Source organism: Macaca fascicularis, chromosome 16 (assembly GCF_037993035.2).
Source record: "Macaca fascicularis isolate 582-1 chromosome 16, T2T-MFA8v1.1".
NCBI lineage: Eukaryota > Metazoa > Chordata > Mammalia > Primates > Cercopithecidae > Macaca > Macaca fascicularis.
The window spans coordinates 49,013,070-49,586,076 of record NC_088390.1 but is presented as its reverse complement, the minus strand read 5'-3'; the positions used below and the strand labels follow the sequence as shown (position 1 = coordinate 49,586,076).

The 573,007-nt window shown below is 46.4% G+C and overlaps 1 protein-coding gene, 5 long non-coding RNA genes and 1 other non-coding gene across 47 annotated transcripts; 4 read left to right on the top strand and 3 right to left on the bottom strand.

The window, feature by feature from the left end:
* Window positions 1-18,094: 18,094 nt before the first annotated feature.
* Window positions 18,095-20,600, top strand: LOC141408794 (uncharacterized). The gene is made up of 2 exons (XR_012425610.1): window positions 18,095-18,195; window positions 20,051-20,600. It is a non-coding gene; the product is annotated as an uncharacterized lncRNA (long non-coding RNA).
* A 34,277-nt stretch (window positions 20,601-54,877) lies between these two features.
* LOC135967653 (uncharacterized) lies at window positions 54,878-64,260 on the top strand. Its single transcript, XR_010581805.2, has 2 exons — window positions 54,878-55,043; window positions 63,926-64,260. It is a non-coding gene; the product is annotated as an uncharacterized lncRNA (long non-coding RNA).
* A 4,434-nt stretch (window positions 64,261-68,694) lies between these two features.
* On the top strand, window positions 68,695-71,415 carry LOC135967844 (uncharacterized). The gene is made up of 2 exons (XR_010582138.2): window positions 68,695-68,772; window positions 71,083-71,415. It is a non-coding gene; the product is annotated as an uncharacterized lncRNA (long non-coding RNA).
* Window positions 71,416-105,088: 33,673 nt separating this feature from the next.
* Window positions 105,089-122,958, bottom strand: LOC107127816 (uncharacterized). Of its 2 annotated transcripts, XR_006693262.3 has the most exons (4): window positions 122,387-122,958; window positions 121,452-121,630; window positions 120,426-120,626; window positions 105,089-105,319 (listed from the first exon to the last, which is right to left on the bottom strand). It is a non-coding gene; the product is annotated as an uncharacterized lncRNA (long non-coding RNA). The 2 variants fall into 2 exon arrangements; XR_001486062.4 differs by lacking the exon at window positions 120,426-120,626 and having other exon boundaries at window positions 105,173-105,319.
* A 152-nt stretch (window positions 122,959-123,110) lies between these two features.
* On the top strand, window positions 123,111-555,614 carry MSI2 (musashi RNA binding protein 2). Of its 40 annotated transcripts, none has more exons than XR_010582133.2 (16): window positions 123,111-123,392; window positions 123,686-123,726; window positions 124,052-124,133; window positions 124,847-124,931; window positions 129,037-129,078; window positions 270,079-270,171; window positions 397,788-397,836; window positions 466,011-466,093; window positions 485,462-485,576; window positions 496,759-496,833; window positions 521,533-521,556; window positions 522,986-523,048; window positions 526,586-526,635; window positions 545,860-546,014; window positions 547,905-547,977; window positions 550,496-552,064. XR_010582133.2 is itself a non-coding variant. In XM_074019220.1 (16 exons), exons 7-15 carry the CDS (start codon window positions 270,079-270,081, stop codon window positions 547,944-547,946), a joined length of 753 nt encoding a protein of 250 aa, XP_073875321.1. In that variant the 5' UTR covers window positions 123,111-123,392; window positions 123,686-123,726; window positions 124,052-124,133; window positions 124,847-124,931; window positions 129,037-129,078; window positions 130,376-130,457; the 3' UTR covers window positions 547,947-547,977; window positions 550,496-552,064. The 40 variants fall into 40 exon arrangements, 38 of the variants coding, with proteins under 38 accessions (XP_073875321.1, XP_045231984.1, XP_045231979.1 ...); XM_074019220.1 differs by lacking the exon at window positions 526,586-526,635 and adding an exon at window positions 130,376-130,457 and having other exon boundaries at window positions 545,806-546,014; XR_010582134.2 differs by lacking the exon at window positions 521,533-521,556.
* Window positions 231,575-238,955, bottom strand: LOC135967845 (uncharacterized). The gene is made up of 3 exons (XR_010582139.2): window positions 238,791-238,955; window positions 237,841-237,897; window positions 231,575-233,274 (listed from the first exon to the last, which is right to left on the bottom strand). It is a non-coding gene; the product is annotated as an uncharacterized lncRNA (long non-coding RNA).
* An 850-nt stretch (window positions 555,615-556,464) lies between the features above and the next one.
* LOC123569598 (U7 small nuclear RNA) lies at window positions 556,465-556,529 on the bottom strand. Its single transcript, XR_006693415.2, has one exon. It is a non-coding gene; the product is annotated as a U7 small nuclear RNA (small nuclear RNA).
* Between the last annotated feature and the right edge of the window lie 16,478 nt (window positions 556,530-573,007).

Below are 573,007 nucleotides of genomic sequence, written 5' to 3'. Positions count from 1 at the left end.
GGAGACCCAATTGCCAGTCCTCCCTCCACTTTTCCCTGGAACTGCCATGGGATGCTCCTTGGCTGTAATTATGGCCCCAGGGTACAACTGCCATCAGAACACCTGCTGCCCAGGCCCTGGTCTCAGGGTGTGAAGCTAGGATCCCCCGTTCAGGCACAGCCACCTCAGCTGGCTGCCTTAGGGACCCGTCACCTGCCTCTCCCCTCTGAGTCCTCGTTCCCCTCTCCATCAACATCATTACATTACAATTCTCGCCCTTCCACTTATCAAATCAGCATCGCGCCTGTCTGTCTCCGCCACTGTCAACAACGCTGCTTCTTGTGTCTCTTGCAACCGGGCGCCTGGGCCGCCCCTCTCTCTCTGGCAATTATGATTCCTTCCCCAGCTCACATCGAAAGTCTTTGTTCTTCTCCCTGAACGTTCAAGTTAATTTCCACTGACTGTTTATTCAGCCTTTGTACTGGCTGGCTTGCTACTCGCTCAGGAAAGGCAGCCCTTTGAGGCAGAGTGGGACGGCAGAGCAACAGTTTAAGACAGGAAGGAAAGACACTTCAGAGAGTGAGGGGGTGAGGCAGGAGTCCTGAGGGCTCTGGAACGTGGGCGTAGAGAGGGGAAGAGGGAACCCAAGAGGGGTAGCCTGCCAATTCCCAGACTCTGCTTTTCGGGTTAGCATCTTGGGGTATTTCCTCCCAGTGTAAGTGTGTGTGCAGATGCACGTGGCTATGAAGGCGCGTAGAGTCACAAACCTACAGATGTGGGAGGCAGAGAAAAATAGCTCTTGGCAGTCGCAGCTCTCTCTCTGTGGGCCTTCTGTTCTGCCGAGCATCTGAGAGTTTGGGAGGAGGTTCTGGGCCAGCAGAATTGCCCTGCTCTGAAAAGGGAAGAATTTGGGGCAGAGAAGAACGTGATCCCACAGGGAGGAACAAAGAGGAGAGAGGGGACTGGAAGGGGAGATGGGGAGGGAGAGAAGGCTGAGGAAGTCCCGGCCAGGGGGCCAGGGCAGCCTAAGGAGAACCGCGCCCCCTTTTAAGGTGTTTGCCCTGTGGTGCTGATTCGGTTTCAGGTAGCAGCGTTGTATTTGAGGTGCTTGGGAGGTGGGGCTGGGGGTGAGGTGGGGTCGGGCCAGGAAAGGAGGAGAGAAAGGAAGAGATGTCTCATTTATGAATGCTTAACCAGGGTGGGGATAAAGCCACAGCCAGGAGACCCAGGGCTGGGCAGGATTTAGGGGAGGCTGGAAGTCTAGAAACTCGGCTCTCTGGAATTTGGAGACATTTTGGAGATAGTTTTGGACTGTGGAAATAGAAATGGGGGGGTCAAATCAATGCTACCCACCTTATGGGGCCAGGAGGCCCCAGCTGACATCTGGGATTCTCTATATAAACACCCCCCCACCAGTATTTTCATAATCTAAAAATGCATACAAGCAATTGTATGTGACATACAACATAAGACATTTATAAATCTATGAAATCATATGAAAGAGATGTAAATGAGAAAATCAAATATATTTAATACAAATACACATATAAATATACATTTTAGTATGTAATCACATATATAATTACACATAAAATGTAGAATACATAATCATGTTTTTAATATATGTAATATAAATAATATCTTGGAACACAAAATAAAGTCACATCTTTTACCTTCCCCATTCTGACCACCTCTAACTTGTATTTGAAGTGTACAGGCCATTTATATTTTTTAACTATTGATGTATAATTAGAATAAAATAAGTTGTACATATTTAAAGTATGCAACTTTAAAAGTTTTTTTTTTTTTTTTTTTTTCGAGACAGGGTCTTGCTGTGTCACCCAGGCTGGAGTGCAGTGGCGCAATCTCGGCTCACTGTGACCTCCGCCTCCTGGGTTCAAGCAATTCTGCTGCCTCAGCCTCCCAAATAGCTGGGATTATAGGTGCCCGCCACCACACCCGGCTAATTTTTTGTATTTTTAGTAGAGATGGGGTTTCACCATGTTGTCTCGGCTGGTCTTGAGCTCCTGACCTCAAGTTATCCACCTGCTTTGGCCTCCCGAAGTGCTGGAATTACAGGCGTGAGACACCGCACCTGGCCATACAACTTTATAAGTTTTGACCTATGTACACATCCGTGAACTCATTACCACAATCAAGATAATGAACATATCCATCACCTCCCAAGTTTACTTTTTTCTAGGTAGTCCTTCCTGCGCCTCCCTCCCATCCCCAGACAACCAATAATCTGCTTTACATCACTGGAGATTCGTTTGCATTTTCTGGAATTTTAAATAAATGGAATCAGGCAGTATGATTCTGCTTGCCTTCTTTCACCCGGCATCACTCTTTGAGACTTACTCATTTGCTTTGCGTATCCTTTTTATTGCTGCGTTCCACTGAATGGTTGTACCACACTTTGGTAATCCAGCCACCTGCTGAAGGACACTTGGGTTTAACATTTAAATGAAAATGCCTCCCACATCCCATATCATGACTTGTAAGAAGTTCCTCTCTTTCCTGAGTTTCTCCTCATTTCTGGAGTGCCCCCAAGAGCTGCGGGGTTAATTTCTCCCTGGGCCAGTAAGTTCAGGACTTGCTGCCAGCACAGGCAAGCTGCTCAGACTCCTGCCCTGGGCCAGGCTCCTCACTGCTCCGCCCCATCGGCCCCTCGCAGGACAGCGTGGGCATAGGAGGCAGGCTCACGCCGTGCCTCAGGGAGCTGGTGAGGAGCCCAGGCAAGCCCTGCTCTCCCAGCTTGCTCCAAGCAGACACAGCCATGCATCTCCACTTGGTCGGGGCACATTCTGGTCCTCCCCAGGGGTACACACATGCACACATGGCCACACTCCCGTGGAAGCGAGCACTGCCAAGGCTCAGCCTCTGCTGCTGCTGCACAAGCCTCCCAGCTGTTTCAAGGAGGCTCTTCTCACTGCAGTCTCCCATGTTTCCATCCCCACCTCCTGACTAGTCTCTCCCTATCCTTCAATCCTCTTCATCCACACTGGCCCTTTACTGTTCCTCAAGCTCATAGGTGTACTCCTGCCCCAGCACCTTTACATGTGCGCTTCCCTCTGCCCAGAATGCTTTTCTCTCAGGTGAGTGCTCCTTCACTTCCTTCAGGCCTTTACTCAAAAGTCACCTTCTCAAGGAAGCCTGCTGTGGCCACCTTATACCTGAAATTTCAGCTGGGTGTGGTGGGTCGCGCTTACAATCCCAGTGCTTTGGGAGGCTGAGGTGAGTGGATCACTTGAGCCCAGCCCAGGACTTCAAGACCAGCCTGGACAACATAGCAAGACCCCTGTCTCTCCAAAAAAAAAAAAAAATTAGCTGGGCATGGTGGGAGGATCACTTGAGTCCTGGAGATCGAGGCTGCAGTGAGCTATGATCACACTACGGCACTCCAGCCTGGGTGAGGGAGTGAAACCCTGACTCTAAAATTAAAATACATGAAGTAAAATTTCACCCCACCCCCCTTTAATTTTCCCTTTCCCTGGTTGACTTTCCTCTTTGGCAGGAGTCACCATTGCGCGGCACAGTTTACTTCTCTCTTGTTTATCATTGTCTCCACCATTGGACTGTAAGCTCTCTGAGGGCAGCAAGTAGTCTGCTTTCTTCATTACAATTCCCAACCCCTAGAGGGCCTGGCACATAATAGGTGCTTCAATACTTGTCAAAAGAATGAGTGGGTAAATGGACATTTGTTTCACGTTCATCCTATTGGAAAAGAGCGTCGCCATTCCTCCAGGATGAATAGCCAAGGGCAATTTCAATCTGAACAGGATGTATAATTTCCATACTGAGAGCTGAGCACATTTAGCTCACTTAGTAAGTCCTGATGGAACATGACCCTGTGCTGACACTGAATCACGCGGCTGTCAGTCTCCCCAGGCCTTAAGGAACAGCGCCTCTAGTTGTTTGCAAACTTAAAAAAAAATACAGTGGATCCCCTCTTTTTTTCCTCAAAGAAATCTTCCTGGAATTTCATTATACAAAACATATAAAATTGATGTTTTGTTAGTATGAAACTACATGCACTCATTTATAGTATTACTTATTAAATAAGGACATCGAGATTGATGAAAATACAAAGTTGACTACATGCAATGTGATATATTGGATTGGATCCTGGAACAGAAAAAGGACATCAATGGAAAAACAAGTGAAATCTGAATAAAATCTAGAGTTCACTTAAAAGTGACATACCCCTGTTGGTTTCTTAGTTTTGATAAATGGTAATGGACATTGGTAATATTAGGAAAAAGTGAAAATGGGGGAGGGGTATTTAGGAACTGTTGGTGCTATCTTTACAAGTTTTCTGTGTATTTAAAATTATTCCCAAAAAGGAAGTTTATTTTTTTATTTTACTTATTTATTTATTTATTTATTTAGAGACAGAGTCCCACCCTGTCACCCAGGCTGGAGTGCAATGCTATAATCTTGGCTCACTGCAACCTCCGCCTCCCGGGTTCAAGCGATTCTCTTGCCCCAGCCTCCTGAGTAGCTGGGATTACAGGTGTGTGTCACCACGCCTGGCTAATTTTTTTGTATTTTTAGTAGAGATGGTGTTTCACCATGTTGGCCAGGCTGGTCTTAAACTCCTGACCTCAGGTGATCCACCCATTTCAGCCTCCCAAAAGTGCTAGGATTACAGGCATGCACCACCTTGCCAGGCCTAAAGAGAAAGCGTGTTTAAAAAATGTGTATTGCATCCCTGAAGGTTTAGTGGTTAGGATGTGGTGCCTCTCTCACCGGTGCAGGCGGTGAGATAGATATATATATATATTTCTTATTGCATTACTAAATAGATTTAACAAACAAAAAATACAAATTTGAAATTACGGTTATGGATGACAATTAGCATCTTCCACAACATGTAAATTATTGCGATGTTTTGCTTTGGTGATACAATATTGAAAAAATCTTGACTCTCTCAGCTAAGCAGTCGAAAATGGCAACAGATTTTGACAGCTGCTCGCCTTGTGGTCATAGGATATGCTCCAATTAAACTGAGAAGGCGAGAGAGGCTCCTTTCAGGTTCTCTAGGAGAATGGGGGAAGCAGATAGTCCACATGAGTGCAGCGCTGGTCTGCAAGGGGTTTTCATTTTGAACAAAGCACATTGGAATATGCACGTTGTTGCCTCTAGTTTTAAATATTTTCGAAAGATGATGTTTAAACGTTTGCATCCCCTGTGAAGCGTTGCTAGGAGTTGGCAAACACAGTCTGAAAACCACTGATCTCATCCTCAGTTCCCATTTTACAGATAAGAAAACTGGGGCCTGGAGGCCGGGTGCGGTGGCTCACGTCTGTAATCCCAGCACTTTGGGAGGCCGAGGTGGGTGGATTGCTTGAGGTCAGGAATTCGAGACCAGCCTGACCAACATGGTAAAACCCCATCTCTACTAAAAATACAAAAATTAACCAGACATGGTGACGCATGCCTGTGACCCCAACTACTTGGGAGGCTGAGGCAAGAGAATTGCTTGAACCTGGGAGGCAGAGGTTGCAGTGAGCCAAGATCATGCCACTGCACTCCAGCCTGGGTAACAGAGCAAGACTGTCTCAAAAAAAAAAAAAAAAAGGAAAGAAAGAAAGAAAACTGGGGCCTGGAGAGGATAAAGGACTGAGTGTTCACAAGTAGAGGATAAGCCCGGATTGTTATATTTCTACCATGAGATTCATTCCTATGGGTGGATATAACTGGCTATTTTTCCTAAATGCTTGGATAGAAAGCCATTGCATGCTTCATTCTATCTGTTCTCTTGAGGGTCATTTCGTTAGCACCATTTTTTTTTTCCTTCCATAAGCTAATGCTTTTTTTTAAAAAAATTATACTTTAAGTTCTAGAGCACACGTGCACAACATGCAGGTTTGATACATAGATATACATGTGCCATGTTGGTTTGCTGCACCCATCAACTCATCATTTACATTAGGTATTTCTCCTAACGCTATCCCTCCCCCAGTCCCCCACCTGCCGACAAGCCCCAGTGTGTGAAGTTCCCCACCCTGTGTCCAAGTGATCTCATTGTTTAATTCCCACCTATGAGTGAGAACATGCGGTGTTTGGTTTTCTGTCCTTGTGATAGTTTGCTGAAGACGATGGTTTCCAGCTTCATCCATGTCCCTGCAAAGGACATGAACTCATCCTTTTTTATGGCTGCATGGTATTCCATGGTGTATATGTCTTAGCACCATTTTTTAAAGCTCCAGTGAACAACCTTTTTTTTTTTTCCTTTTCTTTCTTTCTTTTTTTTTTTTTTTGAGATGGAGTTTTGCTCTTGTTGCCCAGGCTGGAGTGCAATGACACGATCTTGGCTCACTGCAACCTCTGCCTCCCCTGCCTCCCGTGTTCAAGCCATTCTCCTGCCTCAGCCTCCTGAGTAGATGGGATTACAGGCATGTGCCACCACACCTGGCTAATTTTGTATTTTTAATAGAGACAGGGTTTCTCCATGTTGGTCAGGCTGGTCTCAAACTCCTGACCTCGGGTCATCTGCCCACCTTGGCCTCCCAAAATGCTGGGATTCCTGGCGTGAGCAACCGTGCCCGTTTTTTTTTTTTTTTTTTTTCTTTAAAAGGCAGCTCCAACAGAACAGTGAACGATCTTGAACAGGTCTCCTTGTTTACATGTCTAGGGTATAATTTAAAAAGTGCCGTTGCTGAGTCTTCGGATGGACATACCCTCAACTTCACTATAAAATGTCAAATTGTTGTCCGAGAGCTGGTAAGAATTCCATCCCCACTCCAAAGCAGAGCGTGGCTCCCTGTGGCTCCACATCCTCACTGCTGGTTGGCACTGTCAGAATGGAAGGAGGAACTTTCCCCTTCTACTCTAGAAACCTCAGTGGTCGCAGGACCTGGGTTCTCGCCCTGAGTCTGCTCTTGCTCACTTCATGACTTTGAGGGACTTTGACTGTCCTTATCTGTGACATGAGAAGGTAGGCGTAGCTCAGAGGTTCATAATTTGAGTGTTTTTGTTTGTTTGTTTTTGTTTTTGTTTTGAGATGGAGTTTTGCTCTTGTTGTCCCGGCTGGAGTGCAATGGTGCAATCTTGGCTCACTGCAACCTCTGCCTCCTGGGTTCAAGTGATTCTCCTGCCTCAGCCTCCCAAGTAGCTGGGATTACAGGCATGTGCCACCACACCCAGCTAATTTTTGTATTTTTCAATAGAGACTGGGTTTCACCATGTGAAACCCAGGCTGGTCTTGTACTCCTGACCTCAGGTAATCCACTTGCCTCAGCCTCCCAAAGTGCTGGGATTATAGGTGTGAGCCACTGCACCCGGCCCTTTGAGTGTTTTTTTTTTTTTTTCAAAATTACAATTTCATAAACCTCCTCTATAATAGCAGACGTACTTGTAGTATTTGCTGATTGAGAAAATACATGATCCTAGGTGACTTGAATTCAGTAATAATTTACATTATTAATTTGTACTTCATTAAACACTATAACATGTAAGACATTTTGAAATGACTGTGCATGTATCTGTGATCAGTATATTTATTCAGTTTATCCACAATGCTTTTTATACATATGGACGCATACTCCATACCCCATGTTTATTCACACCCCCCACGTCTCCCCACCCCACAGTCACAACCCAGAGTTGGAAAATACTGGACTAGAGAATGTCAGTGAAGGGGGAAGGGAGCATAGTGGTTTCAGAAAGCCCTGGATTTGAATCCTGCTTCTGCCACTTGCTAGCTAATGACCTCGGCCTAGTTGCTTGCTTCCTGAACCCTAGTTTTCTCTTACCTGGGCACGCATGCACAAGGCACTGTTAGAAGTGTCTTCTATACATTAATGTTGTATGCTTAGAACAGCTCCTGGCACCTAAGTGTTCTTTAACTGTTAGCTCTTTTTATTATTTCAGTTAATCCTCCCAACAATCTTATAAGAGAGTTATCATTCATTTATGTATTTTATTTATTTATTGAGACAGGGTCTGTCTCTGTCACCCAGGCTGCAGTTCAGTGGCACAAACATGGACACCACAACTGCAACCTCCAGGTTCAAGCAGTCCTCCCACTTTAGCTTTTGGAGTAGCTGGGACCACAGGCATGCGCCATTATACCTGGCTAATTTTTAAATTTTTTGTAGAGATAGAGTCTCGCTATGTTGCCCAGGCCGGTCTTGAACGTCTGACCTCAAGAGATGCTCCTGTTTCGGCTTCTCAACAAGCAGATGCTGGGATTACAGGCATGAGCCACTGTGCCCGGCTCATTCATTTATTTATTCAATAGATATTTATTGAACATAAACATGTTTCAGGCATTGATTAGGCACTGGGGATATATCAGTGAACAAAACAATAAAAACTACTGCCTCTACGGAGCACACCATTATCCCAATTTTACACTGAAGGAGGCTGAAGCCCACAGAGGCTAAGTGCCTTTTCCAAGTCCACACAGCGAGTATAGAGAAAAAGCATTCGGGTTGCTTTGTCTGGTGACACACAAAATTCTCCCACATCGTCTGGGAACTGCTCCTTTCCACATCCAGTTCATTGAGTGCTTCCTGCAGCAGCTGCTTTGGGTTCGTGACCCTGCTCCTGACCCTTGAGCCACACAGGGAACTGGGGTTCCATTCCATGTACTTGGGACCAGAGAAAGTACAAAGTGAGTTCGTGGAAACTGTAAGAGGCAAAACTTGGGAGCTGCTGGCTGCCATGTTTTCTTCCATATGGAGAATGTTAATCTGGAGTGAGAGAGAAGAATGGAGCTAAGGCCCAGAGAAAGGCAGAGACGCACAGGAGAGAGGGAGTTACAGCCATTTTGAGACCCAGCCCCCTGTCTCTCCTTGAGTTCCTGGAGACACCCAATATCCTTATAACAAGCTTCCATTTTTTGCTTCAACTTGCAACCAAAGGAATCCTAGATAATACCCTGGGACATGGCAAGTACCTAGCGAGTGACTGCTGTAAGATTCTTTGAGCTCTTGCCACACCCTAGACTTGCTGTTTTGGCGTCTGGAACTGAGTGTCCTGCTCTTAGATAACTGCAATAGATTCACTACTTCAGAGCATGTGGCTGCAACCTAACTCTTAATAAATCAGACAGGAGCTTTCTGCATGGAAAAGAGCTTCTGTCATACATCATTTTTGTTTTCCTCTTGGGGAGAACAGCTATGTTACAGCAATAACCTGCCACGTATACATCTCAAAGCCCTATTTATATAGCCATATGGATAAATATATATAAATAGGACTCGGGAATAATAGATTAAAGGATCTGCTCATGCATAGAAGACTTATGGGGCTTTCAGGACCTAATGGTGGCCTGATTCAGTAAGAAAAATGGGTCTCTAGTAGGATGTGGCCAAGAATTCGATGAGTCCATAACTTGACAGATGCTCACCCGGGAGACAGAGAGGTCAGGGGACCTTGTGAGGGGCCAGGGACTCCGACAGAATGAGCGGTAGGTGGGAACAGGAAGGGAATGGATGTGCAAAGCCATGAACTCTGAGCTGTCTTCCTAGCTCAGCTCTTGTTCTGTGTGACCTTGAGGAGGTCACTTGCCTTCTCTGAGCCTTAGTTCTTCACTCATCTATAAATAAGGAATGTGGACTTGCTGACCTACAAGGTTCTTTTTTTTTTTTTTTTTTTTTTTTTTGGAGATTGGGTCACACTTTTGTCTCCCAGGCTGCAGTGCAGTGGCTCACTGCAGCCTCGACCTCCTGGGCTCAGGTGATCCTCCCACCTAAGCCTCCTGAGTAACTAGGACTACAGACATGTGCCGCCATGCCTGTCTAATTTTTGCTTTTTTTTTTTTTTTCAGTAGAGACAGGGCTTTGCCATGTTACCCAGGCTAGTCTTGAACTCCTGGGCTCAAGCGATCTGCCTGCCTCGTCCTCCTGAAGTGTTGGGATTATAGGCATGAGTCACTGCGCCCAGCTGGTTCTTTTCTGCTCTGACATTAAAATGACTCTGAGGCCTATGGTCATGATCCTCAGGATGGGGAAGGTAGGGAAGATTTCATTTGAGTTTAGCTTATCCCTAGGGCTTGATCAATCACCAGTCTCCTTAAGGGTCTCCTACATTTTGGAGGCATATGCAGAAGGAATCTGAAGTCACAAGATCACAGGTCCTGGGGCAGTTTAAATAACAATAATAACGACTGCTACAACTACTTCTCCCATTATTCGGCACAACTGCAGCTGGGTGATTTAGGTTCATGATCTGCAGCTAACATTTATTGAGGACTTACTCTGGGCCGGGCACCATTCCTTACACTTTATGTATATTATCCTGCTTCACCCTCCCAACAACCCCAGGATGTAGGTACTGTAGCTTCTACAGGAGGTAGAAGCAGCACAGAAGTCTAGTGCGTGTCCCAGGCCAGACAACTGGTAAGTGGGATTAAGATGCCCCCGGTAGTCTGTCTGCAGATCTGTGTTCCTCATCACTCCTGCATACTCCCCCTTTAAGAGGGCAGAAACTGAGGCTGCAGGAGGTTAATTAATCTGTGAACAGCCAGGATCCTGGGAGTTCTCAGACCTGTCCATTTTGTGGGAAGGGAAAAAGTCTCGCTGTTCCTTGTGTTTCCTTCTGTTTTTCCAAGTCAGTCCATTTTTTTTTTTTTCTTGTAACAAAAGCCTATTTACAGAAGAGACATATAGGACCCAAGGTAACCATGCATCAGCCATGCTTCAGTGAACTCCCAAATCAAAGATGGGCTGGATAACGTGTACCCGATGCTCTTGGCTTTTTCAGCATTTCAGACGTTTTTGTTGTTGTTGTTCCCTCTGTGGGTTGAAACCAGGCTTTTGTGACTTGATGAGGACACATTTTTCCTGGGGTGTAATAATGCCACTGGTGTTAGCCCTAATGCTGAAAAGAGAACATTTGCTATTTTGGAAGAGTTAATCCCAAGCTTCTTTCTTTTGCTCCTGCCTTTAGAAAAGGCATTTCTGAGGCAGGTCCAGGCAAGAGTGCTGCCTCTATAATCCGCCCTCAATCATCTTAGCGCTAATCACCGAGCTTCATTGAGTACTTTGTAATGTGCCAGGCTGGGAGCTGAAGGCTGATTTGATTCTCTTAACATCTTCTGAACGGGTATAGCTGTTACCTCCATATTACAGATAGGGCACTGAGGCATGGAGCTTAAATGGCTTGACCAAGATGCCCCGGCAGCAAGGGGCAGAGCTGGGAATAGAACCCCGACTCCAGACATAGATTATTATCTATGTTCCTAACAAGAGCGAAACTCCATCTCAAAAAAAAAAAAGCGCGTTAAGACTGTGACGGCAGAGTATTAACCAACTGTGGGGCCCTTCTCAGTATGAGGCCCTGTGTGACTGCACAGGACAGATGCCAAGGAAGCTGGCCCTGACTACCCCTTTGGGCAGTTCCCTGGCTGTCTTCCAGCTTCCAGGCCTCTTTTCCAGTGGGATAAAAGCACCTTGGCCCAGGCAATGCACTTTATACCACCCTGACAGCAGACTATTATTGCCACAGTCTGCTGCTCCAGGAATGACCGTTACGTTTGTGGGGAACAGGAGGGGAATGAAACTGCAGGGCCTCTTGTTCAACAAAGATTAAGATTTTAAGACTACTGGGTGCAGTGCCTTAAGCCTGTAATCTCAGCACTTTGGGATGCTGAGGTGGGAGGATCACTTGAGCCCAGGAGTTCAAGACCAGCCTGGGTAACATAATGAAACCTCCGTCTCTATCTTTTAAATATAAAAAACTAAAAAATTAAAAATAAAAATAATGTAGGCCGGGCATGGTGGCTCCCGCCTGTAATCCTAGCACTTTGAGAGGTCAAGGCAGGTGGATCACCTGAGGTCAAGAGTTCAAGACCAGCCTGACCAACATGGCAAAACCCCATCTCTACTAAAAATACAAAACTTAGCCAGGCGTGGTGGCACGTGCCTGTAATCCCAGCTATTCAGGAGGCTGAGGCAGAAGAATCGCTTGACCTGGGAGGTGGAGGCTGCTGTGAGCTGAGATTGCGCCGTTGCATTCCAGCCTGGGTAACAAGGGGCAAAAGTCCGTCTCAAACAAAAAAAAAAAAAAGAAGAAGAAAAGAAAAAAGCGTGTTAAGACTGTGACGGCAGAGTATTAACCAACTGTGGGGCCCTTCTCAGTATGAGGCCCTGTGTGATTGCACAGGACAGATGCCCAGGAAGCTGGCCCTGACTACCCCTTTGGGCAGTTCCCTGGCTGTCTTCCAGCTTCCAGGCCTCTTTTCCAGGGGGATAAAAGCACCTTGGCCCAGGCAATGCGCTTTATACCACCCTGACAGCTATGAAAAAGACCGGCATAGACTGGGCTTTAGAAAGTTGGGTTGCTGCAGGTTCCTTCTGAGCAGCAGGCAGAGGGGGCTCAAGCTGGGACTGGGTGCCCCAGCCCACCTTCTGCCTCATTAGTGCCCCCAAGGGCTGACACTTGGCCAAGCCCCACCCCACCTCCAGGCTGTGTCTTGGGAGTGGGGAGAACATAGCCCCTCTGGACGCCTCCCTGTCTCTGCCCATCCTGTGGCTATGTTCATGATGGGGCCTCCTGGAGGTTCAGAGAGGACCAGAACATTGTCCTTTCTCTAAGCTTTGGTTTATTAAGCAATGGAGAAATGTCAAAATGGATTGCAAAAATTGTGGTGTGCTTCAAATGTGTGCGTGTTTAAAATTAAGGCCATTATTATAAAAACAAAGAAAATGCAATATAAATGTGCTTTTCCCAAGACACTTACTGTATGTATTCATTCCCAGTTCCCATACACAGTAGAACCCGGTAATGGAATACGTGGTGTTATGATATAGATGGGCTGTTGTCCACGGCTTCTGCTTCATATCTCCCATAGCCCCTGTTACAACCTTTGGTTATAATGTTGGGTGTATTAGGCCTCAGGGGCAGGCTTCAGGAAACAGAATCTCTCTCCTGCCCTCCATTCACCTGTCTCAAGATAGGACTCTCATTTTCTTTTTTTATTGAGATGGAGTCTCGTTTTGTCGCCCAGGCTGGAGTGTAGTGGCACAATCTCAGCTCACTCCAAACTCCGCCTCCAGGGTTCAAGTGATTCTCCTGCCTCAGCCTCCTGAGTAGCTGGAATTACAGGTGCCCACCACCATGCCCAGCTAATTTTTGTATTTTTAGTAGAGACAGAGTTTCACCATGTTGGCCAGGCTAGTCTTGAACTCTTGACCTCAGGTAATCTGCCCGCCTCAGCCTCCCAAAATGTTGGGATCACTGGCGTGAACCACCGCATCTGGCCTCAACTTCCCCTACCTTTCTGATTGTGGGTCTTAAGGTTGTCTTCAGAGAGGGTCCCACCCTATACCCTGGGGGGAAAATGCCTTGAAACTTCCATAAATACCCAAGAGGACTGGGTTGGGGGAGCTCCCGGGTAGCTGAACATGTGAAGCATGGTACCCCAGGGAGGGGATGGAAGCTCCGTGCCCTTTCTCCTATACCCTATACATCTCTTCATCTGTATCCTTTGCAATAGCCTATTTTTTTTTTTTTTTCCTTTGGAGATAAAATCTTGTTCTGTGCCCAGGCTGGAGTTCAGTTGTGCAATCTTGGCTCACTGCAACCTCCGCCTCCTGGGCTCAAGCCATCCTCCCACCTTAGCCTCTTGAGTAGCCGGGATTACAGGCATGCACCGTCACGCCTGGCTAATTTTTGTATTTTTTGTAGAGACGAGGTTTCACCGTGTTGGCCAGGCTAGTCTTGAACTCCTGGCCTCAAGCGATCTGCCCACCTTCGCCTCCCAAAGTGCTGGAATTGCAGGCATGAGCCACTGTGCCCGGCTGCAATATCTCTCATAATAAACTGGTAAATATGAGTGTTTCCCTGAGTTCTGTGAGCTCTTCCAGCAAATTAATTGACCCAAAAAGGGTTGTGCAAGCAATTGTGAAGTCAACCAGTCAGAGGTTTCAGAGGCCTGGACTTGCACTGGTGTGTGCTGGGGGGCAGTCCTGGGGACTAAGCTCTCAGCCTGTGGGAGCTGACACTATCGTAGTGTCTGAACTGAATTGGAGGACACCCCCCTGGTGTCCACTGCTTGGTGTGTGGGGGAAGAAACACACACACCTTTGGTCACAAAAATTCTGTGTTGATTGCTGTGGTGTGAGAGCCGAGGAAAAATGTGGCTAGAGAGAGTTTTTCCCTACAGAATATAATTATTTTTTAGTTTTCATTGAGGTGTAATGCACAAAGTATGGGGAAAGTGCACTGATCTTAGATGTTCCACTTGCTTTTTATATATGTATATACCCCTATAACCACTACCCACATCAGGATGTTTACAGCACCTAAAAGGTTCTCTCACTCCCCTTCAAAGTCAGTATCCCCGAAGAGGTCAGTGCCATTATGAGTTCTATCACCCATTGGTTGGTTTTACTTGTTCTTAGATTTCCTATACATGGAATAATACATGTATATTCTTTTGTGCTTGGTGTCTTTCTCTGAACATAATGTCTGTGAAATCCCCCATGTTTTTGCATATGGCAGTGGTTTATTCTTTTTATTGTTGAGTAGAATTTCATTATGTGAATATGCTGCAATATATTCCCCCTTCTCTTGCTGAAATGGGCATTTGGGTTGCATCCAGTTTGGGGCTATTAGGAGGAAAATGCTATCAACGTTCTTGGATGCTCTTTTTTTGGTGGATATATGCACTCATTTCTCTTGGCTAGGGTATGCATATGTTCAGTTTTCTGAAGTGGTTGTACCAGTTACCACTCACATAGCAATGCATGAGAGAGAATATACATTTAAAACGGTAGGATGAATGTCCTCTTCTTTTGATCTGTTTGGTGTTCCTCTGTGAATGCAGCATTTTGCAGAGATGTCCAAGTTCGAATAGGATTCTGGGCAGCCCCCTGGTGCCCCACCGGGACCACATATGATAGGAAAATTCCACAGAGGTGCTGCTTTCTCTCAGGAGCCTCTGTACCCCATCTCCTCCACATTACTCTCCAGCCGCCGGGGCAGGCGCTTTGGGGCTATGATGCCTCCAATCTGACTAACTCTGTCAATGAGGTCATGGAAGGGAAAACTAAACCAACAAAGAAAGGGCCAGAGGGGAAAAACTAGCGGGGAAGGAAGTGGTCCCATGTGACAGATAGTCCCATGGAATCTTGGGAAAGCCGTGTGGATATCTAACACAGGATCCTCAACTGCCTTCACTTTTTGGGCAGCTCCCATGGGCCAGGCATATTTGCTGCTTTGTGCAACCATTCCAACAACCTTGTAAATTCGCTATTATTAGACCTTCCCATGTGTCAGGCACCTCACTAATATTCATTATCTCTAATCTTCATGACTCCTCTGTGGACAAAAGAGAAAAAGGCAGAGCAGAAAGATAAGTCGCTCGCACAGGACCACATAGCCAGGAAGTGCCATCCTAGGACTCGAACCAGACCCTGCCTGGCACAGGGAGGAAGCCTTGTGGTACCCGACAAGTGGAGCCTCTGTCATCAGAAGTTATTCACTCTCATGATGTGTGACCTGTGTACATGTATCACAGGTGTATGAGAATGAACACAACTTCCGGCATAGGTGTTGCTCGTCTGAAAGGCTAAGCACAAATGGATGTTTTACACGTTAAATTACATTACTTACCAGGGGAGCTGACTTTTTAAAAAGAGATCTAAAAGGAGACATAGAGACAGGCTGTTGGGAAATGTGACCATATCTTCTGTGTGGATTTTATAGTTGGGACTTGCATGGAGCCACTCCCCGCTGCCTCCCTCCCACTGTGGTGCTAGCATGTGTACATTGCAAGAGGCTCAGTGTCCTATCTTGGTTTGCAGAGACCCCGAAGTGGTCAGGGTCCCTGACTCTTGCTCTTTGCTTTGTAGCCAGGTAGGTGTCCACAGCCCACAGGATTCATGTTCACGCAAGAGGGGCAGGCTCCTCTCCTTTCCCTACTTCCCACCCCAACACCTGTGGAGGGGCCACTCATTTATGCCAGGTCTGTTTATTTCAGAGTCTGTGAAGCAAGCTAACACAGCTAGTAAAGTCATAGAAAGGGATGCCCTGCAGTTCCAAAAATAATTGTTCTGTTTGTCCCCTCAGATGGGTGAGAGGAGCAATCATGAGCTCTGGATGGGACATGCTCATTCTATGGCTGGTCACCGTGATCACTCAGTCATCTAAGGAGAGCAGTCCTGGTGCCAGCCGTACCACTCCTGGGCAGGGGGGCTGTTACCAGTGGTAGTTATCCATACGTGTCTGCAGCAATCTCAGTTTTTGCCTCCTCAGAAGAATTCGACTGAAGAGCATAAGAAAGGAGAGACTGAGGCAAGTTTTAGAGCAGGAGTTAAAGCTTATTAAAAAGCTTTAGAGCAGGCTGAGCGCACTGGCTCGCGCCTGTAATCCCAGCACTTTGGGAGGCCGAGACGGGCGGATCACTAGGTCAGGAGATCGAGACCATCCTGGCTAACATGGTGAAACCCTGTCTCCACTAAAAATACAAAAAAATTAGCTGGGCATGGTATCAGGCGCCAGTAGTCCCAGCTACTCAGGAGGTTGAGGCAGGAGAATGGTGTAAACCCGGGAGGTGGAGCTTGCAGTGAGCCAAGATGGCCCCACTGCACTCTAGCCTGGGCCAAAGTGTGAGACTCTGTCTCCAGCGGGGGGGAAAAAAAAAAAAAAAGCTTTAGAGCAGTAAGGAAAGGAAGGAAAGTACGCTTGGAAGAGGGCCAGGGGGGCGACTTGAGAGACCAAGGGCACAGCTTGACCTCTTGACTTGGGGCTTTTATACGTTGGCATACTTCCGGGATCTTGCGTTACTTCTCCCTACTCTGAAGATCTTATTGGGAAGCTGCTGATCAGTTTCAGGTGTTTTCTGTCTGTTAAGAGACTGCCTTTCCCTGGCGCCGGCTGCGACCAATTATTATTTTAGAGAAACAGTTAACAACTGCCTGACCTCACCTGATGGTTGGCCGTCACTCCTAGTGTGCGTGCCATGTAGGAGCTGTTCCCCCCACCCACCCCCCACTCTAGCTGACTAGCTACCTCGTGTGGGAAGGAGCTCCCCCAACTCCCACTGCCCAGCCTGCTCCTCTCTAGAACAACCAGACTTTGTGGCCACAAAGAATTCTTCGAGCTAGGCACAGTGGCTCACACCTGTATTCTTAGCACTTTAGGAGGCTGAGGCAGGAGCCCAGAATTCAAGACCAACCTGGGCAATATAGCAAGACCCTGTCTCTACTAAACAAATTTTTAAGAAAGAGTTCGTGTCGAGAGATGTTCTTGCTTCTGCCCAGGAACAGCTGATAAAGCCAAGTCAACAGTAGCAGAGGGCTTTTCTGTGAGTTCTCAGCAGGGCCACCCTTAAAGGCAGGCACCAGAAGGCTGGGTGCAGTGGCTCATGCCTTTAATCCCAGCACTTTGGGAGGCCGAGGCAGGCAGATCACTTGAGCTCAGTAGTTAGAGACCAGCCTGGCCAACATGGTGAAACCCTGTCTCTACTAAAAATACAAAAATTAGCTGGGCATGATGGTGTGCACTTGTAGTCCCAGCTCTTCGGGAGGCTGAGGAAGGAGAATCGTTTGAACCCGGGAGGTGGAGGTTGCAGTGAGCCAAGATTGTACCACTGCACTCCAGCCTGGGCGACTGAGCAAGACTCCATTTCAAAAGAAAAAAAAGAAAAAAAAAATAAAAAGGCAGGCACTAGAGCTTCTGGAGCTATGAAAATGTATTGTTCTGAGAGGTGACAGAAGTGCGAAAGATGAAGGTTAGATGAATGGAGGGGAGTTCATATTTTTTCAATGTGCTAGGAACTGTGTGAGGTGCTTCCACATGCCTTATCCTGTTTGCTCTTCACGGCAGTCCCTTGAAATAGATACTATGTATTGTAAATCCCAGCCCTGCCGCCTGCCCCCTGCCCGGCATTGCTGGCCTGCAACCAGTGTGCTCATAGGGAGTCCTGTGCTCAGAAGGACACCTGTGCTGTTTAATGCCCTGTTGTCACTGTGACGTGGTTTGGCTCTGTGTCCTCACCCAAATCGCATGTTGAATTGTAATCCCCACGTGTCGAGGGAGGGGCCTGGTGGGAGGTGATTGGATCATGGGGGTGGTTTCCCTCATGCTGTTCTCACGATAATGAGTGAGTGCTCACGAGATCTGATGGTTTTAAAGTGTGGCATTTCCTCCCTCCCGCGCGCTCTCTCTCCTGCTGCCTTGTGAAGAAGGTGCTTGCTTCTCCCTTCGCCTTCTGCCATGACTGCAAGTTTCCTGAGGCCTCCTCAGCCATGCAGAACTGTAAGTCAATTAAGCCTCTTTCCTTTATAAATCCCCCAGTCTCAGGTATATTGTTATAGCAGTGTGAGAATGAACTACTACGCACTGCATTTCCATCTTGCACTGGACTCCACAAATTTGGTAGCAGGTCATGATTATACCCACTTTATAAATGAGGAAGCTGAGGCTCCAAAAAGTTACATAACCTGCCCAAGGCCATAGCTAGGAAATGGTGGATTTTGCACTTGGGAGTCAGACAGCCCTGTGTTCAAGACCAAACTCACCATTATGGTGCATTTCATTCAACAAAGTGTATATACTGAGGCCGGGTACAGGGACTCACACCAGTAATCCCAGCATTTTAGGAGGCCAAGGCGGGAGGATTGCTTGAGGCCAGGAGTTTAAGACCGGCCTGGACAAAGCAAGACCCTGTCTCTATTCTATGAAAATAAAAGTATAGGTATTGAGCATCTGCTCTAAGGCTGATATTCTCCTAGGCTTGTGGGATTCTTCGGTGAGCAAAATAAAGTCCCTGCGCTCATGGGGCTTGCACTCTAACAAGGTGTGTGGTATGCGAGTGCTTTGGCTCTTAAAATGAGGACCCTGGATCTGCAGCCCAAAAACTTGTTAGAATCAGACACTCGGCGGGTGGGCCGAACAGTTGGTGTTTTAACAATCCTTCCAGGTGATTCTAATGCAACTCAAGTTTGAGAAACTGAGCTAAAAGGTAATACAAAGTGCAGAGCAATGAGGGAGGGAGATGGGGAGTCTGCAGTTTAAACAGGATGGTGAAGGAGGGGCTCAGTGAAGGCTTCCCTCTGAGCAAAGCTGTGAAGGACATGAGGAGGTTGCCCCCTCTGGGGGACACATGAACCAGGCAGAGGCGGCGGCTGGCAGAGAGGCCTGAGGGCAGGAGTATGAGGAGCATGAGGGAGAGTGAGGGGCCAATGGCAGGGACGAAGTGTGGCAATGATGAGGCCATGTTTCATGTGTCACCAAGCCTCTGATTCTAATATGCTTTTCTTGCATATTCAAGCCATGTGACTGTTGCCTGGAGGGACCATTTGGGTATAGCCACCCGCAGAGGAGCAGGACAAATGAGGAGTTGTTTCTCAAGATGGGCAATCATGCCTTTCAAAGAGAAGACAGAGGACCCAAGCGTTCTCCAGTTTCCCCTCCAGCTTGAGTTATCTGAAAGCGCTGCTTAATGAATACACCGATCGGGCTTCATTGGGGAACAGAGGCTCCTAGCCAAGGCCCTTGATGTGGCATTCTCATTTTCTGGGTGGTAACCTTGATGATAGATCAGGGACATTTTCATTAAGTGTCAAGTGTTTCTTGAGCTCCAGCAAATGACGCAGGAAGCTTCAGGACTCTACCACAGGGACAGCAAGTCTGCCATCTAAAGGCTTGCCTCAAACTTTCAGGGCCACACTTGTCATGCAGCGTGAAATCCCAAGGGAAAAAAATATTGGCACTGTTGACCAGCAGGGGCTCACCTTCTGCCTCAGAAGAGGCCCTGCCTCTGGTGACTTTGTAGTGTCATGCCCCAGGGAGGTCCCCCTCCTCTGTCTTTCTCATTGTGTTCCTAGTCTCGGCCCATTTTATAGATGTGAAAGCTGAGTCTCAGCTGGGAAATCATCTGTAAAATGGGGATAATGAGGAATTAAATGCAATGATACACATAGTGCACTTAATATACTATCTGACATAATAAAATCAGCACTCAAATGTTGGCTAATATTATCCAGCTGTCCAACCTGGAAGTTATCTTCCGTGTTCCCTTCTCATCACCCTCACATACAGTCCTTCATCCAGTCTATTCATCCTATACCCTTAATATTTCTTCCTTCCTCTTTTCTTCTACCACTAACAGTCCAAATCCTCATCATCCCGCGTTTGAGGGAGGTACAGATTCTGCACAAGGGCTGAGATGGAGCTAGTAAGTGGTGGATTTGGCATGGAAACCCGGGACTGCTGAGATCCAAGACTTCAGTGATTCTCACATTAATGCATGCATCGGAATCACCTGGAATGCTTGTTAAAATACAGATTACTGGGCCCTATTTCCGGGGGGGTCTGATTCAGTGACTCTCACATTAACGCATGTATTGGAATCACCTGGAGTCCTTGTTAAATACGTATTACTGGGCCCTATTTCTGAGGGGTCTGATTCAGTGATTCTTACATTAATGCATGTATTGGAATCACCTGGAATGCTTGTTAAAATACAGATTACTGGGCCCTATTTCCGGGGGGTCTGATTCAGTGACTCACATTAACGTATGTATCAGATTCACCTGGAGTGCTTGTTAAAATACATTACTGGGCCCTGTTTCGGGGGGGTCTGATTCAGTGACTCTCACATTAATGCATGTATTGGAATCACCTGGATTGCTTATTAAACTATGGATTACTAGGCCCTATTTCTGAGGGGTCTGATTCAGTGACTCTCACATTAACGCATGTATCAGAATCACCTGGAGTGCTTGTTAAACTACAGATTACTGGGTCCTATTTCCGGGGGTCTGATTCAGTGGGTCTTGGGTGAGGAACAAGAATTTGCTTTACTAGCAAGTTCCCAGGTGATGCTGATGCTGTTGATTCAGGGGCCACACTTTGGGAACCAATGCATTTTAGCAAACTGGTGGTTCTCAACCCTGGCTGTACATTGCAATCACCTGAGCACTTAAAAATTCTGATGCCAGCTCCCCTCTCTGAAAATCTGATTGAATTGGTCCACAGTGGTGTCCAGACATTGGCATCATTTTCTAACGTGCAGCCAGGAATTAGGATCACTCCTCTAAACGCTGTCAATAGGGAGTATAGAAGGAGTAGCAGGTTCCTGAAGGCAAATAATGGTCCCTTTTCCTGAAAATACGGAAACATAATGACTTCTGCTTTCAAGCTCAAAATCCACAGCATTACGAACCAATCTGTTCAGCCCCGGTTAGATGCTAACTGAATTTCCTCTCTGGGCTGGATCTTGTTCTCTGTGGCTTTTTCAACAACCTGAGTGTGGACTGATTGAGGCCAACTGTTTGGTGGGAAATGACAAGATGGAAGTCCGTTGAGAAGCTGATGACAGGTCTACCTTGCAACTGGGCATTTTTCTTGCAAATAATCATCTGTGGTGATTTCACTTAAGTTTGCAGAAGCATGTTTTACGACCACAGTCCTTGCATAATTATGCAACGGAAATGTATTTGAAATTGCTTAAATGGTTATATATAGGCAGGATTTGCTCAAGCATTTAATGTATACTTTTTAAAAGTCCACACGCCATTGGATTACCATTGAAATACGCTGTTGAAATTGGAGTTTGCTGTTCCCAGTTTAGTGCTGAGAAAGAGGAGGGTGTTTTGTATAACCTAAAAGCAATAATGCATTTAGAAGGCAACCATTAATTCTTTCTAAGGATGATTAAATCTTATCTTGTGATTAATTTTTTAGGAACTAGGCATGGAGGCTGTGGCTACTGCCTTAAAGCGCAAGGAAAGTAAAAACAAACAAACCCCCCCCAAACCAAAAAAGTCCAAACAAGAAAAGGTGAATATCTTAGTTCATTGGCTATTAATACAAAAACGGTGAGGATGTTGTCTGGGTAGAAGAGGAAGAAGAGAAGTTGGAATCATGGGGTGGTAGGCCTCCAGACTCGGAGCCGAAGAAGGCATCTAACCAGGGAGCTCAAGTCCAATGGGTACGGAAGTCTAAATGAGTGAAGGACCAGCATGTGCCTCTTTTTTTCTTTTTTCTTTTCCTTTTCTTTTCTTTCTCTTTCTCTTTCTCTCTTTCCCTTCTTTCCCTCCCTCCTTTCTTTCTCTCTCTCTCTCTTTCTCTCTCTCTCTCTCTCTTTCTTTAGATGGTGTTTCGCTCTTGTTGCCCAGGCTGGACTGCAGTGCAGGGGTGCAATCTCAGCTCACTGCAACCTGTGCCTCCCGGGTTCAAGCAATTCTCCTGCCTCAGCCCCCTGAGTAGCTGGAATTACAGGAATGCGCCACCACGTCCAGCTAGTTTGTTGTTGTTGTTTTTTGAGATAGAGTCTCGCTTGGTTGCCCAGGCTAGAGTGCAGTGGTGCAATCTTGGCTCACTGCAACCTCCACCTCCGGGGTTCAAGCAATTCTTCTGCCTCAGCCTCCTGAGTTGCTGGGACTACAGGTGTGTGCCACCACGCCCCACTAATTTTTGTATTTTGAGTAGAGACGTGGTTTCACCATATTGGCCAGGCTGATCTTGAACTCCTGACCTCGTGATCTGCCTGCCTCAGCCTCCCAAAGTGCTGGGATTACAGGCGTGAGCCACTGCACCCAGCCTATATTTTTATTTTCATTTTTTTTTTTTTTTTTAGTAGAGATGGGGTTTCTTCATGTTGGTCAGGCTGGTCTCTAACTCCCAACCTCAGATGATCCGCCCATCTCGGCCTCCCAAAGTGCTGGGATTGCAGGCGTGAGCCACCATGCCTGGCTGTGCCCCTTTCAAAAGGAGCAGCCAGCTGTTCCATCCATGAATGTGGGCCCCATTCCATCAAACTTCTCTGAGTTTTCAAGATAAGACAGAATTCAAGACTTTTTGTTTTGTTTTGAGACAGGACCTCACTCTGTCACCCAGGTGGGCATGCAGTGGCGCGATCTTGGCTCACTGCAACCTCTGCTTCCTGGGCTCAAACAATTATCTTGCCTCATCCTCCTTAGTAGCTAGGACTACAGGTGTGAGCTACCAATGCCTGGCTAATTTTTGTAGAGATGGGGTTTCGCCCTGTTGACCAGGCTGGTTTCAAACTCCTGAGTTCAAAGCAATCCACTTACCAGAGCACTGGGATTACAGGCATGAACCACAGAGCCCAGCCTAGAATTCAAGATTTTAATATAAACTTTCCCAATTTAAAAAGGTGCTTAGGCTGTGTGTGGTGGCTTACCCAGCACTTTGGGAGGCCGAGGTGGGCAGATCACCTAAGGTCAGGAGTTTGAGACCAGCCTGGCCAATATGGCAAAACCCCTGTCTCTACTAAAAATACAAAAATTACCTGGGCGTGGTCGTGGGTGCCAGTAATCCCAGCTAGTCGGGAGGCTGAGACAGGAGAATCACTTAAACCTGGGAGGCGGAGCTTGCAGTGAGCTGAGATGGCGCCACTGCACTCCAGTCTGGGTGACAGAAGTGAAACTCCGTCTCAAAACAAACAAACAACTCATTTAGGCTGGGCGTGGTGGCTCATGCCTGTAATCCCAGCATTTTGGGAGGCTGACATGGGAAGACTGACTGAGGCCAGGAGTTTGAGACCAACCTGAGCGATATAGCAAAACCACATCTCCACAAAAAATTACATATAAAAAAGCAAGGCAGCTAGGCATGGTGGCTTACATCTGTAATCCCAGCACTTTGGTAGGCCAAAGTAGGTGGATCATGAGGTCAGGAGATCATGACCATCCTGGCTAACACGGTGAAACCCCATCTCTGCTAAAAATACAAAAAATTAGCTGGGCATAAACCCTATTTTTACTAAAAATACAAAAATCAACCGGGTGTGGTGGCATGCACCTGTAGTCCCAGCTACTCAGGAGGCTGAGGCAGGAGAATCGCTTGAACCCGGGAGGCAGAGGTTACAGTGAGCCGAGATCACGCCACTGTACTCCAGCCTGGGAGACAGAGTGAGACTCTGTCCCAAAAAACAAAAACAAAACGAAACAACAAAATGACCAGGCATGATGACATATGACCGTAGTCCCAGCTACTCAGGAGGCTGAGGTGGGAGGATCTCTTGAGCCCAGGAGTTAAAGGGTGCAGTGAGCTATGATAGCACCACTGCACTCCAGCCTGGGCGACAGAGCAAGATCTTCTCGTGCTCTTTTTTTTTGAGATGGAGTCTCACTCTGTCGCTCAGGCTGGAGTGCAGTGGTGTGATCTTGGCTCACTGCAACCTCTGCCTCCTGTGTTCAAGCGATTCTCCTGCCTCAGCCTCCCAAGTAGCTGGGACTACAGGTGCCCACTACCATGCCTGGCTAATTTTTTTGTATTTTTAGTAGAGATGGGGTTTCACCATGTTTGCCAGGCTGGTCTCAAAATCTCCTGGTCTCAAGTGATCTGTTCACCTCGGCCTCCCAAAGTGCTGGGATTACAGGCATGAGCCATCACGCCCAGCCAGGACCTTGTATCTTGAAAGAAAGAAAGCTTGCTTAAATAAGATAAATATTCTGTGGGCTTTATTTAGATCATATCAATGATCTTGCCCAATCCCCTTATTTTACAGAGAAGAAACATGCCCTAGAGGGTTTATTGATTTAAATAAAGGCAGTCCACTCAGAGATCCTTTGCCTTCAGGGCGTTCATAGTCATGTGTGGGGAAAAGGTAGGAAATAGAGGTGGACTATGATGGAGTGGCCTCTAGAATGCAGTTAACGGAGAAGCGGTGGTCAGGAAGGACCTCTCTCCAGGGAGGAATTCTCAGCTGAGTCTTGGCGGAGGAATAGGAGTTAGCCAACAGGAATGATGCTGCTTTGCAAACACCCAGGGATATGAATGGTTGAAGAACCGCAGGCAGCTGTGGGACTGAACCCAGGTATAGAACCAAAAGGTCACAGGCTAAACCCCAAGGAGACTGAGTAATTGTGAGATTCCGATATGGCTAAAACTGTAGCCCATGCCCCAAGATTTATTTTTGCAGTGGTGAAGGAAAAAGATGAGTTAACTGTCTGAGAATCTGAGAGCGGGGCTTAGCCACGCCTGAGGAAAAGGGTGATATGTTAGGTGGTGAAGTATAGTTTTGGCTTTTGGTTTTTTTCCTACTTGCTCTGAAATCAGCATTCCAAGCTCTATCATCAGAACCCCTGAAAGGCTGCCTGATTCCTTCATGGAAATAGCTCCTTCTGCTTTTAAGAGCTCCCGGTGTTCTGAGTGGATGAGTCTTCACATTTCAAAAATCAACGTGATTTCCCTTCGGTAACCTTGGCATTCATTGCACCTGATCAGGGAGGTTTTCTTTTTCAGTCCTGATGCCTTAAAAGAGGGAATCCAGATTGTTTTTCTGTGTTTCATGTGCTTGGGGGAGTTTTTTTTTTTTTTTTTTTCCTACTCATATTGTTACTCAAACAGGGACCATTAGGTATGGACAGGAATAAAGGTTGTCTTACTTCCTCCCTAGGTCAATTGTTAACTGTCTGTCTCCATAACTTCTTCAAATGTTGACGTCTCACCACTTTCAGTATTTCCTTGGCACTGTGATAGACTTTAGGATCTGGACTCTGCCCCTGCCCCCATGAAGCAGGAAAGAGACAGCCATGGGCTATCAAAGTTGATATGGTTTGGCTTTGTGTCCCCACCCAAATCTCACCTTGAATTGTAATACCTATAATCCCCACCTGTCAAAGGCAGGAACAGGTAGAGGTAATTGAATCGTGGGGATGGTTTTCCCTCATGCTGTTCTCGAGATATTGAGTCTCATGAGATCTGATGGTTTTATGTGTCTGGCATTTCCTCTGCTGGCACTCATTCTCCTGCCACCCTGTGAAGAGGTGCCTTCCGTTGTGATTGTAAGTTTCCTGAGGCCTTCCCAGTCATGCAGAGCTGTCAGTTACACCTCTTTCCCTTATAAATTATGCAGGCTTGGGTACTCCATAGCAGCGTGAGAATGGACTAATACAAAAGTCATGACATCGTTAAATATGACGTCTTCCAACTGCAACAACAACAAAATTACAAAACAGAATCAGGGGTTTAGCAGGAATCTTATGGCAGGGAGTCGAGAGTTTGATTCCTTTTATTGTTGGGGACACTGATTCTACAACAAATGAATCTTGACCTGCCATTTATTTTTTATTTCTCTTAAATTAAAGAAGAAGAAATGGTCCAGGTATTGTGGCTCATGCCTTTAATCCCAGCACTTTGGGAGGCCAAGAGGTGGGTCACCTGAGGTCAGGAGTTTGAGACCAGCCTGGCCAACATGGCGAAACTGTCTCTACTAAAAATACAGAAATTAGCCAGGTGTGGTGGTGTTTGCCTGTAATCCCAGCTACTCAGGAGCCTGGGGCTGGAGAATCACTTGAACCCGGGGGACAGAGGCTGCAGTGAGCCGAGATTGTGCCACACACTCTGGCCTGGGTAACACAGCAAGATTCCATCTCAAAAAAAGAAAAAGCCGGGTGCGGTGGCACACGCCTGTAATCCCAGCACTTTGGAAGGCCAAGGTGGGCAGATCACGAGGTCAGGAGATCAAGACCATCCTGGCTAACACGGTGAAACCCGTCTCTACTAAAAAAAATTAGCTGAGTGTGGTGGCAGGCGCCTGTAGTCCCAGCTACTTGGGAGGTTGAGGCAGTAGAATGGCGTGAACCCGGGAGGCAGAGCTTGCAGTGAGCCAAGATCACACCACTGCACTCCAGCCTGGGTGAGACTCTGTCTCAAAAAAAAAAAAAAAAAAAAAAAAAATGGAGCTAAAATTTACATAACAAAATCACCATTTTAACCACTTTTGAGTATTGAGTTCAGTTATTTTTTTTTTTTTTTTAGCATAATGCCATGTAACCATCACCATGATCTAATTTCTCAACATATTACCCCCAAAAGAAACCCCATACCCGCTCCTCATTCTCTTACCCCTAGCTCCTGGCAAACAATAATCTACTTTCTATCTCTCTGGATTCGCCCATGGACATTTCATGTAAATAGAATCATGCAATATGTGGCCTTTTCTTTCTGGCTTCTTTCACTTAGAATGTTTTCAAGGTTCATCCATGTTGTAGCATATATCAATGCATCATTGCTTTTTATGGCTGAATAATGTTCCATTGTATGGATATACTAAATTTTGTTTATCCATTCATCAGTTGACGGGCATAGGGGCTGTTACCACCTTTTGGCTATTAGAGTAGTGCACCTATGAACATCTGTGTACAAATTTTTGTCTGAACACTTGTTTCAGTTCTTTTCAGGTATACAGCTAGGAGGTGAATTGCTGGGTCACGTGGTAATTCTACATTTAACTTTTCGAGGAACTGCCACACGTTTTTTTACAGTGGCTGAACCATTATACATTCCTACCAGCAATTTATTTGGGTTGCAATTTCTCCACATTCTCACCAACACTTGTCATTGTTTGTCTTTTTTATTATAGCCATCCTTGTGGGTGTGAAGTGATATCTCATTGTAGTTTTAATTTTCATTTCCCTGGCTAGTGATGCTGAGCATCTTTTCATATGCTTGTTGGCCATTTGTATATGCTCTTCGGAGAAATGTCTATTCAAGTTCTTTGTTAATTTTTCATTGGGTTGTTTGTTTTGTTTTGTTTTCCTTTTTAGAGATAGGATCTTGCTTTGTCACCCAGGCTGTAGTGCAGTGGCACAATCATAGCTCACTGAAACCTCAAACTCCTGGGCTGAAGTGATTTTCCTACCTTGTCCTCCCAAGTAGCTGGGACTAGAGGTATACGCCACCATGCCCAGCTAATTTCTAAATTTTTTGTAGAGACAGGGTCTTGCTTTGTTGCCCAGGTTTGTCTCCAACTCCTGGTTTCAAGTGATCCTTAAGCCTCAGCCTCTAGAGCACTGAGATTACAGGTGTCAGCCACTGTGTCTGGCCTGTTTGTCTTTTTGTTGTTGACTTGTAAGAGGTCTTTATATATTGTGGATTCTTTGTATGTTCTGGACTCATATCTATGATTTGTAAATATTTTCTCCCATTCCATAGACTGTCTTTTCAATTTCTTGACAGTGTTTTTTGAGGCACAAAAGTTTTCAATTTTGATGAAATCCAATTTATGTTTTATTTTGTTGTTTGTGCTTTTGGGGATCTAAGAAAATTTTGCCTAATACAAGGTCACAAAAATTTTCACCTATGTTTCATTCTAAGAACTGGTTTCTTACATTGAGGTATTTGATCCATTTTGAATTAATGTTTGTTTGTGGTATGAGGTGGGGACCCAACTTTATTTTTTTGCATGTGGATATCTAGTTGTCTTGGCAACATTTATTGGAAAGACTATTCTTTCACCATTACATGGTCTTGGCACGTTTGTCAAAAATTAGTTGACAATGGATGTGTGGATTTATTTCTGAACTCAATTCTATTTTTACCATTTATCCTTATCATAGTATCACACTGGTTAGATTACTATAGCTTTGTAATATAGTTGTGTCCAATGTAGTTGTGTCACACCCCTGCCTCCCCCGACCCCCATTTAATTGCCCTGGCCAGAACCTCTAGTACAATGCCAAATAAAAATGTCAAAAGTGGAAGTGCTTGTCTACTTCCTGATCTTTAAGGGGAAAGCCTTCAGTCTTTTGCCATTAAGTATGATGGTGGAGGCACTTTCATAGATGCCCTTATCAAGGTTGATGAAGGTTTCCTAAGGTTGATGAAGGTTTCCTTCTACTTGTAGAGTGTTTTCATCACGAAAGGGTATTGAATTTTTTAAAGTATTTATTCTGTGTCTACTGACGTGGTCATATTATTTCTTTATTAATATATGAGATTTTTTTTCTCCTTGACACCAAATACATGGTATCTTTTCCAATACCACTTCTCAAGTTCTTTGACGCCAACTGCATGGCCAATAATCCAATTCAGTTCTGACATGAACTGTCCAAAGTTAGCCCAGACCCGAGAGGTTAAAGGCTCAGTCCCATAACACTGCTCCCACTTCAGACACCAGCCACAAATGGAGTGCCCAGGCTACTCACATTTCTGCCCAGCCGACTACAATTTTGGGAGTTCCAATCACCTCTCCCCAGGTTCAATAATTGAATAGAATGACTTTCAGAACTCAGGAAAACACTATTTCCAGTTTGTAATAAAACATGCAACTCAGAAATAGCCAGATGGAAGACATGCATTGGGCAAGGTACATGATTTAAAAATTCAGTAAATATTGATTGCATTAATGACATAAATGCCACTGCCTAACAACAGAGTATTTGTGAATGTTTTAGTTGTGTATGTGTGGTTAATTGGTGGTGGTGGTGGTGGTGGTGGTTCTATAGCATCTAAGGTGAATTGCCCCTAGTCATCACTGTCCTGTATCTCAGTGTACCTGACTTGTCACAACCTCTTGGAAATGGCTGTCCAGGGGTTCATACAGGTGAGCCTTTCCTGGAGTCAAACCAGAGCTGACAACTATACAGAAATCCTGTGACCTTGACCATTTTAACATTTGGACTAGCTAAATCAGACAATAGATCTTTACCTTCCAAATGTTCAGGCCTAAAATGTTATTGTCAACTCCTAAGTGCGTTATGCATTAGAAAGCTACAAAGAGTTAATTCCAAGAAGCCATTCTTATTAATCTTGGCATCTGGATAAAAACTAAATTTGGGACCTCAATTACCTGATCGCGTCCCATGTAGATTTAGCCGGCAGTAATATTGATGAGGGCAGCAATCATTTCTCCCACTTGGAGACCCAATTGCAATCCCATCCTAAGCAATCTGTCCTTCAAGTGCATCCGGAAGTGGGCATTATTTTCTCTTCTGTTTTGTTGTAGAGAGTTTTTCACTTCCAGAATCTTTAACCCTTTGTGCTCCATAGCACAGCCCTACTTGACTGAAGAAGAGAAATCATACCACGAATATTTCAATTGTCCTTTATAGTTTAGGAAGCATTTAATGTTATCTTGTCTCAGTGAATCCTGATCATTGCTCAGTAAATATGTTTGACTATGCTCATTCATCAGAGGTGGGACACAAGGTTTGAAGATGTTAAGTCACCTGCCTGTGCCATCCAGTTGGTAAGGGGCAGAGAGAGAGTCGGGACTCAAACTGTGCTAATTTTTCTGGACTTATAGGCTACAGAGGATGTCATTAAATAGGTCTGGGTGTTTTCAAAAGGACACAGACACAAAAGACCAAAACTTCAGTGGCTTGTGGGGGTGATGAAGGGCAAAGTCTGATTGAAAGACTGTGAGGGAGGAGAGGATTTTGAAGAGGGGATTGGAATGGGCATTATTGGCAGGTGATACAGTGATACTGCCATCAACTGCTGAACATCCCAGCCTCTCCAGCAGAGGTTTGTGTCACTGACCTTCATTTATTTGTAGTTCCCCTACACCAACCCTTGTCAATTATCTCCCTGGTGAATTATTGGTGATGTATTTTTTATCCCAAACCACCTGGCGCACATCTGGTCATCTACCTAGACAGTGGGTGTGTGGTCAGAGAGCGTGAATTCCTCTGTGTAACTCTATGCAAAATAAGTCATGGAAGCAAATCCTTATTTAAAAAATAGTCAAGCAGTGGTGGCAAAGGTCATGCACCCTGGGAAAGATGAAGAGCCTTCTCCAAGCCATGCTCCTGTCATTAGGACCAGCTGGTAACTGGTCCTGTATGAAGGAGAGAGAGCAGTAGCTTTGTGAAGAGAGCAGCTTTATGTTACCTTTGCTCTTTGGCATTTTATCACTGAACAAAGGGAAAGAGAATGAGACCTGATGGAATTTGTCCATTCATCTATTCTTTGCATTTAATTCTGTATTCCTTCACTCAATAACTATGTATAATAGGCCGGGAACAGTGGCTCATGCCTATAATCCCAGCACTTTGGGAGGCCAAGGCAGGTGGATCAGCTGAGGTCAGGAGTTCGAGACCAGCCTGGCCAACATGGTGAAACCCTGTCTCTACTAAAAATACAAAAATCAGCCAGGTGTGGTGGTGTGTGCCTGTAATCCCAACTATTTGGGAGGTTGAGGCGGGAGAATCGCTTGAACCTAGGAGGCGGAGATTGCAGTGAGCCGAGATCACATCATTGCACTCCAGCCTGGGCAGCAGAACAAGACTCCATCTCATAAAAACAAACAACAACAACAACAAAAACTATGTATAAGCATCTACTGGGGTCTGTGCTGAGCACTCAGGATGCAACAATGAACAAACCAGATACCATCTTTGCCTTCGCGAAGCTTGGAGTCTAATGGAGAAAGAGAAATCAATAATTACAAATAAGGTAAAGAGTCAGTAGGAAAGTAAAGGATCCCATTGCTAGAGAACACTAAGAGACTTACTTGGATTCCATGATCATAAAGATGTCTTCTTGAGGATGTGGCAGTTAAGTCCTGTTTTAAACATGAGAAGGAGCCCATTTTGAGGTAGGGAAAATGGCTAGGGGAAGAATTTTCCATTCAAAGCACATTCTAAAGCACAAAGGAACAGCACACGCAAAGGCCCTGAGGCAGCAAAGAGATTAGACCTTCGGGAAAAAAAAAAATGGAGCAAACCTGCTGGGCTGGTGGCTCATGCCTGTAATCCCAGCACTGTGGGAGGCTGAGGTGGGCAGATCACCTGAGCTCAGGAGTTTGAGGCCAACCTGGCCAACATGGTAAAACCCTGTTTCTACTAAAAATACGAAAATTAGCTGGGCGTGGTGGCACATGCCTGTAGTCCCAGCTACTTGGGAGGCTGAGGCACAAGAATTGCTTGAACCTGGGAGGCGGAGGTTGCGGTGAGCCAAGATTACGCCACTGCACTCTAGCCTGGTTGTCAGAGTGAGACTGTGTTTCCAACAACAACAAAAAAGAAACTCATTACAGCTAATGAGTGAGTAGGAAGCAGAATGGTAGGTAGGGGCCAGACCATTGCAAGGCCTTCCTCCTTTCTCCAAAGCCTCCTACTCCCCACTAACCCATGAGACTTTGCAAGAGTGTGTCCAATAGAAAAGGGTCAATCAATTTTTCACTCCCTTACAATCTACATCCACTCTTCTACCATGGCGGCTTGACCTTGTAACTTTGCTTTAACCAATAGTATGTGAAGGTGGCAAGGGCTAGAAATGTGCTTATGCAGCTGGGAATATCCCCGTGTGCTCCTGCCTTTTCCCATTAAAAGAACATGCTCTGGGGAATCTCGGAAAGACAGACATCTGGAACAGACCTGGACTCAATCTGAAGCCCAGAGTCAAGCTCCACCAAGCCCGGGTTAAGGCAGTATACCATTGAGCTCTTTGTTTTTTTCCACTGAGTTTCTGGTTTTTTTTCCATTGAATTTTTGAAGAGACTTGTTACATAGCATTATTCTTCCAATAGCTGACTAATACAAGCAGAACAATGAGGACTTCTCTAAGAAATGATTGACAGAGAAGGCATATGTTAGTCTGGAGAATGGAAGAAAAAAAGGAACCTAAGAAAGGAAAGTAAAATGTGTCACATGACAGAAAGATGAGATTTGTTCCGTGTAACCCTAAAGTAGATGTCTGAGATCCATGAGCAGATATATAGGGACACAGGTTTAGCTATACCTTGGGAAGAACTTTTTATCAACTAAAATGTCAGGAAAATGAAATGACTTATCTCAGAGACTGTCTTTCACTACCAGAGGGCATAGAAATGACGATTAGTGCCTACTATGTGCTGAGGACTCATATTTTTCTTTTGTGGTAATTCTCACACACAAATTTTTGAGATAATTATTCTATAGATAAGGGACTTGAGATTCAGAGAAGATAAGTAACTTGCAAAAATCTATAGCCAGTAAATTGCAGAAGCAGGATTTGAACTTAGTCTGGCTGGTACTAAAATCCTGCTGATTTAGAAGCTGGTTTCCAGGAGATCCCAGTGCCGAATGGAGAGTGACACCTAAAGCCTGGGTCCATAAGCCATCCCGTTTCAGGGATAAAGTTTTCACTTGTATTTGGCAAGTTTTCACTACTGGGGAAAGAGGAGGAGCGGGAAGGGAAAGGAGAAAGGTAATGAGTTTTTCATAATGTTGAATTGCTCCATTTAAATGGTTTTCTTTTATTCTGACATTCTATCTTTTCAATTATTCTTTTACAAAAATCCAATAATGACATTTAATGATTCAATAATGTTCCTTGTCAGTGTCCCTGGATATTTTAGAATGATATGGGATGTGAAACCTAAAAGTCTAGAAACCACTCTCTGGATGACATCCAAGGACTCTTCCAGCCTAAACTTTTATAACTTTTCTTTCTGAACTCTAAAGGTCAAGTTACAGGCTCGAGGGCCTCAGGAGCCAGCCTGGGCCTGCACTTGCCTCAAGGCCGAGGGAGGACTGTAAGGTTGGCTGCCTTCTCCTGGCTGGGAAAGGAGGGGAAAGTCTTCCGGATCGTTCGCTGCATGAGAGCTGTCTGCCTTTCTCTCAGGCCACCCATTTTGCTGATTCAATGGCAGTAGGTCAGCGGTGTCTCATCCGTAATGGTCTCTGTCATAATGTTATGACAGAAAGGGTGTGGCTTGTCTAGGTGCCCGTCTGAGATGAGAACACCTGTTAAGCAGCTAAGCTGAGCTGTGTTTATACTGATGAGCCCTCACAGCAGAAACCTCACCCCCACCCCTCAGTAGAGAGTCAAAGTGGTCAAAGGTGGTAGGGTGGTGGGGGAGAGGGGGGCGGTCAGCCCCTTAGCCACAGGTGAAGCTAATTAGCAGGGACTTCTGGGAGGCTGCAATCCTGACTGATTTTTTTTTTTTTTTTTTGAAAGACAGGGTCTCTGCCCAGGTCGGAGTGCAGTGGTGCAGTCACAGCTTACCGCAGCCTTGATCTCCCAGGCTCAGATGATCCTCCTGTCTCAGCCTCCCGAGTAGCTGGGACTACAGGCTTGCACTACCCTGCCCAGCTAATTTTTGTATTTTTTGTAGAGATGGGGTCTTGCTGTGTTGCCCAGGCTAGTCTCAAACTCCTGGGCTCAAACAGCCCTCCTGCCTCAGTCTCCCAAAGTGCTGGGATTATAGGCATGAACCACTATGCCCACCTCCACCCCACCACTTTTTTAAAAACAGCTTCATTGAGATATAATTTACATACCATATAATTCACCCATTTAAAGAGTATGATTCAGTGATTTTTAGAATTAATATATTCACAAATACACACAACTCTCACCACAGTCAATTTTAGAACATTTTCATTGCCTCAACAAGAAAGCCATACCTTTTAGCTGTCACTTCCCCTCTCATTCATTCCACACCCTCCTGCCCCTGGCAGCCACGAGTCTAGTGTCTGTCTCTATCAATTTCCCTATTCTGGACATTTCATATAAATCGAATCATATAATATGTGGCGTTTTGTGACTGGCTTTTTTCACGTGGCATGATGGTTTCAGGATTTATCTATGTTGTAGCATGTCTCAACACTTCATTCCATTTTTTTTAGACTTAGTTTGTAGAATGGTTTTAGGTTCACAGCAAAAATGAGCAGAAAGTACAGAGAATTTCCTCAACCCCACACTTACATAGCCTACCCCACTGTCAACACTGGCACCAGAGTGGTACATTTGTTAGAACTGGTGAAACTCTATGGACACGCTATTATCACTTAAAGTCCATAGTTCACATTAGGATTCACTGTTGGTGGACATTCTATAGATGCTGACAAGTGCATAATGGCATTGGCAGGTATTCACCATTACAGTATTATACAGAATAGTTTCACTGCCCTTAAAATCCTCTCTGTTTTGCTATTCGTCCCTCCCCCAAAGTAACTATTGATATTTTTACTGTCTCCATAGTTTTGCTTTTTCTGGAATGTCATGTAGTTAGAATAATGCAGCATGTAGCCTTTTCAGATTAGCTTCTTTCACTTAGTAGCATGTCAACAACATTTCATTGTCTGGATATACCACAGTTTATTTCTCCCTTCACCTACTGAAGGACATCTTGGTTGCTTCCAAGTTTGGACAGTTATCAACACGGCTGCTATACTTTATTTCTTCTCTTGGTTGAATAATATTCCATGGATATAACATTTTGTTTATCTACTTATAGTCGGGTGTTTAGGTTGTTTCTACCTTTTGGCTATTGTGAACAGTGTTGTTATGAACAAACTGAGCCTGTTTTCAAACAAATATTGTTTTCAGTTCTTTTGGGCATATACCTAGGAGAGCAATTGCTGGGTCATATGGTAACTCTATATTTAACCATGAGATGGGCTGGGCGCAGTGGCTTATGCCTGTAATCCCAACACTTCGGGAGGCCGAGGCGGGCGGATCATGAGGTCAGGAGATTGAGACCATCCTGGCTAACATGGTGAAACCCCGTCTCTATTAAAAATACAAAAAAAGTAGCCGGGCGTGGTGGCGGGCGCCTGTAGTCCCAGTTACTTGTGAGGCTGAGGCAGGAGAATGGCGTGAACCCGGGAGGTGGCAGAGCTTGCAGTGAGCTGAGGTCGCGCCACTGCACTCCAGCCTGGGCGACAGAGTGAGACTCTGTCTCAAAGCAAAAAACAAAAAAACAAAACCATGAGATAAACTGCCAGACTGTTTTTTAAAGCGAGTGTATCATTTCACATTACCACCAGCAGTACATGAAGATTTTGATTCCTCTACATCCTTGTCCAACTTTTTTATTCTAGCCATCCTAGTGGATGTGAAGTGGTATCTCACTGTGGTTTTGTTTTGCATTTCCCTGATGACTAATGACACAGAGCATCTTTTCATATGCTTATTAGCCATTTGCATATCATCCTTGGAGAAATGTCTATTCAGATCCTTTGCCCGTTTTTTAATTGGGTTATTTGTCTTTTTATTATTGAGTTGTGAGAGTTTTTTTTTTCCTTCTATATTCTGGATACAAGTCTCTTATCAGATATGATTTGCAAATAATGTCTCCCACCATCCACTCTTACAGTGTTCTCCTCCCACTCCCTACCTCCTGCAAAGCTGGTAACACAGTAGGAGAGTTTTGATTTGTTTTTAAAAACTCATCTACTTCTGGATATATACCCTGTATTAGTCCGTTCTCACACTGCTATAAAGAACTACTTGAGACTGGGTAAGTTATAAAGAAAAAAAAGGTTTAATTGGCTTATAGTTCAACAGGCTGTACAGGAAGCATGGCTGGGGAGACCTCAGGAAACTTACAATCATGGCAGAAGGTGAAGGGGAAGCCAGCACATCTTCACATGGCAGCAGGAGAGAGAGAGCAAAGGGGGAAGTGCTACATCTCATGAGAACTCTATCAGGAGACAGCACTAGGGGATGGTGCTAAACCATTAGAAATCACCCCCATGATCCAATCCCCTCTCACCAGGTCCCACCTCCAACACTTGGGATCACAATTCTATGTGAGATTTGGGTGGGGATACAGAGCCAAACCATATCATACCCCCAAAAATTGAAAGCAGAGACTCAAACATAGAAGATATCTGCATACCAATGTTCATAGTAGCATTATTCATAACAGCCAAAAAGGGAAAACAACTCAAATGACCATTAATGGATGAAAGGATAAGCAAAATGTAGTATAAACATACCATGGAATATTATTCCACTTAAAAAAACAATGAGCCTGGCATGGTGGCTCATGCCTGTAATCCCAGCACTTTCAGAGACTGAGGCAGGCAGATCACTTGAGCTCAAGAGCTTGAGACCAGCCTGGGCAACATAGTGAGACCCTGTCTCTACCAAAAATACAAAAACATAGTCAGGCATGGTGATGTGCATCTGTGGTCCCAACTACTCGGGAGGCTGAGATGGGAGGATCACTTGAACCCGGAGGGTGAGGCAGAGGCTGCAGTGAGCTGACATTACACCACTGCATGCCAGCCTGGGCAACAGAGTGAGACTCTGTCTCAAAAAAAAAAATTCTGACACATGCTGCAACATAGATAAACCTTGAGGACTTCATACTAAGTGAAATAAGCCAGACACACAGGAGAAATATTGTATGATTCTACTTATATCAAGTACTTAGAGTTGTCAAACTCCTAGAGACAAAATAGAATGGTGGTTGTCAGGGGCTGGTGGGAAGGGAAGGGAGAATGGAGAACTGTTTAATGTTATAGAATTTCAGTTTCAGGAGGTAGAAAAAGTTCTAGAGCTGTAGGGTGGCAATAGTCATATGTCAATGTGAACGTACTGGCAGTGGTTCAGGCCTGTAATCCCAACACTTTGGGAGGCCAAGGCTGGTGGATCACCTGAGCTCAGGAGGTCGAGACCAGCCTGGGCAATATAGCAAAACCCTGTATCTACTAAAAATACAAAAAATTAGCTGGGTGTGGTGGCAGGTGCTTATAATCGCAGCTACTCGGGAGGCTGAGGCAGGAGAATCACTTGAACCCTGGAGGCAGAGGTTGCAGTGGGCTGAGATCACACCACTGCACTCCAGCCTGGGCGACAGAGCAAGACTCTGTCTCAAAAACAAAAACAAAACAATACAAAACCAGTTGGGCCAACATGGTTAGACTCCATCTTTACTAAAAAAAAAAAAAAAAAAAAAAGCCAGGCTTGGTGGTGCATGCTTGTAATCCCAGCTACTCGGGAGGCTGAGACAGGAGAACCACTTGAACCCAGGAGGTGGAGGTTGCAGTGAACCAAGATCGTGCCACTGCACTCAAGCCTGGGCGACAGAGGGAGACTCCATCTCAAAAAAAAAAAAAAAAAAAGGTTAAAATGGTAAATCTTATGTAATTTTACCACAAGTATCAATTAACCAAATGAAAGAAAACAAAAGAAAAAAAAAACCAACTCACCCATGGACTCTGCCCAAGAAGCATGCCTCCCCTGCAGCTGGCTCTGGGTTGAGCCTCTGGGTTCCTCTAAAACGTATGTAGACAGCCCAGCACTGACCTGAGGGCTGCCACCTGCCAAGACTGAGAGCAGGTGGTGGAAACAATGAGAATGCGGAAAAACAAGAGAGGCACTCTGAGAGGGAGGGGTCTGGGGAGGCCATGTAGATTGTTGGGACGAGATCTGGCTTTGGAGTCAGCTTGCCTGAATTTGACTTCTGGTTCGGCTATGTGACCTCAGGCAAGTTACCTTGCCTCTCTGGGCCTCAGCTTCCTCACCTGTAAAAATGGGGGTGGTAATAATTATTTCTTGGGAAGATGTGTGGCTCAGGGAGAGTGTGCCAAGAGATGACCAATGTCAGAAACACTGGCCTTGGAGAGAAAGTCCTGGAGGAAGGTTTCTGCTGTGTCCCATCCTTGCTGTCTGTCTGATGTTGGGCAAGATGCTCGATCATGCCGGACTTCAGTTTTCCCATCTGCAAAGTGGAGATAATTATACCAGCCTCCATTATATGCTCGGAAGTTATGAGCTGGATAAGAATACCTTCTGTAAATGGAACAGCCTTATATAAAAGCAAAATGAAGGTTAAAGAATAAAGATATCGTTGGCATTATAATGAACAGTTAACCTAGGGTATTGTAGTTAATTAAAAATGATCCTGCATAATATGTAGCCATTAAAACAAGTAATTATGCAGACTATGTAGAAACAAGAAACACCATTTATTAGAGGTAGAATGCTTACAAAATTATATGTACACGAGGATCAGAACAGTGTAGAATTATGTATAATGCAGACAAAGACCAGAAAAAGGACCACAAAAAATCTAATTGTGCACAGGCATGGGGAGGGTTATGGGTGATTTAAACACATTCCTTTAAAGTCATTGTTATGTTGTTTTGACAATAATTTGATTTAAAAAAATAGATGTGGCAGGGGGGTCATATAGGGACAGCCTGTATTTGAAGTTTGGCTTTGTGTGCTCTTGGGAATGAAACCGCAATAAGAGTTGCCCCTGCAGAGCCCTGCCTAGCCTTCACTGTCTGTCCTGTTCTCAGTACTACCCGCTCTTGCCCTGCTGATTTCAGGACTGGCAGATCTCAACACGAGGTGCACCAAGCACCTGTCCTAGCACCACGGCTGCGGAAGTAGGCCATTTCACATTCTGACAAGTTACTCACTCTCCTAAGCCTGGATCCTGTATGTAAAATGAGGAGACCTAGTCCCCGCCCTCACATTCCCAACTTGTAGGGTTGGGAAGAGGATAGAATGAAATAGTAGATGTAGAATAACCCAACCCCCTGGATCCCACCAAACAAATATGGGTGTCACTGCTCCCATTTAACTGCAGAGGGAAGGTAGGCTCCACATCAGTGAAGTAACTGCAACTGAAGCCGGTTTCTTTCTCATTCCGATCCCTAGCTGTATTTGAGAAATCTCCAATTTATTAACGTGCTTACATCCCTTCAAGTAGAGAACATATAGGATATAACTGTGCTTTCATTTAAGATGCTTTTTTAAGTCAAACAACAGAGTCCCCTGTTCTTCAATCCCCAGAGCAATCACTTCCCACCTTTTTAGATGTTTTTCTCTGAATGTTTTCTGCATGTCCCCAAGTAAGTACTGCTGTTTTTTTATTTTTTACTTTTTTATTTGAGACAGAGTCTTGCTCTGTTGCCAGGCTGGAATGCAGTCTCACGATCTTGGCTCACTGCAACCTCCCCCTCCCGGGTTCAAGCGATTCTCCTGCCTCAGCCTCCCAAGTAGCTGAGACTACAGGTGCACACTACCACACCCAGCTAATTTTTGTATTTTTAGTAGAGATGGGGGTTTCACCATGTTGCCTAGGCTGGTCTTGAACCCCTGACCTCAGGTGATCCGCCCACCTCGGTCTCCCAAAGTACTGGGATTACAGGTGTGAGCCACTGCGCCTGGTCGGTTTTTAATTTCACATTTTAAATGAATACTCATTGACTTCCTGCTACATTGGAAAATGACTTAGCTCACTTACACCCCTCCTCCATCTCCCTTCCTCTCATTCTCCCAACACAGCTATATCACTATTTTGGCTACAATTGTCACTTTCAGAAATAGGCTTAGACTACCTCTTGTTCATCTACTAGTATCTCCTGACACCACCCACCAATACTTTATAAGAGGCGGCTGGTGCCTCAGCTTTCCTCCTTCTCTCCTCCTTCCTTTTCTCTCCAAGCCTTTGTCATATATATTTTTACATTCTACTGACTGATAGCTTCCTCATTCTGTTTCATGATTCTAATTAAGTCTTCCCTGCTTTGCTTATAGATTGATTGTAAAACCAATAAACAATGCTTACATTGTTGAAACCATACACCTATGGTTCTTTGTCCAGCCAGTATTATATCTGTTTATGTTTGCTTTCTTGTGATACTTTTCTTTGATCTGGATTTCAAAATGCTTTTTTTTTTCTTGCACTATTTGATTTTATCATGTTCTCAATTTCCCCCTGACTTTCCCTCCCAGTGGGCATTCTGTTGAGATTTTTTATCCTCCCCGAGGTCTACCTTCTACAGCCCCTGTCCTTCTCCTTCAGTCTGGACAGTTATCATTTGGGGACTTCACGCCATGCTTTCCTGGGTGCAGACACAATTTCTGAGACTTAGGTTGCCATCTAGATTTTTCTTTATTTTACCAGAGCATACCCACTAAATGACATCCTACATAGAAGTGTGTGGTAGGTAAAACTTCTGAATTGTTTATGATTAGAAATTTACTTATTCTGCCTTTATACTTGACTGATAATGGGGCTGGGCATTGAATTCTCGGTCGCAAATCAAATTCCCTTAAAACTTTGAAGGCACTGATCTATTCCCCTTCACATTGATTTTCCTATTGAAAAATCCTGATTCTTGCTTTTCATACTTGCCAGCAAAAAAGAAAAAATATTTGGGCTGGCCACGGTGGCTCATGCCTGTAATCTCAGCACTTTGGGAGGGTGAGGCAAGTGGATTACATGAGGTCAGGAGTTCGAGACCAGCCTGGCGAAACCCCGTCTCTGCTAAAAATACAAAAATTAGCCAGGCATGGTGGTGCACGCCTGTAATCCCAGCTACTCAGGAGGCTGAGGCAGGAGAATTGCTTGAACCTGGGAGGTGGAGGTTGTAGTGAGCTGAGATCATGCCACTGCACTCCAGGCTCCAAAAAAAAAAAAAAAAAAAAATTTTTTTTTAAAAGAAACCCGGATTCATTGTTATTATTGCTTCATAAGGAATCTGACCCTCCATGGAAGTTTTATGGTGCTCTTTTTATCCTTGGTGACCTCTTATTTCACAATGTAGTTTCTAGGTGTGAGTCTTGTTTCATTCGTTGTCCTGACATCGCTGAATCTCAGCTCTTGTGTCCTTCACCTCTGAGAAATTTTCCTATATTATTTCTTTAATAATTTCCTCTTCTGTTTTTCCTGTCCTCTTTTTTCAGAAACTCCTATTAGTGGGATCCCAATTTGATCCTCTATGCCCCTTATCTATTGGCTCATTTTTTTCCATCTCTTTGTCTTGATATTTTCAAATTCAAATATTTAAGTGTGAGAACAATTTAACTTTTCTGGCTGCTACGTAGAGTCTTACATGAAAATGCATTTCTTGTTACATTGTTTCTGTAATAACAGAGTGACAGACATTTCAAACAAGTTTCACTTAATGGTTTAAGAATTACCATAAAAGAGAAACCAAAATTGCCTTAAATGAGCAAGGCTCTGAAAACTTAACTACAAAATGAGAGTAAGGGCTTTTAGAGGCATAAAAGGAGGATTGCGGTAACTATGCTAGGCAAGGCAGGACCAGCTCCGGGGAAAAATGCCATCTTAGCGAGTGGTTGCAGGTGCTGCCTTAGGTCAACAGGCTTGTGGGCATGCTGTCCCCTGTTCCCCACCCTGCCAAGAAGTGGGTAATGTCAGCCAGTCAGGCAGTGGGGCTGAAAGAGCCAAATCCCAAACCTGTGATAGGGTCTTCTCTGAGCAGGGCAGCTAGATTGAGAGTGCCGGGGGTCTTCTTACCAAGGAGACAAACCCATCCATGCACTAGGCAGGGGGAGGCAGGAGCCAGGCAGGCAAATGAAGAATTAGGCTCAGACAAGGGCTCAGGGCTCAACTTGCGTGGACGACAGGGGCGGCTAATAAGTGGACAGAAGCGTTGAATGCTGACGGGCACTCAAGGCCATGTGGGTCAAGGGAAGCAGCACTCTTCTGGCCCATGGGACTGAGGAAACTCTTCCCCAACATATGCCTTCTACCTCCAGGCCACAAGATCTTCCTCCAGTGAAGATGAGGCGGCAGAGTAACAAGATACAACAGAGGTTCAAGGGCCTTTTTGATGTTCTGGAACCCTGCGTGCGTGACTTACCCTTAAGCCTGTGTTCATCCTTTGTACATGCTCTGATGTTACCCAAAGCCTCTCTGCAACCCTGTGCCATTCGCAGTCAGGTTTCATTGTGAAGGAATAAGAGGCAGTACACACACACACACACACACACACACACACACCCCATCACCACTACCACACCAACTCGTTCTTTTCTGCACGCACATGTGTGTGGAGAATCTGCCCATCACCGTGCCGGCACGGAGTGTGGGCTGGAACCCCAACACTGAATTGGATGCCCTTCCTGTTTCTGTGTCCCACAGGGGAGCAGACATGTGCACAGAGAAGGGCTGGCAATTCCTTCATGGTTCAGCTGCCTCCAAATGAGATGTTTGGCAGGAGAGGAGGACTGTCGCCTGTTGTCCCTATGTTCATTGTTTATTTGCTAAAGGAATAATTTAGGTAATTAGTTATTCATGCAAATGTTTACTTACTCAAAAAATGTTTGGTAGTTCCAATAATAGTAATAATAATTAGCACTCACTGAATGCACACTATATGTCAGGCACAGGGCTAAACCCTTTAACCTCCACTATGTGCCAGATTTTAGAAAGATAAAGAAGTAGTAACAATATTCAAGGGGTAGAGAGACCAGTGATCAACATTGCAACCAATTTTTGAAACCCTCACAACAGCCTTGGGAAGCATTATTCTTGAAAGGAAGTTTAACATAATGGTTAATAGTCAGGCCTTTTCTAGCCGGGTATGGCAGTGTGCACCTGTAGTCCCAGCTGCTTGGGAGGCTGAGGCAAGAGGATCACTTGAGCCCGGGAGGCTGAGGCTGCAGTAAGCCAAGATCGTGCCACTGCACTCCAGTATGGGCAACAGAGTGAAACCCTGACTCTTAAAAAGAGTAAGGCTTTTGTATTGGGGACCTGGATTGAAACCTGTCTATACTTCTTATTAGCTATGCAACCTTAGGAAAGTTACTTAAATGCTCTAAGCCTCTGTTTTTCCATCTATAAAATAGGCATGAAATTAATAACAGGTATACCTAATGAAGTTGCAATGGTCAAACGAGATAATGCATATAAAATGTTAACACATTTCTGGGAATGTAGTTGTTAATAAGTCCAGGGTACTATAGGATCCCAGGAATTAACTTAGCATAATGTTAAATTAAGGCAGCCAAAGGCATTAATACTCACAGGATGTAGCAGTTAGACAAAATAGGAAGTGGAATCATTCTAAATGATTCCTGGTATTCTGCTTGGAAACCCAGTATCTCCCCTCATCCGTATTTCTATGTAATGACACAAGCCTTTCCAGTTCCAGGTTCTACCACCATATCTCACAATGGGTAATTACTGTAGGCCTTGGGAAGTCTCTTCTTAACATCTGGGCTTCAGACTCTTCATCTTTACAGAGAAACAGCTGTAACAATCCAACTTAGATCTATCCTTCAAGGATGCTGACTATGGCATTGCTGGTAACAGCAAAAACTTGGGAGAAATCTAAATGTCCATCAATGGGGAAACAGTTTGAGAAATTACGGTACATTCATACAACAGAAGATTATACAGCTGCTAAAAAGGTAAATTTACTCAGAGGTAACTCCATATGAGCTGATATAGAGATATGTACTTTATTGAGCCATAATTTACATATTCTAAGGATGAGTCTGTGTGCATTTTTACAAATGTATTCCCCTGTGTCAATACCACCCTGATCAAGATAAAAAACATTTCCATCACTGAAAATTTCCCTTATGCCTCCTTTTGGTCAGTTTCTCCCCACCCACACAGAGGCAACCACTGTTTTGATTTCTAACATCGTAGATGATTTCTTTGTTCTTCATATTTTTTGAATTATAGGTCTTTTTACATTCAGTTATGTTACAAGGATCAGTAGTTTCCTTTTTGTTGCTTTTTTGGACATTTTTACCTCCCCCGCAAATTCATATATTGAAGCCCTAATTCCTCAGTGTGGCTGTATTTGGAGATGGGGCCTCCAAGGAAGTAATTAAGATTAAATTGCTTAATTAAGATGTTCCCGCCCCCACCACAATCACTTTGCGGACACCTTAGTTTGGACTTCCTAGCCTTCAGAACTGTGGTGTTTTGCTATGGTAGCCCGAGCAGACTAAGACAGTTGCAGAGTAGTATGCCATTACTCATTTGTATACCATGGTTTGTTTATTCACGGTGGATGGATGTTTAGGATGTTTCAGTTTTTGGCCATTATGTATAAAACTGTGACAGTTCTTGTACAAGTCTTTTGTGCATATATGTATATATATGTGTGTGTATATATATATGTGTGTATATATGTGTGTGTGTGTGTGTGTATATATATATCATTTCTCTTGGGCATACACCTAGGAATTGAATTGCTGTGTCAGGCCGGGCGCAGTGGCCCTCACCTGTAATCCCAGCACTTTGGGAGGCTGAAGCAGGTGGATCATTTGAGCTCACAAGCTCGAGACCAGCTTGACAAAAACAACAATGAAAGGATTGCTGTGTTGCATGATGAATGTTTAACTTCATTAAAAACTGCCAAGCAGTTTTCAAAGTGGTAGTACTATTTCATACTTCTACCAGAATATATGAAAGTTCCAATGGATCCATATTCTTGCCTACATCGTGTATTTTCAATCTTTTAAATTTTAACCATTTAGTGTGTTTAATGGTCTATTTTGTGGTTTTAATTTATATTTGATGACAAATGATATGGAACGCCTTTTCGTATGATTATTGGATATTCAAATATCTTCTTTAAAAAAAATTTTTTTTTGGGGGGACGGAATTTTGCTCTTGTTGCCCAGGCTAGAGTGCAGTGGCAAGATCTCAGCTAACCGCAACCTCCGCCTCCCGGGTTCAAGTGATTCTCCTGCCTCAGCCTCCTGAGTAGCTGGGATTACAGGCATGTGCCACCACGTCTGGCTACTTTTGTATTTTTAGTAGAGACGGGGTTTCTCCATGTTAGTTAGGCTGGTCTCGAACTCCTGACCTTGTGATCCACCTGCCTTGGCCTCCCAAAGTGCTGAGATTACAGGCGTGAGTCACTGAGCCTGGCCTCAAAATGCTTTTAAAAGTCTTTTGCCCTTTATTTATTTATTTTTTTACTGCATCGTTATTATTTTTTTTTCTTTTTAGTTTGTAAAATTTTTGATAAACAGCCCTCCATACTCTGGGTTCTGTAGTCACAGATTCAACTAATCACAGATGAAAAAGTTTTTAAAAAATAAATAACAATACAACAATACAAATAATATAATTTTTAAAAATACAGTATAACAACTGTTTGCATAGTATTTACATTGTATTAGGTATTATAAGTAATCTAGAGATGAGCTAATGTATACAAGAGGATGTGCATAGGATATATGCAAATACTACACTGTTTTATGTAAGAGACTGGAGCATCCATGGGTTTTGGTATCCACAGGGGTTCCTAGAACCAAGTCCCCACAGATATTGAGAGATGACTGTATTCTGGATATGAATCATTTGTCAGGCATATATATTGCATATATTTTCGTCTAGTCTGTGATTTGTCTTTTCATTTTTTTAAAATCATGCATTCTGAAAAATAAGTTTTTAATTTTGATAAAGTACAACTTATTTATTTTTCTTTTATATTTAATACTTTTGTGTCTTAAGAAATCTTTATTGCCAGGTATGGTGGCTTATGCCTGTAATCCCAGCACTTTGGGAGGCTGAGGTGGGTAGATCACTTACGGCCAGGAGTTCGAGACCAGCCTGACCAATATGGTGAAATCCTGTCTCTACTAAAAATACAAAATTTAGCCAGGCATGGTGGCACATGCCTGTAATCCTAGCTACTTTTGGAGGCTAAGGCAGGGGAGTTGCTCGAACCCAGGAGGCATAGGCTGCAGTGAGCTGAGAGCACACCACTGTGCTCCAGCCTGGGTGACAGAGTGAGACTTTGTCTGAAAGAAGAAAAGGGAGGAAGGAAGGAAAGGAAGGAAAGGAAAGAAAGGAAGGAAAGGAAGGAAGGAAATCTTTGCTTACTCCAAGGTTATATTTGCCTGTTTATCTAGAGGCTTTATAGTTTTAGCTTTCATATTAGGCCTCTAATCCTTTTGAGTTGATTTTTATGTATGCTGTAAGGTATGGGTAGAAGTTTATTATTTTGCATCTGGATATACAGTTGTTACAGCACCATATGTTGAAAAGACTGTCTCTTCCTCATTAAATTAGCTTTGGATCTTTGTCCAAATTCAATTGAAACGCTATGTGCATTTGTCTACTTCTAGACTCTATTCTGTTCCCACTGATCTTTATGTCTATCCTCATGTGAATACCATAGTAAATCTTGAAAGCAGTTCATGTAAGGCTTCCGAGTTCGTTGTTTTTCAAAATATTTTGACTATTCTATGTCATTTGCATTTCCATGTAAATTTTGGAATCTTGGATGTCAATGTCTATCAAAAAAAGAAAAAGAAAAACCAAAAACAAACCCCAAAACCCTGCTAAGACTTTAGTTAGGATTGCATTGAATATTTAGATCAATTTGTGGAAGAATTGATATCTTAACAATATTGAGTCTTCCAGTCAATGAACATGGTATATCTTTACACTTATTTAGTTCTTTTAAAATTCCTGTCGGCAATGTTTTATAGTTTTCAAGGTATATATTTTGGACATATTGCATTACAAATTTCCCTATGTGTTTGATGTTTTTGATATTTTTGTAGAAGTTATTTTAGTTTTACTTTCGTAGAGACAGGTCTCACTATGTTGTCCAAGCTGGTCTTGAACTCCTGGGCTCAAAGGATCCTCCTGCCTCAGTCTCCCAAATGTAAATGTTATTTTTAAATGTTATTTTTAAAGTCTTCATTGCTACGATATAGAAATACAATTGATTTTTATACATTGACTTTGTATCTTGCAAATTCTCTTTTTAGTTCTAGTAGTGGTTTCATAGATTCCTTTGGATTTCTATGTATTAAATTATGGTATCTGGAAATAAAGACAGTTTCATTCTTCATTTTCAATCTATATCTCTATCTATCTATCTCTATAGTGCCTTTTTCTCATTGCACTGGCTAGGACCTCCAGAAGGATGTTGAACAGATGTAGTGAGAATGTACATCTTTGCTTTTTTCCCAATATTAAGGGAAAATGTTCAGTCTTTCACCACTCTGATGTTAGCTGTTGGTTTTCATAAATGCCCTTTATTAGGCTGAGAAAATTTCATGTTAGCCCTTGTTTGTGGAGAGTTTTCTTTTAAAAAAAAATCATGAATTACTCTGAATTTTGTTATATATATCTTGTGCATCTATTGAGATGATCATATGGTTGTTATCCTTTGTAATTGTGAATTACAGTGATTGATTTTTTTTTTTTTTTTTTTTTTTTTTTGAGAGAGTCTCACTCTTTTGCCCCAGCTGGAGTGCAATGGTGTAATGATGGCTCACTGCAGCCTCGGCCTCCCAGATGCAAGTGATCCTCCTGCCTCAGTGCTTCGAGTAGCTGGGACTACAGGTGTGCACCACCATGCCCAGCTAATTTTTGTATTTTTTGTAGAGATGGGGTTTCACTACGTTGCCCAGTCTGGTCTCAAACTCCTGGGTTCAAGTGACCCACCCACCTTGGCCTCCCAAAGTGCTGGGATTACAGACATGAGCCACTGTGCCCAGCCACATTGATTGATTTTTAAGTATTAACCCTGCCTTGTATTCCTGGGATAAACCACAGTTAGCCATATGCATTTTTAAATGTATTGATAGATTTAATTTGTTAATATTTTGTTTAGATTTTTAATTTGTTTCAGACAGGGTCTTGCTGTCACCCAGGCTGAAGTGCAATGGTGCAATGGTGTGATCATAGTTCACTGCAGCCTTCATTTCCCAGGCTCAAGCAATCCTCCCACCTCAGCGTCCCAAGTAGCTGGGACTACAAATGTGCACCACTATGCCTGGCTAATTTTTTTTTTTTTAAATTTTTAGTAGAGACAAGGTCTCAGTATGTTCCCCAGGTTGGTCTCAAATTCCTGAACTCAAGCAACCCTCTTGCCTTGGCCTCCTAAAGTACTGGAATTATAGGCAGGAGCCACTGTGGCTGGCCTTTGTTTAGAATTTTTGTCTATGTTCATAAATGATTTTGGTTTAAAATTTTCTTTTCCTTATAATGACCTTGTGAGAATTTGATATCAGGTTTCTGCTGAGTTGGGTATTATTTTATCTTTCTCGGTTCTCTGAAAACATTTGTATAACATTAGTATTATTTATTTTCAAAAATTTTAACAGGATTCACCAGTGAAGGCATATGGACCTGTAGTTTTCTTTGTGAAAAGGTTTTAAAGGATGAATTCAATTTTTTTTTTTTTTTTTTGAGATGGAGTTTCACATTTTTCACTCAGGCTGGAGTGCAGTGGTGCAACCTTGGCTCACTGCAACCTCTGCCTCCCAGGTTCAAGCCATTCTCCTGCCTCAGCCTCCTGAGTAGCTGAGATTACAAGCGTGCGCCACCACATTCAGCTAATTTGTGTATTTTTAGTAGAGATGGGGTTTCTCCATGTTGGCTAGGCTGGTCTCGAACTCCTGACTCAGGTGATCTGCCTGCCTCGGCCTCCCAAAGTGCTGGGATTACAGGCGTGAGCCACCACGCACAGCTGATGAATTCAATTTTTAACAAATATAGGATGATTCATATTTTTTATTCCTTCTTGGATCAGTTTTGAAAGTTTTCTTTTTCAAAAAATGTTTTCGTTTCCTCTAAGTAATTGAATTTATAGTTGTAAGTTATAGTCAAGATGGAGTAACTGGAACCAGATTTGCCCTTCTGCCTGAAGTGACTAAAAAGAAAGAAAAATAATAAATAAATAAATACAGTAGAACATCAGGCAACAATAGCTAATGATAATTGAGGTTAGGGAGACAAATAAGATGAGCCTCCTACAATTGCCTCATACAATTGCCCCAGCTCTTTGCCTAGAGACAGATTCCAGGTCTCAGAATAGGGAGGGAAAACCCACATGGAAGCCAGCAGTTTCCCTGAATTGAGGATGTGGAGCTGGGAGTCTGGGGAGGCCAAGGTAGTTAAGAGTTTGTAGGACAGAGTATTAGAGAGAATAGAGCTTGGATAGGGTGGGAGACCAGGGTGGGGGGGTGGTCGGAGGGAGGCGGCATGGAGGGGGGGGAGGGGGGGAAGGGAACTGGAGGAAGAGGGGGAAAGAGAGTTCTGAAGACTTCGGAGAACTCTCCTTGAGTCTTCAGCTAAATACTTGTCAATGCATGCAGGTGAGAAAACCATGCAGAACTGAAGAAAGAACTACCGAAGAGCATCATAGAGAACGATCCCCCAGACTTACACAGGACTGGGAATAATTCCTGTTTCTGCCAGAATAGAAAGCCTCATGATTCAGGGAGAGTCCCCAGTTAATGTCCTCAGAAGAGTTTTGCCTCAAATAATGGTACAAAATTAGCCCAAAATGCTGCTTTGGTCTCACCTGACAAAGCTTAAAAACAAAACCTGAAAGAATCAAACTGTCTCTAAGTAACTTAATCATATCACAAAACAAAGGCTAAGAACATAGAAATAGAAAAATGGGTAGTAATTTTTCATTACATTCTTGGTATTGTGACTGATGTATCACAGAGACTCTGGATTTTAAAAATGTTTTTCTAAAGAGTGTTGAATTTTTTTGGCGGGGGGCATGTAGCTAAATTTTTGATGAGTCACCTCGCTTTTGTTAAGGTTTGGGTTTAGTTTTTGTTAATGTGGATCTATTTCAGTTTCACCCTTATTCCTAGGCCAAGCACCTGCTCCTAGGACATGGTCCTTATTTCTACAATGAGGACTTTCTGGGGGGTCTCTACTGAAGGCCCTCTGTGTCTTGGCTCTGGCTGGGTCAGAATTCCAAAGTCTTGCCAGTATTCTTTTTTTACTTTTCTGAGACAGAGTCTTGCTCTGTTGTCCAGGCTGGGGTGCAGTGGTGTAATCTTGGCTCACTGCAACCTCTGCTGCCCGGGTTCAAACAATTATCTTGCCTCAGCCTCCCAAGTCACTGGCATTACAGGTGCCCGCTACCACACCTGGGTAATTTTTATATTTTTAGTAGAGATGGGGTTTCACCAGGTTGGCCAGGCTGGTCTTGAACTCCTGGCCTCAAATGATCCACCCACCTCGGCCTCCCAAGTGCTGGGATTCCAGGCATGAGCCACAGTGCCCGGGGATTTCAATCCCTGAAATCTCTGTTCAATTGTCAGCCTTTCGGCAACTGTTCTCTACCAGACCTTGTGAATTACCACCCTGGGCACAGGCAGCTCAGGATTTGTCCCGGTGCTTGAAGGGAACTGCTTCACAGATTTCTGGGGTTCCTTTTCTGCAGTTCCCTCTGCTCCATAGCCCACAAGTTCCAGCCATCTTAGAGCCCTGAACTCTGATCTGTCTCCTCCACCAGGTCCTTGTTTTTTCTGCCCAGTGCAACACTGCACCATGGTTGGGCTCCACTGCCTCCACTACAGCTTGGAAACCACCCTCGCAGGCAGAAAGCCAGGGCGAATATAGGGTTGCCGCTGGTTCAAAGACACAGCTCAGCACTCACCTAATGCCTGAAATCAGTTGCTTCCTATCTTTTGTTCATGATTATGGTTATTTACAGTTGAGGTTGAAGCCAGATACTGAGTCATGGCTGAAAATGGAAAATCCAGAATATATTTTCATTTATTTATTTTTAGTGAGGTAACATTCACATAACATAAACTTAACTTATTTTATTTTATTTTATTTTATTTATTTGAGAAGGAGTCTCACTCTGTCGCCCAGGCTGGAGTGCAGTGGCGCGATCTCGGCTCACTGCAACCTCCGCCTCCCGGGTTCAAGCGATTCTCCTGCCTCAGCCTCCCAAGTAGCTGGCATTACAGGCACCCACCACCACACCCAGCTAATTTTTTGTATTTTTAATAGAGACGGGAGACAAATAAGGTAAGGGAGGTTTCACCGTGTTAGCCAAGGTGGTCTCGATCTCCTGACCTCGTGATCCGCCCGCCTTGGCCTCCTGAAGTGCTGGGATTACAGGCGTGTGAGCCACTGCACCCGGCCAAAATTAACCATTTTAAAGTGAACAATTCAGTGGTGTTCAATACATTCATAACGTTGTGTGTAACCATCATCACTTCTATCTACTTCTAAAACATTTCATCACTCCCAAATGAGACCTGTATAAATCAAGCAGCCCTGAGCAACCAGCAATCTTCGATTTCTATGGCTTCTCCTATTCTTGACAATTCATGTAAATGGAGTTCTACAATACGTGGCCTTTTGTGTCTGGCTGCTTTCCCTAAGCATAATGTTTTTGAGATTCATCCACATTGTAGCATGTGTTCGTACTTCATTCCTTCTTTTTTGTTTTGTTTTTTTATTTTAAGAGATGGGGTCGGCTGGGCATGGTGGCTCATGCCTGTAATCCCAGCACTTTGTGAGGTGGAGGCGGGTGAATCACCTGAGGTTACAAGTTTGACAACAGCCTGGCCAACATGGTGAAACTCTGTCTCTATTAAAACTATTAAAAATAGAAAAATTAGCCAGGCGTGGTGGCATGTGCCTGTAATCCCAGCTGCTTGGGAGGCAGGAGAATCACTTGAACCTGGGAGGCGGAGGTTGCAGTGAGCTAAGATCGTGCCACTGCACTCCAGCCTGGGCAACAGAGTGCGACTCCATCTTAAAAAAAAAAAAAAAAGAGATGGGGGTCTCGTTACCCAGGCTGGTTATATGCATAGAAAAGATGTCTTTAAAGAAAGTCAATTGTTAACAGGGAATATCACCAGAGAATAGCAATGGAGAAGAATGGGGCACTTACAAAAACTACTGTAGCTTTGTATTATTTGAATTTGTTAAAACAAGTGTATATTAGAAAATATTTTAATTAAGAAATTGGCTGGGCATGGTGGCATGTGCCTGTGGTCCCAGCTACTCAGGAGGCTGAGGTAGGAGGATGGCTTGAGCCCAGGAGGTTGAGGCTGGAGTGAGCTGTGATAGTGTACTCCAGCTGGGGTGACAGAGCTGGGCAGACAGAGACCCTATCTCAAAACAAAAACAAAAAATAAAGAAAATGAAGATTAAAAAAAAAAAACTTGATGAAAAATAAGGGAATTTTCTGCTTTAAAGTTTAACTTTAGCCTTAACCCTTAACTCAAGGCTGTTCACAGTTGCCAGATGGCCTTGTTTTTCTCATGGCTTTTCCAGAGGCTGCAGTGTAGGTCACTTTTCCAGGAGGGGCTGTGAGGAGAGTCCTGCCTATCGCTCCCCTGGATTCCCTCGCTGCCCCCCATCTCTATTCTCCCACTACGCAGAACTTTCTCCAGTTCCTGGGACACCTTGCTTTCTCGTGCGGAAGAGACTTTTCACAGTGTGTTTACTCCCTCTGCCAGGAATCCTGTCTCAGACTTATCTCCTTCCTGTCCCTTTTTCAAGCTGGGTGGGGTGTCCCTCCCTTCCTCTGCACTTGCCTAGTGCTCTGTGTGATCCCAAGTTTACCTCTTGTCACACCATATTGGGAATTGCCTGTCTGTCTCCTATGATGGTGAACTAGTAGGACAGAGGCCGTGTTTATTTCCATCACAGCCTCGTGGTCCTGTTTCCAAAGGCTGGCACACAGCCTGGAACATGAGAAGTGCCCATTGCACGTGTTGAATGAGAGAATAAAGGAAGGGGAGAGCTCTGGTTCTCTAGTCAGAAACCCAAGCTTCAGTCATCAACTGCGTGTCCTGGTTTACTTGGCATATAGCTTCATGCCTCATAGACATGGGGCTTTCACGATCTAAAGAAAATCCTCTAGAGGAAATTTCCCCAAATGGAAAGCTAAGTAGACCGTAGATCCTTGCCCCTTCTCTCAATAGAGCTGCCTACGGATTTCCAAAGAACTGATGACTATCACCCTCCCAGTTCTCTTGGATATTATCGAAGGATCATTTCCTTCTTGGAAATAAAGCAAGATGGTTTGTGTATATGTGTGTTTTTTTCCTCAAGCCCATGAGTCTCAAAACACCTACCCCCTCAAGTTCCAGAGGCATTGCAGCTGTTCTTAAAAAAAATGAAAATAACTAAAAAAATATATTTTGCCTCCCTGAGAAATAAAAATCTCGTTTCCAAAATTTCCAAAAGAAATAATTAGGATGTCCTGAGTGTCCAGTATGTGTTCCTGGCACAGGAACACCGTGAGGTTGAGAGGTTAATACTGAGTTAGGTCTCCAAGCATCCTTCAGAACAGTGTTGCACAAATGAGGTACCACATCAAGGCATGAGCAGAACAACAGAGCTCCCATGACATGTTATTCAGGAAGGGGCTCAGCCAGGAGAGTACATTTCTGCATAAGCCAACGTCCAGAGCAAAGATTTATCGCTAAACTTAAAAAATCCACTGTGGGTTATTGTTGTTATTGGTGTGAATTATTATAACTCTTGTTATCTTTGGCTTGTGTATTCTGGTATGTCTGTTTTGGTTGTTATGGTAATGTTGGGGTTGAGTGTGTATTTTACTTGCTGTTTAAAAAAAATTCTTGTGGGATTTATGGGATTCTGGTGGTAAAGAATGGCTCTGGCTATTTTGGGTGGAAAGGGTTTCAGGTGCAGGGATGATTAGACTATAGGAGAGCTTCCTGTAGGTGAGCCACCGATCACAGCCAATCTGGGGCAGATGCTCACCTCAGCCTCTCACACCCAGACCAAGACTACTGATGCCTTGAGATCAGCTGCCTCAAGTCTCATGGCAGATGAGCAGAATGTCTTTGCTGAAGGACCCTTGCATCTTCTGAGCACACTCATCACCTCACAGGTTTCCAGGGACTGGGAGGCAGACTGGGAGGCTGGCACTGCCTGCCTCCCACAATGCCCCAGGTCCCAGCCCAGACTGAAGCTGATCTCCCTTGAGATTTCTGGAGCAGTCAGCAATGTGATCTGGCCTTCAAAGAGTGTTTTGTAACCAGGGGTGGAGGTAGCTGTAGCCTGAGTTACTCTTCTGCTTCTTAATATCCAAGACAGGCCTGGGTGTCTCACAGTGCCAATAATATTAATATTAATCGCCAACATATTGTCTCTATGAGTATTTACTATATGCCAGGCACTCTGCTGAACATTTGAGATGGAACACTTTATCTGATCTTCCCAAGAATCCTATAGGGTTTACTCCTGTTTTACAAATAAGGAACCTGGGGCTGAGAGGCTAAGCAACTTGCCTGAGATCACCGAACCTAACTACTTATAAGTGAAGAAGACAAGACACAAACACAGGCAGTATCTCCTGGGCAGTGGTGGACCACCCTAAGATGACCTCCAATGACCATGTCCTTGTATAATCCTATTCCCTTGAGCATGGCCACAACCTCTGACTGACTTCTCATCAATAGAATGATGCAAAGGTGATGAACATCACTCTCATGATTATGTTACCTTATTTAAAACTCTGGCTTAGCCAACTGGAGCAAGAGAGTCTCCTGATGGCCATAAAGAAGCAAGTACCCCTGTCGTGAACTGCCTTGCGAGGGCCACATGGGAAAGATTGTGGGTGGCCTCTAGGACACAAGGGCCACCTCCAGCCACAGCCAATAAGAAGCTGGGGCTCCCACACACACCACCACGAGGAAATGGATTCTGCCAATAACCTGCAGGAGTTGGGGGCAAAGTATTTCTTAGTTGAGCCTCTAGATGAGAAGGTGGCTTGGCCAACACCTTGATTGCAGCCTTGTGAGACGCTGAGCAGAGGACCCAGCTAAGCCGTTCTCAGACTCCTGACCCACAGAAACTGTGATGATAAAAGTGTGTTGTTTTAACCCAGTAAGTTTGTAGTGATTTGTTACACAGCATAGGAAACAAATACACAACTCACACATTTAACCTGGCCCCATCCACATTTGTAGCAGGTCCTGTGCTCTGTGCGTGGGTCCTCCTACAGAGTTTCCCTTTCTTGCTTAGGGGAGTTCCAGCCTAATTTCTTGGAAAATGACCAGAGCAAGGGACTCCTGGGCTGCTTTCTGACCAGGAGACAGAGAAGCAGGGAACCCAGGCACAATCAACTCTTTATGTGAAAGAAGGATCAGCAAGAAGCACGTGAAGCCCTTCTGCCTTGCGGCAGCTACAGGTACAGACAGATTGGGATTAGGATTAAAGCTATCACCTGAGGATTGGTCTTAGCAGAAATGTGCCCTAATGATACTATGCAGTGGGAAGGGGAATGTTTTGGGATCTGAATCTATACTTATATAATTATGGGTTTTTTTTGTTTTGTTGTCGTTGTTGTTTTTTTGTTTTTGAGACAAAGTCTTGCTCTGTTACCTAGGCTGGAATACAGTGGCACAGCTCGCTTCACCCTCCGCTTCCTGGTTCAAGTGATTCTCATGCCTCAGCCTCCCAAATGGCTGGGACTACAGGCCCGCACCACCACGCCCAGCTAATTTTTGTAGAGATGGGGTCTCGCCATGTTGCCCAGGCTGGTCTCAAACTCCTGGCCTCAGTGATCCACCCGCCTTGGCCTCCCAGAGTGCTGGGATTACAGGCGTGAGCCACTGTGCCTGGCCAATTATGGTGGTTTTTTTTTTTTTTTTTTTTTTTTTTGAGACGGAGTCTTGCTCTGCCGCCCAGGTTGGGGTGCAGTGGCCGGATCTCAGCTCACTACAAGCTCCGCCTCCCAGGTTTACGCCATTCTCCTGCCTCAGCCTCCCAAGTAGCTGGGACTACAGGCGCCCGCCACCTCACCCGGCTACTTTTTTGTATTTTTTAGTAGAGACGGGGTTTCACCGTGTTAGCCAGGATGGTCTCGATCTCCTGACCTTGTGATCCGCCCGTCTCGGCCTCCCAAAGTGCTGGGATTACAGGCTTGAGCCACCGCGCCCGGCCCAATTATGGTGTTTAATTGAGTTAGTGCTGGGCTTCTAGGGTGCATTTCACCTTGACTTTGAGTGCTGGAATGTAAAGTGTGGCCCACCAGTCACATGCAGCTGGAATGGTATTGCATCTGTTGGATACTTTCAATTTATCTACTTCATTGAGCATGGCAGTAAAACATCAATACCACAAGACAGGGCTGCCTGCATGATTCTGCAAAAATAAAATGTAGCCCTATGTTTGGGGACTAATAAAAGTGGAAGGTTCCCCTGTCATGTTGACCGTGTGTGTGCAATCAGGCCTGTGCAGAGCCTCGTCTAACAAGGACAGCCATATGAGGCCATTTAAAAAGGCATTTCCAGTCTGCCCCAGCGACCAGGGACACTGGACTCCTTCAGTAGTTACCACGAGAGGCCGAAAGCCACACAAAGTCCCGCCCAGAGTGGGCCTCCCCTCCAGGCAAAGCTGGCACCATCCTGGTGGCCTGTGGGTTTGCCTTTACTCAGCACAATTTCCATAGAGAAAGGAACACCCACGCACAGGCTGTGGCTGGGCTGGGGACTTGGCCGGCTGGACATTGGGGTGGCAATTGTATTTCTCAGCAAGATGCCTCAAGAAGTGAGAACAGCTACTGACTCTTCTCTTATAGGATTCACGGAGCATTCAGTCCTTCTACCGGCAACTGAAAGGGACAAAACACATAGGCCTGTTCAAAAATGTCTTTTGCCAAGGGGATGTGGCTCATGCCTGTAATCCCAGCATTTGGGGACACTGAGGCAGGAGGATCAATTGAGCCCAGGAGTTTAAGACCAGCCTGGGCAACATAAGGAGACCCTCATCTCTTATTTTAATTAATTAATTAATTAATTATTATTTTTTGAGACGGAATCTCACTCTGTCACCCAGGCTGGAGTGCAGTAGCGCGATCTCGGCTCACTGCAAGCTCCGCCTCCCAGGTTCACACCATTCTCCTGCCTCAGCTTCCTGAGTAGCTGGGACTACAGGTGCCCGCCACTACACCCAGCTAATTTTTTGTATTTTTAGTAGAAACGGGGTTTTGCTATGTTAGCCAGGGTGGTCTCGATCTCCTGACCTTGTGATCCACCCGCCTCGGCCTCCCAAAGTGCTGGGATTACAGGCGTGAGCCACCACGTCCGGCATTAATTAATTTTTTACTGACTCTTCATTCTGGTCTGAAGGGAGACCTCATCTCTACAAAATATTTAAAAATTAGCTTGGCTTAGTGGTGCATGCCCACAGTCCCAGCTACTCAGGAGGATGAGATGGGAGGATAGCTTGAGCCCAAGTGTTCGAGGCTGTACTGAGCAGTGATCATGCCGCTGTACTCCAGCCTGGGTAACAGAGTAAGACCCTGTCTAAAAAAAAAAAAGTCTTTTGAGGAGATGTCAGCTGGGCAAGACTGTCATCCTGCTGTGTCCAACTCCAGTCTATCTGCCTTCCTGACCCAGAATTTTTTTGGGAGATAGAGAATCAGATGTGGGTGAGGCTTTGGAGGAATGGATGAAGACTTTGTTCTCTGTGGACAGGGTGAGAGGCAAGAGATCAACCTCAGAGAGCCCAAGGGGAGGAGCAGCCCCCAGCTCTGGAGTGAGTTTGGCCCTCAGAAACCCGAGGATTCCTGGGCTGCTGTCTGCACATGAAAGTCAAGTGGCTAGACAGGAGCTGGATGGCTGGGCTGGGTCCTTGGGTCCTCATGGAAAGATGGCTCAGAAACAACAGAATTTGGCCAGGCGCAGTGGCTCACACCTGTAATCCTGGCACTTTGGTGAGGCGGAGGCGGGTGAATCACTGAGGCGAGGAATTCAAGACCAGCCTGGCTAACACAGTGAGATCCTATCTCTACCAAAAAGTACAAAAATTAGCCAGGCATGGTGGCATGTACCCGTAGTCCCAGCTACTCAGGAGGATGAGGCGGGAGAATCACTTGAACCCAGGAGGTGGAGGCTACAGTGAGCCAAGATAGTGCCACACTGTGCTCCAGCCTGGGTGACAGTCTCAAAAAAAAAAAAAAAGAAAAAAGAAAAAAAAGAACAGCGTTTGTGCCAAATGAAAAAGACACAAGCATCCACATTAGCCAAAAATTAATAAGCACACTCAAGAAGACTCAGGAGACGCACAAAACAACGGGAGTGTGCAGATGCGCAAAAACTCAGAGCGTATCACTCACATCCCTGTCTGTGAACAGTACTTGAGAAAGACTGGCAAAACAACCAGTGAATCCACTAGAGACCTCAGGACATAAGAAGATGAAGCAATGCCCTCATCTTGCTGGCTCGGACAGGAAAGGTGTGATCTCACTCATGTTCCGTGTCCCTTATGAGCACGGCAGCTCTATTCCACATCTTCACTTGGGACCCTTTTGGTGTCAAAGTCCATAAATGTGCTTTTATTGCTTCCATTTCATGTTTATTATTTTTTCCATTGTTTCTTCTGTTCAGTTCCCTTCCTTTGACCCGTTGGATCAAATTCCTATTCGTTCTGCTTCTCACCTGCTCAGCTAAGGAATACCACTGCCCTTTCCATTTAACGAAGACTCACTTTTCTCCCATTCACTAAAGAACGCACAATTCTCTACTATTATTTGAAAGTAACATGCCAGCAAAGAATGACAGAAAAGAAGGACAGGTGTGGGTCCCTGGTGACTGGGAGCTTTCCTATGAACCCAAGATTGCCTATTTGGGCTTATTCTGCAAGAGAGAAGAGCAGCTTGCATATTTGTCTTTGGTATTTGGGCTTTTCTATTACATGCAGCAAGGATAGATTCTATTGTTGAAGACATTGCCCATCTCTTCCTGGGTGGGAGGATTCTGTACCTGCTTTATTGAGGACAGACTCACATATGACTGGTTTGGGCCAATGAAAATTTAGCAGAGGTGACCTGTGCCACTTCTAAGCAGAAGCTTTGAGAATCACTGTGTTATTCCACCATTTTCTCTTTTTCTATGCCCTGGGCCCAGTAATGCCCCAGGTCAGAGACACTCTGACAGCCCAGGTCTCAAAGTAAACAGCACTTGGAGCAAAGCAGTATCCCCAGCACAACGGATCAGTTAAGTGAGCAAGAACTAAATCTTGAAACCCTTGAGATTTTTGGAATCATTTGTTAACACAGATTACCCAGTCTATTCACACCGATACAATAGTCAAACATAATTCTAGCTTCTGGCGTTGCTTCCTAAAATGTATTTTATTTAACAATGCATCATGTCATCTAATATTTAATCACCACTCTGGACTTATAATTAACCCTATTTTCTGAGGCAGTGATGGGGACATAGGGAGATTAGGTCACCTTCCCAGAACAGCACAGCCAGTAAAGGGAGCAGAGCCAGATTTCAAACTCCAAAGACTCAATCTCTTGCTCATCTTACTGCAAAAAGCTGCCACAGGGGAAACGGTAGCAGCCTCACTGGCATCACAACAGAAGTGCATGAAGGACTGTGGTTTCTACTTGGGGTTTTCTTATTCAATTCCATTTTTAGCTAGAATGGCACACGGTGGCAGGTTGCTGACTGTTATCCTTGGAGTCTGATTGACTTAATAAGGATCTTCTAGCCCCCAAGCTTCTCATGCATTAAAAAAAATAAAAATAAAAAGGAGCCAGACATGGTGGTGTGTGCCTGTATTCCCAGCTTCTTGGGAGGCTGAGTTGGAAGAATGGCTTGAGCCTGGAAGTTCAAAGCTTCAGTGAGCAGAGATTGCACCACTGCACTCCAGACTGGGTGACTAAAGTGAGTGAGACCCCTGTCTCTAAAAAATAATAATAATGGCCGGGTACCATGGCTCATGCTTGTAATCCCAACACTTTGGGAGGCTTAGGCAGGATTGCTTTAACCTAGGAGTTTGAGACCAGCCTGGGCAACATAGTGAGACAAAAATGTCTCTACAAAAAATGAGGTGGGAGGATCACTTGAACCCAGGAGGTCGAGGCTACAAACAGCTGTGATCTTGCCACTGTACTCCCACCTGGGTAACAGAGACCCTGCTTCAAAATAATAATAAATAAGGGAAGAAAAACATAACTGTCAATGTCCAACTCCCACTGCCAAACTGGACCTAAAAATGAATGTTCAGTGTAAGTATTCCATACCGTCTGAACCCGAGGCCTGAATAATCAGTTTCCTGAATTGGGGGAGGTTATCTTCAGTTTCACTTTTGTGCGGTAATTCTAGGCTTCTGGCGGGATTCAAATCTCAGGGGTGTGTACTTAGCAGAACAGCGTCCCCATTATCTGGGAGTCTGGGATTCGATGCCTCTGCTTCACACCCTGCTCTGAGTTTGGCAGAATGGTTACCTTTCTCAGGAAACACAGGCAGTCCCCAGCCGTCTCCCTGGGAGGGAGCAAAACTATTCAAGGGCCCCTTTCACGAGGAGAAGAAAAAAAAAAATCATTCAAAAACCTCACACCAGCATAAACCAAAGTATTCAGGGCCTCTTACAGATTTTTAAACAAGGCTTTATGGGGAAAAAGAGGAGTTGGGAAGAAGAAGAGAAAAGAAAGAACTCTTGGAATTAGATTGAACCAATCTGGACATGAACAAGAAAATGGTACACATACCAGTTGATGGTGGGGGTTGGGAGGGCAGTGAAAATCACTGGCAATTCCACAGACTCAACTTTCCATTTTTATCTTGACATTTTTCCTACCTGAGCTTTTATGCAAGTAGGGTTTTGGATCTCCAGGCTATAATTTATGTAATATTTAATGATGAAAAAAATGGATTTGGACCAAAGCACTCCACTTCTCAAAAAGCTGACTGATCACCTCCTGCCCCTCTCAGAAGTTGACTTTGAAGGAGGCCTTGTGTCGCTTTCGGATCAAGCCTCTTCCCAAGCCTTATGCCTGTTCTGAGCTGTACAAGTTAGGGACCACCATCCCTCAACCTGGGAAAAGACCTGGCTCAAAGAACAGAGAGAAATACTTGGTGCATGGAATTGGTAAAATAAGAGTGTGCCGAGGATGGGCTGTGGAAGCCCTAGAGGTGCTGGGTATATTGGAGCCTTTGGTTTGCTGTCTGAACTGTGGACAAGGGAGTATTACCACCATGCCCATGAGAAAGATGGATGCCTTAAGCTGGTGGGGTATCATATCTTAGTTTGGATTTGGAGCAAGTTTTCTCAGATGGCTTGAAAAGTCTGATGCTAAGAGGTATCTAGAGTCTTTTTTTTTTTTTTTTTTTTTTTTTTTTTGAGACAGGGTCTTGCTCTGTTGCCGAGGCTGGAGTGCACTGGCATGATCTTGGTTTACTGCAACCTCTGCTTCCTGGGCTCAAGCCATCCTCCCACTTCCGCCTCCCAAGTAGCTGGGACTACAGGCGTGCACCACCACACCTGGCTAATTTTTGTATTTTTTGTAGACACAGGGTTTTGCCATGTTGTCCAGGCTGATCTCAAACTCCTGAGCTCAAACAATCTGCCCACCTCAGCCTCCCAAAGTGCTGGGATTACAGGCATGAGCCACCGTGTCCAGCCTATCCAGAGTCTTGACAACAAGATAGATCACAGAGTTCTAGAGGAGTGAGGTTGTTGCCACCTGGACAGCACACGACCCTGAACTCAAGGATTTATCACTTCATGTTCAACCTTTGATCCTAACAAGGCACCCGTGAACGGATTTAATAGAATGGTGTTCACTGGCAGTGAGAAGTTGATCCAGGTGGGGCCCGGTGGCTCACACCTATAATCCCAGTACTTTGGGAGGCCGAGGTGGGTGGGTCGCTTGAGGTCAGGAGTTCGAGACAAGCCTGGCCAACATGGTGAAACCCTGTCTCTACTAAAATACAAAAAAATTGCTGGGCATGGTGGTGCATGCTGGTGATGCCAGCTACTCGGGAGGCTGAGGCATGAGAATCTCTTGAACCCAGGAGTTGGAGGTTGCAGTGAGCCAAGATTGCACCACTGCACTCCAGCTTGGGTGGCAGAGTGAGACCCTGTCTCAAAAAAAAAAAAGGGTAAGAAGTGATTCAGGTTGGAAGCATGGATTTCCAAAGAACTTGCGGACTTCATAAAGGCATAAGAAATCCCAAGATCATCTGCAGGACTTTTAGGATGACTCATTACCACATGCTGTCCTGAAATGAAGATGTTGTACTCGGCTCCCTGGTATTGAAGGCACTTTCTCTCAAAGCGAGAATGGATTGAGTAGGGGTCCGAGTCACCTCTGTAACTAAGGATGTATCAGTTAGTTATTACTGTGTAACAACACACCCCCAAACTTCATGGCTTATTAAAGCAAACAATTCTTATTCCTCACAGGTCATCTATGGAACAATTGTGGTTTCTTCTGGTCTGGGCTAGACTAGGCTGTTTATGACGTGGCTGGCTCATTCCTCTCTTGCCAGCTGGCAGGTTAGCTGGGTACTGGCTGGTCTTGGATGGCTTCACTCATATGTTTGGTGATTGGTTGACTTTTGGCTGCAGCAATGGCAGTGACTGAGTCATGAATCTCTCTGTATCCAGTGGGCTAGCCCAGGCTTGTTCCCTTGGTGGTGGCAGGGTTCCCACAGAATGAGTAGAAGTGTGAAACCTGGCCTCAGAACTGGCTCAGTGTCACTTTTACCTCCATTCCATCAGCCAAAGCAATCCATAAGGTCAGCATGAATTCAAGGACAGGGGAAATAAACTCCATCTCTTGATGGGAGGAGATGCAAAATCACATCATCAATGGTGTGGGTAAAGGCAGGTTTGAAGCACTGGAGCCATATTTGTAGAGAGCCTACACAAATGGGTTGGCTGTATTTTTGAGATGGCTGACCCGGGCCAGGGGTACAATGTGTGACATGGAACTGAGGCCATCTCTGTATAAAACGAGTGTACCATAGAGGTATCAGACACATAGCCCTAACCTCAATGGGCCTGTGTTCCTAAGCCAGCAACTGTAGGGCCAAAGGGTTTCCCATTTCAAAATATTACCTAGGATTTCTTCTCTCAGTACTCTTGTGAGTGTTTCCTGCATTTTGCAGTAAAGGGAACCACAAAATAAGGGCTTGGGGCTATTTTTTTTTTTAAACAGATATTTCTTTTTGAAACAAGGTTTAAGCCAATCAAACATTCTTCTTTGGAAACAACTGATTACAGTATTTCTACTGTATAGTTTCATTGATTCCTGCTGACTTCCTAAGGTACTACGCACATGGAGGAGGTAGAAGGAGTAAGCCAAGCTTTGTAGTTTAAAGACTATAAATCAAATTTTGTAAATCTAGGGCACAAATGTGACCTACTAAGGACAGTAGTGAACCATGGTGCCCCATCCAGTTATTGAGAGCAAGACTCTCAAGCATTCAACTTGGCTGTATGAGTTGGTCTTGAATCATGTCCTTGAATATCTCTAGAGTCACCTACACAGACCCATGATGCTGCCATCTCTGGGAGAAAAGAAGCAGCATTTGTGAGGTGGCCTGATTCCCTGATCATCCCACCCCACCCCATGGTGATACAATAAAAAAATGAAAAGTTGCTTCTTAGGCTGGGCACGGTGGCTTGCGCCTGTAATCCTAGCATTTTAGGAGGCCGAGGCAGGTGGATCGCTTGAGCTCAGGAGTTCGAGACTAGCCTGGGCAACATGGCGAAACTCCATCTCTACAAAAAATACAAAAATTAGCCAGGTGTGGTGGTGTGCACCTGTACTTCCAGCTACTTGGGGGTCTGAGGCAGGAGGGTAGATTGAACCTGGGAGGTCGAGGTTGCGGTAAGTTATCGTACCACTGCACTCTAGCCTGGATGACAAAGTGAGAACTTGTCTTTAAAAAAAAGTTTCTTACTGAAGAGTTAATGTGGCAAATACTGCTGGTTACTTACCCAATAGCTCTTCCTTACTGCCACCACACACTTTGCTTTCTTCCAGGCTAACAGAATCCTAATTTGGTTTCAGTACAGGTAGCAATGCATTTTGGCAAGTTAGGACCCTCCATTGCCCCAGAGAATGAACTGTAACTGGTCCAAGGTAACCACTGTACTCCCTTTTTCCTGTGGTAATGATTGGTCTCAGGGTGGACATGTGACGTTATTCTGGCCAATAGTACAAAGAGGGAGTCTTCCAGGGGCTTCTGGGAAAGATTTCTCCTTGATAAAAAAAGAGAGGTGAGCTAAGAGAAGTCTTCATCCCTTCCTTCCTGCTTTCAGACTTTATTTTAGATGAAGAAAAGTGATGTTTGGAGATGTCGCAGCCATCTTGTCACCACAAAGGAAGGGCTAAGAGAATCTCTCAGAAACGGACCCAAGCCCTGACATTGTGTTGCTAGCTACCCTGGAACCAGGGATGGAGTGTAACCAGAAGTATGATCCAGCAGCCATGGTTGTTTAAGGCTAGGCTTTGTTCTGACTGGTGAGGCATTGGTTCTTATTTGTCAATGTCTGGACCAGATTGGTTGTTAAGTATTTTGAACACCCCTTGGTTGGAATCAATGCCTCTGGATTTATTGGTATGTAATGAAAATAAACACTTTTTATAAAAACCACTTAATTGGATATTGGATATTCAGTTACTTGCAGCCAAAAGCTTTCTAACTATGTAGTTCGGGTTCACAGAACCCAGTCACATCTGAACTGCATCTGTGGGGACTTCACTTGCACAGCTTTGGGGGACTTCAACCCTGTTAGCATCTGTCTTATTCCTTCCTCACCACCACTCCCACCCCCTACCCATTGTTAGGTAGCAATAATGTCTTTCTGTGTTTATTTTATATATCGGGTGGTGGTGGGAGGGTAAAGGCAAACTATCTAATATCTGTGGCCTGGAAAAGGAAGCTATTGTAGCTCTATCAGTATACTGTATCTGCTCTTCTTGGAAGAGTCGAGATAGAAATTTATCCTCTCTGGCAGAATGTAGGAGATTTAACTAACTTCTACCTAATCTGTCCATTTGCTCTTTTGCTTTACCATTTGATTAGCCATATTGATAATGTCTTTTTTAGGAATGAGGCTTGGGGAACCATCAGTTACCCAGTCAACCAATCAATCTTGTTGATGCATGCCATCAGTAACAAGAGGAGACTTCAGGGAGAGGGTCTGTGGGCACACTCGCTGCTTTACATTGTAATTTTTTTTTCTGTGTCCATCTTCCCTGTTAGACTATAAGCAACTTAATGGCAAGAACGATATCTTCAATCTCTATATTCCTAGGTTTAGCATAGTATCTGGCCCATACAGTGTGATTAATAGATGATTTGTTGAAAGAAGAAAAATAATGAATCACATATGAAATTATTTTAAAATGCATATTCTACCAAGACAAGATTATTTTTATGGACACAGAAACACCTTCCTATGTGGCCAGCTAAAAAAAGTTCTAATTAGGGATATTGGAATATCTTATCCCATTTTAAAACCAACACATTCAGAAATACAGTCAAAGGGAATCAGCCCATCTTTCCACATGTTTTTTGTGGCACCGTTTGTGCCTAGAAAGCCTTTTTTTAATGGGAAAGATGATGTTTCTTAAAGCAACTCTCCTACTAAATATGGTGATGAGAAATGGAAATATCATTCTCAGGGTTAAAAAAGATTTTTCATGACTTCACTAAGTAGTGTGTTTGAACTAACTTTAAAAGCTGACTTCGAGAAACTAGATAAAATATATTTCTATCTCTGCTAACCATCTTTCAACATGTCAGCTCATCTGAGGCCTCCCCGAGATCCGTGAGAGACAGCATGTAAACTGTTCTTTAGATGGGCATCTAAAAACTCATCAAATAGCAAGGTATGAAAAACAAAATCACCTCCAAAACTTTCAAATTGCATTGATCTGTGGCATAAAACCCTCACCACAGGAAGAGAAATGATGGATTTGAGACCCGCAGGAGGATTCGTTTAAAGTGCTTTGTGTTGTGTGTATGTGTGTGTTTTATTTTAATTTATGTATGGAATTGCCCGGGAGTAGTAAATAGACTTTATTTGCTATATTTCGAGGAAGATAAAATTATCAGGACTGTCTATGTATTTCAAAGCCAAGAAAAACAAAAACAGCTTTGAAGCGTCTCCTGGATTTTTTTGTCCTAATCTTCTAAGAGATGGTCTTGATAATGTTTATTCTTTTCTTCTTTCTAAACCGATTGAAAGTACCATTTTTCTCAGTTAAAATAGCAATCTGATTCTTAACTAGGTCAGGCAAAGCACCCATTGAGCACCACAGATTATTTAAATGATTGCAAAAGGGCAGTAGGCATTTCTGAATAGCATTGCCACACTTCTTTCCAAATCTCTCTCCTCTCCTTCTCTCTAAGCCTGTGTGGCTCCCACCGGGAACACACCCTGGTCTTTGAAGGGTGGGTTTTCCATTTGAATTCATACCCACCATCTGGACAAGTTTTTCTGCTGCGTTTCCCCTATAACCCAAAGAGAGAAGCCGTTTTCCATCTGCTTGGAGATAATGTGTAGAGTTTTTGTTTCCACTGGTGGGCACGGGGAAGGAGATACGCATACTGTATTATACGCAGCCAGTGATGATGGAGAGGCAGGGCTTTGTTTTAAATTTTACATACTCAGAAACATCCATTTCTGACAAAATCCCAGCTTGTGAATCCCCCATAGCCTGGAGGAGCAATTGGCAAACTTTTTCTGTAAAGGGCCAGATAGTAAATATCTTAGGCTGTGTAGGACATTTGGTCTCTGTTGAAACTGCTCAACTCTGCACAAAAGTGGCCGTAAACAATATGGATTTGAATAGGCATGACTGTGTTCAGTAAAGCTACGTACAGAACCAGACGGTGGGCCTTGGTCCCTGGCTCAGAGCATCTCTCTGTGCTTCACGTTGGAGGCTCACATCTTGGTTTTCTGCAAGATGGCATTCTACCTGCCCTCGTGAGGAGGGGGTGAGCACAGCAATGGCTCAGATCCACTTAGGCAAGATCATACCGCCATCCTGCCTGTGTCCCAGGACACGCCTTTGTACAATGGAGACCTGGTGAGCATTATAGGGTGTAAACCCTCAAATACATGAGCTTGCCAGCTGCCCTTGTTAAGGCCCTGAGTGTCCCATCTCAGTCATGGTGATCATCTTCTCTCTCATCAAATATTTCATTCTTTGGCCTCTTCTCCATACTCTCAACTAGGGCTAGCTTTCTGAAGTACTGTTTGGTCATGGAGCTCTTGTTTGAACAATGGTTGATGAAGAAAGTCCATCATGTCTAATCACGGCATTCAAGGCTCCTTATAAGCTGGCACCAGGGCTGACTTATCTATTAGGCACAGTAGGTATAGCAGTTGGTGTCCATGATGCTTTTAGGCCCTCAAGCATGTTTTGACTTTAATTTCCTTTAAAGTAGAAGAAAAATGAGTACAATAATAGTAATAATGAGCATATAATAATGAATCCAGGCTGGGTTATATTCTCTCTCTTTTTTTTTTTTTTTTTTGAGTCTGAGTCTCACTCTGTCACCCAGGCTGGAGTGCAGTGGCCCAGTCTCAGCTCACTACAACCTCTGCCACCCAGGTTCAAGTGATTCTCCTGCCTCAGCCTCCCAAGTAGCTGGGATTATAGGCGCCCACCACGGCCAGCTAATTTTTGTATTTTTAGTAAAGGCGGGGTTTCACCATGTTCGCCAGGCTGGTCTTGAACTCGTTACCTCAGGAGATCCGCCTGCCTTAGCCTCCCAAAATGCTGGGATTATAGGCGTGAGCCACCGCACCTGGCCTATATTCTTTTTGTAATTAAAAAATTCTTTTTTAAGGCCGGGCGCGGTGGCTCAAGCCTGTAATCCCAGCACTTTGGGAGGCCGAGACGGGCGGATCACTAGGTCAGGAGATCGAGACCATCCTGGCGAACACGGTGAAACCCCGTCTCTACTAAAAAATACAAAAAACTAGCCGGGCGAGGCGGCGGGCGCCTGTAGTCCCAGCTACTCGGGAGGCTGAGGCAGGACAATGGCGTAAACCCGGGGGGCGGAGCTTGCAGTGAGCTGAGATCCGGCCACTGCACTCCAGCCCGGGCGACAGAGCCAGACTCCGTCTCAAAAAAAAAAAAAAAAAAAAAAAAAAAAAAAAAAAAAATTCTTTTTTAGAGACAGAGTCTTGCTCTATCACCCAGGCTGGAGGGCAATGGCATGATCATAACTCATTGCAGCCTTGGATTCCTGGGCTCAAATGATCCTCTTGCTGCAGCCTCCTGAGTAGCTGGGACCACAGGCATGCATCACTATGTCTGGATAATTTTTAAAATGTTTTGTAGAGACAGGATCTTGTGACTGGATGCGGTGGCTCATGCCTGGAATCTCAGCACTTTGGGAGGCCGAGGCGGGCAGATCAGTTGAGGTCAAGAATTCGAGACCGGCCTGGCCAACATGACGAAACCCTATCTTTACTAAAAACACAAAAAATTAGCCGGGCATGGTGGTACAAGCCTGTAATCCCAGCTATTCAGGAGGCTGAGGCAGGAGAATGGGTTGAACCCAGGAGGCGGAGGTTACGGTGAGCTGAGATTGTGCCACTGTACTCCAGCCTGGGTGACAGACTGGGATTCCATCTCAAAAGAAAAAAAAAAGAGAGAGAGAGAGACAGAATCTCACTAGTTCAAGACCTTGCTTAGGCTGGTCTTGAACTCCTGGCTTCAAACAATCCTCTCGCGTTGGCCTCCCAAAGTGCTGACATTACAGGCATAAGCCACCATGCCCAGCCTATATTCATCTTTATACCAATGTAGTTGTAAATATAACTTTTTTTTTTTTAAAATAGAAGAAGGGGCCCACAAAAGCAAAAGGACTTGAAGTCCTTTCTAAAGATTGCCACATAAAATACGGAAGGCCCAGTTACATTTGCATTTCAGATCAACAGTGAATATCTTTGTATAAATATTTTGCAAATATTGCATGGGGCATATTTGTGCTAAGAAAACAATTGTTGTTTATCTGAAATTCAAATTAACTGGGCATCTTGTATTTTTTATTTGCTAAATCTGGCAGGCCTGCAGGAAAGTCATAATGTGGCCCTGGCTGGCATGAAGTGCAGTTGCAGCCTTCTCTCTTGTGTTCTTGAAGGTAAGTGTTTAGGTCAGGCTCCCTGGAAACAGACCCTAACATGAGGATTTATGTACAAGTAATTTCTTCTAAAGAAGTGCTTTCAAGGGAGACAAGTGGGAGAGTGAGGGAATAGTCAGCGCAGGACAGGCAAGGAGGCCAAGCAAGGGTGAGTCTCAGGCCAGTCCCTATAGAAGGTAGCTTCAGTCTGACCCCATCTGAGTCACTTTAGAAATGTCCTAAAGGATATCTGGGGTCAGGCGCGGTAGCTCACACCTGTAATCCCAGCACTTTGGGAGGTCAAGGCGGGCAGATCGTGAGGTCAAGAGATCGAGACCATCCTGGCCAACATAGTGAAATCCCATCTCTACTGAAAATACAAAAATTAGCTGGGCGTGGTGGCGTGTGCCTGTAGTCCCAGCTACTCAGGAGGCTGAGGCAGGAGAATCGCTTGAATCCAGCAGGTGAGCTTGCAGTGAGCCGAGACTGTGCCATTGCACTCCAGCCTAGCAACAGAGCAAGACTCCATCTCAAAAAAAAAAAAAAAAAGCTATCTGGCCAGAGGATTGACGTTGTCATCTACACTAGACTGGAAACATGGCTGGTCCAAGTTCAAAGCTTAAAGAGAATAATCACCCTGCCCCTGTTGCTAGCTTTCATCTGGTTTTACTTCCTAACCTGTGCATAAGCAGTGCAAAGGAGAATGATGAAATCAAGCATATATAATGGCATGAAAGAAGGCAGCTCCCTCATGCTGGTCTGTACCTCACATTGGGGCGTCAGTACCTCACAGAGGAGGCCTGTACTTACAGGGGAGGCCTGTACTTACAGGGGAGGCCTGGGCCTCACAGAGAAGCCTGGACCTCACAGAGGCCGGCCTGAAGTTGGCAGTCCCAGCAGCTTACACAAGGGAAGGGATTTGTTACTTCAGAGGAGCAGCCTCGCTGTATTTTATACCTTTTTGCTGTTGTCCAGGAGAGGCCCATACCTCACAGAGGCATTATGTCAGAGCCCAAGGATCTGCCTTATCGTGAAAATAATTTCTTACCTCCGCCCCTCAGTGTTTTAACCCTTACTGCATCATCAAGATTATCCCACAGCTCTGTAGGCTGAACGCAGCCCTGCCGTGTCACCAGCACAGGCAAGAGAGGGCATTGTGATGAGCCATGAGAGATAGGGATTTGACATTCTGCCTGCCCTCTCCACTGGGGAGCTTTCTCCTACCTCCAAGCCCAAGAGGAACACATACCCTTCGGGGTACCTCGGCACACCCCTGTCACTGATGACCCCTGCCATAAACATTCACATGCACATCTGCTCCCTGGGTGCCTGTAACCTCTGCGCTGGCAGGGATTGTGTTTTATTCATGTGGTTTTCCCACAGCACCTAGCCCATAGTAGCCCCTCAAATGTTGGCTATATGAACACACGAATGAATGAATGAAAGAATGAATGAATGAATGAATATAGGAATTTCATCTGCAGCTTTGCACAAGCAAGCACTTGCACCACAACTGGCCGGCGCTGAGTTACTGTAGGTGAGGTGTGTGTATGCAACTAGAGGCACCAAAAAATTAGTAGGAAACTGAAAAAGCAGAGTCTTGTATCCAATGGCATCAAGCTTCATCCTGGTAGAGCAAGATGGGTATCAGCAGTCCCATCCACTGGAGGTGTTGTCTTCTGTGTGCCTGGGCCGCAGGCTGAGGCCTTTCCCTAACCTGCACTGGAGCGTCCCGTTTGATTGATGGCTTTATTTTTACCTCCATTTCCAGGAATGGGAGCCTGGTCCTAGTCCACCTCCATTTCCTGTTTAGGGCCTAGCCTTTGCCCAACTCCTCACCAACCCCTTTCTTTTGGAGGCTTCCTGTGTCTTCCCTGCATCCCCAGCTCTAAAACATCCGGACCTGATGGGCAATAGCCTGGTGTGAAGAGCATCAGGAAATCTCATGGCCAGATTGGACCCCCGTGGCCTTAGATGCCAGCCTCAATCAGATCTACATTCAAGGTGTCTCCTGCCTCTCCTTCCCCAAAGCCTACTGGGCAGCCTACTCCCACAGCCAGAGGTGGGTGGGGAAGGCGAGGGCCCCGATGCAGGAGTGGACATTTCCGGGTTTGGATCTTGACTCTGACACTGACCAGCCGAGTGGTCTTGGGGAAGTTATTTCATCTCAGGTTCCTCATCAGTCAACTAATAATACGATCTCATCGGAAAGAGAGAATTAAGTGAGATCACTTAGCAGATACACAAAACCATATCAATTCTTTTCCCTTGTGCTCTTGGGCCCCTACCTCTTCCTAAATTTCTCCTTCTCCACTTATCTTTGAAATGCAGGGTTCAAAGTGCCTTGCAGTCTGAGAAAGAGCCAGAGAGGCACTCTCCTTGAGTCCTACTCTGCAACCACGCCTTTCCGAGCGGCCGCTCTCTTGTATGCTGGGGAAGGGAGGATGACGTTAACCAAAAGGACCGGGCAGCAGACATGAGGAGCAACAAAGCACAAGACAAGCACACAGGGCACAGGTTGCTGAAAAGGGCACAGACGGCACAGCACATTCTGCCCAAGCTGGAGAGACAAACATGATTAGAAAGAGGCAGAATGGAATACACTCCTGACGTCAGTGGGCAAGAGGGGACGAAGCAATAAAGGGAAAATGCTATAAAGGAAAACTGGAATTTCATTTTCACGGTTGGTTCTCAATTACTCAGGCTCGGTGGGAGGTTATACTTGTACCAAATGTAGCACCCAGAGTACGTGGCCGCTCCTCTCTTCCTGGAAGCAGAGTAATGGTTGCCATTCACTTTCTGATCCATTCAGTAAGTTCCTGGTGGGATCCTTCAGAAAGAGAGGTGCCCTGTGAAAGGGTGACATCCATTATGCTGCTACAGTCTCCTGCCCTTTCCACTTGCTTCCATTTCTGTCTCCTTCTCTTCCTGCCGTTTACCACAGCCAAGACATAGAATGACTAAGAAATTCAGTGATGGCTGTCCTCAATTTCCAGTTTAATTCAGATTATTTTCTGTGAGAAAAAAAAGTCCTAAGGTTGATCTTTCTTTTCTTTTTTTTTTTTTTTAGAGACAGAATTTCACTTTGTCACCCAGGCTGGAGTGTGCTGGGGCAATCTCGGCTTGCTGCAACCTTTGCCTCCTGGGTTCAAGTGATTCTCCTGCCTCAGCCTCCCGAGTAGCTGGGATTACAGCTGCCCACCACCACACCTGGCTAATTTTTGTATTTTCAGTAGAGACAGGTTTTTGCCATGTTGGCTAGGCTGGTCTCGAACTCCTGACCTCAAGCGGTCTGCCTATCTTAGCCTCTCAAAGTTCTGGGATTACAGGCGTGAGCCACTGTGTCCGGCCCCAAGGTTGATTCTTTCAAGAAGAATCATTTAGTTACTTTTCGTGTTATTTATTCCCCCAGTATCACCTATAATATGTTCATCACAAGAGGGGATGCAGGAGGAGTTAAGATGAGCTACTCAGTCCACATCGTCCGGTAAGAGAGTCAGGGATGTAGACAAATGATTCTAGGACAAGATATGCTAAAACTGCCACAAAGGGCTGTTCAAAGTGCTATGGGAACACCAAGAAATGAGTGACTGACAGTCTCAAAAGAGAAATTGCTTGAGCTGTCTTAAAGGATGAACCCCTTTGCTCAGATTTACAGATGGTCAGAAAACATTTCAAATGGAGAGAGCAATTCAACGAAGGCTCAGATGGGTGGACTGGCCTAACTTATGGGAGAATTTGGTTTGGCTGGAATACAGGGTATTTGGGGGAAGTAGCAAAAGCTGGAGCTAGATAGCTTAGCTGAAGCCTGATTACTACATTCACAAATATTTACTGAGCGCCTGCTATGCACCAGGAGCCGTTCTATGTGCTTGGGACAGAACAGTCCTCGAGAGCATTGTGGGCCCTGCTGTCTCAGGGCACACTCACCATGAGGCCTGCATAGGGAGAGGAGCCATCGGTTGTCAAATCAGGAAGTGCCTTTCTTTTTTTTGTTTGTTTTTTTGAGACGGAGTCTCACTCTTCGCCCAGGCTGGAGTGCAGTGGCGCCATCTCAGCTCACTGCAAGCTCCACCTCCCGGGTTCATGCCATCCTCCTGCCTCAGCCTCCTGAGTAGCTGGGACTACAGGCACCCACCACCACACCTGGCTAATTTTTTGTATTTTTAGTGGAGATGGGGTTTCACCGTGTTAGCCAGGATGGTCTTGATCTCCTGACCTCGTGATCCGCCTGCCTCGGCCTCCCAAAGTGCTGGGATTACAGGCGTGAGCCACCGCACCTGGCCAGGAAGTGCCTTTCAATGCTGTGCAAGGGAATGTGATCTTTCCGCAGTAGGAGCTCAGGGACCATTGAAAGATTTTAAATAAGGGAATGTAATGCTCATTTTGACCCTATAGAGAATTCATGGAAGATGGAGAGAAGATAAGTAAAACTGGGGACAGGGGACCAGTTAGGAGGCTACTGTTATAATCTAAGTGGCATATGACAAAAAACTGAGCTAGTCAGGAGAGGTGTTTCAGGAAGTGACCTGGATAGACAACCATGATATGATAGCAACATGACAGCTGCTCTTAAGCAAAGACCTCTCTTTTTAAATTATTATAGTAAAGCACACATAACATAAAATTTACCATTTAACCACTTTTCAGTGTATAATTCAGTGACATTTGGTACATTCACAGAGTTGTACAACTATCACCACTATCTTGTTCCAGAATATTTTCATCACCCTGAAAGGAAACTCCATACTTCCGAAGCAGTCACTCCCCATTCCCCTCTCCCGCACCTCCTGACAATCATCCATCTGCTTTCTGTCTCTATAGATTTGCCTACCCTGAATATTTCATATAATTAGAATTGTGGCCTTTTGTGTCTGGATTCTTTCACTTAGCATAATGTTTGCAAGATTCATCCATGTCATAGCACAGATTAGTTACTGCATTCCTTTTTATGACTGAATAATATTCCATTGTATGGATATACCATATTTCATTTATCTGTTCTTCAGCTGATGAACATTCAGATTGTTTCTACCTTTTGACTATTGTGAATAGTATGTGCTACTGTGAACCTTCATGTACAAGTTTTTGCCTAAATACCTGTTTTCAATTCTTTGGGGTATATGCCCAGAAGTGAAATTGCTGAGACCCCTCTTTTTAATTTAAACCTTTTAGTTCCCAGGAAAATTCATTTTTTTGAAAACTTACAAAAGCTTTGTTTGCTTGCTAGGGGATTATGAATGATAGGGAAGATATTTCTTTCAGTGTGTGATTTCACTGGGATCAGTTTCAACCCTAAGCTTTTGCTCAGGGCCTGCCTTACTCTGATCTGTAAGAAGTGATCTCCAGCTGCAGCCTGAGTTTGTTGAAGTGGCCACAGAAGCAAATTGTCATGGACTCCTTGATCTAGAGACATATGGTCAAATTTCTTGACCAAAATAGACTCCATATTGTCTGTCCTGATTTCCTGTCTGGGTTGTTCAAGGAAAGCCTGAGGGCACCAGTGTTGATAATTAGAGACTCTTGGCTTCTGACCTCAGCACCTGCTTCAGGATTTAGGATGATTATCATTCCATGGCCATTTGAAGGACAAATGCAACACTGTTTCTTTCATTAGCCATAGTATGGTCTTCTAGAATGACTAAATGAAGTTTAGAGATACCTTAGCCATTTTGGTTTTACATGTGAGTTGGGTGCATGATAAATGCTGTCTGAATTTTTCTAGCTGTACTGATATGGCCTAGTGGAAATAACATCTTCTCTGGTCCTGACCAAGCTCAGTTTGAATTATGTCACTTTGTAACTATATGACCTTGGGCAAGTTATTTAAATCTCTGAGCGTAACATCCCTCATTTGTAAAATAAAAGCAATAATACCATCTGTAGATGGATGCCTTGGTTTTGGCTGAGGACCCAAAATACTGAGAAAAAAAAATAAGTGGCAAGCTTTCCCCTTTTGCAAAAAATAAGATACTAGAACACATTTGCAAGACTACGGAGCCATCCTGGAACCAGTTCTCTGACCCCTAGCTCTGTCCACCTCAAAGGTATGACCCAGGCTGAAATCATAAAGTCCAGAAGTTGAAATTAGATTTCTTGGAAAGAGTTGTCAGAGAGATAGGAGTTTTATTCTTTCCTTTGGAGAGAGCTAAGACATGTTTTTCTTTCACTACAAGCTTAGTGAGAAAGCTCCATAGAAACCCTAATTCCTAAAATCAGAAATAAGATGAGGATGTTTGCTTCACTATTCCTAACATTTTATTGAAGGTTGCAGCCAGTGCAATAAGGCAAGAAAAAAGAAGTAAAAGGCATACGCATTGTAAAAGAAGAAATACAACTATTTCTATTCAAAGATGACATAATTTTCTACACAGAAAATCTCAGAGAATCTGCAAAGAAACTACAAGGGCCAATAAATGAGATTAGTAAGATTACAACATACCAGGTCAAAAACCAAAAATCAATTGTATTTTTAGACACTAACAATTAACAACAGGGAATTAATTTTTTAAAGTATTTTTTAACAATAGCATCCAAAGACATGAAATATTTAGTTATAAACCTAAAACAATATGTATAAGATCTAGATGTTAAAAGCTATAAAACACTGATGAAATAAAAAAGAAAAGCTAAGTAAGTAGATGGTTGGACTGGAAGACTCAGAATTGTCAAGATGGCAATTCTTCTCAGACTGATCTGTTGATTCATTGCAATTCCAATTCAGCAGGATTTTTTTTTTGTAGAATAGACAAGTTGATTCTAAAATTTATATGGAAAGGCAAAGGAATACTTTTGAAAAAGGTCAAAATTTGAGGACTCACACTATCTGATTTCAAGGCTTACTCTAGAGCTAGAGTAACCAAGGCAGTATGATATTGTCAAAAGAAAATACACAGATCAAAGAAATAGAAGTCCAGAAACAGACCCATACATACATATCAATTGATTGTTGACAAAGATACAGACAAGCCAACGGAGAAAGGATAGTTTTACAACAAATGGTGCTAAAACAATTGGACATCTATAGGCAAAAGTGAACCTTGTTCTATTCGTTGCACCATGAAAAAAAATTAAAATGGGTTATAAACTTTAATGTGAAGTCCAATACTATAAAAGCTCTAGAAGAAAATGTCGGAGAAAATCATTGTGATCTTGGGTTAGGCAAAGATTCTGTAGTTACAAAACTAAAAGCATGATTCCTAAAAGAAAAAAATGCTATATTAGAGTACATCAAAGTTGAAAACTTCTGCTCTTCAAAAGGCACTGTTCAGAGAATGAAAAGACAAACTACAGACTGGGAGAAGATATTTGCAGCACACTTATCTGATCCGTACTATGTAAAAAACTCTAAAAATTTAATTAAAAACATAATTTAAAAGTAGGCAAAGATTTGAACTGGTGCTTCATCAAAAGTAATATATGGATGGCAAATAAATAGATAAAGAGATGCTCAGTGTCATTAGTTATTAAGGAAATGCACATTAAAACTATAAGATACTGCTCTACATTTATTAGATTGGCTAAAATAAAAAATTGGCAATACTAAGTGCTGACAAAGATGTGGGACAGCTGGAACTTTCACATAGTGCTGGTGGATGCAGAATGGTACAGCTACAGCTGTCGTGGAAAACAGTTTGGCAGTTTCTTATAATATTATCCAATAATCCTTTTTTTTTTTTGAGACAGAGCCTCACTCTGTCATTCAGGCTGGAGTGCAGTGGCATGAGCTTGACTCACTGCAACCTCCACCTCCTGGGTTCAAGCGATTCTCAAGCCTCAGCCTCCCAAGTAGCTGGGCCTACAGGCATGCGCCACCATGCCTGGCTAATTTTTGCATTTTTAGTAGAGACGGAGTTTCACCATGCTGGCCAGGCTGGTGTCAAACTCTTGGACTCAAGTGACCTGCCGTCCTCAGCCTCCCAAAGTGCTGGGATTACAGGTGTAAGTCACTGCACCTGGCCATTATTCAGCAATTCTAACATCCCATTCCTAGGTATTTACCCAAGTGAAATGAAAACTTGTGTACACAAAAACCTATAAAATGATTGTTTATAGTGGCTTTATTCATAATTGCCAAAAACTAGAAACAACCCGAAATCCCATCAATTAATGAATGGATAAGTAAACTATGGTACATCCATACAAGGCAGTACACCTCAGCAATAAAAATGAACAAATGACTAATCCTCACAACATGGATGAATTGCAAAAGCGTTACGTTAAGTGAAAGAACTCAATCTCAAAGGCCGCATGTTGAATGAATCCATTTATATGATATTCTGGAAAAGGCTAACCTTTAGGGGCAAATAAGAGGACAGTGGCTGACAGGGCCTGGGGTGAGGGAAGCAGTTGATTATAAAGAGATGCAAGGAAATACCAAACAAGGATGAAACTATTCTGTATCTTGATGGCGGGGGTGGTTATATTACTGTATTTAATTTGTCAAAGCTCATAGAACTCTATACTAATAAGGTGAATTTTACTGTATGTGAAATGTGCACCAATTAAAATAAGCATAGTTGAGTGTAAAAGAAAAAAGGGGTGGGTGTTGGAGGGTCGACAATGAAAAGGCCAAACATTGGGCATTATTATAGATTTATTTGGAGAGAATTGTGGTGTAATGTGAGTCCCATTCTCCTTTTGGGGAAAGGAGGGCATGTTTTTTCCTTACCTCAAGCCTAATGAGAAAATAACTGAATAGATCACCCACTAAGAGAGTTCAATATGTGCCCTATGTGATGGGGAGAACAGAGGGGTTGGAACCTTAGCTCAGGCTTGGAAGAGAAGGAGAAGTCTTTAGTGGAGGAGAGGGTGGCTGCAGCCCCCTGTGGCAGAAGAAATCACTGTGTTTGAGCCATCACTGCACCACTACAAAGGTCAAAAGTATGCTCTTTCAAATAACTCAGGAAGGGTGGGGTTGTTTTAAAAGAACCCTGCCCACTGAACTTCTTGCATGGAACAAGGAGACTTCAGCAGAAAAATGTGGAGGGCATACTGTTAAGGGGGAGGGAGATCATAGCAGTTAGCCTAGGAGACCTCCTTCCTGGGTCAAAGGATGCAGTCGTAGGGCCCAGGAGGGGAACTTCCAGGATCCCATGCTAGCCCTGAGAGAAGAGTCAGCTCTAGGCATCTGACACAGCCAGTACCATTGCCAGCCCAGACTCTTCCTGCACTGCCCTCACCCCCCATAATCCTGGGGTAGCCAAAGAGGGCCAGGCAGGGAGAGTGGAGGTCCCAGAAGGCACCCTCAAGGGTAAGCCATCAGGCAAAACTTCTATGGATTTCTGGAAGCTCCAGTCCAGGGAATCAGTTTCCAAAACTCACTAAAAGGAAGATGAAATATAATGAAAGTCATTATTTTTTTCCTTTAGATAAACATGAATTATTCACCAAAGATCTAAATTCTGATTTATTATAGCTTCAAATTTATCAAGGAGAAAAAGTGGTTTTTTCCTTTTTTTTTTTTTTCCCTTTTTGTCTCCGTCTCTGGAGGGGAAGTATGACCTCACCGTGCTTAGCAGTACACACACTAAGTGTGATGGTCACCTTTAATCGTGGAAGAGGGTGAACCGCCTATGGGCCAGGGTGCTAAACAGTGTGGTTATTTACATAGTTCTGGAGTTGGTCGTGAATGCTAATGCTCTCATGCCTCTGCTGCCTGAATGTGGGAATTGTCCTCTCCAATGGAGAGAAAAATATATGACCTTTTGTGATGATCTTAATGTCAGCTGTTACATTCCTTTCAAAGGGTGTTAGTGGTCTAATTAACTTACCTGCTGATTCTGAAATCTGACCTTCACAAGACAGTGAGGTGGTAAAATTCTCTCTGAACCTGGTTGGGGAGGGGTAAGGATGAGATCGTCCCGTGGCCAAGGAGTTAAACCCAAGGACAGGTTTGATTGAGCACATGGATTGGTTGAGGTCCTGTGTATGTTATTCCTTTTGCTCCAAGAGCTGCATTACCCTCTGATGACAATTGGCTCTTGGAGGTGACTGGGGCACCATGAGCCCAGCCGAAGCAGGTGACTCCAACCCTCAGAGAGAGAGGGCCCTCAAGTGTCTGAGCTCACTCCACTACAAAGACTGCAACAGTGCTTTGTTAACCTGGGGAGTGATGTCAGATTTAATTTTGCTGTCAAAGGCTTCGTAAACCTCAGATGAAATGTATTCCAGAACCTAAATAATTCTTGCTGTTGTTATTGTTGTCCCTGAGATCAGGTCTTTTGTGATCATCTTTCATGACACTTGGTACAGCCATCCAACCCCCCCAGTGAAGGATGACTGGCTTGGTCAGTGTCGGCATGAAGGTAATCCATGACTCTCTCTCTCTCTCAGTGTAAATATATCTTCCCTGAGATTTGGCTTCAGACCTAGGATGAGAAAGGGAAGAAAGTGGAGAACATCTCACTTTACACATATGCTGAGTGCATTTAAGTGCACCCTAAATACCTACATCTACTTTATTTTATTATTTTAATTTAACTTATTATTATTATTTTTAGAAATGAGATCTTGCTCTGTCATGTAGGCTGGAGTACAGTGGTCCTATCCTAGCCCATTGCAGCCTCAAACTCCTGGGCTCAAGTGATCCTCCTGCCTCAGCCTCCTGAGTAACTGGAGCAACAGTTGTGCACCACCATGCCTGGTTGATTTTTTTTTTTTTTTTTTTTGGTAGAGATGGGGTCTTGCTATGTTGCCCAGGCTGGTCTTGAATTCCTGGGCTTAAGTGATCCTCCTACCTTGGCCTCCCAAAGTGCTGGAATTACAGGTGTGAGCCACTATGCTCAGTCCCTCCACATTTACTTCAGCCCTCATCACTCAACTGGTACAATAATTACCGGGTTAGGGACCTGTATCCCTGTGTTAGCTAGGACTCCTTTTTGCAAGTGTGAGAAGCCATGTTGAGGCTTATGTAACTGAAAAGACCAGACAGTGAGAAAGCTTCAGGTATGGCTAGATCCAAGGGTTCAAATCATGGCATCAGGACTCAGTCTCCAACTTTCCTCATTCTGCTTCTCGTTGGCGTCATTCTCTACAACAGATGACCCTCCCAAATCTCCAGGATTACTTTATCTCTATAGCCAACAGTTCCAGTTTGACTGCGAAGACAGCTCATTTCCCCCAAAAGTAACAAAAAAGAACAACAACAAAAAAACAAAAACAACGAAAAAAAGCAAACCTCCAGACTTAAATCCTATTGGTCTCTTACAGGTCACATGCTCATGTCTGAGCCAATCAGTGCATTCAGGAGCTTGAGTGGCAAGGTCTGGGTCAACCTCTGAGTCCTCTGACCAGGCCTGGGTAGTCAGTTTCAACTGAACTGCGGGGACCAAATGCGAGAAGGGTGGTTCCCTGAAGGAAAATCCAGGTGTTGTCATCCAAAAGGAAGGGAGTGGATGCTGGGCAGAAAACCACAACTGTTAAGAGCAAATCTTGGCACTGCTTTTCTGAGCTCTTTAAGCTTGGGCAAGTTACTAAATGTTGCTGTGCTCAATTTCCTTTATTTTTATATTTTGAGACAGGGTCTCACTCTGTTGCCAGGGCTGGAGTGCAGTGGCGCAATCACAGCTCACTGCAGCATCAACCTCCTGGGTTCAGGTGATCCTCCCACCTCAGCCTCCTGAGTAGTTGGGATTACGGACGTGTGCTACCGCACTGGGCTAATTTTTTGGGTTTTTTGTAGAGACATGGTCTCACTACATTGTCCAGGCTCGTCTCGAACTTTTGAGCTTAACTTATCTGCCTGTCTCGGCCTCTCAAAGTGCTGGGATTATGGGTGTGAGCCACCAGGCTTGGCCAATTTCCTCGTTTTTTAAATTAGGGAAATAGTAGTTCATAAGATTGAAAGAGGTGATCGATGTAAAGTGCTTAATGCAAACAGTAAACACTCAGTTAAATGTCATATGTTACAATAATAATAATATTAGCTATTATGTTTATTATGAAAGCTCCCTGATATATAATACATTAATCTAATATATTAAAGAAATCTCTGTGTTTCTGGTGTCTAGTATAATGCCCAACACATAGGAAATATGCAACGAATGACTGTGGAGTGGATGAATAAGGACACTCAAAACCTTGAAATCATTATGTTATCCCTGACTATGAAGAAACAGTATAGAGAATTTAGGTTAATTTTATTTAATTATTTTGAAATATGTCAGACATACAGATGAATGAATAAAACATGTAACTACATCCTAAAGAATAATGAGGTGACACCCGAGTAACTACCAACCAGAGATTTGCAGAGGGGTCTTCACAAATCATTGAAAAATTAACCAATAGAAACAGATGTGTAAATAACAAATGATTGAATTAGCAGACGAGGACATTAAACAGTGATTATACCTAGACCCCCTTATCCATAGGGGATAAGTTCCAAGACCCCCAGTGGATGCCTGAAACCACAGATAGTACCGAGCAAAGGCAGACAATTTTTTATTTTATTTTTGAGAGCGTGTGTGTTGTTTGCTGTGTATACTACACCTGGCTATATCATATGCCCTGCAGTATTGTCACATGGCAACAGAGCTAATCTGTCCTTCCATGTTTTATGCCCTGTGCTTCCTTTGCACTTTTATGAATGTAGGTTCTATTGCCCATCTTCTCCCAGAAAAGCCAGGTTTCATTGCAATTAAAGACTTGCTTTGGAGGGTATCCTTTCTCCTTAATTAACTTCTTCAACTTTGCCAGAAATGTGGCAGCAACTTCTTCATCGGCAGATGCAGCCTCTCTCGTAGTATTTTTATTTTTTAGTCCAAAACTATTCCTGGATCTATTTAACCATCCCTCATTTGCAGTAAATGACTTGGTGTCACTCATTTCAGGGGATCCCTTGCTGCAGTCTTTGTATGAACGCAATACTTTCTGCTGCAACATGTTGCCATCAATCAGGACACGTTTCTGTTCATGTCTTCCACCCACAAATTTAATTCCTTTTTCATCTTAACTAAGCATTTACCAGGCACTGTGGCCTTAACTTTTGTAGTTTGAGGTGCAACAGCAAAACTAGCATGAATCTCTTTTTCCTTCTTCACAATTTCACAGACAGAAGATTCATTCTTACCATAGGTCTTAGCAACCTCAGCATAAAATTTTTTTCTTTCCTTATTAAGTCAAGAACTTTCACGTTTTTCCCTCAAAGGAAGCACTTTATGCTTCTCTTTGGCATATTTGAATTGCTAGCAGCACTACTCTTGCACTTTGGGGCCATTACAAAGTAAAATAAAAGTTCCTTGAACACAAGAACTGCCGTACCTACACCTGACAGTCAATCTGATAACCGAGCAGGCTACTAAGTGACTAGCAGGGTGGGTAGTCTAGATGGCATGGATACACTGGACAAAGCAATGATTCATGTTCTGGCCGGGACAGAGCAGGGTGGCGTGAGATTTTATCACACTACTCAGAACAGCATGTACCTTAAAACTTATGAATTGTTTATTTCTGGGATTTTCCATTTAATATTTTCAGACTGCAAGTGATCACGGGTAACTGAAGCCATGGAAAGTGAAACTGTGGATGAGGGAGGACTACTGTAGAAATTTGTTCCAGACATTAAAAAACGTGGAGGAGAACATGAGCATAATGGGGAGAGAATGGAAGGCATAAAAGAAAAACAACAAAAAAATACAGCTTGGGTGACAGAGCAAGACCCTATCTCTAAAAAAGTACAAATAAATGAAAATAAATTTAAAGCAACCAAATGGAACTTTAAAAAATATAAATTAAAATGCCTGAAATGAAAAAGATATTGAATGGCTGGTCTGGCATGCAAGGAGCTTAGAAGTCAGCACTCCATCCTAGACAGCAAGCAAAAGCTTTATAAATTGAAAAATCAAGTCTTCTAAATCTGTCAAATAAGTGAGGTCCTAAGGCAAACTGCTATCCCCAAAATTAGAGAGACAGACAAACAGATACAGGGAATCACAACCTACCAGAGCAGAAAGCACTAGGGTAGGAAAAACTAAATTGTAATTGACAAATTCCTGGAGGGTCAGTATGGACAGGACTGAAAGTTAAAAACTGCAGGGGACCCGGTGATAGAGGAACTCTCATGCTTTTGTAGTTTTACTTGCAGGAGCACTACCCGGACCTCAAAGCCAATGTCGGACAAAAACTGCCTCAAGCTTCTGGCAGAAGGAGGAGAAAGGACCCGTTTTAAAATGTGCCAGAGCATTGTATGTGTATGTGTGTGTGTGTGTGTGGTTCCTTTCAGATCCAGAACTACAGAACGTTCTGTTTTTCCTAACAAGGACTACCCTCAGAAGTAACTATTTTACCAGATCCTAACCTGCTGGGGTGTATCAGAGCCGAACCTACTCAGAGAAAGGAAAATACCCAACTCCAGTTCCCTTTAGCCTTCCACATGGCAGAAGGGAAATACCCAGTTCCAGCCACATCTAGCCATCCTGTCTTACATGAGGAGTGGGAGTTGGAGACATCTGAGAAACAATGATGAAATTCACAGTCCAGGGACAAAGGCTCACCAAAAGACAAAGACCTAACTGTAACATTATAGAAGTCTTCCCCTCCCTTTGCCATACCTTACTTCTATATTACTTTTAAAATATTTTATTTTTTTATTTTAGATGGGGTCTTGCTCTGTCACCCAGGCTGAAGTACAGTGATGTAATCATAGCTCACTGTAATCTTGAACTCCTGGGCTCAAAGAATCCTCCTGCCTCAGTCTCCCAAGTAGCAGGACTACAGGTGCATGCCACCATGCATGGCTAATTTTAATTTTTTTTTTTTTTTTTTGTAGAAACAGAGTTTTGCTATGTTGTCCAGCCGAGTCTCCAACTCCTGGCCTCAAGCAATCCTCCCACCTCAGCCTCCCAAAGCACTGAGATTAAAAGATGTGAGCCATCATGCTTGGCTCACCTCTATATTACTAAAGGTCTATTTAGTGCAGTTCCTTTTACCCAGTACATCATGTCCACCTTCCAACAGAAAATTAGGAGGCACACTATACTGGGCACAGTGGTTCATGCCTGTAATGCCAGCACTTTGGGAGGCCGAGGTGGGTGGATCACTTGATGTGAGGAGTTCGAGGCCAGCCTGGCCAACATAGTGGAACCCTGTCTCTATTAAAAATACAAAAATTAGCTGGGTGTGGTGGTGCACACCTGTAGTCCCAGCTACTTGGGAGGCTGAGGTGAAAAGATCGCTTGAACCTAGGAGTCAGAGGTTGCAGTGAGCCAAGATTGTGCCACTGCACTCTAGCCTGGGTGACAGAGTGAAAACTGCCTCAAAAAAAAAAAAAAAAAAAAAAAAAATACAAGGCATACTAAAAGACACACATACAAACAAACAAAAATCCCCATCATCTGAAGAGACTACACAAGCATCAGAACCAGGATCAGATATGGCAGGAACATTGAAATTATCACACAAGTAATTTTTTAAAATGATGATGAACATGCTGAGGGCTTTAATGGAAAAATAGACAATATTAAAGAACAAATGGATAATGTAAGCAGAGAGATGAACAGTCTAAGACAGAATTAAGAAAAGGTGCTAGAGATCAAAAACACTGTAACAGAAATGAAGGACGGTTTTGATGGACTCATTACGGCTAAAGACATGGCTAAAGGATGATTCTCTGAGCTTGAGGATATGACAATAGAAACTTCCAAAAGTGAAAAAAGAGAAAAAAAGACAAAACAAAACCACAACAGCATATCCGTGATGAGCTGTGGGACCACTAAAAAAAAGGAATAACAGATATAATGGGAATTTTTGTCTTCCACACCTTCCCTGCCTTTTGTGGTATTGAGCATCTTATATGATTCTAATTTTACTTTTTTTTTTTTTTTTAACTTTTCTTCAGTAGTTGCTCTAGAGTTTGCAATATATATTTACAACTAAGCCAATTTATTTATTTATTTATTTGCAGACAGAGTCTCCCTCTGTCATCCAGGTTGAGGTGCAGTGGCGTGATCTCGGCTCACTGCAACCTCCACCTCCCAGGTTCAAGTGATTCTCCTGCCTCAGCCTCCTGAGTAGTTGGTACTACAGGCATGCATGACCACAAATTTTTGTATTTTTAATAGAGATGGAGTTTCAGCATGTTGGCCAGGGTGGTCTTGAACTCCTGACCTGAAGTGATCTGCCCATCTTGGCCTCCCAAAGTGCTGGGATTACAGGCAAGCCACTGTGCCTGGCCTCAAATCTCTTTTATTACCATTATACTGCTTCATGAGTAGTATATATATATCTTATAACAGGAAAATATTCCTAATTCCTCCCTATAATCCTTTGTGTCCTTGCTGTCATTCATTTCACTTATACGTAAGTGTATATATACAAAGCAATACATTGTGGCTATTATTATTTTGAACAAACTATTATCTGTTAGATTAATAATAGGAAAAATAAAACTTTTCATTGTTCTCCTCATTTATTCCTTCTTTGATACTCTTCACTTATATAGATTCAAGTTTCTGACCTACATCATTTTTCTTTTCTGTAAGAACCTCTTTTAACATTTCTTTAAGGCAAGTCTACTGCCAACAGATTTCCTCAACTTTTGTTTGCCTGAGAACATCCATATTCCTGGATTCTGTGCCCATGGATTCAACCAACTGTGAGTCGAAAATACTTGAAAAAAAAAATGGATGGTTGTGTCTGTAGTGAACATGTACAAACTTTTTTCTTGCGACTATTTTCTAAACAATACAGTATAACAACTATTCACTTAGTATTTACATTGTATTAGGTATTATAAGTAATCTAGAGGTAATTTAAAGTATAGTGGAGGATATGTGTAGGTTTACACAAATATACAGTGGAGGATATTGTGTAGGTTGTACAAATACTATACGCTATTATATAAGGGGCTTGGGCATCCTTGGACATTGGTATCTCTGGGGGTCCTGGACGAAATCCTCCATGGATACTGAGGGGCAACTGAACTTGGGTATAAATTCAACAAAATATGTGTAACATTATTAAAACTACAAAACTCTAGGCTGGTCTGATGGTAGTGGGTTATCCGAACTTATTAACACTAGTGTCACTAAAGTTGGTATTTTCCATGTTTATGAATAGGAAACTTCACTATTATCAAGATGTTAATTCTTCCCAACTTGATCTATAGATTCAATGCAATCCCAGTGAAAATTCCAGCATGTTATTTGTGGATATAAACCAATTGACTCTCAAGTTTATAGAGAGAGGCAAAGGATCTAGAACAGTCAACTCAATATTGAAAAAGAACAGTTGGAAGACTAACACTACCCAACTTCAAGATTTACTATGTACTGTATTGTTTGCTTACCATGGAGCTACAGTGATCAAGACAGTGTGGTATTGGTGAAAAAGTAAACAAGTGGGTCAATGGAACAGAATAGACACCCCAGAAATAGACACAGTCAACTTATCTTTGTTAAAGTAGCAAAGGCAATGCAATGGAACAAGGATTGTCTTTTCTGCAAATGGTGCTGGAACAACTGGACATCTACATGCAAAAAATGAATCTGGATTGACTTTATATTCTCCATAAAAGTTAACTCAAAATGGATCATAGACCTAAATGTAAAATGCAAAACTGTAAAATTCCTAGAATATAGCATAGGAGAAAACATAGATGACCTTGGGTATGTCAATGATTTTTTAGGTACAACACAAATGGTGCAATTCGTAAAAGGCATAATTGATAAGCTGGATATAATTAAAATGAAAAACTTCTGCTCTCCCAAAGACAATGTCAAGAGAATAAGAAGCCTGGCACAGTGGCTCATGCCTGTGATCCCAGCACTTTGGGAGGTCACAGCAGGAATACTGCTCGAGCTCAGGAGTTTGAGACCAGCTTGGACAATATAGTAAGACCCTGTCTCTACAAAAATTTTTTTAAAAAAATTAGGTGTGGTGGCACATCCCTGTAGTCCCAGGTACTTGGAAAGCTGAGATGGGAGGATCACTTGAGCCAGGAGTTCGAGACACAGTGAGCTATGATCATGCCACTACACTCCTGCCTGAGTGACACAGTGAGACCATGTCTCTAAAACGAAAAAGAAAATGAACAACCCCAATTTAAAAATGGGCAAAAGACCATAACAGACATTTCACTGAAAAATATATAAAGATGGCAAGTAGGCATATGAAAAGAAGTTTAACATCATATGTCATTAGGGAATTGAAAGTTGCAACAACAGTGAGGTACTACTACACACCCATTAGAATGGCTCACATCCAAAAGCTGACAACACCAAATGCTGACTGAGGAGGATATAGATCAATAGGAACTCTCATTCATTGTCGGTAGGAATGCAAAATGATACAGTCACTTTACATGATGGTTTGACAGTTTTTTACAAAACTAAATAAACTCTTACCATGTGATCCAGCAATCATACTCCTTGGTGTTTACTCAAATGAGTTGAAAACTTATTTTCATACAGAAGCCTGTATGTGGATGTTTATAGCAGCTTTATTCATAATTGCCAAAATTTGGAAGCAACTAAGATGTCCTTCAGTAGATGGATACATAAATATACATAAATAAACTGTGGCACATTTAGACAATGGAATATTATTATTATTTGAGACAGGGTCTCATTCTGTTGCCCAGGCTGGAGTGCGGTGGCCCAATCACAGCTCACTGCAGCCTCAACCTCCTGGCCTCAGGTGATCCTCTCACCTCAGCCTCTCGAGTAGCTGGGACTACAGTTATGTGCCACAATGCCCAGCTAATTTTTAAAAATTTTTGTAGAGATGGGGTTTCACTATGTTGTCCAAGCTGACCTCAAACTCCTTGGCTCAAGCAATCTGCCCACCTCGGCCTCCCCAAGTGCTGGGATTACAGGCATGAGCCACCATGGCTGACCAACAATGGAATATTATTTAGCAACAAAAAGAAATAAACTATTAAGGTATGAAAACACATAGAAGTTAAATGCATATTGCTAAGTAAAAGAAGCCCATCTGAGAAGTATACATACTACTGATTTCATCTATGTGTCATTCTGGAAAAGGCAAAATTATAAACACGATAAAAAGATCAGTGGTTGCCAGTTGGAGGAGAGAGGGAGGGAGGGATGAACAGGCAGAGCACAGAGGATTTTTAGGGCAGTGAAACTATTCTATATGATACAGGTTGAGCATTCAAGTCCAAAAATATAAAGTCTGAAATGCTCCCAAATCCAAAACTTTTAAACATCATGTTGGGATGCTCAACTGGTACATCTATAATGCAAATATTCCAAAATCAGAGAAAAATATGAAATCCAAAACACTTCTGTTCCCAAGCATTTTGGATAAGGAATATTTAACCTGTACTACAATGGTGGATGCATGTCATCATACATTTGTCAAAACCCATAGAATGTGCAATGCTAAGAGTAAACTTTAATGTAATCTGTGGACTTTGGGTGATAATGATGTGTCAATATAGGTTTATTGACATAAGCACAAATGCACCTCTGTGGCATGGGATGCTGATAGTGGGGGGAGGGGGTTGTTCATGTGTGAAGACAGGAGAACATGGGAACTCTCTGTGCTTTCCCCTCAGTTTTGGTGTGATCCTTTAGGTTTGTGAACTTTTCTACAAAATAAAGTTTATTAATTAAAAAATATATTGAATGGAATTTGTAACAGATTCAGCACTGCAGCAAAAAAGGTCTGTAAACTTGAAAACACAGCAATGGAAAGTATTCCAAATGAAATGTGCAGAGAAAAACGTGGAAAAATTTAAACAAGTTATTAGAGACCTATGGAACAATATCAAGAAGTCTAATGTACATGCAATTGGAGTTCCTGAAGGAGAAGACAGATGGGAAAAGTATCTGAATAAATGATTAATGAATTTCTTTCCTAGTTTGAGGAAAACTATAAATCTATGGATCTAATAAGCTCAACAAACTCCAAACTGAATAAACAACCAAATTATGGCATACCGTACCGTTATTATGGAAAGCAGTGATAAAGAGAAAAATCTTAAAAGCAGCTGGTGGAGTGAGAGAAGATGCTTTACGTGCAGAGGAACAAAGATAAGAATGACAGAAGTCTTCTCTTCTAAAAGTATGCGTGCCAAAAGTAAATAGAACAACATCTTTAAATTACTGATAGAAACCAAAACAAAACAAAACTGTTAACCCTAAATTCTATAGCCAGCAAAAATGTATTTCAAAAATAGAGAACAAATAAAAACTTTCTCTGGAGATAACAAAGCTAACAGAATTCATCACAAGCAAACCTGCACTATAAGAAATATTAAAAGAGGTTCTTAAGGCAGAAGAAAATGATACTAGATGAAAATTAGTATCCGTCAGGTGCAGTGGTTCACACTTGTAATCCCAGCACTTTGGAAGGCCAAGGCAGGAGGATTGCTTGAGCCCAGGAGTTTGAGACCAGCCTGGGCAATATAGTGAGACCCCATCTTTATTTTAAAAATAAATAAATAAGAAAATTAGAATCTATACAAAGGAATAAAAAGTGTCACAAGTGGTAAAGGTATAGGAAAATATAACAGATTTTTTCCTCACTTTTAAATCTCTTGAAAAGATAACCAATAGCTTAAAGCAAAAACAAAAAGTATTGTGGGATTTATAGCATATGTACAAGTCTGACAAAAATAGCACAGATGGGAAAAGAGATATGAAAGTATACTGTTGTAAGGTTCATATGCTAAATGTGAAGTAAATACAGACTGTATTACATTAAAAATGTATAGTAGGAACTTCAGAGCAGCCACTAAAAGTAAACACACAAATAGCTCTGGGTAAGACAATAGTGGAGATTAAAATGGAATCATAAAAAATACTCAAGCAATGCAAAAAGAAGACAGGAAAAGAGGATCAAAGGAACAAAGAAGAGATGGAACAAATAGAAGACAAATGGTAAGATGAGCACAATGTAATTTTATATATTTAATTTTCTTTAATATTTATTGATAATGTTTTACAATTTCTGTGTAGAACCTTTGCACATCTAGTGAAGATTTGTTCCTAGAATTGTTATGCCTTCTGATGCTATTGTAAATGATATTTAAAAAATTTTATTTCAACATGCTGACAGCCAGATTATAAAATTTAATTGGTTTTAGTCATATTTATATTGTGTCTAGAAACTTTGTACATTTACTTATTAATTCTAATAGTGTGTGCATATTCCTTTGGATTTTCTGTGTATCAACTGTGTTGTCTGCAAATATTGGTAGTTTCTTCCTTTGCAACTTTTATATCATTCATTTCTTTTTCTTACCTCATTGCATTGGTTAGGACCTCTAGTATAGTGCTTTCTGCAGATAACTTTTATCATATAAAGGAAGTTTCCTTCTATTCAAAGTTTTCTTTTCTTAAACCAAGAATGGATGTTGAGTTTTATCAAATGCTTTTCTGCATTTGTAGATAATGATCATATGATTTTTCTCCTTTATTATGTGAAAGTGGAAATTTCTCATTGATTTTAAATGTTAAACTAATCTTGCTTTCTCATGATGTACAATAGTCCCCACTTATCTGTGGGGAATATGTTGCAAGACCCCACCCCAATGGATATCTGAAACTGCAGATAGTATCAAACCCTATGTATACTATGTATTTTCCTATGACTGCATACCCATGAGAAAGTTTAATTTATAAATCAGGCACAGTAACAGATTAACAACAATAACTAATAAAATAGGACAATTATAACAATATACTAGAATAAAAGTTATGTAAATATCTTATTGTATTGTACTCACCCTTCTTGTAATAAGTGAGATGAGACGATGCCTACATAATGAGATGAAGTGACGGAGTAGGGTGGTGCAAGATTTCATCATGCTATTCAGAACAACATGCAATTTAAAACATGAATTGTTGGCTGGGCATAGTGGCTCATGCCTGTAATCCCAGTACTTTGGAAGGCTGAGGCAGGAGGACCACCTGAGGTCAGGAGTTAGAGACCAGGCTGGTCAACATGGTGAAACCTTGTCTCTACTAAAAATATAAAAAATAACCAGGCATGGTGGCACGTGCCTGTAATCCCAGCTACTGGGGAGGCTGAGGCAGGAGAATCGCTTGAACCCTGGAGGCAGAGGTTGCAGTGAGCCCAGATCATGCCATTGCACTCCAGCTTACGCAACAGAGTGAGACTCCGTCTCAAAACAAACAAACAAACAAACAAAAAACATGAATTGTTGGCCGGGCGCGGTGGCTCAAGCCTGTAATCCCAGCACTTTGGGAGGCCGAGACGGGCGGATCACGAGATCAGGAGATCAAGAGATCAAGACCATCCTGGCTCACACGGTGAAACCCCGTCTCTACTAAAAAATACAAAAAACTAGCGGGGCGAGGTGGCAGGCGCCTGTAGTCCCAGCTACTCGGGAGGCTGAGGCAGGAGAATGGCGTGAACCCGGGAGGCGGAGCTTGCAGTGAGCTGAGATCTGGCCACTGCACTCCAGCCTGGGCCACAGAGCGAGACTCCGTCTCAAAAAAAAAACAAACCATGAATTGTTTATTGCTGGAAATAAACAGTTTATTTCCATTTCATATTTTTGGACCACAGTTTACTGCAGGAAGGTCACTAAAACCATGGAAAGTGAAACCACAGATAAGGGAGGAATGCTACAGGAAACATTATCTTTTTCATACATTACTGAATAAGATTGCCAATATTTTGTTTATGGTTTTTGAACCCATGTTCATGGGTGAGGTTTACCTGAAATTTTCCTTTTCTTGTGTTTTGAGACAGGGTCTCACTTTGTTGCCCAGGCTGGGGTGCAGTGGTGCGATCTTGGCTCACTGCAACCTCCGCCTCTTGGGCTCGAGTGATCCTCCTGCTTCAGCCTCCCAAGTAGCTGAGACTATAGGCATGCACCACCATGCCTGGCTCATTTTTGTATTTATTTGTAGAGCGGGGATTTCACCCCATTGCCCAAGCTGGTCTCAAACTCCTGGGCTCTAGCAATCTACCCACCTCAACCTTCCAAACTGCCTATAGCATGAGCCACTGTGCCTGGCCGAAATTTTTCTTTTTTGTACTGTCAGATTTGGCACCAAGTTAATGCTAAGTTAATAAAATGAGTTGAGGGAATGAGGCCTTTTTTTTTTTTTACATGCTTTGAAATCGCTTGTATACAATTAGAATTATTTATTATTTGAGTGTCTGGAACTTGCTGGTGTTGCCAGCAGGGCCTGGAGTTTAATATGTGGGAAGGTTTTAATTTACACATTCAATTTCTTTCATGATTATAGGATCGTTTGGGGTTTCTCTTTTAGTCAGTTAGATTTTTCTGAGAGGGGGTCTGTTTCTTAGAAGATTTCAAATTTAGTGATACAAAAATGTTCAACAATGTCCTCTTGTTATTTTGTTTCAATATCTGAAGCCTTTATATTTATATCAGTATTTCGTTCTTGATATTGTTTATTTATGCTTTCTTTCTTTATTTCTTGGTCAGTCTTACCAGAGGTTTGTCATTTTTATTAGTCTTTTCAGAAGAACGTTTGGCTTTGCTAATCTTTTCCATTGTGTTTATTTTCCATTTCATTAATTTCTATGCTTCTCTTTATTTCTTTTCCTACCTTTCTTGAGTTCATTTTGCTGATGTGTTTCTAACTTCATAAAATGGATGTTTAGTTCATTAGTATTTAATTTTTTTCTTTTCTTTTTCTTTCTCTCTTTTTTTTTTTTTTTTTTGAGACAGAGTTTTGCTCTTGTTGCCCAGGCAGGAGTGCCGTGGCGGGATCTCAGCTCACCGCAACCTCCGCCCCAGGTTCAAGTGATTCTCCTGCCTCAGCCTCCCGAGTAGCTGGGATTCCAGGCAGGCACCACCATGCCCAGCTAGTTTCATATTTTTAGTAGAGACGGGGTTTCTCCATGTTGGTCAGACTGGTCTTGAACTCCTGACCTCAGGTGATCCGCCTGCCTCAGCCTCCCAAAGTGCTGGTACTACAGCTGTGAGTCACGGCACCAAGACTTCTTTTCTTTTCTTTCTTTCTTTTTTTTTTTTTTTTTAAAAACATAGCCTTTTGGGCCATCAATTTTCCTCAGAATTGTTTAATCTATCCCAAAAGTTTTGCTATGTATTTTCATTACAGTTCCATACTCAATATATTCTAATTTCTGCTGTTTTCTTCTTTGAGCCCCTGGTTATTTAAACATGGGTTTCTTGATTTATAAGTATATGTGGATTTTCTTTTAACTATCTGTTACTGATTTCTCCCTTAACTTCATTGTTGTCAGACAATGTATTCTGTATGATTTCAATACTTAAAAAATATAATGAGATTTGCCTTATGACCTGGTATATCGGCAACTTTTGTAAATATTCCATGTGTGCTTGAAAAGCATGTTTCTGCAGTTGTTGGGTATGGTGTTCTAAATATGTCTGTGATGGCAACGAAAACGCACCACTCAGCTCTTCTGCTAAATATGCGTAGAGTGGTCATGAACGTGTTGCAACTCAGCTCTCCTGCTACGGGGTGCACAGTTGACTGGCAGCCCTAACCACTATTCCTTTGGATCCAACAACGCATTTGTGCTGAAACCACTCTTCCTCTGAGCTGCTTCCGGCTTGTGGAGCTGAGCTTGTCATGGTTACTAGTGCAGGCCCATTCCTGCGGGATTTGAGACTTTTTAAATGGGCAACTTTGGTTCAAAGGCATCCCATCAGCCTGGCCATGCGGTTTATAGAATTGCGCTGTAGTCTGAGACTCTACCTACTCAAGCGTTCTTCCTTTTCCCGCTCCTTTCAGATTGGTATTGCGGGCAGAAGGCTCTCTCTGCCTGCTCCTGCTTCCTTTCCTTTATCCTTCACGGGCAGTTTCCCCAAGACACCTCTAGCATGTCTAATCTCATCTTGGCACCTGTTTCCTGAATTGATATAATGTCCCTTTGGTCAGTTGTACTGCATGTGTTGTTCAAATCTTCTGTATCCTTACTGATGTTTTTTCCTGTTTGTTCTGTTTGTTCTACCAGTTACTGGAAGAGGTGTGTTAAAAATGCCCCACCATGGTTCCTGATTTGTTTATTTCTCTTGGTAATCTCTTGGTAATTACCAATTTTTGATATATATATGTGTGTGTGTGTGTATATATAAGTATATATATAAATATATGTGTATATAATTTCAGACCTTATCCCCCATGCAGAATTTTTGCCTAATACATTTCGAAAGTTATTGAGTATGTAAATTTAAAAGTCTTTGCATTGAACTGAATTGTTTAACGTCTTGAAGTGACATCTGTCTCTAGTAATGCTTTTTGCTTTAAGTCTGCTTTGCTCATTAACACAGCTAATCCCAGTACACATTTTCTTAGTAGTCTTTTTCCACCCTTTTGCTTTTAGACTCTCCATATACTCTTGTTTATGTTTCCTATGAATAGCATATAATTTGATTTTTAAAAAATCCTTCTGAGAAGTTTTGTATTTTAGATGAAACATCTAATTCATTTATATTTGTCATTGTTTTTCATATTCGTGGGTCTATAGCTATTATACCTTTTGTTTTACTACTATTTTCCCACAAGTTCCATTCTTTCTCTACTTGCTTACCCTCTTTTAGATGATTTGTTGTTTTTTCCATTTCTACTTTTTCCCTCCACCGATTTGAGAACTGTTTCTATTCTGTAAATGGAATCTCCAGAAATAGCAGCAAATAACTTAGCAAAATCAAAGTTACTTAGCAATTCTACTCTTTTTCGGAAAAATAGGAAATCTTACAACTTCCACTTATGCCTTCCTGATATATATGCTGTTACTGTTGTGCATTTAATTCTGTCACCTTTTCTTTCAAAACCCCACAAGTCTATTACTATTGCTTTAAATGTTCAATATTTCACCTATTTTTTCACTTTTTTGTGTTTTACTTCCTCTCGTTCTCTACATCTTCCATCTGAACTAATTTTTCTTCTGCCAGAATTGAAGGTTTGTTAGTACCAACGTGTCTCAGTTTTTGTTTGCTTGAAAATGACTTTTCCTCCTTAATTGTGACTATAGAGTTGAAAATGAACAATCATCTTCTCTCAGCACATTGAAGATATCATACATTGTCTTTTGATTTCAGTTGCTGCTAATGAGTAGTAAATTGTCTGCAACTCTTTTAAAAATAATCTGTCTTTTCTCTTTCACTGTTATTAAGATATTCTCTTTGTCTTTGGTGCTCTGCAACTTCACTATGATAGAGATAAGTGCTAGCTAGCTAAATAGTTAGATATTTATATTTTCCCATGTTATGATTCTTGTAAATCTGTCCCGAGTTCTTTTTTTCTAGAAGTTCTTTAGATTCTTTTTCAAAATCACTTAATCATTTTCTTAGTTTCTTTTTCTTGCATACATTTTCAGGCATGAGTTTTATTTTTATTAAGTGTATCAAACATGGTTATTTAAAAGTATTTGTCTTATTATTTCAAGATCTGAAGTTTTTGCAGGATTGTTCTAGCTACCTGCTGCTTCTTGTACTTAGTTCTTAAATGCCCTATTTTATTGTGTAGTTACTTTCTCTCTCTCTCTGTCATTTAACTTTAAACTGATCGTTTTCCTTGACATTTTATGTGTGGGAATACTTTGAAGTCTGGGATAAATTTGGCTTCCTCTATAAAGGATTCACTTTTGCTTCTGCCAGGTTCTGGAGGCATTACTATTTCTGGGATCACTCCAGTTACATTCTCCACTTAGTCTATCCAGACCACCCAGAGTGTGGGTTTTTTGCTATAAACTGTGTCGTGGACAGCTTGTGGTTTGAATGTTTAGTGATGATTCTTGGCACATGTGTCTACATGACACATACATACACATACACACATGTCTTACTCTCTTCAGTGCAAGTGTGAGGCAGATCTCCACTGCAGTCTTCAGGAGAACGTGGGAAATGTTTCTTTTTTGTTTGTTTGTTTGTTTGAGACAGAGTTTTGCTCTTGTTGCCCAGGCTGGAGTGCAATGGCACGATCTCGGCTCACTGCAACCTCCGCCTCCCGGGTTCAAGCGATTCTCCTGCTTCAGCCTCCTGAGTAGCTGGGATTACAGGTGCACACCACCATGCCCGGCTAAGTTTTGAGTTACATGTGTAATTTTGTTACATGCATAGATCACATAGCGGCAAAGTCAGGGTTCTTAGGTATTCATCACTCAAATACATTGTACCAATTAAGTAGTCTGTCATCATTCACTTCCCCCTATCCTCTCACCCTTTCTTTCTTTTTTTCTTTTTTTCTTTTTTTGAGACCGAGTTTTGCTCTTGTTGTCCAGGCTGGAGTGCAGTGGCGCGATCTTGGCTCATTGCAACCTCCACCTCCCAGGTTCAAGCAATTCTCGTGCTTCAGCTTCCCAAGTAGCTGGGATTACAGGCACCCGCCACCACACCCAGCTAATTTTTGTATTTTTAGTAGAGACGGGGTTTCACCATGTTGGCCAGGCTGGTCTCGAACTCCTGACCTCAGCTGATCCACCCGCCTCGGCCTCCTGAAGTGCTGGGATTACAGGTGTGAGCCACCGTGCCCGGCCTGAATGTAGGAAATGTTTTTAAATTTCCCTTTACACCAAGGGGATAGCCTTTGGAAGCATCCCAGCTTTATGGTGGAAGATCACTTATTAAACTCCTCATCTTGGTCAGATGGTGGGCTTTGTCTCCTTTTTCACAGTCTTGTGAGGCCATGAATACCAAAGCTCGAAGTCAGCAGGCTTAGCAAATGCCTTTGGAACACAGTGCTATACCCACATCCCTCAACTACTCCACTAAATCCCTGGACTAAGAATTGTTCATTTTTCTGCTTATTCACTCATGCTCTTAAATTATTTTTAATCCAGAATTTTTAGTTATTTTCAATAAGTATATTGATTCACTTCCCATGTTTCCAGAAATGGAAATCAGTTTTATGAAAAAAAAAAAAAAAAAAAAAAGCCAGGTGCGGTGGCTCAGGCCTGTAATCCCAGCACTTTGGGAGGCCGAGGCAGGCAGATCACGGGGTCAGGAGATCGAGACCATCCTGGCTAACACGGTGAAACCCCGTATCTACTAAAAATACAAAAAATTAGCCAGGCGTGGTGGCGGGCACCTGTAGTCCCAGCTACTCAGGAGGCTGAGGCAGGAGGATGGCATGAACCCTGTAGGCGGAGCTTGCAGTGAGCCAAGATCGTGCCACTGCACTCCAGCCCTGGGAACAAAGAGAGACTCTGTCTCAAAAAAAAGACTCATGTTTTATAATTCAACAGTCTTCATTTAAATAATACCAATATACAGTGTCCACTGAAAATCCACTGTGATGTTAACAGATTAATCATACTGCATGTTTGCAAAGCTCTTTTAACTTTTCAAATTGCTTTCACATGTATCTGTGGTTTTCAAGGGGGGTGGGACTGCCCTTCAGGGGAGTTTTGAAAATTTGAAGGAGTTGTTTAGATTGTCATTATGGATGGGAGCCATTACCAGCATTTAGTGGGGAGCCAAAGACGCTAGACTCCTACAGTGCCTAGGGCAGTCCTGCCCAAAGAATAATTGTGCCAAGTCTCATATGACTTTTCAGTATCCCTCAGTCATTCAGAGACTGAATATTATACCTTGTCCTGTGTCATAGCATAGGGGCTTAGTTTAATTCTTCTTTTTAAATTTTATTTTATGTTTATTTATTTATTTTGAGATGGAGTTTCGCTCTTGTTGCCCAGGCTGGAGTGCAATGGAGCGATCTCGACTCACCGCAACCTCTGCCTCCTTGGTTCAAGCAATTCTCCTACCTCAGCCTCCCGAGTAGCTAGGATTACAGGCATGCGCCACCACACCTGGCTAATTTTTTATATTTTTAGTAGACATGGGGTTTCTCCATGTTGGTCAGGCTGGTCTTGAACTCCTGACCTCAGGTGAGCTGCCTGCCTCGGCCTCCCAAAGTGCTGGGATTACAGGCATAAGCCACTACGCTAGTTGTAATGAGCTATATAGTTTTATTTTGTGGAGACAGGGCGTCTCTGTGTCACCAAGACAGAGTGCAGCGGCGTGATCACAGCTCACTGCAGCCTCAAACTCCTCGACTCATGAGATCCTCTCACCTCAGCCTCCAAGTAGCTAGGACTATAGGCCTGTGCCACCAGGACCAGCTAATTAAAATATATACACACACACATATATATATATATATATAGTAGAGATGGGGGTCTTGCTATGTTGCCCAGACTGGTCTTGAACTCCTGGGCTCAAGTGATTCTCCTACCTCAGCTCCCCAAAGTGCTGGGATTACAAGTGTGAGCCACTGCACCTGGTCATGCTTCTCTTCTTCATAAAGACCAGTTTGTTTGTGAGATCTTCTTCCTCAATTTTTCCACTTTGATAATTTTTAATTTGTCTTGGCATGTTATTCTTACTTCAATTAAGATTATATATCTCTTGTTTCTTATCATATGCAAAAAAGCCTGGTTTGTTTTCATTTATCCTAACAGGGTCATTGTGGTGAACACCTGTACCTCTGCTCCTTCATTTCCTTAAGTTCTAAATCCAAGATGATATGTTCATTATAACTAGTTGCTATCATTTCATTCCTTCAGTGTGTCTTCTAATGGAATCATGCCAAGGCAGTTACGGGTTGAAACACAAATTTGTATGTATCTATCTACCCTTCATACTATACCTTGGACATCATTTTTGGAGGAATTATGTTTGTAGGTATATTGTCTCTGAATTTAATTTCAGGATAGTGAAAGAGGCATTTACAAAGTATTTGTTTAGAAATTAGGTCTGGCTGGGTGCCGTGGCTCATGCCTGTAATCCTGCCACTTTGGGAGGCCAAGGCGAGTGGATCACTTGAGGTCAGGAGTTTGAGACCAGCCTGGCTAACATGGTGAAACCTTGTTTCTACTAAAAATACAAAAATTAGCCAGGTGTCGTGGCAGGCACGTGTAATCCCATCTACTTGGGAGGCTGAGGTGGGAGGCTGAGGTGGGAGGCTCACTTGAGCCTGGGAGATAGATGTTGCAGTGAGCTGAGATGATGCCACTGCAGTCCAGCCTGGACAACAGAGCAAGACTCCATCTAAAAAAAAAAATTAGGTCTGATAGGATCTAATAGGGTTAAGAACATAGACATATATGTTTCCTTTCATTTTTCTAAAAACTCTGTTGGGTAGATACTTTTATTTATTTTTTGATAGGAGAGGAGACTTAGGCTTAGAAAGGCAAAATAACTTGTCCAAGGGCTCTGAGATCTTTAATTAGGCTTGATTACAAGGTGGCTGACACCCTGTATCCCACCACTGATGTCTCGCAAAATGTCCATTTATTCTGTCAATGAGTATGCACGGTGCAGCTGTGAGCAGTGACAGTGCTGGGTGCTGTGTAGAAGGTAGAAATATGTAAATCACAGTCCCCACCCTCCAGGAGAGGAGAGAAGATTTGCTAGAAGACCAGAGGCCAAGTACAAGCCAGCAGCATCATTGTCATCAGAGTAGCACAAAAGCAGGAGGCTTTGATAATTTTTCTGAAGCAGCTCTTCTGCTGAAGAGACCTAGAAAGGAGGAGTACATGGAAGAAGTACATTGGCTAGAGGCTTTGGGATGGGTGGAAATTGGACAGGGTGAGGAGAGGCAGGGTGGGCTGAGGAGGAGGGAACTGGGCATAACTCATTTTGCTTAAGCAAAGGCAGACCAGTTTGCCTGGAGCACCCAGGCTAGACTGTGACATAATCAAATTCCTGAGAACAGAATGACTGTAAGACAAGCATCCAAGTTGATATCACAGGTCACCAGATATACATCAAAGAGAGGATGGGGAAGCAGGCAGGTTAGCACAGTGACATCCTAGATGGCAAATAATTTTGTACTTTTATGAAAAGCTAAGACTTAAGGATGTTCTTTGCCACATTGTTTATGCTAGGGAAGCATTAGAATCCACAGAAATATCCAGAAATAAGAAAACAAGTGCACAGTTTTGCTACATTCAGCTATTTAGCATACTATTTATTTAGCCTGGTTTCATTAACAAGTCAAGGTTATACACAAAGAAAGTGAGGAGTGGGAGAGGTTGGGTAGGGGCTGGAACAAGATACTGTTGCAACCTCAAAGGGACATCAGAGACACAGCCCATTGCAAAGCATGGCTCTTGATTGGATCTTGGTTTGAATAAACCATCTATAAAAGAAATTGTGGAAAAGAAGTGAAAATTTCTATATGGAGCAAGTATTAGACGATATTAAGAAATTATTGTGGGCTAGGTGTGGTGGCTCACGCCTGTAATCCCAGCACCTTGGGAAGCTGAGGTGGGCAGATCACTTGAGGTCAGTTCAAGACCAGCCTGGACAACATGGCAAAACCCTGTCTCTATTAAAAATACAAAAATTAGCATGCGTGGTGGCACGTGCTTGTAGTCCCAGCTACTTGGGAGGCTGAGACACAAGAATCGCTTGAACCTGGGAGATGGAGTTTGCAGTGAGCCAAGGTCGAGCCACTGCATTCCAGCCAGAATGACAGAGCGAGACTCCATCTCAGAAAAAAAAAGAAGAAGAAGAAGAAGAAAGGAAATTTGAAGTTATGTAGGAAAACATCCCTTTTTGGGATGTATATGGATGCGTTTATAACTGAAATGTCATGATGTCTGCAATTTACTTAAAAATACTTCAGCAACAAAGTAGATGAAGTCAACACATCAAATGTTAACAGCTGTTATCTAGGAGATGGGTATGGAGGTGTTCATTACCCTACTTTTTCTACTTTTCTATCTATGGTTAAAAATTTCCATAATAAAAAGTACAAAGCAAAAGAGAAAAAGAAGAAAATAATGTTTATAAATAATTTTAGTGATATAGAAAAATACTATGATATAATGTTAGGTAAAAGAAAAGTAAGCATCAAAATTTATATATATAAAATTTTGGTTCTTATATAAAATGTTGTATATACAGTATATATATATTTTGTATATACAGTAGTATATAATATAGTCTTAACATTGCTTTAAAAATGAATACGTGCAAGTTATGAAACACTCATCAAGGGCCAGGTCCTGGGGATGATGTTGGTATTAGACGGTTCTCTCACTGCTATATAAAACTACTTGAGATTGGGTAACTTATAAAGAAAAGAGGTGTAATTGGCTCATAGTTCCACAGGCTGTACAGGATGCATGGCAGGGGAGGCCTCAGGAAACTTACAATCATGGCGGAAGGTGAAGAGGAAGGAGGCACATCTTACATGGCTGGAGCAGAAGGGAGAGTGGAGGGGGACGTTCTACACACTTTCAAACAATCAGATTTTGTGAGAACTCACTTACTATAATGCAAACAGCAAGGGGGAGATTCCGTCCCCATGATCCAATCACCTCCCACTAGGTCCCTCCTCCAACACTGGGGATTACAATTCCACATGAGGTTTGGGTAGGGACACACAGCCAAACCATATCAGTGTTTAATCCACATTGTAAATAATTTCCCCTGACCCCATCAGCTGGTCAACAATCGAGCCAAGACTTGAACCCAGACTCAGCCCATTCCAAAACCCGTGCTTTTTCCCTATACCAGGAGTTGGCAGGCTCTCTTGGTAAGGGGCCAGATAGTAAATATTTTTTGGCTTTGAGGACCATATGGTCTCTATTACAACTACTCAATGATCCTATTGTAGCAGGAGAACAACCATAGATAATGCATAGCTGAATGTGTGTGGCTGACTTCCAATAAAACTTTATTTACAAAAACAGGTGATGGGCCAGATTTAGCCTGGGGCTATAATTTGCCCACTCCTGCCCTATGAACATGATGCCGCCTTTCAAAGCATTCAGTACACACATACATACAGACACAACCAGAGACCAGGAAAAAAAAATCATGCTTACTCATAATTCTTTCGGTCATACTTTTCTGTATTTCCCAAATTTTCTAACGTGTTCTGTTACTTGTATGTATTACTCTTATATATGTGTATTTATTTTTACAACTTCTTTGATTTATTTTCTGGGAGGAGAAATTTTCTATAACGCATTTACATAGTCCCAAATTGAAAGGACACAAAGGCTGATTTGTGAAAAGTCTCCTTCCCACCTATGTACTAAGCCACCACTGTCCCTTCCCCACAGGCAACCAATGCTTTTCCACCTTTGTATTCTTCCAGAGGTATGTTACCCACATGCAGCCAAGTTAGCAAGGCCACCACTGTGTTGCACAACTCCAAGAGACATGGTTTATATTGAGCTCCTGGAATGCCACTGACATGGAATACAATGAAATTGTGCCCCCTGGAGTTGTGTAATACAGCAGTCTCACCAAAGATATGTGTGTGTGTGTATCTATACACTTATAAATATATGTAGAGATATATATGTGCATTTTTTCTACTGCCCCCTTTTTTTCAACCAAAATTAGCCTATTATATACCATGCTCTGCATCTGATGTTTTTTCACTTAGTAATATATTTTCATCCTCATTTGATACAAGTTTATAAACTGTCCTCATTTTTTTTGATGATGATGATGATGATAACGGTCTTGGTGTGGGCATCACAAAGGAATAGTAAGTGACCATTGCCACTTGCATTCCAGGGATTGTTCTAAGCATTTGCATGTAGGGCATTCATTCTTCCAGCACTCACAGCGACCCCATGAGATAGGCACAGAGAGATGAATGTACTGACCCACAGTCACAGCTGGTATGTGCTCACCTCTGAGATTAAAAAAGAACTCTTCCCTGGTTCCTTCTAGTACTTGGATGGGTTGTGCCATATATTTAAATCTTTTCTCCATTTGGAATTCTTCCTGCAGTTAACTATGACTGCAGCCTTGTTTTTCCTTGATGGCTCCTGTTATTCCCAGCACCATTTCCCCACCGTCTCCAGATGCCACCTTTCCCACACATGAAAGTCTTGAAGGATTTGGGCCTATTGCTAGACTTTCTTTCTGTTTCATTGTTTTGTCCGTGTCATGAAGCGCCAGTGCCATACTCTTAATTCCTGAGGTTTTAGAATCTGTGCTAGTATCTGGTAGAGTTTTATCTCTTCATTACTTCCCTTTTCCAGAAATATCCTGGATAGTCTTGGCTTGTTTATTTTTCCACATTGTTTTTATTGTGTCAAAATATACATTCCATAAAATTTACCATTTTAACCACGTTAAAGTGTACAATTTGGTGATATTAACTACATTCACACTGTTGCATTACCATCACCGCTATGCATTTCCAGGGCATTTAAATCTATTTTCAGGCTGGGCATAGTGGTTCATGCCTGTAATCCCAGCACTTTGGGAGGCCAAGGCAGAGGGATCACTTGAGGTCAGGAGTTCGAGACTAGCCTGACCAACTTGGTGAAACCCCATCTCTACTAAAAATACAAAAATTAGCCGAGTGTGGTGGTGGGTGCCTGTAATCCCAGCTACCTGGGAGGCTGAAGCAGGAGAATCACTTGAACCTGGGAGGCAGAGGTTGCAGTGAGCTGAGATCGCACCATTGCACTCCAGCCTGGGTGACAGAGCAAGACTCCATCTCAAAAAATAAAATAAAATAAATCTATTTCCAGAACTTTTTAAAAATCATCACTTCTCAGCCTTTTGGCTAAGATCTAGTGCAGAACTTTATCATTCCAAACTGAAATTCTATACCCATTAAACACTAACTCCCATTCTCCCCTTCCCCAAGTCCCTGGCAGACACCGTTCTGTCTGTAGGAATTTGACTACTCTGGGTGTAGCTCATATAAGTGGAATCGTATAATATTTATCTTCTGGTATCTGGCTTATTTCACTTAGCATAGTGTCTTCAAGGCCCATCCACATCATAGCATGCATGTATCACTCCTTTATTCCTTTTTATGGCTCAATAATATGCCATTTATATATGTACCACTTATATATATTTGTTTTGTTTATCAGTTCATCTGTTGATGGACACTTGGATCTTGTGTTGTTTCCACCATTTGGCTATTGTGAATAATGCTGCTGTGAACACTGGTGTACTCCAGATTAATTTCAGAGTCAGTTTGTCCAGGACCAAGCAAAACATTCTTCTATTACTTTTATAATTACTCTCTCTCTTCCCCAGTTTCCCTTCATGCCTCCCAATGGTCATTCATTATCTTGTTCAATCCCGACATGCCCCAGATACCTTTCTGGACGTATCGTCCATCACTGCGGTGCCGCCTGTGGTTCTGCCTGCCCTTGCGTGCCTTCCCCTTCCTGGCAAAGCTGTGCAGCTGCTCTCCAGGCATTTACTTGGAAAACCACTTTCCTTTGCTAGCCAGCTTCATTGGTCCTGAGGGACTTTACCGGAACTTCTGGTAATAAATTGCTCTCCTTGCACCTACCTGCAGACTGTACCTGCCTCCAGCCTAATAGGGCTCTCCAGGCTCCGAAACATGCCCTGGCTTGCCTGTCCCGGAAGGCCCTCCTTGCCAGCCACCTCCAGCACTGGTCCCTCTGGGGAGTCTTTGTGCCTCTCTTGTCATAACTTCAGGCTTCTGGCCCCCTTTCCCCTGCCACTTTGCCCCTCCATCCTGTTTCAGAGACACCTTTGCTCTTTCCTGATCTGTCTGTGGCTATCCTCAGCCTGGGCACAGGTGGTACACCTCTCACTTCTCCACCACCCTCTGCACCTAGCACACTGTTTTCCATATAATGGGTGCTGGTTTGAATTGGGTTAAATCAAGATCATCTCCCTCTGCAGGCTTAGGAGCAAGTAAAGCAAGCAAAGCCCTCCTAGGCACAGGACAATCTTGCTGCCACTCCCACCATCCTGGTAGCTCATGGTGGACCTCAGGGAATTGTAACTAACACCATCCTGCTGGTGACCTGAGACATCCAGGCACAGCCTGCTTCCCTGAAGGTCCAGCTTTATATTCTGATCCTGGTTACCTGCAAGGTCGCCTGTGTTTTCCTGGTTCCCTGTGCCAGAGACGCCACTTCCCAGTCCAACTCTGTGATGAGTTCTGACGGCAGGTGGGGAGTGGATTACAAATGGGATCTAATTCATGCCTGGCTCACTGTGTGGTCAGCTCTTCACCCTTCAGTTGCAGCTCTCTTGCCAAAAGGTCTCTGCGGCCTGATTTTTTGTGAACATGTGCACATTTGTGTGTTTCGTTGCATTTCATGTTCATCTTAATTGTTTTTTTCTCTTTATTTCTAGGCGTTTAAAATTCACTTATTCAACAAATGTTTTCTGGGCACTTGCTTTGTGCTAGGCTTGTGCCGCAAATAAGATGACAGGCAAAGTCTCTTCTCTCTTGGATAGGGGGCGAGAAGCAGGCAATTAGCAAGGAAACAGAAATTAGCACAATAATTTCAGAATGAGAAGTGCTAGGAAGAAGAAAAAATAGAATAATATGACAGAAAATGATTTGGGAATAGGTGGAAAATATTTTAGATTTTGGTATTAAACTTCTCTTCTCCCTAGACTTTACGGACAGTTGTTAAAGAGAGAGGGAAACTTTCCTACATCAATGAGTCCACCTTGTAATTTAAATAATTGCATCTTTAATAGGTCTCTTTACTTAGTTGGTATTTGAATGTTGAGCTTTTTAAAAATAAGCCATTGTTTGGAAGAGAATTATAGAAATGTAAAGTTTATTCATTCAACGAATACTTGTTGATCTCCTACCACGTGTTGGCATTGTTCTAGGTGCTGGAGGTACGGTAAAGGGTGAAACAGATGAGGCCTTGTTCCATGGAGTTTCCAGACAATTCTCTAGAAAGAAATAAGCAAAATAACTTCACATGGTGTTGGATCCTATGCAGGAAATAAAGAAAACAATGGGTAGGGAGGCAACTTTGGAGAGACTGGTCAGAGAAAGCCTTGTGAGGAGGTGGTATTTGAACTAAGAGTTGAAGGAGGATAAAGATACGGAGAAAAGGGAACTCATACATTGTTGGTGGGAATGTAACTTAGTACAGCCTCTATAGAAAACGGTATGGAGATTTCTCAAAGAACTAAAAATAGAACTACCGTTTGATCCAGCAATCCCACTACTGGTAACCTTTAACAGTATATACCCAAAGGAAAATAAATTGGTATATCAAAAAGATACCTGCACTTGTATGTTTACCATAGCACTATCTACAATAGCAAAGATATGGAATCAACCTAAGTGTCCATCAACAGAGAATTGGATAAAGAAAATGTGGTGGCTGGGCGCGGTGGCTCACGCTTGTAATCCCAGCACTTTGGGAGGCCGAGACGGGTGGATCACGAGGTCAGGAGATCGAGACCATCCTGACTAACACGGTGAAACCTTGTCTCCACTAAAAATACAAAAAAAAAATTAGCCGGGTGTGGTGGCGGGCACCTGTAGTCCCAGATACTTGGGAGGCTGAGGCAAGGAGAATGGCGTGAACTCGGGAGGCGGAGCTTGCAGTGAGCTGAGATCCGGCCACTGCACTCCAGCCTGGGTGACAGAGCGAGACTCCATCTCAAAAAAAAAAAAAAAAAAAAAAAAAAAAGAAAAAAGAAAATGTGGTACATGTGCACAATAAAGTACTACTCAGTCATTAAAAAAATCAAACAGCAGCAACATGGATGGAATTGCTGGAAGACATTATCCCAGGTGAAACAAGCTGGAGACAGAAAGACAAACACTGCATGTTTTCACTTATAAGTGGGAGCTAAATCATGTGTACACATGGATGTAGGATGTGGAATAACAGACAATGGAGACTTGAAAGAGTGAGGGGGCCGGGCGCAGTGGCTCACGCCTGTAATCCCAGCACTTTGGGAGGCCGAGGTGGGTGGATCACCTGAAGTCAGGAGTTTGAGACCAGCCTGGCCAATATGGTGAAACCCCATCTCTACTAAAAATACAAAAATTAGCCAGGCATGGTGATGTGCACCTATAATCCCAGCTACTCAGGAGGCTGAAGCAGGAGAATTGCTTGAACCCGGGAGGTGGAGGTTGGAGTGAGCCAAGATCGCGCCACTGCACTCCAGCCTGGGCAACAAGAGCAAAACTCGGTCTCAAAAAAGGAAAAAAGAAAAAAGGGTGAGAGGATGCGGGAAGTGAATGATGAGAGACTACTTAAATGGTACAATGTATTTGAGTGATAAATACCGTAAAAACCCTGACTTTGCCACCATGTGATCTATGCATGTAACAAAATTACACACGTAACTCATAAATTTATATAAATAAACTAAAAAATTTTTTTAAGTTAGCAAACAACTTTTTTAAAAGAAGAATAAGCAGATACCCCACATAGTGAGTGGAGAAAGAACATCCCAGGCAAAAGCGACAAAGAGCATACGCAAAGGGCTTGAAGAAGGAAACAGCTTGTTTTGTTTAAGAAATGATAGAGGGCTAGGCGTGGTGGCTCACACCTATAATCCTAGCACTTTGGGAGGCTGAGGCAGGTGGATCGCTTGAGCCTAAGAGTTTGGGACCAGCCCGAGCAACATGGCGAAACCACCAAAATTAGCCAGGTTTGGTGGCATGCACCTGTAGTCCCAGCTACTTAGGAGGCTGAGGTGGGAGGATCACCTGAGCCCAGGAGGTCAAGGCTGTGGTGTGCCGTGATCATGCTACTGCACTCCAGCCTGGATGACAGAGTGAGAACCTGCCTCAAAATTAAATAAATAAACAAACAAACAGATAAATAAAAATATAAATATAAATGAAAGAGATGATAGAGGATGGTGGTGTAACGTGAGGTTGGAAAAGCAGACCTAGAACATACTACGGAAGGTCTTTTAGGTGACAGCAAGGGGGTTCGATGTAGTGGGAAGCTGTTGGAGGGATCTGACCTGCATCTCATAAAGACCTCTTTGGCTACTGTGAGGGAAACAGACATTCTGGGGAGGTTCCAGAAGTCAAGGCAGAGGAAGAGCTAGTCTATAAGGTGGACCCCCCTTGTGAAAAATCACCTATGAAAGAAGCCAACATACAAAACATCCACTGGAAGTGATCAAGACTTCTGGGAGCAGCCGGGAGGTGGGATCTCAAGTCCAGATGTTGAATGAGTTGGGAGATTATATGGGACAGATCCAGAAGCTGATGAGGGGCCCAGGATGCAGATGAGGGAGACGGGATGAGCAGGCAAATGCCATTTCTTTTCATTCTGCCTATTTTGCTTGAGTCACCAGTTTGGTAAGGGGAGAGTTTCAACCATCTGCAAGTAATCCAAATGCTTTTACTAACCTGCCTACCCATCCACACCCCCACCAAAAAAAATAAAAAAATTAAAAAAAAAATAAGAAGCCAACCCCAGAGCTTGTACGCCTGCATTCTCCACAGTCATTTCTCTGTGTTACAGCTCTTGTCATCTTACATTATACATGAATAACTAATCAACCAAACACAAACCCACTGATGAAAAAAAAACGCATGTTGGATCTAGAATGTGAGCAGGGTAAAGAGTAATATTAATTTCACTGGCAAATAACAAAATGGGAGCAAACATGAAGGATGTTAAGACAAGACATGTTTTTGAATGCTTCTGGGAATGGAAACTCTCCAAGAATCAAGGGAAAGGGGAAGAAGGTTGGTCATATTTGGAGTGCACTAATACCAATTCTCTTTTCTTCTGGTATGCACATGTGACTACCTGCAACATCATCCTGGGCCAGGCCAACCAGTCATTTAAACCACCATGCTGTCTGCCTCACCTAGTCGAACCGTTCGTATAATAATCTTCCACTATTCCTCAATGGACATACAGGTGTTAGTCTTAACGCACCAATATTGTGGTAGGCTGGAACAAAACCTTTTGCTCTTTGAATGTCCACAGTGAGTAACACCATGCTAGGTATGTAGTAGGTGCTCAATAAATGTATCTTTCATACACTTCCTAAATGAAGTCTATCTCTTCCTTCATCATTTTCCTGAAAGATCTTTCTTGACCACTAAGGATGAACTCCTCATCTCCATATCCAGTGAGTGGTTTAGAAAGGTTTTAGTCTTCCTCCTCCTTGACTTCATAATGGCATCTGACACTGTTGTGACACTTCAGTTGTCTTCTGTGGCTCTGAACTTTTCTGGTTCTAATCTTTTCTCCCTGATGGCCTCTCTACCCTGACCTCCAATGATTTCTTTTCCTGTTTCTGCACTTGAAAGTCCATACTCCACAAGGACTCTGCTTTTCTGTCTTGTCACTCTTTCTTTATGAGAAATTAATTGTATCTCATTTGAAATCAATGCATGTATCATCCTCTGTCACATTACATGCAAAGTATCTGCTTATGGACCTGTCTGTCCAACTAAACTTCAAGCTCCTCAAAAACAGATCCCTCACTGTGTTCGTCTCTGTGCCTCCAGTACCTGGCACAGAGCTGGGCACTCAGTGAATGCTCCGTACACACGGACCCAACTGATCCATTCTTAAATTATGCTTGGAGTTGGCAGATTGGGCAGAAATTATTACCCCTATTATATATAGAGAGGACCCCAGTGCTCAAGGAGGTTAAGTAAACATTAGAAAGATGATTCCTGCAAGTGGCTACGGAGACTCCGTGTAATAATCATTCTGGTATTGCCAATTGCAAAAGGACTGTAAAGCTAATAGAGATGCTGTCTAAATACCGACATCCAATCCTTTCATGCTCTTCTGAGCAGGCTTGAATTTTCCAGTGCCTCTCTTAAAATACAGCCCGCAGGACTGAGCATAAAACTGCATGTGGCCTGACCTGCCAGCACGCGCTGGGAGTATTGCTTCCCTCCTTCCACACTCTGCTGTGCTATTAATAGAGCCTCAGATTGCATTAGGGTTCTCAACAGCCTCCTCGCACTGTAGGTTCACATCAAGCCGGTGATCAGCTAACCCCCCGGGTCTTTCTCATGCAATGCCTTCTGTCAGGCCAGGCCTCCCCAGCAGCCACTTGGGCAATGAATGTTTTTGAATGCTCATGATTATTTGTGACTTAGACTAGAAGGGACAACACCACATCATGCCCTCCTTTCTCATGTGGCATTTTGCTGAGTGGGTGATGGGGTCTTGGGGGTCCTGTTCAGAACCCAGAGGTGTGGCCAGCCACTGGGGGCCACCAGCATCATCAAACCCACAAAAGTAAGAGGATGATGGCAAAATTAATTTTCTGGCTCACTTCAAATTATTCTTAGGTTCATCCCTACTCCTCTTGGATTAGGGTCCTTTCTTGGTCTTGTTCTAATGCTGGGTGTTTGTATGCACAGCCTCTTTTCCCTCCCACCCATGGACATGGCCACATTTTGATTTCTCATGCCCTTTCCAAATAGTAGTAGTATTTTTAGCATGAATATCTTGCTCAGAAATTGACTGTACAGTCTATCCCCTATTGTCTTCACATCTAATACTTTTCTTTTTTCCCTCTGCTTCTCTATGCATCAATACCACCTTTGGCTAAATAGATTTGATTTTGAACTATTTGAATTCTCCCTTCATAGATGACAGCCCTTTTTCCCTCTCCTTCCTTCCCTTCAATTAGTTTTTTCAGCCACTTGGAATTAGCTGATGGGTAATTGTAGAAATTGCAACGTGGGCTACTGTGGTGGGTCTCAGTGTCAACTCCAGGGCACTTCTGAATCTGGAGGGCTCTGGTTTCAGAATCTGATAGCCCGGCCCTGAACTCTGGCATGTGGGGCTGTGACATGAGACACAGCTTCTCTTTGCTCGGCCAGTAGAGGGAACTGAAATGTGGGGCGCAAGGCGGCGTTTCCTCCGTTCGCCAGACGAGGGCGCTCATACCCATAGTCCTCCAAAGTTGTCATTTCTCACCCCAAAACAGATCTTGTCGGGTTGGCCTCCTTGTAACCCAAACATATGATGGGATGACATTACAGCTGTGCTACTGATTGCTGCTTTGACCGCCTCCTATGCTGTGTAAATGGCCAAAAGCAAAGAATTATTAAAAAGCAGGTCCAATGTTGCCCAAGCTCATGTGTGGTTTGTGGGTCTATGTGTTTGCTGCTGGCAAATTCGCGAGCAGATGGGACTCCGAGGCAAGGCGTGGAAGTGATGATGGAAATGTTGGAAATTCACAGACATAACTTGTAGAGTGTGTGAAGCCTGGTGCACGGACCCTGCGTATCTGCAGCTGCGATACTCAGATTTCGGTTTGGCAAGACAGGTCACGGTGGAGATGGGGCAAACTGCAAGGGTGGTGGAAAGGAGGCAGGGAAGGTGACGGTGGCCCTCTGTCAACTGTTTCCAGGTGGAGTTGAAAGGTGTAATCATTTTCTTCTGGGGGCCTCCGCACCTTTCATCAAGGCGAAGTTGGTGACTGGTTTAAAAAGAAGATTAAAAAAATTAACCTCGAGAGGCCAAAGGAGAAAATGGTTTCCAGGTGGAAAGGGATTGACAGAATGGTGCTCTTGTGCTGTGACTCCGAACTCCGAACTCCGTGGAGCATTCCAGTGGGACACTGTATTCCCACCCCTCCAGGCAGCACTGGGAGGCAGACAAGTCTAGGAGGCAGAGGGCTCCCTAACTGCCAAGCAGTGAAGATGTTTAATAAAATATTTACCTACACGTTTAAGAATAATGATGACAGCATGACAAACAGTGGTGAAACAGCTTTAGGGGACATGGAAGCGCAGCCCTGGGATATTTTTAATGAGAATGGTGACTTCCTATTTAATTCCCGAGGCTTGTCTCTTGTGCCTACCATACCCACGCTGACATCACAAGATACCGCCCATGACTGGGGAGGGGGTTCATCAGACTGGCCTAGGGTGTCCCCTGCAGGAAGCTGCCACATGGAGAGGCTACAGCCAGCCTCACTCCCAACCCCAAGCAACTGCCCACCTCTTGCAACTCCTGAAGATTACAGCTTTCTGATCCCTGCCCCCACCACACCTAGAAGGGTCCTCTGTTGTGGTCATTCAATAAATGATATTTCTTAATTAGGAATCTAGCTCTTTCTTATTCAACTAGACTAACAGGCACCCTATGCCCTGCTTGGGTGTGATAATTTTGAGTTGGAGACAAGGAAAAAGGAGTGGATGAAAGGGAGTAAAAGTCTTCAACCATAATACTAGATTTCAGCTATGCCCAATGTGAAAATGGAAAGGGAAAATGGAAAAATAAAATTGGCTAAACATGCTTTAGGTTTGCCTTTCCCTCCATTTGGGAGCTTTTTGCATTTTGCTCTCCGATTTGGGGAAAAAAATGAAAGAAAACAAATTTCTCTATCATTTAAATAGATCTTTATGTCTCTAAATATAATACATCAAACAATGTTAGGAGTAAATAAATTATACATAAAGATACTTGTTTGTTAGATCATTAAAGGCTGTTTGAAACATAGAATTTCTGCTGATGAGGTGCCTCACACCTGTAACTCCAGCACTTTGGGAGGCCGAGGCAGGTGGATTACCTGAGGTCAGGAGTTTGAGACCCGCCCGACCAATATGACGAAACCCTATCTCAACTAAAAATACAAAAAATTAGGTGGGCTGTGGTGGCAGATGCCTGTAATCCCAGCTACTCAGGAGGCTGAGGCAGGAAAATTGCTTGAACTTGGCATGTGTAGGTTGCAGGGAGCTGAGATTGAGCCACTGCACTGCAGCCTGGGCGACAGAGGGAGACCCTGTCTCAAAAACAACAACAAAAAAGAAAAATATAATTTCACTTTCTGTCAGCCTCACATCCTCTATGTTTTTTTGGGTTTATTTTTCCAGATATTTTATACCTCCAGTTATGACTCTGTTAGAAAGATACCGTCTTGGGGCCAGGCATGATGGCTCACTGCTGTAATCTCAGCACTTTAGAAGGCTGAGGCAGGTGCATCACCTGAGGTCAGGAGTTCAAGACCAGCCTGGCCAACATGATGAAACCCTGTCTTTACTAAAAATACAAAAATTAGCCGGGCATGGTGGCAGGTGCCTGTAATCTCAGTTACTTGAGAGGCTGAGGCAGGAAAATTGCTTGAACCCAGGAGGCAGAGGTTGCAGTGAGCCGAGATCGCACTGTTGCACTCCAGCTGGGAGACAGACTCTGTCTCAAAAAAATAAATAAAGATACCATCTCGGCTTTCCCATATTATACAGATCCAGAAGAAAGACCAACTTAGGATCTCAATGCACATGATTATTTCATATTTTTTGGAAGAAAATAAACTAGTGTCGAATTTAAGAACATGCTCAGAAGTCATGATTTTTGAGGAAGGAGGCTATTTATTTAAATCGATATAAAGGACCATTAGTTTTAGACCTATAATTTATACTTGGTGAAATTTTCATGAAAAAAAAACACTCATTTCCCTAAATATTTTCTAGTAAAAACATGACTTGCTTTTTTGGTGCAAAGTCTGCCACACTGTTTTTAAAAGTGAGGCTTATGAGACCGTGGGAGAGAGATAAGTGAACAGCCTCTTTAATAAGAGAGGCGTCCAGCATGGTGGTGAAATGCAATACCAAAAAGTAAACAAAGAGCCTCATGTGAAAAAGACCAAGTTGAAATGAATCTTGCTTTTCCTATTTGAAAAACATGCTCATGGTTGTTAGTAACTGAGTCAAGACATTTAAATCATATATATACTTTTATATTTTGACAGTGACCTTTTATAAGTGTACAGTGGGGATAAGAAGATGAGCAAAGCCTTGCTGCAGAAAAAGCATTTCAGTTAATTGAACATGAAATGTGTTACCATCTGATAACATTAATAATATGTGATCGCTACTTTGTATCTAATATGCAGTTCATTTGGTTGGAATCGAAAGCATTCTATAAATGTTAGCATATGAATCCTGTTGCAAACCTATAAACTAAGCAGCTCTATTTTGGTGCATTTTGAAGTATCTCTGTGTTAGTTATCTATGCTGTGTAACAAATTATCCCCAAACTTAGCAGCTTCAAACAACAAATATTTATTATTGCAACATCAATCAGGAATGGCTTAGCTGGGAGATTCTAGTTCAAAGGCTCTCATTAAGTTGTAGTCAAGGCATTGGCCAGATTAACAATCATTTGAAGACTTGATGAGGGCTGGCAGATCCACTCGTAAGGTGTCTAATTCACAATCCCAGCAAGTTAGTTTGAGATATTGACAGTAAACCTCAATTCTTTTCTACACTGGCCTCTCCATAGGGCTGCCTGAGCATCCTCATGACATGGCAGCTGGCTTCCCCCAGAGCCAATGATCCATGAGACAAAGCAAGATGGAAGCTACAATATCTTTGTATGATCTAGCCTTAAAATTCACCCACCATCACTTCCTTCACATTCTGTTCCTTAGAAGCCGGTTACTAAGTACAGCCCACACTCGAGGGGAGGGCAATTCGACTCCATCTCTTGGAGGAGTCTTAAATAATTTGTGAACGTATTTTAAAGGCACCATGATCCTCTATTTACATAAAGACAGTTGAAAATGACTGTGGTTTACCTGCTAAAGGTCAACAAACTCCTGGTGAGACCCCACCTGGAAGGCGGCAGGCTTTTTTAATTTATTGTAAAGCAAAACAGAAAACCCGCATTCTTGAAATAACTGCACACGAATCCCAAATCTGCCTCTTTAAAAGGTCCAAGACCTTCTAAACACGGCAGGACACTTTCTGTTTAGAAATGGATGAGATGGACACTAGACTGGAAGGGTCAGCCTTTGATTAAGAGTCAGCTTTCCTCTTAATCAGCTCTGGGACCCGGAGAACAAAGACACTTTTCTGAGGGATGGTTTCCTCCTTTGTAAAATAAGATGGGCTAGCCGAATGGTTTCCAAAGTTGGTGGCCTTTAAGGTCCTCTGGGGAATTAAAGGCTCACTGATCTTGTGTTAAATTCACAATGTCCAGGAATCTGTACCACTTAAAAGCACTTGGGGACTCTGGTGGCCTGTTTTGCAGACAGTAGGAACAGCTGGGCTACATGATTTCTCATGCTTCCACTTTTAACATTATTTTATTTATTTTTGAGACGGAGTCTCTCTTTGTCACCCAGGCTGGAGTGCAGTGGCATGATTTTGGCAACCTCCGCCTCCTGAGTTCAAGCGATTCTCCTGCTTCAGCCTCCTAAGTAGCTGGGATTACAGGCTTCTGCCACCATGACTGGCTAATTTTTTTTTTGTATTTTAGTAGAGACGGGGTTTTACCATGTTGGCCAGGTTGATCTCGAGCTCCTGACCTCATGTGATCTGCTTACCTCAGCCTCCCAAAGTGTTGGGACTACAGGTGTAAGCCACCATGCCCGGCCAACATTATTTTAACTCTCCCCATCAGACTGGGTATGCTCATGTACATTGTTGGTTCTCCATCTTCGCTACAATCATAAGCAGAATTTTAAAAAATTATGATGCCTAGGGCCCTCCTTAGCAAAACAAGTCATTCTGGGGTGGAACTCAGGTACCATCATGAGTTGTTGGCTTGTTTTCATCAGGACATTTAAAACTAATCATGTTCAGCCTTGTTGGCACATTAGAATCACTTGGGGAGCTTTAAAAAAGCCTACTGCCCAGCCTGTCCCTCAGGCCAATTAAATCACAATCTCATGGGTAAAACCAAGAATCAGTGTTTTTTAAAGTTCTCCAGGTGATTACAACATACAGCCAAACTGACCTATGTTTGCCACGCTTGAGATAATTCTAATACTAATTCACCTGTAAGGGATTATTCCAAAAAAAAACCCAACATTTACATGCCACAGTGCTCTCAGAAAAAAAAATGCATTTAAAGTGGAAGATATTACAATTTTGAAATGAAATATATTAAAAATTAAATGGAACTAAGTTCGATTTCTGGCAATATGGCAGACTAAGTAACTTGAAAATCCTCCCATCATAAACCACCTATAAATACTGGTCAGGATGTAATAAACACCCATTTAAATGAGCTCTTGGGACAGTAAGCAAAGGCTCTCAGAGTCAGGAAGAAGAGGGAGATTATAGCATGGTATGCAAGTAAGCTGAGGTTGAGCTGGTCTCAGGCAGGTTTGCTGGTGTTGGGAGCCTGAGGTTTGAGCATCAAAATGGAAGGAGATTATGCTTAAGGTCCATTAAAAGTGGGAAAATGGAACTCAGAATCCCCATAAAGTTGGAACCCCATAAAGCTAGAACCTCCCGAATCACTGGAGAAATAATCAGTGGAAAAATAATCTCCCCAATGTCACAAGGAGACAAGAAAATATGCCTGTCTTGGCATGGGTTGAGGGTGGGGAAAAAAGGGCTTTACTGAGAATTTGGGATTATAATGTGGTATGGTCCAGGAACCCCAAAGCTGAGAATGAATACAGAAATACAGACCCAATGCCAAACTATACAATGTATGTGGATATAATCCTCCACAAGCAAGATGTAGCAGACACAAAGGTCCCAAGAACCTCAGGTAACAAAACTATCAGGCAGACTATAAACTAAGTAAGTTTAAAATTATTAAAGACACAAAGGAACCTTTGACACCATGAGAAAGTAACATAACACTCTAAAAAAGGTAGATTTAAAAATATAACTAAACAGGATTTCTAGAAATGACAAATGTAGTAACCAAAATGAAAAGCTCAGTGATGAGTTAAACAGCAGATTAGACAGAGTTGAAGAAAGAACAGCAGATGGATCTGAGAAAACTGCCCAGGAAGCAGCAAAGACAAAGTGAAGAAAGGTCTGACAGATTCAGAGTATGCTGGATAGAAGGAGAAGATGCATTATACATTTCATATAAGTACCAAAAGACAAGGAGAGGGATATTTCATTGACAGAATCCCAAAATTATGCATATACAATGAGTATTGAATCAGATAAAGAACAAGAAATTCATACTTGAATATGGCAGAGTAAAAATGCAGGAAGCCAAAGACAAGGAAAAAGTCTTAAAACCAGAGAGAAAAGACACATTACCTACAAAGGAATGACAATTAGACTCATAGCAAATGTTTCAGAAATTAGGAAGACATTAAGAATAGGAAGATATTTTAAAAAAGTGCTGGGGTAAAATAACTGCCAATCTTGAATATTACACCCAGAGAAATCATCATTCGAGAGTGAGAGTGAAATATGGTATGTTTGTGTTAGTGGAGAGAGCATATCACTCACACAATCCCCTGAAAAAAAAACTAAAGGTTATGTTTCAGGGGAAAGGGTCTATATCGAGAAGGAAATTGGTAAATACGGGCAAATCTAAGCGATGAATTGACTGTATATAAAATTATAATAGAGGTTAAAATTAGGGATATAAAAACTAGGTGGATCTAAAATAACAAGCAACAATAAAACATAATGAGAGGATGTAACTGAAGTTGAATCATTCTTAGCTTATTCAATAGTTCTAGGGCACTTGATTTACTTTAGATCACATGTACAGGTTAAAATTATAATCACTGAAAGAGTAGAAATAGAATTTACAACTTCCGGCCAGATGCAGTGGCTCACGCCTGTAATCCCAGAACTTTGGGAGGCCAAGGCAGGCAGATCAATTGAGGTCAGGAGTTCGAGACCAGCTGGCCAACATGGTGAAACCCCGTCTCTACTAAAAATACAAAAATTAGCTGTGGTGGTGGGTGCCTGTAATACCAGCTACTCGGAGGCTGAGGCAGGAGGATCGCTTGAATCCAAGAGGCAGCGGTTGTAGTGAGCTGATTGTATCACTGCACTCCAGCATGGCTGATGGAGCGAGACTCCATCTCAAAAAAAAAAAAAAAAAAAAAGGCCTCGGCCTCCCAAAGTGCTGGGATTACAGGTATGAGCCACCATGCCTGGCCAATAGGATCTCTTATACATTGCTAGTAGGAGTACAAATTGGAACACCACTTTGGAAAGCAGCTTAGTATTACCTTGTAAAATTTCACATTCACATATGTTACAACCCAGCCATTACTCCAAAGAGAAATTTCTGATCTATGTGCATCAGAAGGTAAGAATGTTCATAATAACACTGTTTATAATAGCAAAAAAAAAAATCCTGAAAACAACCCAAAGTCTTGTTTGTGAGAGAATGGAGAAACTAAACTGTGGCACAGTCACATAATGGAATATTATACAACTGGGAGAAAGAATGAACTACAACCAGTTACAAAAATCTAACTGAGTTCCCCCTGCCCCCCCAGGGACCTGGCTAGAGGATCTAATTGATTCTCAATAATTTCATATTGAGTAAATTATCAAGCCTCAGAAATTTTTCATAAAGTTTCAAAACAAAAAGTAAAACAAAACAGAATATTAGCCATTGATATGCATAAAACTTTTTAAAAAGCAAAATCATAACAAATACAAGATTCCGATTGATGGTTACTTTAGAGGAACAAAATAGGGAGGAGCATATAAGGAGATGTTACATAAGTCATTGTTTCTGTTTTAGTTCTCTGGTTGAATAGCAGGTTTATAGGTATTCATGATATCAGTGGATAAAATAAAATAGGACCAGGAGTATACACAATGATGCTAGTGTGCTATACTAGAGATTGTGATTAATATATTTTTGTGCCCCTAAATTGTGATATTTCGTGATTTTTAAAAATATCAGCAATCACAATTAATGTAAATGGACTAAACTTACTAATTGGCACAATAAATAATGAACCAGAGCTAGCTATACGCTATTTACAGGAGACCAAACAAAAAATTTGGGACATGGAAAGGTTGAAAGTAAAAGGTAAGAGGGAAAGCGAAAGATCTATTAGTCAAGGGCTAATCAAAAGAGTAGTTACATTTATTACAGACAAAATAGACTTTAAAGCAAAAGGCATTAGGGATAAGTATCTTCTGTGCCAATATTAAAGGAATAATTCACTAGGAAAATAGCAAATCTAAGCTTGTGTGCACCTCATAACAAGGCCTTAAAATACACAAAGCAAAAAGTATGAGAAGTAGAAAATGCATAGTTATAGTAGGAAATTTCAACAGTTCTTTTTGATGTACCTGACAACGTACTTTTAAAATACAGCAAAAGTTGAGAGAATTACAGGAGAAACTGGCAAATCTAGTCATATAGAAATTTTAATGTACTTCTATAAAAAGCAATAGGTCAAGCAGACACAATATTAGTAAGGCTACAGGAAATCTAGATAATATAATTAATAAGTCTGATCTAATAGACCCATATAAAATGCTATACTTAAAAATATACATTCTTTTCAAAACTACATGAAATATAAAAATTGACTGCACCAAACAAGTTTCAATAAATAACAAAGAATCTGCTTCATATAGATCCTGTTCTTTGAACTTAATTCAGTTAATTTAGATGTTAGTAACTAAAGAATAACCTCAAATATCCCTCAAATACACCTGTATTAATTCACTGGTCAAAGAAGACATCGTATCTGAAATCTAATTTTTTTTTTTTTAAACAGGATCTCGCTCTGTCACCCAGGCTGGAGTAGTGACGTGATCATGGCTCACTACAGTCTCAACTTCCCAGGCTCAAGTGATCCTCCCACCTCAGCCTCCTGAGTAGCTGGGCCTATAGGTGCATGTTAGCACACCTGGCTAGTTTCTAGAAAAGTTTTCTTTTGCAGAGATGGGGCCTCACTATGTTGCCCAGGCTGGTCTCAAACTCCTGGGCTCAAGGGATCCTCCCACCTTAGCCTCCCAAAGTGCTGGGATTACAGGCGTGAGTCATTGTGTCCAGCCTAAAATCTAAACTTTTTTTTTACCTCAATGATAATAAAAAGTCTGTATATCTTGTGGAGTATAGCTTGAGTGGTACTTAAAGTGAAATCTGTAGTCTTAAATGTTAAAATCAGAAAACAGATGGCTAAAAATTAATTACCCAAGGCACCAATTCAAAAAGAAAAAAAAGAGCAACAGAATAAATCCAAAAAGAGCAGAAGCAGAAGGGAATACTATGTGATATATATTAATATTACATTATATATTATATTCTACTATATAATAGTATATCTTTTCTATTGTGCCATATATAAGAATATAATGTCTAATAATGTATACGGACAAAACTTACTGGAACAGAAAAAGAAACAATATTTAAACTAAAGTCTGGTTCTCTGAAAACACTAATAGAAAGTAGAAAGAAAACACTAGTAAAAAACAACAACAACAAAATCTCTGGCACAGCTGATCCAGATAAGAAAAAATACATATAAAATGATATTTGGAATGAAAAAAAATAAACATTATGGATAGATACAGCAGAGATTAAAATACATTAAGAGATAACTATGAACAGCATTTTGTCAACACATTTGAAAACCTAGATGGTATGGATAATTTCTTTGAAAAATATAGTGTATAAAAATAGATTCAAGAAGAAAACAGAAAACCTGAAGAGATCTACAAGCGTTCAAGAAATGGAATCAGTAGTTAAAAATCAACCCACGAAATGTCTATCCCAGACCCAGACAATTTACCCGCAAGTTCTACCAAACATTCAAGGAACACATAACTCCAATCTTACACACACTGTTCCAGTAAATGAAAAAAGAAGGAACATTTACCAGTTCATTTTATGAGACCAGTATAACCAGACAAAAGCAGTATGAAAAGGGAAAACTGCAACCAATTTGACTTATGAACATGAATACAAAAAGAATCCTAGAATGAAATTAAATGTTGACCATCATTCATTCATCCATCCACTCATTCAGTCAATCATTATTTATTGAGCATTAACCGTGCGCCAGCAGGCACTGTGCTGGTACATGGAGAGCAGAAAGGGACAGGAGCTTCTGGCTTAGAGGAGATGGGCAATAAAGCAAATGATCATACAGGGTAAGGTACACAGAGGACGTTCTGGTAAGGTAATTGCATATCTAAGGGCATTGGACCCTGTCAGAGAGGTCTGGGAAAGATTTCCAGGCACATAAGTGGAGTAAGGGTGGATGTGGGAAGACTGTTTTGTGAGCTGTTGCAGGGCCTCGGGTGGGAGATCTGGGATGCAGTAGCAAGAAAGATGGATTTGAACTTGGGCTTGCTTCAGAAAGGCTAAGTGGAGATGTTGAATACAAAACTGACCAGAGCCTGGAGCTCTTCAGGAAGGGTGAGGCTAGAAATTTCAATTTGAGTGGCATCAACATGTGTTTAAACCCATCCTGGAAGATTGAGTTTGAAGAAGGAAGTGTCCAACATTGTCTTGGGCTGTTGAGACTTTCAGAGGGTTGAGGACTGATATTATGCTGCTCGTATTCTCCTGAGGCAGGGGCTACATTGAGTGAGCTGGAGAAAAAAATGCATAAAATAATAATAATAATAATAAGCTATTACAAATAATGTAGTGCATAGGGGCAGCCAAGAGGGAATTTTTTTGGACAATGAAACTGTTCTGCATCTTGATTATGGTGGTGGTTACATGACTCTATGCATAAGTCAACACTCATAGAATTACAGACCAAAAAGAGTAAAGGTTACCATATATAAATTAAAAATAAATGAGTAAAAATGTAGTAATGGAAACTTAAAATCCAGTTCTTTCTAAGCCACCGACTTTGTAACTGCAGCTCTAGACCCTCTCTGGATTTTAAATCAGTTCTGTAAGTGTCAGCTTGTGGAAGTCTATACCACAGAAGAAGGGCCCCCAACTCTCGCCTTGTGAGGGACGGAATAAACATGCAGGCAGCAGAGGCCACACCGAATTGGACTGATGATCAGAGGGTGGGGGTGGGGTGTAGGCTGGTGAGTTTGGCACCTCTGAGACCCTGATGTATAATGAGGGTATTAGACTAGGAAAGTCCTTTCTACCTAGGATGGCCTGTGGTTCTACTGTAAAAATCCCAACACAATACAATGAGCTCTGTTGTCTGCATACTGTTGAGAATAATCAATCATAATAAACAATCATCATAACAACTGGCCGTTCAACACATGAGACCCCAGATGATTTGGGAAGGAGCTTGGAGTGACAGGAAATGTTCGGGTTTGTGGTTTAAAGTCTTAGAGCACCTTCTCAATATGATTATATTGAGTAGTGATTGATAATAAACACGAATCAGGTTTACAGTGAAAAAGGAACTTTTACAACATTGGTTCACTTCAGCCTCTCACCTTCACCCCATCAATCCTGTCAAGGAGGAATTACTGCAATTCAGGGAACGGGGAGATTGAGGGTCTGGTCACTCAAGGATATGGCTGGTGTTGAGATTTTCCAAATATTCCATTTTTCCAAAACCCACAGTGGATTTGGTACAGTTTTGGTGTTGAGTGTCTTCCGTTGTCTCTTAATCCTATGAAAATTAATGGAAAAGTGTTAATTGGGTATCAATTCATACTTAACATTAATCTCAGTATTTGATGAACCACAACTTTATGTTGCCCCTCACGCCATATTAACTCAGTTTACTGCAATAAAACAATACAGATTTAAAACAATATGGATAATTGTATCCGTATTGTTTCCAATGCCCCATAAATTGAAACCAGCCCGAATTTGGCCAGCCTAGAATCTGCCGGAGAAACGTGCGATGCCTTTGGAAGGCTACAGACACCGTCTTTTTGGAGTTTTCAGTGCATGAAGGTATGAAACCAGCATTTATTAAGCATCCACTGTATGCCAGAACCCGTGCTGTACAATACTGCTGCTCCTAAGGTGGGAGTGATTCTGAAGCCTTCTGCCACCAGCTACCTCTGCAGGTCGTGAGGGGTCTTGGGCTATTTCAGTCTCATGCACTTTATTATCCTGGCATACAAAGGCTGGGTAATTTGAGAAATAAAATATATAACGAACGGATTAAACAGGGGTTTCCTGAAATAACCACCCTTCCCAGCCATCCCAGAGGCACTCCAAAAGCACTTCTCGTTATATACAAACATTTGCTTTGAACCTCAATCATGTGACCTTGACTCCTATAACCTATCATATTATATTTTTAAAACACTGTATGATTAACGCGGAAACCCTTTTTTTCGGCACTTTCTCGCCACTGGAATCGCGTCAGTTTCTCAAAGTTCCAAAATAACCTTTCCCGGGCACGGATTGGTACCTCTACTGGGGAAGGGCGGGGAACCGCGCAAGACGTGCCGGTGTGGAGCGAGAGCCAGAGAGAACTTCCAGCGCAAAAGGAAAATAAAACTTGTGGCTGGTGTTTGTGCAGGAGGGTCTCCGTTATCCTGAAGCCCCCGGATCCTGGGGGGTCTCGGGGGCCGCCAGAGAAGCGCCGGGGTGTGGGTTTGCTCCCGACGTCCTTGACCTAAATTTCTGAGCCGTGGCTGGAAACAGGGCACAGCGCAGGGCGGGCGGCTGGTGCCATCTCCGGATCTCGGCGGCAGGGGCCGGCAAACTTGAATGGAGAGGGCGAACTAGAGAGGGTGGGGGGCGGCGTCTTCTCCCCGGTCCGGGTGAGGAGCCGCAGCAAGCTCCCCGCGCCTCCCCTCCCCCGATCCACCCGCCCCCCGCAGCCCATGTGATCCAGGGAAGTCGGGGTGCGCTCCCCCTCGCCCTGCGCCCTGCCGGCCCGGAGGCGGGGTCCCCTCGGCCCGCGGGGTTCGCGCGCCACCCGTGTGGGTCCGGCCGTGGGGGGCCGAGTGTGCGCGCGCGGGCAGGCGGGGGCCGCACGGGGGTGCGTGACGTCACCGGCATTGGTTACACGACGTTCTAGAACTCCGCCCCACGTGCGCCGGGGAGGAGGGGGAGGAGGAGGAGGAGATGGGGGTGGGGAGGAGGAGGGGGAGAGGTGGTGATGGGCCGGGGGGGCGGGGACGGGGGGTGTGCGAGGCAGCGGGGCTGAGCTAAGCCGAGCCCACGTGTGACGGCTCTCGCCGCTGCCCCGGCTCCGCCGCTCGCAGAGAGATTCGGAGGAGCCCGGGCGGGGGGGAGGAGGAGGGGGAGGAGGGAGCGGAGATCTCGGGGCTCGGAGCCGGCCGCCGCTCCGCTCCGATCGCTGTGGGGCTCGGTTTTTTGGGGGTGGGGGGGCGGGGGGGCTCAGATATGGAGGCAAATGGGAGCCAAGGCACCTCGGGCAGCGCCAACGACTCCCAGCACGACCCCGGGTAAGTTTCCAGCCGCTGCCCACCGCGCCGCCTCGGGCTCGCTCTCCTTGCAGCGGCGGGGACGGCGGTGCGCGGAGCCGGGCATCTCCCGCGCCCCCCCGCCCCTCCCGCGCGCCCCCCCCGTGGAAGTTACACACCTTTGGATTGCATTTCGCCGTCACCTTCTCCCCCACCCCACCTCCCGGCTCTCGCTCGCTCGCTCCCCCCCGCTTTCCTTTTAGCTTTTGTAAGTTACACGTCAAAATGGCCGATCTGACATCGGTGCTCACTTCTGTTATGTTTTCTCCCTCTAGTAAAATGTTTATCGGTGGACTGAGCTGGCAGACCTCACCAGGTAAGGGAGGGAGGGGGGGACGCCTGGGTCCCCCCCTTCTTGGCTTCTTTATTGCTCTTTGTTATCCCGGTGTAGGAGCCCCCCCCCCGCCATTGGCTCCCCACTTCTCCTGTGCAAGGTTATTTTTTTAAATAGCAAATCCTTTCTGAGCCCTCTATGCGACCTCTGTTGCCGAATTTCCCCCGCGTGTGCAAAAAATGCAAAAACAAAACAGAATAACAACAGAAAACTACTTTTGGATTTTGTCCTTGATGAAAATTTGCATTGCTTTTTTTTTTCCACACCTTCTCTCCCCCCCCCCATCTCTCTCTTTCTCTCTCTACAGATAGCCTTAGAGACTATTTTAGCAAATTTGGAGAAATTAGAGAATGTATGGTCATGAGAGATCCCACTACGAAACGCTCCAGGTAAACCATTCCCTTCTGGATTTTGTCTTTATTTTAGAACAAAGTTGAAGTTTTATTTTTGGAGGTGTCTTCGGAAGTAGCTAAGCGGATTAGAATGGGGCTGAGGCGCGTGGCTGATCTCGAACGGGGCTCTATACCACCCCCACCGCCCCCCAGTAACCCCAGAGGTTATTGTTAATTGGAGCTGAACTCTGGATACAGAGATACCCATCTCTCTGCTTTAAGTCATTTTCCCGTCGCTTCTTTTTCTCTGTTTAAAATGACATTCAGCTTCATTTACTTTCGCATAGTTTTTTTTTGGTCTTAATGTATGTTTCCCCCACACTCCCAGCTCCCCAAACTCTTAAGATCCCTCTTAGAAAGATGGTGGTGAATCTCTTCTAAGTGCCGGGCTTTCTTCGGAATAAAACAAAGCGTTAAGAAAGGGAAGGGGAGGAGGAGAGGAAACTGAGGTGGCCAAAGAGTGGAGGCACCAGCATTTTCCAAGTTACCTCCACCCTCCCTGCCCCCGTTCCACTTCCCCCATTAACCTTGATGTTTTTTCTGGCGAGGTGGAGGGCTGTAGGCAGGTGGGGAATTGGAGGAGGGGAGTGGGAGTGGGGGTGCGTGGAGGGCAACTTTTGCTCCTCATTCAGCCTTAGGTCTCACTCCTTGTTGCTTTCAATGGTGTCACATTTTCTTGTTTGTTTTTCTCCCTCTTTGTCTCCTTTCAGAGGCTTCGGTTTCGTCACGTTCGCAGACCCAGCAAGTGTAGATAAAGTATTAGGTCAGCCCCACCATGAGTTAGATTCCAAGACGGTAGGTTGCTTTTTGTTGTTGTTGTTCGCCCCTTTTCAGGAACGGTCTGGGCATTGACAGCCTCATTTAAAGGGACAGCGCCTTCTTTTGCTTCTGTACTAGAGCTGGGTAGTTTAAACTGAGCTAGCGAGTTGATTCAAAAGTTTGCTGCCGTGGCTGACTTTGGGGTTTTCTTTTTAGAGCCTGTCCCATTGCAGCTTCAGATGCTGCCAAGGTTAGGCCTGGGGAGGAGAGGGTTCGGCTCCGGCAGAGTCTGCCTGCCCGGCCTGGGGACTGTGCAGAGAAACTCCACCAGAGAGCAAATGCAACTTTTCTTTGTCAGCCAAGCACAGCACACGTTCCCAACTGTGGCTCTGGGGATCAGCTTTGAGAAGGCACAGCCTGCTTTGTGGCCAAGGGGGACAGCAGTGGGAAGGAAGGGAGAGGGCGCTAAATACAGGTCCAGGCAACAGGTTCCTCCTGGGGCACTTGGGATTTGGAATGTGGTTTGGGAAGGGAAGGGGAGGCCGGCAGAGCTGAGCTGGGCATCCACTGGGGTGACTCCAGATGGCGTGAGATCTAAGGCTGATAAGGCCTGGGGGTTTCAAAGTGATTTTTTTTTCCTTCCTTTTCTTTCTCAGATCCTTTCATTTGAGTGTGGGTACTTTTATACATTACAAGTTTTAAAAATCCAGAGTAGAAGGGGGAAAAGTCTCCAGGCAGAGGTCAGAAGGGGAAGGGAAGAGTGTCTGCATATAACAATACATTTAACGGGAGGGGGAGTGTGCAGTGTTTTATTTAGCCCCTGTATGGGCTTCCTGCCTCTCCTCCCTTCCCTTTATGCCTACAAGAGTTTCCCCACGGTTTTTATTAATATATATCTGCCCCAAACGGAGGCCTTAAGATGACACTGGGCTGTAGTGCTGGGTTGCATGGAACTTCACTCCTCTGTGATGGGGTAGTGGGACAAGGCCAGCGATGGGGCGCTACTTCCATCCGCCTCTTAGGAAAGTGAGCAAGTCATTCCCTACCTCTGGGTCTCAATTTCCTCTTCTGTAAAATAAGTGGACCGAGGTGATCTTTTCAAGTCCCTTTTGGCTTTAACATTGAATGGAAGAGAAGGAAAGAAAATAAAGAAACCTGGCAACCTTCGGTGCACTTGAATTGATTTTGCAAATTCACCCTCTTTCTCTGATCAAAGAGATCAGGTGTGCGTGCCTTCTCCTAAGAAAGAAACCCACCTACACTCTTAGTTGCTTTATTAATTGTCCTGGACTTGTCATAGCTTGCATGCAGCCCAGCCTTTTGTACTTTTAGATAATTTAATTTCAGAAATCATTTATAGGACGATAACGGATGTCTGAAGAATTTTTCTCTCCTTGATTTCTTCGTTAGCCATTTCAAAAAGCTAGTGAAATTAAAGAGGAAAATCTTTTCAAGGCAAATTTGGGAATTTATCATCCACCCCCTCTTGCTACCTGGGTGGGAGAAACAGTATTTAGTTTCTGTGGTGGCTGGCGGGTCATATTCCTCTGTATCAGGTGCAAAGCCTGCAGTTTCCCTCTCTGATTGTTTGTAGACTTGTTTTGGTCACTATTATTTAGTGTAACCTAGCTTTTGACTTTGTTTCAACGTTCAGTGCAGGAGGCAGAAGCGGTTGGTTTATTGACATGGAAACGAGGATCTTGTTTACTGTTACCTTAAAAGCTTTGTTTAGGTAACGGCCATTCACATCCAAAATAGTACCCTAGTCTTTTCCTAGAGGACTTGTAGCTACAGTAAGTAGAGCTGTACCTAACTAACTAATGTTTTCATTTTTGGTAGTTTTCTTTTTTGTTTGTTTTTTACAAAATAGTTGACAGGGATGTGCAAAAGGTTGGGATTTGCCATGCCTAACTTGACCCTTCCTCTCCTTCAGAGATCTCAGCGTGTAAACTTTGCACACTGAGGAACTTTGATCATGATACAGTGCTCTGATACCGCCACACACCATCCAGGAGTTCTGAATTGGCTGTTTAGTTTTGCGATTTAATTTTTTTTTAGTACTTCACTTTCTTCATTGCACCTTACGTCTTCCAGCTCCTGGCACCTCCCTCAACATACCCCACACCTGTTACCTCATAAACAAGGTGATTTCTGATTGCAATTGTGTGCCGGTCAACTAAAAAAACACTTTCTGGGGAGTATTTATAAAAAGACACCTCTGTCTTACGTTCGGTCAACAGAATGGAAAATCCACACCTGTTGTATTTCTCTTGTAGACAAGCGCTAGTCAGTGCTGGACACACCTGTAGATGCAGTAATGTTAATCCTTATGAAAGGGTAGTTTTCTAGATCAGAGATTTTTGTCTATTTTAGTTTTTGAAAAGTAATCTCTCATTTCTCAGGTGATGTTTAAAGGTAGGGAACGCAATGCAGACTTTTATTAGGTCGTTAAGCCACTGTAATAACAGCAGGAAATCCTCATATGTCTTTCTGGCTGGGACGCTAGGGGATGTAAGTCAGGGAACAAATGAACTATCCTCGGTGCTTCCCACTCCTCACCCCCACCCTCCCTACTTTCCTCCAAAGCATTACTCTTTCCCCCTGCCCCCATGGCAGAAGTAAAAACAAAGCTCAGATTTACTTTTTAAAAGGAAAACATTTTAAAATGAAAGCCAAAGCCTAGAAATAAATAACCGGTATCAGTGTTTATTCTATCTGTGTTAAATTTTTACCCAAAGATTTGTGCCATTTGGAAATTGAATGAAAACCGACAACGGCAATATTTTCACATTTCTTACCTCCTCTTTTTATCTGTGCAGTCACTTTTTTCTTCCCTCACATCAGCCTGTTAGATTCACATGCTTCTGGGAGAACTGTTCTGAGTTCAGAACAGCTAGGCCCTGATTGAGCATCATGCATTTTGCAAGTGTCTGATTTGGACTGGAGGCTGTTTTTCCATTTGGATTGAGGTTGGGGTAGGGGAATCCCCTACTTGTTGCGCTAGATTCTGACTACTTCTTTTATTCAGTAACTTTTTTTTTCGTGCTCTCCCTATGATGAGATTTCTTTTCTAATTTGGGTTTAGGTTGCTGATAGATTTTTACTCCCTGTTGTTTTTAAAATCCAGGTGGCTTTAGCTCACATGCTTCACTTTCTTTCCTTAAAAAAATATTATTTTTTATCTTTTGAGGTATAACTACAGAACAGATGATCTTTTTGATTAATCCTGGGTAACTTTACTTTTGCTAAAATGAATTAATTAACTCAAGCAGAGCATTGTGTTGGATGTCTATGGGGAGTTTTTGGATGTTGTTGATTTTAAAAAATTTTGGAATCTCCTTCCCCTCCTGTGTTGTTTAGTTATCATCAGGGACAAGAAATACCATCCAATTACCTACTGCTAGAGAATACTTAGATTTCATTTTCAGGTTATGATTTTTTTCCCAATGATAATGATGCTCCCCTCTTTTCTCCCAGCCACGCATAGCAAATTAGATGCAGATACCATTTAATATTCAGTGTCTGGAAGAAGAAGCCCTTGCCTAAATAAGAATACATGAGATCTAGTTTATTAAGAGCATCACACACTGAAATGCATGGTGGGTCATTTCAGAAAGGCTAGCTAGCTATGTTAGTTATGTGATCTATTGGAGGGATGGTTAAGTTGAGATCAAAGTTTAGGAAACTTTTTTTTTTTTTTTTTTTTTTTTTGAGACGGAGTCTCGCTCTGTCGCCCAGGCTGGAGTGTAGTGGCCGGATCTCAGCTCACTGCAAGCTCTGCCTCCCGGGTTCACGCCATTCTCCTGCCTCAGCCTCCTGAGTAGCTGGGACTACAGGCGCCCGCCACCTCGCCCGGCTAGTTTTTTGTATTTTTAGTAGAGACGGGGTTTCACCGTGTTAGCCAGGATGGTCGCGATCTCCTGACCTCGTGATCCACCCGTCTCGGCCTCCCAAAGTGCTGGGATTACAGGCTTGAGCCACCGCGCCCGGCCTAGGAAACTTTTGAGATGCCTGAGAAGTTACTAAAAGCTGAATTATAAGCCTGAGAAATGAGTGATGAATAATTAGGTGATTAATCATATATTTTTTCCTTTTCTTAAAGTACTTTATTGACTCCTGCTTTTCTATTTTTTTTTCCCAGATTGACCCCAAAGTTGCATTTCCTCGTCGAGCGCAACCGAAGGTAAGTAGGAGAATCAACAGTAGGATTTTAGCACTCAGAGATGTTTGCCAAGAATTTCAAGTTTCAAACAGCATTGGCAATGAACTGTTGAAGCCTGGTATTCACTGTTCCTTCGGGGTATCAGGACAGGCTGGGCAAGTAGTCCTGTGGAGATAACCATGCGTCTCTAAGTTAGCCATCCCAAGGTGGCTTCGAAACATCCACCTGGGGGCAGGGACAAGTCTGATGCTTAGTGGGAGGACGTGGTTCCATCCACTGCAGTATTTTTTGCAAGTATTCTGTTTACTTTTTAAGCATTTCCAAGATCATATCAGGAAAAGTCAAACATTTCCTTGTGACTCTTTTGGAGGGTACAACTCGGAGTTTATGGAGAGGAATAGAGTTTAACTAAACAGCTGATCCTTTCTTGGATAAAACAACTTCTTAGGCCCATAAAGCCTTAAATCTGAGAGAGGAAGCAGTGGATATCTTGGTTTGTAGGTTGGTTGGATAAGTCAGGGCATACTTGAAACCAACAGTGCTTCTTATTTGTGCAAGTGCTGGTGCCTGGGTGGAGAAGTCCTAAAAATGTTGTAACCTTGTAGGAGTGGCACTACAAGACTTGCTTAAAGAATCGAGATAGGGCTTCACTTTTTTAGAAGTGTGTCGTTAACATAGTTTTCTCTGAGCTTGCCAGGTGTGGCTATGAGAACACAGCTGCATGAAGCCTACGATTAAATTGGAAGGGCTTATGGCTTACATGTTACGTTTACACTTTTTAGTTACTTTTTTTCTTCCCTATGTAGCACTGGAAGAAATGTTTTTATGTGTCTTCTGGATTTGTCATTCTTTTAGGGAAAGGGGAAAAGTTGAAGCTTCAGATTGTAAGTCGGAAAGGGTTGTGACTTTAGCAAATTCAGTTTATTTCTGTACGCATGGTCTCCCAGAAGTGGAACCTTTTAATTGTGTAAAGAGAGGAATGGTTTTGCACATTAATATAGGAAAAGTTGGTGATTGTGATGGTACTTTCAGGTCTGGAGCCTACCACTTGATTGATTGATTCCTTCCTTTCTTCCCTCCTTCCTTCCCTCTCTCCCTCCTTGTTCTCTTTCTTCTCCCTTTTTTAAAGATGGAAACACAACTTTTTAAGTAAATGCAATGAAATGTTTTCTTAAGGCGTTTATTTCTAATGCTTAAGCAAATGATAGGAGTTAATGAACTAAAGAGATTAGGTTATTTCTGTACTTAGCACAAACTTTGGAATTGTCCTTATTGTTTTAGTTACTTCCCAAACTGTCTGTGATCCTTCACATTTCAGAGAGCTTCCCAGAGTTAGCAGTATTTCCTGGGTTTGGAAGAATTGCTGTTTCTTCCATAAGTGTGAATCTTCAAATTTCCAGGTTAGTCATTTGATCACTCAGAGCTTGGATCAGATTACCCAAGAGGGAAGCTGGAAAAATCCCTTACTTGGTAAAACCATGGGTTTGACCTGTTTTTCTCTCCCCCTTGTTGTCCCCCTTCCTTAACTTTGTTTTTAAACGAGAAAAGCAATATTTCACTTTAATACACTCTGCAGTGATGCATTCAACTTGAAAACGAGACAGAATATTTCTCAAACTTGTCAAAGTGTGCATTCCTTTCCCAGCCCTCAGCTCCACATCTGGAATGTTTGTAGGTGAATTGACACGAAACCAGTTGGGGGAGAACATCTTTCCATGAATTCTAGGGATTTAATAATAACACCTTACTGTGTATGACATACTTCACTTTACAGAGGACTTTGCTGTTCATTATCTCCATCTCCATTCCATCTCCTGGGGCATTCGGCTGTTGTCCCTGACCTTCTCTCAGTCTCAGTGTGCTCATCTGTAAAATAGGAGTGATGACAGTAGCTCTCCCAGAAGGTTTTTGTGTAGAGTAAAAGAGCGTGGTCTGCGACAAAGGTCTTTGTCATTGTCATTATTTTTCTTGTCGGTTTTCTCATCACTGTTCTGGTGGTGGTTTGCAAGCGGGACAGCCCGGGTTCAGATGCTGATGGTGCCACTCTTTAGCTGTGTGAATTTGAACGATCGTTTAACTTCCTTGAACCTTTGTTTTTCCATCTCATAGAGTTTTTCTGCAGATTACATAAATTAATAAAGGTAAAGGGACTGGAAAAAAAAAAAGATGTGTTGCATGGTAATGCCATAGAAGCGTTAACCTGCTATTTTATGTATGTATGTATGTATGTATATATTTATTTATTTTGAGATGGGATCTCACTGTGTTGCCCAGGCTAGTCTTGAACTCCTGGGCCAAGCTATCCTCCCACCTCTGCCTCCCAGAGTGCTGGGATTATAGGCGGGAGCCACCGTGCCTGGCCAACCTGCTACTTTTTACTGCTGTTTTTATTAAGTTCTCACATCAATCCTGTGAGAGGTTGAGTAATCATAATGATACTAATTGAATTTATATGCCAGGCACTATTGCAGAGATTTTGTTAACCCATTTAATCCTCACGCAGCCCTATGAGGAGAGTACCAGTATGAGCTCATTTTATAAATGAGGAAACTGAGGCATGGATGGATGTCCAGGAGCCATACCCAGGCAACCTGGCTGTAGAACTGGGCCCTTCACCAATGTGCCATGCTATGGGGGTACCTCAGGGGATGGCCCCTCTGTTATGTGACAGGAGATGGGCTCCGAGAGGTCAGCAGGCTGTGCTGAGGGAACCATTGCCAGAGGCCCAGGACTTTGAAGTTTTACGTTCCTGGGCCTAGGTGATTAGCCTTGTCCCATCATGTTATACCAGTGTGTGACACTGTCTTATATCTTTCCATCCGACCCCTCAGGCCATCTTTTCAGATGGTTCTGGAGTTACTCAACCCCAGTGAGGCAACAGAGTAAATGCCAAGGTTGTACGGTGGTTGAGAATTGGGACAGGGTGGGGAGAAGGTGTCTTCCCTGTCTACATTTATTTTCCAATAGAATTTGAGCCTGGTCTCTGGGATTTCAGACTGGAGTTAGTGTTGGGGGCCAAAACCCGGCTGGCAGGAGCGTAGAACTTTAAGTTGAGCCTGATTTATTTATCGTTTATCTCCCTTCAATAAAACTTCTGTGTTTTTGTGTTCAGGTCACAGTGGCAGAGGGAACCCTGCCCCTCCTCGTGGGCTGGGCGAGGAGCTTGTAAATGATATGTCAGTGTGTGTTTCAGTTAAAATGAGTTTCTCTGCTTTCTGGCTGTCCCTCCTTGCTAACGCGCGCCAGAGAAATATTCCGTGGAGGTGTTAAAACAAGACTAGTGGAAAGAAACGGTAACTTAAAATGAAAGAAAATCCATGGCAGTGAAGAACAGATTTCATCTTAGTACTGTCATAATATTCTGTAATGTATCATATAAATAAAAATCTGTTTAGACCATAGTTTTAATGAGTCACCAAAGGAAGGTTTTGAATCCTGCAGTTTATGTGTCCCCCTTTGCGGTGTAAATGTTCACATCTCAAGTGAAGTAGGGTGGGGAGACTCTTTGGAGACTAGAGGCTGTTAATTAGTGAAGTATATTTTGATCAGGGCAAGAAGACTGGTTCATTCTATATCTTCCTATTTCTCCGGATGATTATTTCATTTTGTAAAATATGTAAGAGTTCCCCCCCTTATCTTTTTAAAAATTAAAATGGTCGTGCTCCTCTAAAAAGATGACTCAATTTGAGGCCTTCGGAGACATGAGGATGATGAGGATCCATCATTCCCTGTTCTTTCTTTGCTCCCTTTGGACTGGAGTGTTGGCTGTCTGGAAGAGTTTTGCTTGAGCTCGTGGGTTCTTTTCTTGTGTGTGGAGGAACCAAGAGACTCCTTAGCGTCTTTCAGCAAGAGCGAGGTCTGGGTGTACTCACCATCTGTCTTAATTATCCTTGTGTATAAGAAAACATTCCCACCTTTTCCCAATTGCCATTTCCTTCCTTAACTTTTAGAGACCAGAACCTCATCTGTTGATGCAGGGAGATCTCACTTCTTTAACCTATTTCTAGTTGCCTTCAGTCACAGCGGGGTGGCCAGGGGCGAGTCATTTAAGCATCCCCAAGGCTCAGTTTCCTCCTCTGTAAAAGAGGGAGAATTATAGTACTCATTGCATGCTGTTGTTTGGAGGATAAATACAAAATTCTTCACTGGGAGTCTGGCATAAAATAGCATCCCGCAAATGCCTGTTGATCTTATTATTATAGGATTAGTATTTTTTTATTATTATTTTTAAGATAGAGTCTCACTTGGTCACCCAGGCTGGAGTGCAGTGGTGAGATCTTGGCTCACTGCAACCTCCACCTCCTGGGTTCAAGCAATTCTCCTGCCTCAGCCTCCCAAGTAGCTGGGATTATAGGTACCTGCCATCATGCTTGGCTAATTTTTGTATTTTTGTAGAAATGGGGTTTCATGATGTTGACCAGGCTGGTCTTGAACTCCTGACCTCAGGTAATCCACCCGCCTCTGCCTCCCAAAGTGCTGGGATTACAGGCGTGAGCCACTGCGTCCGGCCGGAGAATTATTTTAATAGAATAAAAAAAAGTACAATGGTGAAATGACTGAAGGAAAATCTTAATTGGAATGTAAGCTCTCTGAGGGCAGGGAACTGTTTAGTAACTAAATGAATGAACTGAATCCAGCCTGCCTTTTTCCCTGTGGAGGCAGCTGCTGCCCAGTAAAGGTACGTTGGTTGCTTCAGGTCCACAGTTAGATTGTAGCAGGGCTGAGCTAGCAGCTGGGTTTTCCTGTTCCCCTCTTCTCCTCTGACGTGGCTTCAGGGCCCTGGAAGGTTCTCTGCTAAGCACGCATCCAGATGGGTGCAATGGCAGCCCAAACGTGTACACGCACACCTCCTGTTCTGGGGGAGTGGTTTCTTGGCAGCTTCTCAAGGGCGAAGGGTGAGTTTTCGGCATCTGGCCTTCCCTTGCTGCTGTGGGTCGGGTCATTCTAGCATCTTGCCATCTTGGATGTTCTGCAGCTGTCATCTCGGCAGCCACCGTGAACCGGCCTGCCAGTGAGTTTTCTCGTTCCCAGCGAGGATGTGGTGGTGTGTCTGCAGCCCTTTTCCACAACAGCGAGGACCTGGGAGGATTAGTGGCTTAGCTTCTTTCTTGTCGGTGAGCACTGCTCCTTCCTGTGTTCCAAGTCAGTAGCAGGTGTCAGCCCAAGGAGGAGGGGCACCTTGTCCTACAAATGTCCTTTCCCTGGATTTTGCTGTTCCTCACATGCTTTCATTTCATTGTTAAGGTCAGTCTCCTAAGACTACGAAGCTTCTGTGTTCTGTGTCAGATGATTTTTGGCAGACAGGTGAGCCTCCTCTGCTGCCTGGGAAGGGAGGAGAAGGCAGTCTCGGAGGAACCAGCTGACCATCTCAGGTGCCCCTTGGGACGGCGTCCATTCTTCGTGTCCTATTTTGTATTTTTAAACCCGAACAATCTTCGGCCGAAAGCCCCGAGAAGACACAGGGGAGATGTAGTTCATCATCTCTGTCTTCCCGTTTGATCTAATGTGTTCATTTAACAAGAGCTGGGTTAATCCTTGTTAATTGCCAACTCTGTGCGTGCACCCACTTTTGGAGGGATTCAGGATATACTCAGTGCTTCCTGATGCGCACGGAACACAGTCTCAACGTCTTAGCTTGGTACTTAAGGTCCTTCAAAATCTGTACTGGGGTCTTTTCCACCTTCTCTCTCAATTCTTCTAGTTTTTGCTGCCTTGAAACTGAATGCTCACCCTTCTCTGAGAAACCCGTCCTTTTGCAGATTTCCCTCTCTGCACTGCCCTTCCCTTCTCTGTACACAGCAGACCCCTCTTTGAAAGCCCAACTTCATCATTATCTTTTCCGTGAAGCTGTCCCTGCCCCTTTGTGGAAACAGTCGTATTTCTTTGGATTTCCACAGCACTTACCTTTTCTTTGGTTAAGCCCCTTCCAACAATAATAAATTAGCAAAAACTTATGGAGCACATACATCTGTTGCATGTTGTGCTAGGCATTCACTCATTCACTCATTCATTTATTCACCAAACAAGCACCGACTGTATGCCAGATACTGTGCAAAGTTCTGGGGATAGTGTGGAGAATACGACAAAGTTCCTGCCTTCACCAAACTTTTGCTCTAGTGGGGCAAATAGGCAGTGAGCAAACAGATAAGTACATAATGTGCTGTCAGGTGTGATGACCAAAGCCAGGAAAGAGTGATGGCGGGAGTGGGGTGGGCCATTTATTTCGTACAGTCAGTTGCCACTTTCAGTAGTTCAGAAATTATTTACCAAGTTTCTGCTCAGCATCAGGGACTGTGTTACGCACTTTGTTCTGAGTTTTACGGTATTTAGGTTCATGCCTTATCTCCTCCATTGGACACAAGCATATTTTACTACTACTACTACTACTAAAAAAAAAAGAAAAAACCCCAGCCAGGTGCAGTGGCTCACGCCTGTAATCCCAACACTTTGGGAGGCTGAGATGGGTGGATCATGAGGTCAGGAGTTCAAGACCAGCCTGGCCAAGATGGTGAAACCCCGTCTCTACTAAAAATACAAAAATTAGCCAGGCATGGTGGCAGGCACCTGTAATCCCAGCAACTCGGGAGGCTAAGGCAGAGAATTGCTTGAATCTGGGAGGCGGAGGTTGCAGTGAGCCAAGATCGCGGCACTGTACTCCAGCTTGGGTGACAGAACGAGACTCCGTCTCAAACAAACAAACAAACAAAATACCCCGTCCTTAGCCCTTGCTTTGTGCTTTTGTACATCATGGATTTCCATTTAGGTAAAGGGAATGAAAAATGACAGAAGAAACACAGTTCTCATCTTTAAGGACATTAGCTCCAGGTTGGGAAGCGGGGGTGACCTGTGATACTGGAAAGGATGGGATAAGCCCAATAGAATAGACAGGAACAGCATTTTGAGGAAGGGCGATCTAAGCTTCTAGGAAGAGGTGGTCTTTGCCCCAGATCTTGAAGATCAGGTAGGAAGGAATAATGGCAGGAACACTGTTCTTCCTTCCTGCTAGGAACTGGGAAGACCAGGGTATGCAGCGGTGTGGCAAAGGGTGTGTACTGCAGAGTGATCTGGCATGAGGCTTGCAAAGTAGGTTGGAGCCAGTTTGTAGAAGGCCTCAAGGACCCGACAAAGCAAATGGACAGGTGCTGGGGAACCTGTTGTGTGTCTCTGCGGGTGTATGGGGGTGCTCCATGGGATGTTCTGAGCTCATTCGGACCCGTATAGAAGCTGGGGTCACTGATAGGACCATGGCTGATGCAGTTGCCTGGAGAACTTCTACCCTGGGCTTGCGGCTTAAGTTTAATTCAGACTATGTTCTCTCTGGTCAGAGTCTTCTTCTTCAGGAGTAACGCTCTTGGCAGATGCCATCTCTACCTTTGGGGGTGTGTGGCTGCTTACAAAGAGCTCTCTCATTCTCTTGTTTCTACCTTCTATCCTCTCTTCTTTTCCTCATTAACAAGGGACCATGATATAGATACAATTCCAAAGTTCTGTACTTTGTCCTTGTTTAAGCTGTGACCATGACCTCACCATGTGTAGACAGTGAGATACCATTTCTCGATGTGAACATCACAGATTGCCTGTATAACACCAGTGTGTGTGTCCTGTGGCTCAGAGCAGTCTGACCTGTGACTTCATAGATGGTATCTGCTTGGGGTCGCCTTTGGCTGAGCGGCTGGTTGGTGAAGAATATGCGTCTTTGAAATCATGATCTCTGCTTTCCGTGTGGTATGAGGTGCTCAGGTGTGGTCTTGGGGCTGAGCACCCTGTGGTGCGTTGTAGCAGCAACCTCACTTGGTCGGTACAGCTGGGACAGATGTCCCCCTGGGTCCAGAGTAGAATAAGATATCCTCAATTCTCCCTTCTTTTGAAGATAAAGCACCAGGCTTCCAACAATCTGGAATGTTAGCCTTAGGGTGGATGCCTGGCTGCTATCCTGCTTTATCTTAGCTGTGAGATTTTGAGTAGTTAAAAAGAAAAATCCTAATTCAGAATATTGACTGTCATTTGTTGTGAGTTCATATATTATAGGCATAGTACTGAGACTATATACTTAATCTTCTTTAATCCTTACAACAATCCTTTGAAATAGTTGGTATTATCTCCGTTTGACAGGTGGGTAAACTGGGGCCTGAGAGGGCAAACAGCTTTCTAGAACCACAGAACTAGCGAGGGTCAGGGTTGGCCTTTGGACCAAAGTCTCTCTGAATCCCAAGGCTTTGTTCTCCTCTCTGCTAAGCCTTGCTGCATCTAACATGAGTGGGCAGAGTTGAGGTTGCCACTTTGCCTGATGGCTGTAAAATGCTCAGGCTGAGGAATAGAATTTGTGATATTCTAGCCGGAAAGCTTCAGGTTAATTTTTGTTACCTGTTTTCTGAGAGCCTGTTTAGCATAGGTAAGTGCCACTTACCAGCGATGGCATTTTACACAAGTCACTTAGTGGTTTTGCACCTCCACTTTCACCTGTTAAATGGGATCGCAACCGTCCCTCCATTGTAGAATTGCTAAGGGTAAGATGAACTGAGCTAATGCATATGCATGGCCTAGGGTGATAGCTGCACTTTGCGGGTGTAGTATAAGCATTCATCATCTGTTACTGTCCCCGAAAGACAGCCTTGCCTCCATCATCAGAGGACCTTATAACTGAGCAGCTTGTGGGTTGAAGGGCACTGTTGCTCCTTTCTAGGGTGAGGGATAGAACAGTACACTGAGATTGGAAAATTCTGTGTCAGTGGGAAAATTCTGTGTCAGTGGCTTGGCCTGCTCGTGGGGTCCTGGTTCTTGAGGCGAGATAGCATGCAGCCTTTATCTTGGGGATGCTTGATGGGCATTAGAAATTCATTTCCTTTTCCGTATCTGATGCCTGTGTTTTTGCTGCCTCTGAGAGTAAAGTCCCGGAGAGCAGCTAGGGAACAGCTGAGACACTGCTGTGTGAGAGGTCTCCCCATGAGTCTTCACTCTCCCTGTACTGGTCTTTATCTGCCCGGGGGTAGCTCTACCAATGACTGATCTGAAAGCATCACATTCATTTATTTGTCACTGGCTGTGACAGGCAAGTTAATGCTAATGGATTCTTTTTTTAGCCTGTTGTCTGGGATGAGTTTCTCTCAAACGTCCTGAAATCTAAGGCGTTAGGAGAATGTGTAACTTTTATGGCAGGGGAGGATTTATAAGATAAATAGGGTTTTGTGTGCAAGGACCTTAAATTTAGGTTAGGGGTATGAGCAGCCAAGGAGCGGGGGTGTTGGGCAAGCACAGAGTCTTCTTTTTGAGAAATCCATTCAAGAGCTCTAAATTGCTGTTTCTGTTTCAATTATGTGACAATTTCAAGGGTTTAGAAAAATCTAATAAAATGGTCTTGATGATGCATTCTGGGGAGAGAGTGCTTCAGAAGATCTAGGAGAATAAATTCCTTGGGGGTCAAGAGATTCTCGTTCCTGCCACCTTGGGCCTTCCTTCGCCTGGGTTTTTACATTTTTATTGTTTTGAAGGGCAGAAAACGGTGTAGGAATGTATTCAGGGCTTCATCCATACCCTCCACCGAAATGAATTATTCTCTTTGGGCAATTGCAAAATAGACGGGCCACTGCAATTTTTTTTTTTTTTTTTAAGCTGACATATTGTAAACGACTTTCAGAGCATGATTTGTGTGTGTAGTGATGTTGAATAAAGCACCAAAGAAAAGAAACTGGAGGAGGGGAAAGAGTGAGGAGGGAGGCCCTATAAAAGTTGTTTCTTTTCTGCCATCAAAGCTTTTGATAGTTTCCTAAAGCACAGAAGTTTACAATGGAAGCGGGCTTTTGGGCCGCCTAGGGGAACAGAGTGCAGAAAGACCTAGTGTAGCAAAATGTGATGCTGAGTGACATTAATGAGGTGACCGCTTTGGTGGGAGGGAGGCGAGGAACCAGCCAAGTAGCAGTTCCCATGACTTGCTCTCAGCTGAGTGTTCCCTCTGCATGCTTGCGTGGGTGCCTGTGTGTGTGTGTGCATGCACAAGTTGTGTCTCCTAAGTCTTCAGATGGAATTTTTAACACCAAAATTTGGTGTTAACTATGTTACTGTGTTTGGTTTACTGTGCTGTTCTCCACCCTAAGGAGGCCCTGAATGTTGAGTTTTGTCCTTTATTCCCACCTGCTGAAAAGTAAAGTTTTCAACTTAGAGGCATTTTGTTTTTACTTTCTGGATACCTGCTGGAGCCCGACTGGGCGGCGTGTCAGGCCAACATCACAGAGCTGGGCACTGTTGGAACACCAAACCAAGAGTGTGAAAAGTCAATATTCTCATTTCTGAAATGAATTCCAGGGAGAGGGGAAAAGAAAACCTGTTGGTGTATAGATCCCGCCCCTCCAAAGGCCCTAGATCGATAACAGTTCATATTGGTGGCATAGATGAAACATGGCAACAACTGCTTCTTAAATATTTTAGTGTCTTGGAAAGTAATCCGTATTTCCATGTTGCTCTTGTGCAAGAATTTCCAGTTACTCAAGAAAAGCTGCAACATTGCGGGTAGAAGAAGGTGAAAAACCTGGGTCTTGCTGATTTCCTGGATAGGAGTTTGAGAGTACCTGATTCAGTTGTGAACTGGTTTCGGAGAGGAAGCTAGTATTTTCATCCCATTCCTCGCCATGGCATTAGAGTGACCATTCTAAACAGTACTGGTCAAGTGTTTTGAAAAACTGCTGCGACATCTTAAGAAAAATAACCAGATGGGGCCTGGGGTATATTGGAGTGGGTGGAAACACAGTGTGTATTTACTGATACACTCTATTTTTTAAATCCCTTTCAACTCAGTTCCCTCTGGGACATCTCTCAAATGTGTCCTTTTTGTAGCTAGAGGCAAACAAGCAAGCAAAAAATGTTTCAACTTTCAGATATACTACTTAATAAAAACTAACTAGTGGATTCACCCTGTCTTCTACCTGGGGAAAAAGGATCCAATTAGGATGCTCGCACCTAGGAGAGAACTGGCCTGTGAATCTCTACGAGATTGCTACATGTATATGTTTCCTCTTCTGTTTTCCAAAGCAGATAATTGGTTTTAGTAAGAACTTCTGACTTGATTAGGGGGCCCTTAGGAAATTAAAGTGTGTTTGAATTTCACAAGTATAATTTTAATTATACAAATTTTGCATTTTTCACTAGGGAGCCAGGTTCAGAACTTGTTTTCCTGTACTAATAGGGGTAGTAAAGCTGATTATGGCAGAATGCCTTACTTAAATTGCTTTGAAAATAAAAATCCTTGGATTTGATCATTGTTTTTCCCTGCAGTACACGATGTTCAGGTTAATGTCCACACGCGTCCCATATTCTTGTTAAAAATGAATTTTTTTTTTTCCACTGGATTCACACAACTGCAGAACAGACTGACATAGTGGGGGTGTGAGTGGGGGGGGACCTCATTATGAATTTTCCTGCTGCACTTGCTGAAAGAATTCAATTAAAGTTCTTTTGAGCACAAGTCCTGCCTGGGCAGCGTGCGTTTGGCAGGCCGTCGCCTTAGCATGTTGTGATTGCCTTTATCGCCACATCATCCTGTTTGCTCAAAGCCTGTGCATTCGCGGCATGAGCCCTCCAAGCGGCCCCTCTGCAGCATGACCCCAGTGGATTAGAGTAGAAGGTGCCGTGGAAACAGTCACCTGGGTCCTTCTCCAAGGTAAAGAGATGGTGGAGGGGGGATGATCAGACCCCCTGAGCATCTCAAGAGAAGGACTGATTGTGTTCATGGGAAATGACTGTTTTTTTTTCAGGGCTATCCAGACAAAACTCCCAAGTGTCGCGGGGGAAGTGCTCTGAGAGTTTGAACTCAAGCATCCTCAAACGTCTACCCCTGTGCAGGGCTCTAAAAAGCTTTCCAGAGACCTGCTCCTGGGGCCTTCGGGGCCTTATCTCCGATATTGACAGGAGAGATTCAATAGAAGAATTTGTTCACAATAGAGAAATCATGAAACTAGCTTGTGAATGATTTGATGCCACAAAGGCTGGGGCCTCAGAATACGGGAAAACAAAGCTGCAAATAGAGGCTGGATCCCACCCACCCCCATCACCATTTGTGTAACATTTACACATTGAAGTAAAATGTTATTTTTTTTTTTTTTTGAGGCGGAGTCTTCACTCTGTTGCCCAGGCTGGAGTGCAGTGGCACCATCTCGGCTCACTGCAAGCTCCGCCTCCCAGGTTCGCACCATTCTCCTGCTTCAGCCTCCCGAGTAGCTGGGACTACAGGCGCCCGCCACTGCGCCCGGCTAATTTTTTGTATTTTAGTAGAGACGGAGTTTCACCATGTTAGCCAGGATGGTCTCGATCTCCTGACCTCGTGATCCGCCCGCCTCGGCCTCCCAAAGTGCAGGGATTACAGGCGTGAGCCACCGTGCCCGGCCAGTAAAATGTTATTTTTACCGTCGTTATTTTTATTACTTTCTCTCCAGGTGTTCTAGCTGAGCATTTAAGAGCATGGAATCTGGAACCAGACTTTGAATCCTTGCTCTGCCACTGCAGCTGTGTGACCTTGAGCAAGCTATCTAAATATTCTGTGCCTTTGTTTTGTCATCTGTACAATGGAGATGATGAAGGTGACAACCCCATGTCACCTTCATGGGGTTGTCATAAGGATTATGGGACTTAACATAATAAAGGGCTTAGAATGGTGTCTGCAACAAAGGAAGTGTATGGGTGTGTGAGTTGTAGGGTTGTTAGAAAGGATCAAATCCTGTGGCAGGATTGGGTAAGTGCTCCGTGCCAGCCTTATGTAGTAGTTGAACTCTAAGTACTGCTGTCTTCTGCCTTACATATTTTTCCTTAAGTAGTGTTTGAGAAATACAAAAGAAGACACACACATGTGGTTGTGTGTTTAAGCATATGAATATATATGACTCGGGTAGAATTGCAGTGTAATTTGGATTCAGACAAATTCATGTGCCGTAACAAAGTGTGTGGTTTGTTGGCAGCACAGGCTTTGGACTCAGAGGGACCCAGTTTGAAACTTGATAACTGCCACTAACTCTGTGACTTTACGAAGGTGTCCCAGCCTTTCTGGGCTTCAATTCTGCACTTAAATAAAGGGGAATAATAGAGTTGTGGGGATTAAATGAGCCAGTGTAAATAAGGCACCTGGCGTATGGTGGTACTGAGAAAATGGGAATTCTTTTCTCTATAACCAGCAAAAGAAAAATGTTAAAGCCATCTCGAACATGGGAAAGATACAAAGTGTTCTGTTCTTGCTGGTGATGAGAGTATCTGAAGTTAGTTGATAAGTCCTTAGAGGTCTGAGTAGAGAAAAGCAGGCCATAAAAGAGGGTGTTGTTATCCTTAATCCACACGCCAAAGGGCTGTTTTAGCAGCTTCATTTCACAAAACCTGCATTTTCAAGGGCAGGGAAATCATTTCAGTTAGGAACCTCAGATGGTGTCCCCAGCCTTTGAAGATGCCTTTGTTCCTTTGACACTTGGTGGGAACTGGGAGCACAGGGCTGGATGGTCTAAGAGAGGGAGTAACTTCAGAGACATGAAAGAGCCCAAGCTGGGAGGGAGTGAGGGAGAACCTTGGGATTGGGGGCAAGGGTTACTTTTTCATAGAACCTTTTGCTTGGGGATACGGAATAGTAGATTTTGATCTACAAACCCATGAGTGCTGTCCTGTGAGTGGGAAGAAGATTGGTAGCGCTCAGGAAATGAACACAGTTCCCAGTCATTGGCCTGGGAGATGCTGACACTCAGACCTATTGTCGGGGCTGGGAAAGCCCCCACATGCCTTGGGGCATCCCCTGTGTGTGGGTCCCCTTCGCTTCATGTCCACTGGGTGGAGTTTACCAAGTATTGCTGGGAACGGGGAACAAGATCGTGATTATAAGTGGATCCTGGGCAGGGGATGGGGTGCGTGTGAACGTTGGTGTGTAGAGGTTGGAAAGGGAAGGAGAGAAGGGGTGGCCGGGAGGAGGGAAATAGCAGTAGATTACATTGACTAATTATAGGGAAAAAGCCATATTTGCTGCTCCATTAAGTGATCACTAGGCTATGAAGCAGTTTATTGTAATTAATGCAGAAACAGCAAGTAAGTGTTGAGTTTGGAGTGGAGGGTCTCCAGGAGCCCCTCCCTCCTTCAGTTCTCTGTGCTCACTGTCTCCCTCCCCTCCCTCAAGTTCGTTATCCTTGGAGAGAAAGAGTCTTGGGGGAGCATCTTTTTGGGAAAGGCTGTATAGCACAGTCTTGGACCAGTTTTCTACTGGTTTGTTTTGACAAAGAAAGATCTTTTACCTGACCTCCTTCAGAAGATTCTGTAGGGGTTTTTACGTTTTCTAAGGCTGAAGGAGGAGGGACAAACCCATGTCATCATTGCTATTCTTGCCACAATCATTTTAATTTCGGCACATGAAAGTGGCAGGTTACACATCCAAGTCCATCGAGTTATGGGCCGTGCGGAGTTGTGATTGCTTTCCTTGATGATTTCTTGTTCAAATCAGCAGTACTCTTAATTTTCCAGATGAAGTAAAAAGAAAATTGGAGACTCCCCTCCCGCCTGGCGTCTCTTCATCCAAGGTTTTCTGAGCATGACTCTGATTTGGAGGGTTAATATTAATTAGGAGCCAGTTTAGACCTCAGTTGCTTGATGAGGTAGCTTCAACTGTTGTCACGAATGTGACTCCTTTTTACATGCGCCTGCTTTTGGTGAAAGTTTCTGGGTTTAAAAGCCAAAGGAAGAAATATGCAGAGAAAGATAGAGGAAGGGCCAATTACTAAAGAAGTGCAAAGCATTCTCCTAGAACTTGAGGGAGGAACAAGACCAGAGAGACTGGGTGGGTGTGGGTTCTGAGCTGCTACCTTTCCCAGTGTGCTGCCTCTGCTGTTGCCTCAGTTTCCTTTTTTGTAAGTGAAGGTCATCTCTAGCTTCCTAAAAGGGCCATGACTCATTTCCTTGGTTTCCAAATTGGGTGACGCTGGAATTTCTCTGAGGCAAGTCCCTGGTGAGTGCCAGGTAACGGAGGCGCCTCATTTTTGTGCTGAGGTTCAAGGTTTCCTGGCTCCCAAGTTTTCCCAGAGCTGACTCGGTCTCCTGGGGGACAGTGGCAGAAAGGATGAGACCAGAGAGAGTGAGTGAGCCCCACTGCACAGTCAGGGGAAAGGAGACCTGGAGAGGAAGGGACCTGCTCTCCTTGGGTTATATCGTGTTAGGGACCTTTCTTCCATGGACTGGGGGTTTGGGTTGGTTTTCTTTTCTTTTCTCTTTTTTATGAGATGAAATTCTACTCTGTTGCCCAGGCTGGAGTGCAGTAGTGCGATCTGGACTCACTGCAACCTCCGCCTCCCGGGTTCAAGTGATTCTCTTGCCTCAGCCTCCCAAATAGCTGGGATTACAGGCACCCGCCACCATGCCCAGCTAATTTTTTTTTGTATTTTTAATAGAGGCGGAGTTTCGCCACCTTTGGCCAGGCTGGTCTCGAACTTCTGACCTCAAGTGATCCACCTGCCTCAGCCTCCCAAAGTGCTGGGATTACAGGCATGAGCGACCACGCCAGGGCTGGTTTTCTTTTTGACAGGGTGGTTTGGGTCATGAGGGAGTACGGCAGACTATGGGTGTGAATGTTCCAGTCCTAGTGGGAGAGACTTGACTTCTGTCTCTTGGTCTCTTAGCCCAATGCTGATGTGCTGAACATGACCTCAGGCACTTTGCCTTGCAGCTTCGTGTTTCGATTTCCCCATCTGTAGACGGGAAGAATGAAGGCATGTGGTGGGAAGCAGGGCTGATTAGGGCTTAAGAGAAGAGGCTTAGGAGGCAGACAGTCGTAGGGTTACTTTCTGGCCTAATAGTTTCCTAGCTGCTTGACCTCGGGGAGTTCACTCAACTTTGTTAGTCCTTAATTTCCTGATATGTAAAATGGGATAATACAATACGAGCATCTACCTGACAGGATTGTTGTAATGTTTACAGGAGACAGTGTTCATAAAGTACAGTGCCTGGGAGGTGGCTAGCACCTTATTCCTGGGGGCTACTTTTAATGTTAACAGCTCCATAGTGATTTGACCAAAGGTTTCTGAGAGTTGAGCCAAGACGCAGACTAGAAGGGACCACATTGAGAAAACATTTGAGGCTGGGTGCAGTGGCTCACGCCTGCACTCTGGGAGGTGGAGGTGGGAGGACTGATTGAGGCCAGGAGTTGGAGACCAGCCTGGGCAACACAGTGAGACCCCTTTCTACAAAAATACGAAAATTAGCCAGGTGAGGTGGTACATGCCTGTAGTCCCAGCTACTCAGGAGGTTGAAGTGGGAGGATTTCTCCAGCCCAGGAGGTTGAGGCTGCAGTGAGCTATGATCACGCCACTGTACTCCAGCCTGGGCAACAGAGCAAGACCCTGTCTCTTAAAAAGAGAGACAAGGAAAGAAAACATTTGAACTCCACAGATTGACATTCTGATTTGAACAGTTTCCCATAGAGGGAGAATTGCAGCGAAAGAGGCAAGGCCTGCCCAAAATGCATGGTCTGGAACTTAGGTGATGAAGTACCCTGCACCACCCAGCTTCGAGGAGATGGGGACTGGGGTTTCCCCTTGCTTGACATCTTAACCACTTCACTGCGGGAGAAGGGGAGGAGGGACAAGAGGAGGACCAATCCCCAAGGGACACGGAGACCCACATTAGGTTTTGGAACCCATGCCTGGTACTATCTGAATTTGAAAGCTTTGCTCGACTGAGGCAGAGCTGATCAAAGGCCATTTGCTGTTTTAGAGTGTTCCTACATGCATCTGGCAGACAGAGTTCCGTCTTTTTATTGCTTCCATTCCCACTAAGACCTCCATCCTCCCACTGCCCCCCGCCCCTTGGTGAGCTTGGTGCGATGGTTTTTTTTTTTCATTTTAAGTTCCGGGATACATATGCAGGATGTGCACGTTTGTTACAAGGTAAATATGTGCCGTGGCAGTTTGCTGCACCTATCAACCCATCACCGAAGTATTAAGCCCTACATGCATTAGCTGTTTATCATGATGCTCTCCCTCCCGATGAGATGGTTTTAAGTCGGCACCAGCACCTGTTTCTCATGCCTTGTGTATGCAGCAGGAACTGTGAACTGGGGGCAGGTCCACGCCCGTTGGCCCCTGCAGACGTCGAGCTGTGGACACCAGTGCTTGCGTGGAGAGCCGGTGTCTGTTGGCTGTATCTCAGCTTTCTTTTCAGGGTGGACCTGATACAGGTGTTCTAGGTGGGAAAAGCCATAGCACTTGTTGTGAACTATTATTGTTAGTCTCTGGAAGGGAAGGTGGAAAGGGGAATCTACACCAGTGAGCACAACACAGGCCGCGTATGGACAAACATGAGGTTGCTCGGCTTGCTCTTAGACCCGGAGGAGACAGAATCAGATACTAACCTATCCTCTGACTGCTCGCAGGCTAGCAGGGAGGCGGGTGTATAAACCAGGATGTGAGCTAGAGGGGACTATGGCCGTGAACAGGAGGGGCACAGAGAACAAAGCAAGCAGGGCAGGCTTCATGGAGGAGGCCTCATGAGCTGAACCTTGAGAGAGAGGAGATCCTCCAAGTTGAGGGAACTGTGGAAGCAGTTAGACAGCTTGGCTTTTCGGGGGTGTAGCACATTGTTCCTTATGGGCTGGGGTATCATGTGCAGAGGAGGGCAGAGCGAAGATTGATTTGCTCATTATGCAACGAACGTCTGGAGCTCCAGTCCTGAACCAGGCTCAAAGCTGGGGAATAGCAACTCAGTCTCTGCCCTTGTGGAGTTTGTGACTGGCAGGGACATGTTCATTAAACAACTTATTGCATGATTCACTACTTTTCTTTTTCTTTCTTTTTTTTTTTTTGAGACAAGATCTTGCTCTGTCTCCCAGGCTGGAGTGCAGTGGCACAATCAAAGCTGACTGCAGCCTTGAATTCCTGGGCTCAAGCAGTGCTCCTGCCTCAGCCTCCCAAGTAGCTAGGACCGCAGGCACACATCACTGTGCCTGGCTAGTTTTTTAAATTTTTTGTAGAGGTAGGTCTCTCACTTTGTTGCTCAGGCTGGTTGAACTCCCCTGAGCTCAAGTGATCCTCTTGCCTTGGCCTCCCAAAGTATTGGAACTACAGGCATGAGCCACAGTGCCTGGCCTGATTCATGATTGAAGTACCATTACCATAAATGCTATACATCCATGCATTGGATGTTAAAAGGATCATAACAGAAAAACGAGGTATCCTTTGGGTTTTGGGAAGGCTTCCTGGAGAAATAACATTGAGGCTGAGCTTGACGTAGGGAGGGAATTACCAGGGTGCATTTCATGTGCTGAGGGAAGAGAGGGTGGCTGGAATGCAGAGAGTGAGGAGGACGGGGGAGAGGCGAGGCCACACTTGTTTTGGTGGGGATAAAAATTCTTATCCTAGGAGGGGTGGGGAACCCATCCATTTAAGAGTTTAAGGGATGGGATGGGAAATGGTCAGGTTTGCATTTTGAAAATCTCTCTCTGACAGTCTACACGAAAAGTGGCTTGTGGGTACCCCAGGGGGCTATGGGTAAGTAAGTTGTTGCAGTGATCAGTAAGTATGTATCAGTAAGTAAGTAAGTAAGTAAGTAAGTAAGTAAGTAAGTAAGTAAGTAAGTTGTTGCAGTGATCAGTAAGTAAGTTGTTGCAATGATCCACTTGAGGAAGGATGGCTGCTCAGCTGAGTTCTTGGAGGTAGTGATGGAGACCAGCAGATGGATTTGAGATGCATCTGAGAATCGGAGCAGCAGCTTGGTGGTTTGGTTAGCTGAGGAGTAGGAAGTGTTAAAAGTGACAGGCAAATTTGACTTCTCATTGATGTGGGCAGAGCCCCCAACCCCCACCTCCTTGCGATTGAGAGTGTTGGCCCATGCAGGAGACAGGCAGGGCAGGTGTGCCTGGCTCAGGGGGTTGAGTGTAACCCCTTGGCTGGTGATCGACATACTCTTAATGACAGATTCCTATTGGTAAACTTGTTTTTGAGCTTGCATTGTATACATATTTATTTACAAATGACATACATATACTTCTGTACTAAAATAGCATGCTCCTAATAAGGCAAATAATTAAAAATAAAATAGGATGAGAAAAAAAACTAAGCACACATAAAAATTTTAATCTTTTTCTTCCAAACTCTACTTCGGGAACCACTACTTTTGGCCGTGGGGAGCCCTTAATGAGTTTTAGGGTAGAGGTGGCCAGGTCACATGGTGTCGAGGAAAGAGCACTCTGCAATCCAGGGGCTCTCCCGTGAGCTCTGCCCAGGCCAGGGGCCCAAGGAAGGAGGTGCTCTTGCAGTCTTGTCATGTGTGGCCTGGCGAGTCGGACATGAAATTGTGGCATAATTGCTATCCCCCCAGAAGTGATGTTGGTAATGTCATGCCAGGTGTGTGAGGGCTTATTGGTGTTTGATGTTTGCTAGTCTGTGTGTGCTCAACCTATGGGAATATGGCAAGGCCCGCTCCCCTGTGGTCCAGCAGGTTCCTGTCTAGAGGGCTGAAGGCCGTACTTAGCCAGGGAGAGCTTGATCTTCTAAAGAGAGCATCACGTGAGGGATATAGTGTCAGTTCTCGCAGCTCTACTACCTGCAGCGCCATCAACAGCCAGTTCTGAGCTCATGTGGGCCACTCTTCCCCTTTTTTCTGGTGGATTGATAGTAATACTTCCCTACTGAACTCCAAAGACTGAAAATGATGCAAAGTGAATTGTTTCTATCTTTGCAATCCAAACGTTCCTCTTCGTTTACTTTCCAAATCCCTTCCAGCAAATTGGTATTGCCACTCTCCCTCCGTCCCTAGGTTCTCAGAGGCTAATTCCGTTCCAGCTCGCTCCATTTAGCTCTTTCTTCGAGCTGAACCCAAGCTAGGATCTTGCCTTCCAGAGAATGCTTTAAAAAGCCTTGTTTCCCAATATACTGTGTTTCAGTTTTCCACGAGTGCATCCGTGCTCGGGAGAGGTGTACGAGCTGCCTTTACATGTGAGAGGTGAACAAATCAAAGGTGAGCCCGTTCTGCCTCAGTGAGGCCTTTTGTGTAAAAAGGGCCTTCTGGAGTAAAGCAATCAGGTTGACTGACAACTGCCGAGGCTACCAGTGACAGTCCTGCTCCGTGGGATAACTTGGAGAAAAATCAGGGCCAAAAGCAGACAAAAGGATGTCCAGAAACTGGAGGTGGGGAAGCCTGAGTGAGATCAAACAATCTGAAAATGTGTCTTCCATCCATTTAGGGCTTTACGTGCAGCGAGGTTGGAGTGGCCGGCTGAGGATGTCAACATTTTAAATTTGTCCCTGCTTTGACTTCCCTAGCTTTATCTCCCTTCAGATCAAAGCGGGGAGACTAGGAGTTGTCACTACTGGATTTGGTTTCAGACTATGTTGGTGTATCCTTGCTTTATGACCTTGGGGTTTCCCGTCTTTGCTTGGGGTGACGGGTTCATTTCAAACAAGAAGTGAGATGTGTGTTGCGGTCTTTTATTCAGAGTGGGGAGCTCTTAGAAGCACCCACAGAGGCTTTGAAAGGACTGGGAAGCAGCTTGGAGGGTCAGTTGTGTATTTTCCAAGGATTCCTGAATATCAGGAATCCAGAAGTTTCTATTTGTTAGCCTTGCTGCTCCTCCAAGGAGCCATCCTGAAGGCAGTTTAGTCCTGCACCGGGAGACAAGGCACAGGCCTGAAGAATTCCTGCCCCCTGCTGTATAATAAATCTGATACTAAAATTAGTGCTGGCCTCCTGAGCCATATTTCTTGCTGAGATGATAAAGAAGTGTGTGTGTGGCAGGCTCGTCTTTCAGGATTGGAGGATGTTGCTTTATGTCAGATAAGTGTCCAGGTCTTGAGATCATTTTTTTAATGGCAGCCTCTCCCCCATTTCCCTGCTTCCTCTCCCTCTTCTTCTGTTTTGTTAGGGGTAGGAGTAGGTAGGGGTGAATAGGGGAGAAATATTTTAGCTTGTCTTCTGGTTTTGTGTAAGTCTCTGTCACCGTAGGTAGATGTTCCTTGAGAATCTTTTTGAAGGTTTTGTAATTGAGTCTTTTACCTCTGTGGCAAGATATATTCACTTTCTCTAAAGTGTTTACTTTATGCTTGGGCGGGGGGTGGGTGGGTGGGGGACAGACTTTTTTTTTTTTTCAGGGAACTCAGTCTCTAGAAGAGACTTGCCGCCAGGGCAGTTGAATGGCCAGCTTACGACTTTAATAGTTGAGGCGGCATCTGGGCCCCTTGCTGAATGGCAGTCCTCTGGCAGGGCGATTTTGCTTTTAAAACAACCACGTTCACCTTTAACTGCAAACGGCTGTGACGAGGGTTGTATTTAATTTTAAATTGCCCATGTCCAGTAACCCTCTGTACCTCTTTAAATAGTAAAATGTTTTTAATCTTCCTGCAGCTGTGTTCTCTGTGTGGGGGCTTGCTGTTTTTGGAAGAGGAGGGGGCTTCTGTGCCTCCTCTCCACTCCCTTTCTTTTCCCTTTCAAACTCACCGGGACTTCTAGAAAATGCCATTTCGCTAAGAGTGGAATCCGGCCTGTAAAGTCTCCGGAGTGAGTGCTGGGAAGTTTATAAGCAGAGGCCGCGCGGGGTCAGTCAGGAATGTCAGCCCCTGGGGCTGAAGTGCTTCCTTTGTGGGCCGAACCCAGAAGTCCCTTTGTATTGCTGACCCATTAAAGAGTCCATAACTTTTTCTCCCCATTCCCCGCCTCCAACTTCAGGGGGGCTTGATTTGTCTGTTATAATCGGAAACAGATTTTGGGCTCCTGATCCATTATAGACGTGTTTGAGATGGATGCCAAACCTGAACCTGAAGCCACTTAAAGAGCATGTGAACATGTGTTTAGATGTAAAGGAAAGAAAGGAAGAGAGAGGATGAGGAATGAAATAGCCTCTTCCAAATCCCCCAAGCTAGAAACAATCCTGAAATGATAACACACAAGAAAAACAAAACAAAACAAACAAACAAACAAACAAAAAACTCCATTTAGACCGTAAGAAAGCATGGGAGGAGAAAATTTGGCTCCAGAGTCAGCCAAGTTGGTGCTTAGTCTGGGATGAACAGCCCGGTGAAGGTTAAAGGAGGCAGGAGACCACACATGCCTGCGCACTCCGGGAAGCATGGTTCAGGTGGGGCCTCCCGAGTCCAGGGGAATGTGTGTCCCAGGCTTGGAGCAGAGGGTGGCAGGTGGGTGGGGCCACATGGGAAGCACTCATGTTGTGCCCAGCAGGTCCATGTTTCTATCCCGGAGACCCTTGGGTTAGGAAATATTGATTGCTCTGTATTTATAAACAATCTTTAAGGGGATCTAGTACCAACACAAATAGTCAACCTCAGGCTAATCAAGTGGCCTCCTCTCAACAGGGGAGAGAAGCCCATTGCTCTGATTTTCTGGATCAACACGGCTCCAGATTTATTTTCCTTTTTAATTCTCAAAAGGGGCCTGCTGAGTTGAGCATTGCCCAAGTATTGGTTTCTTTTCATCCCTGTGGAATTTTTTTCCCTTCTTTAATGAAAGAGTCAGGTGAATTGGCTGTGCTGGGCCCTCCACCCGGTCGTGGTTGTCCTGGTGACGCCTGGCTGCAGGGTTTCGAAAGTGGCCCCTCATTTCAGCTGTCCTTGAGGCTCAGTCCTGTGTTCCCCCTGCTGCCGCCACCCACCCAGCACCCGCCACCCGGAAACGTTTGTAGTGCAGCTGCTGGTCCAGAACTCGAACTGATGTGTCTCTCACTCCAAACAAAAAATAAACCTGTGTGCTTTATGGATGTGTTTTAGAGGTGCGCCTGTGTGTTTTTTTCTTGACAAGCTCATTCCCTACAGCTGTGCAGTCACAGCCCACTTTGAAATCTGCAGCATGTGTATATTTTTAAGTGAATAAGTACGAAGAGATGGGAAGATGTGGTTTGACTGTAATCCCACGTAAAACACTCTGACCCCAATTTTTAAAAAATTATTTCATTAAAATATTGTAGGAGACTTACTGAGAAGAAGAAAGTTTCTAAGTTGGTGGGATTCTTGTGTCTCTTAGTGTAGGGTTGACTTTTTTTTTTGTCACCATGGAGATGAGAAGCATGGGGCTTCATGGCGTCATCTGCCCCCACTGGGGGAGGGCTTGTTGGCACAGGTCACCTCTAGATCAACGTCAGTCTCATCTGCTGGAGATGGGAGAAGTTCAGGTTGGCCAGGGGTTTACCCTGTGCCCTCCTCAACTAGAGTTAAAATGACCTTTTTGTGCCTTGGGAAGACAACCTTGGTAACAATTTATGGAGCTTAGCAGTGATCAGTGTTTGGATTTTCTCTTTCTTCAACCCCTCCCCTTTCTGGAAGACTTGTAGGAGGAAAGGGGAGGTTTTTCTGTGTATAGATTGGTGTCGGTTTCTTAGAAGTTTCTTCTTTTCACGTTAAAAAAAATTGTTTGCATCCCTCCTCTTAGATAAGGATCCATCAACATCCTTGTTAGAGCCCAGTGCCGAGGGGACCCTGGGGCACGTACTGTTTTCAAGGTTAGAGAGCAACAAACTTTCAGAGTAGCCAGAGTTGCAGGGGAGGAGGGTTCTTTGGGTTCAAGGTTACCCGTTTTTCCTCTGCTAGGAAGAAAGCCTTTTTGTTTTCTTTTGCCGACTTCTTCCAATAGCTTAGAGCAAATAGATTAGCAACCCAGCAGAAACCAAACCAAGGAACAAATAAAGGGGAAGTTCGCAGAGGGCCCTTGGCTGGGGGCTGGGGGCTGGCTGCTGCCGAGGAGGCCAACTTGCGGTTTTCCATTTTCAGGTTGAACCGCGTTGTCTCAGCGTTCGCTGGTATTCACAAAATCAGAAAGAAAGGAAGGTGGTGGTGGGAGGGGACACTTTTCAGGAGCGGTCGGGGTGTGGGGAAAGTATGCCCAGCTGCGTGTTATTAGCAGCCTTCAAATAAAGTTTGTGGAAGGTTCTGGCCCCCACAGCCATGCCTGGGAAGCTTCTGTGTTCTTAGTAGGTGTTTTGAATTCTGTGAGATGGAACCGAACATTTAAAAACAGTTACAGGAACATCTCCCCAAGTAGGTCTTCCTGAGAATTTCTGTGTACATGGAACTCTGTTTTCCTAGCAAGCATCATTGTATTTTTAGAAATGTTTTCTTTTCTCCTTGCCCGTCAGTTAGCCAAGCCTCCTACCACTCACTTTCTGTTGTGTAGTTGTGATTTTATGAACAGGTGTTTGGATGATGAGGGGTTATATTAAAAAAATACTAAAGAATATGTCTTATCACGTGAATCAGTTTCTTTTTATTCAACGTGGATGGAGTGGGAGTGGAGACCAATCTGTTTTGTATTCCTACAATCTGACGAGAGTAAGAAAAAGTTCATGTTGTTCATATTAGCTAGCCAGCCTCTTTCTCTCTTTCCCTCCCTCCCTTCTTTCTTCTTTATTTTTTCTTTCTTTCCTTTCTTTTGCCTAATACCTAATTCCTTATCTCATTTCTGGGATTTTGAGAGAATAATTTTCACGTGGGGCGACAGAACTAGTGGTTGTAGTTTCGCTTGTTTTTTTGACATTAAGGAAGCAACTTAACAAATAGTCTTTTTTTTTTCCTCAGACTGAGCACACATTTTAAGTGTTTTAGGGGGAAGCTCTGAAGGTGGTTTGTGGTGATATTTTTTAAAATGTTTTGAAAGCTTTAGTCTCTCCTGGAAGCTGTGTGTCCCTGCATTTTCCTCGACGGTCGCTAATAAGAACTGCTGGTCGAAATCAGTGTCTCTGAGAGTCATTGATTCACTAATTGCTCATCATGGAGTCCTGGCTTCCCCCTCCTGCTGAGAGCACTTTTGTTTTCTGCTATTCTGCAAGGAATTGGACAGATTTCTGGAGTGTTTAAGAGGTAACCAATAAAAGAGTTTGGCGTGCCCCTGTTGGTAATTGTGCTTCTCGGAGGTGACCATGTCATTGGTATCCGGGCTCCGTAAACAAGGGGCTGCCTTACCAGTGACCTTTCCCGCCTAAAACCAAAGGCCCCAAGGTCGCTTGTCTGATGGAGAATGTATTTCCCGGCTCACTGTGAGCCTCCACTTAATTTGTTCCTTTCCTAAGGCAAAATGACCTTCCGGTAAACCTACACCCCCCTACCCCCCCTTATTATTATTTATTTATTTTTCTGGTGAACAAACGGAATTAGGAAAGGTGTGTTCTTTCAGGAGAGAGCGGGCAGCGTGGGAGGAGACGGCAGTCTGGCTCATTAAAATGCCGAGGTAGGTTTAAGCTGTTTGCCAAGTGTGGGTCCTGCAGGTCAGCGTGTGATGGCCAGAAACAAAGCAAGGCCTAGAGAGAGGCTGGCCTGGAGGCAACTGGCTCGCACCGCAGAGAGTTTTGAAGCCACATTTCTTCATTGGAAATTTAAAAAGAAAGAAAAAAAGCAACCCCTTTTGCTCCGTATTCATCATCTCTATAGTACCCCACAAATAAGTGGTCTCAAAAGCTTTTTTTTTTTTTTTAATTTGCTGAACCTTTCTAATAGGACCCTTTCTGAGGGCCCCATGAGCCCAAGAATGCCTCCTTGCAATGTTAGTGTGGGAAATTAGTGCAGGCCCAAGGAAAGGAAGTGTGAAACTGCTTCCCTCAGTGAACACGCAGCCTGGCGAGGCTGCCCTGTGTGTCTTGGAAGCCCCGCTGGGCCTGAGTTTGGGTGCCATATGATTTGCTGGCCCAGCACCCCTTCCATGGGTCCCTCTCGGCCAGCGTCGAGGAAGGGGTACAGTGGGGGACAGAATAGTGTGTGTTAGGGGCCATCTGCGGACGCAGGACTGCCGCGTCTTACCGTCCTAACTTGTTGCTCAGTCCTGGAGTCTTGAATGTTGACTCTCCTGGGCTTGGTTGGCCGCTGCTGCTTTCCTGTGGTTGTTGGTTTGTGTTAGGTGTTTGGTCCTCTGGTTTGCTTTGGGTGTTGGGACTTTAGCTCAGGAAAGAGGCCTGTGGTGCTTCTCTGCCTTTCGGCTCCTACGTGGGGCATTGGAAAGCCCTTTCCCTGCCTGGTTGAAACCTTCGCAACTGCACACCTGGCCCACCTGGCAGTCAAATGGATTCCATTGCAGCCCCCGCCTAGAGGGGAGCAGGATGTCTGTTTCAGCCAGTTATGAATGAAATCAGAATTCCTGTGCTGGCAATGCCATTGTGCATAAGGAGTGCAAGGAACGCACTGGGCCATCTTCCCGGAGAGACCCTGTGGATGAAACAGGTGTGGTCAGATGATCCCCTGGAGACAGCAGTAGTGGAGAGTGTGGGAGAGCAGGCCGGGGCAGCACCAGGAGGAGCTCCAGGAGGATTCTCGGCCTCCTCCTCCTTTATTCCTCCATCCCTCTGTCTAGGGTGGGATGTTTGGGAGAAGAGAGGTAATGTGGTAGATAGGCTTGTTCTTTGGAGACAGTTCTGGGATTGAATCCTGGCTATGTGACCTGGCCAAGTGACATAACCTCTCTGAGCCTCATGTGTGTCACCTATAAAATGAGGATAATAAAACTTGTGTGGCAGCTCTGAGAACAGATAGAACTTTCTGTAGAGCACGTAGCACAATTCCTGGCATCTATTAGGTGCTTAGTCAGTGTTGATTATGCAGCCAGCCCGGACCCAGCTGTTGTCGCTGGGACAGGGAGGAGGTAGTGCAGTTACCAAACCCTACACCATTGATTTTGCTGCTTTGGACTGAGAGGCCCCAGTGTGCTGTTTAGCCTTCTAGGCCTGAAAGGTTAGTTGTACCCTCCTGACTTTCTCTGCAGAATCTTCCCCCTAACCTCCCCGGTGTTTGCTGAACTGAGAGTTAGCCTCACAGAGTCCCCGCTTCTCCTGGGTCGGCTTCCTTTTCTCTGGCCTCTGCCTGAGAGCAGCGTGCACCGGTGACTGAGGGAGGTTGGCTGTAATCAGCACAGACCCTTGGCTCTCAGCTGAGGGTGGATCCCGGTGTCTAGATGATAGATGGTGCGGTTTGGTTTCTAATTCCTGCTTGATTTAGAGAGGTGCTGGGAGTGGGTGGTGATAGAGGGAACGGAGGCCGTGGGAAGGCTGCGAGTGTGAGCGTTTGATTACCTTCAGTGCTCTAGGCCAGGGGTTCACAACCTTGGCACTGCTGACATTTTGGGCCAGATTATTCTTTGTTGCAGGGGTGGAGTTTGGGGAAGAGGGGGTGCATTGGAGTGCACTGTATCTGTGGTAGGATGTTTAGCAGCATCCCTGGCCTCTACCCACTAGATGCCAGTAGCAATCCCTCCCTGGTTGTGACAGCTAGCAGTTGCCATATGTCTCCTGGGGACACAGTCACCCTGAGATGAGAATCATTGGTCTAGCACTCTAGGTCCCTTCTCTATAAGAAGGGGGAATATTTGTATGTGTTCTGAGGTTCTGTTCTGCATGGATTGGAACGTGGACAATGAAATAGTCATGAAACTCAAGAGCAGGAAAGTGCCTGGAGAGATTACCTGGCCCAGGCCCCAGCCTCCCACAGGTGGCTAGCCACATGCCCTCGGTTTGATTTCCACGGCCCCTGCTGGTCTTCCCTTTTGGTTATGTGAAAGGGCAGGGAGAAGGGACGTTTCCACCCAGGCCAGCGTCTCTATGAAGCTTTTCAGAGTGGGAACTTCTTTTAGCAGAATGACTCTGCACTCCTGGGTTCTTGGCAGTCCTGCGTTTGGGCCTCTAGGAGTTTGGTTGCAAGCTCATGAGTTTGATCTGCTTTCTCATCCCTGGCACACACAAATTTGTCATTCAGAGGAACTGGCTTTTCTGCATGCACTGAATGGACTTTTATTTGAAATGAATTCATTAAAAAAAAAAGAAAAAAAAGTTTTGCTTGCCAGGACTCTGCCATCCTCTCTTTTCCCTTTTATTTCTCTCTGTCGTCTGTAAGATGAGCCTGGAAGGAGCCGTCTGGTGGGATTGGTTGGCCAGGAATTTTTCTAGGCCCTGATTAAAGGTAAATTATCAGATGAAAGTTGGAGGTTGCTGCTGTGCTTGTAAAAAAGTCAGTTGTGTGCCATAAAATCCATCACAGCTCCCTTGGTGAGAAGGAGGAGGCCGTGAAACACTCAGTGATGCTCGTTCGGCTCCCAGGGATTTGGCTCCCCTCTGCTGCAGGAGTGCTGCCCGGCAGCCCGGTGCGCCCTGCTTTTGTGAGAAGCTCGCTGAATCGGATCGGTGGGAAGCTCAGAGACAGAACTGTGTGTTGCCGGCAAGTTGCCACGAAGTAGTTTTAGATGATGGACTTAGTAGAACCAGATAGCTTTATAGAGTAGAAGTGGAGCCTCTGACGTCTTGGTGACTTTTGCTTCTCTTTTGCTTAGAACCAAAGAAGGTGGTTGTCCAGCTGGAGAGGGTGTGGGTGTCGGGAGTCTGGCCTTGGAGAGGCGGTATAGCCCGTGATTGACAGCATGGATGCAGGGACCAGACTGCCCAGCCAGTTACAGAGATGGGACTGTGGGCTAGTTATTTAATTTCTCTGTGCCTCAGTTTTCTCACCTGTAACATGGGGATGAGAGTAATAGTACCTACTCTGGGATCATCTTGAGGAATTTGTGCAAGAAAAGGGCTGAGCCTAGAGCCTGGCCAGGGATAAGGAAGTCATTCTTAATTATATTATCATTGGTTATACTACACTTTTTAATTTATTTTAGTTTTTCTTTTTAGAGGCAGAGTCTCCCTCTGTCACCCAGGCTGGAGTGCAGTGGTGTGATTATAACTCACTGTACCCTCCAACTCCTGGGCTCAAGCAGTCCTCCCACCTCAGCCTCCCAAGTAGTGGCACTGCAGGCACACACCACCATGCCCATGTAATTGGTAAGATTTTTTGTAGAGATGGAGTCTTGCTATGTTGCCCAGGCGGGGGTCTCCAACTCCTAGGCCCAAGTGATCCTCCTGCCTTGGCTGCTCCAAATGTTGGGATTAAAAGTGTGAACTACTGTCCCTGGCCTGGTTATATTATTCTATAATGGATGGTTAGCCTGGCTCCAGAGGCTTTAGGAAAGTGCTTCTTAGACTTTACTATGCAGAAAAATCAGGTGGATCCATTCCTGGGCTTGTTGAAATCGGAGTCTCAGTCGTGGGGCCCAGGACTCAGTGTTTAATATCTCAGGTGGTGATATTGCAGGGAGCCCGCATATAACTTGGTGATTCCTTCAATGGCAGTGTTGGTCAGACTCTTAAAGAATGAAGAGCCCCCGTGTCATCACAAGCAGAAATGTCTTCCACCTTGGATTATCTGGGAAACAGTTCTGCCCACGCTGGGGGGGCCTGATTTGGGCCCCGCATCAGTGTCCTGGGTGTAAACCTCTGCGAGATGCCCCTGGGTGTCAGGTCCTGGCTGCACCCCATCGTTAGGACTGGGGGCAGCAGCAGATGAGGGAAGAATTGTCTCCTCTGGCTCATGGAGTGTTCCCATTTTTCAGCTCAGCCAGCATCCCATACTCAATTCTGCCGGCGAGAGCTGTGGCCTGTTTTGCAGGTTGTGTCGTTTCAGTGGGTAACTGGTATGTGTGTGCATGCGTGCAAAAGAAAACATCAAAATGTTTGGGGAGTGTTTTAGGAAAATAGCAAGGAGCAGATTGCCAAGATTCGCTTATATGTTTCTTTTTCTTTCCTTTTCGCTGTGTACATGTGTGATCAGCATCCCGGAGCGTTCTGAAATACAGCTTTGGCTTTTCTTACCCCAACTGTTCTTCCTTACAGCAGAGAGGATACAATTCACTACCAATAATACCGAGCAATAAATAACCCAGAGAAGATGAATAGCCTTGTGTGGTGGTAAATTAAAGTTGATTTATTGCACATAATATATACAGGTGCTCCTAATGTAATTAAGCAGCGAGGCTTTTAATGTTGCAGAATCTGAAAGAAGACCCAAGAAAATTGGGTCTTAATAAGGCTTATTGAAATAACAGCTAAACATGCTGCTTAGTACCATTAGGGGATGCTGAAAGATGGATCGACTCTGCTGCTTTTTCTTATGTGTGGAGATGACACACCTGACCTGTTGTCAGCAGGTTCCGCTCTTGAATTGTTTTCTCTACAGTAGGACTGGATTGTGTTGAGCTGTCAATATATACCCTGGCCTTGTCCTGCTTGTGACCAGAAGTTTAAGTGGCTGGCTATTGAATAGGTTTTTTTTTTTTAGCGAAGGATGGGGGAGCTGGAACTGAAGACCCCACTGCCTATGGCCATACCACCCTCAATGTACCTGATCTTGTGTGAGGACCCCACCCTCATCCTCCCCGGGTCATTCTAACTAACCAGCCCGGGCAGGAGAGGATTTGTTCATGGAGTGAACTCACTGATTGAGCCTTTACCATGGGCAGAGTGCTGTGCTGGAGATGGGGAGTCAGGGATGGAAACAAAAGCTAGACAGTCCCCCTCCTCAGGAGGGCAAGATCTGCGTGAAAATGCAGGATCGTAGAGGAGGGGACGCATTCACCGAGAAGGTCCAGTGGATTGGGGGCTAGGGAGACCCTCGGACAGCTGCCTGGGGGAAGGGGTCTAGAGGATGGAAGGGGAGGCTGGACAGGTGGTTTAGGGGCAAGAGCAGGAAAAGTTTTGCATTCCGCTCAAGAGATAAAGACTGCCTGAAGGCAGTCTGAAATCCTGGCGGCTTAGGAGCCAGGGCAGAATCACATTTATATTTTAGGGAGAAAACTCTTGGCAGTGTTGTAGGTCATGGACTGGGGGAGACCAGGTAGCAAACAGAACAGGGCCTGGACCAGAGCAGGGGCAGAGTGAGTGTGAAAGGAGGAGGGGCGAGAGGCAAACTCTCCCATGTGCCTTAGACCTGGTGGTTCCAGTGGGGTTGCGGTGGTGGTGGAGTACCTGGAGGAAGGGGAGATTTGTGAGCAGCCAGTACTTCCATCAGAACCCCTCGGGGGTGCTTGTTAGAAATGGAGGTTGGTGGGGGGTCCCTCACCTGTGGATCTCCAGTTGCTAGGGTGCCTGGACATCTGTGACTGAGACCAGTCCCCAGAGGATGCTGAGGCCTGGGAACTTTGGTCTCACCTGGAGAGGCGGCTCCAAGGTGCCCTTGGAGTCATTTCACAAAGTGTTAGGAGGGAAAGGAGCCTATGTGGGGCCAGGACAGATAGAAGAGTTCGACAGCCTTTCTGTAAGTTGCTTTAGGGGCCTAAGACTTTGGTTGCTGAAGGAGGTACAAACGTACAGCGGCCCTCCGACAACCTCCGTCTCACAGGTATGCCCCACTTTAAGGAAAGCCGCTAGATGAAAGCCCTGACTCCTGCAGTAAGACATGTCAGGGAGACAGAGCTCCTCCCGGTATCAAAGGTTTCAGAAAAAGACCCCGTGTAAGTAGTAAGCTGACCTTCTGAACCAATAAATAAGATAGTGGTTTCTTTCTTTCATAGAGGTCATCTGTTGTAAATCTGAGAACTTTTGAAGAATTTACTGCATTGGCTCATTAAGGTTAAAAAAAAAAAAAAAGTCAATCGACTTGGTCAGCATTACCCAGTACCCATGGTTTTCAGAGCCACTCCTGGGTGAACTGAGAATGGTGTTTACTCCAGAGCCTGGGGCCACAGGGGAGGCTGGGGAGAGACTCAGGGCGCCTACTGTTGGAACAGCCTTCACATGACTTGTCCTGCTTCCTTCCGGCTTGGAGTATGAAACCACCAAGAGGTATGTGCAGCTTGCATTCCAGCATGGGGGGCGGGGAAGCTCCTGCACCCATGGGGCTGTCAGGTTGAGGCATGCCCTGAACTCCTGGGCACTGCGATCCTGATGTGGAGAACTTCCTACCACCTCCGCATCCTCCTCACACTGCAACAGCACTTGGCTGTACCTTGCCATTACTTGATTATTTACAGAATTAGAAAAGGCTCAAGTATCTGATCATAATTTTTTCCTGGATATATAGCACATCCTCTGAATATATAATCAGTGCTTTTTGAAAAAATTTTTTTATTTTTTATTTTTTTTAATTTTGAGATGGAGTTTCACTCTTTTTGCCCGGGCTGGAGTGCAATGGCATAATCTCGGCTCACCACAATCTCCGCCTCCCGGGTTCAAGCGATTCTTCTGCCTCAGCTTCCCGAGTAGCTGGGATTACAGGCGTGCGCCACCACACCCAGCTAATTTTGTATTTATAGTAGAGATGGGGTTTCTCCATGTTGGTCAGGCTGGTCTCGAACTCCTGACCTCAGGTGATCTGCCCGCCTCAACCTCCCAAAATGCTGGAATTACAGGCATGAGCCACTGTGCCCAGCCTGTATTTTTTTTTTTTTTTTTTTTTAAGGAATATGGGATGTTAGATGTTGTAGACAGGCAATACATGTTTACTTTTTCTGAGGCTGCTTCAGGGAAACTGAAAAAAGTTCCTGTGTCACCACCGAGTATGTGTGCGCGTCTCTGTGGTGCTGTCTCTCCAGGGTAGTGTGGGATTTAGAGGAGAGGAGCCGGAGGGGACCCTGCAGATGTCCCTGTGTTCCAGAGACCGACTTGTTTATTTCTGACAGAATGAATCTTGGACACGGGAGGATCTGGCTCTGACCAGCCACAAAATGGATATTTGTTTGACCTTCTTATTCCAGTGAGTGGGAAGAGATCCGGTGCCTCCTTTATCATAAATCTTGCCTTGTTGTTTGCTCCGATATAGCACTTCATCTGGGTGCTGTTTGAGCATCTGGCTTTCATTTTTAAGTGCTGGCAGGTGCAGGGACAGGCATATCTCAGGGGGCCATGGCAGATGAACGAGATGTGGCAAAAGCTGGCGTGGCACTGATGGGGGTGAGTTTCATGGGAGAAGAAGGAGTTGAGCTTGTTCTTAGGCAACTCTTTGCCCTCCTGCTAATGTTTCCAAGTATACCATGGAAGGATCAACTCCAAGGGGCTAACTGAAGCTGGGGAAGGTGAAGAAGTGAGTCTTAGTTGTCTAGAACTTGATTGGTAACATCTCAGGGTACTGCCAGCTGCTGGACCGATGTGGTTCTCCTCCTTTCCTGCCTCTCACCCCTTCAAGACGAGTTGTCTTGTCTCTGAGCCATCCTACAACAGCCACAAGTCAGTCGATCCTGTCTTTGTGCTCCCAAAGGACTTGGCGACTTGGCTAACAAGGAGACATTTGTTAGTTCATTTCCTCATCCATTATTCATGCAGCGAGAGGTAATTAGCATTTAGTAATGTGGTTTCTAGGGTAGTTGAGTTGGGTTCATTCATTGAGCAAACATTTGTTGATCCCCTGCTCTGGGTTGGGTGCAGGCCAGGGGGCTAGGGTTACGGAGATGAGGAAAGGGCCTCGTTTGCCTTTGAGTGTGCGTCTGTTTGGGGAGGCAGGTGATCAGCAGGCGAAGGATACTAAAGGTGTTACAGGACCACCAAGCAGGGAGTCGTTTCTAGGGAGAGCCAGGGAAGGCTTCGTAGAGGAAGTGGCATTTGGCTTGGGCTTTGAAGAGTGAACAGGAAAGAACTGGAATGGGGAGAATGTGCCCACCCTCCAGGGCAAACTGGGTCCTGGCGTTTGGCTTCCGACGATGGATGGTCATGTGTCTTTCTGCGCGGCGCTCCCCACTTCTTTCCCCAAGCCTCTATCACGCAGGAGAATTAATACGCCTCCTGCCCAGCATCTGGTGGCCCTGCTGCCCTGCTTGCTTGGGGAGACGGCTGACAGTTGGCAAGGAGGGGAGCTAGAAGGGTGCTGGTGAGTCATCAGGCTCCCCATGGCTAAAAAGAGAGCATGCTTCAAAGCCCAGAGCATATCAAAGATGGGTTGTGTCACACCCACTGAGCGTTTTACACAAATAAGAACCCAGTTTCTGACTCTGCAGCAAAAAGTTGGTCAGTTTTGGGGGGATTGTTATAATTTTTTATACAAGTGGGGTAGGTTGAGAAATATTATTCATGGAAATAGGCTAAGTTGAAATAGGCTCTATCTGTTAAGGAATAGACTTAATACTAATAGGCATTAAGGTGGTGGGTGTGCCGTGTATCTCTCTTCTTTAAACTCCGTTTTTCTTTGTTCTAGCCAATGTTTTATTGCTGATATGAATCACTGAGGGGCTTGGAGGGAGAAAGGAAAGGGTTTCTGTATAAACAGCTGTCTTGCTGATTCAATCTACAAAGTGGATTTTATAGCTAAAGTATTTGTTCTTGCTTTAAAATGCCAAAACAGCACCGTCATTTCCTCAGCGAAAAGAAGGGTCTTTGAGAATATGGTGCTTTCTGCTCCCATCACAAATCTTTGCTTGGGGGAGAGGAGGAAGGAATTCCATAGAACTTTTCTTTGAACCGGTCTTTCTAAAAGAATCTCATGCTCAGAGGAGAAGAATTTTCTTTACAAAGTTTGAGTTACCAGTTCATGCAGCCTTCCTTTTTTTTTTTTTTTTGCCTTACTACATGTGCTGGTTTAAAAAATAATAATCCTCTCTGGTCATCACAGCTGACTACCTGCTTAATGTTTGCATGTAGATATTTCATTTTCTTTTTTTATGCAAGATTTCATCGTTGCATGATCTGAGATAGTTGGTTGCCCTGAGATTATTAATAAATTGAGATAGTTAATGGTGTGTGACTCAGAACATACATTTAAAAACAAGTTGAAATAGAAGTAGGTCTTTTACAAAATTAATTTTTTGTTAGGCTCCTCTCTTGAGCCTTTTTGTTTGAAGCCGGCTGGCTTTGTAGTGTTCATATATGGCCGATTGCAATTAACATAAATTACTTTTAAATACCAGTTAGTTGCTGTGGAGAGAGGCCAGGGTGGTGGCTGCTTATGGAGGGTTAAGAGGCTTGGTCATTGTCTGGGTTTTTATCTCACTGTAGATCAGATTCTGTTCCCTTGGGAGGCCAGAAGATCATGTCAAATATTGCTTTCTTTGATGATAGGGAGAAGGATTAAGTCTTTGCCCATAGTACCAGTACTTACCAAGGAAGAATAAATAATCATAAAATGTTTGCATATTTAAAAACAAATGATATTAAAATGCAATATATATCTTGGATTGGATCCTGGAACAGAAAAAAGACATCAGTAAAAAAATTGATGAAATCCAAATAAAACGTGTAGTTTAGTTAATAGTATTGAATATTGAATCAGTGTTAATTTCTTAGTTTGATCAATGCATCATGGTTATGTAAGAGATGAACATTAGGGAAAGCTGAATGAAGGGTATGGGGGACTCTAAGCTATTTTTGCATTTCTTCTGTCATTCAAAAATTATTTTGAAATATTAAGGGTTTTTTGTTATTGTTGTTTTTTGAGACGGAGTCTCACTTTGTCACCCAGGCGCAATCTCAGCTCACTGTAAGCTCCACCTCCTGAGTTCACGCCATTCTTCTGCCTCAGCTGGGACTACAGGCACGTGCCACCACGCCTGGATAATTTTTGTATTTTTAGTAGAGATGGCGTTCGTTTCACCATCTTGACCAGACTGGTCTTGAACTCCTGACCTCGTGATCCACCTGCCGTGGCCTCCCAGAGTGCTGGGATTACAGGCATGAGCCACCACACCAGGCCCAGTTTTTTTTTTTTTTTTTTTAAAGTATATTTGTAATATTGTTTTTGGCTTGGTTGAGATTATACAGGCACACCTTGGAGATATTGCAGGTTCAGTTCTAGACCATTGCAATAAAGTGAATATTGCAATAAAGCTAGTTAGATGATTTTTTGTGTCTTAGTGCATATAAATATTATGTTTACACTATACTGTAGTCAATATTAAGTGTGCAATACATTATGCCTAAAAAACAATGTGCATGCCTCAATTAAAAAATAGATTTGCTAAAACAAAATGCTGACAAAAATCTGAGCCTTTTGCAAGTGATAATCTTTTTGCTGGTGGAGGGTCTTGCCTCGATTTTGATGGCTGCTGACTGATGAGTGTGGTGGTTGCAGAAGGTTGGGGTGGTTGTGGCAATTTCTTTAAAATAAGACAACGATGAAGTTTGCTACATCAATTGACTCTTCCTTTCACAAAATATTACTCTGTAGCATGCGATGCTGTTTGATAGCATTTTACCCACAGTAGAACTTCTTTCAAGATTGAAGTCAGTCCTCTCAAACCCTGCAGCTGCTTTTTTACCTAATTTTAGGTAATATTCTTAATCCTTTGTTATCTTCCCAACAACATGCACATCTTCACCAGGAGTAGATTCTGTCTCAAGAAATGACTTTCTTTGCTCATCCATAAGAAGCAACTCTTCATCATTCAAGTTTTATTATGAGATTGCCGCAATTCAGTCACATCTTAGGCTTTACTTCTAGTTCCCTTGCTCTTTCCACCACATCTGCAGTTATTTCCTGCACTGAAATCTTGAACCCTTCAAAATCATGCATCAGGATTGGAATCAACTTCTTGTAAACTTCTGTTAATGCTGATTTTTTTTTCTTTTTTTTTTTTTTTTACTTTTCTCCATAAGTCACAATTTTTTTAATGGCATCTAGAGTGGTGAATCCTTTCCAGAAGGGCTTCCATTTAGTATGTCCAGATTTATCAGAGGAATCACTCACTATCTGTGACAGGTATAGCTTTAAAAAATGTGTTTCTTAAATTAATTGAAATTACTGCTGATCCATTGTTGCAGAATGGTTGATGGTTAGAAGGCATGAAAACATTAATCTTGTGTATCTGCGTCAGAGCTGTTGGGTGACCAGGTATGTTGTCAGCGAGCTGTAATGTTTGAAAGGAATCTTTTTTTCTCAGCAGTAGGTCTCAACAGTGGGCTTAAAATATTCAGTAAACCGTGCTATAAAGAGATGTGCTATCTGCCTGGGGTGGTGGCTTGCACCTGTAATCCCAGCACTTTGGGAGGCCAAGGTGGGAGTTTGAGACCAGCCTGGCCAACATGGTGAAACCACTGGTATGGTGGCACATACCTGTAATCCCAGCTACTCGGGAATCTGAGGCAGGAGAATTGCCTGAGCCTGGGAGGTGGAGGCTGCAGTGAGCTGAGATGCACCACTGCATTCTGGCCTGGGTGACAGAGCAAGACTCTGTCTCAAAAAAAAAAAAAAAGAAAAAGAAAAAGAAAAAGAAAAAAGGGATGTGCTATCATCCAGGCTTCATTGTTCAAATTTATAGAGCACAGGCAGAGTAGATTTAGCATAATTCTTAAGGACCCTAGGAATTTCAGAGTGGTAAATGAGGATGGACTTCAACTTAAAGTCATCAGCTGCATTAGCCCCTGACAAGACAGTCAGCGTGTCCTTTAAAGCTTTGAAGCCAGCCACTGGCTTCTCCTCTCTAGCTATCAAAGTCCTAGATGCCATTTTCTTCCAATAAAAGACTTTTGTGTACATGAGAATTGAATGTAGCCACCGTCATCAGTGATCTCGGCTAGATCTTCTGGATAACTTGCTGTGTAGCTTCTACATCAGCACTTGCTGTATTACTTTGCACTTTTGTGTCAAACAAATGGCTTCTTTCCTTAAATCTCATGAACCAACTTCTGCTGCTTCCAGTTTTTCTTCTGCACCTCTCAGCCTTCATAGAATTGAAGAGAGCTCGGCTAGGTTCTTGCTCTGGGTTAGGCTTTGGCTTAAGGGAATGTTGTGGTTGGTTTGATCTTCTATCCAGATGACTAAAACTTTCTCCATATCAGCAATAAGGCTGTCTTGGTTTTTTATCGTTCATGTGTTCACTGGAGTAGCACTTTTAATTTCCTTCAAGAACTTTTCCTTTGCATTAACATCTTGGCTGTATGGTGTAAGAGGCCTGGCTTTTAGCCCGTCTCAGCTTTGAAATGCCTTCCTCACTAAGCTTAAGCCTTCCCAGCTTTTGATTTAAAGTGAGAGACACGTAACTCCTCCTTTCACTTGAACACATAGAGGCCATTGTAGGGTTATTAATTGGGCTAATTTCAATATTGTGTCTACAGGCCTGAGGGGAGGGGAAGAGGTGAGGGGGAAGGGCCGGTCAGTGGAGCAGTCAGAACACACACAACATTTATTGATTAAGTTTGCCATCTTATATGGGTACAGTTTGTGGGACCCCAAAACAGTTACGTCAGAGATCATAGATCACCATTACAGATATAATAATAATGATGAAAAAGTTTGAAATACTTGGAAATGTGACACAGAAACATGAAGTTAGCACACGTGGTTGGAAAAATGATGCTGATAGACTTACTCAACTCTACAATTAGTAAAGAACACAATATTAGCACAGCACAGTAAAGCAAGGCACAATGAAATGAGTGTGCCTGCCTTTGGTTTATGGGCATTCATAGTGGTGTACCTCTAGGGAGGGCAGATTATTTCATTGCTACCTTGGGGACTGGGAAACTAAGGCCTGTGGGGATGCAGGGAGACTCTGGTTCCTGGCTTGTCGCTTCCTTCACTCTGTTCATCCCTGCCCTTCTCCACACAGCACCATGGCCCCACGCACAGCTTTCCCACCCATATACCCTTCTGAAACCGGTATCCAGCTGATCTCTCCTAACTCCATTGGCACTCCTTGCCTGAGATGGGCAGATATCTGACCTTTGGTGACGTGCTGTCATTCTTCTCTAAGGACCAGGCAGTGGGATTCTTTTAATGCTGTCTTGTTCACTGTCATTCAGGTGTCTTAACTTTCACCTTAGCAGCCAGATTGGAAGCTTCCTGAGGGTCAGAATTTTCATCTTGCTTGCTTTCTTTTAAAATCCATTTTAAAAATGTTCCCAATTACATAAATGACGCATGTGTTTAATAAATAAATATTAGAGAATTTATAGCATCAAAAGTAAAGGTTTCCCTAGGACTGCCTCCTTGCTACCACCATTAATGAATTAGAGTATATTTCTCTATATTTTTTCTGTTTATACTACAAACATGATTTACAAATGTGAGATCCTATTAAACATACCATTTTGTACTTTCCACTGGGAATGCCTCATTGTCAAAGGAAATGCTGAGTGCCACCTTTAAGATGATGTATTTGTGGGTGTATTAGTCCGTTTTCACGCTGCTGATAAAGACATACTTGAGACTGGGTGAGTTATAAAGAAAAAGAGGTTTAATGGACTCAGTTCCACGTGGCTGGGGGAGCCTCACAATCATGGTGGAAGGCAAAAGGCACGTCTTACATGGTGGCAGACAAGAGAGAATGCAAGTCAAGCAAAAGGGGTTTCCCCTTATAAAACCCTCAGATCTCGTGAGACTTACTCACTACCACAAGAACAGTACGGGGGAAACTGCCCCTGCGATTCAATTATTTTCCACTGGGTCCCTCCCACAACATGTGGGAATTCTGAGAGCTACAATTCAAGATGAGATTTGGGTGGGGACACAGCCAAACCATATCAGTGAGGCAGGGGACAGAGCGTATCTCTCACTTGTTGGGTTCTAGGAAGTCTCTGTAAGCTCCTGTTTCTTCTCTGGGAGAGGCGAGGCTGTGAGGCGTTCTCAGTCACGGAGACCTTCCTTATGTAATGAAACATCCTGGAAGCCTTATCGGTGTTGTTACAACCCCAGTTAGTGATGTGGTGTGGATACAGAGATTTTTCTAGAATAAATCTTGCTTTGTGGTATGGATGGATTCATTTCCCTTTGATTTTGTGTCTCCTTGATAGAAGTTTGACTTGACTCGAGGGAAAAAGGTGGTAATAAGTACTGAGAGCCCTTAACAAGTAGATTTCTTTAGAGAGGATGCAAGGTCCCAGAAGGACAGTGATGGTGCTGAGAGGAGAGGAGTATAACCTGAGTTTTGCTGAGTTTTCCTTCCTCACATATAAAGTATTGCATACATACAGAAACGTGAGATCTCTGTGTAAATAGGAGTACTCACATAGTCACCATCTGGCTTAGAAGGAGAATATTACCAATACCTTTGATACCCCTGGGTGTTTCTTCCCAGTTTTACCTGCCTGCCTTCTTACCACGTTTGGGTTTGCCTGCTTTTCACCCTTGTATTAGAATACTTTTTTCCATTCATGTGATGTTTGTGGCATTCATTCATGTTGATGCAGGCAACTGCAGCTCATTTGTTTTCATTGCTGTAGTATGTTCATTGAATGAATGGGCCATCCCTTGTCTTTTCTCCTTTTAAGGGACATTTGAATTGCTGAGTTTAATTTTTGGCTAGCTCACACAGTGCTGCAGCGAGTATTCTTTTTTTTTTTTTTCACTGTGAATATTCTTGTATATATCTTCTGGTGTTTATACATGAGTTTACCAGAATATGTATCTAGGAGTGGAATTGTTGAGTCGCAGGGTATCTACAACTTCAGGTTGACTAGAAGGTGCGTTGCAAAGATCCCCTTCTTTCTGCACTTGCACCTTTTGTGATATGTTGTAGTTTCCATTGCTCTGCATCTTCATAGACAGTTGGTATTATCAGACTTAAAACATTTTTGCCAATCTTGTGGAATCTCGTTGTGGTTTTAACTAGCATTTCCCTAATCACTAATGAGGTTGAACTTCATGCTTATTATTGATGGACTGCTGATTGATGCATGATAGTTTTACATACTTTTGGGGTACATATGATATTTTGATATATGTGTACAGTCTGTAATGATCAAATCAGGGTCATCGAGACATCTGTCACCTCAAACATTTTTCTTTGTGTTGAGGACATTTCAATTCTTCTAGCTATTTTGAAATACCTTTATTTATTTGTTTTTGAGATGGGGTCTTGCTTTGTTGCCCGGGCTGGACTCGAATTCCTGGACTCAGTAGGGCCTCCCACTTTAGCCTTCCGAGTAGCTGGGATAACAGGTGTGTGCCACAGGTGTGCCCGGCCTAGCTATTTTGAAATGTACAATAAATTAGTATTAACTGTAGTCACTTGACTATTCTATCGAACACTAAGACCTATTCCTTCTTCCCAAGTGTATTTTTGTTCTTGCTAATTTTTTAGGGAAAGGAATCCAGGCACACTTAAACACATTTATTAAGTGACACAAATGGCTGCTTTGGTAGGACATGTTCTCCCCAGTGCTGTTTTCTTGTCTAGGGATGGAATCAGACAAATCTTTTCACTTGTTGTGAGAATTTTGGGAGTGTCTATTAGCTTGCAGCACTTTTCTTGGATTCTGTGTATGACATTTTGAGAACCCAGCTGATGCCTGGTTCTGTTGAAACCCCTGAATGACAGCAAGTGGGCCACATCCTCTTTTGAGGGGAGCATTTTGTTACTTTTCATGTAAATAGGCAAATAAATGGGACTTCCGGCAGGATTACTGGGTGTTTGGTGGCAGCAGATCCTGGGCAAGGGAGTGGCTTTGGGGAGGAGTTGGGGAACAGCCCCAGGCAAACATCAACACCCAAGGTAGAAACCCCAAGGTAGAAACTGGCCGAGTGAGGAGGAGAGAGGGAAATAGCAAGACACTTTTCGTTGGGAGGGATGAGGGAAAAGGGACCACCAGACTCCAGCTGGTGATCAGAGGCCAGAGCGGGGTTGGGCAGGACTGCTGGAGCACAGGAGTCCCTGTCGGGTGTTCACAGGGAAGTCCCCAAATCTCAATGAGGGACCCATTGGCCAGGGAGGGCTCTGCTGTGGCTGTAGCTTTGGTGGGGGCGGTCTGTTTTACTACATGTTCAGCTGAGTGCTTTCATGTGAAAATAGACCTTTGATGTTCTGGAAAATCTGCTTTAACACTTGGGGGAGAGAAGCTGCCTATGGAAGGGAAAAAAAAAGTTCTGTTAAGAAAGAATGGAATTGCACAGCTCGACATATGCTGGGTCGGTTGTTCTAGTAACCCCACAAGAAGAATCGCAGGACCAAACACAGGCTTTCATTCCCAAGTGAGAAAGCATGTTTAGAAATGCAGTGTGAAGGGGGAAAAATATCAGAGGCTAACATTGTGTTTCTGTTGTGAATACGACTATATAAATACTACCTGTGCTTCTGGACAAGGTCCAGGAGGGGACAGGGAAAAATAATAGTTGATTTCATTTGTGTGGTGGGATAGTGGGTGTTTTTAAAAATTCTTGTATTATTATTATTGTACGAGAAAAAATCTACTCAAATAAGCCTGGCCTCAGCGGTCTGTTATTTTGTTACATCACTTGGAATACCTGTCAACACATTTATTTATTGAGTTCCTAATATGGTGGGCCCTTTGAGGAAGAAGACACTAGTCCCTGCCTCCAAGAAACTTACAAACTGTTATGGGATGCTAGACAGTAAATACCCAGGTTGTAAATAATAATTCAGTAGAGTAATGGGCCGTCGTACAAGGTGTCATGCGGTTAATTGTCAAAGGGAGTAGATAACAGTACGGGCTTTTCTTGGGGTCTTTCAGGAGGACTTCTCAGAAGAGGTGGTCCTGAGAGAGTCCCTCAAGCATGGGAGGACCTGAATTACTAGAGCTGGGAGGGAAGAGAGTCTTGGAAGGAAGGAGCGGGGAGGGAGAGCTTTATCCAAAGGGGAAGGCCCAGAAAAATAGCTGGGAGCCATATTAAGAGCACATTGACGGCTGTGCACGGTGGTTTACGCCTGTAATCCCAGCACTTCGGGAGACCGAGGCGGGTGGATCATGAAGTCAGGAGATTGAGCCTATCCTGGCCAACATAGTAAAATCCCATCTTTACTAAAAATACAAAAAATTAGCTGGGTGTGGTGGCACGTGCCTGTAGTCCCAGTTACTTGGGAGGTTGAGGCAGGAGAATCGAACCCAGGAGGCGGAGGTTGCAGTGAGCTGAGATTGCGCCACTGCTTTCCAGCCTGGGTGACAAAGTGAGACTCTGTCCCTGCCCCGCCCCCAAAAAAAGAAACCCATTGACTATCAGGATAACGAGTAATTTTTTATTTTTTATTTTTTATTTTTCCTTTTGAGACGGAGTCTCACTCTGTCTCCCAGGCTGGAGTGCAGTCGTGTGAGCTTGGCTCACTGCAACCTCCACCTCCTGGGTTCAAGCGATTTTCCTGCCTCAGCCTCCTGAGTAGCTGGGATTATAGGCACCCACCAGCATGCCCAGCTGATTTTTGTATTTTGAGTAGAGACAGGGTTTCACTATGTTGGGCCAGGCTGGTCTCGAACTCCTGACCTCAGGTGATCCTCCCGCCTCGGCCTCCCAAAGTGCTGGGATTACAGGTGTGAGCCACTACACCCAGCCAGGAGAAGCTATTAAGAGTTCACCCAGGATTCCTGCCTGAGATTCACTATTTGTCAGTAATCTTAAGCTGTTTTTGGGTAGGTCCTCTTTCAGCATAGGGTGAAACCTGTGGACCCTCTCCTACGAAAAATCCCCTTAGAACCACAAGAGGGGTTTTTCATAAGGAAGACTCCCCACAGCCCATCCTTGGGGTCCTAATTCGGTGCAGCAAATATGTATCCAGCATCTACTGAGTGCCAGGTGTTTTGTGGGTTACGGGGATGCAGTAAAAATAAGACAAGCCAGGTCTTCACCCTCAGAGAGCTTATAGTCTAAATGGAAGGCCAGACGCTGAAGAGGCGATTACAGGCAGGGGAGTGTTATTAGGAGGTAGACCAGATGCTTGGAAAGAGTGATAGGTGGCCCTAGCCTTTGGGAAAGGCCCCCTCAGTTGGGATTCAGAGCGAGGACATTTAGGGGTACAGAATCCCACAGTGTGAGCTGCAGAAGGGCCCAAGCATCTGTCTGGCAGCACCTTCTCATTGCCCAGAGGAGGAACCTTACTGACGGGCATGGGTGAACCGTTCAGCTGGGGTCTTGGGGAAAGCCAGGCATCTCTGGAGCCTCCGATGTTGAGGATAGGGTAAGAGCAGCATTGTTCTCCGGGGCCCTTTTTCCTTAGTAACACACACTCACCTGGACCCAGTTGTGCATTCTTGCAAACAAACAGCTTTCAAGAAGAGTTAATAAGTTAATCTTCTGGGAAAAAGAATCTGCCGCGCTCCAGCAAGGCCTCTAGCAGCTGGGGCCAGAAACTTGGGCAATGTAGTCAAAACACACGCTGATCACTGTGCGTTACTGCTGAGGAGGTCTTAGGCAGCCAGTTTCGCACGTTTGGTATCGGGCGGTTCAGGCAGGGTGAAGGAAGGTAAAGTGTGTTAAATTGAGCTCTCACAACAACCCTGGAGGGTGTAGTCCCATTTTACAGGTGAGGAGCCTGACACACAGAATAAAACCCACTTGATTCAGGTCAGCTACGAGTCCCTGGAGGCTAGGGTTGCTTATTCTGTTCCTTCTCTACCATTGGTTTGGCTTTCCCTTCATCCTTTTCTTCCACTTCATAAGAATAGGTAGCGTGATCCACAAGGTAGTGTGAAAAGCTCTATGTAAACATCACTTCTTACTAGAAAAGCATTTCCAACCATCTGCTCGATCTATATTTAAAGAGGGTGCAATGCCCATACTTATTAAGGTCTAACTCTATTAAGGTCTGGATATACTGATTCATTCAACACATATTTATTGAATGTCTGTTATGTGCCCCAGGACATGTCAGTGAATAAACCTGACAAGGATCCCGGACCTGGTGGGGCTTCCGTCTGCTCGCCCATACAGAGTAGAGAGAAGCCGGGCCTTTGCTTGCTCCGGGCGTTGGGGAAGCAACCAGGAACCTCTGGGGATGCTGGATCAGGTCCCACTGGCTCCTCTGGCTGATGAGGAAGAGCTTCTTTGGCTGCCTCTTGTGTTTCCTTCTTCTTGTGCCTTACCACCTGCAGGCCTTCTGGGGCTTGGAGTTCACTGCCGCCTATAGAGAAGAACCCTTCCTTCCTACTAATGAGAGAGAGAGAAAGAGCTTCCCACTGAGATCTGCTTGTTAAAAAGTTAGACTCATCTGCAATTTCACCAAACAGATGACCTTACAGTGATTAAGTAACAAAACGAAGTCCTGTCCTCCTCTTTATGTTGGCGTCCTTTGTAGACACCTCCCCCCGACATTGTCCTTCTTCTCCCCAGTGTAGATTCTGGAGTTCCCATCAAGGTTCTGCAACTTGCTCAAATTGAGGATGAGGCTGGAAGATTCAACGGTGTGACCCTGTTATTTGTCCTAAATGGAGGGGCAGGAAAGAGATTCTGTTACCCCTCCTGTTCCCAGGAACTGGGGAGTGTACCTGGTGACAGTTAGATGTGTATACATGTCATCGCTGTTCACATGCTCTGCTGCCAATTTTATTTTATTTTATCTATTTATCTATCTATCTATTTATTTATTTATTTTTGAGGTGGAGTTTTGCTCTTGTCACCCAGGCTGGAGTGCAATGGCATGATCTGGGCTCACTGCAACCTGCTGCCAATTTTAATAGTCCTTAGTGTATACAATGTGTCTTCCCTCATGAAAATGTGGTGTGAGGATACCCATATCATATTCAAAAGCAAAGTAATTATTTGGTTTTCAGAAAGATTCACTGGAGCTCCTTTAACTAGGAGGCCCCCAGTATGTTTACATGAGGACTTGGTGTTTGATACATTTGCGCAGTTTTTTGAGGAACATTTTGAACTTCCAATGCCTGCTTATTCCTTGGGCCGTCCAACATTTCCTAAATCCTTAGGAGTTTTTCCTCTGTTTCCTAACACTCTATACAACCCCTTGTGATTAATGTTATATGTCCACTTGGCTAGGCCTATGGTGCCCAATTGTTTGGTGAAACCTTAGTCTACGTATTGCTGTGAAAGTATTTGTGGATGTGATTAACATTGCTAATCAGTTGACTTTAAGTAAAGCAGATTACTCGCCATGATGTGGGCAGGACTCACCCAATCTGTTGAAGGCCTTAAGAACAAAGATGGAGGTTTTCTCAGGAAGAAGCCATTCTGCCTCTGGACTGCAACATGGAAACCCTCCCTGAATTTCCAGCCTGTTGGCCTGCCCTAGGATTTTTTTTTTTTTTTTTTTTGAGAGGGAGTCTCTCTCTGTCGCCCAGGGTGGAGTGCAGGGGCGCGATCTCAGCTTTCTGCAACCTCTGCCTCCCGGGTTCAAGCGATTCTCTTGCCTCAGTCTCCTAAGTAGCCGGGATTATAGGCACACACCACCACATCCGGCTCATTTTGTACTTTTTAGTAGAGACAGGGTTGCACCACATTGGCCAGGCTGGTCTTGAACTCCTGACCTCAGGTGATCTACTTGCCTTGGCCTCCCATTCACTGGCCTTGGCCTCCTTGGGATTACAAGCATGAGCCACTGCGCTTGGCCTGCACTAGAATTTTCAGGCTTGCCAACCCTCCACAATCACAAGCCAGTTTCTTAAGATAAATGTCTGTCCCTCTTTCCCTCTTTCCTGTTGATTTGACGTCTCCGGAGAGCCCTGACTAATACATTCCCTATCATAGCAGTAGCTTGTTTATGTTTTTTTTCTCTGCCTTGGACCATAACCTCTAGGAGAATTGGAGCAGTGTCTTGTTCTCTGCTCCATTCCAAGTGCCTTCCATAGAGCCTGACACACAGACGATGTCCAGTCAATGCATGAAGAATGAATGAAGGCATCTGTATTCACTGAGAGGCGGTGGATTTTTGACCCTTTGTGGTCAGACAGACCTGAGTTGGAGTCCTGGCCCCACCATTGATTACCTGTTGGATCACAAGTTCCTCATTTGTCACAGAGGAAGAATAATATCTGCCTCCCAATTGGTTGTAAGGATTAAGTGAGACGATGTGTCTGGCATGTAGTAAGTCATGCGAGGTAAATCAAACAATGTTACCTACTCCTGATACCACCACCGCCACCGTTTTCCAAGGTTGTTTTGAGGATTAAAGGAGATAATGGATAGAACATTCCTAGCACATAATAGGGGATCATAAATGCTAGTTCTCTTCTAAGTACCAAGCTTTCTCATGTGTATGTTTTTGTTAAGTGTATAATGTCTATTTAAATCCCATGAAGCAGTTTTAATTGCCCCATGTTAATGCTGAGAAACGAAAACGTAGAACTTAAGTGGCTTACCCAATATTCAATAAGCAGAATATTTTATTGTGTGCCTACTTAATGGTTGGGATTTCCTCTTTGGCATGTGATGTTTGACCCTGCTATTCCCCTGACCTTATCATTTCATTACCATCAGCTTTTGCTTGATGTGGATAGGCATATACTTCCCTACCACAGGTGAGCCCTCGGTTCCTTAGCAGGCTCCCCTTTGCCTCCTTGGTGTGGTCCCAGGGACCCAGCCTGCTCTCTCTTCCTCTGGCACTGCCACTCCATCCCTGGGAGTCTTGTCTGAGACTGGCTCCTGAGAAAGTCCAATCCTCCTAGTTTCCACTTCCACGTTGTCCTTGAGGAGAAGCTGTTTTTCCTGGTGAGTTTTATTGTTCATCATCGGAGGCAGAAATTTCAATGATGCCACAGGCTAGGGTACAGTTGGGCTATTTCGTTTGTCCGTGGTACCATCGAGGAAACTGAGTTCACTTACTTGTGCCAGGCCACAGAGCTGTCACCTGGCAGGCTTCCTGGGTTGAGGGCGGCCTGTATTTTCATCAGCTTGAGAGGATATCACCTCCTCAGCTATTAGCCCGTGTGATCCTACAGGCTACAACTGAGTCTACTTTGTAGTATCAACCCACGTTTTCTGTGGACTGGAGAAACCCTTTGGAAAGAAATGTTAATACTCTTTAATAAGTGAAAATGCACTGTAGAAGAATCTTTGAACATAAGCAGTTCTATAGATCATCTATTCTACTGGGCTTAATCATCATCATAGGGGATTTTTGCCTCCAGTTTGGGGCTAAGGAACTTGTAAGCATTTCTGTCTTACCCATGAACTGGAAACTGTTCAGAGCAAGCTTCTCTTATACTTGGATCATGCCCCTGGTGCCAGCTTTATTCTGAAATTGCTTTGGGCTTTCTGACAGCTCATATTCCCCCTCTGCCACCAGTCAGCTTCCAGGACGGGCTTGCAGAGTAAGTGGCTTTAATCCTCTGTTGGCCACTTGTTATCTATCCCTACCATGGGGAAACGCGTGTAATAAAACATGAATATATGTGGGGGGAATTTGTATGTGTTAAACATATTGTGTAGGTGTATAATGGTGAAAGAAAGGTGCATGCAATAAATATTAGGAAATGTTTGCACAAATGAGCAAGGATTTAGTCTTTGTGACTTGATCGTCCTTGAGGGGAATTCCTTCTCAGCAAAGCAGGTGTTGGCGCCAGATGGTCACGTGTCAGTTTCCTGAGATCGTGCTCGGGAAGGAGCCGCTGGGGAAGAGGAGGCAGAGAGGGCCCTACTTGGGGAGTCTCAATGGATGACACAGCCAGAGGGGAGGAGAGAGGGAGGCACGACTCGGTGGCAGAAGGGTTCTTGAGGCCCGAGTGGAGTGCTATTAGTAATCAATAGATTCAGAAGCAGCGTGGGCCTGCCACAAGAAGCTGGCAGTGTTGGTCTCTGTCTGCTGGGCCTCAGCTTTTCTCCTGGCAGACGGTGATGACGGGGGTGCAGGGGCTGGGAAGTATGAAGGGTTTGAGCTTTGATGAGTCAAGTGAACTTAGCATTTGTGTGTCGGTTCAGACCCGGCTAGCCTGGAAGTCTAGGTGGGAGAGGGCAAGTCAGGCCCTTCCTGGTACCATATTCTCCCTCTTTCTGGCCCCGCAGGCCTGCCTGGACCTGCATTCTGCTTCTGCCTCCTGGACTGGAAATCACTGTGCTGCCTCCTGAGGAGCTGCTGCTGGGTTGGACCTTGGGGCAGCTAGCACATTGCCTGTCTTCCTGAAGGCATCAGTGCACAGGGCACCTGGGAATGACAGTGGGCCTGAAAGCAGAGCTCAGTGGAGAAGCTGGACCTCTGAAGAATGTGTCATTTTTTTTTTTTCCCGAGTCGAAGTCTCGCTTTGTCGCCCAGGCTGGAGTGTAAGGGCGCAAACTCGGCTCACTGCAACCTCCGCCTCTCGGGTTCAAGTGATTCTCCTGCCTCAGCCTGCCGAGTAGCTGGGACTACAGGCGTGCACCACTATGCCTAGCCTAATTTTTGTATTTTTAATAGAGATGGGGTTTCACCTTGTTGGCCAGGCTGGTCTTGAACTCCTGACTTCAAGTGATCCACCCGCCTCGGCCTCCCAAAGTTCTGGGCATCAGCCACTGTGCTTGGCCGACTGTGTCATTTTGTACTTTTGCAGCACAGGAAGGAACTTGTCTTTTCCTCGCGAAGGTTTAGAGGCACTTTGGTTCTTCTTTGGGCCTCAGTTTACCTGCCAGTCCACGGGGATATTAATGAGTGCCTCACTTGACTCTTTCTCCCACATGGTGCTGTGCAGATAGAGGTTGGTCCCAGACAGGCCCGAGAGCCTTCACAGATGGTGTGGCAGCACCGCAGAGAGCCTTGGCATCAGACAGACCCACCTTCAAATCCTTTTCTGCCCCTTACTATCTGGGGACCCTTGGCATATTGCCTGTTCTTTCTTGACCTCAGTTTTCTTCTCAATTTAAAAGGAAGAACACCATTTTTTGAATGGAATGGTTATACTCATTTGACAGCGTTGTTTTGAGGATCTGATGGCTTTCTCTGCAACATGTGTCAAATTCCTGTAGTGCCCAGGACACAGTAAATGCTTAATATGTGGTGGCTCTTACTACTATTATTAGTGTTGTTTGTAGAAAGTTGGGCTTTCAGGTCCATCCCACTGGTGGTTTGTGCCTGGGAGTTTTTGGCACTCAGTGAAACTGCAGGAGACCTTTAGCTGTTGAGACCAGTCGTGGGTGTGTGTGACACATAGGGTCTATGGTGACTTCTCAGCAGATGACAAAGGGGTGCTGGGTCTTTCTTGGACAGCTCAAGGATGGAGGTGCTTCTTTGCCAGAAGCAGGGTTCCCTGGATTTTGAAATCTCATTTTGCAAAGGATTAAAGATAAAAGAGAGAAACCACAGCAGTTCTACATGCGGTAAAAGACTTCTCACTGTTCAAGGAAGTTCCTGGAGAGGTGCCCGAAAGAAACCCTGTATGCTGGGAGTTGGTGCTGTAACCCCTTTGGCTCAGGGGAAGTGGGAAGGCTGAAAGGACAGAATGAAAGCCATAGTATTGGCTATATGTATATGTTTTTAAACAGGCCCTGGTGCTGTTGCCCAGGCTGGAGTACAGTGTATGCACATTGCTCATCGCAGCCTCCTATTCTTGGGCTTAAGTGATCCTTCCTACCTTAGCTGCCGAAGAAGCTGAGACTACAGGCATGGGCTACTATGCCCGGTAGTTTAAAAAATTTTTTTGTAGAGATGGGGTCTTGTTGTATTGCCCAGGCTGGTCTCAAACTCAGGGCCTCAGGAGATACTCCCACCTTAGCCTCCCAAGTAGCTGGGACTAACGTGACCATACTTGACGAATTTTGTTGGTTTTGTAGAGATTGTGGGGATGGGGGGTGGTTCTCATTATTTTGCCCAGGCTAGTCTGGAACTCCTGGGATCAAGTGATCTTCTCACCTTGGACTCCCAAAGCGCTGGAATTACGGGTGTGAGCTACGGCATCCAACCAGGTATTGCCTTTTGATAACCTGCTTTCTCAGGAGACAAGCCCTCAAGCCTGGAAGGGTGATTGTTGTGTTCAGGTCGGAGACAGAGCGCAGTCCCAGCAGCTGCTGCAGTATTGGGCATGCAGGGAGAGGCCCTTGGCCTTGCTGTCAGAGAGTTATGGAGAGTGTGATGTTGAGAGAACTACATTATTGTATAGTTTCTTTTTGAGAGAACTACATTATTGTATAGTTTCTTGATGCCTGAAGGCAACTTTGCAGGAAGGAAAGGCCTTAAATCTTAAGACTGTGTTGGGTTGTGTAGCAATTCCTGTCTACCTTCTATACTTCCTTCCCAATTTTTCTTTTTCACAACTGCCAAGTGGAGGAAACCTGGTGTGGTGGTGTTTGAGAGGCTCCGGGTGGCTGCTGACCTCTGGCTTCAAGGCTGCAGGCTCCCTGGGGCCCAGGTTGGGATGCCTCCCCTGGGGAGGGGCCTGATGAGAGAGAAAACGCCCTGCTGCAGTTTCAAGGCTGAGCAGCCTCGTAACCTTCAAAAGAGCAAACCCTGCAGTATTCTGGAGTATACATTGACCCCGAAGAGAAAGCGACCCTTTCATATTTCAGATCCTGTGTGAAAAGGAAAAGAAAATTCTATGAAGATGCCTGGGCTGTTTTTTTTTTTTTTTTTTTTTTTAAATAGGCTTGGAAACCACCATAACTTTTAACTTGACTCCCTCCTGTCTGCTCTTTGCATGTGAAGGATTTCAGGATTTTGTATGTGTATGAATTAATGGGTCTGTTTTGGATCTTTCTTCCTTAGAACATAGATGTCCAGGGCACCATTATAGTTCCAAGGGGGGTTAAGATTTCCCCTTTGCAAAGGTTGACATTGGATTTTTTTTTTTTTTTTTTTTTTTTTTTTGAGACAGAGTCTTGCTCTGTCCCCAGGCTGGAGTGCAGTGGTGCTATCACGGCTCACTGCAACCTCAGCCTCCTGTGTTCAAGCGATTCTTCTGCCTCAGCCTCCCAAGTAGCTGGGACTATAGGCGTGTGCCACCACGCCTGGCTAATTTTTGTATTTTTAGTAGAGACGAAACATGGTTTTACCATGTTGGCCAGGCTGGTCTCGATCTCTTGACCTCGTGATCCACCCACCTCAGCCTCCCAAAGTTGCTGGGATTACAGGCATGAGCCACTGCACCCAGCCGGCATTCGTTTTCTGATGTCTCATACAGACTGTCTCTGCTCGCCTTAGGACTGCAGCGAAGTTTAAACCCAGTGTGTTTGTGCAAATGCCTGTCCCTGTAGTATGCATTCAGAATGTGTTGGTCTGACTCTGTTTAGTCTCCTTTTCTAGCATAAAACACGTCCGCACCCGGAAGATGGTAAAGCAACGGTCCAAATCTGCTTTCACTCCCTGCCCAGCGTTTAGTCACCGCTGCCTTTTGACAAAAGAATTACTTTCTCTTCCTGGTTTTGAATTGAAGACCTTTTGTGTATTTACTGCAAATATGATAAATGCTAGTCTGTAGAAACCAGCTGCCTCTGAGGGCTGGGGGCAGCATTTCTAACACCTGGCAGTTTGCATTTCAATATGGTGGCTTAAAGAAAACTCACACACACCAGAAAAACAAAACCCAGCTCAAAACAATGATTATTCTTGGCTGCCTAATGGGAAACAAGAGTAGGGGAGGCTCAGTGGGCCCTGGTGCAGGCAGGGGAACTTGCTGAGAAGTTACTGCTTGCAAGGTGAGGTCCGCTTTCAGTTCAGTCTGGTTCGTGTTTATCAGTGCCTTCTGTGTGCGCCATGTAAGGTGCTAGGCACAGAGACACAGGTGAGACAGGGCTCTACCTTGAGCCCACAAGCAGTTGGTTGTCAGATAAGCAGGTCAGGGAACCTGGAGGTTCCCTGGAGGCTCCAAGGATGACCAAAGAGGCGGGCCTGCTGGGGTGGGTCCGGGCAGCGTCCCAGAGGAGGCTGTACCTAGGATTGGGTCTTGCAAAATGATGTATTTGTTTGCTAGGGCCACTGTAACAAAGTACCAGGGACTAGGCAGCTTCTACAGCAGAATTTGTTTGCTTCACGGTTCTGGAGGCTGGGAAATTCAAGATGGAGGTTTTGATAGGGTTGGCTCGTTCTGAGGGCTGGGAGGGAAGGATCATTGCAGGTCTCCCTCTGTGGCTTCTAGATGGCTGTTTTCTCCCAGTGCCTCATATGCCATCCCTTTGTATGTGTGCACATGTACAAATTGTGCACATGTCCAGATTTCCTCAAGGACACTGGTCCTATTGGATTAGGGCCCACCCTAATGATCCTATTTTAATTTAATTACCTCTGTCAAGACTGTATCTCCAAATATAGTCACATTTTGAAGTACCAGGGCTTAGGACTTTGACATGATTTTTTGCAGGGGACACAGTTTGGCCCATAATAGATGGTAGGAGTTTTTCAAGGAGATGCAGTAATTGTGGGAAGGGGTTTCCCACCAAAAGGAAAGGTAGGGGTACAGCCTCCGGGCAAAGTAGAGTATCATGTATTGGGGAGCTGCATGTACTGTGGGGTGTATGAGTGGGCAGTGGCAAGAGATGGAAAAGGGAAAATATAGGGTGAGATCATATGTGACCACCTGCTCAGTCAGGCACCTGCTTTTTTTTTTCTTTTCGAGATGGAACCTTGCTCTGTTGCCAGGCTGGAGTGCAGTGGCGCAATCTGGGCTCACTGCAACCTCCCACTCCCTGGTTCAAGCGATTCTCCTGCCTCAGCCTCCCGAGTAGCTGGGATTACAGGCACACGCCACCACACCCAGCTAATTTTTGTATTTTTAGTAGAGACAGGGTTCTACTATGTTGGCTAGGATGGTCTCGAACTCCTGACTTTGTGATCTGCCCGCCTCGGCCTCTGAAAGTGCTGGGATTACAGGCGTGAGCTCCTGCGCCCAGCTGCGCCTGCATTTTTAGAAGATGCCCCAGGTAGATCATGTGCATGGTGAAGTTTGAGATAATGAGTCCAGGGCTGTGGTTCTCAGGCTTGGCTTCAGGTTAGAATCATCAAGGGGAGGGATGCTGATATCTCTGAAACTCTGATGTACTTGGTTGGGGGTGTGGATTGGGCTTTAGGAGCTTTTAAAAGCTCACCAGGTGATTTTTCTGTGCAGCCAGGATTCAGAACTGCTGTTTGGGCAGTGGGGAGCCAGGAAGAGTTTAAAGCAGGGGTGCGCTGTGGGGTGGAAAGTATAGAAGCTGTTTTCTGCCCTCTCTTGACCAAGAGCAGGAGCTCATGGTCTTTGGGATCAAAGACAGCCCTGCCGGATACCAATGACTTGTCCTTGTGTCCTTTGCCTGGGGTAGGTCAGGGGAGTAAAGGACAAACCCAGGCCCAGCTAACCTCCCTGTCATTGGGGGTGAGGGGCTCTGATTTGAGTGTGTCTCTGTCGACTCAAGGACCACGGATGTGGGGCATTTGACTCCATTGCTGGCAGCGTTTCTTGGGGGCTTGGGGATTGGTGGAGGGGAGGCTGTGTTTGGGGAGGCACGGCAGATATGCGGGAGGAAGAGAGGCGTTCCCAGCCAGGTTTTCTGGAAATGGTACCTTCTTATTTCCCATAGCACCAAAGGTTCTTGAAGGCTGGGCCCACTCCTCAGAAAGGATGCTTTTTGTGGCTGTTGCATGCACCAGATAAGCTCTCTAAAGCCCACTGGTGATAAAGGTGATCTAGAGAAAACAAACATCAGTGAAAAAGCAAACAAACCTGAACACCCCAACAGCGTTTATCCCAGTTTAGCGGCGAGACTTGGATTAGGCAGGTCACATGGCCCACAACTTTCCTTCAATCCTTGGGAGACTTCTTCCGTGGAAATCTTTTTCGGCAGCTTTGCAATTTTGATTTTCAGTTAATTAGATTTGTGCTGTTTGGGAGACTTGGTTAATGCATTTCACCCCACAGAGCTAATTTGCCTCTGTCTAAATTAGGTCTTTGCTGTGGCGGAGGGTGTACACGGGCTGCGTGAATATAGACTCACGCGGGGTATTGAGAGACCGTTACACAGTAAACAGGAGAGGGCTTTGAAATCACGTTTGTCATCATCATCATTATTATGGAATATCTGAGGTCCCACCGAGAGAACAGAGGTGTTCTTCAGAGAAAGGGCATCATGTGAGTATACCTGGTCTTGTTATATGTCTCTTGAAATACAACCAAGTGCCCTCCTGTACTGTTAGCCCAGGGCCATAGCATGAAGGAGAAGGGAAGTCTATTTGGAGGGTACAAAGTAGTAGACACTGCTAAGTAATACATTTACAATCTCTGAGATTTTTAGGGCTGAGAGGGACCTTAGGAGCTATCTTAGCCAGTCCCTCACTTTACAAGCCCAGGAATCTGAGGCCTAGGGTTATTGCTACTGTTTTTTTTTTTTTTTTTTTTTTTTTGGAGGCAAGGTCATCTGTAGTCTCTGTCATCCAGGCTGGAGTATAGTGGTATGATCATGGCTCACTGTACCCTTGACCTCTCGGGCTGAAGCAATCCTCCTGCCTCAGCCTCCGAAGTAGCTGGGACCACAGGTGCATGCCCCCACACCTGGGTAATTTTTTAATATTTCTGTGTAGACAGGGTCTTACTATGTTGTCCAGGCTGGTCTCAGACTCCTGGCCTCAAGTGATCTTCCTGCCTTGTCCTCCCAAAGTGCTGGGACTGTAGGCGTGAGCTGCCGCTCCCAGTCCATTCCTACTTTTGAGTTTGGAAAATCCTGTACTTTTCTTTCCTTTCCCATGTGTACTTGCCCCCTTACCCATGGTCTTTGGATGCACGTGAGGACTGGAGGGAGGTTAATCTAATTGCATGGATATATTTGAGAGGTGACTATGGGAACTGAGTGAAGGCTTGAGGTCTGGTTTTGTGGATTCATCAGAAATGCTGTCCTTTGTTCCCCTTCTCCTGTGTCAGAAATTATAGACTCTGTTGGTGATGGGACACCAGGAATTATAATTGAATAGTTTACATCCTGATGATCTTCTCAAAAGACTTTGAGGCAGGAAAAAAAAAAAAGGCAGGGGGCACCTAGGGAGATAGAATCAGGCTCTTTGTCTCCATTGCCCACAGGAGTGCTCAAAAGCCATTTGTGGAGGTGGGCTGTGTTTTCAGAGGCCCTGTCAATAGTTAGGATCTGTGCATGTCAGAGACTATGCATGCCACCTGGACTAGGGGGCCTTTCACCTCTTTGCCATCTCTGATAGGTTGAAAGAAGCTTGACTGCTGGAGTACTGATGAGTGGGTGGGCATGTGCACTCGATTAGCCGCGCCTGCCATGGCCAGTGCATGGGGGTGGCAGCATACTTGCTGTCTATTGCCATCTCTTCAGCCTATACCACCAACTGAGATGATGATGATGCTTGGAGAATCTTATTTCAGGCATCTTGAAAAAAGGAGACATAACTTCTGTCCTTGGGAAAATTATAGCCCCATCAGAAAGGCAGAATATATGCACAAGGAGGCCTTAATGCCTAAAGAATCTCAACAATCTCAATTAGCATTAGCATTATTAGCATAATTTAGTAATAACCACCCATTATACTCTATCCCATGTTATAGTTTTGCTTTTTTTTTTTTTTTGAGACAGGGTCTCACTTTGTCTCCCAGGCTGGAATGCAGTAGCATGATCTTGGCTCACTGTAGCCTACACCTCCTGGGCTCAAGTGATCCTCCTGCCTCAGACCCCCATATAGCTGGGACTCCGTGTTATAGTTTTGACACATGGAATACATAGGACAGAAATGAATATGTAAGGCAGAGAAATAAGTCAGGACACTGAGATAGGGACTTATTTCCTGAGGTCATACAGCCGGCAAACACAGTGCCCAGGATAATGTGCATTTGGGGTAGTGGTGCCCCAGCCTCAGAATGTACCTCTTGGGAAGGGTGCTCCAGGGAATAGTTGAAAGCAGAAAGTGGGCCAGGTGCAGTGACTCACGCCTATAATCCCAGCACTTTTGGAGGCCGGGGAGGGAGGATCATTTGAGGCCAGGATTTCAAGACCAGCCTGGCCAACATGGTGAAACCCCATCTCTACTAAAAATACAAAAATTAGCTGGGCGTGGTAGCATGCACTTGTGATGCCAGCTACTTGGGAGGCTGAGGCAGGAGAATCACTTGAACCCAGGAAGCGGAGGTTGCAGTGAGCTGAGATTGCACCACTGTACTCTAGCCTGGGTGACAAAGGGAGACTCTGTCTCAAAAATAAAATAAAATGGAAGGTAGAAGGTGAGAAGGTAGGAAGGTGGGAAGGTGGGAAGGTGGGCAGGGGTGAGCATGTCCTGGAAGAGGAGGACCGTAGAGGTGAGGTGGGAGGCCGGGCGAGGTTTTTCGCTGTTGATGGGCAGCGCTCTGCTCTGAGTGTTCTATTCTGGATTCTTCACTGGTTGTCTGCGCCTCCCTCATGGGACCGTGTCCTGAATGTCACTCTGAAGACTCTCCGCTTACTTCTGAGGTTACCCCTGGGCTCTGGCTTTGGGGGAGTGCTCCAGTTTTCATTTTCTTCACCTGTTTAGAGAGTGTGGCCACGATATCACAGAGGACTAGGAATGGGCCAGAGAAATGGTGGGCTGTGTCAGGGTTGGGGCGTTGGTGCTGCTCATAAGAAGCTTGAAGGCAGAGGGTGCTGGGACCTTCTGTATGAAACCTGGGTCTGAAAAGGTGCCTGTTGTGGGGGGTTGGGGTAGCGGGTCCTGGGGAGAAAAGGTAGCTGACATAGAAGCACGTATAACACGTTCCTCAATCCAGGCCTTGGGAGTGTCTGTGTGGCAAGTTTCCCCTTTTTAATTTTCTTGTTTCTCCTGTTAAGTGCAAAGAAAATGCCTCTCTGCAGGAACATCTGTGCTCCTTAGGATTCCGTGGCTGATTTGTTACATGTAAATTTCCTAATGTAGGTTATGGAGCTGTTGAAGGAGAGAAGCAGAGAAGCAGGCTAGGGAAACATCCTTCTCCACTCAACTTAATATTGGTGCCTGTGGCTCCAGGGCCAGCCCAGGCCCCCTGCCTTTAGGTGTGTGGGCCCTGAAAAGACCGCTTTTGTGCCCACTGGAAAATGTGTGGGGGGAGCTGTGGCCGTAGTCTTGCTCTCTTCTGAGCTGGCGATGGGGAGTGGTCGGTGATTATGCAGAGCAGAGCCTTCTGACTCTGGGCGGGCTGAGACAATTGCTTAGATGGTTGTGAAGAAGGTATTCAGAAATAGTGCGACAGGGGCGAAGCCTGTGCTGTCACTGGTGATTGGGGATACTTGTTAGCATTTTCTAGGGCTGAATCGGTTATCATTTCCATCTCTTCATGCCAAGGAAGCTGAGACTCAGAGAAGCGAGGTGACCTTCTCAAGATCACACATGTGGTTCAGTGGCATGGCCAGGACGGGAACACGAATGTCCAGATTCCCACAGGAAACACCATATTTCCTCAATTCAGAATGCATTTTTGTTCACATTTGCACTTGAAAATCCAGTGCATCTTACAAATGGATGGCATCATGTCAGAATGGTGAATTAGATTCAATCAAATATGGTAGAGACTTTTTTTTAAAATTTTTTTTTGAGACAGAGTCTCGCTCTGTCGCCCAGGCTGGAGTGCAGTGGCGCGATCTCGGCTCACTGCAAGCTCTGCCTTCTGGGTTCACGCCATTCTCCTGCCTCAGCCTCCCGAGTAGCTGGGACTAGAGGCGCCCACCACCACGCCCGGCTAATTTTTTGTATTTTTAGTAGAGATGGGGTTTCAGCGTGTTAGCCAGGATGGTCTCGATCTCCTGACCTCGTGATCCGCCCGCCTCGGCCTCCCAAAGTGCTGGGATTACAGGCGTGAGCCACCGCGCCCGGCCGGTAGAGACTTTTGATCGAGAGCTGCTTTATGGCTGGTATTGGGCTTTGAACACATTTTCTCAATTTAATCCTGAACAAAACAAAACCCTCTTGAGTAGAGGTTTATTTCTGACAGGGTCTCACTCTGTTGCCCAAGCTGGAGCACAGAGAAACGATCATGGCTTGCCGTAGCCTCAACTTCTGGGGCTTGAGTGATCTTCTCATCTCAGCCTCCTGAGTAGCTGGGACCACAGGCATGTGCCACCACGCCTGGCTAATTTTTGTATTTTTTTTTTTTTGTAGGGATAGGGTCTTCCCATGTCATCCAGGCTGGTCTCGAACTCCTAGGCTCAAGCAATCTGCCCACCCACCACAGCTTCCCAAAGTGCTGGGGTTACAGGCATGAGCTACTGTGCCCGGCCAAGGAGGGGTTTTTTGCTGGTCGGTGGTAAAGTGGAGCGAGAGGGGCGGCTGGAGCTCTCAGATCCTTTATTGTTCCTCAGTGCCAGCCTCAAATGAGTGACGCTGTGAGTCCCCCACCCCTCCCACCTGGCCCTTCCCTTTGCATCGTCTCACTCTCAGCTTCTCTGGAATGGCCGAGCTTTCTTCCTTTGAGTGGTCACCAGGCTGCCGCCTTGAGTTTTCTGGACACTCGCTGCTGAACTGTGTTCCGATCGAAAGAAACACAATTACTCTCTGAGATTCGAGGGCGATTGTGAGCACTTGCAGTCGCCTTCTTGTTCAATACTCGCTTGGAGTGTCTGTCTGGAGAGGGCTGGAAAGGCATCTTTGGGTGGAGATGATCTCTATGAGGACTGGCTCTATGACAGGGACAGGGATGATCTGCTTTTTGCCTCTCTTGGGGAGGGAGGAGAGTTATTTTTATGTAGGCGTGAATGCGGGGACTTGAATCCAGGGCAGAGGTGATGTCTCACTTCTTTCAGGTGCAAGCCAGTTTGCAGGAAGATAATAGGGAGGATTGTTAGGTATGCTGGGGCTGTTTTGGAGAATCCTCAAGGGAGAAGCCGCGAAGGGGAGGCACTGTCAGATGTTCCTCGCTAGCTTGCAGAGTGCTTGGAGGTAATATTTTAAGACAGTTGGGAAGGGTCAGAGGTTTCTGCCCTTAGAGTCTCATCAAAGCGCTGAGTGATGCCCAAAGGGGATGAATAATTCTTCCAGAATTCGGAGTCCTAAGCTTTCCTCTTGCTTTCTTCTTGTTGGAATAGGCAGGTTGGTTGAGGGATGCCCCAGCCCCATCCTGAGGTACATATAGAAAGAAATACTAAGCGGACTCTTGCTGTCTTTGCGACCAAGCTAAGGGGTTCTGCAGAGGGGGGACCAGGAAGGGAGAAGGAAGAGACATGGGTACAAAGGGCTCTGACAGCTGTCTCAGTCATATATGTGGTCATTTCCTAGAGATGAGAATGGACGTCTTGGCCTCCTGCAGCCTGCTCCCTGCCATGCTGCCTTCCCGCCATCTGGGCCTCTTTACCCCTCCTTGTTCCCTCCTACCTTTCATGCAGCCCTCCAGATTCTGTACTGCCCACCTGGAGCTAGGTGAGAAGGATTTAAGGGTATACCACTGGCTCTCTTACTCTGGGCTGTAACTGGCGCTGGGAGGATGGATTTGGGGGCCTGGGATGGTCTAGCTGCTTCCCATGGACTCTGAGTACCCCTAAACCCTCCAAACATGGCTCAGTCAGACAGGCTGGGAAAAGTGACCAAGGAGTCTCTTATTCCAGCTTCTGAGACTGCTGTGTTCTTGTTGAGTCTCCCGCCCGTGGCTTCCAGGCCCAATCTCTCAGTTATTACTGTACACCACCAAGCAGATAGGGACGGTAATTATAAATGCTTTGAGAGCCGCCATTTGCTTTACATGGCAAGGTGACTCAGAACATTAGATCAGAATTAGAGAAGGAGAAAAAAGTTATCAAAGAAAGCCCCCCTCCCACGCCAACCTCCTGTGATATCCCAGCACTCTAGCCTTCCATCCCAAATAATAGTTATGGAAATGCCTCAGCTTCTCTGGAGACAGGAGGACAAGGGAGCTCTGTTGTACCAGAATCTATGCTGGGCTTTCTCTTGGACTAGGCCAGAAGAGCTCCCTGCAGCCGATTTGTCTTCTAGCTTGTGCCTGCTCACCTGAGGAGCCATTGAATTTGGGCTAAAGAGGTGCCTGGGGACAAGGGTGAGCTGGAAAGGGAGATTTGGTCAAATTAGGAAGGACCCTGCTGTTGGATGTTCTTATTTTTTTCAGTCTTGGGAAACAGCCCCCAAAGAAATCCTTTTGTGTTGGTCTGGGCAGCTTTGCTTTGGATTTAATTTTTCTTTTTTTTTTTTTTTGAGACTGAGTCTCATTCTGTCGCTCAGGTTGGAGTGCCGTGGCGTGATCTTGGCTCACCGCAACCTCTGCCTCTCGGATTCAAGTGATTCCCGTGCCCCAGGCTCCCGAGTAGCTGGGATTACAGGTGCCTGCCACCATGCCTGGTTAATTTTTGTATTTTCAGCAGAGACGAGGTTTTGCCATGTTGACCAGGCTAGTCTCGAACTCCTGACCTCAGGTGATCCACCCGCCTTGGCCTCCCACAGTGCTGGGATTACAGGTGTGAGCCACCGCGCCCAGCCCTTGGGTTTAAATTTTTAAGCTCCATGAGGGTAGGGGCAGGGTGTGTCATGTTCACAGCTGTCCCCACAATACTGAGACCAGAGCTCAGGAGAATATGGGAGCTGAATCAGGGAATGGACCCAGTATGTGGTAGCCACGAAGCAGAGAGCTGTGGCCAACTTCACTGGTCCTGAGCGCAGGAGGCAGACATAACTTGTCTTGTCTGTTTGGGTGTCCTCTGCACTTTGTGGTCAGGGTTTGGTCCTCAGAGTCTGATTAGGAGAACTTGAATGGAAAAATTTATTCCTGTTTCAGGAAAGGGCAGTAAAAATATTTATTTCCATAATCAAAATGGAAATTTAAGTCAATGACAATGGAAACTATTTCTGGCCATTTGCAGACTAGGGAGGGGAGTGAGAGGGCTGACTCAAACAGGGCAGAAGAATTCAGTCATTGTAAATTTTAGGGGTGAAATAACAGCATAGAAATAAAAACTCCCCAAGGAAGCATAAATCAACCCTTAATCGAACATAAACAACAGACCACATGCCACTCACTCAAACCGGGAGCTGCATCCCCGGCCATTAGATTTGTACTTGTCTGTCGGAGTGACGTGCCGCCCACAAGGTCTTGACTACTAAGGGACAAGTATTGGGTTTTCTCTCTTCTCCCGAAAGGCTCTTGTTGACAGCAGACAGCTTCTCAGAGCCCCTGGTCACCGACCTGTGCTTCCTTTCCTTTCCTTTCTCCTGTGCTGTTTTCAAGCCAGAAAGCCCAGCTGTGGCAACTACAGGTCTTTGGATTCGTTTGACACCTGGGGGGTTCCCAGGTGAAAATGAGGGCTGCAGGGCAGGGAGCAAAGCCCACTTGGGAGTTACGTGTTGTGTTGATGAGAAACAAGTTGAGAAAGAAGCAGCTGCTGAGAATAATCTAGTGTATGCGGGGCAGGGAGCATATTGGTGCGGGGAGAGGGGCCGTGTTGGTCATGGGTGACCCCAAGTGATGGGTACCGGGGTTCATTCTCTCAATCTCATGACTTTTGTGAAAGTTTGCAAAGGTCAGAAGCCAGAAAGAAAGATCGAAAGCTAGAAAGAAAAGGAGCAGCTGACCCCAAGATTCCCGCCCCCCTCCCCCAACCCCCCCAGCCCTCCACCCCACCACACCCCACCCCTACCCCACCACACCCCACCCCTACCCCACCACACCCCACCCCTACCCCACCACACCCCACCCTCAGGCATTACCCCTTTGAATCAGGTGTAGGTCTGTTTCCTCATCTGTTCCACACAGATTGAGTCTACAAAGACGCGGGTCCTAAATCCTGCAGGAAAGTGGAGAATAAAAAATATGAGACTGATTTTTTTTTCAGAGTTTTGACTAAGAGAGTCCGTTTTCCCATGGACTTCTGGACATCCATGCCTGAGAAGCACCTTGGGTTTTCCCTGCTCCCAAGTTTCGCTGAGCTCAGGGAATCTCTAGGGAAATGTGGGGGTCCGCTGGGCACTTGGGCCCTCCCAAAGATCCAGGTTCCCCATTCCAATGGAAGCCTTTGCTCTCCTGTCCCTGCAGCCTCCTTGTTTGGTGCCGCCTCCCTGGGACAGGCGTGCCCGCGTCCCTGGCAGGGCCAGGATTGGGCTCCAGAGGGGCTGCATCGGCCTGTGCTGTGCTGCCAAGCTCCATGGAGGGGCAGTTGCCCAGGTTAGTGTCCTGTGGCCTCACCAGGGGAGACTTGTCTTAGTTGCCAGGATGGGTAGAGAAGGAGGGGATGACCGGATGTCATCCCCTCTTTGTGGGTGCCTGCCGCTGTGGGTGTCAAGAGAGGCATTTTAGGTGGATCACGGGGTAGCTGTGTGTGGCATAGACACCCACTGATGTGAACGGACATCGAGGTCTTAATTTCTTGCGTGAACTCATTATTTCCCCATCACCCTCATTTGTTCCTGCTGTATGAGGAGCATTCTTCCCACAGGTTCTGAGATGGTTTTCTTTTTGGTGATGGCTAGATTTCCCAGGTTATGCAGCTGTATGTTAGGTGACAGTAAAAGGAGGACTAGGTTGTCCCTGTCCTAAAGGATCACACACACAAAAATAAGGCCAGGTGTGGTGGCTCATGCCTGTAATCCCAACACCATGGAAACAGAGATTGGAGGGTCGCTTGAGGCCAGGAGTTTAAGACCAGCCTGGATAACATAGCAAGGCCATGTCTGTACAAGAAATTAAAACAATTTTTTTTTTCGTCTTTTTGTGGGTGGAGTCTGAGGCCTAGAAGGAGGGGTAGCCGGTAGAGTCTCTGAGCAGCACAACATGGGCCGAGGCAGCCCTCTGGAGCCCACACCCTGGTCCTGCCAGGGATGCAGGAGTGCCTGACCCAAGGAGGGGTACCGCATGAGGTGGCTGCGCAGACAGGAGGCAGCTTTTCCTCATCTGACCCGCTGGCTCCCCTGGTCATATACTCCCCGGTCAGTCACAGACACCTCTGACCTCTGATGGGACATTCAGTGACATTTCCCTTATAGCCCTTGGCTTTCCAGTTCCTGAAGGAACCAGCAGGTAAGATGGGGAAAAGCTGCCTCTGTTGTCTTCCAAGTGGCTGTGCGTGTTAGCCCATGGATACTTACATCTATCTCACCAGCTGACACCTCTCTTCTTCTGCCTGGCTCGGAAGGTGTTTTGTTTTAGTTTGGTTTGTCTTTAATAAAGGAGCAGTGACCATTTCAGAGACGAGTGGCTACAGATCCTCCTCCTGAGCCAGCAGAGGCCAAGTCCATTCCATCCTGGAACTTTCCCTCCTCCTCCACTTTCTTCCAGCCTCCCCTCTTGACCTATAGCTCAGAAGGGCATGTGACATTTGATCTTCGTACTAACGCTCAGTTGATCTTCATACTAACCCTATGAAAAGTGACTCGTCTTACCCCGGTTTGATAGATGGGAAAACCCCACCTCGCTGACCCACTCATTGCTCTTAACCAGCTTTGCTTCTTTGAGCCACTGGGGCAGGGACCAGGCCACATGCACCTGACTGCTGTACTTTGCCAGCCTGCTTGTGAGCTGGAGGACAGCAAGGCAGGCATGCAGAAGAGGAGGGTTGAGTTGCCACAGCTCAGAGCCCAGTGATGCCAAAATCATCACTTGTCATTTGGTACATCAGAAAGTAGTATCTACCTATGTTTATCACAGCACTGTTCCCAGTGGCAAAGATATGGAGGCAGCCTAAGTGCCCATCAACTGATGAGTAGATAAAGAAAATGTGGTATATATACACTGTGGAATACTACCCAGCCATAAAAAAAGAACACAATAATGTCTTTTGCAGCAACTTAGATAGAGCTGGAGGCCATTATTCTAAGTGAAGTAACTCAGGTAATGGAAAACCAAGTGTCACATGTTCTCACTTATAAGTGGGAGCTAAGCTATGGGTATGCAAAGACATACAGAGTGGTTTAATGGACATTAGATGCTCAAAAGGAAGGAAAGTGGGAGAGGGTGAAGGATAAAAAACTACGTATTGGATGCAGTGTATGCTACTCAACTAACAGGTGCACTGAAATCTCAGACTTCGCTATGCAATTCATCCATGTAACTGAAAACCACGTATACCCCAAAAGCTATTGAAATACAAAAATTATTAAAAACAAAAAAAGAAAGTGGAGTCTAAAAAAGGGGCCTGTTTGAGTCCTGAACACAGGGCGAGTAGGTATGAGCTGTCTTCTTGCACCGATTGCCCCCTCGGCCCTGTTACGAGGCCGAGCCTGTGCACCACCGGGTGTGCAGTGGCTGTTCCTCTTTTTTACCCCCTTTGCTGACTGAGTTGGTGGTGTCATCATCTCTTCCCTGACCATTTGACCCATCTCCAACTGACCACCTCCTTCCTCTGTTCCTCTCTCTGTCCATTTACCAGGCACCTACCCAGGGGGATTTTAGGAAAATGTGGATCTGATCAAATTCTTAAAGGGCTCCCGTACCAATGCCTGCTGCACCAAGTATGACGCTTCAGCATGGCTTCTGCACCGTTCAGGATCTAACCTGGCCTCGTTTTCCAGCCTCTCCTCTTGCTACTCCTGCACACACATCTGAGACTGCACTCCATGACGTGTTGTGTTTCCTGAACATTCTTCACTGATTGCTACCTCCTGCCTTTGCATCTGCCGGTCCCTCTGCCGGGAGTGCCTACCTGCCTAGTGAAAAGTGAGGCTCCCTTTTCTCCTTCAAGCTGCAGCTTAAACTGTGCCTTTTTGGCAGAGCGTTTCCCGTCACCCGTTAGGTTGTTAGCTGCTGCTGCTTTTGTAGCCTTGTTGCTGTATGGTGCAGGTTACAGACCCTTAGCTACAATTCTCATATCCCCCAGATTTTGAAAGCCAAATTTTTTTTTTTTTTTTTTGTAACTCATTTGGCTACAAAATCTGAACTGTCTCGAGACACTTGGTAGTATTTCTTGATCCCACTTATTGTGGCTATTTGTGGGTTTTGCTTAAGAAATCCCAGCGGGTTTGACTACAGGTGCTGTTCCAAGTCCTGGGGGAGAGGAGGTGGGTGCTGTAGGATATGTGATACACGACTTATTACCTGTCTGCAAGCAGAAACACCTACATCCAAACCTATTTGGCCCCAGGGCTTGGGATGAGAGGATGTGGGTGCTGTAGGATATGTGATACATGACTTATTACCTGTCCGCAAGCAGAAACACCTACATCCAAACCTATTTGGCCCCAGGGCTTGGGATGAGAGGATGTGGGTGCTGTAGGATATGTGATACATGACTTATTACCTGTCTGCAAGCAGAAACACCTACATCCAAACCTATTTGGCCCCAGGGCTTGGGATAAGAGATCATAGGTCTGTATTTCTTGGTTCAAGTTGGCCTCCTCCTACTAAACTGTAGGGCCTTGGACTATGTCCTAGTCAATATCTTTGTGTTTCCTTAGAGGCCTCATGATTAACTGGCACTGTGAGAGTAAATACCCAGTGAGACTGTCTTGGTGAATGGATAATAGTAGCTAACATTTATGAAGCTCTTACTGTGTGTCAAGCTGTGTTCTAAATGCTTCTTTCCGCTCATTTGATCTTCACACTAGCCCTATGAGAAGTTACTCGTCTTACCCCTGTTTGATAGATGGGAAAACCAAGGCAGCGGCTGCTGAAGTAGCTTGCCTGGGGTCACGTGGCTTGGAAGTGGAGCGGGAGATTTGAATTCAGGAAGCCTGATTTTTAACCACAGACTGGTAGCGATTGGAAGGACTGTACCTTGTCCCACTGCAGTGTCTGTGCCTTCTGGCTGTCACAGTTGGAATAGAGCTGCTCATCTGAGAGTGTTTTTGATAGGGTGATAAAATGACTGGACATGAGAGTTAAGAAGGGAAACACTTCCAGTGGTTATTGAGTGTTTTACTGAGTGCCAAATGGAGCTCGGTACTTATAGAAACAGACCATCCACTAGAAGTAATAGCTGTCTTCATGATCATCTTGTCCAACATCTAAAAAGATGACAATCCACGGGGCTGGGCACAGTGGCTCACGTGGGTAATCCAAGCAACTTGGGAAGCCGTGGCAGGAGGATCACTTGAACCTAGGAGTTTGAGGTTACAGCAACCTATGATTGTGCCACTGCACTCCAGCCTGGGTGACAGAGGGACACCCCATCTCTAAAAAATGAGAAAAAGAAAAAGTGACAAATCTGAGGCCCAGAGAGTTAACATGACCCATCTGAGGTCACACAGCCAGTGTACATTGCCGGGACTCAGATCCGATACAGTGGGTGCCTTTTCTCTTGCTTTAGCAAGGTACCTGGAATGAGTGCTGAGTCTTGTGGTTTTCGGCCCAGAATTGTGGAAACTGTACCCTTGGTTGGCTAGCGTCTTCCAGCTGACCGTGTGATTTGTGAATTGGTGTCAGACAAACTTTTAGAACACAAAAAGTGTTCTATTCAACACATCCCTTCTTTGTGGCATCAAGGGGTAATGTGGTGTGTGGGGGCCCCAATCCTTTGCTCCTACTCTCTGAGCTTCAGGTAGACAAAACAGAATTGATTGTGTCTCTTTCACCAGTTAGTGTGATGTCTGCTTTTACAATCTTGTCGCAAAAACCAAGCCACTGTGAGATGCCTCCAAGGTCATTGGTTGATGGCGTTATGCTAGGGGGGCCCTAGTTTGTGAGTAAAGCTGGGATATGAGGGACTTGTAGTTCAGGCGGGACTTGTAGTTCAGGCTCGTCTTTCTGTTCAGGATGAGACATTTGTCCTTAACTGCTTGTGTATGTGGGATCCCATTGTCAGGCAGGCCCGTAAATCTGGTCTGAGTTTGATACTTCTTTCCCCCTCCGTCTGGACAGGTGAGTTGCATTTCCCAGGAATGGCTCAGATGTTTTTGGCTTCACCCCCTAGAATTTAGTATGCAAAGGCGCTACTGTTGTGGGGAGTGGGAGGAGACACACATTTCTCTCTTTTATTAATTTCTTTAACTATCTGTTTATCTCAGCAAGGTTCATGTTCTAATAGCAAAATAACCAGACTCAAAGGTAACTACTTCTTTATGGAAAAATATCCCAAAATATGCCAGTATTGGCTCCTGTCCATCTGTCTCTTTGTCCTTCTGTCCATCCATCCATCCATCCATCCATGCATCTACCCATTCATCCATCCATCTATCCATCCTTCATGCAGCCATCCATCTATGCATCCATTTATCCATCCATCTGTCCACCTACCCACGCATCCATCCATTTATCCATCCTCCATCCATCCATCCATCCATCCATATATTCATCTCTCCATCCATCCATCCATCTGCCCATCCTTCATGCAGCCATCCATTCATGCATCCATTTATCCATCCATCTATCCACCTACCCATGCATCCATCCATTTATCCATCCTCCATCCATCCAACCATCCATCCATCCATCCATATATTCATCTATCCATCCATCCATCCATCCATCCATCTGCCCATCCTTCATGCAGCCATCCATCCATGCATCCATTTATCCATCCATCTATCCACCTGCCCATGCATCTATCCATTTATCCATCCTCCATCCATCCATCCATCCATGCATCTACCCATTCATCCATCCATCTATCCATCCTTCATGCAGCCATCCATCCATGCATCCATTTATCCATCCATCTGTCCACCTACCCATGCATCCATCCATTTATCCATCCTCCATCCATCCATCCATCCATCCATCCATCCATATATTCATCTATCCATCCATCCATCCATCCATCCATCCATCTGCCCATCCTTCATGCAGCCATCCATTCATGCATCCATTTATCCATCCATCTATCCACCTACCCATGCATCTATCCATTTATCCATCATCCATCCATCCATATATTCATCTATCCATCCATCCATCCATCTGCCCATCCTTCATGCAGCCATCCATCCATGCATCCATTTATCCATCCATCTATCCACCTGCCCATGTATCCATCCATTTATCCATCCTCCATCCATCCATCCATATATTCATCTATCCATCCATCCATCCATCTGCCCATCCTTCATGCAGCCATCCATCCATGCATCCATTTATCCATCCATCTATCCACCTGCCCATGCATCTATCCATTTATCCATCCATCCATCCATCCATCCATCCATCCATCCATCCATCCATCCATATATTCATCTATCCATCCATCCATCCATCTGCCCATCCTTCATGCAGCCATCTATTCATGCATCCATTTATCCATCCATCTATCCACCCACCCATGTATCCATCCATTCATCCATCTGCCCATCCTTCATGCAGCCATCCATTCATGCATCCATTTATCCATCCATCTATCCACCCACCCATGTATCCATCCATTCATTCATCCTTCATCCATCCATCCATCCATCCTTCATCCATCCATCTATCCATCCATCTTGTCCCCCATCTGGTACATTCTTTATTTCCTTGTAGGCTTTCTGATATAAATGCAGACATAACTTTGTATATATTTCTCCTTTTAAAAAATTAGATCACATTATACATTTAGATCACATTATAAAATTAGACCCCACTACAGAAAACATGTTGTTTTGTAAGTTGCTCCCAGTGCAGTTTTCGCCAGTGTACACACATCAACAGCAACATTTTCAACGGCAGCAGAATGCTCCATTGTATAGATATAACATAATTTAACTAATCTTCTGTGGTTGGACAGCTGGGTGGCTCAGCTTTGCCTGTATAAACAGACAATGAACATCCTTGAATAGCCTTTTTTTTTTTTTTTTTTTTTTTTAACCCACTCGTTTGATTACTGCCTGAGGAGACATTCCTCTCTATGGAATAGGTGGGTTAAAGTTTGTGTGCTTGGTTTGGGTTAGGTTTGGCAGAGGGAGACTTTGAATATGTTTTGGTGGTTTATGTGGCTGAATTTTAGTTGTCTTGCTGATTCCTCAGTCATTCGGTTTTGGGGCCCCCTGATAGGAATGTAAATTCATTTTAACATTTGTGAATGATGAAGAAAGTAGATCTCTTGGGAGGCTGAGGCAGGAGAATCGCTTAAACCTGGGAGGCGGAGGTTGCAGTGAGCCGAGATTGCACTCCAGCCTGGACGAGGGGAGTGGAGACCCTAGTTGGTGTGTGCTGAGATGGTATTTGGGCAGTAGTACCCAGTGATGACAGAAGATGCTGGGATTGTGTGTTGCTTCACCTTGCAAGAATGCATTCCAGAGGTTTATTTGAATTTCTCCCTGCAAAACAGCTCTACATTTTGTAGAAATAGGATTATTAGAGGAGGTTTTCAGCACCTTCAATTACATTTGGAAAACACTGTATTTCTTTTGGCTTGGTTGTAAAAGACAAGTAAATAATTTTTTTTAAAAAAAGGTAAACGGTAATATTTTGCATTCCCAAGAGCATATTCTGTCCTTTAACGTTGCAGTGTTCAACAGTAAATTATTTGATTCCTTCTAACAATACCCCTGTGTGGGAGGCATGTATAAACTTCCATTAAGGGCAAACAACATGGTAAACCCAAGCTTAGAAATGTGTAATTTCTTACCCATCTGGGTGGGCCAGAAACTCATAGTGGGGTTTTACTAGGATGTAAGTGTGTGTGTGTGTGTGTGTGTGGGAGGGTTAGGGGGTGTGTGTCACTGAGGGTATATAGAGGTTTTCTCAAAGACTTATTTACATGAGTTAGTGAAAAAGGATTTGTCCTTCTTCTCTCCCTCCTTCCCCGGTGTTTGAGTCCCTTGCGAGGAGCTGATGTGCACAATGAATTCGTCTCAGCCAGCAGGCTGTTTAAAGCGTAATCAAATCAGAACCCTCGTTTTCCGAGTTACGTAATTTTGCAGAACGGACACAGAGGCTCCTGGGAAAAACGCCTGTCCTCCTGTTAATTTTAAGGTCCATTTATAAAATTAGAAGCTATGTTGAACAGATGAATCTGAAATGGAACTTGCCTATTAAAGTTTTTTTTTTTTTTTTTTTTTTTGGTCAGATAGCCTTATTTAACCTTTCTGTGTCTCAGGGGTTGGTGGCCTTTGCCTATGGTGCCTTCATGGAAAAAGTTCTAAATATAGCTCCTGTTTGTTGTTGAATAATGACTTGCGAGGGCGGATGGTAGAGTTTCCAACTTCTTTCAGTCAGCAAACTGGACAAGAGGGCATCTAGTCCGAAGGAAAGCCATGTGCCTGAGCGTTTGGCGCTGCTGCTGTTTTTACTGCGGTCCTGGGTTTAGTGGATGTTCAGTACACTGTGCCTATCTCTCTTGATTGTCCTTCTCCTCCGTTTTTACCTCCAAAAGCCTCTAACTTTTCTCTTTTTTTTTTTTTTTTTGAGACACAAATTCTCACTCTGTTGCCCAGGCTGGAGTGCAGTGGTGTGATCTCTGCTCACTGCAACCTCTGCCTCCTGGGCTCAAGCGATTCTCCTGCCTCAGCCTCCCTAGTAGCTGGGACTACAGGTGCATGCCACCACGCCCGGCTAATTTTTGTATTTTTAGTAGAGATGTGGTTTCACCATGTTGTCCAGGCTAGTCTTGAACTCCTGACCTCAGGTGATCTGTCTGCCTCGGCCTCCCAAAGTGCTGGGATTATAGGCGTGAGCCACTGTGTCTGGCCTGCTTTAATTAATTCCTAACTTGTAAAGGGTACCTGCATGATTCAGATCCTACGAAGACTTTTGTCTCTCAGGCGTTCTGCATTCATAGGCCCTTGGCCATTATCCTAACAGAGTGTTGAAGTGGGTGGATGGTTTAAAAAAAAAACACTTGGGTTTCATTCTGTCTGTTTCAAGGAAGCATCGTGCAGTGGTAGAATGAGCACCGCAGCTGGGGTGGCACCCTGGGGTTCAAGTTTCTAGTGCATGTGACCTTGAATAAGACTTCAGTTTCTGTTCTGGGTAAAATGGGGGATTAGATTATATTCTTGGCTTTGCTCAAAGAACTTTTATTCTTTTTTTTTTTTTTTTTTTTTTTTTTTGAGGCAGAGTCTCGCTCTGTCACCCAGGCTGGAGTCCAGTGGCGTCATCTTGGTTCACTGCAACCTCCGCTTCCCGGGTCGCAGTTCAAGCAATTCTCTTGCCTCAGCCTCCCTAGTAGCTGGGATTACAGGCATGCACCACCATGTCCAGCTAATTTTTGTATTTTTAGTACAGACGGGGTTTCACCATGTTGGCCAGGCTGGTCTCGAACTCCTGACCTCAGGTGATCCACCTGCCTCAGCCTCCCAAAGTGCTGGAATTACAAGCGTGAGCCACCACACCCGGCCATGTTCTTTTATGTCTCAAAACAGTTTAAATTAAATAATGAAACTTCTGGAAGAACTGGCCCAGGCCACACTGTCCAGTCCTCTGTGTTTCCACGTGGTTCCTCGATGAACTTGGAACCTAGTGCAGACCTCTTTTTTGAGGCCTCTGAGCTGGGGAAGGGACAGGGTGGGAGTGGGAGCTTGGGTTTTCAGTAGCTTCTCTGGAAACTAAGTGGAGGGGAGCAGAGATGTCAAGAAAGGGAATATGTGAGATGAGTCTCACTGTCGCCCTGGTGAGGACCATGGGTGAGCCATGTGAGGGCTGATCATCTGAAGAGCTGCCGTTTTCCTTCTGCCCCTCCTGAGCGAGACCTGAAAGCTTTGAAGACTAGGACACATCTATGCAGTATAGAGGTGCATGGAAGCCCCGGCGGATTCCTGAAGCTGCATTTCATGTGACTGGCATGCGACTGGAGGTGCTTGGCATGTAACCCTCCTTTGTATTCACCTTTGTCAGTGTTCCACATTTCCACGGTCTGTCTTAGAACAGTGAAGGTCTATCGGCCACCCCAAGGATCTGCCTATTTACAGAGAATTTTTATTTTTACAATAATCCTCTCTGTTTTGTAACTTTACACCAGTAAAACTGAAAGGTACACACAATATGACCCTAGCTCTTTATAGAGTTGCCACTCTCGAATTGTTTTTAATGTTACAACCTTGATCTTTAAAATCGTACTTAAAAGTATCCGTGAGGACATCATTCGCCACCTCATTCTAGTCTCTTCTTACACTAAATGAGAAAATGGTATGGAAATTTAACAATAGAAAATTTGATCCTCTCCCAGGCACTGATGAACTTTTCTCCTTTTGATGAAGAAAAGTTTGTAATTGATCATGTTGCTTTTTTTTTTTTTTTCCTTGAGTTGGAGTCTCACTCTGTCACCCAGGCTGGAGTGCAGTGGCATGATCTCGGCTCACTGCAACCTTCATCTCCCGGGTTCAGGCAATTCTGCCTTAGCGCCCCGAGTAGTTGGGATTACAGGCATTTGCCACCACGCTAATTTTTGTATTTTTAGTAGAGATGGGGTTTCTCCATGTTGGCCAGGCTGGTCTCGAACTCCTGACCTCAAGTGATCCACCCGCCTCAGCCTCCCAAAGGGCTGGGGTTACAGGCATGAGCCACTGCGCTCGGCCTATGTTGCCATTTTTATTTGGGCTGCCAGGAAGCTTAGAGCCCGGTGTGAGAGTCATAATCTGTTTGTCCAGTTATTCTTGTATTTATAATACTCCTTTTCCATGGATATGATTTTCTGTAATTGTAATTTTACTGTTGGTTTTATGCTTCTTGTTGTTAGTCACCTCAGAGCCTTTTTGCAAAGAACTGGGTTAAGAATACTTTAAAAACAAACACACAATGAAAGAGAAAGAGCAAGGATTTCATGCTGTTAGCAAAGCTTTAGAATGTAAGAACTTGCTTCTTTTGAGAGAGAGAAAGAGAGCAAGACTGATTAGCATGGTGCTTAAGAGTATGGATGCAGGCCGGGTGTGGTGGCTCATGCCTGTAATCCCAGCAGTTTGGGAGGCTGAGGCGGGTGGATCGCAAGGTCAAGAGATCAAGACCATTCTAGCCAACATGGTGAAACCTCATCTCTACTAAAAAGTACAAAAATTAGCTGGGCGTGATGGCACATGCCTGTAGTCCCAGCTACTCGGGAGGCTGAGGCAGGAGAATCACTTGAACCTGGGAGGTGGAGGTTGCAGTGAGCCGAGATCGCGCCACTACACTCCAGCCTGGGTGACAGAGCAAGACTCCATCTCAAAAAAAAAAAAAAAAGTAAGGATGCAGGAGTCAGACTGCCAAGGCTCAAATCGTGGCTGTCTCACTTTAGTGACTGTGTGACCTGGAAACGTTATTAAACCTCTTTGTTCCTCAGTTTCCACATCTGTAAATGGAGATGATATCCCCTCCCTCCTCACAGGGTTGCTATGAGAATTAGATGGGTTAGTTAATACCAAAGACTCTAGGAAACGTGTCTAGAACATATAAACAGCCTGTAGGCTTTATCTATTACTAGCAAATGACTACTTTTTGGAATTATTTTTTCCGCCCCGGAAAGTTCCCAGTAGCATTTGAGCTCTTCCTCTTGTCTCCCATTCTCCCAGCTCTGACTTTTTTACAGATTATACCAAGCCAATTTTTCCCTGCTGTGATTTGTACCTTTTTTTTTTTTTTGAGACAGAGTCTCACTCCATCACTTAGGCTGGAGTGCAGTGGCATGATCTCCGCTCACTGCAACCTCTGCCTCCTGGATTCAAGCGATTCTCCTGCGTCAGCCTCCCGAGTAGCTGGGATTACAGGTGTGTGCCACCACACCTAGCTAATTTTTTTTTTTTTGTATTTTTAGTAGAGACAGGGTTTTGCCATGTTGGCCAGCCTGGTCTCAAACTCTTGACCTCAGGTGATCTGCTCGCCTCCGTCTCCCAAAGTGCTGGGATTTATAGGCATAAGCCACTGTGCCTGTTCTGGTTTGTACATTTTTAAAGTTTTTTTTTTTTTTTTTTTTAATAAGAAAGGAAAAACACAAAAATATTTGCCCTCTAGGATCTGCATACTTTATTTTTGAAGATCAAGAAAAAGATGAAGTACTTTCTTCTGTCTCAGTCTACAATGTGGCATGCCTGGCCCAATCCATCTGTGTGGTTTGGCGATGAGGGCTTTACCCCAGTTTGTCATCTTGGAAGATGACTTTGCTTCTCCATGCCTTAGTTTCCCTACAGTACCTTGGTGATCTGTTCCACTCCATTGTTGTCTCCAGGAAAGCAGGGTTTCTATCTCCTCCTGTCCTTCCCCAATCCCCAACCAGGGGCCACTCAGTAGACATGTGCTGAACACACGGATGAGTGGAGATTGAAGCCTCTGCTTTGCTGCCTTGTGCATTTCTTTGGAGTTTGAAATAAGATAACCAAAGTGAGAGTAGGTTTAGAAACAGTCTCCTCGAATGGAAAGGTTTTTAATTCCTGTCTTTTCCCTACTCTTTGATGCTGGCAAAATGCTGATAAAATCTGAGGGTTGGATGAAATGAAACAGCCCATCAGGGTCCTCTGCCATCTGGGTAGTTGGCGATTAAAAATGGCAAGCCTCGCAGCTTCCCTTGGAGAGCTGTCTGAGGTGCTGCTGGAGGTGGATGCACAAAGGGGCTTGGCGTTAGGGGTTGGCTGAGGACTGGCAGGGCAGCTGGGGAACGCCTTTGAAAGCAACACTCCCCAAGATCTCATTAAAATGCTTCCTCTGGCCAGGTGTGGTGGCTCACGCCTGTAATCCCAGCCCTTTGGGAGGCCGAGGTGTGAGGATTGCCTGAGGTCAGGAGTTTGAGACCAGCCTGGCCAACATGGTAACACCCTGTCTCTACTAAAAATACAAAAATTAGCCGGGCATGGTGGTGGGCGCCTGTGATCCCAGGTACTCAGGAGGTCGAGGCAGGAGAATCACTTGAACCCACGAGGCAGAGGTTGCAGTGAGCCAAGATCGCGCCATTGCACTCCAGCCTGGGTGACAACGCGAGACTCCATCTCAAAAATAAAATAAAATAAAATAAAATAAAATAAAATAAAATAAAAACTTCCTCCAGTGGACTGAGATGATGGAGGAAAAGGGTTTGGGAGGAGAGACAGGCTAAGACTGGTAGGAGACACTGAACTATGAATTTAGCGTCAATTAAAGCAAAAAGACTTGAGCAAGTGACTTTTTTTTTTTTTTTTTTTAAAACAGTGCCCTGTAGTTATCATTTGTTCATGGTAGTTAATTTAAAATAAGCATAATCTTTGTCTACTAGCTGGCTGCCTTGCCAGAAATGCATATATTTATTTTCATGACTATTTTTTTTGCATTGACCAGGAATCCATCAGTGCCAGGATATTTCTCTCTGGACATATTTTGCTTTGATTGGTGTCCCAAACCCCAGCCCCCACCACCCCTGTCTGCCATTTGTTTGAGAAGCCACCACATATGAATTGTTAGCTTTTCCTCTGAAGTGGATAATATAGTAACTGGCGGATGTTCTTCTGGCAGCTGTGGGGTGTGCTAGAATCTTAGACCATACCTGCCTTGCATTCCTCAAGACTGTGACAGAAGTGAGCTGACCCCCACCTGCCTTTACACCAGCCAGCTCTTAAACGGGCAGGCCAAATCTGGCCCACCACCCTTTTCACAAATAAAGTTTTATTGGAACCTGGTTACACACATTTGTTTATGTCTGGCCTATGGCAGATTTTTTTTTGTTACAACAGCAGAGTCAAAGTAGTTGTGACAGAGGTTATAAGGGATGCAAAGCCGAGTGTTGATTACCTGGCCATTTATAGCAAAGGATGCCGACTCCTGACATACATAATGAGCCTACTGTGTGCCAGGCGCTGTTGTAGGCACCAGGGACGGAGCAGTGAACTTAACAAAGTGCTGAGATGTGTGTATAGTAGTCAATTAGCGATAAGTGCTGTGACTGAATAAAACAGTAAAAGCATGGAGACTGAAATGGGGCGAAAGGGGGAGTGTTATTTTAGGTAGGGTTGTCAGACAAGGCCCTTGTGGGTGCTCTCCAGGCATAGTGCTCCAGGTTGGGAGCACAGTGCTGGCAAAGGCCTAGAGGCAGAAGCTTGCATGTGTGAGGACTAGCAGGGAGGTCCAGGTAGACTATTCGGGGCTAGCGAAAGGAGCTGAGGCTGGACAGGCAGGAAGACCAGATCCTGTAAGACTCCCTTAAGGACTTGGGTATTTATTCTATAAGCAAGGGGAGGCCCCAGTGGGGTTCTGAGCAGAGAGGACTTCAGAGCAGAGTTTGACAACAGAGGACTTCTATGTAAGAGGCGCACCAGTTTCTGCATGGCATAGAGACAGCAGAGGGCACGGGTGATGGTGAAGAGGGCAGGTGGGAGCCGCTGCACTTATCCAAGGGCCAGAGTGGTGGTGACGATGGTGGTGAGAAGTGTTTAGATTCCAGCTGTGTCTTGAAGGTTGAGCTATGGGATCTGCTGAAGATGGTGATGTAGGAAGTTCTGGGAAAGGACGATTAAGAGTAAGGCCAAGGCTTCTGGCCTGAGCAAATAAAAGCCTTTTCCTGTGATGGGAGAAGACTGTGAGGAATAGCTTTGGAAGTGAAAGTCCCAGTTTTCTTCTTCTCTTACTCATTTTCTTTGGGAAAGAGTTGGAGGAATTACTCCATCCTACTTTACTGCTTCTTTCTTCGGGGTAATACAGGACTGGAATAGTAGTTAAATCACCTGTGTTACAAATAGTCTTTAAACCAAACCTGCATTACTCAGTCAGGAGATATATGCAGGTAACCTGCCTTTCCTTCATTCTGAGACATATTTCTAGTTCATAATGTTTGTAAAATCTGCATGCATGTAAATAATGTACACATTTAATATGATGGCATTTCATTCTTGAAAAAGGTGTTATTAATTGATGTTGCATCTTATGGTTGTTATAACATACAGGAATTAAAGAAATATTGTAGGCATTATATATTGAGCTCTTGCATGCCAGGAACTAAAACATGTGTTATTTATCTACTGCCGTGTAACAAATTACCCCAGAATTTAGCAACTTAAAATAGCAAACGTTTATCACCTCACAGTGTTGGAGGGTCAGGAATCTGGAGTGGGCTTATTAGCTGGATGGTTCCGCTCAGGGTCTCTCATGTGGTTGAAGTTAAGCAGCTGTTCTGGGCTGTAGTCATCCGAAGGCTTGGCCAAGCAGGAGCATCTCCTTCCAGCATCCCTTGCAGGGTTGTTTGCTGGAGGTCTCGGCCCCTCTCCACGTGGCGCCCTCCAGAGGCTACCTGTGTCTGCATGGCGTTGTAACTGTTGCCTCCAGAGCTTGACCACCACCATTTCTTTCAGCTCTTAAAATTCTCCTCTAGGCTTGGGATTTTAACCCAGGTTTCCAGATGAGGAAACTGAAGCTCAAGGAAGTTGGTTAGCTTCTCCCCAACTTACAGAAGCCAGTATTAGACTAGGGCCCTGTCCCTGATCAGCCTGACAAGAAAACCCTTGTTTTCTTTTCCACCGCCTCACAGAGTAGCCCATGTTTCTCAAATGCTGCAATCTAGGATTGACCCCAGGAACCCCTTTGGGATCATTACATTTTACGTCCACTGTCTGATGGCATTGGTGTGGTCCACGCGAATACCCACAGCTTTGAAACCCTCTGATTGTCTCTGAGACTCATTTTCTCTCCACTTTCTCAGCCTCTAGCCTCTCTCAGCGGGGTGTCTCAGAGGCTGGGCTCCTCTGGGAAGGCTGTTGTCTCCGTGTCGCCGGCTAGCCTGGGGCTCGGGGCAGTGAGAATCCCTGGCGGCTGTCCCTGTCGTGTTTACCACCTTGGCAACAAGCGCTGCTGTTGGCACCACTGCCGAGTCTTTCGCTGGACGGTGACTCGGGCTGGGGGCTCCTACTTCACATCATGAATTGGGCTTTTGCCAATCCAAAACAGTGGCTGCTTTCTTTTCAGAAGGAAAGGTTGTTCGTATTGATTTTTTAATTAGAAAATGAATGCGTGCTCCTTACAGAAGATTCAAAACATATAGAAAAGTGCAAATAAATGAATGTTTTGGTGTATTATCATTTTTGTGTGCATATATATTTAAAAACAGAATTGGAAAATAACCCAGAATTAGAACCACGCTGTGGTGCATGCATGTGTATGTGCTTTTGCATTTACTAGTACTTAGTAATAATTTTCACGTGTTACTAGATGGTTGTAAAAACATGATTTTTAATTGGTGTGTAACAGTCTCTCATCTCAATGTAAAATATAGATACATTTTAACTACACCTTACTGCCAAGGACAAGATTTGTATGGGGTTTATTTTGTTTTTTATTTATTTTTGAGACAGAGTCTCGCTCTGTCGCCCAGGCTGGAATGCAGTGGCATGATCTCGGCTCACTACAACCTCCACCTCCTGGGTTTAGGAAACTCTCCTGCCTCAGCCTCCCGAGTAGCTGGGATTACAGGCGTGCGCCACCACGCCCAGCTAATTTTCTGTAATTTTAGTAGAGATGGGATTTCACCATGTTGGCCAGGCTGGTCCCGAACTCCTGACCTCAAGTGACCCACCCACCTCGGCCCCCCAAAGTGCTGGGATTACAGGCATGAGCCACTGCACCTGGCCTATTTGATTTTATTTTTTGAGACAGTCTTGCTCTGTTGCCCAAGGCTGGGGTGCAATGGCGCAATCTAGGCTCACTGCAATCTCTGCCTGAGACCATGATCTCTGTAATCTCTGTCCGTGAGACCATAAATAAAGAATAAGGAGCTTGACATGCCCCACGCAGACTTGTTGCATCCCAGTTGCTTGGGGACCCTGAAGGCCGCATAACTCACAGCCGGGCCTCTGCCTGGAGGAGCGGGGCTGGTGTTAATTCACTGACCCGGGAAGCTGTGCCTGCCTGTCAGCCTCTCCATCTTGTTGGTGCTGAAAACCTCTCTTCCTCATTTTGGCCCCTGCTACGGCTTTTTATTCAAGGCTGTGGTTTGAGTTCTACCACAAAGCAGATAATGTGGCATGAGCCGTTCACGCAGGGACTGCCCTGCCTCCCCGCCTTCACCTATAGGAGCTGCCGAGATGGGGAAGGGCCCCACCCCTGAGTTCCCCTTTGTCTTCCTTGTCTCCTTTGCAAGGAGAGTCCTTTATTTGTTCTTTTAATGCAACTGGCCTCTGAAGAGGCTTTCCAGGTCAATTTGGCTTGTCAGGGGTGCCTGGCTTAAGTTTTCAGGCGTCTAAAGAAGTGCTGGGGGAGAGGGGATCAGACTTTTCTTTCTCTTTGTGGCTTTCGAAAGAAAATCACGCACGTTAAAATAAATGATGCAAATATCTGTATTTTTTGTATCAAAGAGACAAATGGCATAAATGCAGATTATAGGGTATTCCTTGGAACTGTCCATCACACAGGAGCTCCTGGGAAAGGCAAGCGGCCCGCGTGCGAGGCACCAGCGGGTTTCACTGAGCGGAGGCTGAGTGGTGGCTTCGCGTTTGGGCAGCCTCCAGGGGGTCGGCATATTTAGATCATTGTCTCACAGACTGATTCAGGATTGTCTTAAAAGCCAACTCAGTTTCCAAGTGTTTCATTCTTGCATGCACACTTAAGAAAGTCAAAGTCATTTCCATTTTCTTCTGTTTGGTCTGCACTGACCAGCCCCGCCTCCACGTGTGTGATGCTTTCTCTTCCGGTTGAAGAACCGGCAGCGTTAGTGTGGGCTGCTCCTCCCTCCCTTGGGCCCCTTCCTGTGGCGTGGACTTGCCCTGCTGTCATGGATGACGGTCTTTGCACAGGGGGTTGAGTCTGGTTTGCGCCTGCTCCTGGTGTTTCTAACTTTTCAGCCTTTCGCTTTTCCCCCCCACCATGATGCCAGTACGTCCATTTTTTGCTCTTTGGGACATTTTCCCTTCAAGGAAAGGTGCTCATGCACGTGTGCAAGGGTTGAACTGTTGCCTTCCCATGCCTGGTCATCCCTAGGGCTGCTTCTGTGTCTCCACCCATGAGTTTCCATCACTGGTTGAGGACCTTTGGGTCTCCTGACTCCCAGAAACTTTTCCAGCTTCCCATGGTCTGTGCTCAGGGTGTATTCTGGGCCATGGCCTCCTGGAAAGCCGTTTTCCCAGCTGAGATGGATTTCCCAAGGTCCCTGGCCTCCAGTGTGGTGGTCCTCCAGAAGTTTGTCAGTGACCAGGAATGGAATCGGCTGCTATAAAGTCGTGAGCCTGCCCAAGTATTGGAACTCAGCCCACCTGGGCTCAAGTGTGGGTTCCAGCCCTTCCTAGCTTGTTGACCTTGAGTGATAACGACTAACATTTCTTGACCATTTGCCCTAGGCTGGCTTACCTTAACTCCATGATGTCTCATTTAGTCCTCACAGTAGCCTTCTGAGAAAGATATTATTCTTACCTTAGGCTTCAAAGAGGGTCAGATTCATGGAGCTAGTAAGTGATAGGCCATTGTGCAAACCCATGGAGTCGGCCTCCAGACGCACCTCCTCCCAGCCACTACACTGCACTGCCTTAACCCTTGTGCTGTAACTTTTCCAATACAGCCAAAGGTTCATTTCCCAGAGCCTCCACTTCCCCATCTGCAGAATGGAGGTGCAGTGTCAACACTGCACGGCTCTTTGGAGGCTAAAATGAGAGGAAAAGTAATGGATCAAGCCCTGGCACTAATAAGTGTTAGTTCCTTTCTTTTGTTGCCCTGGAACAAAGGGTGGGGCATGATAAATAGAGGGACATTGATGTCCTGCCTGACAACCTTGATTGTAAAGCGGGCACGACCAGGAAGGGAAAATGTAGAGGATTCCCATCATTGTGGCTGAGTCATTTTACTCATTTTACTGCAGAAGTCTCCCCAGCAATGGCCTGTGGTTCTGGGGGATGGGAGGGTGGTGTGACACTGAGAAGTGTTGTCAGGTAGACACTTGAGTCTTGATTGGGGTGGAGATTGGGTACTTGACCTTCTACTCTGGGATAGACATGGGATTGGGCCATGGGGACCGAGCAGGTACACTCTCTGCTGATTTTCAGCGTGCCAGACATTCTTACCAGCGCATCTGAGCCCAGCAGCAGGGAAGCCCAGTCCGTGGTCACTGTTTCCATCTTGGCTGCTCCTCCTTGGCTTGAAGCCCTGGCAGTTGCACCTGGAGGGAGCCTCAGCAGGAATACACGTTCGCCTCCGACCTGGGATCTGCATTGCTCCCCCAGTATCCATTCTGTCCTGGGGTGTGCTCAAGTGTGGGTCCATGTGGAGAAATTCAGGTGCTGCCCCAGGGCTGGTGTGAGAGAGCTGCTGCACCTTTCCCTAGCCCTCTTCTTTTAGAATATGGATGATATGAGAGTAGAGAGGAGCTCCCCAGTCAGAACCAGGGCTGGGGTGGGTCAGGGAAGGAGGTCAAGTCAGGACAGAGCTGGGAAGGATGCCGGCGGCTCAGTGTGGCCCCAGCATCACCTAGGAACGTGTTGGAAATAATCTGCATCTTATCCAGCTCGCAGTGGGGTGTGTGCAGAAGGAGGTCTGAGAAGAACTGGGGTGTGCCCTTCTACCTACCCGCCTGCATTTAAAAGAAAGGCAATCATGTATTTAGAAGATTGAAGTGAGTTAAGCGTAACTAAAGTGGGGAAAAACCAAACGATGCCTGAGTGAGAAGTGGTGTTGGGTACATCCTGGGTTAGTCCTCACACCGCCACCTGGCTGGGGACCCTGTACCATCTCAGGCCAGGATGTCCTGTGTACGACCAGGTTCCTGTTGTCAGTCTGTCAGCCCCTCTGCCAAGGTGAGCCCTTCTCTTTCACTCCCCTAGTACATTATGCTGAGAACATTACTTTCTGGGAGAGTGTTTGTAGCAAGTGGTAGCACTAGGTAAATAGCTTTGTTGGCTACTTTTGCTATTCTGCTTATATTGTACGCCTGAGTGTGTTTTTTCTTTTCTTGCTTTATTTTTTTGGATAATGGCAAAATCACCACTTGTGGGCACCGCCACAGATAATACAAAAAAGCCATTTGAAAAGAGCTTTATGTCAGCACACAGTACTTGGCATTGAAGACCTCCAGGGATTTGCCTTTAGTGCTCATCTTTTCTCTCTCCTCTCCCTCTTTTTCTTTCCCCTTTCTTTTCTTCCTCTCTTTCTTCCTCCCTGGTCTCTTTCTCTTTTCTTCCTTCTAACTTGCCGTGGAACCAGAGTGAGCTACATATTGCCCTATTTTCGGCTGATTTGCATGTTAGAGCCGAGTAATTGGTGTTTAACCAGAACAAAAGAGGATCTGTTTTCTAAAAGAAAAAGAATTTTTGAAGTAGACCCTATTGCATCTACTGCCTTTGTCTCTCCTCTCATTAGGAATTGAATAGGATGGCCCCGTAATGAGAATGTGGGAGATACTGCTTTGGTTGTGATGCTTTTTGAGCTAATTGGTTTGAAAATTATATTTGATGCGGATCTGAGGGATGTTGGCAAAACACCTCTTTGGTACATGGACATCCTGTCCCTCCGTCAGCAGGAGGATGGGTAATGAGAGGCAGGGTTGGAACGCTGTTTACCTTCCTAGTTGAATGCTCTGAGAGGCCACCCCTGAGATTTTGGTCTTTCTCCAAATCTTCATGTTGATCTGTGCCTGGGTGAAGAAAGCTGGGGAGCACTGGAGGACAAAGTTTAGTAGAAAAGTTTGTAGCTCATGATTTGACTTCTAGTCTATTTTAGCGAAGACATGAAGTTGAAGAATGACTTTTCCTCTTGTTCAGAGGAAGGTCTAAATCTGGACTAGAAAATTGAGACGGTATTAGTTGAAAACTTCCAGACTGTCCATTCTTCATTTTATATGCAGAAATCACTTTGTCAACTCACAGTTACAGTCTCTTTCTTCTGGAGTTAATTGGCATCTGATGGTGTCATGTCTTTTTGTGAAAATTAAGTGAATTTTTGAAGACTTTCAGTAATGTTTCAGTGACCACAAAACCATCTTAAAAAATTAGAAACTAAAATACTACTACATGAACTTTGTATGATAGAAGGGGAAAATGAGTTATAATCACATCACTCTAAATAACAACTGTTTTAAATTTTAGTGTATTACTATTACTCCGTCTTTTGCCATTATAATTCTTACTTACATACACACATATTTTGAAATGGTCATTGATTACTTTGGGGATTGTGTTTAAGCAACTATTTATTTAATAATACCAGTTAAAGAGTTCTGTGATCTTTATTCCTTTTCTGAGGTCACCCAACTTTGCAAAAGTTCAATATTATCTTGGAAAATCTGATACCAGATTTTAAAAAAGGAAATACGGGACAAGAAATACTGTCTGTACGTTTGTTTGTTACTTTATCTTTCTGCACAACCTGTGAGGTAGGGAAGGGTTAAGCCCTCTTGACTGACTTTGCAGATGAGGAAATGGAGCTAAGCTTAGAAGGAGGACTTGAACTGAGATGAGCAGAGTTCTAAGCCAGGAGGTGCAGTCCCCAGCTTTATCTACCAAGTCACTGTCTTTCCTTCTCGCCCTTTCGCTTTTTTTTATTTGGAGGTAATTTGAAACTTATAGGAACTTAAGTTCAAAGAACATCCGTGTGTGCTCCACTCACATATATCCTTTATCAGCATTTTACCCTCTTTGCTCAATCAGTTGCACTCTTTTTCACTAATGGGGTTTTTTCCTTGAGTCATTAGGGCATAATTGTACGTATCGTGACCCTCCACTCCTAAATACATCAGTGTTCCTAATGGGGATATTCCCTTACCAACTTCAGTCCAGTCATGAACCTCAGAAATTTAGCATTGATACAGTACTTTTATGTAATCTACCATCTGTATTTCAGTTCTGTCAATTGCCCCAGTCTGTCCTTTATAGAATTCTTTTTCCCTCAAGTACAGGATATAATGGAGGATCAGGTATAACATTTAGGTTTTTTTGATGACTCTTTCGTCTGCTTTAACCTGGAATATTTCCATAGCTTTTATTTGCCTTTTATGACATTGCCATTTATAAAGAATAAAATCCTCCCCCACCTTTTCCCAATAGAACATTCTTGTCTAGTATTTCCTCATGACTAGATTCAAGTTATGCTTTCCTGGCCAGAACACGACGTAAGTGTTTTTTGTGTCCTTCTCAGGGTATTGCATCTGGAGCACTTGATGTCCATCTGCCTCTCTTTGATCACCTGGTCAAGGTGTTGTTAGATTTCTCCACTGTATACTTATTATGTTTTCTCCTGCAACAAAGAAGCAGTCTGTGAGGAGACTTTTAAGATATTTCTCATGGAAGTTTCCTCTGAAAGCTAGCATTCACTGATGATTCTCGCCTGATCTAGTCCTTACAATAATGGTTACAAAATAATTTTCCAACTGCTACATCCCCTCTTTGTTTACCATTTGGTCTGTGATAAGCAAGAGCCCCTCCTTCTTACCCACTAATTTTAAAATATATTTCTTATAGATATGGATTCATGGAGTCCTAGTATTTCAGTGGCTTATAATCATTACTGTACATAACAATTTTGGTGCCCAACTTGGCCCAAACTTGGCCAGTGGGAGGCCCTTCATTTTGATTCCCTACGACATGATCCTGCCCTGGAGTTTTTTTTTTTTAAAAGCACTTCTTTACTTTCTGGCATAACGAGGTGTTCCAAGCTCATCTTGTCTCCTCTGCTCCGGACCTGGATTTACTCACTTCTCCAAGGAGCTGGTTTCTTGTAGTGGGGATTGGATTTAGAGACCAAGATATGAGGGTTACTAAAGCATCTTTGCTCATACTGGAATGTCTTCGCTTCTAGGCCGTTTCGGTGGAGAGATCTAGGAAACATGAGTGCACACATATACACACAGATATGTGGGCATGCCCATACATCATATACATACATATTTTGGAAATCATGAGTTCACACCACACCTCCAGTGGCAGCTCATCTGCACAGGGTTCTTTCTTGCTGCCCGGTTCCCTATCTGTACAGCCCTTCCAGAATCCTGGCTCTCAACATCAGCACAGTTACTAGTTTGCTTAATCCTTACTACAACTAAAATAGAACCAGAGCCCATTCCACTACAAAAGACTGGTGTACCCGGGTGGGCGGATCACGAGGTCAGGAGTTTGAGACCAGCCTGACCAACATGATGAAACCCCGTCCCTACTAAAAATTCAAAAATTAGCCGGGTGTGGTGGCACGCACCTGTAATCCCAGCTACTCAGGAGGCTGAGGCAGGAGAATCACTTGAACCCGGGAGGCAGAGCTTACAGTGAGCCAAGATTGTGCAACTGCACTCCGGGCGACAGGGTGAGATTCCGTCTCAAAAAAAAAAGAAAAAAAAAGGCCTACTAAAAAGGATTCAAGGCTTGTTTGCATTTCTCTTGCATCTGCCCACTGCCCCCCTCCCAGCTAAAGACCGAGGGTACATAGTTCAACCGTGTGTTCCTCAGTCATTTGGATTCCCTCTTCCCTCCCTCCCACCTGCGCTGTGATTATGGTTTGCTGTCAGTTTTAGGGTTTTCTTCCTCTTTCCTTCCCATCCTTGTTAATTTAATTTTATTGAATATGTGGGACATTAATGTGTGTTTAAAAGTCTGCTGAGAGAAGCCCTACTACCATATCTAGATCTCTCCTTCCCCGTTTCCCAACCCCTGAGAGGTGACCAACTTCACTCTTTTCTGGTTTGTCATGTGTTTCTTTTTGTAAAGATAAACAGATATTTGTATATTTTCTTATTTCCCCTTCTTATATAAAAAATGTAGCATATACTGTTTAAAGCATCTTATTATTTAAAAATATTAACCAAAGCCCAGCTGGATGTGGTGGCTCTCGCCTGTATTGGGAGGCTGAGGCGAGTGGGTCACCTGAGGTCAGGAGTTTGAGACCATCCTGGCCAACATGGTGAAACCCCGCCTCTACTACAAATACAAAAATTACCTGGGCATTGCGGTGCATGCCTGTAATCCCAGCTACTCAGGAGGCTAAGGCAGGAGAATCGCTTCAACCCAGGTGGTGGAGGTTGCAGTGAGCCGAGATCACACCACCGCACTCCAGCCTGGGTGACAGAGTGGGACTCCGTCTCAAAAAAAAAAAAAAAAAAAAATTAACTAAAGCCTGACTTTATTCCACTTCCCCTAGTTTTTCCTTACTGTCCTTTGTTCCAGGACACCATTTACATTTAATAGTCCTGTCTCCGTAGGCTCCTCTTGCCTGTGACAGTCACATCTTATTTTTTGAAATGTATCAATAGGTAGGTAGCAGTTGGAGGAGAAGGAGAAAGAGGAAGGTGAAAGGTGAGAGATGAAAAATGTTAGGTCCCTATCCTGCAAATGTTGTTATTGATCACTTCTGTGATTTTCTCTATATCCTCATGCTACATGTATTATTAATTACGTAATAGTTTTCTTTTTGTTGATTTATGACCTTAAGAACATTTGTAAGAAAACTTTACATCATTACTATAATGAGAAACCACTTGCTCACTTGTATTTCTTGAGAATTGCGTAGAAATTGCAGCTTTTGAAATTTAAAAAGTTTAACAGCGAAGTAACCCTTTCTCGTCCTTATTTTTAACAGGACTTGAGACGTGTAAATAACACATTTTGGGGGGTTTGATTTTTTTCTTAATGAAGATGTAAACCCTTTGAATTCATTGATCTACCCCTTTGATCTGATAATGTGCAGTAAACTGAGGCAGGGCCTTCCAGGGGTTTGAGAAAGAGCTGAGTCTTATGGGGAAATAAAATAAAAATGTGAATAACTGTAGTCCAAGCTGGGTGAGTTAAATACTTTGGAGAACAATAAATAATCTTTCTTTTTTGTTGTTTAAATCATTAACAAAACATTTTGCAAAGTGTATTTTTTTTTGGACAGGGTCTTGCTCTGTCACTCAGGTGGAATGCAGTGGCACAATCATGGCTCATTGTCGCCTCAACCTCCTGGGCTCTAGCGATCCTTCCACCTCAGCCTCTCGTGTAGCTGGAACTACAGGCACATGCCACCACGCTTGGCTAATTTTTCTATTTTTTGTAGCGATGGGGTTTTGCCATGTTGTCCAGGCTGCTCTCAAACTCCTGAGCTCAAGCAATCCGCCTGTCCCAGCTACCCAAAGTGCTGGGATTACAAGTGTGAGCCACTGTGCCCAGCCAAAGTGTCCTATTTTTACAAAACCTAAACAGAATATGTAATGGAACAGAGTAGGGCTAAACGTTCATATGTTTGTGTGTGTGCACAGTTTAAATTTACTCTGGTTATCTTTAAGATAATGCCTTAAAGATTCAGGGCTGCATCTTAGGCAGATCAAACACATACCAGTTATGCTTATGTCTTCTCATGGAGTTCCAAATAGAAAATTTCCCAGCTCTCTACTTTAGTGACTTTTTAATTAAGCAGCTATTAGTTAATACCCCTCCTCACCATTGTTCCTGAAAATGAGTTCTGAAAGCCCTGGCCCTTAGGTTGCCATAGATTATAAGGATGCAGTGTGTTTCAGACTAGCATTGTAGAAAGAAGTGGGAATTATTAGAGCACCCCACAGTGTACCATCTTATCAAGGTTTGACTTATGAGACCTGAATTCCAAAATAGCTCTTTTAAAATGGTCTTAGCCGTTATTTTAAAATAATGAGCGTGGCATTATAGCACCACTTTTCAAATTTTAAGTGAAGAAAAGAAACACATCTACGCATCATCCTGCCTGTGGTTCTCATTGCTTTCTAGCCCTGTCCCCGTGTGTTAAACCCCTTCATGTAGGCATTATCAGAGTACAGATGTACGCGCTTCTGTCTTGTGTTTCTCTCTCAGCATCGTGTATATTGAAACCCATGGCACTTGTATCAGAGTTATTCTGTCTTCACGATTGTACATATGATGTTCAGCGAGGTCACTCCCTGGGGTTTCTACCCCCTGGAAGCAAAGAAGTGGAAATTTTGTCCTGGTTTCTCTCTTGATAGAGTAGGTTTGTCTCTAGGTTCTCCACAATACCTGCTTCCGTGGTACTGGGGGGAGTCGATGATGTTAGCAATTCCTTCTCAAGTCATCTCAGCAATCCTTCAGTCTTCTTCAGGACATTGGGTTTCCACATATCTGACCGTTTCTTCTTTCTTCTGTTCACTGAACCAACACGCAGAGGCTGTGCCGTTTGCCAGGCCCTGGGCTGACTATGGCAATCAAGCGGTGAGCAAGATGAGTGCATTTGGTCTCTGCCTCTGGGAGCTCACAGGTCATTTGCACAGTTGTGTGCACAGTGCCCTTGTGCTGCGCTGCACATCCAGTCTTTCTCCTCTGCTCATGGATGCACACATTGCAGTAGAAGGGGAGAGAAGGTGACGTGACCGTAGGAAGACTCTAGAATCTGCTCTTCTCTCTTAAATGCTAAGTTCTTTGCGTGCTTTGGCACCTTCCTAGTGGTACGAATTGCTTGTGATACATCTCACTTGGACATGCCTATGGTTGTCCGAGGATTATAAAGGTGGTTAGATTAGGGGTTGGGTTGGGAGTCATAGGATGCAGGCAGGGAGTGATGGATGCCTGGGTTGTCCTTTGGGACAAGAGGCCACTGCTCAGTTTCAGGAGTTCCAGTGTTCAGCTCACTTCTGTACCCAGGGAAGATGACTGATGTGGTTCGGGTATGTATCTTCTCCAGATCTCACGTTGAAATGTGATTTGCAATGTTGGAGGTAGGGCCTAGTGGGAGGTGTTGGATCAAGGGGGCGGATCCCTCTGGAATGACTTAGTGTCATCCCCTTAGTCATGAGTGAGTTCTCACTTTATGAGTTCTCATGAGAGCTGGTTGCTGAAAAAGCCTGGCACCTCTTCCCTCTCTTTCTTGCCCCCTTTCTTGCCATGTGAGACATTGGCTCCCCTTCCCCCTCCGTCATGATGAGAAGCTTCCCGAAGCCTTCGCTGGAAGCTGAGCAGATGCGGGCACCATGCTTGTACAGCCTGCAGAACCGTGAGCCAAAAATCTTCCTTTCTTTATAAATTACCCAGCCTCAGGTACTTTATAGCAATGCAAAAATGGACTAACCCAATGACCTATAGGGGGAATGGTGACATTCTTAGGTTGGTGTCCCTCTCCTTCCTAACTCACATCTGCTCTCAGGGTGTTCTGACTTCTTAGCTTTCTGTTACTCTCTGAAATAGGAAAGATCTGATATTATTTACACTCGTTCCTGTTAACTCTCCCAGGTGCTACCCAAGCCTTTTATCTCAAATTGTGGACTGAAAAATTTTATCTCTGGTTCAAAGGCTTCAAGTCCTGGCCAGTAGACTAAGGACATATTTAGGAGCACAGAGAAGCCTTCTTAAAGTTCCTGAAATAAGAGCATTCTTGGGCTGCCCTCCTTCATGGTTCCTGGCTGACTACTCTTCTTCTGCCTCGGGGTTGGAAGCCTGGGATGAGGACTCCAGGCTCTCGTCTCGGAGCCCTTCCTTCTCCTATTACTGGGATTCTCCTCTGCTCACCGCCTTCTCCCTTTTGGTGGTCACTGCTACCCGACTCTTGACCCAGCAGCCCGGGGATTTTCAGTGTGTGTCTGTGTGTTTGTGTGTGTGTGTGCGCGCGCGGGTGTGTGTTTCCACCCCTGAGCTCACTAGAGGGGGCACAGGGGAGCATGAACACTCATGGAGAATGAACACTCATGAGAAGCGTGTGCTAAACTCAAAGTTTCTCCATTTGGCACAGTTGAGGAGTAACATTTAAATCTTCTTCTTAATTAACGTTTATGAGTGATCCTGACAGTGATTAAAGAAATACAGGAAAGCTCTCAACATATGTGTATGTCAATTATATGTACTGGGGGAAGAAGAAAGATGAGGAAAAATGAAATACTTGAAATGATCTGCTTTAGAATTGTGTACATTTGTGTCTAAGTACCAGGCCATGAGTAATAGTGCTATGAGTACTTAAGGAGATGAACAGATCACCTTTTATCAGTTTTATGACAGGAGTCAAGTTGGTGCACTGCACATGTGTGCTTAGGTCCAGCCTGTCTGCTCACAACCAGGAACCACACAAAGAGAAAAAGAGTTAACATTGGTCATGGTGAGCTTAGTAAGCAGATAAACTTCAAATTTTTTTCTCCTTGAAGCTTTTTAAAGCCAATTTCAGGAACATATATACTGAAAAACTCAAAGGAGAGGTGAGGGTTGGGAAGCCGAGAAATAATTTTTTACTCTAAGAATATTCTAGAACCTAGTAGTACCTGAAAAATTTCTCAAATACATCCTCCTTTGCTGCCCTTTTGGGAAGATTAAAGCGTATCTGGTGACTCCAGTATATGTCATCTGATGGGTTCTTGCTGCCTGGCGCTATGTGAATTATAAATGAACCATATGGAACCACTTTATATTAAGTAACTTACGTGTTCCAGTGATAGTTATTTAGGTTGTAGTCTTCTCAAAATCTGTTGTTAATGACTGGTGTGTTTTCACCTGAGGTTGTTAATGCTCCAAAGGCTATTGTTAATAGTGCCAGAGGTAGGGGTGTGTGTGTGTGTGTGTGTGTGTGTGTGTGTGTTCATAGAAGGATGTTACTATGGACCATATTTCATGGGCTGATAGCTTTTATTTTTTTGCCTTAGAGTCCAGACACGGTGCTCTGGAATAGCCGTTTTAGGGATTATGTTTATTTATCCTACACGAATGCCAATTTTCGGTTTGTCCAAGGAAGGGATGTGTCTGGAAACACTTGGAGTGCTGGACGGCCTCTCCATGTGATTGGCCTTTAAAGACTGCCCATTGCCTCAAGATAAAGTCCAAGTGCTGTTGCACGGCCTGGAGGGCAGCTGTTGTGTGTTCCTCCCTCCTCCCCAGCACGGTCATTTCTCCCTCTCACACCCCACCACGCTGAGCCACTGGCAGTGCCCTGATCACACTGGCTGTTCATGCTTCCCTGCCTTTGCACAGGGGATCCCTGGTCCGGAAAGCGCTCACCTCCATCTTATCAATTTGGCATCAGTATCTCCTGGTCTCTGAGCACCTCCTGATCCCCTCTCCCTCTTCCTCCTGTGCCTGCTAGGCTGCGCTCCTCTCTGTCAATACCATGGCACGTTTTAAGACTTTTTGTTCACCTACTGTCATTGTATCAGCTAGGGTCTCTGTAGGAAACAGATGCCTCATGGGAGGGGGTACTTGAAAAGATTGAACGAGGGGATTATTTACAGAGGTGTAGACAAGGTTAAAGGTTCAGCAAGGAAGGATGAAGCTCCTCAGGGTTATCAGCAATGCTAAGCAGGCTGACCACGCCTAGGCCTGAGGGGCAAGAGGAGGAAGCAGGTACTGGAATTCAGCTGTTGTTGAGGTTCCCAACTGGACCTGTGGCCAAGGAAGAGTGAGGCCAGCAAGCAGGGGCATCACTGCCTCAACTTCTCTCTTCCCGCCTTCTCTTGATAGTGTCTTCCATTGGCCAAGCCCAACTGGAGACCAGGAGACCATTCTAGAGAGGTCAGTCTTGCAAGGCACAAGCAGGGAGGAAAAGAGCAGATGATGGTTCTGGAGGGTCAAGCAGAGAATAACTAGCACACCCACATTCTCCTGTGGGAGTGTAGGCTCAGTAAGGGCACTAGCCATGTCATTCCAGTATTTCCCAGGGCCCATCATAGTGGGGTGCTGGGACTAGGGCTTAGTTCCCTTCCCCAGTCCTCATCAATACCTCCCAGTCACCACAAATAAATACACCATCTAAACCAAAACTGAGTGCTTGTATTTTTGAAACAAATCCTCAGCCCCCTGCCCCTTCCCACTTAGAAGGGTGCTGCTCCCAAGCCCCTCTTTTATATAAATTCTGGAGCCCCCACCTACCTAGGTCAATGCCTGATTCAAAGTTTGTGTGTATGGCTGGGTACAGTGGCTCACGCCTATAATCCCAGCACTTTGGGAGGCCTAGGTGGGTGGATCTTCTGAGGTCAGGAGTTTGAAACCAGCCTGGCCAACATGGTGAAACCTCATCTCTCATAAAAATATAAAAATTAGCTGGGCGTGGTGGCATATGCCTGTAATCCCAGCTAGTCGGGAGGCTGAGGAAGGAGAAGCGCTTGAACCCAGGAGGCAGAGGTTGCAATGAGCCGAGATCACGCCACTGCACTCCAGCCTTGACAACAGAATGAGACTGTGTCACACGTGCACACACAAAACAAACAAACACCAACAAAAAAACCCCCAAAAACCACACACACACAAAGTTTGTGTTCAGTGTATACTTGATGGAATGAATGGTTGGATAGATGAGTGAGACAGTGAATGAATGAGAACATACATTGTGTGAAGAAACACTGAGAGGAAGGTATGAGGCAGGTCAGCTTCTCATTCTTTGGTTCCTTTTCATATTCATAAGGTATTGGAGGTACTGGATATAAGTCCCAGGAAAGTCGGCCTTTCCTATCTCTTTGGTTTGCTGTTGACTTCAGCACAGTGTCTGCACGTAGTAGGCACTCAACAAGTATATGTCACGTAAATGAATCTGGATGTTAAGTCGTGAACCTGGATGGTTTCTTCTTTAATGGTCTACTCCGAAGTTCACCAGTGTGAAGTCTTGGGTTACCATCTCTGTTTTGGGACCTAGGACCATTTTGGTATTTTTCCCAAGTAGAGAAATCTGTGGCCGCCCTTCCTATTTATTCTTTTGATTTCTGGAACTTAGATGTCTGAATAGAGGACTCTGTGTTTGTTCCTTTTATTTTAGAAAGGAAGTAGGGGAGGAAATAGGACTCTAAGACCTTGGTGGAAAAGAGAAGGGAAGCAGATGAAGAGGAGCTCCCAGGTGAAAGAGGGTGGAACCCTGTTTCCTAAATGGGAACAGGTTTGTTCGGACTCACACACTGAGCCGCTCTGTGTTTCTTCTTGCTCTTCCTTGCTCACAAAGGTCTGTGATTTTAGGAGGAGGTATTGAGGGACCCTGGAAGAAAGATAAAGGGTAGGGTCAGGGGAATAAATGTCAGCCAATTCCTGAATAATTGTCACTTTAAAAGGCTGTGCCTAGACAGGGTTTGCGGTCTTGAAGGAGCCAGTTTCTTGTGTTCAAGCTTCTTGGTCTCTTCTTGGTCCATGAGGATTTAACTTGGATGGAATGCCTCTGGCTTTGAGTTTGCCTTGGCCAGAAGGGCTCCTCCTAGCCTCCTCCTCTGCTGTTTCAGCCCTGCTGGGCACTAGCAATTTCACAGGGCGGCGGTGTTAAGGATCAGGGTGTGGAGAGCAGGAAATTAGTAATGACTGGACTGGGTGAGGGTGACTCTTGTAATTTTAAAGAAATGTTTAAAAATTAATTGGTTCTTCGCTCTGCAGCTTTAAAAAAGTCAAGATGGAGAATTTCCCACTGTGACGCCTTTTATTTCTGGAAAGTTGGGTCATTTAATGATGATCTGAATATCAACAGTTCACTGGCCCATCTTTTCCCAGATAGCTCCCGAAAATGTGCTCTCCTCCGGAGAAGGACACTTTTCATTCCTTTAGTATTCTAGCAACTCAAGTAGAGCCTGGCCTCCTGTGTATCCCCAGACCATTATTGGAGTTGTACTGACCAAATGGGAGTGGGTTTTCACTTGGGTCCATTGCTCCTGTTTAAGTCTTCCTTGGACCAACTGTGGTTAGGTGTAGAGCAGCCGTGGCTGTGACTTCCACATTGGATGGAGGCTTGATTGATTCGATGTGACTCCTTGGGTTTTTTTGGTGTTGTACTAAGGACTTGTGTGCCAGGGAGGACACACGGCTAAAGGCGGACTTGGTGCACTGATACATGGTTCATTTAGGAACAGATAGTGGAGGAGCTCCTAAGACATTTACCTAAGATATTCTAAGGGAAATCATAGACTCTTATTTCCTTTGTTATTTAGGGAGTAGTTGATGGAGATGTAGGTGGTACCAGTAATGCCATTTCTCCTATAGGAGCATTTGCTGAGTCAAAGTGTCTATTTCCTCTGGAGGGTCATTGAATTTAAGAACTTCCAGTAGATTGAAGATTTAGTCTGATTATTATTTTTTCCTTGGGTCTCAGAACATTAAGAGTAATTGAAAATTTTGGTCCTGGATGGTGCAGGAGTTGGACTGACCTATTAAGTCTCCTTTTCCCCCATGCATGAGCAGTAAGTCTGTCATGGGGATCAGCAAACTCTTTTTTTTTTTTTTAATGTGTGTAAAGGGTCCAGATAGTAAATATTTTAGGCTTTCGGGGGTCAGGATGCAATATTGAGGATTTTGTGTAGGTATTTAACATAACAAGAGAGAAAACAAATTTACGGAGGATTTTTACTGATGAAATTCAAAATATAATGACAATTATTGAGTACAGTTTTTTAAAATACACATTTGCAATGAGAAGAATGGATGTTGTTTTGCGGGAGCATAACATTTTACTGAATTGGAGTTCAAAGTTACTGTTTTCTATTATCAAGTCAGTTATAGATGTTTGCAGGTAAGAGAAAAACAGATGGCAGACCTGATGTGGATTGCACGCCATAGTTTGCCAACCCCTGGTCAATAGCATAACTCTGGTGATGTTAGTTTTGGTGTGGAAAGCGTAAGGACGTGGTATGGCCCAGGACCCCATGTTGCTCTTTGAATGGCTGGGAAGGTATTTGAATGCCACAGCACTGGAATTTTGTGTATTTAATAAATAGTGGTAGAGAGGCCAGGCAGTAGAGATACAGAAGTGAGCAGGATGGTCAAGGTCAGTGCCCTGGGAGAGCTTACATTCTAAGAGAGATGACAAGTAAATATAAAATTTGATTCCAGGTGGGGGAGGGGTGTTTCAGGGATGTCTCTCTGGGAGGTGATATTTGCATAGAGATCCGAACTAAGGGAGGGAATGGTCGCCGGAACTTTAGGTGAGGCAGCAGCAGAGGCAACGTCTTGAGACAGGAGCAAGCCTGATGATTGTGAACCTCCAGGAAGTGCAAGTGAGAGCATAGAGGGTGCGATGAGGAAGGCGAGTGGGAGAGGAGTTTGAGGAGGGAGGCAGGGGCCAGATACAAGGAGTCTGGGAGCTTGTATTAATACAAAGGAGCTTGCGATGGGATATTGTTGGAAGGATTCGAGCAGCCCGAGAATGAGGCAGTATGATTAACTGTTGGAGAAGATCTCTCTAGCTGCTGGGCAGAGTATAGACTCTAGAAGGCAAGAGTGGAAGTGGTTTTATGGGGCCACAAAACCGAGTGTTGAAAATAAAGATAGTCTGACAAATGTGGAGTCTGTGACCAGCATATTTTTAAGTTTGTCTTCTGTGTCATAAGTCAGGATCCTTTTGGTTTCAAATGACCCAACTCAAAGGAGCCCAAGGAGAAAGAAGACTACCTTGGCCCACATAACTGTAAAGTCCAGGAGTTTTCCTAGTTTTGTCACAGCTGGTTGCAGGGCTCCAGTGATGTCACCATGGCTCTCTCTGTCCCTCATCTCTCCTCTCTCCTTTTCTCTGTGGGTTGGCCTCATTCACTCCTTTTACACATAAATGTTTTCCATGAGTTGGAGAAGTAGCCGTCAGGATCCTGGATGCACATAGGAGCTTGGCAGCTCCCATGGAAACAGTACTGCTTTCTTTCAGCATCTGCATATCACTGTCAGGGAAGTTCCCTGATTGACCTTGCTCAGGTCACAGGTTCAGCCCTTAGACCAGTCTGTGATGGATAGTCCCTTGGAAGTGGGTAGGTTCCCTGAAGACAGGGGTGCTGAACAGACAGAACAGTGTATGTCCAGCTTTGGTCTGTCCTCTTTGGTCTTCCTTATTTTTCTCTTCCTTTTCTGCCTCAGGCCTTTCTGTTAGGGATGCATGCCAAAACTCAAGTGGAACCGGTGTCTTTACCCTCAAAACACAGGCTCCTGAAGAATTACAATCACATGCTGATTTTCGTGGTTACCATTGATCGTGACCACATGATTCTTTTGCTCTGAGGGCTGGGCCAGACCCCTCCCTTGTTCTGGCAATGCTATTTTGAGAGGCCATGGGGCAGGCAGGGCCTGGCGGGTTCCAGACTCTGACTCGCCTTTTAATAACTTGCTCTGTGACCCTGGATGTGTCACTTAACCTTTCTGGGACTTAGTTTCCTTATTTTTATGTCACTGAGTTGCTGGGTGCATCAACTAAGATATCCGCCAAGTACTTTGGAAGATGTAAAGTGGCATTTAGATGACAGCCATTAATTGGTCTCTTTTTTTTTTTTTTGACACAGAGTCTGACTCTGTTGCCCAGGCTGGAGTGCAATGGCACAATTTCAGCTCCCTGCAACCTCTGCCTCTTGGGTTCAAGCAATTCTCCCTGCCTCAGCCTCCCAAGTAGCTGAGATTACAGGCGCCCACCCCCATGCCCAGCTAATTTTTTCTATTTTTAGTGGAGATGGGTTTTCGTCATGTTGGCCAGGCTGGTCTCGAACTTCTGATCTCAGGCGATCTGCCTGCCTCGGCCTCCCAAAGTGCTGGGATTACAGGCTTGAGCCACCACGCTCGGCCAGTCTTTTTTAATCTTTTGCTTAGGAAAGAGAGTGACAGGGAAAGAAAGGTGTTCTATTTAATTCTGGACCTTTCTACCCACACATACGAGATCTCCCCTCTTTGCATAACTTCTTTTTTGGCGGGCATGTTTCTTCATTTTTATCTTCTTGATAACTTTGATGCCCTGGTTGGACTCTTAAGCAGATTATCCTTGGGTGGGGACGTCAGCAGGGAGAACCATCCCAGATTAAGACAAGTTGTGTTTTGTCTGTCAGCCAAAAGCACTCTTAGCAATTCGACATAGACATCATTATAGATTTACAGAGAAGAAAGGACAACACTGTATTGATAAGATTTCAGCAAGATCCCCCCTCCCCCAAAGAAGAAAACACACAAAACTTAATGTATTGCTCTGAAATGCCTTGGTTCCTAGTTTCCTAATTAGGCCCGTGGTGTAGCAGAGTGCACCATCTCAATACACAGATGGTTTCTATGTAAAAAAATTTTTTTCAAATGTTAATTTCCAGTGACTGATGTTTTAGGCCTAAATCATTTTCCATTGTTTATATTTGATAAGAACTGTATTTGAACTGCTCCTTTATAAGTTGGAGTCTTTTGTAATGGGATTTAACTTACTGGTTTTACAGGTGTATGAAAATGTTAAGCTGTGTATTGTACTTGAGAGTTTAAAAATTCTTAGTCGCAGCTAATTTAAGAAAAAAAAAATTAAAACAGGTGATTAGCAGCTGCTTTCGGTTTTGAATGTCCTCGCTTTGGGGTTTTGTGTTTGCTTATTCGTGTGCAAATTGGCGTGGTTATTTTGGACCAGTTAGCATTGCACCTCCCCGGCCAGCTGCCCAGGGCCCATTCAGTAGACCCTTCCCCGGTTCTCGGGGCTGATTTGTTCTCCTCTTGTGTGCTCGAGAGCTTGCTCTCTCCCTAATGATTCAGGCCTTCCTGAGAAAACAAAGCAGCTGTGGCCCCGTTTCTCCTTGAGGACAGCCTTGTTCACTGCCACAAAGACCCTGCTTTCTCCCCAAGCAGAGGAACTGCCTCTCGGGGCAGCCAAGAACCGCAGACCCAGGTGGCTGCAACTCCTACTTCTGAACTTCTGGTCTTCCGAGTGACAGCTTCTGCAAGGTCTTACGCTCCAGGACCCCCGAGGCCACCCAGAGTCAGGGTCTACCGCCGTTGGGAAAAAACAACATTAGGAAGTGGGTGGTTTGGTGTAGAAGGGGCTGCTTAGAGCTTCTGGCCTTCAGAGCTGGATCCAGCCACTTGAGCTTCCTTCGGCAGCACACAGACACCTCCCCTCCCTCCTGCTCTGCCCCAGACCTTGTGCTTTCTTGGCACTGCTGGGTCATGCCTGCTCAGCCCTGGTCAGTGTGCTTGCCAGGGCGAGGAGAGCTTTGCACAGGCCGCTGCTGCTTACTTATTAACGATGACGCCGGTGGGAGCTGCACCACCGGTTCCCTATCCAGGCCTTTGTGGCTGCATCCTGTTCATATAAAGGTGAAATCATGACCTGCCTGACTTGATTTTTCAGTTGAGGGGCTTTTGTGTATGTGTCTTTCTTGATCCAGTAAGAGGATTGTGCTTTCATTCACAAAGATTTGATCAGTAAATAGGAAGAGAAAATACTCAAGGGAGAAATGCTTACTGTTCCGATTAATACATTAATCTTTTTTTTTTTTGATGAGCTGAAGGTGCTCTGTTTTTTCTCTTGACTGAGTCTTTGTTTGCCCTTACCTTTGACCTTAGTGACTTGATCATCCGGCCAGGATCTCTGTACAGCCCCATCTCCTTTCTGAGGTCTTGTGGTCACCCACATGCTTTCCTGCTTCTGTCTTGAATGATACTCAGTGAACCCCACAGCTTTGGGGGCTGCGAAGTACCACACTTGGCAGGCTTGGCTCCCACGGGGAGTTGCAAAGCTTGCAGTTATAGACCTTGGCAACTATTTGCCCCTAAAGAAAAGCATCAGTGAAAAATTGAGGGCAGAGGGAAGAAGAGAAAGATCTTTGTGGGTTGTGTGTGTGTGTGTGTGTGTGTGTGTGTGTGTTTATGGACAGCATTTGTACCTGTAAAACCAGAATGACTCCTTCAGGCATTTTTTCTCCTGGGTGGTTGCAGTCATGGGCTGAAGTTGACTCTTCTGAAGATTGCAATGATGTTTAAGGTTAAGGACTTGCCAGGTAACACCTGGAATGACTCAAGGCTCTGAGGCCAGGCTGTGTCCATTTGAAGGAAGGAAGCATCTTTTTCTGTTTCACGCAAAGGCATTTTATGGACTAATGGTCGTCCTAGAAAGTCATCACTAGTACCAGGATCTTTTGGAAAAGTGAGATTGGAGAGGGTTGAGTATGAAAGTGATATATTGGAAAGGTGAATATGGGATGTGGGATCCTAATCATTAGCGTTTGGAGGGGGCTTTGGAGATTTGTTAGATCAAAGCTTTCATTGTGCAAATGACATGGCCCAGTGAGGTTAAAAGGCGGAAGGTCACACAAATTCCATGAAAACCGTAAGTACATGGTTTGAGGAAAATAATTCTAGGACAAATAAAAGAAGTGCTGATTTTCATTGCACTTCTAACAGTTTTATAGAAGAATCTGTACCTAAAGTGTTGTACATGTTGAAATGTAAATACGGTCAAGAAGATTGTAGGTGAAATCGAAGATGATACGTTGCTAGGGCCCTTTTGAGGGCCCTTTTGAGGCCCTAGCAACGTATCATCTTTTGAGGGGTGTTCCTCATACTTTGAGATTGGTTTTATAGAGAGCAACTCTGTTCACCCACAAAAGTCTCTTGATGCCATTGTTGGTCAGAACCTGGGTGGGAGAATGGGAACTGTTCAGCAGAGCAGGTGAACAGGTGGTCCTGCCATCCCAGTGGCAGCTGCCTCTTCCTTTCTCCAGCCATTCCTGGAGGAATGACCCTGCATCTTATCCACATGCTCCGATTCCCTAAATCCCTTAGGCCCCACTGCCTGGGGTGGAGGAGTGGGGCACATCTCTGCTGAGAGCCAGCCCATCAAGCTGTCTGGGTCTCATGGTGGCGTATCTTTGTTCCAACTCAATGTGGGCATTTAAATCTTATTATTGAATTTGGCTACAAGGGAGATAGAATAGGGTGATTGATGCTTAAGAGCATGGGTCTTAAAGTCAGAAAGACAAAGGCTCCAAGTCCAGTTACCAATTTCTGTAAATCTCGGGGGCAGACTTACCTACCTGAGCCTCAGTTTCTTCATCCGTAAAATGGATGTCCCAGTACTGCCTCCCTGCCAAGGCTGTGTGAGTGAGTCCTCAATAAAAGCTGGTAGTGGCATTATTAGTGCTTGATGGCAAAGTTTGTGCCCAGTCATGGGGAGGGGAATTGCATCTGCCATCCAGTGGCTGAGGTCAAGTGATGACACCCCAAGCTGTAGGGTCCTGGCAGCTACAGCAGGCATTTCTGCTTCCCTTTGGGAAATCCCAATTGTTGAGGCCCTGGCTGAACCCCAGTTGAGCCCTTGGTGACCCCGCTACCATTTCCTTTATGGGGGTCAGCTTACTCTGCTTTCTTTTGCAATGAATATAGTTTTAAATTTCTTTATGAGTATTCTCCTATTTGCTGCCTTAGCCTGTCACCCACTATACTGAGCTCCCCACTCCTCGTGATGTCACTCAGCATCTTTATTTGTGACGTGGGGTACTCTGGGAAACTCTTCATAGGCAACTCAGGGAGCCTGGCCCTCCATGTCATCTCTTAGGAAATCCTCAGGTATCCCAGGGTTTGGCACCAGAGAAGTGCCGTAGACCCTGTCTTCCAGAAAGCTCTGTGCCTTCACGCGTGGTGAGGGAGTGGCTGCCCAGAGCAGGCGAGGAGGCACTGGGGGTTGCACCCATGTTTTGTTATGATGGGAGCTTCAGAAGTCAGATGTCTGCAGCCACTTGGAGCAAGCCTGGGTCTTCCTTAGACTGCAGTTTTAGGATTTAAGGAAGGAGCTGGGCTGCTGCCACATGCTCGTGTTTGTGTGTTTAATTTGTATATTGGTGGATTTTATACCCTGCCTCACTTCACAAAGGGCTTGAGGCCCAAGGGTATAATAGATGAAACTTTTCCTCTTGAACAGTTTTGCCTTTTCCTAACTTCTCCGAACCTCTGATCTCTAGGAGAGGCTACTCAGCCGTTGGTTTAGGGGCTCTCCCCTGCTGAGTAGGGTTTTGGCTTCGTTGGGGCTGTCCAAGGGCTCCAAGTTCTACTTTTAGCTGTACAGCTGACTTGTCTCTTGTCCCCAGATGCTCTCCTGGCCCGTGAGGACCACAGCATCTCAACTCGTTTAATCTGGTAGCACTGAGGTGGGCGCTGTTTCTGACTGTTCGTGTGAACCCATGAAGAGAAGATGTTAGAACTAGGCTTTATGCCCATGGAGTGATTCTGCTACAGTTTCTGAGTTCTATTAAATTTTAAAAATATCTTACTGCTTCCACAGAAGAGAAATTTTTAGAATATGGGAAGAGTGAATATAACATTTTGTTTAATATTAAAAGTTAATTTAAGACAGAACCAGAGGCCAAGACAAGTGTCTTCTCTTTTCTTCATTTGGTGATATAATTGACCCTTTGTACCTCTGTACAACTTAATATTCATTCAGCAGAGGCTAATTATGGGATGCGTAGGTGCCACACGGTTAAGGTGAAGATGCAGATTTCTATGTGAACTGCTTAATTCTAACGGTTATAACTTGTCCATAAAATTTGCTATGGATTGTAACAAGTGGAATATTAACTCAGAATATGGGGAGGTCAGGAGTATCTCCCATCTGCTTCCTTTCTGAAGGGATCCTAGCTGAACTGAAAGGGGTGTATGTTGTGCACAGTTAATACATAGTTGACCCTTGAACAACTCAAGGGTTAGGGCCCCCCTGCGCAGTTGAAAATCTGAGTATAACTTTTGACTACCCCAAAATGTAACTACTTAGCCTATCATCAGCTAGCGCCTACTGATAACATCAACAGTTGATTAACACATGCTTTATATATGTATTATGTACTGCATTTTTATGAAAAGTAAGCTAGAGAAAAGAAAATGTTATTAAGAAAATCATGACTGCACACAGTCGCTCATGCTTGTAAACCCAGTACTTTGGGAGGCCAAGGCGGGCAGATGGACTGAGCTCAGAAGTTCGAGACCAGCCTGGATAACATGGTAAAACCCTGTCTCTAAAAATAATAATAATAATTAAAAAATTAGCTGGGCATGGTGGCTCATGCCTGTAGTCCCAGCTACTCAGGAGACTGAGGTGGGAGGATGACTTGAACCCAGGATGCAGAGGTTACATTGAGTCAAGATCATGCCACTGCACTCTAGCCTGGGTGACAGAGCAAGACCCTATCTCAAAAAAAAAGAGGAAAATGATAAAGAAGAGAAAATATATTTACTATTCTTTAAGTGGAAGTGGATCATCATAAAGGACTTTGAACTTGTTTTCTTCACATTGAGTAGGCTGATGAGGAAGAAGAGGGATGGTTTTGATGTCTCAGGCGTGCAGAGGTGGAAGAAAATCCACATATAAGTGGACCCACATTGTTTACACTTGTGTTGTTCAAGGATCGACTGTACTTTCCGAACCCAAAATTGGAGCACATGCCCTAACATAAGAGCCCTGTCCTGGATCATTTTATATTTGTGTATGGTTAGGCTTACAAAGATAGAACAATGGAATTCCATTTTCTTACACATTTCTACAAATTATCTTGGTCAAAATCTAGAAAATATATAAAACTGAGATCTCCTGGAAAAGCCAGAATTTATCTCTGGGATTGGGATAATTGGCTATTAGGAAGAGGTCTACCTTGTTGGCCTGTGATCTTGACGTTTCCTTCTGGAACTGAGAAGTGTGTGAATGGCTCGTGGAACTGCATGGAACCCAGTAAACAAAACGAGGTTGGCTTTCAATGGCCAGAGAATGAATGTGGAACACCAAATTGCAGTTTGTAGAAACAGAGCTGGGCTCAGACATTTAAATTAAGCGTATATTTCTATTTGCACTTCCATTTTGTTCAGTAATAGTGTTGGATATGGGAAATCTTGTCTTTGCTTATATTTGAGGGAACTGCAGTCTTCTTTCCCTAAACGGAGGGTCCTGTGGCTGTCCTGCAATGGAAGCTCACCAGCTGATCAGAAAAGGGAGAGATGGTGAAGTAACTTGTCTCTGGTTACCCTCCCATTGTGGAAATTAATTATCTGACCCAATTCTGTTTGCCCAGTGAGTTTATGGCTTGCTAAGTGGCTGTTGTAATGATCCATTGACTGTTGCAACAGCATTTTCTAACAATTTTATTTTATAGTTCTGAAGTTTTAGTCCATAAATCTTTTGAACTTGAGGCTTTGAGTTGGAAGAGCCATGTGGTTCTGGGGGGAAAAAAGTGCCAGATTTATTCTTTATGTCTGTGAGCTGTGCCATCCCCCCATTCTTTTCTTTCTTTATATGCCACCCCTCTGATATTTTCTACTTGAAAAAAAAATCCATACTAAAGTGCTTGTCTTCATATAATGCCACTCATAGAATATTTGTATGAAAAAAGAGTCAGGAGATGTGATGTTCAACCCAAGTGCATGAATTATGATGGTAAAGTTTCCATTTAAAAATGAAGGCTCTTGGAACCCTTATGTGTTGCTGATGGGAATGTGAAATGGTGTAGCCACTGTGCAAAGCACTGTGGCAGTTCCTTAAAAAATTAAACATAGACTGACTGTACGGTCAGCAGTTCTACTTCTGGTTATATATGTGAGAGATTTGAAGGCAGGGACTTGAACAGACATGTGTATACCCACATACATTGCAGCATTACTCACAACAGCCAAAAGGTGGAAACAACCCAAATGTCCATTGACACATGAATGGATAAACAAAATGCGATAGACATATAATTAAATAGTATCAGCCTTAAAAAGGCAGGCAGTTCTGATAGATGCTACAGCGTGATGGACCTTGAAGACGTGCTAAGTGAAATCAGCCTGTTACAAAAGGAGATTATGGGTCCTCCTATATGAGGTTCCTAGAGCAGTCACATCCATACAGCTCCCCACCCCTCATGACATCACTCAGCACCTTTATTTATTAGTGAGGTCACGAGGGGGTGGGGAGCTCTATGACAAAAAATAAAGAGCTCTGTGAGTGGCGATTTTATGTTATGGCTATTTTACCACTGTAAAAACATGATGGGCTGGGCATGGTGGCTCATGTCTGTAATCCCAGCCCTTTGGGAGGCTGAGGTGGGCAGATCACTTGAGGTCAGGAGTCAGCGTGGCCAACATGGAGAAACCTTGTCTCTACTAAAAAGTACAGGAATTAGCTGGGTGTGGTGGCGCACACCTGTGATCCCAGCTGCTCAGGAGGCTGAGGATGAAAATTGCTTGAGCCTGGGAGACAGAGGTTGTAGTGAGCCTAATTGGCACCACTGCACTCCAGCCCGGGCGGCAGAGTGAGATTCTGTCTCAAACAACAGCAGCAGCAACATCAACAAAAAACACAATAAATGAAGGCTGATGGGAAGTCTTATGTGGGTGGGGTTAATGTCTCTCATAAGCCAGACAGGTGAGAACTGCCCTCTAGATGTCCTTCGAAAATATAGTACTGCCCAGGCTGGTCTGTCAATATTAGCCAGCTAATGTGGTCCTCAGGTCCCAGGCCACTTCCCGGTGATGGGGCTCCATCCCCGTGCTGACCCGCGTTTTCCTTCTAGGTGGGGATTTCAGGCCTAGAAGCAGCTTCCACCTGAAACCTGTGTTCTTGGTTGCTTTATGTGATAATTGTTGTGTTCTATTTTAAGCCACTCCTCTGCGTTTGGTAACCGTCTGGGATTCTGTTTTGTTAGCCCTCTCTGGGAGACACAATACAAGAACAGAAAGACCTCATGTAGATGGCGAGGGCTGGAAGGCTCGGCTGGCTGGGTTTGGAGACACGGTCCCTCCTGTGCAGCAGAAGTTTTCATTCCCTGTGGGTGAAGGCTGAGAAAAGACAAGGCTTCGAATAAAATAAAATACATATTTTTCCCCCTGCTCTGGAAATGTGCTTGGCTCCAACACAGCAGGTGGCCGAGGAACTCAATCTGTGGAAGGCATCAGTGCTTTCAGTGCAATCAAAGTTAAGTGCAGAAATTTAATTAAACGGCATCAAGGATGGCAGAAACTTTGTAAAGCTGCAATGCATTGTCAAATTCAACAATTATTTCAAGGAACACAATCCACAGATGGTGTCTAATTGATAAATTAAGGCTCTGCTTCTCTAATGGGCTTGTGTTTAAGCCCGTTTCCCACCCGTACAATAACCGTCACCTCCAGGACGCCCCCTTTCCCCTCTCCAGCTCGGGCATCGCTGCAAGAAGAAAGCAACGCAACTCCCCTAGATTACATTCTGGAAGCCTAGGGTTGGGCCCTGAATGTTTGGTGGAAAAGACCTCCGGCTCCTTTTCCTGTGATCCCAAGCTCCCTTTTGGGATTGAGTCTTGTCCTAAAAACAGAAACAATAGGATTTATTTGGGCCTGTGTGTCCTTTTCTGCTCTGCTAACCCGGATGTGTTGCTCAGAGATGGCTGGGTTATTTATTTATTCGTTTTTTTTTTTTTTTTTTTGGTCTTTTTCCTTTTTAGCATTGCTGGCTTTCTTCCTCCATGGCACAGGAATTTTGCCCAAAACAAAAGTCTCAATTTATTTATTCTTTAAAAAAATAAAAACCACACTGAACAAAAACCTCTGTTTTTCAGACCTTGCTTCCTGTCTGTTAGTAGTAGATACCCAGCTAACTTACTTTTATTTCGTAAGAAAATATTTGCTATCTCCAAACATCCAGTCATGTGCAGAGATGTATCCTGTGTTGAGATTTCATTTGAAAGAAAACCTGAAGATCTTGAGTGTTTACCAGAACTTCATTTTGCAGATGACAAAACTGAGGCACAGTGGTTTTTTATATGCCTTGCTTTGGGACTAGTTCTGTGAAACATTGATGTTTCTAAAGCCGGAGGAGAGGCCGTTGAGCACATCTGGGCTACCTACTTTAAATGGTTATTTCATTCATTCGTTTGTTCCACCAACGAGTATACATTAGGCATCTTAGCTTTTCTAAATGCTAAGGGGAAGTTCAGTGGTGAAGGAAGACGCTATTCCTGCCTGCGTGGAGCTCACAGGAAAGTGTGGGGAACAGATACTGCACTGATCCTATGAGTAGCTGTATCAGTACAGCTTGGGATGCGTGTTCTGGAGACAGGGTAGAGGGTGACCTGGAAGTGTCTACTGGGAGACATTAGGAGGGTTTCTCTGAGAAATGACTTAGCATCAGGAGGGATGGGAGGAGCCTTCTTGGTAGAGGGGATAGTGAGCTTACGGCTCAGTGTACCAGAAGACCCAATAGAAGGCCGTGTGGAGGAGGAGATAGTGTGAGAAAGGCTGGCAATGAGCAAACAGAGGATGTTGTCCTGGGAGATGAGCTTCCACGTGTTGTGCACTTACTGGACAGTATTCCTGGTGCTGGGTTCAGAGCCTTATACAGCCCATCTTGTCTAACCCTTAATTTTATTCCTAGATGTATCTCCGTATCTTCTACAGATTGTGGCACACAGTAGAGTCTCAGTAAATGAATCTTCCCAATGTTGACTATTTTTTTTGAGACAGAGTCTCACTCTGTCACCCAGGCTGGATGCAGTGGGTGTGATATCGACTCACTGCAACCTCTGCCTCCCTGGGATCAAGGGATCCTCCCACCTCAACCTCCCAAATAGCTGGGACCACTGGTGTGTACCAAGCCAGGCTATTTTCTTGTATTTTTAGTAGAGACAGGGTCTTGCCATGTTGCCCAGGCTAGTCTTGAGCTCCTGAGCTCAAGCAGTCCCACCCGTTTAGGCCTCCCAAAGTGCTGGGATTGCAAGCATGAGCCACCATGCCCAGCATTCGCTATTATTATCCCAACTTTTCAGTTGGGGAAGTTGAGGTGGACTGAAGGTAAATCTGCTGGCCCCAGGTCGGAGACCACTGGTTGGGTGGGTTTCTGTGCTGGCGAGTATCTGTCTCCCCCAGCCTGGGCCCTTCTCACGCCTCTTCCCTCCCCTGAAGGGATCACATGTTTGAATGACTTGGAGACTTGGAGTCACATTCTGTAATTCATAACTCTGACCTCATGCTGCTCTTAAATTTCCACCCCGTGAAGGAAAGAAGAAATGAGAGACAACCCCTAACTTTTTATTTTTACACATATAGTAGTTAGAGGTGGAGAGGGCCAACTTTACAACAGAACCTTTGCAAAAGCAGCAGCCAGGGCGCAGGACCTCACTGGGCACCCTTGGCCTTGTCTTTGCTGCCTACGGGTTGTCCTGGAACAGGAAAGCAAAGGGGAGGAGCAAGGAGGTGGGGACAGCCAAGGGACAGATCATATTTACTTATTTGTTTGTTTATTTCTAACGAGTAACTGTGGGGAATGCCGCCGCAGAACCCTTTCTAATTGCCTTTTATTTAATTAATTTATTTATTTTTGCGATAGCGTGGGTGGCTTTTGAAATTGCACGTAATTTACGGAGGCGAGGATCCTGTGCCTGGGATACCAGATGATGTGGCTGAATGGCTGTTGGCTGTTTATTTGCTAGTCTGTCGTTACCAACACAGTATTCTTGAGTTCAGAGGCACAACAGTGTTTGATCCCCCTCCTCTCTCCTATCTAAATATATCCAACTAGTCAATCAGACTTGGCAGCCGTCAGGGCTGTGGCTGTCAGATTGAGTTTGCCTTGGCTCCTCTGAACTATTGGCTTGTTTTTCAAGCTCGAAAGTGTATTCAAATAGTGATATCTAAATTAGACTTGCAAACACACACCCAGGTAGGGGCCCTGAAGGGGAAGAATGAGGCAGCATTTTGGTCTGAAAATGACATTTCCTTCTCCTCCACTATCTGTTGGAGAGCACAGATGAAGCTATGCTGAGGGGAATGGCTTCACGCTTGGTGAACAAGATGCGTGGGTGTGTTTTTCTGAATTGTGATTAAATTTTTTTTTTCTTCAAATTTTAAGTTGTATCAGGAGATACAAGTGGAATATTAACTCAGTGGATGGGGGAGGTCTGGAGTGTCTCCCATCGCTTCCCTTCTGAAGGGATCTCAGCTGAACTGAATGAGGTATATGTTGTGAGCAGTTAATATACAGTTGGTCCTTGTGATATTGTTGTCTTGGCTGAGGACTCAGGAAGAGTCTTGGGCCTTGGAGAGGCCTTTGCTTCCATGGCCTGCCCCATTGGGCCGGAACAGTCCCTTTCCTCAAAGCTGCCTCAGGCTTTTCCTGTAGCTTAGGAACAGCAGACCGAGCCCGAGCTCCTGGGCCCCTCCCTGGAGGCTTGTTAAGGGGGATGTGGAAAGAAAATTAGAGCATCTTAAATCCCTACCTGCAAGGTACGCTTAATGCTCCAGGGAGAAGCATTTTATAAATAAATGTCATGAGTGCTCATCCCCCGAGTTGAAGCTTATCTGCAGGGATGCTTCACTCCAGCAGAGAGGGTTGGAGCTGCCATTGTGTAGACCCGTGTGTAGTGGTACCATGCCTCCACCAGGTCATCCCTCTTACGGCTGTGAAAGAGGCCTGGGTAGGAGACGGGGGGGGCCGCAAGTTCTCCTCCAGTGATGGGGAGCCACAGGTGGTTTTGTAGGGTGTCTGGGTCTTAGGTGGTTATCAAAAGCAGTTCACAGACATATGTAAGATAAAGACCCTGCCTCAAGCAGCTAAATGAATGAACTAGAACAGTGGTACCCAAATTGGGGTTTGGGACCCCTGGGCATTCCTGATAACCTTTCAAAGAGTCTGTGATGAAGTTTCTTGAATAATAATTTTAAGACTTTGTGTTTTTCATTCTCATCCTTTTATGAATATACAGTGGAATTTTTCATAGGCTACATGACCTCTGTTAACATCACAGTTCTGATGGCTAATGGAATATGTGTATTTCTGTGTTTAAAAATGTCTCAATTTTGGCCAGGCGCAGTGGCTCATGCCTGTAATCCCAGCACTTTGGGAGGCTGAGGTGGGCGGATTGCTTGAGGTCAGGAGTTTGAGAGCAGCCTGGCCAAAATGGCAAAACCCCGTCTCTACTAAAAATACAAAAATTAGCTGGTCATGGTGGTGGGCACCTGTAATCCCAGCTACTCGAGAGACTGAGGGAGGAGAACCTTTGAACCCAGGAGGCAGAGGTTGTAGTGAGCAGAGATCTCACCACTATACTCCAGCCTGGGCGACACAGCGAGACTGTGACTCCAAAAAGAAAAAAACACACCAAAGCCTCAATCTTAATTTCTAATATGTTGACAGATATAACACACATAAATCTCTTTGGTGGTCCTCACTTTTTAAGAGGGTAGAGGTGTCATGACACCAAAAATTTTCAGAACTGCAGAATTAGAATATAGGCAGATGAGTGGCAAGTTGAAGTTATATGCTAGGTACTAAGTTAGGCAGAGCGCTAGGGGTAGATAACAGGTGCTTGTGAGTGTTGTGAGTGAGCTGGAGAGATTGTCAGGGAAGGCTTTCAAGACAAGTGGCTTTCTTACCTGGGTTTTGAAGGATGAATAGAAGTTTGCCAGAGAGACAAGGAAGGAAAAAGTTTTCTAGAAGGAAGGAAGAACATGCATAAAATATCAGTGTGTCAGCTTTTCCTCCCCTGTCTGTGGGCGGCGGGGGCAGAAATAGGGTCATCCTGGCCGCACCATGGAATTTTTTTCTACCGGGAATTTCCAAAATAGGCTGCGTCTCAGAGTCATTTGGTGAGGTTTATGGAAATACTGGTGAAGCTAGTTCCCAGTGTGCTTTGCTCCACTGATGGTTGGTAGCACTGTTTACCTCTGGTGGTGGGAATGACAGGGTGCTCTTTGTACCATTTTTGGTTCTTTTGTTGAGAGTGACATCACAGTTGTCCTGCAGCAAGCCAGGGTGATGCCACCCTGTCAGCTATGTCAGAACGGCAGCAGGTGTCACTGGACACATGCCATTCCTTCTTTACACCATCAATCAACCTACAGTGGGGAAAGGGGCGAGAACACAGCATAACGAGAGGGGCAGCCAGTTGTAGTTCGGGGGACCTTGGATTCTAAACAACATGACATTGGGAAAGGTCTTGAGTCTCTGAGCCCATTTGTCCTCCTAGGAATAAAGCAGGTTGGGCAGACCTTATTTAATAGGAATGCCTAAATCTGCCAGGGAAAGGGACCCTCCTGTTGATGAATAATTCATTCTGGTTTTGTTCCTAGAAAGTGTTCTGTGGGGCACACACTTTCTCAGCTGCTCTTGGTTTTGCAAAGGAAGATACTGACATGTTCAGATTAAGAATTCATAAAGCTTCTGAACCACTAAGGAAGGGAAAAGAGGGGCCCAGGGCCCACATGTGTGCCAGGTGCTGATCTGAGGGTTTTTGTGAGTCATCTCATTGAATGGTCACGCTGTTCCTGAGTAAAAGCTGTCATCCCATTTTACAGATGAAGAAACAGAGGCACAGAGAGGTTACCTTAATTTGCCCAAGGTCACACAGAATCCTGGTGTTCAGGCCTCATGCCTTCTGTTCTTAACTCCATATCCTGTGTCCCTGGGAAAGGAAGGGGGCCATAGTTTGGAGTGGTTTCCAGGAGCAAAGAGCCAGAGTAACCTCCGCTCTTCATTTCTTAGCAAGAATAGAAGACAGAATAAAGGGCACAGGAATAAAGGATTGTTAACCAGACTGGCAAATCAATAGACTAATTAAAAATCAAACACCTTAAAACACTGTCAGCTGGGTTAATTGTAAACCAACATTGAAACATTAAAACTTGCCTAGCCCATGAGTTTGAATGATTAACTGAGTGAGTTAATTTCAAGCCATTGGTTTGGGTAGCCGTGAAAGCTGAGGTTAGTGAAGGGGAATCTGTGTGTTCTTTCCTGCCCAGGCCTGCCTTGGTGCCTAAGGTCTTGTGATTGTTGCTGCTGTTGCGTTTTTAATCAAAGTATCTTAAACATTTAGGCAGAACCTCACAAATGCAGCTAGATTGCGGAAAAGGACAGTGTGAATCAGCAAAGAGTAGAATTACATGTATCTTTCCAAATAGAAGAAATGCCATTCTGTTTTGCAATATCACAGAGTCCCGGTAGCAAGAAAGGGTCCTTTGGAAAGGCCTTTTGCCTTCCAGTGTTTGACCCGAGGCTGCTGTCCCATCTGCGGCCTCTGTTACTCTCTCATGTTCTTTTCTGCCCGGAGACCAGGTCCGGGGGTGTTATCAGGAGTTAGTCCTAAGACTGGAATGAGAATCCTAGGATATTCAGTGATGGCCAGTTGACCACAAGATGTTTCTGTGAGGTTTTACGTTGAGATCCTGCTACATCTGCTTTGATGACTAGATAACATTCCTCAGCACCAGGTGATGGATTTAACCTCTGTGAGCTGTGTTTCTAACCTGACTGGGCCTAGGGATCATGCTGGAAAAGTTACAGACCCTTTACCCAGAGAGTTGCACTACAACACAGCCACACGCAGCTTTGTACTGAGTGTCAGGATGCACAGATCCCTGGTGCTCAGACATGAATGGCCTCATTAGAATGAAGAAACCCTGTGTTGAAGTCACCAAACAGCTGGACTTTAAATGATAATGTTAATATTTCACTGTGACTTATATAGCATTTTATTTTTTCCAGAGTTCCTTACAAGACAATCTGATTTGATCCGCAGGAGAATCCTGTAAGGTCAATTATATAGTCGCTATTTTATATATGACGCATGCAGTAGGCTCAGTATCTTTCCTGAGTGTTGCTGTTTTCTTGTTAATTTGCTAAATGGGCTTTTAAAAAGGAGATAAATGTAAATTTCAGCCCCGTAAAATAGACACATCTCAGATGCTCGTGACTCAAATTAATTAATTAAAAAACAGCATAAAACACCACTCCAGCCACAAAACATGGCACGGATGTAATATTTATTCCATTCAGCCAGTTGATGGGGTAAAATTACAAGATTGGTCTGTGATAAAAGCGTTTTTAACTCCAACTTGGACATTTACAGAAAGGAGAGACTTGGGCAGTTTGTTTATTTAGAACATTGATTACTGCTTCTGCCATGCTCCTCCAATCACAAACACTTGGGAAAATTTTGGAAAACTGCAAGAACTAAGTAAAAATCCCCTCAACCCCACTATTTACCATTCAGAGATAACTGCTATGAACATTTCGGTACATTTTTTTCTATCCTTTTTCATGGCAAAAAAAAAAAAAGGCAAAAAATTATATAGAGACACAGGTACACACACAAATCATTGGCTAACCTGCCTTTATAAATTTATCATATTTTCCTCATTCACTGTTTTTATGGCGTGGTTTTTATTGTCTATGTGGTGTTGTGACTTATGATTATACTGTATTTGACCAAAGCCTGTTATTGAATAGTTAGCTAGTTAATGATTTATTATTATTATTTTAAGTAACATTGTGGAATATCCTTGTACATAACCCCTTAGCAACACCTCTGATCACTTCCTTAGTATGCATACCTAGAAGTGGAATTTTGGGGTTAAAGGCTATGGATATTTTGAAGGAGATTTTACATATAAATATATATTTAAAAATATATAAAAGAGTATATATATATGAGATATAATCTCCTTTACAATATCAAAAAAATTATAATATGTATACTTATATATAATCTCTTAAAAATTTTTTTTTATCTTACATTGGCACCCCCCCATAAGGAGAATGGTACTATTTTCTAACCTCACCAAAAGTTCGAGAGATTAACTTAATTTTTTAAAAATTACTGTTTTTGTAAAAATGATGTGTTTATGGTAAATATTTTTATTTGTGCTGAAGGGGAAGGCTTAATTATGAAAAGATTGGGGTTTCTTGGATCAACTTGGACTAAATTTCTTATTTTAAATAGCCCTCTTCAGTGTAGTTTGGCAAAGCTCTCTCTTTCGGGTTTATTTGTTTACTTACCTACTTATCTTCAACACACTGACCTACCCACCTGTGTATCTTATTTGGTTAACATTTATCCAAGTTTGAAGATGGAAATAGTTTTCCTCTGAATCAGAACTTTCAGTGTAACTGTTCCAAGAAACCACCACCACAGATGTGGGAAGAGGGGAGAGAATGAGGAAGATTCCTGCTGTCTTTTTACTGCTTGGGTTTACAAATGTGGCAAATTTGGAAAATGTCAAAAAGTAGGAAAAATAAAATGAAACCTGAGATCCCACCACACAGAAATATTCATGGTTAACATACTGATATATTTTCTTTTTTTGGAGGAAAAAAGTTACAGATGAACAGAAATTTGAAAATAAGCTGTGCCTATTTTCTGTTTCTTTTATTATACAATATTACCAATGAATACCTTCTGCTGTAAAAAATATAAATGATACAGAAACCAACAGTAGTGTTCCCCTTTCTAGAAGAAACTGTAAAAGGGTGTACTGTTCATTGCCCCTATTCACACACTCCTACCACTGCGAACCTGTTTCTTCAAAGGAGACGTCCAGCTCCAGTTGAAAACGAACTTTTCTCACCTGGCAATCTGGTGTTTCTGAATGTGATTTGAAATCCACCACCCCAGTGAGAATGAGGACAGGTTTTTTTTTTTTTTCCCCCTACTGAGAGGCATCAATTGTATTGATTAATTGATTGTAAAAATAAATTCAGAATTCTGAAAGTAAAGGGCATCTGGATTTAAAATTACCAAATATGGCCGGGTGCAGTGGCTCACGCCTGTAATCCCAGCACTTTGCGAAACCAAGGTGAGCGGATCACCTTAGGTCAGGAGTTAAGAGCAGCCTGGCCAACATAGTGGTAGAGACATATCTATCTCTACCAAAAAATACAAAAATTAGCTGGGCATGGTGGTGTGTGTCTGTAGTCCCAGTCACTTGGGAGGCTGACGCACGCTTGAACCCAGGAGATGGAGGTTGCAGTGAGCTGAGATTGTGTCACTGCCTCCAGCCTGGGTGACATGAAACTCTGTCTAAAAAAAAAAAAAAAATCACCAAATATTAGGTGTGTTAAAATCCTGGGAGATAAAATTTCACCCTCTCGTTTTACAGATAAGAAAACTGAGGCCCAACAAACATTAGTAATTGCCTCACCCCAGGTCAATCAGCCAGTTAGGAAGAAAATATTTCAGGTTCTAGTTTGTGCCCTTTTTTGTTTTTAAATGAAGATATTGATCTATTTTTAAAAACAAGAACAAAGGCCATGTGTTAGTCTAGTTTCAGTTGCGGAGAGCTGAATCCACTCCCATCTGGTTTAAGCAGAAAGGAATTTGTTTTGAGGGCATTAAAATGCTTCCAGAAATCATCAGGAGATATACAGAAAGCTCTAGGTTGTGCTTTTGGGAACAGCCCTCAGAGCCATGCAGCAGATCTGGGTCTTCCAATAGCTGCTGTCTCTTCTGTCATCTGGAAGTCCCCACCAAATTGGGAGGATGAAGCTACAGCTGCCAGGTTCAGAACCACGGCCACCCTGTCCCCATCTGAAGGCCTCCATGGCTGCCACTGTCCTGCTGTGATCTCTAGCAAAATAGGTTCTCCATGACTAGTCAGTAGAGACACAGGATATTGCTGCAGAATAACTAAACACCACCCTGGCCATGTTGCCAGGGGACATAGTTAAAGTGCAGAATATACTACTTTTCCCTTCATACCTAGCTGCAAGGGAACCTAGAATATTAATCCTTAATTTTCCAGATCCTGCATAACAGAAAGGTTTATGGGGAAGAGGTTGGACTGGATGATGGGGACCAATTTACCATGTCTACTCAGTAAACAGATCAAATGATAAGAAATAGACTTGAGTTCTGTGTTATGGCCATGTAAGGTAGACTGGCAGAGAAGCACAAACAAAAACAAAAAAGCAGCCAGACAACTAGAGAATTGTCCAGAATTTAAGACAGACAAAGGCAGAAGCTATATGCAGAAACATAGTGTCAACAGGGTGGCAGCACTACATTGTGTTTTTTTAGGATATATCATTTGAAGTCATGTTGCATTTTTGCAACCCTAGGCATAAGTGGTATGTGGTAGTTTATACTTAATGTGACTGAAATTCAATTCAAATCCAGTTCCAACTTGAGTATTGAAGTTTCCCTATCTAGCCCTTGAACTTGTATCCTGAAATTTGTCCCTAAAACTTTAACTTCTTCAATATTTTTTTTCCTGTCCTTTTCCTGGTTTTATTTACCTCACACTATTGAGGAACCTACAATTTCCCTCAAAATCCAAAATTTAAAAAGATGCTTGGCAGGAACAGTGGCTGACACCTGTAATCCCAGCACTTTGGGAGGCTGAAGCAGGTGGATCACCTGAGGTCAGGAGTTCGAGACCAGCCTGGCCAACATACCGAAATTCTGTCTCTACTAATGATACAAAAAATTAGCCGGGCATGGGGGTGAGCACCTGTAATCCCAGCTATTTGGGAGGCTGAGGCAGGTGAATCGCTTGAACCCAGGAGGCGGAGGTTGCAGTAAGCTGAGAGTATGCCACTGCACTCCAGCCTGGGCGGCACAGTGAGACTTCATCTCAAAAATAAATAAATAAATAAATAAATAAATAAATACTTATCTTTGATCTAGCCAGGAAACCACTTAGCATTTATTCCATGTACAATTGACATTTGGGATGTGCTTTAGGCAAGATGGCAGCCAGAGCACTAGTCTTGCCTGCTATGGGAATAATCATCTTGGTTTCCATCTCTTCAGCATCTCTCGTGAGACTTCAGGACACCCCTGAACATTCCCCATACAGATCGAACATCATGATTTGCTCTTCCTGGTCATTGCCAGCTTGTTGGTGTGGCAGCTGAGTGCCTAGTGTTCACACAGCTCTGAGTTTAGATTTGCCTGGGTTAATGCAGCATCTTTACTAAATGGTGAGGCTTATCCACAAACATCCAGCATGACTAAATTGAAAATCAGACTTATGGGAGAAGAAGAAAGAGAGCACTAGAGGGTCAGAAATGGAGCAGAGATGGCACAAAGTGTAGTGATCAGCAAATTTAAGCCTCTGACAAGCGGTGGTCAGCAACTTCCCAGACCTCTAGCTAGTCAAGTAGGTCAGCCGCACTTCCCATGTGGCTGTTTGTAAAACATTCTGCTTTGTGGTGTAGAGCCAGGAGCCGAGGAGAGGAAACTCAAGAGGCAAAGATGCAGTTCTACCTTCAGAGGCATTTACTTTCCTATTCAGGTGGGTGAAGCCTTGCCCGGAAACAATTTCTGAGCAAGTAGAAGTGGCGATGGAATACGGAGGATTGTATGCCGGGTAGCATGGAAGCCATGGGCTCACGGGGTGGGGAGTGGGACTGTGAAGCCAGCCAGAGCTTCTTGGAATAGTTGAGGAGGAGGAAGAGAAGATGACGATGTAACATTATCACAGTCTCCTACTTAAGAATTCAATAATGACTTCAGGCAGTGGATTTAAGACCTGCCCAGCAAGAATGGAGGCACAGAGGCCACTCTGAGTGAACGTATTTGGAAGACTCTGACATACAACCACTTCGGGGAATGGGGAGTGGTGTTGAGTGTGAATAGGAGATAAATTTAGAGATGAAGGATGACGAGACTCCCTCGCCCCCATCCTTCTCCTTTCATGCATCTGGCCCTTACAGCTAGATGCCTGTTCCTGTAGCCAAGGCACCCCAGGCTGCATTAGCTGATGCTCACTCTGACCGCCCAGGAACAGCAGGCTGAGTCAGCCTGTCCCGCCTTTGAACTTGTGTGCAGCTGCTTGCTTTAATTAGATGATATGTGGGTTCCCTTATCTTCCTGAGAGAAGATTTCTTGCTTTAGGTGATCGGCTATTGACGCCAACGTGAGATTAGAGTTCCTTCTCTCCAGTTTCCCCTCAGACCCTGTTGCAGGATGTCTGAGATAGGAAAATCACATGTTTGAACAAGCGATGGGTGAGTTGCTTGGCAGGTCATCAAGACTGATACCTCCAGTGCCCTTTCAGGTTGACAAAGCACGTTCACATAGAATCTGATTTGATCCCTAGAGAAAAGGAATACAGTCCTTTGGAAATATTGTCCCATTTCATAGATGAGGAAACTAAGGCTCAAAGGCATGAAATCTTTCTCAGGGCCAAGTAGCCAGCAGGCAGCGGGTCTGGGAACCCCATCCAGGTCTGGATCCAATTTATTGCCCTCTCCTTCAGTGCGTCCACTTGGACTTGGTTTTCGTTGCTCAAATCCCTTCTCTCCTAGGCAGGGAGTCCCTGAAAGGCACACAGTCAAATGGGCCAAGCACGGCAGGAAACTTCTCCTGACTTCATGTTCTGGAGTTGGAGAAACTTCTGCTAGATTGACTGGAGATCTGGGTTTTCGGTTGTGATTTTTCCGTTCTCCTAAAGTTAGACAGCAGAAATAAAATTCTGAGGCCCACCATTGTCTTCCTCACCCCTTTGAAGAGCTTTCTGCTTATGAGCAGCTGATTGGCTCAACCTTAGCCTTTCAGAAATAGCATCTTCCTCTTTTGGGAAAATGTGGCATCTCAGTTGCTTTCTGGAATCGAAAATTTCTGCCCTTTGCCTTTGGGCAACGTTTGCTGCCAAGACCTGCATGTCAATAAGGTCCCACCTTCCCCTGGGTTCCTCCCACCCCCGACCCAGGAAAGGAGAAGAACATGGTCATTCTGGGTTGACCATGTTCACGTTGACCCACAAGTACCTTTTTTTTTTTCCCCTGAGATGGAGTCTCGCTCTGTCACCCAGGCTGGAGTGCAGTAGCACGATCTCGGCTCACTGCAAGCTCCGCCTCCCGGGTTCACGCCATTCTCCTGCCTCTGCCTCCCAAGTAGCTGGGACTACAGGTGCCTGTCACCACGCCCAGCTAATTTTTTGTATTTTTAGTAGAGATGGAGTTTCACCGTGTTAGCCAGGATGGTCTCGATCTCCTGACCTCATGATCCACCCACCTCAGCCTCCCAAAGTGCTGGGACCACAGGCATGAGCCACCATACCCGACTCTCAAGTGCCTTTTTTAAGGTACTTGGGGTCGTCAGTTCAGAAGGAAGGAATGAGCCAAGCCTGACTTCCCTCAGGTACGAGTCTGCTAATCTTTAACTCCGACTTTAATCAGGGCATCCCCTTCTTTCCTTAGATAACCTTCTGCCCTGTGACATCACCTCATATGTTGTGTCATTGTGGCTGGCTCCACAGTTGGAATTATGTGTCGGAGAAAGGACAGGGAATCTGGGGCCGTGCCCGGGTGAGCAGGGATTCTCCACAGTTCAGTCCAGCAAGTGTTTTTGGAAGGGAGGCCTCCTGTGCTCAGAGCTTCATGCCCCTTCACCTTGGCAGTGACCTGCCCTATGGAAGTCATCATCTTTATGACAAGGACTTCAAATATATTTGACTGTAAATATATTTCCCAGGATTCTGCAAATGGCAGAATTTGGAAAGACATGCATTCATTTGTTCCCCCTTGCTCTTCATTACTTTAAAAAAAAAAAAAAAAGCTAATTTGTTTTGATGAGTAGTAGACAAGAAGGAGGATAGAACTAGATAGAACCTCTCATCTGCTCACTCCATCCCTCTTCAGAAGTGAAGGCATTATGGGCATTCTTTTTTTTTTTTTTGAGACGGAGTTTTGCTCTGTCACGTCCCAGGCTGGAGTGCAATGGCACATGCAATCTTGGCTCACTGTAGCCTCCGGGAGCCTCCGCCTCCCGGATTCAAGCAATTCTCCTGCCTCAGCCTCCTGAGCAGCTGGGATTATAGGCATGTACCTCCATGCCTGGCTAAATTTTGTATTTTTAGTAGAGGCCAGGCTGGTCTCGAACTTCTGATCTTGTGATCTGCCTGCCTTGGCCTCCCAAAGTGCTGGGGTTACAGATGTTAGCCACTGTGCCCAGCCAATTTTTGTATTTTTAGTAGAGACAGGGTTTCTCCGTATTAGCCAGGCTGGTCTCGAACTCTTGGCCTCAAGTGATCCGCCTGCCTCAGCCTCCTAAAGTGCTAGGATTACAGGAATGAGCCACCATGCCTAGCCCATTTCTTGTTTCTTTTCTTAATTTCTTAGTTTGCCCACGTTTAGGGGTGTTGGCATACCAGGCTTTGAGTGTGGTCCACGAAGGTTCCAGCGTGAATCAGCCACCCATGAGGAAGGCCTTGCCCCAAACTGAATACCCCTCTGTGACTCTGCACCAGATGTGGAATGACAGGGACAGTAAATGAGTGGAAGCTGCATTCTTCTCACAGCGACATGGGCCCAAAATGCTACCTGTGCTAGGTGGCTGAGTTTATGTCATATGTGAGCCGTCAGCCTGCGCCTGGGGTCTACAGTCCTCTGATGGGGTTCAGTCGCCTACCTGGGTCCATTCCTTTTTGCTCTTTTGCGTGTGTTTTGCAGACCCATTGGAAGTTGTTGTTTCACTGTCCATCCCCTCATCAAACTCACCCACCCCCGGACCCTTCAGGAACAAAACCCTGACATCCTCCCTCATGCATTTGTTTTGATTTTGTGTGGCCCTGCTCTCAGCTCACCCCACTTCTCTTGGCTGCCAAATCTCCGTGTTTTGAGAAAAACCTAAAAAAAAAAAAAAAAAAAAAAAAAAAAGCACCACCTGTCTCTACTACTCGATCTGCTTTCCCCAAACCCTTCTCTGAGTCAGGGTTGAGTTTTCCCTCCCACCCACCCTGGGCTGGGGGAGATGTGGTCTCTCACTGGTACTTTATGGAAGGGTGTCTTTATTCAATTTGACTGTTGCTATTATGTGGCGAAGCCTTCGATAAAAGTCGTGATTTATGAGATGTGTGTGGCCGCGGTTGTTTTTTCGTTTTCTTCTTCTTCTTTTTTTTTTTTTTTTTTTTGCTTTGTCATCTATCAGGGAGAGAAAAGCCAGGCCTGATACTTTCTTGGCATATCCTGTGTTCAGTTACGAATGTCAGCTGTCGGCCATCAGGAAGTTACTTCTCGGATTGGCTTCTCCTCCCTTTTACCTCTCACCACGGTCCCCTCTTGAAACAGGCAGAGGCCCCCACTGTCCTGCAGGCTGGTGATAAGAGGCCTGCTGGACGCTGTGGGGAGAGAAGTGGGGCCCCTGGAGTGGCCCCTCGCCCTCTTAACCCTCCTCAGTGGCTACGCGTTCAGCACCCGGTCAGCTCTTGATTGTTTAATAGGAAGAGGCAGGCAGGGCTCTTCCAGGGGTTTCCAGAGTTTTCTTTGTTCTCGAATACGGTGACTCCCCACCCCTCCCAACTTCTCTTTGTTTTTTGGTCTGGCCACTTTAGAAATCCTTTCTTTTCTTTCTTTCTTTTTTTTTTTTTTTTTCTTTTCCTTTTTCTTTTCTGCCAAGTATGTGCATGTTAGATAAAGGCTCTTGAATAGAAAGCCTAGCATATTGGGTATCGGCTGCTGAAAATAGGCTAATTGGAGATAGAAGCAAGTTGTCACAGAGGTGCCCGTGCTAGGGGGTGGGAGGAGGATGAACCCCAGCCAATGCCAGGATGACTTTCTCCACCTCTCCCCTCTTCCCGCTCTTATTATTAGCTGTTTTGCTGAAACGCACCCTCGTCTTTGTGGAGCCACCTACGATAGCATTAACCACGTTGTGCCCTGCATCTTAAGCACCTGGTTAAGGCCCCGTTCCACGTCTGGAATCGGTCCATGCTGAGCCCCCAGAGTGTGCATAAATCAAGTCTTTAACCCTCAGCGGGCGGCCTGGGCGGGACTGTGGAAGGCAGGCCTGCTGAACTTGAACAGAGCGTGTGCCCCTGGGTTTCTAAGCGGCGGCTTCTGAGGCAGAGCCGCCCAGACTTTCATTTTGGTTAGGAGCGGTGCTTGTCAGCAAGTTAGAAACTTGGAAGGCCCCCATCGTTCTGGCTTCCTAACAGGAAGAGTGAAGCGGGGACAAGCTGGGGGGCCTATAAGCGCCCACTGGGATTTATTCAAAGTGAGGTCTTGAGACATTCCTTGGTGAAATGTGCTGGCCTAAAGGGTTAGTCCTTCAGACCCCACCCCCAACCAACCAAGTGGATGTGGGTTTGCCTTCTAGATACTAACAGTCTAGGAGGGCAGGGGGATTCTGTTTTTGTGAGCACCTGGGTGCTTTGAATTTGGACATCTGTTACTCCTCCAGCACCAAGGCCAAAGTAGTTGGCTCGTCCTATACCTGACACCACCAGGTGGTCCCTTCTCTCGCTTCTGTGTGTGCTGATGTCCCTGTTACCCATGGAGATCTCGGCATCGAGTTATCCTTCTGGCTTTCTCTCTGGTGGTCGTCTGTGCTCCCCCATCCAGTTTCTCAGGGGGTCCACAGCAGTCCTGGCCTGGAATTCTGGCTCCCCCCGACCCCCATCTTACACATACCCCCCAGCTCCCACACCAGTGGCTCTTCCTTGACCTGACCTCCCTTTCTTTTGCCTAGAAAACCCCACCCATTTACTTTTCAATTTTTATTTTGAGATTGGGTCTCACTCTGTTGCCCAGGCTGGAGGGCAGTGGCATTATCATGGCTCACTGCAGCCTCAACCTCCTGAACTCAAACGATCCTCCCACCTCAGCCTCCCAAGTAGCTGGGACTACAGGTGTACCACCACACCTGGCTGATTTTTGAATTTTTTTTAGAGATGGGGTTTCACCATGTTGCCCAGGCTGGTCTTGAACTCCTGGATTCAAGTGATCTGCCTGTCTCGGCCTCACAGAGTGCTGGGATTACAGGCATGAGCCTCCGTGCCTGGCCAAACCCACCCATTTTTAAATGGGCCATCTCAAATATCTCCCCTTCCTTGAAGCCCCTTCTGCTTTCTTCCCTCCCCAAGGCAGTGACCCTTCCTCCTCCCAGCCCTATGGCCTCTGCTGGTTGTTTTAGGATCTGTTACCTTATTGTTCCCCCGGTCCTTCTTGTTCCTGTCCTGTATGCCCCAGTAGCAAGTTACATATTGAGGGCAAGACTGTCGGTGTCACTGCTGTCCTATAGAACTTTCTGTGGTAGAGGAAATGCTCATCCTAATGCACGTGGGCATGGAGCACTTGAAATGTGGCTAGGGTGACCATGAACTGAATTGCTAATGGCACTTCATTTTAATTAATTTACAATTTAACTTCAGTAGCCTTGTGTGGCTGGTGCTATTCCGTGTGCATCTTGCTTATCTTTGTATTTTCAGAGGCCCTGGCACTGTGCTCTGCTCACAAGAAAAGACTTGAGAAATCACTTAGGTATAGAGTCATGTGAGCTTGTGCATTCTTTGCCTATTTTCCACGCAATTTGATTTTTAAGTTAAATTCAATAGACTATATACTTGAGCACCACCAGTGCTTTGGGGGGATGCAAAGATGAAAAGACATGGTCTCTGCCTTCAAGGAACTTAAACCTAATGGGTAAATACTTAGTGATAATAGGAAGCAGAATGAAATGAAATGCCACTATTCAGGAATAGTTTACATCCTGTGCAGGTGTAGAGAAAAGAATAGTGTATGTGACTGAGGGGTGTTGGGGAGATGCTTTAGGATGGTCATTCATTCATTCAGCAAATATTTATTGCATGTCACTGAATGGCCCAGGTACTGGGAATACATCTGTGGACAAAACAGACAAAATTCCTGACCAGAAAGCTTCCTTTCTGGTAGGAGGGGGACAGATGAGAAATAAAACAAGCAAGTTATAGAATGTGCTAGAAGATGAGAGGCCGGAAGAAGGTCTAGGGAGTGCTGAGGTGTGGGTGGAATTGAAGTTTTCAATAGGGTAGTCAAGGAAAGCCTAGTAGAGACGATGACATTTGAGCACAGACATTTGGACCAAGACTTGAGGGTCTGAGAATCATGATAGGAGGTAAAGACAGGTGGGAGGATATTCCTGGGTGGGGGAACCGTTTGAATGAAGGTCTGGGGTGTGGAAGTGTGAGCGATGGTCAGAGACATGTGGCTGGAGCATAGAGGGTAGACAGAACAGGAAGATGAAGCTTCAATGTTAGTTGGGAATCTGGTAACAAAGGGCTAGAAAAGCCTGCTGGCAGTTTTTGATGTCTGTGCAGATATCCTGCCTCCCTGATGAAAACACTACCCCCTCCACCATGAGGCCAGTGGTCCCAGTTATTACTTCTGTTCTTCCCATAGGGATTCATTCCAAGTAGCTGCTCAGAAATTGTTTTTATTAAAGGACAGTTAAAACTAAGCCACATTTCTTACGATGAGATTTTGAGAAAGCAAAAGTCTAGTAAGATCAGGTCTCTCCTTTGGGTAATTGTACCATTGGATCTTATTCTATTTCTAGGCATCTCTTTGTGTAGACTGAGTACTCTGCTATGTCCCAGGTGGCTCAGTCCCTGTGTTTGAACATGTTCATTTGCCCTGGATTCACTTTGGGACACAGAGAAAGTTTGGGGAAGAAAGGGCCTGTGAACAGCAGGAACGGGGTGGAGGACCAAGCAGGTTTATAAAACAGGATCTGTGGCCAGAGAGAGGAATGCTTCATTTCCCAGCAAGGACAGAGACCCAGAGACTTAATGGCTGGACAGGAAATGAGTTGTCCTGAGCCACAGATGCCACTTGGAGAACAACTATACAACATTATCATAGTTTTAGATGTGTCCTGAGTTTTAAGAATTCAGATTTTGCCTAGGAAGAGGAAGAGGGCCTTTGGCAAGGGCAAGAAAGGCCTCTTAAAAATACATAGCCCATCAGCCTGCTTTAAGGTGGCTGTTTGGAACTACTGACATTTACAATGATAATAGATATAAAAACCATTTCTAGGCTGGGTGCAGTGGCTCATGCCTCTAATCCCAGCATTTTCGGAGGCCGAGGTGGGCGGATCACCTGAGGTCAGGAGTTCGAGACCAGCCTGGCCAATGTGGTGAAACCCTGTCTCTACTAAAAATATAAAAAAGAATCAGCGAGGCGTGGCAGTGCGTGCCTGTCATCCCAGCTACTTGGGAGGCTGAGGCAGGAGAATCGCTTGAACCCAGGAGGCGGAGGTTGCAGTGAGCCAAGATTGCATCACTGCACTCCAACTTGGGCAACAGAGCAAGAGTCCGTCTAAAAAAATAAAATAATAAAATAGAAATCATTTCTACCCAGAAAAAACTGACATTTTAGACTCCTACCTTTCTAAAGGCAGAGTTGACCATGACAAGCATATGGTGGTGTGCTTTGGAGGTGGTTATCATATTTATGGATAAATCTTTCAATGCCAGTTGCCATCAGCAGTGAGGTTTACCCCCAATGAATACTTACAACTAACCAGGGACTGCCAAGTCAGTCCACAGCTTGGTGCACCCGTGGGCCTGTCTGGGAGAGTTGCTCACATGGCAGCTCAGAGTTTGCTGATAGCTGCACATAGACTGCTGGCCCAGCAAGCACCCAGATCCATCATGGGAAGTATGTGGCTGAGATCTGGATCCAGTGAAACTGAAAACTGACTCTTCATCCTACTAAACATCTTTGTGATATTGAACACCGTTGACCCTTCCTTTCTATTTGAAATGGTCTAACTTCTGTGTTATAGTTATTGTTGCTGTGGAACAAATTACCTTCAAATTTAGCAGCTTCAGGTAACCATTTTATTATGCTCTTGGAGTCTCAGGTCAGAAATTTGGATAGGACATAGCAGGGACAGCTGGTTTCTTTTTCACCCTGTGTAGGACCTCAGGTGGGAAGACTTGAAATCAAGGGGAGACATGATAGCAACGGGCTGGAATTATCTGAAGGCTTGTTCACTCATATGTGTGGCTCCTGAACTGGGATGATTCAAAGAATGGAGCTCCTACATGTGGTCTGTCTATGTGGTTGGGCTTCCTTACAATAGGGCGGCTTCAGAGGAGTGCGACTTCTTGCTTGGTGGCTCAGGGTTCTGAGTGTAAGTGTTCAGTGAACAAGCTGGAAGCTGCAGCATCTTTTTATGACTCAGCATTGAAATTCATGTTCATCCCTTCTGCTGTCCTCTGTTGGTTGAAGTAGTCAGAAGCTCCCTCAGACTCAAGGGGAGGGACAGAGACCAAGGAACGATGTGCCACAATTGGCAAAGCGGTTTTTCTTGCTCCTCCCGTAGTTCAGTGGGGTGGTGCTTTGGGTTTCCAAAAGATGCTGGCTTACTCCTGAAACTGTTCTTGTCCTTGCTTTTACTCTACCCCATCATCGCATCCACTCCCATGATTTCAGTGGCCACTAGACATTGGTGAATTTAGTCTGATCTTTCTCTTGAGTTCCAGAGCAGATACACAGATTGTCCTATAGACACTGAAAATTTAACATACTCCAAGTGAACACATTTATCTTTCCTCTGCAAGCCTCCTGCTTCTGCATCGCCTATCTCAATTGGTGACACCGCCATCAGCCACCCAGTAAACTCAAGACCCCTCCCTCTCCCTCCTTTCTGCCTTTGGCCATTTACCCAATCCTGATAATTTTGTCTCCTACACTCTTTTAAATCTTTTCCCTCTTTGTTATGCAAATGATTCTTGCTTTAGTTCGGGGTCCCTTCATCTTGAACTATTATGATAAGCTCCTAACTGTCCTTATAGGCTCTATTTTCAACCTCTCAGATCCATCCTCTACAGAATAACCTATCTAAAACCCAAAGCTGGTTATGTTATTCCCCAGCTTAAAATGGTTACCCTTTGTCTACAGGATGAAGTCCAATCTTCTTTGTTGTGGTCTGCAAGACTCCTTGTGATATAACCCTTTTTCATGTCTCCATCCTCATCTCCCCTCAGACCCTCATTTTCACTTGATGTCTAGCAATCCAAAAGTTTAGTGCCTGAAACAAGCAATGATATTCTATGCTGCTGTGATTCTGTCTGCCCTTCTCTCTTGTCTTCCTGAAAAGCTCCTGCTCATTCGAGACCAGCCTGGCCAACATGGTGAAACCCCATCCCTACTAAAAATACAAAAAATCAGTCAGGCCTGGTGGCACACGCCTGTAATCCCAGCTACTCGGGAGGCTGAGGCAGGACAATCACTTGAACCCAGGAGTTGGAGGTTGCAGTGAGCTGAGATAGTGTCATTGCACCCCACCCTGGGCAACAAGAGCAGAACTCTGTCTCAAAAAACAAAAACAAACAAACAAAAAACTCCTGCTGCTCATCATTTCAAACCCTAGCCAAGCATCTCCTCTTTCAAACCTGCCCTGACTCTGCTGACAGAGTTCATCATATTTCCCTGACTGGCCTGACTTCTGTGTTATAGTTATTGTTGCTGTGTTGTGTTCCTCAAATTTAGCAGCTTCGGGTAACCATTTTATTATGCCTGTCTCTTTTGCACACCCATGCCATGGTGTGTGTTAGGCCTCTGGGAGATCTTCAAGGCACAGAACGAAATCATGCAGTTTGGGATCCCACTGCCTGTTAGGTGCTCATTAATGGTTGATGTCGATTGGAATCCATCAGGGGTAGGTAGTACAGGCAATGGAAATTGTCTTAGAATCTATGAATGCTGGTGGTTTCTGGCCCTTCCCTATTTTACTTGCCCCTTTGACTGATTTCTTGTTAAGACTCACCAATGGTCTTTTTTTATATATAAAGATGCCCCTACCGAATCACCAGCTGTACGTGTCCAAGTAGCCTGGAAGGGTTTGTCTGACTTCATCTAACTTCATCTTCTGATGTTCTAACTTCATCTTCTAACATCATCTTCTGATTGTGGCACTTTCTGCTTGGGTCCTCAGTGGCTGCTGAACAGAACTTTGGCCAGCTGTTCTTTGTAGGAACAAAGGTTTTTATCTTCTTAGTGCTTGTGCCCAGCTTAGCAGCAAGGAGTGTTTGGGATTACCTGAGGGGAAAGAGAGAAAACAAGTAGGGTGTCCAAGAACCTAGAATATCCACAGAGTAATTCAGAGCAGGGAACATTCATCCTGCATTTGTCCAACCCATATTTATTGAATGCGTACCATGTGCTAGGCATTCTTTTAGGCACTAGGAATACAGGGGTGCACCAAACAGATGCAAGTCCTTAACTTCCATTCTAGAGGGTGTATTGACCACGACTCTTCTGAAGCTTCCATTCTGGAGGGTGCATTGACCATGGCCCTCCCTTCTGAAGCTTCCATGCTGGAGGGGATATTGACCACAGCCCTCCCTTCTGAAACTACTGTTCTGGAGGGGACATTGACCACGACCCTCCCTTCTGAAGCTTCCATTCTGGAGGGGACATTGACCACGACCCTCCCTTCTGAAGCTTCCATTCTGGAGGGGACATTGACCATGGCCCTCCCTTCTGAAGCTTCCATTCTGGAGGGGACATTGACCACGGCCCTCTCTTCTGAAGCTTCCATGCTAGAGGGGACATTGACCGTGGCCCTCCCTTCTGAAGCTTCCATGCTGGAGGGTGCATTGACCACGGCCCTCCCTTCTGAGGCTTCCATGCTGGAGGGTGCATTGACCACAGCCCTCCCTTATGAAGCACACTTTCTGAGGGGCATCCTGATGGCAGCTGATTTGACTATGAGTCCCTAGCCCAGTACCTTGTATGTGGCAGACACTCAACAAATGTTTGTGGAGGGAATGATTAAGTGTTGTTGGACAAATGAGGTTTAACAGTACAGATTTTTCTTCCTAGAGGGAAGGGAACCAGATTTTGTTAAGTGCTTGCCAGGTGCAGGGCAATTTCCCCTTAGAAGACCCTGGGCTTCCAGGCAGAAGTGCCCTTCAGAGACAGCCACATGGCATTTGCTGGGCCATGTGTCTGATTTGACAGCCCTCCAGGGTGAACTACAAAATGAGCCCTCCATGTTCTGGCCGACAGCTACAGGTCCCCAGTTGCCTCTTTGCCTCAATAAACAGCCAGCCCAGACCAGTTAGCTGGGTTGGGTGCATTGGGGAATATATCTTTTCCTTTTTTCTTTTTCATTGTTTGGTTGGCCTAGTGCAAGCGTTTTAAATAGAACAGACATCATGGCTATGAAACATCTGTAACACTACACATTTAGTAAAGTTCCTGGCGGACTGAGTTCTGTTTGATTGGTGATATTTTTGCTGCGACTGTTGTTTCCTTTTCTCTTCTGTTTATCCCTCTGGAAAATAAGTTTTCTTTTATGTGAGGATTTATAGAAATATGTTCCTGGCATGTGGAGAGCACGGATGGATTAGGATATTGGTGCAGCAGAGAAATATTACCTCCGAGGCATGGCTAGCTTTATCTCATAGAGAGTGATCTTCCTAATGTGCAACAGTCTGTTACTCTTTACAGGAGCTACCTAGGTTAAGGCAGATAGAGACACTGCCTTGTGCTGAGATAGCATATCATTTTTGCTGGAGCATCTCTAACCATTGGAAGTTGATGGGCTGGAGATGGATTGATTCAGGGTGGTGTCTGAGAAATCAAGGGTAGTAGAATTCATAATAATTAGTATTTAATTTACAGAGTGTGTGTCATGACTTTTCCAAGTGCTTTTCCTTCTGTTGTTTAGCCTATAAAGCAGGCAGGGAAGGTTTGATCCCCATTCACAGACGAACAGACAGAGGTGAAGTCACTAGTGGGGAAGGGAAGGTGGTGGGGAGGGGGAAGAGGGACTTAATTGTGTACCTGTCATTCCAGTCCATTCCAAATAAGCATGTTTCGTGTGTTATCTCTTTTACTCCCATTTTGTAGAAGAAGCGACAAGTTTAGAGAAGCTTAGTCACTTGTAGTGATCACCTAGTAAAATGCATGACAGGATCGGGTTGCCTGAGTTTGTCCTCTTTCCACTCTATCTTTCAGCCTGCTCAGGGCACTGGGATTGGAACCTGGCCTTCCCATTCCAAAATCTTCAAATCTGGTGCTCTTTTCAGCCTCTATGGCCCTCCTGGGTTTAGAAAAATCATCTTCCATCTTTAGAGGGTGAGATATTCAATAAAAGGCAGAGAGACTTGCTCATGATGATTTTGGCCTCTCTCTTTTACTACAAGCCCTTCTTTGGGTTTCCCCCTTTTCCCTCAAAGGAAGTTACTTGTGGAGGATGGAAGGGGCCAGATCAGCATATCTGTGCTGGGGAGAATTTGACTTTTTTTCTTGATAGGTATAATTTATGACTTAACAGATGGCTGAGTGTGTTTCCAAAGACCACTGTGCCCAGGGTGCAATGTGCTTATCGCTTCCCCACCTGCCCCCACTTGCTCTCCTGCTCCTGGGGTGTTTCTGGAACAGTAGAATAGCTGGGCAAGAAGGGACCTGCTGGTGGGGGAGCTAATCCCAGCCCGCATGTGGGTTGCTTAGGACTGCTGTCCAGGTGTCTTGCTCCTGGTTCATGCCTTTTTCTCCACTTCCTTGTCAACATCTAAGTGTTAAGATCACCCAGCCTCCTCACCCGGTGGCCCTGCTCTTGTTTTTTCTTTTTTGGAGATGTCTCCCTTTGTCACCCAGGCTGGAGTGCAATGGCGCCAGCTTGGCTCACTGCAACCTCTGCCTCCTGGGTTCAAGCGATTCTCATGCCTCAGCCTCCCGAGTAGCTGGGATTACAAATGTGCACCACCATGCCTGGCTAATTTTTGTATTTTTAGTAGAGATGGGGTTTCACCGTGTTGGCCAGGCTGGTCTCAAACTCCTGATCTCAAGTGATCCACCTGCCTCAGTCTCCCAGAGTGCTGAGATTACAGGTGTGAGCTACGGTGCCTGGCCCCTGCTCTTCTTTTTTTTTTTTTTTTGATACGGAGTCTCACTCTGTCACCCAGGCTGGAGTGCAGTGGTGCGATCTCAGCTCACTGCAACCTCCGCCTCCCAGATTCAAGCAATTCCTCTGCCTCAGCCTCCCAAGTAGCTGGGACCATAGGCATGCGCTACCACACCCAGCTGATTTTTATATTTTTGGTAGAGACAGGGTTTCACCGTATTGGCCAGGCTGGTCTCGAACTCTTGACCTTATGATCCACCCACCTCAGCCTCCCAAAGTGCTGGGATTACAGGCGTGAGGCACTGCGCCCGGCCCCCCTGCTCTTCTTTTCAATAGCTGGATTGAAAAGTCACTCTCCTGTTTAAACCCCACAGAGATTCAGCCTTCCCGTTGGGCCTGGCCTATCCTCCTTGCATCCCACAATGTCTTGTGCTGCAGTCTTTTGGGACCACTAACAGTCCTTCTGCCAGACAGGCTCCATAGGCCCTTCTCCCTTTTCTTCCTGGCTCTCCCCTGCTAACCTTTAAGCTGCAGGTCATGCCCAGCCCTGTGCTCTTACAGCTCTACTGTGCTAGAAATAACACAGGCTCTTACTTGAATGTAAGCATCTTTGGAGCAGAGATGAGGTCTCATGCAGTGCTTGGCACATAGTGGGTCCTCACAACAGGTTTGATGAGAGAGTGGATTAATGAACATGGCTTGCCACTGGAGACACTCCACTGCCGTTTCTTTTCTTACCCTCTTGGTCTTTCTCAGGACTCGGGAAACCTTTTTTCAACACCTACTGTGTGCCAGGTGCAGTAAAATAATTTGATGCTTACAGCAGCTCTGTGACATATAGGTATTGCCCCCACTTGATGCATAGTTTGCCTAAAATTACCCAGCCTAGGACTCAAGCCCAGCAGTTTCTCGTTCAAATCCCAGCTCCTTCTCCTCTTCTGTGGCTCTTCACCCCTCGTGCTCAGGGAGGGTTTTAATGAAAAAGAATCTGAAGGCCGGGCATGGTGGTTTAATCCTGTAATCCCAGCCCTTTGGGAGGCTGAGGCAGGAGGATCACTTGAAGCCAGGAGCTGGAGACCAGCCTGGGTAACATAGCCAGACCCTGTCTTTACGGAAAAAAAAAAAAAAAAAAAAAAAAAAAAAAGCCAGATGTGGTGGTGTGTGCTTGTAGTCTCTTCTGCTCAGGAGGCTGAGATGGGAGGATTACTGGAGCTCAGGAGTTAAGGCTGCAGAGAGCTATAATCATGCCACTGGCCTCTGGCCTGGGCGACAGAGTGAGACCCTGTCTCAAAAAACTTGGCTTTTGTTGAGGCCTCCATCCTTGCCATTTTTCCCGTTAGATGGCAGAAGCAGCTTCTTACAGAGCTCTGGCTGCATATTAGAATGTTCTGCGGAGTGTTTAAAAATACTGATGCCCAGGCCTCGCCTTGAACTAATGAGATCCCTGAGGGTGGGGCCCAGGTATCAGTAAGTTTTAACGACCCCCACCCCTGCACCAAGGCCATGCGAATGTGCAGCCAGAATTGAAAACCTCTGCACTACAGGAGTGTCAGTGTGTGGATTAGGTAAAACTTGCTCATCAGAAACTGATTGCCATGTACATCTGAAATATGGTAATGAAGGTAATCAAGGCTAAGGGTTGAGGCCGCCATTTGTTCTTTTCATGAAATCAACTGGAGGGTTTGGGGGATGGGGTTAACGTGGCTTTAGAACCTGCCTACCAGCAAAGTTTTTATACATTCTCTCCTAAGAAGAGCAGGTCAGATTGTTGCTGATGAGAACAGGCCTTGTACTGGCAGGTGACTCCCAGTTTACTGGAGGGATGGGCTCTGGAAATCCTCTCTTGGTCTGGCTTCCCTCTGAGAAGCTTGGTTTTCCTTAAGTTGTCGTGTATCCGAGGGTCTGTAGTCTTGGCCCTTCCTACTAACATGGTTTCTCAGCCTGTCTGTGATATTTCCCAAATGTCATGGTGAAGGACTCAGAGGTTCCCCAAGATGATAGATCAGCGGGTGGCTGTTTACTTCTGTTTACAGGGAACTTTGAGATGCTCAACTTTTGTGTAGAAACCATTTTCCCTGGTAGTTGCTATCGAGATAAACAGAAATGTTTTGGGAAAAGAGCAATTTGGGAGCTCTGAGCTTATCACCAAGGTTGTGTGTTCCTAAATCCTGCAGCCTGGACGTGGTATGGCTTCTTTTACCCTGAGCACAGCTGGTGTGAAGAGCCTCAGGCATTTCTCGCCTGGAAATAGGCACTGAGGAGATTCCAGCCAGGAGGAGAAGCTGGGAGAAAGGTTTGCGCTGGAGGAGACAGAACCCTTGTGTGGATGGTGTTCTCAGGGTTACAATTTCACATTTGTTGTTTCAGCTTGTGTTATTTCAGCCAGGGTCCTAGGCCTGTTTTACAGAACGGAGAAAGTGAGGCTCAGAACTGTTAAGAGACTTGACCCAACCTCATCTGAGAAACCAGGGTCAGTTATTTAGCATGTCTCAGTAGACATAGATGTGCTTGAAAATGCAAACTTCCTATTATTGTTGTATTTGTATCATTTCTGTAGGCAGAATGACCTTGGGCCTGTGCTTTAGTCATGGGGCCCTGAGACCATCATGCCATCATTTCTAGGGCCCTGCCCCTCACCGTGAGTCATCTATGCATCTTCAGAAGAATTCCACCCTGGGTGGGCGACTCGGGCTCCCGCTGCTGGAGTGACAGGCACAGATGGAAAAGACTGAGTTCATACCAGCCCCGCCATCCCGTCTGGCTCTTTCTTTCCCCCCTCTTTCTGAGGTTTATTAAGAATCTGCTTTGACTGCCTTTCCCATGCTGGGGCTTTAGAGGGGCCTCTTTTGTTATGCAGAAATGCATGACTTCCTCGCAGATTCAACGACAGTGAAGGTTTCTTAATTTTGCTTAATACCACTGTTGTAAAAGATTATGGGTTTTAATTGCATCAGTGTATTGGTAATCATTCAAACACTTGAGAAAGTCTTTGGGGTCTTCCCTATAGTGGGTCTGAATCGCCCTCTGGTGAGCACTGGGGGGCACGGGTTCCCAGAGGGATGGAGTGATGGAGAAACCGCCTGGGGACGCAGAGCAGCCTGGATGCCTGGGATCCCAATGACAGCTCGCCAGCCACCTCGCTCCATAGCGGTTGATGCAGGGATCATGATCCTTAATTTCCTGTGCTTTCCAAGGCAGCCCTCATCTCTCTACCTTTGTCTGTTACCTCCCCCAGTCCCCAATAGGGCTCAGTGCTACTGTTTAGGATATTACTCTCTGATACTAATCTGTGGACAGGTCACCCCTGTGGCTGTGGCTTTTTCCCTAGGATAAGAGGAAGTAGTATTTTTTAAATTAGCCTGGGAGGGAGCCAGGTAGAGAGCTCTGAGATGAGGGTGGGGAACCTCAGCCCCCAGCTGAAGCATCCTGATCATTTCATTACAAGATCACATTCTCCTGTAGGTGAGTTTCTGTTGTTTTAATCAGAGGTAACGTTGTGCCCTATGTTGTATAATTGTGTGGAAATTATATTCCAGCTCCATATAGACAAGGGCTATTTTTTTCCTTCCAATTTTAAGGCTATTTAGAGGGAATGCCAAATTGTAGCTTGAACCCTGGTGCTCTCTGGCTAATAGCTATATACAGCGAGGGAGAGCTTGGAGAAACATTTGGGGTTATATTTGTAATTAGTTTCCTCTGAAGTTAAATTAATTTTAGCAATCAGCAACGTCAAATATTGTTATACCTTTTTCCGGTGGTCAACTGTGGGTGACCTGAGGCCTGTGGAATTAGATGAGGGATGAAGCGGTGGGAATGGTGGGCAGGCACACTTTCTTGGACACGTGGGTTTATTTTAAGTCATTTTTGCATTCAGACTCTTGGCTTAGGGATCTCTCTGGCCTGTCATTTTTTTGACAGCTTTATTTAGATATAATTCAAATACTATATAATTCATTCATTTAAAATGGTGCCATTCAATAGATTTTAGTATATTTACAGATATGTGCACCCATCACCACAGTCAATTTTAGAGCGTTTTTATTACCTCAAAAAGAAACCACATACCCTTTAGCCATCACTCCCTTCCTGTCCCCCAGCTCTGTGCAACCACTAATTTACCTGTCTCTACAGATTTCCCTATTATGGACTTTCATAAGGATGGAATCAAATACAGGTTGAAGATCCCTAATCTGAAAATCCAAAATCCAGAATGCTTAAAAATCTGAAACGTTTTGAGTGCTGTCATGGTGCTCAAGGGAAATGCTCATTGGAGCATTTCAGATTTTGGATTTTTGAATTAGAGATGCTGAACTATTGAGTATAATGCAAATATTCCAAAATCCAAAAACATTTGAAATCTGGAACACTTCTGGTTCCAAGCATTTCAGATAAGGGATACCCAGCCTGTGATATGTGGTGTTCTGTGTCTTGCTGCTTTCACTTGGCATAATGCTTTCGAGGTTCATCCATGCTGCAGCATGTGTCAGTACCTCATTCCTTTTTACAGTTGAATAATATTCTATTTATGGATGTACCACATTTTGTTTATCCATTTGTCTGTTGATGGATATTTGGGTTGTTCCATTTTTTGGCTATTGCTGCCATGAACACTTGTATAAAAGTTTTTGGGTGGACATAGGTTTTAATTTATCTTGGGCATATACTAAGGAGCAGAATTGCTGGATCATATGGTAATGCTATATTCATTTATTTATTTATTTTTTATTTTTGAGATGTAGTTTCACTCTTGTCACCCAGGCTGGAGTGCAATGGTGCAATCTTGGCTCGCTGTAACCTCCGCCTCCCGGGTTCAAGTGATTCTCCTGCCTCAGCCTCCTGAGTAGCTGGGATTACAGACATGCACCACCATGCCCAGCTAACGTTTGTAGTTTTAGTAGAGATGGGGTTTTGCCATGTTGGCTGGGCTGTTCTCAAACTCCTGACCTCAGGTGATCCACCTGCCTTGGCCTCCCAAAGTGCTGGGATTACAGGTGGGAGCCACCATGCCCAGCCTGGTAACGCTATGTTTAATCATTTGTGGAGCTGCCAGACTGTTCTCAAAGTAGCTGCACCATTTTAAATTTTCACCAGGAAGATCTGGCTTGTCATTTTTGCATCTTTGCTGCAAAATTAGAAAAGGTGAAGACATACCTGCTCCTCATGGTGCCCTCAATCCTCCCCTTTTTCCAATTGTGTTTTTCTTATGGAAAGAAAGAAGATGACACAGTAGCAAATGAAGGTGTTAGAGCAGTGGATAGGAAGGGCAAGATTTGGATTCTCTATTTGTCACTCCATAGTGCTGTTTGATTTTGGATGCTTAACATTTCTGAGCCTTGGTTTCCTTATCTGTGGAAGAGTGGCTGGGACCTGTCGTAAGATTGACATAAGGACTAAATCAGGCACCTCATGGGAAAGGCATAGCTCAGGCCTGGCCCACAGATGATCTATAGTGAGGGCAGAGAATTCTAGGCATGGAAGCAGACACCAGGAAAAGGGCTTTTCCATAGGGGAAAAGCATATCTCAATAGCTCAGATTTTATTAGGCAGGAGCCTGCCCTTGTATAAACCCTGGCCTTACTTTCATCATGTGTTTTATCAGAGGAACTTGAATCCTCGTGTCACTTTTGGGTTGCTTCTCCTTACAGGTGGCCTTGTCCTTCCCATTCCTCACCTCAAGACAGGTGTCATTTGACCATTTAAGGCAGAGATGTACTCCCCGTGGCCTCTGCCGGTGACTTGCCTTGTTTGGGTGGGTGTGATGCCTTCCTCCTCCATAATTGATAGAGTTTGCATGTGGACTCTGGCTCTGCTGTCACCAAAAAAAGGTGAGGTCAAGGCACTGGTGTCCTTGGGCTTATCCCAGATAGATCTCTGTATTAGTTTTGTGGGACAGCTGTAACAAATTACCACACACTGATTGGTTTAAGAACTAGAAGTAGGCCAGGTGGAGTGGCTTATGCCTGTAATCCCAGCACTTTGGGAGGTCGAGGTGGGAGGATCACGAGGTCAGGAGATCAAGACCATCCTGGCTAACACGCTGAAACCCCGTCTCTACTAAAAATACAAAAAATTAGGCGGGCGTGGTGGCGGACACCTGTAGTCCCAGCTACTTGGGAGGCTGAGGCAGGAGAATGGCATGAACCCGGGAGGCAGAGCTTGCAGTGAGCGGAGATCGCGCTACTGCACTCCAGCCTGGGCCTGGGCGACCGAGGAAGAGTCCGTCTCAAAAAGAAAAAAAAAAAAAAAAGGAAGAAGAAATAGAAATATAGTCTATTATAGTTCAGGAGTCCAGAAGTCTGAAATCAAGGTGTCAGCAGGACTGGTTCCCTGTGGGGGCTCTGTGGGAAAAACTGTCCCATACCTCTCTCCTGGCTTCCACTGGTGGCCAGCAATTCTTGGTTTGCAGACCCGTCACTCGAGGCTCTGCCTTCATCTGCACATGGCCACCTTCTTTCTGTGTCTGTTTGTCCTCTTCTTGGAAGGACACCCATTATTGGATTTAGGGCTTACCCTATGTCCAGGATGACTTCGTCTCAAAATTCTTAACTAATTACATCTGTAAAGACCCTGTTTCCACATAAGGTCACTTTCTGAAATTCTGGGTGGACATGAATTTTGGAGGGACTCTATTTGATCCACCCCAGTCTCTTTTCCACATGTGATCCTTGAAACACTTGGAGAAGATGCCGCAGTACCTGAACTGTGTTCTGATTTTGCAAGCTAAGTCAGTTTGCCACTGGATTCAGATGTGATGGTGATAGTAGTTATGGTAGTGATGAAGTTGGCAGGAGGGTGGCCCTGAGGATGATGGTGGTGGAGTTGGTGGTGGCAAGAATGGTAGTATTGGCGGTTGTGAGGGTGAGGGAGGATGGGAAAAACATGGGGAGAAGTAGGGATTTTAGAGGGCAGGTCCCTTAAATGAAACACCTTGGGGAATGGAGCCTTGGAGTTTAGGAGTTCTGTGATCTCAGGCAGCCCTGCTTGAGGGTCTGCCATGCAAAGATTGGACTTAGTTCTCAAATGCAGACTGATGGGAGAAGACTGCCATATTGGCAGATACATAGGATTTCATCCTGGATTCTGAATGTTGTGAGCACTTTCGTTCTTCAATGTCACTGGACAGGATGGGGTAACAGACAGAGCACTTGTCTGAGCCTGGGAAAGCTGTCCTCCTAACTAGCTGCCTTGCCTTTAACTAGCACACGAGTCATCTCACTGGGACTTGACTTTTCCATCTGCACAGTGGGGAGGATGAACTAGAAGGTTTGCAGCATCCTTAAACTGCTAGCATTTTAACACCTTTCCTGGGCTTTCTCCACCTTGGGGTTCCCACAGATGAGGCATCATCTGTAGACAAGCTTGTGTTCTTGGGGAGTGAAGATGGCTTACATTTTTTCATCATGGGAAATTTGAACTCTTTTAAGGAACATGATAATAGCCAGAGCTGATTTAATTTCTGTGGGCCTCTCTCATACTCATTTAAGGCTCTCCAGAGCCATTTCCTGCCTTTTCATGTATTTGTTCGGATTAAGAAATATTTGTGTTTTTTTGGTGTTTGTTTTGTTTTTGTTTTCCTTGTGTGATAACGAGTATCTTTAGGCCAGTGTTGTTGGAATTAAGTTTTCCCTTTAATCTCATTTTTAAAAGTAGTTTCTCTTTTCTAACCTCCCCTTACCCCACTCTGCCTTCAACACACACACAAAACACACACAGCACACACAACACACACACACACATACACACACACGCACCCCATTTGCTTTATCCTATTTTATAAAAATACAAACAGTGGCCCCGTTCCTAGTGACCATTTCTGATGGAAACGCATTTTTTTAAAGGGAATTTTTTAAACTTAAAAAGCCAGCTCTCTGTTTAGAGGCAGGAAGGTGGAGTGCTCTTTGCAGCTCTGGTTAGTACTGGCTTTGGCCAGTTCTTACGTGTAAACAGCAATTTTCCGAACTGGAATGGGTGCTGGGGTTTTCTTTATGGAGCCAAGGGGTATGTGGAGAGCAGCGGTGTTTAGTTAAATTACAGGTCTAGATGCGGAACTTTCCAGCAATGATTTGTGAGAGCCTGAACACTCCCCACTGCCCTTTGTGCACACGGGCAAGAGCGCGCACACGCACACGTGCACACCTCCTGCTTCCCAGAGTGACACCTTAAACCATAAAAGGTGGGGTGCCTGCTGGGAGAGGGGGCTGTCCCCACATGGTGCAAGGCTGTCGGGTAGGTATCTGGTGTCTCTAATGGTGGGAAGCACTCACATACCCAAATGTTATCTGCAACCTCTCCACTAGAAACTCTAAGCAAAGGAAATTTAAGATCAGTTTCCTGATGGATTTTGGACTGAGCTCCCTGAAGCAGATGGGTGGCTCTCCATCTCGGTTCACTGTGGAGCTGAGTGGGGCCATCTGAGCATTTTGGGATGCAGTGGCTGCTTCCTTGTACCCTGTGTGGGTACTCTACTGGTGTTAAGGCTGCAGGCTAGGAAACAGCTACCTGAAGGGCTGATCATAGGAGGAAAACAGGTGGCTCTGTCTTCAGTGGGTAAAGAGGATTTTTTTTTTTTTTTAATAACCCAAAAGGAATATAGAGCCCGGGGTCCTAGGAACCTTGTCCAGCTCACTGTATCCAGGGTTAAAGTTACGGGGATACTGAATGATTCCTTAGGCAAATAGAGGCCAAGACTCAAGGAGTGGGACTGGAGTTGATCCAAACACACACCCATGCGTGTGCATATACATGGGCGTGCACCCTCATGTGTCCATAGAAACCTTGCATAGTATTGATGGGAATTCGAGGACCTCCATTTAGTCCCACAGAGAGTCAGGACACAACATCCCGGCCTCATCCCCTTCCTGCCCTCCTCAGTAGCCATGGAGATGGCAAGGAAACCGAGAGAAGAATGTGTGACTCTGGGGTCCTCTGCCTCCCATGTCCCTCACCAGAATGCAAATTGTGGAGCAGGCCACAGTGCATTTGGCAGTCATGCTGGCAGGATTCTCAAAGTAAATCACTTCCATTTCCCCCAGCACGCCCCTGGCGGGAGAGGTCACTGCGCACAGCCCTGTTGCCCCTGCAGCTGTGCTCCCTTCTCCTAAAGCCGAGACACTGGTGAGCAGCTAACCAAGGGTTGCCCATGTTTCCACTGGCCTTTTCACGTTTGGAAGGTTTTGATTAAAACAGTTTCTTTCAGCGTTTGCTGAGGAGGAGGATGTTTTAGTAACTTGGACATTTTGGTGCATTGTCTGGGACCTGGAATTTCTCATCCTTCTTTTTTTTCAAAAAAGTATTTTAAAGGCTTTTTGGGGACTGTGTAGATTTATAGCTGGATGGCTGCCTCCATGTTTAGGGCTCTGCCTAGGCAGGTTTGTGGCTATAAGGCAACGGTGGAGGGTGTACGAAAAGATATTTTCGTTTCACCAGTTACTGGGGAATGAACAATCTGTTGACTTCTGTTATTTGGAATGAAGACATGTTGTTTGTTGAATTCTCTGGGTCCACATGAACGTTTGGAATATAGACAGGACTGCTGTATACCCGCCCGACTCTCAACAGTGTATAAATGAGACCGTGGGGTTCAGGTTATAGTATGGCTCTCTAGAGTTTCTTCAAGTTGAGAACTCTAGTACATGTTGGTAGATCACATGAGTGTTTCTTTACAGATATTTAATTACTTGGCTGGGGTAAGGGAAAAAAAGGAATGAAAAATCTACAATTAAACTGTTGGGAATCTTTGCCCATCTAAAAGCACGTAGAGATGCAGGAAGGTGTTTTTGAAATTCTAGTGGAAGACATTAGGGCAGTAAGAGATGCCCTTTCAAAGGCACATTTTTGTGTAATGTGTCTTTTCGCTGCGTGTTTAGTTCTGAGCTTGACAGATGAATCTAGTAACTGACTTTGGATTCAGTTACAGTGGCCATTTATTTAGTGACTACACAGTGCCCTGCTAGACACTTGGGCATATGTTACTTAATTTACTCCTAACAGGAACCTTGTATGATAGGCTAATCATTATATCTTCGTTTTATAGTGGATTACATTCCACATTCTATTAGAATGTAAGCTCCAGCACCTTGCACTTAATGTATCTGTTGAATGAATACATTAGGAAAGTTAGCTTAGTAAAATTTGGTGATTCATGAGTGTAGGGAGAAATTTAAATCTGGAAAGGGCTTGATGGAATTTTGCCATTCAAGTGACCTTGATTTACCAGGGAGACTTAAGGAATGGGTGAGAAGGGAGATGGACAATAATGAGTGAGCATAAGAGGCCTACCAGGTCATGAGAGGTACTTGGAGCTCAGTGCTGTGCACAGTGGTGGGATCTTCATAGAGTTTTTCACATGCACTATCTCATCTAATCCCTCATTCATCTGAAAAAGAGGTGAAAAAACAGTCAATCCCAGCTTTAAACACATGAGCAAGCCACTGCTTCATTCTAATAGGTAGGAGGAAGTAGGGAGTAGGTGGTATACTGAGTTGTTAGAACAACGTCCTCTATGGAAGGTCCATGACAAGGATATTTAAGTTTGGAGTCAACCAGCAGGCTGTGGTGGCCTGTGTCTTCTGTGGGAGCTACTAAGCTAAAGCAAGAGCTCCCTGAAGTCTGCCAGCCTCTCTACATCATGGCTGTGATGTTCATGGATTCATTGGAATTGGGCATTAGGTGGGACCTTGGAGCCCTGGCCCAGCATCTCATGCAGGGTCACACCCAGAGTTAGACCCAGGAGCTGAATTTCCAATACCCTACAGCACAGTCTGCCAGTAACCACTGTGCCCCCTGGTGTCACTCACCTCAGGCTCCTGTTGAGGTGGGTTGGTTCACTCATTCACTCAGCGGATGTGCCAGGAGCCTCCGTGATGACTGACCCAGGCAGCCATGGCTCCTGTGCTTCAGCATCCTACATCACATCGAGTTGCAGTAGACACAGATGACATTGTGTGTTGATTATATGCCAACAAACTGGTCAGACCCTCACCCATCAAATTCTACAATTTTGTATTGTGACCATAAAACTAAAATGGCACATAGCCTACACTCAGTCTTTAGAACGAAATTTATTTTCTTGATTTGGGTTCCTGCGTGTAAGATTTTGTCTTCCCACTCTGAACAGTTAATGTCATTCTCCTTTTTTTTTTTTTTTATTGTGACAGTAAAAATAAAATGGCACATAGCCTAAACTCAATCTTTAGAAAGAAAGAAATTTATTTTCTTGATTTTTGGCTCCTATATGTAAGATTTTGGTTCCCACTCTGAGCAGTTCATGTCATTGAGCTTCCTACTCCTTTGGCTTTGAAGCCGGTGGTATTCGGAAATGTGGCCACATTTTTTTCACACGTGCATCCACACAACACTCAGTGTTGGCTTCTATGTGCCTGATGCTGTGCCTGGCCTGGTGGAGGATTTGTAGAGGAGTCAAGAGCTTATTGTCTGGAGGAGGAAGTAACTTCACACAAGGTGGAGAGCAGTGAGTGCTAAGACAGGGATATAGAGGCACTGTTAGGAGGTTTCAGAAAAGGGTGGACTAGCTCCTGGCTGGAATGATAAATAACTATTTTGAGTTTTGGAGAAATGTGCTGGATCCTGGAGGAAGGTTACAATTTGCTGTAGTTAGGTTTAGGAGTGGAGAGGCACCCCAAGGAGAAGGACCTGCAGGAACAAAGGTGTAGGGATCTGGGGATTAGCTGGGCTTGACTGGGTGCAGGGTGAATCAGGGTGAATCACAGGAAATCAAGAGGAGGAATCCTGGACAGAGCTTGCAGGGTGGTCCTCAGGCTGCGAGGTCAGCGTCTGTGTTGGTTGCAGACGTATACCAGCACCTAACTCAAACAGCTCAGCGTAGACAGTCTGCGCGTAGTTTTGAATCATGTGCATTTCTTATTGACAGGTTTTGTGGATAGTTTCTGGGCAGCAGTTTTTATGCATTTAGGTCTGTTTTATTCACGCCTCTTAGCTTTAAAATAGCTTGACATGTGATTTTTCTCTTTTTGCTAGTCCATCAGAATGAAGTTGTGTGTTGTGGCCAATGAGGTTCTGCAGTCTCTGTGTCTGTATGAAACTCAGACTTTTAGGTTGCCATCTGAATGCCTGAGATATGCAGAGTGACTGTCTCTAGCATCCTTAGACATCTAAACGCCCGCGTCGTGCAGCTTGAATATATCTAAAATTGCCTTCCTAGAGAAATGTGGAAAGCGGTTTCTTTCAGCAGCCTCTTGAGCACTGCTTTAGGTAACCTGGTTAACCCATGCCTTTCTCTTGTCATTTCTTGCAGATGGTCACAAGAACAAAGAAAATATTTGTAGGCGGGTTATCTGCGAACACAGTAGTGGAAGATGTAAAGCAATATTTCGAGCAGTTTGGCAAGGTAAGCGCTGGATGGGGTTGGATGGCACATGCCAGAAGTAGTCTCATCAGTCCTAAGAAGAGGCTGCCGTGGCCCCCGCCCCTGCTACAGCTGTGTCCTCAAGAACCTTGTCCTTGAACCTGGCCATCATCATTTAAGTGAAATTCAGCAGAAGCTGAGGTGGAAGGGTCTGGCTTGCATTTGGTGTGATGTCCCACGTGCTGGCAGGAGCAGACAGAGTGGCCTTTTAGAGCAGTTTTGTTGGCGTTTGCTGCCACGTGGGGCCTGGGCTGGGAGCTGGTGGTAACAATGGCTGGGGAGGGATGTGGGGCTGTGACTTTCAGGGCAGGAGCTCCCACAGAAGCTGCTAGAGGCCGGCAGGTTGGTGCTGGGCTTCTCCCTTCTGTGCCTGTTTGGAAAATGCATTGAGAGCTGAGACTCCCTGGGGCTCTTTGCAGCTGAACCCTCCCCTGTCAAATGCCCAAGGAGACTTGGAAAAGATGCGAGGCCTGTACCTGTCAGCATTCTCTGACTTGAATGTCTGTGGAGACAGCAGTAAAATTATCCCCTGGGTTCTGCTTCTGGAACAGACTGGGACCAACCCAAGAGCCCCCAGCAGCCAGGAAACGGAGTGTGAGAAGGTGTGTGTATGATAGAGAGAGTCAGACAGACAGATAGGACATGTCACCATGGGTGATGTGTTTAATTTGGCCTCTTTCTAGTGGGTGAAGGGAGATGGTGCCTTGAGAATGGGTTCTTGCTGGGGATGACACATTCCTTAGACGGCCCTGTTGCCTTAGTGGGGCTGACCCTTGTTGGCTTTTGTGTATACCACCCTCCTCTGGCTCCTGTGGAAACGGCAGGTTCAAGGAGGCTGCGTCCTGCATCTTTGAGTAATTGTGGACATTGCATGGGAGCCCAGGTCTGGAACAGTCCCCTCCTGCACAGGTCTGGGTCTTCCCTGCTGAAGGGCTGACGTGGGAGAGAGCTGCTGAGGCGTCCTGAGAAGACACGGTGCCCTTGCTAAGCTCCGTCACTTGTTCCTCCCACTATGGCTGACGTGTTTGCCGTGGGTACAAAGGCACAGCCGCCTACTGGCCAGGCTGAAGGTTCTGTGCTGTTGGTTTGCCCAGGGTGATGGGCAGCTATGACCCTGTCCCCAGGTGTGACCTTTGTGAACTACTCTCTGGGATGAGGGCCATGACCTTTATTCAGCCTCAACATGGAGATGTTCTTGTCTCTGGTATTAATTTCTGCCTGGGTAAGAGATCGTGCAACAAAGAGAAAGCCAGCTTCCTCCAGCCCAGCCTTGCATTCTGAGTGACTCTGAGCTGCCCTTCCAGGTTGGTTTTGAAAAGGCCTCCCCCATGGCCCTTTCTGGTATTGTCCGCTGGGGATGGATTCCTTCTGGCTGGGTCTAAAGAATAGCCAAGTGTGTTGATGACTGTGTACGTTACAGCACTTCTCTCTTCCAGACTGATTTAAAGCAGTAAGGGGGATTTGTCCATCACCCAGCCCCACCCTGCCTAGGGAGAGGGATTGGAAATAATTAAACGAGACAGGTTCGGCTTGCATAATGGAAAGCTCTGGAGGATGAGCCCTGTTTGGTATCTTTCTGCTTTTAAAACAAGTCCAGGGGTAGTGTTTGCAAACTTGAAGTGGGATTTCTTTTTCGAGCCATAACCTGCCTTGGAATCTCGTGGGCCTATTTGTGTCAGGAAAGTCGGTGCTGCCCAGATGGGCTTTTAGAGTATTCCAAACAGGCTTCTACTTGCCAACACATAGCACATCTCTGCACGTCCCCAACCCTTGGTTTCTTTCTCTCTCTCTCTTTCTTCCTTTCTCTATTTCTGTTTCTCTCTCTGTTGTTTTTCATTAACACTTGTCATTGTGACCCAGTATGCCTGCAGTAAGATATACTGCAAGCTTTGGCCATGCCCACAGTGGCCACCATTGCTGCCCTTAGAACAGTTGTCCTTTTGTCTGAGAAGCAGTCACAAACCATCTTCCCTGGCATGGCACTCGCCGGGTCTGAAGCTGCCCAGTTAATTTTGCAGTAATGTTTGTGGACTGTGGCGGGATGTGCAGACTTATCAAGTGTTTTATTAAAAGACTAAGGAGGCTTTTGAATGTGTCAAAGTCATAATGCTCTTCAATGCTCATATTTTAGTAGCTTTTTTTCTCATACATAGGCTCTGTGCATTATTTGTGTCTGTCTTCAGAATAGCTTATTTCTCATTTGGCTGGTGGCTAGTGTTATTGTATGTGTCCCCTTCGGCAGGACTCACCACCTCTCAGGATTCTGGCGTAACTTATTTGAATCCAGAATGATCAAAGTCAGGGAGACTCTGCTGCTGGGCCTTGGGAGCAGTACAGTGAGTAAATCCAGTGGTTGTGAAAGGAGGTAACAAGTAAATTGACAGACTGCGTCTCCCCTTCGGTACTTTATATTCTCGTTGCAGGAAACAAAATGAATGTGTGCGCGCGTGCACGCGCGCGCGCGCACACACACACACACACTTGCTTGAAGTATCTTCACACACATGTGCACACCCCTGTGGACACACATTTCTAACTGTGTGAAATTGTTTCGGACTATCTTTAACTGACTGCAATTTAATGAGATGTAATTTTATTATTTATAGTGAGTGCAAAGTGTGGGATACTAGGCCAGGCCATTTATTCACATTATCTCATTTAATTTTTCTCTGGGGGGCTGATAGTGGTATTCCCCATGTTGCAGACTGTTAAGTGGGGTCTTGGTGGGATTGTCTCTTGGACTCAGGGTCACAGCCCTCCAGGAGGTAGAGCTGGGTGTGGACTCCCCCTCCAGGCTTGTCTGATAACAGCATCTGAACTCTCCGCCCTGTTCCCACTGCTGATCAGTCCCCAAGATGGACTGAGGGTGGGCAGGAGGCAAAGGACAGGAAGAGTTGTGCCCTTCAGTGTGCCCCGGAGTGCTGGGGACCTGGACATTCATCACCTCTTTTTACCTGTGCAACAGATACTGGTATCATCCAGTCCATTTGGTGAAGGTAGACAGTCAGGGCCAGGGAGGCTGAGTGTCAGCAGAGGTCACCCAGGTAAGACAGTGTAAGAGCCAGAATTTACACCCTACTTCCTTTTCCTCCAAGTCTAGAACTTTCCTTTCACAGCCTCCATGCAAGGTGTACCACTCTCTTTTTAGGTCTCCTTGCCGTCATTCCTCTCTCCTCTCCCCATCCCACCGTGCCCGAGGTGGCAGCTGCTCCAACTGTTTATTTCAGGTGGCAATCAAGATGGGTAAGACTGTTATCACGGGGCTGAGCTAAGGGAGTTTAAATATGTCATTACTGTAAGTGGAGTGGGTACAGAATGACACACCGGGAGCTTTAAATAACTTAAATTGGAGGCTTGTAAACTCTTTTGTGTTTTTCTTCCACCTTCCTCCCAGAAAATTCACCCCCCTTCCCCCAGGTTAGAGACATCGTTACTTGTTTATATTTAAGATGAGGTCACGAAGCTTGGCCACTGGCGTAAGGACTCTGCCAACTGAGGTTAACAGCTAACACGTTGGCAGAATCCACACGTCACCATGAGCTACCCAGGGGTGAGGATGGCCACTCCCACCCCTGGGTAGATGTTCCGGTGTTGTCTGTCCTTGCAGAAGGGTAAGGCAGCAGATACTCCAGGGCTTCATGCTGGGCCTGACAGTGGACTGACTTCCCTGGGACAGCTTGACAGGTTGTTCCTTTGCTGGCCTCAGTTTCTCTTCTCAGGAAAGGGGTTGGAAAACATAAAAAGGGCCAGATAGTAAATATTTGCAGCTTTGCAATCTATGTAGTCCTTGTTGCAGCTACTCACTTCTGCTCTTGTAGGATGAAAGCAGCCATCGCCAGCAGGTAAACAGATGCATGTAGCTGTGTGCCAATAAAACTTTATTTACAAAAACAGGTGATGAACCAGATTTGGTCTGTGGACCATAGTTTGCTGACCCCTGGACTGAATGATTCCTAAGGTTAGTTTTAAGCTTGAAAAGTCAGTAATGTAGTAAAGTATTCAAACATTAATAGGATGGATAGGTTATAATCTAAGGTATCTATAGGCTATAACCAAAATAATTCATTGTCAGTAGTAATAAGCATGGTATATAATCAGCAGTCTAAACCATGTTAGAGTTTATTTTGGGACTTCATGACGCAGGGACTGTGAAGGGATTCTTTATTTGGAAAAAGCCACTATTTATAAACTGGAACTTCATCCTATGAGTAAGAGCCAGAAAAACTGTTATAGTATTTCCATCTCCGTATTTCACCGGCTAGATGTAATTAATGAAACTCGGAATTTTTGAGGTCCAGGTTTTACTATGAAGATCCTTTTACTGTGTGCTGTTTCTGAATTGGAGTTACTAGTGCTAAGCTTTCTAATGCATTTTACAATGTGCTTCTCAAGGATGTCAAGTGAGATGGTTGGCAAATCTATTATGTGGGTGATGAGGCTGATGTTGAGAAAGGTGAGGAAGTTCTCCAAGATCACACAGCCCATGCTGAGGAAAGCCTGGATAGTCACTTGTTTGTGTACAACCTACCCCTCACCCCTTTTTACTGTTTATAAGCCCCACCTCCCACTCTACCACCAAGGCGCCTCTTTCTCAGAAGGAGCCGGTTTTGTTCATTTGTCAAAAACAGCGATATACAGTAATTTGTTTTACTGCCCTGGGTTTCTTAGTGGACGTTATCTGTGTTCCTGATTTCATACACACAGGAATGATGTATATAGGCCATTCCAAAAAATGGCAGGTAAATGATGCTCCAGATATGCCCGTGCAGACCCTGACGACGAGGCGGCCTGTTCTGCACTGTTCTCCCGGCAGAGCCACCCGGAAGAGCCCAGCCTGGTAATTAAAATGCACTGGATCAAAGACACTCCACATACACGGGCTTCCTCTTTCTCCCCTTCAGGCCCCTCCTTCAAGTACCGGTTTCTTAAATTCTCACTTATAGGATTTCGGAGATCAAAAAGAGGCCTTTAAACTTAATGAATTCTCGGCTTCGTCCCGGATGGAGCGGTTCCGCACCTTTCAGCTGTTCCCGGCAATGATAGAGCAGCTCAGTGCCGAGCTCGCTAGGTAATTCTCACTTTCTAGAACTCCTGTGAAAGCAAAGCAGCCCGCATTTGGAGGCTTCCAATTATACTTCACATGGTGAACTGTGTAATTAGTTTGGAAGACTTATGCTTAGTCATTGGTTTATCCTAATCGGCTTTGGCTTTCCCCAACAACAAAGTGAGCTTATTTTGCTAAGCTGAAACGACTCTGCACCCTTTGTTCCTGCCTTTTATTGTGCCATTCCTTTCATTCTGTGTTACTGCCAAAGTTCTGTTTCATTAGGCCTACAAGTCATTTCCAATTCAGTGGGCTGCTACAATCCGGCCTTTATCACGGGCTGCTCTGGTTCCCATGTCCCTTCTGGGCCAGTGCCCGAGTTTGTGGTTTGACATGAGGGCTTTAACCCCTTCCTGTGCCAGCCCCTTACTGTGGTGGCCGGGAGGAAAAGGCCTTGCAGGAACCAGCGTAGAAAGTTAACAGCTCTTGAGGTCTTGTCAAAGTGGGAGATCCCTGTGGACACCAGGTTAAAGGATCCTTGGAGCCCTTTGCGTCGGATTGGGGCCGTGTGGGGGCCCATAAAAGTTAACTTGAGCTCTGGAGAGTGGTGCGTGAAAGCTTTTTGGGGGAAGAAAAAAGAAAACAGGAGTGAATTGGTGTTTAATGTAATGAGACCTTCCCGTTTATCCGGCCAGTGTGGGCGATCGTCGGAGAGTGCGGACCGAGAAGTGCTGAGTGCCTGTGACCTCCCAGCTCCAGGGTTTTCTGTGCAGGTGCGAAGCTGCATTCATGGCCCCCGCGCAGATGCCCCTTTTGATACTGTATGTGTGAGGAGAGTCATACCTGGAATAAAAATCTCATAAAGCCCTTTGAAATTTAAAAGGCATGAGATCTGTGAGAAGATAAATATGCCTGAGAGTGGACTGTGATCCTCAGGTAGTGTTTTCTTGCTTTAAATGTGTGTCGTAGATAAACAGAGCTCTGTGCCGTGTGGTTCTCTCAGAGGAGGCCTGGAAAACAAAAGTCTTACGTGTCCTTTGTGGACATCTGAGCTCCCGTGAGGCTTCGTCCTCTGAAGTGGTTTGTGCAGGTGGGTTGCCCGGGGAGGGGTCAGCCTCCCGGGCCTCACCCCGTCCTCTGGAGCCTGGGTGTTGCTCTTCAGACCTTCTTCAACGACAGTTGTAGGCTGGACCAGGAAGGACCATGTGCTCTCTCTTCCCGGGCTGAAGGCTACTTTTGTGTTTAAATGTTCTTCCTCTAATGGCCCAGAACAAAGCCAACACTGTCCCCATGTTTTATTAATTTTCTGCCTGGTTTGTGTCAGCTTCTCCCTCTAGAAGTGTGTCATAAGGGGAGGGGACTTTATTTGCCCCTTGACCCCTGGCCAGGCTGCTCAGTGGGTAGACAGGAGAATCCTGCTTCATCTGCCTCCTCCACCTTCTAGGCCAGGTGGCAGAGGCAAACAAGCCTTACCCATGAGTAATATGATCCCAGGGGTTTGCAGGTAAACCCTTCTGCTAAACAGCTTTATGTTTTCCTGGTAAACTTTTCCTCCATAGACTGATTTCGGCTGAAGCCAGTGGAGGTTATCGAGTTCTAAAGATTGAGCACCCTAACGTCACTTCTCTTAAATTTTCGTATTTTTGCTTCAAAAAGGAGATCCTGAAATAGATAGTGGGTTTCCAGGAAAACTTCCCATTTCCCTCTTAGTATATAAAATATAGCCAGCTGTTGTTAGGCAAAGGTATCAGACATTATTATTATTGCTCTGTTAACAGTGTTTTAATATATACAAGTAGAAAAATAGGATGCCTTCTGGGTAGCAAGCTGGGAAAACTTTGAGATTATGCTAATCAAATGCCACGTGCATTTGCATAGTAGGTAGAGGAACAAGGCTCAATAGAAGAACCAGGCTCAGACTTCAGCTTTGCTGTTTGACCGCATTTCCTGGTATGATTTAGCTGTGTTTACTTTTTCTTCTGGGGCAAGGAGAGGAGAGTCAGCGGTCGGGGAGCCCTTGGGCACAAAGGAGTTAATGAGCCCTGGGTGGGTAGGGGCGGGGGCGGGTATGAAGTCCTTCCACCAGCTCACCTTCCCAGAGTCCTCCTGGGCCCTCTGAAGACGTCACTTACAATGGAGTTGTTAGCATGAGAAAATAAAGCCTTTTTCTCCCTAGATGTAGTTCAGTGGGAACTGAAAGTGTACCAGAAATCATGGTTCAAGCTTGTGCCAGTGGGTGCAAGGGGTGGTTCTTATGGAAGAGAAAGCGCAGTTCATTTAGACTTGGCATTGAAATCGAACTCTGTTGTTCGGTGGAGTGAACATTGATATGGAGATTCCCGCCCGCCCCCCACCATCAGTAGGATACCCCCTTACACAGGTCCTGTATGCTTTTCTTTTTCTTCCATTTTCCTTCTTTATTTTCTTCTTTTGTCCTCTTAGAAATAGTCTCTCCGTAGACCGGCCGGATTTGTCGAGTTACCACCCTCTAAATTTTTACAGCTCCGTATATTCAGACTTGGTATTTGTGAATTAGCTAAAAGTGGGCTGCCAATCTGTACTTTATTTACATTCGAAGCCATATTAGTGAGAGCCCCAGAAAAAAATGTTAATATGCAGGAAGAGGCGGAAGGGTTGAGTTTCTGACTGTTGCTAACCTCACCACTGCCTTTAAAACCAATCATGAGGCACACGGATGATATTTAATAGCTTTTAGCTGATTATTTTTCTTCTCCTCCTCTTTCTTTTCTATCCAAGTTGACCTGGGTGTACTTGAGCGGAAATGAAGTCATCCAAATGCTGAATTAGAATAATCACAGGCCTCTAAGAATGAAATGGAAGCAGAGATTAAATGGCGGAGGAAAAGCTGGCATTAATAAGGACCAGGAAAACTTTGCATAAAATAAATAGGAGATGGAATAGATTGAATTTGTGTATGCTGCTTCTATTTCTTCCTCCACTTTGTGTTGTCTTCCTAAGTTGAGTTACTGGCAAAGTGGGATTTGATTTGCTGCAAGGCCACATACCTTCTGCAGCCTAGGTGATGGGCCTTTCTTCTTTGTGGGACGTTTGTGTGACCATTGATGTTTCCAGGAAGGAAGAATCTGATGGAGGGGCTGTTACCATGAAAGGTTGATGATTACTTGGTGCAAGTAGTGAGTGGGAGACAGATGAAAGAGAGTCAGGGACGGGCGCGGTGGCTCATGCCTGTAATCCCAGCACTTTGGGAGGCCGAGGCGGGCAAATCATGAGGTCAGGAGTTTGAGACCAGCCTGGCCAACAGGCTGAAACCCCGTCTCTACTAAAAATACAAAAAATTAGCTGAGCATGGTAGTGGGCATCTGTCATCCCAGCTACTCGGGAGGCTGAGGCAAAAGAATCTCTCAAACCGAGGAGGCAGACATTGCAGTGAGCCAAGATCGTGCCACTGCACTCCGGCCCGGGTGACAGTGTGAGACTCTGTCTCAAAAAAAAAAAAAAAAAAAAAGAAAGAAAGGAAAAAGAACGGGGAGGATGGGAGCCAGAGCACAAGCCAACTCAGTATTATGATGATTCCTCCTTGTAGAGAGAAGACCTGGGCAGGATGCAGGTAGGGTGACTGGTTGTCTGGGTTTGCCTGTGACTAAGGGGGTTTCCAGGAACTTGGGCCTTGCAAACTAGAATGAAGTGGTGGTCACCTTCAAGCAGAGTTTGGAGAAGTGAAGACACTTGGCCTGACACTCTAAAAGGATCAACACCTTCCTTGCCCACCTCCAAGGAGATTTAAATACTCCTTCCTGTGTGCTCCAGAACACTAACTTCATACCTGTTTACATTTGGCCTTCTTGATTTAATCCAGCTACTGGGACAACAGCCAGCATCGGGCCTTGTGTGAGCACAGGCCGGCCAGTGTTAGATGAGCAAGTGGCCGCTGAAGGCAGGTCAGACAGACCCACAGTCTGTCTGTCGGTGTACCCCTCTGGGCTTCTATTTGGGGATTATTTCTGTGTCTCTTGAAAAAAAAAATTCTGCCCCAATGTAGTGAAAAGTGAGCTTCTTGTAGTAAAAGAGCAAAATAAGGATTTAATTAAATAGAAAAAAAAAAAAAAGAAAGAAACCCCAACAGAGTGGTTTGTTTACAGGAAGTCGTTTTTAGGTGGTCTGTTATAGAAGATGTAATTTGTGAAAGTAGATTAGTTGTAAATTAGAGATTTTGGGTTGTCGAGGTCGCTAACCGTCTTTTATAATTGGCAGCAGAGGTACATATTTTCAGATTTGCTTATGGAGTGTTAGTATTGAAAAAACAATTTTAGGTGTTTTTCACTTAAGCAACAGTAAGTGAGAGTATGGAGCGATCAGAGACGGGCTTCCTGATCTTATTCTCAGCTTTCTTATGGAATGACAAGGGTATGGAAAGCAACAGGGAGATGAAATGCTGGAGTAGTTTGCAGGGGAGCTTGCAGATTCTCTGATAGGGAAACTGTTTTGTTTTGTTTTGTTTTTTTAATTTTACTTATTTATTTAGAGACAGGGTCTACTATGGTTGCCCAGCCTGGAGTGCAGCAGCGCGATTTCGGCTCACTGTAGCCTCAGCCTCTGGGGCTCGGGTGATTCCCCAACCTCAGCCTCCCAAGTAGCTAGGACTACAGGCATGCACCACCATGCGTGGCTAATTTTTTTGTATTTTTAGTAGAGACAGGGTTTCACCATGTTGCCGAGGCTGGTCTCGAACTCCTGGACTCAAGTGATCCTCCTGCCTCAGCCTCACAGGCGTGAGCCACCGCACTTGGCTGATTTTTATTCTTTAATAAGAGCACCCCATTTCTTTTATCAACAGACTTGTTTTCTTAGCAAAAAGGGAGGACGTATTGATGTCAATGCTTTCCATTCCAGCTTAGTTGGCATTTGTGTTCAGATTTAGGGGCTCCTGTTTGCCTGAACTGTTCATATATCTTTGACCTTGTAATTGTCCCAACAGCCCTGTGAGGTAGGATAATTATCCTTTTTTAAAGTTAGGTAAGGAAGACTAGGAGAGCATAAATTACATGTAAGACCCCTCAGTCAGACAGCAGTGGGGCCCAGGGTTCAAATCTAGACTTTCTGGGTGAGTATTCTGGGTTTGTTGTTAAGCTGTTTATCCTGAGGTGATCTCCTTTGGGGTGGCCCTGACCAGTTGTTTGTAGTGCTGTAGAATTACTATGGTATGGCCGGGCGCGATGGCTCACACCTGTAATCCTAGCACTTTGGGAGGCTGAGGTGGGTGGATCGTGAGGTTAGGAGTTCGAGACCAGCCTGGCCAACATGGTGAAACCCTGTCTCTAACTAAAAATACAAAAATTAGCAGGGCGTGTTGGCGGGCGCCTGTAATCCCAGTTACTCAGAAGGCTGAGGCAGGAGAATTGCTTGAACCTGGGAGGCGGAGGTTGCAGTGGGCCAAGATTGCACCACTGCACACCAGCCTGGGCGACAGAGCAAGACTCCGTCTGGTGGTGGGACAGCGGGGGGAAGAATTACTAGTACATCTTTGAGGCAGGTCACTCTGACTTTATGGTTGGTTGGTTGGTTTTTTTTTTTTTTTTTTTATTGGAGTCTTTCTCTGTCACCCAGGCTAGAGTACAGTGGCGCGACCTCGGCTCGCTGCAACCTCCGCTTCCCAGGTTCAAGCAATTCTCCTGCCTCAGCCTCCCATGTAGCTGGGAATACAGGCATGCACCACCATGCCCGAATAATTTTTGTATTTTTAGTAGAGACGGGGTTTTGCCATGTTAGCCAGGCTGGTCTCAAACTCCTGGCCTCACGTGATCTGCTCACCTCAGCCTCCCACAGTGCTGGGATTACAGGCGTGAGCCACTGCGCCTGGCCAGTTTGTCTCAAAGATTTTATATTAGAACAAATATTATGGTACAGAATGCAATATTTGCATAATTCTTTTTTGAAACACTGTGATACTTCCAGACACTTCAGGATAGCTTCGGGCTGCATTAGTTCCTGTTCATTCTGGGCTGTCCCTTAATGTACTTGGCCTTTAGGAGGAGTACATGGGTGGAAAGTTGAGAATCTCTTTGTTTACTGCTTAGCATAGGGGCTGGCAAACTTTTTCTGCAAAAGGCCAGATAATAACTATTTTTAGTTTTGTGGCCCAGATGGTCTCCTAGAACCATTCAGTTCTGCCATGCTATCACAATGACAGCCAAAGACAATATGAAAATGAATGGTCGTGGCTATATTCCAGTAAAACTTTATTTACAAAAATCAGGAGGCTGCCGGTTTTGGCCCTCAGGCTGTATGGTTTTCATACCCCTCTGGCTGAGCATATTGCCTGCTAATAAGAGCGTAGGTTGTTTACACTCAGTCTGTCTGGTATTAGACCCAGCTTATCTGTTTACTAGTTTGGTAACCTTAGGCAGGTCATTTAACTTCTTCCCACCTCACTTTCTTTATCTGTAAAATGGGGATAATGATGGTCCTTAACCCACAGGGTTGTCATGAGGATTAAATGAGCTGTTGTTAGCATCCTGCTAAGAAACAAAGTGAGCACTTAACCTTAGAAACATGAGCTGGTGTTGTTATTTTAGACGTTGAAGACTCAGGTCCTCTGAGACTCTGGAGTTTCCACTCTAGTCCTGTCTAGCCGTAGGCTTGCTAGTGCAACAGCCTTTATACACACACACATACTCTCTCTCTCGTCATCTTTTCCATCTGTTCTGTGGGGGAGCTTACTGCTCAATTCTTCTACCCACCCTGGCGATGATGCAAACTGAAAAGCCTTTCCTGCATCTTCTCAGCATAAAGACGACGATTCAGTTTTGTGTAATTTTTGATGGGATGTACCTCGAGTTCCATCCAGCTACCCCGCTGCTTCCAGTTTGTGGAACTGACTTGCCGGTTGCCCTGGCTTTGATAAAAGAGTTGAACCGATGTGGGCCCAAAGAGAGTTCTTCTGGGTGGATCCTCTGATGAACTCTTTACATTTCTTTCTCGAATAATTAAACTTTTTTTGATAATGGATACTGCCTGGAAATTGTCCCAGTATCATTTGGCTGATGTTTGTTAAAATATATTTATATATATTGATCCACTAATCTGTTTATTGCATTTATTTTGCCTCCTGGGAGAGCTTTTCAGATCCTCATTTAAGTTTTTCTTTCCTTTTCCTTTACATATGATTCTAATAAGCTTGGTTTTCTGGCTTCTTTTAAATTTATAGCAAATATTAAGGGGCGGAAAGATGTTAATAAACTCAGTGTAAAGCAAGAGGGAGAAAACCTATAAAAACAAAGAGGTTTCGATCTTGAAAAGCTCTGCATTGTAGGCCTGTTTAGTGCAGGGAAATAGTCATCCTTCCTCATTAGGCCCAGAAGGCGTTACATCTACAGCCTCACGCATCATTCATTTGTTCATTGATTCATTCAGCAGACCTTGATTACCTTGAATACCAGGCACTGAGCTAGGAGCCGGGAGCACCTTGGTGAGTGGAACAGACAAGATCCTTGCTTACTTGTAGCTTAACAAGCATGGGGTGTGGGTGGCGGAGAACCAGCCAAAAGCAAGCAAGGAAATAATAAAAATAATTACAGATTGTGTCATCAAGGAAAGAAACCAGGAGCTGAGAGAATCCATAATGGGAATACGGAAGACGGAATCGTGGCTTATCAAGAAGTCAGATATGTGTAGCTTCTTTGCCTTGACCTGACTGTAAATTCCACCAAGTGGGGCTGGGTCTGTTTACTCACCCTGTAGCACCAGGACTGGCCTATGGCCTGAGCAGTAGTTGGTGCTCAGTAAACAGTGGTGGAATGAATGGATCCTCTGTATCGGAGGGCAGGGAAGTTCCAGTCATTGGAGAAGGAGTTTCAAGGGGTAAAATTAGGATTTTTTTTTTTTTTTTTGAGACAGAGTTTCACTCTTGTTGCCCAAGCTGGAGTGCAGTGGCGCAGTCTTGGCTCACTGCAGCCTCTGCCTCCCAGGTTCAAGCAACTCTCCTGCCTCATCCTCCCAAGTAGCTGGGATTACAGGCACCTGCCACCATGCTTGGCTAATTTTTTGTATTTTTAGTAGAGATGATGTTTTGCCACGTTGGCCAGGCCGGTCTCAAACTCCTGGCTTTAAAAGGAGGCGAGGATCTGCCCACCTTGGCCTCCCAAAATGCTAGGATTACAGGCGGGAGCCACCATGCTCAGCAAGGATCTTTTCTTTTTAAAATGGGGCATTAAGAGAGTATATTCCATTATTTGGAGTATTTCCTTATGTGAAACCCATTATTTCCCTGCATCCCAGGATCCCTTAGCTATTTCCAACCCACAGCAAAAGCTTAATAGAACTAAGGGAATATCTGGGCAGGGTGAGCTGGTCAGTAGTGCCCTTTTCAGAGTCGGTAGATTCTCAGGCAGGTTTTGGCATAGAGGGTAGACACAGAGGAGGGAAGGATGTCAGGAGGGTAAAAATTGGGATATGCATCTCTGTTTCATCTTCTCTCCTTCTTTTTGTCTTTGGTCTAAGAAAAGCAGTAGACCTGCTGATTGGGAGGTACCAAGGGAGGTCAGTAACTTTGAAAAGCTGGTGAGAGCATTGACTCATCTAGGCTTATAGGTGTTATGGATCCTCTGGGCACCAGGGACGAGGGTACTTGGACGGGCATCGGGCAGTGTCTGTCCCAGGCTTGCCGTCTTGTGATCAGCCAGGCTGGGGAATGAAAATGGGTCCAACATCATTAAGGCACAGCACAGTCCTCCCTGATGTTGAGAAATCTGGCTGTGGACGCGGAGAATGTGTTTGTGGGTACATTTTTGACTCTTGAATGAACCGAAGATGCTGTTGGCATTTACTGCCAGACTCTTGGGAGTTATGTGGGGTTATGGGGGGATTATGTGGGGTGAAGTTGAACAATTCTCAACTTTGGAATTGGGCAGACCTGAGTTTGAATCCAGATCATTTGCTATTAGCATTGTGACCTGGGCTATTGATTCTACTGTCTCCCGAGCCTAGTTTCTCATCTGTTAAGTGGGCATACAATTTCATTTACAATGGGGCTGTAAGAATGAAAAGATTCACATTTGCCTAGGGTCTGGCACATGGGTATTTAATGATAGTCTCCCCTGCCTGCATTCCCTTTCTGCTCCCCCATTCCCCCAACATCCCGTGTTTCTGAATCCCCAAATTGCTGACTTCCACCAGGTTCACTCCCTCTGATAAACTCCCTCCGTTAATCTGCATAGAGCCCTCTCTGTATGCCAAATGGACGGTTTTGGGGCCAGTTTCCTAGTTGCTCCCAGTCTCTGCCCCCATCCCTCCACAACTATCCCTCTGACAAATCCGGAACCATGGAAGTCCTCATTCTGAGCTCCTCCTAGATTTAACCCAGCTGGAGTTAGTGTTGGGGGAGGCTAAGTGGAGGATTTGGCTTTTTTTCCTCTTATGCTAATGAAGTGAATATGGCAAGGAGTCACAATATTTTCTTTCCAGGCAAAGAAATGTTGTAGTAGGAGAAACAGCATGCAGGGGAAGCAAATGTGATCTCACTGGATTCTCTCAAGGGAGGAATAGGACAAATTGTCAGCTTCTGTTGAGAAGATAATACTCTCACTATGATAAATGCCAAGTTTCTATTGAAAACCACCATCTTAATGGTGGCGTCCCCAAGCACTCAGTGCTTGCCTGGCAGCCGAGACCAGAGGAGAAGCAGAGGAAAGCAGATATTTGTAGGGGGTTGTTTGTTTGCAATGAGAAATCAGTTCAAAGCAAAGGAGACGGTGCATTAAAAATGTTCTTTTAAGGCAGCTTTAAAAAGCTAACTGGAGTGCTCCAGTGTGGCCTGATCTTAAAACACACCTATGGGGAGACTTCCACCCTCAATAAATATTTCTTGCATATGACTTGAATTAAAGGAGGCACATGGGGCTGGAAGCCGCCTGAAATAATTTTCCCTCCCATAGGAAGCAGCCACAGTAATTCACTTGCAAGTTATTGCAAAAGGCCTATTCTGATAGAAATTGCTGCCTTCTCATGGACTGGGAATTTTCTAGTACTGTCTGTAACATCCCTTCTTGACAACGGTGTGTCTGCCCATATTTTACGGTGCACCACTCCCTCAAAGAGCGTCTCAGTTTGTTGTTGTCCTTTTGTGGGTGCTTATGCTGGTTTCTCTTAGACACCTGAGTGTGGCAGATCTGCCTCACAGCCTACACTCAGGGAGAGCTTCAGGTTAGTTGGGGGAGTTCCTGGGGTGGTGGTGGGGGGCTGGACAATACATTCAGGAGCTCTAAGAATGCTGGTGATCATGGGAACAGCTGGAGGGGGTGGAAGAAGGTCTCTATGAGCTGCTGTTGAAAGGCCCTAAGGTGGTTGTGCTTGTCCAACCATCCTTGCATTCAGGAACCCAATCTAGGTATTAAGCACCATGCTGGGGCCACAGAGATGGGTGAAGTGGGGTACCCATCCATGTGGGGCATGTGTTCAAGGAGCAGAGATAGTGGTAAGCAGAATTGCAGTGTGGTGTAGCAAATGGAGAGCCTGCCAGCATCACTGCGAGGTGGGGACGGTGGTTGCTGCTGTGGAGCTCCTCTCCCAGGCCTCCCATCCTTTCCCTCAGCTGACTCGCCTGTTCCCTGTGGTTGCCCTTGAAGGCAGGTCATGTCTTCATGTGCTTCAATGCCAGCCTGAGCATTGACCTGGAAAGGTGCTTGACAGACATTTATTCTGGGCTCCATAAAGGACCACTGTTGCCATGGTAGGTGGAGGAGAGGAGGAAGCCCAGAGTATGACTTGCCCCACACACTGCTGGATATCACAGTCCTGCCCCTGCCCATTTTGGAAAGAACCAAATGGAGAGGGCTTGAAAATGGTGAGATTGACTTTGTCATCAGCTGCAGAGCAAGGAGGGAGGCAGTTTACATCTGGATGCCTGCAATCACCTTGCCCAGAGATGCTGACTGCTGAGGATGCTCCCCGGGGCTTTACAGATGCTCCCTTTCTTGCCATGTTCAGTCTCCTCCCTGAGATCTTATCCCTCAACCCCCAAGAAGCCACAAGGCAGGTCTGCTTGTTTGACCCATGAGTGGAACAGTAGATGTGATCTTTTCTATGTTAAAGAACCTCAGGGAACATTAGTCAGGGTGTCTCAGTTATAATTCAGTCTCATTATTGCTTCCTGGATGTGATTAACCCGGGATCTGCTCATGAAGGGGTTTGGCGACCCAAGGAAATGGACAGAGATGATAGATCAGAATGACAACTGAAGTCAGTGGTTTTCTGCTAAACCCATAACTTAACCACCGGTTGAAAGTCTGTATCAGGTGTCCCAAATCAAATGTATTGATTCTAGATGCCTTTTTGTAAAGAGGCAATAAAAAGAAACACCATTTATTTTCACGATTGTTGCATCCTCCCAGTGTCTAGGAATTACAGAGTCCTTGTTATTATTCCTCCTCTCATTTGTAGCTCCAGGTTCATAGAGAGCAGGGGTTGACAAACTTTGTCTGTAAAGGGTCAGATACCAAATATTTTAGACTCTGTGGGCCATACGGTTTCTGTCCCTGCTACTCAGTTCTGCTGTTGTAGCACAAAAGCAGCCATAGACAATATGTAAATGAATGAGTGTGGCTGTGTTCCAATTCCACTTTTATTTACAAAAACAGGCAGCAGGCCTGTGGGCCGTAAGTTGCTATCCCTTGCTATAGATAGTCCCAGTCCTCAACTTGACGTCTCAAAGAAAGCAGCGATTTCATAGAACTGAAGATATTTTCAGGATCGGTAATAAACTTTAGGGGCATGGCTATGCTCATTTGAAATAGTCATCCTTTTAATGTAGACACGTGTCAGAAAGGTTCATTGTGTTGTCTGATGCCATCCCTCCAAGACATTTGGAAAAATGTTTTAGAATAAATAGCTACAAATAATAAGGACTAAGGGAGAGTTAAGAGCAGGCATAAGCCCCTGCCAGTCACATAAGGTCTGTTATAGTGAATAGGCAAGGAGTGATCATTTTGGGGTCTTGCTTTTTTCTTGGGCTGTGGGGTGCTGTTGCTCAAGGACAGGTGCTCTGTGTGGCCGTGGTAGCCACAAGCTAGAGGATCATAGCCACAAACGTGTGTGAAGGCTTGCTCGTCATGGAACACTTGTTTGGCCACATTCCTGAAAATGGAAGGCCAGAGTGGGAACTTTTACGCAGCTTCATGCAACGGGTCCTTGACTCTGCTCACTCACATCTATGAGCTGAGAATTTGTTTGTAATCATTTTTCTAAAAGAGGAAGAAATGGATCCACATGGATTAATCCGTACCCTTTAGGTCTGTAAAAATCCAGTGACATTGACATGTCAATGAAAATGGTGGAAATTAACACTTGGAAATTTTTATATAAAACCTTTATTGAAAATTCAGTTAAACATTCACACACTAAAAAGAGCTATATATTTATATCTGAAAAACTCAATTTGATGCAAGCTGCTTGTTTCTCCATTGTGGTCACGTGGGCTGAGGTTCTTAGTATGAAATGTAATTTACACAAATTAGTCCAAGGCAGGTAGAGTGTGAAATTAAATTGATGCCTTGATTTCTGTATTCTCTAGTAAGTGTTTCTCTGAAAATTCGTCATTTCTGTCCTAGGAACTTTGAAGTATGGAGTTTTTTTTTGTTTTTTTTTTTTGTTTTTTTTTTTTTAATAGAGCAGAGAAGTTCTTACTGGTTAAGGACATGAAACAACCTTAATTACAGGCTAAAAAGGCATGTTTCATTTTGTTTTGTGGCTAAATATTAGAGTGACTCCAAATTGGTCTTCCAGTAGAGGTAGAAAACTTGGGCTTTAACGCAACTATTACATTTTTCTTTTTTTTTTTGAAATGAAGTCTTGCTCTGTCACCCAGGCTGGAGTGCAGTGGCTCAGTCTTGGCTCACTGCAACCTCCGCCTCCCAGGTTCAAGCGATTCTCCTGCCTCAGCCTCCCAAGTAGCTGGGACTACAGGTGCTCGTCAGCACGCCTGGGTAATTTTTTTTCTTTTTTTTTTTGTATTTTTAGTAGAGAAGGGGGTTTCAACATGTTGGCCAGGCTGATCTCGAACTTCTGACCTCAGGTGATCCACCCGGATTGGCCTCCCAAAGTGCAGGGATTACAGGCGTGAGCCAGTACGCCAGCCAGCTATATCACATTTCTCTACTAGCTGCACCAAGCCATCTAATTTCTTTGGTTGTGATGAGAACAGTTTAGGGCTGTTAGCTGTGTAGACCTAGAAGGGACTTTGCAGACCCTTTTACAGATGAGAAAACTGTGACTCAAGAATAACGTTCTGACCTTGGTGTCTTTGGTCAGGACACCATGGGCCCTGGCTGGGCCTGCTTCTGCCCCTGAGTCCCCACTGCTGCCTCTCTTTGAGGACAGTTGTCGGTGTTGGTGTCAGACTGTGTCAGTAATCGTAGTAAGAATGAATCAAGTTATGGGGTATCCTGGTTCGAATTTGATAATCTGAGAGGAAGGAGAATCACTACTTGTCCAGAAATAATGGAAGGCCAAGATGATCTGACGACCTTGTCAGGAGATCACCAGTGCTCCGGGACTGAATCCATCTGCTTGGTCCTGGGGTAGCTCTGTTGTCCGCCCTCTGCTGAAAAGGAGTCAGGCTGCACCTCCGGCGTCCAGGACGCAGGTGGTTGCATTTTATCAGCATCTTTCTCATAGGCCCACCCCCCAGCAAGGTAGACGTGGGTCAGCCCTGCCAACATTGGAATGAATCATTTCTGTCAAATAACTAGCGGCTGACGTTCGGGGCGCTCTGAAAAATGAATTATGGGCTCTCATGATTTTTATTTGTCCATGGTGGCATGGGTGGTATTTATCCCTCTTGTCCTTGCTCTCCTCCGCTTTTGGAGCCTTTGTCTCCATCTGAGTCAGCATGACATGGTTTGAAAATTGCCTGTTTGGCTTTTAATGATGATTAATGTCCATAGCCATGTTTCAAATTTAGGATCTCTTGAAGAGTCTCCGAGACCGTTACCAACAGCAACCTGCCGAGGGAGTCGGCGCAGAGCTCCTTACTTCCCCAGCCTGAATTAGATTCCTCCCAAACTTCTCCATCTTTCCACCAGCACCCCATGGGCGCTTCTTGGGTCTTTGGCACCAGGAGCTGAGCTGGCCTGCCCATCTGGCAAGCTCCGCCCACCCTCTTGGGTTAGTGCCGGTCCCATGGGATATCTGGAAGGGTCACTTTTTCTTGCTCCATCCTCTCCACCCCCAAATCAGAGAGGCCAGTGAGGAGCTTCATTTCCTCAACAGCAGGTGCCTGTCATCTATCTGAAGATAGTTGCCAACATCTGGTACAATTGCCTCCGCAAACGCAGTAACAAGGCGGCCTGCAGTTCAGGCGCAGAGCGAGCATCGCCGCTTTAATGATAACAAGCTGTTGGCCTCCCCTCTGAGATGAATCCATCTCACAGATGTTTGTCTAGTTTTGGCAATCGTATTGCACTATAGCTTTGGTGATTATGCTCGACTGGAGACTATTACAATAAAAGAAGTTTGAACTTGTTCCATTTTTATACCCCACCCCCTTCTCCCCTGTTCTGAGGTATAATTTATATCAATGGCTGTAATATTGGTTCCCTTACTGAGGCCTCTTTACTTTTTATGATGTCGGTGGAGCTGCAGCTGATAGCCTGGCTTCCTCCACAGGTTAATGTGTTGTAGCTCCATCAGCGTTTTTAATGTCCACACTTAATGGCCCCGTGGCAGTCCCCTCACCCTCTGTGGAAGCGCATGTTGACACTGAGAGGTCGTGTGATTACTTTGACGGAGTAGCTCCAGCTGCAGATAGTTACAGCTTGTGTGTGTATGTCGGGCGTGAACATGGGGCGTGTGGGAGGCCTGATGCGTACACAGGACGGAAGATCGGAAGGAGAGGTTTCTCCTGAAGGCGGCAACAGTGAGAGACAAAGCCTGGAATGTAGAACCTTCTAGACTACTGGTGGACTTCCTCTCTGCCTCTCTTCCTCCTCTCCATTCATTCTCCTCTTCCTCCTCCTCCTCCTCAGGCACAGTATACTTTTACTGAGACAACATAAATAGTCCTGGTGCAGTGGCTCAGGCCTGTAATCCCAGCACTTTGGAAGGCTGAGGTGGGGAGGATCGCTTGAGGCCAGAAGTTTGAGACCAGTGTGGGTAACATAGTGAGAACCCATCTGTACAAAAAATGTGCCTGTAGTCCTAGCTACTTGGGAGGCAAAAGCAGGAGGGTCACTTGAGCCCAGGAGTTCGAGGCTGCAGTGAGTTATGATCGCACCACTGCACTCCAGCCTGGGCAACAGAGTGAGGCTTCATCTCAAAACCACAAAAATAACAACAAAGCAAAACAAATAGAAATCACACCTTGGTGAAAGGGCATTTGGAGGCCAGTCAGGTAGTTTATGCTGCAGTGTTTGACATTTTGGGCTTTAATATTACACAGTGGTTTAATATTTAATACTATCAAATGTTACACAGCTTTACAATTATAGTTCTACATGTGAAAATTGAAAGGAACTGTCAATCCATTCAAATCATATTTAGTGATAGTAAATACCAGATATTTTTAATAATAACTCTCATTAATTGCATCTCCACTGTGTGCTAGGTACTACGCGAGCTGCTTTTATTAACAGATAAATGTGGCCAGGCACGGTGACTCACGCCTGTAATCCCAACACTTTGGGAGACTGGGGTGGGCGGATCACCAGCGAGTTCGAGACTAGCCTGGCCAATATGGTGAGACCCCATCTCTACTAAAAGTACAAAAAGTACCTGGGCGTGGTGGCAGGCGCCTGTAGTCTCAGCTACTTGGGAGGCTGAGGCAGAAGAATTGCTTGAACCCGGGCAGCGGACGTTGCAGTGAGCCAAGATCGCACCACTGCACTCCAGCCTGGGCGACAGAGCAAGACTCAGTCTCAAAAAATAAATAAATAAAATAAAATAAATGGGTAATTCTTACAGTCTCCCTGTGAGGTAGGTATTCTTGTGTCCCTTGTCACAGGTGAGAAAAATGAGGGTCCAGGACAGGAAGGTACATGCCCAGTGACACAAAGCTGCCAAGGGACAGAGAGCGCGCTCAATCCAGGGCTAGCAAACTCCAGACCCATGCTCATTCTCCAGCCATCATTGTCACCGCTAACCCTGCTCATGGCCTGCTTTGATGTCATGGAAAAATCTGCCCATCTGAGATGTGGCGCATTATATAAATCAGTACAACATAAATCACCATCATCACTTGACATTTAAGCCCTTTTTTTTTTTTTTCATTTTAATTTGGATATTACTTTGTCAAAGATTAGGCAACGTAATTTTGGCAAGGTGTTATTTTTGGCAGTGCACTTACGAATGGGTGAGTCAGCCTGGCTGTGGATGCATCATTGGTGGCAGGGCACCATGGGTTTCTTTCTTTGTCCAGAAATAGACACTGGTCTCTGGGCTGGTGACACTTCAGGAGGCCCCAGATGACTGTACTGGGTGCGTGTATAGTAGCCTTCTGTGAGGAACCAAAGGAGCCACCTCATCTTGGCCTCTAGATAGGACTCTGTTGTTTAATGAGTCCATCAGATATGTGGGTTCGAGTCCCGTAGGGAGAGAAAAAACTTTTCCCAAAAAGTTAAAATAGAGTGATCTTTTGTGATGCATATCAAAATAAAAACCATGGGATGGCTTATGAAAGTTAATGGTTCCCGGAAATGGCTAAAAATGTGCAGCTTGCAACCTGGCAGTGTATTAAAGACATGAAAACATTATCTTTGCCATTCAGGTTAGATTTAAGTATATGCTTTTCACCTGGGCCACACACAGTACTAGAAGAAGCCCAACAGAAGTGTAAAGACCTGCTAATTTCCTTTGTGATCTTGGGCCTCGTCTTACTTCTCTGGGCCTTGGCTATCTTTTCTGTAAATTTCGGCTTTGTAGACATTGGATGAGATTTCAGATCTCTTCCAGCCCTGTAGTTGCATTCTATTCCGTTGGCCAGCACCTACTCTTGCCTTTCCACAATTGAAGTGTCGCATGGATCACCATCGCTGTCCTCCTTCTGTTCTGAACTAGATCCCAAGTTGCCTAACGTCAGGTTAAGTACAGTGTAATTTACCATTTGGTAAAGTATGCCTGTTGATTTGGCATCTTTCCTTCTTGACTTCCCTCCCTCAGCACAGATCTCTCATGCCAGTAGTCAAATATAACATTTTTCATACCCACCCAGCGTTTTGCGTGGGCTCTTCACTCTCACCTGCCTGCCCCTCCTCACCAAATGAGTTCTTTCTTTGCGAAGCTGGAGCCAAACCACCAAAATGCCACAAAGAGATGTGGCTCAGCTTTTTCCAGTTTTTCTCTTGCAGTAGTTACAATATTATTAAAAATCCATTAAATTTTAATGTACCCTATAAAATATGTGCTCTTGTGAAAGCAAGCACAGATAATTATTTCTGATGAATAAACCAAGAGGACAAGTATGTATGAAGTTCATGCTGCAGCATTCAATTTTTATTATATACATCTCCTGCAGGGGCAATCACTGTGATGTTCCAGCTGGTTGTGTGGATGGCTGGTTCTTCTCGGAGATCCTTTGGGGCAACGTGAACCCTGAACTCTCTGGGTGTTCTCAGAGCTTGTTATTACCTGGAAAGAGAGCCGTGTGTAGGAGCTGTCTTCTGTTAAGCTCTTCAGATGAAAGAACAACGGACTAAATGAGTCAAGAAGAGAAAAATGCAGTCTTTCTCATACTCCAAGGTAGCCTTGTGGGATGAGGAGCAAAAAATCAGACATACATTTGAAGTTCTTCTGCCTAGTAGCTCTGTTCCCTTGAGCCAGTCTCTTAGCTTCTCTGAGTATTTGTTTCCTAAATGGGAGATGAGCGTTCTATCTGCCTTGTGGCTTACAGAGGCACAGAAGAGCCTGTGCCTGGCTCAGAGTGGGAATTCTGACTTGCAGGCTCCCTATTTCAGTCCCTTTCTTCTTCTTCTGGAGATCTTTTGAAAGTTTTCTCATAGCTCCAGAAGTTGGAAGACAGAGCTGTTGCCTGGCTTCCTGGAGTCTGTGTGGTGTGAGGCTTGGGAGCCATTACACATGACTATGTAGTGTCACAGCTGCTGGCTCTGGACGTCTCTTGATGCTTCAAGGATGGCTTCCGTATTATTTTCCAGAGGCTGCATGGACCTGCCAGGTGGATGGAAGTGCTTCCCATGGGGGTTGCTGGGCCTCTGTCTGCCTTCTTGGGGTGCCTGTGGCCTCTGCACCTGATGACTCCAGGGCAGGGGTCTGATGACTCCAGGGCAGCCAGTGTCGTCCCTTTGCTTGTAGATGAGGTGGCTTAGAACCAAGAGGGAGGAGCTTGGCCCAGCAGACCCTCCTGGGATTTATTGGAGGCTGTGCTTGGGAGTTGGACACGTGATCTGCTTTGCAATTTTATGAGGTCCAACTTCTGATCCTCAGCGAGGCCTCATTTCCTTCCTGGGGCAGGGTTAGTCATCCAGCTCTGCAGGCTGTGGGGCAGGACTCAGGAAGCACTTGGAATGGCCTGGAAGTCATGGGCTATACAAGCCTTTCTTGCCAGGGAGGTGGAGTGCACTACTCTCACATTTAATCCTGCCCGGTATCCTGAAGAGGGGAGGGCCAGGGTTGTAGGCGAGTTGCATGGAGGTATTCTGGAATATTCCACAACTACAGTTGGGACTCAGCTGCTGGGATCAGTGGTGAAGAAAGTCCCACATTTTGCACAGAATTGAGTGATCTGTAAATGAAGGAAGTTTAGTTTTAACAGCATTATGATTTTGTTTAAAAATGAAAAGGCATACTAGAAAAAATTAAAGACATAAGTAAACAGAGAACTAACAAATCCTTTCATCTCATCACTATGAGATAACTCACAGTAACATTTTGGTGCAGCCTTCCAGAGGTCTGTCTGCACATATATAAACATATGGTTGTGTACACTTTTATATAAATGGGATCATATGTGGTGTTTGCCAGACGGCTTTTTCTGTTCAGTATGTCAGAGACATTTTTCCATGTGATTGTATCCTACATGGTCATATTTGTTGCCTTCATTGTTTCTGTGATATCGATGCACTATGATTGACTTATGCAAACCCTTAGTTAGGATCATTTAGGTTGTTTGCAGTATCATTATGATCATTGTTTGGTATTATAGCCAGTTCTGGCAGGACCGCCCTTGTGCATGCATTTCTCTCCTGCTCCTGCAATACTTTTGACCTAGCAATTCCACTTCTAGGAATTTACAATAAGGAGATAATAATACGTTTTACAATTTGCTATTTATTGCCAAACTGCCCCACAGGGAAGTTGTACTAATTTACATTTCTACCAGTTAAGGCAGCATAATAGTGAGCTTGAGCTTTTGGTCGTAGGATTTTTGTGCCTGAGTCTTTCTAAAATTTACATTCCTCTGAAATTTGTCATATGAAACATTTTTTTTTTTAATATTGAAGAGTGAGGAATCTGTTATACCTTGACTTTTAAATGCTTGTTACACTGCCTCTCTGTTCTCTGATAATCCGTGAAGTCTTGAATGGTTTTGACTGAGTGAGATACATGCAGGAGAGTTTCAGGATAGACTGGGGGTTGTGTTTCTGTTTCAGATTGTCATCTTGAAACAAAAATGGTGGCAAATAAAATGTTTTCAAGTGGATGTGTTTAGTCATGATCTTTAATGGGTTTTTGATTATTGTTCCTAGCTGCATACCGGTTTTGTCCTAGAAAGGATATAGCTGAAGACAAATAGTGACTTTTTTCCTTCATCTAATACATTTGACAATTACATCTTGCCTTATGAAAGCATTACCATTGTTATTTAAATTTTGTATTGCTCTTTTAAGATAGTGTTCAGCTTGTTACCTGTTTATCTTTTCCCTCCTGCTGCTCTTGTGTGCATCCTCATGGCATGTGGGGCAGTGCCCTACACTCAGTAGTCACCCAGTACCCATTTTGGGATTTTTCTCCAATTATAAAGTTTTAGCATTAGGAGCTCTCTGAGAGTCAACTTTTCCCCATTGTAGACATAGTTTTGATCTTTTATACATTTTAATTTATTTTTTTCATTCAGTAGTAAGTGGTTGTTGAGTGCTTTTGATGTACCAGGTGCTGAGGTAATTGTGCCGTGACAGTGTCCACATCCTCGTGCAGGTGATGAATGGGTGTCCATACAGCCTTGGAAGTGCACGGGCCTGGGACACAGGCCTGTTTCCTCTCCTATTGTTACCTTTTACATCTGCATTTGGTAAAAACCTTCTCCAGAGAAAGGCTTGGAGTTCACAGAACCTTTATTTCAATAGAGATCTGCACTGTTCAGCTTTAGAGTGAAGGTTTTCATGAAGCATGGCCTGACAGAGAAGTGTTTGAGGAAGAGATTAAATAGAGGCAAACTCTTTCCATCTCTTGGGGAAATGGGAGATGTGGGTGTCCATTGGACCCAGGGCTTCTGAATTTTAAAATCACTTCTTCACTAGGCCGAAGCTGGCGGTCCCCCCACAAAAGGTACTGTTGAATTGCTTTGAAGGTTTCTGATTGAGAGAAGCTTGGGGTTTCTCCTAGTTGGGACTGGCGTGAGTAAAGGCAGAGAGGCCAGGCGTGGCGCAGTGGCTCACGCCTGTAATCCCAGCACTTTGGGAGGCCAAGGTGGGTGGGTCACCTGAGGTCTGGAGTTCAAGACCAACCTGGCCAACATGGTGAAACCCTGTCTCTAATAAAAATACAAAAATTAGCTGGGTGTGGTGATACATGCCTATAATCCCAGCTACTTGGGAGGCTGAGGCAGGAGAATTACATGAACTTGGGAGGCGGAGGTTGCAGTGAGCAGAGATCGCAGCACCACTGCGCTCCAGTCTGGATGACAGAGCAAGACTCTGTCTCAAAAAAAAAAAAGAGAGGAAAAAAAAAAAGTAAAGGCAGGAATGTGTACAGGGACCTCACAGGATGTGGGGAAACCAGCCTGGTTGCAGTTGAGGGTATGAGTAGGACCCTACTTCTCTCCCGTTGATGAATGAAATGTATAAAACCACCTTCCTCATTATTTGGTTCTAAGGCTGAAATGAGGGCACATACGTTGTGCCAGACACACTTTACATATGGGGGTTAATAAATGTTGCCATGTCATTAATTATTAATATGTTGAATTACAAATTATTTAATCCAACCTCTCCATCCAATCCATATGGGAATCTCATCTGCAATATTTCTGACAAATTTGATTTGTTAGGAATCTCTTTTAATCTTTCATATTTGATCGACTTTCAATGGTTTAAGAACATTTCAGGAGTAAAAATCTGCTTCCCTGCTTAAAGAGCACATAGTTCCTTATTTTGGCTTTGTGAGCTCTGCAGTGGGACAAGTCCTTCCCTTTCCCACATATTTTGAATAATTCTTTAATATATATTGACATAGATATTACTAAATATTATATGGATTAGCTATATAGAACATATAAAAGATACATATTATATCAGTGCTTTGATATACATGTTAGTGGTTCTCAAATTTGGCTATATATTAGGATGATCTAAAGAGCTTTTTAGAAATATAAATTCATGGAACCATCTTTGGAGGTTAGATGGTAGGACTGTGGTAAAATCTGAGCATCTTTCTTTGTTTTTATGAGACAGGGTCTCACTCTGTCACCCAGACTGGTGTGCAGTGGCATGATCATGGCTCACTGAAGCCCCCATCTCTGGGCCCAAGTGATTCTCCCACCTCAGCCTCCCTAAGTGTTGAGATTACAGGCATGAGCCACCCCACCTGGCCTTTATTTTATTTTCTTTTATTTTTTAAAAGAGATGTGGACTTGCTCTGTCGCCCAAGCTGGACTCAGGCTGGAGTGGCCTGATCATGGCTCACTGCAGCCTCAAATACCTGGGCCCAAGTGATCCCCCCACCTCAGCCTCCTAAGAACCCAGGCTTATAGTTGTGCACCACTGTTTCTGGCTGAGCATCTTTTTAAAAAATGTCCTAATATACAGCTACAATTGTGAAACATTCATTACATGTTTTCATATTTAGAATGAAGGTAATCCTTCTAGAGGCACACAAAGTTAGCTGAGTAGCAAAAAGCTGTGTCTCAAACCAAGGTCTTCTAATTTCAAATATCATGTTTTGTCTACTTTACCATGAAGCTGAATTGTGTAAGCACAATTATGAGGTCTCCCTTGCCTCCTGCCCTCACTGTATTGTCTGTTTTCTAAGGTAAACACGCCCAGTTCTTTCAGTTCTTTTTACTCTGTGATTTGGGTGCCCTCTGCTCTCCTGGTAATAATATATTTACCACCCACCATATATTTATGATCAGTATACATTTGTGATGCATTCTATGGGCCAGGTACAGGGCTAGGCATTGGGACTCCAGAGTGTCTGGAGGAAAAGATCCCCGACGCTTAAATATAGTGCATTTGACATAGTCCTTATCCTTAGTGCCCTCAAGACCTTTCCCAACATATCTGGCTCTTCATAACATGGAGAGTGAGTGGTCCTTCCTGGTCTGCGTGTCCTCAGTCTAACCCCCTGTAGATCTCCCTTCATGTGGGTAGGGCTTTCTAGATGGCACCTGGGCTATGATGACTTAACCCTGCATTTCATGCTGATCCCACACAGCCACCGAATAGCACCATTGCTCTAAGGTGCCTGGGGGAGAAAAGGTTGGCCCCAGTTTTGGAAACTTTGGGTTTTTGTATGTGTCTAAAAGATTATCTTCAGTAGTTTTGCTCTCCCAGTGAGAAAAGGAGAGGCTGATCGTGTGCTGCCAGACACTGGGCAAAGGGCGATGTTTGTCATGACCATCCGGTGACTCCTGCTGCCTGTGACTCCTGCTGCCGCTGTCCTTCCTGCCTGGATGTTTTTGGAGCTTCCATCTACTCATCCGGCATCCAGGGAGGCTGCAATGAAGTGAGGACCATCTGTTAGGGACCAGATAGCAAGGACGTTTGCAGCACGTTGAAGGTTGTTGGCCTGGATGACCAGCAAGGGCTTTTCCTGCCCTGCGTGCCTGGACTCCCACCTCCCCACCCCTGATTAGGCTTCCTGGTTGGGGGGAGTCATAGCTAGTGGAGCTCTAGTCTGTAACAAACAAACCATAGAAATGACAAACCCTCAGGTCTTTCACATTGATTAGATAATTTAAAAAAAAAAAACAATTAAAATAGCTAAGCAAAAGGGAGAATTTCTGGTCTCATCCTGGAGAACCAGCATTTTGCTGTATGTCCTCCAGCGCATTCGCTCTGCAGTGGTCACACTGGTGATGAACGTGGACACTGGGGGCAGGCAGGCCTGGCTGCCATTCTTGCCCCCACCATTTCCCAAGTGTGTGACCTTGGGCAAGTTCATCTGTAAAATGGTGATAAAGTAGAAAGTATTTTATAGAATTGGGAGTCTTAAGGGAGACAGATGCATGGAAGTCCTTAGCAGAGGACCTCACACACAGTGAATGCTCAATCCAACGTTTATTTGAATCATATGTGCCTTATTATTTATAAGGATGGGACTCCCTCCAATGTCTTGAGGTTGTCAGCATATGACCGTGAATGCTACTACACAGTGCCCATTCATTGGAAATTATGGAGCCACCGAAGAAAACTCACCTCAAAGTGAAGTGATGCTCTTTTGATGGTAAACACCATCGTTTTGCTGCACAGTAATTAGGCATGAATGGCAAACAGTTCACATCAGTGACTGTAATTAATTAGTAAAAACATTTTTTTTTCAGCCAAATCTAAGTCCGCCTTCTTTCTCTTCTCATGTGGTTGTCTGGTGTTGGTAATGAGTGTCCACACTGCCCCTGGGGCAAGTTCCTTGAGGGCAGGAATGGCAGTTTCTTCTTTGTACCCTCCGCCCCACTCCCGGTCTGGCACATGGGGGCTCAGGAAGTGCTGGTGCTGCAGCCCAGCTGTTCCTTCATTCCCTCAAAAGTCCTCGTTAATACGCATGTCTCTAAAGTAATGGCCTTATTTTCAGTGGATTTATTTTTCTTGTTCTTGCTCTTTACCTCTCAATTTTCCCATATAAGAGGCTCCAGGGCTGCACTTAACAGATTCTGTCTGTCTGTCTTCTTTTCAAGGCTGAAGATCTCTGAGCACCCACTTTTCCCTGGCCCATGTGCTGGCGGCTCTGAGTTTCTAGACTTAGCTTGCCCTCTAACCCAAGGATGGCAGCCCAAGTTGGCAGAGGTGGTAGGAGGAGGCAAAGCTGTGGTGGTGGTTGGGTGGAGGAATCAGAGCATAGGGGGTCCTCTAGCCATGAAGATGAAGGAATTTTCACTGTTTATAGAATCTGCATTGGCTGTCCTACTCACTTCTTTCTCCTGAATTTGGCACTGGTTATGATTTTAGGAGCATGGAGAAGACTCCTCCAAGAATTAGAAACAAACAGATTCCATTTGCTATCTCTTTAGCTGTAAAGCCTTTAGTTGAGGACCAGGTGTTTTATTCCACAATTGGGTGAAATGCCCTCAGTTGCTGAAACCCATTCCGTGTCAGATGGTATCTCCTGCCCATTCATTGTGACCCTCCTTGTCTTGAAGAATCGATCCCCCCAGGCCCAGTTTTTCTATAACTGGCACAGACTCACAGGTGGGAGCCCAGGCAGGCTGCACTCCAGGCATCGGCCCTCTCTTCTTCCCTGATGCTCAGAACCAGGCTCCTCCTGAGCACAGAAATCAGGGCCCCGTGGTTCAGAATGGCCACCGTGTAGGGTCCCAAGGCCAGCTGTGTTGTAGCATGGTCAGTGCGGCATGTCTTATATATAACCTGCATGTGGGTTACTGGAGGCCAGAGGCACCTGTGGTCTTGGAATGAGGATCTCTCTGACATGAGAAGACAGATGTCAAAACAAGTCCCTGCCACCCCTGGAGCTGTTTGTCCAAGCTCAGCCACTGCATCTTCCTGTCTGGCAGATTGCATTCTTCCTCTTACCTGTTTGCCTTCTGGAAGACTTGATTGTGGTGGCAAGAAGATAGGCCCCACCAGGGTGGGCCTTGTTCTAGCTTTGCAGCAAACAAGCTCTGATTTGTTGGGGAGGCTGGGAGGGACCCCACTTCACTCTTTGCCCCTAGTCACGTCCACCTGCACTTGGGCAAGTCAATCAGTTGGTTCTGTAGACAGAACAGCCTCTTGCAGCACAGACTCCGCCGGGCACTTGGCGGTGGTGTGGAATATGAAGAGCAGGCTTCCCAGTCTGTAGGTACAACTCACTCTGTCCCTTTGCAGCATAAATGTGTTCCCACTAATCTGTGCCTCTCTCCCCTCAACACGTTCGGTCTTTAATTGTAACTATTAATCACGCCGAGTTGTGTCGCACTTCATAACCCTTCCATTAAATATTAAGCTTGAAAAAAATTGAGCTTTCTTAATTGAATTATTGAATTACCAGGCACTTAATGTGGCTCTGGTGGATGAGAATCATGGAATTTCGGCTTCGGAAGGGATCTTAGTTTCCTCGTCTGTGACATAGAGGGTGTGCGTGCGAGGCCCCGGGGAGCCAGGAGACTTGCTCAGGGTCGGTGGCCCAGAAGAGACTGGAGCTGGCGTCCCTCTTGCCATGCCTTGCCCCACTGCCTCCTTACGGAGGAGGCTGTATTCCTGGGCTCATAGCCATTCTCGGGTTTCTGCAGTGTGTGTTTCTCTAGTGGTTCCCAACATTGGGGTTGGGTTTTTAGGTGGACACAGTCACATGCGGGCATTTGAAGGGCTGCCCTCTCTGGAATCAGGCAGTCTGTCCTTGGGATGAGATGCTCGCTGGCCCTTTGGCTTCTTCCTCAGAGATGTTTATGCTCATGGCCTTGGCCGCTCTCCCTCTTCCTCCTGGTTTCCGCTGGTAGCCCAGCCCTCTCCCTGCCTGACTCCCCCACTCCTTTTCTGCTGGGCATTTCCATTTGAATGTTCCAGGCTCCTCTCACCTTCACCCTCCTCACACTGACCTCACTGACTCCAGTCTGTTCTCGTGCCCTGAGTCCCTGTGTGGGAGAAGAATGGCATTTCTGACGGCTCTTCCTGACTCACTCGTTGAGACTGATGCTTATCTGCTAAGCGGTTCCTGTGTTCACTCCTTCCCTCTTCTGTCTGCTGTCCCCATCGCAAGCGAGACTGAACCCTTTCTGCTTCCTGATGTGATTCCTTGTCACAGTCCCTCCTGCCCCAACCTGTGTTGCCCTTTGCTACCAGATGTGTCTTCCTGAAATCCTGTTTTCAGTGGACGATCCTCCGTTCCCAGCTTGCAGTGGCTCCCTACTTCCCGCCACAGTGAATCTACAGTCCTCTCAACTCCGTTCATGTCCATGGGCCCTTCCAGAGTGACAGGCACCATGATCGATGCTGCCACCTCCCTTTAGGGAAAGGATTTGAGACCTGTGATAGAACAACTAGGAAAGGGAGGCTCAGACATTGCAGGTGGCTTCTCTAAGGTGACATGCCGAGTTGTTGGGTGTACTGGGTTGAATGGCGTTCTCTCCCGAATTCACGTTCACCTGGAACCTCAGAATGTGACCTTATTTGTAAACGGGGTCTTTGCAGATATAATTAGGTAACACGAGGTCATGCTGTTGGGAGGAGGGTGCTAATGCAGTTACTGGCATCCTTATAAGAAGATCTGAAGTCGAATCCAGGACACACATGGGGAGAAGACCCCATGAACATGGAGACAGGGATCAGAGTGATATATCCACAAGCCATGGGACACCGAGGATTGCTGGGAGCCCCTAGAAGGCAAGAGCGGGGCATGGATAGACTCTCCCCAGAGCTTCAGAAGGAACCAGCCGTATGACACCTTGATTTCAGACTTCCAGCCTCTAGAACTGTGAGACGTAAATTCCTGGTGTTTAAGCCACCTGGTTGCAGGACTTTGTTACAGCAGCCCTAGGAAACCAAGACAATAGGGAAGCCGTATTTTGAAGCCACAAATTCTGAGTGCAGGGGTGTTCTCACTGTACACAGCTGCCACCCCTGCCTGGCCTCCCAGACTTCCTAACGCGGACCCTCGCTTTGTTAATTGGTGATTGCCCACTGTCTTCGGAGTGGATCAGCCCCGGAGATGCGCCCCTTCCTCAAGCATCGCTTGTGCGGGTTGTGGTTGTACTGTTGCGTGTTCCTGTGGTCCCCTCCTTCTCCGTTCCTAACCAGTGTTTTTTGTATGACACGAATATTTTAAATTTAAATTTAATTTTTGGTGGGGAAGTACAATGTGATGTTTAAATTTTTTTAAATGTTATTTTTAATTGATGAATAGTAATGGTTTATATTTATGGGGTACAATGTGATGTTTGTTTCGATACATGTATACATTGTGGAGTGATTAAAGCCGGTGAATTAATACATCCATCATTTCACATACTTATCATTTCTTTGTAGTAAGAACATTTTAACGATTTATTTTTTTTGGAGACGGAGTCTTGCTCTGTTGCCCGGGCTGGAGTGCAGTGGCATGAGCTTGAACTCCTGAGCTCAGGCAATCCGTCCACCTGGGCCTCCCAAAGTGCTAGAATTATAGGCATGAGCCGCCATTCCAGGCACATTTTAATGATTTTGAAATCTACATTACCTTACGATTAACTATAGCCACCATGCTGTTCTATAGATCACTGGAACTTACTCCTCCTGTCTAACTGAAACGTTGTCCGGCATCTCCCTTTGACCAGCAAACGCTTTGACCAACATCTCCCTCCTTCCCCATGCACCCCCATCCTCTGGTAACCCCCATTCTACTAATACTCTGTTTCTATGAGTTAGACTTTTAAAGATTCCACATATAAGTGAGATCATATAATATTTGTCTTTCTGTACCTGCCTTATTTCACTTAGCATAATGTCCTCTAGGTTCATCCATGTTGTTTCAAAGGATATAATTTCACTTTTTAAGGCTGAGTAGTATATGTGTGTGTGTGTGTGTGTGTGTGTGTGTGTGTGTGTGTGTGTGTGTGTATATGCGCCAATTTTTTTTATCCATTTACCCATTGATGGGCACTTAAGTTGTTTCCATGTCGTGGTTATTGTGAACAGTGCTGCAGTAAACATAAGGCCAGCCAGTTTTGACTGAGTGTCTTCAACATGTCAGGTGCTATGTTAGGCACTGGGGGATATAAGATGGACAAGACTCTCACTTTCATGAAACATACATTTCAGTGGAGGGTTGAGGGGAAAACACTCAGATGGCAAGCAAATAACAAACATAGCAGAGAGTTCTCTTTACTATGAAGAAAATTTCCACTAATGTAGGAGAGACTGCTTGGGGCTTCTTTCTTTTTTATTATTTTATTGTTATTATTTTTTGTTGATCTTCCCTTGAGTTGCAACTTGGGGCTGCTTTTGATAGGGGTGGTAAGGCAAGCTCTCTCAGAAGCTGGTTTTGAAGCTAAGCCCTGAATGAAGGAAGAGGCCAGCTGTGTGCAGATATAGGAGACAGTCATTCCCACAGAGGGAGCAGGCAGTGCAAAGGCCCTGTGACGGGACAGAATTTGGTAGTTCAAGACTCAGACAGAAGACAGGTGTGATGGCACCTGGTGTGTGGGGGAAGAGGCAGATGGGCCACGCAGAGCCTTGTGAACCAGGGTAAGAAGTCTGAATTGTGTTCCAAGTGCCATGGAAAGCCTTTGGAAGGTTTTAAGCAGACAGGTGACAAGATCAGTGTTTTTAAAGGTCTCTCTGATTGTTCTGTAGAGACCGGATAGTGGGGAGCTAGGAGCACCAAAGGTGATCTGGCTTTAATGCCCAGCTCAGTTCTTCTGCCGTACACCTCTAATCCACTGTCTTCCTCCCCTGAGCTACTCGTGCACTTAAAGTCAATACAGCATGCTCACCACTTAATTAGAAAATCGTTTCTGCACATTAAAGAGACCTCCCCAGCCAGGGAGGGCCTCAGGGCTGTGCCGTCTCACGTAAGTCTCCTTTGGAATGCCCCTCAGTTCGTGGGGATGGATTCATTGCCCTTCCAATGGGACTGAGTGATGGATTCATGTTTTACGTGAAATTGTTGGAGGGGTAGGGGGTAAGTCCATCCCTCCTAGAAAAAGTTTTACCCATCCAGGAACTGCCACACTCTTATGGCTATAGGAGGCTTGGGGGATTCGCTCTACTATGCACGTTGGAAACTGAAGCTCTGAGAGGTTGTGGGGCCTTGAATAAGGGTCAGAGCTCAGGTCTGCTGGACCACGAAACCCACAACTTCCATGCTGGAGGTGGAGGGTGAGCTCTTGGAATGAATGCATGCCTGAAAAATCCATAACTGAGTGATGAAGCAGTTAAAATCAGGAAGCTTCCAAATGGCCTGTGGAAGCGGGTGTCACTATACGGTGTAGTGGTTCAGAGCTTGGGAATGAGATGAACCTGGGGTTGAATCCAGCCATGGCCTTGGGCAAGTGACTTGACCTCACTGAGTCTCTCAATATGCTGCTCTGTAAGATGGGAAGAATAATAAAGTAACTACCTCACATGGGGGCAGTGATGATTAAATGAGAAAATTCACAAAAGGGGCTTAGTAGAGTTTGTGGCACAGAATATGCACCCAGTAAATATCTTCTATTGAAAATAGACTGGAACTGGGAACAGATTACGGAAGGAGGAATGTGTGTTCACAAATGTGTGGAAAAACCAGTTGTACTTGTGTTCCGGCTACTGGGTTCTCCAAAAAGTGTGGACTAAAGAAAACTGATGCTTGGCTGGGTGGATGTGGGGAGAGAGATCCAGCGTGGGCCTTGCTCTGCTAAGATGAGTGTTAGAAGGCATGGGAAATGGAAGTTGAGAGGTCCAAGAACCTGAGGCAGAGGAGCCCCTGGGTCTGGGCAGCCCATGCCCACCGAGAAGGCAGGGGGTTGAGAGCAGGCAGAATTGGAGAGTTGAGTGGAAGTGAAAGATGCCGCTTGCTTTGGGCATTCCAGTGAAACCACTCCCCTGAATATGACAGCGGTTAATCATAATATCATAAAAGTTTTAGAATTGGAGGGACTGAAGAGAGCATCTGGTTCTGCCCAAGGTCAGACAGGGTTATTTTGCAAGCAGAGATGAGTACTGACAGTACTCGGGTTTTAGAGAAAACATTGCTCCCACCCTTCCTGTCCCTTCTCCTGGGTTGACTCCAGCAACTCACCTCTCCCCAGCTGAGAAGCACTTGACATTGGATTCAAGGACATCAGAGACACTTACAGCCCGGAGCCTGGTGTGTGCATTGTTGATGAATCCCCAAGGTTGAGCCGAGGCTTGGATGGTAGGTCAAGTGTCTGTTGAATATCAGCAGAAATATTTTCCATCTTCCTGACGAGGAGGGAATTTCAGAAAGAACATTTTGGCGTCTCATTTCTTGGGATTGCCTTTATCAATCGTGATGCATATTTCTGGGCAGTAACCTTACTTTTGGATTTATTTTATTCCCCATCCTAACTCATTTATTCATCTATTTTTGTTGCGTTGTAGCTATTTTTGTAAGACACCTCCAATCCCTTTGGAACAGAATGAAGTAGAAATAAAGAAATGAAGTCTCTTGGCTTTTGCTCCCAGATCATTGGAAAGATGACTCAATGAGCCAGAGCTCTTTGAGGCCAATAATGAACTTGGGTCAGGTCAGAACTCGAATTCCAATTGCAGGAGGGACTTGACACAGTGGGACTGTCATTCCTGGGGATGATGGTTGGCAATAGAATGATTGGGGGTTGAATTATGGGGCCATGCCTGGAGGGACCGGGGAGAGGAGGGAAAGAATGTTTTCCGTGGGTTGCCAGGTAGAATTCCAATGTTCGCTGCAGTGAACTTTTCTTCACACGTTTGTCCTTGGCCCTCTTTTCTTCCTTATGGGACAGGGATGCATTTTTGGTGGCTCGTTAACAAGACAAAAATAAGGAGAGGGATGAGAAAAGGTAAACGGAGAACCCTACAAGTTCGCGTATTCTATGCCCTGCATTCTGTGTGGACCAAACAATTCCCAAAGAGGTCTAACCCCAAATAAGTTAGTATCCTGCTTCTAGTAACCTGTAATAAAGTACATCTTTTTTCTACTTACTTAGTCAATAAATATTAAGTGCTTAATACTATAGAGAAGAAGGCGACAATGGTCTCATCTTCATGGGACCTAATGTGGTGTGACAGACCAACATTAGAGATGCACGCAGAAAGACATGTACATGCACCCGTGTAATTACTAAGTGCCACAGGTGCTGTGAAAAGAAAGCACAGTGTGTCCTACGAGAGAGAACGGGACCTTATTTGGGTTGGGTGGTTATGGAGGGCCCCCTCTGAGCATGTCTGGCCTTCCTGTCTTTGCAGCAGCCTCCACCTCCGTGCTCCTCAGAGACAGTGCACCAGTAGAGGTGGGGTGGGGCAGGTGGTTTAGCCTGAGCTGGGGTGCCTGACTGGGGACGTGCCCAGAGGAGTAGTTTGTGGGGAAGGCAGGATGGGGTCCCCACAGCAAGCTTTCCTCTCCCTGGCTGGGCCACCTGTCGCCAACAGTCAGGCCCCGGGGAATAGCTTCCCCCCAGGGGGAGTTCAGTAACGGGTACCATTTCTCAGAAGGGACTGGCCACAGAGATAAGACCACAGTGACAAGGGGGCCATAAATTGTTACCTGTGCCCTTCGGTTACCCCTTCTTCCTCCATCCCCTCCTTCCTGAGCCAGTGGGGTTAGATTTAGCAACAGGGCTTCTGTTCGTGAGATGGAGCAGAAAGCAGACTTTCTGGAGGCTGGGCATGATCACTGAGATGCAGAGCGCTGATAGGGAAAATCAATTTAATTTCTGTTGCTCCGTGACAAGCAGGGGTGGCGAGCAGGAAGGTCAGGCCTGTTTTGAAAGCCACAGTTCAGTTAAGAAAATAAAACACTCCTTGTAAGGAATTTTTTAAAAAATATAGTATTTTAGGACGGGAAAAATGGAAGTGGGTCAAGATGAGGGGTTTAGTCGGAGGAGCAGAGCAGACCCATGGCAATCCCAGTCTGACCGGAGCCTGGGGCCTGAGGGCTGCAGCTCTCCCATAGGAATTTTTTTATTGTTTTTGTTTTTGAGACCGAGTGTGTTTCATTCTTGTTGCCCGGGCTGGAGTGCAATGGTGCAGGTTGCTCACTGCAACCCCCGCCTCCCGGGTTCAAGCGATTGCCCTGCCTCAGTCTCCCAAGTAGTTAGGATTACAGGCACCTGCCACCACGCCCGGCTATTTGTTTTGTATTTTTAGTGGAAATGGGGTTTCACCATGTTGGCCAGGCTGGTCTCGAACTCCTGACCTTGGGTGATCCGCACAGGCATAAGCCACCCTGCCTGGCCTAGGAATTTTGTTGTGTGTCTGTTGAGTTGAGTTGCTCGGGACTTGTTGTAGCAGGGGACCACTTTCATTAGGTGTCTGTTTCCCGAGGCATGATTAAGGCACAGTTCTCCTTCCCTCTGGTTGATGCTGGGGAAGCGTTGGCTTCTAGCAGTTTTTGTTTGCTCCGATCAAGCCTCTGTGATTCATGGGATTTACAGGTTGGAGGCTGAGAGGTATTTGTAGGTCTGGATGAGGATTTGCACTCAACCTGGTTGTGGCATGTCCTTGTCAAACTATGGCCTCACTTGATTTAGAGGACAAGGAGGACTCTGCAGAAAGCACTTCCTTGGCTGATGGTAGAGATTAGATATTTGCGGGGAGAGAGTTGGGTTAACCCAAGCCTTCATCAACATCCCACAGGAACCTCCCTTGAGGTGACTTTCATTCATCAGATAGAGGGTGGCATTGCAGGTCCTGTGCCAGGCACTGGGGAGATGTGCTTTGTCTTTTTTTTTTTTTTTTTTGATGGAGCCTCTCACTCTGTCACTCAGGCTGGAGTGCAGTGGCGCGATCTCGGCTCACTGCAACCTCTTCCTCCCGGTTTCATGTGATTCTCCTGCCTCAGCCTCCCGAGTAGCTGGGATTACAGGCGTGCGCCACCATGTCCAGCTAATTTGTAGAGAAGGAGCTCACAGCATAGGAGAAAGCTCAGACTTTGGACTATTTCCTAAGAATCTGATAAGTGAATACATTTCCAGGATTCTTACCTTCTTAGCGATGGACTGAAGTCTTGGGATAGTGTGTGAGGGCCAGAGGGGGAAATTGAAACAATGAAGAGAAATTGGAGGTAATTAGAACCTCATTGTAAACTTGTGTCTGTGATACTTGGGGTGGGATAAGAGGGGGGATCTGTTCTAGCTAAGATTCAATACCAGTGGTTATCTGTTTGATTATAGCTTAGGGTAAGGGTAAGTGATCTATCTTCACTGTTTGGTCTCCCCAGAGTTAGGTGTTTATTTCAAACCGCCAGTCACTTGTGGTGTTTTGACCTAGAAGCCAGGCAAGGCAGTTTGAACTGTGCTTGAAAGGGTGGGGAGCCAGGGCTCATTCTGAATTGCGAGCTGAAGAGGTAGTGATGGGTGCCCCATGCTCTAATAGAGGTCTGAGAAGTGAACTGGGTGGCCAGCTGGGTCCGACTCCTGAGAGCTTGCTGGGGGACGGGAAGCGTGCCCCTCATTCCCTTTGAAATAGCTTTGTGTTTGTCATTCTTGTGACTTGGATACCCCTTTGGACCCCGTATCTGTGGGCTTAGCATCAGTCAGACGCTGTTTGTCAGACAGTCTTACCTGGGGTTTGTTATCCGTGTGTGTGTGTGTCTGTGTGTCTGTGCACTCCTAAGGTTAGCTAGCATGGCTGGGTCAGACTGGATTCCTTGCTGAGCATCTAGCTGAAAGAGGTTAAGAGGAGGCTCATATACTGCTGAAGGCCAGAGGACTTTGCTGAATCGCTGGTCATCTGAAAAACGAGCTGGGCTATTTATAATTTGGCAGGCTGCCATGGGACTTGAATGAATGGCAGTCTGTGCAGGCTCGCACACTCTGTGTACTGGGTCTGAGCGTGGGTTTGTTCATTTATGTGCCCCTGTGCATGGGTGTGGACGTGATTTCCTGGCGTGCAGGGTAAGGACTGAGGAGGTGGGGAAGCGGGCTTTACCTTGGTCCTCTGGTCCCCCAAGAGGCCACAGCTACCCTTATTTATGCCCGGGATGTTGGTGTTTCTGGTGTTTTAAGCCGCAGAAACACAGGTTTCTGAGACCTGGACGATCTCTTTTTACTCCTGAGGAAACAAGGCCAGAGGGGTTCCCGGGGGCTCAGAGGAGGCCTCGGGTCAGGGGCCATCCCAGGTGGGAGCTGTGTCTCTGGCCAGCTTGCTCCTGTCAACACTGCCCCCTGCCGCTCTCCCGGGGTTGCAGGGAGCTGGTCGTGCTGGAGACGGATGTTTTCAGGCAGCGCTTTGTAGGAGTCAGTGACGCTGGTAACCCACTAATGTGAGGATGAAGTCTTTGTATTCTGTTTCCATTGACGGGGACGGGTTTGCAGAACCACCCACACCCTTGCCTGGGCCTGGTGACTCATGAGGACAAGATGGCTGACCAAGGAGAGGGAGGGGTTCCACTCCCTCCAAGGCCCACGGCTGACTCTTTTTCATGCATTTGGTGCTAAATTGCCGCCCTGAGGCTCTTGAGTAGCTTATATGAACTCTGGTCACCCCCCGCCCCTTGCCTCTCCTAAATCCTTTGGGAGGTGTCCCCATGCCCTACACACTGCCTGCTCTGTCACCTCACCACTCTGCAACCAGCTGGGCTGGCTGGTTTTCACTGCTGGGAGGTAGACTTTTTTTCAAGAAGTATGAAAGTATCATTGGCATATAGACAGACCTCTGCACTCAGCTGGAACTGGGTTTTGAATCTCAGCTTCAGGACTCAGTAATGTTGTAAATCTCTGAACTTCTTGGAGACTTTGTTTTAGGAAGAGAGGACCCTATACGACAAAGTCCCTCTGTAAAGTCCAGCACAGGGGCCATCTCTCATCAGGGTCGCTTTCTTTTCCCTCTTCTCTCAGCCTGATTCTGTTCTTCCTTCCTTCCTTTTTGTTGTTTAAGCTTATGCATGTAATTTCAGCCTCATAAGGGACATTATGTAGATTAATTGCCATATGGGAAGTACTTGAGCATGTTGCCTGGCACACAGTAGGTGTGTAGCAATAGTAGTCATTGTTTTTATAGTTGTCTGTTTTGGGCAAAGGTGATACCTGCAGGGGTCTCTTTTATTATTATTTCACTATTTATTTCATAATTGTAGCTTCATGGGGAGGACAGAAGAGTGAAAGGATCCCAGGGAGGCATTCCTCCCTTCACCCTGGAGACCTCCCTTGCTAGCTCTACATTTAAACTGGCCTCTGCGTGGGTTCATGGTCCTGTACATCAACACAGCTAATTTTTTTTTTTTTTTTTTTTGAGACAGAGTTTTGCTCTGTCTCCAGGCTGGAGTGCAGTGGCGCGATCTCTGCTCACTGGGTCCTCCACCTCCCGAGTTCAAGCGATTCTCCTGCCTCAGCCTACCAAGTAGCTGGGACTACAGGTGCATGCCACCACGCCCAACTAATTTTTGTATTTTTAGTTGAGACAGGGTTTCACTATGTTGGCCAGGATGGTCTCGATCTCTTGACCTCGTGATCTACCTGCCTCAGCCTCCCGAAGTGCTGGGATTACAGGCGTAAGCCACTGCACCCGGCCAACAGAGCTGATTTTTATAAACCTTCTAGAAACATTTGCCTTCTTGGTTTTCAAGCATAAACAACCTCACTTTCATAAAGGGGAGTTGCTGTAAGATTCGGAACTTGGAGAGGTTTTTGTTTGGGCGTTTAGTTTTCTTAAACAGCATGAGGTTTGTTGGATTCTGTAGGGTTTTGTGCAGCCTGTCCAGCAGTTAGCCATCTCCCCTCCCCTTCTCCTGGAAGAAATGGGTGTTTTGTTCTCCACTGGCCTCTCCTCACGTGTTTCTTCTTCTGGGAAAAACCCCACAACCCCAGGTTCTGTTGCCCAAGATGAGACTGGATGAAAATCAAGAGGGGATGCTGACAAGACCCTGGAATGCCCAGAGAGCAGAGTGGTGGGAGCGAGGAAGGCGGCGCTGGCCTGGGGCCATCTTACTCTTCCTTTCTTCCTGACAGGTGTGTAGAATGGCATCTCCTGCCGGCTCGCTGGGGGCCTGGGATATCTCTGGCAGACAGTGCTGGAAATTTAATGCTCCTTGAAACAGGAGAGCCTGAGAATGCTTACAGAAATCACCCTTATTAAAGTTTGAAGGGGTGAAGAAAAGCGCTAATGGGGGAGATCCTATACTTACAAACCCACCTTGAAGGGGTTAGGGGTTACTTCCCACCTGCCAGCACCTTCCCTGCTCTGAGGGAACAGGGAAGCTGACGGCTGGGGGCTTCGGGGCTCTGGGGACAGCTGCCTTTTGCGGCCTGTCTGCCTGGCCTACGTCTGTGCCTGTCTACAGCTTAGGGTCCACTTAGGACAGCAAAATCCAGCCAAGCTGGCTGGCTGGGGCTGAGTGGGGCCTTTTGGCTTCAGGTGACTTTGTGGCTTCGGCCTTGGGTAAGAGGAGGGGCCGTGTGTCGAGCCCTCTGGAAGGTCTGGACTCCTGCTTTTCCTTGCCTCTTCTCATTCTCCAACCACCCCCAAGGTTTAGCAGAGTCTTGGGCGCGTCTCCTCCGTTTGCACCGCGTGTTTGTGGCAGCAGCTGTTGGTGCTGACTAATAGGACTTCCTGGCAGCTGTGCCGGCCACACGTGGCACCAGCAGGAACTGCCTCTCCTCGGCTGCCCAATCTGTACCCCAACCACTGAAGAAAGGCCTGGAAAAGGGGCTGAGAGAGGCTACTTGAATGGGAAAGCCCTAGAACTTGGTGACTCACAGATCCGTAGAACACAGTTGGAAGGGCCAACTCCATTCTGCAGAGGGGAGCACTCGGTACCTAGGAGGGGTCTCTCAGGTCGAAGAACAAGTTAGGGGCTGAGCCGACACGTAAAATCCCATCTCCTCCGTGCCCCCTGAATGTGGCTACTCTGCTCGTGTGAGGCAGGCTTGTCAGGGGGTCAACCTGGACTGTGTCACTCACTAGCTGTGTCCTTGGGCAAAGCTTTTCACCTCTCTGTACCGCAGTTCCTCCAGAGGCAAAGGGGATCATCATTGTCCCTACCTTAGAGGCTTGTGAGGACAGGGTGAGCACCCAGGGCAACGTGCCTGGGACAGCAAACCTCAGCAGATGCCACTTTGCTTTCTTCCTTACCAAAAACTGGGTGGATGCCTCTCTCCCCATGAGTCCAGTGGTGTCTGTGTCAGATGCCCTAACGGGTTCTCAGGAATTGCAGCTGACATGTGATCATCTCTGGTTTGGGGTGGATGGGGAAGAGCCGGGGAAGAAGACAAGAAATGGGAGAAGCTAAGTGCTTGCTGACTTCTGCCCCATTCCCCTCGCCTCAAACCCTTTTTTAGAAAGGACTCGAGAGGCCTTTTAGGGCCAAGATTACCAAGGCCTGAGTGACCCTGCAGAATTCCTGCACATGGCGAGGCATCCTGTGTCTGATCATCACAGCCGCTGCTCACACAGCATCTACAGTGCACCATCAGCAGCCTTAGGAGGCAGATTCTGTCATCTGCTCTAGTTTACAGGCAAGAACACAGCACGGGCCAGGCACAGTAGCTCACGCCTGTAATCCCAGCACTTTGGGAGGCCGAGGCAGGTGGATCACGAGGTCAGGAGTTCGAGAGCAGCCTGACCAACATAGTGAAACCCCCTTCTGTACGAAGAATACAAAAATTAGCTGGGTGTGGTGGCGGGCACCTGTAATCCCAGCTACTCGGGAAACTGAGGCAGGAGAATTGCTTGAACCCGGGAGGCAGAGGTTGCAGTGAGCTGAGAGTGTGCCACTGCACTCCAGTCTGGGCGAGAGAGCAAGACTCCGTCTCAAAAAAAAAACCAAAAAAACAGCACCGAGAAGATGCCCAGAGCCCTTCACTGTGGGCCCATGAGGTGACACAGATCTTTCCACTAGGCCATCCTGTTTTGTTGCTGGGGAGCTTTGTCCCTGGAAGGGCAGAAATGATTATTCTGGTTGCCAGGGCCCAGTGGCCCAGGTAGGAGAAGGGACCTTTCAGGGCACATCCAGAGGAAAGCCCGTGGTTGGCAGGGGGTCGGGGGGGTATCCGCTGTGTGACTGTAATTAAGCCTGTCTGCCTGCTCTTCCTTTTCAACCACTGGCTTTTCAGGGGTTTAGATAACATGGCTTTGTGCTGAGGACCCTTTCAGGATGCAAACAGGAGGACCTGTCTCAGCTCCTGGCATTCACGGGGCATAGTTCCCCTTTCCTCCTCACAATGCTGAATTTTTAAAAAATGGAACGTTAGCATAGGAAGAGTAGCTGATTTTCATAGAAATTCCATGATAGATGTTTTCCCCAGGATGCACTGCCAGTGTCCCAAAGAGGGACTTATCAGTTAAACCTGCCTGGCTCCAGAGGAGTCGCCGCAGACTTCCTGGTAAATACCCCCGAGCCAGGAATGCGTTTGTGAAATTTTTAGGAGATGATCCCAGAAAAGCTTCCTTCGGTCACCAAGCCGCGTGTTTGTGTCTGGAGATGAAGTGTTTGAAGGAAGATGTTTGCTCCCGAAATGAGACATTTTGTACAATACACACAAGCCTTTTATGTGACATTGAAGTCAGATGCTGAGCTGTCAGATGCTGGGGTTTGAAGTTGAAAGTTGACTTTACCTCCTGTAGTGACAAAGTTCTGTGTCAGCCTGAATTTCAATTTCCTGGGACTTTTGTCTATCTATAGCTCAACGTGGTATCCTCAGCACCTTTGGGGTTTTTTGTTGTGTCGTTTGTTTTTTTGGTGGTTGGGGAGGGATGGGTTAGTGACAGGGCGGTGGGGGGGGGGGTGCATTTAATCATTTATTCTTTTTAGTAGGTTTAATTGTATAAAGATTATAATGCATACAAACATCTGTAATTAGGGGAGTTGGTTCTATTAGACAGTGTTTTAGTGAAGAAAATTATAGTGTTTATAAGCTGTTTAAGGAGGAGGCAGCATATATTAACATGCAACTAGTTTTTGTGAATTCATACCGAGTACTTACCAGTGCTGCCTGGAGGTGTCTCCCCGAATTCCGAAGTGTGCCCCATTCTACGTGCTTCCTGGGCTTCCTTCAGCAGAACCAGGCCATTTTTCAGAATATGAATGCTATTCTAGGGGCTTAGGAGAGCAAACCTTGTTCTATGACGGAATGAGTTTCATTGACTCATGAGACAAATGTTTAGGAGTGCCCCGTCTCTGCCAGGCACTGTTTTGGGTATTGGGGATACGGAGGTGAGTAAGACGGCAAGCTCTTTGCTCTCATGAAGTTTGTAATCTAATGGGGAGTCAGACTGGAAATGAGAAGACAAATACATGAACACACTCCTTACTGATACCAGTCGGTGCAGAGGAAAGGGAAGAAAGTGTTAGGCTGCAGAGGGACTGGGGAGTGGGGTGGGAGTGTGTGTGAGGGTGTTGATTTAGGCATAGCCTTCAGAGGGGCATCTCTGTGGCACGTGACAATCCATGGACAGGGGAGAATGCACAGCCCATGCAGTCTCCAAGGCAAGAAGGAGCTTTGTGACTTCAGGGAACAGAAAGAAGGAGGGGAGCTGGCGACAGTGAGCAAGTGAGGGGAGATGAGGTTGGTGACGTGGCAGGACCAGATCATGGGGCTCTGCCAGGGGACGATCAGAAGGAAGAATTCGCAGCACCCTGAGAAGCTCAAAGTGAAGGACCTGCTGCAGGGAAAAGAGTGGGATGTTCTGTCCCTGCACAGATGGCCCCCTTTGGGGCTCTCCGCCACTTGGTCTCAATGTTGAAGATGCCAGGCACATAGAATAGGGCCTTTCCCTGTTTAGGCACCAGCAGAAGTGCTCGACTGTCGATACCTTGAGGGACACCAGTTGGAGAAAAGGTCAAGCATCCGTTCAACTCCAGGAATGTTCTTACAGTGCCACTAAGCTGTCAAAGAGATGCACTCACATGCTGTAGGAACATCATTGACTCTGAATGGCTCCATCTGGGAATAAAAAGCAGGGGCTCCGAAGGATGAGTGGGAGTTGGATTGAACAGATGAAAATGGGAAGAACTTTGCAGCAGAAGGAACCCACACGGACAAAAGACATAGTGTGTTAGAGGAACACCTAATCATCTGGTGTGGCAAGAAATTAACCTTTGGGGAAGAAGAGCTGGGGTCAGGTTGGGGCACGCCTTGAAGCTTTGGACTTTATTGTATAGCTGCACTCACATATGCTTTGATGCAAGGTTGCTACGTAAAAGTTGGCTCCAAAAATCCATGTGCTGCAAAGAGATTGACCGTCACCCTTGACAACAAAGCTGAAGCATCTCAACTGACACAGTACAAGTTTAGAAAATTGTTTAAAGTATTTATTTACTTATTTAGAGATAGGGTCTCACTGTATCACCCAGGCCGGAATGCAGTGGCACGATCATAGCTCACTGCAGCCTCAACTCCTGGGCTCAAGTGATCCTCCCACCTCAGCCCCCCAAGTAGCTAGGGCTATAGGTGTGTGCTTCCATGCTCTGCTAGTTTTTTGTTTTGTTTTGTTTTGTCATTTATTTATTTTTTGTAGATATGGTATCTCCCTATGTTGCCTGGGCTGGTCTTGAACTCCTGGTCTCAAGAAATCCTCCTGCCTCAGCCTCCCGAGTAACTGGGTTTACAGGAGCAAGCCACTGTGCCCAGCTTAAGTTTTAAATTTTAAATCACCCTTCTCTGGAAGGGCAGCCCCCGGATAGCAGGGACCAGTTGTGGAGGACCTGTTCCATGTTTTATCTGAGTCCTGATCCTCCTGTCACATGAGTACGGCCCAGCTGACACAGCTGTGCAGTCAAGCCCAGGGTTGGATGATAAATATGTGTAGTGGCATCGGCGGGTGGCGGGGGTGGGGTCTCAGGTTTTATACCCAATCTCCCAGAAGCCCCTTTCCCCTCTTCGACAACTGGAAGTCCAGACGATCTGTCCCCTGAGGACTGCATGACCCAGCGCCTGCATTCTGTGCCATTGTCACTCTGGAACCACCTGCTTGACTTCTGGAATGACACATTTGGTCATCACTGTCTTCCTCTTATCTTTCCCCAGCCCCCACGGACACTGACAATTTACTTCTGTCTTTGGGTCTGTCAGCCATGACAGGGGTGGAGAAGGAGTGGGGATAGAGATGAGACCAGGATAATTCTTGGTATCTGTGGAAGCCTCAGATACCAAGAAGCCCTTCATCTGAAATATCACTGACGTGTCTCTCCTAGTTGGTTTGGAGCAAGTTGTGAGCGCTGAGGACTATCAGTTTAGGTTTGAGCCAAAGGAGTGGAAATACATTTACAAGTTACTGAACGGGAGGCAGGCAGGCATCTGTGTGCTGCTTCCGCAGTGGGCAGTTGCAGGGCTGTCTGGTGGGCATGCTCCTTCTAGCCTTGCTGAAAGACTATTTGCTCGGGTGAAATAAAGACGTCCCTAATTGTTTGTGGTGTGGGAAAGCAATCCCATAAGCCTTAATTTGCCCAAGCCCAGAGTGTGTGAGAAAGTGCCTGCCTGACATGTTTTTCTTTTCCATTAACACTTCTGTGATAAACAGCTTAGATGCTTGGAGAAAAATTAATGAAACTATTGTAACAATCATGCACATGTAGGTAATTTATTAAGGACAATTAAAAAGCTTTAAAAATCATCCATGAGGCAAAATGAACAGGAAGACGGTGTGTGGCGGGTTTTGGCAGGGAGCCTGCCTGTGGGTGTATGGAACAGTTTTCTCTTCTCACTGCCCTCACCCCCATCAGAGCCACGCAGCAGCGGTGTCCAGACTGTTGGTAACAAATATTCCATGCTGGTTCCCTGTTTGGTGGACTCCCAGGTCTGGCTGTTCTGCTCTACTTTCCTTGGGATCCAGGTATGCTGGTTCCTGGGCCTCCCCTCCAGGAGCAGGAGCATGTTGGGTAACAACTGGGTTATTGGACTTTTATTATTTGTGTTGGCTCTAGGAGCCTCGAAACCAGGTGAGGGGCAGCAAGGAAAGCCTAGAGAGGTTAAGGTGGCACTGTCATGATGTTACCAGCCACTTACTAGCTTGGACCTTTGCCTCTCTATGTAACCAGCCTGAGCCTCAGCTTCCTCCTCTGCAAAATGGGGATAATCGTTAGGAACAAGTGGAGGATTGCAGCGAGGATCACACAAGGTCGTGCATGCCGAGGGCCTAGCATGATGCCTGGCAGATATGTCGTAAATGCTCAAATGTTTAATATTCTTCGTTATCGTGAAGGGCATCATTATTGTGTTGTTGGCTGAAAGCCAAGCTAGGGTTGACACCCACATATCAAACTCCAAGGCCAGTGCACTTTTCATGACGTGCCAGTACCTACCCACTCACCTTTGCATCCTCCCTCCACTGCCATTGTTTTACAGGAATGCCAATACTATGTCCTGTGTCAGCGCTAGGATGCACTCACTCAGCCTGCTTGAGGCTTGGGTGAGGCCCCTCTTTAGAAGGATGGAGCTGCCTAGCTTCCTCCTGGTCTCATCTCTATCTCCACTCCTTCTCCACCCCTGTCATGGTTCATAGCCCCAAAGTGACAGATCTTCCACACTCTGGAATTTTCTTCACATGTGTGGAGGACTGGGATTGCTAGAATTTGTTTCTTTTTATTGGTTGGTGACCCAAGAAATCTTTGACCTTGTGGACCAGTGGTTTCTCAAACGTAGATATATTTAATAAAGTCAGGTTCTGTTAGCGGATGGTATTGGCCACTCTCTGGGCATTTATCTTTATTTTATTGTTTTTCCCCAAGGCTTGATTGTAGACACGTAGGTTATGTGTCCATTATAGACATATGCATCTATTTTCAAGAAGTAAATTTTAGTTCACTTATTGACTAGAAAGGAAAATAAAGTGTTTTAGTGTAGACACGTCAGACCCAACAGATATTTTTCCCTTTCCATGCTGTAAATGAGCAATGAAAAATTACTTTTGCTATTAAAAGCTATAGCACTGGCCAGGCATGGTGGCTCACGCCTGTGAGCACCAGCACTTTGGGAGGCCCAGGTGGGCAGATCATGAAGTCAGGAGATCAAGACCATTCTGGCCAACATGGTGAAACCCCGTCTCTACTAAAAGTACAAAAATTAGCTGGGCGTGGTGGCACGTGCCTGTAATCCCAGCTACTAGGGAGGCTGAGGCAGGAGAATCACTTGAACCAGGAAGTCGGAGGTTGCAGTGAGATAGTACCATTACACTCTAGCCTGGCAACAGAGTGAGACTCTGTCTCAAAAAAAAAAAAAAGGCTGTAGCACCTGTAAAAAATAGTAAATTATAGGACATCATCAAAGTTTATAGGCGCTAGAATTTGACCTTCAGCAAATTCAACACTGGAGGGGAATAGGGTTTTCTTCCTTTCCTTAAAATGAAAAATGAGAGGGAGAAAAAATATTTATTTCCTTTAGCAACTGGATATGGTATTCCCCAGCAGAAAGAAAGAAAGAGAGAGGGAGAGAGAGAGAGAGAAAGAGAGAAAGAAAGAGAAAAAAACCTTTGTTAAATTACATAAAGTAATATAAGAAGTCACTTTCCTTAGAAAAAAATTTAAACCTCATAGAAAAGGCGAAAGTTGGCTGGGTGTTGTGGCTTATGCCTGCCCAGCACTTTGGGAGGCCACCGCGGGCAGATCACTTGAGGCCAGGAGTTTGAGACTAGCCTGGCTAACATGGCGAAACCCCATAAAAATATGAAAATTAGCCAAGAATGGTGGCGCATGCCTGTTATCCCAGTTACTCTGGAGGCTGAGGCAGGAGAATTCGCTTGAACCCAGGAGGTAGAGGCTTCAGTGAGCCAAGATCACACCACTGCACTTCATCCTGGGTGACAGAGCAAGACTGCATCTCAGGAAAAAAAAAAAAAAAAAAGTGAGTAAAGTCCCTTTGTACAATTCTGCGCCTGCCCCTGCCACCACCCTTGGTCTTATTTGCATATTTATAACAGAGCTTTTTCTGTGCATTTATATACTCTGTACATTTATACTCTTCTGTATACTCAGAGAAAATAATATTGTATTGTTTTCTCAGACTGTCCACCCTCCCAAAACTTTTCACCTTTTCCTCTATCCTTTCCTGAGACTTAGCTGGAGGAAGAGGGGAGAGAACAGTTGATGGACAAGTTTTTTTTAATGTGGGGTTGGATGGTCCAGCGGGTGGTGGTGGCGTTTGCACCTTCTTCTCTTAGTTCTCCTTGGGCTTTGTGAAGCTTCCTCGATTGCTCATAATCTGGGTTAAGATTGAGAAGATGGAGAGTTGGAGGGTACAGGTAAGTATCCAGAGGAGCTACGGGTTGGGGGTTGATTGAGTACCAGATACTGTGACCGACTTGAGCTTCCTGTGCCTTTAGCTGGACCCCGACACCTCTCTGAACTAGGAATGTAGGGTGAACTCTCTGAGACGTCTGTGCCCATTGTGGGGTTTTGAGCATGTGAATGTGTGAGGATGTGGGTGTGTGCATGCACGTGGGTGCACATTTAAGGAGGATTTCTCGGAGAAGCCACCCCCTCCTTTATCCTGAAATGCACAATAGAGATCCTTCGCTAAATAAGTCAGCAGATGTAAGTGACGGTGTTGAAGGAAGGCACCTTCAAAGAACCGGTTGTTTCGGAAGCAACATGCTGAGATCAGCCCATCGTGGGCTCCCAGCTGTCCTGTGACATTTCTGCAGCTTCAGGTGCCAGCCTGGGTGTGGCATCTCTGGACAGTGAGACTCTCCATCCTTTTTCTGAGAGCAGAAGTCTCGTGGCTGTTGCTGGATCTTCATAGAAAATGGGTCCTTAATCTCATTCTCACCTGCTTCTACTTCTGCTCTGAGGCCAGCTGAGAAAATTGCTCCGGCGCTTTGCTGCTGTCTGAGATTTAAGGTGGGAAGTTGGAGCTGCAGATTTTGAGAAAGCCACACTGCGATTCAGGGATAGCAGCGAGACCAGCAGAGCTGCCCTGACCAGCCTTCCTCCTCACATCCTTGTGAAGCTCTAGTCTTTAAAACTCTTCACAACTGCTGTCCAGTAGAGGCAATTTGGTCCTTTCAGAAAGAGGGAAGGGGCAGGGCAGTCTGTCACCCTCATCAGCTGGCTAGCCAGTTCCATAATGAAGCCTTGGGGAAGAGGAGGATCAGGGCATGAGGAGGTTGTGCAGGCAAGAAGCCCTGACCCCTCCAAGCTTTGCTGACCATTCTCAAGGGGGATGTCCTCTTCTCTTTCTTTAGTGAGGAGTAGCTCTCCCATGTCCTCCAATCCAGCTTTCCTAAGGTGGGCACCTGTGACCACGCCCTCATCCCTCAGGCTCCAGTGAGAAGACATGGCAATGGTTAACCTGTTTGGCCGGCTTCCCTAGACAGGAAATGGAGGTTCACCCAGCTGGTGTCTGGGAGGCGGGTTCTGGCCTTCTTTCCTGTGACTCTCCGGGCAATGCATCTTGCAGCCCTCTTCTCTTCTCCACCAGGACAGCAGGGAGTCTCCTCCAGAGGGGGAGCAGTTGACTGCAATCAGCCAGAAGGATGGAACCCCTATCCATCCTCACAGAGGGGAAGCAACTTCCCCAGGCCACCTTGTCTGCAAGCATGCCAGTGGCAGAGCCAGGACTAGAAGTCAGGCCTTTTGCCTGCTGGTTGGTGTGTCCCATGCCAGGCCAGAGGCCTGTTAGCGGGTCCTGGACTTGTGAGGGGCAGCCAAATTGTTGCAGCAGTCTTGGCAATCCATCTGCTTGCTTCCACTCTGTACATTAGGATCATTAAATGTGGACTCTGTTTTCTGGACTTACAAATAAAAGTGGGAGGGAAGACCTTGTACTTGAAAAGATCGCTCTCTAAGATGGTTCAGATTTGAAGAGAGAAGGCCTGAATTCTCTCATTTTTGCAGTTATTATAATAATAAATACTTTTCTTTAATACCTAGAACAGGCCAGGAGCTGAGCAAAGTGTGTTTTGTACTTCATCTTACGTGTTCCACTTACCAGCTCATTGGTTCTGTCATCACCCTTGTCTTACAGGTGAGGACCCAGAGAGGTTGAGGTTCTACCTGCAGTGTCACAGCTGAGAGGTGGGGAGCTGGGATTTGGATGCGGGTTCTAAGCTCAGATTGGGGAAGGATTCTGCATGGCAGATAGGGAACAGACCTGCCAGGCCAGTGCTGGCTGAGGGCTTGTTTCTGGTTGAGGGACTTTTTTTTTTTTTAAGACGATGTCTTGCTTTGTCGCCCAGATGAGTACAGTTGTACACTCTTGGCTCACTGCAACCTCCACCTCCCGGGTTCAAGCAATTCTGCCTCAGCCTCCCGATTAGCTGAGATTATGGGTGTGCGCCATCACACCTGGCTAATTTTTGTATTTTTAGTGGAGATGGGGTTTCATTAGGTTGGTCAGGCTGGTCTTGAACTCCTGACCTCAAGCAGTCTGCCCACCTCAGCCTCCCGAAGTGCTAGGACTACAGGCGTGAGCCACCAAGCCTGGCCTGAGGGGCTTCTTGCTTTTGCTTGTGGTCACTTCCCTGCAATGCTGCCGTCTTGATTTTCGGAGCATCTTGTGACAGTGACTGAGGCTTGCTCTCCCTTCTTTTGCTGCCCAGGTGATGAGCACCACAGGCCTTATAAACTGATGATTCAGGGTTGAGCCATATCCCTAGAACTTCCTCTGTGGTGAGAAGTCAACAGTATCATGGGACATTTGGTTTTGTGTCTCATTTTGGCGTAGTAGAGGGACAAAGCAAGAAGTTTAATGCCAACATCAGAATAGCCGCTCAAGCAGACGCAAGCATTTGCCTGTGTACAGCATATACCCTGTGCCGGGCATGCTTTTCTCTTACCTCCTTTAACTCATCTCTGCCTAGTGTTCCATTATCAGAACGCTAAGCTTGTGGGAGTTATTTATATCCCACTGCTCAAGGTCATCACCAAGGTCTGATTTTTCACACAAAAAACTTGCAACCTGTGGCATAAATGGGTTAATTCTCAACACCATCCTCGGGATGGGTACTGTTATCATTCCCACTCTACATGTGAGGGATTGGGCTACAGTAATTTGTTTGAGATCAAAAAGCCGGGAATTGGCAGAGCCAGGATCCAAACTGCCTGATCCCAGAGCTCATGCCTTTATCTTTCTCATCAAAAACCACTGGTTGGATGGGAAGAGAGGGCTGCGTGACCCTGTGTGCTATTACCCACCCGTTGGCAGCCAAGGCTGATACCTGGCTGGGAGCCCTCATTCACAGGGCAGAAGGCTCAGTGACATAAACAGCCACCCAAGGGCTGAGTGGAGAGGACTGGCTTGCTCCAGGAGCTCTGTGCAGATCTTGAGCACGTTGGCTCAGTATGTTATTGAAATGATGGAGCTCGGGGCAGAGTGATGATTAATTAATATATGCCTTTGGCAGCCCCCAAAACTACACCAGGAACTGTGGATAGTGAGAGGCCCACCATCCGGTGTCGCCACAATGGTGCTGGTGTCCAATGGCCGTGTGCTTCCATTTACTGTTCTCAAGGGCAGTCGTGAGTGGTTCCAGCTCTCCTCATCTTCCCTGTAGCTGCTGAAGGCATGTGTTTTCTTTCTTTTCCTTTTCCTTTTCCTTTCCTTTCCTTTCCTTTCCTTTCCTTTCCTTTCCTTTCCTTTCCTTTCCTTTCCTTTCCTTTCTTTCTTTCTTTCTTTTTCTCTCTCTCACTCTCTCTCTTTTTCTTTCTTTTTTTTTTTTTTTTTGAGACAGAGTCTTGCCCTGTTGTCCAGGCTGGAGTGCAGTGGCACGATCTCGGCTCACTGCAACCTCTGACTCCTTGGTTCAAGCGATTCTCCTGCCTCAGCCTCCTGAGTAGCTGGGATTACAGGCACGTGCAACCACACCTGGCAAATTTTTGTGTTTTTAGTAGAGACAGGGTTTCACCATGTTGGCCAGCATGGTCTCAATCTCCTGACCTGGTGATCTGCCGGCCTTGGCCTCCCAAAGTGCTGGAATTATAGGCGTGAGCCACAGCATGTGTTTTCGAGATCTCCTTTGACCTGGGTCTGTGGCTGTGGACCTTTGCCGTGGACTAGAGTTCTTCATAGGCAAGTAGGCCATGTGGTGCTTGAGGTCTTCACTAGATTAAAGCCAGTAGAGGTAACAGTGCAGCCCCTCTGGCTAGGGAAGAGGGGTGCCGCTAGCATCGCTCCATCTGGGGCTTCGACTCACCTCTGCATGCCAGCCCTGTCTGCTGCTGCTCCTGTCGCAGGCGTGGAAGACCTGACTGAAACCTTATTCCTGCCATGACCTTGAGGCTGTTCAGTAACATCTGAGAGCCTGATTTTCCCACCCACCTTAGGAAGTTCTTACAGCGCGCCTAGCTCTCATTCAGGTGCGTGGGAGATGCTCAGAGACTTCGAGTTCCCTCCTCACGCCTCTTCATGTGGCTCTGGGGCTTGTCTTAGAGCTTCCCTTTCTTTTAGAGTACAGCCAGCTGTCTATTGCAGCTTGTATATGAAACGGTCTCTCTCTGTGGTAACTTTGCACAAAAGATGGTTTTGTGGTCAGCCTCTGAATAATGCAGCGAAGCCCCTGCCCCCCCAACTCACACATAGGGAGCTGTGGTCACAGTCGGACCACTTGGCAGCTATCACAAGACTTGAAATGGGGGGCTTGAAGCCATTGCTTGTGAATTAGTATGTTTTTCTCTCTTTTGCCTTTGTGAAAACCAACTTCCTGTGCAGCCGCTTGTGTTTTAAAACCCTGAGAAAGGGGGGCCAGCTCTCAGCCCTTGTCCACCGCTGGTTCCTAGGACCGTTATGAATTAAAGATTACAGCCGTTAAAAAGAGATCGTCTTTAAACAAGCGCAGTTCTCTCTCCTCGTGCCCCCCGAGTGGAGAAGTTTTTGTGTATAGCGAGTCCAAAACAAACAGAGATGTTCTTGAGAGATGTGGGGAGCAGGGGCCGAGGCAGCAGGAGAGCGAGGGCAGCAGAGGGACAGTGGGGGAGAGCTGGGGACTGCAGTTTTGAGTTGTTGACCTCCTGTCTACATGCTCAGAGAAGCAGGGCCGCGTGGAGTGCCCAGCGGAACCAGCTCATGCTGATTTGCTGCGTCACCTTGGGAAAACGTTGGCTTTGCTCCTCTGCGGCATGCACACAGGCGCAGGCACACACACGTTCCCATCCCAGCTGGTGTCCGCGTGTGGGTGTTAGGCACAAACTCTTTGGACAAAGCTCTGGAGATGAACTGGGAAAGAAGTGTGGTAGAAACATCACCAGGAAGCTTTCTATTATGGGCCTTATCACTGCGTGTGAAGATGGACCAGATGCCCCACAGAGACAGCCCGCTTGGAACTCTCACCTAAAGGAGATGCTACTGAGGTGAGGGACCTCCGGGCAGCAGAACAAGAACATTGAACAACCACTATGGTTTAACAGGAGCAAGAAACGATCTTTCTGAACTTACCTCTGTGGATGCAAAGATGTTGAAGAGCAGTTCCTGCAGTTGGCAGGGAACTCAGGGTGCAGAGGGGAAGATAGACAAGAAGGGATGAGTCCAGGGCACTTGTATGTCTGTACCTCCTCTTAGCCTAACATCTCTATGAGGGAGCGAAGAACACCACAGCTTTGGCTGGGCATGGTGGCTCACGCCTGTAGTCCCAGCACTTTGGGAGGCCAAGGCGAGTGGATCACGAGGTCAGGAGTTCAAGACCAACCTGGTCAAGATGGTGAAACCCCTTCTCTGCGAAAAATACAAAAATTAGTGGGGTGTGGTGGCAGGCGCCTGTAATCCCAGCTACTCAGGAGGCTGAGGCAGAGAATTGCTTGAACCTGGGAGGCAGAGGTTGCAGTGAGCTGAGATCGCACCACTGCACTCCAGCCTGGGCAACAGAGTGAGACTCTGTCTCCAAAAAAAAAAAAAGAAAGAAAGAAAAAGAACACCACAATTGACTTGCACTGTGTTGGAGATGGCTGTGCAGACTTTGTCAAGGGCTCTACCAAGGGTTGTGCTCAGGGCACAACTGGGGCTAAATTCCGAGGCCTGCTGCCTTTGGGTCCGTAAATCTTCATTGCAGATGTTGATGTAGTTTCCAGGACTGCATCATCTTGGAGTTTATTTTAGGCAGATGATTGCGTTCTAGGTCATTCTCAACCATTTAAGTATCCTTGGCAGGAGAACTTATCTGAATGGGCCAAGGCTCTTTGAGTTGGGAGCAAGGCATATTTTCCCACCCAATCTCCGTGCACCCGGGTCCTGTGGTTTCATTGGCACTTCATTTGGAAAGTTGTTGGCTTTTGGGAGGAGAAAGGAAGGAGAAGTTTGGCAGCATCCTGTTCCAAGGCCTAGAGTTTTAATGTGTGGTCAGACTGTTTATTGATTACTTGGTTTTCAAGAGGGGAACGTGTTCTTTTAGGACATAGGGTCTCTAGGATAAAAATAACTTTAAAAGAAGGGGTGGAGATGTTAGAGAATACTCTAATAACTCTTATCACTTCACAACTAGGAAACCTGAACCCCTAAAGGGGGAAGAGATTTTAGAAAGTTTCACCAAATTCACCATTTCTCTGGAGAGAATTGGACTCTAGATGGAGGACTGGACATTTTCCCCTAGAGCCATGTTTCCCCAGGGCATTGAGAGGTGTTGGGAGACACAAGGGCTCGGTGGCCTTACATGTAGCAACTCCTAAATTTAACATTCCCTAAATGCAGGACTTCTCAGAGCATTTACTCTGCTAATAAGTGGTCTGATTTTCTAAGAACTGGTTAAGGTAGGTAATGATTCCTTATTTGGCCAATGAACTTATTTTAAGGAGACTAAATTATCTTTAGTCTTTAAATTATTTTAAAATTATTTTTCTCCTAGAAGACCGTATGTCTTGAAAAATATGTTTCTCACTTAGAAACCAATTAATAAATACTGAGAAGTTAGGCCAGGCACGATCACTCATGACTATAATCCCAGCAGCTGGGGAGGCTGAAGTAGGAGGATCACTTGAGTCCAGGAGTTTGAGACCAGCCTGGGCAACATAGCAAAACCCTGTCTCTACAAATAAAATAAAATAAATTAACTAGGCATGGTACCGTATGCCGGTAGTCTTAGCTACTCAAGAGGCTGAGGCGGGAGGATCACTTGAGTCCAGGAGTTCAAGAATGCAGTGAGTTTTGATTGCATTCCTGCACTCCAGCCTAGGAGACAAAGTGAGACTTCGTCTTTAAAATAAGAAATAAAATAAAATAAAACTAAGAAGTCAGATGAATTCTGACTTGATAAAATGAAGTCAGAGAGAGATATTTTTATCAACTGGGCATATACATATATAAAAATAGATATCAGATACCATATTGCATATATATACATACATATCTTAATAAACTATATATACATTTTTTTTTTTTTGAACGGAGTCTCGCTGTCGCCTAGGCTGAAGTGCGGTGGCACGATCTCGGCTCACTGCAAGCTCCGCCTTTGGGTTCATGCCATTCTCCTGCCTCAGCCTCCTAAGTAGCTGGGACTGCAGGTGCCCGCCACCATGCCTGGCTAATTTTTTGTATTTTTAGTAGAGACAGGGTTTCACCATGTTAGCCAGGATGGTCTCGGTCTCCTGACCTCGTGATCCGCCCACCTTGGCCTCCCAAAGTACTGGGATTACAGGTGTGAGCCACTGCGCCCGGTCACATGTTTTTAATATATGTGTGTGTGTGTATATATTTTAATTTCTCAATGGCCATCAGAGATTTAAGTCAACCAGTGTTACCATGCTTTAGTCAGAAGGAAAGAACTCTGGGTCACTGTGTAATTTCTGGTTGGCTTTTGGAAGCTGACAGCCTCATTGCTGATATCTTCTTCAGGAGCACAGCGTCTCTGACTGGGAGCTGCTGGCTACATGGATGGAGAGCCCCTCTCCAGCTCTAATGCTCTCTATGTTCCATGCCTCTGGGTTATCAGCAAGAAGCCCAGCTGCTCAGCCCATAACTCAGATCAGTTAGCATATAAACTCCAGAAAATAATTGGCCCCTTAATTGCTACTGATATGGTGTCTTGAACCAGGCTTGGTGTGGGACGGTGCCCTGTGCAGGCCGTGGGAGGATAATTTGAGAATTCCCTTGCCTGTCCCTGCTCTGTGGTTGCCGGGCACCTGGGGAGAGCGTTGGGTTGTTTGCTTTGGGTAACTATGGCAGCTCCTTTTAATTGCCACCAAATAACTTCAGCTCAGCCTCAGCAGTAGTTGTTTTGCTGCGTCGCTCGGAAGAATGCCTACCTCTTTGTAAGAGCTGGAAGGATGGGAGCTTAGCAGAGGCAGGCCAATGCTCTTTAATGTTTTTCTTCCCATTTAATGAGTGTTGAGTAAAACTTGAGTTTAGGGTGTTCATGTGGCACAAAAGGTAAACCATTTGTGGTGGTTTGCAACTTGGGCTAAGTGTTTCTCACACGCATCCTCATGACATGGTAATGACTGCCTTCGTGTTAAACTTGGGTCCCCGTCAACTTTCTTCTGAAGTGCTTCCTGCTTTATTTTGGGGGCAGGAGTGGGAAAGGAACGAGGTGAGAGAAGGTGAGGCAGAACATGGGATGCCGCACGGGGGCATTGTCCTCAGTCGAACTTTCTAGAAAAAGGCATCACGCAGCCTGGAGACAGGAAGGGAGAGATTGAAATCATCTGCTATGGCTTTTTCTCTTCTGACATCAGAATGGTGGGAGGCCCTGAACCTTTGACCTCTGGCTCCAGGTCCATAAGTGTCCCAAGGTTCCCAGGAAAGGGATAACTTGTTAGATGGGAACCCTGATGTTTGATTAGAGCAGCTTTTAGTCACCACTGTCATGTTTTTGTTTATTCAGGCACCAGTTGGATCTGACCAGTGGTAGGTCCTGGAGATAGGAGGCACAGCCTTTACTCATGGCCTCATGATAAGGTAGAGTCATGCAGAACAAATAATGAAAGTATGGCTTGGCTGAGTGTGGTGACTCATGCCTCCAATCCTAGCACTTTAGGAGGGTGAGGCAGGAGGATTGTTTGAACCCAGGAATTCAAGACCAGCCTGGGCAACACAGCAAGACTTCATCTCTACAAAAAATTAAAAAATTAACTGGGCACCGTGGCTCATGCCTGTAATCTCAGCACTTTGGGAGGCTGAGGTGGGCAGATCACCTGAGGTCAGGAGTTAGAGACCAGCCTGACCAACGTGGTGGAGCACTGTCTCTACTAAAAATATAAAAATTAGCTGGGTGTGATGGCAGGTGCCTGTAATCTCAGCTACTTGGGATGCTGATGCAGGAGAACTGCCTGAATCCAGGAGGTGGAGGTTGCAGTGAGCCAAGATCACGCCACTGCACTCCATCTTGGGCAACAGAGTGAGACTCTGTCTAAAAAAAAACAAACACTCCAGCCTGGGCGACAGAGCGAGACTCCATCTCAAAAAAAAAAAAATAAATAAAATAAAATTAAAAAAAAAAAAAAAAAAAAAAAACAAAAAAAAATTAAGAAATCAGTTGGGCATGGTGACACATACCTGTAGTCTCAGCTACTTGGGAAGCGGAGGCAGGAGGATCACTTGAGCCTGGGAGGATGAGGCTGCAGTGAGCTGTGCTTGCATTACTGCACTCCAGCCCAGGTGACAGAGCCAAACCCTGTCTTGGGAAGGAAAGAAGGGAGGAAGGTAGGGAGGGAAAGAGGAAAAGGAAAGGAAAGGAAAAAGAGAGAAAGAGAAGAAAAAAAGATTTGATGTGTGCCAAGATGAAAGCAGGTAGAAGGCAGAGGAATCGTGAAATGCTGGATGGGTTCAGCTGGGAAGAGTACCAGTGGGACATGAGGCACCCAGCCTGTGTGTTTGGAGAACTACAGCAGTTTGCAATGCCAGAAGGAACAAAGGGAGGTGAGGAACCATGGCAGTGGGGTGGGTGTGGGCGGGGGCAGGTCTCAGTGGTGCTAGGAAACTTGTACTTTATCCATAGGCAGGGGAGCTGTGGCTTCTATAGGCTTCAAGAGGAGGTCACCATTGAGCTCAGAAAGGAGAGGAGTTTTCTAGGCAGAAAGCATGGTTGACTGAAATGGCAGAGTGTGTTCTGGGGAGGGTGGCAGGCTCTGGGTGGTGCATTTGTCCCGGGCAAAGGAGAGACGTGAGGCGGGAGCTGTATGTCTTCCATACCGCGCTCACTCACCATGGTCAATGCTCAGAATCCCTCCTTACAGAGGCTGCACCCGTCTTTGTGGGTGCTTTGGTGGAAAGTTAAATTTGATTGTCCTACGGGCCTGTGGCAAGGGCCACAGTTTCCCCTTGTCTCAGTGCCCCGTTTCCTCTGAAGAGTGGGCATTGGTGACACACTTCATGACACTCGAGCATGTGCCCATGGGGCCTGCCGGCCGCTCCCTGCCCTTGACCTAGCCGCAGAGTGGACTGCACAGATCACACGGGAGCAGTGTTGTCACCCACTCTTCTCTGGGCTCCACACACAGACAGCATTTGGCCTGCTCCCCGAGGGCCACACGGTCATCCCAGGCAGCTGTTCAGTGGTAATTAGTCAACCCAAGTCTTGCAGGTTCAATGACTCATTGTCTTAAATTTTAATAAGTACAGCAAAACAGAGTGCTGATTTATTAAAAATTAATCCTCCTAAGAGGTAGCCTCAGCAGAGGGTTTGGAATGAAGGAAAACAGAGGGAATGTGCAGGGAAGCAGGAACTTTCTCCTTCTGGGGCCTGGGCTGCTGCCGGGAACAGTGGGGCAGAGCCCCAACTCTTGGAATTTTTTTTTTTTTTTTTTTGACACAAAGTCCCTTGCCCTGTCACCCAGGCTGGAGTGCAGTGGAGCGATCTCAGCTGACAGCAACCTCCGCCTCCCGGGTTCAAGCGATTCTCCTGCCTCAGCCTTCCAAGTAGCTGGGATTACAGGCGTGAGCCACCACACTGGCTAATTTTTGTATTTTTAATAGAGGGCAGGGTTTAACCATGTTGGCCAGACTGGTCTCGAACTCCTGACCTCAAGTGATCTGCTTGCCTCGGCCTCCCAAAGTACTGGGATTACGGACGTGAGCTAGAACCCTTGGGTTTTAAGAAGGACATGGCAGCTCTATACAAACTTTCTCTCTTATGCTTCCTTTTCCATGACCTCGTTTCCTTCCTCTTGTCCTTCTCTCTTTCTGTGTTAGTTTCCTAGGGCTGTCATAACAAAGTACCACAAACTGGGTGCCTCAGCTACAGAAGTACGTCGTCCCACAGTTTGGGAGGCCAGAAGTCCAAGATAAAGGTGCGGGCAGGGTTGGTTCCTGCTGAGGGCTCTGAGGGACAGTCTGTCCCAGGCCTCTCCCCTTGCCTCTGGTGGCTTAGTCTTTGGCATTACTTGGCTTATAGACGCATCACTCCAATCTCTGCCTTCATCTTTACATGACCTTCTCCGTGTGCGCATGCCTGGGCCTAAATATCCCCTTTTTGTAAGAACACCAGTCGTACTGGATTAGGGTTCTCTCCGACTTTCTCTTGCTCTGTGTCTCTCTGGTGCCACCTCCCCTGCCTGGCCCGTCATGGTTCACCTTACTATGTAGGTCCCATCCATCCATCAGAGATGGACGGATGTCCCCCTGGCTGCCAGACCCTGCCAGGACTCCTTTCTTTGCCTCTCCATAGGTGGGTGTTGTGACCACGTGAGCCCTGACATCTCACCTGGCAGCTTCTAGATTCCCCTGCCCTTCTCTGACAAAACTTTTCTTCTGGAACATTGACGAACTCCCCTGTGTAGGCTGCAGTTCCCAGCAGGGGTATGTGAATGTGGACAAGAAAAAGAGTATCTATGTGAGTCTGCATACTTGGAGAATTTCCTTCTATTGATCAAAATATTCCAGCATAGAGCAGTACATTCTCCTGAATAAGCCTTATCACTTAAAGCATTTCCTCCTCAAAGACAATCTATTTAGGCGACGTGCAGAGACAGCTGAGTTGAAATTCATCAAGAGGGGAATGTTGGCCCCCAAAGCATTATGGGCCATTAAGTCTGTAATGTTGCAGAGGCCTCTGGATAGCCAGAGTTCCTTCCTTCCTTGTGAACTGCAAGGGCTGCTGTGCCGGCACCTTCCTATTACACTCTTTGTCATACACACAAGCGCTCAGACATTCTCCTGGTGTTGCCCTCTTCCTTGGGCACCTGTGTCCATAACAGAGGATGGTGATAGCCGGGAGACTACCGCTTGGATGTCAGTGGAGGCCATGGGAACCCTTCCACCACAGGTCTCAGGATTAAGGAGCAACAGTTTTCATAGCAACGAGTGCCCCTTTCCGTGCTTACAGCTTGGAGGACCCCAGGCCTGGGCTCTGGGAGGGATATAGACAGATACCTGGGTGCCTGTGCCCTCTCCCTTCTGCTGGGACCCTGGCCTGCTCGGTTCGCCAAGGGTGGCGTGTTTTCCGTCTGGAGTGTCAAGCCTGCATGGAGAGGGAAAGCATGGGGCTGGACCCTCCAGCATTGTGTATGTAGGAGCGGGGGTGGCGGGCAGGGTGAGTAGGACCTTGTCTGACTAGGACCAATAGTTTTGAAATGACTTGAAAAAAATTTGATCTTGGGGAATTTCCAGCATGAGTAAAATCTAGAGACTTCTCAGAGTTTTGAGAAAGCCACCCCCTGTCAAGCCAGTCACCGTTTCTGTCTCTACAGCCTCCCTCCCCATGGCCCCACTGAGACTACCTCCTGTCCAAACTCTAGTCACCCACCCCCTAAGGCTTTGCCCCGCCCTCCCAGCTGGCTGGATCTCCTCCCCAACAGCCCTGGGCTGCCTCTGCCTCCTCATGAGCACTGCCTTCACATGGGGGTGCCTCGATCGGAATCTCCAGGGTGTTCTCTTACCTTCCCTGTCCCATCCAGTCACAACCTCAGCTTCATCCATTCAGCAGTGTGAACCCACTGCTCCAGCCCCCTGCCCTGCCCCTGGCCCTGGACAGCACACCTGCTGTGCCCAGTCCAGAGCGCTCCCCCTCTCTAACTAGTTTAGACCTGCCCTCCAACACCAGTTCTGTGCATTCATTCTCTATATTATCCAACCAGCATCACCCTCTTCTTTGTCATTTGTTCGACACTTTCTGGATCCTTAGACTGGAACACTTCAGACTGGAGCGTTTACCTGAATTTTGTCACCCCTAAAGTGTCTCTACCTTGTCTACTTTCACATTTAGTTTGGTTCAGTTTAATGAGTGTGTGTGTGTGTGTGTGTGTGTGTGTGTGTGTGTTTTCAAGAATATTTTCTGGACTCACAATGGTTCTGTCTCCTTGGTTGATAGTTTGGGAGATGAGGTGGGGAGTTGAGGAAGGAAGGAAGGAAAGGGTAGAAAAAGAGTTGGCCAGGGTGGTGGCTCACGCTTGTAATTCCAGCACTTTGGGAGGCTGAAGCAGATGGGTCACTTGAGCCCAGGAGTTTGGGACCAGCCTGAGCAACATGGCAAAACCCTCTCTCTACAGAAAAAAAAAAACAAAAATTAGTCAGGCGTGGTGGCATGTGCCTATAATCCTAGCTACTGAGGAGGCTGAGGCAGGAGGATCACTTGAGCCTGGGAGGTCAAGGCTGCAGTGAGCCATGATTGCGCCACTGCACTCCAGCCTGGACAACAGAGCAAGACCCCATTTCAAAAAACAAAAAGGAAAAGCAGAGGTGTCTTAGAAGCAGAAGTGGACTAGAGGAACAGGCCACCTTTCTGGAAGGGGTTGGACAGATCTCAAGTAGGAGGTCAGATAGGGGAGAACATGGTTAGAACCATTTCTCTGAGGACGGCTACAAGCAAGAAGACTGCTGCCTCATTTATGGGGTGTGGGTGTGGGCCAGCCTCTTCAGCTGGAAGGAGCAAATGGGGAGAGGCAGGGCATCCTCCCACGCTACTGCCCCATGGGACACTCTTTGGAGGCCTGGGAGTTCCTGGTAGGCCACTCTGTTCCTGTCCCTTCCTCTTTTCTCTGAGATTGGTCCAGCATACGGCCTGCAGAGCCTCTGGCTTCAGCTTGGCCAGAAGACGTCTGATCTTGCCAAAAAGTCCTTGGTTCTGAGTTGAAAACGGTCCCTTTCCATCGTCAGATATGACAGAGCCCTGTGAGCGGCGCCCACCTGGCATGAGATAGTGTCGTGAAAGCCTGCACTAGCCTCCCTATTAAGTGGTGCGGCTTCCTTGCTTCCTGCTAACAGCACTCATCTTATACCTGCCCTGGGAAATGCCCTCGTTTTGGGCCACATGAATGTTTCTCAAAGGCAGAAAAAAAAATTTTTTTTGATGGAACCATCAAGAATAGTTTAAGCATGTGATATTATTATCCTTTTCATTACTGTCATGTTTCTATTTAACATGATTAGATGACTGGTTCTGAAAACCTAAATTACAGCACAGGCCGGGTGCTGGCTCAGGCCTATAATCCCAGTACTTTGGGAAGTCAAGGCAGGTGGATCACTTGAGTCTAGGAGTTCGAGATCAGCCTGGGCAGCATGGCAAAACCCCATCTCTACTTAAAGAAAAAAAAAAAAACACAGAGGAGGCATTTTGTTGAGATGAGAGTCAGCTGACATCACATTGCAGACACCTCTTTCAAAGGCAAAGGTCTTCCTGGGGCCCTTTCCCTAATCAGGGAAAATGAGGTAGATCCCTGCCTGGGATTTTTCAGAAGCTGCTTTGTGGGTTTTTTTGTTTGTTTGTTTTTTCGCCATGAAATAAGTTGCCCTTGGTGTCAAACTGTTGATCTCCGGGGTTCTGGAGTGGAGTGGAGGATGAGAAAGGGGAGAAAGGAGCCCGTTGTATGCCAGGCATTATGCTAATAGTTCTATGTCCTTAATTCGGGTCTTACCAAAAGCCCATGGGAGGGTGGGTATTGGCCTTCCCTTTTCAGAGGCCTGGTCTCTGTGGCTGGTAATGTTCTGTGCGCTTAGCGTGAGTGGCCATGCTCTCCTGAATTCCACCCTTCTCTCCACCCACCTTGGCGGGATTGGAACAGCCCAGAAACCCAAACTCTACTTAGCAGCACATCAGTTTTTTACAGGCCCGAGAACGCTGAAGAACATGAAGCTTTATTGCCATGCTTTTAGAGAACGTTAGCTCAGCTCTGAGCCCCGTAGAAGGGTTTCCAAAGTCTATTAGGCAGTAAATGCTTTCATGGCTTTGGAATCATAAGGTTGATTTGAAAAATTGGCACCTAATGGCTTACAACTGGAATAAATTTCCTGAAATTGGACCTCAGAGGGAGACTCGGGTGCACACGAGGCGGCCTCTCCCCGGCTTGGTGCACACCACGCTCTGTGAAGGGCGTTTTCACCGCAGCCTTTAGGAACCAGAGTCCCCCGTAATTAGGGGAGAGGCCCTGTCACGCTTCATTTCTCAATTTGGACCCAACATTTAGTGGCAGTGACTGTGGGGAGGCTTCTGACTGGAATTTCTCCCCACTGGCCTTTCAAAGGCCAGGGCCTGAGAATTCCTGAAAAATTAATGGGGTCTCTGTGGGTTCTTTACACTTGCTGGTAACCTGGCCTCTCCCAGGCCCGCTGTGGCTCCCTGGCATAATAGCTGCTCAGCAGCTGGTCTTTTGTATGCAAATATGACCTAAAGCTGTACGGGAGGCGGCAGTCCATTGTTGCCCAAGACTGTGCAATTTCAAACAGACTCGGGCTTTTAAAATATTCCAGACAGATATTGAAAATGTCAGCAGCGGGTTTCTCCCACTTACTTCTTGCCCAGCTCTTTTTTCCTCTCTTCCTCCCCCTGCCACCCACCCCACCATAAAATATAATCAAAAAGCTGGTAAATAATTTAAAGAATTGCCTCAAAGGATTTGCAGACTAGAAAGAGACTCCCTTCTCTGGTTTAAGTTGAGAGAAACTATTTTCATTTTTTTTTCCCCAAGATATTTAAAATATTCAGGAGTGTCCCACAGGGTCTTGAACTCGTAAGTGTCTGCATTTTTCTCACTATACTCTCATCCCCTCTTTTCTTTATTGATTTTTTTAAAGGTTGCTGTCGGCAACATTTAGGTCCAACTTTCAAATGAAAATCATATTTCAGATACTGGTCTTAAGTCAGACCAACTTAAGGTCTGTTTCATTCATCTGAGTTCTGTGCCCCCTGCTCTTTAGTTTAATGGGAGAGTGGAGGGAATCTTGGCTGCTGTGATTTTTCATCCTATTAACTCTTTTCAAAGGGATCCTTATCTTGTGAGCAGAAGGGAGTGATGTCTTGTATGTGGAGTCACTGTGTTTCTTCTTAGAGAAACTTAATCATCCCTCCCTACTCACCTTGAGAAGGTCTCTGGGTAGCCAGAAGCTTAGACTAAGGTGAGGGTGCATGGATTGGGAAAAATAAACATACCTCTTATTGACCAAGTCTCTGTCCCTGAAGACAGGCATTGCCCCTCCTGGAAGAACTGTCAGGTGGGTATGCATTTCCGCCCCCAGCAGTCCTGAGGCCAGGAATCTGGCTGGCCATGTGGAGATGATTGTACCTGGGATATGGTGCATTCTTGAAAAGCATTGGATGGATGGGAAAAAGGAAGAAGCATGAATGGATGATAAAGGGAAAAGAGGAAGGACAGATGCACGGATAGAAAGATAGATGAAGGCTGGATATGAAGTTAGACGAATGAAAGGAATGGCAGATGGATGGATAGATGGACAGATGATAGATGGATGCGTGGATGGACAGGTAGAAGGGCAGATGAAGGATGGATGGGTAGATGGATGGATGAAAGGAAGGAAGAACTGATGAAAGATGGCTAGATGGGTGGATGGATGGACAGATGGGTAGATGGAAGGAAGGAAAGAGGGATGGCAGGCACCTGGTTTCCCCTTTAGTATTCGTATTCGTTCCCTCGTGCTGTACCCAACCAGAGGGCATTCCCTGGGCCTGCCCCTAGAAGGTGGAGAGGGTGATCCAGGACCCCTAGGACACTGGTCCCAGGGAATCCCGACCGTCTTCCGTGAACACTTACAAATGCCTCTATTGACTGACCCTCCAGGAAGGCCATTCTCATAGCACTCTTTCCCTTTAAAAGCATAGTGTTGCACTTATACGGCCCACCCCGCACCCCTTCTGGCATTCCCCCTCTCTCTCTGAGGGACCTGCACACTGACACTCCCTGGACCATTTTTAGGGATCTGGTAGTTCACTGTCAAAGAGCCAGGTGTGTCCTCTCTGGGTCCAGCCAACAAAGGTCACCTCCTTGGCAGTGTGGTCTGTCAACTAAAGTCGTTGCCTCAAACCCGGCAACGTCAAGCGTGGTGGATAAGAGCTCAGGCTCTAGAGGCAGATGGGGCTGCGTTTGAACCCCTGGTGCCACCATTTACTGTCTGTTATGTAACCTCTTAAGGCCTTAGTTTCCGCATCCGTAAAATGGAGGAAAGAGTCTCTACCTAAGGGTGTTGTGAGAATGCAGTGAGACAATGCACACAGAATCCTTAGAAACAAGCCGTGGCGGCCGGGCGCGGTGGCTCAAGCCTGTAATCCCAGCACTTTGGGAGGCCGAGGCGGACGGATCATGAGGTCAGGAGATCGAGACCATCCTGGCTAACACAGTGAAACCCCGTCTCTACCAAAAATACAAAAAAAAAAAAAAAAATTATCCAGGCGTGGTGGCAGGTGCCTGTAGTCCCAGCTACTCGGGAGGCTGAGGCAGGAGAATGGCGTGAACCCGGGAGGCGGAGGTTGCAGTGAGCCGAGATCATGCCACTGCACTCCAGCCTGGGTGACAGAGTGAGACTCTGAGAAAAAATAAAAAGAAACAAGCAGTGGCTGGAACATTACACCCGAATGCAATACATGTGGAGTTTATTGTTGTTGCTACTGAAAGTAGTGGGACTGACATCTCTTGAGGAAGAGATAGGAAGAATCCTGGCTTCTGAGATGACGTTCAGGCACACAGCACACGTCTTGCTGAGGTCTTGAGCTGTCATCAATGCCGGGGGACGCAGTCGGTGTGGTAGAGTGGCTGCCCAGAACGCGGGTCTCTTGGGCCTCATCCGGGCATCCTGTGTGCCCTGTTGTAAATAGCAGCTGAGGATGGCGAGCACTGGGGAGATGCTGTAAGGGGCCTGAGAGGAATCATTAGCTGACCTCTCTCTCCTTGAGACAGAATCTTTTCCCTTCTCCTTTTGTTCTTGTAACTGACCCTCTGACAGTTTCTCCTCCCTTGAAAGCAGAGGCCCTGAGTCTCCTCCAGCTGTCAGTATGCATGTTCCCCTGGGCATAAACTCCAACACGGGCTGCCCGAGACCAGCTCTCACCTTCGTTTCTGCCCTGGAGAAAGGCTGCTTTCAAGTTGGTAAAAGCCTCAGGAGACCATGGCTGGCTCTAAGAGCCTCTTTGTGCTCTGAAATCCAGAATAGCCCTGGCCTTGTCGGCTCAGAGGAGCCTTCCAGAAAAACAAAAGCCCTCGACTTCTACCTCATCTCCTAGCTCCTGTTCTTTTCTATTTTAAAGCCCTTAAGAAGGGAGGTGTGAAGTCTATGGTCTGTAAGCATAAAGGATTTTTAAACTAAACAAGAAAACCAATTATTTTTCTAACTGCTTTAGTCCTTCAAATCTTTCACTGTAATGGAGATTTAGAACCCATCACAGTTGGGCTATTATTTCTGTGTAAACAGTGTCATGCCCTATTGCACCAAGCAAACAGTCAATTTTTTCCATTACACTTAGACACAGATGATGAGGGTGCCGAGTCGATGGTCTCCCAAGCAGGTTTTAGTTGATGGGGAGCGCGTGACTGTGGTAGGAGGTGAGGAAAGGGTTAAGGCTTACAGGGGATTTGGGTTCTTACCCAGGGGTCACCTCTTTGGCTTCAAAGCTCTGTTAATCTTCAGGTCCTGGCTTGTGAACCTCCTCTATCCAGAGCAGGGAGACTGGGGGAGAGAGAAGGGTTGGTGGGAGACTAAGACTAAGGTGAGAAGGGCAGGAGCTGAAAGTTTCTTTCAACTGGTGGGAGAGGGCACATCTTCAGTGTCCCCATCTCCAGAGTCTCCCTTCTTCCAGATGGTTCTGCTTTTGGAGCTTCTGAAGTGCACATCTGATTTTGCATTCCACTGCTTGTAGCCCTGGGATAAAATCCAGACAGCTGTATGGCCCATGAGCCCTTGTCCTGTGGTGCCCACCTGGACTTCTTTGCTTTTCCAGCACTAACCCTCTTGTGAACCCCTGATGATGCCATGTTGCATCAAGCTCTTTGCCCAGAATATTCTTCCCATTTCTCTGGCTTAATGCCTTTTCATCCTCCAGGACCCAGCTCAGGTGCTGCCTCCCCCAGGAAGCCCTTCCCTGCCCTAAGGCTGGCTACAGGCCTGTCAGGTGCTGCCCTGCGGTTCCCCTCTTCTAGCACACACTCGTCTGTATTATAACCTCTGATCTATCTTCTCCAGTAAAATATAAGCTCCTTGAGGGCAGCCTCTCTATCCTCACCAACTTAGTACTCCCTATGCCTTGCCACAGCTTTGACTGACATATAGTACCTTCACATTGAAATTTTTATTTTTTTGAGATGGAGTCTTGCTCTGTCACCCAGGCTGGAGTACGATGGTGTGATCTCAGCTCACTGCAACCTCCACCTCCTAGGTTCAAGTGATTCTCCTGCCTCAGCTTCCCAAGTAGCTGGGACTACAGGCGTGCACCACCATGCCTGGATAATTTTTGTATTTTTAGTAGAGATGGGGTTTCACCATGTTGGCCAAGCTTGTCTCGAACTCCTGACCTCAGGTGATCTGCCCTCCTCGGCCTCCCAAAGTGCTGAGATTACAGGCATGAGCCACCTTGCCTGGCCCACACTGAATATAAAATGAATAGATGAGTCCCCCAAAAGCTTCCCCCAGACCTAGCTGGCAGAGTAGGGTAAAAGAATAGTTGACTGTGTGCACTGGGGCAGCATCAGCCTTGCTGTCCACAGCAGGGATGGAGACAGCAGTGCTCCTGGCAGCCAGCAGCTCCTGCGGGTAGAGGGTGGTAAAGCAGTAAAGTGAAGGCGGACCCTGAAGCGAGACTGCCTGAGTTCAAATCCCGGCCCCACCACTGTCACTTGGGTGATTCACTTAAACTGTCTGTGCCTCAGTTCCCTTATCTGCAAAATGACGTTAATAACAGTAGCTACGTCATAGGGCGCGTATGGAGGTTAAGTGACTTGCCAGTAAAGCGAGCAGTGCCTGGTCTGGAGTGACCACCCTAGGAGGGATGGCTATTGGCATTCTCTTTATGATGCTTCTGCTCTCTTAGCTCTGCCCAAGCTTGCTTCTGGCCCATCTGAAGACCTTGCTTAGAGCAGAGGTTGGGGACCCCATGTGGCACGTAACCCTGGGGGTGGTGGCTGCTCACCTCACACCCTATCCCTTATTCTCTTGTTTATGCCCCCTGCTTGGCCTCTGAGGCGCTTGAGTTTGTGCCTTCTGTATTGACCTTTAGCTCTGTGCAAGGCTTCTCGAATCAAGCTGGCTCTGCTAACAGACTCAGCCATCAACCTGTGGCATTTATGGAGCACATTTTTTTTTTTTTTTGAGCTGGAGTCTTGGTCTGTCGCCCAAGCTGGATTGCACTGGTACAATCTCAGCTCACTGTAACCTCCGCCCTCCAGGTTCAAGCGATTCTCCTGCCTCAGCCTCCTGAGTAGCTGGGATTACAGGCACCTGCCACCGTGCCCGGCTAGTTTTTGTATTTTTAGTAGAGGCAGGGTTGGCCAGGCTGGTCTTGAACTTTATGGAGCACTTTCTGTGTACAAGCATGGTACTCACAGGTGACCTGTTGGTCATAAATGCCTTAAAGAGTACATTTGAGCTGCTCCCTAATCCCGTGAGGTAGGCCAGGCTGGTATTACTCTTGTTTTCTCCAGATGAAGAAGTTGAGCCCCAGAGTAGCTGAAGGCATGCAGCTGCGGGAGACCGTGCAGCTGTAAGCCCCCGCCCCACCCCCGTGCCGCCCCCAGCCTGGGGCCCTGCTGTTGAACATTTTTGTTTTCCTCCTCTAGACAAGTACCCTCTCAGCCCTTGACTCTGCAGTAGACTTCAAGGTCCACTCCTGCCCCAGAGCATCAGCTTTCTGGAAACCATCAGCATCTGGAGGAGAGGAGATGAGAGGGGAGGGGAGAGGAGGGGAGAGGAGGAGGGGAGAGGAGGGGAGAGGAGGAGAAGAGAGGGGAAATGTCTTCAGCTACAAAATGCCTGGCCCCTTTCTCACTCAGAGGCTTCCTGCCTGAGGAGCTTGTCCTCTAGATTTTGAGGAGGAGCAGAGGGGCTAAGGACCGCAGAGCTGAGATGCAGCTTCTCTTGCTGTGGGTGGGTGTGCCCTGGCTGACACAGGGGGCGTGGGTGAGAGACTCAGCAGGGTGTTGGAGTAGCTGCCAGTTCCTGCCTGTGAGTGGACCTTGCTTTAAGCAAGGTTGAGAGCCAAAATGATGGATGCATCCTATGCAAGACAAATTAGGAGGGGATTATCATCTCACAAAAGAAGTCTTCTAATATAAACTCACGAACACTTAGAGTGAGAGATGGTTCATGGACTGCCTGGCAGGCGCACCTACGCTCAGTCCAGGGACCCACCTCCTTGTGGCAGGGGCAGGACGAGCTTGGGGGCTGCGGCCCCACCTGCTTTCCCTAAGGGCAGTTCTAGGGAAGAGCCCCGCAGGTCAGATCCTGTTAGTGAAGGAGTAGAGATTGAGGGGTTCCAGAAGACAAAAAGCCTAGCCATAGTAGGCAGGGGGAGGGGCAATGCCTTCTGACCCCTAATTGAAGGTGATGGGAAGGGAGGGGGCCAGTGTCCTAGAGATTGGGGACTTCCTTTGGGGCCAGCCCCATCTGGGCTTGAATCCTAGCTCTGCTGCCAACTGGCCTCATGACCTCTAGCAAGCCCTGTAATGTTTCTGAGCTTTTTTTTGCTCGTATGTAATATGGGAACGGTACTAGTGGTAATAATAATAACTGTTGTTATTGAGTTGTTGTGAGGTTGACAGGAGGCCATGGGTGTGAAACACTCAGCGTGGATCCTGGCACGTCGTAAACACTATGTGGTGGTGGCTGTTGTTTGTCCCGTCACACGGAACTGCCTTCTACCCTGCAGCAAGTTCTGCTTTCCTGAACCTTTTCCCTACTCACAGGGCACACTATCCATCATTGAATTTTCCCATCAAGCCACTTTTCTTTTCTTTTTTTCTTAGACGGAGTCTCGCTCTTGTCGCCCAGGCTGGAGTGCAGTGGTGCCATCTCAGCTCACTGCAACCTCTGCCTCCCGAGTTCAAGCGATTCTCCTGCCTCAGCCTCCTGAGTAGCTGGGATTACAGGCGCATGCCACCACGTCCAGCTAATTTTTGTATTTTTAGTAGAGACAGGGTTTCACCATGTTGGCCAGGCTGGTCTTGAACTTCTGACCTCAGGCGATTCGCCCGCCTCGGCCTCCCAAAGTGGGATTACAGGCGTGAGCCACGGCGCCCGGCCTTCCACTTTTCTTTAAATGTCCTTTGAAGCTAACGGGCGGATCGCCTTCCCTCCCAGAAGCTCAGGGCTGCCTGCTTGGGGATTTTCCCGTGTATTTTGTCTGTAATGCATAATATATATGCGTGTGTGAGTATGTGCACATAGGTCCCTCCACACGGATGTATATATAACTCATTCCCCAAAGGAAGATTTATTTCAAGGCACAAATGCTTCTGGTTAGCTTCTGTGTGGATCTGATCCAGCCCGGAGCCTTTGCCATGAGTAGAATTCATTGACGGCAAAAGGAAATGAAAACAAACATTCCCTGACACGGGGCATTTCCGTTGGGGGGCCTCTGGGAATTCTCCTCTATTAAAATATCTACCAAATTGGACAGAGGAACTTGGCAGCCACAGCCTGAGCTCCTTAATTGTTTCTGTGGGGAGGGTATGGGCAGAAGCTATGTACTAGCCTCTCTTCTGGAACCTTCCTCTCACCACTGAAGTGCAGGAAGAAGGGGCCCTTTGAGAACAGAGGGTGTTCTGGGTGCCCCTGGAATCCAGCTACTACCCACCTTGTCTGGACAGGTGCCCAGTGATGGTGAGGGGAGAATGCCTGCTCCCTGGCCCTCTGCAAGTTGCTCATTGTAAAGTTTGCAGGGGAAGGTGGCCAGTGGCTGGGAACTCACATTCCTGAGATGGTCTGCAAACTTCCGCTTAGCCCCAGCAGACTGAATATGAATGTGCTTTTGATCACAACCAGCTGATGGGAGCTGACCCAGACTTATTATGATTTTGCTGTTTTTTTTGGTTTTGTTTTTCCTTCTCCCTCCTCTTCTTTATGGGGAAGATGTTTCTTGAATGAATTTGCTTCAGGGGACAGAGTTCAGGACGGAGGCAGATGAGGGGATATAGGAGCTCTCACGCGAAGTTGGGGGTGTTTGCTGACCTGCAGCATCCAGGGCTTTTTCCTCCCTCTCTCCCCTTAGAAATGGGCCACCAGTACTGTTTCCTGGGGCCTCTAGGTGTGCACTGGTGTTCACAGCAGTTGGGTCTAGACGTGCTCATTTATTCAGCATCTCATTTAATCCTTCTGCAAGGTAGTTATAACAATTTCCATTGTACCCATCTGGAAGCTGAGTCCCTGTGAAGTTGAACATCCCCCACAAAATGACAGAGCTCGTAAGTGGCAGAGCTGTTCAACTCAGGCAGACCGGGCTCCAAGCCAGGGCTCCTCCACCTCAGCACTACTGACGTTGGGGGCCAGATGATTCTTTGTCGTGGGCACCGTCCTGTGCATTGTAGGAAGTTTCACAGCATCTCTGGCCTTTACCCATTACATGCCAGTAGCAGCGCCCCACCCCCAGTCATGGCAATCAAAAATGTCTTCAGACATTGCCAAGGTCCCCTGGGAAGCAAAATTGCCCCTGGTTGAGAATCACTACCTGAAACCTAAGTCCTTTCTTCTGCCCAGTGCCTGCCCCATGCTGTTACTCTATGTGGGAATATGACTTTGTGTAGTTTTTTTTTTTTTTGGAGACAGTCTCGCTCTGTCTCCCAGGCTGAAGTGCGGTGGCGTGATCTCAGCTCACTGCAACCTCCGCCTCCTGAGTTCAAGCGATTCTCCTGCCCCAGCATCCCGAGTAGCTGGGATTACAGGTGTGCACCACCACACCTGGCTAATTTTATTGTATTTTTAGTAGAGATGGGGTTTCACCATGTTGATCAAGCTGATCTCCAAATGCCTGACCTCAAGTGATCTGCCCGCCTCAGCCTCCCAAAGTGCTGGGATTACAGGCATGAGCCGCCGTGCCTGGCCTCTGTCTACTTTTGAATACTAAGGTGATCAGTGGACATCTGAGGTGCTTGATCCAGTGTTGCCACCACATATTCAACAAATACGCAGTAACTGTGTATTGAGCATCTGTGGTGTGCAAGGCACTGTAAGGTGTGGGGACTAAGAGTGAAACCCCAGGCAGGAGCTTATTGCTGTGCTCAGGAGCTGAAGGATTTACCAAAACTACTAAGGTGGGCTCCCTGTTCTCACAGAGGTCCCAGTTGAGTGGGACACTCACAGTCTTGCTGAGTAACAGATGCTCACTTTTGGTTCTTGGATGGCAGATGGGAACGTGGGTGAGTGTCCGTGTGTGCCCCAAGGACACATGTGTGCACACAAGAGAGGAAAGAATAAAGCCCAAGTGGCATCTGTGGGACTTCTGGTCATTCCTTATCAGGACCTGATAGGTAGTGTACTGTACTGTCACCAAAAATAAACCTCCCCCTTGCTTCATCTGAGGGCCTGCATGCATTTCGCATTTCTGAAAACCTGAAGACTTTTTTTTTTCAAATCTCTTACTGCTTTTGAAAATTTACCTTTAAAACAAATATATGAAGAAAGGCTTCCAGGCCTTTGCTCTTATAGTTTCAATTAATTGGTACCAAAAATATTTGCTAGTGCCACCTATAACCCTATATCTCAGGGTTTCAGAACCCTGGGGAGACTAGGATTCCTTGGGAGTCCCTTCTGAGGAGCCCCAGATAGGAGCTAGTGAGAAAAGAATGTTGTCTGTGTGTGTATGTGTGGATGCATGCTTGTGTACACACACACGCACACACACACATACATACACGAAAAGAACATCAGTTGTTCCTTTTCTCCTTTAAAAACTCCAAGAAGCATTTGAAACTCCTGTCTGCCAATCTCCCATCCTCCCCTAGAAATCCTTGGTTAAGTCTTTAGACTCAACAACAACAACAAAGAACAAAGCCACAGACAATCTCCCCCTCCCGACAATGTCAGCTGTGAACTGAAGATCTGAATAGCCTTTAAAATTGTTTTATTGTTGTCAGCGCTGCAGAATGGTGTGTAATCTTTGTGTTCTGGAGAATCTTTAATTGGCACAAAAGGGCAGTTTAGCCGGCATCTTGTAGGAGGTTTGTCATGCAAACGGTTAGTGCCTGCCACTCACAACATATAGGGCTATCCAAGCTGATTTACATCAGCGGCTCCCTCTAGTTAATAGCCTTGTATATTTCCTGAGGGTCTCTGAGCAGAAGTCAAGGAAAGCTGAGGCTTCCCTCCCCTCCTCTGCATCCACACTGCATTGCAACCCATTAGGAACCTCCAGGCACCTTCCCCTGAGCCTGGGTGGAGGTTGGGGGTGAGCAGAATGGGTCCCTCACATAGGTGGGAGCCTTCAACTATCCAACTGTTTTGTCTAGAGTGGCCTACTGGGGTGCAAATCCCAAACAAGCTGTTCTTGCTACCTGTATTAGTTGGGTAGTGCTAGCTGCTGGTATAACTGAACCCCAAAATTTCAGTGCTTAACACAACAGAAGTCTGTTTCTTGCCCACTTAACAGTTCAGTACAGAGGTTCCTGGTTGCCTTTTCTTCTGTGCAGTGATTCGAGGATACCAGTTGATTGAAGGATCCAGGTTCCTTCCGTCTTACAGCTTTGCCATCCCTTAGGACCTCAGCGTGGCTGAGGGTTGGGCACCAAACTAAGCACTTTGGATATATTACCTCATTTAACCCTTACAACAGCTCTTAGAAGATGACAGTGTTTTCATTTGACAGGTGAGAACATTGAGATTCACAGAGGCTCCATCATTTGTTGAGGATCACATGGGAATGTCATGGGTTTTCCGGAGCCAAGTAAGGAAATATCTGGTTCTCCTCCCAATCCCCATGCCCCAACCCATCTAGACCTGTTTGTTCTCGCTCTCTTCCCCATTTAAAGCTTGCAAAATAAGGTTCTTCTTTTTCCAAGCCCTCCCCACCATGTGACCAGCTGTCTCACACTTAGCAAGTCTTTGAGACAGGGACTTTCTCACAGTGGGGACAGAAAAATTCCACCACACTGAACCTGGCCTTAACTGTGGAAAGGCAAGGTAGGGTCGGAAGATGAATTCTAGACCATTCACTTGTGTTGTGTATGCGTGTGTGTGTGTGTGTGCGTGCGCGCGCACGTGCGTGTGTGTGTTGGAGGGTGAGGAACCAGGGAGCTGTTTATCTGAACTCTGGAGAGGTAAACACAGCAGGTGGGCCCCACAGAAGGAATCTCTTGACAAGCTGGCACAACTGCCTGTTAATGGATTCAGCATCTGGCAGTTTCACCAAAAGCTGACTGCCAATGAGCCTGGCAGCTCGAAACCCTTGACACTGCTGATCACAAATGGGTTTCCTTTTGACACCCTGCGCTGCTCCGGAAATGGTCTTGATCAAACAACAGAGTTGTAGTTAACCAAAACCCATCTCCTAGAATTCTCCTCCTTCCCCACCTTTCGCAAGCAAAGTGATGTTGATGTCAGCAGGGGAAAATTAGAATGGGCCCTCACCCCCTAGCCCTGCAAAGACTGTACACATTTGTACAAAGCCTACTGAGTGCTCTGAAAGTGACTTTTGCTTATGCATTGATGCAAAATGCACCCATGGGGACTAGACTAAGCCAGGGAGGGCCCCAAGAGAAGGCTGGGTGCTGAGTGCTGGGGGTGGAGAGGTTGGCAAAAGGAACCGCTTCTGAAGGCTCGAGGGCTCTGGGAGAAAGCTTTCTCTTCTTAGATGTTGGGGATTTGACCTCCCTGTCCCTCCTGGGTGATTCCTGGCAGAAAGGTCAGGAACAAGTGGCAGTCATGAGTGGAAGGCATTTGAAGCAAGAGACTATCAAAGCCTTGGTTTAGTCCACGTAACCAGCCCCTTCTGCACCTCCAGGAGTGGGGAGAGAGCCACAACTATTCTCTCTTCTCCCCCCCTGCTAGGATGCTGGCTGCAGCTCAGAGGGTAGATTAAGCATGTAGAGAGCACGGAGCCTCTGCCCGGCCTGCTCCTGCGAAGGCTCGCCCACCCAGAGAAGCTCTCGGGTCATCTCCTCACGTGCTCTGTAGTCTCTCAGCAGACGGTATGCCACACTGGGCACATTGATGGCGGGCCCACTGGCTGCAGGCCAAAAGCCAGTAGACAGTTCATCCAGGGGCCCCCTCTTTAGCTCTGGCAGAGCTTGGCCTCTGCTGATGAGAAGAAGCCATTTGGCAGAATCTGCAAGTCAGAATGGATGGCGCCTAGTGGGCCCCAGATTCAAGAATCCCGGGTGCCCTGCTGGCTCTGATGTACATCTTTAAAGATACTTTTCCAGTGCAGAAGCACTAGAGAAGCCTTTATTTGTTACTTAATTCTTGTGCTTTGTTTCCAATTACAGAACTTGAAGCATTTAGGATGCACTGCCAGATATTTTAGTTTCTTTTCTCAAGAAAGGAAAGTTCACAGGCCCCTGAAGCACGCATTGTACTACTATCTCCCCGACAAAACCAAATGGGATAGACAGATTACCACTGACGTCTCCCTGTTACATCCAAGGCCAGCACTGATGTCATTCGGTTTCTGAATTCTCATGTTGAGCCAGAGATATGACGAAGGCCACTGTGAGGTCTCAGACTGCCCTGGGAGAAGCACACAGTGGTTCTCAGAGTCGGAAGGAATTCAGGGATCCTGTTCTAGATTTTAGTGCAAAGCAGCTTTGGTTTTGGCCATGGGCAAGAGGCCAAGCCATCCATTCATTGCTTTTGTTCCCCCACCATTGCTGAAATACTGATTTCTTCTCTCTAGGAAACAAACAAGACTGAACTGTTTAACCTTTGAGAGAGTCGCTACTTTGTCTCTTTGCTACTGCATTTGTTCATTCATTCATTCATTCATTTAAATAGTCAGTGAGTGTGTGCTGTGTGCTAATGTCTTCCTGTGCGCTGGGGTGGAAAACAGAACTCCAGCTTTCATGGAGCTTAATTCTGGCAAAGGGCTGCCAGCCAAACAAGTGGAAGACTGTGTGTGCCCCAGGGGGATAACAGATACGGAACAGGACTAGAGGGAAAGGGTGGGAGTACTTTGGCAGGGTGGCACCTTCCGGCCAATAGAGCCCTACAAAATGATGGAGAGCCTTGAGCTGCGGGGGGGTTGGGAGGACTGACAGCAATCGGGATGAAGGACACTCTGAGACCAGCCCCACCGTTTCAAGCCATTTTTGGGGAATGGGGCTTTGAGTGTTGGGGTTGAGGGAGAGGCAGCCCCTTTTGCCTTGTATATTGGGGCATGGAGGATTTGGAGATGGGAAAGGTTAGCTTGACCTGGAGCATAGGTTCCTCCATATGTCATCATATTCCTGGACAATAAGCCCTGGCCTTTGGGTCTTCACTGTCTTCTCCGGACTCAGTGTTCCCGATTGTATCGTTCTCAGAATGGGTTGTTTTCCCAACCCTGCTCTGGGTAAAACAGCCCAGATACTCCATTTTTATATTTAAGGTTTAATCGTAAACGATAATTATATTGAATTATGAGAAATTCACCATTTCTTTCAATGAAGAGCAGGAAGGACACATCAAAAGAATCAGGATTAGAAATTCTGGTTCTCAAGTCAAGCGAAGCAGCGGTGACAGACTCAGTCACATCTGCACTAATTGGAGCCACTGAACTTTGTATTTTTGTTTGTTCTTCATGGTGGGCTGTCAGCTGGACAGCAAGGTTCTCATGGTCACATCTGAGCTGCCATCCCGAGACCTACTGTGGGCTAGACAGGCACTTTCCCACGTGATCCATCTGATCCTCATTGATAGGTATGAGAAGTGGGAATTTAATTTTTACACATGGGGAGACTGCAGCTTGTGGAGATTGAGTAATATATCCAACGTTCTGCCAGCATTCAAACCCAGGTCAGAATAACTGAAATGCGTTATCCTTCTACTTCACATTACCAACTCACGAAGGTCCTTTTTCTTTTTTTTTTTTTTTTGAGTCTGAGTCTTGCTCTGTCACCCAAGCTGGAGTGCAGTTGCGCAGTCTCAGCTCACTGTACCTCCCCGGGTTCAAACGATTCTCCTGCCTCAGCCTCCTGAGTAGCTAGGATTGCAGGTGCCCACCACCATGCTCGTTTTAATTTTTGTATTAACATTTTTGTAGAGATGGGGTTTCACCACATTGGCCAGGCTGCTCTCGAATTCCTGACCCCAAGTTATCCGCCCTCCTCGGCCTCCCAAAGTGCTGGGGTTACACACGTGAGCCACCACGCCCAGCCACGAAGGCCCTTTTGTCAGGAGAAAAAGCTGTTTTTAAATATCAGCCTAGCAAAGTTAAAATATGAAGAATTAATGTGTGGCATGTTAGATATCAATGTAACCCTTAAAAACAAAAACAAAACCCCCCCAAAAGCTATAACTTTCTTAATATTTCTTAGGCCAATAAACAGGATTTATGTTGACATTAACTGAAGTTCAGGCTCTAACCAGCAGCAGGAGAGTTTTGAAGCTGGAGAAGAGATTTCTTGTCACCTTCATCAAAGTATCTGCCTTACCCTAAGCCCTTGAGTAATACATTCAGAATTTCGAGATTGGATCCTGTGAGCAGGACTTAACAGGCCTACCTCTGCCTGAGCTTGGCTGGGTTTCAGACCTCAGCCGCAGAGACGAGGCACTATAAATAGACGAGGGAAAGAGATTTAGCACAAAAATCCTGTGTTCTCAGAATTGCCACCTTCTACCTTTTGGGCCAAGCTGTGCTAGCGTTGAAGCCATGATGTTTGCCTAGGTAACTTGGCATGAGTTAGTTTTCATGCCAGCCCACACCCCAGTCACAGAACCATGGTTCCTTGATATTAGGTGAGCATTGACAAGAAGGTGACTTTAGCCTTGGCCCCAAATATGAGGAATAGAGTCAGAGAACTTCTTCCTTAGTGGCATACAGTGAAAGGAGTGGGTTTGTATTGCCAGTGACCATTAGGATGTGAAGACTGGAGAGGTAGGATTTCAGTGACTCATAGTACAGGATGGTATACACAAGGCACTGGAGAAAGACCCATTTCCTCTGGGTTCATGGTAATTACGAATGCCTTTAGTAATGTCCCCAGGCTGTTAACCATTCTAGGTGCAAGGAAATCTGGGTTTTCAGTGACAAGGTATTAAAACCTGCATTTCCCTGTTGTTAGTAGTTGCTGCTTCTTAGCTTGATTTCCTTGAAGAGACTGAAGAGTAGCAGCCGGCAAGTAATGTCTTTCAAAAGGATATATCCATTCTGCTGGAAAGCATGGAACCAAAATAATCTGTAACCTATTCCACCCAAATAAATAAGTCAGCAAATACGTCTGCTTTCATTGTATTGTCTTCTCCATAAATATCCTTTAAATTGAGGCTGAGTGACAAGATGTGCTTCTGCCACTAAAATGGTATCACTGATGATATTGAAAGAGCCTTTAAAATACCACAATTGTCATTGAAACTATACTTTGCTTTTTCTCCCCCCTTCTCCTTTGCTAGTAACTAGGTCTCTTTGGGAATTTTTAAAGTGACAATTGGTAGATTGTAGTCGATGATATTTCTTCCACATAATACTTCTGAATGCCACTCAACTCCTCCTTGACTGGCTCCAAATATCCCAAAGAAGAAAAATGTTTCATTTGAAAATGTGAAGCTTATTGGAGGTCATTTGCTCCCTAACTTTTACCCCTTTGCAGAAGGGGCAAGGAAAAGGCAACAGTGGTAAGACTCGGCCTCAAAGGAACATAACTGCTGTCAGAATCAATCCATAGCTATCGGCTTGAGTACAGGGTGGTATATGCTTATTAGATTCTCAAATGTTATTCAGCTTGATTGCAGCTTTTATACAAAGGAGTTAAGACACGGGTAGGAAAGATAATAGAACTATAAATTGCAAGACGGCTTCTTATGAAATCAGTAAATTATTCATTTAACAGTTCACTCCTTGTTGATTTCATGTTGCTATGGCACCTCAAGATGGAGGCGAGTGGGTCCACTGGCCCAACCAGGGGCCTTACACAGATGCACAAATCCTGGTGGAAGGCAGATAATGCATTACGTACAACCTTCGGCCACATGATAAATTGCCTGTTTATCTGGCAAATTCCAAGGAGATCTGCTGGAAAGAACTGAAAGAGATATCTCACAGTGGCTAACATTTCTTGGAAGAGACCCAACCGTCTCAGGGTTTGAGTCAGAATCTGTTTAAGAAGGCATTAAGAAGGCATTGTCTTGGAGTGGCTTGCCTGTCTCCCAAGATTGTTGGAAACACCGTCGGCTCACAGTTGCTTTGGCGTTCACGCTACAGTAAATGCCTGACTTCATTTATTATTTTGATGGGCAAAGAAAACTGCCTGCCGACAGCCGTGCACCTTCCTAAGCTCTTCCCAGACTTACTTTTGTAGTCCTTCTCTACCCATGTACAATTTGATTTCTTGCTGCTTGTTAAATTATTGTACTTACAAAATATATTGCCATGGCCAAGTCTGTCATTCATGTACATGGTGTGGAAGGGAGTTTGGATGCCAGAGGAGTTAGGAAGCTTGATGCTAGTGTTGGCTGTGACTTCGGTGACAGTGTGACCTTGGACAAGTTCCTTCATCTCTTGGGTCTCAACATCTTCATCTGAAGCATGAGGAGTTTGGGGTGGTCCCTTCATTCTTTAACTTCCAGAGACTCTGTGCCTCTCACATGTATAGATTCCCTGTTTGTAGACAGCAGTGCTGTTATGGGGACCTCTGAAGGCTATCTGGATGTGCCTGCATTTAGCAAGTCAAGGCTAGACCCCCCATAGGCACTGGACTGTGGGGACATTTTGTGTGAGTGAGACTATTAAGAATTTAGCAGTTCATTCTGACAGCTTGATAGATGGAGTGGTTTTGCATGGCATCCATGTAGGAATTGACTAAAAAGGAAGCATTTTCTGAGAGTCCGGCTATGTGTGCATGCTGGGAGATTTTTCTCAAATCCGATTTTAAAACTTTGCTCTGAAAGGCCAATAACAATAACCTAATCCAATATCCTTGTATATTTGATTCTACTGGACATAACATTTCTTAATTTCTGCTTTTGGCTTCTGTAGCCTAATACAGTAATGATAATAAGTATTAGTGTTATATTAGGAGGTAGGTGCTATTACCCCTCTTGCACTGGTTGAAGTCTAGTTAGAGTATAGAAACCATGCTAGTTGAGCTGTTCTGCTTATAGAGTTGCCATTCTTTATTCCTTTACTTTTTAAATAAACTTGCTTTAAAAAAAAGAAAAGAAAGAAAGAAAATATGCTAGTTGTTTGTACACAGTGTTAAACTAAGCAAGTGTTCATGGGGATGTAAAATTAACTAACTGAAAGAATAAAAAGAAAATGAAGGAATTGGTTCTTCAGTATTAGGGTGCATCCGAATCACCTGTGGGGCTTATTCAAACACAAATGACTGCCACCCCCCAAATTCACATTTCTAATACGTTTTTGAGTGGTGCTGACGCAGCTGTTTTGGGGGGCCACACTTTGAGAACCACTGCTGTCAGGTACTACGGAGGTAGCAACTACAGGAAGCCACCACCCTTACCCTACCTAGGGCTGATGAGGGAAAGACTAAAACTTAGATGTTTGGAGGAGGAACCCAAGGCCTTTGAGGAGGGATCTGGGCCCTTGGTGCTTGTGTCTCTGAGGGGCTGGGTGCTGTGTTGCTGGTTACAAGTGTTGGGAGAAACTACAGGCTGGATTCAGCTGCTGGTACGGGAAGGCACCTTTACTGCCGGGATGAAGAAGCATTGCTGGGGTGATGCTCACAGGAACCACAAGCTGATAGGAAGCCCCCAGGCAGCAGATGGGAGGGAGCAAGACCGTCTTCCTCCTCCAGCCTTAGGGTCTCCCTCTAGCACACGCTGTTGGCAGAGCTTACCAGGGAGCTAGGGGCAAATCAAAAATGTATGTGGTTTGCAGGGTCCCAGGTCTAGTGGAGAATAAGTATAAAAGGGTGGGTTTGGAACTGAGAGCTGGTTTTACAAATGGAGAAATGGAGGTACTTTCCCAAGGTCTCTCATACTGGGTGGCAGGGATGGAATCTGAACCTGGGTAGTTTGGCTGCAGAGCCCTTGTTTAACCCCGCCTCAGGCTGTTGGCCAATGGGCTGTTCTCTCTGGCTCTCCTTCCTCCCTGCGACTGTTGCTGGCCTCCGTTAGCAGTTGCTTCTCTTTCCCTGCTCCTCAGGCGGATGCCCTTAGGGCTTCATCCCCTGCATCTTCTCCCTCCACCTCCACCCCTAGCATCACCTTTAGGTGAGTCGGTCCTTGTCTGTACCTCCACCCTTGGCTCCTTCTGGGGAAATGCCAAGCTTGGAAGACCAGTGATTTCCTGGACATTTCACCTGGAATGTTCTGTAGATTCCTCAAATATTTCTTCCCCCTCAGAACTCAGTACTATCAGCCTCAATAGCTTCCTTTCTTCTGATTATTTCAGATTCTAAATCTGTTTTTCATTAGACTGGCTTGGTAGTTACCACAGCCTTCTTTGTACACTTCTCCTCTACCCAGTTTATCCAGTAAACTGCGACTAGAGAAGTGTGCCTTAAAAACAACTGTGTTCATGTCATTCCTCTGCTTCCCCGTGGCCTCCGAAGAAAGCTGAGGCTTCTCAGAAAGCACGTGTCTTTATTGCTGAGTGCTTGGACCCTCTGTGAAGCATGCCCTGTGTCCTTTCCCTAGATAGTTCCAGCTTCTCCAGCCCTACTGGGCTACTCATGGCCCTGGCTTCTTCCATCCTCTCTCAGACCACCCATGGTTGTTCTTGTCACTCTCATGTCAGCAATGCCACCATTTCCACCCCATCAGAACTCTTACCTGTGCTCGAAGACCCGATTCCAATGCCACTTGCTCCGTGCAGCCTTCCCTGCTTCTCTCCCAGGGAAACATGGTCTCACCTTTCTATAAACTCCTCTGGGTTTTATCTGTGCCACTCCTGCACAGGCAAGTCCCTCTGCCCACTGGAGGCTGAGCGTTTGAGCAGATTCATGTCTTCTCTGTGTCTGAATTTCCCAGGGTGCCTCGCGTAGGGCCCGTCCCTTAGTGCCAGCTCACTGCATAGCTGAGTGTTTCCAGTTCAAACGTGTGTTCCCAGAGTGGATTTTGTTTCCCATTTAAGAACAGCCTTCCTGTCCAGCCTTACACAGGTTGACCTGGACTAGTCTAGTCTTAGGAAGGGTGTTCTAGGTGTGAAGCCACAGGCCACACTGTTGCTTTCAGCACACGTTTCATAGCGAGGGACAGGGACGTTGCCCTCGGTTATCTCTGTTGGGTTACTTTCATGTCTACTACATTGAGAGTTTTAAATCCTTTTATTTCTAAAGATCGCCTGGTTAACATTTGAAGCTTTCTTGGGTCTGTGTTGGTCTGTCGTTTAATGTTTCTCATTTGCCTGTGTATCTAGAAAAAACAGATTGATTTGCACAGATAGAAACAAAAGATTGTGCAGATGGGAGCTAAGCATGGAAGGGAAGGAATACTGATCTCCCTAATGCATCTTCCTTGCGAGACATGGAGCTGCTCGGGAAGGAAGGGCCCGTGATTCAGACAGTTGGGGAAACGTGCATTCAACAGGCTCCCTTCCTGCAGACCTTCACAAAGCCTTTGATATGTAGTGATGAGCTTCCTGAATCTCCATCTGTATGCTGAGTTCCTCAGATGAGGTTAATTTGACCACTGGAGTGTGGTTCCGTGGGACCAGTATTCCTTGGAATGTGCTTCGAGAAAAGTTGCCATAAAGACTGTGAGAGTCAAAGGGATAAAGGAAGCAGGAGTTCAGGCTGAGGATGAGCCAGTGACCCCCTGCTCTGGCCATGGAGGGGAGGGCATTACTAGGTGAAGGACAGGAACAAATCTGCACCTGTGTTCTGAGCCCACTCCACTCTTGCAGGCCAAGACTGCCCACACCACACCAACACAACAGACGCAGCTTCTCTGCCTCTCCAGGGAAAGCCTTTGGGGTGTTGCAGGGAGGGGGTCTGTTTCTCCAACCAGGCTCATTCCCTCAGTCACCTCCCAAGGATGCAGTGTCGGAATAACAGCTTCTGAAATGAGTTTTCTCTACTCATGCAAATTGCTCTCTGACTTTGAACACCCATGTGAGTAGAAGCGGTGTTTTGGCTGCCTGGTTGGTGAAGGAGGAACATCACAGGGTTATTTTTACCCCTAGCAAATGCAGACAATACCCTCCCTGTAATCAACAGGTTCACAAGTGTTTGTCTGAGAACCAGAAATGAATTTACAAGGGGCTCTCTCCTAGCCTTGTGGAATTAGAGCAGAGATATTGCTTTCTTTTCACTTGAGTTAATCCAAATGAGCTGAGTCTCCTTTCTATAGGGAAGGGCAAAACAAAACAAAAACCTAACCCAGCAAAAACAAGGCTTTCTTACTGCTAAACTGGGCCTCCGAAAATAGTTTGGGTCATTGGAATCATGAAAGAAATGGTGTTTATATAACCTCTGTCTTGCAGAGAACTTGCAAGTGATTTCCTTATGTTTTATGCAAATAATATATGGGATTTGTATTACCCACTTTGTCAAACTCATCTTCCTTGTATGTGTGTTTGGAAAGCTTATTCATCGGTGATAAGGCTTGTTGTTTTTCTTCCGGATAGATTGCCTTTTAGACAATAAATTCTGAAGTCTGTTGTTAATTCCGAGCTGGGAGGATATAAGTGGTGGTCCATCCTGAGTGTGGGAAGGAGAATCAGTTTGCAAGAGCTCTTTTATCTCCACTTCCTGGACTTTTTAGTGTCGTTTCGGATATTTTAGTGTATTGTCAGACTTACCGAGAACTTAGTTTGTCCAAAGCTCCTCGAGGGCTGCAAAGATGAACCAAGCTGTCCATGTCCTTGCTGGCAGGGATCACAGAGTCTTGTGGGTGAGAGAGTGACAGATACCATAATACAAGGCAAGTAAGTACTGGGTGCATGCAAAGTGCTTTGGGATTGTAAAAGAGAAAGAGAAAAAACCCAGCCAAGTAGGGAGGGGAAGAGCTGCCATTTGAGCTTCACTTGAAGACTAGGCATTTCAACAGGCAGAGGCAGGCAATATGGCCTGAGCAAGTGAAGTACAGAAGTGGGAAGTGCAGGGGACTTCAGATCACGGGGTGAGGGAGGAGGCTCATTGAGAGAGAAGACCAGTACTATGCTCTGTGGGGCCAGCTCATGAGACCGCAAAGATAATAGCAGCTTTGATGCCAGGCTAGGAATTCTGCCTGCGCTGTTGAGAGCCAGCCATGTGTTCCACACAGGTGAGTGGCCTGGTCAGATCCTGTTCCTGTGTGCTCCATCCTAGTGGTACTGGGAGTTGTCATCTCCATGCCTCTCTTTTTTCTGTCCCCACATCTCCAGTTATCAATCTTTCTATTCCACCCTAAAAATACCGCTTGCCTCTCTCCCTAGTTGTATGTGGCCCCCATTTCCTCATCACTCATCCCTCAAGTGACAAAACTCTTCTCTTAACCTTCAGTCTTGGCCTCCTCTGGTCTACCCTTTCCATGCTGCCAGAGGGATGGTTTTAAGCTGCGCTGGCCATGTTGTTCCCCTGCTCAATACCTGGCAGCAGCCCTGTCGTCTCCCCAGGAAAGCCTGAGCTCCTTGGTGAGGCTGATGAGGCCCTCCCAGGTGCAGGTGCGCTCTCCATGCCTCTGCCTTCTCACGCACTTGGCTTTAGCCATACCAGACTGGATGCCCTTCCTCTCTCTCGGCTCTTTAAAAGGACTGTGTCTTCTGCTTGAAACTCTCCCTTTGTGAACTCCCATAGCCATCCCTCGGCCAACAGACATCTGCGCACATGCCAGCTCCCTCCCTCCCCGACCCAGTCTGTTGGGTTGCGCCTCCCTCCCTCTATTCTCATAGTGCTTGGTGCCCGCTCTGTGCACACAGCCCAGTGCTTTATGGTTACTTTTTGCCTGCCTGTCCATCATGTCACTAGAAGGTGAACTCCTCCCAGTGCCTAGCTCTGTGCCAGGCTCATGATAGGACCCCAGGAAATGCGTGTGGGAGGGATTAGAAGGAGAGAGCTGGAGGGAGGAAAACCCATTTGGAGCCCAGGGCAGCAGCCCAAGCCACCTTCATTTGTCCCGACGATCAAGCTGGTCCCAGAGTTGGCCTCATTCCTCCAGAGGGCGGTACTAAGATTACTGGAAAAAACAACCAGGGGGAAGCTCATTGGTATATAACGACACCAGCTCCCTTCTCCTCGTCCCAGGAGGAAATGATATTTCCATACCTCCTAAACATCCGCCTTCTTTCAGCATCTGCGGAAGCTTGCTTGAATAATGAAAGATAATCAGCAATGGTTGAAATTTCCTATCCTTGGGCAGGTCTTTTTTTCCTACTATATTACGTATTTAAATACATAGACATATTTAACCCCACCTACCTTTTGGGCCAAGTGTTTATGAACTAGGAGACTTGTTCTTCCCCTTAGTTTTGGGGGTACAGTGGTGAGGACCTCTCACTTTTCAGAGCCAGAAACGCAGCTTAAAAATGTGTTCAGATCCTGGCCAGGTGCAGTGGCTCACACCTGTAGTCCCAGCACTTTGGGAGGCCAAGGTGGGCGTATCACCTGCGGTCAGGAGTTCGAGACCAGCCTGGCTAATATGGTGAAACCCCGTTTCTACAAAAAATACAAAAAATTAGCTGGACGTGGTGGCGTGCACCTGTAATCTCAGCTGCTTGGGAGGCTGAGGCAGGAGAATCGCTTGAACCCAGGAGGCAGAGGTTGCAGTGAGCCAAGATTGCGCCATTGCACTCCAGCTTGGGCGACAAGAGCGAAACTCCATATAAAAAAAAAATGTGTTCAGATCCTGCAAAATGACAGCATATTAGAGCTGGTGGTGTGTAGACGCGGTAAGAGGGAAGATCAGATGTGCGGGCAGAGAGCTCCAAAGTACCCTTCCCATGAGTGCCTCTCGGTTGGAGAGGAAACACACTGCCAGGAGCCAGGCAGTGTCCCAAGGCCTTCACTCTCAGCCCATGCCCAGAGATGCAGCCCCCTCATGCTAATTTATGTGTCATCAGAGTCATTAAGGGTCATTAAGAGCCTTGGGTTCTGGTCGCAGCTCTGTTGCCAACTGGCTGAGTAGACTTCCGCAAGCCACATGGTTTCTGGGACCCAGGTAGCCCTCATCTGCCAAAGAAGGGAGTCAGATGAAATCTCCAAGAGTCTATCCTGCTTCCCAGTTCCATGAGTTTATGAAAGATGCAGGGATGTGGTGTTGGTCGTGGGGTCTGATGGAACTTCTCAAGGGAGAACATGCCCCTAAAGAGGCATGTAGCAGCCGGGGAGGGATGGAAGGGGAGTGAGGGCTGGAGACTTTGGGGGTCCAGGAGCAGGTGCTCCCAGCTGCTTGTGGCAAGAGAGGAAGAGAGGGAGACACTGAAGAGAAGAGCAGGTCTGCAAGCAAGGAAGAAGCAGCCAAATGGCCCTGGGGTTCTGACCATGAGCTTTGGAATTCCAGAGTGGCCAGGAGGTTCCTGGCACAGCCAGTCCCTCAGTGGACAGAGCCCGGTGGGGCCAGCTGGTACAGCCCAGCAGCTTTCCCAGAACCTCTGTGGGTTGCATGCCTGGGAGGACTCAACCAGCACTGGCTCCTCTTCTTCTGTCCTCAGAAGCATCTCCATCTTAACTCCTCCCTGGCACATGCAGCTCCTTCTCAATTATTTATCAGTAGCAGCATCCATATTAGCCCACTGTGTGCCAGGCACAGTGCCGGACACTGGTGACCCAGACACTGGCGACCCAGCTATCATATGCTATGCATTCTGGCCACCCCCACGACCTGCCGCCCTTCTAATGCGTATTTACCTTCGGGTTCTTGGAGAAGGGGAGGTCATAACCCAGCTGGAGTGAGGACCCTGAAGGCTTTTACCTCTGCCCTGTGACCCCTCCACTCAGCAGATGATAAAGACTTTGCTAAGAAACAGGACTTGGGGAGAAAGAAGAAAAGCAACAAAGTGGGTTATTTCTAAGTCCAAGTATCTCTAGGTGTTGTACCTCTGTGGACACTGCAAACTAATGTTTTTGTTATTTGAAGGAAGAGGAATTAGGGTGAGCAGGAGGGTGAAGAGAGGGTGGTTGAAAAGTACAGATGTTGGGCTCTATGAACGACTTATGTTTGCTTTAAATTCTCATAGGAGACTCAAAACTAAGAATGTACCTAATGGTAGCAGGCAGTGGACAAAAGATCACAGACCGTGGCTGTCTCCCAGGGCAAGCTCTTTAGTCTCCCTGATCCTGAATTCCCTCATCTATAAAATGGGGATCATCAAGCCTATCTGGAAGGGTTGCACTAGAGATGCAGGTGAAATTGTGGATGTATGATGCCTGCCACCCAGTAGATGCTAATTCTCCTTTCTCTTGCTTATTTAGCAACAGGCTTCCTTTTAGGCCCCATAGAGACCTCTCCTTTGTTCTCTTAAGTCTAATGTGTTTAGATCTATTGTTGACACCTGATGGAATTTGCCAAGTGTCTTGAGGTGGCTACAGTGCCAAAAGGCTTGTCCTTGGCAGGTACCATGTTTCAGTTTCTCAAATCTCCTCTGGCAAGACTTCTGCAGACATCCTCTAATCAGAGTTTGGGGGCTACTTAAATGATTAGTCCCACTGAAGGTAGACCTCTGCTTTGAAAGCGGCCCTCTGTTGTCCAGGAAGGGCTTGTGCATGCCTTTACAAGAGGTCATGTAAAGCATGGATGGGACAGCAGTTGGGTTGGGTTCACTTGTGTGTCCTAGCTCCCGAAGTAAAGGGACTATCCTTGCCAAAGGAGAAATATTTGGAATAAAATACCATGGCTCATGTTTCAAGATATCATAGGCCCAGAAGCGACCATGATCTTCGTGAGATGCCCTGATGTTTTGTTTCTGTGGGGGCACATCATAAAAGAACTTGGGTTAAACATTTTGGCCTGCTCCTCATTTCCCAGCTCCAGTCTTCCAGATTTTCTGAATAGCTGACATGCCTTCTGGGGGGAAATTTTGCATTCTCCGCTTCCTCTACCTCTCTTTCTTCCTCTCTGTTTTTTTCTTTTTTAGCCAGGGGCAGCAGCTTAGTACTTGGAACCTGCCACTTAGAATGGCTCAGACTCCTTGGAGCCAAGGGGCATGCTGGCAGTTTCTGCCAAGCACCTGGCCAGGGTTCCGGGGTGGGCAGGACGGATGGGAGGTGTCACACTGCCCCTCGTGGGCCATTGCCTCACAGCGTGCAGCTGTCCTGGCACTGGGATAAAAGGGCTTATCCTTGAGACCTCAGGAGTGTTTCTGCCAAGCGCTCGCATTGGTCAGTTGATTCGGATTCTCCCGTGGTGGGGAGTTACCTGCTTCTTCCTATGTCTGTTTTCTATTACAAGACCTGGCTAGAGGCCTCTCTGAGAGTGCAGTCAGGCGCAGAGCCCGGCAGAGGCATTGAAGTAGACAGGTCATGGAGTGAATGAGCGAAGGAACTCTGAGATTCTGGGGTGTTAACTCTTGGAATACCCAGATCCTACATAGCTGCAATTCAGCAGAACATTGACCCTGGCAGCTAGAATACTTTTCAGACTAGCTGAGGTCCTGGAAAGCAGCCCAGGAGGACACTTGGGGCAGAGGCAGCCAGCCTGGAGTTCAGCATTTGTGGCTGATAATAGACCTTGGATAAATAGAATATAGACATGTTACATCTCCGGATGCAGAGTTCCTGCAGCCAGGGGGTCTTGACCTTTGGGGGTCCTCTTTGGGAGGGCCTGGCGTCAGATGGGGGTGAACTTGGGCCCGAGTCCATCAGAGAAAATGTGGAGAGTTGGGGCAGAGACCAATGGCTGCCAATCCTCACTTCCAGTTCCTGCCAATCCTCACTTCCAATTCACGAATCATTGCGCCTTCCTGCAGGAGGATGGCCAACGCCATAATGATGATGATGATGATTTTTTCAAAGCCTTCATGACTGCTCTAATGACAGGCATATGAAGCCACAGTTTGCCTCCTTCCTGCTCTTCATTCAACCTTTCTAGCCTGGCAGCTTTGCCTCAGTTTTCCTCCCTGGATGATGAATCCACAAGTCTGGCCAGAAGGAAGATGAACATTACACTGCAAGTCATCATTTTGTACTTTTAAAACTTATTTTCTTTCTCTGAGTTCTGTATTAGTGTTGTAATTTGCTCCCGATACCACCTAAATTGTTTGTGATTAAAGCTTTTCTACCTTTTTTTTGTTTAAAAAAAAAAAACAAAACAGATTTGCTGCCTGGAGTTCACGTATTAACAAAGATGAAAAAGATAGTGTCTGACTTATAATGTACTGAATTGCTTAAGTCTTTCATTTGTAATTCTCGACAGTATTCCTCTAGTAAAGCGAGGCATCGTTCTGTTGTCGGGGTCTCAGTAATCCCCATGAAAAAATGGGGGAAGGATTTGTGAGACATTCTGCATGAGTACTGAAGGTGATGGACAAGTAAAAATCAGGACAACGTAAATTACTCAGTATCTTTCTTCCCCACAATTATTTTCACTGTGACATTACTATATTGGTAAGTCCTCTGGGTCCCTTTAAGGTTAAGAAATCAGGAGATAAAAACCTTGTAGCATTTGACCTGATCAATACTGAGGGTTCTCAAATAGATATCGAAGTCTTTGGCAGCTGATGCTGGATGGGCAAGGGAAAAACATAGTTTTTGATAGGTATTGCAGAAATTTCAGCAGCCGCTGATTACATGGGGCCTCTTTCCCATGTGTCTGATGTGCGGTGTGCCAGTCTGGGGAGGAGTGAGGGACCTCCATTTGGGTTCTCAGTTTTTGTTGTTGTTGGTGTTTGAGATGGAGTTTTGCTCTTGTTGCCCAGGCTGGAGTGCAATGGCACGATCTCAACCTCCGCCTCCCGGGTTCAAGCGATTCTCCTGCCTCAGCCTCCCGAGTAGCTGGGATTACAGGCACCCGCCACCACACCCAGTTGATTTTTGTATTTTTAGTCGAGACGGTGTTTCACCATGTTGGCCAGGCTGGTCTCAAACTCCTGACCTCAGGTGATCCACCTGACTTTGCCTCCCAAAGTGTTGGGATTATAGGCGTGAGTCACCACATCCAGCCTGGGTTCTCAGTCTTTTGTGGAATATCTTTGTTCTTCCTCCATTTTCCATCGGTTTTCCACTTTGGGGAGATGAGAATTCATTAAAACAGAGTGAGCCAGTGTAGGATGGGGTAGGGAAATGAAGCCCACTGTAAACTCTGTGGGTGCTGAGAAACCTCAGGCTCCTAGGTAAAAGGAGAAAATCCAAGGTGATTTTCCAGACACTGCTCAACTGTGCCACTAGAATTCTGAGTTCTGGCCAGTGGGCTCTAAAGGTCAGGTAGGCACCTTGGAGACCTGAGGAGCAACCATCTTTGCTTCATATTCTACCTGTGGTTGCTTTTCAGCAGTTTTGGGAATGGGAGCTTCAGGGCCTTTTATGTCCTTTGCATTGTCTGAAGAAAGGTAAAAGGAGCGATTGCTGTTACACTAGGGATTTCTGATCTGTCTCATGATAAAATCTGGTTGCATAGTTGATCTTCAGCAAAAGAGGAAGTGATTAATGAAATTGCTGTCCTCATCTGCCACCTCCCCATCCTTTTATTCTTTGGTTTTTAAGTGTGGTGAAAATATCAATAAAGAGGCTGGCCATTCTGGTCCCAGTCAATGAACACTTGCCATGGGATAGTCCTTGCCCGGTGGAGATCCAGCCCACACGGGCACCGTTGCATTGCCTGTGGGTCATAATGTTTTAAGGAAATTCTATTCAGTTGCCCTCTGAGTCCCTCCAACTAGATGAAGGCATTCCAGATCACAGGGGAGGCGGGAAACAGTCTTGAGCTGCGGGTTGATCTTGTCTCCTAGTCACAAGAAAGAATATTAGAGATCGGATCATCTCATCTGCCTGTGGTCATTATTACTAAAACCTTCTTCAGCGGCCCAAACCGCAGTAGGAGGTACGCCCTGCTCTTCCTCCTCTTGGGGCCATTTTCATGTGGGCGTGAAAATGATTGACAGGCTGTGAAGTATCTGTCCCAGCATCACCCAACACTGAGGTAGGCAGAGCAGGTAAAGTTTTAATTCCCATGATACAGATGAAAAAACTGGCCCTGTGCAGAAGTTAAGTGGTTTGCATGAGCCTGGGAGCTGGCACTGCAGGACAAGTCTACCTGCTACAGACGAAGTGCTCTTGGCCCCTCGGGGTTCTGCCTCTGGTCACTCTCTACATAGCAGAAGCTCCACTGGCTCTTTTGTCTTCACAACCACTGGGTGCGATAAGGCAGTGAGGGTTATGACGATACCCGTTTTCACAGATAAGGAAACAAGGCTCAGAGAGGTTAAACAACAGAGTCCTAATTCCTCTTGTTGGACAATTCATTTTGTTATATTTCATTCCCACCCTCTGCGGTACGGGAGACGCATTAAAATATAGTATCCTGATTTTTAAAGAGAAGGTAACGTTAAGGCCAGGAGATTTGTGATTTGCCCAAGTTCACTGTGGGCTTCTGGACTCCCATGCCCAGCAGCCTCCATGATGCAGAAGTGTCCCACAAGAGCCTAGTGTTTTGATTCTTTTTTGGTGCCAGGAGACAGACTATGGACCTGGAGTGGGTTTGGGGGCTGGAGAAGTAGAGGAGGTGGAGTTTCTAGCAGAGGCGTATATTGTGGTGGTAATAAGACCAATAACTACATAAGGACCTGCGTTTGGTCTTAGCAGTGAAAATTGCATCTTTAGCCTTATAGGGAATGTTGTTTTCGTCCATAAAATAACCTGCTTTGAGCACCTCTGTTGTGCTGGGCACCATTCCAGTTGCTTTTGCATCTGCTCTTTAATTTAATCCTCTCAGCAATGCTAGGAAGTAGGTATCTGCCTCTTTTTTCCTCAGTTGAGGAACTGAGGCTTGGTGAGTTGAAGAAACTTGTCCCGGACCACACACCTGGTCCATGGCCATGCCACGTGGTCATTCAGCAAACGCTGAACACATGCTGTGTGCCAGGTACCATGCCGGGCACCAGGGATAAATCAGTGAACAGAACAGAAACAAATCCCGGTCATGACAGAACTCAACTCAAGTGGAGAGACATAGGATAAACAGCAAATATACCAAAAAAGAAAATTACATAGCACAATTAGAAAATGGTAGGAGCCACTTAAATAAAACAACAGTGAAACACAGTGTAAAGGAGATTAGGAAGTACCTGGAGTGGGTTGTAATTTTACATCAGCTGGCCAGGCTGGGCCGCAGGGAGAGGGCTTGGAGGAGGTGAGGGAGTGAGCCCTACAAGATGTCTGACCTGACGCTGTCTCCTCAGAAAGAAAGGGAGGCCCAGCAAGTGGGAATGACTTGGCCAAGGTTACCCACTGAGTTAATGTCCAAACTGGGTCAAGAACCGAGGGATCCTCACAGCTGCCTTAGAAAGCTTCACGTGGGCCAGGCATGGTGGTTCACGCCCATAATCCCAGCATTTTGGGAGGCCGGGGCAGGTGGATAACCTGAGGTCAGGAGTTCGAGACCAGCCTGACCAACATGGCAAAACCCTGTTTCTACTAAAAATACAAAAATTACCTGGGCGTGGTGGCGCACGCCTGTAATCCCAGCTACTCAGGAGGCTGAGGCAGGAGAATCACTTGAACCCAGCAGGCAGGGGTTGTAGTGAGCCGAGACTGCACCACTGCACTCCAGCCTGGGTGACAGAGCGAGACTCCATCTCAAAACAAAACAAAACAAAACAAAGAAAGCTTTACTTGGCTTCTCTCTATCCTCTGAACATCTCTGACCTGGCTCTCTTGATAAGTCAGTCTCTGTGTCCAAGTCTCCATGTCTGCCTTCCAGCCTCTTCCGCAGCCTTCAACCCTTGTGGCATTGATTCCTGGTGCTCCCACCCTAGCCCCTAAACCTTCTCTGTCCTCAAAAGTCCCATATGTCTTCTCTCTTCAGATAAACATACATCTCTTCACCCCAGCATCCCAGCGCCCTGAGTGAGGAATTAATGCTTTTTTATTTGAAGAGATCGGCTGCTGTCATTTTTGATATCTTCTGTTTTTGTATGCGGGAACGCAGAGCACAATTAGAATACAGTTATATATCCTCATAGTTATTAAAGCTTGGATTAACATGACATAAAGTTTTGTCTAGGGAGTCTTTTGCTATGGCTCAGGGAGCATTTTTTGTGACAGTAATAGGCTACAGTTAATATACTTGAATGATACTAGAATCTGTGTTATAAGGCAGAACAAAAGGGGTTTATCTGAAGCTGAATTACAAAGGTGGAATTATCACTGCGAATGATCCACAGAGATCTGGGGCTTAATTATTGTCGCTTGTGTCATTTCGGCATAATACGGGTAGTTACCGGAGCAGAGCAGAAGCGCGGGAGGGCCAGCCTGTCAATCACCCGGTGGATGCCAGGACTCCCACCCCTTACGCTTAGCACCACGCTGGCCGTGTGCCCTATGGAGCCATGGGAATGGATCCCTTTGGTCATCTGTGGCTACGTGGTACTTTCAGGTTTTTTAATGTTTTAATGACTCCCCTGTCCTACCTCCAGCCTAGTCTCCCTCTCCCCATTTAGGTCATTTGCCCTCTTGGCCCCGTCGAACCTTCCAGGAGGTTGATGAACGGTCTCATACACCGATGGCATTTTCTCAGCCCGGTGAGGCCACCACCACCTTTCAGAGCCTAATTGTTTTGACAAGCGGAGGAGGCAAGCTAATGTGCTCTGTCAGCCATTTGGTCACATTTGGTCAAAGCCAGGTGTCTGGTTGCAAATAGGTGCACTCAGGTAAACCACATCCCCCTGTGCTCCGGGAGGACAGATTGCGCAGGAGGCGGGAGTGCTGCGCGCAGCCCTTCCCCATCCCTGGCTCCAGCGCGCTCATTCTCCTCCCTACTCCCAGTCAAGTCCAAGGGTGAAGGATGGAAACAAGACAGTTCAGCACCTGAACAGGGCAGGGCATCCAAAGGCTTTTAGAAATGCTGTTAGATTTATAGGGACCATCATCCTCTTCTTACTATTTTTATTATCATTTTTCATTATCCACCTGCCAGGTATACAATTACAACTTGTTTTGTTGGTGGCTAAATTCAGCTGTCCTCCTCGCCTTACTGTTAACCAAGAGAAGTATGGCCATTTTAAATGGCCAAAGTGTTTCTATTGGACCCTTTAACTTTTTTTTTTTGAGATGGAGTTTCACTCTTGTTGCCCAGTCTGGAGTGCAATGGTGCAATCTCAGCTCACTGCAACCTCTGCCTCCCGAGTTCAAGCGATTCTCCTGCTTCGCCTCCCGAGTAGCTGGGATTAAAGGTGCCTGCCACCATGCCCAGCTAATTTTTGTATTTTTAGTAGAGTCAGGGTTTCACCACGTTGGCCAGGCTAGTCTCAACCCCTGACCTCAGGTGATCCACCTGCCTCAGCCTCCCAAAGTGCTCGGATTACAGGCATGAGCCACCGCACCCAGCCTATTGGACCCTTTTAAATGTGGCTTTTTCTGCCAAACTTGTTTTCTGAGAGGTCATTGCGCTGGTGCTTTTTGAAAAGCTACTCTTGAGTGTAAAGCGAGGAAAGGGAACAGGTCTTTGGCAGGCGGCTGTGTGTGGCGGGAAGTGAACCGGGAAGGTGCTGGGTGTGGTCTCCTCCCACCCTCCAGCAGTGCTAGGGAGCTGCACTTGTTTGCGAACAGAGAGGTTCAGGAACGTCGAGTCTTTGTCAGGTTTATGTGGCTGGAAAATCAAAAAGACAACTACGTCTTTCTACGTCTGAAGGCCATGTTTTTCAGCTAGACCTGTACCTTTTTTTAAAGTATGGTCTTCTAAATACCTCGTCAGAGATGACTTTGGACCCTTATCCAAAATGAAGATTCCTGGGCCCCACCCCAGAACGACTGAAACACGCTTGCTGAAGGGGCAAGCAGCTTGGGCTGGGCATTTAACAAGTCACCAGGTGTGACGGATGCACACACAGGTAGTTGGGGGCCACTGCACTGTCCGGACAAGCTGACGACAGTTCCAGCCCTGGGGTTCCCATGGAGGCCTAGGGATTCGTTTGAACACCACATGTCCCCAAATACTCTTCATACCAAGAGAGCTGGTCCTTGGTACATTATACCCTACTGGGCTGGGGTAACAGAAAGTGGGAGGAATGACCTCAAATTAAATGAGAGCCAAAGGGAACATGTGGGATTTTCTTCATATCTCCCATTTAATAAATGAGAGAACTGAGCCTGCAAGTGAGAGAATTCCGTGCTGAAGGACATACGTTCAACACAGCAGATCTGGGCCTAGTAGCTGTTACCCCAGCTACCCTTAAAAAGTAAATATCCATCACCAATTGCCTTCTTATTGCTGCGATGATTTAAAAGAAGAGTTGGTTTTAATTAGAATAAACGTGGTATTTTTCTTGCTGCAACAAGGCCTTCAAACGGGGAAAAAAATCTCAATACCCCAATTATGCCAAAGCATTCCCAGTCCTATCCAGGAGTAATTAAAAAATACAGCTGACGCTTGTTCTCTTGCTTGTTTTTAAATGAATAGCTAAGTATCTGTCAAGATGATGAGGGCCTAGGCTGCTGACGGCTTTACCATCTCAGTTTGCTCCCAGGAACCACAGAGATGAGAACACGAAAGTTGTTGTTTTGAACTGTGAGGCACCTGGCTACCCCAGGCACGCGCATTTTGTGGTTGGTGGAGATCGTCTCCCCAATCCCAGTACCAAAAGGTGGGATGGAAGGCCAGGCTTCATGTCCACATTCTTATGCTTGGAACACATGGCTTCTTTCCCCATGGGCAGCTGAAGTGGCTTCTTCCGGTGCTGTGCAGGGAACTCAGCTTCTCTGCAGTACCCAGCGTGTTTTGAGGATCGTTGGGTAGAATTAGCTTGGCTTTGTTGGGGGAAATCCCCTAGTTGCAATTCACTTTTTAATTAGTTCATGGAACCTTTATTTCTAAAAGATGCCACCAAGTGAATTGAGAAGTCATTTTACATATTGACACCATCCATTTGGTGACAATTGACTTTTTTCCCTCAAGCTAAGGGCAAAGCCAGACACAGTGGCTAATGCCTGTAATCCCAGCACTTTGGGAGGCCAAGGCGGGTGGATCATCTGAGGTCAGGAGTTCGAGATCAGCCTGGCCAACAAGGCACAACCCCCTCTATACTAAAAAATACAAAAATTAGCCAGGTGTGGTGGTGCATGCCTGTGATCCCAGCAACTCGGGAGGCTGAGGCAGGAGAATTGCTTGAACCCGGGAGGTGGCGGTTGCAGTAAGCTGAGATTGTGCCACTGCATTCTAACCTGGGCAACAGAGTGAGACTCTGTCTTAAAAAAATAAAAGAAAGGCAGCTAAGGGCAATTCTGTATGCATTCTTCTCACCCCACCCACAACACACATACTTTTCTAAAGACAAAATCAAGGGCAGACTTGAAAAGGAAATAATCATAAAAGTTACGATAGCATTTGGAGTTCTTAATATTTACCCATCAGTTTACAGCATGTTTTTATATATGTGGTGTTCCAGTTATCTATTGATGCATAACAAATCACCCAAAAACTTGTTGGCTTACAACAACGGCAATCATTATGTTATTTCTCGTGGTTTCTATGGAGCAGGAATTTGGGCGGGACTCAGCTGAGTGGTTCAGGCTGGGAGCATCTCATGAGGTTGCAGTCAGACATGAGGTTGCAGTTCTAGTGGCTGTAACTAGCACAACAGGGGCTGACCAAGCATCTCTCTCCAGGGGATCTCAGGACTTCTCCCCATGGTGTTTCTGCATGAGCTGGTTTGAGCTTCTTTACATCATGGCTGCCTCAGGCAGTCAGACTCCTTATACAGCAGCTTAGGGCTGGAGCACCAGTGTTTCCACAGACAAGGCAGAAGCGTGTTCACTTTTTTTTTTCTTTTTACCTAACCTCAAAGGTCAAACAACACAAGTGAGTCTCAAATTCTCAACTAGAATGAAGGGGAGGGGACATAGAGCTCACCTCTGGATTGGAGGCGTATTGAGCTCCTATCATAGATAGCATGTGGCATCGGGGAGATATTATGGAAATACCTTAGGAGAATGCAGTCTGCCACATGTGGTCACTCTCAGACACGCTCAGGAGGGGTAGGCGGTCTTATTATCCCCATTTTACAAACTGGAAACTCAAAGCCAGAGAGGCGAAGTAATTCGCCTGCGGTCACTCAGATCCTAAGTGGATATTAGAACTCATATCCTGAGGGATGTGAGAAAAGGGGAAAGAAGGCAGCACCAATTAGCTTGTCCAGGTGACATTTGGGGGCAGGTGGGACTTGGTGGCTCTATACCTCAGATCTCTCTTTGGCGCTGTATGAAATGAGTTGTGTTTTTTTTTTTCTCTCTCTCTCTTTCATATAGACTCTTGGGTGCAGGGAGGCAAGAGCCAGGTGGAGTGGACTGGTAAGAGGAGGAGCGAGCTCTGGAGGAAGACGGTGGACAGTTGCCCGCTTGGTCGAGCAGCTGATTTTTTACAACCACTGTCAGGAGAGGAAGGGCCACCCGGGTCTGTAGGTTGTGTGTGTTGACCAGGCTTTACCCAGAGCACTGTCCTATCTCTTCTGAAGACCAGGGCACTCAATGAAGGACAAGTCCAACTGTGGCCTTTAAATTAGAAGACTAGCCAGGTGCGGTGGCTCACACCTGTTATCACAGCGTTTTGGGAGGCTGAGCCAGGCCAATTGTTTGAGCTCAGGAGTTTGAGGCCACCCTGTCTCTACCAAAAAAAAAAAAAAAAAAAATTAGCTGGGGCATGGTGGCGTGTACCTGTAGTCCCAGCTACTTGGGAGGCTGAGGTGGGAGGATCATTTGAGTCCAGGAGGTCAAGGCTGCAGTGAGTTATGACTGTGCCACTGCAGTACAGCCTGGGTGACAAAGTGAGACCCTGTCTCAAAAAACAGAAAAAAAAAATCACCAATATGATTAATAATAATAATAGCAGCATCAAGAGCCTGTATTTCCTGTGTGTTTCCATGTGTGTAAATGCTCTGTCACACCATCTCATTTCACCTCATTTCATTCCCCCATAAAGAACATTCTGTTAACTGGGGTTCAGAGGGTAACTTGTTCTACCACTCGCCCAAGATCACCGTGTGGTTCCTGAGTGTAAGGTGTGAAGCCGAGTCTCTGTGGCCCTGGGGCCCGAGCCCTCAACTACCCTGGTAGGGTCCAAGCTGAGCACTGCAGGGCCTTAGTCTAGAGGAACGGCTTGACTAAGGACATCTGCAAGAGAGTTTGCTGTGTTGAGCTGAGCCCCTCTGCCAGACGTGTCAAAACAAATGCTTTTGTGTGTTTACTGCCTCACACGCTCAGCCAGAAGCTCCTGTTTTATCATCTGCTTTAGACTGAGGGGAAGAGCCTTCATCAATAAGGACCTGACTCACTCTTCTTCCCACAGCCCTGGGCCAGGCCCTGTTAGCTCTTAAGAAGGCAGCTTAGCCCTCAAGAGTGGTCCTGCCTCCAAGCTGCCCCCACCCCAGCCCTGTAGGTCTGTGCACAGAATATTGTTAGATTGATTTTTCCAAGTCATCTCTCTCAGTGCCTAAAACAGATTCTGGCATGCTCAGGGAAGTTCTTTAGAATGACCAAATGAACAGTACATGTTCTGATTCATCTCCCCTCACTACTGTCAGGGTGAAACCAAGTTCAGCCATTGGCAATGAGACAGACCTAGAATAGCCCCCGCTCCTGGAGATTTTATTCACAGACCCTTCAGGAGAGCCTGCCCTTATAGACACAGTCATTACATGTCTTGGGTTTTTCAGGAAGATTTAGATTTTCTGTGTCAGATGATATATTTAAGATAACTCCAGTCACTGTGTAGCCCTGCAGGACAACGATTTATTACAGGTCTATTTCAATTTTTGAAACTTATAGTAGAGACAGTTGCTAAGTTCAAGCCCTCAGAGCTCACCTCCGGGTTGCATAGCCAGTTTCTAGGAGGGTCCTGGGTTTCAAGAGCAGGAGATTCCCCTCATCCTCCACTCCTGGGGTATAGGCAGATACAGAGTACAAGGTTCAGAAGGGCCCACCAGCAATGTGGGACTCTCCAAGGGTCTTTTAGGAAGGAGACCCCAGGGGAGAGAGAATGAGTTGGGGCAACCAATAGGAAAAGGGCTAAGAATCACGTTAACATTTATGAAATGGTCCACTTGCACCTGGCATTTCACACTTGACACCTGGTTCTTTACCACATTAAAAGATGGGTTTAACTTTTCTCATCTTACAGGTGACGTGGTGCAGAGTTTAAGAGCATGGGCTCTGGGGTCCACTGTTGGGTTTAAATCCAGGTTCTTCTCCTCATAAGCAGGATGAATTTAGCCAAATTGCTCAGCCCTCTGGATTTCAGTTTCCTCACTGATACATGGAGATGATGATAATAGTGCCTCCTTTGAAGGTCTAATGTGTGAATTGAACTAGATAGCTTTGTGAAATGCCCGGCATAGTGTCAGATCTACAGTAATTGAGTATAAGAATTAGCTGCTATTATTATTGTTGTTGTTTGAGGGATACAGACAGGGATGACGAAGGTGACTCTGAGATATATTAAATCACCACTCATCATTCTGCCATGCAGGAAGGTCTGGGTTGTAGATTTAAGCCTTCTAGCATCTAATGCTGGGTCACTACTGTGATCAGAGGTCCTGATGAGGCTGTGTGTGTGTGTGCGTGTAGAGGCGCATGTATTGGGAGCCGGCCACCCTCCCTTCCCCAGCACCATTACATACCCAAGCTCTACTCTCACCTTACAGCCCACCCTCCATGGCCCCAAAGTGGTCTTGGGAGCAGATGCACAGCTGGTAGATTGGGTCTGGGCTCTGGCTTGCTCACCAAGCCCTGAGCTTCTGTTTATGACTAATTGCTTTGTTTGTTCTGTATGAGACAATTTTTTTTTTCAGTGATTTACTCCTCTTTGTAATTAGGTGTAGTGATTAGAATCTTGTTCCTATTACAATGGAGTTTTCCTTTTAATTCATGCACATTCTCCAGGCCTATCTCCGTCTGTTCCATTGATTGTCCCCAATTGGCTTTTCCCAAGCTATCATATAAATCACAGTTCAGGGGTGACTTAGAGACTGATGTGAGTCCAAGGAATGAAAGAGAGCTGATGGGGAGTTTTGTTATATTCAGCTATGCAATAGTGATACATACTTAAGGATGAAGTCTCAATAAATCAGGGCACAAGGAGTTGGCAAATTAGTAAGTGTTCTTTACTATATCTTCTGCATGTACTTTTTTTTTTAATTAAAAGTATCATTACACACACATATACATTTTGCTAGGAAAAGGTCTGAAAAATAAACACTGAAATGTTAACAGTGGGTGATTTGTATTTCCTTCTCTTTGCTCATAGGCAGTTTCTGCCATGTATATATAATACATGTATTAAAAAATAAGAGGTTTTGCAAGCCCTCCTTTATAACAGAAACAGCACATTTGTCAGCTAGCCCAAGGCCACTGCACACATCAGCAAAAGACTCCAGGTCTTTAAAGTCCCAGAGCAATTGCTCAGTCCCCAGAGCTGCCGTTCGTCTGTCAATCAGTCAAAACGTAGTCACTGAGTCTTGGGTCTGGGGTGAGGGGCAGAGAAGGCATAAGATGCGGTTCGTGTTCACGGGCGCTTATGATTTAGGAAGTGACTTGTTTTTTGTTTTGAGACAGAGTTTTGCTCTTCTTGCCCAGGCTGGAGTGCAATGGCACAATCTTGGCTCACCGCAACCTGTCTCCTGGTTTCAAGTGATTCTCCTGCCTCAGCCTCCCGAGTAGCCGGGATTACAGGCATGCACCATCACAACTGGCTAATTTTGTATCTTTTTAATTAAAAAAAAATTTTTTTTTTTTAAGTAGAGACAGAGTTTCTCCATGTTAGTCAGGCTGGTCTCGAACTCCCGACCTCAGGTGATCCACCCACCTCGGCCTCCCAGAGTGCTGGGATTACAAGCGTGAGCCACCGCACCAACTTTTTAGTTGTTGTTGTTGAGACAGTCTCACTGTTGTCCAGGCTGGAGTACAGTGGCGCAATCTCGGCTCACAACAACCTCCGCCTCCCAGGTTCAAGCGATTCTTCTGCCTCAACCTCCCGAGTAGCTGGGACTACAGGCGTGCGCCACCATGCCCAGCTAATTTTTGTATTTTTACTAGAGACGGGGTTTCACTATGTTGGTCAGGCTGGTCTTGAACTCCTGACCTCATGATCCACCCCCTCAGCCTCCCAGAGTGCTGGGATTACAGGCGTGAGCCACCGCACCCGGCCAGGAGAGAGGTTTTTGACAGAAACTTTCTCCCTGACCATGGCTCTGACCTCTCGAATTCCCCAGACTTTGGTTTCTCCTCCCCGGATCCTCCTCCTTCATGATGCCGTGAAGGTGACCAGTGCCAGGGCGTTGCCCTCTCGGTTCTGCCTCTTCCTGCAGGGCACTCTCCCTTCCCGTGGTCTCCCATCCAGCCTCCTTGTTGCTAGCTCTTGAGGCTGTGTGCCCTCCCATTATGACCTCACAAGACAGCCCCCGGGAATCTCCTCATGCCTTTCCTGCAGTTTTCCCTTCTGTGGAACACGGACAAAGGCATGTTCTTCCTAAGTAAAGGGGCTGGAGAGAATTCAGTGGAATGACTGACCGGTGGACTCGACCGGAGGTGTGCGTCTGAGGGGACCTAGATGTGATGTTGGAAGGCAGGGTAACTTGCCTCGAACCATGAGTGCTTGGATGTTTCCCTGTGGGCAGTCAGAGGCATGAAAGGTTTGCAGTGATCCATCAGGAAAAGTAACCGGGTCACAGTCAGTGATGCCAGGAAGGAGGCCATCTTGTGTTAGGTCACAACTTAAGGTTCTGAAGCAAAGAGAGTTGTAGGAAAAGTGGCCAGGCATGATGGTTCACGCCTGTAATCCCTGAACTTTGGGAGGCCAAGGCGGGTGGATCAGCTGAGGTCAGGAATTCGAGACTAGCCTGGCCAATATGGTGAAACCCTGACTCTACTAAAAATACAAAAAAATTAGCCAGGCAGGTGGCGGGTGACTGTAATCCCAACTATTAGGGAGTCTGAGGCAGGAGAATTGCTTGAATCCAGGAGATGGAGGTTGCAGTGAGCCGAGATCACGCCATTGCACTCCAGCCTGAGCAACAAGAGTAAAACTCCGTCTAAAAAAAGAAAAAGTAAGGAAAGGGGAGAATGGGGGTCCCATCAAAGGAAGAAATAATAGAATGGGATGGGGTAGCTTGGAAGAGGGAGGACCGAGCAAGAGTGTAAAGCTTGCAACTGCGGGAGGTTGGGGTCACTGGTGGAAATGGAGTCTAGGGGAAGGTGTGTATGTCACTGTTAAGATGTACTGGGGTTGGAGGTCCCAGAATATCCACATCATGGGAAACCAACAGCAGAGAAGTGAGGCTGGTGCTCTGGGGACAGGCCTGGCAGCAGAGCACAGAGAGGCCATGGCTTTTCTTGCCACCTTCTTGCATAGGGGAGAGAGCTCAGATGGAGAGGATAGGGGCCATGGATCAGGTAGGGTGAATGACGCCCTCGAGATTTATGGGGTGGGAGAAGAAAAGGGAGCCAGAGAGAGTTACAGAGAGGTGGATAGAGAACCTGGGGCCTAGAAACCCCCAGAGCAAGAATGGACATAAGGGAAGGTTGGGAGTATATTCTTACTTCCCAAGGAAGGTTGGTATATTCTTACGTTTTCCTTGACGTGTTTTCCTATTTAATAAAAAGGGGTGGGGCCTTCCAGACTTACTGAACAAATTAACAAGGAAAACTCCCATGCCTAACATATTCAGGTATTCCTTGCTTTTAAAAAGAATGCCTCGCCAGAGTTGCTTAAGCAGAAATGTGTACAACTTGGTAGGCTATTCACTCTTTTGCCAGGGGAGGAAAAACCTAGAGAGAATGAAATTTCAGGTTAAAGCCATGCCAGTGGTTATTTGGTATGACCGAGTGGCATCTTGGTTTGGGGTGCGGGGGGTTACATATATATTCAAGTTAGTATGTAAGTCGGGGTGGAGTCGGAGGACAAAGTGAAAAGCGTATGGGCAATAAAATCAGTTTCTCTGAAATTCTGTGGCTGTAGATTTCTTTATCTGGAACCAAAGAGAAACTTTAATGAGTTTTCCTTTGCAGGTAAAGCACAGTTTTATTCTGTAGCTGAGACTTCTCTAAATAAAGCAGCCTTCCTTCTACCTCCACTGCTCAGGCTCTTCTTTCCTGATGGCCCCCTCCAGACTCTCTTTAAAATAGACTTTCATGCATGAGGAAGCATCATAATGTAATACTCGTCTTATCTCCACACTTGCCCAGCAGGCACTTACAAAAGGACAGTGGGCAAACCTTAGAAATCTCCGTGGCAAGCGGAGGTGCGACGTTTTCTTTAGAGACGTCCTCACCTAGGTCTGTCCAGGACGGGACCCTGACGGGCCAATTAGCCATGATCAGAGTTTCCCTGCTGTGGCCCTTTCTCTTTGAAAGGCATGGGCTCATCTTCCTTTACATTTCCAAGGTTCTCCACTTGTCTCCCTCATGATAAACAGTGTAAGGCGGGGCGTCTGAAGGACTCGGGGAAAACCTGTGGGGTTATTATGGCTCATTTGATAGATGAGAGGGATCTGTAATTTTCCGTGGTGTATTTGTATGCACAGAGATGTGATAAAGATGGCTTGTAGCCTCTTTCATTTTCCAGATGTCTCACAAGTGGATAAACATCGCTTCTTTCTCTGGCTGTGGGTCTGCTCTTTCTGGTGTGCTCCTGATGCCATGTTCCCTGGGAACGTTCGCAGTCATCTCTCCATCCCTGAGAACAGCCATTTTGCCTTGGCAGGTCTTCCCTGGCCTTCCGAAGGAGTGGGGAGAAGGCTCCTGTCGGAGGAGGCCATGGGAGTGCAGGGGCTCTGCCTCGTCTTCCAGAACCATTCGAACATCTGGATGTGTTTAGCCCGTTTGATTCGAGTTGAGCAAATCTGGAGCTTGCTTTTTGTGCCTGTTGAAGGGCAAACCTTCCTGTGTCTTCCTCCACGTACAGATTGTGGGGACAGCGAGGGTTAGACAGGGCACCTTGGGAGGGGAAGGACTTAAATCTCACGAAGACAGATTTCTGACCGTTAAGAATTGCCTGGAAATGGCGTGTATGTTGGGGTCACGGAGGATCTGTAGGGCGATTTTCAAGCCAGTGCAAGCCCAGCCCAGACTCACAAACCTCCCTGCTGCTTGGTAAACATATCTTAAAGATGCTAATTTTGTTGTACATTGACATGGTGAATGTTTTCCTAGCATTGAATCCATAATGTATTTGGTATGAAGCTATAAAAAATCCTTTCTTATTTCCCTCCCTTTTTATTTTACCTCCAAGATTTTTTAAATGAAGAATTTGTTTTTCTCAATCTATCTCTGTTTCTGTGTGTGTGTGTGTGTGTGTGTGTGTGTGTGTGTGTGTGTGTGTGTGTGTGTGTGTAAGGGGGAGGGTGTCAATCTCTTCCCATTGATTTTTGTCTCCGTGTGTGTGTGTGTGTCTGTGTCTGTGTGTGTGTGTCTCCCTCCCCAACCCCGCCAATGACTAAGAAGCATTGAGAACCGGGCTTTTTCCTACAGATGCAGTGTGTCTTCTTCAAAGTGGGAGTCTGTGTACTTCTTCCAAAGATCCTGCCTTTGCTCTGCGCAGTTTCAAAGTGTTCACTGTGAACTCATATTCAGACTCTAGCATTTTCTTCTGAATATCCTCACTGGTGATAAATCTTTGGCCTTTGAAAGTGGATGTGATTTTTGGAAACCATTGCCAGTCTTGGTTCCAAATGACTTGTGGCCAAGATTGATTATGCTGTTTTTGGACCAAAATGCAGTAGGACTATAAAATAATGACTAGTTGTTTTGCATGAGTTGGGAACTGACTAGAAGGGAATTCCCCACCCCCTGACCCCCACCCCCCACCCCCACCACAGTTTCAAGGAAATATTTCAAGTCTCAGTGAATAAAGACAGGGCCTTCCATGGTGACTTCTTTGAAGGGGATGATGACCCTATCAAGTCCACTCTGGTGTATTCGTCTATCCAACAACAAAACAGAGGGTGTATTTATTTCTTCTTTGAAATTTGTAGAGATGGGTTTTGCTGTATTGCCCAGACTGGTCTCGATCTCCTGGCCTCAAGCAGTCCTCCCACCTCAGCCTCCCAAAGTCCTGGGATGATAGGTGTGAGCCGCCATGCCCGGCTTGCTGCATTTTCTTTTTAATCCTTGCTGTGCATTAGATGTGGGACCAAGCCAGCTGATGCTAGATAAAGGGCCAGGGTCGTTTATGAGTTAGTGTTTAGTGAAGACTTACTTCAGAGCGCAGCAGAAGTAGGCATTACCCTTTTAAAACTCCTGCTGCAGGTCAGCGGCAGCTGTGTCTGGGAGCTCGGGGCCAGGACAGGGGAAAGCCATCCGGAGTGCTTCGTCACCCATTCCCTTGCCTGTGGCCAGCTATTCTCTGGCAGCTCTGGACAGGCCATTCTGCATTGATCTGAGACCCCCACCTCGATGCCACACACTGCAACCGTACTACTCCTTCCTCTGGTGCCGCCGTCCAGCACAGACTTCCCGGACCTCCAGCCCCCACCGGGCACAGAATTTGAGGCATCTACACTGACAGCCCTTTCTTTCCCTGTCCTGCCCACAGGAAAATTAACCCATTTTCTTCACTAATAAAGTGAAGACTCAAATGACAGGAACCTTAAATCTCATTTTAAAGTGATAAATACAAAATGCATTTGAAGGCTGAAGTTTGGGGTGCTCCAAATAGCTTAAAAGGTTTGATGCTGGCTGGGAGGAAGTCTGGAAGTGTTTCTTTCAGGGAGCAAAGAAAAGCCACACCACGGGACATACGCCCCTCTTTGGAAGGCCTCCTCCAAAGCCTGTAGTTTGCCCCCAGAAAGTGATGTTTTGGTTCCGATGCCATCAGATGTGTGGGATTGGCAAGACACATGGGAAACAGAGTGCAGCTCCCAGATCTGCGCAGAGTGCAGCTCACAGATACGTGCGTGAGCCCGGCAGGCCTGGCCAAGGGGAGATGGACCTGGGAGATGTAGGGCACCTGCTGATGGCAGACAGTGGGAGAGGCTTGCACCTGGCTGGACAAAGTGCTGAAGGAACGTGTTCTTGCACATGTTCATGTACCCGTGGTCAGAGGCCACAAGGCTGTTCCAGGATCCATTCATTAGAATAGAGTCCTCAAGTCCTAAAGTGCCGTGTCATCTTCAGTGAAAAATGCGTTCTGTGGTCCAAGTGAGAGGATCCCTGAGTCAGATCAGCATCGAGTCATTGCAGAAACCCACAGGGATCCTGGGGCAGCCCTGCCTCCGTCTTCCCAGTCTGAGAGATGGGGCAAAGTGCTGCTTCTCAAGGGTGTTGAGGATTAATGAGCTGACATTTAAAAACTGCTTGGGAGACGAATTGGAAGTGCTAAGTATTACTATTTCATGTGGAAGTCTGAAAATAACTGCGCCGAAGTGTTCTGATAAATAACTAAATTGAGCTAGTGAGGGGGAAATTTCAGCCGTCTAGAGAGCGTTTCTCTTAAATATTTTTCTCTCAAGTGGAAAGGAGTGAGGGGGAGAGTGAGGGAGAATTTATCCAGGGAGAATTTGTGCGCGTTATGCCGCCCACAAATGGAAGAATATTGAGTCCGCCCCACTAGTCTGGGGGCATCTTGGTTGCTTGCTTTTTTTGTTTTGTTTTGTTTTTGAGACAGAGTTTCACTCTTTGTCGCCCAGGCTAGAGTGCAATGGTGTGATCTTGGCTCACTACAACCTCCGCCTCCTGGGTTCAAGTGACTCTCCTGCCTCAGCCTCCTGAGTAGCTGGGATTACACGCACCTGCCACCATGCCTGGATAATTTTTGTATTTTTAGTGGTGATGATATTTCACCATGTTGGCCAGGTTGGTCTCAAACTCCTGACCTCAGGTGATCCACCCACCTCGGCCTCCCAAAGTGCTGGGATTACAGGCGTGAGCCACCGCGCACCCGGCCTCCTCTTGGTTTTAAAAGCCATGTAAGTTCTAAAGTCTACTGGAGCTGGCCAAGGCAGGACACTCATCTGGAAACACCTCTTAAAAAATAGGCTTATGGCACATTTTTGTGTTTCTCTGGCTTTCGTCCGTGGCACATAAACTGGGGTTGGGAACAGGCATTTAAATCACCAGGGCTGGTTCTTGTCCTGCCTCTGCCTCTCTACATCCCACTCTCTGGAGGTGGGAGGGAGCTGTACCTGCCATGCATCCACCAAGCAGATGCTTCTGTCCCTGGAATCCCAGCTTTGTTTGGTGATCAGAAACTCCAGGGGTATCGATCAGCCCTGACCCTTTGGAGGAGGTCACCACCACATCCAGGCTGGAACAGAGCCATTTGTGCTTTTCCAGATTCCTGTTCTAGCACCAGAGGGGGTCAGCCAGCATGGCACACTGAGTCCCCAGAGCGGGGTCCCAGGTGCAGCCTGAAGGATGGAGAAGACACGGGCGCTGCCCTCGGGGAGCCGATGCTCTGGCAGGAACTTACCGTGGTCATGCAGACGTCAGAGTGGAACAAAGGAAGGCGCGTTAATAAACTCCAAATGTGAAGTGAATGGAATAAAAGGTGGAGTGGTGACCCACCCGCTCAAATATATTGAGTAGCCTCTCCCTCCCCTTACCGCCACCCACCCCACACTTACCCAGAGACGGAGAGAAGGTTCATTAAGCTGGAAGAGTCATCTTTCCTGCCTGCATGCCTTGAGACTGGGGCTCCTCGGCGTTCCAGGCCATCCGGGCTCAAGTCCTGCTGGCTCAGAACGCCTCTCATTTGCTCCTGGAGTGGGGTGTTGCCCTGGGGAGGCTGTTTCCTGGGGTTGGGGCAGTGTACTAACCCCAGCTCTGCCTCTGGCCTGCTGTGTAACTGTGGACAGCAGAGGATTAAGCCCCTGAGCCCTTGGCCTCAGTTGGCACTGTTAGATGTCCTCCCGGTCTATTTGGCAGTGGAGTATTGGTTTCAGTAAAGACTGAGTGTGGTCTCTCTGACATCATTTTGTCCCCTCCAGTTTCTTTCTCAAAAGCCAGAACCTCACCTTCAGGGTGCAGACCCAGCCGTTCCGTAGCTCACACAGGCCAGGCCCGCACAGACAGCTCTGCTTTCTGCGATTTCCCTACCCTGCTCCCGTGGCTTACATTCCACCCCACACATGCATACCTGCTGCCCCCATGACCAGGTCCCTGGTGCCCCTTTGCCTAGAAACCACCTCCTGCCATTTTGTGATGAACCGTCTCCCCCAGTTAAGTTAGTGTCATTTTTATGCTGAGTGTTCAGAGCCCTTGAGTGCATGAATGAATGACTGAAAACTGGGCCTTGACAGAGTGCCTGTATGTGCGCTGCATGGGCCTGCACAGCTTAGAGCACTTATGTGTCCTGCACTGATGGCACCTCTGTCCGCATGAACCTCAAAGGACAGGAATCAAGTCTTCCTCATTTAAAAAGTCTTTGGGCCTAGGCCGGGCGCGGTGGCTCAAGCCTGTAATCCCAGCACTTTGGGAGGCCGAGGCGGGTGGATCACGAGGTCAGGAGATCGAGACCATCCCTGGCTAACATGGTGAAACCCCGTCTCTACTAAAAATACAAAAAACTAGCCGGGCGTGGTGGCGGGCGCCTGTAGTCCCAGCTACTCGGAGGCTGAGGCAGGAGAATGGCGTGAACCCAGGAGGCGGAGCTTGCAGTGAGCCGAGATCGCGCCACTGCACCCCAGCCTGGGCGACACAGCGAGACTCCGTCTCAAAAAAAAAAAAAAAAAAAAGTCTTTGGGCCTAATATGGTAAATATGAATTGATTTATTTTATTTTTTTTTTTGGTCAGATGAATGAATGGATTTTAAAGGCAGCACCACTGCCTCTGACAAACTTCTTTTTAAGTTAAGGGCCGCCCGTTTGCTGAACAGAAAGAGCTCATTCAGCCCAGTTGTTAGGGCATTAACTGGGCTTAGGGTGATAGCTCTGAGGCTGCTGTCACCTGTTGCCGTTTGTCCAGAGCAGCCTTCTCAGGTAAGGGCCGAATCTCTTTTCTATGCAAGATGGCACAGGGGGGTCCTTACTGGAATAGAGGTTGGCCTCAGTGAGTTAATTTCCTCGTTGAACAGAACTTAGAGGCCACAGAGTCTCAGTTAAGACTTGGTTGTAAATCACAGAAACCATCTCATGCCAGCACAAGCCTATCTGTCTCTCTCTGTTGCCTGGTTTGCCACGCTTCTGCAGCCTCCTGGCGGGACACGGCCACCTCCCATGTGGGCAACATGGGCTGGACAGATAGATGTTAGAGAATGTGGCCATTGTGTCTCATCCTTGGCACTGCTTGCTCAGGTAAAGCCAGCGTCGCCACTAATTCTAATTTCCCTTAGCATCAGCATCCTAACTGTAGAAAGAGGGAGGGCCTCAGGCATGAACAATACTAGATCTTCTGACCAGCTCGCTGAGGATGTAATAATAATGGATGGCAGCTGTTTAGTTCTTCATATGTGCCAGAATATTGTACATGAATTAGCTTCTTTTTTTTTTTTTCTTCTTCTGAGACAGAGTCTCACTCTGTCGCCCAGGCTGGAGTGAAGTGACGTGATCTTAGCTTACTGCAACCTCCACTTCCCGGGTTCAAGTGATTCTCCTGCCTCAGCCTCCTGAGTAGCTGTAATTATAGGTGCTCGCCACCACTCCTGGCTAAGTTTTGTATTTTTAGTAGAGACAGCGTTTCACCATGTTGGCCAGGATGGTCTCAAACTCCTGACCTCAGGTGATCCACCCGCCTCAGCTTCCCAAAGTGCTGGGATTACAGGCATGAGCCACCGAGCTAGACTGAATTAGCTTTTCTTAATGCTCATAACAGCACTATGAGATAGGTACCAACCTGAAGTGAAGTAACAGAGGCACAGAAAGGTTGAGTAATCTGCCCAATATCACACAGCTAATAAATACTAGAGCCAGAATCCAAGCCCAGGGAGTCTAGCTCTAGAGTTTCTGGCCTCTCCCACTAGTCTGTACTGGTCAGCTGGGACCTGGGCCTAGGTGCCCTAGCAAGCACTGTTTGTGGACACGTGGGTCATTGGCAGAAGAACTGCAATGCTTTTTAGAAATCTAGAATTCGACAGTGTCACCAAGCAGATGGGATTCTGCAAAAGACAGGACTGTATGCCCATGACCACATTTGTCATCATTTGATTTTAAATTGATAGGAGTCGGGGTGGAGTCCCTTTACTCCCTGAGGAGTCCCTGGGGCCTTTACTGCAGTCCCTCAGGGAGCCTCACTCCCCGCTCCCCCGGGCTCTCAGACCCTCTGGCCGGCTCCCTGTGCTTCTCCTGTGGTGATGATGAAAGGCAGTTTCTTGAGTGCCACACAGTTCCCGAGATCTGCAGAGACACTTTGACCTTGGAAATTCCTAATCTTACAAAATCTCTAGTTCTGGAGCTAAAGTAGGAAAAATTATAGAGCTGAGTAGTTGAGAAGCAGTTTAATTAAAAACAACAAAAAAAGAAATGTAAATGAATTAGGCAAAAATCTTCATGGGGCATCATTATTGGCAGAGGAGGACCCTAAGAGGAGATTAAGATTTCCTTTTATTTATTTTTAAGTTCCATTGTAATTGAACCCTTAGGCCGGAGAGGATAAGGATGCCTCACACAGTCTGATTTCAACAAGCATTTGTCTTTGTTAATTTATATAGGGAAGTGTAGTAAATCTGCCAGGAACAGGACGGTGGCCCCTGTGCTGTTTCAAGGGGGTCTTGAGAGTAATAGCGCCTGACAATTTTCCAGCAGCTGAAACATTTTTTTCTGCTTCAGAAAGCAAAATATTGTATGAGTTGTGCAAAATGTAGAAATGATTTGAAGAATTAGGGTGCAGCAAATAGAACAGTGTTCAGCAAAGCACTGAAGACTTCATCAAGTTATAAAGTTAGCAAGTGGAGGGAAGGCAGGGGTGGACCAGTGGGATACAGCACAGGTGTGCTGTGGGCCTGTCATTCTTGTTTAATTTCCTTTTTCCCTGGTCCCAATTTGAATTGCCAAAATATGTTAGATTGCAGTGCATTATTTCATTTGCCTGCTTTGTAAATTCCTCTTTACCTCAAACAGATGAAAACATGGCACTAAAGCAAATTGACAGCTCTTGAAATGAGAAAGATCTTTATCCTTCAGAGTGTTGATGTAGAAATAAATGAAAGAAAAACATGCTTGTTGGGTCTTGAAGCAGCTTGAATTGATACTTTTTTTTTTTTTTAAGGGAAGATGTGGGTTTTTCCCTCTCCCTTCTTTTTTTCCCCCTTAGGGTGTTGTGTGGCTCAGGGATTAAGTAGGAGGGTTGGTTATTCTGTCAATACTCATTTGCAAAGATCTGAGTCGTGATTTGGGTGTAAGGAGTAGACCAGAAATTTCCAACCTCTCAGGGTCAACAGAAGGAACGCCGAGTCCTCAAGTTGACTTCCTTACCTCAAAAAATCTGTCAGGCACCACGGGTACCCCACCCCAAACCACATGTGGGCCAACTAAAATGTCAGGTGTGCTTGCTTTACACAGAGCACCCCAACGCACCCTGTCCTAGTCACTTCATGCTGCCAAAAAGCCCCGGTGATGATCAGGATGGATATTGATAAATGATTTCCCATACTTCAAAAGTAAGTGTAGTTTGTTTGGTATATGAAATATCTCAAAACATTTAAGATCTGTGTTTCAAAAATTAAATGAAAGACAGGCCTAATGGCTTAAAATAGAAAGATTAGAAACCACTGGATTTGATGCTCTTTTTTATCTGAGTTTGTTTTGTTTGTTTTGTTTTGAGACGGAGTGTCCCTCTGTTGCCCAGATTGGAGTGCAATGGTGCGATCTTGGCTCACTGCAACCTCCGCCTCCCGGGTTTAAGCAATTCTCCTGCTTCAACCTCCCTAGTAACTGGGATTACAGGCACCCCTCACCACACCCGGCTAATTTTTGTATCTTTTAGTGGAGATGGGGTTTTGCCATGTTGGTCAGGCTGGTCTTGAACTCCTGACCTCAGGTGATCCATCCGCCTTGGCCTCCCAAAGTGCTGGGGTTACAGGCGTGAGCCACTGCACCTGGTCTTATCTGAGTTTTTTTCTTTATCCTCCAAAATCTTCCTGAAACTCAACAGTACGTACTTATTGGATGCTTATTTTTGTATTAATCCCTCTAGTGGCCATTAGGTAGGGAATGCAGAGCCGTATATGAAATTTCCTGAGGACTAGGGAGAGGGAAGTGATGGGGGAGTGTGGACCACCAATTCACGTATTCATGTGACAAAATAAGATTTCAGAGTTGTGTATGCCAGTGCCAAATACAAGAAACAGATAAGGGATAGATCTTTCTACTGTATGCCTACCTTATTTACACCTACTTTATCCAAATCAACTGAAATGAGGGCATAATTGTTTGTATTACAAACAGATCTGCCATGGGGTTTCTTGAAATAATGAGCCCCCTTGTGGTTTCTTTTTATTATTATTATACATTTTTATTTTAAAATAGTGTAGGACTCACAAGAAGTTATAAAAATAGGACAAAGAGCTCTTGTGAAACCTTCACCCAGCTTCCCACAATGATAGTATCTTCCATAACCACAGTACTTTATTAAAGCCAGGAAACCAGTGTTGGTACCCTATCAGTTTTCATGTGTATTTGTGTGTAATTATTTAAATTTTTACTACCCGGAGATTTGAGTAACCATCACTACAGTCAGGATATATAATAGAAGTCTTCCATCACCACAAAGAAACTCCTTGTGTTTCTCCTTAATAGTCACACCCTGGCCCCACTCCTGACTCCCGGCAACCACTGATCTGTTCCTCATCACAATAATTTTGTCGTCTAGTATGTAATAGAGCCTTGATACTGACTTTTTCACTTGGTATGACCCCTCTGGTCAGTTGTGCACCAGCTGTGTACCAGCTGTATTCCCTTGTAGGAACGTAATGGAATGGTTTGTTTGTCCATTCCCCCTATTTCTAAAAGATGGTTTCTTTGCATACGACTCATTGCACCACAGTACATCAAGCCAGGCACACTCACTCATCCATAATGATTTCACGACTTTGTAGTCATCAATACAAAGTCTGTTATCCCATTATGCAGTCCTCATCCAACAGATATTTCTTGAGCATCTGTGTGTGCCGGGGCTGGGGTGCATTCTGGTAATACATAGGGTAGTCATTTGCCACAGGCCAAATGCTTTCCTGCGTGTTGTATCAATAGTTTCTACTTCCCAAGGCTGGGGTGAAGGTTAACAGTGATCATGTGTTCCTTTTACACACAAGGAAGCTGAGCTGACTTGGAAAGCCATGCCCAAGATCATGCGTAAGTGGAAGTGGTGGAGTGGGATTTGAACCCAGGACGTGTGATGGCATGCCACGTTTCTTTTATTCTGTCATTGTGGCTTCGGCCGTACCCACTTAATTGCTTATAGCCAGTTTGCTTCTCTAGAAAATGAGTGGACTGGACTCATATCCTTTTTATCCTCTCTGCCTTGAAGAGTTATGATCCTCTCTGAACAAGAGATAACTTTGCCAAGTGACTGCATCTCTCAGCCTGTTGCTGCACTTGAACTTTGTTCTCAGCAGCATTTTCTTAGCCATTATTTGAAGACAGTTTGGGAATTCAAAAGTAACAAATTGGAATTCCTCTAAAAACAGTCTGTATGTAGTTCAGACCTTCCTTCATTTAACTAATTTTCAACAGGGTCTTTGGGTCAGGACTAGGACTGAGAAACCCATGGGACTCTAGGGATGACTTTAGGGACAAGGGGATTGGGGAGACTGGCTGTCAGGCAGCCCATAGGGGAAGGAGGGACTTACTTGGATGTCATCAAAGCCCCATGAAGAAAGTCTGGGGCTGAGTGGTGCTGAGTGCGCTGATTCGGGTGCCTGATGCTATACAGTTCGCAGAATTCTGCCTTGTGCCAGAATCGCTGGGGATCAGAGGAGGCTGCTATTTCAGGCATCTAAGTGCTACTGCTGCTGAATTCAGGCCTGAGCAGCTCGTCCGAGAGGGCGGGGCAGAGATGCTCCAAGCTTTTGAAGCTCCACGAAGGGTTCAAAGGAGCCTTGGAGAAGGGATTCCTGTACTGGGTGGGAAGTGGAAAGGTGACCTTTGGGTCACTTCTAACTCCTGAGTCTGTGATTCTGAGGCAAATGGAACTTCCTCTCTCCCTCAGTTACCAGTATTCACTCCAAGATCTGGCTGAGTTCATCAGAATCAAAGGCTTATGCCTTCAAAGGGCTGGTGGAGAGAAAAGGGCCTCGGGCTTGGGAAATCTGCAGCTACCCTGTGACCTCTGGCTTATCCCCCTGCCCCTCCCCTGTTGTGGCCAAGAAAAGTGATGGGCTCTGGGACCCAACAGACCAGAGTCCACCTCCCATCAGAGTGGCAGAAAGAGATGGTGGGGGATGGGGAGGCACCATGGCACAGGGGTGTCAGAGAGCCCAAAGGTCGTTCTAAACACACATTGTTTCATCTGTGCTCTGCAACCAACTCTGCGTGTTGGTCAGACAAAAGAGCTTTAATAAATATTAGTTTAATGAATAAATGTGTCACCTTGGTAGAGCTCTCCCTCTCCCTCGTTCTTCTTTTTTCATCAGCCAGCCTTAAAGAGAGCAGGGTGGAAGATGTCTGAAGCCCTGTCCTGGAAGCTGATGTACTCAGAAGTCCCTCTCCTGGGGGCCCCGGCCTTTATGAAATGTAGACAAGCCCTTCATCCCATTATCAAGCCTTGTTATTTACCCTCCCTGTTTTTCAGACAGAAAGAAGGTGCAGATGGCCCATGGGATTAAAATTGGGATTGGAACCGAGATTCTCCAAGCCTACAAAACTCCTTTCTCCTCTTCCCCTCCCCTCCCCAGGCGTATGGCTGCAGCTACGCTTGTCACCATCCGAGATTGCATTGGCCACAGGAGATGTGGATGATTTTTCCATTTGTCCTGATGTTTATTTCATGCCCATCAATATCAGCCCGTATTAGGACAGATGAGGTGGTTATTTACAGGCTGTGCATTTTCACACTTGGTAATTATAAACCCTTCCCCTGTTCGGTCAGAGTCGTGGAGATCCATTTTGGCAATTAGCAGTTTAGTATTTGTTTAATGGGAATGCGAGAGAGTGTTCCGGCACATCAGTGCTCCCCTAATGATTTGCCTCTCTCCTCTGGAGCTGGCAGGCTTGGGCCTTTTTCACGGTAGGTGAGGCCTGATGGGGAGAGGTTGGAGAGGGGGAGAAGGGAGTGTCCAGCAGTTCAGCAGCCTGCCTGCCGATCCCCTCCCCCAGCACACTAGCATGCGTGCACGCACGCACTCACAACCAGTGCTGAACATGGGCCTGGATTTCCAGAGCACAGCAGCCGCCACTTGAAGGAGCCTCACACGAGAGGCCGTTAGGCCAGATGCCATTTCCATGTGACAGCTGTCAAGCCTGCCGGATCCAACTGCTGTTCCTCAAACAGCTCTGTCTCTCGGTGTCTCTCTCCCCTTCCCTCATCGACTCCTCTCTACACCCCATCTCAGATATCCCCAGTAAGAGCCTGCTGCCCCACCCTCCAGGGTGGTGCTCGGGCCCACAGCTTTGCAAGCTCAGCCAGAATGAAGCTGCCAACCAGTCCTACCTCTCACCAGGAGACTCTGCCTTCCCTGGCTTAGTGTTGAGATAGGGCCTCCTGGGACTGCTCCCCCAAGGGCACACTGGTTCTGCTAATGGCCTTCCCTTGGCATAGTCCATTCACAATAAGAAAACTCACAGCATTGGGTGTGGCTCCTGACTTAACTGCGTGGAGCATGTACGGGTGTGTGCATGGGGGTGAGGGGTTGCCAGGATGGGGCAGTGAATTGGGCCAGTGTCTGTTATGATGAGCGTTTTCTGTGTGGTAGGCACTCACTGGCTACCACATGAGCCTTCCTAACAACTCCAGGAAGCAAGACACACTGAGTATCCTTAGCATCACTGCACGGGGGCATGCGCATGGCTGAGCCTGGACTGCGTTCCAGAGCCCTCTGGCAGTTCCAGCTCTGCTGGAGGCTTGCTCCACAACTGTGGAGGAGCCCAGTGATCTCAAGCTTTTGGAATTCACTTATCTAAAAGGAAGAGACCCCAATAGCCTCCCCTTTCCTTTACCTTTCCAATCATTCCTCCTCTCCTGAGCCTACTGGGGCAATATACCTCCATTTCCTTGAGGTTACCTAATCACCTCTCTTCACTTTTTGGTAGGATTTTAAAGCAGTGTTTGTTGTTCATCCAGCAGACAGAGGTACTGTGCAAAGCTCTTAGGGATTCAAAAAACAGAACACAGGTAAGGGAGAACAGAAGACTTAGGGACACATCTGATTTTAACTACTGGCTCCACCATTTACCACCTGTGTGATCCTAGGCAAGTCACTTACTGTCAGTGAACCACAATTTCCTCACTTATAAAATGGGTGTATGATGCCACGTGTGCTGGCACATGCCTCTAATCCCAAGCTACTCAGGAGGCTGAGTCGGGAGGATTGCTGGAGCCCAGGAGTTTGAGACCAGCCTGGGAAAACAAATCGAGACCCCATCCCTACAAAAAAAAATAAAATTTTTTAAATTTTAAAAAGAGAAAAAAAATGGGTGCATGAAACGGGTATGATAAGATCTACCTCAAAGCTGTTACAGTAATTAAATGAGCTTTGCAAATTGCCTATTACACTCCAGTAAATGGTAGTTATTATAACAATCATTATTTCAGGAGGATAGACATTTTGTAACTTAGAGTCTGATACAGACTTGTGGAATCAAAATCTCTGAGCGGGAGGCTTTGCCTTAGGTAGATAAAATGTCTACATCTCCTGGATTGAATTGTCTGAAGACCCCACATCTTTCAGTTCTCATGGGCAGGTGTCCCTTCGTTGAATTCATAACTGCTATTTGATAAACATTGTGGGTTTTTTCTTGTAAGCTAAATGGGAAAATAGAATGATCCCACAAGAATCAAAGAAGTAAGTGTAGGAAAAAATTAAGGGCTGATAAAGGTCTTGCTAATGAGGACAGAATATTCTGGCCATTGTAAGGTGTGGGAGCCTTCTGTGAAGAGTTCAAGAAATGTTCCTAATGCCACTGAACTGTAGACCCCAAAAATGGTCAAAATGATAAATTTTATTTTATATATTTTTTGCCACAATTAAGAACAGTTTAGGAGATACTTTATTTTATTTTTGAGACAGTCTTGCTCTGTTGCCCAGGCTGGAGTACAGTACCATGATCTCAGCTCACTGCAACCTCCGCCTCCTGGATTCAAGCAATTCTCCTGCCTCTGCCTCCAGAGTAGCTGGGATTGCAGTCATGCACCATGACACCCAACTAATTTTTTTTTTTTTTTTTTTTTGGTATTTTTAGTAGAGATGGAGTTTCACCATGTTAGCCAGGCTGGTCTCGAACTCGTGACCTCAAGTGATCTGCCCACCTCGGCCTCCCAAAGTGCTGGAATTACAGGCATGAGCCACTGCACCCAGCCCTAGTTGAGGAGAAATGTTGTGGACTTTTTCTCTTGTTAGTAAAGGCCTGGGTTCAAATTAAAATAAACAGGCTTTCAGATGGATGCAAACTAGCATTTTTTGACATTTGGAATGAAGGGAATACGTGCCTGGCAGCCGCAGCTGGGATAGAAACTCCGAGCGTGCCTCCATCCCTGCAGTCTTCCAGGGGTAAACACACAGGGACAGAAGGGCTGGCTGTAGAAAGGGGAGGCCGAGAACCTGAGATGGGCAGGAAGGCAGCAGCTGCCAGGCTGAGGCTTAGACTCAAAAGCCCAGCATCTGAGCCCCAGGCCCGGCCCCGCCAGCTCTAGGACAAACCAGTAGGAAAACTGAGTCTTAGAGAATTTATAATACTCCCGTGGAGTTATTGTGACCACCAAAGTAATAATCATACCTGTGAAAATATTGGTGGTGATGGGGGAAAAAAATGGTTTTGTTAGGTTTTCTTAAAGCCCTCTGTTCAGTTTTTGTCCTTCTGAGCGACTTCTAGTATAGAACTTTGGCTTTCTTGTACCAAGACTGAGTTAAGCTTAAGGACAGCCCTAAGAAAGTAGGATGAGGCAAGGAGTGCCTGCTCCTGACCTCTGGCAGGGGATGAACGTCTCATCTTTAGGCAGCAGAAGACCCATTAATACTCATTTACTTAGAGCCTGTCTACACACACATATGCCATGTTAAGGCTCAACTCAGCTCTGTTTAGCCATTTAGAACGGTGGGTCTCGGCCTTGGCTGCACCCTGGATCACTGGGGAGCTTTTAAAAATCCTCTTTTGGTCTGCCCACTCCAGAGTACTGATTTAATAGGTTGGGGTGTGGCCTTGGTGAGCAGTCATGGCTGAAAACCACTGATGTTGATTTCAGTATAAACCAATGGGATTTTCCAGTCTGCTCCTTCTTCTCCATCCTTCCTCTTTGGAGAACAGTTAAAGATAGACCAACCCCACCCTTTGCAAGGCCAGAGCATACGGAAAAGTCCTATTTCAATAAACTACACGTTATTCCTGAGCTTTACGGAAGGAACCGATTTGGGTTTTGCCCAAGCTGGCAGGGAGAGAGGTGGAGACAGTGCCTTCCCATGTTCTGCGTAATCCTGGACCCAGGCAGCGACTGTCTCCACCACGGGCCCCAGGCACCTGTGGCCTGGGCAGTCCTGCCACCTCAGCCGAGTCTCACTCTTGTAGCTTTAGCTCCTTGAGTTTACAGAGCATAAATAAGGCCTGTTAAGCCTGACACACTATAGTATCATGGTATTGCATTTGAGGGTGTTTATTTAGACTAACACTTGGAGCGTTTGAGTGGGAGCAGGAAGAGAAATTCAAGGGCATTTGTTCTGGGGGAGTTTGGAGAGCTGGGTTTCTTCTTGCATTTGACCAGATAATTTAAGAATCATTTGAAGTGCCGTTTCCTGCTTTGTTCTTGATATGTGTGGCGTGTGGGTGTGTATATTTATATCCCCAGAGGAGTAGGACATTTCTCAGGACGTGCATCGGCCACAGCAAAGCTCTGGAGTAGCCTCACAGCACAGAGAGTTTACAGAAGCCCAGTGGCCAAGTCGGTGCTTCCAGAGCATCGTCCCAGCTGCCTTTGGAGTCCATGTTCGCATTCCAGGCAGAGTCTTTATGCATGGATCTTAGGAGCCGTCTCATAGAATTTCCTCCTTTCACAGAAGAAAAACTGAGGATAGAGGAGGGAGGGGACTGGTCCTCAGTGAGATCCTGGTGGGGCTGGGATTAGAACCCGGACTCCTTCCATGCTTGGTGCAGGCACTCCCCACCACACCCAGCTGTCTCCCAGCATCTGCTGAGTTACATACGAGCAACACTTTTCTCTTTAGCTGTCTCCTGGGAACAAGTTTTTTGTGTCCTCAGATCAGTTCAGCTTCACTCACCTACTATGTACTTGGGGAGCCAAAACTGTAAAACCTTCAGCAGAAGAGGCAGTGGTCCAGGGGACATACTGTAGGGTCCCACCCGTTAGCCAGCTAACTGGACAATAGAATTTTTGACCTCCCTCTGTGCATCATTGCATTGTGTCTTTGTTTTTTTTTGAGATGGAGTCTCTGTCATTTGGGCTGGAGTGCAATGGCGTGATCCCAGTTCACTGCAACTTCCACCTCCCAGGTTCAAGCAATTCTCCTGCCTCAGCCTCCTGAGTAGCTGGGATTATAGGCGCACATCACCATGCCCAGCTAATTTTTTGTACTTTTAGTAGAGACGGAGTTTCACTATGTTGGCCAGGCTGGTCTCGAACTCCTGACCTCAAGTGACCTGCCTGCCTCGGCCTCCCAAAGTGTTGGGATTACAGGTGTGAGCCACCACGCCCAGCCTGCATTGTGTCTTTAAAGGTTTCCTATTCCGCCAACACGTGAGCTGGGCTGTCTCAAGTCTAACCCCTGGATGTGGTCAACACCATCTGGCTACTTCTAAAATCACCCAGCAAGAATGCCTGGCTCACAATAAATCTTTTGACTCATTAGAAAGAGAGTTCGGCCGGGCGCGGTGGCTCAAGCCTGTAATCCCAGCACTTTGGGAGGCCGAGACGGGCGGATCACGAGTTCAGGAGATCGAGACCATCCTGGCTAACACGGTGAAACCCCGTCTCTACTAAAATACAAAAAAAAAAATTAGCCGGGCGAGGTGGCGGGCGCCTGTACTCCCAGCTACTCGGGAGGCTGAGGCAGGAGAATGGCGTGAACCCGGGAGGCGGGGCTTGCAGTGAGCTGAGATCCGGCCACTGCACTCCAGCCTGGGCAACAGAGCTAGACTCCGTCTCAAAAAAAAAAAAAAAAAAAAAGAAAGAGAGTTCACTCATTCATTAAATGAATTAGGATTAGAGAGGCATCACCCATTGACTTGAGTGGTAATTATTGCTGATTTTCGTGGTGCTCATTTAGTGAGGAACAAGTTGCCAATTTCTCTTGGCGCTTCTAGGATCTCTGTCTCCAACCTTGCTGATGGGGTGAGATTTAGAAGAGGTCCCTCCACACCTTAATACCTGTGTTCCTTGTGGAATGTTCCATGAAGAGTGTGCTCCATGTGGAATGTGGAACCTGATAGTTTAATTCTCTGCCACATTCAGCACTTTCCCTTCTTCTGCCCCTTTTCTGTGCTTTGCTTACTTTCTGGTATTATTTTAGACTGTCTGTCTTCTGATTGTAAGCTTTCTTTGTTGTTTCGGGGGCATTTTTTAGAATGAGGACCATGTATGAGTTAGCTATGGCCACAAGAATGCTGTGTAACTAACCACAAAACTTCAGGGGCAGACAGTAACTGTTTATCTCACGTGTTTGGAGTACACTTGGAGTGGTTCTGCTGATCTTGGCTGGTCTCACTTGCATGCTTTGAGGGTGACTGGCTGTCCACCTATCTAGGCTGGCCTCAGCACAGGGGAGTTGGCCCTGCTCCTTGTGCCACCCATTCTTCATCAGGCTAGCCTGGGCATGCCCTTGTCATGGTGATGGCAGAGGTGCAAGAGAGAACAAGCAGGAACTTGCAAATCCTCTTAAGGCTAGGCCCAAAACAGGCATACTCTTCCCCCCACTGCATTTTATTAGCCCTAACAAATTAAGCCCAGATTCAAGGGATGGAAGTAAACTCCACCTCTTTGGGAGAAGGACAGCAAACTCACTGAGGATAGGGTGTGAGATCATTCATATCGTCAGTCCACCATAGACCTGTGTGAGTTGTCTTTTATTTGTACTTTGGCTGATGGTTTGCAAATAGTGAATGCCTCATACATGTATGTTGCATAAAAGTAAATAAAGTTACCATCTGCTAAGTTTTCTATTCAAGATTGGATTGGCTGCACGATCTAGACATGAGTTTATCTGTTAGGTAGATCTCGACATGAGTTTATCTGTGAATAAGAGTTTATCTGTTAGAAGGAAAGTTTGTGTCATCCTAGTAGAATCTGGACTTTTCTTGCATTGGGTGCAGGGCAATTTGGTTGTCCCTCTTCTTATCATCTTTTCCATCGTGGGATCTAACCATCATCATTTTTAGGATTTTAGAATATAAACGTCTGAGAGAAGGGGAACAAAGAGAGGGAGAACTTTCCACACTGAAGTGGATCAATTGCTCCTAGATGGGAAATTTTGTTTCATGTATTGACCACTGAGTGTATGTTAAAGAGGAAGAAGCAACCTCTGCCCGGTGTCTTTAACCTTTGCTCTTGCTTCTTACCCTTACAGTAGCTCATGGAAAGAGGGGTCTCTGGGCCGGCAGCTGCATCAGCATCACCTGGGAACTTGTTAGAAATGCAAATACTACTGAATCAGTCACTCTGGCTGTGAGACCCCGGGAGATCTGTGGCTTAACAGTCCCTCTGATGATGATTCTGATGTGGATGATGTTTGAGAATCCCTGCCCCAACTCCAGCAGCCATAGAAACTAACAGATTAGGTCCCCTTTGTTGACTCTCACACACTTCTGAGGATATTACAGCATAGTCTGAACCGTGCAGTAGTCAGAAGTGTGTTCAGTACCTTCTGGTGTCAGGACATTCCCCACCAGCTCACCTAAATGTTACTTTACTTTGCTTTCTATTTTTTTGGCAGGGGCCGGGGTGGGGAGTTGTTTTTTGAGACAGGGTCTCACTCTAGCTCGGGCTAGAGTTCAGTCATGGTTCACTACAGCCTCAATCTCCCAGGCTCAAGCGATCTTACCACCTTAGCCATCTGAGTAGCTGGGACCACTGGTGTGCGCCACAATGCCTGGCTAAGTTTTTAGTTTTTTTTTTGTAGAGATGAGGTCTTGCTATATTGCCCAGGCTGGTCTCAAACTCCGGGCCTCAAGCAGTTTTCCCACCTCAGCCTCCTAAAGTGCTGGGATTACTAGACATGATCCACCATATCCAGCCTATTTTGTTCTTTCATTCACAAAGATACACCACTAAAGATGCCAGGGCCATTATCTCAAACCTGCCCCAAGTTATTACAAGGCACATCTCAAGGTTGGAATAAGCTCCTTTTCCCAAAACAGACCGGGATTCTGCCAGGACATGGGACAAATCATGCTGAGGATCAGATACCTCTTGTCCTTCTCTCTCCCTCGGGGGAGCCACTAGGCCTGCAGGTGCCCATTTTAGGTACAAAGAACTTTGTAAGGCAGGTGAGCGCATTGTCAATGTGAAGTAAGTACCAGTGTTAATCGTAAGGATGAGGGTGGTGTCCCTAGAGGGGGTGTTTCATAAGGGGTTAGAGAAACTCCTGTTCCTGGCTGGGCACGGTGGCTCACGCCTGTAATCCCAGCACTTTGGGAGGCCAGGGTGGGCGGATCACAAGGTCAGGAGTTCGAGACCAGCCTGACCAACATGGTGAAACCTCCTCTCTACTAAAAATACAAAAATTAGCTGGGCATGGTGGCACGTGCCTGTAATCCCAGCTACTTAGGAGGCTGAGGCAGGAGAATCGCTTGAACCCGGGAGGCGGGGGTTGCAGTGAGCCAAAATCACGCCATTGCACTCCAGCCTGGGTGACAGAACGAGACTCTGTCTCAAAAAAAAAAAAAAAAAAGAAAAAGAAAGAAAAAAGAAAAACTCCTATTCCCAGCTTCCCCTAAGCTTTTGGGCTCTCCTAGCATCTTGAATGAGGCCTGGCCTGTGTGTTCATGTTGATGAGTCTTCATAGCCCCCTGATCTACCTGGGTTGTGTGTGTGTGTGTGTGTGTGTGTGTGTGTGTGTGTGTGAGAGAGAGAGAGAGAGAGAGAGAGAGAGAGAGAGAGAGAGAGAGAGACAGAGAGAGAGGGAGACAGAGACAAAGACCGAGACCACGAGAGTTATCAGCTTGCTGGCTCTGGGTTGAATACCAGTTACCTTAACTGTGCCCCTTATTTTCCTTTGACTCACACAAGCCGCTTCTGTTTGATTCACATAGAACCGTGAGAAACAGTCTCGTATGTGAGGCTGTGTTTTTCATTCTATTCAGTCTTTGTATATTCAAATTCTTCTAGTTTCAGCTCTTGCTGTTCTGCCAGATTTCCATCGCATTGATGGCTTCTCTGAATTAATAAGTGTTTTGCAATTGCTGAAAAGTTTTCTACCCCCAAGCACTGGGACTTATCCATATTGATTTTCTTTCCCTTTCTCTTTCCTCTCTAGCTCCTTCTTAGACGTTGTATTTTGTAACGTGTTAATAGAATTTTTCGTTCGCCCTGACACTTTATCTATTCAGGAGGTCTTTGCGAGCCCCATTGTACAGCGGGACTACAGAGGAAAGAGCTCTATTCTTTACGACAATGGTTGCCCTAAAAACATATACAGATCCTCCCCCACGCTCACCAGGGTGGAGCGAATGTTGAGAGGGCAGTATTAGAAAACGTCCAAACTTAGGAAGGAAAAGGGGAGCCAATTATGCACTGTTGAAAGGAGGTTTTGAAAATACATTAAAAAAAAAAAAATCCCAAACATTTATTTCCTAAGGGACTCCGAGTCCCAGTACCAAAACGTGGCCAGCACAGAAGGGTGGCTGTTTTCCTTACTGTTAGGCATTTTCAGTTCAAAATAAGGATTTGGCAAACGTCTTGGAAAATACGGAGATGGGTGCAAAACAGATGTCACATTTACCTGCGTGATACCCGGCAGGCCTCACCCCCCACCCACCCACACCCCAGGCGTTCGCATTCCTATCGAGTCCCAGGGTCTGAGTCTGAGATACCATATGCTCGAGTGTGACTGCTCTGTGTACAAACACACCAGTAGATCTTATGGTGATTTTGCGTGTGTGGTGCATGGGAGGCGGAACGGCTGTTGTGTATGTGGCCCCAGCAGGTACCTGTGGGGGGCTCTTGAAGCCCGCCCAAAAGGAGTTTGTCCTGCCTTGGATGGGCATGGGGACAGGGTGGTGAAGGAACACCTGTTTTAAGGGATCTCCAAACTAGCCTTGCCCACTCCCACCATCCTGGTGCCTGGGAGAGAGAGGGCAGCTCCCTGCTGGAGGAGCCACCATGCCAGGCCATTTGCCTCCCAGTAACTGACTTCAGAAATGGGGAGCAGAAGGGGAAGGCCCCGGGAGCCTGTTTGTTCAGGCTTGGTTGCCTAGCAACAAAAGGGGGCCCTGACTTGAGAAGAGATTTTTAAGCCAGGCCATTCCCTTTGAGGTTTATGACCGGCTTGCCTACCCCCATCTTCCATTCTTACCTTGACTTTGCTCTTCCCCCTATTATATTTGATCGCATCTAGAAAAATACATTTGATTTGTCTGCAGGCACCATTTTAAACCTCGGTTTATTGCTTTGCCCAGTGTCTTCCCCTCCATTGGAGATTGTAGTCTGGGAGGAGTGAGGCATGAATAGCCCACGACTGCTTTTCTCAAAGGGATTAGCGCCGGCCCCCAAGCTCATTTGTGAGCCTTTGAGTGCACATCAACGGTGCTCGGTCCTTCTCAGCCACAGGCACACAGTGAAATTGCTCTGAGGACAGGGCCTCCCCGTTAACAGTTTTACCCACCCACAGCCACACGGGTTGGGTTGTGTTTTTACCGTCAACCTTGAGCACAGAGTGAATGAAGAGAGTAGGCTGCACGCTGGTCAGACCAGGTGCCCTCCCCCGGTGAGCAGCTGAAGGGTGAGGACAAACGCCTGTGCTAAAGATGTGTACTCTGTGGGATAAAGGAGTGGGTCATAAATACTCATAAAAGGAGTGTATTCCAGAGCGGAATCTGGTTCATTCAGTGTGAGTTCCTTGAGCTCTCTGTGGGAGTTAAGTGTGGACCCTGAAATCTTATTGCCAGAAATATCCAGAAGGGGTTACAGGATGCGTGGGAGGGGTCTGGAAGGGATTAGCAAGAGAGACAGAGGATGCCTTTGGTATTTTATTATGTTCTTCTCTTTGATGTTTTTAAAAAGGTCCTAGCATCAATATATTTGTTTGCTGGTACTGCCATAATAAAGTAACGCAGATTGGAGGGCTAAAACAACAGAAATGTACTTTTTCACAGTTCTGGAGGCTAGAAGTTCAAGATCAAGGTGTGGCGGGGTTGCTTTCTTCTGAGGCCTCTCTCCTTGGCTCGCAGATGGCCCGTCTTCTCCCTGCGTCAGCACATGGTCTTCCCTGTTTGTGTTTGTGTCCTAATCTCTTCTGATAAGGATATCAGTCATATTGGATCAGGGACCACCCTAATGATCTCATTTTAAATTAATTACTTCTTTGAAGAACCTCTCTCCAAATACAGTCACATTTTGAGGTGATAAGGATTAGAACTTCAACTCTGAATTTTGGGAGACAGTTGAGCCCATAACAATCAGGATGTTCAAGCTTCATTGTGTATCACTAAAAACAATTCATATATCCATTAGAAGGGCAATAATTAAGAAAGCTATGGCTTCTTACGCTGGGAAATATGCATCGGTCAAGATAGTATACATGATATACTAACCTGGGAATTGTTTGCCATGTTGTAATGTCGCGGGTTAACAAAAGGAAAAATTCTATATACTATATGATTTAAACTATATTGAAATAGGTGTAGTTTTTTCTTTCTTAAAAAAAAAAAAAAAAAAAAAACAACTCTAGGCCCAGAGCAGTGGCTCACACCTCTAATCTCAGTGCTTTGAGAGGCTGTGGCAGGAGGATCACTTGAGCCCAGGAGTTCAAGACCAGCCTGAGCAACACGGTGGGACCCTGTCTCTAAAAATAAATAAATAAATAATTACAATAAAAATAATAAAAATAAAAATAGCTGGGCATGTTGTAGTTCCAGCTGCTCAGGAGGCTGAGGCAGGAGGATCACTTGAGCTCAGGTGGTCAAGGCTACAGTGAGCCATGATGGTGCCACTGCACTCTAGCCTGGGTGACAGAGTGAGACCCTGTCTCCAAAAATAAAAAGCAGACCCTGAAGGGAACTATATAAGATATTAACTGTAATTGTGTGGGGTGGAAAGGCCACTAATTTTTTTTTTCTTTCTACTTTTTTGCATTTTCAGATATTTTTTGATAAGCAACTATTACTTCTATAATGGAAACTACCCCCTCACCCCTCCCCCATGCATATAATGTTTTGTGTACTTTCTTAAAATTCCTAAAGCAACCTTTATTCTATATTTGTTTTGCAGGTGGAAGATGCAATGCTGATGTTTGATAAAACTACTAACAGGCACAGAGGTAAGATTACCCCAGTGTAAGAGGGTTGAGTTCACCCTCTCCTGGCCTCTCTCTCTGTCATCCCCAGTCCCACTGACAAAAGATCCAGTGAGAGTCCGGAGTCAAGCAGGTAGAGGTGACCATCCTTTGAAGATCTTTATTCACAGAGGGTTCCAGTAGCACGAAGAGTTCCAGAACTGGATAGTTGGAAAACCATTTCCTTCTGGCTTGGGAACTCCTGTTTGGTTATGCAGCCATCCCCAGCACACCCATTCAGATATACCTCTCTAATCCCGCCTTTCTTGGTCCCTGGCTAACCTTGGCACTAAGAGATCCAAGGGGAAATTATTCACAGCAGTGACTCAATTGAGTTATCAATTTGCATTGAAGGAGGTTCTTTAGGAGCAGACTGTCAATCTAAAGAGCCAAAAAATCAAAATAAAACTTTGTAGGTTCGTTGGGTATGTAGCGATTACAGCCTTGGGAATGCCCCGTGGGGCCTCTGGAATGTGTAGAGGGCATCTGCACTTAATTGTACTTTTCCCTGTGCTGCTTCTGTCCTGTCCACTTTACAAAAAACGGATCTTGACCTGGAGTCTATGAACCTCTGAAATGACATGCAAAATGTTGTATGTTTATACTTTTCTTGGGTGAAGATCCCTAGGTTTGGACAAATTCTCAAAAGGGTCTCCGGCCCTGCCCTTAGTCTCTTCCTTCCCCAAAAAGAACACATTAAATTTATTGCTTTGAACAGAAAAGTTGGAGGCATCTAGAAAAGTCCTCCCTGGAGGTAGCAGAGTCAAAGGAGGTGATGACTTAGCGTTCTGTTCTCCGGAAGCTCAGGTTTCTGGGGTTCCTATTAACAGGGTGTTAATGAGCAGAGCTTCCTAAGGGGGTGGCAGGAAGTGGTGTGCTGGTGCCCTTGAGGGAGGGAGCCTGCGAGTGAGCAGCATTTCCTTGCCACTTGGATTGCATTTAGATGTTTCCTGTGTTGTTTACATTCCTGCTGTCACCTGTGATTAGAAGCAGTTACCCAGCGCTGACTGTATGTCTTTCCTGTTTGGAGAAGGCAGAGTGAGTGAAAGGCAAGAACGAGTGGAGTGGGAATCGTTGCTGGAGGGGCTGGGAGAAGGAGGGGGATATCCTGAGTGCGCCTGGTAATCTGGCTTCGAATGCATCCCTCTACAGCATCCTCAGAACGGGAGAGTTGAGCGTTGGGTGCATAACAGTGGTGTCAAGTGGTATTTATGGAGGGAAGAGATGGCAGGGGGTGGAGGGTGGGGAGCAGTGGAGAAGCAGGGAGAGAAAGGAGGGGCTTGCAGGTGTGGAATGATCGGCTTTGTCCACCGCATTGCTGGGGAGTGAGAGCCCAGAGAGTGAGATGGAGTTGGTGCCCGTGGTGGGTAATTCAGGGTTATCCTCCATCGTCATCCACTTTCTGTCGATCTAGCTTTATGGTTTCCAAGCCCGACTTGCAGATGCATCTCCTAATGTGACCTTCGCAGCAGCCCCCGGAGGGTTGTTGTGACATTGGGAAAAATCACTTAACTTCTTTATGCCTCAGTTTATTCATCTGTAGGATGGGGGTAATCATAGAACCTCCTCACAGGATTGCTTGGAGAGTGTAATGCCAAGCAGCTAGTCAGTTGTGCATAAATCTTACCTCTTATTACTAGCATTATCATCACCTCCATCTGGTTGGCAAAATAACCAAGGCTCAGAGGAGGCAACTGAGAGACCCAGAGCTGAGCAGGGTCTCAGGACTGTTGATTTCAAATTCTGCTTTCTCTGCTGTGTCCAGATGGTATTGCGTTTGTTAAAAGGAGCACTGCTGGCTGTTTATTTTCTGGTGGGTGATGCCCATTTGAATTTGGCACCTGGTGTTCAGTGTTAGAATTCATAATCCTGGGAGATTCCAGAGTTGCCCCCAGGTGCTACTGTTGTCCTTTTAGTTTGCAAATCAATGAAAGTATTTTTTGATCTGCTGTGTGTCAAGCCCTGTGATGGGGGCTCACACTGGTATCGTCTCATTAACTCTCAGAGCTGGGCAGGGAGAGGACTGGTCATGGTAGAGGTGGGTTTGAAACACAGGACTTTGGACTTCTGGGTGGAGGCCCAGAGGATGTGCCAGGAAAAGTTCTCTATTTTTAACCAGATCCCTGTTGCTGTGGGTGAAGCCTCTTCCCTTTTTCCAAAAGGGAGAAAAGAAGGTGCTGGGCCGCAGAGATGATGGGGTGGCGGTTCGTCTGGGATGGGCACGGGAAGAGTGTGTTGCCGTTGTGAGGTGGAGGACGGTCTGTTGGAGGGCCCGCTGCCCAGAGTGGCTTTGGGACGTCATTGTTGGCTCTCCAGGAGTCCTGGTGGGCACTGGCAGGAAGGAGCATGGGCAGGGCCTTGGTGCATGCACGCTCCTGCCCCCAACCAAGCCAGGACCTCTGCGAGCACCCTCGGACCTGCCAGAGCTGAAGATGCCTGCAGTGGGGGCAGGACCAACTCTAAAATGTGTGGTGCCCAGAACTAGAGGAAAGGCAGGGCCTCCTATTCAAAGATGATTGAGAAGCTGGCCTGAGGGGCTGCAGCCTGTGGAGGGGGGATACATGCCAGGAAACCTCAGCAGGAGAGAGCCGTCATCCCACTGCCCTCCCTCTCATCCAGCGCCCTCCCACTCCGCGTTGCTGTTTCTGTGTGGTTGGGAGCACCGGCCCATACCCATGTCCCACCCCCTCAAGATACCTGAGGAGGCATTTCTCTTTGAACTGGGTGCTAAAGCTGGTGTAATACTTCACTGCATTTAGAACATTTAAGGGAGTGAAAAGAAAATTGTTTTTTAAAAAGAAGAACATATCACAGCAGAGGCACAGATCATGTATGTGGAGGGAGCCAGCCGCACATCTGTGGCCTGATGGAGTGTGCATTTGGAATCAGGTGATAAGCACAAGGAAATAAAATCCTCATGCAGCCACCTTGCCCCAACCTTACCTTCACCTCCTCGGTTCCTGCTGTCCATGATCTTATCAAGAGGAAAGTGCTGTAGTGGCAGAAGTTGAGGACATCTCCCTGGCTGGTGCCACCTCCTGCTCTCTTCTTAAAGAGACCCAGACAATCGACCCAGAGTTGTTGTCACAGCACATGCTTGGCACTTGTCCTCAGACTCCTAGCCCAGCCCTGTGGGGCGGCCTCGGGCCTCAACTCATCCTCACCCCAGGAATTTTGACAGCTACCTGTGTGTCCTTGGAGCTGTGTGACATGAGCTGTGTGACAGTTGCTGCTCAGGGATAACCACAGGGAACTGGGCTTAACATCTGATGAGCGTCAGGTGGGCCAGGCTCCCAGGCCCCATTCGGTCTCCACTTGCTGTTAGGAGCCACAGGTCAGAGCAGAATTTGCACTCTTTGCTCCCACCGGTCACCTCCTGTCCCTGCTCCCTGTTGGTCTCTGTTGGGGCAGGGATGCCCTCAGTTCCATCTGCACGGCGGCAGCTTGTATCTCCCATCCACAGGAGCACCAGCCTGGGCCTCACTAGCGCCACGGGAGAGAACCCGGGACCTAGGAGAGAATGAGCCTCCTGCAATGTATGTCTTCCACCCTGCAGGCAGGAAGAGGGTCCCGCGTTCAGTCTGTGACTCCCAGTGGGTGGAACCCTGGAGATGTGGGGGCTCTCACCTTTCTCCTTACAGGCAGGGCTTCCTCCAGCTTCTGCTGCTCCCATGACATTTTTCCTGGGGCACGTTCCCTAACTCTCTGAGCATCTCAGGTTCTTCCTCTAAGAAATAAGAGACCTGGGATTGATGAGCCCCAGGACCTGAAGTATGTTTCTGGCCTTTAGCTTTTTAACTGTGAGAATGTTCAAGATGAATTCCTTTGCTATTTGTGTGAGTACGGAGGGAGCGAGCAGTTGTTGCAGCTTGGGTTCCCTGGGAAGCAACTCTAGGAAGGGATTAGCAAGTGGGAGGCTTATCCAGAAGTGCTGTTGATCAGGAGAGGGCAGAGGCAGAAGCTGACTTGAGATGCCCTTCTGCAATGGGGTGGTCCTTCAGGGGTCGCCAGCTGGGGGTGGGAGTGGCATCCTTGATGCCTGCACGCTGGCCTGTCATCGGGTACAGCTCACCCCATGAGGCTGATGTGACCTGGGCTTTCCCCGGGGAAATCCTGGAGGGGACTTCCAGCTGGGGACTGTCTTCCAGCAGCACTCCCAGCAGCTGGGAAAGAGGTCCTTCATTCCTGAAGGGGATCTGAGCATCCTGACGCAGCACCCACTGTGATGGTGTGGGGAGTTCTGTTGCTTTCTAAGCAGGCCATGTTAGCAATCTTGATAGAAACAGCCAACACTTTCTGAGCACTTACACACCAAGTGCTTAGCACAGTGCTGGCACCTACCATTGAATCTTGATGACAAACAGCCATAGGTGAACCGAGCTGCCCAGAGTCACACACTGGTCAAAGCAGAGCTTGGACATAAACCCAGCCTGTCTGACCCGGAGCTCAGGCTCTTACACTCTGCAGCATTGAGTAAGGCAACTGGTTAAAGCAGAGGAGTTGGTCATTTTAAGGGTTTAGTATTTCCCCATTTTGTGTCCTTCTCCACACCAGCCTTCTTGCTGGATGACCATGCTCCTCCATTTCCACTTGGAGAAACTAAGGCACGTAAGTTTGAAATATTGCACAGCAGATTCCTGCAGCCAGATAAGGAGCAGAGCTATAGTTAAAACCTGGATGCCAGCCGGTGCCGTGACTCACATCTGTAATCCCAGCACTTTGGGAGGCCGAGGCGGGTGGATCACCTGAGGTCAGGAATTCGAGACCAGCCTGGCCAACATGGTGAAACCCCGTCTCTACTAAAAATACAAAAATTAGCCGGGTGTGGTAGTGGGTGCCTCCTGAAATCCCAGCTACCCAGGAGGCTGAGGCCGGAGAATCACTTGAATCCAGGAGGTGGAGGTTGCAGTGAGCCAAGATTGCGCCATTGCCCTCCAGCCTGGGCAACAAGAGTGAAACTCTGTCTCACGAAAAATAAAACAAAAACCTGGATGCCTCCCTTGGCCCTGTCCCTCACTTCATTTCCTGGCCTTCCATACAATGATCTGTGCCTGGGGGAGAGGAGAATGGTGGCTTTCCAGTTTTCTCAGTCACTTCATTTGCTCTCTGAAAGTTGTTAGAGGTGGTCTGGAAAACACTGGGCTGATCGTCAATGGATTTAATCATTAGGAGGGGGAAGTTTGTTGCTTTATCCTTGTAAAAGTCAGATAAGATCTTGGACTCAAGGCATTAAGTATTGATCCCAAGGTGGGGCTGGAGGGGAGGGACAGGGAGGGCAGAGGCAACAAGGTGCTGTCCTTCCAGTTTGTTCTGTTGTTGGCAGGAGGCCGTAGACAGCCAGCGGGAGGGAGGGGGGAAGGGTGCAGTGGCCAGCTGTCTCTCCAGTGTCCCCACAACCTCAGCCCTGATGGAGAAAGTGGAATGCGGGCATGTTGCTTGCTGAAATAATCTCACACTCACCTCCTTATGGGGGAAGGGAGCGCTCCCCATTGTGAGGGTCACTGTAGAGGAACCTCAGCTGTCCTTCCCTCCAATTTCAGGACCCTGGGTTCCTGAGCCCTGCACAGCTGGGTTCCTCCAGGGAAGATCGGGATGGTTGAGGCCTAGTTGAAAGCAGGTGAGGAGTCTCTGAAGCTAATCCCATAGCCTGGTGAGAGAGTGGTTTCTGGCAGAGGACATCCCTGTGGCCTTCATTACCCAGCAGGCCTGCTTGCCCTGGGACATTGCCAGAGGCAAAGGAACAGGAGACACTGGGAGAGAAATAAAGCTTCGTGTGATGGATGACTCTTCTCCCAGCAGTTAGCAGTTGCTTATTAAATGCAATGCTAATGTCTTTGGAGAGGAGTAACAGCCCTGAGACCCCCTGGAAGCCGGTGGGATGGTTTTGTGCGCCCCAGCGAGCACCATCAGTGTCAGGCCTCTTGGACTGAGAGGGTCCTTTCCCAGAGTGGCTGCGGTTTATCCCAGTTCCTGGGCTGGAAAGGCGCAGTGGTAGGGGATCCAGCCAGAGGGAGGAGCATCCAGGCAGGTGGCCTGAGAGCTTGGGTTCTTCCAGGCGCTTGCTCAGTCTCTGTCCCAAAAAGCAGTTGGCCGAAGTTTAAGGTCTTTGTAATTTGCGTAATCAGTTTATTTATTTAAATGGTGCCAGTAAGATGTAACTTAAGCTGTGATAGAAGATAATGATTTCCTAAGGAGGAAAAACAGCCCTTAATGTCTTGAATACCTGCCAGACACTCACTTTTGAAATGACCTCTGAAGTCCAGATTGACTCTTTTATGTACGATATATAAAGATGCTTAAGAATTGCACTGTAATTATTTGTTTATTGGTGTCTATTTCTCAAAAAAAAAGGGGGGGGCATAGAAAAAGAGTTTCACAAAGGTATAGGTTACATTTTAAAATAATTTAAAGCATTGCTTCACTTGTAGGTGTGGCATGTCAGATATAATGTATGCATGTCCTTCCTAATGAGAGTCTAACATTCTGGCTTTATTTACCTAGGGAAGAATGTTGGGACAGTATAAGCTGTAGATGTGACTTTGTAGGATGGAGAAAGAAGTGTGTTTGACAAAAACGATCAGATTCTCTGGCCGGAAAGCGCACAGTCTAAGAGAAGGGTTGTTGGAGGGAGTCGAAAGTATGATAAGGATGTGTAGAATCACAGCTGGTGATGACACTTTCGCTGATGTGACAGGAGGGCAGCCTGCAAAAGATTGGCTCCCACGCTGCCCTCGGTTGGAATCTGGAGCAGGATTTGCTGCTTGTCTTCCCTACTGGAATTTTACCAGTAGTATTTTCCCCACCTCTCAAATCTGCTGTTATCTTTTTACTAATTGCTGATGGTGCTAAGGACCCATCAAACCCTCCCCCAAGTCTGAGATGTGTTAAGGGGTTTATGGGAAGCCTGTAAACCAACAGTTGGTCAGTATTGGTATTGATCCTATTTCTGCACCAGGATTAGAAGCCACTTGACAAGAAAGCGGACAGTCTGTCATAGACCACCATCAACAGCCAGGGTTCCTGGCTGCCCAGAGCTTTCAGTTTAGTCCGTAGTGTGATGTAACATGCCAGCTGGGTTCTCTTATGTAAGTTCAGGGTCCTAGATGGGGTTAGATGAAATCCAGTTCTCTTTCCAGAGTGGACCATTGTCGGGTGGCGGAGGGTGGGGTAGGGGGGCAACTGTTTAAGAAAGACATTGACCAACAGGAGTCTAGGAGAGAATGGTGAGAATGGGGTAGAAACTCAATATGATTGAGTCTCCTCTGGTCCAGCTTGGGTAAAGAGGCCTTGAGGGGAGCAGAGAGCTGTGATGTGGTCATGCATTGCTGCCTTTGGGTACTTAAAGAGATTCTGCTGGAAAAGAGTTCTGTGTAGCCTCAAAGTTGGGCACACTTGAGTTAGAACAAGGAAGAATCGCCCAGTCCGACAGTGACAATAAGAGGACAGCCATTGCCTCTCTGCCAGATTCTCCAAACCCAAGGTTCTGTGCCTCCAGCTGGGCTCATTCTAAAGCTGGGACTGTGTGAGGGGGTGGGGATGCTGCGTGCCCACCGTGAGGGGCACACCCGCCTCTTCACTCCCTTGCAGGGCTGTATCCCCAGGCCCTGTAACCTTGCAGCAACGGAGGGCAAAGGAAGGGGGTGGGATAGTCAGCCCACCCTTTGCCATCTTTCAGAGACCAGCCCTGGAGCTGTCTGCACATTTTATTTTCTCGTTAAATAAACACCATTAGCCTTCCTGAGAAATTGGTGCAAACATGACCTCGCAAATAACCAATTAAAAGGGTAGGGTTGAAGGGGAATGTGAATTTGAAAACATGTAGAGGAGGCCATTAAAGATTCCTGTAGAATCTGGCAACATCGATCCGAGACCTTAATTTTATTTCTGACAGGAAAGCAAGGAGTGTGCTTTAATTTTTTTTTTTTCCCCCTGAGCTAACTCAATTCCGGAAGCGCCCATTCCGGCGCTGTCTCTTGAGATATTAATCAACACAGTAGCTTGGTTTCTGTTCACCTGCTTTTCTTTGGAGACACGGAGTAATACAAAGCCCTCAACTTCCTAGCAACAGGGCTGGGGGACAGGGTGCCCAGGGCGAGAGGGAACTTGCAAAGCCAGTGGGAATTTGGTACCGGGATGAGCTGTGCTTTTTTGGCCAAAATATAAATCTTAAACTTCTTTCCTTTGGAATAAAAGCCCTGGCACCAAAAGGGTGGTGACCTAATAGGTCTTCCTGCCTCCCCCTGCTATGGCCCACGGAAGCAGTAAGGGAGTGGGCTCAGGGTCAGCAACTTCATTGACCCAGAAGTGGTTTTTTGTAGAGAGGGACAATGAATCTTTTGTTTGGTCCTGTTCCCATAGAGGCCCAGGCTTTGACTCTCACAACATGGTTTAAGATCTCGGTGAGGGCAGAGTGTGGAGGTCTGAAGAGAAGGGAGTCTTTAACATGGCAGCTTGATTAAAAGCACCCCCTTTCTTAGCATCACGGCACTGCCAGTGGCTGGAGAGGGCTGGGCCAGGGGTCGTTGCAAGCCCTGGGTGGGCTGGAGAGGGCTGCCTCCCCGTTGGGACTTAAGATTCCTAGAGGGGTCCCGGTTATTATGCACCTCCAGACTTGAGCTTCTGTTTTCAGTTTGTGGATCAGAGGGTACACGCTATCCCGTCTGTATCTGTATATCAGCGTGGTATGCTGCAAAGAGCTTGAGTTTTAGAGTTGGTCATACTCGGTTTCAGATCCCAGCTTTCCCTTGGGCGTGATATCAGGCAAGTTACAGATGTTTTGCTCCCTTGCTAAGGTAACATACCCGCTCTGTAGGAGTTAAATGATTCCACTTGCATAGTGCCCACTGCACATGGAGAGTGCGGGGCAGCCTGGGTTCTTCCCCTTCCCCCTTAAGTGAAATCACCTGCTTAACTTCTTTAGGCAAACTAAAATCTGTGTTTGAGTTTTGGGGATCCCAGTCTTGAAAAATAAAACCCTTTTGTGGTTGTTTTTTTCCTCTGCTTTGCACACACACATATGCTCGCATGTGCATGGAATATCTTTGAAAGGATACCTGCAAAATTGGTAACAAGGAGTTAGAAGTTCATATTGGTTAAGATCACACGCTCTGAAGCAAGACATATCTAAGCTCTGTGACGTAATAGCTGTGTGATCTTGGGCAACTTACTTATCCTCTCTGTGACTCAGATTCCTTATCTATAAAATAGGACATTGGGTTAGCCTGAGGCTTACGCCATTTAATGAGAATAAAGGGTTTGGAACAGTCTCTGGCCAGAGTAAACACTCAAATATGTTTTATGCACTTGTGCATATCATATGCAGATGTACATACATGAAAAAGTGTTTGCTCCTTTTTTATGGGGAAGAGAATTAAGTGACCTGAGATAGAGACATGGAGGGAATCTTTCTATTATATACTCATTTACATTTTGAATTTTTGTACCTTATGTACTTATTACCTATTCATTTACTTCTTTAGTGTGAGCTTTTAAAATTTATTCCAATTTAAACTGTCAATGCAGTAATAGAACAACATGAAAGAGACTTTTTGAAAGAAAAAAAATTTACCAGCCAGGCTCAGTGGCTCACGCCTGTAATCCCAGCACTTTGGGAGGCCAAGGTGGGTGGATCACTTGAGGCCAGGAGTTCAAGACGAGCCTAGCCAACATGGTGAAACCCCAGCTCTACTGAAAATACAAAAATTAGCCAGGCATGATGGCATGTGCCTGTGATCCCAGCTACTCGGGAGGCTGAGGCAGGAGAATTGCTTGAACCCAGAGGCAGAGGTTGCAGTGAGCTGAGATCATGCCACTGCACTCTAGCCTGGGTGACAGAGTGGGATGCTCAAAAAAAAAAAAAAAAAAAAATTACTCCATCCTAGCACCCTACCACAATAACTATTGTTTGCCTTCTTCCTGGCATGCACATAAAATGTTTTTAAAGTTGGTTGTAACTGTGGGGTTAATATTTGTTGAGCGAGGTGTGGGCGCTGCCTCATCTGAGTTTTCTGTCCCGCCAGGGACACCCAGGAGTTCCAAACCAGCAAGATGTGATTCAATGCAGCTGACCATCCTTCACCTCTGAGTCTCCTCTGTCTTTTTGTTTCCATAAACAGATGATCTGATGGATAGATGAGGATTTTCTTAGTAGTTTCTGCTCTTCCCAGACAACGTGCTATTATTAGAATAGCCAGACTGGCCCTGGTCTGAAAAGGAGCCTGGTTTGCACCAGTTCATCCAAGACCAGAGGGGAGGAGGGCCAGAACAGGGAGGTCCTCCATCCCAGGAGTTCAAAGCGCTTCATAATTCAAGTTTTTAAAAAGTTAAAAGCATTTTTCTACCCCAAGTTATGACTAGTAAACATGTAGGGACCTTACACAGCGTGGCAAATGCAGAATCTTCCTCTGCATTCCCATTGTTTATAGCTTAGGAGTCAAGGCAATACCTGGTTAATGATGCTTGTGAAGTGTCTGGGCCGTGTGGCAAAGGGATAAGAGCTTAGGTCTAGATTCACACTGCAGGACTCACTTTCCAGAGCAACCACTAATCAATTGCTGTGTGACCCTGGACAAGTTACTAAATCTCTCTGAACCTCAGTTTTCTCATCTATTAAATGGTGTTAATGTTATTAACCCATGGACTTGGGAAGTTTAAGTGAGATAGTTTATCTGTGTGAAACATCTGATGCTTGGAAGGCTATCTGTAAATGTTAACTTCATCATTATCATATTAATTACTGTTATTTTACTACTAAGAATACTGTGACTGTCATTACTTTGGGAAGGGAGGCTCAGGCTTGCTGATTGGAGAGAGTGTTAACATCCTAGATGGCTGCTGGCAGGTGCTGTCAAGTTTTCCACCTTGAAGGGTGTTACGGGCTGAATTTTGTCCTCCAAAAACATAAATTGAAGTCCTTATCCCTAAAAGATACCCCAAAAGAAGTCCTAACCCCAAAAAGATAAGTTGAAGTACCTCAGAATGTGACCTTATTTAGAAAGAGGGTCTTTGGAGGTGTAATCAGGTTAAGAGGAGGTCTTAGTGGAGTGAACTGATCTGACCACAGTCCTTATAAGAAGGAACATGTGAAGAGAGAGACAGGGAGATGGCCACATAACCTCAGAGGCAGGGACAGGGGCAGTGTGGCTGCAAGCCAAGGATTGCTGACCAGACCAGAAGCTAAGAGAAGAGCCTGAAACAGATTTTCCCCTGAGCTTTCAAGAGGGCGTGGCCTTGCCAACACCTGAATTTCAGATTTCTCGCTTTCAAAACTGAGAGTAAGTTTCTGTTGTTTTAAGCACTCCCGTTTGTGGTAGCTTGTTACAGCAGCCCTAGGAAAATAATAGGGCAAAGCAGAGCTTCCTGCCCAGTATGTCCCCTTGCTCACTACTGGCCTGCAGTCCTGGTGGTCAGACTTATCCTTCTCGCTCTGTGCCTTCCTAGTCACGACCCCCCTTAGCAAAATGATGTGCAAGACAAGTTAGGGAAAAGATCTTTCATTGCAACTGAGAACACAGCCCCCAAAGCCTGACTTGGTTCACACCTTGCCCGAGTCTAATTTACCAAAGACCTTGAAATTGACCTTAGAATGTTAAAGATATATTTTGGTAGACAGAGAGAGAGAGACGCTTGAAGAAGTCTGAAGTTTAAATTTTAATTTAGTGGCCTCCAGGGCTCAGTCATTTCTTTATAAGCCAAGGAATAACCAGTACAGTTATGAGTTGTCAGAATTCCCAGCTCCAGCGACACAAACCATACTCATTAGAACGGTGTTTCTAGCTGGCTCGTTCAACTTGGCAATTCAGGGAAATAATCCAGAAAAAGAAAGGAAGGAAGAAAAAGAAGGAAATCAGGAGAGCTCATGTGTATGACAACATGCACCCTGGCATCCCTATATACCTGACTCCCTTTCTATCCTGAAAAAAAAAAAAAAACAAACAAAAAAACAGCAAGACAACACTGAACTTCAAAAGCTGCCAAACAGACTTCTTAATTTCTTTATGTTGTCCCAGAAGCCCTTTCAGGCAGGATCATTTGCCAAATTCAATCCTGGAGTGAATTTTTAAGCTAAATTAATGCAGTTGGAGGTCAAAATGGCAACACCTACGGGTCTCCAGTTGTAAGGATGCCGGTGGGCACAGCAGTAATTGATCATTATAGCACTCATGTGGATGTGCTTCTCTTAATCCTCTGGTATGGTTGGCAAACCCAGTAGTGTATAAAAATCGCTGCCATGATTTTAAAGTGATCAAAGTTGTACACCTTTGAGCACTCCCTACGCATTTGAAATTTTTCCCTCAACTTGCCACCCATCTTGGTATCAGGAAATAATTGAAAGCGCCTTCTTCCCCTTGAACATGTCCAGCATTGGTGCCTATGTTCTAGCACCCTAGGCAGTGCCGGCGCCTCTGCACCAAATCTGCAATGTGCGTACGCAATGCTGACATCCAATTTATTATCTTGGAGGGCTGGGCTGGCTCATGGATGATTCATGACTCTGCTTTCCACTGCCGCTGGAGGTGACATCATCTATTCGGGACCCAGAATAGACACAGGAGCAACAGTGGGCCGTGTTTTGTGTCTCTCTCACCAGCCCTGGGCTCCCTCCCCCTTGCCACCCCGCTGCTTGGTGTTCACTGAGTGCGAATGGTGGTGACCCGAGGAGCCCGTCGGAAATATCTCCTTAGTAGAAGGTCATAAATGTGTTTCAACACCGTTGCACAATAAAGCAGAGACAGGACCTTCCCCAAAGTTCATCTCTTCCCTTAACGTTCTTCTAGTTGGAATGTAGATTTCACTGACAACCGAAGAGCTGCTTAACTCTGTGGTCAACTTTGATTTTCTCATTTAGAGACAGGGTTGGTTAGGAGAGTCTGGCTGAGATCATTTATCCCAGTCTAGCATTGGACACTCTGTATGATGACTGATTGATGTCACGTTAGATGTTGGAATTAGATTGATGGTTTCCACCCTGGCTGTACATTAAAATCCCCTGGGGAGTTTTTAAGATGTCCTGATGCCTCAGTCCCACCCCAGACCAATTAAGTGAGACTCAAAGATGGAGCCCTGGCGTTGGTTATTTTTAACATTTTTCCAGCTGATGCTAATGTGTAGTCAGGGCTGGGCACCCCCAGGTCACATGACCTTCAAGGAGCCTTCCAGCTTTAAAACCCTTTAAAAAGGCAGTGCTGCTGACTTGGACCAGGTCTTTGAGCCTGATCTGTATCTGGGCAGTCTGGCACGTGTCCTGGTGTTAAGCCCTGGGAGGGGGCATGCCTCCTTCATGTGGGGCCCTTCATGGGTGACTAGGCCAGCTCCATCCGTTGCCTGTGCCCATGACTTCTTGTAATTTTCCTTTGTGGCACTTCTGAGTTCTTAATGACTGTTATTTGCTTGATTATTTGATTCTTATCTGTGTCTTCCACTCTCCTCCTATGTCCCCTTTGCCCAGCAAATACCATTAATCTGTGACAAGAAGGTGGGCACTCACCTTGGTCTCTGTCTTCATTTGCCTGAAAACTGAGAATGGTTCCTACTCACACTTCCCATCTCAACTTCCTTTGCTCTCACAAAACAGAGATGCGGAAGCCCTGTCTGGAGGGGCATGTAGGAGCCACACCTGTCTTCTGAAGAGGGCCTCGGAGACCTAAAGAGATGATTTGGGAACACTGTTTTTCCGGCACCCAAGGAAAGAACCCAGCAAACTAATGAGAGTTTTTTCTTGCTGGCTTAAGAGGGGGGAAAAGTGCCTTTAGTGTTGTCATAGCTGTTCTTAACAGCTGATTTAGAAGAAGGACTGAAAGTATTGGTTTGAATCTAAAGCATCAGTCCTCTTGGGACCCATGCTGCCTGGTCGCTGCCCTGGAGGGCTGGAGGGAGGGCATGCTTTAGCCAGGGGTCTGCGGCAGTGTTTAAAGTGTCTACGCACTTCTCCCCCAGAGGCCAGATAGAGAGAGGTGTGCGCTTACAGATCGAGTTCTAAATTTCCTCCCCACTTCCAAAATCGCTAGTTTTGGCATCTTAAGTCTTCTTTTAATTAAGTTGATTCATTTGCTCTGGAAAGAGTTTTCCTGATTCAGCTAGTATATTTATGTATAAACTACTCTGGAAACACCTGGCAATTTTTCTGAGTGACAATGAGGAAACATAGTTTGAAAATTATGGTTTAATTTGCTCCCTCCCCCACGCTGTCTTACTTTTTAAAAAATGGGTAAGATTTACAAAAGAAGCTTTGTATTTTGCCCATATGTTTTACAGCAGAGATATGTGTATCAACAATACCTAATAATTTCCCTTTATGTAATTTTTAGAACTCTAGCTTTTAATGGACAATTGAATCATTCCTTGGCAAAGAGGAAATCATCTAATTACATGTTTTTATTTATTGTGAATTTGCAGGTAGGCCCCAGAGAGACTGGTGAGCATATATAAAAAGTTAGAATAAACAGCATCTTAATGACTATTTTCAGGAGTGAAAAGCTATGTTGTCACTTTGGGGTTGCATCCCAGCTCTGTGTGTGTTGTGTGTATGTGCGTGTGAGCATTGCTTGCAGAGTGTGTGTGCCTGTGAGTGTGTTTGTGTGTAGGTAGGAGGGCGCAAGGCACATTTGAATTGGACGTGGCCCTTGGTTGGTTTCTTTTTTCTTTTTTTGAGCCAGAGTCTCGCTCTGTCGCCCAGGCTGGAGTGCAGTGGCATGATCTCGGCTCACTGCAAGCTCTACCTCCCGGGTTCACACCATTCTCCTGCCTCAGCCTCCCGAGTAGCTGGGACTACAGGCGCCCGCCACCACGCCAGGCTAAGTTTTTGTATTCTTAGTAGAGACAGGGTTTCACCGTGTTAGCCAGGATGGTCTCATCTCCTGACCTCGTGATTCACCCACCTCGGCCTCCCAAAGTGCTGGGATTACAGGCGTGAGCCACTGCGCCCAGCCGGCCCTCGGTTGATTTCAAAAAATAAACTGGAATCAAAAACACTATAAAGGATCAAAATAGGAAAGTAAACACCTGCCCCTGTTTTATTTTGCTTTATTTTAGGTTTATGGCCTCTTTAGTATGGGACTAATTAAAATCCCCTGATAAGGCCTAGTACCCTGGCCTGGTCATTAGCAGCGTTGTTCACTTTTCCTGGGTAGGATAAGTGGCTTCCAGAAACAAAGTGGTTTGAATCAGAAATGGCACCTCCTGGGTTCATCCCCTTTTTTCTTTTCTTTATAAGGTTCTTTAGCAAAATGCAGGGGGTAGGGCGCTGCAGGTAGCCCAGCGAATCTTGCTGCTGCCAGGGCAGTAGCAGCTGGGGTGGGAAGAGGAGAGCAGCTGGGGTTGTGTTATTAGTCATTCCATGAAGAGATTGATTTGATAAATAATAAAGCAGTGATATTAGCAACACATGCTTGCAGGTCAGATGACTTCGATGAAAACCCCCAGTTAAGTGTGTGTAATGGTTTGACAATATATATGCCTTCTAAAAACATCCTATTTTAAAATGGAAATTGGACTGTTCATGCAATTCTTAGCAAATATGCCAAGACCATTACCAAAGGGAGCTTGGAAATCTGAAGGATGATCTTTCTATTTAATTTGGCCTCTACCCTCCCCCTTTCAAAGGATGCTTAAACTCACTTTGTTTTCCTGTCCTTGCCTTTTCATTTTGTTAACTGTTTTGATTTGTAAAATACTATGCCTCATACTACACTCCTTTATGATGATTTACTGTGCTGTTCTTATCTTTCACCTTAAATCCTTGATAAGAGCATTTTAAAAATGAAATTGCTACCTGACACTATTATAAAATCTTGGCTGGCAGCCAGTGGAGAAACAAGCACGTTTGGTGGGGGAGGTTGGGGCAGAGAAGGAGACTGAGTTTAGAGAAAGGAAAGATTTTCAAAGGAACTGTATAGCACATTCTCCCCCCTCTGAATTCTGGAACCTCCCCCGCTTTTTTTTTAAGTAGAGCGTTAATGCAACCTCGTAATGCAACCTCGTAAGTGCCTCTTCACTATTGCCTAGTGGACCGTGGGGTGGGCGGTGAGTGAATTGAACAGACAAAGATTCTTTGGGCAAAGGTTATCTGCACTGAAGATGAAACTCCCACATGTCCTTTGCTATGGATTGCAACTGGATGGATGTATGGACCAGACAGATGGATAGCAGTGAAGCGGCTACCATATTTATAGCTAGGAGCACATGCCCTTCTCAACTCCAGACATCCCCACCCCTATTCTGTTCCAGACACATCAAAGCAGAACCCCCTTTAGTTGCAGCAGCTGTGGCAGTCGACTGACCAAAGATGGAAACTTCCGTGTGTTTGTTTGTCTAGAGATCTCCCTTTATCCACAAAGGGCATCACTGATGGGTGGGGGGGATCAGTAAAGAGAGCTGTCTGAAGTAGCAGGTTGTTGAAATTCTAGTATTGTGACTTAATGAACTCTTGTCTTTAATTCCTATGACTTGGAGAAGACAGCCATTCTCTCCCCATAATGGAGCTTGTTAACCCATCTCTGCACTGACTGGTGCTTTTATTATTATTATGACGACTGGAGAACATAAGTCTGAATGTTAGAATAACAGGTTTCCCGAGTGCCTGGCAGAGAAGGGGGTGCATAATGATGATGATCTTTCGTGGGAATAACAGCGGCCACCGGCTTATCTGGCACAGGCGTTATTACATCTGAGTCGCCTGAAGTGCCATTTGTGAAGACCTGGTATTTATTGTCCTAGATTATGGGGGTGGGGGAGGGGGAGGCAGCAGAAGGGACACTTATCATCCCGTCAGGGCGACAGTCGAGGGGCAGCTGCTGGGTGCGAAGGCCACAGTCAGCGGGAGGCCGCTGTGTGTAACTGGCGATGCTGGGGCAATTATGCCCAATTTATCACGCACCTCATGAAAATATAATCCACCACCAAAATGACTGCTTTTGGAAACTGTCTTGTCTCTTTTGAGCCGAGACTGGAGACAACCAGACAAGGTTCGGTGGTAACGAATAAAGAAACATTACTTTCTGAACACAATCTTCTGTCACCAGTCACTTTTCAACAGACATTCAATCAAAATGCTAATAGCAGCGGCAACAAGGGACGGCGGTTATTGTAATACTAATTGATTGGTTGGAGGGTGGGTTTTGATAAGTGCAGCTGAAGATTTCTGAAATATGATTCTCTTTAATTACTGTGACGCTAATAAAAAACGAACAAATGATTTAATGATGATTTCCTGGGTAATGGCGTAAAGATTTTGTTTGAGTTTAAAATGAGATAGGGTAAAAACTACACCAGAAAAATAGGGCTCTGGTGGGTGGCCTTGCCTTTATCAAACCTAGGCATGGAGATTCAAATCCAAGAATGCCCTTGGAAGGCTGCATGGCATGGTGATAACGGCCTCTCCTGGGTTGCCAGGGCCGGTCAGGCTGTGGGTGGATGCCAGCTTGAAGTGGTTGGCATTTCTGGGAGTGGGTGCTGATCCGTCCATGTGTTCCCTTTGGGTTTCCCAGGGTGGCCAGGCTGCAGCCTCCCGCTGTGGGGCAGAGTGAACCCCTCTTCCTCAGGAGAGGTACATCTGTGCTTGAGGCTCTAGGGCTTCATACTCTCGCCCCACAGCCACTGTGTCCTGGGCCCTTCCATGTTCCAGGTGCAATGCTAGTTCTGGCAGTACTGCAGGAAACAAGGCAGGCCAAATCCCAGCCCTCCTGAGCTCATGTTCTGCGGGAAGAAGGAACATACATCACACGATTTCAGGTACTGCTGAGGGCTAAGAAGAAGAGAAAATAGGGAGCTGTTGGCGAGGGGGCCTGGGCCTACTCTGTTTAGGTGGGTAGCTGGGAGTGGCCTCCCTGAGGAGTAGGCATTGGAATTGGGAGGCAGAGAACTGTGAGAAAGGCATTCCAAGGAGCAAACAACAGCAAGTGCCCAGGACCTGGCATGGGAAGGAACTGATGTGTTGGTGGGACAGGTGGAGGCCTGGGGTCTCCAAGAGAGACAGTGGTAGAGATGACTGAGAGAGGTAGACAAGGGCTGCATGGTGAATGATTTGTGAGCCAGGCAAGGCAAACAGGAACCCTCAGAAGAAGGTCAGAAGGGCAGAGGCATATGACTGATGCTCTAGAAAGATCCCACTGGCTCCTGAATTAAGGAAGGACAGGAATGCATGTTTGAAAGTAGGGTGGCCGGTCGAAGTTTGTTGCAGAAGTTCAGGGGAGAGCTGATGGCGTCTTGGGTAAGGGTTGTACAGTGGAGATGGGGAGAGGCAGTGGGACTTAAAATATATATTTGGAGATAAGATATGGTAGATTCTGATGGATTGGAAATGGGTTATGAGGTGAGGGGAGAGAGAAAAATTAGAGTGAACTCTAGGTTCTTGGGTTGAGCTCTTGAGGGATGGTAGTGCTATCCAATAGTATGGGGACTGCTTTGGTGGAAGGAACACATTTTAAGAAGAAAATCAGTTGTTCTGTTTGAAATTCCCATTGGGATCCATTTGGTTTTGGTGATGTTTAGTAGTTACATAGACAAAAAGTACACACACACACACAAACATGTCTCTGGAGAATTAACATAACCTACCCAATTGTTTTTGCATAAACCTCTCTAAGGAAAGGATTGTTTCAGGGGAACCCTGAGTAGATTTTATTGTCAGTGTGGTAGACAATGCAACTTGGAGAAAGGGTGGTTGTTTGGTCCCTAAACACTCCAGTTTTTCTAGCATTCAGGGTCCCCTGTGCTTTTCTGTTGTGGTTCATCCAGAGTGTTTTGTGAATGATGTTGCATCGAAGAATCAAAGCATCATTGCATCCACCCCAACAGGGAAGAGAGATCCCATAGATATGGACGCTCTTTAGTACCCATCGTGGCATCCTCCTCCCAGTGTGTGTAGAGGGGTTTGGGCTCACTGTGAATGTCCTAGGAAGACCAACTCTGGGGTCCAAAGCCCTGACCACTCCCTTCTTCTTACAGCCCCCTGGGTCTCTCGGATTTCAAGGGCTCAACCTGTACAGAGGGGTTTACCCTTTGTATCCCTGTCCATGCAGATTATAGGTGGGCCTTCCTGGGGTGGGTGCAGCTCTGACATATTAATTGGTTTAAAAAAAAAAAAAAAAAACAGAAGTCAGATTTGTGTTATTGGGATGGGAGTGGGGGCTTAATTGGGGCGGAGAGGCAGTGATAGCCTTCCTTTCAATTTGTCAAGCTTTCTTTAAAAAGATCTGCCAAAGAAGAAAGGGTAATTAATAGGCTTGAAGTCATTTCCGATGTGTCAGGATTTCTGCCTTGCTTCCAAGTGATAATGTTCGCCGGCTCCGGGCCTCTAGGGAGCCTTCCGTCTTATTAACTTGTCTGGGAGAAACAGGGAGTAGGGACAGCTCGGGCCAGTGGGTGACAGGAAATAAAGATTTGTGGTGTAGTGAGCTGTAAACACTAGGGCTGGATAAGTTTGGTGTGGGGGCTGGGAGCGGGTGGGGGTGTGTGCAGAGGGAGAGGGTTTGCTCTCAAACTCCACTTCATGAGGCAAAGTCCTGGAGTTTCCTGGGTCAGATGGCCACTCGGAGTCAGCCCGGATAACCCCAGGGAAGAAGTGCTTTTAATGAGCGGCGTTTTGACACTCGGCAATTTTTGTGTGTGTTTGCCTCTTCACCCCTTACTTCTCACTGTTTCTTTACCCCTTCCCCACTGAAAAGCTCTTTGGACTTTACAGTAGTTATTCTCTCAAGCCCTGGACATTGCCTGCACACATAGACACCAAACTTTTGACTTTTCCAAAGACAGAATTGTTTTATGTATTTGTTTGTTTGTTTTTTAAAAGGCTCAGTCTCACTATGTTGCCCAGGCTGGTCTTGAACACCTGGGCTTAAGTAATTCTCCCACCTGGGCCTCCCAAAGTGCTAGGATTACAGGTGTGAGCCACCAGGGCCCCGGCCAACAGAGTTGTTAATGAGTCTATATTAAGCATCTAATTGTGCATGGCGCCATCTAAGACTTGGTCAGTTTTGTGGGCTTGGTGCCTGCCCTAGAGGAGTTTATGCTTTGGGAAAACAAGCCCACCTCCCCACTGCCTTTTTTTTTTTTTTTTTTTTTTTTTTTTTTTGGCAACAAATGGGTTTAGTTGCAACAAATGGGCTGCTGTCCGGCAACTAAAGTTGTGGTTGAGTGGAGAAGGGATGCTGTTTTTCCCTCCGTTTCTGGTAGTTGCTCACTACTGTGACCCTGTTGTTGTGAGAGCTCTTTGCTGTCCTTTCTACCTCACCTTCACCCTATCCTCAGCTATAATACCATTCAGCTTTGAAAATTAGAACCTGGGTGAATCTAATGTTTTGAGTGAATGGATGAATGATGAGAATAGTCATTGTAGGCACTGCTGAGGCTTTTTCATCCATCCTCACATTTAATGTTTACAATCTAGCCACTCCATTTACCTAATGGGTGATTGATACTCAGAGAGGTTAAGTAACTTGACCAAGGTCACACAAGCAGTAGGAGGTGGAGATTGGGATATAAACCCAGGAATCCTGTTTGACGATAGCTCCTTGACCCCTACGTGGGCTCCTGCGTTTGTACTCAGGGGCAAGGCAGCAGCAGTTGGCAGAGATCTTAGCTTGATGCCCAAGGCCTTGCTGAGTAGAGAAAGGAGTTCAAGAGAGGCTTGGAGATGGGCCCTTTTTGGAGCAACCTCTGGCTGCAGGGAGGTCAGTTGAGACCCTGGACTGGCATCCAAGCATTTGGAGGAGGGTTGATGCTGGAGCAGGAGCAGCATCTTCACGGGCTGTGTTCTCTCCTGAACTGGGGGAAGCCAGCCTGCCTGCCTCCTCCCACCACCCCATCCCCGCCTTAGTTGTCAGTGAATGCAGTCTTTTCTGAGCCAATTAGAAATCTCAATAGGATTGAGAATAGCTGCCGAAGACAAACACTCTTTTTAAGTGCTATCAGTGCACGGGAGTGGGGGCTTGCAGAACTGTTCTTAGAGCTTGAGTTTGGTGGCTCCGGCTGGCAGCAGGAAGCAGTGGTTGGCAAGGCATTATTGCAGCTAGCCTGGGGAGGACAGCATCCCAGGCGACCTTCAGGATCGCTGCAAGCACAGATCTCCTTGACAGGCACCCCTGTTTGGGCCTGGTTCTTCTCCTTTGTTAACAAAAGTGCTTAAGAAGTAAAAGTTGAGTTAGTATAGGAAGCCTGAAGTAAATAACGCCGGCTTCAGCTGTATGCAAGCTGTTCCTCACACACTGTGCTTTTCATTGTTTAAAATAGCAAGGTTGGGATTTGGGAGGTCACAGGGAGGGAACACGATGTCTCTTTTCCTTTTGTTTTTGTTTTGCCTCTTTTTACCTTTTCTTTTCCGAAAGTAATTTTTGGGACAGAATCAAAAGTGAAGCAAAAATCCAAATGAGCTCTCCGTTTTCTTTTTCTTTTTTTTTTTTGAGACGGAGTCTTGCTCTGTCGCCCAGACTGGAGTGCAGTGGCCAGATCTCAGCTCACTGCAAGCTCCGCCTCCCAGGTTCACGCCATTCTCCTGCCTCAGCCTCCGGAGTAGCTGGGACTACAGGCGCCCGCCACCTCGCCCGGCTAGTTTTTTGTATTTTTTTTAGTAGAGACAGGGTTTCACCATGTTAGCTAGGATGATCTTGATCTTGTGACCTCGTGATCCGCCCGTCTCGGCCTCCCAAATTGCTGGGATTACAAGCTTGAGCCACCGCGCCCGGCAAGCTCTCCGCTTTCTTAATACCCATTTCCCCTTGTCTTTTTCTCTCTGTCAGCTTTGAAGCCGGGCTGGAAAATGTTGGAGATTTTCAGCCTGGGGAAGAGTCGAGGTTCAGGACATTTTTCCTTTTCCTAGGGAAACTCAGAGCAGGGTTAGACAGTTTGCACATCCAAGACCAACACACATAGGCACACACGTAACCCTCTGTCTAGGGCCTGATTCAGTCCGCTTTCGAGAGTGTTCTGAATGAGAGCACTGTGCTGGCGTCTTCCGCCCCAGCCTCAGTTCACAGGAGAATTTTTCAGGAGCCATTTTTCTATTAAACTCAAGAGTAGGAATTGATGGGGGGATGGGGTGCTCTTTGAAGATGCAATTTGAATTTATTTATTTTAATGATTAAAGAGAAAGAATGGTTATTATTCACATGAATGACCTTCCCCCGGTGCTTTTTTGAAAGGAATTGTGTTGGTTTATTCAAAGTGGCTTAGAACTCGCATAATGGCCTACTTCTGTGGAGCTTCCTGAATGAAGCCATGAACTGGGAGGGAATCAAAGTCCCCTTATTTCAGTGCCGGGAGGTAAATGGATAGGGGACAAAAGGAGCAATATTATGTCTCGGACTAAATAAGGTTTCCAGATCAGGGGCTGAACCTGCCCCGACTCCGTCCTGAATTCTTCCTGTGCGGGTAGGTCCTCACTGGACTCACCTGGGCTGGAGAATCAGCTTGGCCACAGACTCCTGGCTTGGTGTGAGCCTCAGGGATTGCTGCTGGGAGGGAGGGCAGAGGTCTGTAGGTGGAGAGGTAGGTTCAGGTAGGTGGAGAAGGCACACAGACCGCCGTCTGGGATGAGGTCGCTATTGGATTGGAAATTGCTGTTCAGGCAAAGGTAGAATCAGGTGCCTGACATGTGCCAGTTGCTGCATGACATCTGCCGAGCCCCAGGTGCACCCATGGGGTCATGCATGTACACACACTGGTGTTCTCACACCCCCCTCTTCCTGCCCTGCCATGCCCCACCGCCCTTCCCCCACCTGCTGCTGAAGTCTTAGCTTTCAAATGCAGGTGTTGAGGTTAATAACAAGATGTATCCCAGTTGGCCATTTGCTTATGAGGCTTCTCACTGGGTTCTAAAGGTGGGAAGGAAGGGATTTAAAAAGATCATGGGCGTGAAAGCTGGAAACAGTGGTGTCCTTTGCTTGGGGTAAGGATTGACTAGAGGTGATTTTATATGCTGACCGCTCCTGTAGGAAAAGCAGCTTAGGAAGACGCCATGCCCTGCCTGTGCCCACCCAACCTGTCTCCCCCTGGCTGGACCACTCGCTCCAGACCAATAGCCCAGCTTCCCTGGATCCCTCAGCTCCAAAGGGTTACCTCCTACTCCACTTGCTGTACAGAAGGGTTTTCTGGAACAGAGAATGCCCTGGACCTAGAGCCCCTTGTCCTGAGGCTCAAGGACCCAGCTCATGTGACCTTCAGCAGGTCTCTCCTGCTACTGCCCCAGGACTGACCACACACCTGGGCGCTGTCCCACCACTTCCTCACTAGACCCTCAGGCCATCTGGTCGAGGGGTTTTTACTGCTAACGGGACAGGGTAACCCACATAACCCAGGGGGAGTTGCCTCGGTCTAATTAAAGTTCAGAGTGATGTTCACTGGTCTGTAATTCCTGACTCCCTTCCTGAGAGAGTCCTGGGAACTGAGCTTGGCTTTCTGCCTGCTTCTTGTCTCCGAGCATGGAGACCAGCCAGCACTCCCCAACCCAGCCCCCCACCCACTGCCCTGCTGCATCCAGCCCCTGGGTCTTCCACCTCCTGGCACCCTCTAGCCTAGGCCTGAAGTAGCAGGGCCAGACGCTAGGTGTCGCCGTCCCCGCCCTGCCGCCGTCCCCGGAGGTCTTGGCTCATGGGCTTTCTTGATTCCTGAGTGTCTTTTTTAATCCCTATTGCCCAGCAACGGCTTGCTTGGTTAGAGACAGTCTGGCAAGTTTCCTCTGGTTCAAACTTACGTTTGAAGTTTTTCCACAACTGGAAGGTGATTCTCTGGCTTCTGAGCTTCACCCAACCCTCTCTGAGCCCCAGCGTGGGGGACCATTGGGCTCTTCTTTCTGCGACTGGTCGTCTTTTACAGCTTTGGTTCATGTTCTTAATGTCCAGTTTTATATGTACTTAAGCTTTATAAGACACCTCAGTATTTTTAGAAAATAAGTGGGGACATAAACATAAACCACCCAGAAATCACTGCCCCTAGAATTCAGAGTGGAAGAACCAAGCTTTGTAGGGCTGATGTGGCGTGGGCTGGGAGACTTCTGAGAGGCTGATACTGGTCTTTGAATGAACCCTTTACCCCAGCAAAAGAAGAAAAAGGGTTCCAGTGACTTCAGAATTTTTTGTTGTTGTTTTGGGAATGTTGGCACCACTGGGAATAATGAGAGATGCCTGGCGTATTCATTGTTTTGTTTTGTTTTGTTTAAGTTTAAGTTGTTTTGTTTAAGTTGTTTAAGTTGTTTTGTTTTGTTTTGTTTGTCACCCAGGCGGGAGTGCAGTGGCCGGATCTCAGCTCACTGCAAGCTCCGCCTCCTGGGTTCACGCCATTCTCCTGCCTCAGCCTCCCGAGTAGCTGGGACTACAGGCGCCCGCCACCTCGGCCGGCTATTTTTTTGTATTTCTTAGTAGAGACGGGGTTTCACCGTGTTAGCCAGGATGGTCTCGATCTCCTGATCTCGTGATCCGCCCATCTCGGCCTCCCAAAGTGCTGGGATTACAGGCTTGAGCCACCGCGCCTGGCCTGCCTGGCCTATTCAAAAGTGAGATCAGAAACCGCAGTGTTGGAAATGCAGCCTTTGGTTGTCCATCCCTGCAGCTAGAGCATGAGCCCCCCAAGGCCAGAGTCTTAAGGGCTCAGTGCTTCAGTTGAGTAGTCCTAATTGGACTAGGCTCATGGGCACAGAGCCCTAGACTAGGGACCATGATGGATGCCAAGGCTCGACCAGTGCAAAATCACCCCAAACTGAAAGCTGTTTGAGAAGGCAGAATGAATGTTAGTATCATCTTTCACTCATGCAGTTTTTCAAAATTCAGCCACAGGTCTTCCTGGACCCCTAGCCAGGTTTTGATTTTCTAGGCTGGGATGAAAGATGAAAGACACGTTTATTTGGTGGGAGGGGGATTGGGACATTGAACTGCTTTTAAATGATGTTAAGAATCCCGTTCTTCTCCCTCCTTTCCCACTTCTGCCCTGGTGTTGACTTTGAAAAACCTTCCAAGACAGGCTGAGGCTAAGGAGATGGGGGTGCTTTCTTGAGCAGCTTTCTGAGGTCGGTTTTTTTCTTTTGAAATAGACTGGAAATCTATCTCGGCTCAGAATCATCCTTCGATTCTCATCGCAGAGGGGCAGAGAGGAGGGTGCACGGGCAACCCAGCTCGTGTGCCTTTGTGGCCGTCGCTCCTCCTGGCCAAGAGATAACCGGTTGTTTTTGAAAGTCCTGTGTTTATCGCGAGAGAGCAGTGTGGTCAGAGAGGCGGTGAGGAAAGAGCCGGCAGCCCTTCTGTGATGGATGGGTAGCCGACTTCTCTTGTGAAGCAAAGGCAGCCCACAAGTTTGTCTCTTTCAAGAGGAGAAGAAATTTAAAGCGAAGCTCCAGAGAGATAAGTTTTTTCAGTCTGGTCCTTCATGTAGGCTTAACGATTCTAGGAGGGCCCTGAAAATGGCAGAGACCTCAATTCTCCTCTCCCTCCCTGCCCCTTTATGGGCTCCCTAACTAGAGAGGTTTGCAAAGCTTAAGGGGATTAATGCTCTTTAAACCTCTGCACTGCTTCCTGCTCCTCATGGGATCCGGGTGCTAATAAAGATGTACCAGCTTGGAAAGGCTGGTAAACACTGCTTTGTTGCCACGGCAACAGGCGAAACAAGAACGACACCAAGTATTGCTAACAAGAGTCCTTAGGATCAAGAGTTTGGGGCGGGGGAGGGGGAATGGTTCTTAAAAATGCAGAGAGTCTTGGCAAGGTAATTAGACTTGGTGCTCTCCAAGTGAATTCATAGTTTTATGGAGCATTACTAGAGAGCCTTGTTACTTGCAAAGTCACCCTCCATCAAGTAGAAGGAACAGCTAAGAGCCGCCAGCATCTGCCGCCAGTTGCTCCAGTGAAGCTGGGGTGTTGCGTCCTGAGACACCTTCCCCCGTCTCCTCCTCAGCAAGTAGTCAATGCGTGCACCCGCGCTTGTTTGGGAAGCGTTAAAAAGCTCTATTTCCTGCCTCCTTGGTGTTGAAAGATATGAGGGAATGTTCTACACCTGCCTTCTATCCGGGATGATGTTACTGTTTTTAACAAGGTTGATAAGACGGTAGCTAAGCACTCCCTAAGCCTGTGTACTGGGCTGAGCACTTCCTTTGCTTTATCTCATTTCACCTTCAGGCTGACCCGGCTGTTATTAGGCCCATTTTTTTCTGATGAAGAAACAGAAGGGTTAAGGAACCTGTCCATGGGCACACAGCCAGTGACAGAGCTAGGATCTGAACAGGTGTGGCTATAAAGCCTGGGCTTTGACCCGTGGGCCATATCTTTACAGACTTACTCACAACCATCCCTTCCTGCTGCTCGAATTTTCGTTCTTGAGGCATGAGCAGTGCCTGCAGCCCCTGCTGGGATCTTTTGCTCAAACCTGTTGAGACTTCTGAGGGAGCCTGGGACTCTGCTCTCCTACTCCTTTCTTCCCTTGTGTTTGGGCACTAGGCTGAGCTCCTTGGAAAGATTTCTGCTTCCTGTGGGTGAGAAGTAGGGCAGTGTGAGTAGGCGGGGCTGCTAGGCTAAATCCCAGGCCGCCCCACTGACCCGTGTCCCTTCCTGGGTGATGGTGCCCGGTTGCTCAAGCCATACCTGAGGCTTCAGCCTGGGCCCCATCTCTCACACATCTGGCCAGCCTCTGCCCTGCCAGCTCTGGGTCACCCTGTCCTCTGCACCTACCGCCATGCTCTGCTTCAGGGACCTGTCCCATCTGTCCCTGGCAGAGCAGCAGCTCTCCAGGGACTCCTGCCTCCAGGCCTGTGCCTCTCTGATCCATTTAGAGGGATCTTTCTGAAATGTGATTCTGGTCATGCCAAGTTTGGTGGCTGCCTGCTCAGGCACCTCAGTGTGACCTCCAGGTTGGGCGTGATGGAGCCTACCTCTCCATTCCCTGTCAGCCAGGATTCCCCGCTCAGTGCAGCTGGGACCCCAGCAGCTCCTTAACCAACCAGGTTCCCTGTCAACTTTTGCACATATTAACCCCTACCCACCTTTCCTTTGACAAACTCCTGAGGGTCCCCAGATGGGTGCCCCTTCCTCCCTCCTGAACCCCCTGAGCATGCCTCCATCATTATTTCCCTACACTGACTCCCCCAGTTACTATGAGGATCTTAACTGCAGGAGACCATATTGTGTTCCTCTTGGTGTCCCCAGTACCTGGGACATAATAGGTACTTGATATGTGCTTATTAACCAGAAAAGTGATGGCGTTTATCCTCACCAGGTTGCTATGGCAACAGATGCTGCAGCCCCTCGAGGCCAAGTGACTTGAGACCTTGGTCTCAGAGGTCCAAAGGTCACACAACTACCTTCCTGGAGCCCCACCTGGCATCCTTCTCTCCCTACAGCCAGGACAGACTGCCCAGCCTCAGAACCACCACTTGTTGTGACTATTAAACCCCATGTCCCAATGATGCCTGGAGACCATGCCTCAGGCACTTTACACTGTTAGTGGTAATGGTGACACATTATCTGAGTTTTGTTGCTTGTACATTTCTTTTATGCGATAAGCTTAGAACTGGATTGGAATTGAGTGGGGGACATTGTCCAGTGTCTATCAAGAATGTAATGGTGAACATTTAATGTTTTTTTTCTCCCTCTTCCCCACAGTATCAGTTTTCTTATTGAATTTGGGAAGCAATGGCAATTGATTAAGTTGCAGTGAAGCTTGCCCTAAAAGGAAATGATTGATAATCCATTTAGGTCTGGCTTGCTTGCTTCTCCCCTCCTGATTTCCTTGGCCACTTTTTCAATTACCCACTGTATTTAGCTTGGTTTGCTTGTTGTAACTCATTTCCCCTTCCTCCAGGATCTGCAGGGAAGTTGTAATGTAATGTTAGAGTAGTGACATCTAATTATTTCCCTGAGACATCAGTTAGAAATGTAAGAATACTTCTTCCTTGAGGCGGGCACACGAGGGATGGGAGTCTGTGAGGCAGAACGCGTCTGTGCTGCCATCAGTCTTTGGGGTGGGAGGGAGGTCAGGGCGTCCAGTGACATCACAGCCTCCTGTCACAGGACTCAGAGCCCATGTGGGCTCCCGAGGCAAGCTCATAGGATTGTTTTCCAAGTGGACTGATTGGCTGGTTGGGCCTTTGCCATTAAGTGAGTTTATGAGGCCCTCGCTACTGGGAGAGAGGCTTTGCAGAGGCATGTGGCACTATGACGAGGTTCACACTTGATGTTCAGAGCTTTTTGTTTCTTTAGCTAATATCTTTAAGGTCAAACCATCTACAAAGTACTTTTACCCACTCAGTGACAGCTTGAGATCCTCCCAACAGTACTAATAAAAGAAAGGAGAAATTGAATTAGCATCTATGTTTACCCTCCCAAATTAATATACATATAACGTCTGGCCTTATTCAGTGTTTGGTGATGTATGCTGTCATGGCTGCCTTCTCAGTGGAAGCCCCGGGTGTGGGATCTCCCTGTTTCACAGATGGATTGACTGAGGCCTAAAATGGAGAAGGGACTTGTCCAGGATGGTTCAGGGGATGGAGTATGGAGCCCACTGTTGGGATCATCAAAATGCCCGATAATAGCATTCCTCATCCCTGCCTGAGGAGTGAACAGGTTGAGGGGTAAGCCAAAGGCATGGCAGATAGTACATGGAAAATCACCTTCTTAAGAAATGTTACGATAAGGGGCAGGCCGCCTGCATGAGAATTCCTCAATCATAGGCAGTCAGGTAGGAGGTGGGCTGACTTACATGGGACAGCCAGGGAAGCATCTTGCTACCTCTTTTTACACAAGATGAGTCCAGGAATGTTCCACACAAAAAAAGCACAGGAGTCACTCAGGACCTGGAGGCTTTTCCCAAGACATCATGATGGAGTCTTCAGGGTCTGCCCCCGGGGCCAACCCCCCTTTCCCGCTCCTTCCTGACTCTCATGAATAATGAGTTTGGAATTAATTTGGTAATGCCATCACCACCCAGCTCACTTCTCAGTTACTTTCTGTTTACTGTGGACTGTGGAAGGTGGGGTTACCCAGGGAGAACCGTGCCTTGAAGGGTGCGTGGCCAGGGACAGGTTCTCTGGGCTGTTGGCTGGTCCCCCACAGCCCTGGGCTGGGGTGTTCCCCCATCTGCCCATACCAAGGCAAGCCTTTCTACGTGCAAGTCTGGCAGGTGTACATTCGCTTCCCGGTGGGAATGGGGAGCAGAGGTTTCATTGAGCGTCTCTTGGGAGTGCACAGTCCCTAATTTCTGAAATGCCATTGATGAGAAGCAGTCCCAGTTTGGGTCTGAGTTAATGGATTAAAAGAGCAGAACTGTTTTCTTGGGTGCTGAGTATTTCTTCTAGATGTTCAGGTCAATAACCAAGGCAGCTAAGTCAGCGAATTGTCAGCATTCCAGAAAGAAACGCCATCTCCTTGGGTGCTGAGGACCTCCGGGGCTGCAGCTGACTCTGCCCTCGCACACCCTTCTTCTTGGCTTTCATGATTTATTTTGTCAAGAAGAATGAGGGGTCAGGAGTGGCATCTCTCATAACAGCCCCCTCCCATCTTCTGAGAGTGCTCAAGACGGAGCTTGCCTGCTGCTGGCGTGGGGAGCTGACAAAATATTTAAATAAAGGCTCTGGGGGAAAAGGACATGCTTAGATTACAAAGAGAAATTCCACGCGGTTATGGTCTCGGTGTATTAGGGGCCTCTGTAATTGCACCTATTCAGCACTACCATTTCTAGTCACCATGCAGCCATCCGAGGGAAGACGGATGCTCTAAAAATGGCCCCGAGAACAGTCTTTTTAAAAAGGCAGTTAACGATCTGGAGCTATAAATAGTGTCTTTCCAACAAATAACAAAGAGGGTCAGTTCCCCTTTCGGCCTCTGCTGTTGAGGCCCCGCATCCTGGAGTGAGTGAGTGGGGTCAGGAGGGTTTGCACCTCCCCTAGAGTTTGAGGCCTGATGAGACCCAGCCTGTTGCCTGGAGGTGCGGATGAGACCCTGGCTGGCTGAACTGCCACTCACTGTGTGTTTTTGGAGACACATCCCCCCTGGTGGCACAACAACAGAAAGCCATGACTCTAAGTCACTTGCCCCAGTCCTCTGACCTCTCTTAAGCCCAGACCAGCCCTTCTGCCAGTTATAAAGCACCAGCCCTGCCAAGAGCAAAAGACAGCCCTGCTGGATCCTGCTGTCTCTTCGTGGAGTTCCTGAATCACAGAACCTCCCAGTTCATCTGTTTGCCTCCCATGTATCAAGAACTCAGAGGTTCGGCTGGGTGCGATGGCTCACGCCTGTAATTTCAGCACTTTGGGAGGCCAAGACAGGGAGGTCACCTGAGGTCAGGAGTTTGAGACCAGCCTGGCCAACATGGTGGAACCCTGTCTCTACTAAAAATACAAAAAACTTAGCCAGGTGTGGTAGCGGGAGCCTGTAACCACACTACTCGGGTGGCTGAGGCGGGAGAATCACTTGAACCCAGGAGGTGGAGGTTGCAGTGAGCCAAGATGGCACCACTGTACTCCGGCCTGGATTACAAGAGTGAGACTCCATCTAAAAAAAAAAAAAGAAAAGAAATCAGAAGTTCTTTGACATCATTTTAATTCATACCTTCTCCAAATCAGAACCACAAAAGCAGAATTACCTACACCCAAAATAGACACAGACATCAACAGAAGCACAAAGTGAGATGGAACCCTGTCTCCCCACCTGAGAGGGAGACTTTGGGCTGAAACAAGAGGACAGCATTTGGAAAGTTAATGCTAAGGAAATGAGAAGGATGGGAGTAAAAAGAGGACAAGCCCCGATGTCCTTTTTATCAGTTCCCCCCCTCTCTCCTCTCCTGTCTCATCCGCTCCCTGCTTAAGGACAGTGTGGTTTCCCTGGACTCCTTTCCAGACCAGCTGCAGCCCCATTGGCAACACCAGCTTCCCTAGCTGGGGTTGGCTAGACGGTGTGGGTCTTGGCGGAAGATGACACATGGGCGGCAGAGTGACTTTGTCTCCTGCATCGAGTGCTTATCTCAGCCCAGTCCCTAGCCACATAGAATCCTAGTGGTGAACATGCAACACCCCTGAGAGCCACCGACCAGGCAGGCACTGGGGTGAGGGAAAGTGAGGGGACTGTGTGGGACCAGCTGTGCCGATGACAGCCTGCCACCCAAGGGATGCCTGCCCCTGCACCCTGGCTTTGTTCCTGCACCTGCTCCCCAGGCAGCCAAATCCAGTGCATTTCTCCAGCTTCTGCTCAGAGACAGCCAGTGTCTGCTGAAGGGCCAAGGCCACTGGGCGTCTGGAGAGAGTCTGGCCACAATAGCCAAGTGGTGGATGCCTCCACAGGCTGCCCCACGGCCCTGCAGAGGTAGGGCTTCATGAAGCAGGAGCAGGCGGCTCAGACCTGGGCTGGGCCACCTGTGCAGGTAACTCCTTCACTGCTATTGGTTGGTGGAGTTGTAAGATCAGTTCTTCAGCAGGATGCTGCAGGTTTTCTGAGGCCCGTGGCCATCTGGATTTGTGCTCCAAACGTATTATACCATGTTAACAGGTTTTAAAGTAGAAACACATGTGATTCTGGAAGGCTGGAGATGGGGCAATGGAGGAGACTGTTTAAAATTGCTGTTTGGTATCTCTCGTAGTACAGTAGCAAATGTAAAAACCTATTATGGTCCACGGAAGCGGTTCATTGCGTAATGACATCTTCATAACTTGCCCTGCTAGCTGACTTTTCTCACAGTCTCTGAGGGGAGGTTTTGTTCTTTTAAAATATTTCTTGGGTGGTGGAGGGGGAGAGTTTGGGGGCGCTAAGCCCCTTGACCAAAACTCCTGGGATGGGGGACTTGCAGTAACCTGTGCCCCTCCAAGGAGCCCTGGAGGGGGTTGGTGGGGACACGTCCACCCAATTCCACAGGGAATTACAAGGTCTGCTTCATGGACATTTTCAAAACTCTTCTCTGTGCTACTTCCTCCCACCACCTCCAGATCACCATGTTTTAGAAGAGTGGCTGGGCAACAAGGACTCAGATATCAGCCTGCCTTTTAGAAATCCCAGATTTTAACCACCTACCAGCTGAGCAACCTTAGGCCAGTTACATAATCCTCAGAGTCTCTGACTCCTTATCTGCAAGATGGGGTAACAGTAACACGTGCCTGCTATTATTTATTACTGATGTTGCTGTTTCTGAGCAGTATAATAATGCTGCTATTATTAACAATTACTGCCGGTATATAGAGGAGTCATTAGGGCAATGCCTGTATGGTTCCTCAGAGCTCAGTAAAGCTGGTGGGTGCCACCAGCACAAGCATGCCTTGCAGGTTGGTTTTGGTTATTTAATATTTGCCAAGTAATGCATTGTGGGTTTCTGTTCTGTGAGCATCTCAGGAAAGGAGGCAAGCCAGTTTCGCCCCAGTGGGACTGGGGCAGGAGCAGAGATGGAAGGGTGGAAAGCCCACCATCCTCCCAACTTCGAAGGAGCTACTCCCTGCTTTGGGGGAATGGTGACATTCCGGAGCCCACCTAGCTGATGAAGCAAATGGCGGTGAGGTCGGTGCCCTCTGCACAGGCTGACGTGCACATTTAGGGAGTCAAGTATAGAAACCTCTTGTTCTTGTACTGTCTGTTCTTGAGCAATGATGAAGAGACCTCACGACCCAGAAGAAACCAAGCGAAGTGATGAAACCACAGCCCTGAGATGGGGAGATGGTGGTGTGGGTGGGTCTGGGAGCTTTGGACAGAGCTCTGCCTAGGTGGAGGGTGGGAGCATTTGATATTTTTGTCCATCTGCCTGGAACACACTGTATTTGCAGTTGCATCACCCACATCTCAGTCCCTGAGGCCTGTTAGCCCCAGACAGGCCCCAGATATCACAAAAATCCCTGCTCTTGCTCTCCCGTCTTGCTGTTTTCCAACCCCAGCATATCCATTTCTGTGCAGTTTATTCTGAGAAATCCTGTGTGAATTGTGCTTGAACTAGCGGGTCAGAGACTGTCTCCCACCTCCACCCCCACCTGACCTTTCATCCAGACTGCAAACAGGAAGCAATAAGAACTGTTTGCCCAGTTGCTGCTTTGATCTTCTGGGCCTCTTTTGGGGTAGGTGGCTGTGCTAGTGAGGAAACATGGGCCAGAAGTCCACAGGCAGGGGAGCTGTGAGGACGACAGGTAGGAAACCCGCAGCCAGATGCTCCAAGAAGCAGTAGCATGTGCCCAAGAGCAGTCTTTGCTGCCCCTCTTGAAGCAGCACCCCTTTATCCAGAGGGGATCGGCTGCATGTTTAATGAGGAACTTTAGAGACCTTGGAAGGTGCCTACCTAAGCAATGACAGATGGCAGTGGCTCCATTTTAAAGATGAGGGAAATGACACCCAGAGAGGATTGGTTCAGACATTATTCGAATTTGCAGCTTTGGAGCCCAACAGGCCTGGATTCAAATTCTGGTTCTTTCTACTTAGTATGTGGGTAAGCTACTTAACCTCTCTGACCCTCTCTGAGTTTCCTCATCTGTAAAACAGGGATCAGAACACTTCTTCAGATGTGATTGCTATAGATTAAATGAGAGAACATATATAAAGCGCCTGATATATAGGAGTGTCCAATAAATAGCAGCTGTTGTTTTCCATTTATCCCTCCATCTGCCCGTTCATCCATCCATCCCCATCCATCTGCCCATCCATCCATCCTTATAGCCCTTCACCCATCCGCACATCCCGTTAACAGTGATTGGTAAGCCAAGTGCTGTGGCTTCCCAAGATGTTCAGAAATGGATCCTGGCCAAGAAGCTGATGTGTCTAGAGACATCTCTAAGGCCATACTATCCAGGCCTCTTCTCATGGTGCTTTCATACACAGAGGAAGCATTCTTCTCTCAGCAAAGGCATTGCCTGTGGTCCCAAGCAACTCCTACCCTGGGCAGTCGTGTTGCCTGTGGCCTGAAACCAGGGATCTCGCTCTCCTAGGTAACTGGAAGTTCAGAGCTGCATAACACAGCCCTCCTCAGATCTGTGCTTTCAGCAGGCGACAGTGGGTCCCAGCTCTCCAGCAGAACGCACCCACTGCTGCACATGCTGTTGGCCAGCTTTCTGGAGGGTGGAGGAGAGCCATCTTTTAAAAATACTATGTTGGGAAAAAAAATACTTCTGTTTTTATTTCACCACCGTAATGTAGTCACTGCAAACACTGACAGGCAAACTGGTGACTAACAAATCAGATCCTCAGGGACTGTACTAATGGAGAGATAAGTCTTCGTGTATGAATTGCACATGGACTATTTTTTTTTTTCCTTTTTAAAAAGTGTGTACAGGCCAGGTGCAATGGCTCACGCCTATAATCCCAACACTTTGGAAGGCTGAGGTAGGCGGATCACCTGAGGTCAGGAGTTCGAGACCAGCCTGACCAACATGACGAAACCCTGTCTCTACTAAAAATACAAAAATTAGCCAGGTGTGGTGGCATGTGCCTGTAATCCCAGCTACTTAGGAGGCTGAGACAGGAGAATAACTTGAATCCAGGAGGTGGAGGATGCAGTGAGCAGAGATTATGCCACTGCACTCCAGCCTGGGTGACAGAGCAAAACTCCGTCTCAAAAAAAAAAAAAAAAAAAAAAATGTGCACAGATTTGTGGGGTCTATGTGCAGTTTTGCTACATGCATAGACTGCATAGTGGTCTAACAGGGTTTTGTGGATATCCATCACCTGAACAACATACATCATACCCATTAAGTCATTTCTCATCACCTACCCCATCCATGTGGACTATTTTTCATACCCATGGCTGTACACCTTAGAGGCTTGCTCTCTTCAGTGATTTAATTATTTCTCCTGTTGGTTCCTATGGAAAGTTCTATTTCTCTCCAGCCCTACACTTGGGCACCATTTATACTCACTCAGGCTTTCCCACAGTCCTGTGAGATTGTGAGATAGGGAACCTTGTACAGATGGAAAAACTTGAGAGCAGGTAGGCCACTGCCCAAGATCCCAGGCAAGCTAGCACCACGCTGGGAAGTGGGCTCTGGACCCAGCTTCAGAACCCCAAGGCCCATTTCCGTTCTATCCCCAAAATAGTGAATGACGTTGGATAAAGCACAATGCATGTCAGTAATCTCCAGTCCTTCCTAACGTGGACTCTCGCCTCCCAGCATTTAACATACCCATAATGGCCCCATTTTAATGGCTGTCTGTCTGTCTCTCTCTCACACACACACACATACACACACAGAGACCTCTGTACAGATGGACCCTACCTCTAAAATGGAGAGTTTGCATTTTCCTTTCGTCCCTCACCTCTGAGTCCCCAGGCCTGCCGCCCTCCCTAAAGATGCTATGGTGAAGGGGTTCTGGAAGATCCCATTGTTTGGCCTGTTACATGCTCTGCTGAACAGCCCACCTGAGCCAGAATGGGCCTGGGCGCCTCCTCTGAGGCGTGTCATGTTTCCTAAGTGCAGCCTGATGAATAGGACGTCCTTTATGGCCGGCCCCCTGCACGTGTTTCTCTCTGTGCAGCCGATACTGTTGTGCTCAAGACACAAAGGCCCCCGTGTCCCTGGCTCCCCATCCTCTCTGCCTGTGTGAAGGGCGTGCCGTGTGTTTGTGGATTTCTTGCTGGAACAGGGTACAGATGGCTGGGTTTGAGTGCAGCAGTAATTAAGAATTGCCCAGGAGCTAACATATTTATGAGCACTGGCCCAGGACAGCCCAGAAGGTCGCCTTGTAACCAGGCATCGCGTGACTCCGAGGAGCCAGTTGTCAATGGTCTGGCCGTGGCTTGCATCCTCTGCCTTGTGCCCTTAGAGGGTTTTCTTTTAACTGGGGACATTTCTGAATGTATTTGGGTCCTTCCTCTGCTTTGGGGGAAGCTCTGATGTTTCTGGGCCTCAGTGGGTCCACGTGAGGTGGCCTGGAAACCACCAGTAAGCACACGAGGTTGGGGGGATGATGATGATGAGGCCATTCTACCCATCTCATGGCTACTCAAAGTCTGTATTGCAGTCTGAGTCCTGGGCAGGGTTCTGGAGACCGTGCTGCTGTGGGGGGAGCTCTAGCCCTAATAGGAGACTATTTAGGGCATTTATGGAGCTTGCAGCCTGTGTCCAGCATGGTGCGCAGATGTATAAAGTGACCTTCGGAATTGGGAGTCTCATCAAGTATGTGGTTAATGCTAAATTGTATGGTATGTCCTTTGCTCATTCATTCAATAAATGGTGCGAGCACATAGTAGGTACCGAGTAATGCAGTTATGAACCCCTGCTGCACTCTTTTGTCTACTCACTGGCGCTTACATACGGCCTTTTATCCATTGGACGGTACCTCTTGGCGCAGTCGTGATGCCTTGGGTTGTTGGTTACCATTCTGTATGTTTATCTGTTTCACCACCTTCATTAACAACAGCCGTTTATGGGGCACCTAACAGTGCTAGATGCTGTCCTGAGTACCTTACATATGTTGCCTTATTTAATCCTCACAGAGTTCCTCTTTGATAGATGAGGAAACTGAGACTCAGAGACATGGTTACTTGCTGAAGGCACAGAATATGCATCAAAGGTGGTCTGACTTGAGAGCCAGGGTGCCTGGTATTCGGCTGTGCCACCCTGCTCTGCTTCTAAGGATTTTTTTGTACAATCCACAGTGCCTGGCACTGTGCCTGGATAGCACTGATGCTTCCCGAGAAGGAAGAGATCGTGATGGATGTCCTATTTTTCTGTAGGATAAGCACAGCATCTGAATTCGGTTCCAGCCGGCCTTCCCAGCCTCGCGCTGTACCATTCCCTGATCTTGAGTCACCTGATCCTGCCTGTAATTTCTCAGTGCATTCAGTGCTCCCGGAGGCTTCCCTGACTTTGCATCTGCCCTTGTCTCCACCTAGAATGTCTGTCCCTGCCCCTTTGGTGCCTGGAAGCCTCGTCTTCCATGTAGAATAGGTGGATGGCACCTGCCTGGAAGCCTTCCTACGTTCTTGCAGACAGTCCTCCTTCCTTTTGTCCTGCTCCATCACAGCCTTACCAGTTTGGTGTTGGGATTGTTTGCCTGTCCCTCTCCTGCTAATGACAGGGTACTCTCTGAAGACGAAGACATGTTTTATCTTATACCCCCTCGACTAGCACCATACCTGGCACGTCAGCCGGGCTCAGCAGACGGTAACTGAGTGAATGCATTTGTTGGAGCAGCTCTGTGGAGCAGTTGAAACTGTATCCACCTAGGCTTTGAAAGCAGAGGAAGGAAAGGCATTTCAGGCAGATGCCCCCTTCTTGATATTCTCCTCTTTCTCGGGCTCCCTGGGTTTGGTGAAAATTGGCTGTAGACATGAGACACCCCTGTTGCCTCCTAAATAACATCTGTTTACTTTCCCAGGGAGAGTAGCGATTTACGATGAGCAAATAGAAGCGAAAACCCCTTTTCTTCTTTGGGCCGGCTGTGTATTGCTGGGGCACTTGGGCAGACCCCCAAAGACATCCTCACAGACAAGAGAAATCGGGGGCTGTGTGAAGATGTCACATCTGCAGATAGAGTTCGAGGTAGAGCGGCCTTTTGGGTTTTCTCCTCATTTGGAGAAATCGAGAAGTGGCACGGAGGACCTTCAGACCCAGAGCTTGTGTACGGCACAGTCCTTGAAGGATGTGCTCCCGATCTTAGGGAGCAAGACCCATCTTAAACATGGAAACAAATACGGCAGAGTAATAAATACTTGAGGCTTAATGTAAGTTAATTCCTTTTGGCACAGCTCCAGATATCTTGATTAAATGGTCTGTGAAGTGCTGAGATATCTTGATAATGTACATTTTACATTTGATTATATAATCAATTATGTTTCTCCTAATAAAATTTAAAATGAGCTAAAAAAGCCATGAGAAGACTGTACCACGTATCAAAAGAAGGTCTCCAGATGAGTGTAAGGAAGCCCTGGCCCCCTGAGTCACATGTTGGTGTTCCTGTGTTTACCTGTGCAGAAGTCACCATAGCTTACTAGATTTGTGTTGGCAGAGGGCAGGTGCAGAGTGAGGTATCATTTCAAGGCACAGAATACAGCGCAGCGTTGCTTTCTGGGATGAACGTGGTTTTATTCACTCAGTAACTGAGAGATTGAGGATTTGGCTCGTCTCTGGAAGCTCAAGGCAGAACTGAGAAAAGAACTCAACAGAGCTGGGCTTGCCCGAGAGACTGCCACCAATCTGGTTGGGGCCACCAGTCAATTTATGAAACAATGAAAGGAAAAGTGTTCAGAGGCGCACCAAGGGCCTCGTACAGCCAATTAGGAGAGTCGCTGCGTGGCTTTCTCTGCCTGCCTGTGAAGCAGCCGTGCCCGCTGGGGAGGTGGCAGGATTTAATAGAAGGGGCATGTTCAAACCCATTCTTCCAGGGAGTGTAGGAGAAGGACCCGATGAGTCTTCCTATCCATGCCCTGGAGGGTGATGTTTCTCCAAGGATGCTTCCATGTAGCAGGGAGCTTGGGAGGTTTGGGGGACAAATGCTCATTCTTATTAACGGATGGAAGGGTCTATTCCAGACAATCCATTCTGTCCCGCAGACAAGCTGCTGCACCATTTTTGTTTCCATTTAAAACATTGCTATCAACCAGTTGGAATATAGGCCCAGAGTATCACAGGGAGTAATCTAATTAGTATGAAGTCAATTCAGTCGCTCCTTTTGTATCTCGTGATTAAATAAGTGGGGAAAATGGCCTGAAAATTAGGTGCTAGAACGACCCAATTACATTTCTGTAGCTTTTTGTATTCAATTTCATAAACAATTTTGCTCTTCGCTGGTTAATCAGTGAATGCCTTTTTCCAGTTTGAAAAGCACTTTTGAAATTATAATGCAATTAAATTGTGTGTGGATGTTCTGGCATAGCGAGTGTGAAAGCCGGGGGCTTGGCAGGCCGCCATGTTGTACCTTGACTGTAATGAGTCCCTGGGCTGGCAGCTTGCGAGTGTCATTCATAATATTGTCCATGCTGGGTTACTGTAAAGTGCAGCTGCCTTAACCGGCAGTTAACCGGCGACTGCCAGTCTCTCTCTGGAGAGGGGTGTGCGTGCCTCTGGCAACCGGGCTGTGCCCCAAAGACGGCAGAGTGGCCGGGCTCCTCTCAGTGCTTGCCCAGGCATTGGGAAGTCGGGGTCTTCCTGGTGGATGGGGCCACTGCCTCAGAGATGATCTGATTACCTGTCCCCATGGAAGGGTGGAATGTATTTATCCTTCTTCATCTGCTTGGCCTAGCAGGCTTCTCTGTCTACAGTTATGACAGATTATGGAAAGGGGAAGGGAGGAGGCAGAAGTCTTAAGCACCTTGCTGTGCACCCAGCTTACAATAAATACCTTTACTGAATCCTTACAGTAACCTTTGCTAGAGGAGTATTACTGTCTCCATTTGATAGATGGACATATTAAGGCACAACAGAATTTGATGACATCCCATAAGTGGTGGCTCTGAGATTGGGACCTGAGTTGATCTGACTCCAAGATCTATGTTCTTTCAGCATTTCTGCAACTGGGAAACAAACTGAAATAAAAGCTGGGGGAGCTAGGTGCAGGAGAATGGCGTGAAGTTACTGCTGTCCGAGCGGGGAGGTGAGACCATGAACCTTCCTGTTGCTGGGAGAATGCCTCTCGGTCCACACAAGGATGCCACATAGAAAATGAAAGATGCTTTAGTTTTTCGCCAAATTATATTTAACCATATTTCCACTGCTTTGGACATTTCGGTGTGAGTTGGGATAATCTATAAGGTGGGCACAAAATATAAGACAGTGACTCAAGATTGGGATTATGAGAAGCCCCTAGGGAAAATACTGGCCATGGCATAATCCAGTGGCATAATCCTGTCCCAGTCCCCAGATCTTGCCCCAATCAAGAACAAAGACTCTCTTGCCTCTAGCGCCTTAGAATATGAAGCCTACAGAAGGTGGTCAACCCCCAAAGGGCCTCACAGCAGGAGGTGGTGAGATCACTCTTATTCTAGAACTTTCTTGGTGATTAATGTCTCAAGTCCTAACATTTAACACCTAGCCTCCACCTCTAATCCCCTTCTTCCCTGTTGATTCTTTTTCCTGATAGAGGCCTTCACACTAAGCCAGTTTACTGCAAATGAGTGTTATTAAGCTCCTAGAGGGTGCTTTTCAGCACATTCCTTCATGTTAAAATTGCCATAGACTGTCAACCAAGTGGGGAGTACCTGTGGCCTGGTTATCATAATGCCTGCTGAGTGGAAATGACAAGCTTTACACCAAGGTGGGCCTCCGGGGGGCTGGAGCGCTGTGATGGTGTTTATTGGCGAGAGAGGAAAGGTTGGCAGGTAGAAGTGAGCACACCTGGGTCTGGCTGGTACCGGGGAGAAGCAGGGACAGAGGGAGAAACGTCCTGACCTATCTTGGACTTGGGGAGATTGTTTCCTATTGCAGCCTCTTTTAAAAATTCTTTTGGCTGTGTGCCTGGGAGACCTTGGGTCAGGTGCAACATCCCTTTTGCAGTAAAGCTCGGCAAGGCTAGGGTGGGGAGGTGAATGGGGTGGGACAGTGGATTAGAGAGAGGAGGGGAGATAGGGCCCCTGGGACTAAGCTTAGATTTAGCTGGGAAGCATGTTAGTAGCTGCCAGCATGTGCTTCTAATCATCTACTTGCCAGATGTTCCCAGAATGGGAAATGGAGGGGCCTTGCCTGATAGTTCCCTGATGGAAACTGGTAGCTTCAAATTGGAAATGGGCTCCAGTTTGCTGCCAGGTGTTTGCTCCTTCCTAGAACATCTGGAAGGAGGATGGTAGAAGAGGCATCTCCGCCCCAGCCTAGAGTTTTGCGGGCAGCTGTCTTGCTGATGGAGCTCTGAAAGCTGGACATTGTGGTCATGAGGAGAGTCATGAGAATCTTCTGAAATGAGCCCTCCATTTGCAGGAGTTCACCTCAGAGTTTAAACTTCCAGGACTGAGCCTGAGGCTCCAAAACAGGGCACCTTGCAAGCCTGGGCTAATAAGGCACCTATTTCTGGAGAGATGGAGATTTTTCAAGATGTTAAAAGGAAGAAGCAAGAGGAAGATGAAGAACCAGCTCCTGACCTAATTTCTGGTCCAAAGTGAAAAGATTAAAAATACTTTTTAAGGTGGTGACTACCCTAAACCAGTGAGCCTTGGGGAATTCCATGAGGATCTCACAGGGAAAACTGGACCCTGAATGAATTAACATGGAACTCACCTAACCACACAAGCCTTTGCTCTAGGTATGTGGAACCAAAATTATCTTCCTGGCTGAAACGACCAGTTTCTCAAGAATTTTAGGGTGCAGTGCGGGATCCTAAGATGGCATACAGGAGGCCACTCCCTGGGCCTGAGTACATCTGCCGTCAGCGGGGAAGGGTGTGAGATCTGCCTTGGGAGTTGCAGGGAGGTTGACAGTGTAGACATGAGCCACGGCTGACACACACTCAGGAGAACACTTACAAAGCAAACTGAAAGGAAATTATGGGACGCTCATATGATGGATGATTACACATCCATTAAAGTGATGTTTACAGAGAGTTTTTAAATGACGTGGAAATGCCGATGACATAATATTGCACAAAAAAAAGCTATAAAATTTATATACACTGTGAATCATATTAGAATTAGAATCACCTGGGGGGCTCTTAGAGAAGACCAACTCCCAGGCCCCACCCCAGACCAAGTAAATCAGAGGCTCTGAGGGTGGGGCCTGGACATCCCTGTCTTTTAAATCCCCCCTGGCAATTATGATGCACAGGCTGGGTTGAGAGTGATTGCAGTAAAGCAGTATTCATGGAAGGAAAGAAATTCTCCACACTTTCACCAGTGATTTTCTCTGGTAGAGGAGTTATGGGGTGGGTTGAAGTCTGTGCCTTAATTATTTGTGAGTTATCCAAGGTTTTGCACGCAGCATAGGAGTTATGATGAGAACGGGGGCCTCTTCCAGCAGGTAAAAAATGGACAGTGCTGGAGACCCAAGTCGAGTGTCTTCTCTGCAACCCTCTTCCCTGCCTTCTTGTCCCCAGTCCTTGGGATTCTGTTAATTTGGGGATTTATTTTCATGCTCTTGGTGATGAGGCCATTACGCCTATTCAGATTGTTTATCAGAAAAGCCAACAACCAAAAACAACCTATATGAGACAAAGGGGGAGGCCCAGCGTGGCGCCCACTGCCATTGCTCATATGGCTGTGACCTGAGTTCATAGGGTCACCAGAGTCCGGCAGCTTGGGATGCACGGTATGCAGAAGCGTGCTGGACCCTCTCTTAATACAGGGGCTCCTGGCAGACTGGTCTGGCAGGCAGGTGTGTGAGTCCTGGCTGGGTTGGCTTTCCTCCCAGGACATGTGGGAGAAAGACCAGCATGGGAAGAAGGCAGTCAGGGCAGCAGTGACAGCCTCTGAGGCTCCTCCCCCTGCAGATCTGAGCAAAGCCTGAGTCACAGGTGGGGCCAGGGTGAAGACCAGGGCGGGAGCATGCACTCAGCCATAATGGGCCGCCTTGTTGATGTATGGGGTCCAGTGAAGATCCTCTGAGCAGAATGACGCTGTGCCGAGTTTCATCTCCGGAGCTGTGGCGGCTCTAACTAGGAATCGAGCTTTTGCCCAGTCCTGACATCATTTGATCATTTAGCTCCAAGGAACCAGAGTCAGGAAGCATGCCACTAACCTTTTACTGCCTGTCACTGTTGAAAGGAGGGTCAGGCCGCCCTGGGAAGGGGAGAATCAGTCCACAACTTGCTTTTGTCACTTGTTAAGTCCTCTCTCCGCAATTCAGGCTGAGGGGCCTGACCTCGCCACCTCAGAGCCATAAGAGGGGAGGATACAGGAAGGGGAGATGCTCTGAGGGAATGTGGCAGCCCCCACCAGGCCCCGAGGAGCCTGCCTCCTCCCAGGAGATGGGTTTCTGGTGGACCTGGTGGTGTTTTACCTTGCCTTTACCTCACATACCTCTGAATTCTGAATATTCTCCTCTGGTTCTTGTCCTCTCTGAATATTCTCCTCTTGGATTCGTGGTGTGGCCAACAACAAGGGTCACCCCGTCTATGCTCCAGTTTCCTCTTGGGTTAAAATGGAGTAATAATCCCTTTTGAGATGCTTCATTGAATGATAGTGAGGATAAAGTGAAATAACCTGCAGGAATGGGTTTGGAAAGACAGTGGGAAAGTAATAATAATGATAATAATGTCACCTTGAGAGCACATCCAGACACTCCTCAGTTTTTTCCTCTCTGTTCCCAGCTGGGCAGGTGAGCAGCTTACACCAAATGGGAAAGCCAATACTTTCTACAGCTGACTGCATGCCTCTACCTCCCCCGCCCACACCAGGAGAGGGTCCCAAACCCTCTCTCTCTGCAAATGCCCACTTCCCTCATGTCCTCTCAATCCCACCTACGCCTACCCTAGTTCTCCAGACCCCTAAGGAAGGGTACTTCATCATTAGGGCAACTAATTGTTCATCTGCGCTTCAGTGGGTGTGGTGGGGGAGCTAGAAAGCTGAGCAGCTGTTCCAAAGAGTAAATCAGTGGATCGTAGCCAAGTCAGGACAGGTGACCCTGACAGGTGTGTGCAGCAGAATCAGATCCTCAAGCCAGAGCTTGCTGGGAAGCATGAAGGATTTGGCATCACCAAGGAGGAATGTTGCAGGTTTGGATAAGGATTCAGAGGTTTAATCAGCAAAGCTATTTAGGTCCCAGTGAGTCTAACTGTGAGAATTATTTTGAGCTTCACCCTGTTCCAGAAATGTTGGGTTCGCTAAGCAAGATGGTATTTGGCAGCAGCAACCTGGAAAAGAGTGAGGACTTGCCATAGAAGCCTCTGGGATTAGAGGAATTTGCAGAGCCTCAGAGCCCAAGGCTGGTGCCCAGTAATTTTTGTGGGACATGGTCTCGGAACTCTAGCTTCTGACGATTTGCTTTTAAAAGTCCAATCTGTTTACCTTTCTCCTTAAGGCAATCTGTCCTGAATTCAAGATATTCTGTGTCTGCTTGTCTCTGTCCATTTTGTTACCTTGAGGCATGGCTGTAGCCTCAGGTACCTCCTGGCACATAAGCAGGTGCTAAACCAATATTGATTGCATCAAAGGAGGCTAGCACGTTGGAGGGAATGTGTTGCCTTCAGTGTAAAGAGCCCTCCTTTCGCCAGAGCTGGCATCTCTGCTATGGAGGCTGCCACCCACCAGCTCAGGTCAGAGAGCCGAGCTCGGCCGACCTCCATTCGTCAGCATGGCGCCACATTTGGGTAGCACCTGCTCCCCCGCTGCCCTGATTTAGAGGAGCCTGGATTCAGGTTTCTGTTGTAAACTCTATTTTTAACTAAACCGAGCGGAGATCAGGCTGAGATGGCTGTAACTTGTGGGCATGAGGTGACCAACGCAGAGGTAACAGGATGCATTCCCACTGGACGTGGACGTGCAAGTGTGGACGTGGCCGACAACTCTGTCTGAGGATCCCACATGGGCACAGTGACCTAGGATGGAGCAGGAGCGCCCCCTCGTAGAGTCCAGATGCACATGTCCTCTGTGCTGTGGTCCCCCTCTATTCATGGGGACCACCTGTCAGTGTCTGCCCTTATTTGTCAGCATTGGTTACTAGTTATTGTAAAGATACTGCCTTACATTTATATTTCCCAAATGCATTGATCCCTATAATGACCTTGAAAAGCAATAATAGCATTATAATAATATGTAATAATAGTATTAATGACCAGCAACTTCTGCTTATTGATCCCTTAGGATGTGTCATGCTCCATGCAAGTGCCCTCCTATATTACCTCATTAATAAGCCAGATAGGGAGGCCATTACTGGGATTTCCATTTTTCAGGTTCATTCATTCGTTTGACAAATTTGTATTGAGAACAAGTTCTAGGCACAGGGAATTCAGCAGTGAACTACCCAGGCTGAAATCTCTGCTCTCAATGAGGAAGCTGAGCCTGTTGAGGTCACCTGAGTTGCTCAGGGTGATAGAGCCCATAGCGTGAGGCTGGGGGTCAACCCCCATCACTCCAGACCCTCTGAGTTCCTGGGCCACCGCATTTATCAGCAAGGATAACCAGCCAGCCATTTGGCCTCTATTATATGGCAGCTTATCCAGGGTTGTGTTAACACTAAGCCTTCCATTTATTTTGGTTGCCCTTCCAGGGGCCGACGGAGAGTGACAGGCTTCAGGGACAGGCAGACCCGGGCTTACATCCCAGCTCAGCGACTCTCTAATGGAAGGAGGGCACAGACAGTGACTTTGCTGAGCATCTGATTCCTCATTTGTCTAACTGGGATAACGTTACTTGCCTTGAGCACAGGCTGGAAGGATTAGATATCATGTATATGAAGGGGTTGAGTAGAACTTCTAAGACAAGTAAATGGTGGTGGTTGTGACGATAATGATGACAACCTAATAACAAGGAAAAGCCAGGCGGGGAAAGGAATATGGCTCATCCTAGAGGAGAACAACTCAGGAGGTAGCTCTGCCCTTCCTTCCGTGGGCTAGGATTTGTCAGTCCCAGGTTGGAAAAGGAACTCCAGCCCCTGCACATCTGTGTCTCCCCAGCCTCACCCCTCATATCCTCCATCCCAGCCCCAGCAATGCCGTTGCTCCTCTGGGGAGAGCTAATGGCCAAGGCATTACTTAACTCCTGGCTTTTCTCCAGCCTCTGCTGAGGCCTCCACCACTGCCAGCTTCTTTCTCATCACTATTTGGTTATGTCCCTTTACAAGCCAATGAAATCAAATAAGAGGGTCCATTATACCTCTGGTTGGCAGAAAACCAGGAGCTAAGAACCAGAGTGCAAGGCCCTCATGAGTCTGTAGCACAGGCCATTGGATGGGGATGTCTTCCTTCAAAAGGATGGTGCATGGGCAGGGCAGGGCAGAGAAGCCAGCCCATGGGCCAGTCCACAGAGCCCAGGTCAAGAATGCGATACTGGGTCCTGTCTTCCCATGGTTCAGCCTCTGGTGGCCACCCCCAGTCTCTCCTAGAAGGCTTCCAGCCTGGATGTGTCAGGCTGGCATGTGTGCCAGGCTGGATGTGTCATATGGGGCACAGCCTTCAGGCGCAGCAGTAGATGACCCTTTGTAGGGTAAGGGTCTCTCTCTGAGTGTGGGTTCTGTCCTAGCTTTTGACGTCTATCTTCTACCAAGTACCGTGGAGCTTCTGGTTCATCAGTCTTAAGAGATGAGCAGGGCAGATGGCTCTGCCAGCCTTCAAAGACACAAATTCTGCGTTCTCTCTCTTTTTTTTCTTTTTTTATTTTGAGACGGAGTCTCGCTCTGTCGCCCAGGCTGGAGTGCAGTGGCACGATCTCAGCTCACTGCAAGCTCCGCCTCCCGAGTTCACACCATTCTCCTGCCTCAGCCTTCTGAGTAGCTGGGACTACAGGCACCCGCCACATCGCCCAGCTAGTTTTTTGTGTTTTTAGTAGAGATGGGGTTTCACCGTGTTAGCCAGGATGGTCTCAATCTCCTGACCTCGTGATCTGCCCGCCTCGGCCTCCCAAAGTGCTGGGATTACAGGCGTGAGCCACCGTGCCTGGCCACATTCTCTTTTTTAGATACCCCCCGCCACCCCCCAGCTGGAGTAGATCCCTGTCCTGGCTGGTCCCATCCCACCCACAGCAGCCCATGGACACTGAGGCTTATTCCTGGAGAGAAAGTGATTGGGGGATCCAGGGCTTTGCCTGGCTTATAGTTTCTGTGGCACCATTTGCCCTGGATGCTCAAACGTCCTATCTTGTCGGTGGAAGTGGCAAAACCAAATTTGACACTGCTCTCGGTGGCGGTTCAGTGGGAGTGGAGTGCTGCGTATCTCCAGTTTGACCTTTCAGTCGCTGCATGGCTCTTCCAGGCTGCCGCTGCCTGGAGAAATGTGAACTTTCACCAAAGCCTTTGCAAATGAGCTTTTCCAGACAAGGAAGATGGCTTTGTCTGGCCAGGCCTGGGGATCCCAGGATTGACTTCCTTTCTGCTCTCTCTTCTCACTGTCCACTTACTCCTCTGCACCTAAAACCTTCAGCTAAGCAGATTCCACTTCCCCTGGCCCAGGCTCTGGGTGGAAATTGGAAAAGGTGGCTCTGGTGGATTGAAGCAGCAGCCCTGGCATATTTTTCTTACTTAAAACTTGGTCTGGAACTGACTGCCTCTGGTCAGAACTGATTTAGTCCTTAGGAATCATTTGTAAGACAGACACTGTGGGAAGGCCATCCTTTAAAGCCATTGATTCCTGTACTAATTATTTGCTGAATGCTGGCTCTGTGCTGGGCACCCATCGGGGGCTGAGGATATGGTGGTGAACAAAACCAGCAGCAGTCCTGGAGCTCACCCTCAACAACTCCATTCCTTGCATGCCTTCTAGCCATGGGGAATGTGGGTTGTGTGCTTCTCACAGCCTTGAAGGCAGGGGCTGGGTCCTACTCTCCACTGTATTCTAAAGGCCCAGCTGAGTTTCTTTCATATAGTAGGTATCTAATGAATGTTTATTGTAGGAATAAATGTTTTCTGTATTTCCTAGGACTCTAAAATAAATGTTACTTTTATAATCAGAAGACTATAATCCATATTGGCCGGGCGCAGTGGCCCACACTTGTAATCCCGGCACTTTGGGAGGCCAAGGCAGGTGGATCACCTGAGGTCAGGAGTTCGAGACCACGCTGGCCAATATGGTAAAACCCTGTCTCTACTAAAAATACAAAAATTAGTTGGGCATGGTGGTGCATACCTGTAATCCCAGCTACTTAGGAGTCTGAGGCACAAGAATCGCTTGAACCTTAGAGGTGGAGGTTACAGTGAGCCGATATTCACCGCTATACTCTAGCCTGGGTGACAAGAGTGAGACTCTGTCTCAGAAAAAAGAAAAGAAAAAGAAAAAAGAAAAAACGAAGGTTGGGCAGGCTGAGATTTTGACATGGTTTATAGGATGCCTGGGGTTTTTTAGTTGGCTGTAAGTTTTCTTTGAGGCAACAGGTGATGGAGCTGCTGAGAACACCAGCTTCCCATAAAGGGAAGTCCAGTCCAGTATCTGGTATTTTGTGCTGCTCAGACCCCATGTGGAATATTCCATTCCAGGCATTTATTTTAAGAGGGGCATTGACAAGATAGACCACATCAGAGGTCTGATGGGGACCAGGACAGTATTATGGGAGAAATTCCAGAGGAATCAAGGAGACTTGAATAAGGAGAAATGAGGTGGCCACGCTAGATCTTGAAGGATTACCCCTGGGAAGGGGGGCCAGGCTGCTTCCCCAACCATGGGTGGCCATGTGTGAAGTTACCAAGAGAAAGGCTGATCCTTGGGCAGAAGAATTTAGCAACACCTCAAGATGCCCGGCTCAAACAAGCTGTCTTTATCAAGTACTGAAGGGTGATACCCCTTTCCCCAGAAATATTCAAACAGAGACTAGAATTGATGAAGCAGCAAGTTGGGGCCAGGGACCGCTTTGCAAACCACTGGTGGGTCCTGCATTACGAAAGTCCAGCCTGGTCTAAACCGTCTCATTTCCAGACCCATAGAGACCAATTGGTAATATTTCAGGAGGATTCTTTATAAAATTATATCTTTAAGCCCTGGCCTCTAGTAGATACTGGTTTAATTACCAGTTACTTATTGCCATACTCAATAGATGATAGACAAGCAAGAGAAAAGGATAAAATGAAAAAAAAAATTAAAAAGAAAATTCCAAACCCTTTGAGGTAGTAGGAAGAGCCCCCTACTTGCTGAAGATGATTAAGAAATAAAGAGAAAGCTTTTCTTGGAGTCATGATGTAAGCCCAAAGGGAAAGTAGGTTTTTATTTATGAAAAAAGGTTATAACTTAAGCTGTTCAGAAGCACAGCAATTACTTGGAGTAAGATGCCTCTTAATTCATTTGGCCTCCTTTGTAGGTGGCCGAGTAAGTGTTTCTGCATCCTCGGACTCCAGCCCTTCTTTGGTCGCCACTTGCTTTTGTTCACAGCAGGTCACCGGGTACTCCAGAGGCATTGTTGATAATAACATCTCTTTCCTCCCCCACACCACCCCCAAGCAAAGCTTTGGAAAAACAGCCAAGTGTTCAGCAAAGTGAAGGCCTGGCTTTTCTTCCTCCCCCCTCCTCCCCTTGTTGAGAAATCCCATTATCCGGGAGAATGATTGTGAAACTCCAATCTGTCTGCCACTGAGCTGTGGGCTGTTCTTGCCTCCTCCGCCCCTACCCTGGTCCCCTTGTCTATCTGCAGGGGGAAGACGAATATCTATATATTAAAGCTTTAAGAATCTATAAATCTGAGTTGATTCTCTGCTGGTGACAGCCCAAGCTCTTTCCCACCACGTTTGACATGATCTAATGGGTTTACAGTTGTTTGAGTGCTTCTCTGAAGCAAATGAAAGCGCTTAGTTAGGGGACGTGTGAAATGGCATTGTTTGTTCCGGGCACTACAGCAAAGCTGGGGGATCATCTTTAAATTATCCACCCTTTCTCTTCAGCCACCCCACAGAACAAGGGGCTCTGCCGCCGAAGGAGCTGCAAAGACAGTTCCTACTGGCCTGGCCTTTCTGCTTGAGAGGTGCCAGGATGCTGGGGGAAGGATGCATCCCCAGCTGTGTTCATTTCACCAGGAAGCTTGGGGCTAATTGGGAACAGAAGGATGCCCAGGGGATGAGGGGAAGGGGACGGGAGAAGGATGGTCTCACCAAGGTAGAGGAGTGACAAATATTTGCTTATAGCAAAACAAGAGTAAAAACAAGAGAGACTCTTAATGAGAGCTTTGGGGCAGTTTGTGCTTTCAGTTCTCAGGGGCCAGCAGTGTGGGTTGGTGTGATTAGTTGCCTTGCTAGTTGGCGCAAGACCAGTTCCTCTTTCCAATATCAAGTTTCATCAGCGTGGAACAATAACAAATCATTATGAACCCTCTGGGACTGGTGGGTGTGTGGTGATGCAGGGTTGTTGTCCCCCTCCCCCAACCCCTCCTCTTTGATAAGCCCATCTTTTCAGCCCAGGTACATTTTTCCCATTGTAAATAGAAAATGGCATGGGAGGGAGTGTGTCTCGGAAACTTGCTGTATTGTTAATCTGTTATTAGGCAAAAGTCTTAACACCAGGCTGGGTGCTCAGATGCCTCATTGTGAGCTGGGATGGAATTATGCATCATGAATAAAAACCGCTGTCAACATGCATTGGTTTCAAAACATTAGAGCATATGGTATGTGATTATCTGTATTGTCAAGTGCAATAAAGTGAATTTGGATATAATAAAGGATGTAATATTTTAGAAATTTGGTAATAAACTAAGGAAAGGATGACAGCTGAGGTTCCTTAAGGCCCCAGATACAAATAAATTGAAGTTACTGGTCTCTGCAGCCAAGTGGCAGAATGGCCATAACATGACACCGTAACATCTGTGCACGGTGATTTTCAAGTTAGGGAAAGCTCTGCTGTCGCTCGGTTGCCTTCTCTGGAGGATGCAGGGATGGTCTGGCCCCCAGGGTGGGTGGTGGGAGAGGCGGTGGCTCCCGTTGGAGACCCAGGCCTTGCCTCCTTGCCTGGCCTCCAGGTGTGCCCTGTGACTTGCTCTAGGTAGTGGACGCATCTGCCTCCGGTCAAGGGCGGCCTTGTGCCAGCCATCAGGACATCTGAGGACCCCTCTTCCCTAGACAGTCACCCCTCAGCTCATCTCCAGCCCTCTTTGTTCCCATTTGGTCAATGGGAAGCTGTTGCTATAAATGCAAGGACCCTAAGCAGCTGCCCCTCGGAGGCAGCTGTCTTCTGGAACCCTCATCCCACAGGGCCAAATTATTAAGTCATCACAGCAAGTCAATATAAGTAAGGAGAATGGTCCTCTAGAGAGGCATGAGTGCGTCAGCATCTGATGGGGGCTAGGAACTGTGCCAGGCTTCCGTGTACTCTCTCCTTAAACCCTCTATAACCCTATAATGCTGCTGTCCCTATTTGAAGGATGAGAAAGCTGAGACACAGCCAATCAGTTGTGGAACGGAGATTATAACCCGTGTCTGAACCCAAAGCCCAGATTCCTTCCACTTACAACCTTTTCTACAAATCCAGAGGCTCTTTCCATTCATAGTCCACAAATAATAACCCACATATTCAAAAGGCCTCACCACAGGAAACTGGAAACCTTTACATTACCAGGTACCTGGGGCCTTGAAAGAATGTTCTAGAAAAAATTTTAAAAAATAGAAACAGGTGACCAACTCTCTCCTCTCTATTCCCACTTGGGCCTGGCAGGGGCTGATCTGCCTTCAAATTCCTGGGGTTTTCCCTTAGCACTGATTTTTGTATCCAGCTCTAGCAAGGTGAACCCATTTATCATCACATCCTAACAGTTTGCCTTGGTTCAGAACTCATCTTCCTCGGGGAAGGGCTCCTGCCCCCGTCAGAAGTTTATGGATGAAGGCTGAGGCACCATCTGTTTGCATTTCCTGACTGACTGCTTTTGTGTTTCTGACCCTGGCTTTACCTTGATCCCTGGCATTTGACTTCAGGGCTTGCCTTGGCCCCCAGCTTATGGGAAACCCCAGGTGAGGCCTGCCTCCCACATCCTCCACTTAGGCCTGGCCCCTTCCTTCCACCCCAGCCTTCTGTGGCTCTTCCAGTCCTGGCTTCCAGTGCTGGTCTTGCTAGCTGCCCTGCCAGGAGGACGGCTTCATTATTAAGCGTAAAAAATTGGGAGTGCCACCATCAGGCCAGGCTAAAGCAATTTGGACGGCTGGGAAAAGAGAAGACATTTAGTCCATTTCATGCCTGGATACCTCTGTAATTCCCGGGACAGGCTGGGAAAAGGTTTCAATAAACCCCTTTGGCCTAGGAATCTTGTGACCAGTTTGCACTGGAGATGAACAATAAGGTGAGTTCCAATACACTTCCAAATCACTCGGCTTTGGTACCTCAGGGTTGACCCCGCTAAAGCTCTTATCACCACAGTCAACATTTATTAATAGCTAAAGTATTTTCAAGTCTCAACTGGTAGCCCATTCATTCCAAGCAATATTGGGTACAAAATCTTTATATAAAAACTACAGACCTGTGCAGGCATAACCAGAACTAGCATTATCTCATTTAATCCCCATGCCAGCCCCATGAGGTCAGCACCTTTTTTTTTTTTTTTTTTTTTTTTTTTGAGATAGAGTCTCACTTTGTCACCCAGGCTGGAGCATACTGGCACGATCTCTGATCTCTGCTCACTGCAACCTCCACCTTCCAGGTTCAAGTGATTCTCCTACCTCAGCCTCCCGAGTAGCTGGGATTACAGGCACACGCCATCAACTCGGCTAATTTTTGTATTTTTAGTAGAGACGGGGTTTCACCATCTTGGCAAGGCTGGTCTTGAACTCCTGGCCTCAGGTGATCCCCCAGCCTCTGCTTCCCAAAGTGCTAGGATTACAGGTGTGAGCCACTGCACCCAGCCGAAGTCAGCATCTTTATTCCTACTTTACAGGTGGGGACACAGGATCAGGGAGGTTGATGGCTTGCCCCACATCACACAGCTAGTAAACAACCAGGATTTCTACCATGTCCTCAGATCCGAGATTCAAATCCTTCCAGTCCATGGAATCTCACTGGTCTGTCTTAAAAGAATGTGTTGTTTTCTCCTCCTCCTCACCCAAACCTTTCTATGTAGGTTCTTTTGAGTAGGCTACACTGAGTGACATCTGAGAACAATTTTCTTTAGCAAAAATAGACCTTGAGTCGCTGTCTCCTGGGCTTCTCCCAGACACAGTCTTAGAACATGCAGAGGGGCTGAGGGTGAACCCCGAAGAACACTTCTGTTCTTGCTCCAGATCCCCAGGGCTGCCCACTGACAACTGCCCCCCACCCTGCTGAAGAGCTGGTGAAATTGAACCAAATGCTCCTAATGATCTGTGAATGTATTAATCCTGCTTTCTGTTAATTAACAATATGATAAAACCAGCATTTCGTAAGTCGTCGCTTAACACATGTTTTAGCAATTATGTACTTAGTGGTTTGGATTCAGAATGCTAATAGAATAAAATTTTAATGAAGATACGATGCTATGAAAAATGTATTGAGACGAGTTCAGGTATGGCTGCCGTTAACATGCAGGAGGCAAGAGTCTCGGTTTGAAGGGTGAACCTCCCCAGTGCCTCTCAGCACTGTGTGCTGCTCAGCCAGGAGGACCCAGGAGATCCTGAAATTGACTGGTTCTTGACTCCTGTGAATTTCTCATGCAAAGATCTCATCGTGGGTGTGGGGAGGGGTCCACACCCACTGGCAGTCACTGAAGGTCCCTGTTCCCACCCTACCTCCAGACTTCTAGCAATCTCTGTGAATAAGGGGCAACTTCAGAACCAGAGACCATGAAGTACCATCTCACCTTCTCCTAGAGAGTCTCCAAAATTTTTTAATTGTGCAGAAAAAAAATTAGCATGCAGCCCCCCAATATATCTTACCTAATTTTTAATTTATATGCATGTACCGCTATGTTAATATTCATGTATATTATAAAACCTATACAAATAGGAATATAATAGGATACATTAAGGATTTTATTTATTAATAATTAAAGTAATATTTTTATTACTTTAGAGAGCAATATCGTTGAATATGCTGGTTTTAAAAAAGAATTCTTGATTTAACACTTCATGATCCAACTCTAAAGGTCGGATTCTAAGTTTAGTTTATTTTGATACTTGGTTTTAATGCCTGGCAAAACTGAAAAATATACCTCACAAGATAAACAGATCCCAGCGGAGGAAGCACGATTCACTGTGCTGGCTAAATCATGATACTAATTTTTCAATCCCATCCTCCAATTATGCAAAGGATTTTGTTGAAATTCAGCTTGTAAATTTCCATCTTCCCTGATGTCAATCAGTTTTTCATGCAAACTAATCAAGTGTTGCATTTTTATATTTTTAACAAATGGGTTCAAAATCCACTGAAATGTTCATTTTTTTTTTTTCCAAATGAGTCTTTACAGTTCTGTTTCTGGATTTTAAAAGTCTGCAGATATGAGAGCTTTTGTAGATGACCTAGTTACATCATTTTTAGCAACAAAAACACAAAACAATAGAAATATTTTCCAAACATTTGTTTTCAAAGCACTTTCTCTACGGTACCAGTTTCTGTTGAAAATCAGGTTCTTCCTCACTCACTTGGCTGCAACTTGTTCCATCTGATCAAGACATGTTTTGGGGGTTAGATGTGGCTGGTTAGGTGTCTTGCCTAAGGGTATGGAAAGGGTTGGCTGACCATTTTCTTTTTGGTGGCATATGCTTGTATCATTAGTATTATCTCCAATCCATGTTTTCTTTGCAGTTACCTACTTTGTAAGAGTTGGTTTTCCTTTTTTTTTTTTTTCTTTTTTTGAGACTGGGTCTTGCTCTGTCACCCAGGCGGGAGTACAGAGGCACAATCTCTGCTCACTGTAAGCTCCGCCTCCCAGGTTCACACCATTCTCCTGCCTCAGCCTCCCAAGTAGCTGGGACTACAGGCGCCCACCACCACGCCTGGCTAATTTTTTGTATTTTTAGAAGAGACAGGGTTTCACCATATTAGCCGGGATGGTCTTGATCTCTGACCTCGTGATCCACCCGCCTCAGCCTCCCAAAGTGCTGGGATTACAGTGCCCGCCACCACACCTGGCTAATTTTTTGTATTTTCAGAAGAGACGGGGTTTCACCGTGTTAGCCAGGGTGGTCTCAATCTCTGACCTCGTGATCCGCCCGCCTCAGCCTCACAAAGTGCTGAGCCAGATCGCATAATCTATACCTCCATTTACTGGTTACCTGTAAACAGCACAAGGTACCAACTGTGCTCGGGTGAGTAAACGAGGAGCCACTCTAGCCTCACCCTCATGGAAGCATTTCCTCTTTTCCATAAGTGACTTATAAAATAAGGACAAGTGTCTTGCTGACGTAAGGACATGTGAAGGCACTGGGATTATTCAGTCATATGTTAAATGTTAGTGAAGCTGGAATTACTTCTAGGTGACAAAAATTAGGCATTGTACTTTTTTCCTTCTCCCAATTGTTTTTTTTTTTTTTTTTTTTTTTTTTTTTTTTGAGACAGGGTCTCACTCTTTTGTCCAGGCCACAGTGGCATGATCTTGGCTTACTGCAGCCTTGACCTCCTGAGCTCAAGCAGTCCTCTCCCTCAGCTTCCCAAGTAGCTGAGACCACAGGCACGTGCCGCCACGTCAGGCTAATTTATTTTATTTTATTTTTTGTAGAGATGTGGTTTCACTCTGCTCCCCAGACTGGTCTCAAGCTTCTGAGCTACAGCAGTCTGCCCGCCTTGGTCTCCCAAAGTGCTGGGATCACAGACATGAGCCACCAAACCCAACCTCCCAAAGTTTCTTAACCCTAACTGAATCACTTGGGAGATTTTAAAACATGCAGACGCTGGGGTGCTACCCCAGACCTAATGCAGTTCTGAGGATGGGACCTGGACATCAGCATTTTAAAATTGTTTCCTGAGTGGCTCTGATGGAAGACTCACTATTGAGAAGCAGTGTTCTAGACTGATGCATCTTACATTTTAATTTGCATAAAATCACCTGTTAAAATGCAGATTCAGGTTCAGTGGGTCCAGGATGGGGCCTGAGACTGCATTTCCAACCAGCTCTCTGGTGGTGTGGATGTGCTGATGGGTAGAACACCCTAAATAATGAACTCCAGACTGTGCCGCCCCCTGTCTCCGGTAGCCTCCTCACCTCCTTCCTCCCTCTCGCCATCCCAGGCCTTTGCCGAAGAGTCAGGGAGCAGTCTCTGCTCCCTCCTGGCAGAGCCGCCATGCCAGTCCCGCTGCCTGGGCTGCTGGTCACAGCTTCTCAGAGAAATCTGGCTTCCAGATGTTAAGAACAGTTCCTTAACAGCTGGAAGAATATAATAAAATAGGCCAGACCCCACCCCATAGTGCATAAGTATGTGTGTCTCGTGTGAACCACTCGTCAGAGGCACCCGATGGTCATCTGCCTGCCCACAGACTCCAGGCAGGTTTGCTGGCAGTGCAGCTGGGTGGGGTCATTGGAGATGCTGGCAGGAATGACCCCTCTGGGGGGGGTGCGGAGGGAACAGTGGGCACCCAGCCAGGGCTCTGTCAGTGGGACTGTTCTGAAACCATACCTCATAATAAAAGTCATATAATTTGTGGCAGCGCTGAAAACCTGCTTCCAAGTAGTGGTTTCTTGATGGAGCTTTGGAACCTTATCTGCGGTTGGTAACCATTCCCTGAGAACTTGTTGGAGAAAGGCGAGTGGGCATCTTGAGAAGACTGCTGGGGAAGCTGAATGCAACAGGGCGGGGACCAGCATGCCCACACCCTCTGCAGCCAGCACAGGGTGACACTCAAAGATTAATGGATGATTTTTTTTTTTACCTAAATGAATGCACCTTAGGGTCATTTTTTTGAGTTGGAGTCTCGCTCTGTCGCGCAGGCTAGAATGCAGTGGCGTGATCTCGGCTCACGGCAACCTCTGCCTCCCAGGTTTAAGTGATTCTACTCAGCCTCCTGAGTAGCTGGGATTACAGGTGTGTGCCACCACTCCTGGCTAATTTTTGTATTTTTAGGAGAGACGGGGTTTCACCATGTTGACCAGACTGGTCTTGAATTCCTGACCTCAAGTGATCCACCTGCCTTGGCCTCCCAAAGTGCTCGGATTACAGGCATGAGCCACCACCACACCCAGCCCTCTTAGGGTCTTCTAAAAGTAACAAGGTGACCTAGGAATTCACTGTATGACTCATTTTACCTCTCCCTGTCCTGAATCTTATCCCATCATGACAGTTGGTAAAGCACCATGAACATCTACCTTACAGACATGTCAAGTGGATTTTAACAAGTGAGGCTATACAGAGACAAAAGTAAGCATGTGTGGAGATAGAGATTGGGCTAGAAGAGAAATAACAAGGCTAGTGTGACTGATAGGAGGGGCTAGTTATCGTCTCAGAGGTGCAGGTGTTTTTAAGCAATCCTGGCTGGTGAGGTGGATCATTTGTCTCACAGAGGAGGAAACTGAGGGTCAGAGTGGTTGAATAACCTGCTCAGAGTCATGCAGCCGGTTGTGCTAGAGCCAGAATTTGAGCCCAGATCTACCCAGCTCCAAAGTCTAAGCCCTTTTCCCCCCACCTCAGTGGGGACATTAAGTAGATTGAAACTCCCTCTTAGTGTGTGTGTTGCTCGCTGCATGGATGAGGCTGGAGGATGAATGTGAGAGAAGGCAACAGATTTGAAACCTACTCTTTGGTGGAGTGGCTGGGGATACCAACCCAAATACCCACCTCCAGAGGGAAGAACTTCCAGCTGGTACCCCATCTCCCCTGAGCTCAGAAAGCCCTGAGTTGAGAATCCTTGAAGGCCACACTCCTGCAGTTGGAGCTCGCCAAAGCCGCCTCAGGCTCTGTGGTTTCCAGAGCAGACGTGGAGGCGGCACGTCCTCGTGCCCTTGCTCCAGCTGCGCGCACGACCTCAGCCTCCTCTGCCCCGCTGGGCGCGAGCTGCAGTCCTGGCACCTTCTGCCGGGGTCCTGATCTGAGCCAGTTGTCTAGCGATTTAATTTGGTGAATTTACCACTGCGTCCCAGAGTTTATATTGGCACTTAACAGCAGTAATATGTTTCTCTCTCGCCAAGAACTGACTATTTTCCCGACCAAGATGGAACACCACGCACAAAAAATAGGTTTGTGAACTAATCTGCTGCCCTGACAAGTGTCATTCACAGAATCACTGCTATAGAGCGCACTCGGAATTAAATGAGGTTGGGGTTGTCTGGCCTGGATCACAGGTGCTTTTTCCCACTCAGTTAACAAGAGTCTGGGATGAGACACCCTTTCCCTGCAGCCGCAGGCACTTTCAAATCACACTATCAGTATTCAGGAGAGATTGCTCTCTTAGAAAAATGGTTTGAGGATGGTTAGAGGTCTCCCTCTCTCTCTCTCTCTCTTTTCCCTTCTAACCTCCCTTTCTTCCCTCCTGGGTGGTTCTTTTTAGGATGCCCCCACCCCGTCTGTCCTTATAAAATGCAGCTCTGTAAACATTTGTCTAATTTCACAAGCTCAGGGAGGTGCACCCATCAGTTAAAAAAAAAATCTCCTAGTGCCTGATGCCTGTTTGAAATTCTAAAGTGGAACTTAATTGCTTTCGCATAAGGATTTGATTCGGGCAACCTGCCCATACCTCTGGGAGTGGAAGCAGGATCTGTCATTTACACTTTAGTGTGAACAGGTTCCTGGACCTGGGAGAAAACAGCTTTGTCTTTCCCTGGTCTGCCTTGGATTTCAGAGGCTTCTTAAAGACAGCGTTATTGAGGGGCACGGTGGCTCATGCCTGCGATCCCAGCCCTCGGGGAGGCCAAAATGGGAGGATCACTTGAGGCCAGGAGTTCGAAAGCAGCCTGGTAACATGGCAAAATCCCATCTCTTAAAAAAAAAAAAAAAGTTTCCCACTTCATGTAAGAGGTCCTCAAAATTATCTTTCCTGTAGAGAGTTCTGGATTCTCTTTTACCATATGGTCTCCACTTAGCTTGTCCTGAATTGGGAAGCATAGGGCAGAGTCAGGCTTGCATCAGCATCAGAATTGCCAGAGACCTGGGTAAAAACGCGGTTCCTGGGCGACACCCACTTGAGACCATGTTAGGAGCCGGCAGAGCCCAGGGATCTGCATTTTTGACAAGCCCTTCCCCCATGAGAGATTCTGCTGCAGGACCACACCCAGAAACATTGGTCTAGGAGCACACTTGGCCTTCACCCCCACCTTGATATATTGTCTAGGAGTGTCCATAAATAAATGGTCACCAGGTTATGGTGGCCAACTGAAAAAAAACTTTGTAACTAAAGCCTAATGAAACACTTGGTGGTTCATGGTTGGCATCTGACTTTTAGAAGGGTTCTCCTCACATTTCAAGGTCAAGGGTTGGCCAGCACATCCCTGAGCTGAAAAGAAAGAAAAGCACCTTTCCAGTTGAGAAATTGGCTCCCCTCTGGCAAAAGCCGCCAATGTAGCTTAATATTAATTTAGGGAATGCAGTCTTGTGCAGTTCCATGGAACTAGACTGGAAATCTGATAGTGCCATTTCTGTTATCTGATTCCTCACACACCTGAGATCACTCCCCGCCCCCCACCCAACTCCTCCCAGCCCCAAAGGTGGCTGCAGAGGCGCAGGTGTGAGCTGGCTCACTAAGTCACTTTCCCCCTCCTGATTAAGCGTGTTGGGGAATAAAGGAGACCGGTGTCGACTCACGCCGATCTCTGCCTTGCCTGTGCTCGAGCCACTTGTAATTCCCCGCAGCCCCAGCCAGCTCTGCAAGGCAGAAAGAAATATGACCAGGCAAGTTGAGAAAATAAATTAAACTAAGTGTCAACTTTTCTTGTTTCTCTCCTCATTATTAAGAGATGGAATGGGGCTCGTTTATCAAGCAGGGGGAGAAATTAATTGACACGGCTTTAATATCATGATGTCTGGCGTGTCTGGTCACATTCCTTCATTTTTGGAAAGGCATTTTATTATAGTTTACAGCAACCAGCTGCCAAACTACTGGTGTAAACGAGGAAGCAGGTGCATGAAGGATGCCACAGTGGAGGGGCTGCGATGCCACCCTGGAGGGGATGGGGACATGGCAGAGAAGGAGGGCCAGTTCAGAAGGGACCCCAAAGGGAGGCTGCTTATTCTGGGGTGAGGGAGGAAGAAGGATATGGGGGAGGAGGGAGGGCTGTGCTAAGAGGGCATGCCCGCAGACCCCTCGAATCCATCATGGGCTTGTTTACTGGCCACCAGGAGGGCAGTCTCAAGTATCTGCCTCTGATGGCCTCCTGACCTGAAGTCTTTGTTCTTAACCATCCCCGAGGCTGGGTGCTGTGTGCAGCTCAGGTCAGCCTGCCTGCCCCTTTTCTTTCTTCTTAATAAGGCTAGGGAAGTGAGCACTTCTCTGTCCATCCCTCCAGGGCAGCTGAGTCATTTGAGAGCCAGTTTGCTGCAAAGAGACCTCTAGCATCGAGTCTGGCATCCCAGTCCTACTTCAGGTACATCTGCGGTTGGGGGTCTGGAAAGGTTCAGAGAAGTCACTCTGCTGTGCTCATCCTAGTTAGACCGGCTTAGGAGATGGTCTAGCTGTTTTTCTGTGTGAAGGTCTTCTTTGCTGTGTATCTCTGAAAATCCCCAGTGCCTCCTTCCCTGCTCTTACGTTTAAGAAATCAGATACTTCAGGGTGCAGGGGAAGCCGACAGAGAGCTGGAGTGGATGACCACATCTTTCCCCACTCTCTCCTTGCCCTCCGTCTGCTGGGTTGTGAGGACCGAGGGCTTTTGCCTATTTCATAGATGTTCTTACAGGGAAACATGGCAGGGACAGGGTTCAGGGGTGCAGTTGTTGGACAAGGTAGGAGTTGATGAGTATGGAACAGTCTGCCTTCATATGAAGAAGGTGGGCTGCAGGGGAGAGAACACAAGGTCCCACCGGGGCCTCAGTTCTTCATCTGTAAAGTGGGAACGATCATTTCTATTCATGCTCCCCAGGGTGGGGCTGGGGGTGAAGATTGAGTTACAGAGTGGCTGCTCGGTAAGGGCAGATGAGCTTTCTCTTTTTAACGTTATTATTAGAATGTGGACTGATCCTCAATAACCGCCTTTGGGAAACAGATGTGAGTTGTAATGGAAGGAATCCTAGCCCTTCCCACCTTATAGAGTCCACATTGGCACCTGGGTGTGAAAGCACACACAGCCTGATCGTCACCCACCCTTTCCCAATACCTAGTGTCTGAAAATGCCCAGGAACCTCTAATGGCAACCCCAACTGGCTCTCACTGAAACCAAGCTGTCGTGCAGTGATTTCCCAACATGGCAGCCAGTAATCAGAAACATGCTGCTGCTTTTGAAAAGGTAGCTTGTTTTTCTCCTTGGAACATATTGATCTTCTGAGTTATATTTTTCTTCAAGCAAAGCCAAGCCATGTGATGCCACCTACCCATGCCTGCCGTGCATCTGTGCACACTACTTATCTCTTCCGTGCTTCCAGGTGGGGCCTCAGACCTTCCAAGTTTAGGGTTGCAGGACAGCTGACTTGCCAAACCTGTCACAGGTCGTGGAGGTGACCTAGAAATGTTCCACGTTGGGGCTGGGGACAGCCTGAGGCGTGGGGTTGCCAATGGACACACAGCCAACTGGGACTTGACTTGTGACGATGCAAGCAGACCACCATGCCTCCTTGCCAGGTCGGCCCCTCTCACAGTCTCTGAGCCATATGGCCACCAAATCCAGCCCTGAACACTTACTGATCCAAAGAAGACCCTGACAGTCTGCTCCAGAAAAGTAGCGGGGAGTATGACAGCAACTTGGGGTACCACTCCTGGGTTCAGCTCCTGCTAAACATGGTTTAGTGGCCATGTCACGATGGATGAGTCACTGAACTGTGCAGCGCAACTGAGCACAATGACAGTAGCAGAGCCTGCCCTGCCTCTCGCAGAGTTGCCTTGGGGACCAGGTAGGATGATGGATGAAAAGGATTTTCAAACCAGAAAGTGCTCCCCACGCGCAAACCCAAGGGACTCGTGTGTGCTGGAAGCAAACCATGAATATTGCTTTCCCCAAATACTGGGTTATTAGCAAGAGAGGGAAGTTGCATGAGTTATAAATATTCTTAAGTACACATACCTTTAATTTCTCATGGGATACTCAGAATAAATTTGACAATCTGGGGTTTTTTCTTCCCTCATTTTTTTTCTCCATTAACCAAGTGTGTTAACTCATGACTTGCATTGATTTTCACTGAAGATGCGTTAGATACTACATGATTGCCTATTGGTGTTCATTGACCTATATGATAAGAGAAGAAAATTATTTTTGAGGCTAGGAGGAGGCTGTTCCCATCTTTCTCTCTCTGACCTAAAAAAAATTCTCTTGTAAGTTAACTGTCGATGTTCCTCGGTGACTGCATTTGGAGCAGGTCATTTTAATTTTGAGGTATCTCGTTTTCAGATTTCGATCTTCTTCTTCTGTGTATGTGATTTTTTTTTTTTTTTGTAGCCTTGTATTATTCAGATGAATATTTAGTTTTGTTCATTTGGATAAAAGAGGAGGAAAAGGTTTGACTGTTAAATGCTTATCTCTTAAATAGCACGCACTTGTTAGTTTCTAATAATAGCTTCATTCAAGAGAATGCTAGAATTTCATTTTTAAATGCTCCCTGTCAACTGCTACCCTATTAATACCCATTTTTAAACCACTGGTGTTTAAGGTTAACCTTCCCATCACCTTCTTTGTCCCAGCTTTGCTGACTTCTGGAGCTCCTTGGAAGTGTAGGGTGCAGTGTTAAGGTGGGGGCTTTAGGAGAGGGGGGGCAGGTGCCACTTTGCTGATGCCAATTTGGTGAACTAGTCTCTTGTCCCCCAAGTTCTGGCCCTTTGTTTCCCCCACCTCCCCTGGTTGTCAGTCCCTGGATCTCCTCGCCATTCTGGGTGGGGGCTTGAGTGAGTTTAAATACCCGGGGAGGAGTTATCTGGTTCTTACGACCAAGGGAGCAGTGGATGTTCACAGGGGTAACCCAGAGGGCCCCGATGCAGTGCCAGCCCTCACAGACTCACCGTGGACTAGAGCCCTCATCCTGCCAGGGGCTGGAGCAGGACCCCTGCTTCTGCCTGCTTCTTTTAGAGGTCCAGAGAGGCAAAGGGACTCTCTGGGGGCACACAGCTTATCTGGCCCCTTGCTGAGTGAAGATAGTTGTGTGTATCTTTTACCCGATTGCTACACCTCAGTTTGATGGGCCTTCATGAGGCTCCATTTCTGACTCTCTGTGGGGCCCTCTTTTAGGACAATGAGAAGGAAATAATCACGACTCCCTGTCCTCCAGCTCTCCCAAATCCCCTGTACATCCAGTAGACTGTTCAAAAGACTATGATGCCTTGAAAACCTATGTCAAAACAAGCCAGGCACAACAGTACAGAACATACAGTGTATGATGCCACTTGTATGGGAAAATTCATAGTCATAACAGGTAAAATATAGGCCAGTGTGGTAGCTCATGCCTGTAATCCCAACACTTTGGGAGGCTGAGGCAGGAGGATCACTTGAGCCCAGGAGTTTCGAGACCAGCCTGGGTAACATGGTGAAACCCCATCTCTACAAAAAAAATTGCAAAATATTAGCCAGGCATGGTGGCACACACCTGTAGTCTCAGCTACCTGACAGCCTGAGATAAGAGGATTGCTTAAGCTTGGGAGATTGAGACTGCAATAAGCCAAGATTGTTCTACTTCACTCTAGCCTAAGTGACAGAGGACTGAGACCCTGTCTCAAAAAAAAAAAAAAAAAAAGGTAAAATAGAGGTGACTAAGGCTGGGGGAGGGGGAAATGGGAAGTTATTTAATGGGTACAGAAAAGGTCAGGAGGTGGATACTGGTGATGACTGCACAGCATTTTAAGTGTACTTAATGCCACTGAATTGTGTGATTAAAAATGGCTACAATGGCCGAGCACATTGGCTCACGCCTATAATCCCAGCACTTTGGGAGGCTGAGGCAGGCAATCACCTGAGGTCAGGAGCTCGAGACCAGCCCAGCCAACATGGTGAAATACCGTCTCTACTATAAATACGGAATTAGCTGGGTGTGGTGGCGTGCACCTGTAGTCCCAGCTACTTGGGAGGCTGAGGCAGGAGAATCGCACAAGCCCGAGAGGTGGAGGTTTCAGTGAGCTGAGATTGCACCACTGCACTACAACCTGGGTGACAGAGCAAGACTCTGTCTCAAAAAAAAAAAAAAAAAAAAAAAAAAGGCTAAGATGGTAAATTTTATGTTAGGTATATTTTTACCACAGTAAAATACTTATTTCAAAAGGATTTTTCCCACCCATCACTCTATCCCAAATTTCTGACCCCATTGTTTTTGTCCTCCACTGCTCATTTTAATTCATTTTGGGGGTTATTCACCACTAAGTTACTAATTTGTTGTAAATGCTAATGCGTCTGTGAAATAAAAATGATTATATGTTAAGGAATAACACTTATTGATAATTAAGTGTTCTGTTGCTTCTTTGCTTTCCCCAAATGGAATAAATAAATATTTTAGACATAATCAAGTTTGTTTTCTGTGCTCGGGCCAAACAGACAGAGATGTTGAAATGATATAGGTCTTTAAAATACGGCAAATGAGTCTTGGCATCGCTGAATTGTTATGCATTCAGGGTACACAGGCTTGAAATCCAGGCTATCTCCTCTAATCAGGAAAATCATTTTTGTGATACTTGAATTTTGAGTCCTGTGGGGTTAGGAAAAGGACCAGCAGGGAGAATATCAGAGTCAGAATTTGAAATGATGCCCTGAGTCTTGCCCCGACCCTTCCCGGTGCAACAGTCTGCATTTTAATTCCTGTCTCCTAGCTCAGTCGCCCTTCTTCCCATCTCAGAGTGGGAAACTGGGGCATCAGAGAGTCCGGAATGGTATGGAGGTGATTTGTGCAGTGGCCCAGGAAGGAGTTGGTTTGCAGCAGGAAAGCAGCTCCCATGGCAGGGAACTCAGCCATGGCCTGCCATGGTGACTTGACTTACTCTGGCCTGTATTCTAGGATCAAGTGTGTTTGCTTAGCTGCAAGGTGGCCTTAAACCAGGCTGTCCTCTGGCTCGTGGAGCGGTGCCCTTCACTGGTGGCACTGACTTCATGCTCTTTCCCCATAGCCAGAACGGGTTTTTCTCATTCAACCACTCTCTCCTGCCTTCAGTCCAGAGCAGCATGATTGGCCAAGTAAGCAGGCCTGGCAGGAGGAAGTCGTGTGCGGCCCCCCTGTGTGGGATATGGGGGTGGCTGAAACCTAGAACCTTGCTGTATTCGTTTTGTGTGGCTGCCATAACAAATTACCACAAACCTGGTGGCTTAAAACAACAGAAACTTCTTGTCTCACAGTTCTGGAAGCCAGCGCTGCACTCCCTCCAAAGGTTCTGGGAGACAGTCGTTCCTTGCCTTCTGGAAGACCAGCTTCTCAAGGCTCCAGGTGTTCCTGGTTTGTGGCGGTACCACTCCATTCTCAGCCTACCTCTGTCTTCACATGGCCGCCTTCTCTTTCTCTGTGTCTCAAATATCCCCTGTTTGTCTTTTAAGGACACCTGTCATTGGATTTAGGGTCCACCCTAAATCCAGGATAATCTCTTCTCAAGATTCTTAATTAAATTACATTTGCAAAAGCTCTTTTTCCAAATAAGGTCACATTCATAAATTCCAGGGATTAGGACATGGATGTATGTTTGGAGGGCCACTATTCAACCTGCTACACTTGTCCTAATTAGCAGTGAGGTTCCTTGAAAACTGGCCTATCCTGGCTTGTTTTATTTGCAAGGTGCCTGGGCTTGGGGGCTGGAGCAGAGGGGTGACCTTCAAAGACAGATGAGACCCAGAGTGCCCTGCAGGCTGGAAGTGAGGAATGGGAGGGAGAGGCTCTCCCTGCGTGAGATCCTCTGACTCGTGCCTGTTTGTGAATTGTGCAAGCAGAGGGCCATTGCCTTGTTGATCTCGGCGTCCTTCACAATGCCTAGCACAGGTGGCAGTTGGTAAATGCAGAAGGAAGAGCGGAATCAGTCTTGAGGCAAAGCAGTGACTCAAGTGGATCAGCAAGATGCTCAGAACCTGGAGGAGCAGAAAAGGCTCATTCAGTCACTCACTCAGCGCTTAGTGTGTGTTAGGGACCCTGTTCCATCCTGAGGACCCTCAGAGAACAAGACCCCAGCGTCACCCTCTTGCAGGGTGCTCTGGCTTGAAGTCACGCTGGCCAAATTCCGCGGCCTCTGCAGTGCCGCCCCTCCCTCCCTGTGGAATTTCAGGAGGGCGCTGGCTCTTAATCCATTCTCCTGGGGCCGGTTGAGATCTGGGCCCTAGGAGGGTGGGGGTGGGTGAAGGGGATTAACCAAAAAGATTAAGTCCCTGGCTGAGTGCTCCAGGGGTCCTTGACTGGGTGGGAGTTTTAACCTGATGTTTTTAAGGCTCCTCCCAACCCAGAATTCCTGACATGTACCCCGGTAGGGTGAGCTGAACGCCCGCAGGAAACTGAAAGCACTTAAAGCAGCGCTTGGGGAACAAATACGCCAAAGCCCAAAGAGAAGTGGCGTGGGGACGGTGTTGCTGCGGCTCTTCTCCAGCTCTGCAATGATCAGTGGGACCAAAGGCCAAGGAGAAGGAGATGCCCAAAGAGAGGGTATAGGATAGTGTTCCCAGTAGCTTTCTCTCAAAGGACCTGGTTTAGCGGGCAGGGGGTATAAACCTGGTCAAAGGTTTTTTTGTTGGACAGCATTTCAAACAACGTATCATGTCGGATGTCTGCTTCAGGCCTCTGAGGTGACTGAGAACCTAGCTTTTACTGGGTGACACTGGGAGAAACTTGCCATCTTTGAGCCTCTCCAGCAGACACTCATGTCCACTTCATGGTATGTCTGATGCTGCCTTATGTATGCTGGGACTGTGTATGCTGGGAGCATTGGCCCACTATTTGGTGTGTGGTGGTAGCAAATGGCATAATAAAGATCGCGATTGCTGTGTTTCGTGGTCCTAGCCTTCTGTTTTACTGGAAATGGTTTGAGAGCAGAGGGTAGCCTTTTTTATTTTCGTACCGAAGAATCTGCTAGTCCCTGCAGGAGCTATGCTAAAGGAGCTCCACCTATCAGCTCCCTGTTTCCTGGTGTTCCTTAGAAGAAGGTGGTGTTAGAGTTGGATGCAGGAGAGTCAGAAGGGACCCGAGAAATTCCCTCTCTGTCCTGTGTTGCAGAGACCCAAAATAGACAGAGAGCTTGAAAAGGAAGCATCTGTATTTTACTCATTGACTGGAAACACAATTATCATAATATAATTGTGATAGAACAGCCATTCAGCTTTTGTCTTCCTGCTTGTTGTGTCTAGTTTAGTGTTCAGCCAGGTTCGTACCTTTCGGGAGAAGAGTGTCTTAGTTGGGGCAGCTATAAGGAAGTACCAAGGTCTATGAAAAACAGTGTATTTCTCACAGTTCTGGAAGCTGGCCGTCTAAGAGCAGAGTGCCAGCCCGGTCAGTTCTGGGAGGGGCCCCCTTCCTGTGTACAGACAGCTGCCTTCCTATTGCATCCTCGCATGGTAGAGAGAAAAAACAAGCTTTCTAGTGTCTTTCTGTAAGGGCACTAATTCCATTTATGAGGGCCCCATCCTCACAATCTCATCACCTCCCAAAGGCCCGAACTCTTAATACCATCACATTGGGAGTTTGGATTTCAACATGAATCTGGGTGGGGGATGTGGGGGGCAGTGGGGGGTGGCCACAGACATTCAGATGGCAGCAGACAGCCTTGCGAATCCTGATTTGGGTTGTGACAGGAGGTGTGAAACCCAGGGTCCAGTTCTACCACCTTCATTTGCAGATGCAAAAGTTGAGGCTCAGAGAGGGGAAGGGGCTTCCCCAGACTAAACCTAAAGTAGATGCACAGTGAGAACTGGAAGCCAGGTCTCAGTCTCCCCATCAGTGTGTCTGCCCCCACTGCCTGTACTCCCTAGCCATGTTAGTGCTACCACGTGGCAGCTGCATCCCATCCAAGGAGGGTGCAACCCTGCGTGGGGCCACGTGGTAAAGCAGCACTTACTGAGTGGGGTCACAGATGGGGCCACATGCTGGAAACGCTGTCAGAGGCAGGAGGAGAAGAAAGAAAGGGGCAGGAGGGTAGGGAGAGGAACTGAGGATACTGAGCAGCAGTCGCCTGCCAAAATTCTTCAGTGCAGCTTGTCTAGCAAAGCCAGTCTCCAGCCGAGTAAATACAGTGGATAGCTGACGGGCTGACAGCAGGCATCAAACAGTCTTAAACTGCCCCAAATCCACGGCGCTTTTGAAGCAGCAGTAGAAAAAGGATGCCTGCGCGGAACAGAGGCCTGAAACTTTTAATAGTTTCTTCCAGGCCTCAGGATGTCCTGATGAGGTATTAGAGGAAGTAATTCAGGAAGAAAAGGACAAATAACCGCCTCCGTCTGGAGGCCGACCCGAGGGCTGGCCAGGGCTGCTCGCGGAAAGGGCAAGCGTGGCCCCGCAGTGATCCACGAGGCTCTCGTTAGCCCACCCGCCTGCTGCGGTGCACAGAGCCGCGGGGCTCTGACCCTTGTAAATAACAGACAAGTAAATTTCTTGTTTGCTTCGGGGCAAATGTAAACCACACAGTGCCCGCTGCATGTGGGTGAAATCATTAACTTTTCCTCGCTGTCGGAAGGGTGCTCCGTACAAATTAGAAATCATTGCCTCCAACCTCAAGGCCCTCCCAAGGATCCGCCCACCTACCCCCAGACCGGGAGGCTGTCAAGACCTCAGGATGTCAGAGAAAAACGTGGGCCTGCCAGAACTGAACTCACCCCACCTCTCTTTGTTTTTTCTTCTCTCTCTTTTCCTTTAGGGTTTGGCTTTGTCACTTTTGAGAATGAAGATGTTGTGGAGAAAGTCTGTGAGATTCATTTCCATGAAATCAATAATAAAATGGTAAGTGTGTAGGGGTTGTGCTGAAATGGAACGCCCCCTTCCTCTACGTACACACCCCGTCTTGCAGACTGCTCCAGCCCATCATCGGGCTGGGCTGGGCAGGGGTGGGGAGGGGCTAGATGCTCGGGGTCTGGTCCTGTGAACAGTAGCAGTTGTTTCATACTGAGGTGGACAAACTCTATAAAGGGCCAAGTCGTGAAATTTTCATCTTTGCAGGCCATACAGCTGACTGCAACTACCCAGTTCTGCTGAGTAGAGTCCATAGGCAATGCATACATGAAGGAGTGGGGCTGTGTTTCAATAAAGCTTTGTTTATGGACACCAAAATTTGAACTTTATATACTTTTCACAGGTCACAAAATATTAATTTTTTAACCACTTAAAATGTAAAAACCAGGCCAAGCATGGTGGCTCACACCTATAGTTTCTGCACTTTAGAAGGCCAAGGCAGGAAAATCACTTGAGGCCAGGAGTTCAAGACCAGCCTGGGAAACATAGCCAGACCTCATCTCTTTAAAAAAAAAAAAAAAATTAGTGGGCCGCAGTGTGCCTGTAGCCCCACCTACTCGGGAGGCTGAGGTGGGAGGATCACCTGACCCTGGGAGGTTGAGGCTGCAGCGAGCCATGATCACACCACTGCACTCCAACCTGGGCAACAAAGCGAAACCCTGTCTCAAAAAAATAAAAATAAAATAAAAAGTTAAAAACAATTCTTAATTCTTGGACTTTACAAAAACAGGCAGAGGGGCTGGATTTGACCTGTGAGTCGTAACTTGCTGACACCTGGCTTAGGATATTCTTTTGCTGTGCAGCTTTTGAGGGGTATATCCTAGACAGGAAGTTTACTGCACCAAACTGTTTTTCTCTTTGGGTCCTGCTGGAAAATTAACATTCCCTCCCTTGCCATCAATTAATTTCTGCCCTCTTGATCAGCTGCTTCCTTCCCTCTCTTTGGCTCTTTAAAGTTCTTTTTTCTGCCACAGCAGCCTCAAAAGAAAGGAAGGTTGGATTACTGGAAGTTTGGGAAGTCATGTAGGCCTCCCAGATCGGTGGCCACCAGAGGGTGCCATATCATGCATAGCATTTGCGCACTCAAAGTCTCAAACTCCTTTCTTCAGATTGAGTGGGGGGTGAAAATTCCCTTCTTTGTTGGCTCCAGAAAAACAGAAGCTCAGCAGGTGTTTCTGGAACCATCAGCAGGTCCTTCGGAGCAAAAACATTTTGGTTGGCTATGAGAGCCTCCAGCCTCAAGAGAAGAGGGAGGGCAAATTTGTGTTTCAATTGCCGCTGTAACTTTAATATTTTCTTCCTTTTGTCAAAACATTTCTTGCTTCTGAAACATGCATTCAGACATGCATTGTATATTGGTCTGATATGTGTTCACCAACTTTAAATTCAATAATAGAGCTTTTAGTGTGGATAAGATCAAAGCAATCTGCTTAGCATGTGGTGCTACAGGCCTGATTCAATATTTGACTTGCTAATTTTTTCCCAGGGCACTAAAATAATATTGTTCATATTGTTCCTTGCCATCATATGCATCTGAAATGAAAATACTCTTTTTTTGCATACTGTATGTTGGAGGCATCAGCTCAGACATTAAAATGGTAGGAGGGAGATAAGTGTGTAGGAATAACACAGGTCCCCTCATAGGCTTTCTCTGCTCCCCAACTGTCAGCGCAAGTTTACAGTTGGTACTTTTATCTTGGTAGGCTACCACTTGGTATTTTTATTTTTATTTTTATTTTTTTAATTGAGACAGAGTCTTGCTCTGTTGTCCTGGCTGGAGTGCAGTGGTGTGATCTCGGCTCACTGCAACCTCTGCCTCCCTGCAACCTCTGCCTCCCGGGCTCAAGCAATTCTCCTGCCTCAGCCTCCCAAGTAGCTGGGATTACAGGTGTGCACCACCATACCCAGCTAATTTTTGTATTTCTGGTAGACGGGGTTTCACTGTGTTGGCCAGGCTGACCTCAAACTCCTGACATCAAGTGATCCACCTGCCTCGGCCTCCCAAAGTGCTGGGATTACAGGCATAAGCCACTGCGCCTGACGGGTATTAGCTGTTTTTAAAATGAGAGAGACAGAGGACTTAAATGAAACTTGCATCCAGTCCCAGATACCTTGTTTATCCTAGCCAGAGCACGCCATTGACAGGCTCCACTAAGGCTGCTGGGCAGTGGGCACTGGGGAATAGAAGAGGCAGCAGATGCCATTCCTGTCCTGCCAAGGCTTAAGGGTTCATCAGGAGAGGCCAGATGTAGACCAGAAAGACGTTGCTCCGTGTGTCACCTTGAATGCGTATGTGTAGCCCTTCACTGTTGACAGGCTTTGAAATGAACCTGAGACACAGATGGGGAAAGGTTTTATCTTGGGAAACTGAGCCTCAGGGGATAGGTCCCAGGCTACCCAGAGAGTGAAGGAGCATAGGTCTTGAGCTTACTGGTGCCAAAGGAACTGTATAGACAGTTGTTGGAGCTTGGGGGTGGGAGCGTGAATCCCCAGATGACCTGGGCAGCAATCAGGAAGTAGAGCTTCTGCCCCAGAAAAAGAACCCATGGGGGCTGGCTTGAAGCCAAAGAAGTTTGCAGCCATTTTCCTATTTCATGTTTATCGCCTTCTTTCCCACCCAAGTGGAGGTTGACTATGTCAGGTGCACGTAACCGGGTTTTTCGTGTAAGGGTTTGTGTTTGCCTTTGAATCTGGGGCTAGTACTTGTTCTTCAAGAGAATGAGTAAAGATGGAAGTAGACAAGAGGAAGAAGTGGGGGCAGAGTGATTAGGATCACAGGCTTTGGAGGTGTTGGTCCATGTTCCCAGCACAGCCCAACAGTTGTGAGCTCCAAGGTGGGGAGTTTAGAGGCCCTGGGAGAGGACTTTGGAGGAGAACTCTGGGCCTTGCTGAGCTCCAGAAAGACAGGGCTGGTAATGATATTGCCTCACTGGGTTGTTAGAGACTGGGTGACATACCATGAGCAAAGGGCTTAGCACAGTGTCTGCACAGGGTGCAAGCTTGATCCGTGTTAGCTCTTGCCATCATCCTTGCCATCATCCACGTGCTGTCATTGAGAGGTATTTCTCCAGCCAGTTCCCCTCCTCTGAAGAAGGATGGAATTTAAAGGGTGTTGGAAGAGAAGCCTGAATCCTGAATTGTTTTGGTTTTTGTGATACTGGTTTCTACTTCTGAGGCCCAAAGAAAGGGAAATGAGTTTAAACTGGTCTATGGACAGAATTCAAATGAGATATCCGGAAAAACTGAAAACTCGAAGACTGCCAAGCAGGAACACAGATGATTGTTAGAACGTGTATAGGAGTGTTTCATAAACAGGACTGTGCTGTGAAACCACAGACCCATCTCCTCAAACCCTCGCGATCTTTCTGGGCATTTGGCAGAAAGTGGCAGATAGCTGCCCCCCCGCTACATACTGGAGCCATGAGTTTTTGATATTCGCAGATAGGAAAGGTCTTAGTGCAGATTAGTCACAGACATAGGACTGGAGTCCAGGTCTTCTGATTCAATCTCTATGCCTGGCACTTAGGAGACCCTATATAAATAATTGTGGACTAAATAAAGGATTCACTGAAGGACCACATGTCTGTGAGGCACTTTATAAAGTGGCCTAAAGCCATCTCCCATCTAATTGAGTTGGGAGTCGCTTCCTGGGCATTTTTTTAAATGGAGGTCCTTCTCTACCATGCAGAAGGGCCAGGAGCGGGAATGAGTTGTTCTACTCTGCAGGGGACCAGGATAACAGTCTTTGGGAAGTGGGGATCACAGGAACCCTTCCCTTCATTCCCCATGTAGGCCCTGCCTTAAGGAGGTCATCTCCAGAGGCGGCGGCAGGAGGATGCCCAGAAAGACCCCACATGACACCCTTTCGCACATAAAGATCCCACAAGTAGCTGACATTGCGTGGTACAAACTACATACTCTGCTAAACACTTTATGCATCATGCATCTTATTTCATTTGATTTTCACTTACTCTTCAATCATTATACGCATTTACAGATTGGCAAGGCGAGGCAGAGAGAAGTTAAGCAGTTTGCCCAAGGTCACATGGTCAGCAAATGGCAGCCCCAGAATTCAAGCCCAGAAAGCTATACTCCAGAGCTCATGTTTGTACCTATCAGGCTGTGTGCCCTCTTCAGGCCAAAAGGGACTTTCAAGGCTCTCTGGCTGGGCTGCAGGCCCTCCGCCACTGACCGCCCTTTCCCAGTCAGCTCTGTTGTGGCCTATGCGGTTCCACGTTATCCTAGTAGAAGAGCGGAGGAGACAAGCCAGATTCCCAGCTAGGGAGAAGAACCACGCTTGGGTTTTACAGGTCCCAGATCTCCATGCCTCTTCCTCCACTGCCACAAGCACAGATAAGTGACAAGCATGGGCCAGGAGTTGACTGCCATCCAAGCTCAGGGCCAAACCCACAAGCTCTCCAAGCCAGAGTGAAATGCAAATGTGGCTCTTTATCAATAAACACACACAAATGCATGCACAGAGCCGCCTCGTGACCCGCTAGAGAGGGGCTCCTCCCTGGCTACTCTGTGTGCCCCAGTGCGGGTGCAGCTAATGATGCCTCCCGTAGCGTCCCCCTGGTTGAAGCAGCCCCTGAGCAGCAGCGACACTTGCTTGATGAGTTGCCAGAGCCCAGCCTTCAGGCGGCCTCCTGACGAGCCGGGCAGCAGCAGGAAGGGAGGTGAGAATTGACAAGAGCCACCTCCAGGCATCCGCAGAGGCCTAGTACAGCCTAGAACTTGAAATGATGTTGGGGAGCCATCACCACCCTCGTTGGGTGAGAGCGTGGGTACAGCCTGAAAGATGCTTGGGACGAGGGCATCTTGAGTAGAGCATTTCCTCACACTTGATTCAACAGGAAGGAATCGGTGCTTATAGGCACTGGGACCGTGCTTTACGTGCGCACTGTCTCCTTTTGTCTTCACAACATCCTGAGCTGGGGTCCTCATCTCATTTTACAGAGGGGTTCACTAGAGCTCAGTAGCAGTGGATCTCCTGTGGTGGGACAGTTCTAAGGGGCAGAGCTGGGATTTGAACCTGTATCATTCTGGCTCCGAACCCTCTGTTCTTCTCATTATACCTTGCTGCCCATTTAGGCAAACCTAATATTTGAAAAATATGGATTTATATGATGGGTGAATATCAAGAAGAGTTTTTATTTGCTTCATACAAATACTACTACAGGATTTCTTTCAATCAACTTTGTCCAACGCATGACCCACGGGCCATATGTGGCCCAGGATGGCTTTGAATGTAGCCCAATGCAAATTCATAAACTTTCTTAGAACATTATGATTTTTTTGCAGATTTTTTTTTTAAAAGCTCATCAGCGATCTTTAGTGTTAGTGTATTTCATGTGTGACTGAAGACAATTCTTCCACAATGTGGCCCAAGGAAGCCAAAAGATTGGACACCCCTGCTGTTTTTTTTTTTTGTTTTTTTTTTTTGTTGTTGTTTTTTGTTTTTTTGGGAGACAGGGTCTCGTTCTGTCACCCAGGCTAGAGTGCAGTGACACGATCTTGGCTTACTGCAACCTCTGCCTCCCAGGTTTGAGTGATTCTCATGCCTCAGCCTCCTGAGTAGCTGGGATTATAGGAATGCGCCACCATGCCCAGCTAATTTTTTGTGTGTTTTTAGTAGAGATAGGGTTTCGCCATGTTGGCCAGGTGGTCTAGAACTCCTGGCCTCAAGTGATCCCCTTGCCTCTGCCTCCCAAAGTGCTGGGATTACAGGTGTCAGCCACTGCACCTGGCTACACCCCTGCTTTAAATAGTCCTTTTTCTCACTCCTTTAAGGTGATAGGATTTATAGAAATTTGCTAAGTAATTCATGGATACAGCTACTTTGGTTGTCCCTTGTCTTGGAATGAGAGGTCTGGATGCTGGTAGTCAAAGTGTGGTCCATGTACCAGCAGCCTCGGCAGTCCCTAGGAGCTGGTTAGGAATGCAGAGTCCCAGGTCCCACCCTAGACCTACAGAGTCAGAATCTGCATGCTGACAAATCCCCAGTGATTGGTGTGCACATTAAAGTCTGAGAAGCACCAGGCAAGGGCCACTGCTAATGACAGATAATGTGGGAGTTGTGGGTCATAAATAGACCAGCCATCATCAGAAGGAAGGGACTTAGGAATGAAGGGAGCATGGAGCCAGGCCAAATAGGGCCAAGCTGGGCCTGGCATCTGGGCCCCCAGGCCAGTCTGGTGCTCTTGGCACCACTCCATACTCTCTCTGTGGTCAAACAGAGACCAGATTTCCGAAGATCTCCCGGAGGAAGCTCTCAGTGCCAGGGACTGCTCCCGCCCCTCACCATGCCCTTTCCCTTTGGGTGCAGGCCTTGGAACATTGCTTCCAGAAGACACATGAGGCATGCATCTGTTAGGGTAAAGGGCTCGATTCTCCTGAGTGAGGTGCACTTGCCCTTGTCCCCAAGTCGGGACCTGCTGGGTCACTTAGAGGCACCAAGAGAGCTTTGGAACCTGAGCCTGAATCCCAGGTCCACGGCTGGTGTTTCTGTGACCACAGGCGAGTGCCCTACCTGTCTGCACCAGTTTGCTCCTCGGGGAAATCAGAAGGTTGAGGATGGGCTGCCTTTTGCAGCTTATGTAAAGCCCTGATTTGATACCTGGAGGTCTCAGCCTGTTCTGTTGTAGGGTATGTAATTGGGTAGCCTTGAAGGCATCAGCCCTTGATAACTTCAAGTTTCTCCCATTGGGCCTAAGCCAGGGGCCAGCAAATTTTCTATAAAGGGCCAGAGAGTCTCTGTCACATCTATTCAGCCCTGCCATTGTAGCACACACATAGGCAATATGTAAATGAAGGGGCATGGCTGTGTTCACATAAAGCTTATTTACAAAAACGCATGGCAGCTGGGTTTGGCCTGCTGGCCACAGTTTGTTGACTCCTGGACTAAACTAATCTAGCTCAGAGCAGGTCCACTCAGGGTGCTCCTTGTCTACAGGGGTCCAATGAAAGGCATTTAGCCAAATGGTCAGCCAGTTTCACTATTAAGCACACATTTTTAGGGTTGGAGTAGAAAGGGGGTACCCCAAACAGGCACAGAGTTTGGGTATAGCAGCCTATGGAAAGTGTCAGTGCCTTCATTCTTTGGGGGAGCCCCCGGGTGGGGAGTGACACAATGGTCAGAACAGGGTGCTGTCAACCAGGGAGGCCTTCCTGGTAGAGGGTGCCTCAAGTCCTCAGTGCTGAACCCCCTTCCACTTCCCAGCTTTGTGGCCTTGGACAAGTTACTTACGTGTTTTGGCTCTGTGGTTCCCCTTTCTGTAAAACAGGTTGTGGTAGTGCCTACCTCAGAGAGCGCTGTCACTCAAGACTTATAAGGGTTTGGAACAGAGCCAGGCCATAGCACACTCTATCAGAGTGATATCACCACTGTCATCGTCGTCATCATTCTTAGAATTATTTTACCAAGAAAATATGGAGTTAGCAGGTAACGAGGTCCTCAGCAGATTATAAGTCAGTAAAATGCAAGTGTGCAGGACCTGGGCAGGACTGGGTCCCAAGTCTACGGGGCAGGGATGGAGAGTATGAGGTAGGCACTCTCAGTGCCTCTGGGGACGGTCCTAGGAGAGGAGGTGGTGCACCTCCCAAAGCAGGAGGAGCCCAGAGATGTGATTGTCTAGGCTCCGGAAAAGCTGAGTCCTACTCATCACCTGACTCATTCTTTAGGAAGGTTCCAAAAAAATCCACTTCTAAGAGCAAAGCCTAGTGAGATCTCAGGCCTGCTACCCTTCAGCCCAGGGCATACCTGGAGGATTGACTCGGAACCGGGGATTCTAGGGAAGAAAGGGCAGAAGGATAAGAAGGGAGGAGAGTCCTTAAGTGTCCTCTTGGACTCAGGGCTGCGGTGCTGTGACCAGCCCATCCATGGAGGCCAGCCCCAGGCTAGGGTCGGCTTCTGGGCCCTGCCACCTGGCAGGGTGCCCAGTGATTGGGCTCACCCCCCACTCCCTCCAGCTGCTCCTCCTCAGCCCTGAAGACAACTCCAAAGTGGTGGGTGTATTTGTGTGTGGGGAGGGGGGCGGGTAATGTGGGTGGAATTAACTAGGTTTCTGTATTCACGATCCTATTTGTAGCATCATTCTCACTCGTAAGCTAATTTTAGCCATCCATTCTGCTTCTGTTGCCATTTATAAAATGAGAATGTCAAATGCAATATTAAACAAGCAGGATGAAGGCAAAAAAGGAAATGCCAGAGAGGCATTTAATAAATGAATCTGGTGTTTACGTGGGAGAGGGAGAGATCCTGCCCCCCACGCATCACACAGGCGAGCGCGTGCACATGCTGTTTGTGTACAGGCTGTGTTAACGAGAGCAGAGTGATTAGTGTGTTGGGGGAGGCGGGGTGGTTCGGTGGTAAATGTTTGTTGCTCTTTAGGCAGAAGTAATTTGGCCTGCAGGGAGTGGCCTCCCAGTTGCCTGAGTGGTTCGCTTGCCCTCCATCTGTCCTCTAGTGATGTCAGTGTGGGCAGGGCCAGAAAGGGCAGTGGTCTGTCTCCTCAGTGTCTCAGCACCCAGTGCCTCTGGGCTTTTCTGAACGTGCTGCCACCAGCGTCCCCCTACTTCACCCCCAGGGCGCAGGGTCATGAGAGGGGAGCATGGAGACCACTAGGAGGGGCTGCTCCCCCTTCTCTTCTGCCTCTTCCTTAGGCAGAAGGCAGGGCGTGAACAGTCTGCGACCGTATGCAGCTGCAGAGACCAAGCCCAGAGTAGCGTGTCTCTTGCCTGGACTCTTGCCAATTTCTCTTCTAGTTTCACTCTAGTTTCCCCAGGGCCTGGGAGTTCTGTCCCTGGTTCTTCCTTTGCCCTCTTCTTTCAGCTGCTCTGCCGAGAAAAGAAGGCTCAAGCCATACCTTTTATTTTCTCCCTTTCTTAAATAAATGAAGTTAGGCCCCGTGCAGGGCCTCTGGCCCAGCCCACCGTGCACTGGGGTAAGCACTCCTCCAGCCTTGTGGCGGAACCTGAGCACCTGCTGGAGGCTGAGGTTTCTTTCCACTTTGAAATGCCCTTGCAGGTTCCCAGAAATGAAAAGGAGGACAGCTGCTGCTGCCACCATCAGCTTTTTCCCCAAATAGTGCAGCCTGGGAAGCTCTCTCTACACATCCTGCTGATGAAAGCAGGGAGATGGGACCTACCTGGCTGACAGGTGCGGGGAGGGTTAGGGAGAAGGGCAATGACTGTGTGCTAAGAATCTGCTGTGCTGGGGAGGCTGCTGCTCTCTTTCTTCCTCTTCACTCCCCAGTATGGGATTTCAGTGAACACAGATGTGAACTGACTTCATCACCTTCAAAGGCACTCACCTAGGCTCCATGTGGAGAGGGCAAGGTGTGACTCAACCAACTTTATCCAGTGCAAGCACTTTATAGGATTAGCTCCGAGAGCCCTATGGGGTAGGCACAGCTGTCACTGTTTTAGAGATGAGAACATGGAGGTGCGAAGAAGTTAGGCAGCTGGTTTCAGCTCAGAGAGCCAGCAAGTGGAACAGAGATTTAAAGCCAGGAGCCCTAGCCTTAGGCTAGACTGCTGTATAACAGACTAGGCACCCTCTCTCAGATCTGGGCAGGGCGGGGGCTGCTGTTATTGGAGTGCATCTCAGGTGATACTGGGGACCAGCTCCTCTCTACGCATTGCCTAGATTCTGAGGACCTCTGAGGGAAGAGCCACATCTCAGCCACATTCATTTCTGTGTCCACACCCAGCCCCTGCTCGGTAAATAGTAGATGCTTAATGTTTATTTTTCGTTTATGACCTATTTCACTTTGCCATCACTGATTGTAATTAAAACACTGAGCAGAGGAAACGGTGGATGAAATTAGTTCTGGAAGTGGTGAGGAGATCAGTTGTGGAAGCTAGCATCGGGAAAGGCTTTGTGAACTAGACCCAGATAGGCCTTGAGGGTTGGGTGGAGGGTGTGGGGAAAGGCTGTGTGCGGTGGGGTGGGGTGGGGCTGGCAGCCAGAGACCTAGAGGACGGAGCAGAGGTTTTGAAGCTGGGGGTCTACGATTGAATTCTGGCTATGCTTTGTGACCTTGGGCAAGTCATTCCTCAGAACCTCTGTGTCCTTTTCTGCTGTGACTATGAGGCAGATAAGGCCATCGCACAGAGGAACGAGGCTCCATGCAGTGAGGGAATTGACAACCGTGGACTTTCTTTGAGGATTTCTGTGTGCCAGGCACTGTACTTTATATCCATTATGTGTATATGTTATGTAATATATGAAAATTACACACACACACAAGGATGTTGTGGCTGTGCCTAGTTATGGATAGCACTCAATAAACAGTGCATGCCTTCCTCCCCAGAGTAACCCTACTGAGTCAAGATTATAAATCTAATAGGTCTCTCAATGCCTTTTGCAAACAGGTCTGGGCCATTTATAACATGCATGTGTCCTGGAAAGTAGACGTTCCTGCTGCCTGCCTTCCCGTGCCGAAGCTGGCAGCTCCATTTCCGTTTGCATAGTAACCCTTTCCTCTGTAGACTGCATGGGCGGGTCCCACATCCCTGAGGACCTTTTTGCAGTAGAACAAGAAAAGTTATCATGTACAAGTAGGTCTCCTGGTGCTTGACCACACACTGGTCCCTGTCCACAAGGACAGTGCCTGATGATGATGTCTGGGGAAGGGAGAAGGGAGGGTCTCTTCCGCTCACTTTCCAGTATCCACAGTGACCAGCCGGGAAGCCTCTCTGTGTTAGGCCGTTCTTGCGTTGCTATGAAGAAATACCTGAGACTGGGAAATTTATTTGAGAAAGAAGTTTAGTTGGCTTACAGTTCGGCAGGTTGTACAGGCATGGTGCCAACATCGCTGGGCTTCTGCGGGGGCCTCAGGGAGCTTTGACTCATGGGGGGAGGCAAAGTAGGAGCGGGCACATTGCATGGCGAAAGCAGGAACCTCAGTTCCTTGAGGTTGGGTCTCCCCGAATCTTGATTATAAACCTGCAAGAGCCTTACAAAATGTCCTGCTTTTTGTGGGGTCTCCAAAGAGAGAGAGTGCAGGGAGGTGCCACACTTTTTTTTTTTTTTTTTTTTTTGAGACGGAGTCTTGCTCTGTCGCCCAGGCTGGAGTGCAGCGGCCGGATCTCTGCTCACTGCAAGCTCCGCCTCCCGGGTTCACGGCATTCTCCTGCCTCAGCCTCCCGAGTAGCTGGGACTACAGGTGCCCGCCACCTCGCCCGGCTAGTTTTTTTGTTTTTTTTTTTTAGTAGAGACGGGGTTTCACCGTGTTAGCCAAGATGGTCTCAATCTCCTGACCTCGTGATCCGCCCGTCTCGGCCTCCCAAAGTGCTGGGATTACAGGCTTGAGCCACCGCGCCCGGCCAGTGCCACACATTTTTAAGCAACTCCGAGTAAGAGCTCACTCATCACCAAGCAGGTGGCCCAAGCCATTCACAAGGGATCCACCCTCATGATCCAGACACTTCCCACCAGGCCCCATCTCCAACACTGGGGAGTACATTTCAACATGACATTTGGGTGGAGACAAATATCCAAACTATATGACCACCTGAGTGTGCAGAGGGCAGAAGGGCTCGAACCAGTGAGGGAAAAGGACTGCAGAGTGGTTAGGGGCCCTTCCCCTGCCAGATTGAAGGACCAGGGCTTCCCAGCACAGCTGTCAGGATTTCCAGGGATGCAATTGCTGCCTCACCAACCCCCCAGCCCCTTAATGGCTTCTTAAGGCCTTGCCCTCACCCGGCCACATACTCACACTAGTCGGGAATCCATCTTGCCTCTGGCCCTGGGCAAGAAAGCAACTGGATGGAACTGAAACCCTGGACCAGATGTTAAAACTCAGTAGAGGTGACCTGGCTCTCTGAAGGTCATACAGGGAGTGATGGTGACACGCCCATCTCAAGTGGGAGCTGCACATGGAGGGGGAGCCAAGGTTCCTGCGTTTCCCTCCCTGGGCCACTCCACCTCCCCTAGGTGGGTTCCACCCCCTCTCCTTGTTACATCATAGCCTCTTTCTCCAACTCATTCAAGAGCTGTCTCAGCAGCACCAGCTTCCTGGGTATGAGACCTGAGCCATGGCTTGGCCCTGCCCTCAGAAGGCGCCCACACTGGTCTAATGCTCTGCTCTTTGTTGCCGTCTTGCAAATCCTAGTCATTGTTGGACAAAGGACCCCTCATCGTCTTTTGGCCGTGGGCCCTGTTCGTTCTGCTATGAGGCTGACTCAGGGCGAGGTGCCGTGCGGGTACACAGTAGGAGAGTTGAACCCCGATCAAGGGCTTGTTTTGTGTTTATCTTCCTTGCTTTGCAAGTTCCTTGAGGTTGGGTCTCCCCGAATCTTGATTATAAACCTGCAAGAGCCTTACAAAATGTCCTGCTTTTTGTGGGGTCTCCAGAAAAGGCTTGTGATTGGCAGAGGGGGCAAGAGAGCAGTGACCAGGAAGAAGAAAGGCTGTGGCCGCTGGATGGCAAAGGAGGGCTGTGTGGGGAGGTATGTGTGACGTGTGGTGTCTGGAGGCCAGGCTCACCCCCTCCTGCCTCAGTAGCAAGATGGGTGTAGCTGTCAGGCTCTAGGCAAGACACTTAACACTTGAGTAGCATCTCCCCTCCTCTTCACCATCTCCCCGGGCAGGGCTCAGGGCCTGATGGCCAGAGGAGAGGGTCAGCTTGGGGCTTCAGAGAAACAATGTTGGCCTTGAACCCACCAGAACCTAGCTGGGGAAGAGGTCAAGCGGATCGGGGGCGAGACCAGGTCAGATCTCTTACATCTATTAGGAAACGCCACGGAAGGACAGGTACCCACCCTAGAAACTGCAGGACATTCTCTCCTCCTGAGCCCTTTCTTCCCTCTGTTCCCCTCCCCTTTCTGTTAGCCAGACAGTCAGACGGTCAAGGTTGATACCTGAGCACTGGGGAATTTTATCCATTGAAATAGGCCTCTCCCCCGGAGGACTCAACAGTCTCAGACACGACCTGTTTGGATGAGAAATGAAACTGCAGACACTGGCCTCTTCAGGCCACACAGGCTTTCCTTGTCCTGGATGCTACATCAAGGCCACAGGTCCAGCGCTTGGATTTCCCTCTGGGCCCCGAGGCCGCGTGCTGACTGGGTTCTTTTGTACAGAGACCAGGGAAAAACAAAAGCCCCTTACTTCCCAAAGCTTGGCGTACTTCTCAGACTGCCAGCCACCATCCCCAAAGACGCCAGGGCAGTGAGCTTACCTTTGCAAGGACTTCGGATCCATTGGGGAGGAGTGGCCACTCATAGTAGCTGCAGGGAAGGCGTTCTTGCAGAAGCTCTAGCACCTCCTCTGAAAGCCAGTGCTAAGCATTCCCCACTAGGGAGACGGTGTAACACAGGGCCACAGCACCCACTCTCCTGGCTTGGGCTGGGGCTATAGGCAGATCGGGATTAACATCCCAGCCCTGCACACAGGTACTGGGTCTGGACCACAGGTTAGATGTCTGAGTCTGAGCCTCAGTTTCCTGCTCTGTGGGATGGATATATAGCTATAAAGGACATTATCGGGTCCACTGACAAAACAAGCATATGGAAGGTAAAGTATTTTATTAATGTTAAACATACTGAGACTGATAACTGCGCTATGATTATGTAAGAAAATGCCCTCATGTTTAGGAAATGCAAACCAACTTACACTCAAATGGAAAAAAAAAAAAAAAATCCCGGCCAGGTGCGGTGGCTCACGCCTGTAATCCCAGCACTTTGGGAGGCCGAGGCAGGCAGATCACAAGGTCAGGAGTTCAAGACCAGCCTGGCCAATATGGTGAAACCCCGTCTATACTAAAAATACAAAAATTAGCAGGGTGTGATGGCACGCACCTGTAGTCCCAGCTACTTGGGAGGCTGAGGCAGGAGAATCGCTTGAACCCAGGAGGCGGAGGTTGCAGTGAGCCGAGGTCACGCCACTGCACTCCAACCTGAGTGACACAGCAAGACTCTATCTAAAAAAAAAAAAAAAATTCTACATATAGATATAGAGGGCTCAGGAGTGTGTGCAAATGATAAGGCAAAAGTAACAAAATGTTAGCAGTAGGTGATTTCTGGTAAAGGATACCATCCTTGCAACTTTTCTGTAAATTTGAAATGATTCCTGAGTAAGGAGTTGGAAACTGCAAACCTCCTTGCTGAGGTGCTGTGGATGCTGATGGGAGGAGGCACCCAACCCAGTGGGCAGCAAGGATAAGAGTGTTAGTGACCACAGTGGCCACGCTCCCATCAGGCCTTTGTTTTGTTCTCTAAAGGAACATGCTGCTGCCCTAGGCGTCCAGGGACTAGGTCATTATTCTGAACCCATTACCATGGGGACTATGAGGAAGCCACACCCTGTCTTCCAAGGCCAGTTTGTCAAACAAAGCAGCATATTGGGAAAAGAAAATTTCAAAACCAATCCCATCAATTTTGTTGGGGTGGGGGGTGTTGGCACATCCCTGGTATTGGGAGTGTTTTGTGGCATTGCCAGCTGTGCACCTTGAAAACAGAGACCTGGTCTTTCGGTCATCAGTGGCCTCTGAGGCTTCTTACAAGTGCTCAGTCAGATGGAACATCTCACTGCATTTCTTGCCCCTTGAATAGGCTGCTCTGGTCAGTTGCTATTTGAAACAATAGCAGTAGCAGCCACTGTGAGAAGCTGTTGGTGCAGGAGTCTCAAGGACTGAGACTGGGAGGTGGCCCTTCCCCAAGGGGAAGTCTTAGGAAGTGAGGCCAAAACACCTGCAGCAAGAGGCCTGGTCCCCGTGAGCACCACCTTTGTTTTGTTTTAGAGGACCATGGGGAGCCAGGCAGGCCTCTGTGGGGCTGCAGTGAGAAGGGAGCCCCATGCCCTGCCCTCTGCCCTGTGGTGAGAGCAGCCCTACGTGCCCACTGCTCCAAGGACCCAGCCAGCCAAGAGCCAGAGTGTGGGGAGTGCCTCCTGCTGCCTTGTCAGCTCACTGCCCTTCACTGACCTCATGTGGTTGTTGGTTTCCAAAGATTATCCCTAGAGCCCCCTCCCACACGGACTCTAGGCTGGCCCAGTGTCACCAGTAGAATGTGTTGGAGGAAGCACTGTGAGTCCCAAGGCTAGGTTAGAAGAAACCTTGCAGCTTCTGCTTGAGTCTCTTGGAATGCTTGTGCTTGGGACACTTCCTCTTGGGACTCAGCCGCCATATTGTGGCAAGACCAGGTGCCGTGGAGGAGCCATGGTGGACGTCTCGTCAGCAGGCCCAGCCGAACCAGCGTGGCTGCCTACCATGGGAGCGAGGAGCCATCTTGGGCCTCCGGCCTCATTGAGGCCTCCTCTGGCTTCAGCCCCAGTCACCACCTGACCACAGTGCCATGAGACCACCAGCAAGAGCCCAGCTGAGCCGGTCACCCCACAGAACCCTGAGGAAGGATGGTTAAATTGTTGCTCAAAGCCATTAAGTTTGGGGGCAGTTTGTTGCTCAGCAGTAGATACCTGGAACAGAGTGTGTGGTCAGATAGCCTAAGTACATGACTAGAACCGAAAAGATAGCCTGCTTTTTATCCTGTTTGGGTTCTGACCGTAACCCCGGTTGTTCATGCCAAGCTCTCTGGCTTATGCAGGGCCTGGGGGAGGACAGCAGGGGAAGGTGACCCGATGTGTGCTAACTCAAGAGGCTCGGGAGGCTGACAAGTGCAGAAGCAGCGAGGGGCAGGTTGATGTGTGAGTACTTGCATTCATCTTAGGAGAACAAGGCAGTCAGAGCCTCTTCTTTTTCAATACAGTGAGAGCTCTCAGAGAGGTAGAGGCTTTCTTTATTTATCTTTGGGTCCCCAAAGCCTAGCACTTGCCTGGCGTGTTGAGTTCCTCTGCATCCACGTCATTGAATTAAGTGGCTGAGTCTCGGGGGTGGAGGGGACTGGACAGGCTTCCTGGTCCTGAGAAGTCTTTCAAGAGGCCTTCAGGGCAGGCAGGCCAGGTTCCCTGCTGGTAACTGTTACCTGCTGCCTTCCCCTGTCGTTCAGATGCCCAGGACAGGCGGGGTCCCCCCGAGAGTGCGTGTGCCATGGCCCCTGGCCTTGGGGAACACTCACCGTTGACCCAGCGGGTGGTTGACACTCAAACAGTCATTGCTGCCCAAACCACCAGCAGCAAAGACAGAGCAGAATTAAACCGAGCTGTCAGCCCTGTTCAGTGAGAGGAAGAGTAGGTGGGTTTGTTTAAAACACTCCCATTACAGTCAGTTAACCTTTATGTTCCCTAAATGAAAATTGTATAAACCTGAGATTTCCGTTGATCAGGTTGCCTAGGAACAGGCAGCAGGTTTTCATAAGACAATGCGGTAGATTGTCACCGATAGGGCTATTAGGAACTGAGCTGGTTAGCGATATTATTCCCCTTGCTGGTGTTGGCTTTGGGTAATTATCTGTCTGCCTGTGCAAGACACACCCATCTCCCCAGGCTTGGGGCAGGTTCATGCAAATGAGATTTCTCAGCCTGCTCCTCTGGCATCCCGAAGTCAGTTTTCAACCCTGGGCTTAGGAGAGCCAATTTGGATGAGTTTGTTGTTTTCAATCACCTTTTCCCCCCTACCTGCAATGACAACATTCTAATAGCCCTATCAGTGACAGTCTGTTGCATTATCTTACAAAAACCTGCTCCCTGTTGCTTAGCAGAAAGCTTGGAAAATAAATAGCAAAATGCCCGATTAAAATTTAAAAACAAAGTAACTCTAAGACAATTTTAGTATGTCTTTTCAGTATTTTTCCCTATATGATATATGCACTTGTTTATTTTTCAAAAAGTCAGTGACATTTGCTTTTTTCCCGCCTGCAGTTAGAGTGACCTGTCATCCTAGTTTGCCTGGGACTGAGGGGTTTCCCAGAACCAGTGCATAATTATTATCAACACACTTTTTCATAGCTTCATAGCATTCAATCAGTGTGGATAAACCAGACTCAGCTAATTCCCTGTTCTTCTGTATTTCAGTTATTTCCTTTTATTAAAAATAATAATAATAATCTAATTCCTGTAGGGCAAATTCCTAGAGGTAAGATTACTAGGTGTATGTATAAATTTATGGCTTTTGATATAGTGTCAGGTTGCCCTCCAGAAAAATACGTGCCAATTTCCACCCCACCGCACCATACCCTCAGAAACCCTTACATCAAAAGTGCTTTCATCACTGTCAATCTGTGGGCAAAAAATATGCTTTATCTTGGGGAATGTGTTCTTTATTAGCCGTCTGTGAATTGTCTACTCATGTCTTTTACCCATGGCTCTTTTGGGATGCTCATCTCTTTTAATCTATAGAACTCTTTGTATTAAGCATATTAGTCATGAATGTTGAACCATTTTGTCCATTTTTTAAGGCATTTGTGGTTATTCTTGAAAGAGCAAGAGTAATACCTGTTATCGGGTGTCTTTGAAGAAAGGGGACTTATATCTTAGGTAATTATAGCATCCCCCTAACGTTGAGCACTAAAATATTTTTTGATTGAAGTATTTGAGATGAGACTATCTCTAAAACAGATAACCCATAGAGGTCCCTTTTTATTTTTATTTTATTTATTTATTTTTTTGAGACAGAGTCTCGCTCTGTCGCCCAGGCTAGAGTGCAGTGGTGCAATCTCGGCTCACTACAACCTCCACCTCACGGGTTCAAGCGATTCTTCTGCCTTAGTCTCCCAAGTAGCAGGGATTACAGGAGCGTGCCACCACGCCCGGCTAATTTTTTTGTATTTTTAGTAGAGACAGGGTTTGCCATGATGGCCAGGCTGGTCTCAAACTCTTGGGCTCAAGCAGTCTGCCTGCCTTAGCCTCCCTAAGTGCTGGGATTACAAGTGTGAGCCACTTTGTCCGGCCTAGAGGTGTCTATTTAAACAATGTATATTGCACACAGTTTAACTTTTTCTTGATATCTCAGGCACACCGTGAACAATAGTTATTTTCTGTGTTACAGTGATACCTCAGCAGCTGTTGAACTATGTAGAGCTTTTGCTCCTATACCATATGGCCCAGACTGCTCTTTAAATAAGATGCCTGATTCTTGTCTTTTCTCCATCACTATCAGGCTGTCATGCTGTTCCTTTTGGCTGTTAAAAGCATCCGTGCTTTACCCTGCAGCATCCCATCTTCATCAGCAGTGGGATTGATTACTGGCTAACAATGCTTCTTAAATTTCTCTGTAAACATAAAGCAAATAAGTGCTAATAAGCACAGGCCTAAGGTGCTCTGATAAAACAGTGAAGGAACTTCCAAGGGCCACAGTTTTACTTACTCCCTGAGGTTTGTATTTGGCATAGTTAAGGTTATTAAATAAGTGACCTCTGGGTATACAAGCAGATGAGCATGAAGAAATTTTAGAGTCGGAAGAGAAACAGAAAGGGGAGATTAGCAACCACTTGAAAATGTAGCTGCAAATGAGAAACTAGTAATCCAGATGAACAGAATCAGTATTTAATCTTATTACTTCCCTCAGGAGTGTGGTAGTGGTGTAGGTTTTGTGGAAATGTGGCATTGCTGACCTAGAAATTCTAAAGATCTGGTTTGTAGGCCTGAACCTGTTGGGGAGGGCTTTCAGCATGTTACACAATAATTTTTATTTTTAAGACAGGGTCTCGCCGTGTCACCCAGGCTGGAGTGCAGTGGCATGATCATGGCTCACTGCATCCTTGTCCTCCCAGACCCAGGTGATCCCCCTACCTCAGCCTCCTAGGTAGCTGGGACTACAGGTGTGTGCTACCACACCTGCCTAGTTTTTTGTACTTTTTTTTAGTACAGATGGGGTTTCACCATGTTGCCCAGGCTGATCTCAAACTCCTGGGCTCAAGCTGATTCACCTGCCTCCACCTCCCAAAGTGCTGGGATTACAGACATGATCCCCCATACCCGGCCAACACAAAACTTCTGATGCTCTGTTTTCTCATCTGCGAACTGGGGCTAAGGCTAAGTGGTCTGTCTGTTTAATAAGAGTTTGAATCAGATGGCCTGGCATGAAGAATCACTGGCCTGAGGGAATGTCAGGGACATTTGTAAACGTGTAAAGGCTGAAAATCCTGAGGGGTTATTATTATTGCTATTGTTGTTATTATTCACAGACACATCCAACAGCCGTTGTCTGCCTCCTTATCTGTCATGCTTTCTGCACGAGTGTCAACCTGAGCTTCAATCTGTGTGTGTATCTTCGGCTTACGTCCTCGCCACCCCTCCAGAACCCAATTTCATCCTTGTAGGTTTTTCCAAAGTAGGATTTGCACAAGTGGCGTGTTTTCTTAAGTATTTATTTTGCAGGCCATTTACTCACACGGCTGTTTTTACAGTGGGTAAGGAGCAAGGCTAAAAATAACTTAGCTCGTAACCAGATCAGTTCTGCATTTGACATTTACGTGGAATTCATTTGCATCTCATTTGTTCGCCTTTCTGTTTAACAGGTAGAATGTAAGAAAGCTCAGCCGAAAGAAGTCATGTTCCCACCTGGGACAAGAGGCCGGGCCCGGGGACTGCCTTACACCATGGACGCGTTCATGCTGGGCATGGGGATGCTGGGTGAGTCTAGACAGGACCGCAGGTCACCGTGGACTGGGAGGGCTATGGAGGCCTCTACTCCCAATTGGGTCACCTACCAGTGGGGCAAACTGCTTCACCTTTCTGAGCCTCAGTTTCCTTGTGTATAGATGAGGATGATAATTCCCCATTCCAAGACAGTTGTGATGATTGAGTGTGTGTGTAGGTATGTGTGCGTGCGTGCGTGTGTGTGTGGGGGTGTGTGTGTGTGTTTGTATTTATAATTTTGCCCCATGCCTGGCTTATAGGATATGTTAGACTATTTTCTCTCTTTTCCATCTCCTTCCTCAAAAGAAGGAAAAGTCCCCCTCTGTCTGCCTCAGCCCTCTCATCTGAGTGGGAGTTCTTAAGATGTAAGGACTCCTGGCTGACTTAACTTGTGTGGGCTGAGGCTACATTTTCTAAAACTTGGGAGAGGAGGGAAGTGGTAAGGGTGGGCGATAATCCTGTCTATTTAAATGATTAACATTTTTCTCTTGGGATATCAAAATTTGCATTTAAATGGATGTTTTAAATAGCCTGTTTTACTCTTTATTTGCCAAAAAAAAAAAAAATGATGAAAGACAAAGTGTGTTTGTTCTGACTAAAAATGATTTCTCCTGGCTTTTGGAGAAATTGAGTTGCATATTATGCCCCTTTCCTTAAAGGTATCTCTGTCCGTCCTGCGTAGATAATTGAAAATCTTACCGCTTAAATGGCATGAAAGATGGAGAAAGCAGTGGAGATGCGTAATGGTGTAGGTCGCAACAATAATTAGAAATTTAAAGGCGAGAGAACGGTATTTTAGTGCAAGTTATTGTGTGTCAGGAAAATACTAATTAAATGGGATAAATGGTAGTTAATGGTAAAATTCCATTCAGGCACATGAGCTGTCTAGTGTTAATGGGTTTTCATTTGGTTTGGCTAAGAGTCCCACTTCTATATTGTTTGATAAGCCCTTTCTACATTTTCAGATTTGCTGCTGTTTAAATCACTTCTGGCTTAATTTTAAATTTATAAAACTTTTTGTGGTCTGACAAAGAATTGTATCTACTTGTCTGAGGAAATAACAAGGGCAGGTAAAACTGTTTTGAAGAACTTTATGAAACAGAAAAAGATGCCAGGAGAATATTAAAAATGGCCATGACGTTAATTCTCCTCAAATGAATTTTTTAGGCTTAACAGAGTTTCAAAGATAAATCCTATTGTAATTTTTTAAAATTGGCCAGATGTTTCTAAAACTTACCTCTGGAAGAAGAAACAAGTGAGAATAGATGAGAAAATGTTTTTAAAAAGAGGAATGAGAAAAGACCAACAGTGAGAGCGTAACACAAAGCTACAGTAACTAAAACAGTATGGTACATGGGAATGCACCAGTTGATAGAAAAAGGTAAAAAGTCTAAACTAAATATATCTATATTTAAGAGTGTGTTTTTAAAAATCAGTGATAATTATTTCCTGGTTGACTACAAGATAATTACTTAGCTCCTCCTTTAAAAAAATAATTCTTATTAGGTCTTTATGTTTTATATCAAAAGAAACTCCAAGCTGGTATTTTTAAATGGTGAAATCAAACCTGAAAGAAGGAGAGTTGAGCTGAGTACAGTGGTGCTTGCCTGCAATCGGGAGGCTGAAGCACGAGGATCGCTTGAGGCCAGGAGTTTATGAGCCAGCCTGGGAAACATAGACAGCCTCTACAAAAAATAATAAACATTAGGCTGGGCACGGTGGCTCACACCTGTAATCCCAGCACTTTGGGAGGCCGAGGCAGGTGGATCACCTGAGGTCAGGAATTCAAGACCAGTGCGGGCAACATGGTGAAACCCCGTCTCTACTAAAAATACAAAAATCAGCTGGGCACTGCAGCACGTGCCCGTAATCCCAGATACTCGGGAGGCTAAAGCAGGAGAATCGCTTGAACCCAGGAGGCAGAGGTTGCAGTGAGCCAAGATTGCGCCACTGCACTCCAGCCTAGGTGACAGAGTGAGATTCCATCTCAAAATAATAATAATAATAATAAGCGTTAGTGGGTTGTGGTGGCGTGCACGTGTGGCCCCAGCTACTCAGGAGGCTGATGCAGGAGGAAAGCTTGAGCCGAGGAACTCTGGGCTGTGCAGATTCGGTGTCCCCACTAAATTTAGCATCAGGATGGTGACCTCCTGGTAGTGGAGGAACATAAGGTTGTCTAAGGAGGAGTGAACAGAACCAGGTTGGAAATGAAGCATCTCAAAACTCTGTGATGATCAGAGTGGGATTGTGCCTGTGAGAACCTACTGCACCACAGCCGAGACAGCACAGAGCATAGAAAGATCTGTTTCTGAAAAAATATAAAATAAGAAAGAGTTGGGGGCCAGGCACGGTGGCCCATGCCCATAATTCTACCACTTTGGGAAGCCGAGGATTGCCTGAGCCCAGGAGTTCGAGACCAACCTGAGCAACATGGTGAGACCCTGTCTCTCTCTCTCTCTCTCTCTCTCTCTCTCTCTCTCTCTCTCTTTTTTCTTTTGAGATGGAGTCTCTCGCTCTGTCTCCAGGCTGGAGTGCCATGGCACAATCTCAGCTCACTGCAACCTCCACCTCCCAGGTTCAAGCAATTCTCCTGCCTCAGCCTCCTGAGTAGCTGGGATTACAGGTGCGTGCCACCACACCCAGTTAATTTTTGTATTTTTAGCCAGAGACGGGGTTTCACCATTTTGGCCAGGATGTTCTCGATCTCTTGACCTTGTGATCCGCCCACCTCGGCCTCCCAAAGTGCTGGGATTACAGGCTTGAGCCACTGCGCCCGGCGACCCCATCTCTTTAAAAAAAAAAAAAAAAAAAAAGCAAAATAAAAATTAAATAAGAAAGAGTTGAGCCTATTACCACCTACTAGGTTTTAGAGTCTTGAATTTAAAATGAGCATAATAGCCCTACGGCATAAAATAGAAGACCTTTAGGATCCAAATCTTCAGGAAATTTCCCACCTTTCTGAGTCTAACTTGGTTAGATGCTGGGAAGAGGGAACTGGTTTTCATCTGGGAGAAGCAGAGGTGTGAAGCGGAGCCAGCTCAGCTCCTGTCAGTTGACAAAGAACAAAGAGTGCTCAGCCTCCCAGACTTCAAGCAAAGGCTCAGGCCCACATCTCCATAAAGGCTCTCCAAAGGCTCAGGATCCAAGCTTGGATCCCTGCACAGAAGGGCACCTAATGTTTCATCATGGGAACCCAGGTGAGGAGGCAGGGCAGGAGGCGTGGGTCAAGAACACCTACTGCATGACCAGCCCTGAGCTAGCCTTGGGACATGGTGCTTCACAAGCAGATGTGGTTCCTGCCCTCAGCGAGCTTGTGGTCTATACAGAGAGCCCAATGTGTAACAGTGCATTGCACAGATGCCTAATGATCATCATAGAGTCTGGGGGTGGTTGAAGAGCACGTCATGAGGAGTGGAAGCCAGTCTTAGGAATCAGGGAAGTGGCATTTCAGCAGAAATGAGAAGGATGAGTAAGCCAGGGGCCTTCCATTTGGAAGAAACAGCCTTGGAACACGAGGACCCTACTGTGGGAGCTTGAGAGCCAACCGGTCTGGCCATGTGTGTGTGGGAAGAGGGGGAGAGACAGGCCAAGGGGCTCCAGGGTTGGCTTTGCCTGTAGCTTGTGGGCAGACCCGAGTGGCCCCTTCCTGAGCGCACCTACTGGGGTGGTAGGAGACAGCACTGGTCCCTGTGCTTGTCTGGACAGCATCTGAACAGCGCCTGCTCGCTGGGGGACGGATATGTGATGGCTGCCAGGAGCTTGCTCATCTGCCCAGCTCTTCCCTCATCTACTCACAGTTCAAGTTATGACTTCCCCAAGCCACAGTAAAGAAGGAGCTGTTAGGTGAAGGTACTGTTGCAGTTCAGAGCCTATTGTTTTTGAGTTACAATCTTCCCAGCCCCACCCTGCTGCTGAAGGCCTTTGCCTTTTGCCTGCTGTAGCTGTGGTTGTGCCTAACCCCAGACCCTATCCAGCCCAACCCCAGGTCACAGAGGCACTAGTCCTCTTCTAACGAAGCAGAGAACCCTTTGGATGAAATGGATGGGGTCAGCTGTAGCCAGAGCAGGGCTCCACCAAGGGAGGCCGTGTGGTCCAGAGGCAAGAGCTTGGAACTTTGGAATCAGCAGACCTGGACTCTTCACTCTATCCGCTGTGTGATTTGAAGCAAGTGGCTTAGCTTCTCTGTTCTTCATTTATCCTACCCATGGCGTAATAATCTTACTTCATGGGGTTGTTGGAGGATAAATGAAACTGTATCTTGCCTGGTAAATGCTGTAGTCTAATCTGAGATGCCATAGCTAGTAAGATATATGTTCATTTACTCTTCAGAAAGAAAAAATATGCTATTAATTAAACTACATAATGCTTTCTTATCACATTGGCTGCAAGATAGATCCCACTTTCACAGAAGTTGAAGTGTGGAAAAGATGTGTGTCTTCAAATCAACAAGGTGTCATAGTATGTACTCAAGCTGGGAGTTGTTATTAACAAGGCACTAGGAAGCCCTACCACTTGGACTTCCTTACCACCCATGGCTGAGCACCTAGCTAGACCCACGGATGTGACCTGTGCTGTGGCAACTGCAGCCTCTTTCTCCTTATGGACTCCCAGCCCAAGGAGTTTGGATTATTCTTGAGTAACCACCTTCTGACAAAGATCTATGTGCTGGATTCCAGGTCTCATCAGCCCTGGGCCCTCCTGAATTTCCCAGTGACTGTGGTGAGGCCATCCATATGCACTGAGCAGGGCCTCCTAAAAGGTCCCAAAATATGTCCCCCAGCCAGGAACCAGCTCAGCCAGAGGTCCAGGCAGAAGGGATGAATCAGATACAGTGTCAAACTGTATCTGAGGAGATACAGGCCTCCCCAGCCAGCACAGAGCCTCCTCCTGAGCCCTCTGTAATGCACCCACTGGGAACTCCCTGGGCTGCCCTCTGTTTTGCCCATTGGTACAGCTTGGCACTCTGGGTCTATGAACTCTCTGAGTGAGGAGACTGCCGTTTGCCGTGCTGTGATGGAAGCCCTTGACTCTGTGATCAAAGACTGTTTCCCTTTCTTCTTGCTTCTTCCCTCGAAAGTGGTAGCGTGGCACCAGGCAGAGTCGAATCTTTTGGTAGGATGACCTGATGTGACCCCATCACTCACATGGGTCACCATCTCCACCGTGCGCTATGCCTGCGCATTCGTCCTGGAAGCACTACCCATCCTCACCAACAGCAGTTTGGCTGATGAACTTGACTCATGCAGAAAAACATTTTCATTTTCTTAAAGTTAACTAACCAATGCAATTAGATGAGGTTTCCATGATTTAAACCTTTATCATTGAAAGAGTGGAAAAATAAATGGCACTTCTAGGGATTTTTTTAGAAACGAGACTATAAACCGTTAAAACATTAAAACTCATTCATTCAACAAATATTTATTAAATGAGTACCTACTAAGTGCCAGGCACCGTTCTAGATGCTGAAAATGCAGCAGAAAACTAAGTCTCTGATTTCAGGGAGCTGACATTCTAGTGAGGAGTCTGAGACAACCAGCACAGTGGTCTGTAAATGACTTGGACTCTGTGGAACTAATTTTTAAATATCCTTTCAGATTTTCTCCATACTCTGGGTGGTCTCATCAGAGGGAGACTGATAAGCGTACAGTTGCACAGTTATTCTATCTTGATCTCTGTTGATACGGCTACAGACATCCTTGGGGAAAACCTACACCTGTTTTGGTTTTAGCTTTTACAGCATTTGACAGAATCGCAGAATAATTGACCTGATGGGAATTCCTTAAAAGGAATGTAGAAGAGAAGAGGAGGCGTTATCCTTAGGTCAGGTCTCCCACCTTTGAGCCGGACAAAAGCAGAGTCACCTAAGATTCTTAGAAAAGGTCTTTTGCAGGCTGGCGCAGTGGCTCATGCCTATAATCCCAGGAGGCCAAGGCACCTGAGTTCAGGAGTTCGAGACCAGCCTGGCCAACATAGTGAAACCTCATCTCTACTAAAAGTACAAAAATTAGCCGGGCGTGGTGGCGCACGCCTGTAGTCCCAGCTACTCGGGAGGCTGAGGCGGAAGAATCGCTTGAACCCGGAGGCAGAGGTTGCAGTGAGCCAAGATCATGCCACTGCACTCCAGCCTGGGTGACAGTGCAAGATTCCATCTCAAAAACAAACAAACAAACAAACAAACAGAAAAGGTCTTTTGCAGCCCCTCAGACTTTGTGGCACAGTCTTGCAGCACCAAGAGGTGCCCACAGTTACCCAGCTCAATGTGATAGAATCTCTTTCATTTTTCTTAATGAAGGTGAACCTAATAAAAGCAAACACATGATGATTGTTGATATATTTGATTTCTCTGAGCCTTCTCTGCCCTCAGCCACATAATCCCACTGCCTTTAACTTTCTTGGCCTCATCGGGCACATGCTGTTTATTTAACAAGCTGATACGAGTGTTAGAGAAATAGCACATTGCCGAGCCCTTAAAGAAAAGCTTCACCCTGTCAGCTCAGAAACAGAGAGATGCTGATGATCAGCTAAAGCACATTAGCCAAAAGCATTCTTAGGTGCAGTCGTACTGAGAAGCGCCCCGTGAAGTCCTGACTCAGTGTTCCCTGACATTAAGCCCCTCTGAAATGCGGGCAAGAAATGAATAAAGTATCGTTGAGAACAGGGACTAGGAAGCTGTGATCTGCTGGCATTCACTAACAGATCAAAAGATTGGAGATTGGCTGCAACTTAAAACCACACATCTAGACTCAATTTCAACTGGGATCTGGCTTTCCCAAAAATATCTGTTGAGGTTATTCTCAAGGAAGTGTTCCTTTGTTTAGCCGCTTCCTGAGGGACAGAGGAAACTCAGAATTCAGCTCTTCATTGTCCTTGTAGAGCCGTGCAGCCCAATAGAACTTCCTGCAAGGGAGGGAGGGTCCTGTCTGCACTGGCCAATATCACTGCCCGCCTGTGCACGGTAGCTGCTGAGCCCTTGAGTTGCGGCTTTTGCGACTGAGGAGTTGAAGCTTTCATTTTAGATAATTTTAATTAAATTTAAATTGGACAGTGCAGGTCTGGAGGAGCCCCTGCAACTCAGAGTGATTCTAGGGGCAAAGCATCTTTGTAGACTTTAGCCTTCACATCCTTGCCTAGGAAGGACTCTTGGCACTTGGTGTTTAGTCTGTTTGCAGACCTCATGGAGCCGATGTGGTGCCCCAGGCAGTGCTCTAAACATCGCAGCAGATCTGTCACACTCTGGCAGTTCCCTGGATAAACAGCCCTGTCTCTTGTCTCTTTCAAGTCTGGGGCCTGGTGGGAGCCGTTTTCCATGACTCTGAGTAGCTGAGTAACAGAGCCCAGGAGAGGATGAGTCATGGACCTGTCTAGAAGGGAAACATCTCTAGGGTTGCAGCAAAGATCTAGAACCAGAACCACAGTTTTGAGAACTTTGTCAGCATCCCCAAAATGGGGACTCAAAATGAGCTCACTGGCAAATCCAAATTCTATTGTTGATTTCTGTATTTTGCTTCTACAATGGAAAGCCGATATGCGAGAGAGGTGGTCACCCCGGCAGAAGCCTTGATTTTTTTTTGACTTTAGTGACAAGAGATAATTACTGTGGGATTGATCAGGCGTCCAGAGTATTGGAGCAAATAAATTGTGCAGTGGCCAGTGCGGGAGGGGCCTGGCTGCTAATGGAAGTGGTGGCTGGGTCATCCCGCTGTAATGTGGCTTGATGGAGCGTCTGCACGGGTCTGCTGTAATGTGCTATTGATATGCAGCCAGCCAATTTCCCCCGTGTGGCTGGGGCTGTGAACCATTCGAGCAGAGCTGGGCTGCACAGCAGTAAATGAAGAGGAAAATTGAAGTAATGTCGTATTATAAATTTATGATTTCATCTGCCTGACCTAGAGGATGTTCGGTGATGGGGGGTGGAGATAAGATCCCCCACTCTGGCAGATGCCGAATTCTCATCTTTGTGGTTTGGAAGACTGTAGTATTGATGTGTCCAGGAAGAGTGGGGTGAGACCCAAAGTTGGGGTAAACCTGACCATGCTTTTCTTCTTTCTTGTTGGAGCCTTGTGGGAAAGCCGGGAAGAAAGCAGGTGTCATGGCATTGTATTGGTCGCCTAAGTGCAGGGAGAAACTGGCTGTTCTGCCACTTCCCACCCTCCTGAGGGAAGGTGACACATGGGCCTATGCTTTTGCTGTCAGATTAACACTAAAATATTTAAGACCCCCCAGCTCTGAAGTTAGAAGCAAAGGAGCCATTTTTCATCAGAAAAGCCCCTAGGCAGCCATGACTTGGCTGTTTGCATATAATCCGTTTATCAATATTGTTGAAATCATGGTATAAGAAATCTAGTATGAGATCTGATTTGCTAGCAGGTGATTAATTTGGAGGAGAACTGAGCTGCCCAGCCACGAAATAAATACGAAGGAAGGCGCCAGTATGCATGTGTCCATTTAAGGCATCTGAGCCCTGGCCTTTGCCGTTCTTCCTTCCTTCTTTCCCCATCGGGTTCCTGAGCTCAGCATCCCACCGGGCCCCTGCTCGTTAGCTAGCAGTCAGTGCAGAGCTGCTGGGTCCTTCTGCCTCGCTTGGGCAGGCTTCTGCCAGTGAGTCACCAAGCGCTGGGAAATAAGCGCATGGGGAGGAGCAGGCGGCAAGAGCCTGTGGAGGCAGAGACAGTTCCATTGGCCAGTGAGTGAGCTGTGACTGCAAATTTGGGAAGGTTCTGGGGGAAGCAAGAGAAAGGAGCCACAGCTGATCTCACTTGAGAATTTGGGCACATCACTGTTGCAAGACTTTCTACAGGTAACAAGACTTAAGCTCCAAGAGAAAAAGGAAGACTCCTATGTTAAGTCGTGTTGCTGTCACAGATTACCATAGACTGGGTGGCTTATGAACAGCAAACGTTTATTTCTCACAGTTCTGGAGGCTGGGAAGTAACGATCAAGGCGCTGGCTGATTCCATGTATGGTGAGGGCCCGCTTCCTCATATATGGCCCCTTCTAACCATGTCCTCACGTGTTGGAAGGGGTGAGGGTCTCTCTGTGGCATCTTTGTTAAGGGCACATTCATGAGGGCTCCACCTCATGGCCTCATCACACCCCAAAGGCCCCACCTCCTAAGGCCTTAACCTTGGGGGTTAAGATTTCAACAAAGAAATTGGGGGAAAACACAAACATCAAATCATAACAACCCCCAAGGGCATGGTTGTGGGCCAGACGCAGGACTAGAACCCAGGTCTCCTGACTTCAGACCCGCGAGTTTCTGCTCTAGGTCTGGTGGCAGATCCACAGATCCTAGGGCAGAGGCTACAACACCAACATCCACCAGGAAGTGAGGGATGGTGGAGCCCATCTCCGAGGCACAAAAGTTCTGAGTAGGCAGCAGGATGACAAGCAGACTGTGACTCCTGTTGCCGAGTGCAGGCAAAGTGGAATTTAGTAAGTGATCCTTTTCCATTAGCCCTCACTTGCAGGGTCACAAAGTGGTCAGTGTGATGTGTGAGAAGCCACTGAGCAGGTAAGACCCTAGAGCTGTGTGTAGGGATGTTTTTAAAGGGGGTGTGTAGAAGGGCAGAGACAGCCGTGGAAAGTGTCACTGCTGCCCTCAATTGCCGGAGAGCCTGGAGGCTGCCGTAAGTCTAGCCATCAAAGTCATTGTTTGCCAGTGTTTTGATCACAAACAACAGAAACAACCCTGGCTGCTGTAAGCAGCAAGGAGATTATTAGAAGGAGCTTGGGCAGTGCTGGAGAATTGACAGATGGCTGGAGAACAGGACTCAAAACAGGCAGGAACCGGGGGAGCTGGGTGGTCAGAGCCCCAGCCGTAGCCAACGGGACAACTCAGGAATGACCTGGTCAGGGGGCCACTGTTGCCAACACTGGATGCCAGATTCTGCTGCTGACACCAGAATAAATTCAGAGCCAGTCCCTCCTCCTCTGCCCTACCAGCTCCAGAGGCAGATCCCAAGGAGGGCTTCCATCTGTCGAGCCCAGGTTCACGGGCCTGCCTCTCAGCCTCCAACCCCAGGAAGAGCGGGAGGGAGGCCTTCTCAGCTTCTGTGATGGGGGTGGTCCTCTCTCCAAGACTCCCACACAGGGAGAGGCTCAGGGGCTGGGCAGCCAAAAAACGACCACAGGCATTCACCTCCAAGGTCAAAGCGAAAGTCTTGTTCTCAGTGGTTGGGTGGCCGTGGTGGCATCTTAAGAGCATGAATGCGCTGAGGTTACACATATACTGAGTGGAGGGAGGTAGAGTGAGCCTGGCCCATGTGGCCTTCATTTAGCCTGAATCAGGCAGGGACGTGAAGAACGAAGTGGCCTGAGCGGCCACAATGAGCTAAATAACACCTCACATCACTGGGGGTTAGTGACAGATCTGAGATGGTCACACCGGCTCCTGGACTTGCCAGCTGAGTTTCTTGTGTGCCCAGTGGCCAGCCCAGTGGCAGTTTCTGCAAGCGTCTTTCAGTGAACCACTCACCCCCTAGCTTGTCTGCTGAGACAGGGGTCTAGAAATAATACGCTTGCTGTGAAATGCCCATCCAGTCACACCGCACGGGGCTCCTGAGTTTGAGCTACACTTTGTGGTTTGCATCTTAACACACCCAGCCCCTCACCGTTCTCCAAAGATCCTGGCACCTCCGTGGAGTGTCAAAACTGCAATGTGGGCCGTGGCTCATCAGGCCCAGCGTTTTCCAGAGGCCCAGGGTGAGCCCTGAGTTTGGCTGCTAAACTGTGACTCCTGAGTTCCCATGTTCTGTCTGGTGCTGGCTCTGTTGTCCACTGCCTTGGGAGGAGGCATCACAAGGACTTTAATCTCCTACTGTCAATAGCTTTAAGGTAAAGTACATGCAGGGTAAGCTCTCCAAATGTCAGAGCCAGGCGCAGGCCTTGTGTTTGGTGCTGATGCATGGCATTTACTCTGAAGGTTCAGGAAAGTACATGGGCTTTGCAAGGTCTGGCTGCCCAAATACGGGTTAATTAGCAACAGCTGACAGCAGCGCCTCCGGCCATGGGAGAGAGGTGACCCAGGCCCTTGATAAAAAAAACCCTCATGGGAGACAAATTATTCTGTGAAGGAAAATAACTCAGGCTGTTCCTCATTGCCACCCTCCGTGAGATTTTACCCCAGACCTGAGGCGGCTATACTAACAGGACTCTGATCTTTCTCTTTGTGTTCAAGGATACCCCAACTTCGTGGCGACCTATGGCCGCGGCTACCCCGGATTTGCTCCTAGCTATGGCTATCAGTTCCCAGGTGAGTGGCTTGGGCTCCCAGGGCTTTGGAAGCACAAGAGGTGGGCTGCATTTGGGGGAAGGTGAGAGGACCCCTAAAAGAATGCATTTCATACATGCATCCACTTGAAAATGACCTATACGTGATAAATTTCAAACCCATTGAAGTTCAAGGCCAGGATGCAGCTCAGAGTTTCTGATTAACTCAAGTATAACTCACTGGTGCTGGGTATTTGAGGATGGCAGCTTTTAAAGGGAAAGCAGGAGAACTAAGGCAAGAGGCCTCTGTCTGTGCTCACCTCCTTTTTCTGAAGCCTCTTCCAGGTTTTTTCTCACTGGGGACTGAACTCTAGGCCCGGGGCTTTCTTTCACCCTCTACCACCCTTGCCGGCCTCCCTCGCCTGCCCAATGTTTGATGTCTCCCCGCCCTTCCTTCCTTTCCTCCACTTCTCCTCCCGCTCGGTCCTGACTGCTGTGGCTTCGGCGCCCTTCTGGGCTGTGTTGATGTTGAGCTGCTGGGGGTTGGGCTGCCATCCATCTGGGTGGGCTGTTTAGATTCTCCTTTCCCTCTGCGTGGGTATCAAGACTTGAGGCAGAGCCCGTGGTGATACCCGCCACATGCCGGGGCTGCTCCAGCTCCAGCTCCAGGTAGCTGGCAGGCCTGGGAGCTCACCTGGAAGAAGCAGTGAGGAGACACATGGTCTTGTAGGGATGCGGGAGGGACAATGAAGGAAGCCATGTTTTACAGGGTGTGCTTTTCCCCAGCCTTTCTCAAATCTGGAGCACAGATAAGAATATATTGGAGTGTGGCTGGGCACGGTGGCTCATGCCTGTAATCCCAGCACTTTGGGAGGCTGAGGTGGGTGGATCACGAGGTCAGGAAATGGAGACCATCCTGGCTAACATGTTAAAATCCCATCTCTACTAAATATACAAAAAATAAATTGGCTGGGCATGATGGCAGGCGCCTGTAGTCCCAGCTATGTGGGAGGCTAAGGCAGGAGAATGGCATGAACCTGGAAGATGGAGCTTGCAGTGAGCAGAGATCACGCCATTGCACTCCAGCCTGGGTGACAGAGCGAGACTCTGTCTCAAAAAAAAAAAAGAATATATTGGGGTGTTTGGGGGTGTCCATGTGCAAAGGACAGATTCCAGAGGAGGTGTTAGGGACAGTCTTGTCCCCTGTGGGTTCTCTGCTGAGGGAGGAGGCTCCATGGGGAGCTGAGCTGCAGACGGAGTTTCACCCCTGCCTTGTAGCCATGCCTAGACCTGGAGGTCTGGGAGTGTCAGGGTCTGAGATTAATTAGGAAGCAAAGGGAGTGAAGATGTGTCGCTGGAAGATGGCGCCCTGACACTGATGACAGGAGGGCAGGGTGAGGACTTGGCCTGGTCTTTGCCTCAGAGCAAGCATTGGGGCGGGAAAGGTGCAGGCGGGCAGGTCAGGAGGCATTTGGGAGCACCTAGAGCCGTGCTCTATGGCAGACAGATCCCTCAACCAGCAGTGGAAGCCCCAAGCTCTTGTCCTGGCTCCGACACCACCTGGCCAAGTGGCCGTGGGCAGGTCACTCAGCTTCTCGGGCCTTACTTCTCTCTCTTGGAAAAGGGGGTCTGTGAGGAATGGTCTTTGGGGTCTGTGCCCCGCTCTGATTGTGTGGGTCAGAGGGTGCAGGGAAGGCAGCCACAGAAGCAGAAGTTCAAGATGGAGGAGTTTGAGTGCAGGGGGCTCCCCCACCAGTGTCCCCTGGGGCTGGGGCGGTTCCCCCATCTAGGAGGGGCCTCAGCAAGGCTCCTCGGCCTGCACTGAGGAAGCCATCCCCAAAGATGCCCCCCAGCAGCAGGCTGCTTCAGGATGGCCACAGGTTCCCAGTCCTGAAGGAAGGAAGGGCACAGGCAAGAAGGACCACCACAAGAGAGGCCAGCACTCAACCAGTCACTGTCATTAGACTTTCCCGTTTCCAGGCAGATACCCCCACCAGGCACAGGCACAGAGGTAGAAACTCCTTCTGAAGGGGTCACAGTATGCAAGGGGCAGGACCTGCATTTGGACCAGGCAGTCTGGGCCTTAACCACCACCTTCCGCTATCTCCCTAGCGTCCATTTGTCTGGTACAATAACACTAGCCACAAGTAGCTACTAAAACTTAGGTTTAAATTAAAGTTGGCAACACCTGTAATCCCAGCACTTTGGGAGGCCGAGGTAGGAGGATCACTTGAGGTCAGGAGTTCGAGACCCACCTGGCCAACATGGCGAAACCCCATCTCTACTAAAAATATAAAAACGAGCCAGGCGTGGTGCCAGGCGTCTATAATCCCAGCTACTCAGGAGGCTGAGGCAAGAGAATCACTTGAACCCAGGAGGTAGAGGTTGCAGTGAGCCAAGATTGTACCACTATCCTCCAACCTAGATGACAGAGTGAGACTCTGTCTCAAAAATAATAATAGAAGAAGAAGAAGTAAAAGGAAAATTTCAGTTCCTTTAAAAACACTGGCCGCATTTCAGTGACTCAGTAGCCCTGTATGGCAAGTGGCTATTGCCAGCACAGAATGTAGAACGGTCACCGCGGAAATTTCTTATGGGCCGGTACTGTTCCAGTGCTTAAAGAAAAAGGGCTGTTATTGGGGGATGCATGGTCCACGCACTTAAACATGCACACCACTCCTCCCTGGAGAGACCCGTGGGGTCAGCACCCCTGTGCTTCATTCTCTGCCTGTCCTGCTCAGCCCAGAAGCTGGTGGCAGGTTCAAGGGGAGCTTTTCCTCTCACTTCCTCCCCTGGCTTCCCCTCCAGGGGATGACAGGCACAAAGGCTCACACATCTCGGGCTTCCAAGTGCAGCACTGATCTGTGCACTCAGCCTGCACAACCTGCTCCCCTCCTTAATCAGGCTACCATTGCCCCGAGTGTGATGCTAGTCCCAGGAGGTTAGAATTGAGGGATCTTAACATGGAATAATTGGGGGAGGGCATCAATGTGGATCCCATGCTAAGGCACCTGTCTCATCAGAGGGCCTGCCCCAGGGCCCCCATGAGTTGGCTCAGAGTACAACTCTGCCTCCATGGCCTGCATCCCTGGGCCTGCCCCAGGCAGACGGATGCAGCAGTGACCAAATTGAGGCTGGGCAGAGTGAGATAGGGTCCCCTGGGTGCCAGCCCTTCACCAAAGCCAAGGCTTTGGGAATTGGGAGGGTTGAGCTGGGGAAAGGAGGATAGAGTGGGGTTGGAGTGTTTATGCTCAGGACCCATCTGTCATGGCCACAGCCCCTGCAGCTTAATACAATCAGCTGGGTTTGAATGGGACAGAAATCAGGCATTACAGTGTACAGACAGCAGCTTCCTGACCTTTGGGAGTTAGCTGCCCTGTTCTCTCTCAACCATCAAACTTTTGTTTTTCCATCCTTCCCACCTTCCCACTCATTATGGAAGCTTCTTGGTTCTTTTAACTAATGGCCAGAAAGGGGCCACCAGTGGCCACAAGAGTAAGGCTGCCTGCTCTCAGAAAGGGTAAGAGTGGAGAGGCCCTGAACTGGGAAGGGTGGCCCCGTGGCTGGGACTGCCCACCCCACTCATCTGAGGAGCCAAGCTGGGGTCGGAGTCTATTCCCCTCCTGACCCCCTCCCAAAGGAGATGCTTCTTATGGAGTGTTGTGTCTGTGCTTATCCCAGATGCCTCCCAAGTAGCCAAGTGTTTCCAGACACAAAGCCTAGGTAGGTTCATGTGTTGTTCCAGTCAAGAGTGCAAGGAGTAGCTGAGCCCCTCTAGAACCAACTTGATGCCTGCTGGAGTCACAGCCTCAGGGCCAGGGCTACAGAGAAGCTTTGGGATGCCCTGACTTCCATCTGTCACCTCATGCCAATAAGGAAGGTTTCTGGTGGATCTGGCCAAGGCGGCTGGGGTACAGAAGGGAGACCCAGAAATGGGGCAGCCCAGCCCTCTGCCCTCTCCTCATCCCCATCAGGTAGATTCTGCGGACCCCTGCCACACCCTGGGGATCCTGTGACTTCGTGACATTGCACAGCAGTCATGTCACCTCCCAACTGTCCTGATGTTTTCTTTGTGGTCTTTCTTTTCAGTGTCCTCACTGTATGCCCACTTTACCCACTTCCCACCTCCGGCCCCCCTCATGCTGTGCGTGGATCCCAAACCTCTCCCAGCCCCTTTCTGAGTCCCCCTAGCAGGGCCATGCAGGACAGCTAGCTGGGAGAAATGAAAGCACGCCCAGGTCCTAGAGAGCTCCGAGACTCTTCATCCTGGCTGTTCTCACTCATAAACCAGGTAGCCTGGGTCCCCTTTCAGGAAGATGCAGTCTGATCCCCTTTATAAACGGTCCTCCTTTCCACCTGGATTTACCCTTTCTATGAACATCCATCTCATCTGGCTGGGGGTGCAGATAGCACTCTTAGTAGAGCCTCATTCTGGCCATGTGACATGGGGCTGCAGGGACCTTCCTGGGCCACACAGCTGGTGGCAAGTGGCACCTGGCTGTGCCCATCTTCAGAATTCTGTGAGAATAAATGTAATGTTCCTAGAGAAGGCTAGACACTGGATAGTTTTTAGAGTGGGGAGTAGTTCTTTTCTAGAAAGGCTGGATGGTGACCAGCCGCTCTGGGAACAGCTCCTGCTTCCCACATCCAGGTGTCCACCCCAGCCCGGAATTCGGATCAGGATCCCGTCTTGAATTATTATGGGTTGTGATCAGGGATCTCCCCTGCTTCCTCTCTTTTCCCTGCTCTGAACTTCTCATTTCAGTTTAATCTGTTAATTTCTGTTCTTATTTCACTTTGCAGACTATTTGCCGATTTCACAAGACATAATTTTTATCAACTAGCTCTTAAGAGAGGCATAGCAAAGGGGTTTGCGACCATTTCTAGAGAGGACACAGTCCTGGCCTGGGCCGCCCCCGCTCCCGTCAGTGCTCACTGAAAGTCTGTCCTAACTGCCTGTTCGAATGAATGTTCTTTTTCTCATTTTTAATTCTTGGAAAAGACTCATGTCCTCATTTCTTCACTCAATTAAAAAAAGAGAATATTCTCCAGTCCCCTCCCACTTTGCTTCTCGTGTGCATTGTGACCAACCCCACTTCCCCAGAATGTAACGGGGCCAGAGGGAAACTTCTCACAAACTTCGTAGAGCCTCCTCAGGGGAAGCTAGGAAGAAGACATCAAATTTTTTTAAGTCATGACCAAACAGGCTTACTGGGGACATTTCATGGGGTGAGCTTTGAAGTGCTAGTGGTCCAGAGGGGTTGCAAATACGTGACTTGGAGCACCTGTGTCTTACGATGGACAGTGATAAAGGTGAACACACAGAGACAGACTATTCTCTTAAGAATGTGAAAAACCTAATCTGGAAGAGGAGCTATAGAAACACTATCTGACTATCTTTGTCTTTTGGGGCAGTGGCTGTTGCCATAATCACAAGCCTGTCTGTCTTCAAGAAGGGACAGTGGAGTCACCCAGGTGCTACCACATGGCAGGCACGGTGGGCACCGATCCACAGTGGGCCCCGCCTTCCCCAGCTTGCCTCCCTGCCCATGCTGGCCTGGCCTTGCCTGCTGGCACCATTGGGGTGGGAGAGGGTGAAACACAGGGGGCCCATCCTGATCAGGCCCCATCTCAAGGCTGGCACTCCTGCCCATCACCCTTGGAAGGATCTTTTCCCATGCCTGACTCCCACCATTTCCCTGACTGAAATACACCCACTCTCTTGGATTAATGACATACCGCTCAGTTGGACCCTCAAGAGTCACCGTGTTGTTTGTGCTGGTAGTTTGTGAGAAGTGACCTGCGCGCACGCTTCCATTTGATGCATTTGATGTGAGTGAATCCATACCTTTGAATGTCATTGTCCTCGAGACCCTACATGTGCAGTTTGGCTCATCTCATTAAAGATGCTTGATGTAATAATTGGTTAGTTTCCTTTTATTTTCCCACAGGCTTTTCATGAGTATTATTTTTTTTCAAAGAACAAATCTGTATGGCTTTACCCCTCCCCTCCCATATTTTGTTTTGCTATGAATTGCTTCGCTTTGGTGAACTTGTCCTAGTATGCTTGCCTCACAAACGTTTTAGCCATTGTGAATTTTCTTCATCTCTGTATATAGTTCATCTGTGCTTCTCCCTGATGACGTTTTATTTTTTTCCCCTGTAAGCAACCAAGGTAGAAAAATAAATTGTTTACCACGGACATGCTGTGTGCTGCCGTCTCTTGGCCTGACAGTGTCCTGTTCTCGCTCCGGGGGAGGTGAATGCACGGAATAACCAGCACCGATGACAGCCCTAGTGCAGTTTCTAAAAGCATGCAGACTCCCCCTGGCTGCCGCCTGTTCCCAGCCCTCCCCACTTCCTGGCGTCCCCTGTACTTGCTTGAGGTGGTCTGTCCTTGAGCAGAGCGGCAGAGCATCTGCATGCACCAGCTGCACGGTATCGCCCCGATGCTCCTTCCTGTGCCATGGCTCCCCTCTCGAGTGAAAATGCCACACGCATCTGGAGCCCCTCACATCTGTCTGTGCACTCGGTATGTGCGCACCCTTGCCCTCGCGCACACGGGCCTGCGTGTGGTTGTGCACGTGGCCTGCTTTCCTGACTCCCCAGAGCACGGCAGGTGGAAGAGGCACCAGTGTACAGTGGGAATGTTCTTAGCTATGAAGCCGGAGGACCTGGTTTCCAGGTCCCACTTGGCCACTTAGTAGCCATGTGGCCTTGAGCAAGTCAGGTACCCCTCCAAGCCCTGGAGATAATGAAAGTGCCTAGTTAGTTGAGTTGTTAGAATTAAGGGATAACATGTGCATGAATGTGCCTTGTAAGTTGGGAAGTGCTATAAAATTGGAAGTTTTAGAAATAGTGGGCGTTGATGTTCTTACTAAGTCAGCTCTCCACGGTGGTTTTCCCATTTTTATCCCCCATGATGGATCTGTCATCAGTGAAAGGAATAATACAGGATTCCTACGTGAAGCTAGAGACTTGCTAGGACTTCCTACCCACCCTCACGCCCCATCCTTTCTCTTCCCTCCTTCCCCATTTTGCTGATCACCAGGTACTGAAATAGGTACCAGGCATCTGGCATGAATAAGCTTGACTCCTTCAGATGCTCTTGGGCTAGCCAAGGGCGAGAGAAGCAGTGATAAGACCAATTGAACATCATAAGACAGGCACTTCGCTAGAGAGAAGGAAGGTCTGGCTAGGCATAGTGGCTCATACCTATAATCCCAACACTTTGGGGAGGTCGAGCTGGGTGGATTGCCTGAGGTCAGGAGTTCAAGGCCAGCCTAGCTAACAAGGTGAAACCCCATCTCTACTAAAACTACAAAAAATAGCCAGGTGTGGTGGCGGGCACCTGTAGTCCTAGCTACTTGGGAGGCTGAGGCAGGAGAATCGCTTGAGCCTGGGAGGCAGAGATTGCAGTTAGCCGAGATCGCGCTACTGCACTCCAGCCTGGGTGACAGTGAGACTCTGTCTCAAAAAAAGAGAGAGAGAGAGAGAGAAGCTCTCTATGCTGTAAGGGTGCAAGGGTGGGCTGCTTGCCCAGAGTGCCTTCTAGAGAAGGTGACACCAGAACTGGGTCTCAAAAAGCCAAATAGAATTAACCAGGTAAAGAAGGAAAGGAAGAAATGGAGGAAACGGAGAAATGACATGCTTAGACATTGAAGCAGATAGTTTTAAGAAAGAAGAGAAACACAAAAGTAACAAAACACAAAATAATAATGGACTAAACAAAATCAGAATTCATTTGTCTCTCATGTAAAAGAAGCCTGGATGTGACTCCATAATACTCATGGTCTGGGTTTCTTCTCTAATCTCATTCTATTCTCTTCAGCATAAGACTCCACCTCATACTCTAAGAAGGCTGCTCAAACTCCAGCCATCACATATGCATCCCAGAGGAATACATCTCTTCCCTTTAGTAATGCTTCTTAGAAGTCATGCAGGACATTTTGCTTAGATCCCATTGGTCAGAACTTGGTCACATGACCAGTTTCAGCTGCCTGGAAAGCTCAGAAGTGTCTTTTTTTTCCAGGTAGCCATGTGCTCAGCTAAAAATAAAGGATTTTGGTACTAAGAAAGAAGAGTGGAACGGCTACTAGTAGACACTTAGCAATTTCTGCTACACACCTGAGAGAGGAAGCATTGCAGGTCCCAAGGATTGTGAGTAGTTCAGTGCACAGGGAGCTTGCAGAAGCATCTTGGGTGGGAGGAGAACTACAAGGCTGGAGCCATGGTGGGCCTGCTGAGTCAAGTTTAGGAAGTTAAATTTGATCCCCAAAGAATATGAAATGCTTAGAGATGATTTCACATACAGAAGTGATGTGGTCGAACTTCCATAGTGAGTCAGAGGAGTTTGGAGAAGTGAGGGGCCATGAGGGTGAGTCTGGAGGATTGTCCCTTCTTTCTGCACCCCACCTCCTCTCCTCTCCGCACCCCACCTCCTCTCCGCCTCATCCTCTCTTGGCTCCATCCCTAGCTCCCTGCCTGGGGCTAGCTCGGGGTTCTTTGAGCCCTGCAGTTCTACTGGGGAGAGCAGAGTTAATATGGCCCTAACTGCCAAAAGGCCTCTGGGCCAATATTTTGACAACCAACAGTCGCCTCAGCCACAGAGCACTCGGCGTGGCCAGGAGGCCAAGCTAACATCTCATGGCTTGGTGCTCAAGCCTCCCTCCCGGGATACTGTGTGCAAACTGCAGGGGCAGCGCAGGTCCCCAGGCAGGGAGACCCTTCCCCAGCCTGCTGAACTTGAACTCTGGTTCTCAAAGTGCCAGTTTGTGCTCCTACCTCTTCAGCAACGGAAAACAGGTTTGCTCTCGGGTGCTGATGCTGACTGATGAGTACTGGCTTCCTGGAGCACTGGCTTCAGAATGATAGTGAGGCCAAGTCCTAGCTCAGCAGAAAGGACAGCTGTGATTAGCGATGCGGCCAGTTGCTGCACCAGGAAGAACTCACGGCCTGTCTGCCATATAGCCTGCCTTCTGTATTCCTGTCCATTGATGGTTCTTTGGTGCCAGGTGATTTTCAATCACTCTAAAAGATACGCGGGGGAGTGGGGAGGGTTGGTGTCTGAGGACAGAGATATGCTAGCTCAGGGATATCCTGTTCCTCTGGGGGGAAGCCGCCGTAGTCCATTGTCTGTAGGGCAGCTTGCAAGGTAAGCTTCAGTCAAGTCGTTGGGTCTTTGAGCAAAGGCAGAGGCTTAGTGGTCTGTCTTAGCCTGAGGGGTAGAGCTTGGATATGGAAATCAGAGTGAAGGGAACCCAAGTTCTCAGGAGATGGAGGAGCTGGCATAAGCAAGGTGACCAAGAGAGAAGCCTTGGCCTTAGGCAAGGGGCTGCATCCTGAACCTGCTGTCACCCACCTGCCAGATCTGTCCGGTCATTGACATTTTGCAAAACATTCAAAAATGCTGCAGCTGCCATGCTCAAGGCCTACGACCCCGGCTGGGAATGGTAACCTGGGCCACGAGGGGAGGCAACTTCAGAGCCCTTCACCCGCTCCTCTAGCCCACCCAAGTGGCAGAGACCTCTGTGGTCAGTCCCCACTCAGGAGAGGCGAGACCCCTGGGTGCGCTCAGGGAGCTGCTTCCTTCCTTGGTGTCTCCTGTGTCCTGCTCTTTCTGGCCTAGTTCAGTGAGAGCACAGAGCCCCCTCCCCAGGCTCTGCAGTCTTATCTGGGGAGGCGATTCCAGGCTTGCCTGGATGGCCCCTCATTTTCCTGTAAGTTGAAACTCCCTGTTTCCTGCTGCTTCCGTTTTTAAGGGGCTCTTTCCTCATCTCCTGCCCCAGAAATGCCCTCACTGGGACCCCTGACAGACCCTCAGGCTCTGCCTGGTGCATGCTTCTGGTTGGCTTCCGGAATGGAGCCCAACCAGTGAGCAATGGCTGGTTTCTTGCTAGTAGGGAAACAGATCTTGAAATATCAAGACAGGCTAGTCGGTTTCCCAGGTAGGCTGCCATAAGCACGGACTTGTGCGTCCAGGGACCCCAGCTAGATGTTGCAGCACTGTAAACAGAAATGCTCCCTGTCAAGGAAAGCCCTCCTGACACAGCGGCCCCCACACATCTGTCTCATCACCAGCCCTCTAATCTGAACATCCCTTCAGCCCTCGAGCCATGTCTCTAGGGATTACCCCTTCCCAGATTAGATCCACAGCCGGATTTCAAATCACAAGCCAGCTCCCTCGTGGCCAGCCCACTCCTGCACCACCTGGCCCTGTGTATACTTGGGGCTTATCCTCTCATTTGAATATTAAAGGCAAGCTTAGTCAGGAAAGCATGTCTGCTGCTTTAAAAGAAGACGGAGAAGTAAAATTCAGTGGCACACCCCAAACCCAGACCGGCCACGGCACGAAGCTCGTCAAGGCTGTGAATATGTTGCCATGTTCTTCCCTCGGCGTGGAAAATCAGGAGTTGACTCTATTCCCAGATGAAAGCAGAGCACAGTGCCTAATAGGCACTTAATAAACGTTTGCAGAAATGAATTGGAGCAATCTGAATTGACGAGAATTGTGGGTTTCACTTTCGATCAGCTTTCTGTGCCTCTTGAAGCTCCTCTGCATAAATAAAGGGAATTGTGACTAAGTGAGCGCTCAGCTCCCCATGGCACAGCCCAGAGCCCCGTGTCCTCAGGCGGGAAGTCAGGAGACTGAGTTCTTGCCCTTAGCTTGCCAGGAAAATAAGGCCATCTCTAGACCTCAGTTTCCCCATCTGTCAAATGGGGCTATTGATCCTTCCTTACATATTGTTGAGAGGGTTCATGGGACTGGGAATGATCTAGTGCTTTAGAAAAGGTTAGTGTCATGACCAAGGAAGGCAGCCTGGCCCAAGGAGCAGAGGGCCCCACCAGCTAGACAGGATGGCAGCAGTTGCAGTGAGGGAGGCTGCAGGTGACCCCACACCTCGTCCTCTGTGGACTGAGGCCTCGTGCCCACCAGATCTCATTTTCCCCCACCCCCCACCTGCTTAGGTCCCTGTACCACCAGCCTTACAAAGTCCCCATTAAGTCTGCTAGCAGGAACTTAATCACCTTTCTTCAAGCCCTTCAGTTTTCATTTCCATCAGCAAAAAGCAAGTGAAAGGCTGCAACTTAGAAAACAAAGCAACAACAAAAAACTATAAATTACTCAGCATGTGAAATTCTAGGCAAAGGGCAGTGCCAGGCCTGAGGTCTGGGCAGCTGGTGCCTTCTGACAGCCAAGGACAAAGCAGAAGGCAAAGGTGTGTCCATCACCCGCTCCTCTCCAGGCTGAAAGGAATCCTGCACAGAGACTTTTTTGCAGAGCCCTGGTCAGCTTGGATCCCCTGCCCCTGAGAGACCCCAGCCAACTGGGTCACTGCCTCTGCTCTCTGTCTCTTCAGTTGGGGCAAAGGCACATTGTCTGCAGAGAGCTGGAGACGGTCATCAGCACCCGACCTGAGACAGGGCCTCCTGGGGCACAAGTATGCTAAGCAAGGGTGCAGGGAATTCAGAGCCTGGAGGAGCATCCCACATGCGGCCAGATGTGTTCCTGAGTGATTGTAGCAGCTGCACAGGATGCAGAGGGAGCCATTGACTCTGCTGCTGAACAGCCTTCAGGAAGGGACAAGAACTTAGTCCATTCTGGTGACTGTAGTAGAGCACCATAGACTGAGTTGCTTATAAACAACATAAATTGGCCAGGCACAATGGTTCACTCCTATGATCCCAACACATTGGGAGGCCAAGGCAGGAGGTTTGCTTGAGGCCAGGAGTTTGAGACCAGCCTGGGCAACATAGTGAGACTCTGTCTCAGCAAAATATTTTAAAAATTAGCCAGGCATGGGGGCACACACCTGTAATCCCAGCTACTTGGGAGGCTGAGGCGAGAGTTCAGGGTTATAGTAAGCTGTGATTGTGCCACTGCATTCCAGCCTGGGTGACAGAATGAGACCCTGTCTCAAAAAAAAATATATATATATATAAATTTTATTTCTCACAGTTCTGGAGGCTGAGAAGTCTAAGATCAAGGTACCAGCAGATTGGACATCTGGTGAGGGCCACTTCCTGGTTCGTAGACTGCCATTTTCTTGCTCTGTCCTTACATGGTCTAAGAGGTGGCCAGCTCTCTGGGGTCTCTTTTATAAGGGCGCTAATCCCAGTCATGAGGACTCCACCCTCATGACCTAATCACCTTCCAAAGGCCCCACCTCCTAATATCATCACCTTGAGGGTGAGGATGTCAACATATAAATTTTGGCAGGGACATGAGCATTCAGACCATAGCGGGCAACATCCAAGCTGAGTTTTGGAGCACACATAGAAGTTCGCTAGGCAGATGATGAGGAGAGGGTGTTCCACCTCGAGGATCCGCAGGAGGCCCAAACACGGTGTGTCTTCCCTCCCTCGCATTCCTGCCTCCATGGATTTCCCATCGGGGGAGAGGCTGTCCTAGTACTTGGGCTGAAACAGCCAGACCACAGGTTTTGGCATTGGGAAGCCAGTGCCACTCTTCCCAGACCCAGGGAATCCCGGATATACACCTTGTGAGCCTGGAATGCTGACCCCACCTTTGCCATAGGAGGCTGTTCCCCTGCTGGAGGCTTTGTGCATATGGCTGTGCAGCCCCGCTGGGCTCTGGATGCCAGCTGGCCAGGGCTGACTGCCTTTGAGGTGGGAAAGGAAGAGGCAAGTGTAGCCTCCTATTCCTCCCACTGAGGCCCTGCTGCCCCACCCGAGTCTGAGCAGGTGCTTGGCTGCCCCCAGGGCATGCCTGGTTTTGCAGGGAAAGGTCTGAGGCCAGCCCCACAGTTCTCTTAGTGGTACCTGCTTAGGGATTCTACAGGCTCTCTCCTGACCCCCAGGACCAGCTTTGAAGGTGCTGGGATTCAGGTAAGGCCAGGAGCACCTCTCCCCATCCCTCTGTGTCTGTCCTGCCTCCTCCACCCATCCATCTCTCCATCCTTCCTTTAGGCGTTTAGCATATAGTCACCAAGCACTGTGTCACAGGCCCTGCCCTGGATGCGGGGCACACAGTGGTGAATGAGACGTGGACCCCCACCTGCTCGTTGGGGACAGAGCAGCAAACAGGATTCCACTCTAGTGGAAGGACCCAGGAAGGCTCCTCTGGTCCAGAGGAGGTGGAGGGAGCTGGGCAAGACCCTGTTTCGAGGGCAGCACATCAGGGCAGGAGGGCACTGGGAACCATCAGTCCAGCTGACCAGCGCAAGCACTGGGGCTCCGGGCTCCACGTTCATGCCTGTGGTGACCACCTCACGGGGCGATGGCCACACCAGCTGCTCCTCCCTGGCCCCCGCAAGCCCTCACCTCCTGCTGTCAGATTAACCCACCAGAGTCAAGCCTGCACTTCAGATAAGACGTACCCCATCACTCACAAGCGAATTATCAATGCTATCTATTAAAGCCCTTTGGATGTGAAATGCCATGTAAATTAATAGGGTTTTAGAATAGGAAGGCACCAAAGGGATTTCTCAGCTCCGCTACAGTTATTACCTTGGGCAATAATAATAAAAATAGAAATAAATGTTATTATTCCACTTACCGAGCAGCAGCTAACCGTCCTGAGCGCCCAACGCCATCATCTCACCGAATCACTGATGTTCACTGCAGCCCTAGGAGGAGGTATCGGTAACTGGGTTTACAGAGGAGGAAAAGGAGGCAGAGAGGGAAGTTAAGTAACTTGTCTTTGGTCCGACAACTAGTCAGTGTGGGAAATGGGATTTAACCACCATCGTGTACTGTTTTCTTTAACCTCTCTGGACCTACAATTCTTCATCTATTACATGGGAATAGTAATGTCTTCCTTGTAGTGTTGTAGCAAGGACTGACTGAGATGATGCAGGGATGCTCCGTGGCCATGAAAAGTGCTCAGATGGTCGCTAGTGTCGCGTTATCATTAGTGTAATGACTATTTTCTCATCATCAAAGCCGAGCCCTTCCATTTTACAGGTGAGGAAAGTAAGGAATAGAGAAGACTGTCCTCCTATCCACCTTTTCAACAAGGGCTGGAGGGTAGTGGTATAAACTACTGGCTGTTGACGTTTGTAGATATTTTTACACTAGCTGGTAAATGGCTTCTGCCCTGAGCCAAAGTGCCTCCCCACCATGCTGGGCTTTCCCCTAAGACTCCCTGACTGCTCCACAGTCTACCAGTAAAAGGATTGGTACCCAGCATGGCGGTGTCTGCCCTTCAACATCTGAAACATCGTCACTCAGGAGACAAAAGTGGTGGAACATCTAGGGGAGGGAATTTAAGATCACAGATGTTCATCTACTCATGGAGCTAGTGATGGGACCAAAGTAGGAAACTGCATCCAGGGCAGGGCCTGTGGCATAGTGCTTGGTGACTATATGCTAAATGCCTAAAGGAAGGATGGAGAGATGGATGGGTGGAGGAGGCAGGATAGACACAGAGGGATGGGGAGAGGTGCTCCTGGCCTTACCTGAATCCCAGCACCTTCAAAGCTGGTCCTGGGGGTCAGGAGAAAGCCTGTAGAATCCCTAAGCAGGTACCACTAAGAGAACTGTGGGGCTGGCCTCAGACCTTTCCCTGCAAAAGTCAGAGTGCTCGAGACTTGAGCGTTTGCTGTCCTGGTCGGCAGAGGTGAGGGCCATTGGATGGGGGTCTAGGATCCTGCTATGGCGGATTCATTGAAAAAGCGCATGTGGCACGAAGCTGGGGAGAAAGCAGGCGTGGAGAAGGAACCCAAAGAGAGCTTAAGATTTCAGGGTCTCAGCAAGACACCCTGTTGAAAGGAAGCAAAACTGTGACTCTCTCTGGCAATTGGGTGTCTGAAGTTTTGGGTACAGGGAGAAGTGTAAAAAGCATCAGAACAGGGAACTCTGGAAGGATCAATGGTCAGAACATTCGCAGTTTGTCCTGACAGCCATTGGTGGTAGATGAGAGAGTGGCTGAAAAGTAGAAATTGCCATTGTTATGAGAAGTTAGGGAAGAGGAAGGTGTGATGGGAAAGAAGAACTCTCCAGATAGTTTGTTGATGCCTCTTTAGAAGCTGGAATCCTTCACCTTGAAGGTCTCGGTCTGGGTCTCAGAAAGACAGGCAGATAGATGTTTGTTCTGTGGGGAAGTGGGTGTCCCTGGCCTATCGAGGAACCACAGGCTGCTGGCACAGGGTAGCAAGGGCTGGCTTTGGAATGAACTCCATGTGGACATTCTCTCCCTTGAAGTCTCGCTGGCCAGAGAGTGATGCTGAACCAAGTGTCCTTGTAGGGCCAGGAGCTGGCGTCAGAGCCCTTGTAATATGTCAGCCATTCCTGATGCTAGCCATCTGGCCAGCATTGCAGCGAAACCCACATCATCCCCAAGGCCCTGGATGGTCAGGCCAATGATGCCTGAGGCTGGAACTCTCCAGGGCCTCTGAAGTCAGGGATCTGTCCCCTGCCCTCATCTCAGTGGGTAGTAACTGGAAAGAATTACCTGTGTCTTGGTCATGTATCCAGGGACCAGCTCAGTAGTTTTTTTTAAACTGAACTGAATCAAAGTGGTGAGACCTTTGGGGGTAGGTCAAGATCATAGCTATGGGAATACCTCCATTTTCTTTCTCTCTTGCCAGTTGATCTTGGAGAAAAGGATTCATTGGAATGGCCACTCCTATACTCTCGTCCCTGAGGACTGAGTCTTCCGAGGGCTCCCTCTGTCTTCAAGTGGCATTTGGTGTAACCACACCCAGGTCCTTGAGCTCAGCTAGAAGACCCTAGAGCAGACACAGCCAATGCCTGGTTCCAAGCTAGAGGGGTCCGAGGCACAGGTCCCCCACCTTCTTCCTGGAAGAGTGAGCCACGGCCTCCTTTAGCCCAGGCCCAGCTTACCATTAGCCAGTTGTCTCTCCTTGGGCAGTTGATCTGTGTGCAGCCTGTCCTGGGACCCCAGTCCCATAAATAGAGCCCCTTTGTTGTCCACTGCTAGCAACTCTAAGCTCCATGAGGGCAGAGACTGTGTGTGTGTTGTTCACTGCTATGATTCCAGTGCTTATAACCGAGCTTGGCCTGTAGTAGGCACTCAGTATTTACTGAGAGGGCACAGGGCTGAGAATGGGTCTTGAGTTATCAGTTCTGCTGCGGCTCACTGCGGAAGTTCTGGGTGAGTGCAGGTACTGAATGCTAGGCCTCAGCCCTCTTTGGGGAGGGATTTAGTGATTCAGGGGTAGAACGGGCCCAGGGAGAAGGATACTGGGCCAAAGTCCCCAGATAGAGCTTTCTGCTTCCTGCCTCCCGAGAGAGTCGCAGGACACAAACTACCTACTGCAGTGTTCTCAGCTCCAGCTGCAAGCTGGAATTCCTGGGAGAGCTTTGGCAGTTTCTGTTGCCCTGGTTGCACCCCAGACAGATTATATCAGAATCTCTGGAGGTAGGGCCCAGGTTGTATTTTTCAGGCTCCGCAGGGGATTTCTATGTGCAGCCCAGGTGGGAAAGGTACCCTACTGGAAGAGGGGAGGCAGGAGGAATTGCTGTGGAATTCAGCTGTGAGCCTGGAGCACCCCCTAGGGGTGGGATGAAAATGCCCCCTCTCAGGGAGACTGGGGACAGGCATGAGCTCTCCCTCCACAGCCCACGACTCCACGTTGTTCTGGAGACAGGTTGAGGTTGAGACCAAAGCCCATTCTCAAGCTGCAGAATCTGTTTGCCAAAAACAAGATCCAACGTGGCAAAAGGCCCCGCTGTGGGCAGCCAGGGAAAGGTCTCTCCCTACTCCTGGTCCCCTGCTGGGTCCGGGGGGTGGGACAGGTGCTCCACTCCGCTTCCTGGGTGCTTCCCAGTCGCAGGGAACCTGTGGACAGACATACACCTTCCGCTCCTGGCTGGGCCCCCGGTTCCGCTCTTGCCTTTTCTGAGGATTTCTTTGTTGCTTCCCACGGGTGCTGCCTAACTTCTATTTTATGCTTCCACAAACCCATTCATCCGATCAGAAGTGCCCAGACAGAAACACTTACTGAAACCTCACGAAGGTTTGACATTGCAGTGCACCTTCCGTTTAGTCCTATCAGTCTGAAGAGTTACATACATATCTTTTTTAAAATTAAGCTAAACAGCAGTTGCATTAAAAATTATCTGGGGCAGTTTTGTGCCATCCCTGTGTTTTAGGAACTAACACCCTTAGGGCTCTTGACTTCGGGACCTCTCTCCTTTAGGCAACAGGACCAACCTGAGCCGCCAACCTCTCACCCTTCCCAGCAGACAGGCCTGGCCTTCACATTTGGCCCCTCTCCAGAGGGACAGATGACAGGTTCCACATGCCTGTCATTTTCCCAGCTATAGCTGAGGGCGAGGCATTTCCAGGCCATACACTCACTCCCCAGCACCCCCTTCCCCAACCAGCAGCCCCAACCTTCTCCTCTGTCCGGGGGTCCCCGCAGGAGTGATGGGTTGGTACCCTTGGGAATGTCAGACTTTCTCCCAAAAATATGTGTTTAAAACAGATTCCTATTTTAAATGCCAAGGACGCCAGGGTAAGTGTTTTTTTTTTTTTCTCCCAAATGGAAATACATCTTCTTTCAAACCAAAATATGACAATCTGATCATGTAAATGTGTCCCTTTGGTTATCAATTGTTCCTCCTCTTTATACCCTCTGTTCTGATCTGAGTCCCTTGGTCCTCCCATTCCAGACATGTGCCATCCACCTTTTTTCCACTCTCGCCCCTTTGCAGCCTCCAGCCACTGTCTTTCTCTGCGCGGAAGTCAGGGCTATGGATTTCCTTGGAAAGAACCAGCCCTGTCGCATCAGGCTGGTCTGCCTGGGAGGTGGGAGCATCCTGGGCCAGCCAGGATGACAGATGGCGGTGTTTCCAAACTCTCGTAGGACATGTTTCCTACATTCTGGGTGACAGTTTCTTCTTTTGGTTGCTTATTTTTTCGTGTTTGGATTCAGTGAAGCAACATTGGGTTTAGCCAAGAATGTTTGAACCATCTATAGAAATTGCTGCTGGGGAGATGCGGGCGTGCTGGGGAAGAGGGTGGAGAGTGCTTTAAGCAAGCACAACATAGGAAAAATTGTTTCGTAATGGACCATTCAGGGCCGGTGATGCATATTACGAGAGAGTCTTTTATAAAGATTCCCCTTAATCACACCTGTTGGAGCCAGAATTCTCTCATCTCCTCCTTGGAGAGAGGCACAGAGGGGCCACTGACTCATCCAAGATCACAGAAATAAGTAGCAACTGGACCAGAACCATTCCCCAGGCAGTCCACTCCCAGACCAGTGTCTTCTCAGACCAAGAAGGCAATGGGAGGCAAAGAAAAGGGTTCATGATGTAATACTTCCCAGCCCATGGGACAGAGGGCAGTTCCCTTTCAGTGGTAACTAAAAACAAAGACCCCAAAGCTCTCGCTAAATCAAGGATTCTCTGCCTACACTGTGCATCATTATCATCTGGAAGGCCTTTAAAAGAGCAGAGACCCAGGTCCCACCCGATTCTGTGGGCGGGGTTGGGGCCAAGGTTAAAGCTCCTCCAGGCTGGACGGAGACCACTGCACTGAGTGGAGACATCGCATTGGCTCTCACAGGGGACCGGCCACAAGAGTTAGCACCACCCCTGTATTCTCAGGAGCGCCTTTGCTTCTGCAAAGTGGAGGGGCTGGCAGACTGAAGATGTGTGCCACAATTTTACTTTTTTACAACCTTGGGCTGTACACTGGTGTCATCTGGGAAGTTTTTTGTTGGTTTGTTTGTTTTGAGACAGAATCTGGCTCTGTCACCCAGTCTGGAGTCCAGTGGCACAACGTTGGCTCACTGCAACCTCCGCCTTCTGGGTTCAAGTGATTGCCTCAGTCTCCTCAGCAGCTGGGATTGCAGGCACCCGCTACCATGCCTGGCTAGCTTGTTTTTATTTTTAGTAGAGACAGGGTTTCACCAGGTTAGCCAGGCTAGTCTTGAACTCCTGACCTCAGGTAGTCCTCCCATCTCAGTCTCTCAAAGGCATGAGACACCACACCTGGCCCTGGGAAGCTTTTAAAGGTCCAGGTGCCAAGGCTGCTCTGCAGAATCGCAGGGGTGGAACCCAAAACTCAGCATTTGTTAAAGCTTCCCAGGTGGGTCCAGTGAGCAACCAGGGTTGAGAATCAGCACCCATACAGAGCAGGGCGCTCCAATTTGCCATAGTTGTGTCCCATCTGCTGGATGAATCATGCTTCTGGACCCCTCCAGGGGCGTTGAATGTGCCCCCACTGGGGTGGAGGATCGTGGGGCTAGGGAGGCTGCTGCTTGTAGGCAGTGCTGCCTTTCAGCTGCAGTGTACCCAGAACAGTGACTCCCAGCCCATACCCTCATCCACTGCATCAGAGCATCCTGACCATCATCAGCCGATGCTCATTGACAGCCTTCTGTGGGGAAGACTCTGGGCTTAGGTCCTAAGTGGGACATGTGATTGAGTCCCTGCCCTAGAAGAGTTTGTCACCCGGCAAGAGAAATAAGATATGCACACAAAAATAACTGTGCTTAGGTAAGGAAGAAGCTGGTAAATGCCAGAGAAGCAATAAAAAGTGAGTGTGGTATCATATAATCGTCACAAAACCCCCAAAACCCAAAAGCACCGTTGACTTCTCACTTATACTAGATCTTCACAACTCCAAAAAGCCCAGCGAAGTGTCTCACCCACTGTCAGCCGGTGGGTGGCATCTTTCACTTAGATGAGTCACCAACCCCAGAGCTGTGTTAGCACCAACCTCAGAGGACTTGGGTTTATCATCCTTCTCCCTACAGACAGGCTCAAGCAGGGTCTGAGATGAAGGGACTTTAGAGGTCATCTAGAGGTCATCTGTTGCAACCTCTTTGCAACAGAGAAGAGTTACACAGGTCCCAAAGAAGTGAAGTGTGGCGTCCAACTGCACAGAAAAGCAGGGACAGCCAGGGCTAAAAACTGGGCTTTGAGGCTGAGCCAGGTGATTCTTCTGTTATCCCACTTGAAGGGCAGAGGAACTCCATTCTAGTAAGAATAGGTCTTCGAGTCTGACTCCCATTAAACATGACAGTTCTACAAGCTGTGGCGCTTGTTCATGCCTGGAATTCCACCATTAGTGCAATTTCTTTTTTACCCAGGCATCCTCTTCTTGAATATAAGGTTCCCAAACAGGAAGAGCATAATACATTCCTAGTACCTAAGTTCCAAGTGGCCAACCTATAGCTCTCAGGCCCTCTGAGATTTGATCAGCAAAATGATTTTCTCTTTTCTGCTGGATTTACTAACATATGGTAGGTATTAAGCCACCAGGGTCATGCCTGACCCCTTGACCCACTTGTCATTGTTAGAGCTAAACAGAATGTGTATTCTAATTTTGAGCTATGTTAGCTCCACTAAAATGATGCTATGAAGTTGGGACGTTATGAAGGATACCAGACCACTGTTATCGGTAAGAAATTCAGGCCAGGCATGGTGGCTCATACCTGTAATCCTAGCACTTTGGGAGGCCAAGGTGAGCAGATCACCTGAGGTCAGGAGTTCAAGACCAACCTGGCCAACATGGTGAAACCTCGACTCTACTAAAAATACGAAGAAAAAAAAATAGCCGGGAGTGGTGGCACACACCTGTCATCCCAGCTACTTGGGAGGCTGAGACATGAGAATTACTTGAACCCTGGAGGCGGAGGTTGCAGCAAGCCAAGATTGCACCACTGCACTCCAGCCTGAACAACATAGTGAGACTGTCTCAAAAAAAAAAAAAAAGTAAAGCAAAAAGAAAGAAATTCAGACCCCCTGTGTGCTTACTACCAGCTGACCATGGCTCCTACCATGGAGACAGTGGAACACCCCTGCCTGGAGAAGAGTCCTGTCTTGAAGACAGGGCTGATGGCTGGACAGAGACCTGGTAGGCCTCATCACAATGGCGGCTGTCACCTATTTTTTTTTCTCTTTGAGATGGAGTCTCGCTCTGTTGCCCAGGCTGGAGTGCAGTGGTGCAGTCTTGGCTCACTGTAACCTCTGCCAGGTTCAAGCGATTCTCGTGCCTCTGCCTCCCAAATAGCTGGAATTACAGACATGTGCCACCATGCCCGGCTAATTTTTGTATTTTTAGTAGAGATGGGGTTTCACTATGTTGGCCAGGCTGGTCTTGAACTCCCAGCCTTGGGTGATCTGCCCACCTCAGGCTCCCAAAGTGCTAGGATTACAGGCGTGAGCCACTGCACCTGGCCAAAGAGTGTTTGTTTGTTTGTTTGTTTGAGAGAGTCTTGCTCTGTCACCCAGGCTGGAGTGCAGTGGCGCGATCTCGGCTCACTGCAACCTCCACCTCCCCGGTTCAAGCGATTCTCATGCCTCAGCCTCCTAAGAAGCTGGAATTATAAGCATGTGCCACCACGTCTGACTAATTTTTGTATTTTATTTTATTTTATTTTTTGTAGTGACAGGGTTTTACCATGTTGGCCAGGCTGGTCTCGAACTCCTGACCTCAAGTTATCCGCCCACCTTGGCCTCCCAAAGTGCTGGGATTACAGGCATGAGCCACCACGCTCTCACCAATTAGGCTTACTCACTGCCAGGCATTCATCTAAGCACTTTGCATATATTAATCCTGCACTAAAACGGTCATCTCCTTTACAGTTGGTGACATCAAGGCAAAGAGAGCATAAGCATCTTGCCCAAAGTCACACAGCTAGTAAGTGACTGAGCCAGACATCGAACCCAGACAGGCTCCAAGTCTGTGTGCTCTGCTGTTTGCTGTGCTGCCCTGCCTCAGGAGGAGGAGTCTGGTGGCCCCTTCACACATTGGCCAGGGAAGCTATGTTGAGGAGGGACGCCCCCCTTCGCTACATTTCCAGCAGTGGAGGGGTGATCATTTCCCACTCTGAGCAGTGGGGTGCTGGGCAGCTGTGGGCACCTGTGGAACAAGGAGCTCTGCCACGTCTTTGCTTGGCCCGAGGCCCTGTGAAGAAGCCTTGAGTCCTGCCAGGACACCTGCCTGGTTCCCTGCAGTCTTCCCACCAGCACCCTCTGCTGAGACAGTCCCCTACTTGATAACCCAGCCCCTGGTTTCCCAAGGAAGTAGCCTGTCCCAGGTGACCCTTGCCTCCTCAGAGCCTGAGGAGAAATGCCGAAGACAGGGCCACGAGGCCACTCTGCCAGGCTTCTCTCCCCTGTACTTCCCAGCCCTCCCAGGTCCAGCCCCAGAGGGTCGTATCCACCAGGGACCGCCCGGTCCTCAGGTGCCTCCTGTGTCCTACGAAGGGCCTGTCCTGGAGACTGCCTGTGCCCTCTGTCACCACAGCCTTAGGCTCAGGCCACCAGGATGCTGCTTTGTTCTCCAGCAGCCCCAGCTGGGGTGGCCCTAGTCCACCCAACACATGCACAACACACGTGTACTCAACACACACATCTACATGCACCCAACACATGTACACAATACATACACTCAACATGCAACACATACACAATACATACATACACTTAACACACATCCACATACACTCAACACACAACACACACACGCAATACGTACATACACTCAACACACACACACAATATGTACATATACTCAACACACATCCACATACACCCAACACATGTACACAATACATACACTGAACAAACACAACACACACACAACACATACATACATACATACACTCAACACACAACACACACACGCAATACGTACATACACTCAACACACACACACAATATGTACATATACTCAACACACATCCACATACACCCAACACATGTACACAATACATACACTGAACAAACACAACACACACACAACACATACATACATACATATACTCAACACACATCCACATACACCCAACACATATACACAACACATAGCACACATGTATTCAACACACACATCTACATACACCCAACACATGTACACAATACATATACTCAACACACAACACACACACCCAATACATACATACACTCAACACACATCCACATACACCCAACACATGTACACAATACATATACTCAACACAACACACACAATACATACATACACTCAACACATCCACATACACCCAACATGTATACACAGTACATACACTCAACACACACACACAATACACACCTACACTCGACACATATCCACACACTCCCAACATGTACACAATACATACACTCAACACAACACACACACAATACCTACATACACTCAACACACATCCACATATACCCAACACATGTACACAATACATACACTCAACACACAACACACACCCAATACATACATACACTCAACACACATCCACATACGCCCAACACATATACACAATACATTCAACACACAACACACACACTATATACATACACTCAACACACAACACACACACCTAGTACATACATATACTTAACACACATCCACATACACCCAACACATGTACACAATACATACACTCAACAAAACACACACAACACATACATATACTCAACAAACACATCCACATACACCCAACACATGTACACAATACATATACTCAACAAACACAACACACAACACATACATATACTCAACATACATACAGATATACCCAACACATATGCACAACACATAACACACATGTACTCAATGCACACATCCATACACCCAACACATGTACACAACACGTTCAACACACCCAACACATACATCCAATACATACATACACTCAACACACACATCCACATACACCCAACACACATACACCCAACAAACCCACATTACACACACACCTGACACACATACACTTAACATATACACACCCAACACACACACCCCTTGTATCTGTGCTTGCCCATCTCCCACAAGCCCAGCCACCAAGAAGAGACCTGACTGTGGGAACTCAGTATCAGGGGCCTGTCTGCCAGGTCATATGGAAAACATATTTGGCAGGTGAGGGTTGACTGGTGAGGCTGGACGGCCTAATAGAACAGGAAGGGGATGATGAGGAGCAGGTGAAGGGGGCCAGGAGGACCGCTGTACAGGATGCTGGTGCAAGCTCCGTCCCCTCCCCACCAGGAGGCTCCCAAGGGGCTAGGCCAGGTGTCGGCATGGCCCTGGTGTTTCAGATGGAGGGCACAGAGGCAGTGGGGGTGGTGACTATGGAGCTGCTGCCCGTGCTGTGTGAGGGATAGACCGGGCAGCCCTGCTTCTTCAGCCCCTCTTCTCACACCCTCCGTCTCCAGGGTGGAGATAAAATTCCAGCCCTCAGCAACGTCTGATGCTCCACCTCCAGCAGGAGCCTTTATCTGAGATTAAGGATAATGGATTTCCTTTCTTGGATAAGTATTTTTTTCTTCCTCTTTCAGACTTTTTGTCCAAAATGCACTCAATTCCAGAAAATGGACCTTTTTTTAACAAGTCTTTTTATTGACTACACTCCCCTCCCCACTTCGTTCCTCCTTCCCCCTCCCCCAAGTCTTTCCGTGCTTCAGAGGAAACCTGCTGTTTTAAGTGCACGGTAAGGAGTGCAAAGGAATGACTCGCCTGCATCCTCTCCCTCCAGCGTCCCCTGGGCCTTGCTCTTACAGCAGCAGAAGCCTCGGTGTCCTGGGGGTTGGGACAGAGAGAAATAACTTGACTTCTTCCTTATTTTTCTTCAGCAATTTCTGCCAGGACCCTCATCTTCAGAAATCTAGATCCTGCCTGGAAGAAATGGGGAGAGGACTTGGTTGGGGGTCCCTTCCTTGGTCTCCCTCTGGGTTCATTGCTGCCTTCTGGGGAAGGGAGGGCCTCCAGTCACCATGCATGGTCTCCATGGGCGCTTGGAGACCTGCAGCCAGGGACAACCGTACATTTATTTCACCTGGATCTTTCTTTTTCCCCCTTCAACAGCCCTATTACCATATTTAAATGCAAGTATGTCTCTTTTCATTGACATTTTAAGTAGCTTAGCCTGACCTTTTTAGAGTAGCATGTTCCCCTTTGAACTTCTTTCCCTTCAGTAGTACCGTGTAGCTAGGACAATAGTCTTAGAGTTTAGTGGGCTTCTAGTTCGCTCTGTTTGGGGGAGCTTTGTCTCTGCTTTCTTCCCTCCTCTGCTCCCTGCCCTTGACGGTGCATGTCTTCCTCTCGTCCTGTAGAAATTCCTTGTTTAAAAGGCTCAGTGGCTAAAGTTGAGCAGCCCTGCTGGGGGCTGTTGATTCAGTTTGCGGCTGACTTCTGGCACATCATTTAAAACCACAGTCATTGGAAATGGGTCTTGGGGTCAGGCCTCCAAGCATCTGCCTGGATGGCAGAGGATGTTTGTCTTTATATGTATGGGAGTGTATCTGTGTGTGTCCCAGCGCGAGGCTGTGTGTGCACGTGCTGGTGGCTGAGAGAAGCCCGGGAGAGGGGGGACTTGGCATACTTCATCTGGAATCTGCAGCTACAAGAAGTTACCTTGGCCCTTCTGACTATTGTTCCCATTGCTGGGACAGCCTTGCTGCCTGGTGCATTTTTAGATAGCATAAAGCCTTGATCAAGAAGAACTCCAGGGACCCCTAGGAAACCCTCTAGTGCCAGTTTCATCTGGTCCATGGGGCTCAGACCAAAGAGCCACATCTAAATTCCCACAATTGCCTCAGGAGGTTGAAACACTGAGAGACCAAATAAAGCCATAGGGCTCACTCCACATAGACCCCTGCAGCCCCGCGCTCCCTTTCCCGTCTGGCTCCATGTGTATGCAATCACCTGGGACCCCCAAATGCTTCACCCTTGGGCCTGGGATTGTGATGCTGCTGACTTGATGTTTTGACAAAAGTCTGGAGTTAAAAAGGCCACGCTAACCTGCAGAGCCTTCAGAGAACAGCTGGAATTAAGCCAGCTCCTGGCCAAGGTGCCTGCTCTGTCAAGAGGCCGTCCCAAGTGCCTCCTGCCTGTGGCACGGGGCTAACCACTCTGCCACAATCTCTGCAAGGAGCGGTGGGCCAGCCCAGCCATGCTCAGTGCTACTGAACACAACGCCAGGGGAGCCACCGTGTGTCAATGCAGGGTCAACAGGGAGCTCAACCCCGCTTCTCAAGAAAAAAATTCCTCCTACAATTCTTGAATTATTGTTGTAGGCCTTCTAGAACCAGCTTCTGGGGTGACAAATGGGTGAGAATCAAATGCACCTAAAGATGTTGTGCCTTCTAGAAGCCTGACAGCCACTACTCTGTGTCCCTTTCAAAAGATGCCCTGTGAAAATCCCTTCCCACTCCTGTCTTTGTGTGGAGGGCGGGGGTTGTGTGGCCCGTGACCTAGGTCTGTGCCTGGCCCTTTCAAGGATTCCTCCGTGACACAGGCTCCTCTCTCTCCTGGCCAGGCTTCCCAGCAGCGGCTTACGGACCAGTGGCAGCAGCGGCGGTGGCGGCAGCAAGAGGATCAGGTAGGAAGGTGTATGGGACAGGCGACTCCCAGGCATGCCCCCAGTGTGCAGGGGGAGGTCAAGGCCCTGTCAGATCTGTGTGGCTGCATCTGTCCAACACCACTCTCACCACAGCCCCGGGGAGGGGGTGGACAGGGAGGCGCGGGCAAGGCCTGGCCACCCAGGGCACTTGTAGTGGGGTCAGTCACAGTCATGGGACTGCAAACCAAAGGCAGATTATTATTCTCTGTTAGAAAAAAAAAAAAAAAAACCTGAGTTTCTTTTTGACTTTGACCGTCCCGTCACCTGACAACTAGCTTCAGGTACCTGTGGTCATTTCCCTCCTTGGCTTTTGCTAATTCAATAGGCTCCCTTCCTTGGGTCCCTGAGCCAGCCAGAGAAATGCTAGGCTGTCCCCTGGGTCCCTGCTGCACTGGCAGGTGGGCTTGCTGGATGCTGGCTAAACCCCCAGAGCCCCTGAAAGCAGCCATAGGGCCAGCACTGAGCCTCAGTAAATGAAGCTGCTGTTTCCGGAGCCGCTGTGCCTCCCAGACTCTTCTTAGCCAGACTCCTCAGCTCCAGCTGCCAAGGGAATTGGGCCTTCTGTCCCGTGAGGTTGCTCCAGCCTTCGGTCTCCAAAGCCAACCTTTTAGATGCCTGGAACCCCTCAAGTGACATGGGAACACTATCCCAGCATTACCATGGGGTCAGGCCAGAGCTGGGACATGTCCAGGATGTCCGGGGTCCCTTTTGTCCCTCTCCCCAAAATGCTTTCTGCCTTTCCAGGCGAGCAGGGCTTCCGCTGTGCACTGGGCTCCCTCCGTACCCCTGCTCCCTGAACTGAGTGGTCATGGTTTGCAGCTCTTGCCCCCTACGCCCCACGGACAGGGCTCTGGAGCACCCAGGGAAGCACCTCGTTTGATGTCACAGGGCTCTGAGGAGGGTGGGGCTGGGCAGGGTGGGGGGCTGGTGAAGGTACCAGGAAATAGAGCATTAAAAGCCCAGAGGGCAAATGCCAAGAACCCACACCCTGGGTGATGAAAAGTTGGCACAGTGAGGCCCATTAGAAAACTTCAGTAAAAATCCGTTCCATGCAAACTGGCACTGCCTCGAGCTACAAAGGACCCACTCCCCCGAATCATCCACTGGGGTTTTGTTTGGAGGGGGCTAGGGAGTTCTCAGGGGTTGCCGAGGGGCAGTTTGCCAGAGAGCTGGCAAGTGGGCAGACTGGCAGGCAGGTCCAGAGAGTGGGGCCCCCTGCCTGAGCTTCTGCTCACCACAGCCAGTGTCCAAAGGCCCCACCTGCCCTCTGGCCAGTGTCCCTTGGTCCCCCCAGCCCTGGGCCCTGGGGGCGGGGTGCACAGCTGCCTCGTGTCTCCCTGTGCCATTTAGTTTTTTAACTTGAGTGCTTTTTGATATCATTATAAACAAGCCTCGGCCCTACCTGTGCCTGGGGTTGGGGAAAAGATAAAAGAAAACTCTTGAGATTTTTGAGTGTTGTTGGTTGTTGTTTTCTCCGTTCAGTTTCTTTCTTTTTATAACTTGGATTATGAAACTAAACTTTAACCCAAAATTAACCCTGCCTCTCTCCCCACCCCACCCCGTTCTCCTTGACTTCATGGCAAGTTTAAAGGGCAGCATGGGGTTCTTTATGAATCTGAGAGCCGTAGTCGTCTCCCACGGTCTGTGCCCGCTTCTGCCACCCCACCCTCTCATGGACCCCCAGAGCCAGGCGGGAGTCCCACCCATCCCTCTAACCCCTAACCCCCAAGGTCATCTCCAGCCACACATTTTTTTTTTTTTCAGGATCAATGGTGTTTGATTTGTAGCCATTTCCATCGGGAGCAAAGTCTCTCCCAGCCCATTCTAGGTCAGCCATGCTCATCGCTGCACTGTTAGTGAACTGTATTCAGGAGTGTGCTCCCAGACCACCTGCCCACACCAGCCTGGGTTAGTGCAAGGAGTAAATCCTCAACTCCGAGGTGCCTGCCCTGCCCCACAGGGTGCAGGGTCAGCCTAGAAGCTACAGGGCAACCCCACAGTGCTGCCGGGCACGGGTGTCAGGGGCTTGGGATGTGCCCAAGGGCAATGACTAGACTGTATCCACCATAGTGAGAGCACTGCCTAGGCAGGAAGACACCTGCCTGTTTGTAGCCAGGTTACCCTAGTTCCTCAGCCCCACTTTGGACCTGAAACAGGGTTACAGGTTTGGGAAAGGAAGCACTCTGCCTTTCTTTCTTTTAACGCATTCTGCCAGTAAGGGGACTGTTACCTCACTCCCTCTAGAAAATGCTCGGGAAGCCAAGCCTAATGGGAGGGCCAATTATTTACCTGTGAGTGGCCTCTCAGTGGCAAAAGCTCGTTGCTCTGAATTTCAAGGGACCACACAGACTCACTTGGGTGTATGCATCAATCTGGGCCACAGAGGGCTTACTGGGTGTTGATGGCCTAGTTTCACCTTCCCCAGCTCCTGAAGCCCTGCCTTACCCACCCCAGTTCCTCCCCAGGGGAAAAGGATGCTCCTGCAGCCTCAACTACTGCAGGTCGGCACAAGCTCAACTGCATTCCCTTATAGGGAAACACAGGGAGACATTCAGGGAGGGTCTGTTGAGTACCTACCCTGAACTTGGTACCGTGCTAAACCCGGCAGGCAACTCCAAACAGTAGGAGACGTGGCCTCCGCTCCCCGCGGTTCTCAGGCTTTGTTCAGGGATCAGACATCATCCTATGGAGGGCCCTTTTTTTGTCTTTGATTTTTGTCTAGCTCCAATGTTTGAGTTTTTTTTTTTTTTTCCTTCTATTATGACTTATAGGGGGAGCTTCCTGAGGTGAGAAGCACTTGCTGAGGGCCGTGGGGTGGAGGCAGCTTCGTTTTTGCTCAGGGTAGCAACTTGGAACCGTCAGGGCTATGGTGTCAGGGTAGGAGGTCCGGCGGGGGGAGCCTTGAGGTCTGTGCCCACCTCAGCCAACTCCTCTGGGCCAGCCTGCCCCCCTGTTCCTAATTCCCCCAGGACCTGAGGTGAGCAGGGCTCAGGCGACCCCACCAGGTGAGGTCCCTGCCAACTCCTAGATAACTTCACTATCAGTGGTCACTTTTCTTTTCCCTTCACCTGGTAGTTTGAAATGTCATCTTTTCTTGTGCTCAGTCGAGAGTTTGTTTGTTTATTTTGATCGTATTCATTCAGTTCCAGTGGCCCCATCCTGTCCCACCCAAACCTCAATTCAGTTCCACAGAAGCCTCCCCTGACAGTTGAGGGAAGTGGTTTGGATATTCAGGGTATTTTAGTTTGGGGTGACATTATGGGTGGGTCCGTGTATCAATCTTAGAGCTTCTGAGCCCCTGGTGCCACCCCGTCCCACCTCTCCCCACCCACCCAGCCCCAGCCAGGACCCCTTACTGTACTTTATACTTGCCAGCTTTATTCCAATCTAGTAACATGAGCTCCTGATGGTGGTGGTGAGTGTGAGCAGTCATATTTCTGTTGTCTTTTCTCTTGCTTGGTTGGGGCTGCGGTGAGAGTGTCTCTGAGGCATACTTTCCCGCCTCTCTTACGCTAGGATCTGCACACCTCCTCTCAAACACTCTTCTGAGCACGCTCAGCGGGAAGGTTTGTCCACACCTATTAATCCTCTCTCAGTGTCCAGCTTCCTGTTAGTACCAGCTGGTTTGCATGTTTTTGCTTGTTCAGATGAAACAGTTCAAGAAACAAACTCATATCCAACTCTCAAGAAATGTCTTTTTTTGTACACTTTCGTTTTTGATTTTTTTTTTTATTAGTTACAACTCCAAAACACCTGTTGTCCAGTAAAACATTTCACACCTCCCCTGCCTGTTCTTAGATTGTATGTATCTGTGGGACTGAACTAAATGCATGCACTGTAGTAGATGTACTGGTAGCCGTAGCTGTAGTTGTAGTACATGCATTGTTGAGTTGATATTACAGGGTCTTTGACGGCTCGGCACAGCACAGCCGTCTGAAGGATAGTGCGGGGACCAGGAAGAGAAGGGGCTCCATATTTTCAATGTTTCCAAGGGGCTTGGATCCATGTTCTCACCATCAGCCACCACCACCTCCCCTCACACTCCCCGCTCCCCCGGTCCAGAACTGGGTCACCACCCTCAGCTCTAGCCTTCCCCACTGAGATCTCTGTTGATATTGTCCAATTATAGTACAAAAATGGAACCAGGATTGGAAGGAGTCTTAAAGGTCTTCCTTGTTCTTGTCTTTCTCATACTATTCTTGAACAGAGCAGATCTTTTTTCATTTCTTAAGGCCTACCAGCAAGACTCCTTCGAGCCCCTCTACTCCTTGAGTCCTTTGGCAGGTCACAGCCAGCCCTTCAGGGATACAGGTCTATGTGGCAGCCCTGTCTCTATGGATTACTTCTTGGGGTGGAGGGGAAATGAGACACGGTAAGGAAGGGTTTGAGATCTTGAGATCCTTGGTCTGCAGACAGGGAATGCACTTGGTCCTAGTGAATCATTGCCATTTGTTTTTAAGGTTGGTGAAGTTTAAGTAGGGTAAGAGTGGTGACATTCTTAGCATGGAGGTGACTGGCACAGTTTCATGGAGACAGGAAGGGAGGTGTGCTTGGAACATCCAAGAGGAACCACCCCCAGTTTCCTCCAACTCCCCAGGAAGGCTCCCTAAAGGGGAAAGGAGCAGTCCTGCAGCCTGTGCCCTTAGAACAGGAGCACATGCAGCCAGTTTGGACACACTATCTTCCCTACATTTGTGGTGACAAGCCATAAGGGAGTGCCAGAGGTCTCTCAGACCTTTTGGAGGTGTCCCCACCCCTTACATGTTGACGCCGAGTGAGTAGTGCCTGCCTCCTGGAACCTGCTCTTTCAGTCAGGGTGTGGTGGCTCTGCCCAATGCTGCAAGAGCATTGATGGAACACAGGTGGGATCTGAACCTTCAGGGTGCAGGTTATCTACTGTGGGAGACAGAAGCCCAGGAAAACGTCAGAATCCATAAAGTCCCCTGAGAGAATGCGTAGAGATAAAGCAAAATGGTAGTGCTGTGGAAAGAGTCTACCAAGTTGTGGAAATTGGTGGCAGAATCGGAATGAACAAGGATTGAATGTGAGTTAGGCCAGTCTGCCCCCAAACAGAATGAGGGCACCAAGGCCCAGGAAGATAAATCTGGAAGGAGCTGTTCTTCTAGCTTGGCCTGCATGGGGGTGCGGGTGGGGGAGGTACACAGGGAGATGGCTGGAACTGTCAGGCTTCAGGGCTGCTGAAGCTGCAAATTGACCTGAGGCTGGGGAGTAAGAGAAAAGGGTAGGGACAGAAGGCAGGGAGAGCAGAAAATCCCCTCCCACTGGCCTAAATCCCAGGTCTGGTTCTGCTAGGAAAATGGCTTTGCTGCCCTGTGGCTGGAAATTCTAAGAGCTCCAGTTCCAGTTGGTAAAATGAGCAAAAGTAAAATGCAAGTCAGGGGATGGAATAAATAGTTTAACTTGAACCAGAAAAGAAATTGCTTTAGGGAGGAGAATAGATCTCAAGAAGTAGTCATGCCCATCCCAATCTCCCTTCAAGATGTTTTCTGTGTTCCTGCTGCAAGCCTCTGCCTTATATATGTTAGGGGCTGGGGGACATGAAAGATAGTATCCGACATATACTCTTCCACTTGCTGGAGGGATCCTGGAGCTATTTGGGTCAGTTGCACCATAAGCTTTAGGGTTCCCAGGTATTGCTTTCAACATGTATTAAGGATTTGTTTTGTGCCAAGCACCAAGGAATATAAAGGCAGATGGCACTTGTAGCCTTTGGTGGCCTGAGACTCTAGTCCTGTCCTCTGAAAGTCCGTGTTTCCCACAATGCACTGTTTCTGGCCTGAGAATGACCACTGTCAGCTTCATTTAAAAAAGGAAAATGGATCAATGTGTGCCTTCATTTCTGAAGAGGGCTTTCCTGCGCTTCCATGAGCAAGATCCATGGCGGGGCGGAGCGGGAGATGCAGTGCAGCCATCTCTGCTTTCTCACCCAGCCTCCCTGTGCTAGCAGCAAGCATCCTCTGGGGGCTGTGAACCCAAGATGGTCCATCTGTGGGTAAGGTCATGGGGACACCCTTGTGCTAAGATAAAGCCACATCTGTGGCCATGGAATAGAGCCAGTAGTGGCCCAGGGGGAGAACAAATCTCTGACCCATTAGGGCCAACCACCACAACCAGCCAGACTTACCAAAGGATCTTACCTGAACACACGTCTCTCAGTCCACTGCTGTGTGTTCTGGTGATGGACACCTCGTTTCCCAGTTTGTCATTAAAATGTTCATTTCTGGGACAGCCAGGACTTTTCACCATAAAGAGTCCAGCATTGGATTTCAGTAACCCCAGTGAATTTATAATAATGCTCAGAGCTGCCCGCTGCTGACCTCAGCTTCATTCATTTTCCAAGGGCTTTCAGACCAACCCTGTTGAGGATAAAATACATCAGCTCTAATCAATAATTTTGTAATAGAAATACTGTGCACTTGATAAATCAACTCTAGTGCAATTAGTGACTAGCCTTGAAGCCCAGACCTAAGTATAAGTTAATCCTAAAGTGAATGGAGTGGGGGAATGTTAATGGTCTTTTAAATCAGTGGAATTATTTTCAGTGGTTGACACATCTCTGCCTGCCCCCTGAGCTGGTTGGTCGTTGCTCTTGTGTCGGCTCAGGAGCTCAGGCCCAGCTGTCTGGAGCAGGGGTGGAAAGTGTGGTGGTGTCCTTGGTAGCTCCATAAGGGCATGTAGAGCACAACAGAGAGGGGCCTAGAGACCCGCTCCTTGCACCCTGGGCTGGGTGGGGGTACTGCAGGGTCGAGGAAGCCCCTAAAGCTGGTCAACCTGTGGGTTGGTGAGAGTCATCCAGGGAGCATGTGCCCAGGTGTATCATTCATGGTTGCTTGTGTTTTGCTGAGGTTTTTTTATTTGGATGGTTGGTTGGTTGGTTTGTTGTTGTTTTGAGACAGACTCTCACATGTTGCCCAGGCTGGAGTGAAATACAGTCTTGAACTCCTGAGCTCAAGTGAACCTCTTTCCTCAGCCTCCCAAGTAGTTGCAACTGTAGGTTCATACTACCGTGCCCGGCTTTGGTTTTTTTGTTTGTTTGTTTTTTGGTCTTTTGCTTGTTTGTTTGTTTTTGTTTTTGGTAGAGACAGGGTCTCACTATATTGCTCAAGCTGATCTCAAAACTCCTGGCCTGAAATGATCCTCCCACCTTGACCTCCCAAAGCACTGGAATTACAGGTGTGAGCCACTGTGCCTGGCCTCTGCAGAGTTTTGACGTTCAGATATACACCATGATGTATATTACCATAGCCACCCTGTGAGACAGTCAGGAAGGCAGAAGTTTGTGGCCTGGTTTACAAGCATGTTTTTGTTTTGTTTTTGTGAGAAAGCTGGGCTACAGAATGGCTACGTGACTTATTTTAAATCACACACCTGGTTACCTGGGGAGCAAGGCTTTGGTAAAAGGTGAAGAATCCTGGACTTGAACCCAGGTCTTTGGCCCCCTTAAGTAGCCCTCTGGAGAAGCCATGTTTTTTATGAGGGACACACCTGCCCCCCAGGACACCGGGCACAAGCAGGAATAAAGACCGTGTAGGGATAGCCCAAGTAGCCTCAGCTTCCAGCTCTATATAGGCCAAGCACTCAGGCTCTGGCCTAAAACCTCATAGTCTGATCTTTCAGATGTAGATTTCAGAACTGGACCTAGGGGACATCTGCCATGGAGTTGAATGTGGCAGATACCTATTAAGTGTGTAACAGTAGTAATTATTGTTATATGTGGTAGGTGTGGTAGGTACTGTCCTAAGCCTGATTCAAGGGTGCTTTTCACTGTATCAGAAACCTCCCAACACTGATTAAACACTATAGGTTAATGTTACAGGGAATTAAACATTATGGGGGATTTATTGGCTGACATCCTGGAAGCTCCATAGAAGAGTGGGGTTCATGCCTGGATTGTTCGGGGATCTTTTTTCTGCAATTCTCTTAGCTCTGTCCTCCTTCTCATTTCAATACTGTCTTTATATTGGTTTTCCTCATGGTGGCAAAATGATTGCAACAGTTTCTGGCATCATACCATCCTGTCCAGAAGAGGGGAGTCAGATGGTCCAGAATTCTAGGAAAGTCCAGAGCTTTGTGCTGCTTGGCTAAGGCTTGGGTTACAAAACCAGTCACTGAGGGTGGGATCCATCACCCTCTAAGTGGAACGGCTCTTTACACAGTGGGGTAAGGATGGATTCCAAAGGAAAACCTGCGTGCTGATAAGAGGGGAAATGGAAGAATGATGCTGGAGAGACAACCAGTGGATGCCCACTACAGCCCTGGAAGTTCCTGGATAAATACTAAGAGTCTCTATGCCCTTGAAGATCTCCCAACCTTGTGTGGAAACTAATGGGTAATTACAATAGGACTCTGTAAGCCGGGTAACAGAAGCCTATCCAACATACAGAAGTAGCACAGAGGAGGAAGTGGTTAGCTTTGCCTGGGAAGTCAGGGAACGTTTCACAAGGGAGTGAATGTTTCCACTTTTAAAGGACAAGTAGGAGCTCCCCAGGGGGCCAGGGAACATCATGGGCAAAGCCACCAGACCCCAGGACAGTGGAGTGAGGTGGAGGCCCTGCAGATGCTTTATTCCGGCTGGAGAATAAAATGCAACAGGGGAGTAACTGTAGGTAAAGCCAGAGAGCTCGGCAGAATCAGAGCAGGGAACCCTTGGTACTAAGCTAAGAAGACTGGATTTACATGGGCAGGGCCCATGAGACCATGGGAGGCCTGAAACTAGGAACTGACATCAGATTTGTATGTTGGACAAGCTTTGCAAACATTGTCCAGGATGGATTCAAGACGCAGGACTGAGGTGGGAGGACGAGTTACAGATAATTCATGTGCATTCTAAACACTCCATAGATGTTAATATATAGCTGCTCAAGAAGCAGTAGGCCTTTTGCTCTTATCCATAAGATGATTAACTCTGGATCACGCTAGGGGCTGGGGTGGGATGCAGAATAATTCCATGGCATGGTCCTTGCCTTCAGCCAACTTTCAGGCTTCTGGGGAAGACAAAAGTATACAACCAATGTGAGAGCTAGCATTTAATAAGGATAGATTCCTACATGGTCAGAGAGTACCAAGCAGGCAGGAAGCTTGGTGGAGGAGGCAAGACATGACACAGGCCTTGGAGAATTTGGAGTGGGAGCTGTCTGCTAGGCAGGAATATGGGCTTGAAGAGATAGAGACAGTCAAGGTTCTGAGAGATCTTGAAAGCCATGTTGATATAGTCATAGGAGAGAGAGGTTCGTATTCTTCGTGGAAGTGAAGCTCAGTAAGGACAGAGCCATCTAAAGAAGATAAGCCTGGCTGTAGCTCCACAAAGAACAGTCTGACCCCTAATCCTGGGGTCTGGGGCTGGGCTTGTGACCTGGAGCAAGGGGTGTAGAATGAGAAGCATTGAGAAAGCAGACACAGGAGGGCATTCCATGGCAAATCTCTGCCTTAGTTCCCCTATTTTCCTTTGCTTCTGCCAACAAGTTGTTATTTATTCCCTGCTTGGGGCTATTGCTTCCCATTCCTTTGCCCTTGAGGTGGCCACTGTCCCCTTTCTTTCTGCCACTCCACTTCCCTCTGTCCTTGTCTTTGCCCTCTCTGTCAAAATTCGGCTCCAAGTGCCAGGAAGCCATACCTGATTCACCCTACCTGGGGCACCTCCTCCTCTGCTCCATGCCCTCAGTCCTCTTCCTCATCGGTGAGCTCTCCTGAATGAAAGGTGGGATTATGGGTCCTTGGAAGATATTTTGCATATATCCGTGGGTGGCACCTGCTTTCCCCAACAATGCAAACCATCAGGCCTCCCAGAGGCAAAGTCAACCTAGTCCTCATTCTTCATATGGATGAGTAATTACTATGCAATTAGAAAATACAGAAAATAAAGGGGCCCTTTGTTCCTGATTGCTTATTAATATTAATTTTTTAAAAAAGGTCTCCCTTCCCAGCTTGGGATCCTACAGAACAGGAAGCAGACGAATAATGCTTTTGAACAGCTGTGATGGGCTGTTGAAATTAGATCTGTCAGGGGATGAGAACACCACGATGGCAGCCACTCCATGGTATAGGCTAAAAGGGTTCCAGGGAAAGGTATCTTGTAAGTGGTCAATAGAATGCTAGAGACACATCCTAGCCAATTTTAATACAATAATGATAATAGATGTTAATAATGCTAGCTCACATGTATTATGAGTGAGCCAAGTATCGTGTCAAGCCCACCAGCCTTACCCTATTTAATTATCATAACCCTATGAAGTGAGCACTAATCATTCTCATTCCCATTTTAAAGATTTAAACACTGTAGTTTGGAAAGGATAGTAGCTTATCTGAAGTGGCAGAGACAGGATTTGAGCCTAAGCCTGTCGTCATTCTGTGCTCGGATAAGCCACTATCAGCGGACGCTCCATCGCACCAGCCCTGCGATGGCTGAGCCAGGCTCTACAACCTTAAAACAGACACTCAAGAAAAAACCACAGCTGCTCTTAACTCAATTCTCCATTATCCTTGGGGGAGGAGATAACCCCAAATCATTTACGAGTGGCCTCAGGAGGCAGTATAAGTATTTTTTGCACCTGCTCCTGCTGTTGCAGACACTGCCTGGCTTTGGCTGAGATTTCTGATCAGGTTTCTGGTCCCTGAATGCACTCAGACCAATGTCAGACAAAGGAGGCCGCGAGGAGGCGTGGTCGGGTAAGAGGAAGCCAGCCTGAAGAGAATTATTGGAAGGAAACCTTTAGCTGAAACAAGGCTGAGGGAAGTTAGCCAATGCCCAGAAGAAACTAGGCGATGGAGCACGGGCGGGCTTCTCTGGGAAGACAGACGTCCTCTGTAGGGATGAGTCAACATTCTTTCCTGTGGGCTGCGAGGACCGCATCTGGAAGGTCGCTGGGAAGCCCCGCCCGGCCTTACGACTGGGAGGTGATTGGCTGCCCAGTTGCTGGGGCTTTGCTCTGAGCCAGTGGCGGGGGGAGGGGCGGGGCCAAGGCGGGAGCCGCGGGCTTCTTGGCCAACCATCCTGCAGGGAGGCTGGGCACCCGGTACCATGGCAACCGCGAGCAGGGCCTCATTTGTTTTGTAGATGAGTAATTACTACACAATTAGAGAAAGCTAAAAATAAAGGGGCCCTTTGTTCCTGGTTACTTATTAATATTAATAAAATGGTCTGCCCAGGTCTGTGGTAAACATTTGATGCCTGGGTGCCTGTGGCAGAGGCTATATAGCCGGGAAAGGCAGCCCAGCCCCTCTTGCCTCTCTTTCGGAAAGTTATTTCTGACTGTATCCTGGAGAGGGTGGGCTTCTGACCTTGGAGAGAAGAGGAGGGGCTCAGCATGACAGACATGGGATCCAGGATGCCCTGGAGTCGGGGTCAGTCCCTGACTCCGGTGGAAAGGTGGCAGCAGCATCACCATCCTTCAGAGGAAAGACAGACGCACAGCAGCAAAGCAGACACCATGTACCAATGTCAGAGAAGACCCCTAGTCCAGTTTTGCTGTGTCCTTCTGTGTTTTCTGGCTTTGATTGATCAGCTCCAGGTGTGTAAAATAGTCTTTAAGTCTTCAATGGAGGTAGCCCCCAAGACTCCAGTGACTCCCCTCCCATCTGGCTTAAAGGACACATTTTGTTCAGGCTTGGAAATGATCTGCTGGAGGTTTACACTGTTCAGGGTTGTCCCCGTGGCTCCGCATGCCCTGGCCTTCGAAGTTAAAGCAACTGAGAGGCTTGCTTTCTATCCCTTCTGCCTGCTAGGGGGAGAGGTTGCCTTGTTGATTACTCCAGTGAGGATGATTAACAGCTTAAAAAAAAAAATAGAGGCAGCATAACAGCATAGAAGGCAGAGTAGGGAATCAGAAGACTTGGTTCCAGGCCTGCTTCCACCTCTACTAAATGAGGATTTCAGATAAAGGGTCCTTGGGGGCCATTTCAGTTCTACAGCTCTGTTTTGCTGCTGTTTCCAAAGCTCGAAATCCCTTTTCCTTGGAGATAGGAACAGTGACAGTGACAGTGCCTTAAGATCTGAGAAAACAGACCAGGCACAGTGACTCACACCTGTAATCCCAGCACTTTGGGAGGCCCAGGCGGCCGATCACTTGAGGTCAGCAGTTTGAGACCAGCCTGGGCAACATGGTGAAACCCCATCTCTCCTAAAAATACAAAAATCAGCCAGGTGTGGTGGTGTGTGCCTGTAGTCTCAGCTACTTGGGAGACAGGCAGGAGAATTACATGAACCCGGGAGGCCTAGGTTGCAGTGAGCCAAGATTGTGCCACTGTACTCCAGCCTGGGTGACATAGCAAAACTCCCTCTCAAAAAAGGGGGGGGAAAAAAAGAAAAAAGATCTGAGAGAAGTGAGTGGAGAGAAAGCCAAGAGGTTCCAGGTGATAGAAAACTTGGTGGGAATTTGAAAACAGTCAGCCATGAATTGTTTAATGTATGAAGGCAATGGGAGGGACAGAAGCGGTTCCAGAACTGTGTATCATTTTACACATCTGTCCTCAGACTTCCATCCTTGGGTGTGGTTGATTAAATCTTAGGGTTTGATTCTGTGTGGATGGTATTCATGAATAATAGTGGACCTGTAAATAGCTGCTGTCAATGAGCAAATCAACCCAGAGACTGAGGCCAATGCTGTGGCTCTTGAACGTTACTCTCTGTTAGGATCACCCAGGGAGTTTTTAAACTGTGCAGTGGCCAGGCTGCATCACAGACCCATCAAACCAGAATCTAGCAGGCTGAGCCTCAGGCAGGTGCAGTGTGTAACACTGGGCCCAAGTATCTCATGTTCTTGCTGGATGTAAAGCTGCATAACATCTCTGTGGCTGTCACTGGTACCCCAGCCTCCTCTAACTGGGAGGTGGGGAGGTGGAGAGGTGGGGCTGGGATCTCTAGCCTGCTGGCTGCTGTGGAGCCCATGGCTCTCCTGCCTCCATTGGTCTTCCCAGCAGGGTCAGGAAGGCCACCCTCCAGGGTGGACCAAGGGGTTTTTGTCCTCATAGAGGGACCCTCCTGTCTCTCTCGAGGACAGGCCAGTCCTGGCTGAGATTAAGTACATGTACAAATAAAACTAGCAGCCTGCAGCAACCGTAAACAGAGAAGCAGCCACCCTCCTTGACTGACCAATGGGGGCCTTTTGGTAAGGTCGGAGTTTGTTTGTTATTAAAGACCTAATTAGAAACATGAGAGGGAGCTGAATGGCTCTGTGCTTGGCTAATTAGTGACATGTATGCACTTGCTTTGAACTTCAAGGACACAGAACTATTAGTGCTTACATCAAAAATGGATTAGACTCCTGTGCCTTTATAATCATTAAAGAGGAGCTACTCAAGTGGAAAGTCTTTTGTGTGGGTCCTCAAGGGGCTGCCCCTGGGATACCTTCCCCACCCCACCCTGCCCCCTGCCTGCTAGAGCCCCAGCAGTGAGTTTTCTATTAGATATGATTGGGCAATAAATACCGTTCAGCCCTAGGGCATGCGAGCTCCCCAAAGGCCTTGGCTCTCAGCAGAATGGAGTGGTCTTTTAGGATTGAGATCAGCTCTCTGGGTGGCCCCCTGGGTCCAGGCACCTTCCTGGGGTTGGGGAGGGGAGTTCTAGCGAGGGCCCAGGGTTGACCAGGGCTTACTTTCGCTCTGGCAGTGCCCTCTCTGCTTCCAGCCTGACCCCACCAGTACTGCAAGTCTGCTTGTTCTTTGGTCTGTGGCATAGGGGAGAGTGACCTGGTCATCAGGAGAGAGGCAGTCCTGTATCTCTTGGGGCAGTCAGATCCTGACCTCAGGGAACCCCCACCCTGATGGAAGAGATGTTTCCACTGCCAGGGAGCTCCCAATTTGGAAAGGGCAACAGGGTCCATCCCTCAGGAGCTTCTACTCCAAGGTTGGAGAATCTGTTCTGTGTCCTTGAATTTGCAATTTCTCTGGGGCAAAGAAAGATCCAAGTAAACAGAGGAAACCTTGTCAAAGTATAATTCCAGAAGGGACACCTGAGCAGCATAATTCAAAAAGCATGTGCCTTCAAGTTAGAGCCAGATTTGGTCCTGTCTGAGACACTGTGTGGCATTGGACACATTTCCTAGCTGCTCAGACCCTTGGTCTCCTTATCTGTAATGGGGGTTACAAAGCTGCTCTTACAAGATGTTCGGAGCATGAAAAAAGATGGTGTGAAGCACCTACCAACATGCCTAGCAACACGGTAGGGGCTCATAAGTTTGGGTTCCCTTTCCAGCCTCACACCTGCAGAAGCCGCAGCTTCTAGAACTTTGTGCTTCTTGCCTCATTGGTTTTCACCTCCAGGCCCTGTTTTGTCCCTGCTAGTATCAGGCCTAACGGGGCAGAGTGACATCTAATTCTTACACAGCTTCTCATCATGATTGAGAGGACCACGTTAGGCTGCCTCATAAGTCTGTGGTCCTAGCCTTGGATTTCATAGTGTTTTCTGTTAGCAGTAGTCTGTCGTGCAGAAACTGGGCCTGCAGTGAGTGGAATCACTTGTAAGACACAAGGAAGGATCTGAGCCTCCTGGCCAGAGGCAGGCAGGAAGGTGGTTTTCAGGTTGGAAATTGGTGCCCGAGCACACCACAGAGCAGCAACATGAGAGGGTGGCTGGAGATGTGGGGAAAAGCCAAACTGGCTTCTTTTTTGAAAAAAGAGATGAATGTGCTTCAAGGACAGAGGCAGTCACTGGATCAAAGCAAAGCAATGCAAGGCACATTTTCAGGACTGAACTAGTAGAAACTTGGAGCCACCAAACTGTAAGAGAGAATAGGGAGTTGTCTCCGGGCAGCAAACTCCCTGTCTATTTCCTTTGGAGTCTCAGACGTGGGAGGGCTGGATGAGGAAGCAAGGGCTCTGGTATCACCCAACAGGGGCCACCTCTCTGCCTTTTCTCTGCTGAGTGGTGATGGTGGCATCTCGCCTCCCCACAGCTACGTGCCCAGCTGCTGGGTGGCTCAGTGCAGCATGGCATGGGTGCTGCAGGTTCCGAGGAGCCTCCTTGTCTGTTAATCCTTGCAAATTCTAACCTGTGTGGGCCTGGAGTCTGAAGCCAATTAATTTAAGGAAGAGGCAGCAGGATGTTAGTGTTAAGACACCGCCTGCTTCAGCCAAACCATAACATGTGTCTCCCGGGTTGGTTTTCCCTCCTCTTCTGAAGCGCTTTAGAGGCTCAGGGTGAGGTGTTGTTGAAGCATCCGTTCATGGTGGAGAGGGATCAGGAACACCATCCTGCATTTGAGACTTAAAGCCTGGTCTGGTGAAGCCTGGCAGATAGTTCACACAAGCAGGACAAGCCCTGTGCCAATGCCAGGCAGGAGTGACATCTGGTCACTGCACAGGGCCCCAGTGACTGCCTCATGGCCTTTCCCTTCCCGGGGCCCTCTGTGCTTGCCTCCTGGAAACCTGCAAACAAACTCAGTCCCTCAGGGCCCTTAGGGGTTGAGAGAAATGGGAACTGACCTCAACTCCAGAAAGTTCTTTCCTTGGCCTCATGACAAAAGCCTAGTTTCTCTGGCCACAAGGCCACAGCCCATTCAAGGCTGCTCCATCCCCAGAATTTGCACCATGAGCAGACAGCAGTCAACCACTAACAACCATCCTCCCTCACCCACCTTCCCAACCCACCAGCCTAGAACCCGCCCGGCCTGGCCCTTTTGGAGCTTGAGATACACTTACAGAATCAAATCAGGGCTGATAATAAAAACGTATCAGGAGGGCCGGGCATGGTGGCTCACGCCTGTAATCCCAGCACTTTGGGAGGCTGAGGCAGGTGGATCACCTGAGGTCAGGAGTTCGAGACCAGCCTGGCCAACATGGTGAAACGCTGTCTCTACAAAAAATACAAAAATTAGCCAGGTTTGGTGGCATACACCTGTAATCCCAGTTACTCAGAAGGCTGAGGCAGGAAAACCACTTGAACCCAGGAGGCAGAGGTTGCAGTGCGTCAAGAGTGCACCACTGCACCGTTGAGATTATATCTCAACAGAAAATGCATGGTCCTAGCCAGAAAGCCTTTCTCAGATGGGTTGGTTCTGGGTGTTTGGAACTTTCTCCCTACACTGATCTGAATGGTAGTGTGCTTCCCCAGCTTTACCACTCACATGTTATAGGAGAGTTTTAAAACTGGCTAATAATGATACTATCTCCTGAGGGTTTTAGGGGAGTGTGACTTGACCAGAAGCCAAGATCTTTCAACAAAATAATTCACAAGTGTTAAGTGCTCATGTCCATCAGTTCGCTACTTGAGACAGGCCAACATTAACCAGTAGACATTATCAGCACCAACCTCAGTGGTCTGAATCAGGTTAAGTTTTGAGAACAAGCAGAAACTACAACTTATCATAAGACTGGCGCCATTGTCACTGACATTTGGAATGTCTGTGTGATGCTGGCTGTCCTATCAGCCCAGTGCGTGCCCAGACACTCACCATGTGTCCCGTGCAGCATGTAAGAGGAGCCAGGCGACTCCAGATACATCAAGACTAGCATGATGTTGACACCAGGCTGAGTGTGTACCTCTCAGTCATGTATCTGTTTGTATATGCAGACAGTGAAAAAGAAATCCCATCACATCGCTCTGTTAATCCTCCCCCAGTTTTAAAGTGTCTTCCCCCTTCCCTTCTAAAATAGCCTGAATTTCAGCAGAGCTTTTAAAACTATATTGTGTATAAAATTGACTGTCCCTGCATCTGGGTGCCTGAACTGATTTGATTTTAATTTAGCATGTCATACAATTTTCCCAGGTTGGACATCGTTGCTGATCTTCTCTACCAGTCTCTCCTACCTTCAGGCTAAGCTCTAGAAGGAAAGCTTGAGCCAAGGATTGCTGGGACATAGCTGGCCGGGCAGACTCCTGGAGTGTAATCCTACCTTGCTCTGCTCGAGACATGCCAATTCATAACCGAGTATTCTCCTTCCATTATCAGAAATAGATTTTGTCTTTTCATGCTTACCTTTCGCATTTGACCATCTGCAATTATTTACAGTGGGCACTGTTTTCAGAGGACACAGGAAGGAAACTGCAGAATGGGATCCCCAATTCTGTTCCCCAGGAAGGCCTCTGGCTGCCCAGTTGCCGAAATTCAGAGCCCTCCAATAAAGAGTAGCTGGCTGTTCAGAGAGACTCATGCAGGCCCTCACTGTTGACAGCCAACTGGCATTGTGGAGCCAGTGTCCACTAAGGAATGGCAGAAGGTTGCTATTGCTCTTTGGAGAGTATGCTCTCTGATCGGGAACATAGGGCTCCCTGAGAATCCCGAGAGTTCCCCACCTGCCTGGAGGAATTTCTTGCTAATAAGGGAGATAGAGTCCTATGACTGTGGAGTTTTAAATCAAGGCAGATACAAGCATGATATAGACAAGATGAAGGCAGAAGTGAATGTTGGAGGGTGTGATAACTTTATTTAGTTTCTTTAAATTTCTCTAAAACAAAAACTCCTAAAAATTCAGCATGATGAATTAACACAGCCTCTGCCCTCACAGACTATTACACAGGCTTATGACCGCTCCTGTTCTCAGTCCTCCATCCTGTCAGGACTGGGGGTTGGGAATGGAGGCCGTGACACCAGTCAGCCCAAATCCCTTCTGAACTGGCCTTGGCAAGGGTGGGCCCTCCGTTGCATTTGCCTTACCCGGGCCACATGCACGAGCTGGGCAGGGGAGGGTCTTTCTCCCGGAAATGTGCCGGGGCCACTGTGGTCTTCGGCCTGAAATGAAACCTGGCAGCAGCAGATAATTCACAAAGCAGATGACCGAAATTGTCTTGAGGGCTGGCCCTGGCTTTTGCGGAAACGTGAGACCCACCGAACTAGGAGCTGGGTCTAGGGCTGGAACTTGGTGGGCCCCTGGCTTGTCCCAAATATGTGAACTGAGCTCATCTGGAAAATATTGTAAACAGTTCCTTTCTCTGGATCAGTAATAATCCAATTTTCAGGCCTTAGAGCCAGAGGTGCCCTCTGAGAGGTGCCCCCCTCATTGTCCTGGCTCTAGCTTTTTGCCTCAGGTCCAGTGGCATCACTTAGGGACAACACAAAAATTATTGGACTAGACTTCCATACCTTTTCTAGACCTACAGTGAGGCTGTTCTGACTCCTACCACTTCCCTACCCTCCGTGCCTAATTCCACTCTCAGCCCAGTCCCTTCTCACCACAGTTGGGCAGAGTCACATGCTGGCCAGACAGCAGGCATCTCTCGCATCTCGTTTTAGAACCCTAAGGGAAAGATGCACAGTAGCTTTGGGTCCAACCCTTGCAGGTGAGAGTCTTAAGCCTGCAGCATCCGTCTCTGTTAAGATCTACAGGATAAGATTCTCGGACTTTCCCAGGTCAGCCATCAGAGTATTTTATTGATGGGCAGGAAGTTTCTCCTTTTATCCCATGTGAAATGCCACCAACTTTCATTCAAGTGCATCTCCTCTTGCCATCCTCGGTGAGATTCGGTGTTCTCGCTTTCTGACCCCCATTCCCAGGAGTTCTTTCTTCAGGCCCAAGATGATTAAATGCACCAAATGGATAAATTGGGATTTTTGTAAGTCACCTCCTGATTCATATGGATAGTGAATTGCATTTGCCTATATCAGATTTTCCTAAATCCACTGGTAGTACCTGCCTTATTGGGCTCTGCATACATAACTATTTCAGAAATAGGGTGTATTTGTTTTAAACTTGACAAGTTACAGAACACTTTCTCTTTTTCATTCCTGAAGCAGCCCCGTGAGTCAGATTGAATAAGGAAAGCATCACTCACTTGCTACAGATGAGGACTTGGGCTTGTGAGTGGCTTCTTAGCCCAAGGCACCTGACTGTAAGAACAGAGCTGGGGTCACAGTCAGGTCTTCTGCCTCCGAGTCCAGTGCTCCCTTTCTCTACGTCATTGCTGCCTCTCTGTAGGTGCCACCTTGACTGGGAAAGCCCAGAGGATATTGGGGAGTGAGGATGAAGGGCAAAGAGAAACCTGCCTGGGATTAAAATGCTGCCATGGATGCTGCTAATGAAATGAACCTGATCACCACAATGAGCCCCCAAACTGCCATCCTAGAGCAGGGCTTATCCCAAGCCACTTAACGCTCAAAGCTCCTGCTGCAAAAATGCCAAGACGTTTGCAAGACATTGTCCTCTTCTGGGACAGGAGTCATAATATCCAATTTATAAATCTCAGCACTGTTTATTCAACAAAGTGTACTCCCTGCCCCTCCCCCCCGACACACACGCACACCCTAGCTGAGCAGTAGACAAGGTGCCCTTGTCCACTAAGAGCCACGTCCCATCTTCTCTTCCCGAGCTGATCCTGGTATATGGGACCAATTCTGGCCCCCCAAAATAAGTCTCCGTGCCTGGGGAAAAGGCACCTTCACTTAGAAAGATCACTGAGAATCGACTGGAGAATGACTTCCACAGAAAGCACCCTCAGGTCAGAGATTTGGCTTCATGCCTTCCCCCCCACCCCCTGCAACCCCACTCTCTACGTCTCCTCTTAGAGGGAGACAGCGTTCTCAGATGAGCCCCTTTCCTGTGTAGCCAGCCAGTGTTCAGTGTGTGGAGTTACGCTGACTTCGCGAAAGAAGAAAATTGCTTTGTCCCTAATGTCTTCCCACTGTCAGATAGCAGGAACAGCTACTGACACGTTTATGTGCCAAGTGGCAGTCCCCATTCTCTCCTAAGCAGCCAGAGCCGTTGCTTTTTATGAGTCTTCTCAAAGATGCATGAGTTTCCAGATGGCTTGTTGGGGGACTTTAACATGCTTTCTGGAGCCTGGGTCTTCTGCTCGCAGAGACAGACACACACAAGTGTTGACTGTGGAAAATAGAGGCTCCTCTCTTCCGTGCGCCCGGCCCTCAAGGGTGCGAGTTCCACTGCCCAGAAGCCTAGCTGGAGACAGGGGACCAGCCCAGAACTGGGCGCTTATTGCCTGCCGGCTGCGCCCTCTAGTGGGGACCCAGCAGCCCTGTGTTTCACCCCTGGCTGGGGGACATCTGCAAGGTGACTTTGAGCTGAGGCTCCGGCATTGTGATGAACAAGTGCATAATAAAACAGGACTTGGGATTTGAAAGCTGCATTCTAATACAGTGTCTTCTCCACGGTGATTTTTGTGTCATTTGATGGAGGATGACTGAGCAAGGAGGGGTGATATAGACCTAACATGAGCTGCTTATTGTGAAATTCCCTTCAGGCCGACTCAGAAGCCACAGGCCTCCCCGCACACAGGAATGGGAGAGGTTGCCAGGGATGGGCATAACACCAACAGCCCTTCTGTCTTCTAAGCTTGCAGAAGGGGGCATTTCTGGACATCACCCTTCTGTGGGCATGCTACATCCTGTCTCCAAGACTGCTTCTGCTGGCTAGGTTAGTCTCTAGGTGGCTCTTCTGTTGGAAGAAACGGAAATCTAAACCTGCTTCTCCCCACCCACTAGTTAGGTGAGCCTGCCCAACACCTTCCTGGGTTCACATCCGGCCAGACAAGAAAGAAGCCAAAAAAACTTTCTTTCCATCAACCACTGCGCCTCCTCATGCCCACCCCATCCTATTAGCCTAAAATGGAACAGGCTAATTAATTCATTTGTATAGGGAGGGATTTCAGCTGCCTGGACAAAACCAGGAGTCCACTGTCCAAGCTTCTTCTGTTTTCCTGAGCTCAGAAGAAAAAAATGTGTTAGACTAAGATAATACCGCCTTTTGAATATCTCGGCTTGATATTTGCCTCCATGAGTGAGAGGGCCAAGTGTTATCTGCAAGTTGAATCTTCTGTATTCAAAAATCTCTGATCCTTTTGTCTGCCAGCGCATTCCCAGATCAGCCGTTCACTTGCTCTCAGCCTCTGTAATTTATTTTTTTTCTTTTTCTCTTTAACCTGCTCTTTCCATTGGCCAGTTTATTCATTTCTCAGCTACAGCTTCAAAGCGGCTCACCTTCGGGCTTCCCACCCCAAGGGCATCCGGACGCTACAGTTCTGTTTTCTCTGCTGAGTCAGGAGCCAGGCCCAGCTTGATTTGGTCTCTCGTGTATCTTTGTGTCTCTGTCTCAGTCTCCTGCCAGTGTGCCTTGGGTGCCTCATCAATCTCTTCCCATCCCTGTGACAAGTGGGTGAAAATCAATCCACTTCTGGCTCTTCCAGGCCCACCAGAACTGAGGGCCTCAAACCACAGGTCCCTGGGCAAGGGAGGGGCCAAAGCCAGGAGTGACCCCACCTGCATGGATGTTCTTTGCCTCTGCCATTGAAGGCAACTGGTCACAGGGAAGAGGGGGAGAGGCCAAGGGAGGCAGAAGGGAGAAGTGATTGTTGCCAGGAGCAGCCCTTTGGAGCCGAAGATCTGAAAGTGTGACTCTCAGAATGTCTGGTTCTTTAATACAGGTTAGCCGTAGACCAAAGTTGGCCAGCCCAGACTCACCTTGAGGCTTAAAAATCAATAAGAACTTCCTTTTACAATTAAAAAAAATATTGTTTTCCATTTTGGAAAAGAAAATAAAGTTTAAACTACTAAGGGGAAATAAAGGTGAACAAAATTAACCTAGTTAACTGGTTGACAGGCTGCGACCCTCATTAGGGTCAGAATGATGAGGTTGGTGGGGGGCCGAGGCAGTGTCACCTTCCGCTGCCCCCCGATCTGCAACCCCACCACTCTCTGGATTTGTGCGTGTCAAGTCCCCTCTCTGTATACATCCTGAGCTTGCTGTTCTCAGTCTGGAGTTGACATTGCAGGATAACCAAGAGAAAGCAGGCATTTTGATCAGCTATGGTTTAGCTATGAATTGGTTCAGTCGGTATGTTCTGCATTCATACTTCTTTGTCTTTTTTTTTTAAACAAAAGGAAAAAAAAGTTTAAATCCCCCCTTTCCTTCTCCTGCAGGAGGTGAGTGTGTGGGTGTCCTGTAGAACCATTGGCTTCCACCCCAGCTCTGGCCCCAGCCTCCAGGTTTACCATTCCCCCCCATCCCTCCCTCCATCCCCTTCTCTCCACCCCAAAAGGAAACTCTCTGCCGCCATCATTACTGTTATGTCAAGATGCCCAAACTCTCCATGACATATCCCATCCTCCGACCACGTTCAGTATTGATGACTTTCATTCAGGGTTATGAGTGGGAAGGGTGGGAAGGGAGGGAGTAGCCAGTGGGGAGGGGGGAGTGGTGAGGGTGGGATGGAGAATGGGAATCTTTTTTGTCTTTTTTTAAAAAAACAAAACAAAACCAATTTGTCATTTAATGGATCCAAAAAGAAAAAGTGAAACACACATACAAGAAAAGATCAAAAATCCCCTCCGCAAAGATTTTTTTTTTTCCTGGACACAAATTGCTTTGTTTCCTGTCATGTTTTAATATCAATATTAACACAATGTGTAGTCTAAAACTAGTTCCTTTGTAGTTTGCATGGGATGTGAATGCTGTCTCAACGTGCCCAGATCTAGAAGACTGCATGAGCATCAATTCAGATGTGAAAAAAAAAAAAAAACTCTTTCTCTCTCTCTCTCTTTCTTCCATATATATCTCTATTTCTATTGTGATAATTTGGTGGGCAGTGAAGCACCTCCGGTTGGTTGCCGTAGTGTGTTGAATGATTGTTTTTTTATTCTCTATATTTTTGGAGCTCCAAGCTTCTTAGTAGTAGCCTGGGCTGAGTATTCTTGAGTCCCTGCTGATGTTTTCGCATGGCCTTGGTTGAGTGTTAGAAGTTGGGCCTCAGCTGTTTTTCTCAAGTGTTTGGCTTGTAATGACCGGTGCATGCCTGGCTTCTGGCCTCATACCCAGCTCTATTCTCTGCACACCAGTCCTGAATAGCTACAGTGCTCAACCGAATTTTGGCGCGCCCGCTTCCCCGGCAGGCTCCAACCCGGCGCGGCCCGGAGGCTTCCCGGGGGCCAACAGCCCAGGACCTGTCGCCGATCTCTACGGCCCTGCCAGCCAGGACTCCGGAGTGGGGAATTACATAAGTGCAGCCAGCCCACAGCCGGGCTCGGGCTTCGGCCACGGCATAGCTGTAAGTACCTGCCTTCCCTTGCCCTCCTGCCTCCTCCTTCCTGACCAGCTCCTTGTGGCCTGTGGGTGTGCCAGGAAAGCCCAAAATCGGGGGCAGAGGAGAGGACAGAGGGTCCCCATCAACATCACACCAGCTCCTGAGGGCTGAAGCCTCCATCGCCTTAGACATGTCCTGAGTGCCTCTCGTGTGGCTGTGTGATGGAGCGGAAGGAGCGTGGGCAGGTCCGGTTCAGATCTCACCACTCCATCACCTTCACACAGTGCATCCTTGAGCCACTTTGATGACCCGCCTGAACCTCATTTCCCCGACTGCAAAACCAGCATCTCTGTACTTTCCTCAAAGAGTGTGGGAGGATTATTCGAAATAATGTCACGCACTGGCACGTAATAGGGACTCAGTAGTGGCCACCTTCCTTGATCCCCGCTTTCTGGACACTGTCATGTGGGCTGGGACCTGAAAGCCGGGAAATGTCCCAGCTCCCCACCAGAGTAGGAGCCTTAGTCACCAGAGCCCCTGATCTAAGATCCAGTGGCAGTGCTGGAGCCTGGGAGGTGGTGTGGGGGTCCAAGCCCTCTCCCAGGCAGTTTCCTTTGCTAATGTTTCTTACAGTTTCCAGGTTCCAAGTAAGTTCCCATTTGCGTTCTTTAGCTGCAGCCCCCACCCCTTGAAGGCCAGATGCATTTGATATTTGTAATGCTCTGTGGTTCTATAATCTGACTAATCCAGGCAATGGAGATTTGCTTAACAGATTTGCATGCTGTTTTCAGATTGTATTGTTCTTCTCCCTCCCGGTGTGTGTGAGCATGAATGTGCCTGAGCCCACTTGCTCGCTGTCCCTTCCATTTTGGAAACAGAAAATTGGCCAACCTTTGCCCTAGCCAGCCTCACTATTTTGGAGGCAGCTTGGTTTTGAGCTAAGATGGGTGCGTCTGCAGTCCCAGGCCATGTTCCTGTCAGACTCTGCTTCTGAGCAACAGCTGGCAAGCCCTGCCTTGGGGGCCACGCTGCGGAGAACAAAACACGTGCAGACAGTCTAGGGCACCAAGGTGGCCTCATTCATGCCCCCTGGCATTGGGAGCTCCTCCCTCATACACACACGCGCACACGCACGCACATGCACACACGCATGCGCACACATCCATGCACACACACACATGCATGCACGCACACACGGACACACACACGCACACGCACACATGCACACACACCTGCCAGCCCTATTTGTGCAGGGTGGGTCCTTGTTCAGTTCTGCTCCCAAGCCAGTATCACTTAAGTCAGTAGTTTAATGAATCTAATCCCCTCGGATCAACTGTGGTACCAAATCCAGAATATTATTATTCACCTGAGAGCTGCTCAATTTAGGGGACCATCTATCACTACTTAGAACACAACTCATTTCCATATTCAGCATCCAGAAACACAGGCCCAATTTGTTCTTGAAAACCGGGGTCTTTTGACCTGTGGGCTGTGATGTTTTTCTGAAATAACCAGAAAGCATCCCAGTCTGTCTGCACCGGGATTTCTTCTCCCCAGCTAGAGCCGCTGGGACTGTGGACAGAGACTTATCTTTGCACTCTGGGGTTCAGGGCAGCCGTGCCCATCACTGGGGGCACAAACCCCCGTTTCCCACCACCCACCCACGCCTCTGAATCTGGCTTTTGGTTTTTCCCTGGGTAAGCAGATAGGCTTGGTAGGGGCGGAGGGAGTGGGGACTAGGGGTCTGGAGCTAAGGAGGATGTCATCCTGGCCCCTCATGGCACGGTGTCTCAGAATTACATATTCATGCTGGCAACCACAGAACTAGTCCTAGAGATAATTTCCTTTCCCAGAATGTGACAATCTGTTCCCATGTATAGCACACTGATGACCTTAACAATTGTGCAATTTTAGGGACCTTTGATTGCAACGGCCTTTACAAATGGATACCATTGAGCAGGTGCTTTCGTTGCCATCTCACTCTGAGGTATTACCGTCTCTGCCATGTGTCTCCGCCCTGCTGGTGTGTCCGTACATGTATGTCCACGGGTCATACATGTACGTGCGTGCCCCTGTCTCATCACATCCACATCTCTCTCTCCTCTTTCTGGACCCCTTTTCAGGAGGGTGGGGGCAAAAACAAATCCAGTCTTTTAATCTGTCATCCCTTCCTCCAGCTTTTAATCATGACCCCCACCTTTTTGACTCTCTCTTTTTTCTTAATTTGGTTCTTTGGATTCTTTTTCTGTATCTTCTCCACCCTTCATCTTTCTCTGTCTTGAAATACAATCAAGAGTGTGGGAAACTGGAAGGAGATCTCGTGCTGCGCCCGTCCCAGGGGGATAGAGGCAGGGAAGCATTGGGCTTCTGCTAGGCCTGGAAGCAGGGATGGGGGCCAGGGCCACCACTCCTGGAGGTCCTTTGAGCTGGCCCTGTGAGTTGCTAGACCCCTTCAGCTCCCCAGGCCTTGCTGGGGCTCAGCCAATGGGGTTCATGCAGTCAAACAGTCAGACTCCATCTTTTAGTGAAAAGAAAACATTTTTGCCAGTAACTACTGAGTAATTATCCAGATTACTGCACGAAAAGCAAATTAAATTAACGACATCACCTGTGTAACGTGGATTTGGATCCCTGCCAGTTTCCTAACCTTTTAAACTGAGCTCAAGTTAATTAAACATTTTTTCAATCACTTTGATGGGGATGTGGAGGGGATGGAAGAGAGGAGAGGGAGGTTGGGGCAGTGAGGGAGCCCCTTGCCACACACTCCTGTGGAAGTGAGTATCTGTCCTTCTTGGGAAGAACACCAGCAAGGGAGGGGGTTGTCCTTGTGAAAGCACTAGATGTGTACTGTGTTAGCACATTAAGTGTGTGAGGTTGCAACATGGATCTGTCTCTGGAAAAGAGAGGGTGACAGCTGAGGCCAGGCAATGTATTCCACTAGGAAAATCCCACAGGGGCACCAGAGCCTTTCACTCTTGGAGTTGGGAGGTAGGAGAAACAAGGCTGCAGATGAACTGGCCACTTCGGGCTTGCACTTCGTTGGATGCCTCTCTCCTAGTGAGGGATTGCTCCTGGCTCCTGAGTCGGACCAGGTGGAGAACTGGGTTGAGTTGAGCTCCATAAATCTCTTGGATTTCTCTAATGTTGCTGCTAAGGGATCACCTCAACTAACGCAACTGCCTCTGTTAACCAAATAAACCATGTGTGTGAATTCCCCCACCCCTCGCCTCCACTTCCCCTTGACCACTGACCCAGCCATTGCTGGCCAGAGCCAGAGGCCACTAACAGTTTGAAGGAAAGCTACTCGCTACTAATTAAGCTGGGTTTGGGGGCCCAGAGGAAGTAAGGTTTCTCTGGGAGCAGGGACAACTGATATCACCAAGAACTCCGGAGACTGAAGATGGCTCCAGCCCTTTGTGAAGTCACATGAAGAGGGGGTTAAACAACTACGAGGCACAGCAGACCCTTGAAAGGCCAGGCACTGGGGCTGCCTGTGCTCCCTCCTTACCTCCCTTGGAAGAGAAGGAGTGGTGTAGGGCTTCCTGCCCACAGCTCCATGTACCCCCAAGGCCACTAAAGCCTTTCCATAGGGGTGGGGCGGGATAGAATGGGATGGGGGAGGCTGCTACCAGCCCATCCTCCCTCATCTAAGTCTAGGACTCAATTTCCAGAGAAGGACGAAGTAGCCAAGAGTGTGATAGCAACTCACCCCCTTCCAAAATGGATTAGGTGAACTCATAGAGCCACGTGGCTGCACCACAGCAGTTAGGAAGGACTGGTCAGACACACACATTGTCCCCAACAGAGGTGACCCTCTGACATTTAGCGCCATCCACAAAAGAGGAGCCCAGGCCCCGCTCCCCGCCCCCCGCCCCCCACCCCCCACCCGCAGTCAATTCAGGGAGACTCAATTAACACATCTGTGAATCCTGGGCCTGTTTTTGTTTCCTGTAACCAAAGCTGGTTATTTGTTGTATATTTTTAGTGTCATGACCTTTAGTTTTTGGTATGTGGTATGATCTTTTAGCATAAGTTTGCATTTAAAAGTTATTGATGGGTATCTAATAAAGGCAAAAGTTTGCGGGGTTTTTTTTGTTTGTTTGTTTGTTTTTAACATTTAGCTTTGGAAACAGAAGTTTAAACAGAAAAAAGGTATCTCTGGTCAATGGGCAGTTGGCCCATCTGGCTGCAACCCCTGTGACCACATTTCCCACCATTACCTCAAGAACCCTATGGTACTGTATCAAATCAGCAAGAAGAGTTGTAACCTTGTCCTCTCCCCAGTATCAGGCATGGTTTAGGTGTCAGATTTCCAAAGCTGTGATCTCAGTAGGCTTCTAGCCAGGTGATTTTCATACATATTCAGTAGTGCAATGAAGTCCATCTTTGAAACTCTAGTTAAAACAGTGGAGGAAATCTCATACTTGTCTGACACTTCTTTCTCCTCCCCTCTCCCCTCCATTTTATGTTTTCTTCTGGACATCCTGGCCTTCCCCACCCTGCAGAGCATACCTGGATGTCCAGGCAAGACTGGGCGAAGTTTCTGAGTGGCCCTTTGTTTAGGTGATGTCCTCAGACCTGGACCCCCACCAGCCTCACTCCCCATCCCAACCAGAGATGGCTCACTTCGGATCGAGGGTTGACTACATCTCATCATCTCACGAATCTGCTGTAATATAAGACAACAGCTTTTAAATGTGTATATAACCCATGATTTCAGTTTGTTTTGTTTTGTTTTTCTTGATGGTTTCCCTCTCCCTTCCTCTCTTCCCATTCTCCTTTTAAATCTCCTTGAATCACATTTGGTAGTGATTTTGACTTAGTCCAGTAGTCACGTAGCTTTAATATCTAGTTCAAAGCTAACCATAGTATAATTGTTATATTAAGGAGTTATTTTTTCTTAAAAAATTTTTTTTTGCTTGTTTTGGTTCTGTTCTCACTTTTAAAGGATGCTGAGATGGTAATATTACTCTCCCTATTTTGGTACCAATTCTGAGACTGTATGAATTTTCAGGTGGAACTTGAGCACACACTGAAGCAAAGTTGTGAAGTGCGGGGCGGGAGGTGGGCATGAGCTTTCTATTTTGCGTTGTAGAAGAAGTGAGATGTGGTAAGCTAATTCACAGACTCTCTAGCAGTTCTTTTTGTGATGTCTCTATGTTAATCTGAGTCTATCTATTTTCGGCAATAAGGTAAGGACGACAGTGTTTTGGGTGTCCTCCTTTTCTATAAGTGCTTTTTTTCTGTTGAAAGAGGTGATATTATAAGGTTTTTTGAAATTGTGAATTCTAAAAAAGAAATGTTGTAAATACAATTCCATTAACTACATAGAAACTATTAAGAAAGAGAGAATCAAAAATATTTTTGTGAGGGAGTCGGTCCCAGGCAGTTTGATGCTCTGTGGAAGGAGGCGGGAAAGGAACGTTGGCCAAGTCAGTTACTGAGATGAAGATCGCCCAGCTGCCAGGACCACCCCAGGACAAGTTAGAGCACTGTTTAGCTCCTTTGTCTGTGTGATAGACCTAAGAACTGTATTAGTGTTGTACCAGCCTATTAACCTCTTGTCTGTGCACAGCTTCAAATGTTACCGTCTAGTTAGATTTTTATTTAAAATATGAAAAACTGCTTTTCCCAAGACGTTTTTTAAAAACAAAGCTACAATTTTAATATTTAACATATTTAAAGTTTCAAAGCACACCTGTTTGGCTTGGGTGGGGGTGGGGTGGGGGGGATATTCTTTTTCAGTCTTAATTTTTAAATATTTGATCATTTTCTATTGTCCAATCATTTCAGCACCTCCAAAGGTTCCTAGGACACTTTGCCTCTCTTCTCCCCCTGCTCCCCACCCCGCTCCCAGATCTGGGGGCCCATGGGCCAGGAGTGGATAAGCCTGCATTAATACAACCTTTCTCCATTCACTTTCTATTTACAAATTAGGAAAGCAACCTTTTGGTTTATATATTTTTTTTAATACCTCAGTGCTGCAAGTATCACCAGAGAGGCTATGGAAGAATTTTTTTTTTAATTTATTATAGATGTAAACAGAATTTTAAAAATAAAAAGTATAAACATCACTGCACTGTGACTGGTGGGAAAAACTGACAGTTTCCTCTTTGCACATGTTTAACATTTGGCTGTTATAATATATGGTCCTCGGTTGGGGAAAGATACTTATGATGAAGGATATTTTTTAATTTAACTTTTTTTTAAATATTGGTAATAGGTCGGCAACAGCAACTATAGAAGTACAACTCAATAGATGGCATTAAAACATATTGTAGTGTGGATATATATTTTTTCTTTTTTAAAATGTGATATTGACGTTTTATTAATATTTTTTAAATTGTTACGTTTATAAATTTGGTACTTAAGGCACAGCCAGTATGAGACACTGAATGCGACATTTATTATAAAGAGCTGCTGCACTCCTATTTTTATAAATTTTACTAACAAAGTAGACTAATGTAGACATTCACAGACATGGTAGGGCAAAAGCATCTTCAAACTAAAGACTCCAAAATGCTAACTCAGAAAGAAAGAAAAAAGCCTTTTTCAATTCTAATGAAACAGCAACAACATTTTTTTTTAATTAAAAAAAAAATCATGTTCTTTGTTTTTCTAATAAAATGTTAGGTTGTTTGGTGAGGTTTTTTTATTGCTTTTTTCCTTTCTTTGTTTCTTTTCTTTTCCCCCAAACAACCAGATTAAATGCTGAGCGCTTTTAAAATATCAAAACTTGTTCAAGTCATAAAACAACAAAACAGAAGTTTTATTTAAAAAAAAAAAAGAAAGAAAGAAAAAATAGTAAATTCCCAGAAATTCAGTGTTTAGACGAGGGAATTTAATTCCTATTTTGTCCATGTTGGTGATGTACTGTACTTCCCTTCCTTTTCTCTGCATCCCCCATCACCTCATAGAAGACTCTTTGTTGATCATTGTATGTTAATAATGTATAAAATGGCTATCTTGTAAGCGTGCTGTCCTGGTACTAGTGTAGCGACTTTTTTTCTCCTCTTTCTTCTAGTACATATTGATAGGTATAACATAATTAAGGTTTAAAAAAATTAGACATAGTTATTCAGATTTAGGACCAGTAAGGATAGAACTTTCTCTTATTTATGAAAAAAAAAAAAGCTAATAATTTTGGGGCAGTTTTTTCCTTTAATTATTTTTTTCAATTTCAAGTTTAATTTTATTTTAGCTGATCTGATGTGGTTTCAACTAACCCAAGGTCTCACCATGTTAAAATGCCGGCGGACTCTACGGCGTTTTGTAGATTCCCCCCCCCCCCCACTGTGAAGGGGTGCCATACTACCTTAAATGCTAATGCTAGATATGCAAAACTGGATTTTTTTAATTTATTTTTTAAAAGAGGGAGGCATGGTATATTAAAATGATTTTACTAAGAGAAAAATATTTTTTTAAGAATGCTCAGAAGAAATTGATAATCTGTGTGAATATGTTTTAGATGTTTATATACCTTTTGAAGAGACCCAGTAGCCCATAGCACAAATCTTGTGGAAATCCGATATGTTTTAATGTGGCTACCTAGGTTTAAGGTTCACGTTAGTCCCCCCATCCATCTAGAAGTCCATTTTGAAAGATTTTTGTAAATTCTTTTAGCACTGATGTTCAGCCTTGTCTTTGTTTCAGTTAAGCTCAATGGCGAACATGGGAACCACCTTTCGCCTTCCCTGGGGGAGAAACCCTCTTGGCTGATGGCTTTTCCCCGGAATTATCAAACAGCCACCGGGTGACTTTCTGGCTTCCAGATCCATCTGCCTGAGACCCCCGAACTCCTCTCCTCCCAAGCAGAGGCGAGTGAGTGGCATTAGCTCCCGGACCCATTCCCGGTTCTAGCTGGGCATGGGGCTGACGGATATGACCAAGCCTTGGTCTGCTCTCTAGCAGCTTCCACAGACTTGGCTCGTGGCCTTCCTCATATCCATTGGGAAAACCAAACAGCCTCGCGCTCTATCCCAGTCGCCCATTAGCTTGATTCAAACGAAGCCCCAACAGGCCTTTGCGTTTTTATCCTTCATAACCTTCATCTTAATTTGAACTTGTAGCTTGGACTTTAAGGTAGCATGGCTCTATTGCTGTCAATTTACTGTTTCACTGCACAGCAATCACAGCCAGTGAATGTTACACACATCTTGCTAGACTAGTATAAAAATCATTGGGTAATTGTTGGTTCTAATGACCTGAAAGGTGTTCAGTTTTTGTTCTTGGTTTTGTTTTGTTTTTGATTTCTTGGGGGTGGGTTTTGCTTGTTGTTCTTTTTCATTTGGGGATTTTGGGGGAAAAAATTTTATTTTTGGTTCCAAATAGAAAAACAAAACCTATTTTGATCTTTAGTGCAAACGAGGGCTAGGGACTTAGCCTCCTCCACCACCTCCACACTGCTTCATTCTGCCATTCACTCACTGCAGCATATTCAAGAATAAAGCAATATCGTTTACTACATTTTTTATTGAAGGTCAGCCATGCTTTCTGTATTATATTGCATATGAAATTGTTTACAAAAGAAACACTAACTCATACTTCTTTTTATTGGTTGCAAGTGGCACGCAGGGACAGAGGGAGAGTGGGGGGCTGGTGGGGGAAGGGAGATTTTTTTTTTTTTTCTTGAATGTGCTTCACAAGCCAGGCTATCTTCCAAGGGAGGCAGACAGTGGGTAGAGCAGAGGGACTGACTGCAGGCAAGCACATTGAAGAAAGACACTGGCGGGTTTCCCCACCCTCACCCCAAAGCAGACAACTAGCAGACATCAGCTTAGCCCTGTCCTGGGCACAGACACTACACAAGGAGACGCTGGAAGTTAAGCAATACTTTAATACTGTAATATGTTTGTTTTCTTTTTCTTTTTTTTTTTTCCACCAAAAAAATGTAAGTAAACTAAAACACAAAAACATATAAATAAAATCCACCCCTCTTGTCGGGGGCTGGGGGGGCAACCTTAATCCAAACACCTGGCTATCAAATAATCAGAATGTATTGTCTCCGACAGGATTTCAGTTCCGGGAGGCAGGGGCATGATGGGGGAGGGGGCTGGAGGCTGAGAGACAAAAGTTCCAGAGCCTCCCTCGAAGGTTCTCTACTACTGTATTCTGTACATAATGTACCATCGCGTGTGGAATCTGTGAGTGTCCTCTTAAGTAGCGTGGGCTAGCCAATCTGCCGTTCATGGTGTATTGTAAACTCCGAATTCCATATGTAATAGGATGCAAGTCTAAGCGTTTCATGTGGACATAAATGTATCTAAATAAAACTTTCCCTAGCACTGTGGCTGACCTCACCCTTACTTTTATACTTTAGTATGAAACTGATGAGAACTTTGGTAGTGAGTATTTTTTTTATATATATACATATATATGTATCTATCTATATATATATCTCAAGCATCTTTCAGGTCTTTGTGTGTGGCTTTCTTAAAGCCCTGTTGTAAAAAATTACTATGTGGATGGCAGTCTCTCACATCACAGATGTGGAAAGTATAATTTTATATTTGTATTTTCAAATAAATAAGTTTGTGAAAGGTTTCCATCCTCTACTGTGGTCCAGAAATCAATGTGTTTGTCTGACAAAAAAAAAATAAAATAAAATAAACTGTTTTGAACAGAGTTGTTTGGTATTCTTTTGCTTGCAGAGGAGGGCTGGGCTCCGGGAGACCTGTTGTTTTGCTTGAGCGGGAGAGGATCTCATCAAATAGCACCTGCCACCCTCACCCCTCAGCGTGAATGTTGGCCACGGGCCTCCAGCAGGGAAGAAGCCCCTGCCTTGTCCCCAGGGAGCTTGTGGCACCATTTTTATGAAGTGGCAAGAGAGCACTAAGATGGAAGGGCAGATGGGAGAGTGGCGTAGATTAACAGCAGAAGGCACACAGAACCCATGGGTGGACAGGGAATAAACCCCAAAGGTCCTGCAGATCAGAGGACCCAGATGGTGGAAGGAGCTAAGGGGCTTTCCTGGGTGCTGTCCTCAGTTATCAACAGCACGTGGGAGAAGGCGCCAAACCACATTCCACAACCCTTGAGTAGGGATCTGAACAGGTACCAGACCTCTGCCCTCAAGGAGGTTAAAGTTTTGCCTACTGGAAATCAGCAGAATCACAAAACTAAAGATGTAGAGATAGATCATCTGCAATACTTTCCACCCCTCTCTCTACCAAACAAATGAGAGGATACAAAAGAATTGACACCCAGTACATTGAGGGCAAGTCCCAAGACCTGATGATGACAGCTACAGCATGCTCTGAATCAGTGGATTCCTCAGCTTCGAAGCCCTGGAGAGAAACACCAGGCCAAGAGGTGTGCAAGGGATGAAGCGTGGATGAAGGACAATGCCTGCCAGTGTCCCTTAGCTGCTTCCTCAAGGCCCCCAGGAAAGCTGTAGTCTCCAGGACATGGCCTTCTTGGGTCCCTCCTCCAACTTCCTGTCTCCTGCATATAACAAATTTATCTTTTTTGTAAAATGGGCTTTCCAGTGAAAACCAGAAAACCAGCTAGACAAGATTCTTTAAAAAAGCTGAAGCACTAACAATTTTAAGGTATTCCCGCTACACTGGGGTCCTAGAGGAGACAGTAGAAGATGCATTCCTTTATCTGGAGCTGGAGGCAGGAGCACTGGGTTCCAGGCCCACCTCCTGTGTGTCCACAGACAGCCCTCCACAGTGTCTCGTTACATTGTTTAAGGGCAGGAGAGAAGAGTATAATCCCTGCTGCCCCACAGAAATGAAAGACCAATGGGAGCTGACGTGAGAAATCCCTTTTAGGAATTCTGAGAGAAGTGAGCCAGACACATGAGGCTGGCCATTGTGGCCATCTTCCTCATCCTGATTGCTCAGCTCAAAGAAGGGGGAGGCCCAAACCCAGCCCAGGAGCCTAAGGAGAGACAGAGCAGGGAACAGGAGCACCAACTGTATGCCAAGTGGATCATACATGTGCCCTGGTTAGTCCCACATGTGCCACATGACTATCTACATTGTAACGGTCAAATAAGGTGGATAATTTGCCCATGGTTGTACAACTGCAGAGTGGCAGAATGGAACCCTATCTCCAATACATCCTGCTGCCCCGGGTTCAAGCCTGGTGACAAATATCAGCATCAGTGTTGAGTGTGCCTGGGAGGGTGGGAGTGAGGCTTCTAACCTAAGTGCCTACCTGAGTCAACAAAATGCACCAAAAAAAGGCAGGACAATACCAAGCTAGAGAACAACAAACTTTCCTGTTTTAATGTTTCATGGAGAAAAAAAAAAAAAAAAATAGAAAACAAATCAGCAAAAACTAGAAGGAAAAAGAAGAAACAACAATGTAAAATAAATAATACACAAAGTAGGATAGAAGGAATGAGATCAATTGAATCTACCATTATCTAAATATGAATGGATTGAATTTTCTATCATTACAAAATAGATGTGTTTAGAAAAAACAAAACCCAGTTATGTGCTAGGTATAGAAACACACTTAAAGTGATGAAAATGGCTAACAATAAAGGGGTGACAAAGAGAAAATAGGCAAATACAAAAAACAAGGGCGAGAATTGAAATGTCAGTATCAGAGTGGAATTTAAGGTTAAAAATACTCCACAGCATATTATGTAATGACAAAAGACACAATCTATTAAGAAGATATAGTGGCAGTAAACTCTATGTCCCAATTATCAGAGGAACTGAATACTTTAAATCAAAAGCCACTAGAAATGCAGGGAACTTGATAAAAAGTAAAAATACAATTAGAGAAATTAATATACCTCTCTTAGAACTAGATATAATCAATAGACAAAAAATAAAGACATAGAAGAATTGAATAATGCAACTAGTAAACCTGATGTGATGGCTCTATATAACCTGATCTGATGGCTCTTTGAATAGAGGTTGCACATTTTTTTTTGGTTAATATTCATGGAACATAAAAATCAAATAAATTTTGGCCAGCAGCACCCCCACCCAAAAAAAATTTTAGAAACGAATAATTAACATGTGACTATAAATATTGTAACTGTGTAAAAATTAAGAAACATTCTGTTGGATCAGAGAGAAAAGTTAAAGAAGATTACAAACTGCCAAAAAGCAACAGAAAACACACATTATACCCAAACTTGATAGCGTATAGCCAAAGCTGTACTCAGAGGAAAAATGTAAACTTGAAATGCCTTCAGATGGAATTTTTTTTTGGGTGAAGGAATATATTACTTATTCTCCTTAATAAGGTAGCAAATAGCAACCAAAAAAAAATACTAGAAAAAGAAATTGATAAATAGAAGTTGAAAGCGATAGAATAGAAAACATAAGTCCAAAAGCTGTATGTTTATAAACAGTAATAAAATAGACAAACTCCTCTGAATAAAGGAGAAATGAGCAAAAGTATACAATATGAAGAATATGAAAGGAGATAACAGAGAAAAGCATGAATATTGGCAACAAACCAAAAAATTCAGGGGAATCAGAAAATTTCCTAGCAAATATAAATTACAAAAACTAGTAAGAAGTGGAAAACCAGGATAAACTTATTATCATAAAAGATACTGAAATGATAAATAAAGATATACTGAAAAATAGACTGGATCCAAATGAGTTTTATCTAACTAATAATTCCAGTACCATTTAAACTATTCCAGATGATAGAGAAGTATGGAAAGAAAGCTCTCCTGTTTTATAAAACACATGGCTTTGATGTCAAAACCCAATACAGTAATAAAACAAAAAATGTATCTACAGACTTAGGAGCTCAGATGTAAAATTTTGAAATACGATTTTAGCTAGTAGAATTCTACAGTATATCAAGAGTGTAATTTAATATGGCCAAGCAGGACTTCTTTCAAGAATTCAAGGACACTTCAACATCAGGAAATCTGTCAACATCTGTTTTACTAGCAAACTAAAGGAGGAAAACCATATGACCATAATAATATATGCTGATAAAGTATTTCAAAAATATGGCAGCTTTTTCTAATAACACCATGGAAAGTTGAAACAGAAAACACTGTTTACCAAAAGACTATTAATATTTGCCAAACCAACATTAATTATTCTAAATTGTGAAACACAAAACCTATTTCTGTTAAAATAAGGAACTTGTTGTAGTGGTGCTGCTGTCACTATTATTACCTTAAACCTTCTAAAAAATAAGGTAACAAAAGACATAAACATTGGGAGGAAAAGACAAAGATGATTTTATTTCTAGAAATTTTAAAAGACTGCAGTAAAAGAAAATGAATACAGAAAAATTGCTACTAAAATTCATGAAAACTTTGGCAGGATGGCTGGATGTAAGATAAATATACAAAAACCACTAGGCCTCCTCCTCTCCAGTAATAAGCACTTAGTAATGGAAATAGGAAAAAAAATATTTAAGGATAAACTTTATAAGAGAGGTATATGCATTATAATAATGGTTGAATTCCCCATCACTAGGAAAATTATGGACTAACGTATCAATATACATCATATCATAGAAAATTAGGCTGCCATTAGAACAGGTAATCCCAGAGTCTAACAAGTGGCTTGAAGAAATTTATGAACCACAGTTGAATAAGGTAAAATATCTTTGAAAAATACATATATATGTATGTGTATGTATAAATGTACACATACACAAATTAAAACTCCTACATATGTATATATGTGAAGATACATATGTGTATATACATCACATGTATGATGACATGGGCACAAAGAAAAGGGTACACTCCAGGTTGTTTACATGGGCTCCTGGGATGTGGGGCTGAGAAATAAGACAAGTGGGAGAGGGGAATAGGAAGAGGTGACATGCCGAAAAATACATGTTTAAAGATTTCACTGAAAATTCTGTAAGATAAAATTTTAAAAATTTTTTAAGTGTGACTATATGAAAATAAAATTTTTAAAACAAAAGTATTTTTAAAAGAGCTGGGATCCACATTCCAGTAATAATAATTACATCTTGACTGGTGAAATGGGGAAGAGGTAAGTGGTCAAAGAGAATTCTGGCTTTTCCTGTCCTTTTTAATTTTTCAAAAGAAATGTGAATTTGTGTATTCAGTTGAGATAAAATTAACTTTAAAATTAGCTGTCTAAAAAAGGGAATACAAGAACGTCTGGGAAGAGAGAATCAATTGTATGCAGTGGTATGTGGGTTTTCTCTTATTTTTTTTTTATTATACTTTAAGTTCCAGGGTACATGTGCTTGTTAATAGTATGTTCTCTCTCTCTAGATTTTAAAAGAAAAAATATGTATCACTTTTTCATTTACAAAGTATTTCCATTTTTTAAATAATAAAATATGAACTGAGTTAGTAAAAAAAGAAAAGGGTAAGCAATGATTTTGATAGAAGGAGTGAAAGGTAGCTAGGAGCATGCCAAAAGAGTCCTGTGGTCAGGAAGCTGCAGGGGCAGTGATATCCCTCTGGGAGAACCTGGTTTCATGTAAGCACTAAATACAATAGGTTCACGGCCACAATCCTTCCTACCTTCCAAAGACAATAATGCATTTTTTAAATCAGATACATTGAGGTATAAAATTACATATAATGCAGTGCATCCATTTTAAGTGCACAATGCCATGAGTTTTGACAAATGTATACTATACACCTGTTTAACTCCCTGCATAGTCAAAATAGAGAACCTTTCCATCACTTCAAAAATTCTCTTGAGCTCCTTACTGGCATCCCTGATCCCAGACAATAACTGACCTACTTTTAGTCACTATAGCTTAGTTTTGCCTATTCTAGAGTTTCATATAACTTGAATCAAACAGGATGGATTCTTTGTGTCTGGTTTCTTTTGCTCAGCATGCGTTTTCAGATTCATCAATGTTTTGTGTGTCAAGTACTTATTTTTATTGCTGAGTTAGTTTTCCATTATATAGATATACCCAATTTGTTTCCAGTTTTTGGCAATTATATATAAAGCCACTATAAACATTCATGGACAGGTTTTTGGTGAATATAATTTTTCATTTCTCTTGGGTAAATAGGACGAAGACATTGGGTCATATGACGAGCATATATTTAACTTTAGCCAACCTGTTTTCCAAAGTGACTGCAATATTTTGCATTCCCACTAGACATTTTTCAGAGTTCTGGTTACTTTGTATTCTTGTTAGCACTTGGTATTGTTAGGTTTTTGTTTTTCTAGTCATTCTAATGAATTCGTAGTAGTATCTTATTGTGATTTTAATTTGTATTTCTCTAATGAGTTATGATGTTGGGCATCTTTTTGCATGTTATCAACATTTGGTTATCTTCTTTGATGAAGTATTTGCTCAAATGTTTTGCCCAAATTTAAAATTGGGTAGGGTGGGCATGGTGGCTCATGCCTGTAATCTCAGCACTTTCGGAGGCCAAGGCAGGAGGATCACTTGAGGCCAGGAGTTCAAGATCAGCCTGAGGAACATCATGAGACCCTATCTCTATAACAAAATACAAAAATGAGCTGGTCATTGCAGTGTGCACCTGTAGTCCCAGTTACTCAGGAGGCTGAGGTGGGAGGATAACTTGAACCCAGGAGGCTAAGTCTGCCGTATGCCAAGATTGTACGACTGCACTCCAACCTAGGTGACAGAGCAAGACCCTGTCTCTCTACATTTTTTTGATTGGACTGCTTGTTTACATATTAAGTTTTAAGAGTATATATTCTGAATACAAGTTCTTTATCAAATATGTGCTTGCAAATATTTTTCCTAGTCTTTGGCTTTTCTCTTTATTCTCTTAATGTTTTTCAAATAGCAAAAGTTCTTAATTTTTATGAAATCCAATTTATCAATCTTTTAAAATGGATTGTTCTTTTAGTGTCATATCTAAGAAATCTTTGTCTAACTCAAGACACAACAATTTTATCCTATATTCTCTTCCACAAGTTTTATAGTTTTGCATTTTTCTTTTAGGTCTGTGGTCCATTTTGAGTTAACATTTATGTATGGTGTGAGGTATGGGTTATGGTTTTTCTTTTATTCCACATATTGAACTCCAATTGTTCTAGCACCATTTGTTGAAAAGAATATCCTTTATCTATTAAATTGAGTTTTGTTGTACCTTTGTCAAAAATCAGTTGACTCTTTGCATGGGTCTTTCTAAATTCTCTGTTCTGTACCACTAATCTATTTCTCTCTCTCTCTCTCTCTCTCTCTCTCTCTCTCATCTATTTATCTATCTATCTATCTATCTATCTATCTATCTATCTATCTATCTATCCCTATCTATCTATCTATATTGCCATACCACACTGTCTTGGTTGTATCTTTATACTAAGTATTGCGATCAGGTAGAGTGAACCCACCAACTTTGGTCTTTTTCAGTGTTGTTTTTGGCTACTGTAGTTCATTTGTTTTCCATATACGTTTTGGAATGAGCTTGCTGATTTTTACAAGATAATGTGGCTAGGGTTTTAATTGTAATTGTGTTAAATCTATGGATCAAATTTAAGATAATTGACATTTTAGCAAGGTGGAGTTTTATAATCTATACACAAGGGACATTTTTCTGTTTAACTTTATGTCATCAATGTTTTGTAGTTTTCAGCATATAGACCTTGAACATAATTTGCTGGACATAATTCATGTTTTTCTGTGCAAGTCTAAAGGGTACTTAATTTTTTTTAAATTCCGATTGTTCATTGCTCATGTATAGAAATACAGTTGAACTTTGTATTTTGACCTTCAGCCTTGTTAAACTCCCTTATTAATTCTGGCAACTTTTTTGTAGATTCACTGGGACTTTCTATGTAATAGAAATGTAATAGAAAATAGTTTCATATTCTGTCTTTTGTTAAGCTGTCTTTTATTTATTTTTCTTGCCTTATTCACTGGCTAGGAGCTCTAGTACAATATTGAACAAGAATGTCAACAGCAAATATCCCTGACTCATTCCCTATCTTAGAGGTAAGTGGACAGTCTTTTATCATTAAGTATGATGTTAGCTGTAAGTTTTTGTCAATATATTTTATTGAGTTAAGGAGTTCCATCCTATTCCTAGTTTACTAAGAGCATGTATGGATGCTGAGAGCGTGTATGCAGCATAAATGGATGTTTAATTTTGTCAAATGTTCTTTGCATATATTGAAATGGTCATACTGTTTTTATACTTTAATCTGCTGATATTATGATTATATTAACTCAGTTTTAAATGTTGAACCAGCCTTGCATTCCCAATATAAGCCCTCTGGGTCATGATATATTATCCTTTTTACATATTACTAGATTCCATTTGGTAATATTTTCTTAAGGATGTTTGTGTGTATGTTAATTTGTACTGTTATTTTCTTTTAATTTATTTGGTATCAGAGTAGTGATGGCCACATAAAATGAGTTGGGAAATAGTTCTTTCTCTTCTATTTTTAAAAAAGTTTATATAGAATTAGTATTATTTCTTCCTTCGGCCCAATAGTAATTCATATTAGACAATCAATTATGTTTTAGAGGGAATGAAAATAAGGGGAACACCATTTCATACATACCTTTATTTTAATCATTTTTAGTCATCTTCATTTCTTTGTGTAAATCCAAGTTTTCTTTGGGTATCTTATTTTTTCCACCTGAAGAACCTCCTTTAACACTTTTTGTAACACAAATCTGCTGGTAATGAATTTTTGGTTTTTATTTGTCTGAAAAACTATTCGTTTCTCTTTCACTTTTGGAAGATACTTTTGCTCAGGATAGGATTTTGTCTTGACAGGTTTTGTTTTGTTTTGTTTCCTTTCAGTACTTTAAAGATGTCACTCCATTGTCTTCTGGCTCACATAATTTTGATGCTAAATCTACCGTTATTTTTTTCTTAATTTTACCTCTATCTCTCTTTATCCTATCTTTGCTTTTCAACAGTTTGATTATGATGTGTCTAGATGTATGCATGGGTTTTTTTTTTTTTTTCTCTCTTTGTTTTGTCTCTTTATTTAGTTTATTCTGCTTGAGATTCTTTGAACTTCTTTCTGTGGTTTCATGTCTTTCGTTATTTTGGAGACATTCTCATCCATTATTTCTTCAAATATTTCCTCTGTCCCATTCTCTTTCTCTTCTCTTTCTGGGATTTCAATTACACAATGTTGGACCATTTGGTATTCTTCCACACCTCTTGGGTACTCTTTTTTTAACTCTTTTTTTCTCCTTGTATTTAATTTGTTCAATTTCTACTGTCCTATTTTCTTTTTTCTTTTCTTTTCGAGACAGTGTCTTACTGTTGACCAAGCTGGAGTGCAGTGGCGTGATCTTGGCTCACTGCAACCTCCACCTCCTGGGTTCAAGCGATCATCCCACTTCAGCGTGCCAAGTAGCTGGGACTGCAAGCGTGTGCACCACGCCTGGCTAAATTTTGTATTTTTAGTAGAGATGGGATTTCACCATGTTGGCCAGGCTGGTCTCACACTCCTGGCCCACCTGCCTCTGCCTCCCAAAGTCTATTGACCTATTTTCAAGTTCACTGATTCCTTCTTAAATTGTATCAAGTTTACGGATCAGCTAGTTAAAAGTATTTGTCTCTGTCACTTTTTTCTCCTTGCATTTCTGTTTGACTCTTTCTTGTAGTTTCCCTCTCTCTGCTAAAATTCTACATCTATTCATGTATGTTGTTCATCTTTTCCACTCTAGCCTTCAATACAGTAAGCATAGTTACTCTAAGTTTCCTATGTGATGGCTTCAACATCTGGGTCATATTTGAATCTGGTTTTGTTGACTGCTTTGTTTCTTGACAGTGGGTTGTTTGTCTTGTGTTTGGTGTCTCATGACTTTTGATTAAAAGCAAAACATCTTTAGAACAGTAAAGGCTGTATTAAATATGCATGCCTCTTTTTCTGCCAGGCAAGGGATCTGAAAACTATGGTCCTTGGGCCAAATCAGACCTGTGGCCTATTTTTGTATGGCCTATGAGTTAAGAATGGTTTTTATGGCCGGGCGCGGTGGCTCAAGCCTGTAATCCCAGCACTTTGGGAGGCCGAGACGGGTGGATCACGAGGTCAGGAGATCGAGACCATCCTGGCTAACACGGTGAAACCCCATCTCTACTAAAAAATACAAAAAACTAGCCGGGCGAGGTGGCGGGCGCCTGTAGTCCCAGCTACTCAGGAGGCTGAGGCAGGAGAATGGCGTAAACCCGGGAGGTGGAGCTTGCAGTGAGCTGAGATCCGGCCGCTGCACCCCAGCCTGGGCGACAGAGCAAGACTCCGTCTCAAAAAAAAAAAAAAAAAAAAAGAATGGTTTTTGTATTTTTAAATGTGTCAAATGGATATCAAAAGAAGAATAGTAATTATGCAACATAAGACAATTATATAAAACTCAAATTTCAGTGTCTATAAATAAAGATTTATTGGAACATAACCGTGTTCGTTCATTTGCATATTGTCTATGGCTGCTTTCATGCTTCAGCAGCCGAGTTGAGTAGTTGCAACAGAGCCTGCATAGTCCACAGCACCTAAAATATTTGCTGTATACTGGTCCTTTGTAGACAAAGTTTGCCTCTTGATATGGGTGGTTGAGTCGATTTAGTCAGAAGTTGACTTGGATTTGGGTTTTGCTGCTCTAGGTTTGGGTTTATCTTCAGTGCCCCACCAGCTTTAAATTCCTCTAGCATTTTCTTATTCTTAAGGTGGAGGCTGAGTTGCCAGAGGGTTTTTCTCAGTGTTTCTGCTTCACTCTTACCTTAGGCATTCCTTGTGTGCCTGTGCCTTAGTCCTGTCCCTGGGTGTTATGATCTGCCCCTCTCCCAGCAGAAGGAGATTCCTCTTAGTCTGGTCCCAGATGGTTTCCTTCCCTCCTCCTGAAAGCTAAGGCTTTTGTTACATGGAGGACAAAACCCAGTGTAAGTTCCATGTTTTTCCAGGCTTTGGGGAAGGGGGTAATTAACAGTTTTGCCACTTTTTGGCAAAATACCTTTTTTTTTTAGAAGGCTAAGCGCAAATGAAATTAAGACATACATTGAAAGTATGTTCATGCTAAACCTATCAAAGATCTATATAACACTCTGTAGGAGTAGGCAGACTAAAGTAGCTCATCAGTACACAACAAGGCCTTAGAATCCCTGGCCCCTTTTTGGTTTAAACAGACTTAAGTTCCATGAACTTCCTGGCTTGATAGGTTAACTGCTGTCCCAGACATCTAGTTGCTTAACCCATTCCTGGTCCTAACCAATGTATACATCCTCAGGTTCAGCGAGTACTATGCCAATGTTTCAGAATAATTAATAACTCATGCAATGAGTATGTGAATTTGCACTAAACGTAAGTGCTATAATTATGTCAAATCAAAAGCTGAGCATAGAACATAGAAAATCTTTGGGGAGATAAATTGAACCCTTTGGTTTCATTGAGGAAAAATAATCAAATCACAGCATGTCATAACTGAAAAAACCCCTTGAGAACATCTAGTTTACCCGCTTCACTTAACCAATGAGATAATCAAGGCTCAGAGAAAAGTAACATGAGAAAGATCACACAGCAAGTTAATAATGTGGGAAGGATTACCTTTCAAATTAGAAGTAGGGAGGAGGCAGGGAGCCTGTGGGTCTTTGTGGAAGGGGGTGGCATATTGGGAGGAAGAGTCCCAGGCCTGCTTCTATTTCTAACTAACTGTGTGGCCTAGCTAGTGAGTGTGACTCAGTCTCCCTCTCTGCCATCTATCTGCCCCGCCCCTTTCCTGGGAACTATATTAGCTGAGAGGTGTAATGGCACTTCATTAAGACCTTGGGGGAGCTGTGCTACAGGGATCCTGCAGTCACCCAGGACTTGCTTCCCTCCATTTTCTGAAGATGAGGCTCAGGGCACAGCCCGATGCAGTGAGGCAAAGAAAACAGGTACAGAGTCCAGCTCCTCAGCCTGGAGGTTCCTGCCCTTGACTAGTATAGGCACCATCTCTTCCTGTCTTTCCCATAGCTTCTGGATCAGTCAGGGTCTTATCAGAAAACCAGAAGCAGAGCTCTCTGTGAACAGAGATAAATTAACATGAGGACTTGATTAAAAACCTCTGAGGGACATCACAAGGGTGATTCTAAGGATACCCACTATGCTAGTCTGTTGTGGTTTCCATAACAAAATACCATACCCTGGGTGGCCTAAACAACAGACAGTTATTTTCTCATAGTTCTAGAAAATGGAAGTCCAAGATCAGGGCGCTGACTGATCTGGCTTCTGGTGAGGGCTGTCTTCCTGGCTTGTAGATGAGCATCTTTTCCACTGTTTCCTCACATGACCTCTCCTCACTGTGTGTGTGTGTGTAATGAGAGAGAGAGAGCTCTCTGGTGTCTTATAGGAACACTAATCTTATTGGATCAGGGTCCCACCCTTACGACCTCATTAACCTTAGTTTCTTCCTTGGAGGCTTCACCTCCAAATACAGCCACACTGGGGGTTAGGGTTTCAACACAGGAATTTGGGGAGACATGAACATTCAGTTCCTAACACCCCCCTAAAAAAGCTAGAGACTAGAACCTATTATCGCTACTAGGTGAAGACCCACTGCTGAGGCATGCTGCCTGGAACAGTAAGTAGATAGAAGAAGGATGTCCTTCCTCCGTCCTCCTGCCATGTTGGGAGAGCCTGGCATGGATCCAGCTGGCAAAGTGGCAATGTCATGGCAGAGTGTGGAAGGCTGAGTGTGGAGCTGAGAGGAACCCTCTCCAGCCAAGACAGACCATGGAACCAGAGCAATCAAACATTTATTGAGTACTTATTATGTAAGATAGTAAAAGTCACATTCACTCCCCAGGATTACCTAAAATCTTGAAAGTCATATTAAAGGTTTTAGAATTAGGGATGGGCTCAGTGATTCATGCTAGTAATTCCAATGTTTTGGGAGGCCAAGGCAGGAGGATCGCTTGAGGAGTTCCAGGCTGCCTGGGCAACATAGCAAGACCCCTATCTCTACAAAAAAATTAAAAATTAACCAGGCATGCAAGCAGGTGCCTGTAGTTCCAGCTACTTGGGAGGCTGAGGCAAGAGGATCACTTGAGCCCAGGAGTTCAAGGCTGCGGTGAGCTACAATGGCACCACTGCACTGCAGCCTGGGCCACAGAGCAAGACCTTATCTCTAAAAAACAAACAATTTTAAAAATAAATAAAGAATTCGGCATTTGGTCAGTGGACACTGGGGTAATATGGATTTGAGTAAAGGGGTGATGTGATCAGCTGTCCTTTCTTCCTTCACCCAGTCCTACCCATCCTTCTTCCCCAAACTGTTGGCACACCCCAGACTCTCCTCTTTTACACTGCATACCTTCTCTGCTCATTTGATATACATTAGCAATTTAATATGCAGCATGATGAGCTTAGGAGAATATTCCATGGGACCAGAGCTATCTCTGCAGCTTCACTGTCAGCCAGGGAGGGGTTGTCGGGTTTAGACCATGGAAGGTCCTTAGGGGATGTGGTGAGAGTGAGATGGGAAGTGCCTGGTCAGACCCACCCCATCAACAGCCTGTCTTCATCTTCGCCAGCAGGACACACACACACACACACACACACGCACGCACACACACACTCTCCTCACACATGCACAGTCAAATCCTCTCATTTGCACACTCCCACACTCACACCCACACTCCCTTATGCCCTCACAGTCTCACACTCACCCTCTGAGACTCACACCCCTCACACACTCTACACACTCACTTGGCCCTATGCACACTCACTTTACTCCCACTCAGCCCTCTCACTCACACCCATGGCCACTCCCACTCCCACGTTCTCACAGCTTCACGCACTCCTGCTCAGTCTTCGCCCACGCTCTCTCCCACTCACTCACAGACACTCACTCTCTCACACTCTTGCTCTCACATTTACCCTGCCATTCCCACATTCCCACTGCTTCCCTCACACTCCCACCCCCTTGAAGTCGTCCTACCCATCACTCAGTCACTCGCTGTATTAGTCCATTTTCACGCTGCTGATAAAGACATACCCAAGACTGGGTAACTTACAAAGAAAAAGTTTTAATGGACTCACAGTTTCACGTAGCTGGGGAGGCCTCACAATCATGGTGGAAGGTGAAAGGCACATCTTACATGGTAGCTGACAAGGGAGAATGAGAGCTAAGCAAAAGGGGTTTCCCTTATAAAAACATCAGATCTCCTGAGACTTATTCACTACCATGAGAAAAGTATGGGGGAAACCGCCCCCATGATTCAATTATCTCCCACTGGGTCCCTCCAACAACACGTGGGAATCATGAAAGCTACAAATTCAAGACGAGATTTGGGTGGGGACACAGCCAAACCATATCACTTACGCACCTGCACCTCTCCCTCATGCCCACTTTGAATCACACCCACCCACACGCCTTCACTCCCTCCCTCACTGCCTCCCACACTCAGGCTGTCACACTTGCTCACTGTTATCACACATTGCCACACTCTCCCACAGACAACCGCTCAGCAGGATTCTGCCCTCCCACATTCCTGTCATCCTGCTCTTCTTCAGGGCTCTCTTCCTCACTCAGCAAATCGACAGACACCGGACCAGCCTCTTAGGCTGAGGACAGACCAGGAACTTGCTGTCTCCACCCACCCTCTGAGCAGGACAGCTCTGCCTGCTCCTGGTGGGGTGTGAAAAAAGGACAATGTACAGCAGCAAAGAAGGCAGACACGTCCCATCCACTGTCAAGGACCCTCCTCCCTCCCTTGCTCGCTTTTCCTACCCACATGCTGTGGGTGTTCCAATAGGGAGCACCTTTCCTCAGTGACTCCCTGGCCCATCCCTGCCTCTGCTGCGTGAGGATGAACCTCCCTCTCTTCACTTCTGCCTTCCCTCAGCTCCCAAGACGCCTCCAGTGTCATCATGATAACATGACCCCAGTAGCAGGCCTGTTTTCCTTTGATCTCTGTCTTGCTCTGAATATCCCTACAAAAGCCTTTTGTGTGAAGTGCAGGGTGCGCCTTCCATGACTGCTTGCTGGGCCTTCCGCCATCTTGGGTTTATTCTTATGGGTCTAGGCTGCCCTCTTACATGCTCTCTTGAGTTTGTGGCCCTCTTTCCATCTCCTATCAATACTCCTTATTGCCTTTTTATGTATTCAGTTGAATGGGTAATACAGTCAAGTCATGTGTTTCAAAATTCAAAAGATACAAGGAGTAAAGTTCCCTTCTCTCTCCGTCCCTCAGCAGCATAGTTCCTCTCCTCAGAGGCAATTGTTCTCTTCAGTTTCTTGTAAAAGATTCTAGAACTAGATACAAAGAACTGTGTGTGTGTGTGTGTGTGTGTGTGTGTGTGTGTGTGTGTGTGTGTGTGTGTGTGAAGGTGAGAAAGGTCTTACCAATGCACTTCTGATTGGGCCACTCTCAAATGACCCTAATGAGGAAGAGGCAGGGAGAGAGAGAGATTGAGAGGGAGAGAGAGAGAGTGTGTGTGTGTGTGTGTGTATATGTAAGCTCATTCAGCCATCACTGGAACCGTGAGGGACACTCTCCGCCTCTTCCTCACTAGGGTCATTTTAGAGTGGCCCAATCAGAAGTGCATTGGTAAGACCTTTCTCACCTTCTCACGCCATCCTCCCTTTCAGAATCTTGTCATGTGAAGGAATAACTATATATTATTTTCTAAATGTCTTGCACTCTGCCTCCCTCAAGTCTAAGAGATACTTCCGTGTGCTAAGCCTCCGTGCAGTGTTATAAAGGGTATAATATTATGCCCTTTCCCTCAAGATTCTTATCACTTCCAGTTGGCCGGTCAGTTCTTTGATGGTCAGAATTGATTTCAGAGTGGCTGATCCACTGGTCATTTTCTCTACCCCCCTGGGAGATTAAATTGTTGGGCAAGTCAAAAGCAATAGTCCAAATGGATGCCTCTGTGAGGGCATCCCTGTGTCTGCTGATGTCCTTTGCCAACCGTCCAAAGGTGGATGAGGGCCAAGGAGCCGCCCTCCCCCCCCCCCGTGGAACAGGGGACGGGGCACATGGCCACATCAGCGAGCCTGGCTGTCCTGCTGCCCTCGCCACCCTCGCCACCCCTCCCGCAGGTCTCTGGTTAATTGCCAGGACACATCAGTGGGCAGTCTCTGAGGAAGGAGCAGGCGGGCCAGCCCACAGCATCCCAGCTCAGCAATCATCGCTGATTAAAAACTAGTTACAAAGCAATGAAGATGGAATCCTGCATTAACCAAATGACCCCGTCCATGGCCAAGCCCAGATAGATGGGAGTGATTATGGAAGCATCACTCACAATGTCGGCAAACGTTAACGGCTGTTCGAATTTCCGGGAGATTTACGGGGTAATGACAGCATTTGGCTGGATGGGACTCTGGCTTTTTGCTTCATTCCCAGATGTGCCTGTGTGTTTATGGGCTCCTGTGGACTCACAGCCTATTCAAAGTGGTCTAGCTCAGCTGTGCTTTTACGTGGATTTAATCTGAATATGCTAGCTTGTGTAAAGTAGAAATGTATTGTATTGCCAATTTTCAGAGAATCTGAATTAGCTCAGCTATTCTGAACATAATTTAATTTTTCTTTAATGATTCAATAGGTGCTTTGAAGTCTCGCACTAATCAGAGTCATGGTTATGAATATCAGAACTTGATATTGAAGAAGCATAAAAGTGCTCATCAAAGAATTAAGTGATGGAAATGGCAGGAAACAGCATAAGTGGATGCTTCCGTGAGAGTGCAGGTATGACCACGTGTGTCAGTGGAAGCCAGGTGTGATAGGAGGTCTAACTGGGATAGTGCTGACCTCACCACAAGCAATGAATGACCCTGTCAAAAAGTCAGCCTGGGCCAGGCGTGGTGGCTCATGCCTGTAATCCCAGCACTTTGGGAGGGCAAGGCAGGCAAATCACCTGAGGCCAGGAGTTCAAGATCAGCCTGGCCAATGTGGTGAAACTCCGTCTCTACTAAAAATACAAAAATAGCTGGGCGTGGTGGCAGGTGCCTGTAATCCCAGCTGCTTGGGAGACTGAAGCAGGAGAATTGCTTGAACCCGAGAGGTGGAGGTTGCAGTGAGCCGAGATCATAACACTGCACTCCAGCCTGGGCAACGAGAGTGAAACTCTGTCTCAAAAAAAAAAAAAAAAAAAAAAAAAAAAGCCTGCTCCCACACCTCCCAAGGAGAATTTGGTCTTTGCTAACTTGGGCCTCAGTGGAGCAGATTTGAAGTGAAGAGTAGAGGAGAATTGTCCTCCCCAGAAAAGGCCCAAAAGCCCAAGACAGAATCCCCTTTAATAGGTAAAAGAGAAATGAACAGATATGTAAGGTGGTCAGGGGGAGACCAGAGCTGGGTTTAGAAAAAGTAAGTAGAGCCGGGCGCGGTGGCTCAAGCCTTTAATCCCAGCACTTTGGGAGGCCGAGACGGGCGGATCACGAGGTCAGGAGATCGAGACCATCCTGGCTAACATGGTGACACCCCGTCTCTACTAAAAAATACAAAAAACTAGCCGGGCGACGTGGCGGGCGTCTGTAGTCCCAGCTACTCGGGAGGCTGAGGCAGTAGAATGGCGTAAACCCGGGAGGCGGAGCTTGCAGTGAGCTGAGATCCGGCCACTGCACTCCAGCCTGGGTGGCAGAGCGAGACTCCGTCTCAAAAAATAAAATAAAATAAAATAAAACAAGAAAAAGGAAGTAGAGTGTTAGGAGGCAGCTGCCACAGTTATAAATATACATGTGTACGTGCACATAAAGTGGGAATAATCACATCTTCCCCATTAGGTTGTTATGAGATCTAAGAAGCCCACATGCTTTGCTGTGGACTGAATGTTTGCATATCCTCCCGAATTCATATGCTGAAGCCTAAACCCCCAATTTGATGGTATTTGAAGGTGGGGACTTTGGGAGGTAATTAGGTCATGAGAGTGGAGCCCTCATGAATGGGAAGAATGTCCTTATAAAAGAAATTCCAACAAGCTGCCTTGCCCCTTTTCTGCCATGTGAGAATACAGTGAGAAAGTGCTGTCTGTGAACCAGGAAGTGGGTGCTCAGCAGACACTGAACCCGCTGGTGCCTTGATCTTGAATTTCCCAGCCTCCAGAACTGTGAGAAATAAATGTCTGTTGTTTAAGCCCCCCGGTCTGTGGTATTCTGGTTTAGCAGTCTGAAGAAACAAAGACATGCTTGCTCTTTCCTTCTCTCTCTCTAGC

What these genes read in the sequence shown, in the direction of transcription:
- MSI2 (XM_045376045.3), top strand. Translation starts at nt 123,331, where the DNA reads ATGGAGGCAAATGGGAGCCAAGGCACCTCGGGCAGCGCCAACGACTCC. An exon ending in CTATGGCTATCAGTTCCCAG is followed by an intron (nt 496,834 to 521,532) that starts GTGAGTGGCTTG and finishes CCCCTTCAACAG; the next exon opens with CCCTATTACCATATTTAAAT. An exon ending in ATTACCATATTTAAATGCAA is followed by an intron (nt 521,557 to 522,985) that starts GTATGTCTCTTT and finishes TCTCCTGGCCAG; the next exon opens with GCTTCCCAGCAGCGGCTTAC.